Here is a 562,994-nt window from a genome sequence, read left to right on the forward strand (position 1 = left end):
GGCCAAATTTCTTCAGCTTTCTCAGGAAGTAAAGGTGCTGGTGGGCCTTCTTGGCAGTGGACTCTGCTTGGTTAGACCAAGTCAGGTCATTTGTGATATTCACCCCAAGGAACTTAAAGCTTTTGACCTGTTCCACCTGCGCACCACTGATGTATATGGGGTCCTGCGATCTGCTACTCCTTCTGAAGTCAACAACCAATTCCTTCGTCTTGCTGACTTTGAGGGATAGGTTATTGTCTTCACACCATACCACCAGGTTCTTAATTTCCTCTCTGTACTCAAACTCATCATTACCCAAGATGCGGCCTACAAATGTGGTGTCATCAGCAAACTTATACATTGAGTTCGATGGAAACTTGGCTACATAATCATGGGTGTACAGTGAGTACAGCAGGGGGCTGAGTACACAGCCTTGTGGGGCACCGGTGCTCAGAGTGATTGTAGAGGAGAGCTTGTCCCCTATTTTTACAGCCTGGGTCCTGTCTGTGAGGAAGTTGAAGATCCAGCTGCAGATCTGAGTGCTAAGGCCCAGGTTCAGGAGCTTAGGAATCAGTTTATTTGGAATGATGGTATTAAAGGCAGAGCTGTAGTGGATGAAAAGGAGCTTTACATATGCACCTTTATTCTCCAGGTGTTCTAAGGAGGAATGTAGTGCCAGAGAGATGTCATCTGCCGTTGACCTGTTGCTCCGGTAGGCGAATTGCAAAGCGTCAAGGTTATGATTGATGTGTGCCATAACCAATTGCTCAAAGCACTTCATAGCAATTGATGTTAGAGCCACGGGTCGGTAGTCATTCAGGCATGCCACCTTGCTTTTCTTCGGCACTGGGATTATCATTGCCTTCTTAAAACATGAGGGGATCTTAGACTGAAGCAGGGAGCAGTTGAAGATGTCAGCAAACACTCCAGCTAGCTCCCTTGCACAGGCCCGGAGAACCCGTCCCGGGCCACCATCTGGGCCCGTCGCCTTCCTTGGATTTATCTTCAGGAAGGCTCTTCTAACGTCTACCTCGGTGACGATGAATCTCGATGCCACCAGTTCCGGTTCATCCAGAGGGGGCGGGACGCTCCTCTTCTGTTCGAATCTTGCGTAGAATACATTAAGTTCATCAGGAAGAGAAGCGCTACAGTTATTGATATTCCCAGCCTTTTCTTTGCGATCAGTGATCTCATTTAGACCCTGCCATAGTCTACTGGCATCCCTCTGGTTAGCCTGGGCTTCCAACTTGGTTCAATATTGCCTCTTGGCGCCCTTATTGGCTTTCCGGAGTTCACACCTGGATTCCATGTAGCAACTGGTATCTCCGGACGTAAAAGCCGCAGCTCTAGCCTTCAAAAGGGAGTGGACCTCATAATTCATCCAAGTTTTCCGGTTAGTGAATACCCGGATCGTCTTGCAAGACACACAGTCCTCTGTACATTTCCAGATAAAGTCTATGACAGCTGAGGCATACCCATTGAGGTTAGCTGCCAAGTCCTTGAATACTAACCAGTCCACTGATTCAAAGCAGTCACGGAGAACCTCATCCGTTTCCCCTGTCCAGCGCGACACCACTTTTGATACCGTGACCTCCCGCTTCAGTTTCTGTTTGTAAGCCGGGAGGAGAAGTACGGCTTGATGATCCGATTTTCCGGAGTAAGGTCGTTGGACGGAACAGTAGGCATCCTTGACTGCTGTGTAGTAGTGGTAAGGTATATTTGGGCCTCTAGTGGAGCAGGAGACATGTTGGTATAACTTTGGGAGTGCTTTTCTGAGGTTGGCCTGGTTAAAGTCCCCGGCTGTAATGAGCAAAGCCTCCGGATACCTGTCTCAAGTTCACTGAGGTTGGCACACAGTGTATTCACAGCACACTCCACATCTGCCTGGGGGGGAATGTAGACCGCTGTCAGTATGACCGAGGTGAATTCCCGTGGCAGATAGTAGGGACGACACTTCACCAACAGATGTTCCAGGTCCGGGCTGCAGGAGCTTGTCAGTGCCACTGTGTCCGAGCACCACGTGGTATTGATCAGTAAGCAGACACCACCTCCCTTTGTCTTGCCCGAAGACGCTGTGCGGTCCATCCAATGGATCGAAAATCCCTCTGGTCGGATGGCACAGTCGGGGGTAGCAGGGGAGAGCCAGGTCTCTGTGAAACAGAATACCCAGCAGTTCTGCATCTCCCGGCAGTAGGTGAGTCTCCCTTTAAGATCATCCACCTTGTTCTCTATGGCTTGCACATTGGCTAGTAGGATGGTGGGCAGAGCCCCTCCGCTTCAATCTGACCAGCAGCCCAGCTCTTTTCCCACGCTTCCTTGGTAATTTGTGCATCTTTCCAGATTTCCATCGATGCAATGTGTTGTTGGCAGCTCTTTGAGGTTGGTGGACGCATCCCGCGGGGATCGATCAGCAGGTTGCGTCGTCAGGCGCTCCAGGTCGGGCTGAGTGATGGGGGAGGCTCTGCTGCCATTTCCAACTGTCGAGGACCCAGGCTGTTGATCGGGTCAGGCCCCAAAGCCCACACTTAATCCCGGAGGGTCGGGCTGCCAGCTGAAACAAGTCCGTGAACTGTGTCATGGTTGTGGAGGCCTCTGCTCCAGCCAAGCCCCAGGCTCAATTTCCAAGGTTGGCGGCAGAGGCCTCACTTCCGGCAGCTGTGGATGGCCACCAACGAGGCTCTACAGTGGTCGCTCTGGGGAAGCATCTGGGGTATCTTGAGGTCTCCGACATCACTTCTGTGTGCTCGTTTGCTTCGGAGAGGTGCTGGTCAAAATGGGCCACGTCTCCAGGCGCTCCGACACGGTAGCAGGCCGCGGGTCTCCAGGAACGTGGTGGACCTTGGACCAGGCCTTGATGATCGGTTCCAGGTACGGTCTGGAGTTGAAGCAATTCTGGCACGTCGATGATCTCCAGCTGAGTCAGTAACTTCGCCAGGGTGTTGTTGATCTTGCTAGATGTAGCAAATTGGAGGTTTAGAAGGGTTTCTCGGGTATAGGATAGTGTAGAGAGCAGTTTGCTCAGCAGAGCACGCGCAGAGTCGCCAGTTACTGGCACCATCTTAAACTACATACAGCACCTTGTCAAAGGCCTTTTGAAAATCCAAGTAAACATCCACTGACTCTCGTTGTTTATCCTGCCTGTTACTTTCTCTAAGAATTCCAACAGATATGTCAGGCAATATTTCCCTTTAAGGAAACAAAGCTGACCAAGCTATTTTATTGCGTGCTTCCAAGTACCCTGGAACTTCATGCTTAATAATAGGCTCAAAAATGTTACCAACTAATTGTCCTATACTTTCCTATCATTTGTAAATCTCCCTTCTTGAAGAGTAGAGAGACATTTGCAAATTTCCAGTCCTTTATCCAATCCATTATCCTACTAGAAAAAAGTACTAGGGTTTCCATTCAGAATCAGAATCAACTGCATATGTCATGAAATTTGTTGTCTTTGCAGCAGCAGTACAATGCAATACACAATAATAAAGGGAAAAAACTGTGAATTACAATAAATATATAATGAAATAGTTAAATTAAACAAGCAGTGCAAAAAAAATTTTTAAATGTAGTGAGGTGGTATTCATGGGTTCAATGTCCATTCAGAAATAGGATAGTAGAGGAAAGAACTGTTCCTGAATTGCTGAGTGTGTGCCTTCAGGCTTCTGTACCTCCTTCCTGTTGGTAACAGTGAGAAGGTGGATACGTGATGGATGCCGTGTTTTTGAGGCATCGCTCCTGGAAGTCAGCTTGGATACTATGGAGGCTGGTGCTCATGATGGAACTGACTGAGTTTACAGCTCTCTGCAGCTTACTTTGATCCTGTGCAGTGTTCCCCCCAGCCCCCGCCACCCATACCAGGTGGTGATGCAGCCAGTCAGAATGCTCTCCATGGTACATCTGTAGAAATCTGCAAGTGTCTTTGGTGACATACCAAATTTCCTGAAAAAGATAATGAAATATAGCTGCTGTCATACCTTCTTTATAGCTTCATCAATATGTTGGGCCCAGGATAGACCTTCAGAGATGTTGATACCCATGAACCTGAAAATGCTCAATCATGATCCCTCTATGAGGACTGGAGTGTGTTCCCTCATCTTACTCTTTCTGAAGTCCACAATCAGTTCTGTGGCATTATTGACTTTGAGTGCAAGGTTGTTTTTGCGACACCACTCCACTAACTGATATATCTCACTCCTGTACGCCATCTCGTCACCATCTAAAATTCTGCCAACAATGGTGGTGTCATCAGAAAATTTGTAGATGGCATTTGAGTTGTGCCTAGCCACACAGTCGTGGGTGTAGAGAGAGTAGAGCAGTGGGCTAAGCACACACCCCTGAGGTGCGCCAGTGTTGATTGTCAGTGAGGTGGAGATGTTGTTTTCAATCCACACAGATTGTGGTCTTCCGGTTAGGAAGTCGAGGATCCAGTTGCAGAGAGAGGTACAGAGGCCAAGGTTCTGTAGATTTTCAATCAGAACTGTAGGGATGATGGTGTTAAGTGCTGAACTATAGTCAATAAACAGCATCCTGGCATAGATATTAGTATTGTCCCAGTGATCCAAGGCCATGTCAAGAGCCAATGAGATCCCCTCTGCCATAGACTTATTGTTGTGATAGGCATATTGCAGTGGGTCCAGGTACTTGCTGAGACAGGAGTTAATTCTAGCCATAACTAACCTCTCAAAGCACTTCATCACCCTAGGTGTGAGTGCTACTGGACAATAGTTGTCAAGGCAGCTCTACCTGCTTGTCTTGGGCACTGATATAACTGTTGTCCTTTTGAAGCAGGTGGAAACTTCAGAATGTAGCGTGAGAGATTGAAAATGTCTTTGAGCTCACTCGGCAGTGGGATGGCACAGGTTTTCAGAGCCCTACCAGGTACACCATTGGGGCCTGTTACCTTGCAAAGGTTCACCCTCTGGATAAACAGTCTGACATCGGCCTCCACGACAAGATCACAGGGTCACCAGATGCTGCAGGGATTTGCACAGGTGTAGCTTTATTCTCCCTTTCAAAGTGTAGATAAAAGGCATCGAGCTCATCTGCGAGTGAAGCATTACTGCCACCCATGATGTTAGGTTTTGCTGTGTATGATATAATGGCCTGCAAAACAAGCCAGAGTTGATGTGTATTAAATTCCGCCTCCAAACGTATTCAGAATTGTTCCTTTCATCTTGAGATAGCTCTCCATAAGTCGTACCCAGTTTTCTTGTATAGTCCTGGGTTGCCAGATTTGAATGCCACAGATTTATCCCTGAGCAGGCTATGAACCCTTTGGTTCATCCACGGCTTTTGATCTGGGTACGTACAGTATGTTCTTGTATGCACACATTCATCCACACAGGTTTTAACTAAGTCAGTAACAACTAATTCAGACTGCTTTTCTATGTTTATCAGCCATCCAAGGATCTCATAGCTTTGGGTCAGGAGCACAATCTGAGGAGAAATCTCTGATATCACAATTCTGTTCTCACACATTATATCCAGAAGTAAGTTCTGCCCTGTTACACTAAAAGGTCCTCAACTACCTCTGGTAAAAAGGAGGCAAAAGGAATATCAAATGAAAGTGTTACATGTCCTTCTATTAATACACTGTAAAATCCAGGCAAACAACTGTGCACTGCATTGGTATGTCAAACTTAAGTCCCAGCTTCATTGCAGTAACAGAGGCTCTGAGAGCTATGATAATCAAAGGAAAGGACTTCAGGGGATGTACGTAAACCAGCCGCAGAACAGGACCTACCTTGCAACTCCCCAGAATAGATATGTGAGAGGTCTCCATAGTTCTGGCCACTTCTGGTTTCAATTCTAAAGTCTTCTGTGAACATACTTGGGTCTCTTTTCAATTGGAGATGAAATTGCCTGCAACAAAGATGTAACTTATTTGTTCCATTTCATGTTCACAATTAGCCCTGGGTGTGTATAACAATGGAGACCAGTGAAGTGGCCTTCAGTATACAGGGGAAGCCCCCTCATCTCCCCTATGGTCTTGAGCTTTAGACTCCCTTTCAGCAGGAAAACTCTGTGACTATTCACCACATAATTTTAAAATCCTTCATAAGATCATCCCTTGGTCTTCTAACCCTAACCCATCTCCAGGGAAAACAGTTCCAGCTCCTCATCTTTAGCCCTCCAGTCCCAGTAAAATCCCTGTGAATCATTTCTGCACCCACTCAAATGGGTGTCCTTCGCTGAAGAAAAGATCCAGCACCCGCCTTTTGCATTAATATTTCAGTGGGTTGCATAGTCAGCTGAGGGGAGGGGCTGGTCTAACCCCAGACCCTAGAATAATCAAATAATCAGCGATGATGACACAGTCTCCTTGGACAGTGGAGTCCAGCTGAGTTCCCACAACTCTGCCTGCAGGACATCTCCGAGTCCACTGCTGCCTGACGCATTCCCCAGAGAGGAGGGGCTCAGAGGGGAGGAGGTGGGAGCTGGGACTCTGAAAGATAGTGTGCTCCTGGGCTGAAACCTCAGCCACCTTAACCTCCTGGCCAAGTCCAGGCAGCGTTGACTGTTGCATGTCTCTCGGCTCTAGCCAGGGCATATGCAGCATTGCCCCCGGAAGGGGAAGGGAATTATGACCAAGTAAAGGAGGCCATTCTCCGAGGTTACGAGTTAGTACCTGAGGCGTATAGACAAAGGTTCCGAAATTTAAGGAAAGGGTGGAATCAAACGTATACCGAGCTAGCCCATGAGAAGGGTGTGCTCTTGGACCGTTGGTGCACCGCGGAAAAGGTGGCCGAGAATTATGGGCGTATCAGGGAGTTATTTTTGATTGAGGAATTTAAAGGTTGTGTTCCGGAAGAGATCCGGATGTATTTGAATGAGAGGACGAATCAGTCCATCTCAGAAATTGCTAGGTTCGCAGATGAATATGCCCTAACCCACAAGACAAAGTTTTCCTCCCCAAAAAGTTACCAGAGAGACCGTGGGAACGGTAGAGAAAGCCCGCCGGCTGAGGCAGAGATCCCGCTGGGAGCTAGTGGTAAAATTGAGGAGGAGAGGCAAGACGGCAGGAGAGGTCCTGGCTTGACCTGTTTTAATTGTGGAAAGGTGGGTCATATTGCATCTAAATTCTTTGCTCCGAGAAAGGAGCCAGAGAGAGGGAAAGCAGCGATCCCTATCGGGTGTGCAGTGATAATCGGAAAATCGGCAAGAGGGTCCCAGGGGAGCAGAGAGCGCGAGGGGTCGGAGATTTATCTGTCAAACGGAACCGTGTCTGTGAGGAAGGGGGACCCACCAATTCCCGTACGGATTTGGAGAGACACGGGGGCGGAGCTATCATTAATTAGCCGTAACGTATTACAATTTGGACCTCCAACGGGCGAGGTAACCCTGAGAGGAATAGGAAAATGGACAGAAAGGGTGTCTTTGCGTAGGGTCATTTTGGATTGTGAGCTGGTGTATGGATCAGTTGAAATGGGGGTGCCATCAGAATTCCCGAGAACTGGCGTGGACGTCCTTCTGGGTAATGATTTAGCCGGTGGTAAGGTTTGGTCAGCAATGAAGCTGACGAGCCAGCCTGTGAGTGTTGAGGTCCCGCCCCTAGATTCCAAGATCTTATCCCGCATGCGCGATCACTGGCAGCCTGTCGAGAGCGGCAGCTGAGAACGGGAGCAGTTTAAAATTGGCCAGTTTTGATTTGGCCCAGACGTCTTTACCGACCCTGTGCCACAAGGGTTTCGAGGGTGGTAAATCGAGGAATAGTAACGTAAAAGGGGGTAAGGGAGAGAAGGTAGATCTGCCCTTAGCGAAGGAAAAGGTCCTAGAGGTAGGAAATAAAGATGAGAAACAGATAAAGCTGTTAAAAGGTCCAGGGTTGGACATGGATGATTCTAAAGGTGTTCCCGATAATGAAATGAGGGCAGTCCTAGATGAAAAGGATGCCATTACCTTGAAGAAGTCTGCTGGGTTGGCAGATGAGGTTGTTTCAGCCCGCGGGGTTGAGTTTACTCCGGAAGTGAGTTGCCCAGAGAGTAACTGGGAGGATCAGGGGAATTTAGAATTTGAAAAGGGTACGGGTATTGAAAGCCTGGAAGAGGCCAATGCCCCGTTTGAGTGTGTCCAAGATGGGGATGCACGTGGTCCTGAACCTAGTCACGGAGCTCAGAAAAAATCTGAGGTATTTGACTCAGCTGGAAGAGACGGCCGTCCTTTTGGATCAGATAGACTTGGTTCGGGAAAAAAGGGGTTAACCTTGGGAAGTGTGAGTTCCCAGATGGTTGTGCTGAAGGGGGTGTTCAGAGTTAATGTGGAGTTTACGAATGGGGAGATAACTGTTGTTGTGGAAGAGAACGGTAAATCTGTAGTTCCCAACTCGAATGAAAAAAAGTTAAAGTCTAGATTGATGCCTGCGCCTCGATTACAGGTTGATTTGGAATGTAAGGGTGCCTCACACGCTATTGTTATTCAAGAAAGCGCTGTGAGGAAGCCGAAATTTAAATGCGGCCGGAGAAAAAGGTTCGAACTGAAACACATCAGCCTGCATGGTCTTGACAAAAGGGTTAACTACCTGTGTAGCATTAAAGAATTGGGTGGAAATTCCCATGATGGACGAGGTTGGGGACACGGAGTTAAGAGAATAACCCTCGTGGAAAGGAAAGGCGGGAGAGTACCTCGCCAAATTACTCAAGTTCCCCACGGGGGAACTCCCCGGAAAAGAGGCGATGGTTAATAGAAATTGTCATTTTTAAACAGCAACGCCGGTTGTACGGGTTTGCGACAAAGCCTGTGAATAATAAAGACAACCCCTTTGGAGACCTGCCGGTGAAATAACACGACTGAAACGATTAGTATTTGTATAAACTTTTGTAGATGCACCTAAGCTAAGATCACACCTCCTTAGTTGTGTTGCTGAAGAAAATAAATAAATAGGTGGTTATTGAGCAGAAGTTTGATGCTACCAGACTTTAGTACGGTACGTGATGTTAAGATATTAAAGAAAGGGGCACTGTAATTGTTACCTGTTTAGATACTGACTGGAATGTATAACGGTAGTACTCTGTGAAGAGAAAAGCTTGTGTAGTATGTTAGATTCCAAAAATCCTGTACCAACTTGTTTTTAACCGCTGGTAAAAAACTTTTAAGAGGGGAGGTGTTATGACCCCAGCCCCCTCCTTTGTGAGAATCGCAAGAGAGAGAGAGAAGCCTTACGGTTTGGAATGTGGGCTGGCCTCTCAGCCAGACAAAAGCCATGGACATAGCCATTGTCTTGGGAGACACCTTTGTGGAATAAGGGACTGGACTACGTGCAAACCCTCAGGGCAACGTGGGCTGGGTGATGGGGGAAAGATTGCCTCACCCCCACCCTGATTGACATCTACAACCCTGCCAGTCCAGATAAAAGGTGGGCTGCCGAGGCGGGGCCTCAGACGCACCAAGGAGACACACAAAGAAGACACGATAGCGCTTCCCGTCGGAGTGGGAAGCCATTTTGAAGGAAGCCACGTGCGTTAGATTCTGGATCGGGAGTCTGTGGCTGAAACCAAAGGAAAACCGTTTTAACTAACAACAGGGATTTGCTTCGCAAAGACAACGGGCAAGTGTTCCTTCTTTCTCACCACTCTCTCTCTCTCCAACACATGAAATGCCAGCGGTTCCCAAACGGAAAAGCCTGCAGATTTATGAGTGACTTTTATATTCCATTGGACTCAGTATTCCCCTAGACAACGATAGAGCTTATTTCTGATTGATTATTACTATACCTGTGCTTTAGATTGAGTTTTGACGATGTATATGATCTGAATGTTTTGTATTAACCATACGTTTGTGCCCCTTTATAAATAAAAACGTTTGAAAATAGTACCATCAGACTTCAGCGGACCTCTCTATCTTTGCTGGTAAGTCACCCAGTTACTGGGAACGTAACAGGAGTAAGGGGGTAGGAGCAGTGTAGGGGGTGGGGAGATTTGGTTGGGGGCTGTGGGAGGGGTGGGGAAGGTCAGTCTGGGGACAACGATTGCAATGCACTCTGACTGAGCAGCTCCCTAGGCGCACCCCACCCCTCCAGCCCGCGAGGAAGACTACCTTTGATGGGCCATGAAGTGCAGCCGGACCCTGGGCTCAGCCTCCGGCGCTGACCGCCTCGCCCGCTCCTGCTGCCTCCGCAGTGACTCTCGGTTGTACCACAAGGCCTCGTATCTCCTGAGGAACGGAATGGCACTGGCTCCGGTCATCCCTAGGAATGGACAGGAAGATCCTTCAGCCTTCGCTGGATTTGTGATCAAAATAAGCTTTGTCGCCACACCCACAACCAACTCCCACGGTGCGATGTGCCCCCCGCCGTTGTACCTGGTCTCCTTGTCACAGCTGTGTAGTCCTAAACGTTACACCTGCGTTTCACCTCCTCCCTCACCAGTGTTCAGGGCCATGAACAGCACTTCCCACGTGAATCCATCTGTTCACTTATTGCCAGTGGGGTCTCTGCTTCGGTGAGCTCCATGCCGACTGGGGAGCATTTCATCAAGCACCTTCATTCCATCCATACAGCCAGAATCTCCCAGTGGCATAATTCTACTTCCCACTCCCATACCGACGTGTGTTCCCACAGCCTCCTCCACTGTCCTTGAGGCCAGAGGCAGGTTGGAGGAGCAACGCCTCGTATACTGTCTGGAAAGCATTAAACCTGATGTCATGAACATCGATTCCTCTAACGTCTGGTAACCACTCCCTCTGTCTCTTGCCCCCCTCCCCCACCCCCTCCCTCATTTGATTTCCCTCATTCCTCTGGGTCCATTACTCCTCCACCCCCTCCCCCTCCTTAGGACCTGCCCATCAAGTAGAGTGGGAGGTGGAGGCGTAAGGGGAAGTGTGGAGGAGGAGGGAAATTGAGGAGGAGATGGATAAGGTGAAGGGGAAAGGTGGAGGAAGGAAGTGGTGAGGGATGAGCAGACAGGGGAGGTGGAGTAAGGGGAGAAGGAAATAGAGGGCAAATGGAGGGAGGGGATATGGAGAGGTAAGTGGAAGGAGGCGGAGAGATGGGTGTAGCTGGGAGGGGAGGCAAGAGGAAATCACTCAGCCCTTCTTCCCCACTTCCTAGTTCAATGAGATAGATTGATATTGCACAATAACAGGCTCTCTGTTCCATGCTGACCACCTACACTAATCCTAGTTACGCCATGTTGCCTGGGTTTCAGCACCTAAGTTACAGGGAAAGGTTGAACGAGTTAGGACTTTATTCTTTGGAGCGTAGAAGGTTGAGGGGGGACTTGACAGAGGTATTTAAAATTATGAGGGAGATAGATAGAGTTGACGTGGATAGGCTTTTTCCATTGAGAGTAGGGGAGATTCAAACAAGAGGACATGAGTTAGGGGGCAAAAGTTTAAGGGTAACACAAGGGGGCATTTCTTTACTCAGAGAGTGGTAACTGTGTGGAACGAGCTTCCAGTAGAAGTGTTAGAGGCAGGTTCGATATTGTCATTTAAAGTAAAATTGGATAGGTATATGGACAGGAAAGGAATAGAGGGTTATGGGGTGAGTGCAGGTCGGTGGAACTAGGTGAGAGTAAGCGTTTGGCACGGACTAGAAGGGCTGAGATGGCCTGTTTCCGTGCTGTAATTGTTATATGGTTATATTTGTTGGCGAGCTCTATCTGCAACCTTCTACCTTTGTTTGATTTTTCTGCTCTATCCCTGTGTGTCTCAATACCTTCCACAGCGGAATCTACTCAGTGACTGAGCACCCGGATCCCTGCAGCACAGGGAATTCCCAAAATTCACCACCTTCCGTCTTGGTGTCTCGTTTGCCCTAGAAACTGACCCCTTTTCTTGAGCCTGTTATGGAAATCCAGCAGGGACATCCTCCATCTGTCTCACCGGGCAACTCATCAGAATCTGTGAATCACTCCTCGTCTTCTGAACTATAGGGTACAGGCCCTGTTTAATATTTCCACCCGCAAACCCACCATGCCAGGATTCAGTGGCAGAGTCACTGTCCTGATTCTGTCATTCTCTGTGGCTGTGGAGACCAGACTGGTACACCACACTCCTGAAGCTGTCTCACGTCTCCCTGCACAATTTCTGAAAAACACTTCTCTTTTTCTAAATTATGTCATCAAAGCAGGAGTTCATGATTTTTGGCCTCCGCATCTGGAGCTAAACTTCAGGGCCCTGATCTCCAGTTGCCACTTTGTAAGTATATTGAAGAGAAGAAAGTCAGATTCCTCTTTCTAATAAAACTATCAATCGACTGTGCTAGTCCAATCACATAGATGTCACGGCCCAGAAGTGCTTCTACTTCCTCAGGAGGCTTAAAAATTGGGCACATCCCCTTTGACCCTCACCAATTTTTATTGAAGCACCATAGAGAGTATCCTATCTGGATGTATAAGGCCTTGGTACGGCAACTGTTCCCCCAGGATTACAGAGCTGGGACATGGCCCTGCATATCACAGAAACCATCCTCTCATCCCTGGATTCTGTTTATACTTCCTGCTGCCTCAGTAAAGCAGCCAATATAATCAAACACCCCACTCACTCCAGTCGTTGTCTCTTCTTCCCCATCCGGAGCATACAAAAGTCTGAAAGCACATACCACCGGGTTCAAGGACAGCCACCATGTATGATAAAACAGACTCAATGCACTTTCGTTGTAGGTTTTACACTTTATATAGTGAAAAGCTTGTCTTGCACATTTTTATACAGATCAAATCGTTACTCGGTGCATTGAAGGAAAACAATAGCAATGCTGACAGTGTAAAAGTAAACGGTAAAGTGCAAGATCATTACAAGGTAGACCGTGAGGCCAAGAGTCCATCCTATTGTACGAGTAGTCCATTCAAGAGGCTGATAGTGAGATTAAAGCTGTCCTTAAGCCTGGATGTATGTTCTTTCAGATATTTATACTGTCTGCCCAGTGGGAGAGGGGAGAAGAGAAAATATCCAGGGTGGGTGGTGTCTTGAAATATTGTAATGTCTGTATGAATAACATACCAAACAAAGTTTTCAGAGTTCCATGGTATACGTGATGATAATAATAAACCAATTTATCAATTTTAACGTAGCCACAGTGAAGTCCAGAGTGGTGAGGTGACTCGGAGCCAGTACAGTGCAATATACGGTACATGAATGACCCTGCACTTTACTGTTCACCTGCACTGTCCTTCAGTAGCGTTTACCCTTTCTACATTGTTGTTGTTTTACCTTACTCTAGCTCAGTACACTGAGTAGTGATTTGATTTGTATAAACAGTATCCAAGACAAGCCTTCCACTATACTCAAGAGGTTCAGTTCTTCACCATAATGGGGAAAAGATGATCTAATTGACTTTGATTGTAGAATGATAGTGCTAGATGAGGTGATTTGAGTATCTCAGAAACTGTTGATCTCCTGGGATCTTCATGCACAACGCTCCCTGGAATTTACAAAGAATGGTGTAAAAACAAATATAAAACATCCAGTGAGCGGCAGTTCTGAGGATGAGAATGGTTTGTTAATGAGAGAGGTCAGAGAAGAATGGCCAGGCTGGTTGAAGCTGACAGGTTACTACAGTGGTGTGTAGAAGTGCACCTCTGAATGCACAACACATCGAACCGTGCAGTGGATAGGCTACAGCAGTAGACGATCCCAAATATACACTCAGTGGCCACTTTATTGGGTACCTAGCCCCCTCCACAACACTTTGGATACTGCAGGGGGTGGGGAGATGACCTAACGGTTGGGTCTCTGGCACTGAGTCTGACTCTGTGACTCAGAAGGCAAGTGGGGGAGAAGAGGCACGCTGTGGTGATAGGGGATTTGTTGGTTAGGGAAATGGACAGGAGGTTCTACAAACGAGCACAAGATTCCTGGATGGTATGTTGCCTCCTGGGTGCTAGCGAGGGTGAACAGTCTCTATGTAGGTACCAATGATATGGGTAGGACAAGTGACGAGGATCTCCATAGGGAGTTTAGGAAATTAGGTGTTAAGGTGTTAGGTGCTGGGTGGCAGTGTGACATGTGATGAGGATGTTAGGAGAATTCAGGGTGACTTGGTTAGGCTGGGTGAGTGGGCAGATACTTGGCAGATGGCATTTAATGTGAATAAGTGTGAGGTTATCCACTTTGGGAGTAAGAACAGGAAGGCAGATTATTAGCTGAACGGTATAGAGTTGGGTAAGGGAGTAATACAAAGAGATCTCGGAGTCCTTGTTCATCAGTCACTGAAGGTGAATGAGCAAATGCAGCAGGCAGTGAAGAAGGCTAATGGAATGTTGGCCTTCATTACAAAGGGAATTGAGTACAAGAGCAAGGAAATCCTCTTGCATTTGTACAGAGCCCTGGTGAGACCACACCTGGAGTATTGTGTACAGTTTTGGTCTCCAGGGTTAAGGAAGGACATCCTGGCTGTAGAAGAAGTGCAGCGTAGATTCACGAGGTTAATTCCTGGGATGTCTGGACTGTCTTACGCAGAGAGGTTAGAGAGACTGGGCTTGTACACGCTGGAATTAAGGAGATTGAGAGGGGATCTGATTGAAACATATAAGATTATTAAGGGATTGGACAAGATAGAGGCAGGAAATATGTTCCAGATGCTGGGAGAGTCCAGTATCAGAGGGCATGGTTTGAGAATAAGGGGTAGGTCATTTAGGACAGAGTTAAGGAAAAACTTCTTCTCCCAGAGAGTTGTGGGGGTCTGGAATGCACTGCCTCGGAAGGTAGTGGAGGCCAATTCTCTGGATGCTTTCAAGAAGGAGCTAGATAGGTATCTTATGGATAGGGGAATCAAGGGATATGGGGACAAGGCAGGAACCGGGTATTGATAAGGAATTGATCAGCCATGATCTCAAAATGGCGGAGCAGGCTCAAAGGGCCCAATGGTCTACTTCTGCACCTATTGTCTATTGTCTATTGACCTCCAGGGTTGTGATCTCAGGATTGCTACCCGTGCCATGTGCTAGTGAGACCAGAACTAGGAAGACTATATACACGTGGCTAAGGGGTCAGTGTAGGAGGGAGGGCATAAAATCTTTGGATCATTGGGCTCTCTTCCAGGGAAGGTGGGACCTGTACAGAAGGGACAGTTCGCACCTGGACTGGAGGGGGACTAATATCCTAGCAGGCAAGTTTGAGTAGGTGGGGTTTAAACTAGAGTTACACCGAGATGGGAACCAGAGTGCCAGAACAGTAAGTGGAGAGGTTGTGGAGGCAAATTCATGACTAAGTCATGATCAAAAGGTTGAGCATGATGTGACTAGTGTCCTGAGCTGTGTAATGCAAGTAGTACTGTAGGAAAGGCAGATGAGCTCAGGGCATGGATCAACACTGGAATTATGACTTTGTAGCCATTAGTGAGACAGTTGCAGGAGGGGCAGGACAGACAGCTCAGTATTCCGGGGCTCCATTGTTTTAGACATGATAGAGCAGGAGGAATTAAAGGAGGATGAGTGGTGTTACTAGTCAGGGAAAATGTCACGGCAGTGCTCCATCAGGAAGAACTGGAGAACTCATCTGGTGAGGTGTTACGGGTGGAACTGAGAAATAAGAAAGATATAACCACATTAGACAACATTAACTACGAAGATCCATATAGTCAAGTCTATGGTATTTCTAGTCGTGATGTATGGCTGTGAGAACTGGACAGTTAGTAAGGCTGAATACAAAAGAATTAACGCCTTTGAACTTGGATACTGGACAAAAGTGTTAAGAGTTCGTTGGACAGCAAGAAGATCCAACAAGTCAATACTTGAAGAAATACAGACAGACTGCTCTCTAGGAGGCTTGATCATGAGACAAAAGCTCAGATATTTTGGCCACATCATGAGAAGACAGGATTCCTTGGAGGAGACTCCCATATTAGGTAAAACAGAAAGTAAAAGAAGGTGAGGACAGAGACTATGATAGATCTATATACTATCTATACTATAGATAGATAATATTACTCAGATAATGTCTATGACCTTGGGGGATCTTAGAGAGGCAGTTTCCAACAAGAAGGCTTGGTGTACAGGAGTCCGTGAGGTCACGAAGAGTCAGACTCGACTTAACGACTGAACAACAAATGACCACATTAACGGGGGCTATATTACAGACCACCCAACAGTCCGAGAGATTTAGAGGAAATTTGTAAAGAGAGATATAAGGTTGTTATGGTAGGTGATTTTAATTTCCACATATTGACTAGGCATCCCATTCTGTAAAAGGACTAGATGGGATAGAGTTTGTCCAGTGTGTTCAAGGAAGTTTCCTTCATCAGTACGGAGAACTCCAATGAGAATGTGTACAGTACCGGATCTGCTATTACGGAATGAGACAGGGCAGGTGACAGAAGTTTGTGTAGGGGAACATTCTGCATCCAGTAATGACAATGCCATTAGTTTCAAATGCAAAAAGGTAGTTCTGGTCTGTGGGATGATATTCTGGATTGAAGAACGGCCAATTTTGATGGTATCGGAAATGATCTGGCAAGTGTGGATTGGGACAGGCTGTTTTCTAGCAAAAGTGTACTTGGTAAGTGGGAGGCCTTCAAAAATGAAATTTTGAGAGAACAAAGCTTGTATGAGCCTGTCAGAATAAAAGGTAGAGATAACAAATGTAATGATCCTTGGTTATCAAGAGATATTGAGACCCTGGCTAAGAGAAAAAATGGAGGTGCTTAGCAGGTATAGGCAAGTAGGGACAAATGAGGTGCTTATGGAGAATAAGGAATGCAAGCAAACACAAGACTGAAATCAGGAAGGCTAAAAGAAGGTATGAAGTTGCTCTAGCAGACAAGGTGAGGGAGAATTCTAAGGGATTCTACAGATATGTTAAGAGCAGAACGATTGCAAGAGACAAAATTGTTCCTCTGGAAGACCAGAATGTTAATCCATGTGTGGAGCCGAAACAGACAGGGGAGATCTTAAATGAATTGACTGCATCTATATTTACTCAGGAGATGGATTGAGTCTATAGAAGTGAGCCAAAGTGGCATCAACTTCATGGATCCTGTACAGATTACAGGATTTGCTACCCTGAGGCAAATCAAGTTGGATAAATTCCCAGGGCTTGACAAGGTGTTCCCTTGGATCCTATGGGAGGCAAGTGCAGAAATTGCCAGGGTCCTAGCAGAGATATTTAAATCATTCTTTGTGAAAGGAGAGGTACCAGAGGATTAGAGGATAGCCAATGTTGTTCCACTGTTTATAAAACTGACTAAACATAAACCTGGAAATTATAGGCCAATAAGTCTGACACCAGTTGTGGGTAAGTTATTGGATGGTATTGTACAGGACCAGATATGAGTATTTGAATAGACATGGACTGGTTAAGGACAATCAACATGGCTTTGTGGGTGGTAGGTCATGTCGAATCAATCTTATAGTTGTTCAAGGAAATTACCAGGAAAGTGGATGTTGTCTACATGGACTTTAGTAAGGTATTTGACAAGGTCCCACATGGGAGGCTGGTCAAAAAGGCTCAGTCACTTAGTATTCAGGATGAGGTAGTGGCATTATGTGAGAAGCCAGAGAGAGGTAGTAATGGAGAACTTGGAGACACAGGACAACACAACATAGTTTCCTTAAGGGAAAATCTTGCCTGACGAACCTGTTGGAATTCTTTGAGTAGATTACATGTAGGATAGATAAAGGGGATGTTGTATATTTGGATTTTCAGAAGGTATTTGACAAGGTGCCACACGTGAGGCTGCTTTCTATGGTGTTACTGGCATGGGTGGAGCAACGGTTGATTGGTATGAGGCAGTGACTGGCAATCAAAGGATCCTTTTCTGGTTGGCTGCAGGGGTCAGTGTTGGGACTGCTACTTTTTATGCTGTATGTAAATGATTTACATGATGCCAAATTTGCAGATGACATAAAGATTGGTGAAGTGGCAGGTAATGTTAAGAAAACAGGTAGGCTGCAGAAGAACTTAGACAGATTAGGAGAACGGGCAAGAGAGTGGCAAATGAAATACAATGTTGGAAAATGCATGGTCATGCACTTTGGTAGTAGAAATAAATGTGCAGACTATTTTCTTAATGGGGAAAATAATCCAAATATCTGAGATTCAAAGGGACTTGGGAGTCCTTGTATAGAACAACCTAAAGATTAACTTGCAAGTAGAATTGGTGGTGAGGAAGGCAAATGCAATTTTAGCATTCGTTTCAAAAGGTCTAGGATACAAGAGCAGGGGTGTGATGTTGAGGCTTTATAAGGCACTGTTGAGGACTCACCTTGAGTATTGTGAACAGTTTTGGGCTCCTCATTAAGAAAAGATGAACTGGCATTGGAGAGAGTTCAGAAGAGGTTCACAAAGCTGATTCTTGGAATGAAAGGGTTATCATACAAGGAATGTTTGATAGTTCTGGGTCTGTACTTGCTGGAATTTAGAAGGATGGGGGGCGAATCTCATTGAAACCTTTCGAGTGTTGAAAGGCTTAGACAGAGTAGATGTGGAAAGGATGTTTCCCATGGTGGGGGAGTCTAAGACAAGAGGGCATAACCTCAGGATAGAGATGTGGAAAACTTTCTTTAGCCAGTGGGTAGTGAATTTGTGGAATTTATTACCACAGGCAGCTGTGAAGGCCAGGTCATTGGGTGTATTTGAAAGGTTCTTGATTGGACATGGCATTAAAGGTTATGGGGAATAGGGCTGAGGAAGGGAAAAAAGGATCAGCCATGATCGAATGGCGGAGCAGACTCGATGGGCCAAATGGCCTAATCTGCTCCTATGTCTTATGGCCTTATGGTCCTTTGGTAGTAGAGGGTTGCCTCTCTAACTGGAGGTCTATGACTACTGGTGTGCACAGGGATCATTGTTGGGTCCTTTGTTGTTTGTCATCTATATCAATGGTCTGAATGATAATGTGTTTAGCTGGATCAGCAAATTTGCAGATGACACCAAGATTGGGGGTGTAGTGGACAGAGAGAAAGGCTATCAGGTCTTAGAGAGATCTGCATCAACTGGAAAAATAGGCTGAAAGATGGCTGATGGAATTTAATGCAGACAAGTGCGAGGTTTTGCAGTTTTGTAGAACCAGCCAGAATAGATCTTACACAGAGAACGGTAGCACACCGAGGATTGTGGTAGACAAAGAGATCTGGGTCCATAATTCGTTGAAAGTGGTGTCAGAGGTAGATAAGATCATAAAGAAAGCTTTTGGCACATTGGCCTTCATAAATCAATGTATTGAGTACAAGAGAAGGGATGTTATGTTGAAGTTGAAAAAGATGTCAGTAATTTGGAGGATTCTGTGCAGTTTTGGTCACCTATCTACAGGAAATATGTAAATAAGGTTGAAAGAGTACAGAGAAAATTTACAAGGTTGAACTGAGCTATAAGGAAAGATTGAATAGGTTAGGACTGTATTCCTCAGAATGTAAAACATTGAGACGAGACTTGAGAGAGGAATACAAAATTATGATGAGTATAGAAAGGGTAAATGCAAGTAGCTTATTTTCCACTGAGGTTGGGTGGGACTGTAACCAGAGATCATGGGTTAAGGGTGAAATGTTTAAGGGGAGCATGAGGAAAACTTCTTCAGTCAGCAGATCGTAAGAGCGTGGAACAAGCTGCCAGCACAAACGATACATACAAGCTTGATTTCAACATGTAAGAGAAGTTTGGATAGGTAACAAAGAAACATAGAAACACGGAAATCTACAGTACATTACAGGCCCTTCAGCCCACAATGATGTGCCGACAATGTAACCTCATCTAGAAACTGCCTAAAATTTCCCTACTGCATAGCTGTCTATTTTTCTAAGCTCCAAGTACCTACCTAAGAGACTCTTAAAAGACCCAATTGTATCCGCCTCTACCACCACCGCTGGCAGTGCATTTCACGCACCCACCACTCTTGGTGTGAAAAACTTACCCCTGACATCCCCCTTGTACCTACTTCCAAGCACTATAAAACTATGGCATCTTGTGTTATGCATTTCAGCCCTGGGAAAAAGCCTCTGGATATCCACATTATCAATGCCTCTCATCATCTTGTACACCTCTATCAGGTCACCTCTCATCCTCCATCACTCCAAGGAGTAAAGGCCAAGTTCACTCAACTGTTCTGATAAGGCACACTCTCCAATCCAGGCAGCATCCTTGTAAATCTCCTCTGTACTCTCTATATACCAGGGGTTCCCATCCTGGGGAGCCTGCACCCCCAAGGGGTACGAGATGGAATTTCAAGGGGTGCGACAAAGAGTGGCTTGTGTCCTTGAGTGACAAGTCACAAGTCATCACTCAGCCAGCTGTCAGTGTGCCTTGAGAAGTGGTAGTAACGTTTGTCCCAAGCACACTCCAGTCTCCCGCTGGCCGAGTTGAGAGAGACGTAAACTCATTCCAGTCTCCCACTGCCCGAGTCAGCGTTGAGGAGTCTCATCAGTGTTACTTGGGAGTTACACCTCAGAGTTGAGGAGTCTCATCAATGTTAGCTAGAAGATTACATCTCGGAGTTAAAAATTATCTCATAATGCCAAAATCTTTATACATCCCAAATCAACCACCAAGTAACGACTTCACGTTAAAACCAAACCGGTAGACAGTAGGTAAATTATTCAATTATAAAATTTTAAAAAGCCACATTTTGATAAAAAGCAGTTGAAGTCATTCATTCATATTTGGCTCAATGCATTAAAGAAGTTTTTGAATTTCAAAGTTTTTTTTCTCTTAAAAGGTTTTTTTTTAAATCATTGATAATTTTGAATTGTGTTAGTTGAGGAGGTATCATGGTTAACACTGAGGACTTTGAATCGTGTGATGGTAGTTCATATCTCCGGTAATCATCGAAGATAGGTGTGTAAATTCAGTAGAGAGTAGCCTAATAAGTTGCGTCACATCCTCGTAGCATTTCCACCTGACAATTTATCTTGGCGTAACCACAGATAATATCGTAATATAATATTCGAAAGCGTATTTCTTGCGATACTTTGCTATAGGCATGTCTGGTTGAGTAAAGCGGTCATCCTTGACTTAGTCAGATAGTTTTTCTCATATTAGCTCATATTTTTCTCTTTACCCTTAACCCTTCATCATGTCAAAAAGAAGGAAATGGAATGATGACTATGTGTGCTTTGGTTTCACTCGCACATCAGGAAATGATGGCTTGCAAAAACCCCAGTGCATTCTTTGTAGCGTTGCATTTTCCAACTCAAATCTGAAGCCATCCAAGCTTCAAGAGCACTTCAAGAACAAGCATGGTGGAGCTGATGTTGAAAGACGTGATGTTGTGTCTTTGAAAATCAAAAGTGTTCGTTTTGATTCACAAGGAACTCTTTCAAAGTTAGGTTTTGTTTCTGTTGAAAAACCACTACTTCTTGCTTCAAGTGGCATATAAAGTGGCCAAATCCAAGAAGCCCCAAGCAATTGCGGAAGATCTCATCAAGCCATGTGCACTGGAAATGGCAACAATTATCCTGGGCAAAGAAGCAAGAAAAAAATGTGAACAGGTGCCCCTATCAAATAATGTCATTCACAACCGAATCAGTGATTTGAGTGAAAATATTTTGGACCAAGTCATCTCAGATGTCAGAGCTAGTCCTCTTAAAATCTCTATTCAGTTGGATGAGTCAACTGATGTCTCCAGTTGTAGTCAACTCATCACGTTAGTGAGGTATGTCAATGATGGTGCTGTAAAGGAAGATTTCCTGTTTTGTAAAGATCTGAAAACAAACACAACTGCAAAGGATGTGATACAGCTGGTGAAAGACTTCTTTGCCAAACATGATTTAGATATCAAAGTCATTGGTTCTGTTTGTACTGACGGGGCACCTGCAATGCTTGGAAAAAAAACTGGCTTTTCTGCATTGACGATAAAGGAGATTCCAGACTTGCAAGTTACCCATTGTTTTCTTCATCGGCATGCTTTGGCAATAAAATCATTGCCTCCAAATTTGAAGAAAGTCTTTGATACTTGTGTTAAGATCATCAACTGGATCAGGGGGCGTGCTTTGAACCATCGCATCTTCAAATCATTTTGACGATCTGGGAAGTGAGCATTCAGTTTTGCTTTTCCACACTTTGTCCGTTGGTTGTCATGAGGACAAGCTTTAACCCGTTTCTTTGAACTGCGGGAAGAAATCAAAGTTTTTCTGGAGGAGCGTGAATGTGATCTGGTTGGGGCAATGGAATCACAGGAATTCGCCCAAATGCTGGCTTACTTAACTGACATTTTCATTCGTATGAATGACCTGAGTGCTTCTCTTCAAGGAAAAGGGATAAACATATTGAAGGCTTGTGAAAAGTTGAATGCCTTCAAAGAAAAGTTACGTCCTTGGCGTCGAAGGATGGAAAGAGGCAGTCTCTCAAGTTTTCCTTCACTAAAAAAGATGGTTGATGATGCTGGATCCATAACTCTACTGTGCATGAAGAAATTGTGGATCATTTGGAAATGCTGTCAGAATCGTTTGATGGATATTTTGCTGAGGAGACCTGAAGATTTCAGAAGAATGGTTCATGAATCCATATTCCTACAATTTGGAGAAAATGTCAGATGATGAAGAGCTGAAGGAAGATCTTATTGATTTGCAGACAAATCGAGCTCTTGAAATGCAATTTGAAAGCAAGACTTTGGAGGAGTTTTGGTGTGCAGTACTGGATATGTTCCCAGGACTTGGTGGAAAAGCACTCCGTGTCCTCATTCCATTTGCAACAACATACTTGTGTGAATCTGGATTCGGATCTCTTTTGTCAATCAACACAAAATCTAGGAATCGCCTGAATCCAAAGGCAGACCTACAGATCGCAGTCAGCAAGAAAGTTCCACGTTTTCACAAAATCATGAATGAGAAGCAAGAGCAAAGAAGTCATTGAATTTTATGTTCACAATTGGGATTGATTTTATTGTTTACAATTTTTTCTGAATAAATTAGAATCTAATTGCTCAATTTATATTTGCATTTTATGCACTGAGTTAAAAGCTTATTTTTTTAAGTTCAATTTGTTCACCCGTAGTATTGTATGTGGTTCAAAAATTAGAAATTAGACTCCTTCATCTTCCAATGTGATATTACTTTTGTAGGGAGTGCGAACACTAATCAAACATTTCCTGGGGGTGTGGGGCATAGAAAAGGTTGGGAACCACTGCTATATAGTATCCACATCCTTCCTGTAGTGAGGTGACTAGAACTCAACACAATACTCCAAGTGGTGTCTGACTTAGGTCTTGTATAGCTGTAATGTTACCTCACAGCTTTTGAACTCAATCCCATGACTAAAGAAGGCCAACACACCATATGCCTTCTTAACAACTCTGTCAACCTGCACAGCAGCTTTGAGTGTCCTATGGACACAGACCCCAAGATCTTACTGTTCCTTCACATTGCCAAAAGTCTTACCATTAATTTCATATTCTGTCTTCAAATTTGATCTACCAAAATGAACCACCTCACACTTATCTGGGTTGAACTTATCAGCCCAGTTCTGCATCCTATCAATGTTCTGCTGTAACTTCTGACAACCCTCCACACTATCCACACCACCCCCAAGCTTTGTGTCATCAGCAAACTTACTAACCCACCCTTCTACTTCCTCATCCAGGTCATTTATAAAGATATATCATCTATATCAATGATCAAGATGATAATGTGGTAAATTGGATTAGCAAATTTGCTGATGATACAAAGATTGGAGGTGTAGTGGACAGTGAGGAAGGTTATCAAAGCTTGCAGAGGGATTTGGACCAGCTGGAAAAATGGGCTGAAAAATGGCAGATGGAGTTTAATACAGACAAGTGTGAGGTATAGCACTTTGGAAGGAGAAACCAAGGCAGAACATACAAGGCAAATGGTAGAGCACTGAGGAGTGCAGTAGAACAGAGGGATCTGGGAATACAGATACAAAATTCCCCAAAAGTGGCGTCACAGGTAGATAGCGTAGTAAAGAGAGCTTTTAGTACATTGGCCTTTATAAATCAAAGTATTGAGTATAAGAGTTAGAATGTTATGGTGAGGTTGTATAAGGCATTGGTGAGGCTGAATTTGGAGTATTGTGTGCAGTTTTGGTCACCAAATTACAGGAAGAATATTAATAAGGTTGAAAGAATGCAGAGAAGGTTTGCAAGGATGTTGCCGGGACTTGAGAAACTGAGTTACAGAGAAAAGTTGAATAGGTTAGGACTTTATTCCCTGGAGTGTAGAAGAATGAGGGGTGATTAGATAGAGGTGTATAAAATTATGATGGGTATAGATAGAGTGAATGCAAGCAGGCGTTTTCCACTGAGGCTAGGGGAGAAAAAACCCAAAGGTCATGGGTTAAGGGTGAAGGGGGAAAAATTTAAAGGGAACATTAGGGGGGGCGTCTTCACACAGAGAATGGTGGGAGTGTGGAATGATCTGCCAGATGAAGAGGTAAATGCAGGCTCACTTTTAACATTTAAGAAAAACTTGGACAGGTACATGGATGAGAGGGGTATGGAGGGAAATGATCCAGGTGCAGGTCAGTGGGACTAGGCAGAAAAATGGTTCGGCACAGCCAAGAAGGGCCAAAAGGCCTGTTTCTGTGCTGTAATGTTCTATGGCTCTATGGTTCTATGATTTTTTTTGCATTAAAATAGACACATCAGGCTGAGTGCTTCTTTGCTCTATCATCTGCCTATCCTTCCTCATAAACTCCCTACAAGCTGTCACTACTTGTGCGTCAACTACCTCATTCTCTGCCTATTCACTTTGGTTCCCCCCTCACCCACACAAATCTAGTTTAAACCCTCCCCAATAGCATTAGCAAACCTCCCTCCCAGGATATTGGTTCCCCTCCAGTTCAGGTGCAACCCATCCCACTTGCACAGGTCACCCCTTCCCCAGCAAAGGTTCCAATGATCCAAGAACTTGAAACCCTGCCCCCTGCACCATCTCCTCAGCTACTCATTCATCTGAGCTATCTTCCCGTCCTGACCCTTCCTAGCTCATGGCACCGGGCGTAATCTGGAGATTACCACCTTGGATGTCCTGATCTTCAGCCTCCTTCCTAACTCCCTAAAGTTACTGCACAGGACCTCTACCCCTCTCCTGCCTATGTCATTGGTACCAACATGTACCATGACCTCTGGCTGCTCACTCTCCCCTTCAAGAATATTCTGCAAATGCTCAGAGACATCCTCGACCCTAGCACCACGGGGCAACACACTATCCTGGTGTCTCTTTTGCTGCTTCAGAATCTCCTATCTGTCCCCCTAACTATCCAGTCCCCTCTGACTATTGCTCCACCTGACTTCACCTTACTCAGAGCCAACCACAGTGCTATTGGTCTGGCTGTTGCTGCCTCACCCAGATAGGTCATCCCCCTCAGCAGTATCCAGAGGGGTATACATGTTGCTGAGGGGAATGGCCACAGGGAAACCCTGAACTGACTTCTTTCTTCCTTTACCTCTCTCCGTGTTCATCCCTCTGCTCCCTGAACTCTGCACTCTGGGTGTAACCACCTGCTGAGAAGTCGTATCTTTCAATTGTTCTGTCTCCCAGATGATCCCAAGTTCATCCAGCTCCAGCTCCAGCTCCTTAATGTGGTCTTTCATGAGTTGGAGTTGGTTGAACTTCCTGGAGGTGTAGTCATCAGGGAGACTATCAGATTCCATGAATTTCAACATCCTTCAGGAGGAGCATTCCATTGCCATTTCTGCCATCCTGCTTGCACGGTACAATGGGCAACCAAGACCAAATCCTCTAACCTGTGTCTTTGGCCTCAACCTCTTCTTGTTGAAGCCTCTTGAATTAAAGCCTGCTCTCACTGCTGGCCTACTTCCAACAATGGTCGCCCTGCTTGCCCCTTCTGAACTTTTATTTAATTCACAGTGCTCTACTCCTGACACTGATTGGACTGCTGGAAAATTTGTACATGAATAGAAGGGGTATGGAGGGCTAAGGTCCCAGTGTAGGTCGATGGGAGTAGGCAGTTTAAATGGTTTCAGCATCGACTAGATGTGCCAAAGGGTCTGTTTCTGTGCTGTACTTCTCTATCACTCTATACAATATATATTATTTTGTGTGGGTACTGCAAAAAAGAGAGCAAAAATAGTAATGTAGTGTTCATGAACTGTCAGAAATCCGATGGCAGAGGGGAAAAAGTTACTAAAAATTTTGAGTGTGGATCTCTAGATGTCTGTACCTACTCCCTGATGGTAGTAATGAGAAGCAAGCCTGCCCTGTGTGGTGAAGGTCCTTAGTGATGGATGCCCCCTTCTTGAGGGGAGGCTAGTGCCCGTGATGAAACTGGTTGAGTCTACAGTCTTCTGCAGCTTTTTCTGGTCTTGTTCACTGGCCCTTCTCTACCAGACAGTGATGCAACCAGTTAAAATGCTCTCTATGGCTCATCTGTAAAACTTTGCTGGAGTCTTTGGTGATATATCAAATCTCTTCAAACTGCTAATAAAATGTAGCTGTTGTGCCTTCTTTGTAATTGCATCAATATGTTGGGCCCTGAATAGATCTTCAGAGATGTTGACACCTAGAAGCTTGAAGTTGTTCACCCACGATGAGGACGGGCATGTGTTTCCCTTCCTGAAGTCCACAATCAATTCCTGAGTCTTGAAGACGTCGAGAGCAAGTGTTGGTATCTGTCATGATATCGGGAAGTCCCCACTCCTGCACACAGAGCGGGCCCCAAACGAAAGATGTGTTTGGCTATTAAAAATTCAGCAATTACGGATGCATTTCCTTCCTTTCCTAAACTTCTACAAAGAGTTACAAGGCGCAGGCACAGAACATCTTACAACAAAATACCACCCCAGGATGAAATCACAGTTTGCCCATACAAATGAAGAAAGAATTTAGCTGCGCATTTCTATCTTGATGAAACTTGTTCACTCGCTGAGTCCTTTCCCTGTGTCTCTCTGTAAAGCTATACCTGAAGCTTTGCAAATATATGTCTCCTAGAACCATGCAAAAAAGCGCTAAACACCATGAAACGTTCTTACCCGGCCGTTCTTCAGGAAACCCGCCAATAGCCGAGACGATTAAAGGGAGGAAAGAGAATATTCTGATGGCTTTTAATGATAATTCTGCCATTGGAATGTAAGCGCCTTCCAACTGATATCTCGGCGTCGAGGCGGAGGGTTGAGATGTTCTCGACTCGCCCACAGGTGGACAGCGTGTAGTCCACCAGCTACAGTCAAGACTGTTAACGTTTCCAAAAGTGAAGGGAGGCATCTGTCTTACTAACACAGCCCTTGTGCAAGCATGAACATGCTGAGGCGCACACCTTCGGAGGGCCCACCTCTGCGTTGTCACATTACTCCGCCTTTAAGATCATATATGCACTGACCCAGCATTGACTGCTGACGGGGTGCAGCAGAAAGGTGCCACAGGTCTGGCGACAGGGTGTCAGCGGACTGCGACTGTGGCGGCTGCACGTCTGCACTTCGAAAAGAGAACGGAACAACACAGGAGTAGACAACTTCCATCCCGCCCTTCAATTCACTTGATCCATTTCTGACACCCCTCTCGCCTTCCTCGATCTGTCTCCACCTCTGGAGACAAACTGTCTAGCGACATCTTTAAAAACCTACCGATTCCCAGGGTCACCTTGACTTCCCACCCTCTCTCCTGTAAAATGCAGTTCCCTTTTCTCAGTTCCTTTGCCTCCGCCACATCTGTTCCCAGGTTGAGGCTATCCTTTCCAGGATATCTGAGGTGTTCTCTTCTTCAAAGAATGGCGTTTTCCCTTCCTCCCACATTGACGTTGCCCTCATCCGCATCTCCTCCATTTTCCCGGACATTGCGCTCATCCACCTTCCTGTTGCCTTAACAGTGGAAAAGCACATCATTTTACACAAACCTCCACATCCCACACATCATTTTACACAAACCTCCACATCCCACACATCATTCTACATAAGCCTCCACACCCCACACATCATTTTACACAAACCTCCACACCCCTCACATCATTTTACACAAACCTCCACATCCCACACATCATTTTACACAAACCTCCACACCCCACACATCATTTTACACAAACCTCAACATCCCACACATCATTTTACACAAACCTCCACATCCCACACATCATTCTACATAAGCCTCCACACCCCACACATCATTTTACACAAACCTCCACACCCCTCACATCATTTTACACAAACCTCCACATCCCACACATCATTTTACACAAACCTCCACACCCCACACATCATTTTACACAAACCTCAACATCCCACACATCATTCTACACAAGCCTCCACACCCCACACATCATTTTACACAAACCTCCACACCCCTCACATCATTTTACACAAACCTCAACATCCCACACATCATTCTACACAAGCCTCCACACCCCTCACATCATTTTACACAAACCTCAACATCCCACACATCATTCTACACAAGCCTCCACACCCCTCACATCATTTTACACAAACCTCAACATCCCACACATCATTCTACACAAGCCTCCACACCCCACGCACATTTTACACAAACCTCCACATCCCACACATCATTCTACACAAGCCTCCACACCCCACACATCATTTTACACAAACCTCCACATCCCACACATCATTCTACACAAACCTTCACACCCCACACATCATTTTACACAAACCTCAACATCCCACACATCATTCTACACAAGCCTCCACACCCCTCACATCATTTTACACAAACCTCAACATCCCACACATCATTCTACACAAGCCTCCACACCCCACACATCATTCTACACAAGCCTCCACACCCCACACATCATTTTACACAAATCTCCACATCCCACACATCATTTTACACAAACCTCCACATCCCACACATCGTTCTACACAAACCTCCACATCCCGCACATCGTTCTACGCAAGCCTCCACATCCCACACATCATCCTATACAAACCTCCACATCCAGCACATCATTCTACGCAAACCACCACATCCAACGTATCATTCTACGCAAGCCTCCATATCTGATGTATCATTCTATGCAACTTCCGCCTTCTTCAACGGGATCCTAACACATCTTTAGCCGCTCTCTGCCACCCCCCCCCCCCCCCCCACACTCTCTGCTTTCTGCAGGAATTGATCCCTATGTGATTCCACCCACTAAATCTCCCTTCTGGCACATATCCCTACAAGTGACAGAAATGCTATACCTGCCCAATCACCTCATCACTTACCACCATTCAGGGCTCCAAAGTCCCTCCAGGAGAGGCAACATTTCACTTACGATTCTATTGTGGTCACCTATTGTATCCGGTGCTCTCAGTGCAACCTCCTTCACTTGTTGAGACCCGACATAAATTGGGAGACCACTTTGTTGAGCACTTCCGCTCCATCTGCCAGAAGTGGAATATTCCAGTCGCCAACCATTTTAATTCCTATCCCCATTCCAGTTCCTGTTCCATGGCCTCCTCTTTTGCCATGACGAGGCCACCCACAGGGTGGAGAAGATAGATAGATAGATAGATAGATACTTTATTCATCCCCATGGGGAAATTCAACTTTTTTCCAATGTCCCATACACTTGTTGTAGCAAAACTAATTACATACAATACTTAACTCAGTAAAAAAATATGATATGCATCTAAATCACTATCTCAAAAAGCATTAATAATAGCTTTTAAAAAGTTCTTAAGTCCTGGCGGTTGAATTGTAAAGCCTAATGGCATTGGGGAGTATTGACCTCTTCATCCTGTCTGAGGAGCATTGCATCGATAGTAACCTGTCGCTGAAACTGCTTCTCTGTCTCTGGATGGTGCTATGTAGAGGATGTTCAGAGTTTTCCATAATTGACCGTAACCTACTCAGCGCCCTTCGCTCAGCTACCGATGTTAAACTCTCCAGCACTTTGCCCACGACAGAGCCCGCCTTCCTTACCAGCTTATTAAGACGTGAGGCGTCCCTCTTCTTAATGCTTCCTCCCCAACACGCCACCACAAAGAAGAGGGCGCTCTCTACAACTGACCTATAGAACATCTTCAGCATCTCACTACAGACATTGAATGACGCCAACCTTCTAAGGAAGTACAGTCGACTCTGTGCCTTCCTGCACAAGGCATCTGTGTTGGCAGTCCAGTCTAGCTTCTCGTCTAACTGTACTCCCAGATACTTGTAGGTCTTAACCTGCTCCACACATTCTCCATTAATGATCACTGGCTCCATATGAGGCCTAGATCTCCTAAAGTCCACCACCATCTCCTTGGTCTTGGTGATATTGAGACGCAGGTAGTTTGAGTTGCACCATATCACAAAGTCCTGTATCAGTTTCCTATACTCCTCCTCCTGTCCATTCCTGACACACCCCACTATGGCCGTGTCATCAGCGAACTTCTGCACATGGCAGGACTCCGAGTTATATTGGAAGTCTGATGTGTACAGGGTGAACAGGACCGGAGAGAGTACGGTTCCCTGCGGCGCTCCTGTGCTGCTGACCACCGTGTCAGACCTACAGTCTCCCAACCGCACATACTGAGGTCTATCTGTCAAGTAGTCCACTATCCAATCCACCATGTGAGAGTCTACTCCCATCTCCGTTAGTTTGTGCCTTAAGATCTTGGGCTGGATGGTGTTAAAGGCACTAGAGAAGTCAAGGAATGTAATCCTCACAGCACAACTGGCCCCATCTAGGTGAGAGAGTGATTTGTGCAGCAAATACATGAAATACATGATATACATCCTCCACTCCCACCTTCTCCTTATACGCAAACTGAAGAGGATCCTGGGCGTGCCTGGTTTGTGGCCTCAGATTCTGTATTATCAGCCGCTCCATGGTCTTCATCACGTGCGACGTCAAGGCAACAGGTCTGAAGTCATTCAACTCCTTTGGTTGTGGTTTCTTCGGTACCGGGACAATACAGGATGTTTTCCACTGTCTGGGTACTCTTCTCTGCTCCAGGCTCATGTTGAAGATGCGCTGTAGTGGTTCTCCCAGCTCAGTCGCACAGGCCCTCAGTAATCGTGGGGAAACTCCATCCGGTCCAGCCGCCTTGCTGGTACAGATCTTCCTCAGTTGACCTTCCACCTGTGCAGCCGTAATCCTGGGCATGGGCAAGGTCTCCTGTGAGTGGCTATTTTCCTGTGAGGGAAGTAAGCCTGGTGTGGATTTCTGCGGTGAGGATGAGATTGAGCTGTCGAACCTGTTGAAGAAGTTGTTCAGCTGGTTCGCTTTCCCCACATCTCCACTTATGTTCGCCCCCCGCTTTGCACCGCATCCGGTGATGATCTTCATCCCATCCCACACCTCCTTCATGCTTTTTTTCTGCAGCTTTTGTTCTAGCTTCCTCCTATACTGCCCCCTTTATCTGTACTCTGCCCCCCTTATCTGTACTCTGAGTTCCTTCTGAACTCTTTTAAGCTCCAACCGATCACCATAAAGCAACACCTTATATTCCAGCTGGAAAGCATCCAACCTGATGGCATGAATATCGATTTCCTCTTCCAGAAAATTTCTGTTCCTCTCTCTTCCCTCTTCTTTTATTTCCCACTCTGGCCTCTTACCTCTTCTCCTCACCTGCCTATCACCTACCCTGGTGCCTCTCCTTCTTCCTTTTCTCCCATGGTCCACTCTCCTCACCTGTCCAATTCCTTCTTCTCTAGTCCTTTACCTTTCCCACCCACTTGGCTTCATCAATCACCTTCTAGCTAACCCTCCTTCCCCTCGCTTTCCTTTACATTCTGGCATCTTCTCCCTCCTTTTCCAGTCATGAAGAAGGACAAAATGTTGGTTGTTTATTCATTTTCATAGATGCTGCCTGATCTGCTGAGGTCCTCCAGCAGCTTGTGTGTGTTGCAAAGGAGTAGTCTTTTCACCCACAGAAAAAGTGTAAATTAGCAAAGTTGCTCACATGATCTCAGTGGCACCTATAATCATATTCAGATAGTGAGGTCTGAGATTTCTTTACATCTCTGCATCTTTCAACCAACCCAGTGACTCAAGATTCTGTTCAGGAGCACAGTCCTTCCTAAATCAGCTCGGAAAGGGAACCCAGAGACCAAGAGTTTGGATGACAGATCTCTAGGGGAACTTCCAAATACAGGATCCTGCTTTTGAGATCAGGTTCTGCTGGTGTTGGGCAGTTCATCTGTTTGCCAGGACACCGAGCCCAGTTGAATGGATCACATCTCGCAGCTTCCTTCATCCCAAGTCTCTACACAAGGGCCCAGAAGTTCTGCAGTTAGATCACTCTTGCCCACCAGCACCTGTCTCTCAGTGGGTGCCTGCAGTGGGAGGGGCACCAATAACTCCTGGTACATGACATGCTCTGGTGTATGCTGTGCAGGGTCACACAGCCAAACACTTCACTCTGCAGGCATCTTATGGAAAATCTCTGAGAGATTTGACCATCCAACAGTGTCACCTGTCTTCAACTTCAAGGGAAGTATTTGGATCCCACAAATTTAATTGGCTGTTGGTGGTAATCACCCAGTTCAATCACTTCATGAGGCCAACCTTTCCTGTCCATGTCACCTTCTATAAGATCTCTGCTGATGGTTGACCTCGGTGCCATCTTCCTGCACTAGCCTTTAACTTCTTAAAATCTATCACTGTCTCTGTTGAATGTACTCAGCAGCCTCCGAAGGGTCCAACATTCCAAGAAGAATTTCCTCTTACCTCCATTCTAAATTATCATCCCTTTATACATAGCCTTGTGTCTAGACACCCCACAACTCTCTCTTTAAGCTCCATAAGCAAGTGGTGAGAGGTAGTGAGGTGAGGTAGCAACAGGAGGTACATACAGTGATGGAGTTGGACTTTGATCCTGTTTCAAACAAGGCCTCCAGCTTCATCAACAGTTCAGTTCAATCACATTAGGCTGATTAAACAGGATAAAGTGTGGGGGCACCTTCCTCCACACTTCTTCCCTCACCACCATCCCAGGCCCCAGACAGTCCTTTCAGGTGAGGCACCACTTCACCTGCAAGTCAACTGGGGTGATATACTGTATTCGGTGCTCCCGATGTGGCCATTTATACATTGGGGAGACCCACCGCAGACTGGGAGACCGTTTCGCCGAACACCGGTGTTCAGTCCTCCAGCAGTGGCGGGATCTCCCTGTGGCCACACACTTCAATTCCACAGACCACTCGCACTCCGACATGTCTGGCCATGTCCTCCTCTACCGTCAAGATGAGGCCACACGCAGGTCGATGGAGCAATACCTTATCTCCCGCCTAGGTAGCCTCCTACCTGCCGGCATGAACATTCAACTCACAGACCTCCATTGATACCCCTGCCCCCCTTACCCCCATTCCTATCTATTATTTTGGTCTGGTTCTCTTTCTCTCTCTTTTTTCCCCCTCACTATTATCTTCCCCCTAGCCCTACCTTTCTTTCTCTTTTATTTCCTATAATTCTCCACCTTCCCCCAGCCCATTTCCCTCCAGCCTATCACTTCCTAGCTCTCTACTTTATCCCTCCCCCCACTTCTTATCCCCCTCTTGACCATCCCATGTTACTTCATTCCTGATGAAGGGTTTCGGCCCGAAACGTCGTCACTACCTCCTCCCATAGATGCTGCCTGGCCTGCTGAGTTTCTCCAGCATTTTGTGTGTGTTGCTTAGATTTCCAGCATCTGCAGATTTTCTCTTGTTTGTGAGCTGATTGCCCACAATGAGGTTCCTCCTATCACGGAACACCCTTGCTGATGGCGGTTCAGGCAAGGAGGGGTTTTTCAATTAACCAAACCAGGTGATGGTCCAGGGCTTCCTGACTATTGCTGAGGCTGCACTCATCCAGGTGATTGGGAAGTATTCCATTATACTCCTGTCTGTTGCTGCTATACAGACAAAAGCCTTCTGGCAGCCATGCCACAATCACTACAGTGGTGATAAGTCAGATCCAGATGACAGCTGGTCAACCACAGCCATCATGAAAGCAGTATTCGCTCAATACTGTTGGAACAGACTGAGCGACTGTCTTACCTTCACAATGAACTTGGAGCCCCTGTCCTGCTGATCCATCACTCATACAATGGGCTGGTGATTTGTTGCCCTTACACTTACCATGTCTTTCCATGAGCTTTTACATTGGAAATTTAGATTAATTAAATATCCATCTATGGTTGTCTGAGGGAATCTGTTTCTTTGTTTAGTGTAGGTCTCAGGTGGTCAAAGATTTAAGGTATTCAGGGTAAAGTCCAGACAGCAGGCCTTTCAATGGGAGAATGTCAGATATCAGTGAAACATGGTTGCAGGAGGGGTGTGATTGGCAATTAAATATTCCTGGACTTCATTGCTTCAGGTGTGATAGAATCAGAGGGACAAGAGAGGGAGGTGTTGCATTGCTTGTCAGAGAAAATATTACAGCAGTGCTCTGGCAGGATAGATTAGAGGGCTCATCTAGGGAGGCTATTTGGGTGGAATTGAGGAATGGGAAAGGTGAAGGGGTGTATTATAGACTACCTAATGGGAAGCGAGAATTGGAGGAGCAAATTTGTAATAGCAGATAGCAGATATTTGTAGTAAGCACAAGGTTGTGATTGTGGGAGATTTTAATTTTCCACACATAGACTGGGAAGCCCATTCTGTAAAAGAGCTGTGAATTTGCACGTGTTGGCTAATTATTATTTCATTGTGATATTATCTAATTCCATACTTGTCGTCGTAGTGCTTGTCGAGACTTGGAAAGAGCACAGCAATACTTTGCTTTTGTTTGCATTGGCCTTGTCTGAGAAATTGGACTGTCGAGTCAACTGACTCTGAAGACTAGTGGTATTCGTTTAATAATTAGATGTTCTTTTCAGCTGCAGTGTAGGCTTCGTTTCCCATCTGAGAGTTTTAGTTAACCTGTTTGGCCTAGTAATTATTGTTTTATTTTCCCTGGAACACTGTTCGCATTAAAGTTTTGTGAACTATCGACCTGCTTCAGTGTCTCTCACTCTACACTTGGGCCATATCCAAATCTGGTGACAGTAATCAGGTTAAATTGTGATCTTCACTGGGACTAGGGCAATGGAAACCATGAGAAATAGTTGTGGGAATGCCATAAATAAAAAGTACTTTCAAGTTTGCTGTGACTCCTTTAGTACAACAAATTCTGGAGGGCAAACTCTGAATTTTGGTGTGTGGTAGACTGTGGTGGGAGAAAGAGCTGTGGGGGTGTACTACAAGAGTTGTAGTACTGCAACTCCTACCATTAGTTCGACTGATATCTTTCTCCCATCCCACATTCCCTCTCCACTCCATATCTCCCTCCATTCCCTAACACTTTGTTCATCTCACTCTGCTGACCCATCATTCTGTTTACTCCTCTGAGCCATCTCCTGAATACCCAATAAATTCAGAAGTGGTATTTAGAACTCATTATGTTGTAACTGAGGTGAAAAGCATCAATGCAATCTGAACCCAATGGAGAAAAGGAGACTACAGTAAAGGCAAGGCTCTTTAGCCTGTCAAGTTTATGCTGGTCCTTTTGAAGGACCTCCAGTTATTCCTTGCTCTATCCCCAAGGTGTTTATTAAGCTGCTTCTCCATGAGGCAGCTAGTTTTATTCACATGGCACTTCCTGTTATTTGACCTCTCAACTCTTCAAACTAATAAAGTTGGGATGGCATGGGGTTAGTACAACGATTTACAGTACAAGTGACCTGGGTTCAATTCCTGCCACTGCCTGTAAGGAGTTTATACATTTTCCCCATGACCATGTGCATTTCCTCTGGGTTCTCCAGTTTCCTCCCACAGGCTGGTAGGTTAATTGGTCCTGTGATTAGGCTCAGGTTAAATCAGGGGATTGCTGGGCAGCCCAGCTCAAAGGGCTGGAAGGGCCTATTTAATGCTGTATCCCAATAAATAAATTATATAGCACAGACACAAACCCTTTGAATCAACTCATCCATACTGACTAGGTTGTCTGCTGCCTGAGATAGTCCCACTTGCCTGCATTTGGCCCATACCTTTACAGCTTCCTCTGGTAACTCGTTCCACATACCCATCATCCTCCATATAGAAAACTTGCACTCGGGTCCACTTTAAACCTTTCCCCTCTCATCTTAAACCTATGTCCTCTAGTTTTAAACTCCCTACTTAGGTAAAGGACTTCGTCCACCCACCTTACCTACACCTTCATGATTCTATTCAACCATTTGAAACAATTTCTTATGAATACTTCCTTCTGCGCTCTCTGTGATTTCATAATTTCCTTATCTCCAAGGAGTGAAACCACAGTTTCTTCAGTCTACCCACCAACCTATAACCTTCATCACTAGAATGTTCTTCCCTTACTCTTTTTATAAAGTACAGTGCTGAGAATCGAGCAAGATCTTAAAACTTAAGTTTCAATTGTGCTTTTGGGGAACAAAAATATACAGTGATAGGGCTAGATGGGCAAATGGATTGAAGCCAGGTATTTGAAATAAGGGTAATTATAAGAACAGAAAACAGACCAAGTGAATGGCAAGTTAAATTAATGGATGTTCAATTGTGAAACAGTAGCAGAAATTTTTAGGAAACAAAGAATAAAAGTCACCAAGTGGAGGTCTTGTCATTGTGGTGAACTAAACAAATTACAGCTAACAGCATATTTAGTATGGCAATGCAGGTAGAGCTTAATTCGCAGCTCCAGCAACTTAGGTTTAATCCTGACATCAGGTGCTATCTGTGTGGAGTTTGCATGTTCTCCCTGTGATCTCGTGAGTTTCTTCTGGTCGTTTTGGTTTCTTCCGAAGTCCCAAAAAATGCATGATTGGCTGCTGTAAATTTAATTCGGTGAGATGGGTGACAAAACTCAGGGAGATGATGCACATGGGTGAGAGAATAGGCTACAGGGAAATAAGGTGAAGAAATGGTCTGAGAGCTGAAAGATGTCAGAAGAAAATGAGAGTCATATGAACACATGGAGTGCCAGGCTTTGAGAGATTTTGAAGAATTTATATTGTCCCTTAAGCAAATAGTCAAAGGAAAATTCAAGTATTACCGGACATAAATTTGGTATAAAAGGAGAGAACTTGATTTATCTTTTTTTGTGAATGCACATACATTTACGCAAGTAAATTGTTAATTACAAGAATACTTGTCACATTAAAACAATTGATCTGAATACTCAAGACATTAAACTATCACTACAGAACATTGGCAACTGCTTAAGCTTCTTATTAAGGTAACGAATCATTTTTTAATGAGGTGTTGGTGTGCTCCTGAGGCATGTCTTCATTATATGTTTAAGTCTGATATCATCTGGTTCTAGCAGTTATCAAAAGCTGTAGAGACTGGTTGGAAGCCCCTTTGTACATAGCTTCCTTGGCTGTTAAAAAACAAGATGAAAACAGGTTATTTATAAAGATAATAGGTCACAACATAAATTTAGCTTCAGTCTATAGGGTCTAGAAAATAAAGAACATTACTCAAATGCATTGAACACCCAAGAAATTGAAACAACTGAACACAGAAATGCAGCACAAGTTACTTGGCCCATGATGCACATATGAGCACCAGCAGTGCACTGAACACACCCGACCTTAAAATAATACCAAAAATTTTCAATGTCATAAAAGTTATAAACAGTCTCCTCACCACATGCCATGGAAGTGCTAATATAGGGAACTGTTTCAAAAGTCAAGGTGGGAAGCAGCACAGGTAACAGGTATAGAAGAGGATAACATGAAACCATGAGTAGGAGATGCAAGAAGATATCAGGAGTGTCACAATACCAGGCTAGTAAACTCCCTTCCTTGGGAGTTGGAGTGGAGTTACAGATGCACAGTAGCTACTAGGTACAGTGTGGTCACTCACATGAGCTGTACAGACATCACCCCCCCAGTGGAAAGAGAACACCATCAACACAGGATCCTTTCCATCACACAGCCTGATTGATTGTCATTCAATATTATGGTTGCTCTGACCTTTGCTCTCAACTCAGTATTCTTGCCAGGGACCTGGTGGTGTGGGACCTAATGACTTAATGACAGGAACCTTAAGTGAATTGTAAATCAGAATCAAATTCAGGTTTAATGTCACTGGCATATGTTGTGATATTTGTTATTATGTGGCAGCAGTACATTGCAATACATAAAACTAAGTTACAGTAAGTATATGTGAGTGTATATACACACACATTTAAAAAGCTGAATTAAATATGTAGTGCAAAAAGAGAAAGGAAAAAAAGATAATGAGGAAGTGTTCATGATTTCAACGTCCATTCAGAAATCTGATGGCAGAGGGGAAGAACCTATTCCTGAATTATTGAGTGTGTGCCCTCAGGCTCCTGTACGTCCTCCCCGATGGTAACAATGAGAAGAGGGCATGTCCTGGGTGACGGGAGTCCTTAATGATAGATGTAACCTTTAACTTTTTTGAGATATCACTCCTTGAAGGTGTACTAGATGCTGGGAAGCCCAGTGCCCATGATGGAGCTGACTGAGTTTACAATTTTCTGCAGCTTATTTTGATCCTGGGTAGTGCCTCTTCCCCAATAGCAGACAGTTAGAATGCTCTCCTCAGAGATGTCAACATCCAGGAACTTGAAATTGCTCTCCCTTTCCACTTTCTGGCCCCTCATTGGGTGTTCCCTCACCTTTCTGGTCCACAATCAATTCTTTGATCTTACTGACACTGAGTCCAAGGTTGTTGCTCAAATACCCAAGGAACCGGCACTGACACCTGAGATAGGCCTCTATTTACATCTTGTCAACTTGAAAATGATCCATTCACCCCTAGACTTGATTTTCTGTCTGTCAATCTACTTGTGCTCTTAGCTTGATCAAGTGGCCTTTTCTGTGGCAACCTATTGAAAATACTAGTGGCCTTCCTTTATCCATAGTGGGAAGCTGTATGACAAAATAATCCACATGTGCTCCTGCACAAATCAACTAGTTGCTTTACTGATGACCTGACAGAAGGTGTATGCAAACACTGAGCACTGTAGCAGAAATTAGGATGAGCAAATCTCCCCCCAGGTGGACACTGTCACCTACTGGTCACATTACTCAAAGTACGTACAACATTTGACACAAGATTAATACTTCAGTACCAAGCTCTCAATCCAAGTCATTCAAAGTTCACAGTAAAATTTATTATCAAAGTACAGACATGTCACCACATACAACCCTGAGATTCTTTTTCCTGCGGGCATACTTAGCAAATCTATAGAACAGTCATTGTAAACAAGATCAATAGACAACAAATTGTGCAAATGTAAATATAATGGACAGGAGGAGGAGTATAGGAAACTGATACAGGACTTTGTGATATGGTGCAACTCAAACTACCTGCGTCTCAATATCACCAAGACCAAGGAGATGGTGGTGGACTTTAGGAGATCTAGGCCTCATATGGAGCCAGTGATCATTAATGGAGAATGTGTGGAGCAGGTTAAGACCTACAAGTATCTGGGAGTACAGTTAGACGAGAAGCTAGACTGGACTGCCAACACAGATGCCTTGTGCAGGAAGGCACAGAGTCGACTGTACTTCCTTAGAAGGTTGGCGTCATTCAATGTCTGTAGTGAGATGCTGAAGATGTTCTATAGGTCAGTTGTAGAGAGCGCCCTCTTCTTTGTGGTGGCGTGTTGGGGAGGAAGCATTAAGAAGAGGGACGCCTCACGTCTTAATAAGCTGGTAAGGAAGGCGGGCTCTGTCGTGGGCAAAGTGCTGGAGAGTTTAACATCGGTAGCTGAGCGAAGGGCGCTGAGTAGGTTACGGTCAATTATGGAAAACTCTGAACATCCTCTACATAGCACCATCCAGAGACAGAGAAGCAGTTTCAGCGACAGGTTACTATCGATGCAATGCTCCTCAGACAGGATGAAGAGGTCAATACTCCCCAATGCCATTAGGCTTTACAATTCAACCGCCAGGACTTAAGAACTTTTTAAAAGCTATTATTAATGCTTTTTGAGATAGTAATTTAGATGCATATCATATTTTTTGCTGAGTTAAGTATTGTATGTAATTAGTTTTGCTACAACAAGTGTATGGGACATTGGAAAAAAGTTGAATTTCCCCATGGGGATGAATAAAGTATCTATCTATCTATCTATCTATCTAAATAAGTAGCAATAAATAACGAGCGTGAAATAACAAGATAAAGAGACCATCGGTTGTGGAAACACCAGAAATAGAATGAGTGTAGTTATCCCCACTTGTTCAAGAGCTTGATGGTTGAGGGGTAGTAACTGATCTTGAACCTGGTGGTGCAAGTCCTGAGGCTCCTGCCTCACCTGGATTGCCTGCAGCAAGAAAAGAACATGGCCTGGGTGGTGAAGATCTTTGATGATGGATGCTGCTTTTCTATAGCAACATTTCATGTAGATGTGCTCAATGATTGGGAGAGTTTTACCTGTGACATACTGGGCTAAATCCATTACTTTTTGTAGGATTTTCTGTTCAAAGCCATTGGTGTTCCCATACCAGGTTGTAATGCAGCCAGTCAGCACACTTTACACCACACATCTGTAGAAGTTTTTGATGATGGAAAAAAAGGTGCTGTTGTGCTTTCTTTGCAATTACATTTGTATGATGGATCAAGGACAATTAATCTGAGATAGTAACACAGGAATTTTAGTTTACTAACTCTCTCCACCTCTGGCTCATGGACCTCTGATTTCCCTCTGCTGAAGTCCACAATCAGTTCCTTGGTCTTATTGACATTGAGTGAGAGGTTGCTGTTATTACACCACTCAGCCAAATTTTTAATTTCCTTCCTGTATGCTGATTCATCACCACCCCTTTGATACGGCCCACAACAGTGGCGTCATCAGCAAACTTGGATATGGTGTTGGAGTTATACTTAGCCACACAGTCACAGACTAAAAAGAGTAGAGCAGAGAGCTAAGCACACATCCTTCCTGTGCTGATGGAAATTGTGGAGGAGATGTTTTAGCCAATCCGAACTGACTGGGATCTACACAACTGGAGAAATCCAGGATCCAATTGTGCAAGGAATATTGAGGCCCAGGTCTTGAAGTTTACTGATTAGTTTTAATGGGATGATGGTATTGAATGCTGAGTTGTAATTGATAAAGAGCATCCTGTTGTATGCATCTTTGCTGTCCAGATGTTTCAGGGTTGTGTGAAGAGGCAATGAGATGGCACCTACTGTAGACCTGGTGCTTCAGTCGGTGAATTGGAGTGTATCCAAGTCACCACTCAGAAAGGAGTTGATATGCTTCAACACCAGCACTTCATTTCTGTGGATGTAAGTGCCACTGGCGATAGTCATTAAACCAGATTACCACACTCTTCTTGGGCACCGGGATGATTGAAGCTTGCTTGAAGCAGGTGGGTACCACACACTGCCGGAGTGAGAGGTTGAAGATATCCATGAATGCACCAGCCAGATGGTCAGCGCTGGCCTTCAGTACTTGGCCAGGTACTCCATCAAACCAAATGCTTTCCTTGGATTCTCTCTCTTGAAGGCAGCCAGCACATCATCTTCAGATACTGAGATCAAAGGATCATCTGGAGACATTGGGGTGTGTGATGATTCTTCCCTGTTCCGGTGGTCAAAGTGAGCATAGAAGGCATTGAGCTCATCTGGAAACGAAGCTCTGCTGTCCCGTATGTCGTAAGGTTGTGGCATTTAAACCCTGTCACAGTCGTCAAGCATCCCTCATTGATTCCAGTCTAGTCCACAAGCTCCACTTCACCCATGAGATCATACCTGCACCTCCTGTAGCAGATCTGGCTCTCAGCAAATTCTCGATTTCATTGCTCATCTCCAGGTTCTGATTGGGGTAAACCCTGAATGATTTTGGAGGATGGTGCCATCTTTGCAAAAACCTGATGCCCCTGAACTCAAAATCCATCTGTTTCAGCTAGGGACAAAGTTAACATCTTGGCAGCTTGTCTCAAAGTGGATTACAAGTGCCAATTCTTGGTCATGTCAGCTTTTAGTTCTTTGGAAATGCAGCCCAGCAGTTTGTATATTTGCCTATGGTGATAGCAGGACTTGCCTGTTTGAACACTGTATGTTTTTTTGTGTGCACCTGGATTCTGTGTGCATCTAGTACCATGTCATTGCATTTGTCCTTGTGGCAATGGGCCTTCAGAGGGACCAAACCCATTTTCTGACATTGGCACAAGTGCTGGCCTTATGTGCCAGCAAAGGAATAAAGTAATATTCCATGGAAAGTGCTTCAGGCTAGGAAGTGGCAAGCTCAATAGAAGTGAGATCAGACCCTGCTGAAGGGTCTCGGCCCGAAACATTGACTGTACTCTTTTCCATAGATGCGGCCTGGTCTGCTGAGTTCCTCCAGCGTTTTGGGTGTGTTGCTTAGGGCTATGGTATTTGTTTCTCTTTTCTGTTGGTAATATGCCACTGAATCTTTGCTTCCAGCATAAGAATCAGAATCAGAATTACTGGCAAATGTCATGAAATTTGCTGTTTTGTGGCAGCACTATACTGCAATACATAATAATAAAAACTATAAATTACAATAAGTATATGTAAAAAATTTAATTCCTGTATTTCAGATGGGTTCCAAGATTTCATTATTTGATCCTCATAGGCCTTCTTGGCAGCACAGAAATGGTAGTATTGACTTCCTTTGATTTTGCATTCAACTGTTGACTTCCTTCCTGCATTTCATAATAGATCTAACCTAGCTCTCAGCTGGCATTTCTTGATATTCATGTGGCCATTTAATATTTGTAGTAATGCTTTTTGCATCTTTATGATAATTGATCCAACACAACTAATTGACTGATTAATAGCGTCTGCTTCTTTCACTTACTCAGACAACCCTCAAATCACTCTCTGACAAAAGGATCTGTAACTCCTCAAATTTGTCCCTCTTTGATCTTGCTCATATTCATACCTAGATCATCTCAAGTTTCTCCTGGCCTACCTGGCAAAGTCATGGACAGGCTAACTACTCTAATCATGTTTCTTTTCCATGCTTCTATTCCATGCTCTGAAGCCTGAAGAGAAATATTTGCAGCCTTGTGATCTCTAATGTTCTACTTGAAGATTTACTCTAGTGCAGGGCTTCTCAACTGGGGTTCTACAAGAGATCGTGATTTAAAAAAAATGTCTTTTGCTCTCACACTTGCAGGCAGTGACCCAGCAACCCAATTAGCAATCTCGTTAGAGGTCTCTCAGCCGAGTATGACAGTGCGCAGTAGGACTGTGTTTATTTGGCTGAGTCCATTCTCAGTCTTTACTGCGAGATAGGGGAGGCCGTTGATAAATTGATGAGTGTTGTATTACACAGAGGAAAGGATGGTAGGCTGATGAGGAGCATGAAGTGCGTTTTACAAGCATTGAATGGACTTGCCTAACTTGGGCTGTGGTGTCAGTCCCTCCCTACCAAATTACCTTCTCCAATTTCCCCTTGCGTGCTACCGGACTGACTTATGGGAGCAAACAAGCTCTACCAGTGCAGGAGAAAATTGGAGGGAAATATTCATTCTAAAGAAGGAATTATTACATGCTGCAACTCAGCAGAACATACTACCCAGGAAAAGTAAAGTCACACAGTTGGTCAAAACCTAATAATGCCAGCATGTAAAAATATAGCTGGTGAAATGCTAGGATAAGATGGATGTGGTGAACTACATATACCTGTCTGGACACGCCCCCTCCCCCCCCCCCCCCACCGCTGACTGCTCCTGTGGCTCCTCCCACAGACCCCTGTATAAAGGCGTTTGGAGGCACTGCTCCTTCCTCAGTCTCCAGAATGTTGTGTGATGGTCTCTTGCTGCTGACAGTGCTCTCTCTTCCGGCTAATAAAAGCCTATCTCTCGCCTCACGTCTCCGAGAGTTATTGATGGTGCATCAATGGACTACAAGAAATTGAAAAGGTTGCACTCTCAAATAGTACAATAATTTTAATTTTGAATTTATTTAAATCTTACATCCATCCCATAACATGAGGGAGTAAAAATCTTTGTGTTATGACTCCATCGCAATGCACAGACATGCAAATTCGTAAGTCTAATGGCTGGTAGAAAGAAGCTGTCCCATAGCCTGTTGGTCCTGGCTTTAATGCTGTGGTATCATTTGACTGATGGAAGCAGCTGAAACAGTTTATAGTTGGGGTGACTAATGTCCCCAGTGATTTTCCAGGCCTTCTTTATGCATCTGCTGCTGCTGGAAATTCGTGTCCACAGATGCACTGGCCCGTCCACACCACTCTCTGTAGTGCCCAGCAATCAAGGTTGATGCAGTTTCCATACCAGGCAGTGATACAGCCAGTCAGGATGCTCTCAGTGGTGCTGTTGACGTATTGATGACATGTCACATGATGCTGAAGAGGTTTTGTGTGATTAACTGAAAAACAACAGCTTCTCTATCCGGGTTGATGAGTCAAAAGATTTGTAATTGATGGTGAAATTCAAGAAAACTTTTTCTGTTGCAAAGAGCTGCCTGAAACAAGCAAAGGCCAAGATAGATTTAATGTTTTGTCTTCACATCTGGAAACACAAGGTCTATCTGGAGGAACTATGTTGGCTTCTGTACTGATAGTGCCCCATCAATGGTTGGCTCCATGAGAGGTTTCGTTTCTCTTGTAAAAGAAAAGAAAATCCTGACTTTGTCATAACACACTGCTTTCTTTACACAGAGATACTGCTGTCAAAAACTCTTGGAGATGAAATGAAAAAACAGTTCTGGATGATGCTCCAAAAATAGTTTTTACTGAACAAAGGCACACGAGTGAATCTGCAGATGCTGGAAATAAATAAAAACACAAAATGCTGGCAGAACTCAGCAGGCCAGACAGCAACTATGGGGGAGGTAGTTGATGACGTTTCGGGCCGAAACATTCACTCCTGATGAAGGTCCGAAACGTCGTCACTACCTCCTCCCATAGATGCTGTCTGGCCTGCTGAGTTCTGCCAGCATTTTGTGTTTTACTAAACAAAGACCAGTTCACATGAGAATGTTTGAAAAACAGTGTGAAAACCTGGACAAAGAATACAGTTGAACAAGTCTCTTCAAGGCCCTGGAGAAAATGTTTTGACTTCAAGTGACAAGATTCATGGATTTAAAAGGAAACTGAACCTTTGGAAAAATCATGTTGCAAAAGGAAATCTTGAAATACTTCCACTGCTGCATGGACTTGAAAGTGAGCAAGGATATCAGAAAGTCTAGAGTCCTATTGAAAACCACCTGGCAGAACTGCAGAACCAAATTGAACAGTATTTTTCCTCCCTTGTATCACATATGTATGACTGGGTGAGGAACCCTTTCTCTAAATCTTCTGCTCAGCCTGAGAACTTGACTTAGAAAGAAGAGGAAGAACTTTGTGAGCCGCACTCTGATCATGCACTCACAATGAGATTTACTGACCCACCCCTGGACAAGTTCTGGATTTCTGTGAAAAATGAGTATCCTGCCATTCATAGGAAAGCAATGAACATTTTGCTGCAGTTTTCAACTTCTTACATGTGTGAGCAAGCTTTTTCTTGTTTAACAAGCATCAAGTGCAAGAGTAGAAATCGACTTATTTCTGTTGAAGGTGAAATCTGTGTGTGCTTATTTTGTTTGCCTTATTAGTTTTTAAAATTAATGAAAGAGAAGGAAGATTAATTTCAAGAAAGTTAAGCTAAGCTTAACTACCTTTTTTTCAAGAAAGCTTAGCTAAAAATTCATTCTCTACTCAAAAGAGCATCGACAATTATTTTTGGATGATTATATCTACAATTTACTGATCGTGCTTCGGGCAGGTGGGGCTCATCAGACTTAGAAGGCAGCCCACCTAGGAGAAGGAAAACTCTGATTTTAAATTTCCACTGCCTTGCAGCCATACCCATCCACGGGAAAGGCTTTAAGAGTAAACCCTGAAGAAGAAATCTGGAGCTGGAGTCCCTAAGGCAGTTTGATGTTATTTACAACTTCACTCTGGCAACCTCTGCGACAACACTGGTGCCAAGCTGTATTGGCATTTTCCCTTGCCTTGGACTACATCAGTGATGTGGAGAGGGGGAACCCGCTGCACGGGCAACAGCCAATTCTTCAATCTTCCCACCCAGTCCTGCGCCCTGGAAAGGACACAGTCCACTACAGGCGCAAACTCATGATCCTCCAGGATTGATGGCTGACTACTACTACTGACCATGCTAACATACTGTGAGCTATAGAACATAGAACATAGAATAGTACAACACATTACAGGCCCTTCGGCCCACAATGTTGTGCAGACCCTCAAACCGTGCCTCCCATATAACCCCCCACCTTAAATTCCTCCATATACCTGTCTAGTAGTCTCTTAAACTTCACTAGTGTATCTGCCTCCACCATTGACTCAGGCAGTGCATTCCACGCACCAACCACTCTCTGAGTGAAAAACCTTCCTCTAATATCCCCCTTGAACTTCCCTCCCCTTAACTTAAAGCCATGTCCTCTTGTATTGAGCAGTGGTGCCCTGGGGAAGAGGCGCTGGCTGTCCATTCTGTCTATTCCTCTTAATATCTTGTACACCTCTATCATGTCTCCTCTCATCCTCCTTCTCTCCAAAGAGTAAAGCCCTAGCTCCCTTAATCTCTGATCATAATCCATACTCTCTAAACCAGGCAGCATCCTCGTAAATCTCCTCTGTACCCTTTCCAATGCTTCCACATCCTTCCTATAGTGAGGTGACCAGAACTGGACACAGTACTCTTAAGTGTGGCCTAACTAGAGTTTTATAAAGCTGCATCATTACATCGCATCTCTTAAACTCTATCCCTCGACTTATGAAAGCCAACACCCCATAAGCTTTCTTAACTACCCTATCTACCTTTGAGGCAACTTTCAGGGATCTGTGGACATGTACCCCCAGATCCCTCTGCTCCTCCACACTACCAAGTATCCTGCCATTTACTTTGTACTCTGCCTTGGAGTTTGTCCTTCCAAAGTGTACCACCTCTCACTTCTCCGGTTGAGCTCCATCTGCAACTTCTCAGCCCACTTCTGCATCCTATCAATGTCTCTCTGCAATCTTCGACAATCCTCTACACTATCTACAACACCACCAACCTTTGTGTCGTCTGCAAACTTGCCAACCCACCCTTCTAACCCCACATCCAGGTCATTAATAAAAATCACAAAAAGTAGAGGTCCCAGAACAGATCCTTGTGGGACACCACTAGACACAACCCTCCAATCTGAATGTACTCCCTCCACCATGACCTTCTGCCTTTTGCAGGCAAGCCAATTCTGAATCCACCTGGCCAAACTTCACTGGATCCCATGCCTTCTGACTTTCTGAATAAGCCTACAGTGTCGAACCTGTCAAATGCCTTACTAAAATCCATGTAGATCACATCCACTGCACTACCCTCATCTATATGCCTGGTCACCTCCTCAAAGAACTCTATCAGGCTTGTTAGGCACAATCTACCCTTCACAAAGACATGCTGACTGTCCCTGATCAGACCATGATTCTCTAAACGCCCATAGATCCTATCTCTAAGAATATTTTCCAACAGCTTTCCCACCATAGACATAAGGCTCACTGGTCTATAATTACCTGGACTATCCCTACTACCTTTTTTTAACAAGAGAACAACATTCGCCTCCCTCCAATTCTCCGGTACCATTCCCATGAACAACGAGGACATAAAGATCCTAGCCAGAGGTTCAGCAATCTCTTCCCTTGCCGCGTCGAGCAGCCTGGGGAATATTCCATCAGGCCCCGGGGAATTATCCATCCTAATGTATTTTAACAACTCCAACACCTCTTCTCCCTTAATATCAACATGCTCCAGGACATCAACCTCACTCATATTGTCCTCTCCATCATCAAGTTCCCTCTCAGTGGTGAATACCGAAGAGAAGTATTCATTGAGGACCTTGCTTACTTCTACAGCCTCCAGGCACATCTTCCCACTTTTATCTCTAATTGGTCCTACCTTTACTCCTGTCATCCTTTTGTTCTTCACATAATTGAAGAATGCCTTGGGGTTTTCCTTTACCCTAATCACCAAGGCCTTCTCATGCCCCCTTCTTGCTCTTCTCAGCCCCTTCTTAAGCTCCTTTCTTGCTACCCTATATTCCTCAATAGACCCATCTGATCCTTGCTTCCTAAACCTCATGTATGCTGGCTTCTTCCACCTGACTAAATTTTCCACTTCACTTGTCACCCATGGTTCCTTCACCCTAACATTCTTTATCTTCCTCACCGGGACAAATTTATTCCTAACATCCTGCAAGAGATCCTTAAACATCGACCACATGTCCATAGTACATTTCCCTGCAAAAGCATCATCCCAATTCACACCCGCAAGTTCTAGCCTTATAGCCTCATAATTTGCCCTTCCCCAATTAAAAATTTTCCTGTCCTCTCGGATTCTATCCTTTTCCATGATAATGCTAAAGGTCAGGGAACGGTGATCACTGTCCCCCAGATGCTCACCCACTGACAGATCTATAACATGACCTGGTTCGTTACCTAATACTAGATCTAGTATGGCATTCCCCCTAGTCGGCCTGTCAACATACTGTGACAGAAATCCATCCTGGACACACTTAACAAACTCTGCCCCATCTAAACCCTTGGAACTAATCAGGTGCTAATCAATATTAGGGAAGTTAAAAGTCACCCATGATAACAACCCTGTTATTTTTGCGCCTTTCCAAAATCTGCCTCCCAATCTGCTCCTCAGTATCTCTGCTGCTACCAGGGGGCCTATAGAATACCCCCAGTAGAGTAACTGCTCCCTTCCTGTTCCTGACTTCCACCCATACTGACTCAAAAGAGGATCCTGCTACATTACCCACCATTTCTGCAGCTGTAATAGTATCCCTGACCAGTAATGCCACACCTCCTCCCCTTTTCCCCCCTCTCTATCCCTTTTAAAGCACTGAAATCCAGGAATAACCCTTGAAATAAATCCAGGAATAGGAGTATCCAGGAATGTTAGTAGAGAGCTAGTAACCTGTAAAATGGCAACCTTTGTAACCTATAGATATAATTTTTATGCAGAGGTTCCCTAAGACCTGAAAATTATTTCAAGGGTTCTTCCAAGGCAAAAAAGGTTGAGGAAGGCTGATTTAGTGAACTCTCTCTACAATGAATTTTCTATCCCATGGGTGCAATTGCTAATAGCACTCTAAATTGGGGCATATTGTTTCCACTGATGGAAATGCCACGGTTTCAAATGTGATTCACATGCCAGGCTGTACTAGGACAGCCCTATGTTAGTAGAGAGCTAGTAACCTGTAAAATGGCAACCTTTGTAAAATTGCATACCACCACATGAAATGCTGGAGAATGAGATTGGTGGGGACGTTCTGATGGGAGCAGATTTTGTTGGGAATAGACATAAACCCATTGGCAAACAGCCACCTGTGATGCAAAGGTTTGTTTAAACTCATCTCATGGGACTGTAAACACCAGCGCTCTTCTTTCAAATTTACTGCATGATTTGCTGCAAGAGGTCAAAACTCATCCTAAAAAGCTCCTCAAAATTTCTGTACAACTGCAAGTTTTCTTGGGCTTGGCTTAACACTTCCAATGTATAAACCAATTAAAGAACAGACACCCTGATTGGGATGATTCATTTGTCCGCATTCACCTTCCTAAGTTTCATCTGTTTCTTTCTGAAGCTGTTTCAGATTGGTTTTTGTATCAGCAAAATGAGTCACACAGTAGAGATCCCCCTTACGTTTCACATTCTGGCATCAAGTTTTATTGTAAACTTTGATCTCCACCAATATTGACTTGATTTTGTGATAAACTCAAGTCTTTCTGGGTCTGGGCATTTCTTCAGAGGCACTGTGATATCTGAGTCATGGTTACAAAGCACAGAAAGGGACCCCATAACTCACCATCCATACCAACCATTGCCACTTCAAATCATTACATCCCCATCAACTGCTTGGATTCTCCTCCCATTCATCCACACATGGGGCAAATTACATAGCCACAAACCTTCAGATTAGCATATCTTGGCACATGGGAAGAGATCAGAGTGCCTGGGCATATCAACAGAGATTACAATGGACTACACACCTTCAATAATTTGAGTGATTATATGTTCACACCCCCACTTCCCTTAAGATCAATTGTTATACCACAGGGGGTGCAGACTTGCTAACAGGGTGGGAGGGAGAGCGGTGAGAAGGAGTGACTTAGCGGCGGGGTAGATGATTAGTTTCAGAAGGGGATCAACAAATATCAACAAAATCAACAAAAAAAAACACAAAACTTTCAAAGCATCCAGCTGTTTCAGCAGAATTCTGCTGTTTATTGGAGGTAGTTCTCTGCCTGGATAATGCAGGGGCTAGATCACCGAGGGTTTAAGAAGTAGATGAGTAGTAGAAAAATTACCAAATTAGGTATGGAGAACTGGCACAAGAGTTGAAGCCTGAGGCACATGAGCCATTGGCAGGGAGAACTGGTGTGAAGGGCCTGGTCCATTTCTGTAACTATTTTCTTCTTGCTTAACATGTTGCTTTCATTGCATAAGATTTTTGTTTTTTCTCACTCATGTGACGTGGATGTCTCCTTACCTCATATCTTCTGAACCTCAGAGGCAGTTAAGAGTCGGATTCAAGGGCAGATTTCCTTCTATTAATTACATTAGTTAAATAGATTGAATTTCTACCCCACCAGTTGAATAGTTTCTCATTCACCATTGCTAAATTTTTCAAAAATCCATAATTAATAACTTGAATTTAAATTCCAGTTCAAGTTTCCAGATTAATTTTTATGTGCCTTGACAGGGTAGATATAGATTTTATACTTTTCTAGCTGGGGTACCTGGAACAGTCCTTCATGATAGAGATGAGGAAAAACTTCTTCACCCAGTACACCTTCGGAATTATTTTGCCATTGAGGCTGTGGACATGCAGTGAATGTTCAGTCACCAAGTATATTCAAGATAAGAATGGATAGATTTTTACTACTCTTTTTACCTTATAAATTTGGCAGCTCGGCCCACATCTTAATCATAGTGCTATTATTCCATCTGACTGAAACAACCACAGCTCTTCACAATTTCTTAGAAATAACTCCTGCATGTCATTGAACACATAGTTCTATTCTTTCCCACAATAGCACATACAAAATATTGGAGGAACTTAGCAGGTCAGGCAACATATATGGAAAGGAATAAAAGTTGCATTTTGGGCAGAGACCTTTCATCAGGACTGGAAAGGAAAGGAGGGGGGAGGTAAGAAAATGGAGGGAGGGGTAGGAGTACAAGCTAGAAAGTGATAAGTAAAACTTGATGGGTAGAGGGATGAAATGAGAAGCTGGGAGGTGATACATGGTATAGGTAAATGGCTGAAGAAAGAATTTGATAGGAGAGGACAGTAGACCATGTCAATGTCAGAAAGGGATGAGGGAGGAGCACCAGAAGGAAGTGATAGGCAAGCGAGGAGTAAAGAAGAGGTAAGAGAGAATTAAAATAGGGAATGTAAGAAAAGGGAAAGAGGAGGATGACAAATTACTGTGTTAAAGAAATTGAGGCTATCCAGATGGACAGTAGAGGAGACTGTGGACCAACATGTGCGAATGGAAATGGAGATTGGAATTAAAATGGTTGGCATTTAACCAAGAAATCCTGCTTGTTGCAGATGGAGCGAAGGTGTTCATCAAAGTGGGCCCCAATCCAAGTCTGGTCTCATCAATGGAGAAGAGGCTGCATCAAGAGTACTGGATACAGCAGACAACCCCAACAGATTTGCAGGTGAAATATTTCCACACCCAGAAGGATGGTTTGAGGCCCTGAGTAGACTTGAGGGAGGAGATGAATAGGCAGGTATAGCACTTCTGCTTGCAGGGATAAGTGCCAGAAGGAAGATTAGTGGCGAGGGATGAATGGACAAGAGAATCATGGAGAGACTGTTCCAACTCTTTCGCAATTTAAACCACGCTTTGTTTCAAGCCATTTTCCTTTGGAAGCCTACCATCTATCAGATATTTTGGGAAGGTTTCTTTATATAACTCAAATAGTAAATAAATTGCATTCCGTGTCCTGTTTCAGCTGCAGGTTGACTGCTGTCAATTTGCTAATCTGGATGAAGGTGTAGATTTAGACTCAAATAACTGAATTTAGATTCCTGTTCTCTACATCCAGTCAGTGCATGCAGGTAGAATCCCAACCTCTATAAGTGATTATGGATGTTATTTTTTTCTGTTCTCCCCTTTGCTTTTCTTTAGGCCATTTTTGACTTCCATTAGCAGAGCTCTCCCACTCATAGAGCTTGCCTCAATCTACAGCATGGTGCAGTGCAGTTTTTCCCATTCTGTGAACTCATGATTGCCTACGGCTCTACCTTTCATTCTAGTCTTTAATTCTTGTATCATTTTTTGTTAAACTGCATCATCCAACTTACTCCAGGGGATAAATTTTCATCTGTTTATTTGTGGTTTTGTGTTCTGGCTCTTATTACAGACTGTTATCATTACAGACTTTCTCATCAACACTTGCTGGATGTTTGGGTTACCTGAGTCCAACAGAATTAGCCAAAATGCATTTCATCAGTTTTCTTGTACACATTTGATGTCATTCTAAGCCTTGTAAAGGAAATATCAACGTTTTTACTTGGTACCTGTCTTAGACTTTAGAACTTACATCTGTGAATCTGGCAATTTGATTTGTTATAGCTCGGTGCTGACATTTTCAAAGATCTTGTTAGGATTTTTCCTTCTGAATTCCCTGCTGTTCAAAATATCCTTTTCTCTGTCACCCATAAAGGATGGAGCTGACCTTCTCTCCGTTTGTACCTTCCACAAACCCTTGAATTTTCTGAATGCCTCCATGACACCAGCCTGCCTGAAAGCATGAATTGTATAGTCATTGTAGACACCTTGCTTTCACTCTGTATTCATTACTTGTTTCTGAAATTTTCAAATTCAACATTCACGGTATTCAAGTGGCAAGGAATTTTACCAGATAGACAACTGTCACCATATCTGGTTCCTGGAGCCATTTCTAAATTAAACCAGAACTCAGAACTGTAGCTAACATCTGATTTATTTCCAGTTTACAGACCATGCATAGCTGAACAATACAATGTATGATTTCTATGCAGTGAGTAATGTGATCCCAGTAGTACAATAATTATATACTTTCACCCATAACAATATGGATTCTTATTCATTCCTGCAGTTACACAAAACTCTAGCCTCATGCTGGTGAATTGTCTCCACTAGTTTAGTCTAACATATGTACTTTAGCCCAGCATTTTTCTATCTCAATGGATTACTGGGAGGATATGGAGTTTAAACGTAGTTGGAGAATGTATGGGGGAGCTTGGTGTGAACAGATTCTGGATCACCATCTTACACAACCCCTCAATGTTGAGTCATGATTACATGCTCTGTGGGTTCTGAGAAGGGCTGATGAGGTTACAGGCACCACAATAGTTGAGGCAGGAAGTATTTAATGAGGTATTGAGGAGGACTGGGTTTCATACACAACTTCTGCTATTTTTCTTGATTTCCTGCATAAACAATATGATCTGTCATTGGAATGAGCTGAGTGTAATTAGAGGGTCTGCAGAGAACAGTGAACAGGTGGCCTAGGAGAGGAATGTTGGTTCACTTCATCTACAAGATCTTGCAGACATGGTGTTGGTGGTACCTCTTATATCTTGAGGTGCTTGCTATGGTAGTCCAAGTCTCTCAACCATTAAATCATCGCTACCTGGTGAATCATGAGTTTTTGTGCCAAGTTTGTCTTTTTCTGCCAATACCTTTTCTCCAAGAACTGAAGGCTGCAGTTGTGCACTGGAAGCAGTGATGAACTTTATCACTGATGTCTGCTTCACTAAGATCTGGTAATCAAGATTTGAAAGTAATCATACTTTGTAGTGCCTTTGTTGTTAGCCTTTATTGACAGAGGCTGGTTCTGAGTGTAACGGGGGGTTTCTTCTTTTTCTTTGTTACTGTGTATGTAATCAAAATGGCATCTTTGTTTTGTTAAAAGTAGGAATGCTGGCGCCTGTGTTAATAGTAGGAATGCTAGCGTCTTTGTTATGATAAGTGCTGGAAGCTTGTTTGGGACTGTAAACTGATTGTTGGCGGGGATTTTGGGGAGTCGGCGCGATGGAGTGAGAGAGAGAGGACGGGATGCTGGAAGCTGGGCGACAGAACGGACCCCGAGCGGGGGGTCCCCGGCCCAAGGTTTTCGGTGATGAGAGGGGACGGAGACAGAGGAGTGTGGAGCGTCTGGTCGACCACCGTGGGGGTCCCAGGAGGCGGGTCGAGGAAGTCGGAGGGGATCGAATGCCAGAAGACTTCAGTAATTGAGCTCCAACGGTTGTGCACGAAGTGGTTTGGACTTTGATAAGTTTGGCGCCTTTTCTTTTTTTTCTCTTATTCATATATACTGTATCGTTAGTAATTGCTTAGTTATAGTAATCTTTATAAATTGTACTCATTTAATCGCATAAGGTGTACTGTCTGTTTTTTGGGCGAGGCGGGGACATCACACAGCATCCACACCAGCTGATTACCCAGTTTGGCGGGGCCGAAGGCTGCTCCCCCTAGACTAGAACGAGTTTGAGCGATGCCTGAGGCGACCCAGGGGTTACATGAGGAAGCTTCATATGAGTAAATACCTTGAGTGAGCTGTAACTGGTCTAATGACCTGGAGTTCAGCCTCCAAAAGTCAACTGCATTTTACAACTTAAAAACCTTGGCACTGCTGTCAAAGTCAAGGAAATTTAACAATTTCACATTCATTCTACAGATCAGCTCCAGTTCAGAAGGAAGTTTGCTGGTGGTGAGATGGAACACTGCAGCAAGGAAGTTTAATAAATGTTGAGGGTGATGACACACCTTGGCCAACACCAGTCAGATCTGAGATTTGACCTGTTGATTGCTTGGTAGAATTGTGGCTTACCTCAAAGGTAACAGTAATATGCATAATTGAACCAGATTTCTGACGACAGCCAAACTTAGGAAGCATTCTTCACAGCTCCTTTCAGTTGTCAGATGAAGACTTTAGTGGGGTCAGAGTTGGCTGGTAAGGTGACTGCTATCATTCCTTGCATATGTTCCTGGTGTTGTCACACGGTGATCATTCCTATTGGGCCTTTATCACCCAGTTGTACTTGCATACACAGACATGAAGTGCCTTGAGAGGCTGGTGAAACATTACCAGCTCCTGCCTGAGAGGCGACTTGGATCCGCTCCAATTTACCTATCAAAGCAACTGGTCTACAGCAGATGTCATCTTATTGGCTCTTCACTCAACCCTGGAACATCTAGACAGCAAAGATGCATACATTTAGGATGCTCTTTATCGATTACAGCTCAGCATTTAATATCATCATCCCCACAAAACTAATCAATAAGCTCCAAGACCTTGGCCTAAATACCTCCTGTGTAATTGGATCAAGAGACCCCAGTCAGTTTGAGACTGATAACAACATCTCCTCCATGATCTCCATCAGCACAGGTACACCACAGGACTTAGCCCCCCTGCTCTACTCACTTTACACCTATGACTGTGGGGCTAAGAACAGCTCCAAACTACCACAGTTTTGGGTCAAGTCAAAGGTGGTGATGATCAGCATACAGGAGGGAGATTCAAAATTTGGCTGAGTGGTGTCATAACAATAACCTCTCTCTCAATGTTAGCAAGACCAAGGGATTGAATGTAGACTTCCAGAGGGAAACCAGAGGTCCACAACCCAGTCCTTATTGGAGGATTAGAGGTGGAGAGGGTTAGCAACTTTAAATTCCTGCGAGTTACTATTTCTCCTGGACCCAGTATGTAAGTGCAATTGCAAAGAAAGCACAGAAGCGCCTCTACTTCCTTAAGAGTCTGCGGTTATCCAACACGACATCTAAAACCTTGACAAACTTCTATAGCTGTGTAGTGGAGAGTGTATTGCCTGGCTGCATCACGGCTTGGTATGGAAACACCAATGACTTTGAATGGAAAATCCTACAAAAGGTAGTGGATTTGTTCCAGTACATCATGGGTAAAGCCCTCCCAACCATTGAGCACATCTACATGAAATGTTGCTGTAGGAAAGCAGCATCCATCATCAGAGATCCCCACCACCCATCCTCTTTTCTCGCTGCTGCCATCAAGTAGAAGGTACAGGTGCCTCAAGACTCACACCACCGGGTTCAAGAACAGTTAATACCCTCAACCATTAGGCTCTTGAACAAAGGGGATAACTACACTCACTCACATTGAGATGTTCCCACAACCAGTGATCTCACTTTAAGGACTCTTTTATCCTGTTATCTCATGTTCTCATTATTATTGCTACTTATTTATATTTGCAGCTGCCGTTTGTTGTCTTCTGCACTCTAGAGATTTTTCATTGATCCTGTTATAGTCACTATTCTATAGATTTGCTGAGTATGCCCACAGGAAAATGAATCTCTGGGTTGTATTTGCACTTGAATAATAAAATTTACTTTGAACTTTGGATGGAACCCACAGTACAATTTGGGAGGCTCTTCCAGCAGCTTGGTAATGACTTCCCTGTAGCATACAGCTGGGAGACACTTCTATAAGGTCCACAATCAAGTGTCTCTTTTCCTGAAGAAGGTCGCAATTACAGCATCTGGTGTCTCTTCACAAATATGGGAGATGTTGCTGTAAATCAGTGTTAAGTGCTTCTACCATTTTTGTAGAAAACTTCAGCAGGGCATATCATCTTGAGGCTATGCCTGTGGTATTTTCAAGATGACATATAGTATGGCTTTTTCACCCTTTTATTGGTCTGAAGGTGGTGAGTCTGAATTTAATATTGCACTGCGAAATGGAGCCAAGACAGAGTCTCAGTTGAGGAGCTCTTTGAAGTAATCCTTCCAATGGGTGCTAACTGCCTTCCTGTCCTCTATAATTTTTCTGTTGTTAGCTCTCAGAGTGGTAGGCCAGAGGATGTTTGAGCTATAAGTGGTCTTGATATGCTAAAGAATCCATTTGCATCATGACATACAGCCAGTTGCTGGATCTCCCGCGATTTCTCCACCAACCATTTGTTCTTTAGGTCACGTGTTTTTTGTTGGACCTCAGCCTTCAAGTGCCTGTAAAGCTGCTTTTTTCCAATAGAAGTGTGATCAAGTTTCCATTCCAAGAAGGCCTTACGTTTCCAACTAATTAGCTCCTGGATCTCATGGTCGTTCTCATCAAACCACTCCTGGTGTTTTCTGGTAGAGAAGTCAAGAGCAGTAGCAGAGTATTAGGGAGCTTGGTGTAACAGGGTCTGTATATGTAGAGAGTAATGAATAATTGACCTATCTAAAAACAAATGCAAAGAAGAGTTTGACTACTTCAAACTGGACTAGTACGATCAGGATTGACCTGAAAGCTTAAGAGAGAACTCTGAGATACAGAACATGAAGAGAAAAGCTAGAATGGGTCATATCTAGGACAATTAGGACAAGGACAGAAAGGATAAGCAAAGTGACTGAAATCTCCTGGGAAGTGAAACTGAAAAGTGTGCTGTCTTTCTCCAATGTTCTGCTTGACCTATGATGACATGTATAACAATCAGAAATATTTCAGGAATGCCGATATTAGCAGCAGCAGAAGATGTTATTACATCTCTGCAAGCAAACCTAGTCCTTATTGGGGATCAGGAGAACATAGGAAGTCAAATTATCTTGTTTACCATTTATATTGAGATTTATATTTATTTTTCTCTGAAAGTTGATATAGACATAGCATGATAGTGATAAGAGCTCTATTAATTCACTATAAAACTACGGAAAAGATCAGTCAAATAAAACACAAGGTAAAATACAACCTCCATTACCACTCTGGCACAAAACCTACTAATAGAATATTAACATCAAATGACAGATGGAAAGGTTAAATCGGCTAACAATTGTGCTCATGTTTATGAATGAAGTATATGGATAGATATTTTATCAAGTAAAATTCCACAAATACAATAGACAATTTTTTTTTTATGTTGGTAGTCCACATTCTCTGAAGTAATGCCAAGAGACTTTTTCTGCTACTTACTTCCGCTGTCCTCCTCTATGCAAAGTGTAACTTGTTCCAGACTGGCCAGACGTGTCCCGGTTATCACCTACAACAGCAGTACATTAGTGAGTAATCTTCATACTCAGGTAGCTATTCAATCAACATGGAAACACTTTATGAACATTAAAAAAATGAATCACAAATTAAATTTGAATTAAATGAGGTGGGGGCAAGAGGTTACAGAAATAAATCAACATTATGAGAAAGAACTGCATGTTAGAAGCTTTCCAGTCCATGATAAGAACATGGAGTACCACAGCAGTAGTGAATGTACCAGAGAAAATTGAGACAGAGGATCTGAGTGGAGCTAAAACAAACGAGGTTCCACATATCCCAAAGAGACAAGTATACTTAGGACCTAAACAGGTGTCTGTAAATAGACACTCTATTTGAGGAAAATGAATGGAATCAAAAGGAATTGAACAATATGTGAACATGTTCGGACAGGGTTTAGACAGGGGCTTTAGATGTTCGGACATCTAAACCACCAATAAAAAAGGAAAAGAACCCAAGATTTCCTTGTAGTGGATTAAGATATAAAGGGACAGGATATAATGAAAATAAGACACATAGGGTCAAGAAATGGAAACTGTTAGTGACAAAGGACTTCCAAAATATTGTTTATAGAGATATAAATGAGGACAGCTGAAAGAAGTTCATGCAATGTAAATTTGCTGCATTTTACTTTTGTATATACTGGCATATACATCGAGATACCTGAATATACATCCAAATGAATAAAAAAAACTCCAAGTGGGATCAGTTCCAAAAAACCTTTCAATTTTGTGATGCATTCTAAATTGATTAACACCAGCTGCATTTATTTACAATTACAAGTAACTGCTATTCTACATTTTACATATATGAAGGTAGTAAGTAGTGAGGACTTGGAACGTATACATATTATGAAGAAGAAGGTATCTGCAGCCTTGAAACTTATTAAGGTGGGCAAAACCCAAAGACTTGACCAAGTGCGCCCTTGGACTTTATGGGAGGCCGAGGAAGAAATCACAGAGCCCCTTGTAGAGTTATTTGCTTTGTCGTTAGTCACTGAAGTTCCAGAAGACTGGAGGGTGACTAATGTTGTTAATAAGGATAGACCAGGGTACTACAGGCTGGTAACTTTAGTTGTCAAGAGTTACTGGAAGGAATTCTGAGGGACAACATTGACAATCACTTGGCTAGCCAAGGCCTAATCAGGAAGAATCAGTGTGTGCATGGGAGATCATGTCCAATGCATCTTTTGGAGGTTTTCAAAAAGGTAACTAGGGAGACAGATGAAGGTTTGTCCATATGGATTTTAATAAGGTTTTAGATAAGGTTCCATATTGGCAAGCTGATTTTGAAGATCAGGTTGCATGGGATTCAGGAGGAGCTAGCAAAGTGGATTCAGAATTGGCTCAATGATAGGAAACAGAGGGTGAAGGTTAAAGTTGATTCTTCAAGAAGAGTCCTGTGGCTCGTGGTGTGCCCCAGGGATCCATGTTGGGACCTCTGATGCTATTTGTTTTTTATGTAAATGATTTGGATGTGAATGTACTTGGCACAATTAGCAAGTTTGTTGATGATACTAAATTAGACGGCCTTATTGATAATGAAGCAGTTATAGCGAATTATATATAAAGAGATCATCTGTTTGGGAGATGGGCTGAGGAATACCAAATGGATTTCAACTTAAGTGTGAGGTGCTGCATTTTGGACATTCAAACCAGGGTAGGATTTATATAGTGAATGCAGGGCACTGACGAGGGACTTGGGAGTATAAAAGCACAGTTTGCTCTTAGGGACCACGCAGGTAAACAGGATGGTGAAGAAGGTTTTAATGGGCTGGTCTTCAGAAGTCAGGGCATCATCAGTCAAGTTTCTGAATAGGGACATCTTGGGTGACGCAGTAGCATAGTAGTTAGCATAACACTATTACAGCACCAGCAACACTGGTTCAATTCCAGCTCATGGAACATAGAAATCTACAGCATATTACAGGCCCTTTGGCCCACAAGGTTGAGCCAACCATGTAACCTACTCTAGAAACTGCCTAGAATTACCCTACCACATAGCCCTCTGTTCTTCTAAGCTCTATGTATCTAAGAGTCTCTTAATCACCAGTAACTTTCCTTTCTTTTCACATTTATGTTACATTCAATAGTAACCAGAAGCAGTAAATGTACCATCATATCTTTAACATGTACAAAGAAACAGAAGCACCAGAAGAAACCCTCAGAGATAGTTTGAAAATGCCATATAGACAGGATTAACCTTAGAGTTGTGGAGTGACAGACCTAAATGCCAAGCCACTATGTTAACCTGTACCCAATTAACTTACCTGCAGGTCCTTAGTGTGTGGAAGGAAATCAAGAGTACCAGGGGAAACCCACAAGGTCACAGGAAGATGTGCAAATTGCACACAAACTACACTGGAAGATAATGACTACTGATAAACTCCATACAGACAATATTCAAGTCAGTACTACTGCTAAGTATGAGCAATAAATCTCCAGTGTTGCCTTTGAGGAATGAAATGGCCAGAAACAATTTCTTTCTTCACATTGTTCAGAAATACAAGACTGTTGTAGAGTTTCACCTTGCCAATGATTCCATGACAGCATTCCATCATCCATGCTTTCCTGCCAGGAATGATCAGGAAATCTGTCCATTTTCCGACTACGATCACTGTTCCAACCTTGACTGAAGCTGAAAAGAAAAATTCTTCAGTAAGCATTAAAAATTAGAGAGCAGAGGTTTAACGTATATCAGAAAAGCAAGACAGTTAATCATCAAATACAGTGCCCCTTTTGATGGAGTTTCATATACTCAAACCTGCTCATTCTGAGAATGAAAATTAAGCAGCAATATTTTAATTTGACAGAGGCAAATCAGAATCAGGTTTAATATCACCAGCATATGTCATTTGTTAAGTGGCAGCAGTATAGATAATAACTGTATATTGCTATATATATAATGTTAAATAAGTCATGCAAAAAGAGAAAAAAGTAGTGAGATAGTGTTTATGGGTTCAATATCCATTCAGAAATCTGACGGCAGAGGGCAAGAAGCTATTCCTCGAACCTGGTAACCAAGAAAAACATGAAGGTGAAATACAGGCATGTACATGAAAAAGATAATGTTAGGGAATTGAAACATCTTGCTACTGGGGCAGCACCAAGGACACCCAGCCAGAGGGCATTATGAGCTAGAGTAAATTTATTGTGGTACAATACACTAATACTATAAAGAACAAGCGTTCTCACTATAATCCAATGCCCCATCCATGGAAAAAATGATCATCCTACCCAATACACCCTTTATTGTGAACTGATTACAGAATTGGTCAGGAAAAATTTCAGAAATAGCGACCATTACTCAACTTACTTTTGAAGGAAAAATAGAATTTCAAAAGGGTAAAAACTAGTTGATGTACAAAGAGTATTAGTGCAACGGCACATAGACACAAATATGGATAAATTCACCAATGAGAGGGACATTGAAATTTGTGAGGACAGCGTAAAATAGGCTGATATGCCAGTTGAGGTTAAGAAAGAGAATGTGCTGGAACCTTTGATAAACATTGGGATAGATAAGTGCATAAGACCATAAGACTTAAGAGCAGAATTAGGCCAGCGAGTCTGCTCTGCCATTCCATCATGGCGGATCTCGGATCCCACTCACCCCATACACCTGCCTTCTTACCATTTTCTTTGATGTCTCTGGGGTCAGATGAGATATTCCCCAGGTTACTACAGAAAGCAAGGGAAAAGATTGATGAGCCTTTAAAGACGATCTTTGCATCCTCAGAGTCCACAAGAGTAGTACCAGATGACTGGAAAATAGCAAATGTTGTTCCTTTGTTCAAAAAAGGGAGTAGGGAGTAAAGAATTATAGACCAGCGTGTCTTCCTTTGCCTGTGGTGGGCAAATTGTTGAAGAAAAGACTTAGATACAAGATTTCTGAGCATTTGGAGAAACAGTTTGATAAGGGATAGTCGGCATGGCTTTGTGAGAGGCAAATCATGCCTCATGAGCCAGATTGAATTATTTGAAGATATGACAAAGCACATTGATGAAGGTAGAGCAGTAGATGTGTTGTACATGGATTTTAGTAAGGCGTTTGATAAGGTTCCCCATGGTAGGCTCATTCAGTAAGTCAGGAGGCATGAGATCCAAGGAAATTTGGTTGTGAGGATTCAGAATTGGTTTGCCCACAGAAGGCAGAGGGTAGATTCAGATGGACCATATTCTGCCTGGAGGTTGCTGACCAATGTGTTCCACAGCAATCTTTTCTGGGATCCCTGTTCTTTGCGATTTTTACAAATGACTTGGATGAGGAAGTGGAAGGGCGTGTTAGTAAGTTTGCAGGTGATATGAAGGTTAGTGGTAGTGTGGATAGTATGGAAGGTACTGAAAGTTACAGTGGGATTTTGACATGCAGAGCTGGGCTGAGGAGCAGCAGATGGAGTTCAACCCACAAAAGTATAAAGTATGAAATGATTCATTTTAAAGGACGAATTTGAACAGTGAATACAGGGTTAATGGCAGGATTCTTAGCAGTGTGTAGCAACAGAGGGATTTTGGGGTCCACATCTATAGATCCCCGAAAGTTAATGTACAAGTTGATAGAGTTGTTAAGAAATTGTATAATGCGTTGGCCTTCACTAGTCAGGGGACTGCATTCAAGAGTCGTGAGGTGACGTTGCAACTCTATAAAACCACACTTTGAATATTGTGTCTGCCTCCTTTATAAAAAGGATGTGGAAGCTAGCAAGAGGATTCAGAGAAGATTCAGAAAGCTGCCTTGATTAGAGGACATATTTTATGAGGATAGGTTGGGGAACCTAGAGCTTTTCCCTGGAGCAAAGGAGGATGAGAGGTGACTTTATAGAGGTGTGCAAGATGATGAGGCATAGTTGTCAACCAGAGACTTTTTCCAGTGGGAGAAATGTCTAGTATGGGGTGGCGGGGCATAATTTTAAGAGATTAAAGGATGGTATGAGGAGGAGAGAAGTCAGAAGTAATTTATTTTTCCCCCACTGGTGGGTGCATAGAATGCCCTGCCTGTGGTGGTGATAAAGATGCATTAGAGACATTTAATAAACTTTTAGATAGGCATATGGATGATAGAAAAATTGATGGCTATTTAGGAGGAAAGTGCAGGTTAAAAGGTTCGCACAACATTGTGTGCTGAAGGGCCTGTACTGTGCTTTAATGTTCTGCATTTTATAGGGGTGCAAGTAATTAAGAAAGTGTGTGTACCTTAATACCAAGGTTGTTGGAGTAAAACTAGAAAGCCTTGCTGAGTTTGTATTAAGGTTAGGGAAAACCTTATTTGGGACATAGTTAAAGGATACATTGGACTTGGAATCAGAGCAACTAGATACTTTGACCATTTCCTAGGATGAGATGTTGCCCAACAACTAAATATGATTAGGTCATACTGGACTTCAGAAAATTGCAGCAGCTCTTCTTCTTCTTCTACAGCAGTTGGCACCCAGCTTAATAGTGCATTACTGCCACAAACGCAGCAGCTCAAGAAATAAACAAGATTCTGCGACAGGGTGATAGGATACATGCTGTTTCTCCAGATGTTGAGAATAAAGCCACTGTTGGCTGGCTGACAAGTCTCCAGGTCCATGTGCACTTAACTTTAGGATATTAAAAGAGTTTTTGTTTTCTAAAGCTTCTTAGGGAATAGTTCCATTATTTTGGAAAACAGCAAATACTTTTTATTCAAGAAAGGCAGAAAGCAGGAAATTACAGGACATTAGTTTAACATCTGCTATAGGAAAACTGTTGTAAGTTATTAAAAGTATTTAAAAATATTCAAGGCAATCAAGCAAAGTCAACTATAAAAGGGAAGTTAAACTTATTAATAACAGAATGGAAATAAAAACAAGAGGATGTAATAGGATTCCCAGAAAGCATTTGATAGACTCAGATAATTGAGTTGTGCAGCACTTCTGCGCTCTTCAGCCCTCTTGTGACAATGCTAACCATTATGTCCATCTAAACTAATCCCACTTGATACAAGAAATCCATGTCCCTTTTATGCCTTGCTCAAATACTTTTCAAGATACTTCTTAAATACTGTTCCTTTCCCTGACTCCTCCACATCCTCTGACATCTCCTTTCAGATATGAACTACTCTATATGAAAAATTACCCCTCAGATTCCCTTTAAACCTCCTCCTCTCACCATAAACTGAAAACCTCTATTTCCCTCTCATAGGAAATAGATACTGACCATTTAAGGTAAAATTGGATAGGTATATGGACAGGAAAGGAGTGGAGGGTTATGGGCTGAGTGCGGGTAGGTGGGACTAGGTGAGATTAAGAGTTCGGCATGCACTAGGAGGGCCGGAATGGCCTGTTTCCGTGCTGTGATTGTTATATGGTTATATGGTTATCTACCCAGCCAATGTCTTTGATAATGTTTACATACCTTTATTATGTAAATTTTCAGATCCCTTTGTTCCAGGCACAACAGGCCAAGCCTGTCCTATCTCTCCTAAATAACTCAAGACCTTAATCCAGGCATTGTTCTTGTGAATTTTTCTGTATCCTCTCTAGCTTAATCACATACTTCCTGCAGTGTGGTGACCAGAACTGCACATAACACACCAAGTGCAGCCGAACCAGTGTTTTGTACAATTGTACCAACTCTTGTATTCCATGCCTCAGCCAATGGAACAGGCATGCCATAAACATGAACCCCGAAGGTCTCTCTACTCAATAATACTTCTCAGGGGACTGTCATTCACAGTACATGTTCTACTCAGGTTTAACTCCTGAATTGCAACACTTCACACTTAAATTCCATCTACCATAACTTTTGCCAACTTCTGTAGTTATTGCCATGGAATCATGGAGTGCCACTATAGCACAGAAACAGCCCTTTGGCCACCCAGTCCATGCCAGCCTGATCTTTTATCTAATCCCATCTGCATGCATTGGACTAGAGCCATCCATACTCCTCTTATCCTTGTACTTATCCAAACTTCTCTTTAATGGAACTTGAATCTACTACTACTGCTAGCAGCTCGTTCCACACTCAAACCACCCTCTGAGTGAGAAGTTCCCCCTCATATTTCCCTTAAACCTATGACCTCAAATTCACATTTCACCCAACCTCAGGGGATAAAGCCTGCATACATTCACCTGATCTATACCCCTCACAATTTTGTATACCACTCTAAGCTCTACCCCCCTACTTTACTGGACTCCAGCGAATAAGATCCTAAACTATTCCCCCATTCCCTATAACTCAGAGCCTCAAGTCCGAGCAACATTCTTGCTTGGTGAGTAGCCAGAAGTCTTGGTACATATTGGCACCAATGATATAGGTCAGAAATTGGAGGAGGTCCTGAAGAGAGAACTGAGGGAGCTAAATAGAAAGCTGAAAAACACAACCTCCAGCGTAGTAATCTTTGGATTGCTGCTTGTACCATGCACCAGTGAGGATAAGATTAGGATGATTTGGCAGATGAATGTGTGGCTGAGGAATTAGTGCAGGAGCAGGTTTCAGATTTCTGGATCATTGGGATGTCTTCTGGGGAAGGTATAACCTGTACAAAAGGGACAGGTTACATTTGAACCCGACAGGGACCAATACCCTAGCAGACAGGTGCTAGAGCTGTTGGAGAGGATTTAAACTAATTTGGCAGGGAGATGGGTAACTGAATAATAGAGCTAAGGATGAGGCAGTTGGTATGTAAGTAGAGGCAGGGTGTAGTGAGACTGTCAGGAAGGACAGACAGATGTTAGGGCAAAATTGCAGTTGATGGGATAACAGGGGCACAAAATTGAAAAGGGTGACAAATACAGGACTGAAGATGTTATATTTGAATGCTTGCAGTATATGGAATAATAGAGATTGGCAGGCATGACATTGTGAGCATCACTGAGTCATGGCTGAAAGAAAATTATAGTTGGGAGCTTAACGTTCAAGGATACACATTGTATTTAAAGGACAGGCAGGTAGGCAGGGGGTTGCTGTGGCTCTGTTGGCAAAAAATGCAATCAAATCCTTAGAAAGAGGTGACGTAGGATTAGCTGTAAAATCATTGTGGGTAGAGTTAAGGAACTGCAATGGTAAAAAAAAACCCTGATGGGAGTAATATAAAGGCCTCCGAACAGTGGGCTACAACTTACAAAGTGAAATAGAAAATGCACGTCAAAAGGGCAATATTATGATAGTCATAGTGGATTTCAATATGCAGGTAGATTAGGACTATCAGGTTGGTGCTGATTTTGGATTCCAAGAGAGACAATTGTAGGATGCCTATGAGATGGCTTTTTAGAACATCTTGTGGTTGAGCCCACTAGGGGATCAGCTATTCTGTATTGAGTGTTGTGTAATAAATCAGATTTGATTAGGGTTAAGGTAGGAGGCAGTGATCATAATGTGATAGAATTTACCTGGAGGCACATGATAAAGTAAGTCATATTCGGCGTGGATATTTTGAGGGAAAATCGTGCCTGACAAATCTATTGGAATTCTTTGAGGAAATAACAAGCAGGATAAACAGAAGGGAATTAGTTGATATTGTCCACTTGGATTTTCAGAAGGCCTTTGACAAAGTATGAGGTTGTTTTGCAAGGTAAGAGCCCATGGTATCACAAGACAGACACTAGCAAGGTTAGAAAACTGGCTGACCGGCAGGAGGCAAAGAGTGGAAATAAAAGGAGCCTTTTCTGATTGGCTGCCTGTGACTAGAGATGTTCCGCAGGGGTCGGTGTTGAGACTACTTCTTTTTACATTGTGTCAATGATTTGGATGACGGAATTAATGGCTTTGCGGCCACGTTTGTGGATAATACAAAGGTGAGTGGAAGGGCAGACAGTGTTGAGGAAGCAGGGAGGCTGCACAGGGTTTAGGCAGATTAGGACAATGGGCAAAGAAGTGGCAATTGGAAAACCTTGTCGGAATGGTCATGCACTTTGGAGGAAGAAATAAAAGCACAGGCTATTTTTTAAAAGGGGAGAAAATTCAAGGTGCAAAGGGACTTGGCAGTCCTTGTGCTGGACTCCCTAAAGGCTAACTTGCCAGTTGAGTTGGTGATAAGGAAGCATTCATTTTTTGTGAAGATTAGAATATAAAAATAAGGATGTAATACTGAGCCTTTATAAGGTACTGGTGAGATCTCACATGGAGTGTTATGAGAAGTTTTGGGCCCTTTATTGAAGAATGAATGTGCTGACATTGGAGAGAGTTCACAAAAGTGGCTCCGGGAATGATAGCCTTATAATATGAGGAATGTTTGATATCTCTAGGCCTTTACTCACTGGAATTGAAAAGAATGAGGAGGGATCTCATAACCTATTGAATGTTGAAAGGCCTAGATAGAGTGGATGTGGAAAAGATGTGTCCTATCGTGGGAGAGTTTAGGACCAGAGGGCACAACCACGGAACAGAGGAATGTCCATTTAGAATGGAGATGAGGAGGAATTTATTTAGCCGGAGGGTGGTGAATCTGCCACAGGTGGCAGTGGAGACCAGGTCATTGGGTGTATTTAAGGCAAAGGTTGATAGATTTTTGATAAGTCAGGGCATGAAAGGTTACATGGAGAAGGCAGGAGAATGAGTTAAGAGGGAAATGGATCTGCCATGATCAAATAATGTAGAATTGATGGGTCAAATGGACTAATTCTGCTTCTATGTCTTATAGTCTTAAATTTTCTCTGCACTCTTTCAAGCATTGTTATCTTTCCTGTAGATAGGTGACTAGAAATGCACACAATGCTCCAAATTCAGCCTCACTAACATCTTACACAACTTCAACATAACGTCTCAACTCCTGTACTCAACGCCCTGACTTATGCAAGGTAAGCGCCCATGGTATCACAAGAAAAACACTAGCAAGGTTAGAAAACTGGCTGACCGGCAGGAGGCAAAGAGTGGAAATAAAATGAGCCTTTTCTGATTGGCTGCCTGTGACTAGAGATGTTCCGCAGATGGCCAACATGTTAAAAGCTCTCTTTACAACCCTTATCTACCTGTGATACCACGTTCAAGGAATTATGGATCTGTACTTCCAGGTCCCTTAGCTCTAATACACACCTCAGAGTCTTACCATTCTTTGTCCTTCCACAATGCAGCACCTCATACTTGTCCACATTAAATTTCATCTGTCATTTTTCAGCCCATTTTCCCAGCTGGCTGATCTTGTAACATTACACCATGAAATTTGGTATTTTCTGTACCAATCAGGCCAATTACATTCTCATCCAAATCACTAATATATATGACAAGAGAACCCAGCTCCAATCCCTGCGGCAGGCTTCCATGTGATCAATCTACCATGAGGGATCTCATCAAAGACCCCGCTAAAGTACATTTATACAACTATTGATGCTCTCATCAATCCTCTTGGTCACCTCTTCAAAGAATTCAATCAAATTCCTGAGGCATGATTTCCCATGCACAAAGCCCCATTGACTATCCCTAGTCAGTCCATTTCTTCACAAATGTAGGTTGCTCCTATCTCGCGCTTACTCACCACAAGCAAGCAACTGCTTAATCCACAGCAATGAAGCCCATTCTGTGGACACAGCAATGAAACCCAGAGGCTGGCAAATCCTTTGGTTGGAAGCCCATGATCAGCGAGTCCAAAGGTCAAAGTCCTGAGGTCCACAGGTCCTGAAATCAAGAGCTGTGATCGGCGAGATCCGGTGTCAAAACCCACAGATCAGATATTCTGGAGGTTGAGGTCCCGAGACTGTGGAGACCAGAAGTCAAAATCTGAAGGTGGAGCCATGAGTTGGCCAGTCCAGGGAACCCCCTAGCTTAGCAAGTTCAGAGGACAGAGGCCTGATATTTACTAGTTTGCAAGTCCAGGGTCTAGGCCAAGGACTGGAAGTCAGAGACCTGGAAGCAGCCTGTCCTGGGGTTGGAGGCCTGGCTTTGTGTGTCGGTAGTAGGGACTGGCTTGTTTTGCTTTGTTATTATTTTGATTTGCTGTTGCTTCTGCTTATTGTATGTTGGCAGCATGTTGTTCTGATGAACATTGTGGGCAAGATATGTTAGCACCAGAATGTGTGGCGACACTTGTGGGCTGCTAATGCAAACAATGCAATTCACTGTATATTCTGATGTACAGTACATGTTAATAAACAGATCTAATCTCACAAAATCCCTTCCAGTAACTTTCCCATCATTGATGCAAGGATCACTGGCCTGTAGTTTCTTGACTTGTCCCCATGGTGTTTCTTAAATGAATGCACATTAGCTATCCTCACTTTCATTATCTCATTTATGGCTGATGAAAATACAAAATTCTCTACCATGGCCACAGCTTCCAATAACGACCTATGATGTATCTGGTCAAATCCCAGAGATTTATTCACCTTCACGTATTTCAAGACCTCCAATACCTCACTCCTTGCTATGATGATCTGCTCCAGAATATCACAGTTCCTTCCTCTGAACTCACTAGGTTGCAGATCTTTCGTGGAAGTAAATTCAGACTTGAAGTATTCATTTAAAACTTCAGCAATTTCCTATGGTTTCACGTATAAATCACCACACTTGGAGGGTGGCAAATGTTATTCTTTTGTTCAAGAAGAGGAATAAAGATAACACTGGGAATGACAGACCTGTAGGTCTTACTTCAGTAGTAGGATAATTATTAGAGAAGATTCTTAGAGAACTTAAAGAAGCATAGTCTGATAGGGATAGTCTACATGACCTCACAAGCCTGATTGAATTGAGGATTTGACAAAGCTTAATGATGAAGGCAGAATATGGATTTCATTAAGACGTTTGATAAGGTTCTCCTTGGTAGGCTCATTCAGAAAGCCAAGAGGCATGGGACCTGGGTTGTGCAGATATAGAATTGGCTTGCACAGAGAAGACAAGGTGATTATAGATGGAGTGTATGCGACCTGTAGGCTAGTGACTAGCTGTATTCAGCAGGGATCTGTTCTTTGTGATTTTTATAATTGAATTGCAAGAGGAAGTGAAAGGATGAGTTGTAAGTTTTCAGATGACACGAAAGTCGGTGGAGTTGTGAATAATATAGGTTGTTCTAGGTTATAACGGGACATTGACATGATGCAGAGCTGGGCTGGGAAGTATCAGATGCAGTTCAACTCTGTGAAGTGAATCACTTTACAAGGTCGAATTTGAAGGCAGAATACAAGGTTAATGCAGAATTCTTAGAGTGTTAGACCAGAAGGATCTTGGGAGCCATGAAGTTGCCACAGAAGTTGATGGGGTAATTAAGGAGGTGTATAGTCTGTTGGCCTTCACTGTTGGAAAAATGAATTCAAAAGTTGTAAGGTAATACTGCAACTCTATAAAACCCTGGTTGGACCACACTTAGTTTTCGTTGCCTTGAAAAAGTAAGTGGGGCTAGTCAGGTCATTTGGGCCTCTTGAGATCAGCAGAGCCGTTGGCCTGTGGATTTTGAGGATGAGTTTTGATAAAGTGAGCAGAGCAGTCAGGCTATTTAGTGGGCTTGAAATTATTGGGTAATTATACACTTGTCAGGGCCAATAAAAATTTTAGGTTTAGGTAGAGCGCCATTGTTGGAGTGGGACATTGCTAAAGTAGATGAGCTTTCACCCAAGAGGCTTCAGTGAGGAGAGGCAGAGGCTAATGTAGGTTTCTAGTAAGTTTCCACTTTATTAGTGCCCAACTAATGTAGTGATTAATGCCGTGTTCTTCATGTCAGACGTGGGAGTTTGGGACGACCTCTAGTCTTGCATGAAGTCCATCCAGTTGCAGTTTCTTATAAACTGTGTTAGGGAACTGGAGCTAAAGCTAGATATCCTTCGTCTCATACAGGAGACTGAGGTGGTGATAGATAAGAGTTACTAGATAAGAGGTAGTCACCCCAAAGTTGCAGAAGGCAGGTAATGGGGTGTCTTTCAGGAGAGGAAAAGAGAATAGACAGTGCAGAGTAACCTGTGGCCATTTCCCCAGTAACGGCTGTACCACTTTGGATATTGATGTGGAGGGTGACCTAACAGGAGAAAGCTGCAGATACCAGGTCTCTGGCACTGAGTCTGTGGCTCAGAAGGGAGGGGGAGGGGAAGGGGAAAGGGGAGAGAAGAGTGCAATGGTGGTAGGGGATTCAATACTTAGGGGAGCAGAAGGGAGATTCAGTGAATGTAAAAGAGCCATCCGGATGGTATGCTGCCAGAGTCAGGGATCTCTCATATCGGGACCACAGCATTCTAAATAGGGAGAGTACTCAGCCAGCAGTTGTGCTATGTATTCATACCAATAACATACGCAGGAAATAGGATCAGATCCTAAAGAATATAGGAAGCTAGGTAGGAAGTTCAAAAGCAGGACCTCAAGAGTACTAACCTCTGGATTGCTGCATATGTCATGTGCCAGTGAGGGCAAGAATATGATGATTTAGCAGAGGAATATATAGTGGCTGAGAAATAAGTGCAGAGGGCAGGGTTTCTGATTTGTGGATCATTGGGATCTCTTCTCGATAAGACATGACCTGTACAAAAACAATGGGTTACACCTGAACTTCAGAGTGGGCTTTAACTAGTTTGGCAGGGGGATGGGAACTGGAGTGATAGGTCAGAGGATGAGCAGTTGGTGTACAGGCATAGAGAGACTGTGAGAAAGGATAAACAGTTGATAGGGCAAAATTGCTGTCAGTGGGATGGGTTGAAATTTATCCATTTTAATGCAAAAAGTATGAAGAACAAGGGTGATGAACTTAAGAGCATTCATTGGCACATGGAACTATGATGTTGTGGCAATTACCAAGACTTGGCTGTTATAAGGGCAGGAATGGCTGCTGGATGTTCCAGAGATAATGCCTCAAAAGGGATCAGGGAGGTAGATAAAAGAGCTGAGGAGGTGGCATTGCTAATCAGGGGTAGTATCATAGCCACTGAAAGGGAGGACACCGTGGAGGGATTGTCTACTAAGTGTGTGTGAAGTTAGAAATAAAAAGAGATTCATCACTCTATTGGGAGTATTTTATAGACACCCCCACCCCTTGCAAGACACTGAAGAACAGATCAGAAGCCAGATTTTGGAAAGGTGCAAAAATAACAGGGTTATTGCCATGTATGACTTGTGCCTAATATTAAAAGGTTTAGAAGAGGCAAAATTTATTAGGTATCTAGGAAAGATTCCTGACTCAATATGTAGGCAGGGTGACAAGAGGAGAGGATCTGGCGTTAGGCAATGAACCAGGCCAGATGTCAGATTTCTTGGTGGATGAGCATTTGAGACAGTATCCACAATTCCCGAACCTTTCCATAGCCTTGACAGGGATAGGTGGTGGTATGGGCAAGCACTTAATTCAGGGAAAGGGAATTATGATGCTTTAATGTAGGGATTTGGGAGCATAAATTAGGAACGGATGTACTCAGGAAAATGCACAATGAAATGTGGATGTTGTTTAGGATACACTTGCATAGGTTCTGGATAGGTTTGTCCTAGTGAGGATAGCTAATGTGCATTCATTTAAGGTGGATCATCTTGTCAAGGAGGAGGAAGCTTATTAAGGAATTGAAAGCAAGGCTGAAGAAAGGGGTCTAGAAAATTACAAGATAGTCAAAGAACATTTTGAAATACATTATGATAGACAAGCCTCTGGGACCAGACAGAGTTACAGAGTTACCCCAAATTACTACAGAAAGCAAGGGATGATATTGCTGAGCCCTTTGGAGATTATCTTTGCACCTTCGGAGATTATCTTTGCACCTTCATTGGTCACAGTAGTCTCAGATAATTAACCCTCCATATAATTGGAGGGTGGGAGGTAGAGAGTTAAAAGGAAGTCGGGATAACTCCTGAGAATTACAGACCTCAGTGGTGAGCAAATTATTGAAGAAGATTCTTAGAAGCAGGACTTCCAAACATTTCAGTAAGTAGTCTGATGAGGGATAGTCAGCATGGCTTTGTGAGGAGCAAGTCATACTTCATGAACCTGACTGAAATCTTTGAGAATGTGATGAAGGTAGTGCAGTGGATGTGGTGGATATGCATTTTAGTACAGTATCTAACGAGGTTCCCTGTGGTAGGTTCATTCAGAAAGTCCAGAGGCATGGGATCCAGGGAAACTTAGATGTGTGGATTCAGAATTGGCTTGCCCAAAGAAGGGAGAGTGTGGCTGCAGATGAACCATATTTTGCCTGGAGATCACTGGCCAATGTGTTTCTACAGGGATCTGTTCTTTTATAAATGACTTGGATGAGGAAGTAGAAGGTGGGTTGGCAAGTCTGCAGGTGACATGAAGGACAGTAAGCTTGTGGATAGTGTAGAAGATTGTCGTAGGTTGCGACTGGACGTTAACAAGATGCAGAACTAGGCTGAGATGTGGCAGATGGAATTCAATCTGAAAAAGTGTGAAGTAATTCATTTTGGAAGATTGAATTTGAAGGCAGAATACAGGGTTATTGGCAGGATTCTTGGCAGTGTGGAGGAACAAAGGGATCTTGAGGTCCACGCCCATAGTTGCCACGCATGACAGGGTAGTTAAGAAGGCATATGGTATATTAGCATTCATTGGTCAGGGAATTGTGCTCAAGAGCTGCAAGGTAATGTTACAGCTCTATAAAACCCTGGTTAGATCCTCCAGTGACTTTTTTTCCAAGACAGAAATGACTAGGATTAGGGGGCACAATTTTAAAATGATTTTTGGGAAGTCAGAGGCAAGATTTTATTTTAGAGATGGTGCTGAGTGTGTGGAATGCCCTGTCACAGGAGGTGATAGAGGCAGATACATTAAGGATATTTAAATAAACGTTTAGAAAAGCACATGGATAACTGAAAAATAGAGGACTATGTAGGAGGAAAGGGTAGGATTGATCTTAAGAGTAGGTTAAAAGGTCAGCACAATATTGTGGATTGAAGGGCCTGAAATGTAGTATGTTCTGATGTTCAAAAGAATCTCCTCTCTTCCTAATTATTCTTTTGCCCTTTATAAAATATTTTAGGATCCTCCATTGCTTGCCAAAGATATGAAATGGCCCTTTTTGGCTTTCCAATTTCAAGTGTACTATTACATGCTTTATACTTCAAGTGATTTGATTAGTCCTAGCTACACACAATTCCATTCTTGTTACTAAATTCTTAACAACCTTCTTCAAATAAAGTTCCCTAATCTTGACCACCTTTTTCTTCGCTTTTACATGTACATGATCTAGCGGAACTCAACTTGGCAGAGTTCCTTTAAGGCACCATCAAAATTATCCTTGTCCCAATTTAGGACTTCGAAGTCAGGATCAGTCCCATCTTATCTCATAACTGTCTTGCTAGTAATAAAATTTCAGCTACTGACCCTAAAGTGTTCTCCCAATGAAATATAAACCACTTGCTCAGTCTCATTTCCTAAGAGAAGGCCCATTCTCTAGTTGGACCATCCACTTTTCATTTCAGAAAACTTTCTTGCACATACTTAAATTCTGCCCCATCTAATTCCTCAGCACTTTAGAGGCCCTAGTCAATAATAAGGAAGCTGAAATGTCAATATTCAGGAAGCTGAAATTACCAACTATTACAATCCTATCATTCCATTATCCACGATTACCCACATTTGCTCCTCAAATTCCTGCTGACTATGGGATGATCACCCCTTTTTATTGTCAGGTTCTACCCATAGGGCCTCACTGGATGCTCTCCTAGATATCTTTCTAAATACTGCTGTGATGTTCTTTCTCTCTGGTTAATACAACAGGTTTTTCTTTCTTGCCTTCACCCCTGTATCACCAGAGGCAATGGTACCTTGGAACATAGGAGAGGTTTTTGCTAAGCTAGATGTGTTGGTGAAACCTATAACTTAAAAAGAAGCCATTCCCTTTTCTCAGTTCGTCTCCACCGCATCTGTTCTTAGGATGAGGATTTCCATTTTAGAATATATGAGATGTCCTACTTCTTCAAATAATGGGTTTCCCTTCCTCTCCCATTGATGCTACCCTCACCCACCTCTTCCATTTCCCAGACATCCACTCGCACCAGATCTTCCCATCGCCATAAAGGGATAAAGCTCCCCTTCTCCTTACCTTGAAGGTAAATTGAAGGGATTAAAGGCAGATAAATCCCCAGGGCCAGATGGTCTGCATCCCAGAGTGCTTAAGGAAGTAGCCCAAGAAATAGTGGATGCATTAATGATAATTTTTCAAAACTCTTTAGATTCTGGATTAGTTCCTGAGGATTGGAGGGTGGCTAATGTAACCCCACTTTTTAAAAAAGAGAAAAACCAGGGAATTATAGACTGGTGAGTCTGACATCAGTGGTGGGGAAAATGCTAGAGTCGGTTATCAAAGATGTGATAACAGCACATTTGGAAAGAGGTGAAATCATCAAAGTCAGCATGGATTTGTGAAAGGAAAATCATGTCTGACGAATCTTATAGAATTTTTTGAAGATGTAACTAGTAGAGTGGATAGGGGAGAGCCAGTGGATGTGGTATATTTAGATTTTCAAAAGGTTTTTGACAAGGTCCCACACAGGAGATTAGTGTGCAAACTTAAAGCACACGGTATTGGGGGTATGGTATTGATGTGGATAGAGAATTGGTTGACAGACAAGAAGCAAAGAGTGGGAGTAAACGGGACCTTTTGAGAATGGCAGGCAGTGACTAGTGGGGTACCGCAAGGCTCAGTGCTGGGACCCCAGTTGTTTACAATATATATTAATGATTTAGACGAGGGAATTAAATGCAGCATCTCCAAGTTTGCGGATGACACGAAGCTGGGCGACAGTGTTAGCTGTGAGGAGGATGCTAAGAGGATGCAGGGTGACTTGGATAGGTTAGGTGAGTGGGCAAATTCATGGCAGATGCAATTTAATGTGGATAAATGTGAGGTTATCCACTTTGGTTGCAAGAACAGGAAAACAGATTATCTGAATGGTGGCCGATTAGGAAAAGGGGAGGAGCAACGAGACCTGGGTGTCATTGTACACCAGTCATTGAAGGTGGGCATGCAGGTACAGCAGGCGGTAAAAAAAGGCAAATGGTATGTTGGCATTCATAGCAAAAGGATTTGAGTACAGGAGCAGGGAGGTTCTACTGCAGTTGTACAAGGCCTTGTTGAGACCGCACCTAGAGTATTGTGTGCAGTTTTGGTCCCCTAATCTGAGGAAAGACATTCTTGCCATAGAGGGAGTACAAAGAAGGTTCACCAGATTGATTCCTGGGATGGCAGGACTTTCATATGAAGAAAGACTGGATCGACTAGGCTTGTACTCACTAGAATTTAGAAGATTGAGGGGGGATCTTATTGAAACGTATAAAATTCTAAAGGGATTGGACAGGCTAGATGCAGGAAGATTGTTTCTGATGTTGGGGAAGTCCAGAAGGTACACAGTTTAAGGATAAAGGGGAAGCCTTTTAGGACTGAGATGAGGAAAAACTTTTTCACACAGAGAGTGGTGAATCTGTGGAATTCTCTGCCACAGGAAACAGTTGAGGCTGGTTCATTGGCTATATTTAAGAGGAAGTTAGATATGGCCCTTGTGGCTAAAGGGATCAGGGAGTATGGAGAGAAAGCAGGTACAGGGTTCTGAGTTGGATGATCAGCCATGATCATATTGAATGGCGGTGCAAGCTCGAAGGGCCGAATGGCCTACTCCTGCACCTATTTTCTATGTTTCTACCTAGCACCCCACAAGCCTCTGTATCCATTACATCATCCTGCATAACTTCTGCCATCTTCAATGGATTCTACCACTAAGCACATTGTTCCTCTTCCCCTCCCCCATCACCAGCTTTCTCCCTGCTTTCAGCAGGGAGTGCTCTCTACATGACTCCCTTGTCTTACCACTGGGTAAGTGCCAGGAGGGAGATCAGTGGAAAGGGGTGAGTGCTACACCTCCTCTCTCACAACCATTCAGGGCCCCAAACAGTCCTTCCAGGCAAAATGACACTTCAGCTACGAGTCTATCAGTATTATCTACTGTGGTCCTGGTGGGACCTGACACAGATTGGGAATCACTTCGTCAAGCACCCTCACTCCACCCATCACAAAAGGCAAGTTTTCCCAGTAGCCATGCATTTTAATTACTCATTCCACTTCCATACTGACATGTCAGTCCATGACCTCCTCTACTGCCACGATGAGGACTCTCTCAGGTAGGTGGAGAAATACCATCTGGGTAGCCTCGAGCCCGAGGCATTAACATTGACTTCTCTAACTTTCAATAATTTCTCCAACTGCACCTTCTTTCTTTCTTTTACCATTCCCTGTTCCGGCTCCCCTCTTACACCTTCTCTTCTGCTCACCTGCCCATCACCACCCTCTAATAGCACTCTTCCTTCCCTTTCTTCTCTGGTCCACTACTCTATCAGATTCCTTCCTTTTCAGCCCTTTACCTCTTCCACCTATCCCTTCCCAGCTTCCCACTTCATTATCCCTCCCTCAGGCAGCTTCCTCCTCACGTGCTTTCACCCATCACCTGGTAGCCTGTGCACCAACACCCCCCCCCCCCACCACCACCTTCTTATTCTGACTTCTTGTCCCTTCCCTTCCTTTCCAGTCCCGATGAAGGGTCTCCACCCAAAATGTCATCTGTTTATTCCTCTTCATAGATGCTGCCTAACCTGTTGAGCTCCTTTGGCGTTTTGTGTGTGTTGTACTGATTTCCAGCATCTGTAGAATCTCATGTTTACTCAATGTACATCTTTATTTTTGGTTTGTAAAAAAAAGTTGAATAAGTTTGATTTTTGGAATGAGGAAACAAACTCCGGCATCATTTCTGTTTTGTAACTAGATTTAGGAAGAACATTTCAGGTTTATCCTTTTGAAATTGCACCATTTACAACACTCAGGTTGCATGATTTACTTCCCGTGTCCCTTAGCTCATAGATGGAGTCAAGACATTTATTGCTGGCAGTTCAGGCAATTCTGCTGTGATCCAAACAAGTTTGATCTTGAAGAGTACGACTCCAAATCAAAGGCCATCTTCAAGCTAACCCAGTACATTGAACTAATTTTAGTACCTTCACTATTCTTTTTTTAAACTATTTTATTTTCGTAATTTATAGCAATTTTATCTTTACACTGTACTGCTGCTGCAAAACAACGAATTTCACATCACACAAGTCATGAATAATAAATCTGATTCTAATATTCCAGACAAAATCAGCTGACATTATCAAGGATAATTGGTTTGTACAGTATAACATCACAACATTTAATGGAGGACAAAGGCATTATATAGTGATTAGACCATCATGCAAAACTCTGGAAGAAAAATGACATTTTACCTATCATAAGGCTTATCATATGGTCTTTCATAAGGCCTATCATAAAACCTTTCATACGGCCTTTCGTATGGTCTATCGTAAGGCCTCCTCATAGATTGTTCATAGTGCATCTCACGGAACAATTGTTCCTTCTCTCGATGTATTCGCTCCTGTTCTCGTCTCCTCTCCTGTATGGAATAACATACATCATTGTGAAAAAACAAATACTTAACTTGCAAGTAGCTTATTAAGCCAACCAGCATGTCAATCTCATTGTTGGCAGCTGACTTTTGTTTCTCACTCAATTGTTGTACGTGATCAAATCACGTCTTGTATGGAGTCTCCGAAGTTTTAGAAATATGAGTAGATGAGTACTTTTCAAAAGCTTATTCACATTATTGAAACCCCTTTACCAATAGCTTTTCCTTGAAAGTGCTCATATTTAAGAGTTCCCAAGGGCAACTGATACCACCAGATTCTTCACACAAGCAATTACATTCAACTGAGGCAGGAGTATGACAAGCAAACTGTTATACTGCCTACACCAGTTATTCACATTAATGGAATTATAGTGAGTAACAATGGCCATAAAAACAGGGAACGTGCAAGAATCAAACCCATTGATTCTGTCCATTTATATTAGGCAAGAAACGGTGCTGGATAGACTGTTGAGTCTGAAGGCTGTTAAGTCCCCGGGACCTGATGGCCTGCATCCCAGGGTACTTAAAGAGGTGGCTCTAGAAATCGTGGATGCATTGGTAATAATTTTCCAATGTTCTATAGATTCAGGAACAGTTCCTGCTGATTGGAGGGTGGCTAATGTTGTCCCACTTTTCAAGAAAGGAGGGAGAGAGAAAACAGGGAATTATAGACCGGTTAGCCTGACGTCAGTGGTGGGAAAGATGCTGGAGTCAATTATAAAAGAGGTAATTGCGACACATTTGGATAGCAGTAGAAGGATCAGCCCGAGTCAGCATGGATTTATGAAGGGAAAATCATGCTTGACTAATCTTCTGGAGTTTTTTGAGGATGTAACTATGAAAATGGACAAGGGAGAGCCAGTGGATGTAGTGTATCTGGACTTCCAGAAAGCTTTTGATAAAGTCCCACATAGGAGATCAGTGGGCAAAATTAGGGCACACATGGTATTGGGGGCAGAGTACTGACATGGATTGAAAATTGGCTGGCTGACAGGAAACAAAGAGTAGTGATTAACGGGTCCCTTTTGGAATGGCAGGCTGTGACCAGTGGGGTACCGCAAGGTTCGGTGCTGGGACTGCAGCTGTTTACAATATACATTAATGATTTAGATGAAGGGATTAAAAGTAACATTAGCAAATTTGCCGATGACACAAAGCTGGGTGGCAGTGTGAAATGTCAGGAGGATGTTATGAGAATGCAGGGGGACTTGGACAGGTTGGGTGAGTGGGCAAATGTATGGCAGATGCAGTTTAATGTGGATAAATGTGAGGTTATCCACTTTGGTGGCAAGAACAGGAAGGCAGATTACTATCTAAATGGAGTCAAGTTAGGAAAAGGGGAAGTACAATGAGATCTAGGTGTTCTTGTACATCAGTCAATGAAAGCAAGCATGCAGGTACAGCAGGCAGTGAAGAAAGCTAATGGCATGCTGGCTTTTATAACAAGAGGAATTGAGTATAGGAGTAAAGAGGTCCTTCTACAGCTGTACAGGGCCCTGGTGAGAACCCACCTGCAAGTTTTGGTCTCCAAATTTGAGGAAGGACATTCTTGCTATTGAGGGAGTGCAGCATAGGTTCACAAGGTTAATTCACGGAATGGCAGGACTGTCATATGTTGAAAGATTGGAGCGACTGGGCTTGTATACACTGGAATTCAGAAGGATGAGAGGGGATCTGATTGAAACATGTAAGATTATTAAGGGATTGGACACACTGGAGGCAGGAAGCATGTTCCCGCTGATGGGCGAGTCCAGAACTAGAGGCCACAGTTTAAGAACAAGGGATAGGCCATTTAGAACAGAGATGCGGAAAAACTTTTTCACCCAGAGAGTGGTGGATATGTGGAATGCTCTGCCCCAGAAGGCAGTGCAGGCCAAGTCTCTGGATGCATTCAAGAGAGAGTTAGATAGAGCTCTTATAGATAGTGGGGTCAAGGGACATGGGGAGAGGGCAGGAATGGGGTACTGATTGTGGATGATCAGCCATGATCACAGTGAATGGCGGTGCTGGCTAGAAGGGCCGAATGGCCTACTCCTGCATCTACTGTCTATTGTCCTAAAGAGCTGACATCAGTTAGCTCAGCAGATCTGCATGATTCAACTACAGTGCAGTTCTTAAAATGAATATTTTACCAAATACTTTAACATTTTTATTAAAAGGATACTGAAGGGTCTCATATCTTTAATACTGAAGTAAACCATGATTTTTTTTTAAGTCATGACTATAGCTGAAGTACATGCTGGGGGCATCCATAATAATTCTGAAGTTTCCTCAAATTGACCATGCAAAGAGTGTGAGAAACCTCTCAACTGAAGTCACCTTGGATGGTTATTATTATTTATTTTGGAAACCAATCACAATTACCTATTTTTCCCCCGACTCAGCAAATAGTCTAAGCTAGAATCAAACTAGGATCTTATTGGTTACATGGATTCCTTAATAACTCAATATAAACAATGAGCTCATTAAGTCCAACTCTTTCTTCCACAAGGTTTATTTGTCCAATATAATACAAGGGAAAAAGAGTAGGAAAGCCTCCTCTGACCCTTTCCCAACCAATTAATGTGACCATGGCTGATCTACTCATTCAACTCTTCCTATGTGCCACATCCTCATGGACCTCCATTCCCTGATCTCACAAAAAAAAACCTCCTCTAAATAAATTTAATGATCTAGTCTCCAGCACTCTCTGGGGTAGGGAATTCTTGACTTTCATTATAAATGTCTATACATCTTAGTTATAAAAGATCAACCCTTTATCTTGAAAATGTGCTCCTTTGTCTTCATTAGCACTTAAGTCTCTAACACCTCAGCACTCATTCTTCTGAGCTCAAAGAATACAAGCACAAACTGATCAGTTTCTCCTGACAAGATGATCTTCTCATTTCAGGAATTAGTCTAGTTAACTATTCAGGACTGCCTAAGATGTTACTAAATCCTTTCTTAATAAGGGAATCGAAACTGCGTCACTACTCTCAGTGTAGCATCACTAACACTTTGTACAACTTTAATAAAACTTTTCCATTTCTAAACTCTTAAGTCATTTGCAATAAAGACCAATGTTCTATTTGCTTTAACTTGTTGCACTTGAACATTGTGATTCATAGAACACCTAGATCCCCCGTACTTCACTCATTTCCAGTCTCTATTTGATAATAATCTGATTTCTCACCAAGTTAATGACCTAACACTTTCCCAAATTAAACTTAATTTGCTAAATTTTCACATACCCACTAAATCAATTATCAATTGAATTACAACATCTTCATTACAATGTGCATTTCAGTTAATTTTTTTAGTATTGCCAATAAATATGAATACTGCCCACTTTTCCAGGTCATTAATATAAATAGTAAATTTTGAGAGCTAAGAACTGAACCTTGTGAGTAGCCCGCAAGTTACCATACAACTGTCATTACGTTTAACATAAATGTGTAATTTCTAGATAGCCTTCCAATGTAGGCACTACTCTAGTCTCTTGGGTGCAATTTTGTATCTTATATATTTCTCAATTTATTTCTGTCAACCAGAGATCTGCAGGTATGATGCTCTGCAAATCAAAAATGCGGCATCTTCCTTCCTTGGCTATTTCAGTCCTTGTGTAATTGAGTAATTGTGTAATTCTTCAAAATATTGAAGAACAGTAATATACTATAATGAAGGTAGCATTTGGGGCATAGAACCTAAGAACAGAGAAGGTATGGGACAACTTTGTAAAAAATTGTTCAGATCTGCATATGATACTCTAGCCTTAACCTAAAATGCAGAAGAAGTTCACCAGGATTTGATTAGGGTAGATTATTTCAGTTTGTTTTCCTTAGAGCAGGGGGACCTGACCAAAGTGTACAGAATCATGAGGAACAGAGGCAGGTTACACAGTAATGGGTTTTTCATCCAGGGGATTGGCTGGAATCAAGATTGTTAGCAGCTATAGCCTCTTTCCGTGCTGTAAGACTTTGACCAACTGCCTAGATTTTTAACTTACTTCTTCTATAAGCAACCTCTCTCTTTCCAGTGCTTCTCGCTCCAGTCTCTCTCGTTCGAGTCGCATCCTCTCAATTTGCAAGCGGCTTCGTTCCCTCTCCAGCATTTCTCTACCTTCACGTTCCCGTCGGCTTTCTCGCTCCCATATATCTCGCTCTCTGCAGGAGAGAAAAGCACTGGATTTTCATGGAATCTCACAAAACAAGGTCACTTGTTCCATCAATTCTGTGTCAGATATAGTATTTTGACCCACTTTACTGCATTCCCCTTTAGGTATCCAAATTTCTTCTTTAACAGCAGATATCCAGTTCGTAAAAGTTGGGCAATACATTCTTGATCATATAATTCTCATCACTATGCAATATGTTTTTGAACCTTCTCTTCAGCAGAACCAATTCACATTCTTTGACCTGCTCTAGCCTTCAGTTCCATTTCATTATTATTCAACACTCCTAAACATTTACTGTATTTCATGCTTTCAAATAAAGGATCAACTTGTATTCAAACATTCTTCCAGATCCTCTTTCCATTTTCCTTTAATTCACTCCTCAACCAATCTCACCATTTGCTTCTGATCTTCCCATCTTGACCACAATTAATTCTCAGAAGCCTTTACCTCCCCACGTTGAAGAGTTGAGCTGTTGAAGCTGCACTCCTATTCTGCCCTCTTTATATCCATGTCCATTTCTTTTGCCATGAGTCTTCATCACTCAAAATGCACTCCATAATCAAAATAACTCCAGGAGACCAATTGTTTTAGCCTATTCTTTCCGTACATACAGTAATGTTTAATGTTCTTCCCCCTCCCCCCCCCCCCCCCCCCCCGCCAAAGTTTCATCCCTTACATTCAGATCATTCTAATACTATCTAACTTTTTTGTTTCCTGGCCTTTTCTCCATCTCATTCTCAGCATGGATATCCAATCTACACTCCAGAGCAATCTAGTCCACTTCCACTTCTCTTTAGTGGAAAAAAAGCTGCAATGAACATCAGTGTGTTGGTGGGTGCGGGTGAGGAAAGAGAGAATGGGGAAGGGAGAAATTGATCTTACTGAAATATCTTCCTCCTCCCACCACAGATGTTGCTTGCCCCATGACTTCCTCTAGTTGTCTTTTATTGCTCCAGATCACAGCATCCACTGGTCTCTTACATCACCACTATTCTCCTTTTGGCTGAAACGGCTCTCACATTGACTGATTTCTCCTTTGATTCTATTCACCTTCTCAAAATGAAAGCTGTAACTGCAGCAACTCATATGGGTTTAACTCTGTAGGAGACATGGAACACTGTATTTCAGTTCTACTTAGGCTCCATAATGTACCTTTTTATTCTAGTATCTGTGCCATCTTTGGCTTTTACAGTGAGTTAGAAAATTATCACCATCTTCAAATTTCCTTTTACAGTTTAGGGAAGGGTCCAGTGTTCTCTGCACAGCTGGTGACTCACAAAGACAGCTTGACTAAGCCTCCCCTCTTCCCCAAGTCACTTCTTATTATTCTATTTTCAGTAATATTAATTCTAGTAATACCAAATTCCTACAGTGCTTCCAATACACCTTTGCTTTTTCTTTGTCATTGCAGGACCTATGACTACTTAATTTTTTTAAAGTTGTGGTGAACTACATATACCTGTCTGGACATGCCCCTCTGCTGACTGCTCCTGTGGCTCCTCCCACAGACCCCTGTATAAAAGCGGTTGGAGGCACTGCTCCTCCCTCAGTCTCCAGGATGTTGTGTGGTGGTCTCTTGCTGCTAATCGTGGTCTCTTGCAGCTAATAAAAGCCTATTGTTCGACTCCCATCTCCGAGAGTTATTGATGGTGCATCAACAGTTGATTTGTACTTTAAAACCAGGAACAAATTACCTTTGTCCTTAGTTTCCAGACACAAGCTTTGAACATTAACCACATTTTTAATGCCTCCAAAGTGATGAATTCAACTTCCTTACAAACAAGAGAAAATCTGCAGATGCTGGAAATCCAAGTAACACACACAAAATGCTGGGGGAGCTCAGCAGGCCAGGCAGCATCTATAGAAAAAAGTACAGTTGACATTTCAAGCCTAAATGTCAACTGTACTTTTCCATTAGATGCTGCCTAGCCTGCTGAGTTCCTCCAGCATTTTGCTCAAATCCAACTTCCTTTCTTCTTTCTGTATCTACCCTTCCAGTTCCACCGTCAACTTCATATTAGAACATTAGACTTTCTGCCCATGATGTTGTACCAACCTTTTAACCTACTCTAAGATCAATCTAATCCACCCTTCCTAAATAGTAATCCAGTTTTCTATCATCCATGTGCCACCACTGAGTTTCTTAGATGCCGCTAATGTATATGCCTCTACAACAACCCTTAGCAGAGAATTCCATGCACCCTCTGGACTCTAAAGAACTTGGCTCTGACATCTCCCATACTTTCTTCCAAACACCTTAAAATTAGCAATTTCTGTCCTGGGGAGAAGGTCACTCATCTTTGTCTCTTATCATCTTGTAGCCAAATGAATAAAATGTATTTGTATCCCAATGCATAAAACAAACTTCATTTATGTCCTAGTCTATTGGATTTGCTAGTGTGCTGCATTTTCAAGTATCACTCCAAGTGGGAGGCATTATGTTGAATGGGTAGTGTAATCTTTTACACTGCAGATCGAAGTTTCATACTCCAGGGCTCTTAAAGGCTTGTTCTCATGATTTGATTTCTTCTTTTAGCAACAGAGCCACACCACTCCTCTGTCTATCTGCTTGATGTTTTCATACAATGCATATCCTTGGATTTTAAGCTCCCAGCTATTATTACTTCCTTTTAGCCACAACTCAGTGATGCCCACAATGGCATACCTGCCAATTTCTAACAGCATTACAAGATCATTTACCGTAATCCATATATTGAGTGAATTCAATATAACATTTACAGTCCTGTATTCATCAGCCTTTTTGATTTTGCCCCCATACTACACCAACTTATCCCACTGTCTGTGATTTTGCCCTAGTATCTGCCTGTCCTTGTGCACAATCTGCTTCTACTTATATACATCAATACTCCATCCTCTGCCCTGTCACTCTGGTTCCCATACCCTTGCCTAATTAGTTTAAACCTCCCCAACAAATCTAGCAAACCTCCCAGCAAAATATTGGTGTCCGAGCTGAGGTGTAACCCATCCTTTTTGTACAGGGTATACCTTTCCCAGTAGAGATAAAGTCTCTAAGAATCCTCTCCAATAATTTCACCACCACTGAAGTAAGATTCACTGATCTATAATTTGCAGGATTATCCCTCTTCCCTTTTTGAACAGAAGAATAATCTACGATACCCTCTAATCATCTGGTACACTCCTGTGGACAGAGAGGATGCAAAGATCATTACCAAGGGGGCAGCAATCTCCTCCCTCGCTTTCCACTGTAACCTCGGGTATATCCCACCTGGCCCCAGGGACTTATCCATCCTAATCTTTTCCAAAGGTTCCAGCATATCCTCTTTCTTAACATCAATACACTGTCCTCATAATCACCAAGGCCCCTCTTGCTGCTGAACACTTAAGCAAAAGTATTCATTAAGGACGTCCCCTACCTCCAGGCATGTTTCCTCTTCTCTCCCTAAATTGTGGTCACAATTTCCCAAATGCCCTCCCACAGAGATGACACCAGCTCAGCACACCTACTGCCTTGCACCAAATCCAAAATAGCCTCTACTCTAGTGTACATACTGAGCCTGGAATCCTTTCTGGACCTACCAAAAAATTCCGCCCCATCTAAACATTTTGCACTAAGGAGGTGACAATCAATATCAGGAAAGAAGACCCGCGTGAACAACCCTGTTATTTTTCAATTTCTTGCAATACCTTTCCATGTGTGCAGAAATACAATTAGCCAAATAAATTGAGAAACATGAAAGAACAATGTCTCAAACTCTTTTCAGGTAAAGCCACCAGTTCCTCCAACCTAATCAACAGTATTCATTGCTCACTGTGGTCTTCTCTATACTGTGTAAAACAGTCTGAGTGATGTACTTGTGGACCAGCTTTCATCCTGCCACTAATTCTCCATCTTATCCCTGCATGGACCTCTTTTCTCTTCTTCCCACATGATTGCAAAGTTCTTAAACTTTGAAGGAAAAGCTTCTCTTTGCAGTTTGAAACACTGCTCAACAATTCTTGACAATTAGCATTTCCAGTGCTCACTCCACCTTTCTCTAGCAGTTGCTGCAAGTCCTCCTTTTGCTCATCCATCTTTTTTTTAAACTTGCATTATCTCTTTTGCTTTCAATCTTATTACAGAGTTGTCCCTTCCATCACCTACTTTCTGCATGACAATACTTGACTACCTCTAGCTCCTCCCAATTTTAGTTAAGGGCCATCAACACATCTCCAGGAACCTACTGACAGTGTCGTCATATCTTTTGCTTTCTAGTCAATTAATTGAAACCTATATTCTCCAATGATTTATTAGTTACAAGAAACAAGTTTGCTTGCCCTACCAAAATCTTTAATGAACATTTCTCCCCTATCTTTCACTCACAGGAAACCAATCCCATAGTTCCAGCATCTACAGAAACGCATCAACAGACAATGTTTTGGGCCGAGTCCATTCATCAAATGTCTTGATGAACAGTTTCAACTCAAAATGCTGACTGCTGATTAATTTCCATAGATGCTGCCTGATCTACTCAGTTTCTCCAGCATTTTGTATGTGTTGCTCTGGATTTCCAGCATCTGCAGGATCTCATGTCCATATTTCCCAGGCTGGCCTCACAAGGACACTTCAGAATCTGAAAAATTACCCAGCAATCTTATTGCAGATGCACATAAAGTTTGATCTTCTGTGGCTGAACTAACATTTTTAAAGGGAAATTATAACAATAGCTTTCAGCTATGGGTGATGATATTTGGCATCATTCAGGAGAATGAAGGAGTTTCTCTCTCGATTTCCTAGAGCAAAATCTGAGTCTCCTCAATGACCAGTTATAATATGTAGGAGTCCCAATTGAAAGTCAACTCTTTGGATTTTATTTAGAAGATATTGAAATCCTAGTTTAGAACAAGCTTTTAAGAGCACCGGAGTACTAAACTTGGATCTGCAGTGTAAAAGTTGCCACTACCCATTCAACATAATGCCTCTCACTTGGAGTGATACTTGAAAATAGAGCGTGCTGACTAATTCAATAGAGTAGGGCACAAATGAAGTTTGTTTTATGCATTGCTATACAAATAAATTTTATTCATTTGGCTACATCCATCTTGCACTATTCACAGTTCCCTCATTCTTTCTGTTTACATTAGGCTCAATTGTGCCAAGTATCCTAGAGTATAACAAAGACAATGCTCTTGCGCAGACAGTAAAACAAACAAGCTCCTTTGCAATCCAAACAGGTTTATATTGCAGAAGCAGTAAACTTACATTATGTATAGATTAGAAGGGTTTAAGTATACAAAGATAGTTTTATGTTAAAGCAAGGTTACTTACACACATATTTATCACATTTATTGCAACTTGAGATGGAAATATGCCTCCTATTTGAAATTGTGAAGGTGGCCATTTGGCTCCTTGTACTGCTGCGTTCTTCAACACATGGCTGCCATCTTACCTCAGAACTAACCCCATGACCCTCAATGCTGAAATAAAGCATTTCAAATAGCAGTGATTGCCTAATTTTGGTTGACATATACAAGTCTTGCACTTTAAGCTAGCTGACGTTGCCACTTGCCTTCCCCTGAAGCCCGTTCTTTGCTAGAGTGGGCCCAAGCTTAAACACCACTCAAGAAACCAGCTGCCTTTCAATCAAATTCCATCCTAAGAATTGTTTGAGCCATGCAAGCACAAATACAGTCAGCCCTCCTTATCCGCGGTGGATTGGTTCCGAGACACCCGCAGATACCAAAAATTGCGGATGCTCAAGTCCCTTATTTAACCTGAATCAGTGTGGTTGTCTTTAGGACCCAGTGGGACCACGGACTTTATTTAACATGTTCAGAGCGGCGGACATTAGGACCCGGCACAGCTCTGAATCCGCAGTGTTTCTGTTCACGAAAATAATCACAATCCTGAATGAAAATAAAGTGGAAGTAATAAAGCAATCGGAAAGAGGTGAAACGCCATTAGTCATTGGAAAAGTGTTAGGCTACAGTCGGTCAATGATCGGAATAATTTTAATGGAGCATGTGAAAGGTCCTGCCCCGATGAAAGCTACAATTATTACTAAGCAACGCAGTGGTTGAATTATTGAAATACATATGTTTCTTAAGTGTTTTATATGCATAGAAAGGTAAAATATGTACTATATACTAAGAAAAACGTTTGACTAACTGACGCTAAATAATACCGGATGTACCCGTTCTGACTTCAAATCCGACTTAAAAGATGGACTCAGGAATGCAACTCATTCATAACCCGGGGACTGCCTGTACTTTTAAGTCATTTCTAGATTACTTATAATACCTAATACAATGTAAATGCTATGTAAATAGTTGTTATACTGTATTGTTTAGGGAATAATGACAAGAAAAATTAGTCTGTACATGCTCAAACAATGAGTGCTGAAGAAAGAACTTCCGGGTTTTCCTGATCCACGGTTGGTTGAATCCACGCATGCGGAATCCGTGGATAAGGAAGGCCGACTGTATGCCATGTAGATTGAATGTCTGTGGCATTCACAACCATACTAAAAGATTTCAAAGACAGTTTACAACCCAAAAGGATTAAAACAATTCAAAAGCCTAAAACACAATATGAAACTTTAACCATAGTTAACTTTCCTGCAGCATCCCTCCCCCCCCACCTTGAAATGAATGGTAGCAATGGACTTCCAGTAAGTTACTTTTCAGAAGTAGTGCTGGAAAATCTCTGGAAGTCTGCACTGCCCAAAGTTCAGCTGCCATAAAAAGAGCAATCAACTGAGCCTAAGTTCACAACTTTCATCTTTACTCACGAATCCCCAACTTGCATACAGATCTATGGGTGACAGCCAACAACTCCTAGTAAAAGCATCAATGTTTTAATTAGTTATGGCTAAATCCCCATGAGAATTTGAGATCCAGTCATTTCTCGTGGAAAGGTCCACACATTGTCTTCTGAATTTCTATATGTCCTTTGTAATGGTAGACCAGAATTAAATTATTTTGCCTGGACCCCTACAATTCCATTTTTTTTAAAATTTACTGTAACTTTAATAGATTAAAACTATCCTTTTGTTATAATATTTTAGTAACTTTACTACAACCCCTTAATAGCCTACTTCACTTGGCTTCCATTTGAAAACCAGGGATAGCTGACCAGAAGACTATCAAGAAATTTTAGTTCAAATTCTATATTCTTGCAATCCTTGCAAATAGTAATGTTTCATGATCTTAACATTAACATCACGATTGTCTGCACATTCTACGTCAACTTCAGTATGCAACAGAGGGTGCTTTGTTCCAGTACAATGCATTATGTTTTTGCAGAATTCAGACTGCTGAGAATGAATGGTTAAGAGACAGGATATAAAACAAAGGTTGAGAGAACACAAGAAACAGAAGAGCAGACCAATAGGAATACAAGTAGTAATAATAGGGAATAGGAGAAATTCTGGAAAATTGTAGGCACAAGGAGAGAGGTACTGAGGAAATTGCTGGAGCTGTGAGCTGATGTCTCCAGGTCCATCCCAGATTCCCCAAAACAGCTCGTGAAATATTGATGCAATGGCTACAGTGTGTTTTAATTTTCAAAATCTGGGAAGGTTACAATCGACTTAAAAAGAACAAATTTAAACATTTATCCAAAAAAAGGAGACAGGAAACCACAAGCCAGTTTGCTCCACATCTTCATCACCAAAATGCTGAAGGATATATAAGGCAGAAAGAAACACTCAAGATCACACAAAACCAAAATATTTTTATAAAAAGGAAATGTTTGAATGATGACAGCCTTTTGCAGCTGTGACTTGCTGTGGATTGAAGGTGAATCGGGATTATGAAACTTTTCGGGGGGCAATTGATAAGGTACTGCAACAAACATTATTGTAACATTTTGCATTTACAAACAAGGCACACTAGTGGCTATATTTCATTAGGAGTTTCAGGAGATTTGGTATGTTACTAAAGTCCCCCATCAAGGTCTTCTTCAAAAGGCAATGCCTCCAGAAGGCACCATCCATTATGAAACACCCTTATCAAGATATGACCTCTTCTCATTACTACAATCAACAAGGGGGTAGAGGAGCCTGAGGATGTAGTCAATATTTCAGAAACACCTTCTTCCCCTCCACCACATTTTTATATATACTTACTGTAATTCAGTCTTTTTTTGTTATGCACGATACTGTTGCCACAAACCAACAAACTTCACAGCATATGTCAATAATAATAAAACCTGATTCTAATACCTAGAAAAAGCATGTGGATTTACTGCACAAGCTAGGCTTGTTGAAGAGCAAGAGATAACATGAGTGAAACCAATCCCCTAGTGAACGTGCTGAGAACGTCTTCCCACTGCACTCGACTCATGTGGAGAGGGTGTCCTCTTGCACCCACCCACACCTCTCAAGTGGAAAAAGTGTCTCTGCACTCTTGTACTCATGTAGAAGGAGGTACACTACCCATCAGCTGGAGAGGGTGCCTCCTGCCATCCCACTCCCATCTGGTGATGAAAGTGCTTCCTACAGTGGATACATGTTCGACAGATTAAGGAATAAAGTATGGAGAAATGGTACATGATCATGTTAAATGTTAGGTCAAGCTCAAAGTCCTGTTCAATCTTATTTTGATGTGCTCATGTACTGTGAGAAAATCCAGAGTAAGGAACTTAGTTTAAAAATACAGAGCTATCCATTTAAGACAAGATGAAATAATAATTTTCTCTGAGGGTCAGAAGTCTTTGAAACATTTGCTTTCACTACCCATGGAGAAAGATCAGCTTTGAATAGGAAGGGGTAGATGGGTAGCTGAGATGCAAGGGAGGTAAAAAGAAGGGGATCATGAGTTGGATTACAACTATATTAGCAAAGAAAACTTATGGGGCTGAATGGGTTACATGTATGACAAATAGCAGCACTTCTTTCAGCTGCACAGACAAGATGCTGGGAATTCAGTAGGTCAGGCACATATCTATGGAGGTAAATGAATAGCTAATGCTTTGGGTCGAGGCCCTTCATCAGGATACATGAAGAACTAATTAAAGGTTTTGGCTTGAAGTGTCACCTGATCAGTTCACTTCAGAGATGCTCCCTGTCCGACTATGTAAAGATGACCTATATCATATATAGATAGATATAAAAATCATAAACAGCTTATTTCACAGCTATTACCAAAAGAATGCACTTATACAAGCATGAAGAGTCAGTTCCATATTTTATGGAAGGCTTTTAAAAATTTATCTGAATACAGCAATTGTACTGACCTGAATCTCTCCATTTCCCAAAAGTCTCTCCTGTGGTCCCAATGTCGTTCTCGTTCACGTCCTCGCTCACGTTCTCTCATTGCTATAAGTTTATCAAAGGACATAAAATCTCTTCCTCTATCTCTGTTCTGAAGTCTCCTCTGACGACTTCTGGACCTAGACTGTTTATACACCCACCCCAAGAAAAAAGACATTAGAACACTGATCTAGGGCATCAAGATGCACAAAACTAGTATTATCACACAATTGGCTTTGATTAATGTGGTTAGGAAAATGCATTTCTCTAACTTGGAGCCTATGATCCAGTTCATGGTAAGCGAACAACATGTCATATATAACAAGACACCACGTTTGCAATTCAATGAAATTTTGGACTGTGTACTTCAAGCTATTCACAGTACTATAATACTTATGAGGGGAATAATGAAATCGCACATGAAAACCAAAGAAACAATAATCTAATCACCTGAAATATAGTGATGAAGAAAGCTCATGCCAAACTCATGCACAAATCAATAAAGCCAAGGAGAAGCATTTTAGAAGATCCAAAGGAAACAATCACTTTCCAGTCACTTCTCCTCACCACCAATTAAAGGAATATGGGAAAAATAAAATCAGCTTGGGTAAGATTAGTGTAAAAATGGACGCCTGATGGTCGCACTGACTCAATAGGCCGAAAGGTCATACAGTTCCTCTCCATAACTGTATGACCATTGGTAGACATGATGCCAGCTATCCCTGTTCTAATTAATTCCTTTCTGTTACCCTCCCTAAACCACTATATTTCACAAAACAAAAATTCAATCTCTGAAAACTAAGACAAAATTAGCAATAGTGATAACCTGTGTCCTCTGCTTCCAATGACATACCAAGGTCTGCTCAATTGCAATGATTACTGAGTGCAGACAAAGCTATATGCATTGTTTTTCAGGGGTCAACATGTGTGTTCAGTACTATCAGCACCTCTTAAAAGGCAGGTACAATGACTGACAGTTTTCTCTAAAGTCACCTTTAGCTGAGATAGCAAGAACACTACAAAGATAAGGCAGTGGCCTCAGACTTTGACACTGTACTAGTGGACTTGGTGGAGGCAATGGAGACAAGTGACGAGAAAGGCCCTCTAGAAAAATTGACTGAATAACCTGCTCAAGGTGGGTTCAGTAAAAACAACCTGGCTCCAAGTGTCATTATAGCCTTGGTATAAGCATAGACAAAGATGAATTAAAATGGTGAGACATGAGTTTCCAGTTTCGCCCTCCATAAAATAAGCATGAACTGCTGCCTATGAGGTGTAAATTCCAAATTCTAGCACATAATTTTCAATGGTAAATTAATTTTCTAATCTGCATGTCCTAGGATATGCAAACTTCCCATAAATAGCACCAGAGGTCAAGACCATATTTGGATCACTGGAGCTGTATTGGTGGCACAACTAGTAGAGCCACTGTCTCGCATCATATTGCATATGAAGTAATGTTTGGTCAGAGGTACTGTCTTTGAGGAAATTTTAAACCAAGCATTCCACATTTCTTCTGAGGTGAATTTGAAAGAACCCATATTACTATCCCAATCTTTCCCAGCTCATATTTGAATGCTATTTGTGGTTATGAAGCTTGCAGATTTGCTGCCACATTTCCTACCTTCCAACACCAACTGTCCAGGGGCCCCAGAGGAAACCCAGTCACAGAGATAATGTGCAGGCATGTGGCTGGTTAAATTAGGCAGAGGCAAATACCACAGGAAAAGGCAGAGTTCACTCAACCTGGCCATTTGAAATTAAAAGTGCTGTGTTTGTTGGTTACAAAGTATGTTGATTTCTTAATGAGAAAGTCAATTAGAAGCATCCCACCCTACACTTCACATTTCAATTCCAAAGAATTGCTCAATGTAATGCTCATTTTCCAATGAGAAGGAACTGCAATGACTGGAAAGCTAATGTACTTTTCACTCCCCTCAAACTGCAATTATTTGAGTTTAGCGCAATTGCAGACATGGAATTCTTATGTTCATCAAGAACCTACCCTCCTCCTCTCGCGACTTCTTTCTAAATCTCGATATCCTAGAAAGAAACAAAAATGTTATATATCTAACAAAACCTCAGCTATTGTTGTTCCTATTTCTCATGAAACAGGACGGTTATTGTTATGCACGTTATATAAAATTCATTTTACCTTCAGGGAATACAACCAAGAGTGAGGAATGGCAAATTAATAACAATATTTCACAAGAAAACAATTATTATTAATGCTGAGCTTTGGAGGATGTATCAAAGAATATACTTTAGGATGGATGCACTTTTACCAAAAGTTGGTACAGACCAAATGTTACAAATTTCTGTAAGTTATCCAAGGAAATAAAGGAGCATTCACAACACATACAAGGTGGAAGGCATGAAATAAATACAGGAGGATGCAGAATAAGGGAGGACCTTGGAGCGTTTGAAAGGTATGAAATAGCTGTTAAAATGACAAAAGAACCCTGTTTACACAGAAATGCAGATTAAATGTAAATTACATTGAATTTACATTATTCAACCTCAGCCAGAATATTGTCTTTAACTCTGGGAACTATTATAAATATAGAAACACAAAAAAAAACCTACAGCACAATACAGAGCCTTCAGCCCACGATGCTGTGCCGAACATATACTTATTTTAGAAGTTACCTAGGCTTTATCCATAGTCCTCTATTTTTCTAAGTTCCATGTACCTATCCAGGAGTCTCTTAAAAGTCCCTATCGTATCCGCCTCCACCACTGTCGCCAGCAGCTCATTCCACGCACTTAATACCCTCTGTGTAAAAAACTTGCCCCAACATCTTTTCTGTACCTACTTCCAAGCACCTTAAAATTGTGCCCTCTCATGTTAGCCATTTCAGCTCTGGGAAAAATCCTCTGACTATCCACACGATCAATGCCTCTCATCATCTTACACATCTCCATCAGGTCACCTCTCATCCTCCATCGCTCCAAGGAGAAAAAACAGAGTTCACTCAACCTGTTCTCATAGGGCATGCTCCCCAATCCAGGCAACATCCTTGTAAATCTCCTCTGTACTTTCTATAACTTCCACATCCTTCCTGTAGTGAGGTGACCAGAACTGAGCACAGTACTCTAAGTGGGATCTGACCAGGGTCCTATAAAGCTGTAACATTACTCCTTGGCTCTTAAACTTAATCCCACGGTTGATGAAGGCCAATGCACCGTACGCCTTTTTAACCAGTCAACCTGCGCAGCAGCTTTGAGTGTCCTATGTACTTGGACCCCAAGATCTTCTGATCCTCCACACTGCCAAGAGTCTTACCATTAATACTATATTCTGCCATCATAATTGACCTACCAAAATGAACCACCATTACTTTCTATCAGTGTTCCTTCACTGGGAATGGAATTCTCTATCAAGCAGCCCTTCTTCTCAGTGACTGCCATCATTCAGTAAGCAGCTCAGCAATATATTTTCAAGAGCGATATGGATAAATTGTGGGCTTTCCACAGAATCTGGAATATAACAATCATAACTTGAGGTGGAACTGTATTCCATAAAGTGGATTGGAGCTTGAATTTTGATGCTGGAGGCATGATCCAATCAAAGAATTTAAAACTATTGGATAGATTTAATACATAAACAATTTCCCCTTATGATGAACTGTTGAATACAAATGCAAACATTTAAGCAGAAGCAAGCAATTTCACTGAGTAATGAAAGAGGTTTTTCACCAATTTTTACTGCATTAAAAGGTATTGGGTAGGTGAAGTCAATGCAGGGAAATCACATTGAAATGCACTTAATTTACGATGTAACTGTGTCAAAACCAGTTTGAGGATAGGAATGCCAAGTTATGTCTTTTACAGGAAGCAAACAAATCAATAATGAGAATCCCAGGATAATGTACCAACCCAACAGATTGCCCAGCCGTCACTTCGCATGCACACCTCTTTCATGTTTCTTACTTGAGTATGATCTGGATCCGTCATCTCTTTCCCTCCGTCTGTTTCTTCTCATATCTTCCAGTTTTCCATCGTCTCCGCTGTCCTTCTGATCATCCCTTTTTCCATTGACAGATGACCTAAAGTATTTTCAATTTATTTGAGCAAGTCTCACTAATTTCACATACATCTTCTCTTCATCATTATATTATGAAGAGCTGACTAAGGGGAACGATTTCATGCACAATACTTGCTACTTAACAATGCCGTTCTGAGATAGGAGTGACTTTCATTTAACTACCAAGTCCAGGAGCAGCAAGTTTTTTCTCAATGTAAAAAGAAGCACCTGAGAAGATAGTAGTCAAACCTTGCAGTTGGCTGTAGCAACCTTTTAAGCATCCTGTCAGTGTTCAAAGTAAATTTATTATCAAAGTATGCATTTTCCATATACTACCTTGACATTCATTTTCTTGCAGGCAATTTCAGAAAAAAATACAATAGAATTCTACAGAAAAAAAATGAAGATTGACAAAGACAAATAGCAATAGAAATCAAATTACAAATAAAGGCTGAAAAGAGTCCTTGAGAGTGATTCTACAGGCTGTAGAATCAGTTCAGAGTAGGCATGAGAAGACACAGCCTGGGTGGTGATGATGAATGATGCTTTCTTGTGCAGCACTCCATGTAAATATATTCAATGGTGGGAAGACTTCACCTATGATGGACTGGGCTATCTATATACAGCACTTCTGTATCCTTTTCCATTCTGGGGCTTTGGTGGTTCCATACTAGGCTGTAATGAATTCAGTTAGGATACTCTCCATCTATAAAAATTTGTCAATATCTTTGGTGACACGCCAAATCTATGCAAACTTTTAACCAAGTAGATGCACTGTCATACCTCTGTGATGACATTTGTGTCCCAGGACAGATCCTATGATATGTTGACACCAAAGGATTTAAAGGTACTGACCCTTTCCACCTCCGTTCCCCTAATGAGAACTACTAACTCTTGGATTCAGCTCTAGTTTTGATGACATTAAGTGAGAGGTTGTTGCTGTGGCACCACTCAAGATTTTCAGCTCCCTCCTATATACTAATTCACCACCAATTTTGATTCGGCCAACAACAAAGGTGTTGACAGCAAACTTGAATATAACATTGGAATTGTACACACAATCCTAAGCATAAAGTAAGGGGCTAAAATACAACCACTGATTTAGTCCTTCAGAAACATCAGTTCTGGTAATACAAACACTCACTAAAGCTATGAAAAAAGTTTCTTATTATCTACTCTACTCATATCATTCATAATTTTAAATACCCTTATCAAAATCTCCTCACCAGTCTCCACAGCTGCAAGGAAAGCAAACTAAGCTTCTCTAGTCTCTCTTCAGAACTAAACACATTACCTCAGGCAAAATCCTGGCTAATCCTCTCTGCACCCTCTCCAGTGTAATCATGTCCCTCCTACAGTGTAGCAAGCAGAACTGTACACAGTACCCTAGCTGTGGGCTAACCAACATTTATCAAGACATTCCTGGTCTTGTACCCTAAGATTTGGCTACTTAAAGCACGCATTCCATATTCCTTCTTTATCACCCTATCTATATGCTCCCATATTTAGGGGCCTTTGGACGCAAACATCCTTAATATCCCTGAAACCCTAACGTTCATGTCTTACCTTCATTTAACCTCTCAAGATTCAACACCACACATTTACCAGGATTCAATTCCATTGCCATTTTTCCATTCAACTTATCAGCTGATCATTATCATGCTGCCTGCTTCACCATCAATACCAACACAACCAATTTTTGAGTCACTTACAAGCTTACAAGTCACTCTGACATTCACTAGAGCATGGGACCAATCCCTGAGGAACGCTGCAGGTCACAGGCTCCCAATCAAAAACAACCCTCCACCATCACTATGCCTCCTATTGCCAAGCCAATTTTGGATTCAATTTTCCTCAGTCCCTTGGGCTCTAATGTTCTAAAAAGCCTTGCACATGGGACTTTATTAAATTTTTACTGAACTCCATGTCAAGCAGATTAACAGCCCTATTCAATATATTTAGGTTACCCATCAAAATTATTCACTAAATTAGTCAGAGCTTGACACTTTTTCTTGACATCTCTGAAGTAAGTCTACTTCCTCACATGTGCTGACAACTCAAATCATGACAATCAAGTCATGATTTGAGAGCTCCTTTCAATTGCCTACACGATAGCCAGCTTCAGAGTTAAGAAGTGCCTACTTTCAAATTACTTCAAATCAGGTCATTGACAACACCACAAACAAGCTTGCCTTTATAGTTCAATTAAGGGTACAGTGGCTAACAGTGCACCCCACATTACTAACACTGCATAATTTGGTCAGCGTACATACAATTACTCTAAGCTGCAAGTTAATGCACAAACTCCTTCAACTGAAGAAATGCAACTCAGGCCTCTAATGAAACAAAGTAATAAAACATATATGCGGCTACATTAGTCTTTAGTAAGGTATCTGATGACTGGAGGATTGTTAATGTACTTTTATTTAACAAGAGTAGCAAGGATAAGCTGGGGAACTGCAAGGCATTAAGTCATGAGCAATGGTTGGAAAGTTACTTAGGAGATTCTGAAGGGCAGGATCTACCAATGGTTGGAAAGGCAAGGACAAGAGAGAATGGCATTGTGCATGGAAAATCATATCTTACAAATTTGATTTGAGTTTTTTGAAAAATTGACCAAGAGGATTGAGAAGGGCAGGGTGGTAGACACAATAGACATGAACTTTAACAAGATTTCTGGCAAGGCCTCACACACAGGCTGTTAGGGAAGATAGAGCAGATGAGTGACCCAACTGCACACAAAATAGGCTCAAGTGATAGAAGTTAGAAAGAGGTAGTGAAGTGTATCTTTTCCCCTAGATCTGTGATCAGTGCAGCAGTAATTGGTGCTGGCTCATGGATTGTTTGACATATGCATTAATAATCTAGATGAGAATGAAAGTGCCACTAAAATTCACGGTATAGTGCACAATGAAAAGATTGTCGAAGGTCAGAACAGTATATTGAACAACTGGAAAAGTAAGCAAAAGAATGACAATGTCATTTAACTCAGGCAAGTTGCGTGATGCATGCACATGAATGGCAGGGCCTTGAGGAATGGAAAGCATACTGTAAGGCATACTGGCCTTCACTGGCCAAAGCATTGCGTACAAGAGTTGGAAAGTCACATTGCAGTTGTACAAAAAAAAAAGTTAGTTCACATTCAAAGAACTGTACAACCCTGTTCACAATATGACAGGAAGGATGTGATTAAGCTAAAAAAGTGCAGAAAAGATTCACAAGGATGTTGCCTGGATTGGAGGCTTCAGTTACAAGGAGAGATCAGATAGCATGGGTTTGTTTTCCATAGAGCAAAGGCAGCTAACAGGTTTCACGATAAGGTATGTAAAAGTGACATACAAAGGATAGATAGCTAGTGTGTTTTCCATGATAAGGGTGTCTAGAACATGAGGGCATAAGTTTCAGGTAAGGAGGTGGTTTAAAGGGGATCTGAGGGATAACATTTTCCACAGAGGAGTTGATATCTGAAATGAGGTGGTGGTGGAGGCAGGAACAGTAACAACACTTAAGAGGTATCTGGACAGGTACTCAAATTATTAGGGCATTGCAGGAAATATAATGCAGACAAGTGGGATCAGCTGAGGCGGGCATGCTGGTTGGCATAGACACAGTGGCCGAAGGAATTTCAGAACAGGTACTACAGGAATTAATAATCAAAATGAAGACTTTAATAATAGTTTGCAGAAACAACCAGATTTGGACAATGGATGAAAAGATAAAGATACAAGAACATGCAGGGTTGCATCTTCAACAAAATGGGCAGAGGAAGACATGTGACCCTCTTCTATGATCAGGCGGAGCAAAGATTTTTAAAGAAAAATAGTCTCTATTCAACCTTGGGTTGACAACAGTATGATTAAATATGGTCAAATAACAACAATGAAATATCTGCCACACAAGGTGCTCAGCTAAAATTAAAGCTACTTACCCATCTCTGGAATGATCCCTATCATGTCCACTTCTTCGGCTGGAACTTGGTTTGGAGGCCTTGTTCGTATTCTCTGCTTTCTGCTCTGCAAGTTTCTTACAGCTAGGATCACTTTTAGCCTGAGGACACACACAGATTTCTATACATTAACTATATCTGCATGTTCAACATCATAATTCCAAACAAACTCATCACAAAACTCTTAGGCCTAGTACTCAGCATCTCCCTTTGCAACTGGATTCTAAATTCCTGGCAATCATGAAAGCAAAGCAATACATTTGGCATCAGCTTGGCTGCAGGAGGTGCCAGAAGCATGTCAGTGATGTCCAGCTGCCTTAGGGGCTCCACTCTGGATTTTCTGACTGGGTTTACTCCCATAGCCTTCATCTCTCCCGAGGCTGCCCACAAGGCAGTGGAGCTATTTACCCATAGCTGGCAATCATTCATGACAATCAGACTGCAATAAAAGCAGCAGCAACACCTTTGCCCAATTGCCTCCCAAGTCTATGCCCTCAGCCACTAACTTTACTCCCAATACACTGAACCATATGCCAGAATCTGCTCTATCTCTATTTACAAATTTGCAGATAATTTTACTTCAATGAAGCAATATTGCAGTGGATAGTTCATGTTCATTTCATTCATTACCTAATTCTGGAACTATCCAATTATCCCATAACAACTCAAAATTCCATACATTACTCTCACTTGCTTTCTCCAGCTTCCTTCTACTACTATCTGTCGATACTCCTGAAATGCTCTGACGTTCACTCCACTCCTGTCACAAAGCCTAAATGAAATGGCTCCCACAATGACCCTTTCTTAAGACTTCTAAAATGGCCAATTTTAGAATCTGTTTTCAACAAAGAAATTAATATCTTATTGAACCTCATTGCCCCCTTATGCATTTCATGAGGGTCTTAAAATATTTATCACTATTGATGAATTCCAAGTTTATTTTAAAAAACCCTTAAAATCATATAAATTGAAATGAAAATAAGTGATAAAAATGCCATAATGCACTCATAAGTACTGACAGGGAAAGGGAATTAATCAAGGGGAATACGAGGTCAGGTACCCAATTTCTTTGGGACCAAAGTAAACTGATGCAGGTAGGTTGATAAAGGAAAAAAAGTTATACAATTACATTTACAAAGCATGCATTTCCACAACTCTCTCATGCAACATGCATGCTCAATAATTCCCACTGGCAAATTCTAAGTACTTACCAGTTCTACAGTGATGGTTTGCCCATTTAGTTCAGATTGATTCAAGGAGGAGATGCACTCTGTTGCCTCCTCAGGTGTCAACATGGTAATGAATCCATAGCAGCGGGCACCAGGATTACGAGCATCTGTTACAACTTTGGCACAAATCACCTGTGTAAAAATAATCAGTACAGGAAACAAGTGGGGTTAGTATAGGAAATGTTAATTATTAGCTTGTTAAATGGTACTTGTTTTCATATAATATTGAAAACGTTAATAGACAGTCACTGCAGACATGCACAATTTTATCTTCAATTAGGGTTTGAAAACTGACAAAAAAATCAAAATTAATGAAGTACTTATCAATGACATTTTCAAATTTGGGAGACTAAATGGACAACTTCCACAGCAATCCACAAGAAGATAAGCATAAGCAACATTTTGTTTCTCCAAGCAAAAATTCAAAGATCTTCATTAAATACAATGTTATATAAAGCTTGATACAAGTTCCCTTATCTGGAGTATATAGCACTTCCCTCTTTCCCAGACAGTAGATATGTGTGAACTCAACTGCTGTTGTTGAGTTTACATTATGTTTATTTCTATTTTGTCTATGTTAGATTAAGCACAGCTTCTAAGAACTGCTTGCTTTTGTTCTTTCCAATATTAAGATTTTCTTTGCTGCACTTTACATCTTCAATGTAATAAAATAAAGACCATTTCATTTCCACTGAACATCTCAGATCATCTCCCAACAATCTGCAACCATAAAGGTGGAGCATGATCCACCTTCTGCTCTTCTTTAATTTCATTAAGGAGCAAAGATGTAGAAATCACTGTCTTTCAACCTCTGGTATCTAAATGTCATGGAAACCACAAGAAATTTTCCAGATCACTGGAATTGAGAGTCAGTGACTCTATTACCTGTTACTGTGCTGTACCTAGGTTTCTAGAAACCAGACTTATGTAGAAATTAGGGCAGCATGGTGGTGTAATGGTTAGCACAATATTTTACAGACCAGTTCAATTCCTGCCACTTTAAGTAGTCTGTGTGATCTTCCCGCGACTGCATAGGTTTCAGCTTCAGTTACCTCTAACAATCCAAATCCATACCCGTTCACAAGTTAATTGGTCTTTGTAAATTATCCCATAATTAGACTAGGGTTAAATGCTGGATGGCACGTCTCAAAGGACTGGAAGAGCCTAATCTGTACTGTATCTCCATAAATACAGCGGCTCCTCTGGCTAGGATCTTTATGTCCTTGTTGTCCACAGGTATGGTACCAGAGGACTGGAGGGAGGCGAATGTTGTCCCCTTGTTCAAAGAAGGTAGTAGGGATAGTCCAGGTAATTATAGACCAGTGAGCCTTACGTCTGTGGTGGGAAAGCTGTTGGAAAAGATTCTTAGAGATAGGATCTATGGGCATTTAGAGAATCATGGTCTGATCAGGGACAGTCAGCATGGCTTTGTGAAGGGCAGATCGTGCCTAACAAGCCTGATAGAGTTCTTTGAGGAGGTGACCAGGCATATAGATGAGGGTAGTGTAGTGGATGTGATCTACATGGATTTAGGTAAAACATTTGACAAGGTTCCACATGGTAGGCTTATTCAGAAAATCAGAAGGCATGGGATCCAGGGAAGTTTGGCCAGGTGGATTCAGAATTGGCTTGCCTGCAGAAGGTAGAGGATCGTGGTGGAGGGAGTACATTCAGATTGGAAGGTTGTGACTAGTGGTGTCCCACAAGGATCTGTTCTGGGACCTCTACTTTTTGTGATTTTTATCAATGACCTGGATGTGGGGGTAGAAGGGTGGGTTGGCAAGCTTGCAGGTGACACAAAGGTTGGTGGTGTTGTAGATAGTGTAGAGGATTGTCAAAGATTGCAGAGAGACATTGATAGGATGCAGAAGTGGGCTGAGAAGTGGCAGATGGAGTTCAACCCGGAGAAGTGTGAGGTGGTACACTTTGGAAGGGCAAACTCCAAGGCAGAGTACAAAGTAAATGGCAGGATACTTGGTAGTGTGGAGGAGCAGAGGGATCTGGGGGTACATGTCCACAGATCCCTGAAAGTTGCCTCACAGGTAGATAGGGTAGTTAAGAAAGCTTATGGGGTGTTAGCTTTCATAAGTCGAGGGACAGAGTTTAAGAGTCACAATGTAATGATGCAGCTGTATAAAACTCTAGTTAGGCCACGCTTAAGAGTACTGTGTCCAGTTCTGGTCGCCTCACTATAGGAAGGATGTGGAAGCATTGGAAAGGGTACAGAGGAGATTTACCAGGATGCTGCCTGGTTTAGAGAGTATGGATTATGATCAGAGATTAAGGGAGCTAAGGCTTTACTCTTTGGAGAGAAGGAGGATGAGAGGAGACATGATAGAGGTGTACAAGATATTAAGAGGAATAGACAGAGTGGACAGCCAGCGCCTCTTCCCCAGGGCACCACTGCTCAGTACAAGAGGACATGGCTTTAAGGTAAGGGGAGGGAAGTTCAAGGGGGATATTAGAGGAAGGTTTTTCACTCAGAGAGTGGTTGGTGCGTGGAATGTACTGCCTGAGTCAGTGGTGGAGGCAGATACACTAGTGAAGTTTAAGAGACTACTAGACAGGTACATGGAGGAATTTAAGGTGGGGGGTTATATATGGGAGGCAGGGTTTGAAGGTCGGTACAACACTGTGGGCCGAAGGGCCTGTAATGTGCTGTACTATTCTATGTTCTAAATTTTAAAAAAATTGCACACAACAACATTAATCCATTACTGTAAGTCACTTTGGGACATCCCAAGAAAGCTTCTTTCACCATTCATTTTGTCAATATAACAGAATACAACTAAGTAACCCTCATCTCTTACCTTGCCATGTTTACTGAAGAGATTCTTCAAGTCAGTTGCCCTGGTAGTGGAGGACAGTCCGCTCACCCAAAGGTTCTTGCCTGTAGCATCTGAAGTTCTGCAGGAACCTGGTTCCTCTGCATTGCAAAACAGTCTGATTAATTATGAAAGAACCTATCCTTGCATTGAGACAGACTCCTACCTTTAGTCTCCCTAGCTTGTCAAACATCTATTAGAGCTGAATCTCTATGAATTTATATTATTTCTATCTGTTAAACTGACACTTGATTTGCATTAGTAACTGATTAAAGGGATGCATAGTTGTAATGTCTAAAAGATGCAAAATGTTCATCTTTTCCTTCAATTTCATGCAAAATCTACATACTAGTAAAATATCATGCAGAATAAAGGATTATATTTGTAGTCTGACTTACCTTTTTCACTTGCCTCATTCTTAATATCTTTTCCATCCTCAGAGCTAAAGACACAAAGGTATATTTCATGAGACATTCAGGAACTCAGATGTTCTCAACCGAAAGCATCACTTCCAGCTAGATAAATTCTCCAATACCTACCCAAGTATTACAGCTATCAGCTGCAAGTCATTGTGAACAAAACACTTAGAAATATGTTTGCAGAGGTGAACACCAAAGATGTTTTGAACCCAGCTACAAATAGAACTGTACAAGAACTGCCGCAATTATACTTTGATACCATCAGCGAGTAGCGCACAGAGAGCAAATTCCTACTTGCAAACTCTGCAGAATGGAGGAAAGTGTAAAAGATAAACAAATACAGCCTCCAATGATAGAGGGATGAGATTATCAAGAGATTTTAAAATTAAAATAAAATCTGTTCAAAAATTACCAACACTGGGCTGGCCAATTCACAAGATAAGTTTACTGGAATCATCTTAGCACGATTGAAAATCTGATCTTGAACTAAGAAACAACAAACCTCTTCTGATCACTGCCCTCAACAATCGAAGGTTCTTTCTTTTCTGCTTTGTTAGAACCTTCATCTTCTGGATTCCTTGCACTTGTTTTACATTCCTCAAATCGTGGCAGCGTTTCTGTTTCTGCTCCCTTAGTCTCTCCCTCGTCTACTTCATGCTTCTGCTGGTGACTTTCCATCTTATCATTACTTTCAATCGTGTCCATCTTCTCAGCATCAACCTTTTCTTGCATATAGTCAGTCTCCATCTTGGGTCCTTCCGGTTGCATTTCACCAGCTTCGTCCAACGTAATTTTGTCCTCCATTTGAACCACGTTTCTATTTTCCTCTTCAATATAGGTGGCATCCATATCAATCATATATTGCATCAATACCCGAGGATCTTCAGGGGGCTTCGCCTCTGTAGGAACTGAACTATAAGCCTCCCCCGAATTCTCAGCTACATTCTCCTTTTCTATGGGATTAATGGAATAAATAGCACAAGGTTTAATTATAGCATATAGAGCAAGAATACATGAGGAGCTAGTATACTCCCCTACCCACTGGGAGATTGGAAAACTGAGGGAGCATAAAAAGTACTGTCAGTATAATGATTTTCTTATTAGGTTATCATAATCAAAGTAGCAGGAATGTAGCTCTGAATGTCAAAAGGAGAAATTTCCTGGAACTCAAATAGAAAGCCTGAAATGGGAATCATTTTTTTTGGTTTTGTTTTTACTAGCTCTTGCAATGATTAAAAAAAAGAAAATCAGACCCTGGAAAACTTGAGAGCTGCAATGATGAAAGATTTCTCAGTACAAGAACTCTTCCTTAGACCAAATTCCTGAACAAAAGAAGTTAAATTGTGATTAAAATGACCATTACAAATTTGAGAGCATACTAATATAGTTGAGAGGCACTGTATTGTTAGAGGGGTATTCTTTCAAATGGGACACTAATCCGAGATTCCATTTGCTCTCTTAGATAGGTACAATCTGAAGACGATTCATTCTCTCAACTTCTTGCTGATCATCATCCCTTAATCAACTTAATTAAAATAACTAAATGTGGCAATTTACCACACTTCAGTTTGTGAGACAGTATTATTCACAAATTGGCTACTGTGTATCCTCCAACAGAGCTTGCCCTTCAAAAATACAATATTGACTACTTAAGTATTGACTAGTGAAGTATTTTGGCATACCAAAAAAAAAGTAAATAACAAATTGTTTCTATGTCTATATAACTGAATTAATGGCGAAAGCAAATAACTCTAATCTTTCAACACCTACACTGGCATCTAAGAGAACCTTTCCTAGAACAGAAGATGCTTGCGATTAGCTTACTATACAGCAAAGCAGAAACAGAAGATGCAAGAAGTCAACTCAGCACCAAAAACTGCAATGTTTCTCCTTTAGTTTCCTCTTAGCCACTTAGACAAAATACTTTTTAAAACATCCTCTTCAACCATATTACTAAAAGGCAATTGTTTGATCTGTCCTCCCCTTCACAACAGCAAGCTATATGATAGGGTGAATGAAAAAGTAATCCATAACAAATTCAATACAATGTAGAATCATGCAAGTACATAAAAAAACAAATGGAAAAGCATCAAAAAAGACTGAAAAACACTGCTCAGAAGTACCATGGTAGACAGAAATCCTTTGTTAGAGCAAATGGTTAGAAAGGCAAAGAGCTTATGGACTTACACTGCAAGAGTATGTGAGTTCAAGAATACAGTTGGCTTACTGAAATTATGTTGGCCCTGAAAAGATTACACCCGGATTATTATGTACAGATCTGGTCTCACTCGCGCTGGCTCATCCTGTGATTTAAGTAAAAGGGTTGGTGGTAGTGTTTTCAATGTGGTTTTACATAATTCAGGATGAAGGAATTCTTCAAATCAAATCTCACTGCACTCATTATACTGCAATTATATTCTTAAATTGGGAAACATGATATTGGGAGTGCAATCTCAACAGGTGATTGTATAATTGCATTAAGACAGCTTTATTCTTGCACACAATCCTTTTACTCCATAGGCTAATTACTTGCAGGAACTATGAACAATGACATCCAGATCCTTCCAAGCCCCACTTTTCAACTTCCCAGCATTTATAAACTACTTGCTTTTCTGCTTTATTCAACCAAAGGAGCTGATGTCACATTTTTTGACATTATATCAACTGTTAAGACCTCAACTATTCATTTAGTTATCATTTAAAAACTCTGCATCTGGTCACAACTCATTGCAAACCAAGTTTTGTATCATCATCAAACTTGGAAACATTGCATCTGGTTCCCAATGGGGACCAGTAAATCCCAATGGGGTCGGTTACATATCCTAAGGGGAAGGAGAAGTCGTTTGGGGGGTGGGTGGAAGAGGGGAAGCAACATGCTAACTTGAGTAACAAGACTTGACCATTAGTTGAGCAGGCACTTCCAAAAAAAAAGGATGAGGCCCTGGAACACAGGAAGAACTATAGCTCTGGAGACAATAAGCACCCGTCGTCACAAAGCGTCTGAAAGTTAGCAATCTCATCCGACCTTACCAACAGACGTTATAAAGGATGCATAAATTAGCCCAACAGTTCCCTTTGACTCAGGGCACAGAATGAGTTCATGCAATTTTACAGTCGGCAAGACGAGTACACCTTCTCAACTATTCTCTACAAATCGTGCAACGATACAGTGCTGGCTGGAACCAAATGGTGAAATAGAGCCAGTGAGCCCGAGGATTCCTCTTGAGGTGTTCAAAGCGATCTTGGCTTCATATGTGTGGTCAAGAAACATCTTTGGGGATTATGAGACCTTACGTGATTGATCAATCGCACTAACTGGAATAGTATAACGGTAGCTTGCCGAACACCAGCTCTATCCCAACTAGCATTCAGATTCCAATCTGAATCCTTGTCAACATAAGTTTCACTGTTGTGATCATCTTCATCTTCACCTCACTGCTCCTTTGCGCTACCATCGTTCCATTCGTGTCAACATCCTGCCATCGTCAACATCTGGCAAGCATTCCCAGTTTTTATTTTAACTTAGCCCCATTAATGATGGATAAATACGTATTGCACAATCTCTGAGTCTGAAGGCAGTGAAGCTTTGAATCCTAATTCTGCTAAGAAATAGAAAGTGCGTCAATTCAATATTACATACCTGGAGTATGGATTTATTCTGTTCCCATCAGATCAGCAACACCCCAACATGTACTGTCTAATGAAGCCATGAAACCATTAAGATTGCAGGGACACTTCGTAAAAGACACACTGTAAAGTCTACTCATGGTATTACAGTATTCAATTCCAGAAGATGAAAGAAGCCTTTGAAAAGAATTGCACAGTCATTTGCCAAGAAAACTAAAAATGACCATGGTAGTGATCTTCCAAAATTTCCAAAATGATAGCAAAGTGTGGAAAATCTCATGCAATTGGTGAAAGATTAAGAATGCCTGCTGTATCAGAAGTGCCCACCACTGTTCTCAAAAAATTTTAATTATTTAAAAGTATTTTAAATTCCTCTGAGCAATAACTCTATAGCTCATCATATTGACAGATTGAGTGAAGACACTGAGCATCAACTATGCAGAACTACAAATAACAATTTGGGATACAATTGCATGTATCAACAGTGTGAGACAACAAAACATTGCTAATGGCAATGTACAGTTTTAGAGTTTATCAAAAATGGAAGTTTACGAAGAGATGTTCTTTTGTAAAAAGTTAAAAAAACAAACATCAACGGAGAATCAATCAATGACAAGCTCAAAATATATATTGAGGATAAAAGTATTCTGATTAGGAACATGATTTATTGTGCAACAGATGAAGCACCATATGACAGGTCACCATGCTGGTTTAGTGGCATTTATGAAAAAAAGAAATTCTAAGCCTGTTTGCAACTTATTGTGTATTCATTGTCAACATCTCGCAACCAAACAACTCAGCCAGTAACGTTTTTCAAGTATAACTCTTACAATATCTGTTATCAACAAAATAAAAGCTCATCCATTAAATAGCGGAATATTTTGCCTACTTTTGCCAAGATAACAATGAAGAGTTTGAACACCTGTTTCTTCACACTGAAGTGCATTGGCTGTCAAAAGATGTTTAAAACATTTCTTTGATCTTTTTGATGCTATGGTTGAATTTTTGCTCAAAGTTGACAAAAGCTTGGGAAACAAGACAGAACTTCTACATGGAAATGTGGCATATTATAGAACAAACATTCTAAATATGAAAATGCAGGGTGAGAATTTCAATTTGATCCAGGCAATAAGTGCAGTGTCCACTTTATCATAAAATTGGAAATACTGGAAAACATTGGATGGTCTCACAGCTTTCCTGTATGGAAAGTATGGCATTCTCTTTTACAGACGGTGATTTGCAAGAGTACTGCTTACGCCTGCAGTCACTGAAGAAGGATTTTCAGATTGATTCAAGGGTTTGAACAATCTGGAAATTCCAGACTAGGTAATTAACCCCCTTTTTTTGCACGATGGAAGAACAGGAAGACAGCTTGCAAGAAGAAATTATTGAAATTCAGAATGATGAAGAAGCAAAACTACTTTTCAAAAATGTCAGCTTTTGTGGTATGTGACTATACAGTCTTAAGAAGTATTGTGGTCTTTGGAGAAGAGCCAAACTGCTCTTCATTGCATTTCCATCCTCCTACCTTGTTGAAAGAGGCTACAGTGTAGTGAACCACATACTCACAAAAAACAGAAACCGCTTGGACACTGTTATGTGTGGGGACTTAAGGCTTTCGCTGTCGCAACTTGGATCAGATATTTCAACGCTTGCTAAAAAACCACCAAGCTCAAGGTGTTTTACAGACCGCGGGTACCATGTAAGCTAGGTTTAAAAACAAATAAAAAATTTAAAGCAGAATTATTTTTCTCATCTTAGCATATGGTAGACATGTTTTTACACTATGGGAGCACTGGAAAGTTAATTGTGCCCAAGTGTGGCATTGGCAAGTATGAAAGTGATTTACGGGGGTGTTGGGCTAAAAAGAATGGGAAACATTGATCTAAACCATTGACAGATTGTGAACAGCTGGTCACTGGTACCAACCTGGGACTCCCCACTGTCTTCTAACTCTAAAATTAACCAATGTCTGAATTATAGGACTTAGCCCTACAAGGCTGATATAATTGTAACCTCAGTTCTGCATTGCTGTGGTGATCTTTCACTCTTTTACACATCAATGACCTATAGAGAGCCTTAGAAATACTTATCAACTCTCTTTGGGGAAATAGTTGTAGTAAAATATCCAAAAAAAAATCTTACCACCTTCTTAATTCAAAGTCTAGTTTATTGTCATATGCACAAGCGCAATGAAAAACTTGCTTTCAGCAGCATCACATGGCATCATTTAAGCTTTTCCAGGCAAATACTGCCTACTTCTAGATTCTCTTACAAGAGAGAAAGACCGTTTCTATATCCACATCATCAAACTCTTCAGGATCTAGCAGGGCAGCCACTTCACACCAAACAACAAGCAAGAGTTCAATCCTGATCCTGGGTACTGTACGGATTTCACACTTCCTCCCCATGAATGTCCTCTGGATATACATATGTTTCCTCTCACATTCCAAAAAAATGCAGAATAGTAGGTTAATTGGTTATTGCAAATTGTTCTTAGTTTATAAATGAGAAATAAGACTTGGGACGAGTTGGCTGATCCAAAAGCAGGAAGAACAAAATGTGTTATGCTAGGACTGCAAAGAAAGGAGTGCTTGATAGCACAGCCTTAGTTGGCTGAAGAGTCTGCTTTCACGCTACATCTTTCTGACTATAATTGCCCACCAATTTCCAGTATTACCTTCTTTAAATTATATACAATAATTTAATTACCTTTATCCTACTTCTGTATCCAATTATTCTATTAATAGCAGCTTTTTAATTATTTGTTACCTCTACATATTAGCCTTCTATAGATTATGCACGATAACAACCACTCCCTAAAGTTTGTCCAGTTGCAGCTGCACTAAGTGTGTTCACCATTGGATCTCACCGGTTTACAGACGCAACATTGTCATACTGTATTGTCATGCTAGTCTAACTAATGAAATAGATGCTGTTCATATACTTGTTAACTACAACTTTGGCAGTTCTCTAACATAATTTCATGACACTAGTTTCAGTTAAAAATAAGCAACAGCTTATAATTATAACAAACACAAGAAAATATGAAGATTAACCCACCAGACAGCCAGATTATATCAGATTTACCATCAGGATAAAAATAAATGAATACAAAAAAAAGGTATTTACACCCATTTACTTTAAATATGATAGGTTAAATAATATTTATCTGTACTACAAAATTACTATAATTCTATGTAATCTACCAACTGGCGACATAACCAATCGATAACCAGTCAATCATAGAATTTAGACATCAACTGGACTGGGTAAAGAATGGAACAGTCAACTAAATTCTGCCCTGACAGAATAGATACAAAAAGTACTTTGCATGGCAGGACTGAAGTGTCCATTCCTTCTCATGACAACTTGGCTCAAGAGCTAAGGGTAGATTACATTTCAGATTCAAAATTAAAACTTCAAGAGGTGAATATTTAATTAAATAAAGGCAAAACAATCCTTTTGCATTTGTTGCCTAAGGTGGTGTTATGTTTCAGTATTAAATTGCCTGAAGGCATTGCAAGTCAGAAAAAAAGCCTACTAGCATTAAGAATATACATTGATAGCTTTCACCTCAGTTTTCCACTCTTCCAGTAGCTGTACTGTTCTCCGATGTTCACTACCACAAAATGCTTCTATATTTATGCATTTTGTAAGAAAAATGGGGGAGGGTTGGTGAAAGGGAGGGAGAAATAGGAGAGTTGGAGCGTTCAGACTAGGCAATGATCTTCAACAATACCTGGTTCTTCTAGAGTTGTTTCAATTTCCTAAAAGGAAGAAAAAAAATGCAAGCACATTAAAAATTGCAGCACTTTCCATTTATATAGCGACACTCAAAACTATTTGTCCCAATTTAAATTAGCTATCACAAATAGAACAATGCAATAACAGAGCTGCTGGCTCAAAGTATAACCGTGTTAAAGGTAGATTTCCAAATCTTTAGCAAGAACATAGTTGTAGATATGAATCCATTTTCCTTTAAAATTCAGTTTTATAAACAAGGTCATGAAAAAAATCAGAAGGCAGATATTCAAACTATACATCTCTGTGAGTATTCACAAGTTCATTGTTCCTAATTTCAAGACCCTTAGAATCTATGATCTTACTTTCATTCCAACAATCTTCTGCAGTTTCAGGAAGAGCCACAAAGGTAAACCTACTACATCTCCCAGTTTCTCAATAGCATGGGTTTTACATGTTGACCAAACATACAAATCACACCAGTATGGAAGACATGCTTAACTCCAAGTCAATATCTCAACAATAATTAGCTGTTGGATTACAAAAGGTAAAAAATTTGTCAGTTATTTACAGTTTTGGTTGGATTCTATCAGCCGTGGCCATTGAAGAGGCAAGGCATCAGACCCTGGTAGGACTCTGAAAGTCTGCACCAACTTATTGGCGGGAGTGTTCAAGGAGATCTTCAATTTCTCACTACTGCAGTCAGAGGTTCCAACCTGCTTCAAAAGTCTGACGATCAAGCCAGTGCCCCAGAAGAGCAGGGTGAGCTGCTCACATCCAGTGGCACTCACACCTACTGTGATTAAGTGCTTTAAGTTGATCATGGCAAGTATCAACTCCTGCCTAAACAAGGACTTGGACCCATTGCAAGCTGCCTATCGCCACAATTGGTCTACAACAGATGCCATTTCACTGCCTCTCCACTCTGCCTTGGTTCACCGGGAAATAGTAATACCCATGTCAGGCTGCTGTTTATTGATTATAGCTTGTCATTCAATATAATCATACCCTCAGTTCTAATCAACAAGCTCCAAAAAACCTGGGCCTCTGTACCTCCCTCTGCAACTGGATTTAGATGGATCAGAAACGACATCTCCTCACGGACAACAACAAAAGCACAACGCAAGGATGAGTGCTTAGCACACTGCTCAACTCTGTCTACACCCTAGACTACATGGCTAAGCATAGGCCATCTAAAAATCTGCAATGACAACCAATGTTGGCAGAATTTAGGATGGTTTCTATGAGGCGAATAGGAGCAAGATTGATTAGCTGGTTGGGTGGAGTTACAACAATAACCTAACATTTAACATCAGTGAGACCAAGGTTTGATTGTAGCCTTCTGGAAGGGGAACACACCCCAGTCCTCATTGAGGGATCATAAGTGAAAAGGATAAGCAGCTTCAAGTACCTGGGTGTCAACATCTCTGAGGATCTATCCTGGGTTCAACGTAATGGTGAGGCATGACAGAGGCTATATTTCATTAGAATTTAAAGGAGAAATGGTATGTCACCAAAGACGCTGTCAACTTTCTACACTGCACAGGATTGAAAAAGGCTGCAGAAAGTTGTAAACTCAGCCAGCTTGATCATGGGCACTAGCTTTCTCAGCATCCAGGTCACCTTCAATAACCCAATGCCTCAAGAGCAGTATCCATCATTAAGGACCCTAATCACCCAGGACATACCCTCTTCTAATTATTATCAAAGTGGTGGTTCAAGAGCTTGAAGACACACACTCTGTGTTTCAGAAACAGTTTCCTCCTCTGCACCATCAGGTTTCTGAATGGACAAGAACCAATGAACACCTCCTCAGTACTTTCTTCCACTCTCTTTTTGCACTACTTAGTTAATTTTCTTTGTTTTATAAACTTTTATAACTTAGAATTTTTATTATATGTTGCAATATACTGCTGCTGAAAAACAACAAATTTCACAATTTATGCCAGTAATATTAAAGCTGATTCTGAATCTTGGGAAGAATATACTGGCCTTTGGAGATAGACAGAGCAATCAATGGCACTGAGCCTATGTCTCAAGGGTCGAGAGCATAGATTGCACAAGCTTGGCTTGTATTCAGAATACCGAAATGGAGATGAACTGACACAAGTAATTGAATTGATAGAGAAACTACTTCCTCCAATGTGAGAGAGAAAACATGATGACTACATAGAAAAACTTTGATAATTTGCTGACTAATCAGAAAGTCCAATGTTCAGCGTCTGGTTCATTGGATAAAGTTTTCTGGTCTTCCCTCTAAACTCAACTCCCTGTTTCCTTTAATATGAATATTTTAAATTACCAGACTCAATATAAAAAATATTCTGCAACACCTGATAAAGTAAAAATGCATATAGTACAGAAAATCAGCCATTATAACACCAACATTCCAAGCATACAAGATTACTGGAGTTTTAACATATTTTAAATTTAGAACTTAACCATTAAAAAAATGTAAATAAGAGTAGTTCATGGAATTTGATAAAGAATTCAGAATTTCTACTGTATATGTCACCATTTTTATTTTATTATTTAGAAATACAGCATGGAACAAGCCCTTTCAGCCCTTCAAGCTGTGCTGCCCAGCAAGCCACTGATTTAACCTTAGCCCAATCATGGAGCAATTTACAATGACTGATTAACTTACTAACCAGCATGTCTCTGGATGTGGGAGAAAACCGGAGCACCCAGAGGAATCCCACTTGCACATGGGAAGGACCGTACAAACCTGCTTACACAATTGAACTCCAAACACCCGAGCTGTAATGGTGTTGTGCTACACTTGGGATTGCTTGCAATTTTCGAAGTTCAAAGTATACTTATTGTCCCAAGTACAAATATGTCACCATATACTACCTTGAGATTCATTTACTTGCAGGCATTCATAGTAGAATGGAGAAAATGAAAATGTGTTTTGCTGCACCTAAATTTAAAACTTAATCATTTAATAAAATGAGGGAACAATTTTCACAAAACCAGCAGTGACCTGAATTCTTTGTCAAATTCTGTATATGCTAGGGAAAATCAGAGCTTACAACGCAAATTAATATACTCCTCAGATTAGGACAAACTATGCAAAGATAGGTAAATGAAGCTGAGATGTTTGATCCACCAACTGAAGGGCCATGCCAGTTTTTGGAGCTGAATGGCCAGCTTCCGATAATTACATTTTAAACAACATGCAGGTGATGGTGAATCAAATAAATATTGGGGAATCAATACACAAGAAAACATAACAGTAAAACAAGGACAATAGAGCATCTAGTTACTTGGAAAATATGCTGGCCCAGTATGTGTTATTCATTAGTCCAGAATATGAGCAAGGGGACTTGGACTGTGGGTCTAAGGAGAAGCTGAAGCCAGGTTGGGGTCTGAAACAGCAAAGATCTGGAACATTAGTAGGTCAGCAGCCAGATAAGAGGTCCAAAACTTTAAAGCTAAAGTACAGAAGTAGGCCTTCACCCCATACTTTTCATGCTGACCATCAGGCACATATACATACTACTCCACTTAACAGCACTTAGTATGCTTCTCCTATGCCCTGACGATTCAAGCTCTTGACCTGGCCTCCCACTCAGACAGTGTGTTCCAAGCAACCCTCAGCAAGAAAGAAACTCTTCCTTATATCCTCTCTAACTACTTAAATCTTTGTCCTCTGGTTATAGGCATCACTGCTATTTTATTTTCAGGAGAGGATTACCACACCTCCAGGATTTTTTCCTCACTACTTTCAAATTCACCAGGTTTACGGGAAAATTTATTTTACTATTTAACACATACAAATGTGTTTGGGTATTAACTGGAGCAGGACCTGATGGCCCAAACAATCTAAGAGTGTCAGCTTACTGGACAATCAATTCAGAAGATATCAAGGAAATTGTCTAATTTCTCCAGCATCAACAAAATTATGGAATGAAATTTGATCTTACTTCATTAACTTGCATTTGTTCCCCCTCTGCTGGGTCTCCAGTTGCCTCTTTTCGTTCCTCAATCAGAAAATATTAAAATTAATAGAAGAACAATGAATATGTAAACAACTTACAAGTTCAAATCCTAGCTTTATTTCTTTCCTTAATCAAAAAGTAGAATCAGTGCTTTATGTCATGTCTAGATAGACTGCAGAGAATTGAAACCTCCTAAAGGCAGTTCTAACAAGATTGGTCAAAAATGACACAGTTAACTAGATCTCATTCTACACAGTTCTGCTTTTAAGGGCACCAGGCAGCTTAAATTATAAGGAACAAAGGAGCTTAAATTAATTTTCAAATGCCTCAGGAACTTAGCAGCTGATGAGATGTGAAGAGCCAGTACTATTATTAAATGCTATTGAAGCCCTTGTATTGATAGCACTTGTGGTTCAGAAGAAGCTTCAGCTGTTGTTCAGCAGAAGTAAATTCTCTCCCACTCCTTTCTCTTCACCTCCCCATTATCACTTCTCTTTACCCAGCAGAGATCTTTGGAGCCACTTATAATCTCCTTACTTTCTCAACTGAAGTGGAGTCCAAAATACACTCCATGGCTTTGTCCACAACAGCATCTGCCTCGGCACACTTAGTGTACCCAATTTCTGACACGTTCATTACTTCGGTGTCCTGATCCTGGTCAACAAAAGCTTCAATATCCTCCTGTGATAAAGAAAAAGAGACAAGCTATGACCTACTACACTGTTGACTAATGGTGGTAGGATATAAAATTACCAACCTTTCAATCTATTTGCCCAAATGACACTGTGTGAAGCGAAAGTAGAAACAAAGCTACAGGCACTACATCTGCCACTGTGCTCAGCACAATAAGCCAATTCCTCAAAGCACATCATGTACTCCTTCCTCAACATTAAACAAGAAAATTTCCAGACATAATTGAAATTTTGTAACTGCATGTGACCGATGTTCTTCTCAATCTTTGCCTAGTGTCCTGACTGACCAAACTTTAGTTTTATAAAATGTCTCTAACATACCACACCAAACATATTTTGGCTCTCCCCACATCCATAAAATTCACCTCAATTTCACTGTTACAAAGCTGTTTGCAATCTATATTCTCACCTTTTTTAAGACTGAGCATAACTAACAGATAACTGTAGCAGAATAAGGAATAAATTGACTGAGATGCCATCAGATATGACAACAGCTAAATAATGGAATAATTTGCTTTTATTGATTCCCTTGGTAAATAAGAAATAAAGCCAGTAAAGCTGACTGAAGTAGGTAAAGATGATTATGTAATAAAGCTGGTAAGGTGGCATGGTCACAGGTAACTGAAGTAGTTAAGGATGATTATGTAATTAAATGAAGCTTACAATGCTGCTGAAAAACTGCAATCTGATGAATCAAGAGATTCAAGTGGCTGGAAAAGCTTTCTATAAAAAATTATACTACAAATTACATGAAACTAAATTGACAGAAGGAATTGTAAATTAAGAATAAAGGCCAACAAATCTCTGGACTTGATGCCTGCTTAGTAAGAACTAAAGATGCTGTAGAATAGTGGTCACCAACCTTTTTAAGCCCATGATCCCCTACCTCAGCCTTAGTGAAAGGCAAGATCGACTCCAAATCTATTACTTACACGCATGTGCACCGGGGCAGAAAAGACCAGAAGTAAAACCCCGCAACACGGAAGTAGAAATAATATATAAACACCAGGGGTCACCACCCTTTTTTTTGCACCGCGGACCAGTTTAATATTGACAATATTCTTGCGGACCAGCCAACCTGGCGGGGGGGGGGTTAACCGTGACGGGAATACAGCAATACTCGAAGCAGGTTCCTTATGTCCAGTCTATTCTGCAATTTAGTTTACGTGGCTCTCAGCTGCTGTCCCGCTTGCTCACGTTTTTTCCGCTGGAAAAAAACTCAACGGGTTTGTCTTTAAGCGCAGGGTGCTTGGACTCAAGGTACCGAAGCAGTTTTGAGGGCTTCATTACCTCATTAGACAGCCTCCGGGCCCGAACTCCAGTCTCCCGCCCACCCGCCTTGGCCAGATGCGGCTGCTCCCGTACTGGGGTCGCGGCCGCAGTCCGGAGAGAGCAACCGACCGACTGAGGAGTGCGTTAGGACGCACGCCCACCCCCCTTGTAGGATCTATCGGCCGACAAAAGTTTATTTCAGTAGATCTCAGCGAGATAGCTGCTCTGCTGCTTATGAAACCCTGAGCCCGAATGAGGTCTGTGAATATTTTAGCACCGGGTTCCCATGAACATTCGGTGTGCTGAACAGGTTTAGAGGAAGCGTCTGTCTGTCCGCACTCCAGGCCGGTAGCATCGGTACTTCCCGCCAGCCGGCTACCTGAGGCCAACCAGTGATCTCTGATGTGCGTGGGTAATGACCTCATGTGTATTGTTTCCTGCAGCCCGGTGGTTGGGGACCACTGAAGTACACTGTGTAGTGGGGGGGAGCTACACGCATGCAGAAAGAACGGAACTAAAACCCCGCAACCCAGAAACAATCTCTGAACAGTATTTGTGTATTTATTTTTCTTTTTTTTCCCGGATCTACTGGGAAAGTCTCCAAGATCAACTAGTCGATTGCGATTGACAGGTTGGCGACCACTACTGTAGAACTTTACAATTCATGAACATTGAACTTCTAGCATTTCCTCAATTCTGGTGTAATCTACGTAGACCAGAAGGCTACTCACATAATAACTGTCCCAAAAAGGGAGCACAGAGATAACAGGAACACAAGACTGGTCAGATGTATATTAGAAGTAAAACGCTAGAATCCATAATAGGGGTCTTGGAAAATAAAAGTGTGATTAGAAAAAAATTTAAATGCTTTATCAATTAAAAACTGTTCTTCAAAGTAGCAAAGGAGAAAGCAGATCTAATATGTTTGGATTTGTATTTCAAACATGTGCCACAAAAAAGTTAAAGAGAATAGATTGGTTAAACAGAAAGAAAATTATTGGAACTTATGGGTTGGTAGGCCTATTGAGAGAATACAAGAACAATCAGTGCTTTGACTCAGCTCTTTACAATCTCCAAAGGCAAAAATGAAGGGACTGAGCGTAATGCTTTCAAGTTTTCTGACAATGGAAAGCCAGATGCGAAAATGAATGAAATCAGATTCAAAGAGAATGTGAAGGGTCTTGTTTGTGAATCAAAGTAAGGATGCAAGTAATTCTGATAGTAACATCTTTATTGCAAGATGCTTTGAATAAATGAGAAAAGAAATCTTGCTGCAGGCTGAAAAGACTCTACAGGCTGCAAACCACAACTAATCAGAGTGTGTACACTTTATAGACGTCTAGGAAAGATGCATGCATAAAGGTTCATTATGACCAGCCTACTGTGAGGCTGGTCTTGTTTGGATTAAAAAATGCACATCTTTGTAGAAATTAGAATGAAGTGGTATCTTTAAAAGTATGAACCTTTTTAAAAGGGATTGAATTTAATATTCCTGTAACTGGAGAACAAAGATAGTCACTATTTCAAAATTGTTACTTACAGTTGCAAGAAAAACTTTGTGAACCGTTTGAATTACCAGACTTTCTGCATTAATTACTCATGAAAAGTGGTCTGATCTTCATCCAAGTCACAATAATATACAAACACAATCTACCTAAACTAATAATACACAATTCTATTTTTCATGTCTTCACTGAAAACATTGTTAAATCTTTATTGACAGTCCAGGCTGGAAAAAGTATGTAAACCCTTATATCTAATAACTGGTAGAACTTCTTTTAGCAGCAATAATCTCTAAACATTTCTTGTAGCTGCTGATCAGACTTGCACAATGGTGAGGAGGAATTTTAAACCATTCCTCCATACAAAACTTTTTCAGTTCATCAATATTGCTAGGAAACCTTGCATGAACAGCCCTCTTCTGGTCACACCACAGCATCTCAATTGGGTTAAGATCTGGACTCTGATTTGGACATTTGAAAACACAATTTTTTTTTTCCCCAACCATTGTGTTTTGGATCATTGTCTTGTTGTAATCATCCAACTTCTATTAAGCATCAGGTAACAGTTTGTTAGCCTGACATTCTCCTGTAAAACATATTGATTCAATTTTGAATTCATTGTTCCCTCAACAATTGCAAGCTATGCAGGACCTGAGGCAGCAAAGCAGCTCCTTCCACCATGCTTCACAGTTGGGATGAGGTTTTGGTGTTGGTGTGAAGTGCCCTTTTTTCCTCCAAACATCACAGTGTGCATTTTTGCCAAAAAGTTCAACTTTCATCTCATCTATCCAGAGAACATTGTCCCAGAAGTGTTGTGGAACATCCAGGTGGTCTTTTGCAAGCTTGAGGCATACAGCAATGTTTTATTTTTGAGAGCAGTGGTTTCCTCCGAGGTCTCCATCCATGAACACCATTCTTGTTCCAAGGAAAACAGTCCATGTTCCAAGCCTATACGGGTATCCGTCCCCCTCTTTTCCCTCGCTACATCGACGACTGCATTGGCGCTGCCTCCTGCATGCATGCTGAGCTTGTTGACTTAACTTTGCCTCCAGCTTTCACCCTGCCCTCAAATTTACCTGCTCCATTTCCAACAACTCCCTCCCCTTTCTTGATCTTTCTGTCTACATCTCGGGAGATGGCTTATCTACTGATTATCTACTATAAGCCTACTGACTCTCACAGCTACCTGGACTATTCCTCTTCCCACCCTGTCTCTTGCAAAAATGCCATCCCCTTCTCGCAATTCCTCCGTCTCCTTCGCATCTGCTCTCAGGATAAGGCTTTTCATTCCAGGACGAAGGTGATGTCTTCCTTTTTTAAACAAAGGGGCTTCCCTTCCTCCACCATCAACTCTGCTCTCAAACGCATCTCTCCCATTTCACACACATCTGCGCTCACCCCATCCACCTGCCACCCCACTAGTGATAGGGTTCCCCTTGTCCTCACCTACCACCCCACCAGCCTCCAGGTCCAATGTATAATTCTTCGTAACTTCCGCCACCTCCAACGGGATCCCACTACCAAGCACATCTTTCCCTCCCCCCCTTCTGCTTTCCGCAGGGATTGCTCCTTACACGACTCCCTTGTCCATTCATCTCCCCCATCCCTTCCCACCAATCTCCCTCCTGGCACTTATTCTTGTAAGCGGAACAAGTGCTACACCTGCCCTTACACTTCCTCCCTCACCACCATTCAGGGCCCCAGACAGTCCTTCCAGGTGAGGCAACACTTCACCTGTGAGTTGGCTAGTGTGGTATACTGCGTCTGGTGCTCCTGGTGTGGCCCTTTATATATTGGTGAGACCCGACGCAGACTGGGAGACCGTTTCGCTGAACACCTACGCTCGGTCTGCCAGAGAAAGCAGGATGTCACAGTGGCCACACATTTTAATTCCACGTCCCATTCCTATTCTGATATGTCTATCTATGGCCTCCTCTACTGTCACATTCAGGTTGGAGGAACACCACCTTATATTCCATCTGGATAGCCTCCAACCTGATGGCATGAACACTGATTTCTCTAACTTCCGTTAATGCCCCTCCTCCCCTTCTTACCCCATCCCTTATTTATTATACCCTTTTTTTTCCCTCTGCCCCTCTCACAATCACTCTTTGCCTGTTCTCCATCTCCCTCAGGTGCTCCCCTCCCCCTTTCTTTCTCCCTAGGCCTCCCACCCCATAATCCTTTGCCTTCTCCAGCTGTGTAACCCTTTTGCCAATCACCTTTCCAGCTCTTAGCTTCATCCCTCCCTCCCCCCCCCCCCCCCGTCTTCTCCTATCATTTCGGATTTCCCCCTCCCCCTCCTACTTTCAAATCTCTTATATCTTTTCTTTCAGTTAGCCCTGATGAAGGGTCTCGGACCGAAACATCGACTGTACTTCTTCCTATAGATGCTGCCTGGCCTGCTGCGTTCCACCATAATTGTGTGTATGTGTTACCATTCTTTTTTTGATGTTTTTCTTATAGTGGACACATGAACAGAGACATTAGTAAGTTCTAGAGATTTCTGCAGGGCTTTGCAGATACCACTAGGTTCTTTCTCATCTCCTTCAGTATTGCACATTGTGCTCTTTGCAGGATACTCACTACTCGGGAGAGTAGCAACAGTACTGAATTTTCTCTATTTCTCTTGCTGTGAACTAATGAACACTCAGGTCTTCAATACTTTTGTGGCCTTTTCCAGTTTCATGAATCTCTACAATTCTTCTAAGGTCCTCTGAAAGTTATTTTGATCAAGGCTTGGTGCACACTAACAGATCTTTCTTGAGCAGAGCAGGCACTGTCAGTACCGAATTCGTGTGCCATTTTTACATGTGAGGGCATCTCTACAACTCCAATCTCATCTCATAGAATGGATCACCTGACTCCAAATAGCTTTTATAGAAGGTATTACACTAGAGGTTTACATCATTTTTTTGGAACCTAGACTATGATTGCTTAAATGGTGTAGTCAGTATTAACTAGAAATCTAGGCAGATTGTGTGTGTCTATTATTGTGACTTAGATGAAGATCAGACCAAATTTTATGAGTATTTAATGCACAAAACCAGGTAATTGCAAAGGGTTTACAAACTTTGCAACTGTAGGTCCATGATGGGAATAATTGTACATCTTTCAAATTTAGCTTCTGAGAATGCTGAAGAAGCTCAGTTGATGTTTGTTTCTGGCACTGTTATAAGGGCTAGAAAGAACAGATTTAGAGTTGACAAATAGAGGCATCACTGAGGTGGGGGGAAACGAGAAATTTAAAATCTGAAGGCAAAGGAAAGACGAGGTTGAGTGAATTTGTGATCAGAGTCAAAGTGTAGGAATGAGGAAAAGAAACATATCTACCACAGTCAGAGGAGAGATGGGGGATTGTCTGGCCATATATTGTACATTGTGTTGTACCTTGTTCCCTAAAGAATCAATAAGTACGATAAAACATTTCAATTTATTTGTAATAAATGCCCAGTATAAAAGTACCTAATAACCACTGTCAATCTACAGTTGGGAAGAAATATATCTGAGGTCTACTCATCTCAAAAGTCACTGACAATTTGAGGCATTGCTTGCTGCAAAAACAACTCACTTTGTACCAATATTTCAAGATGACATATTTTACTCAATTCTGCTAGGAAGTACATCAGGGAATGTATCAAAAAATATTTATAAAAATGTAATTAAAAACATCTGTGAAAAAGTATAATTAAATGTTACTATGCAACAATTACTTGAGCAATCAAGAGTTGTACAGCACAGAAATTGGTCCTTCGGCTCTCCCTGTCCACACTGACTCATTTGCCTCCTATGCCTTTGCCTATATAAAATAGCTCACCTGCTTTCCAGCAAAGTCCTCTTCTGCAGAGTCTTCAGTCTCACCATCCTCAGCTCTGTGTCCTAATAGACAAAGTCAAACAGAAATTTTTACTTTCCAACAGAAATTACCGTAGATTCCGGACTACAGAGCGCACCTGATTAAAAGCCGCTGGCTCTAATTTTAGAAAGAAAATCAATTTTGTACTTGTACAGGCCGCACCGGATTTTAGGCCGCACCGGATTTTCGGCCGCAGGTGTCCCACATTGTAATATGAGATATTTACACAGAAAGATATTACACGTGAGGATTTTTTAACTTTTAATTAAATCCATATGGTAACATAAACAAATACATATTGCAAATGCTTTTTTTCGAACCGTGCCTGTAACGCGGCTACTTTTAAATATACGTTGCGTATACTTTTTTACTGAACAACATTCCAATATCTCCTAACGACTGGTAAAAAATATATATACTGCAGCCTACCAGGAAAAGTTATTGATCGCCTTTAACTTAAAAGCAGCGTTTTCGCTCCGCCGCTCGCCCCCCTCCTTCCCGTTTATCGCAAACCGGCATTTTCCCACAAGACGCGGCGAAACCGGGTGTGACGTCATAGCATCCCGCGATGTAGTACAGAAAACAAATATAGTTAAAACAGTTCTAACTTTAACTAACAAATGAATTACTAAGCGAAAATATTATAAACTAAATAACTGCCATAAAGGCAGCACAATGCTTTTCTTCAAGTGTTTTCCATGTTGATGAGGGTGAGTACAAATGACTGATTTACAATAATTTAATTGTGAAAGTGCGCTTGATTTATCGTACAATTTCATTGGACCTCTGTGAACTACTCATCAATTTTATTGGTCTACTGTTACGAGGCAAAATGTTTTTGGCGGCATGAAAAAAAATCATGCATTAGCCGCTCCGTTTAAAGGCCGCAGAGTTCAAAGCTGTTCAAAATGTGGGAAAAAAGTAGCGGCTTAAAATCCGGAATCTACGGTAGTATTTTTTGCAAATTGGGTAGTATGCTACTTGGCAACTGCTTCCAGATGGGTTGGCTCAAATACCCATGTCCACAATATCAAACAAGGAGTTCAAATTTACCACTTGTACCTTGTAAATAACTATTGATACCTTTCCCAGTCCTCTTTGATGTTCTGCTGTTTAGGGTGTCTGGTGTGACTGAAAGTTCATCAGGGTTTCCTCCTTCCTCTTGTATTACCTAAAGAAAGAAATCATTAACCCGGGGTGAAGTCAAAATTGTTGCGCAAGTTAGCTGCAATTAATAATGACTCACCTCTTTTCACCTGTCTATCTTCTCCCCCTGATGCCCCACCTCCTATGGTCCACTCTCCTTTCCTATCATACTTCTTCATCTCCAGTCATTTACCTTTCCCACCCACCTGGTTTCACCTATTACATTCCAGCTATCCTTCCCTGCCCCCACCTTTTTATTCTGGCATCTTTCCTCTTCCTTTCCCATCCTGAGAAAAGGTCTTGGCCCAAAACATCAACCATTCATTTCCATGGATGCGGCCTGACCTGCTGAATTCCTCGAGCATTTTGTGTATGTTGCTTTGGATCTCCAGCAGCTGCAGAATTTCTTGTGTTAATAATGACTTATAGCCCAGTTAAAGATCGACAATTATGACATTATGGGTATTAGTTAGTCATGACTGAAAGAAGATCATATTTGGGAGCTCCAAGCATAAACATTGTATTGAAAGGACAGGCAGGTAGGCAGAGTGAGTGGGGTGGTTCTGTTGGTAAAAAGTGAAATCAATTCTTTAGAAAGAGGTGACATAGGATGTAAGACATTAAATCCTTGTGGGTAAAGTTAAGAAACTGCAAGGGTAAAAAGAATCCGATGGAAATTACACACAGGCCTCCAGGATGTGGGCTACAAATTACAATGAGATTGAAAACACATGTAAAAAAGGCAATGTTATAATAGTGATGGGGGATTTCAAAATGCAGGCAGATTTGTAAAATTAGGTTAGTACTGGTTCCCAAGAGAGAAAATTCATAGAATGCCTACAAGATGGCTTTTTAGAGCAGCTTGTGGTTGAGCCCACTAGGGGAAAGTCAATACTGGATTGGGTGTTTTGTAAAGGAACCATGAGTAAACATTAATCATAATACAAAATTCATCTTGCAGTTTGAGAGGGAGAGCTAAAATCAGATGTATCAGCATTACAATGGAGTAAAGGTAATTAGTATCATGAGAGAAGTCCACAACACAGAGGAGCAGAACTCTGAATTGGCCCATTGACTCTACTTCGCCATTCCATCCTGGCTGATATATTATCACTCTCAACCCCATTCTATTGCCTTCTCCCATAATCTTCAACTCCCTGACTAACCAAGAACCTATCAAGCTCTGCTTAAAATATTCAATGACTTGACCTTCATGTCTTCCTTGGCATTCAATTCCAAAGACTGACCACCCTCTGGCTAAAGAAATTCCTTCCCATCTGTTCCAAATCCGTCTATTGTGAGGCTGACCCACCATAAGAAACTTCCTCTCCACATCAACTCTCTCAAAGCCTTTCAATATTCAATTTGGAGCTAGTCTCAGTTGATTGGAAGGGAACACGAGCAGGGATGATGGCAAAACAGCAATGGCTGGAGTTTCTGAGAACAATTGAAAAGACACAGCAGATACATCCCAAAACTATAGAATAAATGTAAAAGAATGAGTATATAGTAAATACAGTGGGAAGCTTTTAAAAAGCAAAAAAAAAGATGAGATATGGAGGTAAGCTAGCCAATAATATAAGATGACTTTTCAGATATGTAAAGAGTAAAAGAGAGACAAGAGTGGATGTTTGATCACTGGAAAATGATGCTAGAGGTAATAATGGGATCAAAGAAATGGTGGATGAACCTAATAAGAGTTTTGCATCATTCTTCACAGAGGAAGACACTAGCAGTATGCCAGCAATTCAAGCGTCTGGAGGTAGAAAGGAGTACAGTAGCTATTACTAAAGAGGTGGTGCTTGGGAAGCTGATAAATAAAGTGCATGGTCATACTGGTAGTTGGAATAGACATGAAGACCATGTTCTAAACGGGGAGAAAATTCAGAAATCAGAGGTGCATACCAACTTGGGAATCCTTGCGCAGCATTCCCTAAAGGTTAACTTGCAGGCTGTGTTGGTGTATAGACAGCAACTGCAACATTAGCATTCATTTTGAGAAGACTAGAATATAAAAGGATACAATGCTGAGGCTTTATAAAGCATTGGCTAGACCACACTTGAAGCAGCTTTGGACCCTTTAAGAAAGGTTGTGCTGGCACTGGTGAGAATACAGAGGGAATACAGAACAATTCCAGGAATGAAAGAGTAATGTATGAGGCCTGTACTCATAAGAGTGGGGGGAAGCACACAGGGAGAAATCTTATTAAAACTTACCGAACATTGAAAGGTCTCTATAGAGTGGATGTGGGACAGGCATGGCTAAGTTTCTTCCCCAAGGCTGTGAAACTAATACTCTGCCACCAGGACTGTTGTTTTCTGTGCATCACATGCATTTTCTATTATAGTTTATTAACTTATTTATGAATATATTTTGCTTTATGTGATGTGATGTACGTTTTGTGGGTGTACTGTAGTCAGATGACAATAAACTTGAACTTCAGAGGATGTTTCCTGTAGTGGGGGAGACTGGGACCTGAAGGAACAGCCTCAGAATAGGACATCCCTTTAAAACAGAAATGAGGAGGGATTTATTTCACCAGAGGGTGGTGAATGTGTGAATTCAATGCTACAGATGGCTGTGGAGGCCAAGTTATTTGGTATACTTAAAGAGGTTGATAGGTTCTTGATTAGTTAGAGCATCAATGGTTACAGGGAGAAGGCAGGAGAATGGAGCTGAGATGGGTTAATAGATCAGCGATGCAATGGCTGAGCAGACTCAATCAGCCAAATGGCCTAATTCTGCTCCAACTCTATGCAACAAATTTTAGTTTGCCATGGGAAGGAAGATAAAACAACACTTAAACAGAAAAAGAGGACAAGACAATTGAAGAAAACATTGAGTTAATATGGACATTTAAAAAAAAACAAAATGAGTAATGTGTGGTGAAAAATGTTTGGAGACAATCCAGGATAAAACAAATTGAGCTTTGGAGAATTGTAGACTTGGTCTTTTATTTAAGGCAATATGCTTCACTCTGAAATGTATAATATCAAAAATATAACACAGTAGGCACTCAGTCTATTATAGCGATACTTATCAAGATGAGTGATCTCAAGTTTAACCTACTTTTGGTTTCCATATAATGGTCAATTGTGAGGCCCTTTGTTGGTCAGCATCAACTATGGATACTGCGTTGTTGCTGTCTATGTAGCACATACGTCAAGTCAGTATGATAAGGAGATTAAGCTATTGCATTCCCCTCTCCACATAGCTGATGAATCCAAAGGAACAGATACCACTACAGTTTGATACCAGCGACATCACAGGAGTTGCTAGTCAGCACTGAACTCAACCCAAGACTGGATTACAGACTGCTTATCCAGATTTTTCCCTGAGGGTTTACTCCCAAAGCCTTCCCATGAGTGGGTTTAGCTGCAAGGCAACGGAGGTTTGAGATCAGAGTTTTCCTTCTCCTAGTGGAAATATGAAGATGTTCCAGGGTTGAGCAAAGAACCAAAGAGATGGCATCTACTGTGGACCTAATGCTCCGGTAGGCAAACTGGAGTGGAACTAAGGCACTTCTCAGGTACCTAGGACTAGAGCTCTGTCCAGTGAAATGTGCGCCAAGAAATCACCTTGTGAGTGATGTCGACAGCATTGGCGAAGAAATGGGAAGAGTCGACAGTACATTAGAAGAGAAATAATAAAAAATAATAGTAGGGGAATTAAGGGTTATGGGGAAAAGGTGGAGATCATGGCCGGATCAGCCATGATCTTATTGAATGGCAGAGCAGGCTTAACGGGCCAGATGGCCTACTCCTGCTCCTATTTCTTATGTTCTAGTGAGCTGCCAACCACAGCTAACAAGCCCCATCTGCCCAAAGCAACTGGTTTTAAGGTGCCGGTAACTGGCCTTTGCCCCTTCTCCTGTCAGTAGAAATGCTTAGAGCTAAGCCATACGAGAAGGTCAGGAATTAGACTTGGTTGACAAGAGGCCATTTAAGATGCACACCATTGAGAACATTTGACAGGTAGTGGGAGCTTATCCCCACTACCTCCCTCAACTATGACAATCCTGTGGAATCAATCACGAGGAAATCTGCAGATGCTGCAAATTCAAGCAACACACACAAAATGCTGGTGGAATGCAGCAGGCCAGGCAGCATCTATAGGAAGTACAGTTGTCATTTTGGGCCAAGACCCTTCGTCAGGACTAACTGAAAGAAGAGATAGTAAGATTTGAAAGTGGAGGGGGCGGGGAGATCCAAAATGATAGGAGGGGGTGGGATGAAGCTAAGAGCTAGAAAGTTGATTGGCAAAAGTGATAGAGAGCTGGAGAAGGGAAAGGATCGTGGGGCAGGAGGCCTAGGGAGAAAAAAAGGGGGAGGGGAGCACCAGAGGAAGATGGAGAGCAGGCAAGGAGTGATTGTGAGGAGAGAGAGAAAAAAAAATGATGGCATGAACATTGATTTCTCTAATTTCCTTTAATGTCCCTCCTCCGCTTCTTACCCCATCCCATATGTATTTATTTATTTATTATTTTCTCCCTTTCTCCCCTTCTCTCTCTCTGTTCCTCTCACAATCACTCCTTGCCTACTCTCCAATTTCCTCTGGTGCTCCCCTCCCCCTTCCTTTCTCCCTAGGCCTCCCGTCTCATGATCCTCTCCCTTCTCCAGTTCTGTATCCCTTTTGCCAATCAACTTTCTAGCTCTTAGCTTCATCCCTCCCCCTCCTGTCTTCTATCATTTTGGATCTTCCCCCTTTCAAATCTCTTACTACCTCTTCTTTCAGTTAGTTCTCACAAAGGGTCTCGGCCAAAAACATGGACTGTACTTCTTCCTATAGATGCTGCCTGGTCTGCTGCATTCCACCAGTATTTTGTGTGTGTTGCTGTGGAACCAATGTTCAATTAACCTTTCTGCTGTCCAATTCAAATAATAGTGCAAATTGATAACAGCTGCTACACAGAAGAGACTAGACACTCCTTTAAGGAATGAGTCAACTAGTAATTCATTACCAGTGTCAAAATAAAACAACATAGGATTACATTATTTCAAGAGACAAAAGGGTACAATAATATTTAAAAGATATGTAGACAGATAAATAGTTAGGAAAGGGTTAGAGAGGAAATGGGCAAAATACAGGCAAATGGAAATAGTTTAGGATGACACCTTGGTCTCCACTGATAAGTCAGGCTGAAAGATCTGTTTCCATGTCTTATGATTCTGTGACAGCTAGTAGTGAATTTGCCAGTTTCCAAAGAGTTAACAAAGTTGCTCTCCATGATTTTCCCAACCAATTCAAATTCCCAAATGCCAAACAACCAGAAATCCACCCCCTTCTTCATTCACCATCCTTGGCCTGTCCCCCACCTTCAAACACCAGACTTCAGAAGCAATCTCCTTCCCACAGGTTGCAAAACCCTTCCCCTTTACTCTCCCAATGTTTTCCTCATTTTCCTTCACTCCCTCCTTGTACACCCCCATCTCAGTTCTCTCCTACCGTTACCAACCACAGCCCCCACAACCGCAGGCCCAATGACTACAACCCCCACTAGTGCCCTGTGGTAGTGCCCTATCGTACTGACCCCACACCCCTTCCAATACCACATATTTCACCCTTCCCTCCAAAGCGAACCCACTGACCCCCAAATCACTCAACACCAACAACACCCCGGCTCTAAACCCCTACTTCCATAACAATCTTTCCAATTCACGCCCCCTCCCTGTACATCCGAGTTCCCTTCCAGCCCTACTGACTACATCCCCCACCGACTACGGACCCCTTCCAACACAACAGAACCACCCCTCCCCCACTCTCACAACAGCCCTCGCTCTTTTCACCTGTCGGAGCCTTTCAATCAGAACACTTTTGTTTCCACTGGTGTCCAGGCTCCTCCTCCTGAGCTCAGCTTTCAGATCTACCACCCTGAGCTCGTTGATCCCACGCACGCCACCCTCACCAGCTACCCCGCTCTCCTCCGCCATTGCCGGTCACTCAGATATTGCGCGATTGCAACAAGATGGCGCTCCCCGTCGCCGCGCATGCGCTGTAAAGTGATAGCCAGTGCGCTTGCGCCGGTGTGAAGATGTCGTGGGCGGAGGGCGGCTGAGATGTGGTTGAGTCAGTTAGTAATCCTTTGAAAAACTAGCTGTCAGGTGCGTCCCCAACCTTACGCATGTGATTTTTTTTGTATTTGAAAGATCTACCCTAATTCTGTTAAGGGTAAAACTCTCTGCTGATCAGTGTCTGAACGGTTATTTCTCGCGACCTGTGCCTGAGAGTCAATCCGGCCTGTTGATTGCAACATTTTATTTTTGAGAAATTTGAAAGAAAAATCAGATTCAGGTTTAACATCACTGATATAAGTCTTGAAATTTATAAGACAGGTAGCATCCATGGATGAGAATAAATAGTCGACGTTTTTGGCCGACTTAAACTGAGTTCCTTCCTCCAGATTTTCAGCATCTGCAGAGTCTTTTGTGTATTGTGACATTTCTTGTTTTGTCGCAGCAGTACTGTGCAAGACATAAAAATTTACTCTGAGTTATAAATATATGATTCCCCATCATGATTCCCCAACATAGAGACTACCAAAAGTTAGTTGGTCCTTTGAACCAGTTGCACCCATTCCAATATGATCCAAGTTCAGTATCCTGCGCCTATTTTCTGTATCTTGATCACTTAGCCTTTAATACTGCACCAAGTTCATTGAATACTTTTATTATTTGGCGCAACTGCTTCACAGTGAAAAAAGAATCTCCTTGTTTCAGTCTTAAATGGCATCATTATGTAGTATTTGGCCCCTGGTTCTGGGAAAATCTTCCCTATAACTAAATCTATCCACTCCTGTCAAGATTTCTGACTTTCATTGAGTACTCCTCTCATTATTCTGAACTCTTGATGAATATAATCCCAATCGCACCTCAATATCAAACCTGCTGTCCCAGGAATCAGTCTGATGAACTTTTGCTGCACTCTCTATGTTGAGAAAATCTCCTTCGATATGAAAACTATAATTGTTATGTTCTGTAATTCCAAAACATTAAACAAATTCAAAGGAAAACGAGAGCTGAGAGATGTGAGTCGTACTTTGTGTCTGAACTAGTTTAATAACAGTGGCGGCAAGCCATTTTAAAGCAACCCGAGATGGCTACTGACCTGCTGAATTGCAGCAAGACAATCAAGATTTTTTTAAAGTGCAGCAAGAACCATCAAGTTAAAAAAACATTGCAGCACATCCAAAATAGTTAATTTTTAAAAAGGCAATAACAGAAGAATTCACAGGTTCATAAAAAGTGACATCATTACAAAAAGGAGAGCAAAAATGGCTGGACGCATTAGAAAGATTGATGTGTTCCATTGCAACAGATGACTGGGAATTGTTTACAGAGCAAATTGAGCAGAATTTTACAGCAAATGGAATAGCCGATGAGAAGCGAGTACACCCTATCCTCATTATATGCATTCCTTGCAGTCGAAGTGTTCTGACTTCTACAATTCCCTCACCATTGGTAAATTCCTGGGATTTTCAAAATTGTCTGTTGCTTGCAGCATCTGAGAGATAGTTCGCCATAAAAAAAGAACACCTTGAATGTGGATCACACCTTGGCCGAGTGGTTGAATCAGCGATGTTAAGATGAATGCTGTCCAAATGTTTAGGATGGGCTGGCGCATTGTCAAGCAACAAAAGAACTTTAAAGGCAAGATTCCATTCCTGGCAGTAGCGTCCCAGAGCTGTGTTACCTTCACCTGATGCCGCACTGTTTATAATTTCCAACTTTGTTTTTCAAGTGTTAAAGCGGTTCTCTGCTGTTTGGCTGATGGCCCAGGACATGACATCAGACGCTTAGGAGGCATAGTTAAATATTTCAAGCACAAAATCACTGCACCATAGGTAAAATCAACAAAAGTTTAAGAGTGCAAGATGGCACATCCACACCTTGCCAAAACCAATACGAGACTGACGGGAGTGAGATTGTGAGGCGCACGCACCTGACTTGTATTGGCGGGAAAGCAGTGCTCCTCGCATAACTGTGAATCCACATTGTCTGAAGACACATATAATGAGGATAGGGTATACCAGTTTTGCTGAGTAAATTGGATCTAAAGGCATACAGGTTGCTTAGGAGTTTGACTACTCCAACCAAACCAGCCAGCAGAAATTGACTTTGCTAATATTGTGAAAGTAATGCAGGAACATTTAAAAACATAACCACCTTTGATTGCAGAGCACTTTAGGTTTAATAAGCAGAATCAAAAAGAACGGGTATCCATTTCAGTGTATATGGCTGAATTGAAGAGTTTGAGCATCATCAGTTTGGTAATGGGCTTAATGATGCACTCAGAGATTGTTTAATTTGTGGAAACTTACCACAAAGCATTCAAAAATGGCTCTTAACTGAAGTACAACTGACATTTAAAGGAGCAGTTGAAATTGCTGTATCAATGGAAACAGCAGACAGAGAAGCAATTGAGTTGCAGTCAGGAATGAAAATGAGCATGAACAAAACTGCAATGTTTAAACATAAACCTGCCTGGCCAAACAGATGGTGTTACTATTGTGGCAGGAGCTATTAGACCAATCCACGGTTAAAGGTGAAACTTGCAGAAAATGCAACGAAGTAGGACACTTACAAAGAGCATGTCAGGGTGACAAAAATAAGTGGACTGCACAGGGAAGAGAAAAGGCTAAAAAGTCAAGTTGCAGTTCTGAAAAGTTCACAAATCTGCATGCTGTTGATGAAAAAATCTGATAATGACGTGAGTGACGCAGGACTGAGTAGCCTTAAGACCTGCAGTGTGGAAGTAATAATAGACCAGCAATACGGCTTACCCCAGAAATGAATGTAAAATTAATTAAAATGGATTTGGACACCAGCTCTGTTGTTTCAGTCATTCCACAAAATAAGTTTGAATGGTATTTCAAAAATGCTGACTGAAGCCTGCTGACATGCAAATAAGAACTGAGACTGGAGAAAAGACAACTGTGGGAATGACATTTGTAACAATGAAATACAACACCAACTAGCCACATTAGGGCCAGCATTGTGGGTGAATGATTCGTGCAAAAACTCCACCATTTGTATGCCGCATCCCCTGCAGTGAAGCCAAATGAAAGCAAATTATGAAAGTTACTGGATGTGTTCAAGAATGGCATTGGAAAACTCAAACATATCAAGGGTAAGATAGTGTTAAATGAAAATGCCATAATCAAGTTTTTCAAATCACATCTGATTCCTTAGACTATCTGTGATAAAGCAGACAGTGAGCTAGATCGCATGGAGGCTGAAAGAATACTTTCCAAGGTAGAGTGGAGTCCACGGGCAATGCCAGTGGCCCCTGTAGCCAAGAAGAATGGATCTGTGATGATCTTAAGGTCACCATCAACATGGTACTGAAAGTACATCAATACCCTCTGCCCAGGATAAAATATATCTCCACAGACCTATTCTGGAGGGAAACACCAGCAAAGTGGACTTAGCCGAGGCCTACCTACAGATGGAGATGGAAGAAGAGTCCAAAGTACTTCTCACCATAAACACTCACAAAGGGCTTTATCACTATAATAAGCTTATTTTTAGAGTAGCATCTGCGCCTGCAATCTGGCAGAAAGCTATGGACTAGTTTCTGCAAGGCTGCCCAGGCACTCAGTGTTACCTGGATGACATAATTGATACAGGTAAGGATCAAGGTGGTACCAGCAAACAACAATTCCTCAGCAGCATCTTCCAGATAGTCAATCATTTCAGTTTTCAGAATCAATAAGTTCGGGCCATGTTGATACCTGGTAACTTGAAATAGCTCACCCTCTCTACTTCTAATCCTTTGATGATGATTGGTGTGTATGCTCTCATCTTACCCTTTCTGAAGTCCACAATCAATTCTTTGGTATTACTGATGTTGAGTGCAGGGTTGTTGATGTCTTGTATGCCCTCTCATCACCATCTGAAATTGTCAACAATAACTGTCATGATCAAATTTATAGATGGTATTTGAGCTGACCCTAGTCACACAGTCATGGGTGTAGAGCAGTGGGTGAAGCACACACATCCTTGAGTTGTGCCAGTGTTGAATATCAGTAAGATGAAGATGTTATTTCTTAACTGTATAGACTATGGTCTTCCAGTGAGGAAGTCAAAGATTCAATTGCAAAGGGATATACAGCTTTTTAATGATTTTAATCAGATCTGCAGGAATGATTGCTTTAAACCCTGAGCTGCAGTCAATAAACAGCAGCTTGACATTAGTATTAATATTGTCCGAGAGATCCAAGGCCACATAAAGACCTATTGGGTCGATAGGCAAACTGCAGTGGTCCAGGTCCTTGATTAGACAGGAGTTAATTCTGACCATAACCAACCTCTCAAAGCACATCATCACCATAGATGTGAACAACAGTCGTTAAGGCAGCTCACACTGCTCTTCTTGGGCACTGGCATGTTTGTTGCCCTTTTGAAACAGATGCAAACTTCCAACTGTAGCAATGAGAGATTGAAAATGTCACACACCCATCAGTTGGTTGGCACAGGTTTTGAAAGCCCTACCCGGTACACCATTGGGGTCTGTTCCCTTGCAGGAGTTCATCCTTCTGAAAGACGTTCAGAGATGCTCAAAACTGCAGATTGGGAAGAAATGCCAATGAACAAAGCAGTGTGAGAAAGCTTTCAAAAAGTTAAAGGAAATGGCGACGTCAAATACTGTATGCACACATTATAATCCACATCATCCATGAAGCTTTCCTGTGACGCCTTGCCTTACATCATCATTGCAGTCATGTCACATATTAAGAGTGATGGAAGTGAATGCCCAACAGCCTTTGCCACTGCAAAGAAATTACGCACAGATTGGTAGAAAGACCTTTAGTCTAGTTTGGGGTGTAAACTCTTCTAGCCAGTACTTGCATGGCTGAGAGTTTACCCTTGTTTACCAATCATCAGCCATTAATATCCATTTTCTATCCACAGAAGGGTGTTCCACTGACAGCAGCAGCATGAATGCAGAGATAGGCTCTGTTTCTAGGAGGACACGAAGACTGAATTTAAGAGGACAACTAATCATGGAAATGCTGATGTCCCATTTATCCTTGACAAAGGAAGTACCAGAAGAATTTACAAAAAAAGGACACTTCTGCTGACATATTCTCCATAATACAAATCGAAAGTCTCCCTATTATGGCAGAGATGATCTAAAGGGAAACTGGAAAAGACCTCACATTGTCTCAGGTCTACATGGCAATCCAAAATGGCTGGAATATGTAGCAGAAACTCCAATTCCTCCATTGCCCTTGACGGAGGTTGCCTTATGTGGGGATTGAGAATTATTGTACCATTCAAGCTGAGCACTAATGTGTTAGAGGAGCCATGTGCCAGTCATCTAGGCATCATGAAGACAAAAGCATTGGCTCAAAATTTTATCTGATGGCCTGGGATAGATTAGCAGATGGAGCAGTCTGTTTGGGATGCCAACACATGCAGAAGATGCCAAGAACAGCAACCCTCCATCCCTGGGAATGGCCTGCACAATCCTGGCAGAGAATACATGTAGATTTTACCAGACCATTCATGGGCACAGATTTCTTGGTAGTTGTGGATGCAGCTGCAATGTGGCCAGAAGTGTTCACAATAGCCTTCACCACAGCCTCACACACTGTCGATATGTTGACAAGCCTATTCTCAAGGACTGGTGTTCCAGAACACTTAGTCAGTGACAATGGACTACTGTTGCAGAACCATTTCAGTCATTCCTAAAAAAGAATGTAATAAGACATTTTACATATGCACCATAACATTCAGCTACAAACAGCTTGATGGAAAGGTTTGTCCAGAGTCTAAAGAAAGCACTGCAAGCAATGTCAGCACATCACACTGCACAGACATTGCAGTTTCCGTATCACAATGCAGCACACTTCACAACCAACAACTCACCAGCTATGCCGTTCTTGGATCCTGTCAATCCCAATCTCAGAAGGTGTGTGCAGGACAAACAGCTGAGACCAGTTGAAGGTTCCACAAATAAAAAGGTTTGATGTTTCACTCCTGGACAAGCAGTCCTGGCGAGGGACTATAGAGATGATCAAAATATGGTATTCAGAAATATTAAGGACAGAACTGGACCACTCTCCTATACAGTGGAAATTGTGTCTGGTGTCATCTAGAGACAACACATCGATCAGTTGAGAAGAGCAGAGAAAATTGCTAGAGAAGAAAGGTGACCAGAGCTCCCAGAACTACTTCCTGCATTCCCAGCGTCAACTCCTGCAACTACCACAGAGGAGGCCCGAGAACCCGAGATTCTGCCTCCAATCTCAGCTGCCACACAGAGTGACCTCCCTTGTCAGGAAAGATGTTATCCAGAAGAGTAAGAAATCCTGCACTGTGATTAAATCTTTAGGCCTGAATGAGACAATTTAAAATTTACGGTGCTGTGGATGTCTGTAGAGTAATTGTATACTGTGTATATAGTTGAGATGCATTTGCTATTGAATTGGAGTTTATTGCTGACCGTTCATCAATGGAACTAGGTTAGGAAATTCACTATGCAACTCAGAATTAATCGAAGCTCATACTTTATTGTCTGTGTACAAACAACAATGTGACTATGTTGACCCTGGGCCAACACCTTTGAACATGAATTCTACTGTCCGCACTGTACCAATATTCACTCAGACCAATTTTCCAATTTAAACACCAAAGGAGGGGATCTCCTTTGGCCAGATGATCGATCCTTTCTTCACCCAGTCCCTGGCATAGGGGTTCTTCTTGCAATGGTGGGTCTCTTGAGAAAGTTATCGCTGATAGTACACTTGAAGTGTCTGCTTTTATATTTGTTCCTTACCAATTAAAATATTGTATTCCAGCATCATTGGCTATAGGTCATCCGATTGACCTTTAACACCTTTTTAGTTGGCTCTGCTCCAGGCCAGCATCCATTTATTGCCCCCTTCCCAGCAGGTGACAGTTGGTAATTTATGGCTCTTTGTTCTCTTCAGTAACCAGCACAAATCACTCCAGGCAGGCACCAACCCCAACATTCACAAACCTGCATGTTATGTTATATCACAAATAACATCTCATTTGGAAATTATCTCCAGTCCAGCAGATTACCTGGAGCATCACTGTATCTACTTTAAAAGACAGAAAGCAAAGCGACTCTATCTCACAAAATGGAGTATGTAAAACGGTTCCACAAAATGGTAGCCTCCATTTCCAAGCACATGGCAGAAACAAAGACAATTGATCTGTGCTTCCACTGTCCTTGACCCATTCCAGTTCAATGCTTTCTTCCGTACTTTAAATCCATCATGCTCAATATTATAGCTAAACAAGGAGTGTTGTGTATTTAATATTTTAGTAATATTTGAGTGATCTAGTAAATATATTGTTTGATGAAACATTCTCTGTCGTTTATATAATTTGTTATGGTTATACAGTATGTAAAAACTCGTGAATTGCATACGTCATGACGCTATCACGTGATATGTGCATACCTCGCTTAAAGTAAAACACGAAGTTAGACTCCCGTTCCCCGCTCAGTATTCTTCTTGCAATTAGTTAAATGTTTTGAAGTTACAAACAACAAAAACCGGAGCTAATGTTCAAGGTGTGATATCACTGAGAGCTGTCCAGTTGCAGTAAGACATCATTCCTGTTCCTGCACGAATCCTTACGCCATTTGCCTTCTTAACCACGAGCTTTAGCAGCATGTTTACTTTCATCGACTGATATGCACGAACATGCAAGACCCATTCCACTTTCCCTTTTCCCAATTTTACCACTAAGATAATCTCTGACATCCGCCATCAATTTGCCTAATCATTCCACCAATCTAAATAATTCTGAGGCCCGTCTGCATCTTCAAAGTTTGTTTACCACCAATCTTGAATCAGTTATAACCTTAGAGATACGGTACTATAGAATAAAACAAGTGAGGTGTTTATGTTTAATGAAACCTGGAACGTATTTCACTGCTGAACTTCAAAACCAAAACACAAAAGCGCGCTAAAACTCCTTCAGGTCAGACCAGCCTCTTAAAGCGAAACATCAGCATAATGTCGGTGGTTGTACACCCGATTACGTTACCCTACACAGCCCCTCCCCAGAATTCACTAAAACCGGCATTGTGAGCCTGTCTGGATCTCGGACGAGCCGCCCAGCTCGGGTCCTGTGTTCCAGGGGTGGAGGAACAGCAGGTGCTGCGATCACGGTCATGTTGTGACGCCAGGGGCATGGTCACAGGATACTCCAAATCTTGATGGGCTGTTTTAAGGTGACCTATAGAATTATGTTCTGATTTACCCCTCTCATCTATGTTGAAAGTATTTTCTCCCTGGTCCAAAACACAGAACGGACCATCGAAAGGAGCCTCAGGGGATGTTAATGTGCATCATGGCAGACGAAAACAAACGAGGCGGAATGTAGGTCAATAGGAACCCAAGGGTGCTGGACGCCATGCTGGGAGGTAGGAAAAGTTGAAAAGCAATTGAATGTACAGTACTGAGGAGGGTAGAACACAGTTGGGAGGCTGGCCAGGTAGTCGTGGCATCAGCCGCGGACCACTGCGAGTCCTTTTTTGGAGCTGTTCTGATCCCCAGCAGGACCCATGGGAAATGATGATGTCAATACTCATCGGTCAGGGAAACCCTCAGAGCTGCCTTGAAGGAGCGCTGAAACCGTTTTTTTTTATAGGTTATGGAACTGCGTGGTGTGGTGTAACCTAACGCCGAGATTCTGGGCCATCGCAGCCCAGAGGTCTGATATGAATTGGGGACCACGGTAAGAGGAAATATAAGATGGGGTGCCAAACAGAGTAAGACAGGTGTGGTGAACGCCCGAGCCACATCTGACGGTCTCTGGCTACCTGGTGGTATGGTCCACCATGGTAAGGAGATGAGTGAAACCGCGGGAGGAGGGAAGAGGACCAACGAAGTTCACTGTTACGTTCCCCTGTTGGCATATTGTAGGGGTGTCGGGGAAGCAACATAAGAACACGTCCACTCTCAACGTTGTGTTTGTGACGGGAAAGGACAAGGCAGACACAGCGGTCCTATTTGCAGTATAGTTACAGTATTTACCAAAGTGATCCAGGGCAACCAAATCCTAGGGAGGAATCCAAAAGCCAGATTCTTCAAAACGAAAACACAGGTCACAGCACGAAGGCACAAATTTGTTAAAAAGGAAACTAGCGCCATTCTTTAACTATTGATTCTCCCCAGCGGTGTGTGTGTCTCTCCCCCCCCCCCCCCCCGCTTCCCGGAGGCCAGCTTCTTTAAATTGCGCTCTCCAATCCTAAATGGAGCTGTCTTGACAAGCAGGCACGACCAAGCCGCGCTCTAAATTGAGACTGACAGCGGCCCGGCACACCTAAATCAGGGAGGGACAGGGAGAGGCAGAGGAAAAAACATGGGCACGCAGAATGCACGCTCGTAACACCCCCACTCACAAGAACAAACTTGTCTCGACTTTACAACAAAAATAACACTAACTCATAGACTGAGAAAGAAAGGCTTTCTTTCTTATAACGAATATCAATATTATAATTTTAGGCAATCAAAGAGTAGCGCATAAGGTGTTGGTTCTTGTTCTGCATACGAGAGAGAAAGAGAAAGAAACTGGTCTGTGTATACTACAACTGGAAGAGAGCTGGAAAATACGTAAACTTCGAAGTTTTGTAGTGCAAGCAGAGAGACATTCCTTTTCTATGCTGGAGTAGTTTGGTTCTTGTCAAACTTCTTGGTAAAGAAGTCAATGAAATCATACACAGCAGTCGTAACAGATTTACTTTCATAATAAACTGTGCAGAAGCGGATAGTTCAATCGCTGTTGGGCACCACGATGCAGGGGAAATCCACGGACTAGAGCTAGGACGGGCTGGCCCATAATTGAGCAGGTAGGTTGCCTCCTGCTGCATCAGTGCTCTTTTGGTGGGGTTCACAGGCTTAGCACCATTCACAACAATGTCACGCTCCAACACATTCATTCCAGTAGGCACATCGTTAAACAATGCTGGATAATCCTGAATTAATAGTAACAGAGCTGATTTGCAGTGCAGGGGATCAAGGTGTGACAACTGACCAAGGAGCTCCTGTAACACTGAAGAACTCTGCAATCTGGCACGCTGCTCCAGGGCGTTTCGGGGGCCATCTTAATCCGTGCTGTCAACTAGCATGGAGATAGCGACAGCAATGGAGCCAGCGGTCCCCACTTCCGAAGGCGGAACTCCTATTCTCTGCTCGAGATCGTAATACGGCTTTAGCATGCTGATGTGACACACACGGGTCTGTCGCCTAAGGCCAGGGGTACGAATTATGTAGTCAGTTTCAGAAAGTTTGCGAGCAATCACGTAAAGCGATCTTGGAGAGCTGCCGCAAATATGGGCATAAGCCCATGGCCAAAGCAGCGAAGCACAACCTTATGACAGCTTTATCGGCGTGCGCACAAGCCAGTAGAAGAGACGTTCTCTGAATTCTCTGAAATCCAATACATTGGATGAGGGCTGCTCTTTGAGTAGTTTAAGTAGCCCTCTAACAGTATGCCAAATGCCCTAGGATTCGCAGGGTTGAATCCTCGGGACTCATGTACGGTTTTGCAAATAGTACAAAAATAATGCCCGTGTCTCAGTCTCTGCCATGTTCCAAACAACAGACACCCAACGTAGGCTTTAGCTTTTGATTGAATCGCTATGATTCGCGGTGATACGCACTGGAGGCCTTCAGATGGACTGAAAGTGTGCATAATCTGTGCAAACACTCTGGACATAAAATTGGTACCCCGATCAGTCTGGAAAACGGTTGGCAGACCAAATGTGCAGAAGAACTGCAGCAAGGCTTTAATTATACCAGGGCATACATGGTAAATGGTAGGGCATTGAAGAATGCAGTAGAACAGAGTTATCTAGGAATAATGGTGCATAGTTCCCTGAAGGTGGAATCTCATGTGGATAGGGTGGTGAAGAGAAAGCTTTTGGTATGTAGGCCTTTATAAATCAGAGCATTGAGTGTAGGAATTGGGATGTAATGTTAAAATTGTGCAAGGCATTGGTGAGGCCAAATTTGGAGTATTGTGTACAGTTCTGGTCACCGAATTATAGGAAAGATATCAACAAAATAGAGAGAGTACAGAGATGATTTACTAGAATGTTACCTGGGTTTCAGCACCGAAGTTACAGGGAAAGGTTGAACAAGTTAGGTCTTTATTCTTTGGAGCCCTGAGGGGGGACTTGATAGAGGCATTTAAAATTATGAGGGGGATAAATAGAGTTGACGTGGATAGGCTTTTTCCATTGAGAGTAGGGGAGATTCAAACAAGAGGACATGAGTTGAGAGTTAGGGGGCAAAAGTTTAAGGGTAACAGGAGGGGGCATTTCTTTACTCAGAGAGTGGTAGCTGTGTGGAACGAGCTTCCAGCAGAAGTGGTAGAGGCAGGTTCGGTATTGTCATTAAAGCAAAATTGGATAGACAGGAAAGGAATGGAGGGTTATGGGCTGAGTGCGGATCAGTGGGACTAGGTGAGAGTAAGCGTTCGGCACGGACTAGAAGGGCTGAGATGGCCTGTTTCTGTGCTGTAATTGTAATGTGGCGGTAATTTTGCGCTGGGAAAACCGGTGGCCAGGCACATTACGGTCAGCAAAAACTGCTTCCCCGACTTAGTTTTAGGCAAGAGACCTGTGCAATCCACCCGCACTCGCTCGGACGGCTCTCGCATCTCGGGAATCGAGTGAAGAGGCACAGGTTCGGCAATGGTCAGGCTCGGCAGACTTCATTCCGGGCCAAAAGAAATTGCATAAAATGTGGTTACACGTTTTAGTAACACCCATGGGTCCTGCGAATGTTTTGGTCGTGCGCTAACTGTAGCTCATACTGTGTATCACAATCTGAAAGACAGCACTCCAGCCCAAGTCCTTCGACACATCTTACATTAGCGTGCCATTTTCCTCACGGTAAGCATCCTGACTGTATCGCTCTTCCTCGCAGCAGACCAACATAAAGCGGGGGAAGGATCAGCTGCTTGCGAGCGGCCGGCAACTCAAGCATTGCACACTACCCGCCGGAATTTCCTTCGGACCCTTCACTGCAGAGTTCGGCGCTACCGGAGCCCCTGCGACTGAGCCAGGTTGAGGTGGCGCAAAGAAGGAGGCGGAGGGATTCATTGCATCTTCAAGTCTGCGGGACTGAGCACGAGTCGTCAGGCAGGCAGGAAACATGGAGGGGAAATCACGAGCAAGCTCCTCATTCTTCGTTTGATCCAAGGGTGTAGCTGCCATCTCTGGCCATGGCGGCATCTTCCCACCAGGTAGGTTATTGCCCAGGATGAGGGTGACCCCTCCGGCTGGTAGCGAAAGCATTACCCTGACCATGACGAACCCACTCACTAGTCTGACTGTAAATGGATCGAGTGTAGGGAAATTTTAAACACTCCGTCTGAGTTCCCTACACTGAGACATGTGACCCACAAAATGTGTCCTCAGGCAAAAGCAGTGCATCAGAGAGGTTAAAAGACTTGCAGCAGTATCGCGCAGCAGGTCACCGGGTCTACCAGAAACTAGACCATGAAATCAGAATGGCGTATAGTAGGATCAGGCCTGCATCCTGCAACAGCTGATGCCCTAGGAACACCACAGACAGTTTTAATCAGACCCACACATTCAGACTGGCCCGACTGCAGCCGCTGCTGTTTACGCCTCTGATGCACCATCAATAACTCTGAGACGTGGGTTAAGGTAGGCTTTTATTGGCTGGAAGATCACACAACATCCTGGAGACTGAGGAAGGGTCTGTGGCTCCAATCGCCTTCATACCGGGGTCTGTGGGAGGAGCCACAGGAGCAGTCAGCAGTGGGGGCGTGTCCAAACAGGTATATGTAGTTCACCACAGCCTCAGCAGGATCATGCAGTCCGCCATTAAATGATCCCACCTGTGACAATAAAAACACTTTCGCTCTTCCTTAGAACGAGGTGGTTCCTGAAGGTCATTATAGCCGAAGGGGGTAATGAGGATAAGCTCCCACTACCTATTAAATGCTCCCAATGGCGTGCACCTCAAATAGCCTCTGACAGCCAAGTCCAGTTCCCGGCCTTCATGTGTGGCTGAGTTTCTACTGGCAGAAGAAGGGGCAAAGGCGGGTTACTGGCACCTTCAAAACCAATTGCTTTGGGCAGGTGGGGCTCGCCTGTCATGGTTGGCAGTTCACCTAGGAGAAGAGAAACTCTGATCTCAAACCTCCACTGCCTTATGGTTATACCCACTCATGGGGATGGCTTCTGGAGTAATCTCAGAGGAAAAAATCTGGAGCTGGAGTCCCTAAGGCCCTATGTTGATTTCAACGCTGACTGGCAACTCCTGCGTCGCTGCGGATACCAAACTGTATCGGCCTTTGCCGTTCCTTTGTCTTCATCAGATGCGTAGAGAGGCGGAGCTTGCTGCATGGGCAACAGCTTGCTCTCCATATCGTACTGCCCAAGATTGAGTATATAGTCAGCTAGGATGCAACGTTCATGGTCGACGCTGACCAACAGAGGCTTCACTCACTCATCAGACCAAGGTGAAGTAAGAGGAGGCTATTTCTCATTGTGAGCCTTAGTGACATTGACGTCCTTCTCACTGCCCTAAGCTACTGCACGGCGAGATGCAAATACATTCTTGTTTGTAAGGCATGTTGAACCTTGAGTGTGACAGTCCCACAAGCTGATGGGAGCTCAGGGAGGGTAATGAAGTGGGCAGCCTTGGAAAATCAATCCACAACGATCAAAATGCTACTGTTCCCATTTTGCCACCCCAAAAGAGGATAAAGCTAAGACATGTTACCAGAGCCTCCATTGTCAATCATCTAGGAGGGAAATTAGGACCATCCTTTATCATGTTTTAAGGATAGGTGGACAGGTTTGAGGGCATAAAAATGGATCATCCCCAGAAAGAAATGAGATATACCCAGGCTACTCTACTAAGCAAGGGATTTTTAAATGTTTACTGGTCACAGTTGAGGTCCAGATGACTGCTGGACAGCAAATACTGTACTATCTATTATTCAACATGGGCAGTAAGAATATGCCTGATAAGCTTATCCTTACTGCCTGTGTTGAATAACAAATAATATTTAAATATTTAAAAAAGTAAATATTTAAAAATGTCTACAAGTTTCGTTCATTGGTTTTGAAATTATTAGAAAAAGTGCTGAGAGACAATATTAATCTGCACTTGGTAATATGTGAATTGATCAGGGGTAGTTATAAGAGTTTTCTTTGTGAGTTGTCTTGTCTTGTCTTGGTCCTTGACCTTGTCCTTGGTCTTGGTCTTGGTCTTGGTCTTGGTCTTGGTCTTGTCTTGGTCTTGTCCTGTCCTTCTCTTGGTCCTGTCCTTGTCTTGGTCTTGTCTTGGTATTGTCCTGTCCTTGTCTTGGTCTTGTCCTTGTCTTTGTCTTGTCCTTGTCTTGGTCTTGTCCTTGTCTTTGTCTTGTCCTTGTCTTGGTCTTGTCCTGTCCTTGTCTTGGTCTTGGTCCTGTCCTTGTCTTGGTATTGTCCTGTCCTTGTCTTGGTCTTGTCCTTGTCTTTGTCTTGTCCTTGTCTTGGTCTTGTCCTGTCCTTGTCTTGGTCTTGGTCCTGTCCTTGTCTTGGTCTTGTCCTGTCCTTGTCTTGGTCTTGGTCTTGTCCTTATCTTGGTCTTGGTCTTGTCCTTGTCTTGTCATTGTCTTGGTCTTCTCCTGGTCTTGGTCTCGGTCTTGTCTTGTCCTTGTCTTGTCCTTGTCTTGTCTTGCCCTTGTCCGGTCCTTGTCTGGTCCTTGTCCGGTCCTTGTCTTGTCTCGTCCTTGTCCGGTCCTTGTCTTGTCCTTGTCCAGACCTTGTCCGGTCCTTGTCTTGTCCTTGTCCGGTCCTTGTCTTATCTTGTCCTTGTCTGGTCCTTGTCCAGTCCTTGTCCGGTCCTTGTCTTGTCCATGTCCGGTCCTTGTCTTGTCTTGTCCTTGTCCGATCCTTGTCTTGTCTTGTCCATGTCCGGTCCTTGTCTTGTCCTTGTCCGGTCCTTGTCTTATCTTGTCCTTGTCCGGTCCTTGTCCAGTCCTTGTCCGGTCCTTGTCTTGTCCATGTCCGGTCCTTGTCTTGTCTTGTCCTTGTCCGATCCTTGTCTTGTCTTGTCTTTGTCTTTGTCTTTGTCTTTGTCTTGTCTTATCTTGTCTTGTCTTGTCTGGTCCATGTCTTTGTCTTGTCTGGTCCTTGTCTTTGTCTTGTCTGGTCCTTGTCTTGTCTTTGTCTTGTCTGGTCTTTTTCTTGTCTTGTCTTGTCTGGTCCATGTCTTTGTCTTGTCTGGTCCTTGTCTTTGTCTTGTCTTGGTCTTGTCTGGTCCTTGTCTTGTCTTTGTCTTGTCTGGTCCTTGTCTTTGTCTTGTCTGGTCCTTGTCTTTGTCTTTGTCTTGTCTGGTCCTTGTCTTTGTCTTTGTCTTGTCTGGTCCTTGTCTTGTCTTGTCTTGTCTGGTCCTTGTCTTGTCTTTGTCTTTGTCTTGTCTGGTCCTTGTCTTTGTCTGGTCTTTGTCTTTGTCTTATCTTTGTCTTTGTCTTGTCTGGTCCATGTCTTTGTCTTGTCTCTTCCTTGTCTTTGTCTTGTCTGGTCCTTGTCTTTGTCTTGTCTGGTCCTTGTCTTTGTCTTTGTCTTGTCTGGTCCTTGTCTTGTCTTTGTCTTTGTCTTTGTCTTGTCTGGTCCTTGTCTTTGTCTTGTCTTTGTCTTTGTCTTGTCTGGTCCTTGTCTTGTCTTGTCTGGTCCTTGTCTTGTCTTTGTCTTGTCTGGTCCTTGTCTTGTCTTTGTCTTGTCTGGTCTTTGTCTTGTCTTGCCTTTGTCTTTGTCTTGTCTGGTCCATGTCTTTGTCTTTGTCTTGTCTGGTCCTTGCCTTGTCTTGTCTTGTCTGGTCCTTGTCTTGTCTTTGTCTTTGTCTTGTCTGGTCCTTGTCTTGTCTTTGTCTGGTCTTTGTCTTGTCTTGTCTTTGTCTTGTCTTTGTCTTGTCTGGTCCTTGTCTTTGTCTGGTCTTTGTCTTTGTCTTGTCTTGTCTTGTCTGGTCCTCGTCTTGTCTTTGTCATGTCTGGTCTTTGTCTTGTCTTGTCTTGTCTGGTCCATGTCTTTGTCTTGTCTCTTCCTTGTCTTTGTCTTGTCTGGTCCTTGTCTTTGTCTTTGTCTTGACTGGTCCTTGTCTTGTCTTTGTCTTTGTCTTGTCTGGTCCTTGTCTTGTCTTTGTCTTGTCTGGTCTTTGTCTTGTCTGGTCCTTGTCTCTGTCTTTGTCTTGTCTGGTCCTTGTCTGGTCCTTGTCTTGTCTTTGTCTTTGTCTTGTCTGGTTCTTGTCTTGTCTTTGTCTTGTCTGGTCTTTGTCTTGTCTTGTCTTGTCTGGTCCTAGTCTTTGTCTTGTCTTTGTCTTGTCTGGTCTTTGTCTTGTCTTGTCTTTGTCTTGTCTGGTCTTTGTCTTGTCATGGCTGGTGGAAGGCTAGAATGGGCTATTGCCATCCTTGGGGCTGCGTTGGAGAACCATGGCTTCTGGAAGTCTTGCCAGTGGTAGTTGGAGCGGTCATTGTGGTATGGATTCAGCTGTTTCCTAGGCCAGCTGGGTGGCTGTCAGCCACTCCGAGCTAGGTAGGAATCTGGTTGCTTCTGTAGCCAGCCAAGGCTGCTGGCTGTAACGTCTACTTGGAGCTACCCTGATGCAGAGGTGAAACTGTCTGTTGTTCCTTAGTGTTTGTCTTTTCCTGTCCTCGCCCCTGTGGGGTAAGTCTGGCTGTTCTGCTGTTGCCCTGTGGGGGGATCTGTCTTGCTTTGTCCTCACCTCTGTGGGGTAAGTCAGGCCTTTCTGCTGTTGCCCTGCGGGGGGAATCTGTCTTGTCTTTGCCTCTGTTGGGTAGGTCAGGCTGTTCTGCCGTTACCTGACAGATGGTCCTGCCCCACCTTGGTGTGGAGTTATAGATGAGTCCCGGCTTGTTGGTGGATAAGTCCTGGCTCTATGTCTGTGTACTATCTTGTCTCATGTCAGTGCCTTTGTTAAAGATGAGTCCTGGCTTGTCAGAGGATAAGACCTGGCTCCATGCTGATGTACAGTTCCTAGTCTGCCCCTAGCTCCAGCTGCTGAGTTTCCCAAGCTCCAAGCCTCAACCCAAGCCTGCAGCCTCTAGCCTCAATCCAAGCCTCAAGACCCCAAGTCCCTAGCCAAACCTCGTCACGTCCTCGCCTGGGTTTGGGGGTCTGAGCCCGAGGCAAGACTCAGGTTCTGAGTCCATCCCAGGCCTCTTGTTCCCAGTCCCTTGTCCTGGTCCTGCTTCCCCTGCCTAGACTGCATCCCGTCCCATCCTCGGGTTCTGTCTCATCCTGTTTCCGGGATTCCAGTGTCTGTCCTGCAGTTGGGTCCTGATTCATCACCTGACTTATGACAGATGTATGTATTCTATAAGGACCAGGTCTGACAAGGCCCCACATGGAAAGCTGGTTCAACAAGTTAGCACCCATGGAATCCAGAATTTTCTCAGTAATAAGTGGCCGAGGGTGACAGTGAAGGTTGCTTTTTTGATTGGTAGTAGGTAGTAGTGGAAGATAAAATTGAATCCCAGTAAATGTGAGGTGATGCACTTTGGAGTAATGTGGTTTGATTCTACAGTATACCATGAATTGCAAGCCTATATTTTTCAGTAGCAGGAGATTTGCCACCCTCACCTAGTGCGGTCAAAATGTTACTCCAGACACATCCCACACAGTTGACTTTTTAATAGTCTCTGAAATAACTTCAGAAGTCTATGTTGTATCAGAAGAAGAATAAGCCAGGACAGACAACCTGGCATCAACTCAGAGAGGGATATAGTGTATTTAACATTACAGTAATATGAGTAATTTTGTAAATATGTTGTTTGATTAAGCATTCTTTGTGGTTTCCTTAATTCATTAAGAGTTACTGTATATGTACAAAGTACATGAACGGCATACATTATTATGCCACCTTGACATATGTGAAGCCTCACTGAAATAAAACTAAACCTACATGAGTTACTCTGGCTTCTGTGTTCTTCTTTCAATAAACTTTGTGTTCTGGAGCTACAAAATGCAACAATGGCAATGAGGTAGTTTTAAAATGAACCAAAGATTGTCAACCTGTAGAAATGCAGCATGTTTTTTTCTTCAAGAGAGGACAGAGTTGACTGAGTTTTTAAAAAAAGGCAAAAAATGATCAAAATTTATGGGTTCATAAACAGTGCATAGTGTACTGGATGATCATGACAATTTTTAAAAGCAGAAATGGCTGACTACATTGGAAAGTTAGACTTGTTTGATGACTGTGTAAGTGCTACACCTGTCCCTACACCTCCTCTCTTACCACCATTCAGGACCCCAAACTGTCCTTCCAGGTGAGGCAACACTTCACTTGTGAGTCTGTTGGGGTCATCTGTTGCATCCAGTGCTCCCGGTGCGGTCTCCTTTACATTGGTGAGACCCGACGCGGATTGGGGGACCGCTTCATCGAGTACCTCTGCTCCGTCCGCCACAACAGACAGGATCTCTTGGTTGCCACCCACTTTAACTCTGCTTCACGTTCCCATTTGGATATGTCCATACATGGCCTCCTCTACTGCCATGATGAGGCCAAACTCAGGTTGGAGGAGCAACACCTTATATACTGTCTGGGTAGTCTCCAGCCCCTTGGTATGAACATCGAATTCTTCAACTTCCTGTAATTCCCTCCCCCTCCCTTCCCCCATCCCACTTTCACTCTGCCTCCTCTTCCAGCTGCCTATCACCTCTCTCATGATTCTGTCTCCTTCTACTACCCATAGTGCTTTCCCCTTATGTTCCTTCTTCACCTTTCCTGCCTATCCCCTCCCTGCTTCCCCTCCACCACCCCTTGATCTTTCCTCTGATTGGTTTTTCACCTGTCACCTACCAGCCTTCTCCTTCCCACCCTCCCCCACCTTCTTTATAGGGCCCCTGCCCCCTCCTTCTTCAGTCCTGACAAAGGGTCTCGGCCTGAAACGTTGACTGCTCATTTCCATGGGTGCTGCCCGACCTGCTGAGTTCCTCCAGCTTGTTTGTACGTGTTGAAACTGAGTAGTGTTTTGAAGCAAATGAAATATCCAGTTTTGCTGAGGACAATAGGTGGAAAAACTTAGAAGTTTGCTTGGAAGTTCAACTGTTGCAACCAAACCAGCCAAAATGAGCCTTGTTGATGTAATGAACATACTGCAAGAACATTTACAACCAAAACCATTGTTGATTGCAGAACAGTTTAGTTTCATAAGTGGAATGAAAAGAAAGGGGAATCCATTTCAGTTTATGTGGCTGAATTGAAGAGATTGACCAAGCATATAATGGGCCTAATGACTCACCGAGGGTTCATTTAGTTTGTGGAACCTTACAAGTGTTATGAGTGTACCACAGCTCTGAGGGGCCGAAGGGTGCGGGACCAGCCCCCTCCTTCTGGAGAATCGCAAGATCGCTATTAATTCGGGTCTTGGACCCAGGAAATGAGAGACAATGCAACGGATTTGACCATTGTTCTTCGAGGCACCTGTGTGAATTGCAACTCTATAGTACGTGCCAGCTATCAGGGACATGGACACCCTCAGGCAATGTGGGGTGGGGATTGTTTCACCCTACCTTGATTGACATTTACAAATCTGCCAGCCATGATAAAATGGAGACTGCAGGAGGCGGTACTCCAGCGATGCACCAGACGGAGACACCATCGCTCATCGCTCCCGTAAGGACGGGAAGCTGTTCGGGAGCCACGTGTGATTTGGTTCCCCTAGCTAGGGAATCGAGTAGCTGATAACCCCGAAAAGGATTCCGAACTGACAACGGGGAACTCACGTTCCCGATTCCACGATTTGAGTCCAACAGGCTGGCAAGTTTATTTTCTCTCTCCAACCCGTGAACACCCAGCGGTCCCTCAAACGGCTAAAAGCCTTCATGAACTGGCGAGACTTTTTATATTTCCATCGGACAATAGTTTTACCCCTAGAAAATGATAAAGCTACTTCGAATTGTTGATTATTACTATACCCGTGCTTTAGATTGAGTATTGACGACGTATATTATCTGAATGTTTGTATTAACCTTACTTTTGTGCCCCTTTATAAATAAAAACGTTTAAAAATGGTACCATCAGACTTCAGCGGACCTCTCTATCTTTGCTGGTAAGTGACCCAGTTATGGGGTTCATAACACAAGAAAGCATTCAAAAATAGCTCGTAACTGAAGCACAACTCACACTTAAAAGAGCAGTTGAAAGCAGTGTATCGACTGAGTTGCAGTCAAGAATGAAAGTGAGTGTGAACAAAATTGTAAACTAGACAGAAACCTGCTTGGCCAAACAAATTGTGTTACCATTGTGGCAGGTCCTCACATAGACCAGACCAATGCAGGTTTAAGGGCAAAACTTGCAGAAAATGCAACAAAGTAGGACACATACAAAGTGCATGTCGGGCAGACAAAAATAAAGGGACTGTATAGGGAAGAGATGAAGATAAAAAGAGAAGTTGCAGTTCAAAAGAGCTCTATGCATGCTGTTGAAGAAAAATATGATAATGATTAGAGTGACACAGAACAGAGTAGCCTTGAGATTTACAGTGTGAAAAACCAACAGGAAATAACCAGAGGTAAATGACAAATTAATTAAAATGGAATTGGACACTGGTTTGGCTGTTTCAGTCAAAGTTCAAAGTAAATGTTGTTATCAAAGTAGATATATGTTTCCATATACAACCCTGAGATTCATTTTCTTATGGGAATACTTAATAAATAAATAGAATAATTACCACAACAAAATCAATGAACCCAACTAAGGCGTTCAAACAGAGTGCAATAAACTGTGAAAATACAAAAAAGAAGAAATAATAATAATAAATAAATATTGAGAACACAAGATGAAGAATTCTTGAAAATGAGTCCATTGGTTGTGGGAAAATTTCAATTATGAGGCACGTGAAGGTATCCACTTTGGTTCAAGAACCTGATGATTGACATGTAGTAGCTTTTCCTGAACGTGGTGGTTTGGGTCCTGAGGTTCCTGTACCTTCTTCCTGATGGCAGCAGTGAAAAGAGAGCATGTCCTGGAGGGTGTGGGTTGCTGATGATGGACACTGTTTTCCTGCAACAGTGTTTCATTCAGATATGTTCAATAGTGGGGAAGGCTTTACCCATGGTGCACTAGGCCATATCCACTACCTTTTATAGGATTTTCTGTTCAAGGCCTTTGGTGTTTTCATACCTGGCTGTGATGCAGTCAGTCAATATCCTCTCCACTACATATCTAAGGAAGTTTGTCAATGTTTTAGATGTCATGTTGAATCTTTACAAACTCCTAATGAAGTAGAGGCACTGCTGTGCTTTCTTCATAATTGCATTTACATACTGGGCCCAGGACAGGTCTTCCAAAATAATAACACCTTGGAATTTAAAGTGATCCTCTGACGAGCACTGGCTCATGGACCTCTGGTTTCCTTCTCCTGGTCTGTAATCAGCTCTTTGATCTTGCTGACATTGAGTAAGAGGTTGTGATTTTGGCATTACTCAGTCAGATTTTCAATTTCCCTCCTGTATGCTGATTCATCGCCACCTCTGATTCAGCCAACGCCAGTGGCGTCTTCAGCAAACTTAAATATGGCATTGGAGCAGTGCTTAGCCACAGAGTCATAAGTGTAAAGCGAGTAGAGCTGGGGACTAAGCACACAGCCTTGTGGTGCACCTGTGCTGATGGAGAATGTGGAGGAGATGTTGCCAATGCAAACAGACTGGGATCAGCAAATGAGGAACAGCATTTCAAAGATACTACGGATATCCAACTAAGAACAGGAGAAAGGATAACGCCTGTGGAAACTCTATGTGTAATAGTGAAATACAACAACCAACGAGCTACTTTGGGCTTGTATGTGATAGAAACAAAAGGGCCAGTATTGTGGGGGAGTGATTGGCTAAGACAACTACATCTTCATTGGAGATCCATCCACCATTTGCATGCCATATTCCCTACAATAGAGCCAACTGAAAGCAAATTAAGACAGGTACTGGATAAAGCCACAGCATTGTTCAAGGATGGCATTGGAAAACTCAAACGTATCAAGGATAAAACAGTGTTAATTGAAAATGCTGCACTGAGTGTTACAATATCATCCAGATCCTTATACCATCAGTCATAAAATAGCCAGTGAGCTAGATCATGTGATGAATGAAGGGATTCTTTCCAAGTTGAGTGGAGCCCATGGGCAATGCCATTGGTTCCAGTAGCAAAGAAGAACGGGCCTATTGGGATCTGTGGTGATTTAAAGGTCACCATCAACCTGAAAGTAGATCTGCCCAGAATAGAGGATATCTTTGCAAACCTTTCTGGAGGGAAACGCTTCAACAAAGTGGACTTAGCTGAGGCCTACCTAGAGATCGAGAAGGAAGAAGAGTCCATAGTTTTTCTTACCATAAACTCTCACAAAAGGCTTTATGTTATAATAGGCTTATTTTTGGAGTAGCACCTGCACCTGCGCTCTGGCAGAGAGCAATGGACCAGGTGCAACAAGGAAGCCCAGGTACTTAGAGTTACCTGGATAACATCATTGTTACTGGTGAGGATGACAAGGATTATCTCCAAAATCTCAGGACAATATTAAAAAAATTAGAAGATTATGGGCTGAGAGCACAATGCAACAATTATGAATTCTTTAAATCAAGCATCACTTAATGTGCTCATATTATTGATACACACGGATTACAGAAGTGTGCTGATAAAATTCAAGCAGTGATGGATCCCCCAAGGCTAAAGGACATGTCACAGTTGTGGTCCTTTTATAAGATTTGTCAATTAGTTTCACATGTTTTTGCCAAACCTGGCTACTGTGCTCCATACTGTGAACTCATTATGGTATCAGTAAGAAATGGCAACAGACGAAGCATTGTGAGGTGGCTTTCCGAAAGGCAAATAAAATGGAGACATCAGACACTGTCCTCACACATTATAATCCACATCATCCAGTGAATCATTATGTGTTAATCATATCATGACACCTCTCTGTCCCTTTATTGTGGAGAGAAAGAGCCTAAGGTATGTGGAATTGTTGGATGAATGATGAGTTTTTTGTTGTACTGCAGATCATGGTACAGTATCTCTATTGCTTGCTTGATGGGTGGAGGATGCTGATGCTTAATTTTGCTGAAGTAAGTGGGGGAGTGGGATTGGGGGAGCCTGGGGGTTCTAACGTTTTTACTGTTGCTCATTCTTGGGGCACTCTTCTATTTTGTGGTGTCTGCAAAGAATAAAAATTTCAGGATATATATTGTATACATTTCTCTGATATTAAATGGAATTATTGAAGCTATTGAAACTTGCCTGTGATGGTATAGTGCAGTCCTGTCACATATTATGAGTGATGGAAGTGAACATCATAGCCTTTGCAGAGAAAAATTATACACAGATTGACCGAACGTCCTTGAGTATGGTTTGGTGTATAAAATATTTCAACTGTGGGAGAGAATTTCCCATATTACTGATCATCAACCACAAGTGTCCATTTTCAATTCACAGAATGTTCCACTAGTAGCAGCAGCACAAATGCCGAGATAGGCTCTACTTCTTGGAGGTCGCAATTACAAGATTGAATTCAAGAGGTCAACTTAACATGGAAGTGCTGACGGATTGTGTACCTTTAGAAAAGGAAATATCTGAAAAATTCAGGTAGTGTTGAGGAAGCAGGTTGGATGCAGAAGAACTTAGACAGATTAGGAGAATGGGCAAGAAAGTGATAAATAAAATACAATGATGGAAAATGCATGGTCATGCACTTTGGCGGTAGAAATAAATGTGCAGACTATTTTCTAAACAGGGAGAAAATCCAAAAATCTGAGATGCAGAGGGACTTCGGAGTCCTTGTGCAGAACACCCTGAAGGTTAACTTGCAGGTTCAATCGGTGGTGAGGAAGGCAAATGCCAAGTTAGCATTCATTTCAAGAGGTCTAGAATACAAGAGCAAGGATGTGATGCTGAAGCTTTATAAAGCACTGGTGAAGCCTCATCTTGAGTATTGTGAAGAGTTTTGGGCTCCTCATCTTAGAAAAGATGTGCTGGCATTGAAGAGGGTCCAGAGGAGGTTCACAAGGATGATTCCAGGAATGAAAGGGTTATTGTACGAGGAACGTTTGATGGTTCTGGGTTTGTACTCTCTGGAATTCAGAAGGATGAGGGGGGATCTCATTGAAACCTTTCAGATGTTGAAAGGCCTAGACAGAGTAGATGCGGAAAGGATGTTTCCATGGTGGAAGAGTCTAGGACAACAGGGCACAGCCTCAGGATAGAGGGGCATTCATTAAAAAAAAAAGATGTGGAGAAATTTCTTTAACCAAAGGGTGGTGAATTTGTGGAATTTGTTGCCACATGCAGCTGTGGAGGCTAGGCTGTTGGGTGTATTTAAGGCAAAAATTGATTGGGCGTGATTCTTGATTGGACATGGCATCAACGGTTACAGGGAGAAGGCTGGGAACTGGGGTTGAGGAGGAGAACGAAAAGGATCAGCCATGATTGAATGGCGGAGCAGACTTGATGGGCCACATGGTGTTTCTGCTTCTCTGTCTTATGGTCTTGATGAGCTCTATGTCGGTCATCTAGGCATGGTCAAAATGAAAACATTGGCTGTAAGCTTTGTCTGGTGCCCTGGAATAGATCAGCAGATCGAGTAGCTTGCTAGGGACTTTTCAGGATGCCAACACATCCAGAAGATGCCAAGAGCATCATCTCTCCGTCTCTGGGAATGGCCTGCATTACCCTGGCAGAGGATTCATGTAGATTTTGCTGGAACATTCATGGGCACAAATTTCTTGGTGGATGCAGCTGCAAAGTGTTCTCAATAGCCTCACACACTGTCGATGTGTTGAGAAGCCTCTTCTCAATGACTGGTGTTCCAGAACAATTAGTCAGTGACAATGAACCACAGGCTGTTGTGGAACAGTTTCAGTCATTCCTGAAAATTAATGAATAAGGCATATTACATCTGCACTGAACCACCCAGCTACAAATGGCTTGGTTAAAGGTTTGTACACACTGTGAGCAATGTCAGCAGAACTCACTACACTGACACTGACTCAGAAGCTCACCAATTTCTTCTTTGCATATCGAAATGCAGTGCACTCCACAACCAACAACTTATCAGCTATGCGGTTTCCGGATCATCCTTCGCAATCACAACAGGATCTCCTCAAACCCAGATTCAGAGGGAGTATGCAGGGCAAACAGCTGAGATGAAGGGAGGGTTCCTCAAACAAGGAGGTTTGAGGTTTCACTCCAGGGAGATGATCAATAGTGGGTACTTGGAAAGATTAAGAACAGAACTGGACCACCCTCCTACACAGTGAAGACTGCATCTGATGTTATCTGAAGACAACACATCAATCAGTTAAGGAGAGCAGTCAATTGTTAGAGAAGAAAGGTGGTCTGAATTGTCAGAACCACTTGCTGCAGTCCCAGAGTCAACTCCTACAACCACTACAGAGAAGGTTCCAGAACCTGGGATTGGTTCAGAGCCACAAGGCTCACCTGCCGAGCAGAGTGACCCCCAATTATCTCACAAAAGTAAGAAATCCTCCACAGCGATGAAATCTTTGGTCCTTAATGGAACAATTTAAAATTTATTGTGCTGTGGATGTCTGTATAGTAATTGTATGATATAGTATACTGTGTATAAAGTCGAAAGGCATTCTCTGTTGAATTGGAGTTTATAGTTAAGCAGGGAGGAGTGTTGTGTATTTAATATTTCTGTAATATTTGAGTAATCTTCTAACATATTGTTTGATTGAGCATTCTTTGTTGCTGGCATAATTCATTACAGATCAGATGTAAGAAGAATGTGAATGGCTTACATCATTACACCTCACGTCAAGGGTGCGTGCCTTACTGAAGTAAAACTAAACGTCCCTGGCTCCTGGGATTTTCTTTCAATTAGTTTTATATTTTACAAAACATAACAATTGTCTCACCAATGGCCTCAATAACTGAAGCCTCAACTCCTACTTCCATGCCTAATTCCTCTCGCAGTTAGCTCTCTGCAGTGCATACTAACCTTTTATGTTCACAGATGCCAAATTGTGCTTTTACCAGAACCACACATCATGGTTTGTCCAAACATAGACAACACTTGATCTCACTGTCGCACTTAAGCAAAAGTGGCATCAGGCAGTCTTGTTCAAACAGAAGTCGATGGGCATTAAAGGTAAAAGCCCTGCCATGGATAGAGTTATACTTCTCAGAAAGGAATATGGCTGTGGTTGTAGGTGGCAGGAGGAGCAGTGGAAGTATATCAGCACCAGGACTTCACTGTAGGAACTCCTCAGCCCATAATCTTTCAGCTGCTTCATGAATAACCTCCTTCCATTACACGTTCAGAAATAGGGATGTCTACTACTGGTTACTCGTTATCCAATTATATTTGCAATTACGAGCCAGCATCTGCTCTCTGCAAGGCTTAACCAACATTCAGGTGAATGGCAATTAACAAGCATTCAACAGAAATGCCAGGAAAAGTGTAGCATCCTCAAAATGCACTGCACTAACTTGCCTAATCTTCTTCGACAAGAGACAGTACGAAGAAGATTCACTGGAATAAACCTGGGCTAGAGATTATTTTATGAGGAAGGAAGGTTAGGTTTGTACTCACTGAGAAACAAAAGATTGAGAGGAGATTTGATAGAGGTATGCAAAATTATGAGGGGTATAGATAGGTTGGGTGGGATTGGGTGGGTGGTTGGGTGGGATTTCAATCAGAGGTCATGGGTTAAGAGTGAAAGGTGAGAAGTTTAAGGGGAACATGAGGGGAAACTTCTTCACTCAGGGGACCGTGAAATTGTGGAATGAGCTGACAGCTGAAGTTCTCCACCATGCGAGCTCGATTTCAACGGTAATAAATTAATAAGAAGTTTGGACGGGGTCCTAGTGCAGGTCGATGGGAGTAGGCAGCCTAAATGAGTTCAACATGGACTAGATGGGCAGAAGGGCCTATTTCTGTGCTGTACTTCTCTATAAGTCTACTGAAACAAACATCACAACAGCATAAGTTCTGGGAAGATGTTTTCCATCAGCGAGTCTGGAAACAGAGGACATAGTCTCAAAATAAGATGGTGGCCATTTAAAACTCGAGTTGAGAAACAATTGCTTTGTTTTCTTCGAGAAATCTGTCGAGGTTGAATTTTTAAATAAGCTGAGGTTGGGCAGTACAGTAGCATTGCAGACAGTGCAGCATCAGTTCTGGGCTTAGGTGTAGAGTTTACAGGTCTTCGCATTGGTTACCCTCACACTTACTGAGAATGCAGAAAAGAATGTTACAAGAAAATAGTTTTATAACATAGAAGCATGCCCTTCAGCCTCCCACATCCATGTTGACCCTTCAGCCTATCTACTCTCTTTAAGACTGTATTCCTCTAGTCTTGCCTATTTAAGTGTTTCTCTGAGCATCTCTTAAACATAGTAATTGTGTTTGATGCTCTGATGGCAAGATCCATATGTCACCACTGGAAAATAAACCTACCCCTCAGATTCCCATTACAACTCTTTCCTTTCATTTTGTACAAATCACTTCTCCTATTATGGGATAAAGTTTTTGACCATCTACTCAATCTATGTTTCTCATAATGACCATCTCTAGAAGAAAGAGGCTATCCATGTACCCTTGACACTGAATAGCATATTGCCTAGTCCCCCACTAAGCTCACCATTGACCAAAAGCCCACTAAAATGCCACGGCAACAAGACTGAGCATCCAGTAGCAGCCGGCACTCATCTGCAAGGCACAAAAACAGTCTCTACTTGCCCAAAGGTGAACAGCACCATCCAAGTCCAAGCAACCTATCAGCCACCCAACATTCACTTCATCCTTTTATCATAGCATGCTGCACCTGCAGTGCATACAATCCATAAAACGCACTGCTGTTGTTCACCAAAGCTACTTCCAATAGTACCTCCTAAATCCACAATCTCCAACAATAAAAAGGGCAAGGACAATGCCATACATCTGCATATTCCCTGCCAAGTCACGTGTCATGACTTATAAACAATGTGAGCAAAGATTCGTCATGATCCCAGGTAACCTTCCCAAACAACACCATGATAAGAATGTGACTCACCGTCAGCTTCTCAAGGGCAGTTATGGATGGCTGTGACAGCCATGGGACAAATCCCAGAAGACAAAACAATGACTCCACCTCCACAGATTTTCTCCCTTCCTCCCTCAGCCGAATCTCCATCGCACCAGGTGCCAGAAACACTTGGTGCAACTGGGCCATCAGCTCAGCCTCCACCCCCGCCCACTTGCTCCTCTCCCTGTTGGAACACAGCAGCTCCTACCCCAGCAGGCCCAATGCCGTCCCTGTCAGCTGCGTCCTCTGCTCTGCCAGCAGCTGACATCACCAAAGGACAGTCACAGGTGGAGCAGCTGAGCTAGGGATAGTTCCCGGAGCAACTTTCTCCACGTCCCATACTCATGGCTCAAGTGGCTTCTTCTCGTAATGTTTAATGGTGGGTGACAAACCAATGCAAGGTGTATTATGTCTCCTACTCAACATAATCAAAGCACACCAAATGCTTTTCTTCCAGAAAGCCATTCTTCAGCACCCCTTCGCAGTTGTGTCCTTAGTACTGTGAACGTTAAAATACCCTGAGAAAGGGAAACCAGACGCCCATCAGCCAGTACTCGTCAGAGGATCAGAGGTTTGAGAGCGCCAGTAGCTTTAAATTCCTGGGTATCACTATCTCAGAAGACCTGTCCTGGACCCATCATATAAATATAATTGCGAAGGAAGCACGACAGCACCTCTGTTTCTGGATTCTGTGGAAATTCGACATGTCATCGAAAAACTTTCGCAAACTTCTATAGATGTGTGGTGGAAAGTGTGCTGACTGGCTGCATTATGGCCTGGTATGGGAACACCAATGCATTTGAGTGGAAAAGCCTACGAAAGTTAGTGGATTCGGCCCAGTACATCACAGGTAAAATCCTCCCAACCATTGAGCACATCTACATGAAACTCTACTGTAGAAAAGCAGCATCAATCATCAAAGATCCTCAACACCCAGGCCATGCTCGTTTCTACCTGCTGGCACCAGGTAGAAGGTACAGGCGCCTCAGGACTCACACAAAAAGGTTCAAGAACAACTACTACCCCTCAACCATCAGGCTCTTGAACAAAAGGGGATAGCTACACTCATTTAAGGACATTTTTATCTGGTTATTTTGTGCTCATTATTTATTGCTATTTATTTATATTTGTACAGTTTGTTGTCTATTGATCCTCTTTACAGTTACTGTTCTACATGTGCCTGCAGAAAAGGAATTTCAGTGTTGTATGTGGTGAAATATATATATTCTGATAATAAACTTTGTATAACAGGCATCCTGCATAAGTGGTTATGTTGCTCTCCATATTTGCTACAGTTTGGCCGAATACCTCATCTACAATTACCTTAATTATGTTCTCCACCACATCTACCACTCCGTTTTTTATACACAGCTACTGTGTGATTAAAGTTCTGGAGGGGGTGGCACATAGACTTGAACCATGTTGTATAGCCTAAATTAACCCTATCAAGCAACTTTTTCCATCGAAGTTTACCATCACCAATAAATTGTTCGAACTCCACCAAGAAACCCTTTTAAACATTTAGTGCCTACAACTTTCCCCCGACTAAATTATTTTAAACTTGGTCCATGGATACTTCTAGAGCAGGACTTCTCAACCTTGTTTATGCCATGGTGCAATACCATTAAGCAAGGGGTCCATGGGCCCCAGGTTGGGAATCCCAGCTCCAAAGGCATTCCTGTAATTACTCCTCAAAGCCACTGATGTTTAATATAATTCCTTGGTGTAACATTTCTTCCTTCCACAGCTTTTAACCCTAAAGCTTTCTCACGTTGTTTACTATCTTTACAAACACCATCTCTTGAAGGTCTTGCATCCACAATATCTGTTTTTTTTTCAAATCCTCAGTTAATCTAATCGCATTGATATAAGAAAATCTCAGCAACATCTTAAACTATTTCTTTCTTTTTAAAAATTTAATTCCTGTCTACTATCTTCATCATTGGATGATAAGGTGCTGCAATCCTCAATTGGCCTTTCTCCATCCAATACCACGCCCCTCCCGTTCGCTACTTCCGTCTACACTACTAACCTCTCTACCCCACAATCCTCCGCGCCAGCACCAGCGGCCGGGGCCGCGCACCTGAACCATGTCCTCATTGGCCAATGGGTATCCGTTGCTAGGACAATGACGAATTACCGCAGGAAATCAATGTTTGGGCGGGGGACCGGAAGGTGTTTGACTTGAAAGTTTGACTGATGGCCTGACTAGCCAAATAAACACAGACACCGGCACGGAGCGCTGGACGGGAGACCAATAGAAGTACAGATTTTGAGGTGCATGGGCGGTACTACTGCGCAGCGGATGACGTGGGCGGAGATCGGTAGCAACTGTTGCCTTGAGAATAAACGCCATAGTCACGGTAGCCGTGGAGACTGTTACCCACCAACAGCTCGGGCCCGCAGCAAGGTGAGCACCACTTCCCAGTCAGAGTCAGGCCTTAGCCGTTTCTCAGGTTCTGCGCCGCCCCGGTGGCCGTTGTTGGCTGGGCTGGGGGGTGTCTCTGTGTCCCTTAAAAGCCATGTGCCGTCCCGCTCACTGTTTATCGCGTTCGCTGCAAAATGGCGGGTTGTTCTGGTCAGGGGTGAGTGGACGGAGGTCTGACTGAGGGCCCGGCTCTTGATCCTCATTGACCGTTTTGTGTGTATGGGTCACAGTGAGCAGCCGCCGATCGGGATACGGGAGTGGTGTGTAACGGTGGGTGGGTGGCTCAGGGGAGTGGGCTATTACCAGCCAGACCGTTCGTTGACTTCACAGGGTTGTGCCTTCTATCTACTTCCAGCGCAAAGACCTACTGGCCAGTAAGAAGTTGTCGACGTTTCGTGTCGAAACTCTATCAGGACTTTCCGATTCCTTAACCTCCATGGGAACTGCTCGACCCTCCGAATTCCCTCAGCAGTTTGTTTCTTTAAAAAAATCCTACATCCCAGTATTTGCAATCTCCTTTGTATCTGCTTGTGTTTCCAACTATTTTCAGAATTTAGCCCGACACTGTTGTGTGAGTAGGCACGAAGCATCTTACCATGTACAGTCTTGTGTGGCTCAAATTGCAAGAAGCAAAGGATAATGTGCCTTCGGTATTATCTATGGGATTGCGAAGAACGGAATAAGGCTCTTTGTGTTATATAGATAAATTAAGTAATAGATCCGAGGGCATGGTTTAAGAAATGACAAATACTGGCCACATGGTAAACAGAAAAGCTTTAGATTGCAAAGTGTTGCAAATAGTTTCTTAAGTAGAGCAATGAAATAGCTCTAAAATAAATTAAATAATGGAACTTAATTTATAGATGTGAGAGAGTGAAGGAGATGTAAAGGGTTGCTGGGAGATGTGGAGCAGGAGAGGGACTTGTGGAGCAGGAGTGCATGTCCCCTGATTCTTGAAGTTAGCAGGACTAATCAGTAAGGTAACGTGTTTTACTGTAAGCTGAGGCATAAATTAATAAGACAGTTATTCAAATACTGTACTGTGTTAGTAGACTGCAATGCAAGTACATCAGTTCTAGTCACAACATGACAAGAAAGGTGTGATTCCAGAGTGTGTAGGTGTATTAAGCTATTGTCAGAATTGAAAAATTGGAGCTATGAGAAATGACTTGATAAGTTGGTGTTACAGTTGGACGAGGAAGGTCTTAACTGATGTGTGCAAAAGTGTTGTCAGAACTCCTGGACAAAAATTTAAAACTAGAACCAATGTTCCTTCTAATTTGTAATAACCAGTGTGCAATGTATGCGCACTGAATAATTTCTTCAACCAGTGTAAGTTGGTTCTAAAATCCACAGACAAATCATCACAACACTGCATCAGAAACTGGAAAAGGAAATGCAATTGTGTATGATCGTGAAATATACTTAACATGCCAACGAGGTAGAGGTTGACAACATTTTACGCACAGTTTAAATTCCTTTGTGCTAGTAGCAAACGATGTGTGTACGTGTGCATGGGTACACCTTAGAGAGAATATTGGTTACAACAGGTTGTGGGGCAATAAGGAAAAATGTTGAATTTATCTGGAACTTGCTGTGTTAGAAATAGATCACATTTCTGTGACCTTGTACTGGATGTTTGGATTAGGCTTGGTAGTTCTTTTCTGACCAATATGGGTACAATAGGTTGAATGCCCTCAGTGGCTCTAATTTTGCCCAGCACTAGCTAAGATAGTTGTATAAAAAATGTTGTGTGAGTAGCCATGTGTTTGTTTCTGTTATCTGTATTAGTGATAATTTGTAGTCTTGAAAATTCTTTTACGTTTGATGAAAGACTATATGTTACACCTCAATCCCTTAATTTCTACCATGGTTAATTCAAAACTAAGATTCTCAGTTGGGAAGAGACCTAAATAAATTCTGAGCTAATTTCAAGACTGCAGCTTGGTATCTGGCTTTCTCTCTCCATGCCTTGGCCATGCTTGCTCAAATATTGTTTAACTTGCTTTGTTTTGCTCCATAGGTCTACATAGAGTATTCTAAAGGTGGAAATTTTAGTGTAAAGTTAATGGAGATGCCTGGAGCTTCTCAAGTGAAAGCCAAGGACGCAGAGTTTTGTGAGAAGGCAGGCTGAAAGAGAGAGCCAGGTCATAATTTGTGAGACGACTGAAATAAATGTAGAATTAATGTGAATCTTTAAAAATAAGTTAATTGAAAGTTATTCAAGAGCATTGAAAAGGAAGTAAAAACTGCCCAAGTTGTAAATACTCAACTTGGGCAGCATAGATTGAGCAAAAAGCAGAATATATTTTGTTCAAATTATCTCTTTATTAGAGTTTGTTGGAGTGGGAGAGCAGTACAGAATTGAAATGAAAAGCAGGTGGAAATTTGGGTCACACTTTCAGATTTAACAGAACAGCATTGCTAAACAGTCACTAATCTGTATATGACTTCTTCAATATAGAGTAAACCAATTTGTGAGCACTGAGTTTTGTACACTGCAAGTTAACTGCTGTTCTAATTTAAATGACCATTTGGGTAGTAGGAAGGGAAGAGATACAAGCAAGTGTTGCATCATGCATGGTTGTATGAAAGTTGCTGTGAGAAAGATCAAAAAGAGTTGGTAAAATAGTGTTCTGTGGAACTGGTCTCTTTGGGGTATTGAAAGGGGAAGAATATACACATAATGATGGATCATTTGGATAGTGGCAGAAATAAACAATCAACAAAACTACAGAGTCTGTGAAGCAGGCAAAATAGAATGAAGTCATTTTAGGAAGGATTGGAAGAGATGGGATAGAAAAAGTTCAAAAAGGATTCTTGTAGGTAGATTTGTGAAAGTGAGGCAAGGGTGGAAGTTGACGACAAGTTGGCATACTCTTTGACACCATTGCTGTCAAAATGTCCTCTTTTTGCTCCACAAAATTTCCTCTCCAGCTTAGTTAACGGAAGTTCCAACTGCATCCATTTAGTTTCCCATACATCTCACTGTACTCTCCAATACATCCAACCAATGATATATTTCCTCTTGCTGTCACCTTTGACCCTTCAACTTCCATATTTATGAATTGTCATATAGCATAGAAATGTGATCTTTAGCCCACTATCCCCATGATGACCACTTTGTCCATTTCTCCTAATTCTATTTGTCCACATTATGGTTGTATTCTTCTCTCCCTTGCTTATTTAAGTATCTGTCTTGTGCCCCTTAAATACCGTGATTGTATCTGATTTCATCACTTCCTCAGACAGGACTTGTTTATATAAATATATACTGGATATCAACCGCACTATGTATGTATTGGGAAAAAAATGTAGATCATCCATCTTTAAATCCCTTTCCTCTCACCTTAAACCTAAGCTCTCTTGATTTTGATAACTGAACTGTGGTTTAAAAATTTGATCTGGTTATCTCTCGGCCTCCTTCACTTTAGGGGACCAGTCTTTCCAATCTCCCCCCATAACTAATTTCCTCCAATTTATGCAGAATCCTTGTGAATATCCTCTAATGTCCAGCACAGCTGCATCCTTCCTATAGTGTGGTGACCAGAACAGTACATAGTACTCCCAAGTGCAACCATTTGCAAATTACAACATTATGTCCCAAATTTAATATTTATTTTGTGCCCCAGGCATTCCAAAAGTCTCCTTCACCACTCTAAGGGAGCTATAAACTTGTCTTGTTCATCAGAATTCATCAGTGCTCTATCATTTACTGCACCATTTCATGTCCTACTCCTGTCTGACTTTACAAAATGTCACCTTGCACTTGTTGGGATTTAATTTCCAATATTCTGCATAACCTTTCATTTCTGTCCTGCTCTCTTGTTCTTCTGTCTCGTTTCCACAACACAGCCCGTATTTGTGGATCTGCAAACGTAGTAATCATGCCTCCAGTGTTCATATCCATCAATAACTGCAATTTCCCTGCCTTCAAAATGACATCACCACATTTTTTATTCTCCCTTTTGCTTTCAGCACCTCAAAAAGATTTTTACTTCGACTGTGCTTTGGTTCACTTCCTTATTTCTACCTATACCCACTGCCCTTTTCATAGGACCTCCCCATGTGACCACCCAGAATGAGCAGAGATTTGTCTTCCAGTTTGGTGTGCTTAATCCTGTTCTTGCAATGCAATCTCCACTAGACTGGGGAAAACAAAGGAAGATTGGGCAATGACTTTGCAAAGTACCTCAGTTTGGTTTGCAGGGGTGATGCTCAGCTTCCGGCTACTTGTCTTAATTTTCCATCCTTATTCCACTGTCTTTGGTATCTTGCATCATTGTTGTAAAGCTCAGTGTCGGCCAAAAGAAAGGCATCTCATCTTTCAACTTGGCACTACCCTCAGGATAGTACATCAATTTCACATAACCAGCTCTTCAGGTTTATTTTTAGAATCTTCTAACTCTAATACTTTGCTCCCCATAACTGCACACAGACTTCACATTTCCTGCTGACATTGTGCTTATTGAACAGTAGCCCTCTAAGCAATCCCATTCCCCTGCTTCTCTGTAATATGTTCTCTCATGTGCCCAAAAAATCCCCTTAATTTTCCTGCTATCTACCTACAGCAGGGGAAAACTCCAGAAGAAATTAACCAGCCAGTACATTGTTCTAGGAAACTGCAGCATTCAGAGGAGGCTCACATGGATTTAAGGGAAAATGTACAAAGTCCACCTGGGCAGCCTGAAGGTCTGAAATAAATCTGAGTTGTGTAGCTGTACAGCTGTTGTATGTGTTATGGTACTAGAAATACCTGTTAAAAATTAATATTTTTCTGTAATTGCATATTTTGAGTACCTAGTATATTCCTTCAACAATGGCATCTTGTAACCTCAAAAAGATTCTATCATATTAGTTGGATGTGATCATTCACTAAATCTTCCTGTACTAACCTCAGTGAGGCTTTATACTATCCTTCACAGTTGATTCCAAAATTTACCCCATTACTGAAGTAAATGCTGCAGTTTTGCCTTTTCAAACAGAAGTACAATATTAGTAGTCTTCCATTTCTCTGGTATCACTCCTGTTGACAGGGAATTGGAAAATGATGACCAGAGATTCCACAGTTTGTCTATTTTTAATAACAGCATGGAAAATGTTTACGCTGGTCTGGTGATCAACGCATTGTTGAAGGCACTAAATCTTTTTATTACTTTGTTATTTGACTGTGTCTAATCAATGTATCATGCACAGATGAGATAGAAGTTGAACTTTTTGGCAGAAATGCACACCACTATATTTGGAGGGAAAAGAGCACTGCACACCAGATTGCTTCCTTCAGTCTGGCTATCTTGCAATCATTGAGGGAATAATGAATTCCAAGTTGTATCAAGACATTTTACAAGACAATGTCATGGTAGCTTAATAGAAGTTGGAAAATGCAACAAGACAGTGATCTGAAAGACAAGAGTAAATCAACAGCAGAATGGCTAAAAAAAAAGTTTGTGGTTTAAGACCATAAGACATGGGAGCAGAATTATGCCGTTCAGCCCATTGAGCCTGCTCCACCATTCTATATGGCTGATCCCGAATCCCCAGTCACCAGCCTTCTTGCCATATCCTTTGATGCCCTGACCAATCAGGTAATTATCAACTTCTACTTTAAATCCACCCACAGACTTGGCTTCCACCAAAGTCTGTGACAGGGCATTCCACAGATTCACTGTTCTCTGGCTATATAAAAAAAAATCCTCCTTACCTCTGCTCTAAAAGGTCGCCCCTCAATTATGAGTCTGTGCCCTCTACTTTTAGATACCCTCACCAGAGGAAAAAGAAACATCCTTTCCACATCCACCTTATTTAGTCCTTTTAAAATTCGGTAGGTGTCAATAAGATCACCTCACATTCTTCTAAATTCCAGCGAGTACAGGCCCAAAGCTGCCAAATGCACATGTTAATCCCTTCATTCCAGGAATCATCCTTGTGAACCTCCTCTGGACTATCTCCAATGACAACACATCCTTTCTTAAGATATGGGACCCAAAACTGTTGACAATACTCCAAGTGTGGCCTGACTAGTGTCTTTATAAAGCCTCAGCATTATCTCCATGCTTTTATATTCTATTCCCCTTGAAATAAGTGCCAACATTCCATTTGCATTCTTTACCACATACACCATGCCTTGATCCACAACCATGATTGTGCTTGGCAAACTTTTTTTTTCTACGGAAGTGGTTTGCAATTTTTCTTCTGGAATGTGTATTTACAAGTCAGGTGATCAATACACTTCAGAGACTGCTTGGCATCAGAGAACACATAACCAGGACTTGAGATATGTATGAACTGCTCTTATGACCATCCACTACCTGCTCCCATGGCTGAATGTGACCCTCATTAGGGGCTAAGCAGCTGTTACGACTTGCCCAAGGGTGACCTACAGGCTAGTGGAGGGAAGGAGCTTCTTGTACCTCCTTTGGTAGAGGCATGTCTCCACCCTGCCACCTGCCACAGTCTTGAATGCCACATACCTAACCCTTGGCAGACAACAAATTTCTTGGTTCATCCACAGCTTTTGGTTTTAGATATGTCTGGTATGTTCTCAAAGGCACACACTCATCCACATAGGTTTTGATGAAGTTGGTGTCAACTCTGGTGTATTCATTCAGACTGAAAGATGAATCCCTGAATATAGTTCAGTTCACCTACTTAAAGCAGTCCTGTAAGCATTCCTCCACCTCCCTTGATCATGCCTTCTCGGAGTACACTGGGAGTAGAAGTACAGCCAGGTGATCGGACATGAAATGGCATGGTAAGCCTTCTTGATGGTGGTATTGGCTCCTCTGTTCCACAGGTGATATGTTGGTAACTATTCAGAGACTTCTTCGGGCTGGCCTGGTTTAAATGATAGGGAAGGCATCAGGACGCATTTTGCCATTCAAGAGGAACTAGTTCAAGCTGCCATTGTTGATAGTGTACTGGATATATATCAGTTACAGATATGGGTAGAGAAATGACAGATGGAGTTTAATCTGCACAAGAATGAGGTGTTGAGGTCCAAGTCCATAGCTCCTGAAAGAGGTGACAAGTATATATGTAGGATGGTAAGGAAGGCATGTGCATGCTTGACTTTCTTGGTTGAGGCATTAACTATATGATTAAGGAAGTCATGTTGCATCTATATAAAACTTCTGGTTAGGCTGCACTTGTATTGTGTGTAGTTCTGTTCGTCACCTTACAGGAAGAATATGGAAGGTTTGAAGAGGGTGCTGAGAGGCTCACTGGAATGCTGCCTCAACTAGAGGGTATGAGTTATAATTAGAGGTTAGACAACTTGTGTTTTCTCTGGAGCATTAGGCTGGGGAATGGAGGTGGTGCGGGGGGTGGATGAAGTGAGAAGCTGGGAGCGTATCGGTGGAAGAGGTGAAGGGCTGAAGAAGAATGAAACCAAATAAAACAAATTTTCTTCCTGTATATGATCCGTATTCATATGACTAGTAGTGTCATAAAAGGCACTATCATATCTGCTTCCTCACTATGCTCTTGTAGCCTGTTTAAGGCACCCACCACTTTTTTTAAAAAGAAGTTATCCTACACAAAATTACGAGGCATAGATAGGGTACACAGTCAGAATTTCTACCTTGAGTAGAAATGTCAAGCACTAGAGGATATGATAGATAGATACTTTATTCATCCCCATGGGAAATTCAACATTTTTTCCAATGTCCCATACACTTATTGTAGCAAAACTGGGTGAGGTGAAAAGTTTAAAGGGACAATGTTATTGGAGTGGTGGGTGCCTTGAACAGGCTGCTAGGGATAGTGTGGAAAATGCCAAAGAGGTTGTCAGAATGTGGAGGAATACAGATCAGTAGAGAGTTCATTTTATTTGGTTTAATTGTTCTCTCTTCTTCCCCCCCCCCCTTCACTTCCACCTATCCCTTCCCAATTTCTTCATCCCTTCTCCCTGCTCTCTCACCTACTTTCTCCCTTCGCTGGTGTTACCCATCACTTGCTCGCTTGTACTCATGCTCTTCCCACTTCATTATTCTGGCATCTTCACTCTTCCTTTCTAAACCTAATGAAGGGTCTTGGCCTGAAACAGTTGTTTTCCTCTCCATGGATGCTGCCTGACTTGCTGAGTTCCTTCAGAATTTTGTTGCTCTAGTTTAATTTGGCATCATGTTTATGGGCTGAAGTACCGTTCCTGTACTATTCTATGTTCTAAGCCTCCTAGATGTGTTCACTAATCTTTTTGTTTTTATTTCCAGTTTTTCAGTTTTACTTTTTTGAATCTATGCTTGGCCTCCAATTGCCTTGATGGGCTGACTTAGAGGAACTCTTCTTATCGAAGCATAATCTGTCTGGTTTGACCTTCCTCAGATCTGGTTCCAACATCCTGAGAATTTAAACAGTCTCACCATGTGCTTCTCTACACTGCATCACTATTTCTGACACCTGTTACTGAGAATAATCTGGTGCTTCATGAGGGTGGAAAGTTGCATTTTTTTAATATGGGGAAATGGGTTTGGTCTCGGGAGAATGGGGCAGCGGGGGGAGGTGTGATTACCCTGAAATAATTTGTGTAATTGTATAATTGGGTGTTCATAGTGATGTTCTGGAAAATGCTTGGAGGAATCAACATTTTTAAGATAATGTTGGTTGAGGGAATGAATGGTTGCAGATTTGTGACTGACTTTTCTGACATTTTGATTTGCAATGCCTGAATGCTGAGGAAAATTTTATTATCCCATCTAATACAAATGGAGTTGACTTAGACAGGCTAACCACATCTTATTTTTGGTTGAAATGAAAATGGGCTCTGTTCTCCAACCTAATTCCTAGAGATGGTTGATGGCATGACACCGAAATGAATATAAGGTTTCTACTTTAAATACGAAGAACAAAAGTTTAATGCCAGATTGAAAAATAGCATGATTGCTAATAGATTTTAGCTGTGGTATTGTATTGACAGGTTTTCTTCAAAAAATATAATGCTGTTCATTAATAAACTAATTTTATTTCATCTCTGTATTAACTGAGTATTTTCTGAAATTTTTTGTATGATTGTTTCATAGATTGTGGTAAAAATTGAGCAGTTTCATCAGAGATGCTAACAAACTTGGTCCCCAATAACTCAAGTTTGGGTTTGCACAGGTGCTGTGTATTTCATTTTCTTTACCTGAAGAGTTCCTTCTGAGTTAAATGTCAGCAAAGGCTGTCAAAGTTTACCTGAGTGCCTTGGAATCCTCATGGCCTGCATTCACCAAGGGCTGCAGCTGTGACCACGAGACTGGTGCAGTGTTAACATGTGTCAGGTTGTGAATAAAAGTTTGTATCTGTGTATATTTCTGGCAAAGTGGAAGCCTTGATACCTGACAATTACAAGAAAGAATGGAAGCAGAATGTTATTATCCCTACTGCTAAACAGCTAAAATGTGAAACAAGAGTTTTGGAACCATTCAGTGCCTTGTGATGTGGAAGCAAGTTGCTGTGCAAAACATATTCACAAGCACAAACAGTTATTTGAATTTCTGAGTTATAGTTGTACAGCTCAGAAGCAGGTCCTTCAGCCCATCTTGTCAATGATTCCCATGCTATTTCCATTTGCCCATATTTGGTCCATGTCCCTCCAAAACATGTATCTATCCAAATGTTGTTTAACTGTTAATGTATTTGACTCAACCACTTCCCCTGACAGCTTGTACTGACCACCTTCTGCATGAAGAGGTTGGTCTTCAGGTCCTTTTTAAATTTTTTTCTTCTTTTGACCTAAATCAATACCCTTTAGTTTTTCATGATCTGGGGGCAGAAAAGTCTGAGTGCATTCCCCTATTTATGCCTGTCTTTATTTTATATACCTGTAATGTCATCTCACCACCTCCTATGGTCTAAGGAATAAAACAGTAGCCTGTCCAATGCCTCCTTTTAACTCATGCCTTCGAGTCCTAGCAGCATTCCTGTAAACATTTGTGTTGTTTCGAATTCAATGACATTTGCTACAGCAGGGTAACTAAAACTGTACCCATTACTCCAAATATGGCTTCAAGTCTTGTACAGCATCAGAGTGCAACACTCATTATCTGATTGTACGTCATCTGCCAGTCCTTGGCCCATGTGTTTAGCTGATCAGGGTTCCCCCTCCCCCTTCACTGTCTACAGCACCACCTGTTTTAATATTTACAAACTTAGTAACTCTGCCTTTTACATTTTTCATCCACATTTATATAAACAATAGGCCTTGCAACAAACCCTGTGGCATGCCACTAGCCATAGACCTCCATTCTGGAAAAATAACCTTTTAACATCATCCACTGCTTCCTACCATTGAGCCAATTAGCTAGATATTCCTGATCCATGTAATTTAGGCTTCCATGTAGGACCTTATCAATGTCCTTGATAAATTCCATAAGATAATGTGCACTTGCGCTGCTCTCATCTATCCTCTTTGTTACCTCTTCAAAATAACTCTATAACAGATTTGTGAGACATGGCGCAAACCAATGCTGCCTATCGCTAATCATAATCTTTGTCCACCCAATTAGTGGTAGGTTGTTTTCCTGCAGTAGCTTGCTGTCCACTAATATCAGGCTCACCAGCCAATATTAGCTGTTTTGTCTTTGTTGCCTTGAATGGCTTTTGAAGTCCTCTACCTTTGATCATCCTCACCTGCATCTCCTCTATTTCCTGCATATCTGCACTCACTACGTCTTCCTGTTGCCTTAACAGGGATAGAGTGCCTGTTCTCACCTACAATCCCATGAGCCTCTGCATCCAACACCTCATTTCTAGGCAACTGCCACCATCTTCACCAGGCTCCTACACCAAACACATTACCACCTCTGGTGCACCGCTTCTCTCCCCATCGTCTACTCCTCTCCTATCAGATTACTTCTTTACCTTCCCCACTCACCTGGTTTCACCTATCACCTTCCAGCTCGTCTTCCTTCCCCTCCCCACCTGACCTTTATATTCTGGCGCCTTCCCCGAAGGGTCTGTTTATATATGTTCATAGATGTTGCCTGATCTGCTGTGTTCTGTGTGTGTGTTGAGAGACAAACCCCATGCAGGCTGATGTGTACTTTAAATTGACATCAGTGTCAGCACGGACATCACGTCTAATACCATGAAACTTAAAGTTATAAGTTCAAATTCAAGTTTATTGTATTGTCATTCAGCTGTATACATGTGTACTGCCAAACAAAACAACACAGTATATATAACTCACACAGCACAAAGTAATATTACCACAAAGAAATTAATAAGGTACCTTTTAAAAAGTAAACCTTGTATTGCTACTGGTGCTTCGTAAGTGATGAGACCTGGGCAGTGGCAGGGAGTTCAGTCGTCTTGTGGTCTGAGGGAAGAAGCTGTTTCCCATTCTCACAATTCTTGTCCTAATGTTAATGTACCTCCTACCTGATGGTAAAGTGGGGGGGGGGGGGGGGTTCATGGAGGTTGGATGGATGGAAAGGATCATTGGCAGTGCTAAGGGCCCTGCATACGTAGTGCTCCGGATAAATATCTCTGATGGGTGGAAGAGAGATCCCAGTGATCCCCTCAGCAGTTCTTGCAATCCTTTGTGGGAATTTGTGGTCAGATGTCTTGCAATTCCTGTAACAGATGGTGGTGCAGCTAATCCGGACACACTCGATTGTGCTCATGTAAAAATTAGTTGGAATGTGGGGGGAGAGGATCACTCAGCTCAGTCTCCTCAGGAAGTGCAGATGCTGCTGTACTTTCTTAACTGAAGAACTGGTGTTGAGGGTCCAGGTGTTATGTGCATTTCCAGAAACTTTGCTCCTAACTCTCTCCATGGAAGAGCTGTTTATGTGCAGTGAGGAGTGGTCAGCCTGCACCATCTTAAAGTCCACAATCATCTCTTTGGTCTTGTCCACATTGAGACTCAAGTTGTTGTGCTTGCACCATTCTACCAGCCACTCTACTTCCTCTCTGCATGCTGTCTCATCATTGTTGATGAGACCAGCTACTGCTGTGTCACCAGCAAACTTGATTTGGTTTGAACTGGATCTAGCAATGCAGTCATGCATTAGCAACGTGAACAGCAGTGGGCTGAGCATGCAACTCTGGGAAGTGCTGGTGCTTGCTCAGCGTGATGAAGCTAGAGCTGTTCATGCCAGTGTGGACTGACAGTAGCCTTTCTGTCATGAAGACCAAGATCCAGTTACCAAAAGTGTTGAGACCCAATGAGGGCAGTTTACCTATGAGCTTTTGAGGGGTGATTGTATTTAATGCAGAACTGAAGTTGATTAACAGCATCCTGAGGCACCATTTTCCAGGTGGGCAGGATGGAGTGGTGTGCAGAGGCTATGGCATCATCAGTGGACTGATTTGAGCAATAAGCAAACTGGAAAGTGTCCAATGTAGCTGGAAAATGGGACAATGCTGTCCATAACCAGCCGCTTAAAGCACTTCATTGTTGAGATCAGTACCACTAAATGGTAGTTGTTGAGGTGGATTACTGTTACCGTTTGGGGTATTGGGTTGATAGTGGCCATCTTCAAGCCTGTGGGGACAGTGAACTATTCCAGAGAGATGTGAAGGTGTCTGCTAGAACCTTAGTTAACTGGGCTAAACTGCTTTCAGTTCCTGCAGCTTTACATAGGCTGACCCTGGCTAGTATCTTCCTCACATCAGCTGCAAACACAGTGTGCCTACTCCTCAGGAGTCGGGGTGGGGAACGGGAGCCTTCCTTGCTAGCATTTCATTCTGTCCATCAAATAGGGCGTGATAGATAGATAGATAGATAGATAGATAGATAGATAGATAGGGCGAATTAATTAATTAATTAATCTATCTATCAGGAAGAAAGGTGTCACTGTTGTTAAGACAGAATGGACTTGTAGTCCTTTATGATCCAAATGCCCTGCCACATAAGCTTGGTTTCATAGATATGTCTGTATATCCTGTGATTAATCCTGTTTTGCCTTCGTGATGGTGACGAGAAGCATGGCACCTGTTGACCTGGGAGCCATCTTATCCCCCGATTTGAAGGCAGCATCCTGTTCTCTAAGCTGTGCCCGTACCTCAATTTAGCATCAGGTTCATATCACTGGCAAATGTAGTGAAATTTATTGTTTTGCAGCAGACATAATCATGAAAAAAAATTCCATAAAATGTATATAGTAACAGAGAACCCAGGTTTAAAAACACCCCATTCACATCTACAATCAGAGCAATGTACGTCAGAACAGTAAGAGTCAAGGTAAATGACCCAGGTATTGCAAGAAAGATATGAGCATGGATTAAGCAGTGGCTAATTGGCAAAAGGCAAAGAGTGGGAATGAAGGGGGCCTTTTATGTTAGTTTCTGGTCCACAGAGGACTGTTGGGACCGCTTTTTATGTTGTATGTCAGAATTAAGTTTTGTTACAAAGTTTGTGGACAATATGAAGGGACAGGTAGTTTTGGGGAAGTCGAGAGGCCAGAGAAGGACTTGGACAGATTAGGAGAATGGGCAAAAGAAGTGGCATAAGGAATGCAGTGTTGGGAAGTGTATGGCCATGCAGAAATGAAAGGCAGACTCGATGGGCCAAATGGCTTAATTGTGCTCCTATATCTTACGGTCTTGTCCAAAACAGTATTTGCAACAGAAAAGTACACTGCAAGGTTCTTTGTGTGAAATATAAACTGACATGCCTCTAACATTATGTCACTTATCTTTTTTGCCTTTATCAAAAGTATACATGGTACTGCCCTGGGCTGCTTCACTTAAATTCATCTTATTTCCAAGCAAACATTTTTTTCACAATAATTTTGTGTTGGCCTCATCTCTTGCAGATTTGGCTGACTTTAGCAAGCCTCTAGTGAAACAGCTTTTTAAACATTTTCTGAATGCCCAATTAGCTTAGAAAGTTTCTTAATGTGATATTTTTTCCACAGGCTGTGCTGTGTATTGATTGACAGTAATGCTTGCTGGGGCCAGTTTCTAGCAACTTTTGTATTGTTATATCTGGGAAATGTTTTACTTTTAACATAATTTGTACAGCACATATCTTTATCAGGGAACTTGGCACTAGTCAAATGGTGTTTTCTGTCTCCACTCCAAGGCACTAAGTACCTTCCATTGTACTTTTCTGTTGCAAATTCTTTTTTGACTCTTGCTGTTCTGCTTTACATTGCTCTGATTGTAGATGTTAATGTGGTTTCAAACCTGGGTTCTCTGTACTCATGTGGTTATTGTTTGTGAAGAGGCTATTTTAAATTATATTGGTTGTTAGAATTGGACTTGTATTTTCTCTGGCATGGGCTTTTAATATGGCACAAAATAAATTTGGATGCAAGTCAAATGATGAGTTAAATTTTTTCCTTTCCACACAGATGCTGCCTAAGATGGTGAATATTTCTAGCAATACTGTTTACTTAAAATTGGAAAATTATATATAGGTACGTCTGGCATACAAGCCAAATGTTTGAGAATACAGCTGGTCTCTTAATGTGAACGACAGTTAAATATTTGTCAGTGTAACCTGTGCTTCTGTAAATGGATTTGTGTTTATTTTAGCTCACACTTCTAACGAAGGAGCCAGTATCAAAATATGCCTTATTGCTTATGTTTAAAATCTATTTCTTAAGTTTGTTATAGCTGGGGTGTTACTGGGAGTAATCTTCCACTACCTATAAAATGCTTCCAATTGCGTCCATTTCAAATAACCCCTGGTTTTCACATGTGGCTTAGCTGCTAAGCCTGGCGGAATCGTTTCTGCTGACGAGAAGGGGTAAAGAGGTGTTGCTGGCACCTTAAAACTAATTGCTTCGGGCAGATAGATAGATAGATAGATACTTTATTCATCCCCATGGGGAAATTCAACATTTTTTCCAATGTCCCATACACTTGTTGTAGCAAAACTAATTACATACAATACTTAACTCAGTAAAAATATGATATGCATCTAAATCACTCTCTCAAAAAGCATTAATAATAGCTTTTAAAAAGGTTCTTAAGTAGTTTACTTAAATACATTAAATACAATCAACCCCGGCACTTTAACATATCTTACTCCTGGCGGTTGAATTGTAAAGCCTAATGGCATTGGGGAGTATTGACCTCTTCATCCTGTCTGAGGAGCATTGCATCGATAGCAACCTGTCGCTGAAACTGCTTCTCTGTCTCTGGATGGTGCTATGTAGAGGATGTTCAGGGTTTTCCATAATTGACCGTAGCCTACTCAGCGCCCTTCGCTCAGCTACCGATGTTATACTCTCCAGTACTTTGCCCACGACAGAGCCCGCCTTCCTTACCAGCTTATTAAGACGTGAGGTCAACTGTGGCAGCTCACATAGAAGAAAAACTGATCTCAAACCTCTACTGTCTTGAGGCTATACCCACTCATAGAGAAGTCTTTGGGAATAAATTCTGAGGAAAAATCCAGAGCTGGAAACCCTGCATTTGAGTTCAACGCTGACTGGCAATTCCTGTGATGCCACTGGTGCCAAATTGCATTGGTCTCTGCCATTCTGTTAGATTCATCAGCTGCATGGAGAGGAGAAGTATGTAACATGGCAACAGCTTACTCTACACATCGTACAGCCCTGGTTTGTGTATCACATAAACAGCTGGGATGCAACATCCATGGCTGACCCAGATCAACAGAGGGCCTCGGCAGATAAATACAACAGCTGAGAAGGTAAAAGAAGTGATGGACATCAGCTGCTTAATATTTTAATTTGTTTAGGGAGGTACAGTTGGCTCTCCTTATCCACAGGGGATTGGTTGCGGGACCCCCGCAGATACCAAAATTCGCGGATGCTCAAGACCCTTATTTAACATGTCTCTGTGCAGTGGACATTAGGACCTGGCGGTACAGCTCTGTATCCACAGTGTTTCTGTTCACGAAAATAATCATGAACACGATTGAAAATAAGGTGGAAGTAATAACGCAATTGGAAAGAGGTGAAATGCCATCGGTCGTTGGAAAAGCGTTAGGCTACATTCGGTCAATGATCGGAACAATTTTAATGGAGAATGTGAAAGACCCTGCCCCAATGAAAGCTACAATTATTACTAAGCAAAGCAGAGGTTAAATTATTGAAATACGTATGTTAAGTGTTTTATATGCATAGAAAGGTAAAATATGTACTATATACTAAGAAAAATGTTTGACTAACTGATGCTAAATAATACCGGATGTACCTGTTCCGATTTCAAATCCGACTTAGACGGACTCAGGAATGGAACTCATTCAGAACCCGGGGACTGCCTGTACTTTTAATTCATTTCTAGATTACTTATAATACCTAATACAATGTAAATGATAATGTAAATAGTTGTTATACTGTATTGGTTGAACAAGTTAGGTCTCTATTCATTGGAGCGTAGAAGGTTGAGGGGGGATTTGATCGAGGTATTTAAAATGTTGAGAGGGATAGATAGAGTTGACGTGAATAGGCTGTTTCCATTGAGAGTAGGGGAGATTCAAACGAGAGGACATGATTTGAGAGTTAGGGGGCAAAAGTTTAAGGGAAACACGAGGGGGTATTTCTTTACTCAGAGAGTGATAGCTGTGTGGAATGAGCTTCCTGTAGAAGTAGTAGAGGCCAGTTCAGTTGTGTCATTTAAGGTAAAATTGGATAGGTATATGGACAGGAAAGGAGTGGAGGGTTATGGGCTGAGTGCGGGTAGGTGGGACTAGGTGAGATTAAGAGTTCGGCACGGACTAGGAGGGCCGGAATGGCCTGTTTCCGTGCTGTGATTGTTATATGGTTATTGTTTAGGGAATAATGACAAGAAAAAATAGTCTGTACATGCTCAAACGACGAGTGCTGTAGAGAGAACTTTCGGGTTTTCCCGATCCGCGGTTGGTTGAATCCACGCATACAGAATCCACAGATAAGGAGGGCTGACTGTACATTCTAAGACAACTGAAAGCCCATGCCCATTTGTTGGGAAAGTAGTATACAGCTTTGTTCTCAAATATGTTAGTAATGTAATGCCATTGCTGCTTATTGAAGTGTTCAGCATCGTGAAAAGGCAAGTCAGTAGCTTTCCTGCTTAAATCAGGATTATTACTGGGTGGCTGCCATTTTTCTCCATGCTATACAGCAGTTTTTTGGTGTTGGACTGCAATGAATCACTGAATGGGAGTATGTGAAGAGAGATACCTTTTCAATTGGGTACACACTCAAGATGAAAAAGGCAGAATTTCATGGCAGTTTTGTGGAGTTAGACTGTGACCAGTCACTGAGCAGGTTCATTAGAAAGGATGAAAAAAAAACAAGCACAAGCGGAGTGGCCATTTTTGTGAGTGAGTCACTGTTTGGATTGGCTTTGTCTTATCAGGCTTCAGTGAGATCAGGCTTGGGTAGGTTTCTCTTTTTGTTCTTAAATTCCTTGTCTGTTAGTGAGTTGAGAATCTCTCCAAGGGTAGAGTTTTGTACTGTGTGTGAGATATGGGAATTCTGGATGACCTCCAATCTCCTGGATTAAAAACATCTACACCAGGTCACTGAGCTGCTGCTCAATGACCTTCGGATCGTACGGGACAGTGAGGAGCTGATAGATGGGAGCTGCAGGGAGGTAGTCACCTCCAGGTTGCAGGTGACTGGTAACTAGGTGAGGTGTCAGAAGGAAGGGAAATGCACAGCCTGTGCAGAGTACCCCTGTGGTCCTTCTCTTCAGTAATAAATATACCACTTTAGATATCATTGAGGGGGATGACTTACTGGGGGCAGGGAGTCACTGTGACTGCGTCTCTGGCAGTGAGTCTGGTGCTGTGGCTCAGGTGAGAAGAAGTGAAGAGGACTGCAGTGGTAATAGGTGATTCCATAGTCAGAGGAGCAGGGACAAGATTTTGTGGGTATGATAGAGACACCTGGATGATGTGGTTCCTCCCAGGTGCCAGGGTCATGGACGTCTTGGATCGGGTCCTGGCATTCTAGAGGGGGAGGGTGAGCAGACTGGAGGCTTGGTACATATTGGTACAATGAAAAAGCGGGGAGGTCCAGAAGAGAGATTTTAAGGAGCTAGGTAGAAAGTTGGAAACCAGGGCCTCCAGGGTAGTAATCTCAGGATTGTTGCCTGTGCCATATGCCAATGAGAGTAAGAAAAAGATGATTTGGCAGATGAATGTGGTGCTGAGGAACTGGTGCTAAGACAGGGATTCAGATTTGGGATCTCTTCTGGGATAAGGTACAACCTGTACAAAAGAGTTACAGCTGAACTCGGGCAGGGATGTGCACAATATCCTTGTGGGCAGGTTTGCTAGAGCTGTTCGGGAAGATTTAAACTAATTTGACGGGGTTTGGGAAACGTGCTGAGGTCATTGGTTTAAAAACAGGCAGTTTGTAGTGAGATGCTGAGTAAGGAGAGGCTCATAGGGCAAAATTGCAGTGAATAGAATGGGTTGCAATGTTAAAGGCAGACAAGATCGAAAAGGGTGAAAACAGGGCTAAAGGTGATGTATTTTAATGTGCGCAGTATGTGGAATAAGGTAGATGAACTTGAAAACACGTTTACAGATTGGCATGTATGACGTGGGGCAGCACTGAATCGTGGCTGAAAGAAGATTATAGCTGTGAGCTTAATGTCCAAGGATACACATTGTATCAAAACGACAGGCAGGAAAGCAGAGGGAATGTGGTGGCTCTTGGTTAAAAAATGAAATCAAATCATTAGAAAAAAGTGACATAGGGTTGAAAGTTGTTGAATTGTAGATAGAGCTAAGAAGCTGCAAGGGTTTAAAAACTCCTTGATGGGTGTTATATGTAGACTCTCTCTCCCCCCTCCCCTGCACAACAGCAGTAAGGATGTGGTCAGTAAATTACAGTGGGAGATAGGAAATGCATGCTAAAAGGAGGGTGTTACCATATTCATGGGGATTTCATTGGGGAAAGCTGGGTTTGTGCTGGATCCCAAGAGGAGGAATCTCTAGAATGCTTTTTATAGCAGCTCTTAGTTGAGCCCACTAGGGGATCAGATATTCTGGATTAGGTGTTGTGCAATGAACCAGAATTGATTGGAGAGTTTAAGGTAAAGGAACCCTTGGGGGGTGGGGAAGTGATTATAACATGATAGAATTCAGCCGACAATTTGAGAAGGAGAAGCTAAACTCAGATGTATCAGTGTTACAGTGGAGTAACGGGAATTGCAGAGGACTGAGAGAGGAGTTGGTCAGAATTGATTGGAAAAGAACACTGGCAGGGATGATGGCAGCCCATCTATCAGTGGGAAGTTAGAGGATTGGGTAGCTTTTAAGAACTAACAGAAGGTAACTAAAGTCATTAAGAAGGAGAAGGTTGTAAGGGTCGGCCCAAAGTTTCGAAGCGTAGAAACATAGAAAACCCACAACACAATACAGGACCTTCAGTCCACAAATTTGTGCCAAACATGTCCTTACCTTAGAAATTACCTAGGGTTACCCATAGCCCTCTATTTTTCTAAGCTCCATGTACCTATCCGGTGGTCTCCTAAAAGACCCTATCGTATCCGCCTCCGCCACTGTTGCCGACGGCCCATTCCACACACTCACCACTCTCTGCGTTTTATAAAAAACATACCCCTGACATTTCCTCTGTACCTTCTCCCCAGCACCTTAACCCTGTGCCCTCTTGTAGCAACCATTTCAGCCCTGGGAAAAAGCTTCTGACTACCCACACGATCAATGCCTCTCATCATCTTATGCACCTCTATCAGGTCACCTCTCATCCTCCGTCGCTCCAAGGAGAAAAGGCCGAGTTCACTCAACCTATTCTCATAAGGCATGCTCCCCAATCCTTGTAAATCTTCTCTGCACTCTTTCTATGGCTTCCACATCCTCCCTATAGCAAGGCAACCAGAACTGAGCACAGTACTCCAAGTGGGGTCTGACCAGGGTCCTATATAGCTGCAACATTACCTCTCGGCTCCCAAGTTCAATTCCATGATTGATGAAGGCCAATACACTGTAATGTCTTCTTAACCACAGAGTCAACCTATAGGATCTTTGAGCATCCTATGGACTCGGGCCTCAAGATCCCTCTGATCCATCACACTGTCAAGAGTCTTACCATTAGTAGGCCTCTGTTAGTCTCGATAGACCTTGGATTTGTGCCTTGGAAAGGTTCCAGGGCGCAAGCTTGGGTAAGGTTTTTTTTATGGAAGACCGGCAGTTGCCCAAGCTGCAAGTCTCCCCTCTCCACACCACCAATGTTGTCCAAGGGAAGGGCATTAGGACCCATACAGTTTGGCACCGGTGTCGTCACAGAGCAATGTGTGGTTAAGTGCCTTGCTCAAGGACACGCACGCAGCCTCAGCCAAGGCTCGAACTAGCGACCTTCAGATCACTAGAAGAACACCTTAACCACTTGGCCACGCGCCATTAATACTATATTCTGCCATCATATTTGACCTACCAAAATGAACCACTTCACACTTATCTGGGTTGAACTCCATCTGCCACTTCGCAGCCCAGTTTTGCATCCTATCAATGTCCCGCTGTAACCTCTGACAGCCCTCCACACTATCCACAACATCCCCAACCTTCAGATACACAGTATAAAAGAGGCAAGTGTGGATATCAGATTGCTGGGAAGTGATGCTGGAGAGGTACTATCAGGAAATAAGAAAATGAATAAGTTATTTGCATCAGTTTTCACTGTGGAAGACACTAGCAGTATGCTGGGAGTTTGAGAGTGTGAAGGATAGAAGTGAGTGAAGTTGCCATTCCTGGGAAGGTGAAAGATATGAAGGTAGATAGATCACCTGTACCAGATGGTATTCACTCTGGGGTTCTGAAGAATGTAGCTGAAGAGATTGTGGAGGCATTAGTCATGAGCTTTCAAGAATAAATTGATTCTAGAGGATTGGAAAACTGCAAATGTCACTGTACTCTTCAATAAGGGAGAGGGGTAGAAGAAAGGAAATTATAAGCCGGTTGGTCTGACCTCAGTGGTTGGGGAAGATGCTGGGGTCAATTTTTAAGGATGTGATTTCAGGTTACTAGGAGGCACATAAGCTGTAGTCAGTATGGTTTCCTCAAGGCAAAATCGTGCCTGACAAATCTGTTGGAATTCTTTGAAGAAATAACAAGCAGGAAACCCAAAGGAGAATTGGTGGATGTTGTGTACTTAGATTTTCAGAAGGCCTTTGACAAGATGCCACTGATGAGGCTGCTTAACAAGCTTTGAGCCCATGGTACAGGTGTCCCGTTTTTCGAACGTTTGCTTTACGACAACTCGCTGTTACGAAAGACCTACATTAGTACCTGTTTTTGCTAACCAAAGAGGACTTTGGCTTTTACAAAAAAAGACACCCGCTTCATACATGTGTTTACCCCGAGAAAGACTACAATGACCGTGAAACCTTGTGTGGGCAGTTGTTTGCACACGTGTGCGTAGGCGTGTACGTGCACATGCGTGTACATGATGATTCCCCCCCCAATCGATTTTGGCTCGCTGTTTTCCTGATTTTGATAAGTGAAACTACACCGTACATACAATATTTCAACTTTATATAGCTGTATATTTATCATATCATTCCTGCTTTTACTATAAGTTAGTGTTATTTTAGGTTTTATGTGTTATTTGGTTTGATTTGGTAGGTTTTTTTTGGGTCTGGGAACGCTTAAAAATTTTTTCCATATAAATTAATGGTAATTGCTTCTTCGCTTTACAACATTTCGGTTTACAAATGATTTTATAGGAATGCTGTACCTTCGGATTGCAGGGGTAACCTGTATTACAGGAAATATGGATAAAGCAGTGGCTGATAGGCAGGAGGCAAAAATGGTGAATAAAGGGAGCCTTTTCTGGTTCTACAGGGGTCTGTGTTGGGACTTCAATGGCAGAATTGATGGTTTTGTGGCAAAGTTTGCGGATGATACGAAGATGGGTGGAAGGGCAGGTAATTTTGAGAAAGCAGAGAGGCTACAGAAGGATTTGGAGAGATTAGGAGAATGGGCAAAGAAATGGCAGATGGAATACAGTGTCAGGAACTGTATGGTCATGCACTTTGGTAGAAGAATTGAAAAGGTGGTAGACTATTTTCTAAATGGAGAGAATTCAGAATTCTAAGGAACAAATTTTTTGGGAGTCCTTGTACAGTATCCCCTAAACGTTAATTTGCAGGTTGAGTCAATAGTGAGGAAGCCGATGTTAGCATTCATTTCAAGAGAACTAAAATATAAAAGCAATGATGTAATGTTGAGGCTTTATAAAGCACAGGTGATGCCTCACTCGAAGTATGTGAGCAGTTTTGGGCCTTTAAGAAAGGATGTGCTGGAACTGGAGAGGGTTCAAAGGAGTTTCACAGAAGTAATTCTGTGATTGAAAGGCTTATCATATGAAGTGTTTGCCTCTGGGCCTGTACTCACTATAATTCAGAATGAGGGGGTGACCTCATTGAAACCTATCAAATGTTTAAAGACCTTGATAGAGTGGATGTGAAGAGGATGTTTCCTATGGTGGGGGTGTGTATGACCAGAGGACACACCCTCAGAATAGGGGAACGTACATTTAGAATGGTGATGAAGAGGAATTTCTTTAGGCAGGGGGTGGTGAATTTGTGGAATTCTTTGCCACAGGTGGCTGTGGAGGCCAAGTCATTGGCAATATTTAAGGTAAAAGTTGATAGAATCTTGATTAGTCAGGGCAGGAATTGAGATGGAAAGACAGCAAGAGATGGGGCTGGGAGGAAAAATGGATCAGCCATGATGAAATGGCAGAGAGCTTGATGGGCCATGTGGCCTAATTATGCTCCTACATCTTATGGTCTTGTCTGTTCTGGATGTGTAAATTGCCCAAATTAAAATTTAAATTGTGCTAATTTCATCTAAGCACCAGTTTAAAAGCATATTATATTGCTTAATTTTAATCCCATATATCTTTGACTGAAACAATCTTGTTAAATTTTTACACCAGCAAAGTCTTAATGAGGCTTTGCACATTGCACAGCTCTTTAAAATTTGATGAGGAATAATTAACAGAATCTCATTTGTGTAATTTTTTGTACATTGCAATACATAATACAAACTAAATCAGGGGTGTCAAACTCATTTTAGGTCACAGGCCGGATTGAGCAAAATGCAGCTTCATGCGGGCCGGATCAGTCGGACGTGTGCGAACGCAGCTTTCGTTGCCTCCGTTTTTTCAGCCTGCTCTCATGTGTCTCAGTCTCTGCTATAACTACAAAGTGTTTCACTTTACAAATTCCGTTTCTTATGAAGAAGACTGCCGAATAAACACACAAAACCCTGAAAACCTGGTACCTGAATAAACTCAGCATTAGCCATATCATATGCCATAGGTGCTTCGATTACTGGGGCCAGCTTTAATAGTAATTAGATATTATCTCGCGGGCCAAAGATAATTCCACCGCGGGCCGGATTTGGCCCGCGGGCCTTGAGTTTGACATATATGAACTAAATTATAATAACAGGTATTTATAAAAAACAAAGAAAATTAAAGTAGTACAAAAAGAGAGGGGAAAAATACTGAGGTAGCATTCATGGGTTCATTATCCATTCAGAAATCTGATGGAGTGGAAGAAGCTGTTCTCGAAATGTGGAGTGTGTGTCTTCAGGCTCCTTCCTGTATTTCCTTCTTGATGGTATCAATGAGAAGAGGGCATGTCCTAGGTGATGGGGATCCTTAATAATGTCGCCTTTCAACCTTTTTGAGGTATTGTCTGTTTAAAGTGTCTTGAATGCTAGAGAGTTTAGTGCTCATGGTGGAGCTGGCTGAGTTCACAACTTTCTGCAGCTTTTTCCTGATCTTGTGCAGTGGCCGCTCCATACCAGATGGTGATGCTGTCTACGGTACATCTAGAAATTTGCTAGAGTCTTTGGTGACATACAAGTCTCTTCAAACTCCTAATGAAATATAGCTGCTGTTGTGCCTTCTTTGTAATTGCATCAATATGGCCCATAGTAGATCCTCAGATGTTAACATTTGAAACTACACGGCTTTTCCACCATTGCAAGTACTGTCATCCTTGAAGTTGTCCCTTACTCCAGTCAATGTCATCAGTATTATGCTCGAGGATAGAGGAATATTTCGCATAATACAGGCATGTGGCTATTTGTAGAAAACCTGTCCATCAACATTGCGTGCCAGACTGTGTATGTATTTTTTTTGATGAAGAAGGAAAAAGTATACAAGTAATCAGAATTTGGTAATGAAAATAACATGCTGGAAAATCAAAAGACAGTGCTGGATATGTCAATTAATTTGTATGAATTATGAGGCATATTAGATTGGGGAATGATTAGAGAAGAAAATTTACTACCTGAGGAAAGCAAGAAGACTATTGGTGAAGAACTAATTCAAGGCACATAGCAGTTAAAAGGGGTGAGGTGATCAGCATACTGAGTGGGAAAATAATTTTTTGAGGTTTGGAAGGGAGGGATGAAAGAAAGCACCATTTCCTGTCGGGCTAGTAGAATGAGAAAAGCATAAATAAGTAATTCCAGAAACCCTATCATTTATAAGGTATTCTGAGACAGTATTCATGTGTATTTGGAAAGTCAGGGACTGATTGGGGATAATCAACATGCTTTTGTGCATGGTATATTCTGTCTCGTGAATTTGAGATTTTTTTTAAGAGGTGGCAGAGGATTGAGGGCAGGGCAATAGATGAGCATTGGCTAGGCTGTTGACAAGGTACCTCATGGTAGTCCAGTCTGGAAGGTTAGATCACATGGGATCCTGAATGAACTGGACAAATAAATTTTGCTTGATATGAGAAGGTGAAAAGTGGTTGTAGAAGAGTTGTTTTTCAGATTGGAGGCCAGTGACATGCCATAAGAATCAATATTGAATCCACTGTTTGCCATGTACTTTTCATTAAAGAGTTGGATGAGAATGTAACTGGCAAGGTTAGGAACCTTGTGGAGACACCAAAATTGGTGATATAGTGACAGTGAAGTAGGTTGTCTAAGGTTATGATGGGATCTAGTTCAATATGAAAATTGGCTATAAGGTATGATAGATGGAATTTAATTCTGATAAGTATAAAGTGTTGCACTTTGGTATGTTAAACCAGGATAGAATTTGTACAGTAAATGATGGGACTCCAGGTAGCAAAACCAAAGGATATAACTATACAGTTTCCTGGAAGTGGTGACATAGGCAGACAGGGTGATGAACAAAGCAATTGGCACATGTTCCTTCATCTGTCAGAACACCGAGTACAAGAGTTGGGACTTCAGGTTAGGACTGTACAAGATGTTGAAGAGCTGTATATAGATTTGATTCCCTAGCTGTAAGAAGCAATGTCATTGAGATGGAAAAGATTCACAAGGATGTCAATGGTACTGAAAAGCTTGAGTTACAAGGAGAGACTGGATAGGATGGGCTATTTTTTTCCCCTGGAGCTTAGAAAGCTGAGGGTGACATAATGAGGGACATCGGTAAGGTGAATGTGCAGTCTTTTTCCTGGCATAGGGGAGTCTTTTTATATATAAAAAATAAATAAATTCTGATAAGTAATCCTTTTTGTTGGCTACATGGAACAGTATGCTCCAAGTCTTCACTGGTGCCTGTCCCCCACTTTTCCTATACTACATCAAGGACTGCATTGGTGCTGCTTCCTGCACCCATGGAAAACTCGTTGACTTCATAAACTTTGCCTCCCAACTTCTAAGCTACTCTTAAATTTACCTGGTCCATTTCCAACACCTCCCTCCTCATTCTCAATCTCTCTGTCTCTATCTCTGGAGACAGCTTATTTACTGATGTCTATTATAAACCCACTGATTCTCACAGCTACCTGGAATATACCTCTTAGACAATAGACAATAGGTGCAGAAGTAGACCATTCGGCCCTTCGAGCCTGCACCGCCATTTTGAGATCATGGTTGATCAATTCCTATCAATACCCGGTTCCTGCCTTGTCACATATCCCTTGATTCCCCTATCCATAAGATACCTATCTAGCTCCTTCTTGAAAGCATCCAGAGAATTGGCCTCCACTACCTTCTGAGGCAGTGCATTCCACACCCCCACAACTCTCTGGGAGAAGAAGTTTTTTCTTAACTCTGGCCTAAATGACCTACCCCTTATTCTCAAACCATGCCCTCTGGTACTGGACTCTCCCAGCATCTGGAACATATTTCCTGCCTCTATCTTGTCCAATCCCTTAATAATCTTATATGTTGCAATCAGATCCCCTCTCAATCTCCTTAATTCCAGCGTGTACAAGCCCAGTCTCTCTAACCTCTCTGTGTAAGACAGTCCAGACATCCCAGGAATTAACCTCGTGAATCTACGCTGCACTTCCTCTACAGCCAGGATGTCCTTCCTTAACCCTGGAGACCAAAACTGTACACAGTACTCCAGGTGTGGTCTCACCAGGGCTCTGTACAAATGCAAGAGGATTTCCTTGCTCTTGTACTCAATTCCCTTTGTAATAAAGGCCAACATTCCATTAGCCTTCTTCACTGCCTGCTGCACTTGCTCATTCACCTTCAGTGACTGATGAACAAGGACTCCGAGATCTCTTTGTATTTCTCCCTTACCCAACTCTACACCGTTCAGATAATAATCTGCCTTCCTGTTCTTACTCCCAAAGTGGATAACCTCACACTTATTCACATTAAACGCCATCTGCCAAGTATCTGCCCACTCACCCAGCCTATCCAAGTCACCCTGAATTCTCCTAACATCCTCATCACATGTCACACTGCCACCCAGCTTAGTATCATCAGCAAATTTGCTGATGTTATTTTCTATGCCTTCATCCAAATCGTTAACGTAAATGGTAAACAGCTGTGGTCCCAATACCGAGCCCTGTGGCACCCCACTAGTCACCACCTGCCATTCCGAAAAACACCCATTCACCGCTACCCTTTGCTTTCTATCTGCCAACCAGTTTTCTATCCATGTCAATGCCTTCCCCCCGATGCCCTGAGCTTTGATTTTACCCACCAATCTTCTATGTGGGACCTTATCAAATGCCTTCTGAAAATCGAGGTACACTACATCCACTGGATCTCCCCCGTCTAACTTCCTGGTTACATCCTCGAAAAACTCCAACAGATTAGTCAAGCATGATTTACCCTTGGTAAATCCATGCTGGCTCGGCCCAATCCTATCACTGCTATCTAGATATGCCACTATTTCATCCTTAATAATGGACTCTAGCATCTTTCCCACCACCGATGTCAGGCTGACAGGTCGATAGTTCTCTGTTTTCTCCCTCCCTCCTTTCTTAAAAAATGGGATAACATTAGCCATTCTCCAATCCTCAGGGACTGATCCTGAATCTAAGGAACATTGGAAAATGATTACCAATGCATCCGCAATTTCCAGGGCCACCTCCTTTAGTACCCTAGGGTGCAGACCATCTGGACCTAGGGATTTGTCAGCCTTCAGTCCCATCAGTCTTCTCATCACCGTTTCCTTCCGAATGTCAATCTGTTTAATTTCCTCTGTTACCCTATGTCCTTGGCCCATCCATACATCTGGGAGATTGCTTGTGTCTTCCTTAGTGAAAACAGATCTAAAGTACTCATTAAATTCTTCTGCCATTTCTCTGTTTCCCTTAACAATTTCACCCAATTCATTCTTCAAGGGCCCAACATTGTTCTTAACTATCTTCTTTCTCTTCACATACCAAAAAAAAAGCTTTTGCAATCTTCCTTTATATTCCTGGCTAGCTTGCGTTCATACCTCATTTTTTCTCCCCGTATTGTCTTTTTAGTTAAGTTCTGTTGTTCCTTAAAAACTTCCCAATCATCTGTCCTCCCACTCACCTTAGCTCTGTCATATTTCCTTTTTTTTTAATGCTATGCAGTCTCTGACTTCCTTTGTCAACCACTGAGGCCCCTTTCCCCCCTTTGAATCCTTCCTTCTCTGGGGGATGAACTGATTTTGCACCTTGTGCATTATTCCCAAGAATACCTGCCATTGCTGTTCCACTGTCTTTTCTGCTAGGCTATCCGTCCAGTCAACTTTGGCCAGCTCCTCCCTCATGGCTCCATAGTTTCCCCTGTTCATCTGCAACACTGACACCTCCGAGCTGCCCTCATCCTTCTCAAATTGCAGATAAAAGCTTATCATATTGTGATCACTACCTCCTAATGGCTCCTTTACTGCGAGATCGCTTATCAAATCCTGTTCATTACATAACACTAAATCCAGAATAGTCTTGTCCCTGGTCGGCTCTCGTACAAGTTGTTCCAAGAATGCATCCCGTAGGTACTCTACAAACTCCCTATCCTGTGGTCCAGCACCAACCTGATTCTCCCAGTTCACCTGCATGTTGAAATCCCCCATAACTACTGCGACATTACCTTTGCCAATGCCAATGTTAACTCCCTATTCAACTTGCACCCAATATCCATGCTACTGTTTGGTGGCCTGTAGACAACACCCATTTGGGTCCTTTTGCTCTTACTGTTCCTCAGTTCTATCCACACAGACTCTACTTCTCCTGAACCTATGCCCCCCCTTGCAAAGGACTGAATCTCATTCCTCACCAACAGGGCCACCCCACCCCTTCTGCCCAGATTTCTGACCCTACGATAGCACGTATACCCTTGTACATTCATTTCCCAGGTCTGATCTCCCTGCAGCCATGTCTCCGTTATCCCAACAACATCATAGTTACCCATTCGCACCTGGGCTTCAAGCTCATCCGCCTTATTCCTGACACTTATTGCATTCAGATATAGAACTTTTAACCCATTTCTCCTCTCTCTGTTTGAATCGCTGCCTATTGTGCTTAACCCAGCTATACGCCCCTGGAATTTTGTTGTCCTTCCTACATTTACTTCTTTCAACACATTTAACTCCATGTTCTGTCAGACCATCCCTCTGTACACGAGTCCTCCTTATCACTTGTTCCGCCCCACCTTCCTCTACTACACACTTAATATTCCGCAACCGTGTAGTCCCCACCTGTCCTTTATTCTTCCTCTCGCTATCCTCTCTCACATTCTGGATCCCTGCCCCCTGCAAATTTAGTTTAAACCCCCCCAAGAAGCTCTAGCAAACTTCCCTGCAAGAATGTTAGTACCGCTCCAGTTCAGGTGTAAACCGTCCCTTCGGAACAGATCCCACCTTCCCTCTTCCCACCCTGTTACCTGTAAAACATCGTCCCTTTCTCTCAATTCCTTCTCCTCTGCCTCATCTGCTCTCAGGATGAGGCTTTTCATTCCAGAACAAAGATGTCCTCCTTTTTCAAAGAAAGATGCTTCCCTTCCTCCACCATCATTGCTACCTTCAACCGCACCTCTTTTATTTCATGCATTTCTGCTCTCACCCCATCTTCCTGCCACTCTACCAAGGGTAGGGTTCCTCTTGTCCTTGCCTATCACCCAACCAGCCTCCACATCCAGCACATACCGGTAATTCACCGTAACTTTTGCCATCTCCAATGGGATCCCATCACCAAGCACATCTTTCCCTCACTTCCACTTTCTGCTTTCCACAGGGACTGTTCCCTATATGACTCTTGTCCATTCTTCCCTCCCCACTGATCTCCCTTTTGGCACTTACCTTTGCAAGCAAAACAAGTGGCTATACCTGCCCCTATACCACCTCCCTCACTACCATTGAGGGCCTCAACCAGTCCTTCCAGGTGAGGTGTCACTTCACCTGTGAGTCTGTTGGGGTCGTGCTCTGTGTCCAGTGCTCCCGTTGTGGCCTCATGTATATCAGCGAGACCTGACGTAAATTTGGAGACTGCTTCTCTGAGCACCTACACTCTGCCAGAAGAAGTGAGATCTCCCAGTAGCCACCCATTTTAATTCTACTTCCCATTCCCATTCTGATTCCATGACCACCTCTACTATGACGATGAGGCTACACTTGGGTTGGAAGAACAACACCTTGTAGTCTGTGTGGGTAGCCAATCTGATGGCATGAACATTGATTTCTGGAATATCCAGTACTACCACTCTCTTCTCCCCCCCCCCCCCCCCCCCGCCACCCCTAGGGCAACTAAAGAAGCTGTAAGAGAAAAGATGAAGTGTGAGGGCAACCTAACCAGTAATATAAAGCAGGATATTAGAAGTTTTTTTTAGTTATATAAAGAGTGAATGGGAGGGGAGAGTTGATAATGGATCACTAGAAAATGATGCTGGTGAGGCAGCAATGGGGAACAAAGAATGGCAGATGAACTTAATGAGTACTTTGCATCAGTCTTCACTGTGAAAGACGTTAACACTGTGCTAGAGGTCCATGAGTGTCCGGGAACAGGAGTGAGTGCCATTGCTATTACAAAGGAAAAAGTGCTAGGTAAACAGAAATGTCTTAAGGTGGATAAGTCACCTGGACCAGATGGACTACAATTCAGAGTCCTGACAGAGGTTGCTGAAGAGATAACAAGTGCATTGGTTATGATCTTTCAAGAATCACTTGACTCTGGCATGATGCTGGAGGACTGGAAAATTACAAATGTCACTCCACTCTTTAAGAAGGGAGAAAGGCAAAAGAAAGAAAATTATAGGCTAGTTAGCCTAACCTCAGTGGTTGGGAAAGTGTTGGAGTCTATATTAAGGACAAGGTTTGAGTATTTGGAAACTAATGATAAAGTAAGTCAAAGTCATCATGGTTTCTGTATAAGGAAAATCTTGCCTGACAAATCTGTTGGAGTCCAGGGTGGAGAAAGGAGAGTTGTGGATGTCACTTACTTGGGTTTTCTGAAGTCATTTAATAAGGTGCCACACATGAGGCTGCTTAGCAAAATTAAATCCTATGGTATTACAGGAAAGGTTCTGGCATTGATAAAGGAATGGCTGACAGGCAGGAGGCAGCAAGTGGGAATGGAAAGGACTTTTTCTGGTTGCTGCCAGTGACTAGTGGTGCTCCTCAGGGGTCAGTATTGGGACTGCTGTTTTTCATGTTGATTGTCAGTGATTTTAGATAATCAAATTGTTGGCTTTGTGGCAAAGTTTGATACGAAGATAGGTTGAGAGGTAGGTAGTGATGAGGAAGCAATGTGGTTGGAGCAGGACTTGGACAAATTGGAAGAATGGGGGGAAAAGTGGCATATAGAATACAGTGTTGGGAAATGTATGATAATGCATTTTGGTAAGAGGAACAATAGTGAGGACTATTAACTAAATGGGCCAAAGGTTCAAACATCAGAGGCGCAGAGGGACTTGGGAGTCCTCGTGCAAGACTCCCAGAAGGTTAATTTACAGGTTGAGTCTGTGGTAAAGAATGCAAAAGTCGGCACTTATTTCAAGGGGAATAGAATATAAAAGCAAGGAGGTGATGCTGAGGCTTTATAAAGACACTAGTCAGGCCACACTTGGAGTATTGTCAACAGTTTTGGGTCCCATGTCTCAAGAAAGGATGTGTTGTCATTGGAGATAGTCCAGAGAAGGTTGGGCCTGTACTCGCTGGAATTTAGAAGAATGTGAGGTGATCTTATTGACACCTACCGAATTTTAAAAGGACTAAATAAGGTGGATGTGGAAAGGATGTTTCTTATTCCTCTGGTGAGGGTATCTAAAAGTAGAGGACATAGACTCATAATTGAGGGGCGACCTTTTAGTGCAGAGGTAAGGAGGATTTTTTAAAAATATAGCCAGAGAACAGTGAATCTGTGGAATGCTCTGCCACAGACTATGGTGGAAGCCAAGTCTGTGGGTGGATTTAAAGTAGAAGTTGATAATTACCTGATCGGTCAGGGCATCAAAGGATATGGCGAGAAGGCTGGTGACTGGGGATTCGGGATCAGCCATATAGAATGGTGGAGCAAGCTCGATGGGCTGAACGGCATAATTCTGCTCCCATGTCTTATGGTCTTGCGGTCTTAAACCACAAACGTTTTTTAGCCGTTCTGCTGTTGATTTACTCTTGTCTTTCAGATCACTGTCTTGTTGCATTTTCCAACTTCTATTAAGCTACCGTGACATTGTCTTGTAAAATGTCTTGATACAATTTGGAATTCATTATTCCCTCAATGATTGCAAGATAGCCAGATTGAAGGAAGCAAAGCAGCCTGAATCCATGATGTTCCTTCTACCATGCTGCACAGCTGGGTTGAGATTTTAGTGTTGGTGTGCAGTGCTCTTTTTCCTCCAAATATAGTGGTGTGCATTTCTGCCCAAAAGTTCAGCTTTTATCTCATCTGTCCGCAGAATGTTGTAGAACATCCAGGTGGTCTTTTGCAAACTTTGGACGTGTAGCAATTTTTTTTTTTGGAGAGCAGTGATTTCCACTGTGGTGTCCTTCCAATAGGCACCATTCCTGTTCAGTGTTTTTCTTGTAGTGGACATATGAACAGAGACATAAGCAAATTTCAGAGATTTCTGCAGGTCTTTTGCTGTTACCCTTGGATTCTTTTTCACCTCCTTTAGCATTGCATGTTGTGCTCTTGGTGTGATCTTTGCAGGATGCTCACTCAGAGGGAAAGTAGCAACAGTACTAAGTTTCCTCCATTTGTAGACAATTTCGCTTGCTGTGGACTGATGAACACTCAGGTCTTTAGAAATGTTTTTGTAGCCTTTTCCAGTTTCATGCATCTCTGTAATTCTACTGAGCTCCCTTGAAAGTTGTTTTGATCGAGGCATGGTGTACATACACAGATCTTTCTTGAGAAGAGCAGGCTCTTGTCAGTAACCTGACTTTGTATCTTTTTTTAAAATAGTGCTGGGTACCTCTACAACCAACACCTCCAATCTCATCTCATTGATTGGAAATCCTGACCCCAAATTGCTTTTGTTAGAAGGCTTTACCCCAGAGGTTTACATACTTTTCCCAACAAATACATGTAATATTGCATAATTTTTCTCAATATATAAATGAACATGTATAATTTGATTGTTATTTATTTAATTGGGTTCTCTTTATCTAGTTTTAGGACTTGTGCGAAGATCTGATCATATACAGTCGGCCCTCCTTATTTGCGAATTCTACATGCGCGAATTCAACCAACTGCGAATCGCGAAAACCCGGAAGTACTCTTACAGCATTTGTTGTTCGAGCCTGTACAGACTTTTTTTTCCTTGTCATTATTCCCTAAACAATGCAGTATAACAATTATTTTACATAGCATTTACATTGTATTAGATAAAATAAGTAATCTAGAAATGATTTAAAGTATACGGGAGGATGTGCGTGGGTTATTGTGCATCGGGATTAAAAAAATCAGAAGTTCTCTTACTAAGTACGTCGGAACAGGTACATCTGGTATTATTTAGCGTCAGTTAGTCAAACGTTTATCTTAGTATGTAGTATATAATTTACCTTTCTATGCATATAAAACACTTAAGAACATATGTTTCGTGCCGGGCTCCAATTTGATCGAGCGACAGACTGCTCTCGTGCGCTCTCTACCATGCCAGGTTGATGTGGAGGATCAAAAACCCAAAACCCAATAATTAAACCACTGCATTGCTTAGTAATAATTGTAGCTTTCATCGGGGCAGTTCCCATCATTTAAAATTGTTCCCATCATTGACCGACGTAGACTAACGCTTTTCCAGTGACCGATGGCGTTTCACCTCTTTCCGATCGTTTTATTATTTCCACTTTATTTTCAATCGTGATCGTGATTATTTTCGTGAACAGAAACACTGTAGATTCAGAGCTATTGTCCAGCGCACTGAGTCAGGTTAAATAAGGTCTGGGGTTCCACTGGGTCCTAAGGTTCACCTCACTGAGACAGGTTGAATAAGGGACTTGAGCATCTGCGAATTTTGGTATCCGCGAGGGGTCCCGGAACCAATCCCTCGTGGATAAGGAGGGCCGACTGTATATGCAGAAACAGAAAATTCTAGAGGATTCAAAAACTTTTCAGCACCACTATCACCTGGCAGCTTGTACTCTATCCCCTCTTCCTACAATATAATTCTGGTTTCTGCTCCCTTCCTTTCGAATCCTGATAGAGGGTCTCAGTCTTTATTCAGGTGTCTGATGTGGAGTTTCTCCAGCATTTTGTGTGTATTATTCATGAGATGTCATATGCAGTAGATGTATACATCTATATATTCTATAGGCCTTTTCCTCATTCTGAATCATTTTCTGGATATTTCAGTTGCTATAAGATGTGGTTGCTATTGTCCGTCGTGTCCGACAATGATAAAGTGGAAAAGTTGTTGCAATGGCAAGTTCCACTCTCTCAACCTCAGAGGTCCACTGATACTTCCTCGGTTTCAGTGGATGACCACGACTACTTCTGTGCCTCTCATGCCCTTTGCTCTCCATGAAGTGTGGCAAACCGCCTTCCTGGCTGTTGGATTTCACTGCAGATATCAATTGCCCGGTACACTGGAGCTGGCTTTGCATGCTAGGACAGGCACATCCCTATCTCAATGGGGTATGAGGCCGGCTATCCTCACCTGGTTTAGCCTGCCTGTTGAAGTACAGGACGCTGTTGCATGCAAACACCTACTTGATGCCACAGGTGATAATGCACATTTAATTGGGTGATATCACTCATTTCCTTGTGCCTAATTAATTCATCCAAGATACAAAACAGAATTTTGTTACTTCCCTTTCATTGCAAGCTTATTCTGTTCTGGTGTCATGGATTGTTCTATGAAATGGAAAAACAAAGACCAGTGTTTGCCCTTTGAGAAATGTCTTGTGAGTCCCAAAAGCATTAAACACTACACTACTGTATTTTAATAATTTGCTAATCAACAATGCTGTATGTAATCCTGCAGTCCTGCTGAAGGGTTTCTGCTGAAAGCATCGATTGTATCTTTTTTTCTGTAGATGCTGCTTGGCCTGCTGAGTTCCTCCAGCAGTTTGTGTGATTGCTCGGATTTCCAGCATCTGCAGTTTTTCTCATTTGTAATGCAGTATGTAATTATGGTTTTCCTTTTAATTGTATGGGAGCATTTATCCTACCCTTCCTCATCTGATTGTCCGATGAAGTGCTAGAAGTTGCCATCTTGTAGGATAAGTGTTTACATGTTCTAGCTTGTTTATGAACAGTCTCTGGGTTGCTGCCTATTTCCATCCTCATAATTAAACATGCAGAGAACCATAATAAGTTCTTGTGATTTCCAGCAGAACTGAAATCTTTCTTCCTTCAGAAGTCTTTGTTCTATAATGTGCCGAATTAACTTCCACTTTTGCAGAATTTTTTTAACAGGTCTGGGTGATTACCACTTTCTCTCTATTAGCAGTATTTTTGCTTAATTTGATTTGAACCTTGCTGTCAGCTGACCATGTTAACAGTTTAATCTTTGTTATTGGCAGTATAATAATAACATAGTTTAAACCTTAATCACTAATTCAAACAGTTCATTTTCCCCACCCCAGAGCTCAGTGACTCAATTGCACACAGATATTTTGTGGACCTAATCCTCTTGTCTGGTAATTAACACTTTAACAATAAACTGATCACCTGCTGACTAGAGTGAGATACAAGCAGTTTAAGGCTACGTCCACGCTACACTGGATAAATCCGTAACGGAAGATTTTTCTCTTCGTTTTTACCCTCCGTCCACACTAAAATGGCGTTTTCGTCCCCTGAAACCGGAGCTTTTCAGAAACGCTTTCCAGGGTGGGTATTTTTGAAAACGCTGCTCGGGCAGATCAGTGTGGACGGGGTAACCGGAGACTTCAGGAAGAGCCGTGGTAGTAGGGGCTCCATAGTAAGAGGTACGGAAAGGGGTTTCTGTGGCAACAGGCAAGATTTAAGGATGGTGTGTTGCCTCCCTGGTGCTAGGATCCAGGACATTACGGACCGATTGCAGGGAATCCTCAAGGGTGAAGGTGAACAGCCGGAAGTGGTAGTGCATGTCGGCACAAATGACGTCGGGAAGAAGAGGAAGGACATTCTATAGCGGGACTTCAGAGAACTCGGAAGAAGGCGAAAAGCAGGACTTCCAGGGTGGTTATCTCCGGTTTGCTTCCAGTTCCTCGTGCTGGAGAGGGCAGGAACAGGGAGATAATGGATCTGCAAACAACACACACACAAAATGCTGGTGGAACACAGCAGGCCAGGCAGCATCTATAAGGAGAAGCACTGTCGACGTTTTGGGCCAAGACCCCTCGTCAGGACTAACTGAAAGGAGAGATACTAAGAGATTTGAAAGTAGTGGGGGGAGGGGGAAATGTGATATGATAGGAAAAGACCGGAGGGGGTGGGATGAAGCTAAGAGCTGGAAAGGTGATCGACGAAAGTGATATAGAGCTGGACGGGAGGCCTCGGGAGAAAGAAGGGGGAGGGGGAACACCAGAAGGAGATGGAGAACAGGCAGGGTGATGGGCAGAGAGAGAGAAAAAACCAAACAACTAAATATGTCAGGGATGGGGTAAGAGGGGAGGAGGGGCATTAACAGAAGTTAGAGAAGTTGATGTTCATGCCATCAGGTTGGAGGCTAATAATGGATCTGAATGTGTGGCTGAGGAACTGGTGCAGGAAACAAGAATTTACATTCTTGGACCACTGGGGTATGTTTTGGGGTAAGGATGAATTGTACAACAGGGACGGGTTGCACCTTAATAGGCGGGCGACCAGCATTCTGGCATGCAGGTTTGCCACTGCAACACAGATGTGTTGGGGATGAACTGGAAATATAAAGATGGAGTTAAAGGGAAAGTGAAAATAAGAAAAGTTTAAAAAGGACAACAGAATCAATGGAGCAGAAAGCTCAAGAAGAGATTATACAGTATGGCCAAGTGAAATAGGAATTGATATGAAAGATGAGGGGAGTAACGAATTAAAGTATTATATATAAATGCACGAAGTATAAGGAATAAAGTAGATGAGCTTGAGGCCCAGTTGGAAATTGGCAAGTACGATGTTGTGGGAATAACAGAAACATGGCTTCAAGTGGACAGGGCCTGGGAAATGAATATTCAAGGATATATGTCTTATCGAAAGGGCAGACTGACGGGCAGAGGGGGTGGGGTGGCTCTGTTGGTGAGGAATGATATTCAGTCCCTTGTGAGGGGGGACATAGAATCAGGGGATGTAGAGTCAGTATGGCTAGAACTGAGAAATTCTAAGGGTAGAAAGACCCGAATGGGAGTTATCTACAGGCCCCCAAACAGTAGTCTGGATGTAGGGTGTAAGTTGAATGAAGAGTTAAAATTGGCATGTTGCAAAGGTAATGATACAGTTGTCATGGGGGGATTTCAACATGCAGGTAGACTGGGAGAATCAGAATGGTACTGGACCCCAAGAAAGGGAGTTTGTGGAGTGCCTCCGAGATGGATTCTTAGAACAGCTTGTACTGGAGCCTATCAGGGAGAAGGCAATTCTAGATTTAGTGTTGTGCAATGAACTGGATTTGATCAGGGATCTCGAGGTAAAGGAGCCATTAAGAGGTAGTGACCATAATATGATATGTTTTAACCTACGATTTGAGAAGGAGAAGGGAAAATCAGATGTGTCAATATTACAGTTGAACAAAGGGAACTATGGAGCTATGAGGGAGGAGCTGGGCAAAGTTCAATGGAACAATACCTTAGCAGGGAAGACAGTGGAACAATATTGGCAGGTATTTCTGGGAATAATGCAGAAGGTGCAGGATCGGTTCATTCCAAAGAGGAAGAAAGATCCTAAGGGGAATAAGGGGCGGCCGTGGCTGACGAGGGAAGTAAAGAGCAGTATAAAAATAAAAGAGAAGTATAACATAGCAAAGATGAGCGGGAAACTGGAGGACTGGGAAGCTTATAAAGAGCAACAGAAGATAACAAAAAAGGCAATACGCGGAGAAAAAATGAGGTACGAAGGTAAACTAGCCAAGAATATAAAGGAGGATAGTAAAAGCTTCTTTAGGTATGTGAAAAGCAAAGAAATAGTTAAGACCAAAATTGGGCCATTGAAGACAGAAACGGGTGAATTTATAATGGGGAACAAGGAAATAGCAGATGAATTGAACAGGTACTTTGGATCTGTCTTCACTAGCGAAGACACAAACAATCTCCCAGATGTAATGGTGGCCAAAGGAACTAGGGTAAAGGATGAACGGAATGAAATTTATATTAGGCAAGAAACGGTGTTGGATAGACTGTTGGGTCTGAAGGCTGGTAAGTGCCCGGAACCTGATGGTCTGCATCCCAGGGTACTTAAGGAGGTGGCTCTAGAAATTGTGGACGCATTGGTAATCATTTTCCAATGTTCTATAGATTCAGGAACAGTTCCTGCTGATTGGAGGGTGGCTAATGTTGTCCCGCTTTTCAAGAAAGGAGGGAGAGAGAAAACGGAATTATAGACCGGTTAGCCTGACGTCAATGGTGGGAAAGATGCTGGAGTCAATTATAAAAGAGGAAATTACAACACTTTTGGATAGCAGTAGAAGGATCAGTCCGAGTCAGCATGGATTTACGAAGGGAAAATCATGCTTGACTTTGAGTTCTTTGAGGATGTAACTATGAAAATGGACAAGGGAGAGCCAGTAGATGTAGTGTACCTGGACTTCCAGAAAGCTTAATGTAACATTGTATGGAAATACAAGGTAACACTGATGCAGACATGTTTTACACATTTAACAAGGTGCTTTATTAATGCAACAGAGTTGGTCAGTTTTTCAATGTTCGTCGTCAGCTGGGTCAATCTGTCCGTGAACTCCCTGTTGGTTGCCTCCGTACGCTCCAGTATTTGTTTTTTTTACTTTTAAGTTCTCTTGCGCGAGAGCCAACAGCTATCCATTGGTTTAAGTTTTTCTAGTCTGTAACTACACAAACGCGCACTTTTACGGTGAGATTCGACACGAAACATGTCACTTGTCTTCGGTAGATGTGTCTTGCGCATGCCCAGTAGGAGGAGAATCACCGAAATCTCCGTTTCAATGTGGATAGAGATATTTTCAAAAACGGATAGTGTGGATGCCTATGGTTTTTACACAAAACCAGCGTTTTCAAAATTATCCGGTCTAGTGTGGATGTGGCCTGATTTTGCAGAATGCCATTTCCTTTTTTGCAGCCTGAATTCCAAATAACACCCACAGTACACTGGATGAACTCAGCAAGTCAGGCAACATCTTTGAGGAATAAGCAGTCCACCCTTTTGAGACCTTTCCTGTCTTGATGTTGTCCTGGCTCAAAACATTGACTGTTTATTCCTTTCCATAGATGCTGCCTGACCTGTTCCTTCAGCATGTGCTTCTCCGGATTTCCAGCATTTGTTGAGTCTGTTGTGCTTATGGATATCAAGTGACCTTTTCATTTAATTAAGCTATCTACCACAGATTTTTTGATACTGTTTCATTTAGCCTATTCTTAAACGGCTATTCAGTCTTATTATAGTTAAACTGTTCCCTTCTGTATTCTTGCTTTTTTACTGGAAATCTACAAAGGACTTTCTCTGGAATTTGCTTTGATAATTATTTTTGTGTGTAGATTTCATGATATTTAATTGATGACATATTGCTCTTCATACATAAACCAACTTATTATAAGTTGAACTGTGCTGATTTGAAGCTTTTCCGGATGTTAATATTTGGCACCCTCTTTCAAAAATGGCAATGGAACTTTTTAGTATGACATGGTAAACTATGATATAGAAAAACCTACAGCACAATACAGGGCCTTCAGCCCACAAAGATATGGACAACTGAATGGCATACCCCCACTTACCATCATCCCCTCCCTACCAAACCACATCAAAGGAGGTGCCTTTTGGAAGAAAAGAACTGTAAAACTATTTGTTTTTTCTAGTTTCTATCCCTTTCACCCAGACATCAGGCAAAGAAAGGGGCATTAGAGTTCAACAGACAGACACTTTTCAACAAGGAGAATCAAACAATAAAAGTAAAGCAAAATAACACTCAGATCTGTAGTTCATGAAAGTGAGCCCCAGCCACAAAGCCATTCATCACTGTAGCCAATACAGGAACCAGTTAGTTGTAGACCACAGTCTTGGTTCAGCAGAGAGGAGTAAACTTTGCAGATTAGTGAACTGAACACTGGCCCATCACTCACTTCTGGCCCCTACACCCAACCTTTTCAATCTAGCTTGGCACTTAAATCAGCCAAACCACGGTTGTACCTCACTTCCGGACCAAGGCCCTGCTGCTTAGATATGCTGACGGGCCTGGGATCCCGCCACCTCAGTTAGGACTGTACCTGACCTTTTCAATTAAGCCTGGTGCTAAAATCAGTCAGATCTCGTCTTGGTCCTTGCTCTTGGGCCCAGGTATGGGCACCACTGCCTCAGCTCTGCTTCACCTTGATTCTGACGCTTTGAATTGCCCCTAAGTCTGCTCCAGCAGCCAAATATTGGCTTGTTTCCCACTCTCAGGCCTGGACCCTGCTACCTCGATTCAGCCCATACACACCATGCTGCAATCGTCCTGCACCTTTGAGACTTCAGTTCACACTACAGGTGGCTCTTTTGCTGCAAGCTCGACTGAAAGGGAAGTTGCAGGTTACAGTTTACCCCATCTTAAACCAGAAAAAAGATGGCATATCAATGAGAAATAGATGCATCCTTGAGGGACAGTAGAGGTAGCAGCACAAATGGGAAGATATGCCATTGCAGACAGTTTTCTGGCTTGTCTAGACAGATCAGAATGAAGAAATGTATTCTCATCCACCAATGCAAATTAATTCCTCTGAAATAGTAAATCAAATTTTGTTATGTAATCCTGAATAATTGTCTATTACCAGATTTGTAAAATTTGATAAAATGGAGTTCATTGCTGTTCTCTCCATATGATTGTAAACTGTTTTTTGAAATGATTTGGGAACAGTTGCTGCTATTTTTAAACGGCTTCCGAGCCTGATGTTGAGGGTGTTTGATAGAATCAAATTGGAATTTTGCTCAAAGTATTACAGATTTAAATACAATTGAACTTCCTCTTCTCCTTCCACCCAAAACCGTAAGAAACACTTGAAATGCTGATTGCAGGATATGCAATACTTTTTTACTTCAAATAAATCTATTAGAAAAGTTCAAAAGCATCATCAAATGGAATGTTCTGAATGTTGTTTTTCTGGCCATTGAGTTTTTCTCTGGTACTTTTTTAAAACTGCAAATAAATGCACACAAGATGGGCACAAGTTGATAGGTGCCAGCATTCTTCTGTTAACTAGTATGTCATCCAAGAATTGCATAACTGAGTTATAGAGAAGAATTGAGGTGCAGCATTTGACTTCAGTAAGCAGCTTTTTGCAGTTCTGCTAAAGTAAACCTATAAAGAATGTATCCTGCATAATAAGTGAAGTATTAATGGGGTTTATGTTGATGAAGAGCAGAAATGGGAATTGTGGAATAGACTTGTTTGGTTTTTAGTGTTTGGTGAGTTGCCTGGCAACTAGTTCCTAGAAGCAGGAGTGGGTTGTGTCTCCCAAAGCAACTGCTGTGAATTAGCAAACAATAAAAGCAAACAAAGCAAGCTGCTTTGCCTCGTTTTTGATTGAACATCTGTTTTTCTGTGTCACACATCAGGAAAGATGTGTGAAGGTAACTTCATTAGAATATTAAATAACACAGATTTTAAAAATTTTTCCAACCAAATCAAGATGGTCCAATGGATTTTTGTTTTCTCTTCTGAAAGGTCAGTATTAGTTCCTTGCAGTTTAACAGATTGCCTGTAGTGGAAGGCAGCAGTGCTGAGACTGGTCACTCTGACAGCAAGAGCTGTGAAAGAATTTCTCCTGCCTAAACTCCAGTCGAAGACTCTGTACAGAAATGCTATTGGCAGAAACTAATTATCCAATTGACACTTGGAGGGGTATAACCACCAAAGGTTTTCTACCTGATGACCCAACACTTTCAAAGGGACAGGTAATTGACAGGCAAAGTTATTTTAATCAATGCTGGGACATGAAACTAGTGGGAATTCTAAAGATGGTATGTTAAAAATAATCATTTGTGTTAGGTATTTTCACGAAGGAAGATTTTTGAATTTAATACTAATAACTAACCAATAGTTGTAGCTATAATGTGGGCTGCTGAGCATGTAATTCATGTACACACATCAGGATGACATGGCTACTACTTGAAAAATTCAGCAGACTTCGAAACTAACATGCTAATGACCACAACTTTGGATGAGAAAGTGTTGTAAATTGTGCTGAATCAAACCTTTGGCGAAGAAGTGTTATCAGTGATTTTGGAATCTGTTCTTCGAAGTTGCTTCAGGTCAGTCATAAGCTACCTAATGAATGTGTTTGGCAGAACCAAACTCCCTACATGCAACAATTCACAATGTACAGTGGCTTTAAGAAACAGCTGTTTTTAAAACTGTTTACAGGACACTAGTTTTGTTGCACAAGGCCAGTGTTTGTTGTCCTTCCTAATTGCTCTGTATAGATAATTGCTGTAATCCTCCTCCTTCCACAGAGCTAAATACAATCTGGTGAAGGAACCCAGCAGATTGAGCAACATTTGTGGGAGGAAAGCAATTATCAGAGTTTTGGGTCAAAACCCTGCTGAGTCCAGGATTTCAGATTCAAGATTACTTAATGTCATTTCTAGTACACGAGTGTAAAGGTGAATGAAATAATTGTTAACTCTGGATCTGATGCAGCACAAAAACACTAGGATAAAGAACACAATAATCAAAAACTACAATAAATGTAAATACAATTAATGTACAAATTATATTATGTATATCATAGGGTGACTGTACGCACAGGAGTGTCTTTACACAAGGTACTGACCAGGAAATGATGAACTAGTGGTGGTGGGGGATTTGTAGTTGGAGGTGCTCATCAGCTTTTCTTGGGGGAAGTAACTGTTTTTGAGTTTTGTAGTCCTAGCGTAGATGCTATGTAGCCTCTTCCCCGATGGGAATGAGACAAATAGTCCAATGCATCACTGCCACCTTTCTGTATGTATGTCCTTGATTGTGGGTGGGCTGGTGCTGGTGATGCATTGGGCAATTTTGACTACCTGCTGTAGAGAATGTGCTGCATCAGTGCAAGGTAGAATGCTCTCTACTGCACATGGGTAGAAGGATGTGTGTGTAGATGTGCACTGTCCAGTTCCCTTCAGCTTCCTCAGAAAGTTGAGGGATTGGTAAGCTTTCCTGATTGTGTGGAATGTGTTCTAGGACCTTGAGAGGTTGTGTGAGATGTGCACTCATATAGTTTCAAACTGCTTGCAGTTTCCACTGCTCTGCCACCAATTCAAAAAAGGGAGTGAGTGGTATGACTTCTCCTGAAGTCAATAATAACCATTGTTTTGCAGACACTGAGGAAGAGGTTATTTGCCTGGTATCTGGCCTCGAGCTCTTCCACCTCCTCTCTGTAGAACGCTTCATCTGTGTTGGTGATGAATCCCACCACAGTTGTGTCGTCAGCAAACTTGACAACGTGATTACTTGGGTGTTTGGCCAGGCAGTCACGAGTGAGCAAAGGGTACAGCAATGGGCTCAGCACACAGCCCTGGGGGGCACCCGTTCAAGGATGATGGGGAAGGAGGAGTGGTTGTGCATCCATACTGAGTTCTGTTGGTTAGGATGTCCAACACCCAGTTGCATAGCGGTGTATTTAAGCTGAGGGGTAGGAGTTTGTTCGCCAAGGTCTGTGAAAGTCTTGAATGCCGAACTAAAATCCAAAAACAGTATTTTGACAGAAGGGTCCTTGTTTTCAAGGAGTGTCAGGGCCAGGTGCATGGCAAATACTATCGCATCTGTTGTAGAGTGGTTCTGTTGGTAAGCATATTGGGGTTGCCATTACTAGCTGTTCTTAAAAAAAAACTTCATGATGGTTGGCATTAGTGCCTCTGGGTGGTAGTTGTTCTGAAGGTGTAGAGCTCTTTGGTATAGAGATGATGGTGGCTGATTTGAAGCATATGGGGACAGTAGCCTTGATGAGTGAACTGTTGAAGATGTTTGTGAAGATATCAGTGAGCTACTGTGCACACTCCGAATTCTCTGCCTGGGATGTTGTCTGGCCCGGCTGACTTATTGTGTACAGTATTCCAAAAATGAAGAAATACACAAATGGTAAAATAGTACAACCATGGCTGACAAGGAAAGTGAAAGTGATTGTAAAAGCAAAAGAAAGGGCACACCAAAGCAAAACTTCGTGGGAAGATGGAGGATTGGGAAGTTTTTAAAAGCTTACAGAGAGCAACTAAAAAAATCATTAGAAGGGAAAAGATGAAATATGAAGGCAAGACAGCAAATAATATCAAATGGATAGTAAAAGTTTTTTCAAAAATGTTTAAAAAATTAAAGAGAAATGAGAATGGATATAGGACCGCAAGAAAATGAAGCAGGAGAAATAATAACGGGGGACAAGGAGATGGCTGATGAACTAAATGAGTATTTTGCATCATTCTTCACTGGGCAGTATGCCTGATGTAGTGGGTGCAGTTACTATTACAAGAGAGAAGGTACTCAAAAAGCTGAAAGACCTAAAGGTACATAAGTCACCCGGACCAGATGAACTGGGTTCTAGACTTCTGAAAGAGGTGGCATTAGAAATGATCTTTCAAAAATCATTGGACGCTGGCATGATGCCTGAGGGGAGGCCCCCATGTGCCACCTAGACACCAAGGGTTCAGACGAGACAATGATGATGCCAGAAGACAGGAAGATTGCAAATGTTACTCCACTCTTTAAGAAAGGAGGAAGGCAGCAGAAAGGAAACAGTGAACCAGTTAGTTTGACCTCAGTGGTTGGGAAGATGTTAGAGTCAGTTGTTAAGGATGAGGTGATGGAGGACTTGCTGACACAGGACAAGGTAGTACAAATCAGCATGGTTTCCTTCAGGAAAAATCCTACCTGGTGGACCTGTTTGAATTCTTTGAGGAGATTACAAGTAGGATAGATAAAGGGAATGCAGTGAATGTTGTAAATTTGGACTTTCAGAAGGCTTTGGACAAGGTGCCACATGTGAGGCTGCTTACCAAGTTAAGAGCCCATGGTTTTGCAGGAAAGTTACTGGTATGGTTAGAGCATTGGCTGATTAGGAGGAGGCAGTGAGTGGGAATAAAAGGATCCTTTTCTGGTTAGCTGCCAGTGACTCATTGTGTTCTGCAGGGGTCAGTTTTGGGACCACTTCTTTTAATGCTGTATATAAATGATTTAGATGATGGAATAGTTGGCGTTGTTGCCAGGTTTGCAGATGATACGAAGATTTGTGGAGGGGCAGGTAGTGTTGAGGAAGCAAGTAGGATGTCGAAGGACTTGGACAGATCAGGAGAATGTGCAGATGAAATACAGTGTTGGGAAATGCATGGTCATGCACTTTGGTAGTAGAAATAAATGTGTGGACTATTTTCTAAACGGGGAGAAAATACAGGAATCTGACATGCAGAGGGATTTAGGAGTCCTTGTGCAGAACACCCTAAAGGTTAACTTTCAGGTTGAGTTGGTGGTGAGGAAGACAAATGGAATGTTAGCATTCATTTCAAAAGGTCTAGAACAGAAGAGCAGGGGTGTGATACTAAGGCTTTACAAGGTACTGTTGAGGCCTCACCTTGAGTATTGTGAACAGTTTTGGGGCCCCTCATCTTAGAAAAGATGTGCTCGCATTGGAGAGGGTCCAGAGGAGCTTCACAAGAATGATTCCAGGAATGAAAGAGTTATCATACAAGGAACATTTGATGGTTCTGGGTTTGTACTTGCTGCAATTCAGAAAGACGAGGGGATGGTCTCATTGAAACCTTTCAAATGTTGAAAGGCCTAGACAAAGTAGATGCAGAAAGCATGTTTTCCATGGGCAAGAGGGCACGGCCTCTAGATAGAGGGGCGCCCTTTCAAAACAGATGTGGAGAAATTTCTTAAGCCAGAGGGTGGTGAATTTGTGGCATTTGTTGCTACATGCAGTTGTGGAGGCCAGGTCATTGGGTGTATTTAAGACAGAGATTGATAGGTTCTTGATTAAACATGGCATCAATGGTTACGGGGAGAAGGCCAGGAACTGGGGTTGAAGGGGAGATAGGAAAAAAGGGTCAGCCATGATTGAATGGCAGAGCAGACTCGATGGGCCAGATGGCCTAATTCTGCTCCTATGCCTTCTGGTCTTGTGGTTTTATGGTCTTATGGCGGTTGACTTTCTGCAGAAAATTTTTCATGTCTGATGCTGTTACGTACAGTGGCTACTCGCCTGGGAGTGCATAGTTTGTGGTTGGCATGTTGCATGCCTGGAAACGTGCGTAAAAGTTGTTTAGAACATCAGGAAGTGAGATGTCACTGGAACTGTACATAGAACAGTACAGCACAGGAACTGGTCCTTTGCCCACAATGTTGTGCCAACTATTTAAATGGCTAAGTAAGCTAATCCTTTCTGTCTACACATTGGCCATATCCTTCCATTTTCCTCAATTCATGTGCCTATCTAAACATAGACATTTTTAAAATCCCTGTTTCTGCCACTACATCACCCCAGAAGGTGCATTAAAGGCACACACCACTGTTTATGAATTTTAAAAACTTGCCCCTCACATGTCCTTTAAAATTACTGTGTCTCACCTTTTGCTTTTGCTATGAGGCATTTCAACTCTTGCAAAAGATAGTGGGAAATATTGGTAGCTCAGGTTGAGGTGTTTGATATTGCAGTATTCGCCGAGCTTGGCAATTTGCTTGCATTAAATTATATAAACGCGAGTGCTCCCAGAGCAAAACACCAACAACTGTGCACTGAGGATGTCATGTCGACTGGTGAAGAAGTGTCTGCAAGCTAATAGCAAAGCTCAGCGAACACCGCAATATCAAAGATATTGTCTGTCTGCTCTATACCTCTCATAATCTTACAAAACTCTATTCGATCTCCCCTCAGTCTCCGGCACTCCAGTGTTTGTCAAACTCAACCCAAGTTTGTCCAAGCTCTTTTTTTTTAACATGCCCTCTAATCTAGGCAACATCCCGATTAAACTTCTTCTGCACCTTCTTCAATGCTTCAACGTCCTTCTGGTAATGGGGCAACCAGAGATGTATGCAATACTCAAGATGCAGCCTAACTAAAATTTTATGAAACTACAGCACAACTTCCTGACTTTTGAACTTAATATTTTGACTAATAAAGGCAAGCATGCTATATGCCTTCTGAAACACTCTATCAATTTGTGTGGCCACTTTAGGGGAGCTATGAACTTGTACCCCAAGATTCCTCTGCTCATTGACACTGTTAAGCCTCTTGCTTTTAACAGTGTACTGTCTCTTAGCATTTGATCTACCAAGGTGCAACACTTCACATTTGGTTGGGTTAAACTCCATCTGGCATTTCTCCACGCAAATCTGCAACTGATCTATATGCTATAGTATTCTTTGTTAGTCTTCTACTCTATCCACAACACCACAAATCATCAAACTCACTCACCTGCCCATCTACTTTTTAATCCAGGTTATTTGTATACACAAACAGCAGAGGTCCCAGTACATATCCCTGCGAATACTTCTAGTCGCAGATGTCCAGCTAGAATAAGGTACAGTTGACACTGGCACTCTTCCCTTGTATAGTCGGCTTCATATGCTGGGGATCATTATCGGACAGATGTTCTGGTCTTTCCCTCTTGATGGCTAAGGTGAGGTTTGTCCTGGCTGCTCTGAGAGCTGTTCTGTCTCTAGACCTAAAAGCAGCATCTTAGCCTTTTAGTAAGAAGCACACCTCTGCGTTCAGCCTGGGTTTCTGGTTGCGCTGTGAGATGACCACTCTTGAGGTACCTACTTCGTCTACACACTTGGTGATGTAGCTGGTGACAGGTGAGGCATATTCCTTAGGTTCTGTGTCTTCACAGTTTGTGGTGGCCTCCTTGAGCATCTGACAGTCCATTCAAAACACTCCTGAGCATAGAGATTGAATCAAGTGAGGGGGTAATTTTAAATAAGATGGGCAAGTTTTTTTTAATAATAAACTGTGATGGGTGCTTAGTATTTGCTACCTGGGATGGCGGTGGTGGGAGAAAGATTAGATTTTTAAACAGGCACATGAATGTAAAGAAACTGGAGGGATATGGACAGTGATGTCCTTGATTAGTTTCTCCATTTTCCCTACACTGGGATTTCTGTACGCTTGGGACCACAGTGTAGAGATGTGGTCAGAGAGGCCAAGATGAGGGTATGGGATGCTTTGTAATTACTGTAGCAATACAGAGCTGGAGGAAAAGAGTAAACAGTCAACATTTTGGGTTGAGACCCTTCTATCAGAACTGGAGAAGAAAGGTGAGAAGTCAGAGTAAGAAGGTGGGGAGAGGGGAGGAAGAAATGCAAGGTAGTAGGTGATAGGTGAAACTGGCAGGGGTGAAGTAGAGAGCTGGGAAGTTGATTGGTGGAGAAGAAGATAAAGGGCTGGAAAAGGGGAAATCTGAGTACAGAAGACCATGGAAGAAAGGGAAGGGGGAGGAGCCCCAGAGAGGTGATGGGCAGGTAAGGATGTGAGGTGACAGGGAGATTGGAATGGAGAATGGCGGAAGAGAAGGGGGTGGGGGAGAATTTATCATAAATTCAAGAAATTGATGCTCATGATATCCGGTTAGAGACTACCCATACGGAATATAAGGCGTTACTCCTTGACTCTGAGTGTGATCTTATCGTAGCAGTAGAAGAGGCCATAGACTGACATGTCAGAATGGAAATGGGAAGTAGAATTAAAATGGGTTCCAGTTTTTCTGGTGGATGGAGTGTTGGGGCTCGGAGAAGTGGTTTCCCAATCTACATCGGGTCTCACAGATATTCAGGCGGCCACACCAGGAGCATAGGATACAGTAGATGACCCCAACAGACTCGCAGGTAAAGTGTTGCCTCACCTGGAAGAACTACAAACCCCATTTCCAGAAAAGTTGGGATATTTTCCAAAATGCGATAAAACAAAAATCTGTGATATGTTAATTCACGTGAACCTTTATTTAACTGACAAAAGTACAAAGAAAAGATTTTCAATAGTTTTACTGACCAACTTAATTGTATTTTGTAAGTTGAAGTTGACATTTGTTAGGATTAATTTGTACTCTGAAAAAGTTTTAGATTGAAAGTTGCTTAAAGTTAAGAATTGAATTAAGTTTTCTACAAAGGAACTTTCTAGGATATTCTGATCCTCCCATGCATTAGTTGCAATTATTTTTGAGTTGATACTCTTCCTGTGGGAAAGCATTGATATAGATTTCTTTGTGCTTATTTTCACTGCAAATGACAGTTTAAAATAATTGTAATTTATAAAAATATAGCTATCACTTCTGTTCCCAAAATAGTGTTTTTATTACTGTAATGGTGTGCAGACTGTGGGTTATAGTTTCTGGTTTTCATTTGCACCTTGCCTATTACAGGATTGTTTTCTAATTAAAAATAATTCCACCCATGTTTGCACATGCATGCTTGAGGCTCTTTTGTTGCCACAGAGTGAGTGATGAACAAATTGGGGAAATTTTAAGAGTGATATCGTTAATAAGAATCTAATTGTTTGCAGATTGCAAGTGAGCATAGATTTTGGCCTCTTGCTCGAACTGCTGGAAACTGAATATTTTGGTGTACACTGTCTTGTTTTATAGTTTATTTTTAAAATATTTATATCTTGTTGAAAGGGTCAAATTGCAATAGACTAGTAAACTTTGGTCAGCATGCAATTATTTGACTCTTAAATCTAGAGATGTGGAGGGCTGGTGGTCACAGGAACCAGCAAAAGGGTTTTATTTTGTGTGTGATTACTTAGTATAACTACAACTGATCTGTGGAAGCAAATCATAATCGGGTTTATTATCATTGATACACTGTAGGTAGTGAAATTTGTTTTGCAGCTGTACAGTGCAAAACATAATAAATTACTACAAATTACAAAATAGTGCAAGAAAGAAATAACTAGCTGATGTTCATGGACTGTTCAGGAATTTGATTGTGGAGGGGAAGAAGCTAAAATGTTGAGTGTGCGCCTTCAGAACTCCCGTACCTCTTCCCGATGGTAGCAATGAGGAAAATGGCACATCTCGGATGGTGAGGATCCTTAACAATCGATGAGTGACCTGTAGTGAGCCTCATCCTATGAATGTAGAGAAGATACAAAACAAAGATCTCTGGGCTTTCCTCAGCTGCTTTAGTAAAAATAGCATTCTGGAAACATTCGCACAGTCTCTTCCCGCAGATGAGGCCTGACCTGTTCATTATATCTACAGTTTATTTGATTTTTAAAAAAATATATGCTCAGCTGTTTGCCTGCCCAAACACCAAATCCTTTGGATTTCCCCTGCTGCACAAAAGTCTCCATCTTAAATCTTCTGATCATCCATCATGTTTCTGGGTATTGAATCCCAAAGATTGATATCCTTATAAAATAATTTCTAATCTCTTCATTCTTGCATCATAAAATCCAGTGATTATTTAAAAATGTGCTTGATCTTTTTCCTAAAGGATAACAATATTATTCTGGGACTGAACTGGGAATCTTTACTGCTTCCAAGGCAAGTTCATGTGTCACTCCAAAATGGCCTTGCCAAAACCCTAAATTAACAGTAAGCCTGCCTTTTGTACTCCAAGCCTCTTGCAATACAGTTCAAATTACATTTAACCTTGATAGTACTTGGTTCAAGTGTTAATGTACAGAAAAGTCCTACTAGCTTGTGGGTTCACACAGCAACAGTTTTATTAAAGTTTACCCTCCCCCTTAGTAGCTTCACGTGGCCCACCCCTTATGAACATTGTTTATGCATTTGTAGGGTAAGGATTTTTAATCAAGATTATCATCTGCTGCACAACCAAGTTGTTTTCAGGTATTTTAATGTGAGCCTTGGCCTACTACATCTAGATAATGAAGAGTTGTTGGGTTATTTGATCCTGTAATGATGAAGTAATTCCAAGACAGGATGGTGCTAAAACTTAGTGAAGAACTTGTAAATGATGGTGTTCCTATCTGTCAGCTGTTTTTTGTCCTTTCATATTAGGTAAGTAATGTGTCTATCATTTCATCTAAGTTATCATTACAGCAGAGAGACTAGCACGAATACTGAATATTGCTCTGCTTCAAAAAGACCCATTTATTTGAACTCTGCCCTTTAACTTCCTATCCTCACTAAATATATTACACTCATCTTATTTGGAATACTGCATTTAAGCCTAGTCACCCTATAAAAGGAAGGATGTGGATGATTCGAAGAGGATACAAAAGAAGTTTACTTAAATGCTGCCTGGATTTGAGAACGTAGTGAGGAGAGGTTAGAATAATTTGTGTTGTTTTCTCTCTGGAGATTTGATAGAAGTTTATGAGGTTATAAGACCATAAGACACAGGAGTAAAATTTGGCCCATCAAGTCTGTGCTACCATTTCATCATGGCTGATCCATTCTTCCCCTCAGCCCCAATCTCCTCTCTTCCCACACGCCCACCCATAACCCTTCATACCCTGACCAAGCAAGAATCTATCAACCTTTGCTTTAAATATACATAAAGATGGCCCATGGCAAGGAATTCCACAGAGTCACCACTCTGGCTAAAGAAATTCCTCCTAATCTCTGTTCTATACACTGGAATTTAGAAGGATGAGAGGGGATCTGATTGAGACATATAAGATTATTAAGGGATTGGACACGCTGGAGGCAGGAAGCATGTTCCCGCTGATGGGTGAGTCCAGAACTAGAGGCCACAGTTTAAGAATAAGGGGTAGGCCATTTAGAACTGAGATGCGGAAAAATTTTTTCACCCAGAGAGTGGTGGATATGTGGAATGCTCTGCCTCAGAAGGCAGTGGAGGCCAAGTCTCTGGATGCATTCAAGAGAGAGTTAGATAGAGCTCTTATAGATAGCGGGGTCAAGGGATATGGGGAGAGGGCAGGAACGGGGTACTGATTGTGTATGATCAGCCATGATCACAGTGAATGGCGGTGCTGGCTAGAAGGGCCGAATGGCCTACTCCTGCACCTATTGTCTATTGTCTAAAAGGAGGCTGTGTCCTCTAGTCTTAGACTCTCCCACCATCCTCTACACATTCACTCTATCAAGGCCTCACACCATTCAATAGGTTTCAATGAAGTCACCCATCATTCTTCTGAATTCCAGTGAATACAGGCCCAGAACTATCAAATGCTCTTCAATATGACAAGTCATTCAATCCTGGAAACATTTTTGTTATCCTCTTTTGAAACCTCTCCAGTTTCAGCACATCCTTTCTAAGGTAAGGGGCCTAAAACTGCTCACAATACTCTAAGTGAAGCCTCACCAGTGCCTTATAAAGTCTGAACATTATATCCTTGTTTGTATATCCTAGTCGTCTTGTAAAATGAATGCTAACACTGCATTTGCCTTCCTCACCACGGACTCGACCTGCAAATTAACCTTTGTGGAATCCTGTACAATATCCCTTTGCGCTTCAGGTTTTTGTATTTTCTCTGCATTTAGAAAATGGTCAACCCTTTCGTTTCTTCTATGAATGTGCATGACCATACACTTCCCAACACTACTCTGTCTGCCACCACTTCACCTATTCTCCTAATCCAAGTCCTTCTGTAGCATCTCTATTCCTCAAAACTACCTGCCCCTCCACCTATCTTCACAATGTCTGCAAACTTTGCAACAAAGCCATCAATTTCGTCATCCAAATCATTGACATATAATGTAAAAATAATTATTACAGGCATCAATAGTGTAGAGTTAACAGCCAGTATCTTTTTTTTCTCCCCCAGGACTGAGGTATCTAATACTAGAAGGCATGTATTTAAGGTGAGAGGGGCAAGATCAAAGGAAATGTGTGAGGCAAGTTTTTACTCTGGTGGTTCAGTGCATGGAATGTGCTGCATTGGATGGTAGTGGAGATAAATATGATAAAGGTATTTAAGAGATTCTTAGATAGGAACTTAAATGTGTGGAGACTGGTGAGATATGGACCTCTTAGTCAGAAGGGACTAATTCAGAGACCTGTTTAATTACTAGTTCAATGTGGTTAACATCAGTGAACTGAAGGGTCTGTTCCTGTGCTGTAATTTCTATGTTCTAAGTAACCCACGAGCCTTTCCTTGGTAACTCTTTTTGTGAGTGCATTATTAATTGATAATTTAAATAGAATTTATCTGCTGTTTGTAAGCTCGGCCCGAAATGTCGACATCGCTTCTCCCTATAGATGCTGCCTAGCCTGCTGTGTTCTACCAGCATTTTGTGTGTGTTGTTGTTTGAATTTCCAGCATCTGCAGATTTCCTTGTGTTTGACCTTCACAGTGAACTCTTTTTAGATTGGGTGAACATGATTTCCTTTTCATAAATGCTAAGGGATCAACACCATCTTATGATTTTTTTTTTTAGGTGCTCTGTTACCCCATCCTTAATAAATTCAATCATGTTCCAGACTATGTTAAGCAAACAGATCAGTAATGTCTTTTTGTCTCTTTCATCTGTAGTGTTAATATATTTCTACCTTCCTATTTGCTGGTAACGTTCCAGAAACTAGATAAATTTTGGAAAGCCTGAGCTACCTTTCAAACACCAAAAGATGCATGTGGGGCTTGAGGATGAGAAGTATCAGGTTTTGCAATATTTAGTTTAAAAAGTTGATCCAAGTGTATACCCAATAACTTCAAGTCTGTCCCTTGTCTGAACAATGGAGAGAAAGATGGTGTCAAGGGTGACAGTGAAGGGTCTCGGCCCGAAACGCCGACAGCGCTTCTCCCTATAGATGCTGCCTAGCCTGCTGTGTTCTACCAGCATTTTGTGTGTTGTTGACTGGATAAATGTGATGGAATAGAGAATATTAGCATGCATTATGCAAATTGTCAAACAAATGGTGATGTTTGTTTTTGAAGTTGTAGACAGAGGAAGGAAATGCATCTGAAGTTTATATGAACTTTTGAAAGGGGATTTTATAATGGTACTGATAATCAAATTGGAAGCCATGCAATAAGAGACTAGTAGCATAGATAGAAAATGAGTTTAGTAGGAAGAAAGAACAGTGGTAAGTATAGAAGTGTATAGTGTTGTTCCAAAAAGCTCAGTGCATAGACCAAATCTGTACTTAATTTTACTATATTAGCTTTCAGTAATATAGAACCAGTTCAATTGTTCAACCAGCATTTATAACATATTTCTTTTAGTCAATTATCTTTTCACTTTTTCTTGGAGTTTTTCTTAGTACGTTGTCCGGCTCATTTCCCTGCAGGTTGTATTTAAACTCTGAGAACATTTCAAAAGAACTTAATTTGCTCTATGATAAAATAATTGCAGAAATTACAACTTCTGATGTTAAATTTTGCTTTAATTTGGTGAATTATTTATGCTTGATCAGAAATGGCCACAAATCTTATCAATTCCATATATCACTTCATTTTTGGGTTATTATATTTACATCTCTCACTCTAACATCTTTATTGTTTTGATAGAAACGAGCATGCAGAGTACAGAGGGTGCATCAGACTCATCTACAACTGTGACCCTGCGGACATCTGCTGCTGGTCCACCATCTGTGCAGTCTGCAGTGGTACAGCAAGTGCCAGCACCACAACAGGTATATATCATATCCACTGTCATTGGAACCCTGAAGGTTACCAGGGTACAGTTGGCCCTCCTTATCCGCGAATTCCGCATGCGCAAATTCAACCAACCGAGAATTGTGAAAATCTGGAAGTGCTCTTCCAGCAGTCGTTGTTCGAGCATGTACAGACTTCATTTTCTTGTCATTATACCCTAAACAATGCAGTATAACAACCATTTTACATAGCATTTACATTGTATTAGGTATTATAAGTAATCTAGAGATGATTTAAAGTATATGGGAGGATGTGCGTGGGTCGTCGTGAATCAGGATTGAAAAAAATCGGAAGTTCTCTTACTAAGTAAGTTGGAACAGGTACATCCGGTATTATTTAGCATCAGTTAGTCAAATGTTTGTCTTAGTATATGGTATATATTTTACCTTTCTATGCATATAAAACACTTAAGAACATATGTTTCAACATATGCAGGGCTCGGGAACTTCTTCCCAAGTTTGATGGAATGATAGACCGCTATCGCGTGCACTCTCCACCGTGCCGGGTTGATGTGAGGATCAAAAACTCAAAACCCCAAAACCCAATAATTAAACCACTGCATTGCTTAGTAATAATTGTAGCTTTCATCGGGGCACAGCCTTTCTCACTTTATCCATTAAAATTGTTCCGATCGTTGACCGACTTTCACCTCTTTCCGATCACTTTATTATTTCCGCTTTATTTTCAATTGTGATCGTGATTATTTTCGTGAACAGAAACACTGTGGATTCAGATCTCCGCTGCTGGGTCCTAATGTTCACTGCACTGAGACAGGTTAAATAAGGTCTGGGATTCTGCTGGGTCCTAAGATCCACTGCATTGAGACAGGTTGAATAAGGGACTTGAGCATCCGCAAAATTTGGTATCCATGAGGGGTCCCGGAACCAATTCCTCGTGGATAAGGAAGGCCGACTGTATATGTTTTTGACTGAGCAATATTCCACAGGATAAGACCTAAATGCCAACAATATTCTTCCATCTGTATTGCGATTAAATCTAAACTGTCTATAATTAGAGACTATGAGCCTCTCTCTCCCTGGTTTTTATGTGTGTGTGTATATATAAAAGGGGTTATTGCTTTTAATAGAATTAAGTTTATACCAAGTTACATTTCTGGCTTCTGTTGCTCCAATGAAAATGAACTCTGCCTATTAAGTCTCTCTTCAGAGCTGAACTATTCTATTCCTAACAAAATTCTCCTTAATGTCTTATGCATCTTCTCCAATACAGTAGTTTCCTTTCCATAGTGCATTGACCAGAACTACATACAATATTCTAAGCGATATTCTATAATGTTGTACCCAGGGCCTCCTTGCTCTTGTATTCTGTACCTTGTCTAATGAAAGCAAGCACCCTTTATGCTGCCGTTGAAGTGTTGGAGGCTGAGTGGTAACATCAGAGAGGTTTACAAATCATGAGGGGCATGGATGGAATGAAAATCTTTTCTCTAAGTTAGGGGGGTCCAAAATTAGAGGGCATAAGTTTCAGTGAATGTGGAAAAATTTAATAGTGACCTGAGAGGCAACTTTTGACACTAAGGGTATATGAAACATGCTGTCAGGAAGTGGTAGAGGCAGGTAGGTACAGTTATGACATTTTCCAAGACATTTGGACACATGGATAGGAAATATTTGGAGGGATCTAGATCAAACATACTGTAAGTAAATGGGACTAGCTTATTTAGGTAATGGGTGGAATGGATGAGTTGAGCTGAAGAGCCTGACTCTTTGCTTTTTGCTTTATGACTGGTGTGCAGTGCAGTGTGCAGAGTGTAGGAAGCAGCAATTGCACTAGAGGGTGTTTAAAGGAGATTTCCAAGAAAATTACAAAGAAACCTAAAGAAGTACGTTATCTCATCAAGCTTCAACCAAGGTACAGTTGTTTAAAAAGCGCATTTTTTATTTTGCTCTTTTCTGATAGCAGATTGTTGTGCTCTTTTTCTAATAACTGCTAAACTACCAGGGATAGGGGAGCAAGTAGTTTGAGAATTGTAAATTGTATTTACCACAATATGGAATCTAGTTAAGACTTTTTCATTTGGCATTTAACATTGGTATTGTCACTGGTAAATGAACTTTTGCTTGACAGTTGAAGAGTTAATCAGATAGTTAATTATAGTTAACTTTAATTATTAATTAAAGTTAATAATTAGTAGTTTCCCCATTATTATCTAATGACTGCCAAAATGAGCACACTCAAACTTCAGAATATTGGGAAGAATATGGGAGTTTAATTAAAGCATGGAGTGAGTTGTATGGAGTACTGCTGAGTGCAAAACTTAAGGACTTTGGTGAAGAGATGCTGTTTATGGTACTTCTATGTAAGTTAATTAAATGCGCTGAAGGATAGCCATTGCATCCTACCTGTGGATAGTACATCATGTACTGTGTAGAAATACTAAGAAAATTTCAGACAACCACGGGAAGGAACCTGAGCTTGAACAACATCCAACACTCAGCCATCCTTATCAAAACTACGTGTATTATTGATCCACATTTCAGCAGTGATCACCACTCTGTGTTGACAGGGCGGATAGCTGCCAGGGAGGGTATCAAGCTCTCTCATTAGAAGCCATTTCTGAATACTGATGGGAGAAAGAAAATCAGAGATAATGTCAAAGAATAACAGTACAGAAATAGACCCTTTGGCCCATCTGATCCTTGCCAAATCATTTAAATTGATGTATGTATTTCTAAATTTCAAACGTTGAAATCGAGCTTGCATGCACTACTTCTGCTGGCAAATCATTCCACACTTTCACAACCCTCTGAAGAAATTTCCTCTTATGTTCCTCTTAAACTTTTCACTTTTCACCTTTAACCCATGACCTTTGGTAGTCCCACCCAACCTCAGTGGAAAAAGCCTGAATTCATTGGACATTGGGGGGGCTCAGCTGCATGGAGAAGGGTCGTTAAATTATAGAGGATTCTTCATGTGCTCATCAATGTAATTCTAGGATGGGTCCTGTGCAAGATAAATGGGTCTCACCTAACCAGGTCTGTGGCCACTATCCTTTGGAACCAATTTTCTTGCACTTCTTGAGTTGGCTTAAACTGGCTTGGCATGGAAATGGTAAGATGAACAAAGATTCAGAAGGAAAAAAATGTAAGTGGAAGGGAGAACATTTCTGGGAGTTGAGAAAAATCAATAACTGGAAAATCATCAGAAAAAATAATTTCTGTGTAATGCTATATAACTCTTAGGAAGGAATTCAAAGAATAAAATAACTGAGCTGGAGAATTTAGACATGAATCTTGTATTCTACCTGTTGAAACACCTCTAATGATCTAGGCACCGTAAATTCCGGTGTATAATTGAGAATTTGGCCCTAAATTTTGGTCCTAAAATTAGGGGATCGGCTTATACAGAGGGTGCCAACTTTGGAAAAACGAATACACGGAAGACAGGTCGAATTGAGTCAAATTCGTCCACTGTCGATGCATAAATTCTTTGAATGGTTTGTTTAAACTCACATATAGTGGCTGGAGTACAGACTTCAAACCACTGGGGATGACTACAATGTCCGTATTCTCAGCTTTCAATGCTGCTTTTGTCTCACCTGATAAGTGCGCTTTGAACATGTCCCAGACAAGTAGCGACTTTTCCTTCCTGAAACCTTCAGGACATTGACGCCACACCTCTTTAACCTACTTCAAACAACTCGCTTCGTCCATCCAGCAGCATCCTTGAACGTAAACAACAACACCCTGTGGAAATTTTCTGAGCAATCTTTTTGTCTCAACACAAGATCACGTCTATTCATAAATCGGGTGCACCAACTTAGTGTAGCTTTGACATTTTCGCTGACCTCAGTGTTTTTCGTCCCATTTCAAAGCTTGAACTTGAATCATTTTTCAATGTATCCAGACGATCACTGGTGATCCACTTTTTCTTCCAGTTCTGGCCACTGGCATGTTTTCCTGCGGTTTGCACATTTCACTTTTGGCATTTCCCTCAGTGTGTCTTCTGCCTTTCTCCACTCTCACTTGTTTCTCATTTACACTAAACTTAGCAGCTGCAGAATTATTCGTTCCTTTAGCAAAATCAACAACCTTCAGATTGAAACCAACATCATATCACATTCATTTTAATCTTTTGTACACGGTGGTCACAAACTCAGTACTGAGTACACGTATTGATCCCGCCACCCTGTGTTAAGTTTTAACAAGATTACGATGGGCGCTAAATGGTTTCACGGGGGTTACATTTCAGAGGATTCTTTTCCATTGGAAACCTAATCCAAAATTTCCCTCCCTGATTTATTTATTAAGAATTTGCTTATAATGCTCTACAATGTGTAGGCCTGTTTTCTTAGCAGGTACTGGTTCACAAAATTTCCACGTTCCGGATCCGGCAAAGCTGAGTACTGGCATGTGAGATCTTGTGATCGTTTCTGGTTAAATCAAAAACCTCTGCAAAAGGGGTTGGCTTATACAAAGGTAACATGAAAAAGTCACTTTTTTAACCTTGAAAATGGGGGGTCGTCTTCTACTTCAGGTCAGCTTATACCTCTGAATTTATGGTAACAGTTTTTAGGAAAAAATTGGCATTGATTAAAGGATCACTCTCACTCTCAGCTGTGAGGAGGGACGTGTAAGAATTAACATCAGATGCAGGTTGAAGCACAAAAGTCGGCACATAATTGGGAATACAGTTCAAAGTAAATTTATTATCAAAGTACTTATATGTCATCATTTACAACCCTGAGATTCACTTTCCTGTGGACAGACTAAATATATAAGATAATAACCATGACAGAATCAATGAAAGACCACACCAATTTGGGTATTCAACCAGTGTGCAAAAGGCAACTAACTGCAAATACAAAAAAAAAGCAATAAATATGATAACATGAGATGAAGTCTTTGAAAGTGAGTTGTGGGAACATTTCAATGATGGGAAAAGTGAGGTTTCCCTGTTGGTTCAAAAGTCTGATGTTTAAGGGGTTATAACTCTTCCTGAACCTGGTGGTGCGAGTCCTGAGGCTCCTGTACCACCTTGATGGCAGCAGTACGTGTCCTATGTGGTGGGGATCCCTGATAATGGATACGGCTTTCCTGCAACAGCATTTAGTGTAGACGTGTTCAATGGTGGGGAGGGACTGTGCCATATCCACTCATGGGCATTGGTGTTCCCATACCAGGCTGTGATGTAGCCAGTCTCTGCACATTTACAGAAGTTTGTCAAAGTCTTAGATGTCACTCAAAGCTGCTGCGCAGGTTAACTCTGTGGTTAAGAAGGCATATGGTGAATTGGCCTTCATCATTCGTGAGATTGAGTTTAAAAGCCGAGAGATAATGTTATAGGACCCTGGTTAGACCCCACTTGGAGTACTGTGCTCAATTCTGGTCACCTCACTATAGGAAGGACGTGGAAACCATAGAAAGGGTGCAGAGGAGATTGGGGAGCATGTCTTATGAGAACAGGTTGAATGAGCTTGGCCCTTTCTCCTTGGAGCGACGGAGGATGAGAGGTGACCTGATAGAGGTGTACAAGATAATGAGAGGCATTGATTGTGTGGATAGTCAGAGGCTTTTTCCCAGGGCTGAAATGGCTAGCCTGAGAGGGCATAGTTTCAAGGTGCTTGGAAGTAGGTACAGAGGAGATGTCAGGGGTAAGTTTTTTACGTGGTGAGTGCGTGGAATGGGCTTCCTGCGGCAGCGATGGAGGTGGAAATGATAGGGTCTTTTAAGAGACTCCTGGATGGTTACATGGAGCTTATAAAAATAGAGGGCTATGGGTAAAGCCTAGGTAGTTCTAATGTAAGGACATGTTCGGCACAGCTTTGTGAGTCGAAGGGCCTGTATTGTGCTGTATGTTTTTTATGTTTCTTCTATGCCATGTTGAATGTTTGTAAACTCCTAAGGAAGTAGAGGCACTGCTGTGCTTTCTTCATAATTGCAGTTGTGTTCTGGGCCCAGTATAGGTCCTCTGAAATGATAACAGCTATGAATTTCAATTTGCTAACCCTCTCCACTTCTGATCCTCCAATGAGGACTAACTTGTGGACCTCTGGTTTCCTTCTCCTGAAGTCAATAATCAGCACCTTGGTCTTGCTGACATTGAGTGGTGCCGTACAAGCAACCTCGTAATTCAGACAGATTCTCAACCTCACTCCTATATGCTGATTCATCACCGGGGGGGGGGGGGGGGGGCGAAACATACAGCCTTGTGGTGCACCTGTGCTGATGGAGATCATGGAGGCAATGTTATTGCCAATTGGAGCTGACTGGGGTCTGCAAGTCAGGAAATCAAGGATCCAATTGCACATTGAGGCCAATGTGTAGGAGTTTATTGATTAGCTTTGAGGGCATGGTAGTATGAATGCTGAGCTGTCGATCGATAAAGAGCATCCTGAAGTATGCATCTTCAGTGTAGCAGATGGCAGCCAAATAATTTGTAAAACAAAAACAGAAAAGCAGGGAAATGTTCAGCAAGTTAGGTGTTTATTAGAGAGAACTGGAGTAAATGATTTGGGTCGATAAATTTCCATGTCCAGAATGGTAAAGGGTGGATATGTTTCAACTCAGTGGAATAGGAAGGATAGACTTCAGGAAGTTAAATGACGGATTGGTGTCAACTAGGAAGGGATAGTGAAGACAACTAATCTGACTCGGGCCGAGGATGGAAAGGGGAAATCTTCCCAGAGCAGAGCCACGTACATCTAAAATAAAGGAGGTTGCTGGTTAAAATCCAGCAAGAATCTGTGGAGCAAAAAGATTGTGCTCCTGTTCAATGATTTCCCGATTGTGAAAAGTAACTGTCTTAAAAATTACAAGCTTGCACCCCACCCCATGCAAATACTGTGGAATCTATCAGTCCCTATAACCATCTTGTTCTGACAAACTGGAAAGACTAGTTTTTTTTTTATTCGATTTTTTTAAAGATAATTGCATGAAATAGAATAGTAGAATAATGATATATATCAGCCCCCCTCCTTCCCCTTAACCCTTCCCTCCTTAACATCCCTATCTAAAACAAAGAAAGAAAGAGGAAAGAAAGACTGCCTGGATATCGGAAAATCCCCACATGCTCCATGGAATTCAAAGTAGCTTTAATATGTATTTGTTTCTTTCCCCAGATGACTAATAACTTTATCTTCAGAGCACCTATATATTTAATCCTATCTTTTGCAAGTAAGGGCGCCAAATTTTCAGAAATATGTCATATTTATTTCTTAAATTATTTAAGAATTTTTTTTAAGAATTTAAGAAAGTTAAGAAAATTTAAATTTAAGAAAAAGACCAGTTATTTGAAATGGTTTAATTAATGTTGAGTCCTGAGGATTGAAGAATGCCTGGAGGTTCTGTTGGCTTCAGTGGAACAGAGAAATAGAGTATTGTAACTTGGTTGGAGAATTAATCTTACACTCTTGTGGACTGAAGAGGTGATTTGCAAAGTGACCATCCTCTGCTTTTAGTTTCTTTAATGTACAGGAGACTGCCTAGTTAACACCAGGTTTGATGCTCTACATTGCAGAGAGGGCAAGTGGATGGCTGTGTCACTTGGGAGGAGTGTTTTGGTTCTTTGGTGGACCATTCAGCTATGATACATCAGCATCCTCTCCTAATCAATAACTTTGTTGTCCACCTTTTTGTCTCTATTCCATCTCGATGCTCCTTTTTGAGGCAGTGTAGCTCAGGCCTGAGAGCGTATCGAAGCAGCAGGGTTGTGGTTTATGTGCAAGGAATGACCTGAGGTTTGGCCAATTTAGGTGCTGGTCCAGAATGAAATGTCAGGATATCAAGGCCAGAGGGAAGGGATGGGCTGATGTTCTGCTCACTGCTCCACAAGGTTCACTTGTCTCCAGCTGAACTGAAGCTGTGGCGTGCAACTAATGGGCTCCTGGACCATCTGTGATTGACTTTGTCCCCATGAACTTACTTTTGTGAACTTCAGTTCTGAATGTTATTAGAATTCAGTCATAGATCAGTACCGCATGGATACATGTCATTTGGCCTAAGGAGTCCATATCAACTACATTATCCATTATCTAGTCCAAATATCCTGTATTTTGCCATATATCTCCAGGCCCTTAATCTTTATGTCCCTATTCAAGTGCTTCTTAAACAATACTATAGTACCTGCTTCAACCACTTTCTCTGGCAGCCATTCCATATACTCGCCACAGAGTGTAGAAAAAATTGCTCCTTGTGTCATGTTGGTTCATTTTCTTGAGATTCTTACACACTTGATACAAATGCAATACGCCAACTTCTGTGGATAGCCATGACTCTTTATTTAAGCAAGTACAAGCTTTTTGGAGGATCGCTTAACAAACTTTGCAGTGCTTGCAAAGCCCTGTCAAGCGATGCTCCCTGAACAAGCAACAGTGATAGTACGAGACAAAGACCACTTAATCACCTAAAAGCATCTATTTTCCTGCAAGTCAACAGGACTAATTAATTTTAACATCTCAATATTACTTGACAAAGATCACATAATCACCTAAAAGTGATTATCACCAATAGGCTGGTCCTGGACTTATTTCCACTTGTCATAATTTACTTATTATTATCATTATCATTATTTAATTATTTATGAATTTATATTGCTATATCTCTACACTGTTCTTGGTGCGACTGTAACGAAACCCAGTTTCCCTCGGGATCAATAAAGTATGTCTGTCTGTCTAAAGGCAGAAGTAAAGGCCAGCCACTCGAGAACAATGTGGGCGATTAGCTAGTTCCTTTAACCCTTAGTTCAGCATTTCCAGAGTATACAGTCGGCCCTCCTTATCCGCGGATTCCGCATGCGCGGATTCAACCAACCATGGATCGGGAAAACACGGAAGTTCTCTCCAGCACTCGTTGTTTGAGCATGTACAGACATTTTTCTTGTCATTATTCCCTAAACAAAACAGTATAACAACGATTTACATAGTATTTACATTGTATTAGCTATTATAAGTAGTCTAGAAATGACTTAAAAGTACAAGCAGTCCCCGGGTTATGAATGAATTCCATTCCTGAGTCTGTCTTTAAGTCAGATTTGAAGTCGGAACAGGTACATCCGGCATTATTTAGCGTCAGTTTGTCAAACGTTTTTCTTAGTATATAGTACATATTTTACTTTTCTATGCATATAAAACACTTAAGAAACATACGTATTTCAATAATTAAACCACGGCGTTGCTTAGTAACAATTGTAGCTTTCATCAGGGCAGGGCCTTTCACATGCTCCATTAAAATTGTTCCGATTGTTGACCGACTAGCCTAACGCTTTTCCAATGACCGATAGCGTTTCACCTCTTTCTGATTGCTTTATTACCTCCACCTTATTTTCAATTGTGATCATGATTATTTTCGTGAACATAAACACTGTGGATTCAGAGCTGCGCCGGGTCCTAAAGACCATCACACTGATTCAGGTTAAATAAGGGACTTGAACATCCAAGTTTTTTGGTATCCGCCGGGGGGGGGGGGGGGGGGGGGGTTGGTCTCGGAACCAATCCCCCGCGGATAAGGAGGGCTGACTGTAATTAGATTGCCACACCCTGCATGCAAGACAAGGAAGCCCGCAGCATAGCTTCACATCTAATTTCCTGTAGACAGCAGGACAAATTCATCTTTTAACAGCTTATTCCCTCCTTTATCATTCCATGATAACCAACTAAATGGGGGCTGAGAAGAGCGCTGCCAGCTTACTCATGAGAATCTTACAGCCAGTATTTACGGCTCCCAAGTTCGAATCCAGCGGGCTCTAAACAAAACTGGAGAAGGATACACACGCACAATAGTTTCCTACTATTTGGCCCATCCCAAATGGGCCAACTGATAATCTACTGCATATCTGGTCTGTTGTGTGTAGAGCCTTCACTCTGCCAATTCCCCATTAATTGCTTCTAGTCCCCTCATTGTACTGTTTCCCAGGATAGTTGCCCACAAATGAAGTAATTCCAGTTCATCACTGCTCAGAGCCCCCAGGAACCCGTAGCCAAGGGAAGATCCCAGCCCCGATCCCTTGAATTGGTAGTCGGTAAAGGGGTATGACCAGGAGTCAGAGCTGACATGAGTTCAGTTGCAGTGCCCACAGATGAGCTGTCTTCCTGCAGTAACATTTACACACCTTTCCTCATCACAGGTGCAAATGAACAGTCCATTGCTCACCCAGCAATGTCTGCTGGCACATTGTCTTTGGGCACAAGAGGCATTCATGGGGACCAAAGCATAAGCACATCCCCATCCCCGTCCTGAGAAACAAAAGTTTCTCAGGACAAGAGGCTCATGGGATCAGAGCAAATCCTGCCATTTCTTCCCTGGGTTCCAGTGCAGTTAGGGGACTGAGACCTATCTTTTATCAGCTCTACTCACCGTCCTGACGTTCCCCTTCTGAGCTTCCCACTCTGACCCACGCAAGGGGCGTCTGAAGTATCTGTGGTGTATAGGTCGAAGGGGGGTCCACCCAGGGATGGCTATGAATAACGCCTCTGCTGACTGGACAAGCGGGTAACACACAGTTCGATTACCATGCAAATGTATATGGGTTTTATAAAACAAATTGTCCTCTCCTCAAGGCCTGATACTATAATAACAGAAAGTCCAATGATAGTCTTTAAGTTATCGTTTGCAGTCTGTTACGGATTCAGCAACAATAAATATATAAGTAAGGCAGGGTTTTTTTTAATAACAAATAGAACATTTATTAAACACTGAAAAACAAACCACTAACGTAACCAGAAATCAGCTGCTGTGTGGCAGCTTAAACAGTTCTTAAAGTGATGTTGCAAAAACAGTTATTCAAAATAGTACTGCAAAAGTTCAAAATGCTTACAGTCCATTAAAGGAGAGACTTTTTAGACGATTTAAATTCTCTTTCACGCCGTGTTGCTGCGGTTCCCAGTCAAACTATACTTTTCCCCGGAGAATTTACGAAGATGAAAATGAAATGGCTTAAAGGCACTGACCTTTCCTTGACAAAGTTGTACCCAAACCCTTTCTGCTATGTTTCGCAGGGATTAACATAGGGACAGCCAACGAATACCTTCCGAATGAGGATCAAACAAGGTCGAACCTGTTTCACCGTCGAAATCGACTTTCCTCGATCTTTTAGCTCCCGAACTCCGATCTTCATTCTCCACTGATTTTTAACTGGCAGTATTATAAAGAAACTGCTGGCAATGACCTTTTAATCTTTAGGCATTAAATAAAACTTCATCTTTCAACCAAACTGCGTCATAATATTGGACCACGCAGTGGCATGGAGTCAAACTGGCAAATCCAGCCACGAACTGCCCCTCCTCACAGGGAGGGGTCTTCCTTTTATACCCTGTTTTAAAAAAAAAACCCACAAAACCTGTCACATGACTTCTACTGGTGGGAAAATGACGTCACTCCAGCATCGCAAGACCACTACCTTAAGTCCAGTATAGCTTCAACACCACTGTCACGTGACAAGTACAAAATACCCACGTAACACCTCCCTCCAAAAAAAAAAATATTTGGTCTGTCAAGAACAAAATTTTAACAATTATTTACAAGAAAAACAAATGTATAAATTTTATAACATACACAGTATACATAGTATCATATAACATCTTACAACTTACAATACAGTAGGAGTGTTACAATTGTAAAAAAAAATCACTTCATAAAAAAATTACATTGTACATTCAACATCGAGATGGACTATCAGCAACCACATTACCTTTACCTTTAATATGAGTTATCACAATATTATACTCTTGTAACATCAAATTCCAATTTAATAACCTTCGGTTTTTGTTTTTCATCTTACTCAGAAACACTAACGGATTATGATCAGTGTAAACAATAAGTGGTTTTTGAGTTGTACCAACATATACGTCAAAATGTTCTAAAGCTAAAACAAGAGATAACAATTCCTTCTCTATTGTCGAATAGTTTCTTTGATGCTTAATAAATTTCTTAGAAAAGTAAGCTACTGGATGATCAACCTCATCACCCTCATTCCTTTGCATTAATACTGCTCCTGCAGCCTCATCACTAGCATCTACAGCTAATGAAAAAGGTTTTTCAAAGTCAGGTGCCTTAAGCTCAGGTTGTTGACATATCATAGTTTTCAATTTTTCAAATGCTTCTTGACAAGGCACTGTCCACACAAACTTCACATTCTTCTGCAAAAGGTTAGTTAATGGAAGGGCAACATTAGCAAAATTCTTACAAAATTTTCGATAATATCCTACCATTCCCAAAAATCTTCTGAGAGTTTTTTTCCCCATTGGAGTGGGAATCTCTAAAATTGCCCGAACTTTTGCCTGAACAGGAGCTACCTTACCTTGACCCACAACATAACCAAGGTAAGTCACAGTGGCATGTCCAAATTCACTCTTGGCTAAATTAATAGTTAAGTTAGCTTTTGAAAGCCTTTCAAACAATTTCTCCACTGCAATAATGTGTGCTTCCCAAGTATCATTTCCTGTCACTAAATCATCAATATAAGCATCTGTATCTTTCAATCCCTGAATCACAGAGTTAATCATCCTCTGGAAAGTACCTGGGGCATTCTTCATCCCAAATGGAAGAACATTATATTCATATAGCCCAGATGGTGTTACAAATGCAGAAATCTCTCTACCTCTGTCTGTTAATGGAACACACCAGTACCCTTTCAATAAATCAATCTTTGTAAGGAACTTTGCTTTTCCAACTTTATCTACACAATCATCTACTCTAGGAATTGGATATGCATCTGTTTTAGTTACAGCATTCACCTTCCTATAGTCCGTACAAAACCTAATACTACCATCTGGTTTTGGCACCATAACACAGGGTGAACTCCAATTCAAGTTAGAAGGTGTAATAATATTATTCTCTAACATATATTTAATTTCTTTCTCAGCAAGTTCATATTTTTCTATGTTCATCCTATATGGGTGTTGTTTAATAGGTTTGGCATCTCCAACATCTACATCATGTGAAGCTATAGTAGTCCTTCTCGGAACATCTGGAAACAAATCCTTATATTTAAAAATTAATTTCTTCATCTGCTGTTTCTGCTCTGGCTGTAAATGTGCTAGTTTCTCATCAATATTTTCCAGAATGGTTGAATTTGGTAACCTGACAGAAACAATGTTGGATTTAGAATGAAATTCAGATGAATCATCTATCATGTTCCTAGTTAAATCAAATTCATTATCATTAACCACAACAGTCACAGTAGCAGATTGTTTCTCATAATATGGTTTTATCATGTTTATATGACAAAGTTGTGTTGGCCTTCTACGATCTGGAGTTTTTATCACGTAATCCACATCATTGATTTTAGACACAATTTCATTAGGACCATGAAATCTAGCTTGTAAAGGATTCATTTGCACTGGGAAAAGAACCAGCACCTTATCTTCAGGCTTAAACATCCTCATCCTAGCTTCTTTATCGTACCAAGTTTTCATTTTCTCTTGAGCCAATTTTAAATTTTCCTTGGCTAAGCTACAAGCTTTATGTAACCTGTCCTTAAATTTCAAAACATAGTCCAACAAATTAGTGTGTACTTCCTTACTAATCCACTGTTCTTTTAATAAAGCTAAAGGTCCTCTAACTCTATGTCCAAATACAAGTTCAAATGGACTGAAACCTAAAGATTCTTGTACCGATTCCCTTACTGCAAATAAAGGAAAGTTTATACCCTCATCCCAATCACTTTCATTTTCCACACAATATGTCCTAATCATATTCTTGAAGGTAGAATGAGACCTCTCCAAGGCACCTTGCGATTCTGGATGGTATGCAGACGAAGTGATTTGCTTAGCTCCCAATTTATAAACTATCTGTTGAAACAATCCAGACATAAAATTACTGCCTTCATCAGTTTGTATTTCCTTAGGTAATCCAAAATAAGTAAAGAACTTTCTAAGAACCTTTGTCACAGTTTTAGCTGTTATATTCCTAAGTGGTACTGCCTCTGGAAACCTCGACGAAGTACACATGATAGTCAACAAGTACTGATAACCAGTTTTTGTCTTTGGTAATGGACCGACACAATCTATAATAACTTTAGAAAACGGTTCACCAAATGCTGGAATAGGTTGTAATGGAGCCACTGGTGTAACTTGATTTGGTTTACCCACAATTTGACAAGTATGGCACGTTTTACAAAACATCGCCACATCTTTTCTTAGACCAGGCCAGTAAAAATGTTTTAAAATCTTGTCCACAGTTTTCCTTACCCCTTGATGTCCACCTATGAGCTAAAGTCAAAATCTCATTTCGATAAATTTTAGGGACAACTACCTGGTAAACAATATTCCATTCCTCACTTGCAGGAATTGTAGGTGATCTCCACTTCCTCATCAACACTCCTTTTTCCAAGTAATATCCTACTGGCACCTTCTCAATTTCACTATCTGGTAGAGCTTGTTCTCTTAATTTTATAATCTCAGGGTCTCTATTCTGCTCTGCTATCATCTCTTTCCGAGACAGAGATAAATCTTCATAGTCAGACTTACTCCAAGAATCTTGTTCAAACAATGAAGGTAAGAAAGTCTCTGACACATCCTCAAAACTCAAATCCTGAGTTGAACAGTCATGAGTAACAACCTCATTCTGGGCATCAATCTTTTTAGCCATAGCTCTAGTCACAACACAGGAAGAATCTGTGTTAGAATTCATCTCTGGTTCCTCTGACTCCATTGTCAAATGCACTTCAGGAAAAACTTGTCCACCTGCCAAGTCATTACCTAACAATAAAGAAATATCCTTCACAGGTAAACTAGACTGTAATCCTACTTTAACAAATCCTGTAACTAAACCTGACTTTAAATTTACTTTATGCAAATATACAGGCATAAAAGCACTCCCAACACCTCGTATATAATTTACCTCACCAGTATCAGACTCTTCATTAAACTTCAATACACTGTCTAACATCAGTGATTGAGAAGCTCCAGTATCCCTAAGGATTTTTATTGGCACCAGAGTAGATCCTTCTTTCAAGGATACAAACCCTTTAGTTATAAAATGATCATATCCCTTTTTAACTTGGTCAGACTCTAACAAAACCTCATTTGTGTTTATCGAACCCTGTAATTTTACAGGTGCTTCAGTATGTTGCACACAAGCATCTGGGACTGCTTCCTTTTTCTTTTTCAATCGGAAACAGTTAGCTATTACATGGCCAGGTTTCTTACAATAGTTACAAATAGGACCAAACTGTCTTTCCTTCACAGGTTTTCCTTCCTCCTTACCTTTCTCATTAACTTCTGATTTAATTTCGGATCTACCTTGAGTCTCTGTGTTAATTTTCCTCTTAAAAATTCTGCCCTGAGGAAATTTATTCTTATGGATTAAAACATACTCATCAGCTAATCTAGTAGAGTTCTGCAATGTATCAGTATCCCTCTCATTTAAGTAGGTCCTTACTTCAACAGGGATGCTTCTTTTAAATTCCTCCATTAAAATCAGCTCTTTCAATGTATTATAGTCCCCATTTACATTTTTAGAGGAAACCCATCTCTCAAAACACACAGCTTTATCATCGGCAAATTCCACATAAGTTTTTTCCACAGACTTCTTCAAACTTCTGAATCTTTCTCTATACGCTTCTGGGACCAATTCGTATGCTTTCAAAATCTGCTGTTTCACAATATCATAATCAAGTGCTTGCGCAGCAGTTAAAGCTGTATAAACTTGTTGTGCTTTGCCTTTAATTACACTTTGTAACAACACTGACCATTTATCTTTCGGCCACTCTGAAATCTGAGCTATTGTTTCAAAATGTTGGAAATATCTTTCCACTTCTGGTTCACTAAATGGAGGGACCAATTTAATTCCCTCTGTTTACTTTCAGCTTCTAACCTACAACGCTCCAACTTCATTTGTTCGATTTGCAACTGCATCTCCAGGTTACTTATTGGAAACGACTCTAAAATCGATCATCAAAATCACCCGAATCCACATAGTGTGACGCGATTTTTCTCTGTATTAGAGCCTTCGATGTAGACTTCAAAATACCTTTAAGTTGCAATCTACTAGCTATCTCAGACACCTCAGTTTTTTCGCCTTCGCTAACAACTCTGCGTCTGGCGAAGCCAGAAACTCATCAATATTCATTGTTGCCGAATAGCACTCACAAGCCAATCATACAAAAGAATCGAGTATTCCCCTTTTCCAAAACACCGATTTCAAAATTTAACAAGCATTTAAACTCAAGAATGGTTCATCCTGGATGAGCCCCCGATTCAGCAACAACAAATATATAAGTGAGGCAGGGGTTTTTTAATAACAAATAGAACATTTATTAAACACTGAAAAACAAACCCCCAAAAGTAAACAAACCACTAACGTAACCGGAAATCAGCTGCTGTGCGGCAGCTTAAACAGTTCTTAAAGCGATGTTGCAAAAACAGTTATTCAAAGTAGTACTGCAAAAGTTCAAAATGCTTACAGTCCATTAAAGGAGAGACTTTTTAGACGATTTAAATTCTCTTTCACGTCGTGTTGCTGAGGTTCCCGGTTGAACTATACTTTTCCCCGGAGAATTTACGAAGATGAAAATTAAATGGCTTAAAGGCACTGACCTTTCCTTGACAAAACTGTACCCAAACCCTTTCTGCTATATTTCGCAGGGATTAACATGGGGAAAGCCAACGAATTCTTTCCGAATGAGGTTCAAACAAAGTCGTACCTGTTTCACCATCGAAATCGACTTTCCTCGATCTTTTAGCTCCCGAACTCCGATCTTCACTCTCCACTGATTTTTAACTGGCAGTATTATAAAGAAACTGCTGGCAATGACCTTTTATACTTTAGGCATTAAATAAAACTCCATCTTTCAACCAAACTGCGTCATAATATTGGACCATGCAGTGGCATGGAGTCAAACTGGCAAATCCAGCCACGAACTGCCCCTCCTCACAGGGAGGGGTCCTCCTTTTATACCCTGTTTTTAAAAAAAACCCCACAAAACCTGTCACATGACTTCTACTGGTGGGAAAATGACGTCACTCCACCATCACAAGACCACTACCTTAAGTCCAGTATAGCTTCAACACCACTGTCACATGACAAGTACAAAATACCCACAGGTACGTAACAAGTCACTTAGATGGATCCAACGACTCTGTCCTTGGACTTTGACTGCAATTGGCGTCTGAAGAAGTATATGGAGTGGCCCCTTCCACCTGGGTCTGAGCTTGGGGTGATCCCAGTCCTTGATTAGCATGAGGTTTGCAGTCTGGGGGGCTCATTCTGGTCGTCTGACTCTTGATCCGTTGCTTGTCGTGGTGGTCCAAAGGCGTTCTTTACCTGTGAATGGAGAAACTTTAAAGATGAGGTTAGCTGTTGCAAGTATCTTTGCATTTCCTCTCCAATAATATTTAGGTCTATTTGGGCAGGTGGGTCTGTGTCGGTGTCCCAAGGGGTCCTACTGGATCGGCCATAAATTATTTTTGCAGCCGATAGTCCTGTGGTTGAATGGGGGGTGACTCTTATGTGATGTAGAGCTAAGGACAGAACCTTTAGCCAATTGAGACTTGTCTCGGACATTAATTTGTTTAGTTTGGTCTTAAGAGTTCCATTGGCTCTTTCTACTATTCCTGCTGCCTGCGGGTGGTAGGCACAATGGAATTGTTGCTGAATATGCAATGATTCACATAATTCCTTGTTAATTTTCCCTACAAAGTGGGGGCCATTGTCTGAACTAATCTGTCGAAGCACTCCAAACCTCAGTATGATCTGTGTCAGTAGTAATCTTACCACCATTGAGGCTTTATTATTGGTGGTTGGAAAGGCTTCAACCCATCTGCTAAATACATTAATAGTAACAAGACACTACTTATAGCAATGTACATGCGGCAATTCAATAAAATCAAGCTGAATTCATTCAAATGGACCACTTGACAAGGGCATTTTCCCTGTTGCACACCACACTCCTTGGCTAGTGTTATTTTGCTGACATATTAAACATGATCTGACACGTGCCTGTGCTGCCTCTTCCAGTCATAGGTGCCACCAGGTACGCAACATAATATTGCTCATTCCCTCCTTGCCAAGGTGGGTATCAGTATGCAAACAATCAATAAGCATTGGTAGCACAGCATCAGGTATACACACATGGCCAACTGGAGTGACCCAGAGGCCTTTTGACGCAGAGTGCGAACACCCATGCGTCTTTCATATTTGTTTTTCTGAGTCAGGGGCGTCCCCCTGTAAGCACTGCACAGTGACAATGTCTTGTAGATAGATAGATACTTTATTCATCCCCATGGGGAAATTCAACATTTTTCCAATGTCCCATACATTTATTGTAGCAAAACTAATTACATACAATACTTAAAATACATACATAAAATAAAATACTTAAAATAAAATACATTGAATGGTACTTAAGCTCAGTCCTAACCCTGGCACTTTAACATATCTTACCCCCGGCGGTTGAATTGTAAAGCCGAATGGCATTGGGGAGTAATGATCTCTTCATCCTGTCTGAGGAGCATTGCATCGATAGCAACCTGCCGCTGAAGCTGCTTCTCTGTCTCTGGATGGTGCTATGCAGAGGATGTTCAGGGTTTTCCATGATTGACCGTAGCCTACTCAGCGCCCTTCGCTCTGCTACCGATGTCATACTCTCCAGTTCTGTGCCCACGACAGAGCCCGCCTTCCTTACCAGCTTATTAAGACGTGAGGCGTCCCTCTTCTTAATGCTTCCTCCCCAACACGCCACCACAAAGAAGAGGGCGCTCTCCACAACTGACCTATAGAACATCTTCAGTATCTCACTACAAACATTGAATGACGCCAACCTTCTAAGGAAGTACAGTCGACTCTGTGCCTTCCTGCACAAGGCATCTGTGTTGGCAATCCAGTCTAGCTTCTCGTCTAACTGCACTCCCAGATACTTGTAGGTCTTAACCTGCTCCACACATTCTCCATTAATGATCACTGGCTCCATATGAGGCCTATGTTTGTTGCTTTCGATGCAGGTGAACAATTTAGTGCCTGCCGGTTCATAGAGGACACAATAGAATTGCGAGCTGTTGCAGCGTCTTTGGCAGCTTGGTCAGCTCTGGCATTGCCATTACTGACGTCTGTATTGTCCATTACATGGGCAGCACATGTGATTATGGCCAATTGCTTGGGGAGGAGGATGGCTTTGAGGAGGTTTTGGACATATAGTGAGTTCTGAATAGGTGTCCCTGAGGATGTCAGAAATCCGTGTTGTGACCATAACTGGCCGAAGTCATGGGCCACGCCAAAGGCGTCTCGTGAGTCCGTGTATATGCTTACTGATTTTTTCCTGTAGCCAGGATGCAGGCTCATGTTAGAGCAAAGAGGTCTGCTTTTTGAGCAGATGTTGGAGGACCGAAGGAGGCTGATTCTAGGGTGGTTGTGTGGTTCACAATTGCGCATCCTGAAAGGTAAACTCCTAAAGGTGATATCAAAGAGCTACCGTCCACAAAGAGGGTAAGATCGGGTGTGGGTAATGGGGCGTCTGAAAGGTCAGGTCGAGGGGAGGTTAAGAAGTCATTGTGTAAAAGGCAATCGTGGGGGGGGTACCGGGAGCTCTTTTGATGGGCTACTCAGGAAGGTCGTGGGGTTCACAGTTGAACAGTAGGAGAAGGTCAGAAGGGAGTTATTGAGGAGAGCTACCTCATAACAACTCAGGTGTGCCTGTGTAAGATGTTGGGTCTGATGGGAAGTCAAGAGGGCTACATTAGCATGTGAGGAATAGACAGTCAGGGGTTGTAGGAGAGTAATATTGGAAGCGGCAGTTACGAGGGAGTAGATAGCGGGGAGAATTTGTGAGCAGAGTGGGAGGCCCATGGCTACAGGGTCAAGGCGAGTCGAGTAGTAGGCTACTGGTCTCTTGCGATCCCCATGGGCTTGTGTCAAACCAGCAGTCCTCTAGGATACTGGCATACAACTGGAAAGGCCTGTCATACAAAGGTCTTTTGAGTGCCGGGGCACTGGCAAGGGCCATTTTTAATTCAGTGAAGGCTGACTGTTGCTCATCTGATAGGGTGAAGGTCTTTGGGGCCTTGCTTGAGGAAAGGGGTTAACTGTTTGCTGAGTAGTGTTTCGTTAGGGAGCCACTGTTGGTAGTAGTTAACTGAACCTAAGAAGGCATGCATTTGCTTGGGGCTTGTGGGCAAAGGGGTTGCCAGAATGATAGATAGATAGATAGATAGATACTTTATTCATCCCCATGGGGAAATTCAACTTTTTTCCAATGTCCCATACACTTGTTGTAGCAAAACTAATTACATACAATACTTAACTCAGTAAAAAAAAATATGGCATGCATCTAAATCACTATCTCAAAAAGCATTAATAAGTCCTGGCGGTAGAATTGTAAAGCCTAATGGCATTGGGGAGTATTGACCTCTTCATCCTGTCTGAGGAGCATTGCATCGATAGTAACCTGTCGCTGAAACTGCTTCTCTGTCTCTGGATGGTGCTATGTAGAGGATGTTCAGAGTTATCCATAATTGACCGTAGCCTACTCAGCGCCCTTCGCTCAGCTACCGATGTTAAACTCTCCAGTACTTTGCCCACGACAGAGCCCGCCTTCCTTACCAGCTTATTAAGACGTGAGGCGTCCCTCTTCTTAATGCTTCCTCCCCAACACGCCACCACAAAGAAGAGGGCGCTCTCCACAACGGACCTATAGAACATCTTCAGCATCTCACTACAGACATTGAATGACGCCAACCTTCTTAGGAAGTACATTCGACTCTGTGCCTTCCTGCACAAGGCATCTGTGTTGGCAGTCCAGTCTAGCTTCTCGTCTAACTGTACTCCCAGATACTTGTAGGTCTTAACCTGCTCCACACATTCTCCATTAATGATCACTGGCTCCATATGAGGCCTAGATCTCCTAAAGTCCACCACCATCTCCTTGGTCCATGGGTGCGATACATTCCAGGGTCAATTGTCTGTCAGAAGCACTGAACAAAGTTCCCAGGAATTCGACTTGGTGCTGGGTGTGCTTAACGTTGGCGGCCAGTATGACATACGCCGAAGAGTGGAGAGCGTTCAGGAGACGGTTGGTATCTGCAATGTTAGCAGGTTCCGAAAGGCTGGCTAGGAGCAAGTCATCAACATATTGGACGATGGTAGAGCCATCCAGGAGCCAAAGCTCCCTAAGCTGCCGGGTCAGTACCTGGGAGAATAAAGTGGGCGAATGGACAAGTCCTTGAGGGAGGCATGTTCAAGTGTACTGCTAGCTCTTGGAGGTAAAGGCGAACAAATATTAGGATTCTCCTATCAGAGGGATAGCAAAGAAGGCATGCTGTAAGTCATTCAGGGTGAAAACACAGGCGTCGGCAGGAAATAGTCGCAGGGTTCGATGCAGCCGGGTGTAAAGGCTGGACTATTTTGTTGATCTGCCTGAGATCCTGAACTAATTTCTAGGTGGATTTTACCAATCCTCTTCCTGATCATCAGTGTCATTATTTTGGAACAGCATTGGCAGACCAGACATATCAGGAGGTACCTCCATTTTATTTCTGTACGGTAGTTCGGCTTGGCATTTCAATTCTGATTCCTTATTTTGTCTCTCTTTTCTCAATCTTTCCTATTTTTCTCTATTCATATCGTAATCCTCACACTGCTGCTTCAACACCTCTCAAGGCTCTGGGTTTCCCTCATGATCATGTGAACTAACCCCTCTCTGACGTGCGTTATTTTCCCAGCTGGCCTGCTTAGATTTATTAATTATTTCCTCAGCAGTCTTTCTCCACGTGGATATTAAAGTTTTCCATTTAGTCCCTGTATTACGTTTCCAAATTGCCTCTCCTGCTTTTATACATTTATCTACGTCCCAAGTTCCCCCTATTGGCCAAATTTCATTTCTCAATTTTTTATTTAGGCATTCGGACAAGCGTCTGAACCGTCCCTCATCTTTGGGGTTATCCCGACATAACCAATACAAAGGGGTTCTGACACCCTGCTTATCAAGCATCTGTCCCATTCTTAAAGTATCAACTTCTTAACTTATCTCTATATACTAGCCCAGTGTCTTTGCTCTCCAGACCCATTTCAGGGTCCTGACCTTCGCGTGGGGGATTTCCCCTCTTAACAACCGGTCTAAGGCAGGGTGGTTGAGACGGACACTGTAATTAACCTTATTTTCAGGGACTTGAACCCCACTATCGGAGGACTCTAACTTTTCCGAAATCTTACAGATCTGAAAACTCTAACCTCCCTGAGAAGAATCCGGCGGCGTACAAATGCGTAAGGTATCCCAGGGATTCCGTCACTACAGAGTTCTAGGGACGAGGGGTCGACTGAGTGATAGGTTAATGAGAGAGATCAAGGTAAATCTTACCTTGTGGGCCTATCTGTCTCACGTCACCTTCACACAGGCGATCACTTATTCAGTCTGCCTAGGAGCTCCGTATATGTTGGAATCCCATTCTTGTCACCATATGTCACGTCGGTTTGTTTTCTTGAGATTCTTACACACTTGATACAAATGCAATACGCCAACTTCTGTGGATAGCCACGATTCTTTATTTAAGCAAGTACAAGCTTTTTGGAGGATTGCTTAACAGACTTCACAATGCTGGCAGAACCCTGTCAAGCGATGCTCCCTGAGCAAGGGACTTGTCATCCCTTTTTTAGGGTTTTACACCACAGTCAGTCACGTATGCAAGATACAATTTTTAGCTACCCCCACAGTCACATGCCTGGCAACAGTGATAGTACGAGACGAAATCTACTTAATCACCTAAAAGCATCTAATTTCCTGTATGTCAGCAGGACAAATTAATCTTTTAACATCTCACTTGGGTCCCTTTTAAATCTTTTCCCTCTCACCTTGTACAACTGAGTCATAATATCCCAGCTTCTATTCTTGTTGCGCAGTGTGATGAAGACCAGCATACTCAGCACCTTTACCAACCTTGTCTACCTGTGGCGCTGCTTTCAATGAAGATGCACTTGTGGTCCTAGGTCCCTCTATGCCATTATAATCCCCAGTGCCCACCAGTTGTAGTGCAAGGGCTACATTGGTGTGACTTGTCAAAATGCATCATCCCACATTGAAATCCACTTATTATTGAAATCCACTTCCCTAACTGATCAGGATTCCTCCTTTAATCTATGATACATTCTATGTAAGCTAATTATAGAAGGAATGGAATCGTGCTTGTTTGGGAGTCTTTGTGCAGAATTCCCTATAGGTTAATTTGCAGACTGAGTCTGTGGTGAGGAAGGCAAATGCAATGTTAGCATTAATTTCAAGAGGACTAGAATATAAAAGCTAGAATATATAATTTTATAGAATATAAAATATATAATGTAATGTTGAAACTTTAGAAAACATTGGTGAGGCCTCGCTTGGAATATTGCAGGTTTGGGGCCCGTTATCTTAGAAAGGATGTGCTGAAACAGGAGAGGGTGTAAAAGAGGTTCACAGAAATGATTCTGGGATTGAATGGCTTGTCATATGAAGAGCATTTGATGGGTCTGGGCCTGTATTCACTGGAATTCAGAAGACTGAGGGGTGACCTCATTGAAGCCTATTTAATAGTGAACGGCCTTGATAGTGGATGTGGAGAGGATGTTTCCTATGATGGGTATGTCTGAGACCAGAGGTCAACAGCCTCAAAGGGGCATCCTTTTAGAACGGAGATGAGGAATTTCTTTAGCCAGAGAGTGGTGAATCTTTGCCACAAGCAGCTATGGAGGCCATCATTATGTATGTTTAAGGCAGAGGTTGATAGATTATTGATTGGTCAAGGTGTGAAGGGATGTGAGGGGGGAGATAGGAAGGAAGGAGATTAAGGTTGAGGGGAAGAATGGATCAGCCACGATGAAATGCAAGAGCAGACTCAATGGGCCAAATGCCTAATTCTGCTTCTATATCTTATGGTCTTATGGTGCTGCCTGTTTCAGCCCAACTCATCCATGTGGCCAGTTTTGCCTGTCTGCATTAACCCCATTCGTCTGTAATATACCCGTTTCCATTTTCAGCATTGAAAATGCTTCCATCTTCATCTCCTGTAATCTTAGAACATAAAACGGAACATAGGACAGCACAGGACCTTGACCCTTTAACCTAATCTAAGATCAATATAACTCTTCCATCCCACATAGCCCTCCATTGCCTATTATCTATGTGCCTATCTAAGACACTAATATGTCTCTAATATATCTAGCTCTATCTATATCTACCTTTAACCCTGGCAATATGATCCATGTACCTATTGCTCTGTGCATAGTTTTAAAAAAAAAACCTCTGACATGCAAGCTGTCCTTTGCTCCAAACACTTTAAAATTATGCCCCGTTATTTTAAACCATTTCCAACCTGGGTAAAGGTCTCTGGCTGTCCACTCTATCCATACCTCTTATTGTACAGATCTATCAAGTCGCCTCTCATCCTGCTCTCCAAAGAGAAAAGCCCTAGCTCACTCAGCCTATCCTGATAGGACATGCTCTCTAATCCAGGCAGCATCCTGGTAAATCTCTTATGTGACCTCTCTAAAGGTTCCACATTATTCCTATAATGAGATGACCAGAACGGAACGTGATGCTCCAAGTGTGGTCTAATAAGGATTTTTTTTTAGAGCTGCAACATTAGCTCACAGTAATGGGATTGAACTCAATCCCACAACTAATGAAGGTCAATACACCATATGCTGCTTTAACCACCCTATCAACTTTGAGGAATCTATGCCTTTGTTATTGGGGATGTGGGTAAACAATACTCTAATAGTGATTGCATCCTTCCTGTTTCTAATTTACACCCACACTGAATCAGTAGCTGATCCCTTTATGATGTCCTCCCTAGAAATGTATACAGCTGTAGTTGAAACAGCTTGATTTGTTTAAGATAATTATCCAAGGATAAATATTTTCAATAACTCATTTTTATTTAAAAAGAAACAATTATCCAAGGCATTAAATCCCTCAAAGGTGCTGCATCAAATTGACAGGATGGTTAAGAAGGTGTATGATGTGTGAAGGCGTGTTAGTCGGGGGATTGAGTTCAAGAGCTATGAGGTAATGTTGCAGCTCTATAAAACCCTGATTACACCACATTTGGAATATTATGCTCAATTCTAGTCACCTCATCATAGAAATGATGTAGAAAACTTTAGAAAGGATGCAGAGAAGATTTACCAGTATGCTGCTTGGATTAGAGAACATGTCTTGAAGATAGGTTGAGTGAGCTGGGGCATTTTTCTTTAGAATGTAAGAAGATGAAAGGTGACTTGATAGAGGTGTACAAAATAACAATAGGCATAGATTGAGCAGATTGACTTTATCCAGGATTGAAATAGCTAATGCCAGGGACCATCATTTTGAGGTGATTGTAGGAAAGTTTGGGGGGGGGGGGGGGTGTTGTCAGAGGCAAGTTCTTTATACAGTGCATGGAATGCCTTGTCAGGGGTGGTGGTGGATGCAGATGCATTAAGGACATTTAATAAACTCTTGGATAGGCACATGGATGATAGAAAAATGTAAGAGGGAAGGGTTGGAACATAGAACATAGAATAGTACAGCACATTACAGGCCCTTCGGCCCACAGTATTGTGCCGACCCTCAAACCCTGTCTCCCATATAACCCCCCACCTTAAATTCCTCCATATACCTGTCCAGTAGGCTCTTAAACTTCACTAGTGTATCTGCCTCCACCACTGACTCAGGCAGTGCATTCCACGCACCAACCACTCTCTGAGTGAAAAACCTTCCTCTAATATCCCCCTTGAACTTCCTTCCCTTTACCTTAAAGCCATGTCCTCTTGTACTGAGCAGTGGTGCCCTGGGGAAGAGCACTGGCTGTCCACTCTGTCTATTCCTCTTAATATCTTGTACACCTCTATCATGTCTCCTCTCATCCTACTCTCCAAAAAGTAAAGCTCTAGCTCCCTTAATCTCTGATCATAATCCGTACTCTCTAAATCAGGCAGCATCCTGGTAAATCTCCTCTGTACCCTTTCCAATGCTTCCACATCCTTCCTATAGTGAGGCGACCAGAACTGGACACAGTACTCCAAGTGTGGCCTAACTAGAGTTTTATAGAGCTGCATCATTACATCACGTCTCTTAAACTCTATCCCTCGACTTATGAAAGCTTTCTTAACTACCCTATCTACCTGTGAGGCAACTTTCAGGGATCTGTGGACATGTACCCCCAGATCCCTCTGCTCCTCCACACTACCAAGTATCCTGCCATTTACTTTGTACTCTGCCTTGGAGTTTGTCCTTCCAAAGTGTACCACCTCACACTTCTCCGGGTGAACTCCATCTGCCACTTCTCAGCCCACTTCTGCATCCTATCAATGTCTCTCTGCAATCTTCGACAATCCTCTACACTATCTACAACACCACCAACCTTTGTGTCGTCTGTAAACTTGCCAACCCACCCTTCTACCCCCACATCCAGGCGTTAATAAAAATCACAAAAAGTAGAGGTCCCAGAACAGATCCTTGTTGGACACCACTAGTCACAACCCTCCAATCTGAGTGTACTCCCTCCACCATGACCCTCTGCCTTTTGCAGGCAAGCCAATTCTGAATCCACCTGGCCAAACTTCCCTGGATCCCATGCTTCTGACTTTCTGAATAAGCCTACCGTGAAGGGTGAAAAGGTCAATACATGTGCGCTGAGGGGCTTGTACTCTGCTTTAGTGTTCTATGTTTTATGAAATGCGGGCTTCACAGCCGAGTCAGCATATAATTGCCTGTTTCGAATTGCCTCTGAGAAGGTGATGCTGAGTGGCTGCCTTGAAGTGCTGCAGTCCTTGAGGTGTGTGTACAATTGCATACAGTTTTGTTTACTATGTTAAAACGGTGCGAATACTCAGGTGGTCAGTCAGCATATTTGGAGGAAAGAAGCAACTCTGAAGTTTCAGGTTGATGACTGTTTACCAGAACTAGAGAAATTAGAAGTCAATCTTGCTTTAATTTCTGCACAGGAAGAGGGGTGAAGAGAGCATAGTTAATGTCTGTTAATGGGATCAATTCCAAGGGAGACTAAATGACACAAAAGGTGACGGTTTCCGTCATGAAATGGTGGAGAAAACTTGCTGATTAACTTTCCCTCATCTAGACGAGATATTAATAGGAGATGAGTGTGAAGAGGAGAAATAGAAGAAATGTTGCTATGTCTATGACCTCTGGGGAGAGAGAGAGTTACGAAGTTACCTCCTAGTCCTATGACCTCTGGGGTACATTTGCTCTCTTTATTGGCTGGGGTTGACAAGGAACTGGCCCTTCAGGTATTTTTTTTAGACTGCAGCTCCACGGGTAATTTTTTAGATCTGGGTGTAGCCTGACAGAGGGAAGTCCCAATCTCTAAGTTAGATCATTCCTTACCAGCCACCACTCATGAGGGTAGACCATTTAAGCCAGAAAATGTGTGTCATGCTCAGGCTCCCTTTGCTTTTGGATAGGGAATCATTCTGAACTGCTTAGATTTCACCTTGTCTTTTCCCCTGGGATCAGGGATGTGTGCTTTGCCCGCTGCTCTACTTTCTCTGCGCCCATGAATGTGCAGCTAGACAGAGCTCAAATGCCATCCATACTGACGATATCACCATTGTAGGCTGAATTTTAGATGGTGTCAAGAGGGTGTACAAGAGCAAGATGTACCAGCTGGAGTGGTGTCGTAGCAACAACCTTGCACTCATTGTCAGTAAGACCAAAAAACTGAATGTAGGCTTTAGAAAGGGTAAGATGAGGAAACACACACCAACAGAGGGATCTGAAGAGGAGAGAGTGAGCAATTTCAAGTTTCTGGGTTAGAGCTATATAGGACCCTGGTCAGACCCCACTTGGAGTACTGTGCTCAATTCTGGTCGCCTCACTACAGGAAGGATGTGGAAGCCATAGAAAGGGTGCAGAGGAGATTTACAAGGATGTTGCCTAGATTGGGGAGCATGCCTTATAAGAATAGCTTGAATGAACTCGGCCTTTTCTCCTTGGAGTGGTGGAATACGAGAGATGACCTGATAGAGATGTATAATATGATGAGAGGCATTGATCATGTGGATAGCCAAAGGCTTTTGCCCAGTGCTGAAATGGCTAATAAGAGAGGGCACAGTTTTAAGGTGCTTGGAAGTAGGCACAGAGGAGATGTCAGGGGTAAGTTTTTTACGCAGAGAGTGGCGAGTGTGTGAAATTGGGTTGCTGGTGACGGTGGTGGAGGCAGTTACAATAGGGTCTTTTAAGAGATTCCTGGATGGGTACATGGAGCTTAGAAAAATAGAGGGCTATGTTCGTCACAGCATTGTGGACTGAAGGGCCTGTATTGTGCTGTAGATTTTCCATGTGTCTATGTCCAACATTTACAGAATAATATTGGTTGCTTGAGATAGGAAATAATAGAGAACTCCGGAATTGCCTAGCAGATCAGGCCGCATATGTGGAGGGAGAAGAGCTGCATTAATGCTATAGAGAATTGACTTCTTATCAGACCAGTCAGTTCTGACATAAAATGAATACAGTTGGCCATCCTTATCCACGGGTTCTGTATGTGTGGATTCAACCAACCGCGGATCGGGAAAACCCGGAAGTTCTCTCTCCAGCACTCGCTGTTTGAGCATGTACAGATTTTTTTTTGTCGCTATTCCCTAACAATACAGTATAAAAACTATTTACAAAGCATTTACATTGTATTAGGTATTATAAGTAATCTAGAGATGATTTAAAGTACAGGCAGTTTTTAAGTCTGATTTGTACTTAAGTCAGAACAGGTACATCTGGTATTATTTAGCGTCAAACGTTTGTCTTAGTATATAGTATGTATTTTACCTTTCTATGCATACAAAACACTTAAAAAACATATATATTTCAATAATTCATCCACTGCGTTGCTTAGTAATAATTGTAGCTTTCATTGGGGCAGGGCCTTTCACATGCTCCATTACTCTCACTTTATCCTTTAAAATTGTTCCGATCATTGACCGACTAGCCTAACGCCTTTCCAATGACTGATGGCGTTTCACCTCTTTCCGATCACTTTATTATTTCCACATTATTTTCAGTCGTGATCGTCTTCTGTCAACAGAACAGAAACACTGCAGATTCAGCAGCAGCCGCGGGCGGCGGGTCCAGAGCTCCCCCAGGTCCTAGAGTCCACCCGCACTGAGACAGGTTAAATAAGGGACTTGAGCATACACGTTTTTTGGTATTCACAAGGGGTCCCTGGAACCAGTCCCCCGCGGGTAAGGAGAGCCAACTGTAGGTTACTTCTCTGAAGTTGTTGAATTCAGAATTGATTCCTGAAGACTAATAAGTCTGCTTGAAGAAAGGGTTCTTTTTCACAGACTCGTGCTGGACATTGTTAGACCAGTAAGCTGTGGATATCCATAATGGTAAAGGGATGGAAAATTACTCAGGGCAGCTAGAACTTCTATCACCATTGCAGATCAAGAGAAATTCTACGATTGATCATTTGTGCTCTCCATCCTTTTCCCTTCTCTGTAATGTCAAACTTCTTTGATTTCTAACTTTTTCAGTTCTGATGGAAGCTTATTGACATGACTAACTTTTTTCTGCAGTTGCTGCTGTGTATTTTCAGTATATTTTGTTGCTATCTCAGATTTCCAAGCGTGTGCAGTTTTTTTGGCTTTTAGAGACCTGTGCTGTTCGGCATTGTGTTATTCTTCACTATGTACAACCAGATTTCTTCATTTGCAAGTACCGCAAGTTCCAGGCAACCCTTGACATGATGCTAACTACCACTTCCTTATGGTTGTGTACAGTACACTCTTTCATATGTTTAATTCAAGATAAATTACAGCTTGTGACATTTTAAGATATGAATCCTTTTCTTTTGGAGGAAAGTGTTATTGTATATCACAAACTAAGCATAAAGATTTGTAGGTTTGAACATGTAGTCATTTCAGAGAATTGGGCTTTTACATAATTTTTCCCTCTGCATTTGGAAATCAATTATGGATGTACGCAACTTCATTTCTAATGGTCATAATCATACAGTCAAAACTTTAACTCTTGAGTTGGGTTAAGTGTATTTGTGGCTTAGGGTAAATGTTGAGATGTTTAACATTCTAACCTTGCAAAACTCGCATTAAATTGGATTTGAAATGTTACTTAAAGTTTCAGAGCACTTTCTCACTTGTGAATTGATTCAGTAAAGAATGGTCTTGGGATTCTGTGTTACATAGCCAGAATTGCTAAATGAGATTTGAAAGCAGATTTGAAAGCAGATTTGAAAGCAGATTTGAATCTGTACTATTGACAGGCTGGTATAATAGAAGTGCAAAGAGGCTTTCTGACTTCAGAACAAGTGCAGAATCAAAGTACCTCCTTAATGTGGATTTTAAAAAAAACATTTGGTATACTGTACTGAGATATTTGTCTAAACTTGATCCTCTGAATACACGAAAGCAACTGAACTTAATTTTACTAAGTATTGATTTGAAGCTAGAAATCTGAATGTTTCTTGTGAAATAGTGGGTATATAGCATACCAGAGGAAGTTGTAAAATGCTGGATATGAAAATTGATAGAATACTCCATGGTATGTTCTGTGTTTTTGTCTTGAAAAAGGTGCGGCTAGTATGGAGACGGAGGAAGTTGATTGAAGTTCCATTTAGGAAGCAGGAAATCCATTTCAGCTGTGTTGCATGTGAATTCAATAGAGCAGATGTGCTGGACCAATTGTAATGCAAATCAGTCACACCACAGAATCCCAGTGTTTGATTGGGATGAGTCGTTGCCAAAGACAAAAAATAAACCCCCTTTAATCTTGCAACTAAATGACGTTTTACTTGTATCATCTACAAATAATTTTAAGAAGATTATAGCTTACTTTTGATCTTTGTTGCCCACAGCAGATGGTGGTCCAGGCAACAGGCTCTGCTCAGAAAGGAGGCCAGGTAGAGCAGCTTCAGGTTCAGAGCTTACAGCAGGTAAGAAAGGGCTATCGACCTACAGGTGACTATTGGCGTGACCAAATCTAATTAGCTTAGTCTTCATACTAACTTGTGGTTCTTTTCCAGGACCTTTAGTGCAGAAATAAGATATGATTTTAAGTTGCTTAGTGGTATAAGGTTTTGTCTGACTGGTTTAATAATAACTCTCTGGTTATCTAAATCTAAATGAATTTTGAGGGGACGAGATTATTATATGTCCTATGACTCTTTATTCTTCAGGTGTGATCTGGATCTCTTGTGGGAATTGCATGAAAAGGATAGGAAGAAAAAGATGCCTAAAATCAGCTTCACCTGAAAATTACTTTAGCTTGAGAAGACTGTGAAACTCAATTCTAAGCTTAGTTAATATTTCTATTTGTTTTCAGGTCCAGCAGGTGCAGTCTGTTCAACATGTTTATCCATCACAAGTTCAATATGTGGAAGGAGGGGATGCAGTCTATGCGAATGGGACCATGTGAGTGATTTAAAATATGATTGACCCTGCATTGCTCATCATGACAGCTCTATCCTTAAAATCTCAAATCTAATTTCCTTCCCTGTGCCTGCTCTATTTAAAATACCTTGCAGTTGGGGTAATGCCCATAGCACTTGTTAAATTTAGAATTTGACAATAAAATGGCCATTCAAATGCAGGAATAATAATCATTTTGTCCACTTGTACCATACTTCTCTACTACATGATATTTGTTGCCTGCCATTTATCCTTTTTTAAATGTTTCCACCCAATTATTCCTTAGCCTTTTCACCTCCAGGAATGGAGCACTGGCTTACCTAGTTCATTCATAACCAGGTTATCACAGGTCAGTTCATATTTTTCTTCGTTTCCAAATGAGGGCTCATCACAGGTTGATATAATTAGCCCTGGACTTTGAAGTGTCATTGGGAGAGAATTTGGTAGATGATCATAATTCTGCAAATTTTAAAGTAGTCATAGAAAGAGGGCTGTGGATCGTTTGGAAATTAAAGACCAAGATTAGGATGAGGCTGATTTTATAAAAGAGAATCAGACATGTGCTTACATGTAAGCCTACAACAACAGGTGGAAGTCATTCAAATGCAAAATTGTGAGAGTTCCGAACCAAGGGTGAAAGGTAAGGATAGCAAATACATGAAAACCTCGATTTTAAGAATTAGCAAGAAATGGATGAAGAAACAAAAGGAAGCATGTGGCAGGTATGTAAAACTGAAGACTGGGGAAGATAATAAGCAGTAAAGAAAGTGTACGGGCTAATTATAAAAAAAAATATGGAGGGCAAAGAGGACCCAGTGCAAGTCAATGGATAGCAGGAAGGAAAATCACAAAGTATTTTATAAATGTATTGTGTGCAAGTAGGTAATCAGGATAATTCTAAGGTCCACAACGGTAGCTTTTTAAAAAAAAAGCTATTTGATTCTCGATAATTTTTTCAATTGTATTTACTGAGTGGAAATAAACAGAAGGACCAGTTACTTTCTAACAAAAATAATGTACTTCTTCTCATCCACTGTAGTGTCCTAAAGGTGTAAATACTAGTATAATCCCCTCATTTGCCTGAGTGAGATTTGCATCTTCCAGTCTTGGTTTTATTATACAGGTTACATTATTTTGTCCAAGAGTGAATGTGGGAACTCCACATAGACAGCACCAATTTTCCCTCACCAAGGTGTGAGTTTATGGGTTAAGTGGCCACAATAAATTGGAGATGTTAAATGTTGTGCAGGAAGAAAAGACCATAAGATATAGGAGCAGAGTTGGGTCATTCAGCCTATTGAATCTGCTCCACCATTCCATCATGGCTGATATATCATCTCTTTCAATTCCATTCTCCTACCTTCTCCCCATTACCTTTGACACCCTGGCTAATCAAGAGCCCATCAGCCTCCACTTAAATAGACCCAATAACTTGGCCTCCACAGCTGTCTGTGACAGTGAATTCCACAGATTCACAACCCTCTGGCTAAAGAAATTCCTCCTTACCTGTTTTAAATAGATGTCCCTCTATCTTGAGGCTGTACCCTCTGGCCCCAGATTCCCCCATTATAGGAAACAGCCTCTCCACATTTCCTCTATCTAGGTTTTTCAGTGGGTTTCAGTGAGAATCTCTCCCACCCCCCCCCCCCCCCCATTCTTCTGAACTTCAGTGAGTACAAGACCAGAGCAGTCTTGTGAGTACAAGAGCTCCCTTGCTCTTGCAGTTTAGTTTTCTCAATGAATGGTGACCTTGTATTTGCTTTCCTTACCACCGACTCAACTTGCAAGTTAACCTTTAGGGAATCCTGCATCAGGACTCCCAAGACCCTTTGCACCTCATATGTTTGAATTTTCTCTCTATTTAGAAAATGGTTCATGCTTTTATTCCTTCTGCCATAGTGCATGACTATATGCTTCCCTAAAGTATATTCAGTCTGCCACTTCTTTGTCCATTCTCTCAATCTGTCCCAGTACTTATGCAGACTTGCCACTTTCTCAAAACTTGTCCCTCTCCCTATCTTCGTATTGTCCGTAAACTTGGCCACAAAGCCATCAATTTTGTCATCTAAATCATTGACATACAACGTGAAAAGAAGCAGTCCCAACACTGATCCCTGTGAAACACTAGTGGTCACTGGCAGCCAGCCACAAAAGGCCCACTTTATTCCTATATTGTTAATCAGGTTTGCAGGTCTGGCAAGTGAGATGGAAAACAGTGACTGTGGATAAGTATATTACTCATTTATTTACAAACAGTAAAAATTCAATCAAACATTCATGTTCCCTGAGTTACAGATGCTACAAAGCTGAATATGCAACAAACATACATTCAGCAAACATACTTGGCTAAAGTCGCTCGCAGAGCACACTTTCCCAATGGTTATAAGCACTGCTCGTCTTAAAGGAAAAGAAAGAACCTCCTACATGTAATCTCTGTATGCCCAGGGTATTTGAAACTGGACACCAGGCAGCAAACCAATAGGGAAAACAGCTGCAATTTCTGAACTAACTAATCACAACTGAAGCTGTATCTGACAATAAGAATAAGCTACCCCCCGCCCCCCCCCAAAACAGGATAATTCCCACTCTTTGCCTGAGCCAGTCAGTCAATCTTCTACCCATGCTAGTAGCTTTCCTGTCATGCAAGATGTCCCCTTAAGAAAACCAGAAGACAAAGGAGCACCATTTAGTCCATTGAGTCTGCTCTGCCATTTCATCATGGTTGATCCTGGATCCCATTGAGCCCCATTCACCTGCCTTCTCGCCATATCCTTTGATGCTCTGACCACTTCCACTTTAAATATACCCACAGACTTGACCTTCGCAGTCTGTGGCAGAGCATTCCACAGATTCACTACTGTTCAATAGGTTTCAATGAGATCACCCTACATTCTTCTAAACTCCAGTGAGTACAGGCCCAAAGCTGTCAAACACTCATGTTAACCCCTTCATTCCCAGAATCATCCTTGTGAACCTTCTCTGGGCTCTCTCCAATGACAAACCATCCTTTCTAAGATTTGGGACCCAAAGCTGTTGACAATACTCCAAGTGCGGCCTGACTAGTGTCTTAATAAAGCCTCAGCATTGTATCCTTGCTTTTATATTCTATTCCCCTTGAAATAAATGCCAATATTGCATTTGCTACCTTTACCACAGACTTGACCTGTAATTTAACCTTTTGGGAGTCTTGCAGGAGGATTCCTAAGTCCCTCTGTACCTCTGATGATTGAACCTTCTCCCATATAGATAATAGTGAACACTATTGTTTCTTTTACTAAAATACATTATCATATGGTTCCCAACACTGCATTCCACTTGCCACATTTTTTCCCATTCTTCCAATTTGTCCAAGTCCTGCTGCAATCACATTACTTCCTCACACTACCTACCCTCCACCTATCTGTGTATCACTCACAAACTTTGACACAAAGCTATCAATACCTTTATCTAAATCATTAACAAACAATGTGAAAAGTAGCAGTCCCAATACTAGTCACTGGCAGCCAGCCAGAAAAGGCCCTTTTTTAAAAATTCCCACTTGCAGCCTCCTGCCTGTCAGCCATTCCTGGCTCCTTATCAAATGTCTTCTGAAAATCCAAGTAAATGACATCCACTGCTCTCTTTTCTCCACCCTGCTTGTTACTTCCTCAAAGAACTCTAACAGATTTGTCAGGCAGGATTTCTCCTTATAGAAACTATGCTGACTGTAACTTATTTTGTCATTAGTCTCCAAGTACTCGGAAACCTCGTCCTTAATATAGACTCCCAACACTTTCCCAACCACTGAGGTTGGGCTAACTGGCCTATAATTTCTTGTTTTTTTTTGCCTTCCGTGGAGTGACATTTGCAATCTTCTAGTCCTCTGGGACCATGCCAGAATCAAGTGATTCTTGAAAGATCATGACCAATGCACATGTTTTCTCTTCAGGAACCCCACTGAGGATGTAGTCCATCTGGTCCAGGTGACTTGTCCACCTTAAGCCCTTTGAATTTGTCTAGCACTTTTTCCTTTGTAATAGCAATGGCACTTAACGCCTGCTCCCTGACACTCACGAACCTCTAGCACGCGGTCTTTCAGTGAACACTGATGCAAAGTATCCATTAAGTTCATCTGCCATTTCTTTGTCTCTTTCCCCACCCCTCCCCATTACTACCTCAACAGCATCATTTTCCAGGGCTCCAATATCAACTCTCACCTCCCTTTTACTCTTCATATAATTGAAAAAACTTTTAGTATCGTAATTTATATTATTGGCTAGTTTGCGCTCATATTTCGTCTTTTCCCTTACAGGTTTTTTTGTTGCTGTTTGGATTTTAAAAGCTTCCCAATCATCCAACTTCCCACTCACCTTTGCTACCTTATTTGCCCTTTCCTTGGCTGTTATGTAGTACTTAACTTCCCTTGTCAGCCATGGTTGCCTACCTCTGTCATTTGAGAACAACGACTTCTGTGGAACATACCTAATCTGCACCTTGTGAACTATTCCCGGAAACTTCAGCCATCTCTTTTCTGCCATCACCCCCGCCAGTATCATCCTCCAATCTAGCTGGGCAAACTCCTCTGTCATACCTCTGTAACTCCCTTTATTCCATTGTGATACTGATACATCTCACTTCTGCTTCTCCCTCTCCAATTGCAGTATGAATTCATATTATGATCACTGCCTCCTAAGGGTTCCTTTACATTAAGCTTACTAAGAAGATCTGGGTTATTACACAACACTCAATCTAAGATGGCCTTTCCTCTAGACAGCTCAAGGTCAAGCTACTCTAAAAATTCACCTCATAGGCATTCAACAAACTCCCTTTTGTGATCCGACACAAACCTGATTTTCCCAATCACCTTGCATATTGAAGTCCCCCATTACAATTGTGATATTACCCTTATTACATGTATTTCTTGCTCCCTTTGCAATCTCAACCCCACATCTTAGCTACTATTTGGAGGCCTATATATGATCCCAGTGATAGTTTTTTTTTTGCCCTTGCAGTTTCTTAACTCCACACACAAAGATTCAACATTCTCTGACCCTTTGTTGCCTCTTTCTAAAGATGTAATTCCATCTCTTACCAACAGAGCCCCACCACTGCCTATGTCTTCCTGCCTGTCCTTTTGATACAGAGTATATCATTTGATGTTAAGTTCCCAACTGTGGCCTTCTCTCAGTCACGTCTCAATGAGACCCACATTGTCATACCGACCAATCTCTAATTGCGCCGCGAGTTTGTCCACCTTGTTCTAAATGCCATGTGCATTTAAATACAGCACCTTCAGTCCTTCATTCTTTGCAGTTTTGAATTTTGCCTCTGTCGTACAATGTAGCTCTTTACTCTGTCTGCATTTATACCCAGTCATTGGCTTGTATTTCCTTGCATTCATGTTACATCTGTCATCTACTTGTAAACCTGCTGACTCATCCTCCGCTCCATCATACACTTCCCATTCTCCTGCCATATCAGTTTAAATCACTCCCAACAGCTCTAGTAAACCTGCCCACAAGAATATTGCTCCCCCTCTGATTCCAGTGCAACTTGTCCCTTTTTGTACAGGTCACACCTTCCCCAGAAGAGTTCCCAATGATCTATGCATTACCATGCTGACCTTGGCCTATTTTATCATGTGCTTCCAAATTCCCTGAACCCTCATGCTTAATAGTGGACCCCAACATCTTCCCAACTACTGAGATCAGGCTATAATTTCCTTTCTCCTACCCCCCGCCCTTTTTGAAGAGTGGAGTGACATTTAAAATTTTCCAGTCCTCCAGAACCATTGCAAAATCTAATGGTTCTTGAAAGGTCATTATCAATGCCTTCACAGTCTCTTCAACTAACTCTTTCAGATCCCTGAGATGTCACCCATTTAGTCCAAGTGACATCTATCTTCAGACCTTTTCAGCTTTCCAAGCATCTTATTAATAGCAACTACACTCACTGGTACACTTGAATGTCTAGCATACTGCTAATGTCTTCCATAGTGAAGACTGGTGTAAAATACTTATTAAGTTCATCTCCCACTGTTTTTGGTTTTCCCCATCACCACCTCTCTAGCATCATTTATCAGTGGTCCACTATCCACTCTCAACTCTTCTGCTTATATCTAAAAAATCTTTTGGTATCCACTTTTACATGAAGACTAGGTTACCTTCATATTTCATATTTTATCTTTTCTTACCTTATGGCATTTTCAGTTGCCCTCTGGTTTTTGAAAGCTTCCCAATCCCCTCTAACTGCCCACTAGTTTTTGCCCCCCTTCACAATAGTTGGTTATCTTTGTGATGTATCTATCCCTCATTTTCTTGGGTTATGATATAATTTAGCGTTGATGGATGGCGTGTACTTGATAGGCTGGGTGGTTTGTTTATTTACTGCTACGTGCTTGTCCTTCAAGCCTATCTATATATTGTCTTGATATGGCCCCACTATTGAAGTCTTAAAAGGTATCTGTGCTTTCCCACCCCCTTTGTTTAAACTTTAGTTACAATGTTTCAATAAACTTAATTTCCTGCAGGATATTACTTTTCTTTGTTTCACTTTTTGTTTGTTATCCATTTAGCCTTGTACAGACTGATGGAAGGTTTGTATTTGTATGATGAACTTTGTATACTTGTTGTCTTCCAACAGTGTTTTATAAGCTCCTCTTGAGCCACCATGGTTAATACCAAGTTGTATGCAAGATTCAATCTCGGATCTGACATTCATTTCTTGTAACACAAGAATAAATTCCATTATTTATCTCTCTCGTACACAGGGCTCAGTATGGGAAATTTCAACCAATATTAACATCACATTCTCAGTGACTGTACTTTAACTATAATAAGCCTTTGCTAAACTTCATATAAGAGCAGCAAGTACACTGCGTGAAATAAATATCCAGTGGCCTGCTTTCTGTTTAATTATAACTGATAAATGTCATCTTTGGAACAGTAAAATCAAAACCGTTATCAAGAATTTGTTTAGAATTATTTTTGACTGGCTCTAAAGAATTTTTTGATTATTTTTCCATGTACAATACAAATTAAATTAAAATTGTATTACAAGCATCATCAACTTTTAAATGTAATTCCCTTCTTTTCAGTTCCATTTTAGAGCTCTATTTTGCATTTATTGATTCACTGAAATGTTGGTTTATCCAGTAGAATATCTCCAAAGTTAAACCAAAGCAAGCACGTGCCCAACTGCTGAACTTTAATTATGATAGGTCCTTTCTAGGTAATATATGAGTAGTAGGCACAGAGTGACATAAATATCCAGTGGCCTGCTTTCTTTTTAACTATAACTGATAACTGTCATCTTATGATCACTAGAGGTTGTTGGCTAAGGGTGAAAGGTAAAAAGTTTCAGAGGAACATGAGGGGAAACGTCTTCACTTAGAGCAGGGGTGTCAAACTCATTTTAGGTCACGGGCCGGATTGAGCAAAATGCAGCTTCATGCGGGCCGGATCAGTCGGACGCGTGCGAACGCAGCTTTCGTTGCCTCCGTTTTTTTCAGCCTGCTCTCATGTGTCTCAGTCTCTGCTATAACTACAAAGTGTTTCACTTTACAAATTCTGTTTCTTCTGAAGAAGACTGCCGAGCAAGACTGCCGAATAAACACTAAAAACCCTGAAAACCTGGTACCTGAATAAACTCAGCATTAGCCATATCATACGCCATAGGCGTTTCGATTACTGGGGCCAGCTTTAATAGTAATTAGATATTATCTTGCGGGCCAAAGATAATTCCACCGCGGGCCGGATTTGGCCCGTGGGCCTTGAGTTTGACATATATGACTTAGAGGGTCAGGAGAGTGTAGGACAAGCTGTCAGCGCACGTGGTGCATGCAAGCTTGATTTCAATGTTTAAAAATTTTGGAAAGGTACATGGACTGTAGAGGTATGGAAGACTGGTCCAGGCGCAGTTGAAATGGTTTGGTATGGACTAGATAGGCTAAAGGGCCTGTTTCTGTGCTGTACTTTTCTTTGACTATAACTAAGTATCTAAGAAACGTACCTCACTGATAGTGCTCTTAATTGTTTCCTCCTAAAATGATCCTACAGTATTTAATCCTTAATTATTAAATTGAGGATATAATCATATGGTACACTTCATAAAGTAAAAATGTTCCTTATATACTCTGGATTTTCATTCTATTATGAAAAATTCAGTTAGGCTTTCACTTAGCACTACTAGCGCTTAGAACTGGGCATATGGAAAAGTTTAATTCCTTTCTAACTACAATAACATTCATCATCCAGGAACAGCATCAGTAATTCCTAATTTGCCATAATATAGCCCATTATTCAGTAGCACTGGCATTTAATAGAAGACTGCCAGTTTTAAGAGCTTTTTGTGGTTTTCTCGATATGGAAATGCCAGTGCCCTTAAACAGAAAACCCTACAATATGTAGTGGGTACAGCCAGTCCATCACTGGTAAATTCCTCCCCACCTTTGAGCACATTTACAAGCTGTTGCAGGAAAGCAGAATCCTTCATCAAGGACCCCCACCATCCAGGCCATGCTCTCTTCTCACTGCTGCCATCATGAAGAAGGTACTGGAGTCTCTTGAACCAGAGGATAACTTCACTCAACTTCATCACTGAACTGTTCCCACAACCTATGCACACACTCAAGGATTCTTCATCTCAAGTTTTTATATACTTATTGCCTATTTATTATTATTCTATATTCTATGTTTTATAGTCTTTTGAACATTGATTGCCCTGTTGAGTTTGGTCTTTCATGGATTTTCATGGATCTATTGGGTTTCTTGGATTTGCTGTGCATGTCTGCAAGAGAATGAATCTTGGGGTTATATATGGTGACATTTCTGTACTGTGATAATAAATTTATTTGACCTTGTTTTGTGTGTTAATTCTGGCTTTCCAAGCATTTGGGTGTTAACTCATTCAGCATTGTTTCTTGGTGGCTGCCCCAACAGGTGCTGCATAAGGGGTAACAGTCTTTGAAGTGGAAAGAATGCATTGCCAATCTATTCTATAGATTGGCAATCCTTCAGATGGCTGCCTGATAGTTGGAAGCAAATTTATTATCAAAGTAAATACAGTATTTATCCATGAGACATTGGAGCAGAAATAGGCCATTTTGGCCTATCAAGTCTATTCTGCCATTTGATCATGGCTGACCCATTTCACTTTCAACTCTGTTCTTTTGCCTTCTCCCCATAACTTTTCACACCTTGACTTATCAAGAATCTATCAACCTCCCCTTTAAATACAGTCAATGACCTGGCCTCCATAGCCACCTGTGGCAATGAATTCAACAAATTCACCATTCTAGCTAAAGAAATTCCTCTTCATCTCTGTTCTAAATAGATATCCCTATATTTTGAGGTTGAGCCCTTTGGTCAGCACATCCTTTCCTAGATAAATGGCCTAAAGTGAGACCTCACCAGTTCCTTGTAAAGCCTCAGAATTACATCCTTGTTTTTATATTCTAGTCTGCTAGCATTGCATTTGCCTTTGTCTCTTTGCTTTTCAGATTTTAAGTTTTCTCCCTGTTTAGAAAATAGTTTGCCTTTATTCCTTCTACCTAAGTGTATGACCATACATTTTCCTGACACTATTCCATATGCCATTTCTTAACCTATCTTCTTAAAGTCCTTGTGCAGTTTCTCTGCTTCCTCAGCACTATCCACCCCTCTGCCTGTCTTCTTATCGTCTGCAGACTAGGCCACGAAATCATCAATTCCACTGTCCAAATCATTAATGTTTAACATAAAAAGAAGCAGTCCCAATTCTAACTCGTGTGGAACACCATTAGATACCGGCAGCCAATCAGAAAAGGCTCCTTTTATTCCCACTTTTTGCCTCCTGCCAATTAGCCAATGCTCTATCTAGGCTAGTATCTTTCCTATGACACCATGGGCTCTTAACTTGCTAAGAAGCTTTGTGTGGCACCTATTCAAAGGCGTTTTGAAAATAGAATACAGAACATCCACTGATTATCCTTTATCTATCCTGCTTAGTATTTCTTCAAAAAATTCCAACAAATTTGTCAGGCAAGATTTTCCCTTAAGGAAATCATGCTGACTTTGGCCTATTTTATCATGCGCCACCAAGTACCTAGAAACTAAAATCTTAACTATCAACTCCCAACATCTTCCCAAACACCGAGATCAGACTAACTGGCCTACAATTTCCTTTCTTCTGCCTCTCTTCCTTCTTGAAGAGTGGAATGCAATCTGCAATTTTCCATTCCAGAATTTAGTGATTCCTGAAAGATTATGCCTAATGCCTCCACAAGCTCTTCATCCACCGTTTTCAGAACTCGTGGGCGTAGTCCATCTGGTCCAGGTGACTTATCTAACTTCAGACCCTTCAGTTTCCCAAACACCACCTACCTAGTAACAGCAACTGCACTCACTTCTTCTCTCTTCCATTCTCAAACATACAGCATACTTATGGATAGGCTGGTGAAGAAAGCTTTTGGTATGTTATCCTTTATAAATCAGAGCATTGAGTATAGGAGTTGGGATGTAATGTTAAAATTGTACAAGGCATTGGTAAGGCCAAATTTGGAGTATTGTGTACAGTTCTGGTCACCGAATTATAGGAAAGATGTCAACAAAATAGAGGGAGTACAGAGAAGATTTACTAGAATGTTACCTGGGTTTCAGCACCGAAGTTACAGGGAAAGGTTGAACAAGTTAGGTCTTTATTCTTTGGAGTGTTGAGGGGGGACTTGATAGAGGTATTTAGAATTATGAGGGGGATAAATAGAGTTGACGTGAATAGGCTTTTTCCATTGAGAGAAGGGGAGATTCAAACAAGAGGGCATGAGTTGAGAGTTAGGGGGCAAAAGTTTAAGGGTAACACGAGGGGGCATTTCTTTACTCAGAGAGTGGTAGCTGTGTGGAACGAGCTTCCAGTAGAAGTGGTAGAGGCAGGTTTGGTATTGTCATTTAAAATAAAGTTGGATAGGTATATGGACAGGAAAGGAATGGAGGGTTATGGGCTGAGTGCGGGTCAGTGGGACTAGGTGAGAGTAAGTGTTTGGCACGGACTAGAAGGGCTGAGATGGCCTGTTTCCATGCTGTAATTGTTATATGGTTATACTTCCACAGTAAAGACATGCAAAATCCTTATTCAGTTCAGCTGCCATTTCCTTGACCCCCATTACTATCTCTCCAATGTCAATTTCCAGCAGTCCAATATCTACTCTCACCTCTCTTTTACTCTTTATATTTCTTTAAAAAAAAATTTTGGTGTCCTCTTTGATATTGTTGGTTAGTTTACCGTTATATATAATCTTTTCACTCCTTATGGCTTTTTTCAGTTGTCTTCTGCTTTTTAAAAGCTTCCCAATCCTCAAACTTCTCTTATTTTTGCTCAATTATATGCCCACCCTTTTGCTTTTGTGTTGGATTTGACTTCCCTTTTCAGCCACAGTTGCATCTTCCTCCCTTCAGTATGCTACTTTGGGATGCATCTATCCTGCTCCTTCCATATTGCTCCCGGAATCTCCAGCCATTGCTGTCATCCCTGCTTGTGTTCCTTTCCAATCAATTTTGGCCAGCTCCTCTCTCCCTTGACTCCACTGTAATAATGATTCATTTGACTTTAGCTTCTCCCTTTGAAATTGCAGGGTGAATTCTATGATCACTTTCTCCTTGGGGTTCCTTTGCCTTAAGCTCCCTAATCAAATCTGGTTCATTACACAACATCCAATCCAGAACAGCTGATCCCCTCATGGGTTCAGCCACAAGCTGCTTTAAACAGCCATCTCAAGCATTCTGCAAATGCTCCAGATTGAAAATCAGCACCAACCTGATTTTCCAAATTACCTGCATATTGAAACCCAACATGACTTTTGTAACATTGCCCTTTTGACATGCCTTTTCTCTTTCCTGTTGTAATTTGTAGTCTACATTTTGGCTACTGTTCAGAGGCCAGTATACAACTCCCATTAGGGTCTTTTTACCCTTGGAATTCCTTACCGCTACCCAAAACGATTCTATATTTTTCAATCCTATGTCACTTCTTTTCAAGAATCTGATTTTTTTTAACCCAACAGAATCATGCCTACCTGCCCTTTTGATATAATATAGCTCCTGACTATAGTCTTTCAGCCGTGACCCAGTGATGCTCACGTCATACCTGCCAATCTCTAACTGCACTTCAAGATCTTATTTCATATACTGAGTACAATACATTTTGATCAGTTACATTGCAACTCATTCCACTGACTGCAATTTTGCCCTATCATCTACCTGTTTTCCCTGTCAGTCTCACTGCACACTGTTTTTGCTTGTATACCAGCAGCCCCACTCTCAGCCCTATCACTCAGTTTCCCATCCCTTGCCAAATTAGTTTAACTCTCCCCAACAGTTCTAGCAATCCTGCTCAGTTATTGGTCTCCTTCAGGTTCAGGTGTAACATGTCCCTTTTGTGTAGGTTATTCCTTTCCCAGAAGAGATTCCAGTGATCTAGAAATCTGCAGCCCTGCCCCAGTTCCTCAGCCACACAGTTATCTGACAAATTATCTTATTCTTACCCTCACTCGCGAGTGGCACGGACAGCAATCTAGAGATGACTTTCAGCTTTCTACCTAGTTCCCTAAATTCTCTCTTCAGGACCTCCTCCCTTTTCCTGCCTATGTCATTGGTGCCAATATGTACCAAAACTTCTGGTTGCTCACCCTCCTTCCTTAGAATACAGTGGACTTGATCTGAGATTTCCCTGACCCTGGCACCCTGGGAGGCAACATACCATCTGGGTGTCGATCACCATTCCCAGAATATCAGGTCTATTCCTCTAATTGTGGAATTCCCTTTCACTACTGCAGTCCTCTTCTGCCTCTTTCACATCTGAGCCACAGATCCAAGCTCAATGCCAGAGACCCAATCACTCTGGCTTTACCCTGGTAGGTCATTCTCCCCCCCCCCCCCATCCCTCAAAACAGTATCCAGAGTGGTGTACAGTACTTATTATTGAGGGATATGGCCACAGGGGTACTCTAGACTAGCTGCCCATTTCCTTTCCCTCTCCTGATAGTCACCCAGGTGCCTGCCTCCTGCAACTTAGTAGCTACAAAGAGGTGGTCACTCCTATCTGTCACCACCTTAGTTTCCCATATATGCTGTAGGTTATCAAAATGTCACTATATACTTCCTTGAGATTAATTTTCTTGCAGGCAATCACAGTAGAACATAGAAATACAATAGAATCATTGAAAAACCACACACTGAATGACAAACAGCCAATGTGCAAAAGACAAAATATTTAATTAAAAACAATGAATAAGTAAATAATACTGAGAACATGAGTTGAAAGTGAGTGTATAGGTTGTGGAATCAGTTCAGAGTTGAGGTGAGTGAAGTTATCTACATTGGTTCAGGAGTGAAGTTTGTTCAGTTTCTGAACAGCGTAAAGGAAGCACTGCCTAGATGGTGAGGGTCCTTGATGTTGGATGCTGCTTTCTTGTGGCAGCAGTCCTTGTAGATGTGTTCAGTGGTGGGTAGGGCTTTGCCTGTGATAGAATGTGCTGTGTCCATCACTTTTTAGGATTTTCTGTTTATGGGCATTGGTGTTTCTATACCAGGCCGTGATGCAACCTGTCAGGATACTCTCCACTCCACTGTGCACCTATAGAAATTTTTCAAGGTTTTAGATGACATGCCAAATCTGCACTCACTTCTAGGGCATTAGAGGTGTTCTTATACCTTTACCGTGATGGAGCTTCGTGCTAGTTCCGGGATAGAGTCTGATATGATATTGCCAAGGAATTTAATGTTATTGACCTTCTCCATCTCCAATCCCCTAATAAGGACTAGCTCATAGACTTCTGGTTTCTTCCTCCTGTGGTCAATAATCATCTTGATGGTTTTGCTGACATTGAGTGAGAGGTTGTGGCACTATTCAACCAGGTTTTAAATTTCCCTCTGATATGCTGATTGATTGCCATTTTTGATTTGGTCAAAAACAATGGTGTTAACAGCAAACTGAAATATGGCATTGGAGCTGTACTTAGCTGCATAGGCATAAGTACAAAGTGAGTAGAGCAGTGGGTTAAGCATACCCTCTTGTGGTGCACCTCATAGTGACTGGAGGAGATAGTGAAGCCGATCCTTACTGACTAGGATCTGCAAGCAAGAGAATCAAGGATCCAGATGCACACAGATATTAGTTCTAGGTCTGAAGTTTAGTGATTAGCAAGGGGATGGTAGTTGTTGAACATCATGCATTGCTGAATTCACCAGAGCTGCCTAACCTCGACATGAGATGTGCTCAGACAAACAGGTAGAAAAATCTACTTGAGTTCATCCTTACCAACATGACTTTTGCTTATGCAACTGTACTTGATGGCATTGGTAAGCCTGAATCTGGTGCAGTCCACATGGGAATGAAATCTCATCTACAGACTAAGGCTCCTCACTGTTCTGTTGTAACATAGCAAAGTATTAAGTGAGGGATTTGGAACACATCTAGTTCTATAAAGTTGAACAACAAAGACAGCTGCAGCAGAATTTGTACCATATCTGTCATTTCACAGCCTTTAATGCCTCTCACTATATCTACAGATCAGCCTTGATTAAGTGAAGAATCTGGGAAAGCATATTAACATAAAATAAAATGCCTGGTGAAGCTGCATCACAGAACTTTATACATGCTTAAGAGCAGAAGTAATATTGTGTTGATAAATCAAAGAGATTCCACAACCAACTGCTCTGATCATTCAGTTGTCTGAGTCATGTAGCACCAAAGTGGGTGCTTTCACAAAACCAAGTACAAATCTGCACGAATCCCATTTACGAGCACTTGGTCTTTACCTTGGAGATTCAGGTACATGATATCGGACAAGTAAGCAACTAAATGGAGGAAAGGTTCATGATGGTCTGCAGTGATAAAAGACTTTTAGATGTAGCAATGATGTTGTACAGAAGGTTCTTCAGAAGTCAAAAGTAGGCACAAAACTTGTTATATATATTAGCTGTTCATCCTAGTAGAGATGAGACAGGGTCAGTATGTACCAGCAAGCAAGCAAGTAAAGAACTTGAAATCATGCTTTCCTTTTATACTGCAAACTAGTCTGACTGCTTTAGATAAGAAACCTGTCAACAGGTACTGACTGGTTACATTTAAGCTCTGAAGATAAAGAAGCAATAGAAGTGTAGACCCATATATACTACAAGTTGCTGAAAGTTTACAAACAAACGGGTGATTATACAAACATATAAGCAAGTGTAAAAGAAGTTGAAACTAACACGAAAAACAATAAAAACAACAGTCTCCCTTTGATTCTAAATCCCACAGTTTGAATCAGCACATCTGAAAATTCAGGGTTAAAAATTATGGTGCCAGCATAGAGCGTAAAATTGATCATGTCCAGTGATTGGTGACTTTGCTAGACACCTAGCTATAGCCCAGTGGTGTAGGCTGTGAGTCAGAGGTTACTAAAACAGCAGCCTCAGTGTTGGAGCCATCTTGGCTCAATTACAGTGGCTGGTGTGTATCCTCTTGCTTCTCCTTCAATCATTACTGTTGAATTAGTAATTGGAGGGGTGGGGGGAGCGGGTGGAAGTCCTTTCCATTCAATGTCCAATAGCTCCTTATATGATTTCTTGATTAGAACCCACTCACTGTGAAACAAGGTGTGTCCTCCTGCTGGATCACCCCAGGTGGCAGAAAACTTCTGAGGAGCAGACTGAACAGCCAATCTGTCTGTCATAACATGTATATAGCCTTGCTGAGATTAATAGTTCCAGATATTGGTTTAGGACATCCTGTCACCACCTCTAATGGACTTAGTCTAGTCTCTTTCTTAATTCTGATGCTGCATAAGATGATGGTGATTTTTAGTTAATCTTCGTTTGATGGTCCTTGTCATTATAACCATATAACAATTACAGCAAGGAAACAGGCCATCTCGGCCCTTCTAGTTCGTGCCGATGCTTACATTCACCTGGTCTCACCGGCCTGCACTCAGCCCATAACCCTCCATTCCTTTCCTGTCCATATACCTGTCCAATTTTACTTTAAATGACAATACCAAACCTGCCTCTACCACTTCTACTGGAAGCTCATTCCACACAGCTACCACTCTCTGAGTAAAGAAATTCCCCCTCGTGTTACCCTTAAACTTTTGCCCCCTAACTCTCAAATCATGGAAAAGCCTATCCACGTCAACTCTATCTATCCCCCTCATTATTTTAAATACCCCTATCAAGTCCTCCCTCAATCTTCTACGCTCCAAAGAATAAAGACCTAACTTGTTCAGCCTTTCCCTGTAACTTATGTGCTGAAACCCAGGTAACATTCTAGTAAAATCTTCTCTGTACTCTCTATTTTGTTGATATCTTTCCTATAATTCGGTGACCAGAACTGTACACAGTACTCCAAATTTGGCCTTACCAATGCCTTGTACAATTTTAACCTTACATCCTAACTCCTATACTCAATGCTCTGATTTATAAAGGCCAGCATACCAAAAGCTTACTTCGCCACCCTATCCACATGAGTTTCCACCTTCAGGGAGCTATTCACCATTATTCCTCGATCACTCTGTTCTACTGCATTCTTCAATGCCCTACCATTTACCATGTATGTCCTATTTGGATTATTCCTACCAAAATGTAGCACCTTACACTTATCAGCATTAAACTCCATCTGCCATCGTTCAGCCCACTCTTCTAACTGGCCGAAGTCTCTCTGCAAGCTTTGCAAACCTACTTCATTATCCACAACGCCACCTACCTTAGTATCATCTGCATACTTACTAATCCTTACTAATTTACCACCCCAATTGTTCTCATTTGTTCTACCGGTCCCGATGACTGGATGACATGGATAGTGAAACGACCATTCAATATCCATCTGTCAGCATGACTTCTGAAACGCACTTTCAGTGAGGAGTATCCCTTGGTCAGAGTCAAAGTGACACTGTAATCCACTTTGAGGGCATTCCTGCATAATTTCACTTGCTTGATCTTTAATGTAGCCAGTTGAGGCATGTTCTCTCATTATTGTCATCATCACTTATATCACTAGAGGTCACTGTAGCATTCATGTCCATTCTGCAATCCATCTACCGGTATGTTGGACTAGAGGCACTGCTCTGGATTATTGTCTGGTAAAGGGGGAGTATCAGCGACTGCCATTTTGAGGACCTCGCTGTCTTTTCCACACAATCTCATTTTGTCTCTAAGCTTTGTATACAGTCCGCTTATCCTACAGTCCTTATCCTTATCCTTTGTATACAGTCCGCGTATCCTTATCCGCTGGGATTGGTTCCAGGACCTCCCGCGGATACCAAAAAACGCGGATGCTCAAGTCCCTTATTTAACCTGTCTCAAGACCTTAGGACCCAGCAGAACCCCAGACCTTATTTAACCTGTGTCAGTGCGGTGGTCTTTAGGACCTGGCGCAGCTCTGAATCCACAGTGTTTCTGTTCACGAAAATAATCACGATTGAAAATAAAGTGGAAGTAATAAAGCGATTGGAAAGAGGTGAAACGCCATCGGTCATTGGAAAAGCGTTAGGCTACAGTCGGTCAACGATTGGAACAATTTTAATGGATAATGTGAAAGGCCCTGCCCTGATGAAAGTTAGGATTATTACTAAGCAACACAGTGGTTTGATTATTGAAATACATACATTTCTTAAGTGTTTTATATGTATAGAAAGGTAAAATATATACCATATACTAAGACAAACGTTTGACTAACTGATGCTAAATAATACCGGATGTACCTGTTCTGGCTTCAAATCCGTTTTAAAGACAGACTCAGGAACGGAACTCCTTCATAACCCGGGGACTGCCTGTGCTTTTAAATCATCTCTAGATTACCTATAATACCTAATACAATGTAAATGCTATGTAAATAGTTGGTATACTGTATTGTTTAGGGAATAATTACAAGAAAAAATAGTCTGTACGTGCTCAAACAACGAGTGCTGGAGGGAGAACTTCCGGGTTTTCCCGATCCGCGGTTGGTTGAATCCACACATGCGGAACCCGCAGATAAGGAGGGCTGACTGTACTTCACTTCAGTTTGATCTTACTCTTGCTTTTGTTTTCTTACTTGATCTTTTAAAGTGCAGATTTGTTCTGTAGATATTTCACTGATGTTTTGCTGCTTTTGTAACTGAACACATTCTCTTTTAGTTGTGATAAGACTGTTAATGTTCATCTAGTTTTCTTTTTTCCATACTAACTACATAATTTTCAGATGCTGAAAATTTTGAGTAGCACACATGATGCTGGAGGAACTCAGCATTATTTGGACTCTGGTGAAGGACCTCAGCCGAGAACACTGACTGCTTATTTCTCTCCATAGATGCTTCCAGATCTGCTGGGTTCCTCCAACAATTTTTCTGTGTTCTTTCCGTCAGGTATTTTTTTCTGGATCTTACCCCAAGCCCTTTTTGTATCCATCTATCAGGCAATTTTCATTATACTCAGCACAATTTTTGCAATAGTCTTATAAACCTATGTTGGGTGGCAGGATGTAGATACATCTCTACCAAAGGAGATATAAGGTTCTCCTTCCCTCAGGTCACCCTCAGGCAAGTTGTAGCACCTGTTTAGCCCCCTGATCAGTGTCACGTGAAACCATGGGAGCAGGTGGTGGATGGTCTTATGAGCAACTGGTGCATATCACAAGCCTTGGTTATGTGACCACTAATGCCAGGCAGTCTCTGAAGAGCATTGATAATGGCTGGGGTCACCTGTCTTGTAAAAAGACACTGCCCAGAAGAAGGCATTGGAAAACCACTTCTGTAGAAAATTTGCCAAAAACAGTCATAGTCATGGAAAGATAGTGATTACCTACATATTAAGACATGGCACATAACGAACAAACTTAGACACTTATAGTACCTTTTTAAAGGTAAGAACTCAAGTCTCATTCATCTGTTCACATGTCACAACTAAAGGTTCATTTCTCCCATTTTCTGTAGTAGGTTTCTTCTCTAATATGACCATGAGTTTGATTTTTCTCCGGTGTGAAGATATAGTGACGGCCTGTAGCCTGAATCAAGAGACTGTAAAATCAAATTCAAATGGACCATAAATAGCTGAATAGATCATGCCAGCTTGTCATAATTATAGACAATACATAGCTGAACAGTTCTGCTTAACTTCTCTTAAAATAGAGCAAAATTAGAGAGGAATCCTGGCTTTCTTTAAATAGTGTATTGATCATGGCAATAACTAGGTACTTCTCTAACGATTTAGAAAGTCAGGTCTTGCCTCCTGTTGAATGAAACTTTCCATCTTGTTTAGAATTCTTTCTGACCTTAATCCTCTGAACTGTACTGTTTGTAACACCGAATTGTTGGATCTAAAAATGATATTGTCGAGAAGTTCCTTTGGAAGTCAAGAATGAAGTGCAAAACCTCCGGCTATAGCTGTTTTATTAGGAAAATGACTGGTACTTTTTTTAGACAGTGTTAGGTAATTAGGGCTTGTGTTTTGTTTTCTATCTCTGGGAATTATTTAATGTTAAACCAGTATAATATAAACTGTGATGGCTGTTTGAAGCCTAGGGTTTTGATAAACTCCAAGAACAAACCTTGTGTTTTCCTGCTGGCCAGACCCCCTGAACTTCTGGTTCTCTTTTGAACGGATACCCATCCAATCCCTGCTGATTGTTAACTGCTTTGTCATGTTTACTGTAGATCATCTCGATTTGATTTAATACTGAAGTGCTCTATTTAAAAAAAAGCATTGACCCACTTAAAGCAATAATGAACAAAGTATGTGTTTTTACTAAATATGATACAAATAGAGCAAGTTACAAATCTCTACCCCTCCACATACTGTGTTGGCTTTGTCACCATATCTTCAATTTCTCCCCTGTGGTTATGTGGTGCCAACTCACTGATTCTCTGCTCTGCATTTTCTGTATTTATTCCTCCAGTCTTGTTTCTGACCGATCACTCCTGATTCACTGTTCCAGACTCATGAAGGCAAGTGGTTTTGTCAATTTTGAGAGATGTAGGATGATGCATTTTCCAAGGGAGGGAGGGGTTTGGAATGTGTGGTAACCAGTTTTATTGACCAGCCATCTTTAGTTGGTTTAGTTTGGTACAAAGAAGTAATGCTCTCACTCTAAACTTTGAATTGCCAAAAACCTTGGCTAATCAGGGGGGAAGAAAACACCCAGATTGTTGTGAGATATTGTGGTATGTTACTTGTGAAAATGAAGTGAAACAAGTAAGAGTATACTTTGTTGCTCTGTCTGCCTACTTGTCTGTAAGTAATAAACCAGCTGAATGTTTAGTATTTGACTTGTTGAACAGAAGTGTTTTCAGCACATATCGAAATATGGCAAATAAGGGCACTATTGAATGGTACCTTTACCAGGGTATAATAGGGTGGCACAGTAGCATAGTGGTTAGCGCAACAGTACAAGCAACCTGGGTTCAATTCCTACTGCTACTACATTCTCCCTGTATCTGTGCTTCCTCAGGCTGTACCGGTTTCCTCAAGGTGAGCTTGCTCCACCATTCCATCAAGACTGATCCTGGATCCCACTCAACATCATACACCTGCTTTCTCGCATATCCTTTGATGCCCTGAACGATTGGAAACAATCAACTTCCACACTAAATATACCTGCGGATTTCACCGCTGTCTGTGGCAGAGCATTCCACAGATTTACTACTCTTTGGCCAAAAAAGATCCTTCTTAACTCTGTTTTAAAAGGTTGCCCCTCAAGTTTAAGATCTCCATCATAGGAAACTTCCTCTTTACATCCACCTCCTTTCAACATTCAGTAGGTTTCAATGAGATTCACCACCCCCCCCCACATTCTTTTACATTCCAGTGTGTATAGGCTCAAAGCTGCCAAACGCTTCTCATATGTTCACTCCAAAACTGTTGACGAAACTCCATAAAGCCTCAACATTATCTCCTTGCTTTTATATTCTGTTCCCCTTAAAATAAATGCCAACATTTTACCACATACTCAATCTGTAAATTAACCTTCTGGGAGTCTTGCACAAGGACTTATAAGTCCCTCTGAACCTCTGATGTTTGAACCTTCTCCCCATTTACATAATAGTCCACACTATTGTTCCTTTTACCAAAATACATTATCATACAGTTCCCAACATGATATACCATTTGCCACTTTTTTGCCCATTCTTCCAATTTGTCTCAGTCCTGCTGCAATCACATTGCTTCCTCAGCACTAACTATCCCTCCACCTATCTTCATATCATACGTAAACTTTGCCACAAAGCCATCAATTCCAATATCTAAATCATTGACAAAGAATGTGAAATGTAGCAGTCCCAATACTGACACTTGAGCAACACCACTAGTCACCGGCAGAAAACCAGAAAAGGCCCCATTTATTCCTGCTCGCTGCCTCCTGCCTGTCAGCCATTCCTCTATCCATGTATCTTTCCTGTAATGCCATGGGAGTTTATCTTGTTAAGCAGCCTTCAGCTCATGCATTACTCCAGTGGTATTCAACATAAGCTCAAGGACTGGACCTCATCTGCATGGTACATTACAGCTTCAGACAATATTGAATTTTTCTCTTAATGGATATGGATGTATTTTTCTCTGTTTTAATTTGTTTCATTTTTTTAACCAACTGCCAGATTTTAAATTGTGTCATTAACAAGTTAAGCTTCCAGCTCTTCACAGACATTGTCTCTGTTCTTTCATCAATGCTCTTCAACTTAAAAAGTTTGGCAATTCACTTGTCCATTTCTGCAGGAACATTGCTTCCGTATCTTTACAGGAAGCGATGGGGGTGGGTGAAGAGAACGGAAGGTGTGTCTGTGAAGGTTTGGAAGCTCAAGTTGTCAATGATAAAATTTTAAAAGCTGGCAGTTGATTCAAAGGAAAAATGAAAAAAATGTTGAAATGCAAGACAAAAACAAAGTTATAAGTCCTCAGCAGGACAAGAAGCATTTATAAGGGATGCTGAGAACTTTTAACTTAGTTTTTATTTTACATTTCAACATTTTTTTCAACAAAGACTATCAATTTAATGGGGAGGGACAAATGGAGAAGGGTGTCGTATAGTGAGCAATCCCTTCAGAAAGCGGTAAGTGGGGGGGGGGGTGGAGAGGGAAGGTGGTGAGATCCCGTTGGAGATGGCGAAAGTTACAGAGAATTATGTGCTGGATGGAGAGGCTAGTAGGGTGGTAGGTGAGGACATGAGGAACACTATTCCTGGTGAGGTGAAGATAGACGTGAGCGAAATGGAAGAGATATGAGTGAAGACAGCATTGATGGTGGAGGAAGGAAGGCCCCTTTCTTTGAAAAAGGAGGACATTTTATTAAATGTAATTTCATATGTCATGAAATTTATTAACTTAGCAGCAGCAGTACAATGTAATACATGATAATATAGTAAAAAATATAAATAAGTAAACCAATTACAGTAAGTTAAATTTAAAAATAGTGCAGAAAACAGAAATAATTTTTAAAAATTGAGGTAGTGTTCATGGGTTCAATGTCCATTAAGGAATTGGATGGCAGAGGAGATGAAACTGTTCCTGAATCGCTGAGTGTGTGCCTTCAGGCACCTGTACCTCCTTCCTGACTGTAACAATGAGAAAAGAGCACGTTCTGGATGATGGGGGTCCTTAATAATGGACATGCCTTTCTGAGGCACTGCTCCTTGAAGATGTCCTGGATACTCCAGAGGCTAGTATCCAAGATGGAGCTGACTAATTTTACAACTTTCTGCAGCTTACTTCGATCCTGTGCAGCAGCCCTTACCATACCAAATGGTGATGCAGCAGTCAGAATGCTCTCCACAGCATATCTGCAGAAATTTTCGAGTACCTTAGGTGACATACCAGATCTCCTCAAACTCTGAGTGAAATATAACTGCTTTGTTCCCTTCATTATAGCTGCATTGATATGTTGGGACCAGGTTAGATCCTCAGAGATCTTGACATCCAGGAACTTGAAATTGCTCACTCACTCCACTTCTGGTTCCTCTATGAGGATTGGTTTGTGTTCCTCATCCTTCCCTTTCTGAAGGCCGTAATCAGCTCTTTGGTCTTACTGATGTTTAGTGCGAGGTTGTTGCTGCAACACCACTCAACTAGCTGGTATTTCTCGCTTCTGTGCACCTGCTCGCTTTTGTATGCCTTCTGAGATTCAGCCAACAATGGCTGTATTATCAGCAACTTTATAGATAGTACTTGAGCTATACCTAACTGCACAGTTATGGGTATAGAAAGAGTAGAGCAGTGGGCTAAGCACACATCCCTGAGGTGCGCCAGTGTTGATTGTCAACAAGAAAGAGATATTACCAATCAGCACAGATTGTGATCTTCCGGTTAGGAAGTCAAGGATTCAATTGCAGAGGGAAGTTGGAGGTAAAGTTGATGAAGTCAACGAGCTCAGCATAGCTGTAGGTAGCAGCACCAATGCAGTCGTCAGTGTAGCATAGGAAAAATTGGGGAGTAATACCAGTGTGGGCTTAGAACATAGACTGCTCCATGTAGCTGATAAAAAGGCAGGCATGGCTGGGACCCATGCGAGTGCCCATGGCTACACTTTTGGTTTGAAGGAAGTTGGAAATGCTGAAGGAATTGAGTGTGAGGACCAATTCAGAGGAGAATGGTGGTGGAGAGGAACAGGGTTGAGTCTGCCGTCTAGAAAAATGGGGAGAGCTTTAAGTCCTCTTGATAGGGGGTAGAGATGTATAGGGACTGGGCATCCATGGTGAAAATGAGGTGATCAGAGTCAGGGAACTTGAAGTCATTGGAAAGATCCAGAGTGTGTGAAGTATTATGGATGTAAGTAGGAAGGAAGGGAATAAACTGGGGGGTGGGGGTGTAGGATAAAACAGAGTCGAGGTATGCAGTTATAAGTTCGGTGGGGTAGGAAGAAGCAGAAACAATGGGTCTACCTGGACAGGCAGGTTTGCGGTTCTTGGGTAGGAGGTAGAAAGAGAAAGTACTTGTTCCGGCCCCACAGAACTTATATCTGCATACCTTGACTCTTATTGCAATCATTCTGCAGACTGCACCAATTGTTAGATTCTGATGGTTCTTTCAGAAATCAGCAAAGAGGCACATGATTGTTTCAATAAGTGCTAACAGAACGAAGAAAATCTAAAAAGGAGAGTAATAATAGCAGAAGGCAGAACAAAGACTAAAAGACAAAAGATGGCACCCAATGTGGAGCAGCTCTTCTTATTTTGATTTATAATAAGTATCCTTATGAATTCTGTATTTGTGTATATGAAATTTAATAAAAATATTGGAAAAAGAAAGCTAAGAGGTACAGAAGCCTGAAGGCACACACTCAGCGATTCAGGAACAGCTTCTTCCCGTTTGCCATCCAATTCCTAAATGGACATTGAATCTTTGGACACTACCTCACTTTTTAAACTATACAGTATTCCTGTTTTTACACTTTTTTTAACCTATTCAATAAACAAAATTGATTCACTTTATTATTATTATTTTTATTTTATTTATTACTGTTTTCTCTCTACTAGATTATGTATTGCATTGAACTGCTGCTGCTAAGATAACAAATTTCACATCACAAGCTGGTGATAATAGACATGATTCCGATTCTGACCAAAACAGTCTTTGTGAAAATGGATGCAAAAGTACCAGAGCTATCTCCAGATCTGTTTCTAGATAGTGTGAATAACTCGAGTAGTTATGAGGTTGCCTCCATGATAACTAGAGGCTTAAGTCAGACATGGAATTGACATAAATAAGATACTGGTTGGCAATAATGCATACCAGTTGTATACTGGAGACTGTGGGTCATCACCATGATAATGAAGGCCTTAACTGTAAAAAAGGTAGCTTTTGGCATGCAAGTCTGTCGAGAGACAGAGAAGGCACGTGATGAACATATAGGAAAGTTGATATCAAAAGGGAATGATTACTTAGTTGGTCAACAACTGATAATGGAATATCCATGCATTGATAATAATGTTTGCACTTTATCTTGTTAGTAGTAAATTTGCAACATGTGTGGACCATATATGTTGGGTGGTCAGGCCCTTTCCCCTAGTTCAGAAGAGAAGTAACTTGAATGGATATGGCACATTTGGAAGGTTCTTTTACTGTACAGTGCAGTGGGTGTTAATTCACTCTTACCTTTCTAATACCCTAGTTATTCTCTTATGCTTTAATTTTAAAGTATTATTTCAGAGGTTTGCCTCTCTAATTGGTACATAACAGTCTTGGATAATTTTACTGGAAGTTCAGTCTGAGCATTTGCTCTTAACTCCATCAGCTGTGACAAATCGGTATCATTTCGTTAGTGGTCTTACCTTCTTCGGCTCCTTGGAGGTTCCATTTACTCCTTTTATTTAAATTATTTGAATTAAACTAAATTTTAAACTTGGTGTTATTCTCGCTCTTAGGAGAAAAAAAGAAAATGTTACCAAACACACTCTTCCCTCCCCCCCCTTTCTGTTTTTCACAGGGATCACTCCCTACGCGACTCCCTTGTCCACTCGTCCCCCCCATCCCTTCCCACCGATCTCCCTCCTGGCACTTACCCTTGTAAACAGAACAAGTGCTACATCTGCCCTTACACTTCCTCCCTCACTACCATTCAGGGCCCCAGACAGTCCTTCTGGGTGAGGCGACACTTCATCTGTGAGTCGGCTGGTGTGGTATACTGCGTCCGGTGCTCCCGGTGTGGCCTTTTATATATTGGTGAGACCCAATGTAGACTGGGAGACCGTTTCGCTGAACACCTATGCTCGGTCCGCCAGAAAAAGCAGGATCTCCCAGTGGCCACACATTTTAATTCCACGTCCCATTCCCATTCTGCTATGTCTATCCATGGCCTCCTCTATTGTCAAAATGAATCCAAACTCAGGTTGGAGGAACAACACCTTATATACCGGCTGGGTAGCCTCCAACCTGATGGCATGAACATTGACTTCTCTAACTTTCGTTAATACCCCTCCTCCCCTTCTTACCCCATCCCTGACATATTTAGTTGTTTGCCTGTTCTCCATCTCCCTCTGGTGCTCCCCCCCTTTCTTTCTCCTGAGGCCTCCCGTCCCATGATCCTTTCCCTTCTCCAGCTCTGTATCACTTTCGCCAATCACCTTTCCAGCTCTTAGCTTCATCCCACCCCCTCCGGTCTTCTCCTATCATTTCGCATTTCCCCCTCCCCCCACTACTTTCAAATCTCTTACTATCTTTCCTTTCGGTTAGTCCTGATGAAGGGTCTCGCCCCGAAATGTCGACAGTGCTTCTCCCTATAGATGCTGCCTGGCCTGTTGTGTTCCACCAGCAGTTTGTGTGAAATGCTATCTATTTATAGCTTTAATTGGATCAGTGGGCATCAAAGGACATTGCTGAATGTAGCTGTAGATCTTTCTACTACCAGACAGAATTGCAGGTTGGGGCAAAACTAACTATATTTCTACCACTATACACATGTGAATGTCTAAATGAAAATTTCATAACTTGAACACAATCAGATAGTGTTATATTTAAAGAATTATTTGTACTATTGTGGAGTGTTGTGTATTTTTCCTACAGAAGTGCATTTAAAAATATATTACAGAGAATTTAAACCAATAATGTAATCGACCACATCCCAGTCAATGATCTACCATACGAGTTCCTAAATGAGTTTTTTCATTGGTATTCACAAGTGAAACTAACTGTAGTTGGAGTAATCAATGAATGAGAAGTTGTAATTTCTCATGCAGGTTCCCGTAAATGCAGGTTGTGTAGCAGGCTTTTTCCACTGAGGTTAGGGGAGAAAAAAACCAGAGGACATGGGTTAAGGGTGAAGGGGAAAAGTTTAAAGGGAACATTGGGGGGGAGTTTCTTCACACAGAGAGTGGTGGGAGTGTGGAATGAGCTGCCAGATGAAGTGGTAAATGCGGGCTCACTTTTAACATTTAAGAAAAACTTGGACAGGTACATGGATGAGAGGGGTATGGAGGGATATGGTCCAGGTGCAGGTCAGTGGGACTAGGCAGAAAAATGGTTTGGCACAGCCAAGAAGGACCAAAAGGCCTGTTTCTGTGCTGTGATGTTCTGTGGTTCCAAATAAAGATGTGCTACCCATGGCTTAAAGGTGCTAAATGCTCAGGGATAGATGAAACTTAACCCAGGCTGCTGAGGGGTTGGGGGATGGCAACAGAAGGCATTGCTGTGTCTCTGCCTGAAATGTTTGTATCTTTGCTGTTCACAAGTGAGATATCAGCTGACTGCAGAAGGGAAAATGTAGTTCCTCATTTAAAGAAGGGCAGCAAGTAGTCTGATAGGTGAAGTGGCAATTCTGACGAAGCTTGAATCCGGTTAAGATGACACTGCCGACCAAATCTGTGTGACAGGTTCTGATAGTCAAAAAGATAAAAAATCTGACTTAAAGCATCACTAAAAATACATTTTCTCCGGTAAATGATGTTAAATTATTGCCCAAAACAGTGAAGGGGCAAGTGATAGTAGGTTGAGTTTGGAGAATGAACCAAGATGGTTTGTTGTAGAATTATTGCAGTTGAAGTTCCGATGCCCTTATAGCTGGCCTGGGTGTGAGATTCGTTTGCTCTGGGCAGTGAAAGAAGAAGTTGAGGCTCGGGCAGAGAAGTTTCGGCACTCATTTAACTGGCCTGGGCACTGAGCTGATTTGAAGGATTTGAGAGTGGCTTCGGGTTGGGTGATGGAATCTGGGCCCAGAGTGAGTTGCTGGGCAATGTGGTCTAGATCTGGTGCAAGATACGTTTCATTGTTTAGACAATTTAAATGCTGCCTCAGATCGGAGACGAGAGCCGATTTCACTTGCTGTCCGTGATGTTCAGTTTTCTCTCCAGGGAGTGGTGTCTTTCACTGTTCTGTTGTTGGGTCAATTTAAACACTGGCTCAGGTAGACTTAAAAGTCAGGGTGTTGGTGAGAGAGAGAGCGGATTACGCTCTTTCTCTGCGATGATCATCCCCATGGTGCTGTGCTCTGTACCCGCCGTTATGATGAACTGATAAGAGAGGCTTTGGGCTGCACCGTGGTTCAGATCTGAGGACTTGATTTTGGTTCAGAATACTATTGCTGCTTCAATTGTTTGCATACTTTGTATTTTTTTCCTTTCTCTTGTGCATCAGTGTTGGTCTTTTTTTTATTCTGCTATTTCTTTAATTGGGTTCTTTCGGATTTCTTGTTTAGTGGCTATCTGTGAGCAAGCAAATTTTAAGGTTGTATAATTTATACATCCTTTGATAATAAATGAATCTTGAGTTTTGAATCAATGAAAGATGTTCAACAGTTGTGGCAGGGCTTAACAACTGTCACCTCTTACAAAGTTAAATTAAGTGACGTAGGGGATAGCAGGGCTTCGTTTTCAGATGAACTCAATGTCTTCTAAACTCGCTTTGACCATCAAAACAGGAGGAACTGTCAAGAAGTCTACATCCCCCAATGATCCTATAATATAATTCTCTGAAGGCTGCATGCAAGCAGCCTCCAGGAGGGTGAACCCACAAAAAACATCTGGTCCAGATGAAGTACCTCGCCAAGTACAAAAGACCTGTGTTGGTCAGCTAGCTGGTGTGTTCACTGAGATCTTTAACCTCTTGCTTTGGCAATGTGTAATACCCTACTGCTTCAAGCAGGCTTCGATTATATCAGTGCCCAAGAAGAGTGAGGTGACCTGTCTCAATGACTATTGCCCATAGCATTTACATCCACAGTGATGAAGTGTTTTGAGAGGCTGATGATGAAACGCATCAACACCTGCCTGAGAAGCGACTTAGATCTGCTTCAATTTGCCTACCAGAGCAATAGGTCCACAGCAGATGCCATCTCATAGGTTCTTCACTCAACCTTGGAACATCTGAACAGCAAATATGCATATATCAAGATGCTCTTTATCGATTACAGCTCAGCATTCAACACCTTCATCCCATATAACCATATAACAATTACAGCACGGAAACAGGCCATCTCGGCCCTTCTAGTCCGCACCAAACGCTTACTCTCACTTAGTCCCACTGGTCCGCACCAAACACTTACTCTCACTTAGTCCCACTGGCCTGCACTCAGCCCATAACCCTCCATTCCTTTCCTGTTCATATACCTATCCAATTTTACTTTAAATGACAATATCAAACCTGCCTCTATCACTTCTACTGGAAGGTCGTTCCACACAGCTACCACTCTGAGTGCCCCTCGTGTTACCCTTAAACTTTTGCCCCCTAACTCATGTCCTCTTGTTTGTATCTCCCCTACTATCAATGGAAAAAGCCTATCCACGTCAATTCTATCTATCCCCCTCATAATTTTAAATAACTCCATCAAGTCCCCCCTCAACCTTCTATGCTCCAAAGAATAAAGACCTAACTTGTTCAACCTTTCCCTGTAACTTCGGTGCTGAAACCCAGGTAACATTCTAGTAAATCTTCTCTGTACTCTATCTTTCCTTTCAGTTAGTCGGAAGGGTCTTGGCCTGAAACGTCGACAGTGCTTCTCCTAATAGATGCTTATAGATGCTGCCTGGCCTGCTGTGTTCCACCAGCATTTTGTGTGTGTTGTTTGAATTTCCAGCATCTGCAGATTTCCTCGTGTCTACTCGCTCTATTTTGTTGACATCTTTCCTATAATTCGGTGACCAGAACTGTACACAATACTCCAAATTCGGCCTTACCAATGCCTTGTACAATTTTAACATTACCTCCCAACTCCTATACTCAATGCTCTGATTTATAAAGGCCAACATACCAAAAGCTTTCTTCACCACCCTATCCACATGAGATTCCACCTTCAGGGAACTATGCACCATTATTCCTAGATCACTCTGTTCTACTGCATTCTTCAATGCCCTACCATTTACCATGTATGTCCTATTTGGATTATTCCTACCAAAATGTAGCACCTCACACTTATCAGCATTAAACTCCATCTGCCATCGTTCAGCCCACTCTTCTAACTGGCCTAAATCTCTCTGCAAGCTTTGAAAACCTACTTCATTATCCACAACACCACCTATCTTAGTATCATTTGCATACTTACTAATCCAATTTACCACCCCATAATCTAGATCATTAATGTATATGACAAACGACGTTGGACCCAGTACAGATCCCTGAGGTACACCACTAGTCACCGGCCTCCAACCTGACAAACAGTTATCCACCACTACTCTCTGGCATCTCCCATCCGGCCACTGTTGAATCCATTTTACTACTTCAATATTGACACCTAACAATTGAACCTTCCTTCCAAGCAGAACCTTGTCAAAGGCCTTACTGAAGTCCATATAGACAACATCCACTGCTTTACCCTCGTCAACTTTCCTCGTAACCTCTTCAAAAAATTCAGTAAGATTTGTCAAACATGACCTTCCACGCACAAATCCATGCTGACTGTTCCTAATCAGACCCTGTCTATCCAGATAAATATATATACCATCTCTAAGAATACTTTCCATTAATTTACCTACCACTGACGTCAAACAAACTGCCAAACTGACATCCCCTCAAAATCAGTAAGCTCCCAAGTCCTAGGCCTCAATACCTCCTTGTGCAATTGGATCCTCGATTTCCTCACTTGCAGACCCCAGTCAGTTTGGATTGGCAACATCTCCATCAACACAGATGCGCCACAAGGCTGTGTGCTTAGTTCCTGCTCTACTCGTTTTACATATGATATTGTAGCTAAGCACAACTCCAAAGCCATATTCAAGTTTGCTGATGAAACCACTGTCGTAGAGCGAATCAAAGGCAGTGATGAACCAGCATATAGAAGCCAGATTAAAAATCTGGCTGAGTGGTGTCATAACAACAACCTCTTACTCAATGTCAGCAAGACCAAGGAGCTGATTATAGACTTCAGGAGAAGGAAACCAGAGGTACATGAGCTGGTCCTCATTGGAGGATCAGAGGTGGAGAGGGTTAGCAACTTTAAATTCCTAGGCATTACGATGTCAGAGGATCTGTCCTGGGCCCAGCACGTAAGTACAATTATGAAGAAAGCACAGCAGTGACTCTATTTCCTTAAAAGTTTGTGGAAGTTCAGCATGACATCTAAAACTTTGACAAACTTCTATAGATGCGTAGAGAAGAGTGTATATATGTGAATATGTATATTTAATTTATTGACATACAGTGCAGAGTAGGCCTTTCCGGCCCTTTGAGTCAACCTGCCCAGTAATCCCCTGCCCCAATTTAATTCTAGCCTAATCATGGGACAATTTACTATGACCAATTAACCTGCCAACCAGTATGCCTTTTGAAAGAGGGAGGAAACTGGAGCACCACACAGTCACAAGGAGAACAAACTCCTTACAGGCAGTGGTGGGAATTGAACCTGTGTCGCTAGTACTGTAAAGTGTTGAGTTAACTACTATGCTACTGTGCTGCACCAATACGCTACCACTTGCACAGTTTGTTGTCTTCTGCTCTCTGGTTGAATACTGTAGTTGGGTGGTCTTTTCACTGATTCTATAATGGTTATATTGACAAGCTGCATCACAGTCTGGTATGCCCTTGAATGGAAAATCCTACAAAAAGTAATGGATACTGACCAGTTTATCATGGTTAAAGCCCTCCCAACCACTGAACACATCTGTATGAAATGCTGTCACAGGAAAGCAGCATTCATCACCAGCGAGTCCCATCATCCAAGACATGCTCTCTTCTTGCAGCTGCCATCAGGAAGAAGGTACAAGAACCTCAAGCCTCACACCATCAGGTTCAGGAAAAGTTACTACCCCTCAACCATCAGGCTCTTGAACCAAATGGGAAAACTTCACTTAGCTTCTTTTGCCCCATCATTGAAATGTTTCGACAACCAATGGGCTCACTCTCAAGGACTCTTCATCTCATGTTCTCAATTTTTATTGCTTATTTAATTATTATTTGCACAGTTTATTGTCTTTTGCACTCTGGTTGAACATTCTAGTTGGATGGTCTTTCATTGATTCTGTTATTGCTGTTTTTCTGTTGATGTTTTGAGTATGCCCACAGGAAAACTAATCTCAGTATTGTATATGGTGACATTTATGTACTTTGATAATAAAATTTACTTTGAACTTTGATAATTGCAGACCTGTGGGCCTAACATGGTCCATGTTAGGAAGTTATTGGAAAAAAATCTGGGCAAAAGATTGATAATTTTAAACAGAAAATCATTTTATTTCCTCTTCAAAAAATTCAGAGATATTTAGCATATTATTTAGAATCAGATCCTGTCTGACAAATGTGACTGAATTTTTTGAAGTGCAGTACAATTGGTTTCCCATGTGAGAGACTAGTGCAAAAAGTTAGGGCCCATGGGATCCTAGGTAAATTGGTAAATTAAATTCAAAATTGTCTTCACATTGTGAGTCAGATGTGACAGAAGAGGGTTTTTCTGTGATTGGATACCTGTGACTAGTGGTGTTCCACAGGGATCAGTGCCAGGACTGTAGCTGTTTGTTAAATATGTGATTGATTTGGTGTGGATATTAAGGGATTTGCAGAGTTGTTGATAGTATAGAGGGTAGTCTTTATGTTCCAGGATGATTTTGGTTTGTTGGTGAAATAAGTTTAATCCTAATAAATGTGGTGATTTATTTTAGAGGTACTAATGAAGCTAGGACACACACTGAGAATGGAAAGACTTATTGCAGAACAGAGGGACCTTGATGCATTAGTCCAGCAATCATTGAAGGAGGCAGCATAGGTAGATAATGTGGTTTAGAAGATATTTTGGATACAGGCCTTTATTACTTGGGCCACTGAATCTACAGGAGGTTTATATGGCGGATGGAGTTCAATCCGGACAAGTGTGAGGTGATGCATTTTGGAAGGACAAACCAGAAGACTGAGTACAGGATTAATGGTCAGTTACTTAAGAATGTGGATGAACAAAGGGACCTTGGGGTTCAAATCCAAACATCCCTCAAGGTCACTGCACAGGTTGATAGGGTAGTTAAGAAGGCCTATGGGATGCTAGGCTTCATTAACAGGGGGATTGAGTTCAAGAGTAGAGAGGGTCATGTTGCAACTCTACAAATCTTTGGTGAGACTGCATTTAGAGTATTGTGTTTAATTCTGGTCACCTCATTATAGGAAGGATGTGGAAGCTATGGAGACGGTGCAGAGGAGATTTACCAGGATGTTGCCTGGTTTGGAGAACAAGTCATATGAAGCAAGGTTAGCAGAGCTGGGACTTTTCTCTTTGGAGGGTAGAAGAATGAGAGGGGACTTGATAGAGGTCTACAAGATTATGAGAGGCATAGATAGGGTGGATAGTCAGTACCTGTTTCCCAGGGCACCAATGGCAAACACTGGAGGGCATATGTACAAAATTAAGGGAGGGAAGTTTAGGGGAGACATCAGGGGTAAGTTTTTTACACAGAGGGTTGTGAGTGCCTGGAATGACTTGCCAGGGATGGTGGTGGAAGCTAAAACATTAGGGGTATTTAAGAGCCTCTTGGACAGGCACATGGATGAAAGAAAAATGGAGGGTTATGGGTTAGTGTGGGTTTAGTACTTTTTTTTAAGGATTATATGGGTCGGCACAACATGGAGGGCTGAAGGGCCTGTACTGTGCTGTAGTGTTCTATGGTTTTATAGTGTTTCGGCTCCAAAATATTGGTCAGACCTCAACTGGGGTACATTTCTAGCACTGCACCATAGAAGAAGTGTGATGAGTGCTAGAAAGATGCAGAAATTTACTGGGGTGATGCCAGAGAAGGATAGTTCATTCAGACCATTTCACTGAACACCTACGCTCTGTCTGCCAGAGAAAGCAGGATCTCCCATTGGCCACACATTTTAATTCCACATTCCATTTCCATTCTGATATGTCAATCCATGGTCTCCTCTACTGTCAAAATGAAGCCACACTCAGGTTGGAGGAACAATACCTTTTATTCCGTCTGGGTAGTCTCCAACCTGATGGCATGAACATTGATTTCTCTAACTTCTGTTAATGCCCCTCCTCCCCATCTTACCCTTATTTATTTGTTTATTTCCCCCCTTTCCTTTTTTTCTCTCTTCCCCTCTTTTTTTTCCTCTCTCTGCCCCTCTCACAATCACTCCTTGCCTGCTCTCCATTTCCCTCTGGTGCTCCCCTCCCCCTTTCTTTCCCCCTAGGCCTCTCGTCCCATGATCCTTTCCCTTCTCCAGCTCTGTATCCCTTTTGCCAATCACCTTTCTAGCTCTTAGCTTCACCCCTCCCCCTCCTGTCTTCTCCTATCATTTTGGATTTCCCCCTCCCCTCCTACTTTCAAATCTCTTTCTATATTTCCTTTCAGTTAGTCCTGACGAAGGGTCTCAGCCCGAAACGTTGACAGTGCTTCTTCCTATAGATGCTGCCTGGCCTGTTGCATTACACCAGCATTTTGTGTGTGTTGCAGGAGAGGAAATAATTGTCTGTTTTCCCTGGAATGAAGGAGGTTAAGAAAGGAGATAATTAAGGTTCACAAAATTTTGAGGGGTTTAGATAGGGGAGACTGCAGGAAACTACTCTCCATATTAGAGGTATATAAAACACAGAGGGGATCTGAGAGGGACCTTTTCATACTGCTTCATCACCATGTGGTGGGCTGAATGGTGAATCACCATACAGCGTGACTAACTCAATGTCTTAGACTACTTCACTTCTGCCTTAATCAACATCCCCCACCCCACATTCAGTCATCTTTCCTGTAGCTAGTTGTATAATTACCCATATATTTTTTGTTGTTTTCTAGACGTGCAGCATATTCGTATCCAGAAACCCAACTCTATGCACAGAATCCGGGAGCCTCGTACTTTGAGTCACCGGGGAGTGCTGTTCAAGTGACTACAGTCGTATCCTCACCCACTGTGGTGCCATCTCATAATATGGTGGGAACTGTCGGCATTGCAATGGAGGTGGGAGGAAGTCAGATCATCTCAAGCAGTGCCGGAACATATCTTATCCACGGAGGTTCAATGGACAGTTCCAGGCATCCACTGTCTCATGCTACTCGTCCATCATCTGGAACTGTGAGCAAACTTGGTTTTATTGAACTGATTGTAAATTCTTGTTTTCCTCATTCCCCTCAGCTGAAGTGGAATGAGGAGGTATTTCAGTCTCCCATTAATAGTATTATGGGCAGTCAGGAGATGTGTCTGATTTTGCTCCCATGCTAACTCAGTTAATGTGGATTTACACAAAAGGGTGGCTTCATTGGAAGCCTCGGTAATCACATTAAGGAATTTTCCAAGTGTTAGGTGGAATGAGTTTGAAATCTGGTCAGCATGTAGGTGGGTAATGAAGGAACCCCATGTAATGCTCACATAAATAACTTTAGGACTTTGATTTATGCTATTTGAGAATAAATAATGATTGGACAGCCTTCAAAACAACTACATCTGTGAATATCTTCATGGAAATTTTTTTCTCAAAGTCTTCTCCTTTATAATCCCATTCTCCTGCCCTTTCCCTGTTCCAAAATGCAGAATTGTAGAGCAATACAACATGGGTTCAGGCCCTTCAAACCAATGAGTCTACACTGACCACATGCCCAACCAGCTAGTCCCAAATTCCTACATATTACCCTTATCCTCTAGGTCTTGCCCATCCAAGTATCTATCCAAGGCCTTCTTAAGTGATACTATTATGCCATCCCCAACCATTTCCTCTGGCAGCTCATTCACCACCCTCTGCATGGAAAAAATTGCCCCTTGTGCCTTTTAAATCTTTCCCTTCTCATTCAAAATCTATCCAAAAGCTTTATCTATCAAAAGCTTTAGACTCCCTGGGGAGAAAATCTGTTACTGCCCACTTTATCTATGCCCTCATAATTGCAAGCATTTCTATAAGGTTGCCTCTCATTCTCCCATGTTCCAAGGAATAAAGACATAGCCTAGCCTACCTTTCCCTATCACTTTAGTCCTGGCAACATCCTCATAAATCTTTTCTGCACTTTTTTCTCGTTTAACCATATGCCTGTATGCAATCTATCCCCTATTGACTAGTCCCTGTGCTATTGCCTTTACCTTCTTAATTTTTATGCCTCAAAGACAGGCCTCTGGGAATTCTTTTCCAAAAGTGACCACTTTAACAACTGTGAAAGGCTTTTTCTCTCAAAATATTCTAATTTAAAATCCCACTCCCTTTCCCCGTTTGTTCCAAAATGCAGAGTCAGAGAGCAATACAATACAAATACAGGCCCTTCAGCCCAACAAGCTTATGCACCCTATGTCTAAAGTTCCAAGACTGAAGATAATTTATTTGAAGAAGAACCTTGATTTGTTTTTGTTAAAAAAATGAACATTTTCATTAATTAATTTGCAATAATCAAATACATAAATAATATATATGTTTTGGCTGTAATGAACAAATTACCATCAGTGGAAACTAAATGAAGACACAATGAAGATTGGGGAACTGCTTTACCCTGTCCACTGCAAAAAGCAGCATCAACATCAAATTCTCTAACTTTCTGTAATTGCTCACTCTTCTCTCTTTTTCATTCCCCATTCTGGTTTGCCTTAATTGAGGATATGGCATTCATCACCAAATACTTTCACCATCCAGGACATGTCCTCTTCTATTACTAGCACCAGGGAGGGGAACCTGAAGATGCACACTTAATATTTTAGGAATAGCTTCTACCTGTCTGCCATCTGATTTCTGAACACTGCCTCACTACTTCGCAGTATTTATTGGTTTTCATATTTCTTATTGTAACTTGTATTTTTTTGCGTATTGCACTGCCTGAGGAGTGACCTGCATCTGCTTCAATTAGCCTGCCATCACAACAGGTCAACAGCAGATACCATCTCACTGGCTCTTCACTTAGTTCTGGAAATAAAGATGCATATATGATGGCAGAGTATAGTATTAATGGTAAGACTCCTGGAAGTGTGGAGGATCAGAGGGATCTTGGTGTCCAAGTCCATAGGACACTCAAAGCAGCTGCGCAGGTTGACTGTGTGGTTAAGAAGGCACATCAACCGTGGAACTCAGTTTAAGAGACAAGCGGTAATGTTACAGCGATACAGGACCCTGGTCAGACCCCACTTGGAGTACTGTGCTCAGTTCTGGTCGCCTCACTACAGGAAGGATGTGGAAGCCATAGAAAGAGGCAGAGGAGGTTTACAAGGATGTTGCCTGGTTTGGAGAACATGCTTTATGAGGATAGGTTGAGTGAACTCTGCCTTTTCTCCTTGGAGCAACAGAGGATGAGAGGTGACCTGATAGAGGTGTATAAGATGATGAGAGGCATTGATCATGTGGACAGTCAAAGGCTTTTTCTCAGGGCTGAAATGGCTAACACAAGAGGGTAGTTTTAAGGTGTTCAGAAGTAAGCACAGAGGAGATGTCAGGGTTAAGTTTTTTATGCAGAGAGTGGTGAGTGTGTGGAATGGGCTGCTGGCGACAGTGGTTTGCCATAGCATTGTGGACCGAAGGGCCTGTTTTATGCTGTAGGTTTTCTATGTTTCATACATCACAGCATTCTTCATTGACTACAGCTCAACATACAGGATGGAGTTTGAAAGTCTGGTTGAATAGCAGAACAACAACCTCTATGAGCCAGTCCTCATTAGGGGATCGGTGGTGAAGAGGGTCAGTAGCTTTAAATTCTTTATTGTTATCATTCAGAGGAACTGTCCTGGAACCAGCAAGTAAGTGTGATCACAAAGAAGACACGACAGCGCCTCTACTTTCTTAGATGTTTGCATGTTATCTAAAACTCTGACAAACTTCTGCGGATGTACAGTGGAAAGTATCCTGCCTGGTTGCCACATGCTTGGTATGGAAATGCCCAAGAGTGGAAAAGCCTTCAAATGTGGTGAATACATACTGCCCAGTGCATCAGAGACAAAGCCCTCCCCATAATTGAGCACATGCACAAGGAGCACTGCCAAAAGAAAGCAGTATCCATTATCAAAGACCCTCACCACCCAGGCCAAGCTTTCTTCTTGCTGCTGCCATCACATAAGAGGTACAAGATCCTTAGATCCCACACTACCAGGTTCAGGAGGTTATTACCCTAACTCCACACTGGCTTCTGAACCAGCATGGATAGCTTCACTCACCTCAACTCTGAACTTATTCCACGATGGATGGACTAACGTTCAAGGACTCTCCAAATCATGTTTTCTTGATTGGTCAGGGAATGAAGCAAAACAGGAGAAGGCAGGAGATGGAGACTAAGAGGAAAGTTGGATCAGCCATGATCAAATGGTGGAGCAAACTCGATGGGCCAAATGGCCTAATTCTGCTATCATATCTTATGGTCGTTATGTTCTCAATATTTATTTATTTATGATTATGTTTTTTAGATTAATAGTTTATCTTCTAATGTACATTGTCAGATTTTGTTTTTGTGTAGTTTTCCATTGACTTGATTATCTTTCTTTCTTCTACTGTGAATGAAAGATAATGAATCTCAAGCAACATATATGTATTGATAATAAATTTACCTTGAACTTTGAGCTGCACTGCTTCACTCACCTCAACTCTGAACTTATTCTGCACCCTATGGGCTCTTCAACTTTTGTTCTCAGTATTATTCATTCATTTATTATTATTGAAGCACCTCTACATTTTTAGGAGTTTACTCAGTTTTGGCTCAACATCTAAAACTTTGACAAATTCCTGATGGGTTGCATCACCACCTGGTATGAAACCCCAATATCCATGAATGAACCAGCCTATAAAATGTAGTGGATACAGGCCAGTCCATCATAGGAAAAGTCCTCCCCTCCATTGAGCACATTTACAAGGAGTGCTGTCACAAAGACAACAGCATCTGTCATCAAAGACCTCCACCATCCAGGCCGTGCTCACTTCTCATTGCTGCTATCAGAACGTAGGCCTTATGTTCAACACCACCAAGTTCAGGAACAGTTATTACTCTGACTACTCTACAACTCATGTTCTCAATATTATTTATTACTTATTATTGTGATTTGTTTTTACTGTATTTGCACAGTACATTGGTTCTTTATCTGTCTTTGTAGTTCTTCATTGATTGTATTGCGTTTCTTTGTATCTACTGTGAATGCCCACAAGAAAATGAATCTATATGGTGACATATATGTACTTTGATAATAGATTTATTTTGAACTTTGATCATTTTATTTGACATCTGTTTGCCTGGTCCTGGAAGTTGCCGTGCTTCGTAGCAATTAACTTGGCTTTTAGCATTTTTACCTGATTCTCATCTTTTGGCAAATGGATATGCCAAGAGAGTTAATTATAAAACAGGCAGACAGACAGACAGACAGACATACTTTATTGATCTCGAGGGAAATTGGGTAATCATTATTTAAAATTTAATCATTAGGCACATCATTATTTAAAATCTCTCTTGTCTAAAGACCATTTTTGACCACCTCATTTTCTATTCATTCTGTCATGTTATTTCAATACATGGTGTCCTTCCTTAAAGATGGTCACTTCATGGTTTCTGAGGTTACAACTTGGCTGTATGTGAATTTCTCTTTATATTACCTCTCTGCCAAGTTTAGAACTTGTGAGATTTTTGTCTGCTTCAGAGGCTTCAGATTCATAGAAAACTACAGCACAGAAACAGACCTTTTGGCCCATCTAGTCTGTGCCAAAATGTGCCTAGTCCCATCAACCTGCACCTGGACCATAGCCTTTGGTATCCCTCCCGTCCATGTACCTATCCAAACTTTACTCAAATATTGCAATCAAAATCGCATCCATCACTTCTGCTGGCAGCTCATTCCACAGTCATGCCATACTATGAATGAAGAAGTTACCCTCCATGTTCCCTTTAAACATTTCACCTTTCACCCTTAACCCAAGATCTTTAGTTGTAGTCTTACCCAACTTCAGTGGAAAAAATCTATGTGCATTTACCCTATCTTCATAATTTTGTATACCTCTATCATATCTTCCCTCAGTCTTTTACATTAACGTTCCAACCTATTGAGTCTTCCCTTATAACTCAGGTCCTCAGTCCTTGCAACAGCCTTGTAAATTTTCTTTGTACTCTTTCAATCTTATTTATATCTTTCCTGTAGATAGGTGACCAAAACTGCACACAGTACTCAAAATTAGGCCTCACCAATGCCTTATACAACTTCAACATAACATCCCAACTCCTGTACTCAGTACCTTGATTAATGAAGGCCAATGTGCTAAAAGCTTTCTTTACAACCCTAGCAACCCGTGATGCCACTTTTAATAAATTATGGATCTGTATTCCCAGATCCCTTTGTTCTTCCACACTTCTCACTACCCTACCATTCACTGTGTAAGACCTACCCTGGTTGGTCCTCTCAAAGTGAATGACCTCACTGACTTCCATGTGCCTTTTTTCAGCCCATTTTTCCTGCTGGTCCATATCCCATTACAAGTCCATTGCTACACCCCCAATCTTGGTGTAATGAATTGAATGAATGAGTGAATTGACCTTATTTCTTACATCCTTGATATACATGAGGAGTAAAAAGCTTTATGTTACGTCTCCATCTGAATGTGCAAATTATAATAATTTGTGATAAATAGTATGCACAGTAAGATATACAACAGAACAGTCAATAAAGCTTAGAAATACATTGTGTCAATGTGAATTAATCAGTCTGATGGCCTGGTGAAAGAAGCTGTCCTGGAGCCTGTTGGTCCTGGCTTTAATGCTGTACCATTTCCCAGATGGTAGCAGCTGGAACAGTTTGTGGTTGGGGTGACTTGGGTCCCCAGTGATTCTTTGGGCCCTTTTTATGCATCTGTCGCTGTAAATGTCCTGAATATTGGGAGGTACGCTGGACTGCCCGCAGCCCTTTTTGCAAAGCCCTGAGATTGAAGGAAGTACAGTTTGCATATCAGGCAGTGATACAGCCAGTCAGGATGCTCTCAATTGTGCCCCTGTAGAAAATCCTTAGGATTTAGGGACTCATGTTGAGCTTCTTCAACCATCTGAGGTGAAAGAGGCGGTGTTGTGCTTTTTTCACCAAGTGAGATCCTTGGTGATGTGTATACTGAGGAACTTGAAGCTGTTCATCCTCTCAATCCCAAATCCATCAATGTCAATAGGGGTGAGCCTGTCTCTGTTCCTCTTGTGGTCCACAACCAGCTCCTTTGTATTTGCGACATTGAGGGAGAGGTTGCTTTCTTGACATCATTGTGTCCGGGTGATGACTTCTTCTCTGTAAGCTACCTTGTTAGTATTTGAGATAAGGCCAATCAATGTAGTATCATCTACAAATTTAATTAGCAGATTAGAACTGTGGGTGGCAATACAGTCATGGGTATCCAGGGAGTAAGGGGGGGGGGGCGCTGCTTGGGACACAGCCCTGGGGGACTCCTGTGTTGAGGGTCAGAAGGACAGAGGTGAGCTTACAACCTACCGGCGATCTGACATTTACAAATTTGCTGATCCAGTTAACCACATTATCATCCAGATCGTTGATATAGATGACAAACAACAATGTACCCAGCACTGATACTTGCTCCATTCCACTAGTCACAGGTCTCCAGTCAGAGATAATCATAAACAAGAAGAGGTCCAGCACCTTCAGACTTTCTAATGTTTATGATTATCTACCTCCACTCTCTGGCTTATCCTGAAAAGCCAAAGTCTAATCAAATTTACTACCTCATCTTGAAAGCCAAGCAACTGAACCTTCTTGACCAACCTCCATGTGGGACTTTGTCAAATACCTTGCTGAAGTCCATGTGGACAATATCCACTGCCTTGCCTTCATCAACCTTTCCTAATAACTTCCTCAGCAAACTATAACATTGTTTAGATATGACCTACTATGCACTAAGCCATGCTGATTGTCCCTAATCAGTCTCTATCTATCTAAATACTCATACATCTGGTCGCTTAGAATACCTTTCAGTAACTTTCCCACTACTAATGTCAGGCTCACCGGCCTATAATTTCCTGGTTTATTCTTAAGAGTCTGTCTTAAATAGCGAAACAACATTGACTTTCCTCTAATCCTCCAGTACCTCCCTGTTGCTAAGTATGATTTAAGTATCTCTGCTAGGTCCTCTGCATTTTCTGCATTTGCCTCAAGACAGCAAGCACTTCCTCCTCTGCAAACTGATTAGGGTCCAAGAGCTCATTGCTGCTTTGCCTCACTTATACAGACTCTGTGTCCACTCCCTGAGTAAATACAGGTCCAAAAATTCCATTGAAGATCTTCCCTATCTCTTTTGGCTCCACGAATAGACTACCATTCTGACCTTCCAGAGGACCAATTTTGTCCCTTGCTATCTTTTTGCTCTTAATATATCTATAGAATCCTTGGGATTCTCCCTCACCATGTCTGTTAGAGCAACCTTGTGCCGCCTTCTAGCCCTCCTGAATTCTAAGTGTTCTATTGCATTTCTTTTACTCCTCAAATACTGTATTTGTTTCTACCCTGCCTATACCTGCTATGGACCTACTTTTCTTCTTAACCAAGACTCCCTAAACTGATAATTTTTTTTAATTGGTCAAGGCATCAAAGTTGAATGGGATCTGGGATCAGCCATGATGGAACATAGAAACATAGAAAATAGGTGCAGGAGTAGGCCATTTGGCCCTTCGAGCCTGCACCGCCATTCAGTATGATCATGGCTGATCATCCAACTCAGAACCCTGTACCTGCTTTCTCTCCATACCCCCTGATCCCTTTAGCCACAAGGGCCATATCTAACTTCCTCATGGAATGGCAGAGCAGACTCGATGCACTGAATGGCCTAATTCTGCTCCTATGTCTTAGGGAGCCACACCACCACCTATGCCTTCCTGCCTGTCCTTTGATATTAAGCTCCCAACTATGACCTTCTTTCAGCCACGATTCAGTGATGCCCACAATGTCATACCAACCAATCTCTAATTGTGCTACAAGTTCATCCACCTTTTTCTGAGTACTATGGGTATTTAAATACATCACCTTCAGATCCCAGGAAGTTGCACAAAAGAGGAGTTGAGACCAGATTAGAGCAACCATGATCATACGGAATAGTGGTGCATGTTTAAAAGGTCCAGTCTCCTACTCTTGCCTAAAATACCTAATTTCTTGTATTTTAAAGGGGTTTTGAGGATGACATTTTTTTTACCCAGAGGATCGAATCTGGCATGTACCATCTGAATGGGTGATGGAGACAGAGACTCTCAGAACATTTAAGAAACTTGAGTTGCCAATGGCTACGCACCAAGTTCTTGTAAATAGAATTAGTGTTGATAGGTACTTGGTGATCAGCATAAACATGGTGGGACAAAGAATTAAAGAATTGGATATGAGCTAATACATCACTTAACTATGTCATAACTGAATGTAAATTGATGAAAAAAAGAGCCAGAATGCCAGTTGTGTCTCTATAATTTAATTGCAACAGCAGCCTTCTGATTAAACATTGTATGTATAACAGCAGCCTTGTGATTAAACATTGCATGTATTTGGTCTAACACTCTTTACTGGATTATCTTTGTAGACCATGTGCTACTTAAAGTCTTTGAGAATCAAGAGATTGCTCCCATTCTACATAAGGTTATCTATCAATACACAAGGAGGCCGATGTTGAGGGAAATGCTATTCTTTAACAAACACCCATCATTTATTTAATTATTTAGTGATACAGTGTGGAACAGGCCCCTTCGGTACATCGATCTGTACCACCCTGCAACACACTGATTTTGTCCTAGCCTAATCATGGGACAATTTCCAATGACCAATTAACCTACTAACCAGTACGACTTTAGACTGTGGGAGCACCCAGAGGAAACCACCACTCTTCACGGGAAGGACATACAAACTTCCTCACAGAGGACACCAGAAATGAACTTTGAACTCCATCACCCCAAGCTGTAATATCATTATGCTAACCATTGTGCTACTGGGTACCCCAGGTCTTTTTAAAGACCCTGGCATTACATGTGATAAAAATACTTGCTTTTAATGAGCAACATGGAAGACCAATAAATGAGTCTCTTTCTGCTGTTGCACCTCAGTTTGAAACAAGTGTATCTAACCTTAATTTTAATACAGCTTTATATCATGCCTATATTTTCACTCAAAAGAAGGAATTTTGTTCATTGTCAATCCTGGATAGTTATAAAAAAAGTAATTTATGCACTTTACTTCTGTCAACACATTTTGTTAGTCAGATAAAAGTCACAGTGTATGCTTAATTATATTGATCTTGTTTACATTTCATCTGAAATGTTACATTGATTTCACTACCATTGGTTTCAATGTAAATATGCAAAAAGATAGGTCAGGTGTGCAGGTTGAGATTCTAAACTGGAGAAAGGCCAATTTTGATGGTATCGGAAAGGATCTGGCAACTGTGGATTGGGATAGGGTGTTTTCTAGCAAAGGTGTACTTGGTAAGTGGGAGACCTTCAAAAGTGAAATATTGAGAATATAAAGCTTGTATGTGTCTTTCAAAATAAAAGGTAAAGGTAACAGGTGTAGGGAGCATTGGTTTTCAAGAGATATTGAAGCCCTGGTTAAGAAAAGAAAATAGATGCAGTGCAGATATAGGCAGGTGGGAACAAATGAGGTGCTTATGGCGTTTAAGTGCAAGAGAACACAAGAAGGAAATCAGGAAGGCTTAAAGAAGACATGAAGCTGCCTTAGCAGACAAGGTGAAGGAGAATCCAAAGGGATTCTACAGATATGTTGAGAGCAAAAAGATTGTAAAGGACAAAAATGGTCCTCAGAGATCAGAATGGTAATTCATCCATGGAGCTGAACGAGATGGGGGAAATCGTAAGTGCATTTTTTGCATCTGCATTTACTCAGGAGATGGACACAGTGTTTCCTGAGCCTGACATCAGTAGTGGGAAAGTGATTGGAAGGTATTCTAAGGGACCGTATATATGAATATTTGGATAGATATGGACTGATTAAGGATAGTCAGCATGACTTTGTGTGTAGTAGGTCATATCTAACCAGGAGAAGTTGCCAGGAAAGTTGATGAAGAAAAGGCAGTGGATGTTAACTTCAGCAAGGCCTTTGACAAGGTCCCGCATGGGAGGTTGGTGAAGAGATTCAGTTGCTCAGCATTCAAGACGAGTTAGTAAATTGGCTCAGACTCTGGCTTTGTGGGAGAAGCAGAGAGTGGTAGTAGATGTAACACATACAAAATGCTGGAGGAACTCAGCAGACCAGGCAGAATCTATGAAAAAGAGTATGGTTGGTGTTTCAGGTCGAGACCCTTCAATAGGTCCTGCTGAAGGGTCTTGGTCCGAAACACCAACTGTACTCTTTTCCATCAATACTGCCTAGCCTACTGAGTTCTTCCAGCATTTTGTGTGTGTTACTTGTATATCCAGCATCTGCAGATTTTCTCTTGTTTATGGTAGTAGATGGTTGTCTCTCTGACTTGAGGCCTGTGACTGGAGATGTGCCACAGGAATCGGTGCTGGGTCCTTTTGTTTGTTATCTATATTAGCAATAAGGATGATAATGTGGTTAACTTGATCAACAAATTTGCAGATGACAGCAAGATTGGTGGTGAAGTGGACAGTGAGGAAGACTATCAAGGCTTACAGCAGGGTCTGACCAGCTAGAAAATTGGGCTGAAAAATGGCAGATCGAATTTAATGCAGACAAGTGCGAGGTGTTTTACTTCAGTAGGACCAACCAGGCTAGGTCTTATACAGTGAAAAGTAGGACATTGAAGAGTGCAGTAGGACAAAGGGATCTGGGAGTACAGGCCCAGAATTCATTGAAAGTGACATCACAGGTAGGTAAGGTCAGAAAGAAAGCTTTTGGCACATTGACCTTCGTAAATCAAAGTATTGAGTACAGGAGATGGGATGTTATGTTGAAATTGTACAAGATATTGGTGAGGTCGAATTTGGAGTATTATGTGCACTTTTGATCACCTACCTACAGGAAAGATGTAAATAAGGTTGAAAGAATGCAGAAGAGATTTACAATAATATTGCAAGGACTGGAGGACCTAAGTTATAAGGAAAGATTTAATAGGTTAGAACTTGGAATGTAGAAGATTGAAGATAAATTTGATAATTGGTATACAAAATTATGAGGGGTATAGATAGGGTAAAGGCTATCTAGGGTAATAGATAGGGTAAAGGCTATCTAGGGGTATAGATAGGGTAAGGGTTAAGGGCGAAAGGTGAAACATTCAAGGGAAACATAAGGGAAACTTCTTCAGTCAGAAATTTGTGAGTGTGGAATGAGCTGCCGGTGCAAGTGGTGCACACAAGCTTGATTTCAATGTTTAAGAGAAGTTTGGATAGGTATATGGATGGTAGGGCTATGGTCTGGGTCAGGTCAGTTTAAATGGCTTGGCACAGACTAGATGGCCTAAATGACCTGTTTCTGTGCTGTTCTTTTCTGTGACTCTATGACTCTATTTGCATCAATAGATTGAAATGGCAATTGAGAACCTCCAGAAATCAGAAGGAATCACAGCTCATAAAAGCACTCTGCTGAATAGCCATGTAAGTATCTCTATCAACAGGTGTTTTCCTATAAACCCTCCAGGAAATTATTATTCTGGTCCTCTTCATTCTGCTTATCACCTATGTTTCATTTTCTATATCAGTGATGATAAGAACAAATGCAAAGTTTGCTAATGATACAAATTTACATGGCAGATCACTGTCACAAGGTTTCAGGAAAAAGTCGATAGGTTAAGTAAATAGGCAAGGGCACAGCTGATGGAGAATATAATGATGAAAAATGTATGGTCATTCACTTTGGCAGAAAAAGAAAGTAGAGTATTTTATAACTAGATGGAACTGAGAGGTATTTGGATGGTCCATTCATTGAAAATTATCATGGAGCTTTAGCAATCAGTTATGAAGGTAAGTAGAATTTTAGCTTTTATTCCAGGAAGATTTGAGTTTAATAATAAAGGCCATTGACTGCATAAATACATATGTTCTGATCTTGATAATACAGGTCAGCAATCCCTTATCCGACATCCTTGGAGCCAGTTGCATTTCGGAATTCAGAATTTTTCGGATTTCAGAATCCCTCCTTATTGGTTCCGAGAGCCCTGCGGATACCAAAAAACACGTATGCTCAAGTCCTTTATTTAACCTGTCTCAGTGCGGGTGGACTTTAGGACACGGTAGAGCTCTAGACCTATGCACATCCTCCCGTATACTTTAAATCATCTCTAGATTACTTATAATAACTAATATAATGTAAATGCTATGTAAGTACCGTAGATTCCGGACTACAGAGCGCACCTGATTAAAAGCCGCTGGCTCTAATTTTAGAAAGAAAATCAATTTTTTACTTGTACAGGCCGCACCGGATTTTCGGCCGCAGGTGTCCCACGTTGTAATATGAGATATTTACACAGAAAGATATTACACGTGAGGATTTTTTAACTTTTAATTAAATCCATATGGTAACATAAACAAATACATATTGCAAATGCTTTTTTTCGAACCGTGCCTGTAACGCGGCTACTTTTAAATATACGTTGCGTATACTTTTTTACTGAACAACATTCCAATATCTCCTAACGACTGGTAAAAAATATATATACTGCAGCCTACCAGGAAAAGTTATTGATCGCCTTTAACTTAAAAGCAGCGTTTTCGCTCCGCCGCTCGCCCCCCGCCGTCCCGTTTATCGCAAACGGCATTTTTCCCACAAGACGCGGCGAAACCGGGTGTGACGTCATAGCATCCCGCGATGTAGTACAGAAAACAAATATAGTTAAAACACTTCTAACTTTAACTAACAAATGAATTACTAAGCGAAAATATTATAAACTAAATAACTGCCATAAAGGCAGCACAATGCTTTTCTTCGAGTGTTTTCCATGTTGATGAGGGTGAGTACAAATGACTGATTTACAATAATTTAATTGTGAAAGTGCGCTTGATTTATCGTACAATTTCATTGGACCTCTGTGAACTACTCATCAATTTTATTGGTCTACTGTTACGAGGCAAAATGTTTTTGGCGGCATGAAAAAAATCATGTATTAGCCGCTCTGGATTAAAGGCCGCAGAGTTCAAAGCTGTTCAAAATGTGGGAAAAAAGTAGCGGCTTAAAATCCGGAATCTACGGTAGTTGTTATACTATATTGTTTAGGGAATTATGACAAGAAATTTTTTTATTTCTAACAAAAACATTCAATAAAACATAAAAATATACAGCTTCAAATGAACTGAATCAAACACATGGTAAATGACTTATTGGAATAAATGTAGAACGTCACTGCCACTATAAATCTTCAGTAACTTGTCTTTCTGTTTCTTTAAATCATATACAGTGGTAGTTCTGACACCATATTCTTCAGTAAGACGTCACACAGAAACACCACGATCAAGCTTCTGCAATAACTCCACTTTCTGTGTTATTGATAATGATAGATGTTTCCTTCTTTTTTTCTCATTGTTACCCATAGGGGTATCTGCAGCTCTTTTTGACATTTTCACAGTGAAATTAAACACAAAGTCAACAGTGAACACAAAATATCAGTGAACAGCAAATGCACTTGTAACCAGTACGAGCGCTGAGCCACAACTGATGTCTGGCAGCCTCTGCTAGTGCTGCCACGTTACACCTGAGTGACGTCAGCTGTTGGCAAAAGAAACTTTGGTTTTCGGAGCTTTTTGGATTTCAGAATTCTGGATAAGGGATTGTGGACCTGTATTACAATGGAAAGTATAAAATGAAGGTTCAATAGATTGATCTACAAACAAGAGCATCTTGTTTCCTGCAGATGCTGGAAATCTGAGCACCAGACACAAAATGCTGGAGGAACTCAGCAGGCCAGGCAGCACCTATGGGAAAAAAGTACAGTCAACATTTTGGGCTGATTGATTGTTGAGATGGTGCATTTTCATCTGAAGAGTGATCAAGTGGCTTGTGCCTAGAAGAATGGGTAGTGATTTTGCTGATCACATACAAAATTCTTCTCTGGCCTGACAAAATGAAGGCAGGAATAATGCTTTCCACAGCCAGCATATCAGAAATAGGGGTTAAGGTCTGAAGATAAGAAGTCATCAATTCCGAATTAAGACAAGAAATTTCTTCACAAGAAAGTAGAGAATCTTTGAAGCTTTTTATTTGAGTGGAGTCTCAGGTAGATAAATCCTAAAAGACAAATGTTACTATACTGGGTTTTTGCTGTGACTCTCATCATAGGTCAGCCCTCGTTTAAACATCATGGAGTCCCTTGGGGGGTCTTGACAGTTCGGAGTGCTTGCAGTCAAGCATCTTAATTTTCCCATGCAATATGAAAACATCTGAGTGTGTACTTCATTTCACAATTCTAATGTAATTTAAAGCTTGCTAAGAGTGGGCTTTACAGAATATGCATGCTAATGCAGGTCCAGTCAATACCGTCAGTGTTATCATGTAATTCTTCCCTTTGCGTTCACAAATGTTACTTTAGTTAGCTGAAACTTGGTTAAGGCTAATTTTACAACACGGATGAGTGACATATCCTTTTTGTTCAACACAGCTTCAGTGGCTTCTCGATAATTATGAGACTGCTGAAGGAGTTAGCCTCCCCCGGAGCTCCCTCTACAACCATTACCTGCGGCATTGTCAAGAACAGAAGCTCGATCCTGTCAATGCAGCTTCCTTTGGCAAACTGATTCGTTCTGTCTTCATGGGGCTAAGGACCAGAAGATTGGGAACAAGGTCAGAACAAATTGCACATTGATAAATCCAAGTCAGCATTTTGCTCTTCTTGTACCTCAGCCTACAGTGAAACTTTCTTAAGGCAGTGTTGCTAAGATAAGATTTGTTTTAAGTATTTTCCTTGTTAATAAATGGCTGTTAGTTACATTTATTGCAAGACATACTACTTTTAGTTCCTACTACTATTCAAACTCTTGGACACTGAATCTCAGACTTCAAAGCTGAAATAATTCATTGTTTTATTTAAAGACTTAAAATATAATTATAGCACTGCAGAGAAGGCTTGTAAAGTGTCTGGTTAAAATTTGTGAATGTGTCAATAATTGGGAGTGTTCGAGTAGATTTGATGAAACTTAATGCTTTGATTTCTGTCTTGATCTAAACCAATTAATTTTTTTGCAATGACAATAGAAATCCATATCAAAGACAAAAACTGAACCTTCCTTGCTGTTTTTCTATTAATTAGGAGTAGTCAGTATAATAATAACTTCTGTTTTTGTTGGCAGTAGTTACTTTTTATTCAGCTATCTTCAGAGATCACTTTTCTCTGTTGCAGGGGAAATTCCAAGTATCACTACTATGGGATACGTCTAAAGCCAGATTCACCTTTAAACCGTTTACAGGAGGACATGCAGTACATGGCGATGCGACAGCAACCAGTACATCAGAAGCAAAGGTATGGCGCCAGACTCTCATTTCTCACTCAGAAGCCCCTGAGATGTAGGGATCATAGTGCTCAACCCTGGCAGATATAAGACCACAAGATGTAGGAGCAGAATTAGGCCATTTGGCCCATTGAGAGTGCTCTGCTATTCAATCGTGGCTGATCCTTTGTACTCCTCCTAAACCCCAATCCCTGGCCTTATTCCCATAACCTTTGATGCCATGTCTAATCAAGAACCTATCAAGTTCTGCCTTAAATACACCCAACAACCTAGCCTCCACAGCTGCCTGTGGTAACAAGTTCCACAAATTCACCACTCTTTGTCTAAAGAAATTTCTCTACATCCCTGTTTTCAATGGACGCCCTTTTATCCTGATGCTGTGCCCTCTTGTCCTAAACTCTCCCACCATGGCAAACATCCTTTCCACATCTACTCTGTCTAAGCCTTTCAACATTCAAAAGGTTTCAATGAGATCCCCCCTCATCCTTCTAAATTCCAGCGAGTACATTCTTAGAGCTTTCAAACGTTCCTTGTATGATAACCCTTTCATTCCTGGAATCATCGTTGGGAACCTCCTCTGAACGCTCTCCAATGCCAGCACATCTTTTCTTAGTTAAGGAGCTCAAAACTGTTCACAATGCTCAAGGTGAGGCCTCACCAGTGCCTTATAAAGGCTCAGCATCACATCCCTGCTCTTGTATTCTAGACCTCTTGAAATGAATGCTAATATTGCATTTGCCTTCCTCACCATTGACACAGCCTGCAAGTTAACCTTTAGGGTGTTCTGCACAAGGACTCCCTTTGCATCTCAGAGTTTTGGATTTTCTCCCCGTTTAGAAAATAGTCTGCACATTTATTTCTACCACCAAAGTGCATGACCATATATTTTTGAACTTAGTATTTCATTTTCCACTTTTTTACCCATTCTCCTAATCTGTCTTAGTCCTTCTGCAGCCTAACTGCGGAATAGAATTCCTCTATTGTTCACTAAGAGTTAAAACTGAACATTCCTGAAGCATGAAATACTCAGCCAAACCCAGGATCCACTTTAGCTAGGGATTCAATCTCCAAGTCAAGATGCAATCCAGGAACCCCCTCACCACATGTCACCTTTCTCAAATGCAGGAGCTCCGTGTATGGCAGCACCTTCATTAATGTCTCATCCAAATTTCCAGATAAAAGATAAGTTGGGAGGTTTCAGGGTTGAAAGTTATTGATGATTAACTGTTGAATCAATCACAATGCTTAATAAAGTTGGTCCTTTTGATAATAGTTTTCAATTATACTAATCTGAACTGACTGAATAAATCCTTGCATTTTGGATTTGAAATTATATTGACATTTTATAGCAGTTCAATCATACAAGAAGTAAACAGACTAAACTTTCTGTCAGAAGCCATTTATGAAAACATAATGTATGGAAATCAAAGGTATTACCATAGGGATCGTACCGGTGATTTTGAACAGTGTGCTTCCTAAATAGAGAAATAAGGAGAATTCTGGTCAGAAGAGTTTGGTGTAAAAGCAAAGGAGATGCCAGCAAATACCACTGCTGTGGCTGAAGCAGTATTGTATAAAATTAGCTCCCTGCTCTTACAAGGAAATCTGCAGATGCTGGAAATTCAAACAACACACACAAAATGCTGGTGGAACACAGCAGGCCAGGCAGCATCTATAGGGAGAAGCGCTGACGACGTTTCGGGCCAAGACCCTTCGTCAGGAGGGTCCTGACGAAGGGTCTCAGCCCGAAACGTCGACAGCGCTTCTCCCTATAGATGCTGCCTGGCTTGCTGTGTTCCACCAGTATTTTGTGTGTGTTGTTCCCTGCTCTTACGTTCTTATCCACCTGCAGTGGTGTTTACATCAAGGTCCCGTTGTTGTTCACTTCTCCCTGAGGTAACCATCACTGTGTATATTCTAGCCTTATTAATCCTCCCAAAATGCATCACCTCTCATTCCTTTGGATTAAATTCCATTTGCCGTTACTATATCCATCTCACCATTTGAACAATATTATCCAACAGCTTGATAGCCTTCCTTACTGTCAACAACAATAGCAATTTTTTGTCAATCATATCTCCAACTTCACATCCAAGTTATTAATATGCTTAACAAATAGTAAGGTGTCCAAGGAGGGCTAACACCCTCCCTGGTGAAGGGGCTTGTTGTGTCTATTCCAGGGCAGCTAAATACCTTTGGTCCCCACCAAATATTCAACTCTCATCTGTAGCTCCAAGTAGCTGTTTGCATGCGACAGCGGCCAAATCCTGGTACAGCATTTCAACAGGTAGGCTAATCCAGGTGAGGGTAGCCAGCATCCTCAAACCCTGGTGAAGTAGGGACATGCCTATCCTATCATGCAAAATTAATTGGCGAACTTGGTGGATGGGATCTATAGTGAGATCCAACGACCAGGAAGGTGGCACTGCAGCACTCTATGGAGAGCAAGGCACAGGCACATTGCAAGTCATCATGATCATCCACTGCAAACAAGGAAGACCCCAGTTTGTGATTCTTGTTCATACCACTGAACTCGGACTTTTGATGTCGAGAGAGTGGAACTGCCACAGTGCAATATCTTTTTCGTTTAACAAACTCTTCCACACAGGTTTCCTGTTGTTGTTGGATATGACGGACAATCATCATCACCAAGGATCCCAGCATCAATCTGTATGGTACACCATGGTTACAGACTTCTAGTCATTAGAAACAAATCACCATATTCACCTTTTAGAGCAAATTTGCCAACTTGCTCTAGATCTGATGGGTTCTTACTTTCTGAGCCAATTTTCCACGTGGCACCTTGTCAAAGGTATTTCTGAAGGCTATGTAGATTACTTCAGCAGTGTTACCTTCATAATATGCTTTGTTACCTCTCTGAAAAAATTAGTAAAATTGATCTAGCAGGGTCTTGGCTCTAACCTCAGTCTAGATCAATCCTGTCCCTTAGAGTTTTCCAACAACTTATTTACCACTAATGCTAAACTCACTGACCTGCAATTACTTGGGTTATCGCTGCTGCCTTTCTTGAATGAATGACTAGCTCCCACAAAACGTTTACCTTTGTGAATAGGCCACTCTGACGTCAATAATTTCTCAGACTCCAAAACTCACAGCTTGAGCTTCTCCTGCTGAATACTCTTCCTTCACCTATTGTATTCTGCAACATCCTGTGTCATGATATTTTACAGATTTTGACATCCTGCAGGGTCTCTATCTATTTGAAATAATGTGCTACACCAGAACCTTTCTTCCTCACTGTACCGAGTTCTTCAGGCCATCAATATCTTGAGTTACATAGAGATGTAGCTCAAGATTTTGTAACTTATTTTCAACCTCTCACTGCTACGGGTGGAAGTTCCCATTTGCTTCAAAAAGGTAACAATTATACCAGTGCCTAAGAAGAATAATGTGAACTGCCTTAATAACTATTGCCCAGAAACACTCACATTGACAGTGATGAAATGTTTTGAGAGGTTGGTCATGACTAGACTGAATTCCTGCCTCAACAAGGACCTGGACCCATTGCAATTTGACTATCGTCACAATAGGTCAAAGACAAATGCAATCTCAATGGCTCTTCACACGGCCTTAGACCACCTGGACAATACAAATACTTATGTCAGGATGCTGTTCATCGACTATAGCTCAGCGTTTAATACCATCATTCCCACAATCCTGATTGAGAAGTTACAGAACCTTGGCCTCTGTACTTCCCTCTGCAGTTGGATCCTCAGCTTCCTAACCAGAAGACAACAATCTGTGTGGATTGATGATAACATCTCCTCCTCACTGACGATCAACACTGGTGCGCGTCAGGAGTGTGTGCTCACTGCTATACTCTCTCTATACCCATGACTGTGTGGCTAGGCATAACTCAAATACCATCTATAAATTTGCTGCTGATATAACCATTGTTGGTATAATCTCAGATGGAGATGAGAGGGCATACAGGAGCGAGATATACCAACTAGTGAAGTGGTGTTGCAGCAACAACCTTGCACTCAATGTCTGTAAGACAAAAGAGCTGACTGTGGATTTCAGGAAGGGTGAGACAAAGGAACACAAACCAATCCTCATAGAGACATCAGAAGTAGAGAGAGTGAGCAGTTTCAAGTTCCTGGGTGTCAAGATCTCTGAGGACCTAACCTGGTCCCAGTATATCGATGCAGTTATAAAGAAGGCAAGACAGCGACTATACTTCATTAGGAGTTTGAAGGGATTTGGTATGTCAACAAATACACTAAAAAACTTCTATAGATGTACCATGGAGAGCATTCTGACAGGCTGCATCACTGTCTGGTATGGGGGGGGGGGAGGGGCGCTACTGCTCAGGACCAAAAGAAGCTGCAGAGGGTTGTAAATTTAGTCAGCTCCATCTTGGGTGCTAGCCTACGAAGCACCCTGGACGTCTTCAAGGAGTGATGTTTCAGAAAGGCAGCGTCCATTATTAAGGACCTCTAGCACCCAGGGCGTGCTGTTTTCTCACTGTTACCATCAGGTAGGAGGTACAGAAGCTTGAAGGCACACAGTCAGCGATTCAGGAACAGCTTCTTCCCCGCTGCCATCTGATTCTTAAATGGACATCAAATCCATGAACACTATCTCACTTTTTAAATTTACAAACCCCATTTCCAGAAAAGTTGGGATATTTTCCAAAATGCAATAAAAACAAAAATCTGTGATATGTTAATTCACGTGAACCTTTATTTAACTGACAAAAGTACAAAGAAAAGATTTTCAATACTTTTACTGACCAACTTAAATGTATTTTGTAAATATACACAAATTTAGAATTTGATGGCTGCAATACACTCAACAAAAGTTGGGACAGAGGCATGTTTACCATTGTGTTAACATAAGAGATAGGAGCAGGAGTAGGCCAATCGGCCCCTCAAGCCTTTTTCATCTTTCCTTTTAATAACACTTTCCTTTTAATAACACTTCTTAATTGTTTTGGAACTGAGGATACTAATTGTAGTAGATTTGCAATTGGAAATTTTGTCCATTCTTGCTTGATATAAGACTTCAGCTGCTCAACAGTCCGTGGTCTCCGTTGTCTGATTCTCCTCTTCATGATGTGCCACACATTTGGACTGGCAGCAGGCCAGTCAAGCACACGCACTCTGTGTCTACAAAGCCACGTTGTTGTAGCCCATGCAGAATGTGGCCTGGCATTGTCCTGCTGAAATAAGCATGGACGTCCCGGGAAGAGACGTCGCCTTGATGGCAACATATGTCTCTCTAAAATCCTAATATACACCTCAGAGTCAATGGTACCTTCACATACATGCAACTCACCCATGCCGTGGGCACTGATGCACCCCATACCATCACAGATGCTGGTTTTTGCACCTTTCGCTGATAACAATCAGGATGGTCGTTTTCATCTTTTGCACGGAGAACTCGACGCCCATTTTTTCTGAAAACTAGCTGAAATGTGGACTCATCTGACCACAGCATACGGTTCCACAGTCTTTTGGTCCATCTGAGATGAGCTCGGGGCCCAGAGAACTCGCCGGCGTTTCTGTATAGAGTTGACGTATGGCTTCCTCCTTGCATAATACAGTTTCAAGTTGCATTTCTGGATGCAGCGACGGACTGTGTTAAGTGACAATGGTTTTCCGAAGTACTTCCGAGTCCAGGTGGCTATAATTGTCACAGTAGCATGACGGTTTCTTAGGCAGTGCCGCCTGAGGGCTCAAAGATCACGCGCATTCAACAGTAGTTTCCAACCTTGCCCTTCATTGTTACGTACCCTGTAACTGGGTCACTTACCAGCAAAGATAGAGAGGTCTGTTGAAGTCTGATGGTACTATTTTTAACAGTATTTATTGATAAAAATACACAAAAATAATATCAATGCAACCATACAGATAATATACATCGTCAATACTAAATCTCAAAGCGCGGGTATAATAATAATCAATAAGAAATAACTCTGTTGTTGTCTAGGGGATAATGTATTGTCCGATGGAAATATAAAAGTCACTCAAGTTCAATCAAGCTGCAGCTTTTGGTTGGAGAGAGAGACAGAGTTTAAACTTGCCAATTCCTTTTATGATGTCAATCCTTCGGGAGTCGCTGGGGCTGAATTCTCCTTTTGTGTTAGCTAAAGCCGTTCTTCCGTGGCAAGGCCCACCAATTCCGAGGCAAATGGAAAAGGACGCACGTGGACTTCCACCAGCTTTCGCTATTTCGCTGTTACAGGATTTCTAGCGTTTCTTCTGGTGCGTCTGAGGGGCTGTTCCCACAGACCCTCTTTTATCCCCACTCACGAGGTCTCAGATGTCAATCAGGGTGGAATGATGCCATCCCCCAACCAGCCCACATTGTCCAAGGGCTTCCACGAAGCACAGTATTCAATACACAATTCCGTCTCCAAGAGACAATGGCCGTTTCCTGTAGCTTTGTATCGCCGAGGGGCCAAACATTCCAAACGTCTCTCTCTCATTTCCTGGGTCTCCTGACCTGAATTAATAGCGATCTTGCGATTCTCAAAAAGGAGGGGGCACAGGCGTAACATTATGCACTGAGATATCTCTGAATTCTCTGAATCTTTTCACAATATTATGTACTGTAGATGTTGAAAGACCTAAATTCTCTGCAATCTTGTGTTGGGAAATGTTCCTTTTGAACTGACTAACAATTCTCTCACGAATTTTGGCACAAAGGGGTGAGCCACGACCCATTCTTGCTTGCAAAGACTGAGCCTTTGATGGACGCTACTTTTATACCCAGTCATGACACCTCACCTGCTACCAATTAGCCTGCTTAATGTGGAGTCTTCCAAACCGGTGTTACTTGAATATTCTTTGCACTTTTCAATCTTATTTTAACTCTGTCCCAACTTTTGTTGAGTGTTTTGCAGCCATCAAATTCTAAATTTGTGTATATTTACAAAATACCATTAAGTTGGTCAGTAAAACTATTGAAAATCTTTTCTTTGTACTCTTATCAGTTAAATAAAGGTTCACATGAATTAATGTATCACAGATTTTTGTTTTTATTGCATTTTGGAAAATATCCCAACTTTTCTGGAAATGGGGTTTGTATATTATTTTTGTTTTTTCACAATACTTACCGTAGATAATAAACCCGATTCTGATTCTGATGCAGCTCTTTGACCTACTGAGTCCATGCTGACCAATAACCACTCATTTATACTAATCCTGCATTAAGCTCTTTTTATTATTAGTCATAGCGTCATAGAGAATGAAAGCAGGTCCTTTGGCCAATCTAGTCCATGCTGACAAAAATGCCCGATTAGTGCTAGTTCCATTATCCAATGTTTGACCCATAATCTTCTAAATCTTTACTATTTATGTACTATATCTTTCCATCTGTCTTCCCAAATTCTCATCAGCTCTCCACAGGTGACTCCATGAATTCCCCAGTCATCAAAATATCCAAGTTTTGGAATCAGTAGAAATACTGCTGCTTGAAACTAAACTCTAAACTACTCTGGTTAAATTGTAAGGAGAGATTACACACAGCCAGTTTCCCTTGGTACTTAGAAGACTATAAGTTGATTTGAATTAAGTTTTATTTAAGATATTAAGTACAATCGATAATGTGGATGGTGTGAGTCAATTTCTCCTGGTCTTAAAGTTTCAGGAGTGAAGTTAAGAAAAATTCTGCAATCATGGGAGTTGATGCCAGGGTATTGTTACTTTCAGATCCCTGATCTTTATCAGTGGACTTGAGGGAAATAAGACTGGTACATAGAATCTGCTCACAGATCAGCTGTAATTTCATTGAACAGAAGAACAGGAGTAGGACCTCAATCCATGGGCCCTATTCTGCTATCAACATTTCCAATTCTTCTAAATTGCTTTCCTTTTAAAGTTTTGTGTTTTGTCTGTAGGTTTAAACCTATGCAAAAATTGGATGGTGTGGGAGACAATATGCCTGGAAATGGACAGCATGCAACTCCAGCAACCCCAGAGCAATCAGTGGCTGCACAGAGCCAACATCACCAGCAATTTCTGGGTCAGTTCATTACTCTTCTTCAGGATTTTCCAAGGGTTCCCAACCTGGTGTCCACAGACCTCTCAGTTAATGTAGGGGTCTATGGCATAAAAAAGGTTGGCAATCCCTGCTCTACAAGTTATTTCTGGTTTGAATTTAAGTTTCTCTAAGGAATTGACTGCAGTGTCCTAATATCTGAGAAAACATTTCTAGTTGATAAAGTGTTCTACCATCACCAGAGGCTGCTTCTCATACCCTTGGTAGCTAGTTTCTTATTATCATGTGTTCAAGATGCAGTAAAAATCTTTATTTTGCATACCATCCATACAAATAATTTCAAAAACATACATGCATCAGATAGTTCAAGGGGAAAGCAGTAACAGAATACAATGTTACAGTTACAAAACAAGTGCAGTGCAGATAGAAGATGAGGTAGAAGGGCCATGGTGAGGTAGACTGTGAGGTCAAGAGTCCATTTTTATTGTACAAGGGTCTTACAACAAAGGGTAGAAACTGTTCTTGAACCTGGTGGTGTTTTTTTAATCAAGCTTTTAGATCTTCTGCCCGATAGAAGGAAGGAGAGTAGAGAATTATGGGGTGGGAGAGGGCTTTAATTATGTTTGCTTTTTTCCCAAGTCAATGAGAAATGTAGACACAGTCTGTGGAGGGGAGACTAGTTCCCATGATGTGCTGAGCTACGTCCACAACTCTGTCAATTGTTGGGCAGAGCAGTTGCCATTACCAAGCTCTGATGCATCTGGATATAACATTTCCTTCACTTAACCCTGGAACAGCTGGATAGCAAAGATGCATATATCAGATGCTCTTTGTCAACTCCATCTTAGCATTCAATACTATCATCCTCAAAACTAATCAAGACCTTGGCCTCAGTTCCTCCTTGTGGAATTAGATCCTCGATTTCCTTACTTGCAGACCTTAGTCAGTTCAGATTGGCATTAACATCTCCTCCACAATCTCCATCAGCATAGGTGCACCACAAGACTGTGTGCTTAGCCCCACTGCTCTACTTCCATTACATTTATGTTTGTGTCGCTAAGTACAACTTCAATGCCATATTCAAGTTTGCTGGCAATACAACTGTCATAAGCAGGATGAAAGGTGGTGACAAATCAGTATATAGGAGGGAGATTGAAAATCTGTCTGAGTGATGCATAACAACAACCTTTTACTCAATGTCAGCAAGACCAAGGAGCTGATTTTTGAATTCAGGAGGAGGAAATCAGAGGCCCATGAGCCTGTCCTCATTGGGGGATCAGAGATGGAGAGGGTCAGCAACTTTAAATTCCTCGGTGTTGTGATTTCAGGGGAACTGGCCTGGGCTCAGCTAATAAGTGCAATTACAAAGAAAGCACAACAGTGCCTGTATTTCCTTAACAGCTGGTAAAGATTTGGCATGCCATCTAAAACTTTGCCAGACTTCTATAGATGTGTTGTGGAGACTATATTAACTGGCTGCATCATAGCCTGGTATGGAAACACCAATGCCCTTGAAGGAAAATCCTACAAAAAGTAATGGATATAGCTCAGTCCATCATGGCTTGAGCAAACCTACACATGGCATTGTCGCAGGAGAGCAGTATCCATCATAAGGGACCCCACCACCCAGTTCATGCTCTGTTCTCGCTGCTGCTATCTGGAAGCAGGTACGGGAGCCTCAGGACTCACATTCAGGAAGTTATTACAGCTCAACCATCAGGCTCTTGAACCAAAGGGGATAACTTCACTCAGCTTCATTTGCTCCATCACTGAAATGTTTCCACAACCTATGGACTCACTTTCAAGTACGCTTCATCTCATGTTCTCAATATTTCTTGCTTGCTTGCTTATTTATTTATTTATCTAATACCTATCTATCTTCCTTTTTGTATTTGCACAATTTGTCTTGTGCACACAGGTTGTACACCCAGATGGTGCGGTCTTTCATTGATTCTATTAAGGATATTGGATTTATTGATTATGCCCCCAAGAAAATGAATCTCAGGGTTATATAGGGTAACATACATGTACTTGGACAATAATATTACTTTGAGCATTTTTCTGATGAAGTAGAGGCACTGGTGTGCTCTCTTGGACATAGCCTCTACATGGTTGGACAAGCTCTTAGTTATGATTATGCCTAGGAACTTGAAGCTATCTACCATTTCCTCAGCATCCTTAGTGCTTAACAACTACTTAATTTATATGACATCTTAAATCAGGGTTTCCCAACCTGGGGTCCACAGACCCCTCAGTTAATGGTAAGGGTCATGGCATAAAACGGGTTTGGAACTCCACCCTTAGATGGAATAAAACACTAAATAAGAACATGAAGAAACAAAATTTGATACGGGGGGGGGGGGAAATAAATAAATAAGGGATGGGGTAAGAAGGGGAGGAGGGGCAATACTTCTTACCCCTCCCTTTATTCCCCCTTCCTTTTTTTCTCTCTCTGCCCCTCTCACAATCACTCTTTGCCTCTTCTCCATCTCCCTTTGGTGTTCCCCTCCCCCTTTCTTTCTCCCTAGGCCTCCTGTCCCATGATCCTTTCCCTTCTCCAGTTCTGTATCCCCTTTTGCCAATCACCTTTCCAGCTCTTAGCTTCACCCTACCCCCTCCTGTCTTTTCCCATCCTTTCGGATCTCCCCCTCCCCCTCCTACTTTCAAATCTCTTACTATCTTTTCTTTCAGTTAGTCCTGATGAAGGGTATCAGCCCGAAACATCGACCGTGCTTCTTCCTGTAGATGTTGCCTGGCCTGCTGCATTCCACCAGCATTTTGATCAAGTTTATGGAGCTGTGAATGGGTGATGACAACCAGAAATATGTTGAAATAGTTAAAGCCTACAGTTTGTGGATGGCAGCTAGTCAGAGTTGCTGCTTCATAGCCTAAGCAACTTGGGTTCAACTCTGACTTTGGTTGCTTTCTATATGGAGTTTGCATGTTCTCTTTGTAGCCACCTGGGTTCCTTCAGGTGTTCTGTTTTCTTCCCATGCCGCAAAGACACCAGTTAGTAGGTTAACTAGTTGCTATAAATTTCTCCTGTAGGTGAGTGGTAGAATCTGGGGGAGTGTTGTCAGGAATATAGGGAGAGTAAAATGGGGTCAGTGTAGATGGCTGTTTAATGTTTGTTGCAACTTGGTCTAAAGCTCATTTTGTGGGGATATTAGTCAGAAACTGCCTGCTTGAGTTTCAGAAAGCTGCCAAGGTGTGGAATGGAGTCAGTAATTATGGAATATAAGTTTTTAAAGGGAACCAACAGAATGATTTCTGTCCTTTCAATATTTTATGGAGTAAATTTCTATTTGCTTTGTACTAATTGGTCAACCAGCTGACTATAAGTGAGAAAACAAGAAGTGTTTTTTGATAATGTTGCTGAGATGCTGAGTCTGGCTGACAGGAGAGGACATTCTATGTTTTATTTCATATTTCCAGCATCTGCAGTTTTTTTACTTTTTCAAAAGGAAGCTAAGTGTTATCAATGGATCCAGGGCTGGAGAACAGTTTTGGTAAATGAGAGCAGAACTGTAAATCCCCATGGATCACACATGCAGGGAGCTGAATGGCTAAACCAATTTTCCACCATTTCCAAGACTGCATCCCTCAGACCAGAGGAGCAGAGCTAGTAATGACTATGGTGAGATAGTTTTATCAGAAACAAGGGAATCAAAGGTAGGGAGTGGGTGGGCAAGTAAGTGGCTTTGAATTTCAGTAGCATTAGAAATGCGTGCCTATGGCTAGCCAGTGGAGATTCCAGACATAGGAAGTGGAGTTGGGAACCTGAATGGGCAAGTGGATGGAGCATAAAACAAACCCTCTCTACACAAGTCCCATTTTACGGCATTGGGCTCTTATTGCTCTGCACCATTCCAATCTAAGTACCTGTCTAAATACCTTTTAAATGTTGATGTTGCATCTGCCTTTACAGCCACTTCTAGCAGCTCATTCCAGATAACCTCCACTCTCAGTGTTTAACACACCCCCAGATCTCCTTTACTCCAATCTCACCTTAAACCTGTGTCCTCTAGTTCTAGCCTGTGGGAAAAGATTCTATATCTTATCTATGATCCCTCATAATCTTATAAACCTCTAAGATAAACATCACACTCAGACTCGTACTTTCCAGTGACAGTAAACCCAGCCCTCCATTCTAGGTAACATCCTGGTGAATCTCTTCTGCACTTTATTGCTACCACATCCTTCCTATACTGTGGCAATCAGAACTATACAGAATATTCCAAGTGCAGTCTAACCAATATTTTGTTCATGATGTCTCTTACACATTTACTCTTACACACTTTTCACTCCCCTATCCACCTGTGTCATCACTTCTAGGCAGCTGTGGACTTGCACCCTAAGGTCTCTCCGTACATTAACACTGAAGGTTGCTGCCATTTTCTCTGTATGTCCTACTGAAGTCAACCTTCCACACACCATTAACCTCACTCTTGTTAGGATTAAATTCCATGTGCTACCACTCCACCCAGTTTCTAGATAATCTATCTCCCTCTGTATCTTTAAATAGTCCCTTTAATTCTATAACTCCAGCAATATACATGTCTATAAACTTATTTATCAGACACCTACATTTTCATCCAGTTCATGTACATATATATTATAAACAACAAAGGTCTCAGCACTGATTCAAGATTGTTTAATGTAATTTCCAGTACACAAGTGTGAAGGAGAACAAAATAATTATTAATCTGGATCCGATGCAGCACAAACAATACCATAAGATAAAGAGCACAATTATAAAAAATGCAATAAATATAAATACATAAGATAGCATATATACATTGATTGTATTTCTATAAAGTGATGCTAGGCACAGGAGTGATTGTATATAAGGTGACCCTGACAGAAAATGATAAAATAGCGATGGAGGGATGGATTAATAGGTGGAGGTGTTGAATAGCTTTACTGCTTTGGGAAAGTAACTTTTTTTGAGTCTGTTGTTGACGTGGATGTTATGTAGCCTCCTCCCTGATGGGGGTCCCTGTTGTACACCACTTGTTACGATCTTCCAGTATGAAAACACCCATATACAGCTAAGCCAATTTGAGGTCCAGTCTACCACCATACCGTGGATTCCTCCTTCTTTAACGCCTTCTGCTTCAGCCTTATCACTATAAGCCTGGAAACTACAAGGGGATATTAATTTCCGGTTTTCTGCTATCTCACTTCTGGCCAGTAAAGATGTAAAATTCGCCATCAAAGCCCCCGGCAAGCAGCTCTCTTACTTTCCATAGCATCATGGGACAGATCCCGAGCATCCCTGTGGATTTATCCATCTTAATGTGCTTCAATATTTCTAACATCTCCTCATTCCTGATACAAACAGGCTCCAGATTATGAATGTACCTCTCACTAAGCATTCCAACCTCCACATTCTTTGGCATAGTGAATACCAATGAGAAGCATTAGTTTAGGGCCTTATTCATATTTGCTGTTTCACACAGAGATTATTCCTTTGGTCTGTGAGAAGACCTACTCTTTCCTTAGCTGCACTCTTGATTCTAATATACATAGCAGGTTTTAGGATTCTCCTTTATCCTATTTGCCAAGTTCATTTCATGTTCTATGTTACCTATTTAATATTTGAGTAATCTTTGTGTGTGTGTGTGTGTGTGTATATATATATATATATATATATACACACACACACACACACACACACACACACACACACACACACACACACACACACACACATATCTTGATTAAGCATTCTTGTTCATTTAAATAATTCATTACAGGTTTTATATATATATATAGATATATATATATGAATTGCACACATCATCACACTACCATGTGCCTCACCTAAAGTAAGCATGGTTAGACCCGCATTCTTGGCTCACGTGTTTTCCTTTGAATTAGTTTAATATTTTGAAGTTACAAAACATAACATTGCTGACAAGACATTCTTAAAGTGAGCTTTAGGCAGCTATCAACCTGTTGAAGCACAGTGAGATGTTTGAACTCAAAAAAAAAGTAAAAAAAAAACACAACCCAGCACATGCAGAAATGGTCTTCGGAAGGGAAGACACGGTTGAGTTTGTTTTAAAAAAGGCAGTAGATGGAAGAACGCACAGGTTCATAAAGAGTGAGTGTCAGGTGAAAATAATCATTCATAAAAGCAGAAATGGCTGGTTACATTGGAAAGATTGCTGAGTTTGATAACGCAACAGGTAACTCATGTATACTAAGCTAATTCAACAATATTTTAAAGCAAATGAAATAGCCAATGAGAAACAAATACCTATTTTGCTGAGTTGTTTGGGTTAAAGGCATACAGTTTGCTTCAAAGTTTGACTGTTCCAACCAAACCATCAGAAATGAGCTTTGCTACTATTGTAAAAATGATGCAGCAACATTTAGAACCAAAGCCATTGTTGATTGCAGAATGCTTTAGGTTTAATAAGCAGAATCAAAAAGAAAGGGAGGCCATTTCAGCACAAGTGGTTGAATTCAAGAAGTTGTCTCAGCGTTGTCAGTTCGATAATGGTCTTAATGATACACTAAGAGATCATTTGTTTTGTGGAATCTTACAAGAAAACATTCAAAAACTGTTCCTAACTGAAGCATAACTTACATTTAAAAAGAGCAGTTGAAATAGCTGTATCAATGGAAACATCAGGCAAGAGTTGCAATTGAGTCATAGTCAGAAGTGAAAGTGAGTGTGAACAAAAGTACAACATTTAAACAGAAACCAGTCTGGCCAAACAGAATGAGTTACCATTGTGGCAAGGGCACAAATACAGGTTTAAGGGTGAAACTTGCAGAAAATGCAACAAAATAGGACACATATAGGAGCATGTCAGGCAATCAAAAATAAAAAAAAGAGAAAAAGCTAAAAAGTCAAGTTGCAGTTTCAAAAACAGCACTAGTCTGCATGCTGTTGGTGAAAATTCTGATAATGAAAGTGGCACAGGACAGTGTAGCATTAAGATTTACAGTGTGAAAATTAACAGTAGACAAGCAATATGACAAAAGTTAAAAGCAAATTAAAATGGAATTAGACATTGGTTCAGCTGTTTCAGTCATTCTACAAAATGTGTTTGAACGGCATTAAAAAGATCTGAACTGAAGCTTCAACTAAGAATTTATACTGGAGAAAAAAATAACATGACATTTGTAATAGTGAAATACAACAACTACCAGCCACATTGGGTAAAACGTCACTGGCTGAAACAACTACAACTTGATTGGAGGTCCATCCACCACTTGCATGCTGCATCCCCTGCAATGAAGCCAAGTGAAAACAAATTAAGAAAGGTATTGGATGATGCCATAACCATTCCCCACCAAAGGGCAAACAGGTGTTGGTGACAAGCTCTGTGCCTCTGGTTGGAAAGCATACTGGACCAAGGAAGGAGCATGCTGCTCAGAAGAATCGTGAAAGTGTCAAGAGCAGTGATCCAACTGTAACAATTTTTGTAGGCAACACTGAATGCTCCTGAGATGTTAATCAGGCAGTTATTTGCGAAATGTAGCTTGGCTTGAAGCTGGAAGGGCGCTCAAAGAGTTACAGGAAAGTTGTAAGCATTCATCTTTTGTGAGTATAAAGAACCAGAATCTACTCTGTGTGCATTAAGGTTATTGCATGAACTACAAGTGGGAGGCAAAAAGCTGCTTGTAAAAGTAGGTGCAAAGACCAAAGTCCAGCTGGATGAATGGAAGGCCAAAAAGAATCAGTAGAAATACAAAAAGAGAGGATTCATCAGATGATGTTATGGATGAGGCAACCAAGAAGGAATATCAGATCATAATGGACGCAATAGAATAATTAATAAAAGAATACTCCAGTGAATTAAATGCACCTTCCGAAGATCAAAATGCACAAGCTAGAAGAAGAAAGGTGGTACCACTGTCAGAACCATTTCCTGCGGTTTCAGAGTCAACTCCTACACAGGGGAGGCCCCAGAACATGAGATTGTTTTCACAGTCACAAGTCTCACCTGACAATGATTCCCCTTGTTAGGAAAGACATTATCCACCAAGAATAAGAAATCCTCCACAGCAATTAAGTCTTTAGGCCTGAGTGAGGCAATTTGAAATTTGCTACACTGTATGTCTATATATAGTAGTAGTATTATATAATATACTGTGTATATAGTTGAGATGCATTCTCTATTGAGTTGGAATTTATAGTTAAGTAAGGAAGTGTGTTGTGTATTTAATATTTAAGTAATATTTGAATAATTTTGTATATATATATTGTTTGATTAAGCATTCTTATTCATTGAAATAATTCATTTCAGGAGCATTCCCAGACTCCCTTGGCTTCATTTAAGTTAGTTTAATGTTTTGAAGTTACAAACTACAACAGTCCCTTTTTGCCATCCTAACTTGTTGTCTCCTATATCCCCTGTAAGCCCCATCGACTTATCGAATATCAATTTCCTATATCCACATGCCCTTTTCTCCCCCTTTTCAAACCTTCAATATCCTTTGTTAACCAGAGTTCCCTAAACTGACTATCTTTGCTACCCCACCATTGAGCAAATTTACACAGAACGTTGTTGCAGAAAAGCAGCATCCAGCATCTAGGTCATGCGCTCCTCTCGCTGCTGCCATTAAGAAGAAAGTTCAGAAGCTTCAGGACCATCAGGCTCTTAAAACAGAGGGGTAACTTCACTTGCCCCGTCACTGAACTGTTCCTACATCCTATGGACTCACTTTCAAGGACTCTTCATCTCATGTTGTGGATATTTATTGCTTATTTTTTTATTATTATTATTATTATTATTATTTCTTTTCATTCTGTTTGTATTTGTAGTTTGTTGTTTTTTGCATGTTGGTTTTTTTGTTCATCCATCCTATTGGAAATGTCTTTCATTGATTCTATTATGTTTCTTGTATTTACTGTGATTACCCACAAGAAAATGAACCCAAGTATTGGGCTAATAAATTTACTTACAATTTTACTCTCAAATGGATATATTGACTGTATTGAGAAACTTACCTCTTGAAACCATGTAAGAGGTTTTGGGGTGTCTGTGAATGGTTTGGGCTTTTAATGTAGCGAGTGACATTGGAATAGGTGGACAGTGAGTTCCATAAACAGAGCAGCATATAATGGAAGGGAGCATGAAGTCACTAAGGATGACTGAGTGAAGGCTAGACAGGAAAGCAATGGAGATTTCTCCTTGAGAAAGTACTTGTAGTACATGTAGATGGTAGAGTGCAAGAATTTTAACTAAGAGAGCGATGTTGAAACAGGCTGCTGTACACACTTGGTAACATAGGAATAGGCAGACAGACCAAGGTCTGACTTGGTGGTAAGAAAAGCACTGGTGCAAGTGTGGCAGCTGAAACGAGGCAGAAAGGTGTGATTAGGCAGGTTTTTTTTTGAAATAGCATAATCCCAATGAACTCATCCACAGTAGAGGCACAGTGAAGTCTGATTCACCGGCTGAGTCCATAGAATGTGCTGTGGAGGAAAGGAAGTTGCACAGTGATTAATCAGTATGGGCATTTGGGTCACAAAGAGCAGCCCTGGTGAAGGAGGACATATTTCTAAGTGAGACAGGCCCTGGGATAGCAGCAGAATGGGAAGGCACAAGACTGCTGAACAGTTGAGATAAGGATTAAATTGGAGTTGTAGAATTCAAGACAATAGCTTCTGATGAAAGGTTATTGACTGAGAAAAGCTTCAAAGGACAAAACAGGAAAATGATAAAGAAAAAAAATCTAAAACAAGTGTTGGGCTTGTAAATACAAAAATAAATGGGCATACAAAATTCAAGTAACATAGAACAAAGCATGCAAAATTTACTTATAGATTTGTTTAACCGTTGCTCCCATTAGACGTGACTCGTGTACTGCCAGAGTTCGTTGATGCAGAGATTGGTGATTCTCCATTGCCAGAGAATATCACAATGAATGAAGTGAAGACATTGCAGGTTTTGTACAGGGAACATTGTGAGGTAAGTTTTTCTGGAAGTTACTAGGGTATAGGAGAGATGGATGGTTGAATTAACCAATCAAATTATGAGGTCATTTCATAGTTAGTGCAGGCTCTGACAGTTGTGTTCCATGCTGTAATATGCCTGCCTTCTTTAAATGTATTGGGGTTCTGGTGAATCTTGTGTTAATTAATTCTTGAGTATTCTTGCATTCCTAGGTCATGTCATGTGGCGAATTGTCTTGATGATATGATACTGTAATAAAAAATGTTGCCAGGCCCAAATCTAAACTTTACTTTACTTTCAGTTTTATTTCATATTCCAATATTTGGATAGTCCAGTTTATTTCTTAGCATCACAAATCATTTGAGCTTATTTGATCTTCATGTACAAGGTACTTTATGTTGATATCTGCTTTCTTATATATGTAAATATGGATGGAGATTTTTGACAGTTTGATGGAGGAAGTCATCCTATGACTGTGAAAGAGTAGTTTCTCACTTTGTGTTATGAACATGCACATCAGCATGACAGGTCAACAATGATGAATGTTGATTGCGCCTCATTCTAAAAAATTGAAAAAAATATTTCCATCAGTGAAGACTGGAATTCAAAAATATATATGACTATATGATTATCAGACTGACCTTTCAAAAATGAGTTGGTGAGGCTGTACTTGTGTTTTTCTTTTTATATATGTGAATTTAAATACAATGACTTAAAACTAGTTAGGTTTATACTACTAATTTGTGCGTAAATACTCATAATAGGCGATTATATAAAGCTTTTAAGAGTGCCTATCATTGGTAGATTCCTTGCCGCCACATCCCTAATTCTGTGCACTATGGAATGCTAAAATCAATAGATACTAAAATAATACTGAAAATTAAACCTCAATTTCCCTCAACCCTGGAACATCTGGATAGTGTAGATACATGCTGTTCATCGATTACAGCTCAGCATTCAATACTATCAGCCCCTTGGAACTAATCAATAAGCTTCAAGACCTTGGCTTCAGTACTTTTTATGCAATTGGAGCCTCGATTCCCTCACTTGCAGACCCCAGTCAGTTAGGATTGACAAAAACATTTCCTCCACAATCTCCATCAACATAGGTACATCACAAGGCTGTGTTCTTAGCCTCTGCACTACTCTTTATACTTATGATTGTGAGGTGAAGCACAGCTCCAATACAATATGTAAGCTTGCTCTTGACACCACTATCACTGGCTAAATCAAAAGTGGTGACGAATCTACATACACACTAGGAGGGAGAGTGAAAATCTGGCTGAGTGGTGCCATAACAACAACCTCTTATTCAGTGTCAGCAAGACCAGGGAGCTGATTATAGACTTCAGGAGCTTGAAACTGGAGGTTCATGAGTCAGTCCTCATTAGGAGATCAGAGATGTAGTAGGTCAGCAACTTTAAATTCCTCAGTGTTATCATTTCGGAGGATCTGCCTTGGGTCCAACACACGTGCCATAACGAAGAAAGCACGGCAGTGCCTCTACTTCCTTAGGAGTTTGCAAAAATATGTCATGCTGTCTAAAACTTTGACAGATTTCTGTAGATAGCAGGAGATTGGGGCTGACAAAGAAAGTTTGATTAGCCATGATGAAATGCAAGAGCAGACTCGATGGGCCAAATGGCCTAATTCTGCTCCTATATCTTGTGGTCTTATGTGTGATGGAGAGTATGAACTGATTGCATCACGGCTGGTATGGAAACACGAATGCCCTTGGGCAGAAAATCCTACAAAAGGTGGTGGATACAGGCCAGTCCATCACGGGTAAAGGCCTTCGCACAATTGAACAAATCTACACAGAGTGCTGTCAGGACCAGTGTTTACCCCTCAACCATCAGGTATCAACCACAGGGGATAACTTCACTCAACTTTATTTGCCCCATCACTGAAATGTTCACACAGCCTATGGACTCACTTTTAAGGACTCTTGATATTTATTGCTTATTTATAGTTATTTTTGTACTTACATAGTTTTTTTCACATTGGTTGTTTGACCTACTAGTTGGGGGCGGTCTTTCATTGATTCTATTGTGTTTCTTGGACTTACAGTGTATGCCTGCAAGAAAATGAATCTCAGAGTTGTATATGGTGATATATAGGTTCTTTAATATTTACTTGAAACTTTAAGCTTTGATTTATATTGAAGTAATTACAAAGATGAATACTGCCAGGCTGTATATCAGGGAGAGAGAAAACCAGAGTCAACACCAGTGCCCTTTTATGAGAACCCTTGTTTCTTTATTTCTGAGCACATAAACTTAAAACCTTAACTGGGTATCTCTCTGTACAGTGCTGCCTGATCAGCTCACTTACTACATTTTAATTTCAGATTTGTAGTATCCTTAGTATTTTGTTCTTCTGTGATACTGTTCGCATTTAGTTTTAGCTCGTGGTCTACATCATAACATCCAGGAAAAGAGATTGGGAGGAATTATAAACCACTCAAAGAGAAGTAAGTTCTCTCTATTAACATATTCACTTTCTTTGAAAAGTATTCAAATAACACAGCATTACTACTCGATCAGTGGATGACTGTCATCTGTGTCTATGTAAGAGAGTTAATGCCAGATTCTTACAAGCTGATGAACCGTACAGCTAACAAAATTGGCCATATAAGACAAACTAATCAGTGGGTTGATGGGGGTCTGGGACAGGTCAGTGGGTTGGTGAGGATCTTGGAAGGATCAGTATGTTGATGGGAATCTGGATCAGTGGGAGGATTGGGTTCTGGGACTTGGTTCTGTAGAGGTAAATGTAGGTTGTGTGAACCAGAGGTTGAGACGTCAGTAGTTCAGAAGAGAGATGGGAAGGTCATAGTGATAACTAGCTGGGATGATCAGAGTGTCAAGAGTCAGGGCCTTAGAGTTCTAGTGTTACATCAAGGAGATGGTAGTTGCCTTGTGGAGTCTCAATAGACGGCAGATGATTCATGTGCAGAATAAGGATTCCAGAAGGATTAAAAGTAGAATCCGAATTATTTTTATTATGACTGACTTATATCGTGAAATTTGTTGTTTTGCAACAGCACTGTCATAAACCACAAAAATAAACAAATAGTGCAAAAAACAGGTGATAGCGAGGTAGTGTTCATAGACCATTCCATAAATGGATGACAGAGGGGATGAATCTGTTTCTAAAACATTGGATGTGGATTTACAGGCTCCTTTACCTCCTCCCTGATATAGTAATGAGAAGAAAGTGTGTCCTGGATGATGAGGGTCCTTCATGATGGATGCCACCATTACATCTTAAGAAAATCCTTAATGGTGGGTAGGGTTGTGTTCGTGATAAGGCTAACTGACTCTGCAACCCTCTGCAGCCTCATATCCTGTGCATTGGAGCCTTCATACCAGGCTGTGATTCAGTCAATCAGAATACTCTTCATCTACAGAAATTTGCAAAGTCTTTGGTGACATACCAAATCTCAAGTGCTCAACAAAGCAAAGCTGCTCATGTGCCTTCTTTGTAATTGCATCAATGTGTTAGGCCCAGGACAGATCCCTTCAAATGTTGACACCAGGAACTTGAAGTTGCTCATTCTTTCCACTGGTGACCTCTTAGTGCGGGCTGGTGTGTGTCCTCCCAACTTGACCTTCCTGAAGTTCACCATCAGTTCCTTGGTTCTGCTGATGTTAGAAACATAGAAAACCTACAGCACAATACAGGCCTTTTGGCCCACAAGTTGTGCCAAACATGCCCCTACCTTAGAAATTACTAGGCTTACCTATAGCCCTCTACTTTACTAAGCTCCATGTACCAATCTAAAAGCCTCTTAAAGGACCCTATCGTATCCGCCTCCACCACTCTCTGAGTAAAAAACGTACCCCTGACATCTCCTCTGTACCTACTCCCCAGAACCTTAAACCTGTGTCCTCTTGTGGCAACCATTTCAGCCCTGGGAAAAAGCCTCTGACTATCCACACGATCAATGCCTCTCATCATCACCTCTATCAGGACACCTCTCATTCTCCTTTGCTCCAAGGAGAAAAGGCCGTGTTCACTCAACCTATTCCCATAAGGCATGCTCCCCAATCCAGGCAACATCCTTGTAAATCTCCTCTGCACCCTTTCTATGGCTTCCACATTCTTCCTGTAGTGAAGCGACCAGAACAGAGCACAGTACTCCAAGTGGGGTCTGACCAGGGTCCTATATAGCTGCAACATTACCTCTCGGCTCCTAAATTCAATTCCACGATTGATGAAGGCCAATACACCGTACGCCGCCTTAACCACAGAGTCAACTTGCGCAGCTGCTTTGAGCGTCCTATGGACTCGGACCCCAAGATCCCTCTGATCCTCCACACTGCCAAGAGTCTTACCATTAATACTACATTCTGCCATCATATTTGACCTACCAAAACGTACCACTTCACACTTATCTGGGTTGAACTCCATTTTCCACTTCTCAGCCCAGTTTTGCATCCTATCAATGTCCTGCTGTAACCTCTGACAGCCCTCTGCACTATCCACAACACCTCCAACCTTTGTGTCGTCAGCAAACTTATTATCTCATCCCTCCACTTCCTCATCCAGGTCATTCATAAAAATCACGAAGAGTAAGGGTTCCAGAACAGATCCCTGAGGCACACCACTGGTGACCGACCTCCATGCAGAATATGACCCATCTACAACCACTCTTTGCCTTTTGTGGGCAAGCCAGTTCTGGATCCACAAAGCAATGTCACCTTGGATCCCATGCCTCCTTACCTTCTCAGTAAGCCTTACATGGGGTACCTTATCAAATGCCTTGCTGAAATCCATATACACTACATCTACTGCTCTTCCTTCATGTGTTTAGTCACATCCTCAAAAAATTCTATCAGGCTTGTAAGGCACGGCCTGCCCGTTACAAAGCCATGCTGACTATTCCTAATCATATTATACCTCTCCAAATGTTCATAAATCCTGCCTCTCAGGATTTTCTCCATCAACTTACCAACCACTGAGGTAAGACTCACTGGTCTATAATTTCCTGGACTATCTCTACTCCCTTTCTTGAATAAAGGAACAACATCCACAACCCTCCAATCCTCCGGAACCTCTCCCGTCCCCATTGATGATGCACAGATCATCGCCAGAGGCTCAGCAATCTCCTCCCTCGCCTCCCACAGTAGCCTGGGGTACATTTCGTCTGGTCCCGGCGACTTATCAACTTGATGCTTTCCAAAAGCTCCAGCACATCCTCTTTCTTAATATCTACATGCTCAAGCTTTTCAGTCTGCTGCAAGTCATCACTACAATCACCAAGATCCTTTTCCATAGTGAATACTGAAGTAAAGTATTCATTAAGTACCTCTGCTATTTCCTCCAGTTCCATACACACTTTTCCACTGTCACACTTGATAGGTCCTATTCTTTCATGTCTTATGGTCTTGCTCTTCACATACTTGTAGAATGCTTTGGGGTTTTCCTTAATTCTGCCCGCCAAGGCCTTCTCATGGCCCCTTCTGGCTCTCCTAATTTCCTTCTTAAGCTCCTTCCTGGTAGTCTTATAATCTTCTAGATCTCTAACATTACCTAGCTCTCTGAACCTTCTATAAGCTTTTCTTTTCTTCTTGACTAGATTTATTACAGCCTTTGTACACCACAGTTCCTGTACCCTACCATAACTTCCCTGTCTCATTGGAATGTACCTGTACAGAACTCTACACAAATATCCCCTAAACATTTATCACATTTCTTCCGTACTTTTCTCTGAGAACATCTGTTTCCAATTTAAGCCTCCAATTTCCTGCCTGATAGCCTGATAATTCCCCTTACTCCAATTAAACACTTTTGTAACTTGTCTGTTCCTATCTCTCTCCAATGCAATTGTAAAGGAGATAGAATTATGATAACTATCTGTCTATTGTCTAATTATGATAACTATCTCCAAAATGCTCTCCCACTAAGAGATCTGACACCTGACCAGGTTCATTTCCCAATACCAAATTAAGTACAGCCTCGCCTCTTGTAGGCTTATCTACATACTGTGTCAAGAAACCTTCCTGAATACACCTAACAAATTCCACCCCATCTAAACCCCTTGCTGTAGGGAGATGACAATGGATATTTGGGAAATTAAAATTTCCTATCACAACAACACCTTACCAGGATCTGTTTCCCTATCTGCTTCTCAATATCCCTGTTACTATTAGGCGGCCTATAAAAAACACCCAGTAAAGTTATTGACCCCTTCCTGTTCCTAACCTCCACCCACAGAGACTCTGTAGACAATCCCTCCATGGCATCCACCTTTTCTGCAGCTGTGACACTATCTCTGATCAACAGTGCCACGCCCCCACCTCTTTTGCTCCCTCCCTGTCCTTTCTGAAACATCTAAAACGTGACACTTGAAGTAACCAATCTTGTCCCTGAGCCATCCAAGTCTCTGTAATGGCCACCACATCATATCTGCAAGTACTGATCCATGCTCTAAGCTCAGCCGCTTTGTTCACAACACTCCTTGCATTAAAATAGACATATCTTAAGCCTTCGGTTTGAGCATGTCCCTTCTTTATCACCTGCCTATCCTCCCTCTTACATTGTCTACAAGCTTTCTCTATTTGTGAGCTAGCCTCCTCTTCCCCAGTCTCTTCAGTTCAGTGCCCACCCCCAACAATTCTAGTTGAAACTCTCCCCAGTAGTCTTAGCAAACTTCCCCACCAGGATATTGGTTCCCCCAGGATTCAAGTGCAACCCGTCCTTTTTGTACAGGTACAGTCATCTTGCAACACCACTCAACCAGCCAATCCATTTCATTCCTGTACACCCTTTCACCTCTCCTAGCAATTAAGAAAAGTTATTTTAGGAAAATCTATTTAGTTTTTCCATATGGTAAAGCATAGAAACATGCCATTCAGCTCATCTAATCCATGCTGAACTATTATTCTGCCTAGTCCCATCAACCTGCACTTGGACCATAGCCTTCCATACCCCTCCCATTCATGTATTTATCAAAGACCATGCAAAGAAAACCCATTGGAAATGTTAAGCTTAGGTAGATCCTACAGTTAAAAGCTGATGGATAGATCTGTAGAGAATTCTCAGTTTTGATTCAATGATTGGTGTGACCTTCTGTTACTGCTAGCCATAGGCCCTGGTCACCCTTCGTTGTACTGTAGGGTCAATTGACAGTGTAAGCTTCCAGAATTTTTCCCTGCAATAAGATGGCAGCACACATGTTTGCTATGGGCTCTCTGGGTCAGAACAAAGGTGTAATTGCTCGTTTACATCTCTTTAATGATCGCAAGCCACTGCTGCATATTAGGAACATCGAGTTTTGCAGTCTACCCCATTAGTGAGTTGCTCAATAATGGAGGGTCGGGACTTGGTATGGATCGTGTGCTACCTGCTATAGGAAGGTGTTGGAGTCAGTGTGCAGAGGCAGTGGGCAGTCTAACAAAAGGTGCAAGTGATTGTCTTGGATGTTTTCCTTGTGATCACAAGACCCTGTTTGGACATTGGTAAAGCAGAATGCTGCAAATCCGGTACACCAGTTCATTGGTGAGAACGATGGTAAGGGAGCTGTGTGACCTTGATTGTAGTGTAGACCAGGCCCTCATGCCATGCGGTTGCCTGCTGCGGCCATCCAGGGAAGGAAGCACCGGAGGTGGTGTGGTGTGGCAGGCATCCATGCTGGGTTGGGAGTTGCCCCCTGCAGTCGGTGTAGCCCTCCAGGGTTCACTCGGTAGAAGACAAGCTGGATTGCGTTCACCTGTGGCACTAGGACATGACGATTGGACTGATACGAGCTTGTTCTTGCTGATAACATCCATGCATCATTAATCTACAGGACGTGACTTGGGCTGTATTATTTTGTTTATTGTGTGACTTTCTTTTGTTATTGTAATTACATGTGCTATTTGTGCCTTGTGCTGTGTATGACTGTTGGTACTGTGTTTTTCACTTTGGTCCTGGAGGAACACTGTTTCATCTGGCTGTATTCATGTATGGTTGAATAACAATTAAACCTGAACTTGAACTTCAGCCTCAGATTTCCCAGCCCTCATCTGCACCAGCTTCAACTGGCACATTTTTAAATACTTTTTGAGTGTTAAAATATAACTGGTTATAAAATATCTGAGTGCAGGGCTTTAATGGCTATCATGGCAGAAGACACTCTGAGCCTTTGCACAGTGTCTTGCTAATCAGATATAAAAAGTGTGGTCTAAGGGCAGACCACCAGCAATCTCCACAAACTAGGCAATGAGCAGAAGGTTGTGTAAATATGCAGATCTTAAATAGACTCCTTGATATTACAGCTGGAAGCAGATATTAAAAATGTGGTATTGCCACCATTTTAATTAGCCTAATTGCTATCAGAATCAGATTTAATATCATCGGCATATGACGTGAAATTTGTTAATTTTACGGTAGCAGTACAATTAAAGACATGATAAATATAGAGAAAAATAATCTTGAGTTACATTAAATATATATATGTTGTTACGTATCCCGTAACTGGATCACTTACCAGCAAAGATAGAGAGGTCCGCTGAAGTCTGATGGTACCATTTTTAAACATTTTTATTTATAAAGGGGTACAAAAGTAAGGTTAATACAAACATTCAGATAACATACGTCGTCAATACTCAATCTAAAGCACAGTTATAGTAATAATCAATAAGAAATAAGCTCTATCGTTGTCTAGGGGTAAGGTATATATTGTCCGCTGTATATCTAAAAGTCTCTTGCGTTCACTGCAGTTCTACCAGCTGCCGTCTTCTGGGGTGTCGCGGTGGTGCACTTTGTTAGAGAGAGAGAGAGAGAGAGAGAGAGATAGAGATTGAATGAAACAGTTACCCGGCGGGTTTTTTCCAACCTTTAGGAGTTCGATCCGTCGGAGTCTCGTTGGGGGGTGGCCGTTCACTTGTGGCCTCTCCGGTAGCCAAAGCCGTTCTTTCGTGGTGAGGTCGCCAATCCCAGGCAAGGAAAAGACGCACATGAACCCCCCCCACCGGCTGTCGCTATTAAACACTGTCACAGGATTTCTAGCGTGTCTTCTGGTGCGTCTGGACAACCCCTCTTTTATCTGAACTCACAGGGTCTCAGATGTCAATCAGGTTGGGATGATGCAATCTCTCTCCGTCTCTCCACCCACATTGCCCTGAGGGTATACACGTAGTACAGTTCCCAATTCACAAAGATGTCTCCACGAGACAATGACCACAGTCGCCAGCTTTTGTCTCGCCGTGAAACGAGGGACACCGCACGTATCTCTCTCTTCCCTTGGGTCATTGACCCCCCCCCCCCATCACTAGGGCTCTTGCGATTCTCATAAAGGAGGGGGCTGGGATCATAAAGATGTCTCATTACATAGTTATGTTAAAATAGGTAGTGCAAAGTAACAGAAATAAAAAAGTAGTGAGCTAGTGTTCATGGGTTCAATGTCTGTTTAGAATTTGGATGGCAGAGGGGAAGAAGCTATTCCTGGCACACTGAGTGTGTGCCTTCAGGCTTCTGTACCTCCTTCCCAATAGTAGCACCATGAAGATGGTATGTCTTGGATGGTGGAGTCCTTAATGATGGACACTACCTTTCTAAGGTACCACTCCTTGAAGATGTCTTGGATACTATGGAGGCTGGTGCCCAAGATAGAGCTGACTAATTTTACAATCTTGGGCCTCATCATCTTCAAAATACATGTGATGTCTTTTATACTGAAAGGTAGAAATTTTCTGTGTACAAACATGAAGTCAGCTTAATCCGAGTACAGTCACACATTGTGTTTCATGCACTCCTGTAGATGTGCTTTTCCCCCAGCAGGGTTCGAGTATAGAATTTGGCTGCTTGTAGAGTTCTGCATGGAGTGGCACAGGCCTCCAATGAAGCAGTGTGTGAACTCAAATGTTGTTGTGAGTGAAGTCACTGGAGAAAAAGTACTGGTAGATATGAAGCAGCTTCTTTATTCAACAAAATCAGATACAGCAGGCATCATATGGAGACGCTTTTGGTCAAAAGGTCTCACTGGCCTAATGTGGGTCGCAATATTTTATGTGCTAAACATTAAAAGACTATTTGATATTTACCATGATTTCTTTGAAACTACACACAAGCTGCACCTCCTGATTCGCACCCACACCACAGACATTGAAATGAATTTTAATCAGCATTGTGTGGTTTGTGATTCACAGCTTTTAGGAACCTGTTGTTCTGCAACTTACATTCAGATTTGAAGATTGTTGGCTGGAGTTGTTTGCTAAATATAAATGTGCCAAACCCAAAAAATCAATTTTCATGGCCCTCCTGGACAAAATTGGTTCCAGGAAAGGCCACCCTTAAGGAAGATCTACTCAAATAAACCATAGAAATACCCCCCCATTAATTCATCTGTTTCTACATCAACCCTATCATCCCTAAATCACTATCTATAAAATGCTAAATAGTGAGATTGGTCCAGAAATTTGAACAGTAGTCTTTGGAAATGCAGCTTCGTTCATATGCCTGTTGACTCTTCCCCTGCTGGCCGATTGCATCTCACCCCTTCATACTCTGGTCACTGAAACTCTCTTTTTCCAGGGGCACCAGCAAGCTAAATACATGAGGCTCACAGATGTACAAGAAAGGGTTGGGGTGTTCTCTATTTGAATGACTGCAAGGACCTCTTCTTGGTGGCACCCCCTTCTGAACAATCCAGTTAGTCGCTGGCCAGATTGCTGAAAGGGCTCAGCTCATTTGTATTCACTCCCCATTCAGGCTGGGGATGACCATCTTCAGAGGCCATGTGCAATTGTCTGGAATGCTATCAAAGTTGTGGAATCTACTGTCTCTGCTTTAACTTAAGTCCCTCCCTATCTATTTTCCCCAATATATTTTTTATTCTTTGCTTTTTTGCTACCATCTACCTTTGCAACCAACCTTCATTACAGAGTACCATTACCATTACACTTCAACATGCTGTTCAGGAGGTTCTGTCAGTGCTGTCATTGTCTTCTGCCTTTGATTTGCTGTGGGTGTATTTCAATCAACTTGTGGTCAGGTCTGGTGTGGCTGACTAGTTCTTTTAAGCTCTCTGTAATAACATGTTTACTTGGTTGATTCCCTGCTCTCTCTATGGGAGCAACAAGAAGGTGAGTTGTACAGTTTAACCTGCATCCAGTGTTTCCATTGGCTGCCTGGACAAATCTGTACACAGACACAAGTGTCATTTGTTAAAAGTACCATCTGCGATCCTATCCATCTGAGAGCAAACCCTGCCCTTTCAGGCAGCACCCTCACCATGACATCGTCACTTGGCTGTGGAAGGACCTTTCCCTTTGGCTCTCTCTGATCAGCAACATGATGCTGTTGTTTTGTTCAGTCATTCAACACTAAGTTGGTTACAAAGGTCTTTCACATACTGTGTCATTCTATCCCTGTAAGCCTCAGGCTCCCCACAACACGTAATTACCTCATAAGGGAGTTGCATTGTTCGACCCATCAATAATTCGTAAGAGCTGAGACCTAGCATGCAGTTTAGGTTTGGTCATAATCTCATCAGGATTCCTGGTAATACATCAACCCATGTCTTACCAGTTTCAGCTATGGCTTTGGCTAAAGCTTTCTTGATTGCTTGGTTCATCCTTTCTACCATTCCTGAACTCTGAGGGTGGTAGGGTATGTGGAACTGTTGTTGAATCCCTCACAGTCAATACATTTCCTTCATCACTTTTGCTGTGAAATGTGCTCTCTGATCCGAGTCTACCTAGACTGGGGTTCCCCACCTTGGGAGGACCTCAACTACAATCCATGCAGTAGTGTTGGGGAAAGCCTTTACTCACTGGGTGAAGTGGTCCATAATTATTAGAATCTTTTCTCCCTGCTTTTTGGCAGGGGCCCCATGGAGTCCATCTTGATGTTTTCCCAGGGTCCCTTCAGCCATGCTGGTTTGCCATCTGTAGCTTTACTAGGGTTATGCTGAGCATAAATGATACAACACGGCAGAATTTCTCATCATCCCCACCTATCCCTGGCCACCACCAGTCCTGCCAGAGGGCTGTGATCATGCTCTGCCTTCCCTGATGCATCACCCCATGATATAGCTTCAATAGCATCTGCCTAATACATGGTGGTACCACGACTCCTTCCTCTCCATGTGTCCAGCTCCCATCTGCTCCCACCTTTGCTTCCTTGCTCCTTCTGCCTCCACCTCTTCGTGTAATTTTACTAAACTGCCTTCCATCATTTCTTTATGCACATTTGCAATTTCAATTCCTCTTGTTCCTCTGCTACCTTCTTTGTAGTAATGTCTGCCCACTCATTTCCTTTCTGCTTCATACTATCCCCTTTCTGGTGAGCTTTTATTTTAATCACTGCCACCTCTGCTGGCAGACTCACTGCTTTCAGCAGTTGTTGTATTAGGTCATCATGCTGAATACCTGCCCTTCTGCTATCAGTGTCTGCTCTCAGCCTCCTGTATTCAGGGGCTCTACAATGGTATGGGGTGTGTGTAGTATGAGTTGGCCCATCAGTACAACAGGTCCACTTACTCGCACTGCTCACGCAATGCAGTCTAAAGCTGCTATACAGCATAGAAGTCCTACTAAAATGGGTGTCTTTTTCCTTGAATAATAGGCCTCTGGCATTCTTGTGTCCTCATGGTCCTGCACCACTACTGCGTTGTGGCACCCTTCCTCATTGCTGCAGTATAGGTGAAAAGGGCAAGCCGCATCTGATCATTTTAGTGCGGGTGCAGAGACCAGGGCTTTCTTGATATTTGTAAAAGCCTTTTCCTCATCTCGCCCCCATCTTACTTCATTCAGAGGGGCTTCCCTCTTTTAATCAAGGCCTGCGTCAGAGCCACTAGTGCTGAGAACCCTGATATGAAATGATGGCAGCAATTAAGTAAACCAATTACCTTCCTCACTTGCCTTAACGTTTACTAGGTTGGGTATGAAGCTGATTGCCAAACATCCTTGGACTAGTAGATAAGTGGAGGGATAGGTAGTGCTGAGGAAGCAATGTGATTGCAACGGGACTTAAACAAATCGGAAGAATGGGCAAAAAAGTGGCAGATGGAATAGTGTTTGGAAATGTATGCTAATGCATTTTGGTAAAAGGAACAATAGTGCATTTATTTCAAGGGGAATAGACTAAAAGCAACGAGATAACGCTGAGCCTTTATAAGACACTAGTCAGGCTGCGCTTGGAGTATTGTCAACAGTTTTGGGCCCCGCATCTCAGAAAGGATGTGTTGTCGTTGGAGAGAGCCCAAAGGAGGTTCTTGAGGATGATTCCAGGAATGAAGGAGTTAACATATGAGGAGCGTTTGGCAGCTTTGAGCCTGTACACACTGGCATTTAGAAGAATGTGTGGGGGATCTCATTGGAACCTACTGAATGTTGAAAGGACTAGATAGGGTGGATGCGGAGAGGATGTTTCCTACGGTGGGGTGGGGGGGGGGGGGTCCAGAACTGGATGGCACAACCTCAATATTGAAAGGTGACCTTTTAGAACAGAGGTAAGGAGGAATTTTTTCAGCCAGAGAGTAGTGAATTTGTGGAATGCTCTGCCACAGACTGCAGTGGAGGCCAAGTCCGTGCATATATTTAGGGCGAAAGTTGGTAGTTTCCAATCGATCAGGGCATCAAAGAATATGGTGAGAAAAATGGGGTGGAGTGAGATATGGGATCAGCCATGTTGGAATGGCAGAGCCGTCTCGATGGGCTGAATGGCCTAATTCTGCTCCTATGCTTTATCATCTGCCCTCCTTCCTCTCCTGGAAAACGTGTAGCCTATGTACTGTATGGTTTGCTTTCCTATCTGAGCCTTGTGTGGACTGTCCTCATCTCTCAGTATCTCTAAAACACTGGCTATTGCCCCTAAATGAACTGCTTCATTTTCCAAAGCAATTAGTAAACCATCTATATATTGTAAGCTGGTTGACTGGTAGGGCTTTAGTTTGAGTTGTTCCAAAGTCTGTGCCATGACCTTATGAAAATGGCTGGGCTATTGTGGAATCCCTGGGGGAGTCTGGTCCACCCAGGGTGAAGGGAAATCGGTCGTGGGACTCAGGTGCTAAGGTGAGTCCCCAAAATCCATTAGCGATATTCAGGACTAAAAAAGCTTTATGTTCTGTAGACAGGCCATTCAAGATTGTTGCAGGGCTCACCACTGTGTGTGCGATCTTGGCATGGTCTTATTAAGGGCTGTATAGTCTATTGTTAATTGATATGATCCATCTGGCTTCTTTACTGGCCATATAGGTGACTTTCACCTGTTTTTCTTCTTTTTTAGACACTTCCTCCAACCATGTCCTGATAGGCCACAGCTGAAGCATATCAACTCCTTTACCCTCCCATGTTTATCCAGCAGTTCCTTGCCTCGTGCCCTAGCTACCAGCATGCAGAACAAACCCTCTGTGACATTAGAGCAGCTGCATCCACTATAGCCACTTTACGATTTCTTTTGTGCTTTCTTCGGTCTAACTCACTGGCCCATGAAACTATTGCAGAGTAAGTCGACCCCACCGTTATGCCTAAATCTAAAACTTCCTGGTGGGCTGAGCTCAGGCCTTCCTTCATCATTTACAGGAAATGGGATTGATCCCCCCTGGATTATCCAACCCAGAATACTCTAAATACGCTTGATATTTACATTTTGCATAATCCATGGCTGTCTCATCAGCTCTTTGAATCACTGCCATTGTTGTTCCCCAGTTATTCTCAGCTGGGGAATTCTTTCCTGGTAGTTGCCCATATACCATCCACACCCCCTGGGCCATACTATTCCACATAATCCTTGGGCACTTCGCTTTTACCAACACGTGTATATCTTTCGGGTGCATCTGGTGAATTTCAACTACTTACTCGAGCTTGTGCTGGAATCCAAATTCTCACATTATGGATGTACATAATCAGAAGCAAGGGCTGGCTCGATCCATCCATCGGTGTTCTTCATCTGATGTTGCCTGACATTCAGTAGGTGGTATCCTGACATGTACATCTGAGTAAATTCTCTCCCTGAAATACCTCACTACTATGCAATGATGGGTACCAGTTAAACAGTGTATACTTAAAACTGTAGAGTATGTACTCTGCAATCTGCCACTTTTGAGTGCCTGAACTCATGATGCCTGCAGCATACTCTCAAAATGCATATACTAAAATGTAGGCCCCTCCAGATCGAGTGTACACGCTTCCACTGGCATCCCAAACCTTCAATAACCACCTTTCACAACTGGTGGCTCCATCTCACCAAATCAACACACAAAGTTTTGTCTCTTACATAAGCACACATATACACACGCACTGCTTTTATGTCTACTAGTTCAGCTCTCCATGTTCATGATATCTCAGGTTCCTGTGTACAGATTCATGTATGAGTGCTAATTTTAAAAATGCTCATCCACTTAGACTGCTAAGATTGCTGGCCACACGATGGCTCACACAAAGTTATTCCACTCCTGACACCAAATGTTGTGTGAGTGAAATCACCGGAGAAAAGTACTGGTAGCTATGAAGCATTTACCATGCTTTCTTTGAAACTACTCACAAACTTCAGACCTCCTGCTTCGCACCCACACCACAGACATCAAAATGAATTTTAACTAGCATTGTCTGCTCTGTGTTTTTGGTTTTTGGGAATTTAAATCTACAATTTACATTCAGATTTGAAGTTTGATGGCTGGAGTCGTTTGCTTAATGTAAATGTGCTAAATCCAAAAATCGCTAATACTTGTGAGAAACGATGGCATGCCTGGAACAGAATGCCTGTGGTTCATCCTGTAGAGTTAATTCAGTCCTAATTTCATATCTTCTTCAAAGCCAAAACAAAGATTCTACTGTTATTACAACTTGCATTGTCTGATGTCATTTTTATATGTAACATTTTCATCAAAATCAATATGTTCCTATTTAAAGTTTTGTTTATTTCAGTTGCGGTAACCCCTTCATCAAACCCCTAGTATTCAGTAATGTGGATGTTCTTACAAAGGTGCTTCTGCTCCCTGATTGGTTTACTGTGGATTTTCCTAAAAGTGGATTTGAATTTCCTCCTCCTTACTTAACAGATACATGGGTTCTCTTCTAGGCAATGCTGGATGTTGTGATAAACCTTCAGTTTCACTATATTGAAAAACTTTGGCAAACATTCTGGCATTCATCTCCCTCGGCTTGTGATGGTGCTTCTGTCACTTCAATCAGGTAAGAAAATTTCAAAGCTTCCCAACAATGCATTCTTTATTGCACCACTGTGAAAACCGATCTGTGAACTGAGAAGTCCTTATATAGCGCTCATCCATTGGGAACACAGACAGACAGACGTACTTTATTGATCCCCAGGGAAATCGGGTTTCGTTACAGTTGCACCAACCAAGAATAGCAAAATAAAACCAAAAATAATTAAATGATAATAAGTAAATTATGCCAAGTGGAAATAAGTCCAGGACCAGCCTATTGGCTCAGAGGGGAGGAGTTGTAAAGTTTGATGGCCACAGGCAGGAATGACTTCCTATGACGCTCAGTGTTGCATCTCGGTGGAATGAGTCTGTGGCTGAATGTACTCCTGTGCCTAACCAGTACATAATGGAGTGGATGGGAGACATTGTCCAAGATGGCATGCAACTTGGACAGCATCCTCAAGTATGTAATTCTTAGTGTGCCCCTTATTTTTAATTTGAATGATTGTGTAATATATTTAATCGTTTTAATAATATTTGTATAATAAATCCATTATATTTAATGACTGGATGGCCATGGATTGCAATTACAGCACAGTGTACTCAGCCACTGTTGAATTAATTGTAACTAGTTTGCATATGCTTCTCACCCCACAACCTCTTGCACCAAACACTCATTGCAATCTGATACTATGGTGTGACTAGTGATACTGTTCTGGCTGAGACAGATCAAGTCTTTTAAGAGGGACATTTTGTAATATTTCGAGGTCTTGCTATGAAATTGACCTTTTGTTGGTGTACTATTTATTCCATATCCCTAACTGCCACTGATCTGAGCTGGCAAGTAAGAATTAACTGAAATGCTAGTTTGGAGTAACATGTACAGTAATTTGGACTGGGTTTGGATAGCAATTTACAGTAGACCTTTGAAGAATATGGTGAAACAGATGGATTTTCATAACACCGATAGTTTTATGGTTACAATTACTTTTTATTTTATCAAAGTGATATAACTGTTGAAAAAGTTAACACCCGCTTCATTGGTGAAACTAACTACCTAGTTTCTACCTTCTGAGACATGATAATACCTGTGATGTACATAAAAGCATAATTGATCAAGGTGGCACTGTACTTGCTCAGCTCCTACTGTGGCATTTAAACTCGTGTCCCTGGATTAATGGTTGGGAATTTTGATTACTAGTCCAGTAACCAAACCATTTTCCTCGCACTGCCAAATTTTATCATTTGTTCCTCTGTGTGATGTTCACAGGGCTTAGGTGCATAAAGGAATTTTGACATTTTTGAATCAAAATTCATGTTCCATGCTTTTACATCATTGCAATGGTTAGCAACCTGTTATATTATTCGTGTAATTGAACAGAGGACCAGCAACAAATTTTGGAAATGACATGTCCCTGTAGTTGTGTTTTCCTTCAAACTTCAACTTATGGCACACAAATCACTGAGCTATTTGTAAGCATTTCCCGGTGGAATATTGACAATGCATGGTTCACATTCTACCTGTTGCATTTATTTATGAAGTATTTTGTGCTTCTTATTATATAGTGAAGAGGAAAGTGAGTCTGTTTTCCCCAAAGCTAAGCTCATCAGTCTCTGTAAGTTTGAGCCCATCATTAAGTGGATGCGAAACTGCGATCATGTGCTGTACCAGGCGCTAGTGGAAATTCTGATTCCTGATGTTCTGCGGCCCGTCCCTAGTAAGTTGCTTATAATTATCAATTTCCTTTAGCACTTTTGCATTCAAATCATTACCAAAGGAGTTGACACACATAGTTCATTCTCTTTGGATAGGTATTACTGATATTTAGAATCATGGAGCAGTCTCTTATGTCTTCATTTAGAATCATAGAATTGTTATGCAAAGAAGGATACCATTTAGCCCATTGAGTACTTGATAGCTTTCTGTGCAACAATCCAATTAATACCATTTCCCTGCCATTTTTGTCAAAGCACTAAAAATTATTTTCCCTCAAGTGCTTATACAATTCCTCTTAATGCATGTATTGTTGCAGAAATCTCGACGTACTGAAATAATTCACTATGTTTTGGATGTAAGTTAGTCTATTTATCCAAATATAGGTAGAAGCTAAAATGCCCACCAAGATGATGCTGCCTTTGGTCCATGCTGTTGATCTTTGCTTTTTGATTTTTACTTCACACAAAGGGCTTATGTGCTATTCACACTGGAGTCAAAAATCTTTCTCTTTATCAGTAAGTAATGCCAATATGTCTTATTATCTCTGTAGGTGCTTTGACCCAAGCTATTCGGAATTTTGCCAAAAGTTTGGAGGGATGGCTAATGAGTGCAATGAGTGGCTTCCCTCAGCAGATGGTTCGGACAAAGGTAAAACTTCGTGATAATCCAATACTGCTGCTCCTTGCGCCATTCTCAAAATTTCACCGGTCAGATTTTAGTGTGAGTAAACTGAATCCAAATTTTCAATTCTGACAGGAGTTTTATTTTGTAACTACTTAAATAAAAATAGATCCGTATATTTTTCCAAATTCAAGTTTTCTGTAAGCTAGCTGGATACAGACAAAAAACAAGAGCAGAGTTTGAGAAAAATGTAGGAAGATTTCTTATGTCCGCAAGTCGTATAAACAAAGGATGAAATTTAAGTCAATAAGGGAAATCTATTTTATCCATTTTTAGCATTACTGACAAGGTCAGCGTTTTTGCCCATCTATAATTACCCTCAAGAAGGTGTTTGGTGAGTAACCTTCTTGAACAGCTACAGCCTTTCTGGTGAAGGTAATCCTTATAGCTTTTAATCCAGGCAGCATCCTGGTAAACCTCTTCTCCACCCTCTCCAAAGCCACAGTATACTTAATGTAACCAAAATAGTACACAATTCTCTAAGTGCAGCTGAACTGAAGTTTTATATAGATGCAACATAAGACCATAAGACATAGGAGCAGAATTATGCTATTCAACCCATAGAGTCTGCTCTGCTACTCCATCATGGCTGATCCCAGATCCCACTCAACCCATACTGCTTCCTCGCCATATCTTTTGATGCCCTGAGGGATCTGAAAACTATCATCTTTTGCCGTAAATGTACCCACTGACTTGACAGTCTGTGGTAGAGCATTCCACAGATTCACTACTCTGGCTAAAAAAAATTCCTCCTTACCTCTGTTCTATAAGGTCGCCCCTCAATTTTGAGACTGGACCTTGGAGTTCTAGATACCACCACCATAGAAAATCCTCCTCACATCCATCCTATATAGTCCTTTCAACATTAGGTAGGTCCCCCATGCATTCTTCTAAATTCCATTAAGTACAGGCCCAAAGCTACCAAATGCTCCTGACTTGCTGACTCTTGTTCTCAATGCCCAGACCAAACAGAAAGCCCTTAAGCCTCTCCACTTCCTTCTGGACAACTGCCTAACCAGTATCACCATCTCCTTTTGTCTGGCAGAACTGGTTCTCACTCTCAACAATTTATCTTTCCGTCTTTTTCCAAACCAAAGACTGCATTAATGCACCCATGTTGAGATAGTCAATTTTGTCAACTTTGCTTCAAACTTCCACCCTGCCTCAAATTTACTTGGTCCATCTCTGACACCTCTCTCCCCTTTCTCAATCTCTGTCTCCATTTCTGGCTATTTGCTGACATCTTTTACAAATCTACTGATTCTCACAATTATCTTAACTATTCTTCTTCCCAATTTATCACTTGTAAAATGCTATTCCCATCTCCTATTTTCTCCACGTCTGTTCACAGGATGAGACTTTCCATTCTAGAAGAAGGGGGTTTCTCTACCACCACCATTGATACTGTCCCAATCCACATCTCCATTTCCCACACATCTGCCGTCACCCTATCCTCTTACTGTTGTAACAGGGATAGGATTCCCCTTGTCCTTACTGACCACCACACAAACTACCTTATCCAGTATATAATTTTCTGCAATGTCCACCATCTCCACTGGGATCCTATCTCTAAGCACATCTTTCCTTTCACACCCACAGCTCCCCCTTTCTATAGGAATCTCTCTCTAAAGGACTCCCTTGCCCACTCATCCCAGTCCACTGAGATCCTACCTGACACATCACTGCAACAATACAAGAGCTACACTTGTCCTACACCTTCTCCCCCACCACCATTTAGGACCCAGATTAGACCTTCCAGGTAAGGCAGTGTTTCATCCTCTGTCCAGGTTAACTGCTATATCTGATGCTCCTGGTAGCTTCCTCTACAACACTGAGTTCCACTGTAGATTGGGGGACTGCTTCATCAAGCACCTACCGTAGATTCCGGACTACAGAGCGCACCTGATTAAAAGCCGCTGGCTCTAATTTTAGAAATAAAATCAATTTTTTAATTGTAAAGGCCGCACCGGATTTTAGGCCGCACCGCTACTTTTAAATATACATACGTATCGGTAACACAAATTACGTTGCATATACTTTTTTACTGAACAGCACGAACAACATTCCAATATCTCCTAGCGACTGGTAAAAATATATATACTGCAGCCTACCAGGAAAAGTTATTGATCGCCTTTAACTTAAAAGCAGCGTTTTCGCTCGGGTCTGATGCGCTCGCGTAACGCGATCGGGTCTAATCGGGTCTGATGCGCTCGGGTCTGACGTGCTCGGGTCTGACGCGCTCGGGTCTGATGCGCTCGCGTAACGCGATCGGGTCTAATCGGGTCTGATGCGCTCGGGTCTGACGCGCTCGGGTCTGACGTGCTCGGGTCTGATGCGCTCGCGTAATGCCCCCACCTTCCCGTATATATCCCACAAGACGCGGCGAAACCGGGTGTGACGTCATAGCATCCCGGGATGTAGTACAGAAAACAAATATAGTTAAAACACTTCTAACTTTAACTAACAAATGAATTACTAAGCGAAAATATTATAAACTAAGTAACTGCCATAAAGGCAGCACAATGCTTTTCTTCGAGTGTTTTCCATGTTGATGAGGGTGAGTACAAATGACTGATTTACAATAATTTAATTGTGAAAGTGCGCTTGATTTATCGTACAATTTCATTGGACCTCTGTGAACTACTCATCAATTTTATTGGTCTACTGTTACGAGGCAAAATGTTTACGAGGTGGCATGAAAAAAAAACATGTATTAGCCGCTCTGGATTAAAGGCCGCAGAGTTCAAAGCTGTTCAAAATGTGGGAAAAAAGTAGCGGCTTATAATCCGGAATCTACGGTACTCTGTCTGCCACAAAAAGCAAGATTTCCTGGTGGCTACCCATTTCATTTGGGCTTACTATTCCCATACTGACATGTCTGTCCGTAGCTGCTTCTACTGCCATGATGATGCCAAACTCAGGTTGGAGGAGCATTACCTCATATTCCATCTGTATAGGCTTCAACCTGATGGCATGGATGTCAATTTTTCTAGCCTGTTAATTTCCACTCCTCCCCCCTTCTCTCTTTTTCAATTCCCCATTCCAGTTACAGTCTCACCCTTCTCACCTGACTCTCACCTCCTCTTTCCCTTTATTCTGTGGTCCACTGTCTTCTCCTATTTGTGTCTTCCTTCTTCATCCATAAGACTATAAGATATAGGAGCAGAATTAGATCAAATGTCCCATTGAGTTTGCTCCACCATCATGGCTGATCCATTTTTCCTCTCAGCCCCAATCTTCTGCTTTCCTGACTGTATTCCTCCTGAACAATCAGGAGTCTATTTAACCTCTGCCTTAAATATACATAGACTTGGCTTCCATATCTTCCTGTGGCAACGTATTCCACAGATTCACCATACTCTGGCTAAAGAAATTCCTCCTTATCTCCATTTTAAAAGGACACTACTCTATTCTGAGGCTGTGTCCTTTGGTCTTAGACTCTCCCACCATAGGAAACATCCTCTCCACATCCACTCTATCAAGGCATTTCACCATTTGATACCCCTCATTCTTCTGAATTCCAGTGAATACAGGCCCAAAGCCATCAAGTGCTCTACATATGACAAGCCATTCAATCCTGGATTTATTTTCATGAACCTCCTTTGAACACTCTCCAGTGTTAGCACATCCTTTCATAGTTAAGGGGCCCAAAACTGCTCACACTATTCCAAGTGAAGCCTTGCCAATGCTTTATAAAGTTTCAACATTACATCCTTGCTTTTATATTTTAGTCCTCTAGAAATTAATGCTAACATTGCGTTTGCCTTCCTCACCACAGACTCAAACTGCAAAGTAACCTTTACATAATACTGCACAAGGACTTCCAAGTCCTTTGCTCCTCAGATTTTTGTATTTTCTCTCCATTTAGAAAATAGTCTACCCTTTTATTTCTGCTACCAATGTGCATGACCATAGATTTCCTGTATTCTATCTGCCCCTTCTTTGCCCATTCTTCTAATCTGTCTAAGTACTTCTGTAGCGCCTCTACTTCCTCAATACTACCTGTTCATCCACCTATTTTCGTATCATCTGCAAACTTTGCAACAAAGCCATCAATTCCATCATCCAAATCATTCACATACAACCTAAAAAGCATTGTTCTCAACATAGACCCCTGTGGAACACCACTAGCCAACCTTTATTCCCGCTCTTCGCCTCCTGCCAATCAGCCTCTGCTTTATCCATGTTAGAATCTTTCCTATAATACCATATAGCTTGTTAAGCAGCCTTATGTGTGGCATCTGGTCAAAGGCCTTCTGAAAATCCAAGTACACAACATCAACCAATTCTCCTTTGTCTATCCTGCGAATTTTCAAAGAATTCTAACAGATTCGTCAGGCAAGATTTTCTATTTTATCATGTGCCACCAATTACCTCAAAACCACATCCTTAAGAATCAACTCCAGCATCTTCCTAACAACTGAGGTCAGAATAACTGACCTGTAATTTCCTTTCTTCTGGCTTTTATGGTAGCTTTGATATCTCTTGTTAGCCATAGTTGTGTGTTCTTGCCTTTATAATGCTAATTCCTCTTTGGATGTATATATCCTGTCTCTTCCAAATTACTTCCAAAACTCCAGCCATTTCTGCTCTGTTGTAATCTTCACCAATTTTCTTCTCCAATAAATTCTGGCCAACTCCTCTGTCATGCCTCTAATTCCCTTTACTCCACTGTAATATAATTACATCTGACTTTAGCTTCTCCTTATAAAATTTCAGGGTGAATTCAATCTTCTTATGATCACTTGCCCCGAGGGTTTTTTCTTACCTTAAACTAATCAATTCTGGTTCATTGCTCAACACGCAATCCAGAATGGCTGATCCCCTCATGGGCTTAACCACGAGCTTCTCTAAAAAGCCATCTCATAGGCTTTCTAGAAATTCCACCTCTTTGAATCCAGCACCAACCTGATTTTCCCAATCTACCTGCATATTAAAATTCCCCATGACTATTGTAACATTGCCCTTTTGGCATGCATCTCCCATTGTAATTTGTAGACCACATCCTTATTATTCTTTGGTGGTCTGTTTACAACTCCCATCAAGGTCTTTTTACCCTTGCAGTTCCTTAGCTGTATCCACAATGACTCACCACCTTCTGACCCTATGTCATCTGTTTTTAATGATTTGGTTTCATTTTTTTTACCAACAGAGCAACGGCACCCCTTCCGCTCACCTGATACAATACGTATCCTTGGGCATTAAGTTCCCAGCTATAATCTTCATTCAGGCATGATTCAGTGAGGCCTACATCAACATACATACATATCAACATCAACAATCTGTAACTGTACTACAAGTTTATCACCTTATTCCATATACTGCGTGCATTCAAATATAACGCTTTCAGTCCTATATTCGTCCTTTTTGGTTTTTTCCTCCTTTTATGTTGCAGCTCATCCTGTTGACTGTAATTTTGCCCTGTCATCAGCCTCTCCTTGCTAGGAATCTCACTGCACATTGACTCTGTTTGTAAACCTCATCTTCAGCACTCACCCTGCCACATTAGTTTTACCCGAACAATAGATCCTTTGATCTTTCCCACCTATCACCACCCAGCTTCTTACTTCATTTCTGCCTTCCCCCTCACCTGGTCTTATCTATCATCTGCCAGCATGTACTCCATCTCCTCTCCCTACCTTCATATTCTGACTTCTTGATTTCCAGTCATGATGAAGGTTCTCAGCCTGAAATGTCACCTGCTATTATCCACCATAGGTGCTGCATGACTTGTCGAGTTCCTTCAGCCTTTCATGTGTGTTGCTCTAGATTCCCAGTATCTGCAAATTTTCTTGCTTAAACATGCTGTATGCCTTCTTTACCATCTCATTGACTTGCTTGGCCACTTCCATTGAGCTGTGGACTTGGAACCCAAAATCCCTCTTTACATCAGTGCCTTTAACTCTATGCTTTCTTCATACATTTGACCATCCACAGGGCAACAGTTTATGCTGGCTTAGATTAAACTGCATCTGCCTTTTCTCTGTCCATATCTGTAACTGATCTATATTTTGTTCTATTGCTTGACAACCCTCTGCACTGTACACAGCTCCAGTAATCTTAATCTACTAACCTACCCATCTGCATGTTCATCCAAGTTATTTATATATGTCACAAACAACGGAGGTCAGGCACCAATCCCTGCAGAGTACCACAGGTCATGGGCTGCCAGCCAGTTATACTCCGTTTTCTATGGGCAAAACAGTTCTGAATCCAAACTGTCAACTCATTGTGGATCTCATGTATCTTAGTCTTCTGTGTGAGGATATACCTTCATTATTCATTGAAGTATAAAGTCATATTGTCTCCAAAGTGAGCCCAGTTTTTCCATGTGTTTATATTTTGCAGTCTTTGTTTCCTTGGAACATTTTTTTAATCCAGTTGAGATGTTGGTGCTGTGAAATGCAATTGATCCACTTTGAGCATGGTTTGTTGACTAGTTTGTTTCCTTTGAAGGTGGGAGTAGTAAGTGCCTTTGCACAAACATTGCGCAGGTACACATCCCTGAACCACCTTGCACAAGCTGCCAGAGCAGTACTACAGAATACATCGCAGATTAACCAGATGCTCAGTGACCTCAACCGTGTTGACTTTGCCAACGTACAGGTGAGTTCATCCCTCTGGATTATTACTGTGCACTGTAATATCGTGTGCTCTTTCCCCACCTCTCATCTCCAATCACAAATACCAGTAGCTGTAAATTAAAATTAAGGCAAGTTGAACAAGTTAGGTCTTTATTCTTTGGAGTGTAGAAGGTTGAGGGGGACTTGATAGAGATATTTAAAATTATGAGGGGGATAGATAGAGTTGATGTGGAGTGGCTTTTTCCATTGAGAGTAGGGGAGATTCAAACAAGAGGACATGAATCGAGAGTTAAAGGGCAAAAGTTTAGGGGTAACACGAGGGGGAACTTCTTTACTCAGAGAGTGGTAGCTGTGTGGTAGAGGCCGGTTCAATTTTGTCATTTAGAAAAAAAATTGGATGGGTATATGGACAGGAAAGAATGGAGGGTTATGGCAGGTAGGTGGGACTAGGTGAGAGTTAAACGTTCGGCATGGACTAGAAGGGCCAAGATGGCCTGTTTCTGTGCTGTAATTGTTATATGGTTATATGTTCAGCTGCTAAATCAGCCTGCTTCTTCCTCTGCTGCCATCATCACCTTTTCTTCACACAGATTTGTACTTCCCCATTAACCCATGAAATCCACCACTTGCTGTTTGTAATCCTATCCCAGCATGCTCTTGATTGTTTTATTTCATACTTCACAATGATGATTGAAAAAGTGTTCCTTTCAAAGCTGTTCACTTTACACTTACCTTTAAGTGCTAAGGCTACGTCGACACTAGACCAGATAATTTTGAGAACGCCGGTTTCGCGTAAAAACGATAGGCGTCCACACCAAGCGTTTTTGAAAAGACCTCCGTCCACATTAAAACGGGTACTTGGATGAATCTCCTCCTAATGGGCATGCGCAGGACACATTTACAGAAAATAAGCGACATGTTTGGTGTCGAATCTTGCTGTGAAAGTCTGCATTTGTGCACTTATAGACTAGAAAAACTTAAAAGGAAATTGCCAAACGATGGGCAGCTGTTGGCTCTCGCGCAGGAGGACTTAAAATTTAAAAAACAAATACTGGAGTGTATGGAGACAACCGACAGGAGTTCACGGACAGTATGACCCAGCTGACGACGAACATTGAAAAACTGACTAACTCTGTTGCGTTAATTAAGCACCTTGTTAAATGTATAAAACATGTCTGCATCAGTGTTATATTGTATTTCCATACAATGTTACATTAGGCTGTTACACATCTATTGTCAGAGAAGTATTTGCATAAATAGGTAAACCACCTTCATACAAGCAAGGACAGAAAACAGGGCAAAGTGAGTATACTTATTTATTCAGTAAGTTATGGGTCAAAGTATTTGGTAGTACATTTCTAACTCTTCTGGCTTTAGTTTCTTTGCCGTCTGTTCTGAAATTGTTAGATTGTGTGGGGGTTGCGTTCAAGAGAACAATGAAATGCTGCCATCTGTTCCTGCACGACATGACAGTTAAAAAAAAAAAATCCAGTTACCCCATCCACATTACTCTGCCCAATCCAGTGTTTTCAAATTTACACTCTCTGGAGGGCGTTTTAGAAAAGCTCCGTTTTGGGGGGAGGAAAACGCCGTTTCAGTGTGGATGGAGGGTCAAAACGAAGAGAAAAAGCTTTGGTTACGGATTTATCTGGTCTAGTGCGGACATAGCCTAAGTCTTGGCCCTTCCACACTACCATCCTGATAACTTTTTGACCCAAACTTTCCCCTTCTTCAAGATCATTGACCATGTTTTTCTAGCTATGCATTAATTACTTCAGAGATTCCTTATTTGAATACTTTCATTTTAATATTTTAAAAATACTTAAATTCATAAATAATGTCCTCTAGTGTCCTCGCAAACTCCATAGTTTATTGACTGTTACTGACATAATTTATTATGCTGTTTATTGTCAAGTTTATGTCTTAGAATTGGACTTTGGCTGCTCTGAGACCATTCCATGTGAAGATACCAGTATTCTTCCAAAGACCACAGTCCCTTTCCTCTGTCTCAATACCAGCTATCCAATCAGCACAACCCAAGGAAAACTTCCCTTTGTATGCAAATGATGTTCAAGCTACCTTTCATCCAATCACTCAGTCTAGCTTTATCCTGCTACACAATGACATCATCATATGCCCTCCATGTATTTTCATATCATCAGCCAACTTGGAAACCTTACATTTTGTTTCCTCCTCTAGGTATTTGGTATAAATAGTAAATAATTGATCCACTAACTACCTACCTCCAGCCTGAAAGTGGCCCATTTATTTTCCAAAACTTAGCTAACCTGACGCTGATGCTGCTCGACTTGTTGAGTGTTACTAGAATTTTCTGTTTTTATCTCTTGACTAAATGCAGTTTTTTGTGTGGTATTAATTTGTTAATCTTGTGAAGTCTCCTCCAACTCTATATAGGAAGACAATGATCTTCCATTATAGTTCCAGCCATTTGCTCTGGTTCCCTTCTAATGATTCTACTTCAGGGTCACTCGGTTGAGTTGACTCATCTGTGCCTCAACTTATCAGCTAGTCAATTTACGATATAACCATATAACAATTACAGCATGGAAACAGGCCATCTCGGCCCTTCTAGTCTGTGCTGACGCTTGCACTCACCTAGTCCCAGTGGCCCACACTCAGCCCATAACCTCACCATTCCTTTACTGTCCATATACCTATCCAATTTTACTTTAAATAACAATACCGAACCTGCCTCTACCACTTCTACTGGAAGCTCATTCCACACAGCTACCACTTTCTGAGTAAAAAAATTCCCCCTCGTGCTACCCTTAAACTTTTGCCCCCTAACTCTCAACTCATGTCCTCTTGTTTGAATCTCCCCTACTCTCAATGGAAAAAGCCTATCCACGTCAACTCGATCTATCCCCCTCATTATTTTAAATACCTCTATCAAGTCCCCCTTCTACCCTCCAAAGATGGCCTTATACTGACTGTTAGTTCCAACCTATTCAAAACTCAGCTGGCTATGGTTTGGTCTAAAAGCATATTAGGAAATCGATGTGAAATTCAGTTTGGTTTTTTAACAGGAGCAAGCATCATGGGTATGCCAGTGTGAAGAGGGAATGGTGCAACGTCTGGAGCAGGATTTTAAAATGACTCTACAGCAGCAGAGCTCCCTGGATGAATGGGCGTCCTGGCTTGACAATGTTGTGAATCAGGTCCTGAAGCCTCACGAGGGCAGCCCTGGATTTCCAAAAGCTGCTCGCCAGTTTCTTCTGAAGTGGTCCTTCTACAGGTCTGTAACTGCTGCAGGATGACAACTATTCCCCTTCTAGCTCTTTTTGCCAAGATGTGGGAAGTAGGGGTCCTCTGAGATAGGTGAAGAACAGCAGAATGGGCTTGCTTTCAGACAGAAATATGTCATGGTGATTAGGGACAGAGATTAATGGTTGATTATTGCTTCTGAAGTTGGAACTACAAGGATTCTTATTGTTTATTATTTACATTAGGATGTCAATGTATGATGTGAATGGCAGGCAGTACAAGTACCCTAAGAGTGAAAAACGTGTTTGTCATTTCTTTCCTTCATTGGTCAGTGCTCTGATGACACCATAGTTGGTGCACAGTTCCGGTCGCACAGCTTTTAAGAAAGATGCTAATAAGCTAGAGATGGTACAGAGAAGATTCACAAAGAGGTTGCAGGGACTGGAGGGGTTGAATTATTAGAAGAGGCTGAGTACTCAGAGAATGTGCACACCAGCTCACTAACATCTTCATGGGCACCTTCCACACATCACTCGTCCAGGCTGCTGTTCCCATATGCTTCAAATCAGCCACCATCATCTCTGTACCAAAGAACTCTACACCCTCAGAACCAAACAACACCAATCATCATAAATTGCTTTGAATGGCTGGTAATGGCACATATCAAAAACTCATTCCTACCATACTGGACACTCACTAATATGCTTACCGACCGAACCACTCTGTGACAGATGCCGTAGCATCTGCAGTGGACCTGGCCCTGACACATCTAGAAAACAAGGATTTGTTTCTGGATTTCAATTTGGCATTCAACAGTATTGTCCCACAGTCCCTGGTGAGCAAACTCCTACTCCTCGGTCTAAATACACCACTGTGCAACCTGGTGTTGGACTTCCTAACCAACAGATCTCAAATAGTCAGGTTTCCCACCATTCTCAGCACGGGTGCCCCCAGGGCTGTGTGCTGAGCCCATTACTGTACACTCTGCTCACACATGATTGCACAGCCAAACACTCGAGTGATCACATTGTCAAGTTCGCCGATGACACAATGGTGGGGCTCATCACCAACGCTGATGAGGCGGCCTACAAAGAGGTGGCGGAAGAACTAGCAGCCTGGGTGCCAAGCAAGTAACCTCTTCTTCTATGTCAACAAGCCAAGGAGATGGTTATCAACTTCAGAAGAGCTCATACCACTCACAACCCTCTTTACATCAGCAGAACAGCAGTGGAAACTGCGAGCAGCTATCTTAGGTATTATATTTGTCGTGCTTTGATTATTATTATGTTTTTTATCTTAGTGTGTTTTTTGTGCTGCACTGCGCTGGATCCAGAGTAACAATTATTTCATTCTTCTTTATAATTGTGTACTTGAAGTGACATTAAATAATCTTGAATTTTGAATCTTGGATAGTCTTTCCCTGCAGTGAAGAAGGCTGAGGAATGACATTGCAGATGATTGTAGATGAGAGGGCACAGTTTTAAGGTGCTTGGAAGTAGGTACAGAAAAGATGTCGGGTAAGTTTTTTCACGGAGGGTGGTGAGTGCATGTAGTGACTGTAGTGGAGGTGGATACAATACGGTCTTTTAAGAGACTTCTGGATAGGTACGTGGAGCTTAGAAAAATAGAGGCCTAGTAATTCCTAAAGTGAGTACATGTTCGGCACAGCTTTGTGAGCCAAAGGGCCTGTATTGTGCTGTAGGTTTTCTATGTTTCTATGAAAAGTAGATAAGATGTGGATGGTCACAGTCTTTTTCCCAGAATAGAGAAGTCTAAAATTAGAGGGCTAAGTTTACAGTGAGAATGGAAAGACTTACAGGAGACCCGAGAGGAAGATTTTTCACACATTTGGAAATAGCCACCAGAGTAAGTGGTTGGTGTGGGTGCAATTTATTAGAATTGGAATTGGTTTACTATTGTCACATGTACTAAGATACAGTGAGAAATTTGTCTTGCATACATATCACTTCATTACACAGTGCCTTAAGGTGGAATAAGGTATTAATGTGGACTAAAGTGTAACAGCTATAGAGAAAGTATAATGCCGGTGAACAATAAGGTGCAAGATCATAACAAAGTTGGTTGTAAATTCCAGTGTATAAGCTGACTCCCCATTTTCAAGGTTAAAAAAGTGACTTTTTCACGTTACCTTTGTATAAGCCGACCCCTTTTGTAGAGGTTTTTGATTTAACCAGAAAAGATTACAAGATCTCACATGCCAGTACTTAGCTTTGCCAGATCTGGAACCTGGAAATTTTGTGAACCAGTACCTGCTAAGGAAACAGGCCTACACATTGTAGAGTGTTATAAGCGAATTCTTAATAAATAAATCAGGGAGGGAAATTTTGGATTAGGTTTCCAATGGAAAAGAATCCTCTGAAATGTAACCCCTGTGAAACCATTTAGCACTCATCGTAATCTCGTTAAAGCATAACACGGGGTAGTGGGATCAGTACGTGTACTCAGTATTGAGTTTGCGACCACCATGTACAAAAGATTAAAACGAATGCAATATGATGTTGGCTTCAAGCTGAAGGTTGTTGATTTAGCTAAAGAAACGAATAATTCTGCAGCTGCTAAGAAGTTTAGTGTAAATGAGAAACAAGTGAGAGAGTGGAGAAAGGCAGAGGACACGCTGAGGGAAATGCCAAAGGTGAAATGTGCAAACCGCAGGAAAACATGCCAGTGGCCAGAACTGGCAGAAAAAGTGAATCACCAGCGATCATCTGGATACATTGCTACCAGAGAAATGATTTGAGTTCAAGCGTCGAAATGGAACGAAAAACACCGTGAGGTCAGCGAAAATTTCAAAGCTACACGAAGTTGGTGTACCCGATTTATGAATAGATGTGATCTTGTGTTGAGACAAAAAACAAAGATTGCTCAGAAAATTCCCGCAGGGTGTTGTTTACGTTCAAGAACGCTGCTGGATGGATGAAGCGGTTTGCTTGAAGTAGGTTAAAGAGGCGTTAAAGTTGATGTCCCGAAGGTTTCACTACTTGTCTGGAACGTGTTCAAAGCGCACTTGTCAGGTGAGACAAAAGCAGCATTGAAAGCTGAAAATACGGACATTGCAGTCATCCCCGGTGGTCTGATGTCCGTGCTCCAGCCACTAGATGTGAGTTTAAACAAACCATTCAAAGAATTCATGTGTCGACAGTGGAACGAATTTGACTCAAAAACAGCCAATAAATATGACCTGTCTTCTGTGTATTTGTTTTTCCAAAGTTGGCACCCTCTGTATAAGCCGACCCCCTAATTTTAGGACCAAAATTTAGGGCCAAATTCTCAGCTTATACACCAGAATTTACAGTACTAGGGAACTATTTTGTAATTTTATAACAGTGTGGCTAAAGCTGAGAAGCCTGCTTTCAGGCTTCTGTACCTTCTGTTTGTTGGAGGAGGGAAGAAGAGAAAAGGTCCAGAGACAATGGGGTCTTCAATTAAGCTAGCTGCTTTGTTGATGCAGCAAGAAGTATAGATAGTGTGCATAGAGGAAAGGATTGTTCTGATGATGTGCTATCAGAATGTGCATCACGGGCAGAGCAGTTTTCATACCAAGTCATGATGCATCCAGATAGGATGCTTTCTGTGGTGTATTGATAAAAATTGGTAAGGGTCATTGGGAATGCGCCAAATTTTTTTAGCCTCCTGAGGAAGTAGAGACACTGGTTAGTTTTCTTGGCATGAAGTCTGTATAGTTAGACCAGGACAAGTTACTGGTGATGTGATGTTCTCTCCTGGGAACTTGGAGCTCTCAGCTCTCTCAACCTCAGCTCCTCAGACAGGAGTGTATTTAACTGTGCCTTTCCTGAAGTCAATGATCAGCTTTTTTGTTTTGCTGACATTGAGAAAAATGTTGCGTCATGACACCGTGTTATTAAGCCTTCTATCTCCTTCCTGTCTCTGAATCATTTACTTACGATACAGCATTACATTGTTCTACAAACTTGTATATGGATTTGGGGCAGAACGTTACGATTATAGGACAGATTTAGTTTACAGATGACACAATGATTGGTAGCGTTACTGATAGTGAGAATATTTTTTGACTAAGAATGATAATGATCAGTTTGTAAGAGGGACAGAGTGGTATCAGATGGACTTTAGTCCTCAAAAATGTAAGATGATGCATTTTGGGGTCTTAAATCCTGCAATCATCATGAGCAGCTGCTTGTTTGGCAGAGGCAGTACAAGTTTTAAAAAGAGCTCAGGACATTTTGGAACTTTTCAGTGGGCTGTAATCATAATGATCAATTAGGCACTTGGCAAAAGCCAATAAAACAAAATGAGGTGTTAAGTTGAGCAGCCATTTTTAGGAGCGGCCATTGTTGGAGTGGACAGGGTTAGGCAATAACAGATGGAGGCTCTAAGTAAGATTCTATTAAGTTTTCTTTCCTTCTTCATCTACTACAACATAGTTAGTGGGGTCCAAATGGGTCTAGGGTATAGATGAATGAGCTTCTGCTCATATGGGAGAATGAGGAAGTAATAGGTAGGCGTACAGGGAGATAGTCACCCCTAAGTTGAGGAATCAGGTATGTGGGTGACTGTCAGGAGAGGGAAAGAGAATAGGCAGCTGGTGCAGAGTACCCCTGTGGACGCTCTCCACAATAATGAGTGTTCTTCTTTGGATACTGTTGGCGGTGGGGTAGGGGAAGATAACTTACTGGGGGGGGTCACATGGGGTCTTGGTAGGGAGTAGATGTGTGTCCTGGGAGCTGCGCCTACCTTCACCTTTTAGCTCACCCAAATAGCAGTTAATTCTATTTTTTAAGCGACTGAAGTGAGCTGTAACGGGCTGAACAAAATGATGAAGCCAGGTAAAGGGAAGAAACAAGAAAAGGGCGCAGGAGAAGAAGATTCTGGCGAGGGCTCCGCGAAGCTAGCAGGCCCAGAAGAAGCTAAAGCCAATGCTGCTAAGGCCCCGGTCCCAGCTACCATCGAAGAAGTCCTTGAGGCGGTAAACAAGCTATACAGTTTGGTAGACGGGAGACATGCAGAGCACAATAAGTCTATCATGAACTTAACAGCGGCTCTAACCGAGGTCAGTAAGCATGTTTCTTTAATGGAGGATGCCGCCGAATCGTATGAGAGACGAATCGAAGAGTTGGAGAGGCGGCTTGAAAGTCTAATATCCCAAAACACACAGCTACAGGCTAAGGTGGATGGCCTTGAAGCTCGATCTCGCCGTCAAAACATTCGCATTATCGGGATTCAGGAGAAAGCTGAAAACAATAAGCCGACAGATTTTGTAGCCACATTGCTTCCGAAGTTGCTGGGGGAGGAACATTTCCATCAGGTGATTAAAGTGGACCGTGCCCACCTGCTAAAAATAGTAGGCCGAGAGCTATTATTGCAAAGCTACACCATTACTAGGTTAAAGAGCTGGTGCTATGGTTGTCCAGGGAGAGAGCTCTGCTGCTATATGACGGGCGTCCAGTGTTAATTTACCCGGATTTAACCTCGGCTACCATGAGGAAACGTCAAGATTTTCAGCACATTAAGGAGAAATGCAAAGCCAGGAAAATTAGGTGTGGATTCCTGTATCCGACGACGTTCGTGGTTACAGTTAACAATAGCACCAGTACATTCAGCACTGCAGCCATAGCAGAGGAGTTCCTGAGCCGAGAAGTTAAAGATTGGCATTCTGACACTGTATAAACCTAAAAATGGATTAACGCTGGGTAACTGGATTCATCGTTGATCGATAGCGGCTTCACCAGGAGACTGTTTGTTATGTTCAGCGCATGAGGAACTGGAAAATAAGCTCACACTAAGATGTGGGTGACGCCTGATTGTTATTGTTTCTTTTTATATTTCATGGTGTATTTGTGAAGAGGTGTTTCTCCCATGTTTAGTGAGTAATGGGTAGTTATCTTGCTATTCCGGGCCATGTGTTGGCCCATGGATATAGCTTTGACTCTAGGTTAGGGGTATGGAAGTACTACTCCTGGTGTTTTTTTATTTTTCGGAGGGTTTTTTGTGTTTCTCAGGGGTTGTTACAGCCCATCTATTTGTTCGAGTTACAGTTTGTGTTATGCCGCGACCATACAGCATTTTTTTTTGATAAGCAGCAGATATGACATCTAATTCGCATATGCACAGCTTTGGCCCAAAATGGTATAACACTTAATAATCTCATGCAATCGTATAGCATAGTGGATAGTTGGAGGCTTCTTAATCCCACGAAGAAGGATTTTTCATATTTCTCCGCAGTACATAATTCCTATTCTAGGATTGATTATTTTCTGTTAGATTCGAAATTGGTCTCGTCGGTAGTTGGTTGCACTTACCATAAATTACTTGTATTGGGTCATACTCCTGTCTCCCTTATACTCAAATTGAACCACAAAAGAGGTGAATATAGTTGGCGGTTAAATAATGCTTTGCTAAAGGATAAGGATTTTTGCTCCTATCTTTCAGATAAGATAGATCTATACTTAAGCACCAGTAATGTGGGCAATGTTGATGATTCCACTCTTTGGGAGGCCATGAAGGCGGTTATTAGAGGTTGCATAATAGCATATGAGACAGCAGAAAAAAGAAGATTCAAGAAAAGGTTAACTGAAATAGATGATCAGTTGGCAAATCTGGAAGCCTCTTATAAAATATACCAGGAAGCAAAATTACTTAATAAGATTACTATCTTACGGTATGAGTATAATTCTATAATGTCCAAGAGTGTTGCAAAATTACTGACACGAGTCAGACAGAGGTATTTTGAGTTTGGTGAAAAGCCCCATAAGTTATTAGCCCGACAGTTAAGACAGATGCAGGTCTCCAGGGCCATACATCATATAAAGGCGAAAGATGGCTTTTTATTGACGGACCCGGAAAAAATTAGTTCAGTTTCAGTTTATTGTTATTTAGAAACCGAATGATATCACAAAAGCACATGACAAAACAGACTACACCAGAAAATCCACATAACGTTTGGCAATCCCCAAACCAGAGTCCGGAGAGGCTGCTGCATATTAATATCACGCTACCATCTTAGCACGTTCCCCGGAAAGGACCAAAAACTAAAGCTACAAGACCTGCACAAAACCACATACCGTAGTTACAACATATAGCTACAACAGTGTAAACATTAGCATAATTGATACAAAACAGACCATGGGCACAGTGAAAATAGTCCAAAGATGTTAAAAGACTATAAGTTCGAAAGAAACCACCACAGTTTCCACAAGTCCTCAGGGTCCCGATAGATTCATCATCCCACGCAGGCGGCAGAAGGGAATACCCCCGCTATGGACTTCCACGGCGCCGCCGGACTCAGCCTCGCAGACACAGCACACACTGAAAGTGACCTGACTGCAGCGGACTCCAAGTCCGTCGAACCTCTGAGCCGACGACCATCCCCTCCAGCCCAGCTTCTCCAAGCACCATCCTCTGCCGAGCGTATTAAGACGTCCCCGCCAACGCGACCCCGAAGACTGGGGGCCTGTTCTTCTCAGCAGAGACCCGGACCTCACAGCAGCAGCAGCAGCAGCAACAAAGAGGGCCTTCCTGGAGATTTCCTGATGTTCCTCCGTGATCCCACATCAGTTTTTCATCAGATTAGGATTGCGCACGGCACTGCACTTAACAAGTAACAGATATCAGCTCCGGAGTGGCCGCTGCAAGCTGCATCGCACCGCCATCTTGACAATAAGTGTTTTGCAGAGTTCAGTGATAATGTTTACCAATCACAAGGAGGTCCAGATGTTGAAGCTATGGAAGCATTTTTTGATAATCTGAATCTGCCCACACTGTCAACAGATTCAGTAAATACACTTGATGCTGATATAAGCCTAGATGAGATCAAGAAGGTCATCTCTTCCCTCCCCAATAATAAGGCAGTAGGTCCGGATGGTTTTAGCATGGAATTCTTCAAAGTATTTGGTCCAAAGTTGTCACCTCTGCTCTTACGTGTGTTGAATCACTCCAGGACAGCTTCCAGATTGCCACCTACATTATGTAAAGCCAATGTTTCTCTGATTCCAAAACTAGGCCGTGATCCCGAGGTGGTTTCATCATATCGCCCCATTTCACTGCTGCCCATGAAACCAAAATTCTCGGGAAAGTCCTGGCCAATAGGTTAAAAGAATGCATTTGTTCTATTATACATCCAGATCAAACTGGCTTTATGCCAGGTAGACATTTGCATTTTAATTTGCGATGTCTTTTCAGTATCTTATATCCAAAACATGCAGAAGAGGCTGTAGTCATTTCATTAGATGCGCAACATGCGTTTGACCAAGTGGAATGGCCATATAAAAAACTTGTCAAAGCCCAAGGAAGCAGGAGGTTTTGCCCTACCGGACGTTAAAGTGGGCTGCCCACTTATCCATTCTTGCATGGTGGAAAAAAGGCCCACCCTCTCTACCTCAGACTCGTGCCCAGCATGGTTACTCATAGAGCGAGTGCTTTGTAAGAAGACTTCCTTACCAGCTCTCTTTAATAGCCCCACTGCAGTTAATAAGTCACATTTTGGTGACAGCTTTGTGGTCAGCAGCACTATAAGAATCTGGAAGCAGATTCAACTACACATTATGGCCCCAAAAACTTATATCGACACTCCAATTTATGACAATTATTCCTTTTTGCCTGGCCTGAATGATTCTGTTTTTTCATCCTGGAAACAGAGTGGCATCTGTAGTGTAGGTGACCTATATATTAATGGAAACTTTGCCTCATTTCCGCAGTTACAAGCAGTTTACAATATCCCTGCATCTAGTATTTTTAGATACTTACAAATTCGAGATAATGTTCGGAAATATATACCTAATTTCAAAGTTTTAGACAAACATGAGTCCCTGGAGGCAATAAATAAATTTGATCCGGTTACTCGTAGTGCCGTATCCTATTTTTATCAGATCCTACATAATGGAGCTCGGGTGAATACTGCAGGTCTTAAACAGGCATGGGTGGATGAAGTGGGATTAGAACTGACAGAGGAGGTCTGGGATGAGTGTTTAAAGAGTATACATGATTGTTCGGTCAACGTCAGATACAGACTAATACAGTTTAAAACAATACATAGACTCCATTATTCCAAAGAAAAGTTGCACAGCTTCTATCCTGATGTTTCACCAGTTTGTAATAGATGTAAATCTGAGAACAGTAACTTGTCACATTCATTCTGGTCATGTTGTAAGCTTTATGCATACTGGAAAAGTATCTTTCACTGTTTCTCTGAGGGTTATGGGAAGCAGACCCGCTCATGGCCATCCTTGGAGCAACAAGCTCCTTATCTTCAGCCAATAAGTATGAAAAAGTGGCTGTATTGTTTGGAATGGTGGTTGCTAAGATGTTAATCCTGTAAATGTGGAAAATGGACTCCGTGCCTACGTGCGATCTGTGGCTGAGAGAACTGGCAAAATCTACATTTTTAGAGACTGAGAATGAGGACAGAGGAGATATCTTTGAAAGGATATGGGGCCCTGTATTGGCCTTTCTTATGGGGTGAGGACTGAGGTTTTTTGGTGCGGTGCACCTCTGCTGTGTATGTTTACTTTTGCCTTTATATTATTCTCCCTTTTGCTGCTCAATATTTAATTTGATTTTGTTATGGTCATGGTTTTTGTGGATGGGCTGTATTTTTTTTGTTGTTTGTAGAGAAAAAAGAATAAAAAATATTAAAAAAGAGATAACATACTGGGGGAAGCCTCATCTAGGTCTCTGGCACTGAGTGTTGCTCTGAGGCTCAGAAGGGAAGGGGGAGAAAAGGAGTGCAGTAGTGATAGGGGATTCCACAGTTAGAGCAGCAGACGGGAGATTCTGTGGACGTGGAAGAGACACCCAGATGGTACAGTTACTCCCAGGTGCTTAGTTCAGGGATGTCTTGGATCGTGTCCACAGATTTTAAAGGAGGAGAGTGAGTAGGCAGAAGTTGTGGTATATATTGGTACCCATAACATAGTAGGACAAGGGAAGAGGTCCTGAAGAAAGAATATAGGGAGTTAGGTAGAAAGCTGAAAAGCAGGACCTCCAAGGTAGTGGTCACTGGATTGCTGCCTGTGCTACACACCTGTGAGGGTAAGATAGGATGATTCGGCAGGTAGATATGTGCTTGAGGAATTGGCGTAGGGGGCAGGTTTCAGATTTCTGGATCCTTGGGATCTCTTCTGGGGAAGTTGTGACCTGAGAGGGAGCAATAACTTTGCTGGGTGTTTTTTATAGACCACCCAATAGAAAACAATGACATCAAGCAGCAGATAGGGAGATAGATTCTGGAAAGATGCAATAACAACAGGATTGTCATGGTGGGAGATTTTAATTTCCCCAGCGTTGATTGACATAAACCAAGGGGTTTAGATGGGGTGGAGTTTGTTAGCTCTGTTCAGGAAGGTTTCCTAACACAATATATAGATAATGCTACAGGAGAGGCTGTAGTTGATCTGGTATTGGGAACTGAACCTGGTCAGGTATCAGGTCTCTTCATGGGAGAGCATTTTGGAGATAGTGATCACTATTCTATCTTCTTTACCATAGCATTGGAGAGGGATAGAAACAGACAAGTTCGGAAAGTGTTTAATTAGAGTAAGGGGAAATACGAAGCTATCAGGCAGGAACTTGGAAGCATAAATTGGGAACAGATGTTCTCAGGGAAATGTATGGCAGAAATGTGGCAAATGTTCAGGGGATATATGTGTGGTGTTCTGCATAGGTATGTTCCCATGAGACAAGGAAGTTATGGTAGGGTACAGGAACCATGGTGTACAAAGGCTATTGAAAATCTAGTCAAGAAGAAAAGAAAAGCTTACAAAGGTTTCCGGTGACGTCATCGTTGAGAATGACAGCTTAAGTCACTAGCTCCTCCGGAAAAACGTGTATTAAGCCCCGTTAACCCATCAAATATAGTATTTTTCGAAAAATATTTGAACTGAAAAGAGGGGCAAGAATGGAAATAAAAAAGTGACACTGCAGAACCTGCGGCTGAGAGGAATGCAGCGAGCGGCTCTCCTACCCGACCGCGTGCTAGCAAGGCGGACACTGGGCCTCGTTCAGGCGAAGCAGTGAATATGATTGAAATTCTGAAAGAGATAAGGGAGTTCCAGAAAGATATAAAGCAGCAGCTACATGATATTAAGTCAGAGCTCGCCAACATCAATCAAAAAATAGTGGTGGCAGAGACTCGAATTGAGAAGGTGGAAGATCGCGTTCAAAACGTGGAACGGATACTGAGTATGACGATAAAAATATTAAATCACCAAGAAGGTAAATTGCTTGACCTGAAGGGAAGATCACGGCGGAAAAATATCAGAATATACAACGTTCCCGAAGGAGTGGAGGGCTTGTCTATGACGGAGTTTGTCGGAAAGTTGCTGCAGGACGCGCTGGAGCTTCCCTCGACTATGGAGCTGGAAATCCAGAGAGTGCATCACGCTAGTCCCGAAACCTACCCGAGATAGAGCAGATAAGCCATGCTCAATAATAATTGAATTCCTTTGGTACAGTACCAAGGCGGAGATTCTACGAAGGGCTTGGGGTAAGAAGAGGGTGTTTTTAGACGATAAATTAATATATTTCGACCAAGATTCCCCCCCCCCGCGGTCCTGCAGAAACGTAAAGAGTACTCTGAAGTAAAGCGAATATTAAAACAAGGAAAGATTAGATTTCAAACTCTGTACCCTGCTAAACTTCGAATGTTTTATGAAGACGGAACGCAGTTGTACCAGACAGTGGAAGACGCGTCTACAGACATGAAGGCCAGAGGGTTGCCCGTCAGCGTGATCAAACTGAGGGAAAGCCTGACAGAGGAATTATCCCGCTCCGCTTGGGAAATAGTGCGAGAATCGAGAAGGCAGGAGACAGGAGGAGGCCGAGAGAAGTATATCAGAAAGAGATTGGGAGTTTTACAAAGACAGTCCTCACTCCCTTCAGAAGAGCCATAAGGTTTGGCTAACTTTAAAAATGTTGAGAAGCTAAACGGAAGCAAAAGTAGACGGTGATATACCTATCTTGAGAAATACTTATTATAATGTGGATTTTATATTACTTAGTTGTTATTCTTCATTTGCTCACTTACTCCTTTTCCCCCACCAAAATGAGAATGTATATGTGTGCATATATATATGAATATATGTAATATATGTGTGTGTGTGTGTGTGTGTGTGTGTATGTATATATATATATATATATATATATATATATATATATATATATATACACACACGTAGGAGGAGTACACAGGGAAATCTTTTCTGTGTAATGGATTTGTTCACTGACTTATGAATACTGCAATGGGGGCCCTCAACTCACAAGTAGGAGGGGTTATCCCCCACAGCTAGACATTTCCTCTAGCTCAACGCAGGGTCATCTACTAGAGACCTCAGCCTTGGAATCACACGTTCATTGTTATTATTTGCGTTTCTTGGTTCTTATTTGTTTAGGGAGTAGATTGATTAAGTTTCATTCTGCTAATTTCAATGATACATTGACAGATAAATACAGATGGCTAAGGACAAAGTAAAATTCATTTGTTTTAATGTCAATGGGCTATTAAATCCAATCAAACGTAATAGAATTTTATCCAAAATGAAAAAAAGAACAAGCCCATGTAGTATATTTACAGGAAACTCATTTAAGTGATAATGAGCATAGAAAACTAAAGAGAATGGGCTTCACTAATTTGTTTTTCTCCTCATATAAATTAGGACATAGGAGAGGAGTTGCTATTCTTATCTAAAGTAAGCTAAATTTTGAAAAAGTATTCGAAATGGGAGATAAAGAGGGCTGAAATATTCTGGTAAGGGGGAATATAGACGGAAATTCAGTTACTCTATTGAATATATACGCACCCCTGGGAAGTGATACTGGTTTCTTTTAGAAAATTATTGATATTATGGTAGCGGAAACAAAGTCTCCTGATATGTGGGGGAGACTTAAATTTACAATTACAACCAAACTTAGACTCTTCCAATAGAAAAACCTATGAAACAAAATCTTTACATAAGAAAGTTAATACACTTTTTAAAATTTTTTATTAAATTTTAGAAATTACAAAGAATAAATGTGATATAAAATAGTAAGAAAGATAACATTAACCCTCCCCCCTCCCCTTAACCCCCCCCCTTAACTCTTATCTAAAGAAAGAGAAAAAAAGAAAGAAGAGAAAGATTGCCTGGATATCGGAGGATCCCCACATGCTCCATGGAGTTCAAAATAATTTTATTATTTATTTTCCCCCATTCCTTTATAATTTTATCTTCAAAGGACCTATGTATTTAATCCTATCTTTTGTAAGTATGGGAACCAAATTTTCAAAAATATATCATATTCATTTCTTAGATTGTACGTAATTTTTTCAAGTGGAATACAACTATGTATTTCATTATTCCAACGATCCATAGCTAAATATAAATCAGATTTCCAAGTAACTGTGATAACTTTTTTGGCTACTGCCAATGCAATTTTTATAAATTTTTTCTGATACTTATTCAATTTAAGTTTCGGTACTGTCCCTTCAATGTCTCCTAATAAAAATAATAGTGGACTATGTGGGAGTTGTACTCCAGTAATTTGTTCCAATAAAAGTCTTAAATTTATCCAAAATGGTTGAATTTTAAAACAAGACCAAGTAGAATGTAAAAAAGTACCAATTTCTTGATTACATCGAAAACATTGGTCGGGCATATTTGAATTTAATCTATTTATTTTCTGTTGTGTTATATATAATTGATGTAGAAAATTATATTGTATTAATCTAAGTCGAACATTTATTGTATTTCTCATACTATCAGAACATAATCTTGACCAGTTTTTTCCATCAATTTTAACATTCAAATCAGATTCCCATTTTTGTCTTGATTTATGAATTCCTGATTTAATTGTCTGTTTTTGAATCAAATTATACATACAAGATGTAAATTTTTAATTTTTCCCTTCTGAATTAATATTTCTATTTCACTAGGTTTTGGTATCAACATTGTTTGACCCAGCTTTTCTCGTAAATAAGCTTTTAATTGAAAATAACAGAAAAGAGTGTTATTTGATATTTTATATTTATTTTTTAATTGATCAAACGACATCAATATACCTCCTTCAAAACAATCACCTATATATTTAATCCCCTTTTGGAACCAATTATGTAGAAGTTTATTATCCATTGTAAAAGGAATAAGCCTATTTTGAATTAAAGTTCCTTTTGCTAATAAAGATTTCTTTATCTCATTGTCCATATTTACCTTATTCCATAAATCAATCAAGTGTCTTAATATAGGAGATCCTTTTTTTTCCTGTATCCATTTGGATTCCCATTTATATATAAAATCTTCTGGTATGTTTTCTCCTATCTTATCTAATTCTATTCTAATCCATGCCAGTATCTCTTCATCAAAAAAAGACGCAATAAATCTAAGTTGATTTGCTTTATAATAATTCTTAAAATTTGGAAGTTGTAACGCTCCTAAATCAAATTTACATGTCAATTTTTCCAATGATATTCTTGACATCTTTCCTTTCCAAAGAAATTTCCTTACATATTTATTCAGTTCTTGAAAAAACTTCTGAGGTAATTGTATTGATAAAGTTTGAAATAAATATTGCAATCTAGGAAATACATTCATTTTTACAGCATTAACTCTACCTATTAATGTTATTGGTAACATCATCCATTTATCAAGATCCACTTATTTTTTTAAATAATGGCAAATAATTTTGTTTATATAAATTTTTTACATCATTATCAACTCTAATACCTAAATATTTTATCCCATTTATTGACCATCGAAATTGAGTTACTAATTGACATTGATTATAATTTCCTTTGGTAAGGGGTAAAATTTCACTTTTATCCCAATTTACTTTATACCCTGATATTTTCCCATATTCTTCCAATCTAAAAGATAATCTTTGCAAAGATTGCAATGGGTTTGTTAAATAAATCAAAACATCATCAGCAAATAAATTAATCTTATATTCTTCTTGATTGACTCTAAAACCCCCAATGTCTGAATCTGTTCTGATTAATTCAGCTAATGGTTCTATTGCCAATACAAATAAAGCAGGTGATAATGGGCAGCCTTGTCTAGTCGACCTCGTTAAGCAAAATAGTGTTGAAATCTGACCATTTGTAACTACTTTAGCTCGAGGATTAGTATTTACAGTTTTAATCCATTGTATAAAAGATTTTCCTAACTCATATTTTTCCAATACCTTAAATAAAAAATCCCATTCCAATCTATCAAATGCTTTTTCTGCATCCAAAGCAACTGCCACACTCATTTCCTCTCTTTTTTGTGCCAAATGAATTATACTAAGTAACCGGGTTATATTATCCATTGATTGTCTGTTTTTAATAAAACCTGTTTGATCCATATGTTTTAATTTTGGTAAATATTTAGATATTCTATTAGATAAAATTTTTGCTAGTATTTTATAATCTGTATTCAACAAAGAAATAGGCCTATATGATGTTGGTTTTAAAGGATCTCTATCTTTTTTTGGCAATACAGTTATGATCGCTGTTAAAAAAGATTGTGGGAGTTTATGCATTCTTTCCACTTGGTATATTAATTCCATAAAAGGGAGGAATTAATAAATCTGTAAATTTTTTATAAAATTCAGGAGGAAAACCATCTTCTCTTGGGGATTTATTACTCTGAAATGATCCTAAAGCTTCTTCAACCTCTTTTAATGTAAAGGGAATACCTAATCCTTTCTGTTCTTCCAAATTTAATTTTGGAAGGGTTATTTGCGATAAAAATTTATCTATCTTAGCAGTCTTATTTTGGGATTCTGATTGATATAGTTCAGTATAAAATTTTTTAAAAGTTTCATTAATTTCTAAAGGCTTATAAGTAACCTTTTTTACACTTGTTCTAATTGCATTTATTGTTTTAGAAGCCTGTTCTGTTTTCAACTGCCAAGCAAGAATTTTATGTGATCTTTCACCTAATTCGTAATATTTCTGTTTAGTTCTCATAATTACTTTTTCTGTACGATATGTCTGGAGTGTATTATATTGTAGTTTTTTATTAACAAGTTGTCTTCGTTTTTCTTCTGTCATATATCTTTGAGATTCTTTTTCTAACTTTATAATAACTTTTTCCAATTGATCTATTTCTGCTGCATATTCCTTCTTAATTTTAGATGTATAACTTATAATCTGACCCCTTAAATATGCTTTCATCGCTTCCCATAATACAATTTTATCCTCAGCTGAATGTAGATTTGTATCCAAAAAAAATTGAATTCGTTTTTTCATAAAATCACAAAAATCTTGATGTTTTAATAAAATTGAATTAAATCTCCATCTATAGATCGATTCCTCCTTATCCATCATTATCATTGTCATTATCAAAGGGGAATGATCTGACAGTATTCTTGCTTTATATTCCACACTTTTCACTCTATCTTGAATATTTTTTGATAATAAAAAAAATCGATCCTTGAGTAAGTTTTATGTCTATTTGAATAAAATGAATAATCTCTTTCTCTTGGATTAATTTTTCTCCATATATCAATCAGGTTTAAATCTTTCATTAATGATAAAGTTAGTTTTGTTACTTTTGATTTTGTAACAACTTTAGTTGACCTATCCAAAACTAGATCTAAACAAAAATTAAAATCTCCACCTATTAATATTTTATCATGTGCATCAGCCAAGTTCAAAAAAACTTCTTGTATGAATTTTGCATCATTTTCATTTGGTGCATAAATGTTCATAAAAGTCCATAATTCTGAAAAAATTTGACAATGTATAATCACATATCTCCCCACAGAATCAATTATTACATTTTGTATTTTAATTGGTAAAGATTTATTAACCAAAATTGCAACTCCTCTCGATTTTGAATTAAATGAAGCTGCAATGACATTTCCAACCCAATCTCTCTTTAATTTCTTATGTTCTGTTTCTGTTAAATGTGTTTCTTGTAAAAAAGCTATATCTTTCATTTTCATTTTCTTTTCACAGGTCCATTAATTCCATTAACATTAAAACTTAAAAAATTAATTAAATTAATCATTCATAATACCATGGGAACTCTTTAAAATTCTCCATATTGCTATGAGTCTCTCCCCAACCATCCAGGCAAAAAAGAAGAAAAATAGAAGAAAGATAGCTAATATATATATAAAAAAAACAAAGTACGCCCCCCCACTAATGTTGCGATTAAAAAGAACACAACATTACCCCCCCCCCCCCCATTTTACGGGTCATGGCAATCGCCATGATTGTACACATGAAAACCGCAGCCATCGATCAGGAGCTCCTCCAGCTCCCCCGCAAAAAAAAAGAAACTATATTAATGAAGAAAAAAAAAGAAAATAATTAATGTCTCTACTCCCAATTAAAACTCCTCGACTATCTTTTTCCCTTATAAATGTCCATCAAGTCCAACCTTGTTTCAATCTTCATCATTAGTCCATTTCAATTCTATAATTCTTTACTCCTCTTCATGAACATCAGGTAATTCTTGTACAAATTTCTCCACTTTCTGATAGTCAACGAAAAAACTTCTTTCTTCGTTATCCAGGAAAATGATCAATTTTGCTGGGTAGCTCAATAAAAATTTATAGCCCTTTTCCCATAAAGAATTTTTCACTGGATTAAATTCCTTCTGCCTCTTCAAAAGATCGTAACTTATGTCTGGATAAAAAAAAACTCTTTTCCCTTCTATTATCAATGGCCCATTTCTCTTTTTAGCACCTTGAGTAGCCGCCTTCAAGATCATTTCTTTATCTTGGTACCTTAAGCATTTTATCAAAATTGATCTTGGATTTTGATCTTGTTGAGGTCTTGGTCTTAAAGCTCTGTGTGCTCTTTCAATTTCAATTACTTGACTTCCTTCTTTCATTTCCAAAATTTTCGGAATCCAATCTTGAAAGAATTTCATTGAATTTTCTCCCTCTGTACCTTCCATAAGACCAACAATTTTAATACTATTTCGTCTACTAGAGTTCTCAAACGCATCCATTTTTTCCAACATCTGTTTTTTTTCTATTGTCCAGGCAAGATTATCGTTTTCTATCTTATCTATTCTTTCATTGTTTTCTTCCACTTTTACTTCCATCTCTTTAACTTTATTATCCATCTTCTTTTGTTTTTCCACCACATTATCGAGTGTATTCTGTATCCTTCTTATATCTGTTCTTATAGCTTTTAATTCATTCATCATATATATCAGGATATCTTTTATGTCTCCTTTAATCTCTTCCTTCTTTTCTTTTTCTTCTTCCTCTGAACTTCCCAAAGAGTCTGATTCTACTTCCGATTCACTTCCAATTTCCCTTCCAGCCGTAGTTGGGATTTGTAGATTTGTTAATATCTGTTCATGCATACTTTCGCGCATGCATTGTTCTTGCCATTTCTTCTTAGAGACCGCCAACATTACTGCAACTTCCTGTCCCGCATCATCAGAAGTGCCATGCACTTCGCCGGGAGGAGATCCAACTTGAGTCCGAAGCTTCGCCGATACGGTTAGGCCTTTTTCTCCGCCGATTTGCGCAGTCTTCAAAGTAGTAGCTTTCTTCTGTTTCAATTTAGGAGCCATATCAAAAGATAATCCTGAGTTGCTTATAAATAGTTTCTAGTAGGTATTTGTTAACTCTTCTTCATTTAAACCCTATTTCATTACCTTTTACGAGAGAGCTGGATTCCCAACGTCTCGATCCTACGTCATCACGTGACGTCCCTCATTGTTAATACACTTTTTGAGGATGTTGGTTTAATTGGTATATGGAGGGACCTTTTCCCCGACAGAAGGGATTACACTCACTATTCTGCTCCCCATTCTGTATTTACAAGAATAGACTATTTCATAACATTTGGAAAAGACAAAGACAAAATAAACACCTGTGGAATTGGGACAATAGATGTAAGCGACCATGCACCTGCATATTTATCTGTTGATTCTGACCTACAACTAAAGAATACTATTTGGAAACTAAATTCAAGTCTACTCAATGATCCGTACTTTAAGGAACAAATTAAAAAAGAAATTGATCTCTACTTAGAATTTAATGATTAAGGAGAGGTTTCACCTCCCATTTTATGGGATACTCTGAAGGCTGTCTTAAGAGGGAAAATTATAGCGATATCTGCATATAAGAAAAAAATAAGGAATATAAGTGAAATTATAAAGTAAAAAATAAGTGAAATTCAAGAAGCTTTTGAAGTGTTTTACAAATCTCTATATTCCAAAGTTCCGGGGGAAGCATAACCCAAATTGACACCTTGTATTCTCTAGAATTACCCAGTTTAAGCGAAGAACAAAATAGAATGACCACAGCATCTGCAGTGAACTTTGTGTTTAAAATAGAACGATGACTGCTGACATAACTGAAGATGAATTAAAAGCTGCAATTAGTAAGCTTAAATTAAACAAGTCACCAGGATCAGATGGGTATACGGCAGAGTAGTACAAAGAATTTAAAAATGAGTTAATTCCTGTTTTACTCCCCACACTGAACTGGGCTCTAAAAAAGGCACAAATGCCACCCAGTTGGAAGGAAGCGATAATCTCAGCTATACCAAAAGAAGGGAAGGATAAAATGGAATGCGGGTCATTTAGACCAATATCCGCTCTTAATGTAGATTATAGATTATTTACCTCCATCATGGCCAAATGATTACAGGAGTTTTTACCCATACTGATACGTAACAATCAGACAGGTTTTATACGACAACGCCTAACACAAGACAATATACGAAGGACACTTCACATTATGGATCATATACAAAAAAATAAAATCAAAGCAATAGTGATAAGCGTGGACGCTGAAAAGGCATTTGATTCGGTTAATTGAAATTTTCTTTACAGAGTTTTATATAGATTTGGTTTCCAAGACACAATTATTAAAACTATACAGACACTATATAATAACCCTACTGCTAGGATTAAAATCAATGGATATTTATCAAATAGTGTTACTCTAAAAAGGGGCACGAGACAGGGTTGTGCATGGTCATCGCTACTCTTCGCATTATATCTGGAGCCATTAGCTCAATACATCAGACAAAATGACGATATCAGGGGAATTACTATTAAAGGGACAAAGCGTAGATTGGCTTGTAATGCGGATGACATTTTGATCTATCTAGGGGAACCAACATACACTTTACCTAAATTGATGCAATCCTTTGAACAATATGGTCAATTATCAGGATACAGGATCAACATAGATAAAACCCAATTACTTTCAGATTACTATAGCCCACCAAGAGAAATTGAAAGTAGATATCCCTGGGCATGGCACACAGTGTCTTTCAAATATTTGGGCATCATTATGCCAAAAGATTTGGCAAAATTATCAGAATGTAATTATCAGCCTTTATATAAAAAATTAAGGAAGATATGGCAAGATGGAGCCTGATTCCTTTTTTCAGTCTCGTTTCAAGGATTGAGTCTATTCAAATGAATATACTGCCCAGACTGTTATATCTCTTTCAGACCCTACCAACAGAGATTAATCAAAATCAATTCAATGAATGGAACAAGATGTTATCAAGGTATATTTGGCAGGGTAAAAGGCCTAGATTTCATCTCAAAACTTTGCAATTAGCAAATGAAAAGGGGGGATGGGGCCTGCCTTCTCTTAGAGATGATTATTTTGTAGCACAGTTGAGAGCTGTGATATGTTGGTGCAACCCATCATATGACGCTCAATGGAAGAACATTGAGGAGCAGGTACTTCCCATCCCCATACAAGCAATTTTGGCTGATGACAACTTGCAAAGGTACATAAATACTATTGATAACCCATGGGTGAAATTGACTCTTAAAATATGGAAAACTACTATAAAAGAATATAATCTAGAGGGAGATATTACAATTCTTCAATGGTGTGCATATGACTTGGATTTTACACCAAACAAATTGGATGCTAGATTTAAGGACTGGACAGCTAAAGGAATAACTGTTCTTTGCAACATAATGAAAGAAGGAACACTGTTCAGTTTTGAAATGCTTAAAGAGAAACACTTATTAGAAAAACAAGATTTTTATTGGTATTTACAGATGTGACAATATGTTAATAAGACGCTTAAAAATGTAACCAAGGCAAGTACATGCTTGATAGAGCTATTTAGAAAAGCATATAATTCAGATAATGGTAGTAGAATCATTTCAAGCATGTATAAGGGGTTGTCAAATCTTAAAACACATTCGACTTCATACATTAAAACAAAATGGGAGAAGGAAGGAGGGATAATTATATCTGAGGAAGAATGGACAATAATATGGAGGTATCAATGGAAGTGTACCAGTTCACAGAAATGGAGGGAGTTTGGATGGAAAAACTTGATAAGATATTTTATTACACCCTCTCAGAAATCCCATTATGATAGTAACCTCCCTATTTGCTGGAGAAATTGTGGAAATCAAAATGCAAATCATTATCATACTTTTGGGACTGCCCTGTTATCAAAAACTATTGGAGGGTGATACACAATTCCCTACAGGACATCTTTGAATGTGAAATACCCTTAGAAAGTAAGACCATATATTTTGGATATATACCTCAAGAATGGTTGAAAAGAAATAAATATTTAATGAATATACTGTTGGTGGCTGGTAAAAAGACTTTTACTAGGAAATGGTTATCAAAGGAGAGCCCAACTTTAAATGCATGGATGGAAATTACAATGGATATTTACAAAATGGAGAAGATAACAGCATCTATTAATCATAAGCTGGAACAATTTGATTCATACTGGGAAAAATGGTCTAACTACATAATGCCTCATGGGCCTGATTTTATTCTCACAAATCAATGAATATGTTGTAAAAAAAAGATCACTCCCTACTTGTACGTAGTTTTTTCCTTTTGCTTGTTTTCTCTTTCCGCTCTTTTCTATAGGTGTATACCTCAGATAAATACTTAGTGGAGATTTGTGATATATATGATATATATGTACAGTGTCTGAAATACATCTTGTAGAAATGTCTGTTTGATGATGAACTTCAATAAAAAAATAAATTACAAAAAAAAGAAAAGCTTACGAAGGGTTCAAAAAACTAGGTAATGATAGAGATCTAGAAGATTATAAGGCTAGCAGGAATGTGTTTAAGAATGAAATTAGGAGAGCCAGAAGGGGCCATGAAAAGGCCTTGGCGGACAGGATTAAGGAAAACCCCAAGGCATGCTACAAGTATGTGAAGAGCAAGAGGATAAGACGTGAGAGAATAGGACCAATCAAGTATGACAGTAGAAAAGTGTGTATGGAACCGGAAGAGATAGCGGAGGTACTTAATGACTACTTTGCTTCAGCATTCACTATGGAAAAGGACCTTGGCGATTGTAGGGATGACTTACAGCAGACTGAAAAGCTTGAGTATATAGACATTAAGAAAGAGTATGTGCTGGAGGTTTTGGAAAGCATCAAGTTGGATAAGTCACCGGGACTGGGCGAGATATACCCCAGGCTACTGTGGGAGACGAGGGAGGAGATTGTTGAGCCTCTGACAATGATCTTTAAATTGTCCGTGGGGATGGGTAAAGTTCTGGAGGATTGGAGGGTTGCAGATGTTGTTCCCTTATTCAAGAAGGGGAGTAGAAATTGCCCAGAAAATTATAGACCATTGAGTCTTATTTCAATGGTTGGTTGGTAAGTTGATGAAGAAGATCATGAGAGGCAGGATTTATGAACATTTGGAGAAGCATAATATGATTAGGAATGATCAGCATGGCTTTGTCAAAGGCAGGTCGTGCCTTACAAGCAACACACACAAAATGCTGGTGGAACGTTCCACCAGCATTTTGTGTGTGTTGCTTGAATTTCCAGCATCTGCAGATTTTCTCGTGCCTTACAAGCCTGATTAAATTTTTTGAGGATGTGACTAAAGATACTGATGAAGGTAAGAGCAGTAGATGTAGTGTATATGGATTTCAGCAAGGCATTTGATAAGGTACCCCATGCAAGGCTTACTGAGAAAGTAAGGAGGCATGGGATCCAAGGGGACCTTACTTTGTGGATCCAGAACTGGCTTGCCCACAGAAGTCAAAGAGTGGTTGTAGACGGGTCATATTCTGCATAGAGGTCGGTGACCAGTGGTGTGCCTCAGGGATCTGTTCTGGGACCCCCACTCTTCATGATTTTTATAAATGACCTGGATGAGGAAGTGGAGGGATGGGTTAGTAAATTTGCTGATGACACAAAGGTTGGGGGTGTTGTGGATAGTGTGGAGGGCTGTCAGTTTACAGCAAGACATCAACAGGATGCAAAACTGGGCTGAGAAGTAACAGATGGAGTTCAAACCAGACAAGTGTGAGGTGGTTCATTTTGGTAGATCAAATATGATGGCAGAATATAATATTAATGGTAAGGACTCTTGGTAGTGTGGAGGATCAGGGGGATCTTGGGGCCCATGTCCATAGGACACTCAAAGCTGCTACGTGGGTTGACTCTGTGGTTAAGAAGGGATATGGTACATTGGCTTTCATCAACCGTGGGATTGAGTTTGAGTTGAGAGGTAATGCTACAGCTATATAGGACATGGTCAGACCCTGCTTGGAGTATTGTGCTCAGTTCTGGCCAACTCACTATAGTAAAGATGTGGAAACTATAGAAAGTGTGCAAAGGAGATTTACAAGGGTGTTACCTGGATTGAGGAGCATACCTTACGAGAATAGGTTGAGTGAACTTGGCCTTTTCTCCTTTGTACGACGGAGGATGAGAGATGATCTGATAGAGGTGTATAAGATGATGAGAGGCATTGATCATGTGGATAGTCAGAGGCTTTTCCTAAGGTTGAAGTAGCTAACATGAGAAGGCATAGTTTGAAGGTGGTTGGAAGTAAGTACAGAGGAGATGTCAGGGGCAAGTTCTTTTACACAGAGGGTGGTGAGTGTGTGGAATGGGCTGCCAATGACTGTGATGAAGGCGGATACGATAGGGTCTTTTAAGAGACTCCTGGACAGGTAGATGGAGCTTAGGAAAATAGAGGGCTATGGGTAAACTTTGGTAGTTTGTAAAGTAAGTACATGTTCAGCACAGCATTGTGGGCCGAAGGGCCTGTATTGTGCTGTAGGTTTTCTATGTTTCTCTGTTTCTTATATCATTGGGGCAGGTTTGCTAGAGGCTGCAGGGTGGGTTTAAATTAATTTGGCAGGGAGATGGGAACCGAAGTGATAAAGGGTAAGTATGGGGCAATTGGTATACAAGTAGCAGCAATGTAGCAAAAGACAGGCAGATGATAGGACAAAATTGAAAAGGGTGACGAATACAGGACTGAAGGTGTTATATTAGAATGCACACAGTTTACTGAATAAGGTAGATGATCATGTAGCACGGGGGTCAGAAATGAGTGAAGTTGCTATTACTAAGGAGAATATGCTTGGGAAGTTGAAAGGTCTGAAGGTAGATAAATCACTGGGACCAGATAGACTGCACTCTAGGGTACTGAAGGAGGCAGCTGAGGATATTGTGGTGGGATTAATAATGCTCTTTCAAGATTCACTAGATTCTGGAATGGTTCCTGAGGACTGGAAAATTACAAATGCCACTCCACTCCTTAGAAAGGGAGGGAGTTTGAAGAAAGGAAATTATAGACCAGTTAGCCTGACTCAGTGGTTGCGAAGGTGTTGGAGTACATTATTAAGGATGATGTTTTGAAGTATTTGAGGTGTATGATAAGCTAGGATATAATGCAATAGCTGGTAAGGTGCTAGGGAATACTGGGGAACAGAGGAATCTTGGTATACAATACCAATGATCCTTGAAGATGCACGACAGACAGATCAGGTGGTTAAGAAAGCACACAAGGTGCCTGTCTTCAGTACCTAGGGCATAGTGTAATGGGACTACCAAACATAAGGCCACAGCTGGAGTACCATATGCTGTTCTGGTCACCAGAACAGATTTCCCAGGATGTTGTTGGGGATGGAGTGGTTCAGTTAGGAGGAGAGAATATAGGAGGGGTTATGTTCCTTGCACTGGAGAAAGTTGTTGGAAGATGTACACAGTTATAATATTTGGAAATTTTTCCCCATCGTGTCCATAAGCAGAGGACATAGTGAAGGGGTCTAAGGTTTAGAAGAAATCTGAGGAAGATTTTATTTTCAGACAGAATGTGGCTGAAATCTGGAACACACTGCCTGAGAGATTGGTGTAGGCATTGGCCATAATAATATTTGTGATATTCAGACAAGCCTTTGACTTGGTTTGGTACAGAAGTACTGGAAAATGGAATTAGTTTTGCATGAGGACAGGGTGAGCTGTCCTGTTTGTATTATGACAGGTAAAGCCACAAACACTACATTGAAAAGAATGTGGATCTTCAGATTTGAATTCTGCAGGCGGCCTGGAGCTCCAAAGGACATGTTCAGACACTTCAGTGCAGCATTTTAAGAAACTGCAGAATCCAGTAATGTGGCTGTCGCTCTGAAAACACATGGTGCTCTAGGCAGTTACAGCTGGATCATTGTTTCTATATACAGTGAGATTCCATGGAGACAGCGAAAGCTGGCTGGAGCTGAGACAGAAAGCTAGATTAATTTTTCAGCATCGAATGAAGTTTGGTGAAGGTGAACATTGGTGTTAGTCACTCAAAATAGGAACAGTTAATTTTTAACATTATCTCCATAATTCAGGGCAGGGTTGGAAGACTGAAGAGGAGGCAGGATGTGAGTGACATGTGAGGAGGAACAGTGGGAAGACTGAGGTTGTGGAGAGGGATTGTGGCAAGGCAATGCAAAGGGAGAGTGGGGCATGCTAGGGGAGGGCAAGACATAGCAGCAAAGTGATTGTGCTATTGGTGTTTGCATAAAATTGCAATGACAGCCATATGCATTTTCTATTCAGCTTAATGTCCCAGATGAACTGTTTGGTAAATATATCCGTATAGGTAAAATCTGCCCTAAGTTGTCCTGTAACACTTATATTTCAGTTCCATGGTTATACGTGACCTGACCTTACGTAGTGCCGCCAGCTTTGGCTCCTTCCATCTGATCCGGCTGCTGTATGATGAGTACATGTTTTACCTGGTGGAGCATCGTGTGGCACTGGCAACAGGCGAGACTCCGATAGCTGTGATGGGCGAGGTATGTCACGAACCATAGGATCACAGAATCACACAGTGGCAATCACAATTGCACAGTGGCAAAGCATTAGTGGTGCTGCCTTATTTCTAAGGAGCTGGACTCAATCCTCACCTCAAGACTTGTCTGTGTGGAGTTCTTCCTGATATTAGGGTTTTTTCAGGTTCTCCATTATCCTCCCACATCCTAAAAATATGCTGCTAGATTCATTTTTTCACTGTAACTTAGTAAATATAAAGGACAATCAGTTGCTGGGTATATGAGACAGATAATAAAGTGCAGATTTACTGGGAATAAGGAAGAGGTGAGACTGATGGGATTTCTCCAATAGGAGTCAACAAAAAAATCAATGGGCGGAAGGGTGTGTTGTATGTGAGCCATGTGGATCAATAGCAGGATGGGTCACTCAGTCTCTCGATCCAGTCCAGCCAATCAGTAAGTATGTATTAATCTAATTGTAACCTCAATCCTGGAGGACCTGAGTTACAGGGTTGAGGTTGGGCAGATTATGTCTTTAATCCTTGGGGCATAGGAGAATGAGGGGCGACCTTGTAGAAGATTTTAAAATTATGACAGGTATAGGTGGATGGTAACAGACTCCCCAGTGTAGGGGAGTCCAAAACTAGAAGCATAGATATAGGGCAAGAGGGGAAAGATTAGAAAAAGACTTAAGGGACAGTGTTTTCATGCAGAGCTAGTGAGTGTATAGAACAAGCTGCCAGAGGAAGTAGTTGAGGCAGGTGCGATAGTATTGTTTCAGAAGCTCTTAGATAGGTACAAGGAGAGGTGGGACTAAAGGATATAGATCGAAAGTGGGAAATTGGGACTAGCTGGGTGGGTACCATCATCAGCATAAGCCATTTGACCATAATAGCAGAATTAGGCCATTTGGCCCATCAAGTCTGCTCCATTTTCAATCATGGCTGATCCTTTTTCCCTCCTCCTCAGCCCCACTCACGACCTTCTCTCTATAACCTTTGACGCTGTGTCCAATCAAGAACCTATCAAGCTCTGCTTTAAATACACCCAACAACCTGACCTCCACAGCTGCCTGTGGTAACAAATTCCACAAGTTCAGCCCCCTCTGGCTAAAGAATTTTTCTCTGTTTTAAATGGACGGCCCTTTATCCAAAGGCTGTGCCCTCTTGTCCTAGACTCTCCCACCATGGGAAACATCCTTTCCACATCTACTCTGATAATGCTTTTCAATATTCAAAAGGTTTCAATGAGATCGCCCCCCCCCCCCCATCCTTCTAAAGTCCAGCAAGTACAGATCCAGAGCCATCAAACATTCCTTGTATGATAACCCTTTCATTCCTGGAATCATCCTTGTGAGCCTCCTCTGAACCCTCTCCAATGCCAGCACATCTTTTCTTAAGTAAAGAGGCTAAAACACTTCACAATACTCAAGGTGAGGCCTCACCAGTGCCTTTTAAAGCCTCAGCATCACATCCGTGCTCTTGTATTCTAGACCTCTTGAAAATGAATACTAACATTGCAATTGCCTTTCTCGCCACCAACTCAACCTGCAAGTTAACCTTTAGTGTGTTCTGCACAAGTACTCCCAAGTCCCCTTGTATCTCAGATTTTTGAATTTTCTCCTTGTTTAGAAAATAGTCTGCACATTTGTTTCTTCTGCCAAAGTGTATGACCATACATTTTCCAACATTGTATTTCATTAACCACTTTCTTGCCCATTCTCCTCATCTAAGTCCTTCTGCATCCTACCTGCTTCCTCAACACTAACTGCCCTTCCACAAATCTTTGTGTCATCTGCAAACTTGGCAACAAAGCCATCTATTCCATCATTGATACACATCATAAAAAGAAGTGGCCCCAACACCGACCCCTGCGGAACACCACTAGTCACTGGCAGCCAACCAGAAAGGGGTCCTTTTATTCCCACTCACTGCCTCTTACCCATCAGCCAATGCTCTAACCATGTCAGTAACTTTCCTGTAATACCATGAACTTCCAACTTGGTAAGCAGCCTTATGTGTGGCATCTTGCCAAATGCCTTCTGAAAGTCCAAATACACAACATCCACTGTATCACCTTTATCTATCCTACTTGTAATCTCTTCAAAGAATTCCATTAGGTTCATCAGGGCAAGATTTTCCCTTATGAAAACCATGCTTCCCAATCCTCTATCTTCCCACTAACTTTTGCTTTGTTGTTTTTCTTTTGCTTTTACATTAGCTTTGACTTCCCTTGTCAGCCATGGTTGTACTATTTTGCTACTTTAGTATTTGTTTTTGGAATACATCTATCTTGTACCTTCCTCATTTTTCCCAGAAACTCAAGCCATTGCTGCTCTGCTGTCATCCCTGCTAACATTTCCTTCTATCTCATTCCAACATTGCTGTACATTTCTATGTTCTATATTCTTATTTTCTTTGGCTAACTGCTCTCTCATACCACTGTAATTTCCTTTACTCTACTGAAATACTGCGACAACAGACTTTAATTTCTCCCTATCAAATTTCAAGTTGAACTCAATCATATCGTGATCTCTGACTCCTAAGGGTTCCTTTACCTTGAGCTCCCTAATCACCTCTGGTTCATTATGTAACACCCAATCCACTATAGCTGATCCACTAGTAGGTTCAATGACAAACTGCTCTAAAAAGCCATCTCAAGGCATTCAACAAATTCACTTTCTTGAGATCCATTACCACCTGATTTTCCCAATCTACCTGCATGTTAACATCTATGACCTTTGACATGCCTTTTCAGTTCCCCATTGTAATCTGTGGTCCACATCCTGGCTAATGTTTGGAAGCCTGTGCATAACTGCCATCAGGAGCCTTTTACCCTTGCAGTTTCTTAACTCAACCCACAAGGATTCAACATCTTTTGATCCAATGTCACATCTTTCTATTGTTTTGATGCCAACTTATACAACAGAGCCACGCCACTCCATCTGCCTACCTTCCCATCCTTGGACATTTAGCTCCCAACTACAACTATCAGTAATGGCCAGATCATAACTGACAATCTGTAAAACAAGATCATCCATCTTATTTCTTATACTCTGTGCATTGAGATTTAACACTGTATTTGGTACAATTTTTGATTCTGCATCCATAATGTACTGATACTGCTGGCTGCAATTTTGTCTTGTCATTTGCCTGCCCTTCCTGACAGTCTGTGCGCATGCTATCTTTGCTTTTTTTTTTACCATCCATTCTATACTGAGTCCCTTTACTCTAGTTCTCACCCCTCTGCCAAATTAGTATAAACCCAACCCAAGAGTTCCAACAGACCTGCTCACAAGACCTGGCCCACCTCAGGTTTAGGTGCAACCTGTCCCTTTTGAACAGGTCCTACCTCCTCCAGAAGAGATTACAATGATCCAAGAACCTGAAGCCTCCAAAATCATGCATTTCTCTGCTAAATCATCATGTTTTTACACTCACTGGCATGTGGCACAGGTAGCAATCCAGAAATTACTACCCCTGGAGGCCCTGCTTCTCAGTTTTCTACCTAGCTCTGTAAATTCTCTCTTTAGGACCTCTTTACTATTCATTACTGTGTCATTGGTACCAACATGTACCAAGACATCTGGCTTCTCACCAACCCCCCCCCCCCCCCCCCCACCAAAAAATGCTGTGATGCGATCCAAGACCTCCCTGACCTTGACATCTGGGAGGCAACATACCATCCAGGTGTCCCGTTCAGGTCTGAAGAATGTTCTGCCTGTTCCTCTATCACTACTGCTCCCTTATTCTCCCTCTTTGCCTTCTGTACCATGGACCCATGATCAGTGCCAGTAACTTGGTTTCCATGGCATTTCCCCTGGGAGGTCACCCGCACAACAATATCCAAAATGGTATACTTATTATTGAGGAGAAAGGCCACAGGGGTTCTCTGAGCTAACTACCTAGTCACCTTCCCATTCTTTCTCCTGACAGTCACCCAGCTACTTGCCTCCTTCAACTTCAGGGTGATTACTTCCCTGTAATTCCAATCGATGATCTTCTTACTCTCTCATGCAAGCTGAAGGTCACACAGCTACTGCTCTAGATCCCTAACATGGTCTGCAAGGAGCTGCAGCTGGATACACTTTACACAGATGTAGTTCCAGAGTCTCCCAGGACTCCAACATCCAGCATGAAGAACACACGTGGAAAATCCTGGCAATTCTGGAAAATGTTTCTCACCCTCTCTGCATGCTATCTTGACTGAACAGAGAAGCACTTTAGTAATAGACTAAGACAACTGCACTGCTCCAAAGTGTGCTATATAAGGTCATTCTTACTCTTGGCCATTAGGCTCTATAATGAGTCAACCTATACCCGGGGAAGTGATGACACCCTCCTGTTAGACTGTTTGTGGTAACTTATTTTTCTACTTGTCTTCTAATGTTTATATCTGTGCACTTGTAATGCTACTGTGACACAGCAATTGCCTTTGGGAATAATAAAGTATCTATCTTAAACTATACTAAATACCTCTGACACAATAAGAAAAATGGTAAACTTAGCTTACCTGGAGGGACAAATTACCCAGAACTAATGCTTCTTCTGAGCCTGACACTCCTACTCTCACCACTAGCTCACCCCCAACAATGGCTGCTCCACTGGGTAAGTTCTCTCTTCTGCACTTTTATTTACTCCTCTCTGCACTGTTGATTGGGTGCGAAATGACACTGAACACCCGTGAAGCTCTCTGTTTAAACAAGCACTTTCAACCTGCGAGTAACCTCCTCACTGTGTGCTGCTCCTGTCGGTGATAGGGCTGCCGGAATGAGTGTGTATCTGTGCTGTATTGCTATGACTCTGCATTCCCACCTGTCCAATGACCTTTCACACCCTCTGCTTATCAACAATCTGGCTATAAATTAGAAAAGCTCTAGATGCTGAAAATCTGAAACAAAAACAGAATGCTGGAAAATCTCTGCATGCAAGATAGCAGCTGTAGGAAGAGAAGCAGCTAATGTTCTAGATTGTGATCCTTTATCAGAACTAGGGAACTGAGAGAATAAGATAGTTTTCAGTTACAGTAAATGAAGGGATAGGCAGAACTTTGTATTGCTAATAGTAGGCGAGAGGGACATACCCAGTGGTCCAGTCTACTGGTAGGAAAGAGGAAAACGGAGGCCAAATGAAGACCAACTCTGGTACCAGAATGATGTCCCATTCTGATACTGATAGAATTGCCTGATTTTGTAGATTTCATTATAAACTCCTACAGCTGCAGCATGCCCAGAGAGAGAGAGAGAGTGAGATGTTTTTCCTCAGGCTTGCTTTTGGCCTCACTGTAACAGTGCAGGAGACCACAGACTGGTAAGTCAGAGTGGAGTAAGGTGGAGAGTTAAAGTGTCAGCAACGGGAAGGATACGTCTTACACAGTGAGAAGTGTGGTAGGACAAAGGAATCTGGGAATACAGATCCATAATTCTTTGAAAGTGTCATCACAGTTAGTTAAGATCATAAAGAAAGCTTTATGAAGCACATTGGGCTTGACTACAGGCTTGTTACATTGAAATTGTATATGATGTTGGTGAGGTCAAATTTGAATACTGTGTGCAGTTCAGTTCACCTACCTGATTGAAAGAGAGCAGAGAAAATTTATAAGGCCATTGTGGAAATTGAGTTACAGGGAAAGGTTGAATAGGTTAGGACTTGATTCCTTAAGACATACAAAACTGAGGGGAGATTTGATAGTGAGGGATATAGATAGGGTAAATACAAGCAGGCTTTTTCCACTGAGGCCATGGGTTTAAGGTGGAAGGTGAAATGTTTAAGAGAAACATGAGGGGGAACTTCTTCACTCAGAGGGTAGTGCACGTGTGGATCGAGCTGCTAGCACAGGTGGTGAATGTGGGTTCATTATCAACATTTGAGGGAAATTTGGATAGGTACATGAATGAGAGGGATATGGAGGGCTATGACAGGTACAGATCAATGGGACTAGGCAGATTAATGTTTCGGCATGGACTAGGTGGGCCAAAGGGCCTGTTTCTGGTGCTATAGTGTTGAGGGGATATTCCTTCTGGTGAGAGTATCCAGAACTAGAGGGCATAGCCTCAAAATTGTGAGCCAACCTTTTAGAACAGAAGGAAGGAGGAATTTTTAGTCAAAGAGTGGTGAATCTGCGAATGCTCTGCTACAGACTGCAGTGGAGGCCAAGTCTGTCAGTATACTTAAAGGAGAAGTTGATAGATTCCTGATTGGTCAGGGCATCAAGCAATATGCTGAGAGGGCAGGTGTATGGGATTCGGGATCAGCCATGATGAAATGGCGGAATGGACTCGATGGGTTGAATGGACTAATTCTAGTCTTATGTCTTGTGGTCTTATGACTCTCTAGCTCCTTTGTTTTCTCCGGTGTTGATGAGACCACACTGTGAATGCCAAATACGGTACAGAAGATTGGAGAAATACAAGTGAAAAGGCTGCTTCACCTAGAGGCACCGTTCAAGAGTATAGATGGTAGAAAGGGCAGACATGACAAGGGAGTTTTGAAAATGGAGTTGAGGTGAATGTGTCTGATGGTGGAATTTTGTTGGAGATGTGGCAGAGAATGATCTTTTAAAAGTATTATGGAGGGAGAGGCCCAGGAAACCCACTCCCTTTTCAGTATTTTGGAGGGATCCCTCTGCACCCTTTATGACTCCCTGGTGACCTCTGTCCTTCCCACTATCTGAATAGCTGAACACTACTTGCAGGTGAAGCAGTCATTCATGTGCACTGTCCAGGAAGAGAGAAGGTAAGAGCAGGGTTGTGGAAATAGTTAAAATGCAGGCTAATGCTCTGTCCTCCATCTCTGAGCCCACTTTTTTGGCAAGGACATGCCACCACGCACTGATGACTCCTTCTGCTGTCTTCAACCCTCCTCCTCTTCCTGGACACACTGCCCTGGTCTTCTGCCTACTCTAGACCTTTTCATTGCCTACTGCCAATGGGACATCAACAGTCAAGCATCTTCAACGCTCCTCTCTCCAATTCCATCCTCACCCCTTCCGAACGCTCTGCTCTCCACACTGATCCTAACCTCACCTTTAAACCCACAGATAAAGGGGATGCTGTAGAACTCTCAGACTGTGCAGACTGATACTCTCAGATATCTCCTCTTACTTACTCCCAAATGGGATCCCATCAAGGAGCTCCTGGCCATTGTCTCCCACACCATCACTGACCATAATAGCTCTGGGGATTTCCCATCCACTGCTACCAACCTTATACTTCCCACACCCTGCACCTACTATTTCTAGCTCCTACTCAAGATCCACAAACCCGTTTGTCCAGGTAGACCCTCTTGAGATTTAGGAAAAAATTGGAGCCACTAAAGGAAACCTCCAGTCACAAGGAGTTGGGAGTTCAGGGTTTAATTCCAACATCACCAGTAGAGTCTGGACTGAAAATGCATAGGTTTTCAAGGGTGCTTCAGCTTCCTCCCACAGTCTAAAGACATATCAGTTAGTAGGCTAATTTGTTATTGTGAATTATTCTGTGATTAGACTAGGCTAGGGTTGGAAGGGTCTATTTTGCACTGTATCTCTAAATAAATAGTGAATAAATAAATCACAGTAAATTCTAGGGAAGTACTTTGAAGTCACAGAGGCATCACATAGTTAGGAGATGTGAAAATGAGGGTTGGGGTAACAGAACAGGTCCTTCAGCCCAGCACGTGTGTGCCTACTAGTTTGCTTGCATGTGGTCCGTATCTCATCATTCCCTGCCTGTACATGTGTCTGTCTAAAAGTCTCTTAAACATTGCTATCTTACCTGCTTCCAATGCCTTTTTTGGCATTCCAGGCACCTTCCACAACCCGCATAAAAGAATTTGTGTCATAAACCTTTAAACTTTACATCACTCACCTTAAAGCTATGCCCTCTAGTATTTGACGGTTCTATCCTTGGGGCACCATGGTAGTGTAGCAGTTATTGCGACGCTATTACATCTAAGGTTATCGGAGTTCAGAGTTCAATTCCAGCATCTTCTCTAAGAAAGTTCATACATTCTTCCTATGAGTGTGTGGGCTTCCTCCCACTGTCCAAAGACGTACCAGTTAGCAGGTTAATTTGCATCTGTAAGTTGTCCCATGTTTAGGCTAGAGTTAAATGGGTGGGTTGCTTGGACTGGAAGGGGCTGTTCCACTGTATTACTAAATAAATAAAAATAAAATTGATACTTTATACATTACAGGTTTCTATCATCACCCCTCTGCCTCCGACACTCCAGAGAAAACAGTCCAAGACTGTCCAACTTCTCTGTATTGTTAACCCAAGAGGTGAACCACCGTTAAGTGTCCATAACCTTTCTGTTTCAAATGCTTCAAATGTGGCCGCTTTAAACTTTACACAGCTGCAGCATGACTTCCTAACTCCCTTGGATAGAGCTGATTTTTTTTAAAACTAAGCTTCAATCGAAAATCTGACGGGAATTTTCATTATTTTTTGGTCAGTCTAATTTGAAGAAGAGAAATATTAAGTGGTCTCTAGAGTAAATATGACTGGACAGGAGAGCTAAGCATTCTAATTCCATATGTTCTGCCTCTTGTAGTTTGGTGATCTGAGCTCCATGTCTCCTCTACAGATGGAGAAAGGTAAGAACTTTCTTAATGTAGACTGCCTTGGGCATCTCCAAGTTCCAGGTCTGGAGATCCCTGGCATTATATATCCAGTTATAACAAGGACCTATGTTGCATGTTGTGACCATCTTCAATGAATTTTTGAACAGATGACGGGAGTGGGCTGGAGAGCGAGGTGGATGCAGATCTGAGAGGTGTGAGTGAACCTCCTGTCAAGCGAGAGCGTGTGGACCTCAACCATTCCCTTCAAGAGATGGAAGTCTCCACTCACCAGGAACTAATGAATTCAATATAATCAGACTGAAAAGGTCAAAACCTCCAATGAAACACCCACTTTGGCACTATGGGGCAGAAGAATACCCCATTCTCCAAGTTCTGGCTGAGCTCGACATAAGATCACAGAAACTAATTGCAAAAGGTGCACATGTTATTCCAGTGCTTAAACACTCCAACCCTCAATGGGTGGCTGCAATGGCATTGTCATGTGACCTAGAGGAAAAACGTGAGCCAGAGGAGGCCATGTCCAATGCAATTGAATAACTGTAGCTGCTTAGTGCACAGAGTTCAAGCTATTTTGCAATGACTTTTTAAATGGTTTAGGGTACTGGTTTATAGTGCTGCTTTAGTCATTATATATAAATTTGTTATTGCAGATCCACTGGGATTTTAACTGGCTACTAATTTGAGTATGGCAGGAAACTAATTCAACATTCTATTTTTGCAAATAGAAGAGAACCTTTTAATTTTGTAATTGCTTTTGTCACTCTCCCATCTACCCTCACACTTAGGAGGCTGGCTGAACCATTCCATTCTCTCTGGGGATAGGTTCTGTTGTTTTCAATGTTGTGGTTAAAATATTTCATTTAACTCTTCCTGAGCTAGGAGGTGTATGGGCCGAGTCGGGGCTATGGTGGTTGGCTAGGTAGAATGAAGCTTCTACATGGGGTCCACCACTCTCTCCCGAGAGTCTCGAGACCGGCCAGAGGCGTGTGGGTGGTGAATTAGTGAAATGACCGTAAGATCTTACTTTTCCAGCACTTCACTTCCTATGCCTGGGAGACCAACTGAATGGAGACATGAATTTGTTCATGACAACCGTCACAACTCAGGAAGGAGTGTTGAGGTTCATTTGGATGAACCCAGTAACTAACCAATCCTGTCCGCTTTGGACCGATTCTATGGCGCTCACTGTGGAAGCCTGTTTGGCCAAACATGCTGTTACTTACTGAGTGAGTGATAATTGCCTTATTAGATCATTATTTTACCCATTTAAAAATTAACCTAGCTGCCCAACAGCTAGTGATAATTGCGTCCCTTTAGTAGGGTATGTTATACATCAGGGAACCCAGTACATGCATTTCACTGTGCCTTAGGGAAATTACTGGGATAATAAGGGAAATGTGCCTGCACTGGTCAGAGACCCAGACACTGTGAACTGACTTTTAAAATCTGTCATTTATAACTATTTTTGCTACTGATGGTTAAGTGACATCAAACTACTTGCAATTACTAAATAGACAAATTAACCTCAGTAAAGTACCTTGTCTACTTGCTGTAGGTGTCACACAGTTTTTTAAAAACATTACACTACTTTCTAATTACACATGCATGTTTCTGGTTCTGCAGCCTTATTTGTTCTTGAGCAGGGAACATTTGTATTTTTGGAAACTAGCAAGTCTGATGGTAGAAAACAGAGTTGTGTGGGCTTTCTTGGAGTTTTGTGCCACATTCTTCCCTCCTCATTTGGTCTTTTGAACGATGATTGAAACAGTTCTACAAAACTGAAGTGTTTACAAACAGCACAACCCTAGAACATGTGAACAAAGAGATTTTGCAGTCAAGTGATAAGTTTTAAAGGTTCCTGTCTTTGTCTTGTCTACATTTCCCGAGCAATTTTGTTTTTGATTTGGGGTAAGTTCAGTGGTTCTTCTGGCTCCAGCTGGGGAGTTGTCACATGCTTGAAATGTGACAAGTAGTCTCCAGAAAACGGGAGCTGTGTATCTTATACATACGTCCCCTTGGAGTGAAGGCTGCTGGCTTTATCTTGATGGCACATGTGCACTTTCCATTCACTATAATTGTAAATGTTAAACATGTTCAGTCATTTCCCTCTTAGTCTTCTAAACACTTGAGTTTTAGGGAAGCAACTCCCCTGAGCTATTCTCTGCTGACAGTAAGAGAGCTTCAACACAGATCAGTGGTCCTCATACTAAAATCATGGCATTTTCTGACATTTTATTGCTTTGAAATGATTACGTTTTTGCAAAGAGCATACCTTCACACTAAGTTTTGAAGCTTGTTGGTCTGTTGATTGTACGTTAGTGCCATTAACACAGTTGGTCACTCTCACTTAAACCAGAATCATAAATCCCTGTCCTCATAAAGTATCTGTAATCAACCATCAGCTGTTCACCTATCTGTTCTCAACTTTGTCACAATGTTTAAAGTGAGCTGGGAAGCTTAAATATTCCATTTTTGAAGCTCCTTTATGTAACTTATTTATTGGGTTCAATGCAATTAATAAGCCTTTCACTTCTATGTAATTAAAATCAGACACAACAGCAAGCAAACCTTAAAGGTTTTGCGTTAACTCTGGTAGAGTATACAGTATTTAGCAAAGTAGTTAACAGAATGATTGGGACTCTGGAGGGTTCAGGTTTGAACGTGTGCACTGTGTAAGCTGAGCTTTCTTCAACTGATTTCATGTGAACTTTTAGCCCACCAGTTTTATTGGATAAAAAGTTAACTTCAAAGTGTTCTTTATTTTTCATTGACCACTGAAGACTCATGTCATTTTCTAAGTAAGTTATTTCTTCAGTTTTCTTTTAAAAAGACTGGAAAATATCTGTTGTAAATGTTTTCAGATGTATTATCTTATTTTTTTAAAGTCCAAATCCTCCCACAATAGGAACAATTTGTCAGTGTTTTTAAACTTGCCTTTGCTGTGATTTTTACTTTGTGTAGTACAGATTTGCAATGGAACAAAAATTATCCAACCAGCAGGCAAAGAAAGGGGTTAACATTAAACATTACAGAACCATTGAAAAATTTAAAATTCATTTTCTGTAACACCATTTATATCTTTATCTCTTTTTACCCAATTTGAATCCGTATTTCCTAATTTCTCACCCACAAACTTCTGTTGATCTGATGCTGCAGTAAATACCTAGCCAAACTACTAACAGCCACCCCTGCATGTTGGTGTCTGTATGTAATTGTATTCTACTATCCACGTGGGCCACGTCTACCTACATTGTTCAGAAGGTGCTAGTTTCACTATGATGTAGTGATGCACTTGGGCTCTGAATTACTGATCAAGAATTATGTGGACCTTCCTATAGCAGGCCCCTGCACAGGAACTGAAGCTTAAATAAAGTATGCTCCTGGTGATCAGCTGTGATCCAAAGTTTCATTCACTGTGTTCAATCATCTGCTCAGGCCCACCACGTGTCATCTGCAGCTTGACTGCTAATGCTGGAGAAACAGAATCTGTAAATAGCACCTTGGGGTATCCAGACTGTCGGAAGTAAAAAAAAAATAGCTTCAATGATGCAAATAAATCCAATGTAAACTCCAGTAACTGCGAGGCAGATGCCTTGGGTAGTGACTACCACATGGCTACTGGCAGTCCCCACTGGGGCCAGTGTAACTTGACTGCTTCTTCAGGGTCAGTAACAGGACCCAGCCATGCCATATATTGTGTTTCAATACCCTCATCATTGGTGGCATGGCTGGATGTCATTTTTCTTTAAAGGAACTTGTTTCTCGGTATCCAAGTCAAGAAAAGTTATTGAAATTCAGGTTATTATGAATAACTGTGTGCACAATGTAACTCACCTCTACATCTATGTGTACATGGTAACTCACTGCTGCATTATAAAGGCCACTTTTGCTAGCACTAGAAACTTTTCCCAATGAATTTGTCCATCTACAAAATACAAGCATATTACTTCTTAAGCAGCAACAAAATTCTAAATATGATGAAGGGTTTTCTGTTTCTCTACTCTGCCTTCAAACCTTCAGAATCAGGTTTATTATCACTGATGTATGTGATGAAATTTGTTGTTTTGCAGCAGCAGTACAGTGCAATACATTAAAAAGACTAAGTTACGATAAGAAATATATTTGAAAGATAACTAGTGCAAAGAGAAGAAAATAGTGAGGTATTGTTCATGGACCATTCAGAAATCTGTTGTCTCTGAGGATTTCAATTGTATTTTGGCTTTACTCCAAAAGTTATTTATTTTACTTAAAACAATTTGATTTTATTATTCAGGACTGAAACATCAATTACACACAAGGATAATGTCCTTAGATAATCTTTGATCAATTTCCAAACTGTGTCACTTTGTTCTGAACCAAAAGCCTTAAACAGTGTAATTTTGGTTACCCATGGTTTTTCAGCCTCAGAAACATTCATAATTACTGAATTATCAAGGCATGAAAGTCTACACATGGTCAGCTGATCATTAAGGTCTATGAATTTGTCTCCATTCCGCATTGCATCAGTGGGATTGGGATAATTTTAAGGTGTATAGGTTTTCTGCTTTTACATTATCTGTATTACTGTTTTATTTGTAAAATGAAAGTGACTCAAATTGCCTGGTTTTACTTACTTCATAAGCTGTAGTTTAGCATCAATGAGCTTGGTTAGTCTAACTTACAGTCTGGAATTTTTTTTGTTACCTGTAATATGTGTATAAATTGATGTAAAAACTGAAATTTGTTAACATTTTGTGCATTGTGATTTAAATCTTTCCTCAAATTCCATACAAACAATCTGTATCACCATTCGGAAAATAGGTCCTCAAAAGATGTTAATTTGATTGTTCCCACAGGGCATTCTTGATCTTAAAAATTAACCTCCTTAAAACTCTGAATTTATTAATAAAAACTTGCTGAATCAGCCGCACCAGAGAACTGTGCCATGATCTGCTTTGAAATAGCCTGTCAACTAGCCTCCCTTCTTCCTTCCTGAATTGGGGATTCATCCCATCCTTCGTCCAAGTGCACCCTGCCCTGTAACTACTTCCATTATTCCAATCCGTCAGAGCATCTCTCCCTCCGTTAGCCTTCTGCTTTCACACCATCCCATCTTGGTGGATCCTCTTTGTTGTTTCACCTATAGCCATCTTACACACTCCTGTCCATCTGTTGGTCTGAACTAAGCAACAAACATCCATCACAGCCTCCTCCCTCTCTGTCCAGTGATGAGACTTTCCATACACGTGCTTCTGAAGTGTCTTCCTTCTTCCAGAATTCTGTTGCCCTCTTCACACCTGTGCTTTCAGCCCCTTTTCTTTCTGGACAAAGAAGCACATTACCCTCCTTCTGTAGCATTGACTCTCACCTTTAACAGATCATCCCTCATAAATTCTGCAACTCCAATGAAATTTCACCATCGGGTACACCACCCCAGGCAGTAGATTGATTGTGATTCCTTGGTTCACTCTTCCTTCAACAACCTTTCTCACCAGCCCTTTGCCATTTAACTACAGCAGATGCAACACTCATCTTTTCATCTCTGCCCTTGCCATTGTCAAAAACAGTCTTCCTAGGTGAAGCAGCGACTCACTTGTTTTTCTGCACTGTGGTCTCATCTATACCAGAGAAACCAAATACAGCTGGCATGAGACTAGGAATTGACCAAGAACTCTCCTTTGCTGCCACTAACTTGCTGTCCCCTTCCCATTTGAACCTTTCTGATGTGATCTCCTGTTACAAACAGGCTTAAAACAATATTGAGGAACAACATTTCACACATCTGGCACATAGCAGCCTTCTGGGCTGAGTATTGAGTTCTCCAAGTTGTGGTAATTCGCCCTGTCTCTTATAGCCTGATATCACTCCCTTGTACATTTACCACTCTTTAACTGCTACCATTAATCCAAGGACCTCCAGCCCTCCCCATAGTGACCTTGGGGCATACCCCACACCTTCTCTGAAACTTATCACAAGTTTTTCCCCCTCTTTTCTGATAAAGGGTCTTCAATATGAAATGTTAGTCCTCTTTCCACATATGCTGCCTGATCTGCTTGTTTCCAGCATTTTAGATTAGTTTTGCCCTTAGAACATCCAGTGCATTAAAGGGATTGTTATTGTTCCCATCAACATTCTTCCCACATTATGTGATAAAGTCTCTAACCATAAGATCTTACTCCAAATTCTGAGAGGGTCACCTCCTATGCTTTTTTCTGGAGACAGTGGGCATCAGGCTAACAGATCCACTGATCTCAGGTGTCCATAGCTCAGCAACAGAAGGATCTTCCTGTATGCCACATCACATCATAGTTGCAGCAACTGTCTTCGAGCTTCCTGTGATTATCCACTGTAGGGAAGACTCATTAAATGCTCCAGCATAACCAGGACCTGTGAATCAGACTCCTGTGGAATATTTTCAACATGTCATTCCATTAGCTCCTTAGATCTACATTCTATCCCAGGGTAATTCCTTTTAATTCCATCAGTCGGAGATATTCACTTACAAAGTCATTGGCTGAGGTATCTGTTACTCGCTCTCTAAAGTTTCCTAGTGGATTTGCATCAATCAGCCGGGCTCTTACATCCACCGTGTTTAGTTATTTTGGCTATAGCTCACAGATGTCTGGGTCCTGGTTGAAGAGGAACTTGTCGCACAGGTTTAGGCCCTCACCCAAGCCACGGCATGCCACCAACTGCCCGAACGTGCTGGGGGATATCTCCGGTGCCTCTGCTGCACTGAGATATCAGTGCCAACCTCTAGCCTCGAGCTGTTGCTGCCTTCCCAAGGATTAAATGGGACTGTAACAGGACCCCCCCCCCCCCCCCCCCCCAAAGATACTCCTTCCATTACAACCTGAGAAGGTCTGGAATAGAAAGTCTTTACCCAGTTCTAACAGGACGCCTGGAACAGAAGCTGCTTCTTCATAGTTGCTTGAATGTGTGGTATTGTCTGTAGCTTTATTTCAGATTGCCAGTTATTTTTTTCATTTTCTTTCCTTGCTTAGTCTTGTTCGTGACCACAAGCAGATAAAAGGCGAGAACAATTGTAAGGCAGTGACTACACTTCGGCAAGGTCAGGCAGGGGACTTGTTCAGGCAGAAATTTTTGTAAACTGGTTGATTGAACCACAACAGAACCCTTCAACAAAAAGAAATGTTCTGAACGGTAAAGAGTAGCTACAGTTAAAGGTATGATTTAAAACTGATAAACCAATAATAAACGATAATCAGCAGTAGAGGTTGCAGAGAGATTAAGGCAGATAAAGTGTTACAAACAAGACAGTAAGGGTGTATAGAAAAATTTACAGTCCTTTATAAGAGTTGAGGAAATAAGTATCAAGATTTTAGATTCAGGTCTTTTTCCAGATAGACTAATTTTTCTTTACATTCTGATTCATACTTCTGCACATTATTGAGGCTAGTTTAAGCTACTTGGGTTAGAGTACCAGAGCTTATAATTTATCTTTGCTCATTCTATCAAATACATAAAGCCTATTTTTTTAACCACTTTCCACATAATGTCTTTTAGCTGTCTGTTTCTTCAACTAAATGACAAATACTTTGGGGATAAAATATGGAAATAGTAAGATCAGCAATTTAGCTAAATGAAATAGCATACATATTCCATCTAAAGCCATCACTATCCAATTGCAAGAATAATAAAACCTGGCTCCCTCTAAAAACCCATTCTGTCATTTGCATTTAAAGTTTTGTGGCACTATCAAAGGCTTCTGAAAGTCCAAATACTCTACAATAAGATTCACCTTCATCTTGCTGGTTACTTAAGACATTGACCCTATTTTCTATCCATTAATTCTATTATTTTCCAACTGCCCGTGTATTCTTAATCAGTAAGAGGTTGTAGCATTTCCTTTCTCCTAAAGCCTACCCCAAAACTGTTACAAAATGTTACAGTAGGCTAGGCAAGAAGCAATGCATCTAACAAAGATTCAAAAACCAGTAAAAAAAACCACAGCAGAAATAAGTCATTGTTGAGCAAACATCAAGCACATACAACAAAAGAATGATTCGTGAGATTTTATTGAACCCAGTGGCATATTTTGATTTTAACATAAGTCTGTTATTTAATGTTGCCAACATTTTAAAATCAATTAACAGTGTAACAGGACACAGCTGAAAATAATTAAAATAGATAAGATTTTTTAAATTGATAAATTTAACCAACTTTTGCTGAAATTTGATTCGCAATTATTCTAAATTATTCTTTCACATGATTCAGTGAAAATGTTAGTTTTAACATTCAGTTCTTTTTAACTCCAGTGTAATTTCTTGTAAATTGAATATTTATGAATTTAATGGGAATAATAGTGATACAGCAATAGCAATTCTAACTGCTCAGAGACAAAGTTAATGTGCTGTAGGAGGTGATCATGGGAATGTTAGCATGGATTTTGGCTACAATGTCCGAGTCAAGCTGGCAGCTTGGGCCAGTCACCTATTTCCATCAGAAATCAACTGCTTTTCTAATCAGGGGTCAGTTTAAAATCTAACCTGTGTAGTGCAATGAGCAGGGAGCAAACATAGTGACTAAGCTATTGGTAAACTAGGCTCCAGTTCAGGAGCTTGCATCTTCGGCAAGAGCCTGCATCCCAGCAACCATTGGCACTACGGGCCAACAGCATGTTGGTCAATGGCTTAAACACACAAACACTTTACTAATAACTTAGCATTGTACAAAATTATTACAGCTTGAGAATAAAAACTCAATCTAGCAAACTGACTCCCAGCAAATGAGTCAATGCCCACCTTTAGCATTTGCCCAGGATTACTGAATGAGAACCTTGTGCAGTCAAACTGAGGAAGACAGCAAGGTATCACTTGACCCTACCATAATAGTTCTCTTGTGTACCTCATATGGCATAATTTGAAATCTAGATTGTAAATAAAATGCATATTCACTAATCATCTGTGGCAGAAATGATTCTTGATATAACTGCTCCTTTGCCAAGGACAGCTATTTGTGCTGTGGAGTGAATTTGGCCACTGTGAGTGATTATATTGCAGCCTTTATTCCAGTCAAAAGATATAAAGGCTGTCCTGGACTAGTATCAGTATTAATACAAGTACCACTATTCAACACAGGGAGCCGAGAATTAGTCTTTCAACCACATCTAACAATTCCATAAACTGCAGTCACTATTGGATATTTGATTTCCCTTCAGTAATGTGGAAATAAATAGCACAAGGATGTGCTTGGGGTGACTGTATACAAGCAGAAGTTTAGCACAAAATGTTATTAATCACTTGTCAGGCTTTTGTAAAAGTATTAATCCAAAGGCAGTATTAATTTTACAGAACAAAATTACAACAAAGTATCTAAACATAGGTGATAGGTTCTCATAGCAGATTGATGATTGAAGGTCATTTCAATTGAAAATGCCTTATGTTCAAGGTGAATTTTGGATCACAGAACATACCCGCCACTTTTAAGCAAGGTGAAAGTCAGTATTTCTTGCATCATTTGTTCTTTCACAGTTGATTCTGCTCCAATTAACAGCTTGTTTAGTTTTCAGTTGAGGATTAGATCTGGAAATGTTTACCTGTTTACCTTGCAGAAGTTACGTCAATGTGTGTTTCCACACTATTTCAGACAGTCTTCCAAATATGAGCAGCAAAACTTGGCACAAAATTTTAACTATTTGCAATATTCTGACAGTACTAGGCAGCCACTGCTTTGTTTCTTTTCCAAGTTCCAGATATTTCAAACTGTGTAAAGTCTGAATAACTGAGGATGCTGTGATGTGCATTTTAAATCTATGATCTAATTCGTATTTCAGCTTTTATCTTGAACCTTCCAGGAAATATGGGTAAGGGACCATACGCACAAACAAACAATTGTAGTGGATCTTCACCAAGACTGTGTGAACCAGGCCGGTGAGGAGACCTCACTCAGAAATAAAGACAGGAGTGACCACAAGTATACAAGGGGAACATAAATGAAAGGAATACAAAAACAAAAAAAAAGAAAATCATGGGAACTCTGTTCTTGGCTAACAGATTCAACAGCAAATTTAATTTTATTTTCACATGACATTTGCACAGAAATTGATGGGATTAACATTGAGGGAATGTGTCCAAGAAGCTTCTTATAGTTACGTTAATATTATTCAGTGCAGTTGGAAGGCTCATTGAGTGTTTAATTACAGCATCTGATTTTGGCCTTATTTGTGGATCAGATAAATGGGTATCATGGTTCCTAATGGAACATTGATGAAAAGCTTTTTTGACACATTCCCTTGCTGTGCACCAAATTAAATCCCACAATAAATAATATCAGAACATTATAAATAAATACTTTATCAATACCCTGAGCAATAACATTAACAGTTCAATGATCTCCAGCGTATCCAGTCACATGAACAATACCACCTACCACAGGATTGCTGACAAAAATGCAAGTCCTGCCCTTAACAATGTGTCCCTCTTCATCCTCACAATAAAGAGCTGTGGATTCAAGTGAATCAGAAATTAGCAAATTCCATGAGAACATGCAAAGAATCAAAGCAATTTTCATAGATTTCTAGCTACAGCCTGTATTAACTATGGAGAACTGAACTGAATAAAGTGTTTGTGGAACCTGTGCTCATGCCTGTAAATGCAACACTACCATTTCCCCTTTTAGCTGCTGGGCACTTAAACCGTCCTTCCATGTCAGACAATTCAGTTTCACTCTAGTACATTATATCTGGTGCTTGTAGTGTGGCCACCTCTACCACAGAGAAAACAAAAGAAATGGACAAGCTCTTTGCAGAACACAATTGTCCATTGCACTGGTTTCCAGATGCCTGTTAATTCCCTGGTCCACTCTGATCATCCTCTAGCCATATTTGCACTGTTCCAACACAAGCTCAGCTCTGATGAATCTTTACTTTTCAGCTGACAAACATCTAGACACACCTTTCAGCCACGTTTCCACCCTCGTACAAACTATCCTTTGTTCTCTTTACCCCCTTCAACTTAAAACGTGTTTGATTTCTAACTTTTCTCAGTTGACTGATTGACCTGAATCATCAACCGTTTCACTGCAATGTAAAACTCCAATGAACAGGAATTTTGTGTTTTCTGGACTGGCTGATTTAATAGATTATTGGATATTATTCTATTAATACCCCAACACACTTCCAAATCAAGTTTGATGCATAATAAATCTACCAACAAAATGGTTGAATTTAAAGGGAAAGTGGGAGTTAGGGTCCTAGTAGGTTGCTGATGGATGTACTTCCGAACAGTCAAAAAGATTTTTATAGTTCCACGTCATTTGTCACAATTGGCTCTCTGTACATTGATTTGGACAGGTCTTTAGATCCATTTTACTGATAACATTTTTGACAACGAAATTGCGCTTTTAATTTATCATGTTCCTGGATCTTGTTAATTCTTTCTTAAATGCCAGTTCTTCCCCCCACATCTATCTTCTCCAACCCACCATTTTCCATTAGCATTAGGAATGTACTCCTTGTACAGATGGAAGGGAACAGAAAGGAGACAATAACATCCTATCACCTGCTACAGATAAATTAATGAAAAGTCTGTGAGATCCCCTGATGGGCATCATCACCAATTAGTTTCAAACTCGAGCAGAAAACTGATGAAGGAATTTAAGTTCAATGTCACAGGCTGCATTATTTAGATCAGACATTGAATAATCTGCTTTCTGTGAACCTGAAACTCACATTACAGAAATTTGCCCTTAGTTAATACATAAATCACAATCCAAAATGTGAGATTATGGAATAAAATTTGTTTTTAGAGAATTCATGTGGGGAAAAAAGTTCATAGCGCAAGTATGGATAATGTGTTTTTAATTTGGATCAAACTCTTTAGCAATTAAAAAAGTTTTCCATATTATTTACCCTTAATATGCCTGAATTATATTTGATAAATGTTTAAAACTCTGTCTCAATTCAAACTGAAGGCACTGTACCCTCCCAAGCAACTATCTGCCCCTCCCTGTCGCCATCCCAGGCTTTAGTTCCGTTTTTTTGCTCCACATTATAGCATCTGTAGTCACTAATGTCTCCAGACACAGCTGCTGGCCAATTAACAGATTAGCTTTGTAAATATGAAGTGGCCCCTTATTACTGCTGATAGAAAAACATCCTGTAAGACACATCTCAACTTATAATATGGGACTCAATGGCAACTAGGGGTTTCCACTACAGAAAACTGTGACATGGATAGTTTTCTAGGAATACAGCCCTTTCCTAACATGGGGGTTTGCTTATATATAATGAATTCTTATGCTTGTGGAAGATTCCGTAGAAATAGGTGTACCTAGCCAATATTGCCTGTCGCTCTGCAGAATAGCTGGAGTGACTCCCTAGGAAGATGGCCAGGTTAAAGCAGTCACTGTGGAGTTGATGTTGGAGGCTCATCCTACTACTGAATAGTAATGCAATGAGATGGATAGCCCCAGATTCTTTCCTTAGCATAGTCCCACCTGCATCAGCCACTTCCTTTACCTTGCAATGGCTTGCAGGTTCATAGAATGGTTACAGCAAGGAAAGAAGTTATTTAGCATGTAAATTCCTAAGCCAGCTCAATATCAGATTAATCCAGTTAACCCTATATTTTAACCTACTCTAAGATCAATCTAACCCTTCTCTCCAACATATCCCTTCCATTTTTCTATCATCCATGTATCTACTTAAATGCCCCTAATGTAACACCCTCTTGACATTCCTCCAAACATCTTAAAGTACCCCTTGTAATAGCCATATTTTACTATGAGAATGTTTACCTTGAACTCCAAGGCAGAGTACAAAGTAAATGGCAGGATACTTGGTAGTGTGGAGGAGCAGAGGGATCTGGGGGTACATGTCCACAGATCCCCAAAAGTTGCCTCACAGGTAGATAGGGTAGCTAAGAAAGCTTTCATAAGTCGAGGGATAGAGTTTAAGAGACGCGATGTAATGATGCAACTCTATAAAACTCTTAAGTTAGGCCACACTTGGAGTACTGTGTCCAGTTCTGGTCACCTCACTATAGGAAGGATGTGAAGCATTGGAAAGGGTACAGAGGAGATTTACGAGGATGCTGCCTGGTTTAGAGAGTATGGATTATGATCAGAGATTAAGGGAGCTAGGGCTTTACTCTTTGGAGAGAAGGAGGATGAGAGGAGACATGATAGAGGTGTACAAGATATTAAGAGGAATAGACAGAGTGGACAGCCAGCGCATCTTCCCCAGGGCACCACTGCTCAGTACAAGAGGACATGGCTTTAAGGTAAGGGGAGGGAAGTTCAAGGGGATATTAGAGGAAGGTTTTTCACTCAGAGAGTGGTTGGTGCGTAGAATGCACTGCCTGAGTCAGTGGTGGAGGCAGACACACTAGTGAAGTTTAAGAGACTACTAGACAAGTATATGGAGGAATTTAAGGTGGGGGGTTATGTGGGAGGCAGGGTTTGAGGGTCGGCACAACATTGTGGGTTGAAGGGCCTGTAATGTGCTGTACTATTCTATGTTCTAACTCCTGAATCCTCTTCAAAGCCTCCCATTACTGAGACTGATATGTTCAAGAAGCAGTTTTGCAGTTAAATTTCTCCTCCAATCTGAACCTTTACTGCTTTCTTTGAGCTTTTCCAAAACACTTCAATATTTAACTAAATTATGACCTCTGAAATAACCTTTCAATTTTAACTGCACTTCCAAACTCCTGACCATCTACTCGTTCATTCTAGACCCTCAGAATATTTGCAATATAGGTGGTGGTCATGTGGTTGGTAGGATAATAGCACCTTGTACTTCCCTACACCTCTTCCTGCCCTCACTCCATAATCCTGACAATCCTTCAAAGATTTTTCAGTTTTGCTTTTATGACACTGCAACAAGCATATCAAAGTACTGCAGACCCAAATCACATTCTGCATAAAAGATTTTCCACATCACATTTATGTGCCCCTAGTTCTGGACTCTGTCACCAATGGGACTGTTTCTCTATCTCTCCAGCCGAAACCTTCGTAATTTTAAAATCTACTGTAACTTTGATCCCGCCCCAGCTTCTCTGATCTAGTTACATCAGCAAAGTCATAACTTTTGGCTAATTTCTTCTACTCTCTAAAGCGTACCCACTTTTCCAGAAATGGACACGATTCTCCAATTTAAGCACTTCTGCACGGCATCCACAATAAATCTCTGCGCGAAATGAAAATCCATATAACCATCTAACAACTACAGCACGGAAATAGGCCATCTCGGCCCTTCTAGTCCGTGCCGAACGCTTACTCTCACCTAGTCCCACCTACCTGCACTCAGCCCATAACCCTCCATTCCTTTCCTGACCATATACCTATCCAATTTTACTTTAAATGACAATATCGAACCTGCCTCTACCACTTCTACTGGAAGCTCATTCCACACAGCTACCACTCTGAGTAAAGAAATTCCCCCTTGTGTTACCCCTAAACTTTTGCCCCCTAACTCTCAACTCATGTCCTCTTCTTTGAATCTCCCCTACTCTCAATGGAAAAAGCCCATCCATGTCAACTCTATCTATCCCCCTCATAATTTTAAATACCTCTATCAAATCCCCCCTCAACCTTCTACGCTCCAAAGAATAAAGACCAAACTTGTTCAACCTTTCTCTGTAACTTAGGTGCTGAAACCCAGGTAACATTCCAGTAAATCTTCTCTGTACTCTCTCTATTTTGTTGATATCTTTCTGATAATTCGGTGACAATACTCCAAATTTGGCCTGACCAATGCCTCGTACAATTTTAACATTACATCCCAACTCCTATACTCAATGCTCTGATTTATAAAGGCCAGCGTACCAAAAGCTTTCTTTACCACCCTATCCACATGAGATTCCACCTTCAGGGAACTATGCATCATTATTCCTAGATCACTCTGTTCTACTGCATTCTAAAATGCCCTACCATTAACCACGTATGTCCTATTTTGATTATTCCTACCAAAATGTAGCACCTCACACTTATCAGCATTAAACTCCATCTGCCATCTTTCAGCCCACTCTTCTAACTGGCCTAAATCTCTCTGCAAGCTTTGAAAACCTACTTCATTATCCACAATGCCACCTATCTTAGTATCATCTGCATACTTACTAATCCAATTTACCACCCCGTCATCCAGATCATTAATGTATATGACAAACAACATTGGACCCAGTACAGCTCCCTGAGTCACATCACTAGTCACCGGCCTCCAACCTGACAAATAGTTATCCACCACTATTCTCTGGCATCCCCCATCCAGCCACTGTTGAATCCAATTTATTACTTCAAATTTAATACCTAACAATTGAACCTTCCACGTGGAACCTTGTCAAAGGCATTACTGAAGTCCATATAGACAACATCCACTGCTTTATCCTTGTCAACTTTCCTGGTAACCTCTTCAAAAAAAATTCAATAAGATTTGTCAAACATGACCTTCGACACACAAATCCATGTCGACTGTTCTAATCAGACCCTGTCTATCCATATAATTATATATAACATCTCTAAGAATACTTTCCATTAATTTACCCACCACTGATGTCAAACTTACAGGCCTACAATTGCTAGGTTTACTCTTAAAACCCTTTTTAAACAATGGAACAACATGAGCAATATGCCAATCCTCTGGCACCATCCCCATTTCTAAAGACATTTGAAATATTTCTGTCAGAGCCCCTGCTATTTCTACACTAACTTCCCTCAAGATCCTAGGGAATATCCTGTCAGGACCCAGAGACTTATACACTTTTATATTCCTTAAAAGCGCCAGGACTTCCTCTTCTTTAATCATCATAGTTTCCATAACTTCTCTACTTGTTTCCCTTACCTTACCTCAATTCAATATCCTTCTCCTGAGTGAATACTGAAGAAAAGAAATTGTTCAAAATCTCCCCCATCTCTTTTGGCTCCACACATAGCTATCCACTCTGATTCTCTAAGGGACCAATTTTATCCCTCACTATTCTTTTGCTATTAATATAACTGTAGAAACCCTTTGGATTTATTTTCACCTTACTTGCCAAAGCAACCTCATATCTTCTTTTAGCTTTTCTAATTTCTTTTTTAAGATTCTTTTTACATTCTTTATATTCCTCGAGCACCTCATTTACTCCATGCTGCCTATAGTTATTGTAGATCTCTTTCTTTTTCCAAACCAAGTTTCCAATATCCCTTGAAAACCATGGCTCTCTCAAACTTTTAACCTTTCCTTTCAACCTAACAGGAACATAAAGGTTCTGTATCCTCAAAATTTCACCTTAAAATGATCTTCATTTCTCTATTACATCCTTCCCATAAAACAAATTGTCCCAATGCACTCCTTCTAAATCCTCTCACATCTCCTCAAAGTTAGCCTTTCTCCAACCAAAAATCTCAACCCTGGATCCAGTCCTATCCTTCTCCATAATTATATTGAAACTAATGGCATTATGATCACTGGACCCAAAGTGCTCCCCAACACATAACTCCATCACCTAACCTATCTCATTCCCTAACAGGAGATCAAACACTGCCCCTTCTCTAGTTTGTACCTCTATGTACTGTTGCAAAAAACTATCCTGCACACATTTTACAAACTCCAAACCATCCAGCCCTTTTACAGTATGGGTTTCCCAGTCTATGTGTGGAAAATTAAAATCTCCCACAACCACAACCCTGTGCTTACTACAAATATCTGCTATCTCCTTATAAATTTGCTCCTCCCAATTCTCACTCCCCATTAGGTGGTCTATAATACACCCCTATAAGTGTTACTACACCTTTCCCATTTCTCAATTCCACCCAAATAGCCTCCCTAAATGAGCTCTCTAATCTATCCTCCCGGAGCACTGCTGTAATATTTTCTCTGACAAGCAACGTAACACCTCCCCCCTGTTGTCCCTCCGATTCTATCACACCGGAAGCAACGAAATCCAGGAATATTTAGTTGCCAATCACACCCCTCCTGCAACCATGTTTCACTAATAGCTACAACATCATATTTCCAGGTATCAATCCATGCTCTAAGCTCATCCACCTTTCTTACAATGCTCCTAGCATTAAAATAAATGCATTTAAGAAATTCTCCACCTCTTACTCTCTGTTTATCCCTAACGGTGCAAACAACTTAACTATCTTCTTTTTCTTCCTTCTCCTGTACATCTGTTCCTACACTCAAGAGAATATGTGTGGAGAAAGAGACAGTAAATTTCCTTTGATCTCTGGCTGTCCCTGCCTCGCCGTGTGCTGTTTATCCTGTTCACAAACCAAGCCTTTTCTCTTTTGATACCAGTTTTTTTCTCCCATACTCACTTCCCCCTTTCCTTCCCTTTGAGCTTCCTGCAAGCAACCTGGTTCTCATTAGTTGCAAAATATCAATTGTCATGTGCTCTTTTTGTTTGTTATTTTGCTCCCCATCATTTTAATCATATGGAGTTTTAGCTGTAGTTTCCTCACTGTTGTCCAACATGAGAATATACCCAGAGTGTAGCTGAAATAGTTCAAGCTTAATTGCCTCCATTTGTTCAAATACAGTTTTGCCTGTCAAATGATTCCAAACTATTCAGATCTGATCTGTTCTTGTACTGCTGAAACTGGCCAATTCCCAATTGACAGAGTTTGCTTTGGAGTATCCATATTCTTTTCCTTATTTCTTAGATGCGTCTCCCACTCTTTTCCCAGAACCAGACTATAGCTGTCACCTCTGACATTAGGCCAGAAATATACCGAATCAGGAAACTCTCCTGTACCCATTTCAAAGGCTTCCTTCCCTTGACTCCTAGTTAATTTGGATAGCTAAGGTTTCCCATTATCATCATATGGCTTTTGCATACTGTACAATTTCCCTACAAATTTGCCCATGAATATCTTTCAAACTAGTGGGGGCCCAATAGACCAATCCCAGCAGCGCCTCTACTATTAATTCAAATACAAGTTCTGTCTTTGATCATCTTTAGGCATTCCCTCTTCCAGAACTGCAACACTGTCAATCAAAACTGCCAGTCAGCCTCCGTTCTTCCCTTACCTACTTCAGAACAAGGTTTATCACTGACGTATTGTGAAATTAGTCTCTATAGATGCTGTCTGACTTGCTGAGTTCCGCCAGCATTGTGTCACAATAAATAGTGCAATTATTAATACATATTCATGAACAGTTAAATTCCTCTTTGAAAGCAATATCTCAGTTACTGTCACACCATTTCAATCCCACTTGGTTGACAGACCCTGTAGATAAATATTCCCTCTCTTAGTCTGATCCTGGTCACTTTTTACTCTGTTAAGTTACGGCGATCTGCAATATGAACAAACTGACTTTCATACTGCTGTGACAAAACTTACTGCTGGGAAATAGTCTCAGTGTATTGTTCATTGTAGATCAGTGAACTGTCAGCAGAGAGGCGGACTGGGGAATAACAGCGTGATTTCTTGATGCGACTAAAAATCATTCTCCAATGGACAGTAACACAACTCACAACAGTTCCAGTCAGGAGCACTGCAGATAGAAAAGCAAGGTTATAAAGGACAATTTTACAACAAAAATAGAGCAGACATTCTTCCCACTGAGCTCAAGCTTTTATAGTGAGCACTCTGACAGAAAGCTCTGAGGCACATTTGATTTACAGTTGCAAGAAAATTTTATGAACCCTTTGCAACCTGGCTTTCTGCATTAATTACTCATAAAACGTGATCTGATCTTCATCTGAGTCACAATAATAGACAAATACGATCTACCTAGACTAATAACACAAGCAACTGTACTTCTCGTCAGTACCGAATACACCATTTAAACCATCACAGTCTAGGTTCAAAAACATGTGTGAACCTCTAGGGTAATGCCCTCTACAAAAGCTGTTTGGTGTTGGGTGTTCCAATCAATGAGATGAGATACAAAGTCAGGTTACTGACAGGGCCTGCTCATCTCAAGAAAGATCTGTTTATGTGCACCATGCCTTCATCAAAACAACTTTCAGAGGACCTAGGAAGAATTGTAGAGATGTATGCAGCTGGGAAAAGGCTACAAAAACATTACTAAACAACCAAGTGTTCATCAGTTCTAAGAGAAATTGTCTACAAATGGAGGAAATTCAGTACAGTTGCTACTCTTCCTAGGAGTGGGCATCCTGCAAAGATCACAGCAAGAGCACAAGTGGAATGCTGAAAGAGGTGGAAAAGAATCCAAGGGTAACATCAAAAGACCAGCAGAAATCTCTAGAACTTGCTAAAGTCTCTTTTCATGTGACCACTATAAAAAAAAACTGAAAAAGAATGGTGTTCATGGAAGGACACCATTGAGAAAACCACTGCTCTCAAAAAAAGTACTGCACATCTCAATGTTTGCAAAAGACCACCAGGATGTTCCACAATGTTCTGTGGACAGACGAGACAAAAGTTGAACATTTGGTAGAAATACACACTGCTATGGTTGGAGGAAAAAGGGCACTTCACATCAACACTAAAACTCATCACAACTGAAAAGCACAATGGAAGGGGCATCGTGGTTTGGGCTGCTTTGCTGCCTCAAGACCTGGACAACTTGCAATCGTTGAGGGAACAATGAATTCAAAACTGTATGAAGACATTTTACAGGAGAATGTCAGGGTAGCAACTCACTACCTGAAACTTAAAACACACTGGATGATGCAACAAGACAATGATCCGAGATACAAGAGTTAATCAACAATAGGATGGTTTAAAAAGAAGAAAATTTGTGTTTTGGAATGGCCAAGTCAGAGTCCAGACCTTAACCCAATCGAGATTCTGTGGCATGACTTGAAGAGGGCTGTTCATGCAAGGTATCTCTATATTATGGATGAACATGAATAGTTTTGTATGGAGGAATGGTCTAAAATTCCTCCTTGCCGATATGTAGCTGTTGATCAGAGTTCCAGGAAACGCCTGGTGGAAGTTATTGCTGCTAAAGGAGGTTCCACCAGTTATTAAATACAAGGGTTCACATACTTTTTCCAGCCTGAACTGTGAATTATTAAACAATGTGTTCAATAAAGCAATGAAAAGTATAATTGTTTGTGCATTATTCATCTAGGCAGATTGTGTTTGTCTATTATTGTGACTTGGATGAAGATCAAACCACATTTTATGAATAACTAATGCAGAAAACCTGCATTCACAAACTTTTTCTTACAGCTGGATGTCAATGAAAAGAAACTGTAAGACTTTCTCCCTGCACAGATGCTATGCATTACAGTTTCCGAAAATAAAAGTGACAATTCATATTTGTAACTTTATTCATTGGTATATTTAATATTTTTTAAGACTAAACTTAAATTAAAAATTATCTTGTATTAAGAGCTACCATTGCTCCAAGATAATCATCCATTTTCCTGAATCAACCAGTCCATTTAACATTTTGGCACCTTATCTGACGTCAGTCCAAGCTTCCAACTTTCACCCAGAAAAATGCCTATTCTCCAGTGAAACACTCATTCGTTCGTTAGACCCATCCAGACAGACAGACCAATGCTTTTTGACTGGCTTTTCTGCACTCAGTCTGCATCTTGTCCACTAATCGTATCCTGTCACATAGCAAGTACAACATACAGTGCAGCTTCAGTTACAAATTTGGAAATGGCCCCACTCTCATGCGATTGAGTACTACAGTGATCATTAGAATAGAAGCTACACAGCATTACACAGAACTCTCTCTACACATCTCTGACTGAATCAGATTCCAGATGAACTGGGAAAGTGGGCCAAGAAATAGCAGACGGCATTTCTGACAAGTGCAAGGTGCTACATTTTGGTCAGTTAATCCAGGGTACGACTTGCATTGTAAATGGCAGGGACCTGGAGAAGATTATAGGACACAGTCCCCAGGATAGAGGTACACAATTCCCTGAAGGTGGAAATGCAGGCAGACAGGGTAGTAAAGGCAGCATTTGGCATGCTGGCTTTCATTAGTCAGGGCATGAGTACAGGAGCTGGGACGTCATGTTGCAACAGTAAACATTGTTAGTGAATCTGCACTAAGTAATGTGTACAGTTCCTGACTCCCAGTTGTAGGAGGATGTCATTAGCTGGAAGATTCATATGGATGCTACCAGGACTGCAGGACTTAAATTACAAGAGACTGAATAGGCTGGGGCGTAGAAGGCTGAAAGGTATATAAAATTGTGAAGGGCAGAGATAAGGTGGATGGTCACACTTTTTATCGCAGGATAGAGGAGTCTAAAGCTAGAGGACATAGATTTAAGGTGAGAGTGGAAGATGTATAAAGGACCTAAGGGGCAACTTCATCACACACAACGTGGTGAGTATATGAAATAAACTGCCAGAGGAGGGTACAATTACAATGTTTAAAACACAGCTTGACAGGTAGATGGATAGGAAAGGTTTGAAAGGATATGGTCCAATTAGACAAAGAGATTGATATCTCGGTCAGCATGATGAGCTGTTCCCATGTTGTATTACTCTGACACAGTTCAATCTGTACGTGGCACTACATGATTCCTCATAACTTCACCTTTCTTCCTTTAACATGTTATTTCAAGACAAGCAATAAAAAGAAAAACTTGCCTATCGCTGCAATAATCCCAACAGATACTCCGTCAAAATTGCTCAGATCAACTCCTTTGTATTTCTCCTCCTGGGACATGTCTGAATTCTCTCCCTCCTCCTGGGACACACTGGAATCCATTCCCTCCTCCTGGGATGGACTCCAATTCACCTCTAGAAATGGATGCAGAAAATCCCTTTGTTAATCCTTGGAAAGGCAGTAACGGGCAGAACAGCAATCCAGCTCACAGGCTCATTGAAACTACCATTAGTAGTGTAAATATGAAAAGGCAAACTGGAATCCAGTATGTACCAACTCCTGAAGACAGGAACAGTCACAAGCTCTGACAGTGAAGTAATGGACCCATACTTAGTGTCTGGAAAGCAATGGGAGGATTTTGAAGTTATGTAAATATATTTATTCAAATAAAAATCAGTCTTCAGTGCTATTGTAAATATAAATAAGTTCAGGAAGTTTGCAATTAGTTTTCAGTTTCTATTGTAAATTGTAGTCACAACATTTTGGGGCTTGTCTGGGATATGTTCATAGTGTAGCCAGAACATAGAACATAGAATAGTACAGCATAGTACAACAGGCCCTTCGGCCCACAATGTCGTGCTGACCCTCAAACCCTGCCTCCCATATAACCCCACACCTTAAATTCCTCCATATACCTGTCTAGTAGTCTCTTAAATTTCACTAGTGTATCTGCCTCCACCACTGACTCAGCCATGCATTCCACACACCAACCACTCTCTGAGTGAAAAACCTTCCCAGTGACTTCAGCAGCCTCAGGGGGTGAGTTTTTTTTAAGATTAGCACCCACACTTAGATCTGTTTAGGTCAACAACCAAAGCAGAGAATTGAAGTGCATCTGTCTGTCTGTTTCTACTTTCCTCTTTTCTGGGACCAGCTACCAGAGACAGCGCTTGGTAGCTTGTCAAGACAGGGCCACCAGTTGTGAAAGGTGAGCGTCCGGGATGCCAGAGAGTGAGTATTACTTGTTTGGTGGGCAATGGATTTAGGGTAGTGTGCCTACTGAGAACACCTGGGTGGTGCGGGAGATACTACTAGAAGGTGGGTAAATACTCGTTTGTGTGTGTATGACTGTGTGTAACAGGCAATAATGCAGAGATATTTAATTATCTACATAAAAGGGATACAGTAACATCATGGGCTCAATTAGGAAGAGGGGATAACTGTATACTCCATACACTTGAGAAGGTTGAACAGAGAATGGACAATTGGAACATCCAATCAAAGAGGAAGGGAGATAAAGCAGCAGTCATTCTATGTCATGTATATTTGTAAGAGAGAACAAAGTGCCCAGAATCATATGTGTGCAAACATTAGAGCTACATAAAGAAAGGATAAATACAGAAAATAACGACACAGTGTACATGTTGAGCAGGACAGATTGAAGGAACAGTTAGAATACTATAAGGAATATTCAGGGATGGGCAATCCAGGGAGGCACGATTCAGTCTTCCTGAAAATGCTCAAGAGATCAGGAGGTTTTGGACTTAGGGCAACTGTGGGATCCACCTACTCCACAACAGTTTCAGGGGCTGGGGAAATAGACCGAAAGAGATTGAAGAGGGGCCGTAATGTGGCTGCAGTAGATAGAGCTGCTGCAAGGACACTGAGGACTTGCTTTGTGTGCCAGCAACTGCAACACCTAGCACAGGACTGCCAGAACAGACATAGAAGGGAAAAGGAGATGGTTTGCTACAGTTTGACCTCTCAGGCCATAGTCAAAAGCAATATTGTTAGATGGTGTGACAGACAGAAAGCACAGCAGAATCTTCTCTACCCACACTGACCACTGAGCAGATTATAGAACTAGTAGAAACAGCATCCAAGTCAGGAAAGCTATTGGCTGCCCCCATTGCCAGTAGTGGTCATCCACGGATGTACACAAGAGCTTTAAAAAAGGGGGGCAGCAATGTGACTTGGACACAGGACCTTCAGTATCCATAAAAAGATTGTGAACTAGTCAACACAGACCTGATTAAAGTAGAGCCATATTAACCCACACATTCATCCCAGACATAAATGGAAGCAAGGGTTTAGACCAGTGGTTCCCAACCTTTTCTATGCCCCACACCCCAAGGAAATGTTTGATTAGTGTTTGCACCCCCTACAAAAGTAATATCACATTTGAAGATGAAGAAGTCTAATTTCTAATTTTTGAACCACATACAATACTACGGGTGAACAAATTGAACTTAAAAAAATAAGCTTTTAACTCAGTGCATAAAATGCAAATATAAATTGAGCAATTAGATTCTAATTTATTCAGAAAAAATTGTAAACAGTAAAATCAATCCCAATTGTGAACATAAAATTCAATGACTTCTTTGCTCCTGCTTCTCATTCATGATTTTGTCAAAACGTGGAACCTTCTTGCTGACTGTGATCCGCAGGTCTGCCTGTGGATTCAAGCAATTCCTAGATTTTGTCTTGATTGACAAAAGAGAACTGAATCCAGATTCACACAAGTATGTTGTTGCAAATGGAATGAGGACACGGAGTGCTTTTCCACCAAGTTTTGGGAACATATCCAGTACTGCACACCAAAACTCCTCTAAAGTCTTGCTTTCAAATTGCATTTCAAGAGCTCAATTTGTCTGCAAATCAATAAGATCTTCCTTCAGCTCTTCATCATCTGACATTTTCTCCAAATTGTAGGAATATGGATTCATGAACCATTCTTCTGAAATCTTCAGGACTCCTCAGCAAAATATCCATCAAACGATTCTGACAGCATTTCCAAATGATCCACAATTTCTTCATGCACAGTAGAGTTATGGATCCAGCATCATCAACCATCTTTTCTAGTGAAGGAAAATTTGAGAGACTGCCTCTTTCCATCCTTCGACGCCAAAGACGTAACTTTTCTTTGAAGGCATTCAACTTTTCACAAGCCTTCAATATGTTTATCCCTTTTCCTTGAAGAGAAACACTCGGGTCATTCATACGAGTGAAAATGTCAGCTAAGTAAGCCAGCATTTGGGCAAATTCCTGTGATTCCATTGCCCCAACCAGATCACATTCACGCTCCTCCAGAAAAACTTTGATTTCTTCCCGCAGTTCAAAGAAACGGGTTAAAGCTTGTCCTCGTGACAACCAACGGACAAAGTGTGGAAAAGCAAAACTGAATGCTCACTTCCCAGATCCTCAAAATGATTTGAAGATGCAATGGTTCAAAGCACGCCCCCGATCCAGTTGATGATCTTCACACAAGTATCAAAGACTTTCTTCAAATTTGGAGGCAATGATTTTATTGCCAAAGCATGCCAATGAAGAAAACAATGGGTAACTTGCAAGTCTGGAATCTCCTTTATCATCAATGCAGAAAAGCCAGTTTTATTTCCAAGCATTGTAGGTGCCCCGCCAGTGCAAACAGAACCAATGACTTTGATATCTAAATCATGTTTGGCAAAGAAGTCTTTCACCAGCTGTATCACATCCTTTGCAGTTGTGTTTGTTTTCAGATCTTTACAAAACAGGAAATCTTCCTTTACAGCACCATCATTGACATACCTCACTAATGTGATGAGTTGACTACAACTGGAGACATCAGTTGACTCATCCAACTGAACAGAGATTTTAAGAGGACTAGCTCTGACATCTGAGATAACTTGGTCCAAAATATCTGCACTCAAATCACTGATTCGGTTGTGAATGACATTATTTGATAGGGGCACCTGTTCAAATTTTTTTCTTGCTTCTTTGCCCAGGATAATTGTTGCCATTTCCAGTGCACGTGGCTTGATGAGATCTTCCGCAATTGTTTGGGGCTTCTTGGATTTGGCCACTTTATATGCCACTTGAAGCAAGAAGTAGTGGTTTTTCAACAGAAACAAAACCTAACTTTGAAAGAGTTCCTTGTGAATCAAAACGAACTCTTTTGATTTTCAAAGACACAACATCACGTCTTTCAACATCAGCTCCGCCATGCTTGTTCTTGAAGTGCTCTTGAAGCTTGGATGGCTTCAGATTTGAATTGGAAAATGCAACGCTACAAAGAATGCACTGGGGTTTTTGCAAGCCATCATTTCCTGATGTGCGAGTGAAACCAAAGCACACATAGTCATCATTCCATTTCCTTCTTTTTGACATGATGAAGGGTTAAGGGTAAAGAGAAAAATATGAGCTAATATGAGAAAAACTATCTGACTAAGTCAGGGATGACTGCTTTACTCAACCAGACATGCCTATAGCAAAGTATCGCGAGAAATACGCTTTTGAGTATTATATTACGATATTATCTGTGGTTACGCCAAGATAAATCGCCAGGTGGAAATGCTACGAGGACATGGCACAACTTATTAGGCTACTCGTTGCTGAATTTACACACCTATTTTCGATGATTACCGGAGATATGAACTACCATCACACGATTCAAAGTCCTCAGTGCTAACCATGATACCTCCTCAACTAACACAATTCAAAATTATCAATGATTCAAGAAAAAAACCTTTTAAGAGGAAAAAAACCTTTGAAATTCAAAAACTTCTTTAATGCATTGAACCAAATACAAATGAATGACTTCAACTGCTTTTTATCAAAATGCGGCTTTTTAAAATTTTATAATTGAATAATTTACCTACCGTCTACAGGTTTGGTTTTAACGTGAAGTTGTTACTTGGTGGTTGATTCGGGATGTATAAAGATTTTGGCATTATGAGATGATTTTTAAATCTGAGATGTAACCTTCTAGCTAACATTGATGAGACTCCTCAACTCTGAGGTGTAACTCCCAGGTAACACTGATGAGACTCCTCAACACTGACTCGGGCAGTGGGAGACTGGAATGAGTTTACGTCTCTCTCGACTCGGCCAGCGGGAGACTGGAGTGTGCTTGGGACAAGCGTTACTACCATTTCTCAAGGTACACTGGCAGCTGGCTGAGTGATGACTTGTGACTCATCACTCAAGGACACAAGCCACTCTTTGTTGCACCCCCTGAAATTCCATCTCGCACCCCCTGGGTTCTAAAATAGGAGACATCACCCAAAACAGTAAGATAAACAGGTCATATAATCAGTATTCTATAGATCAGAGATTTGAATTTGAGGAAGTTCAAAAGACATTGGAATTTTGGTTGATGTGGAGATAGTTATGTTTGCTTGTCCATGAACTATAATTTCAAGCATTCTTTCATTTCAAATGCTAAAGGTCTAAGATTCTGGAAGGTGAAAGGAATATTTAAGCTTTGAGAGAAAGTAACTAAAATATGAATGGCTTGAGTTGAAAATATGTGGGAGGTGGGATGAAAGGGGGAGAGAATGTCTGAATGATTGTAAAGTTTACCATGAGTTTATTAAATCTGTATTGAAGGGTGTTTGAATTAATCCAAGAGGATTTATTTTAAGAGGCAGTCTCTAAGAAATGTGAGTGTGTCAGCAAGAGTGTTGTTTGTGGGGGAGGGGGGCACATCCATCCATCTTTTCTTTAGTTCTTTGGAATGTGTTATTGTGTACTACATGTTTCCTCCAAGTATTTTTCTGTATATCGGTTAAGCTTCAGAAGGATGAGAAGTAAAAGTTTTGTCTTATCTGTATTTTAAGTTTTTGTCTATTTACTTATTTGCTTTGGAATTGACATTGGAGAGAGAGACCTGAATTCCACATTGGCCATGGAGAATCCAGGTTAAGATGATAGAATGAATAGAAATAGAAATGTGAGAGTCTCTATTCTGCATATGAGATGCCCACAGTTCAGAAGGAATTTGGCATTTTGGAAAAGCCTTGTGTTTATGTACAGGTCTGGCAAGGCAACCAGTTGAAACACGGGACTCAAGTTAAACTGTATGACTCACCTTTTGGTCAACCTCAAAGACAGAACAAAAGATCAAGTCCATAAGACATAGGAGCAGAATTAGGCCATTCAGCCCAATGTGTCTGCTCCATTTTAGCTGATCCCAGATCCCACTCAACCCCATACACCTGTCTTCTCATCATATCCTTTGATGCCCTGACTGTTCAGGAAACAATCAACTTCCACCTTAAACATACGCAAGGACCTGGCCTCCACCACAGTCTGTGGCAGAGCATTCCACAGATTCACTACTCTCTGGCTAAAAAAAATTGCTACTTACTTCTGTTCTAAAAGATCACCCCTCAATTTTGAGGCTGTGCCCTCTAGTTTTGGATACCCCCAACATATGAAACATCCTCTCCACATCCACCTTATCTAGTCCATTCAACATTAGGTAGGTTTCAATGAGATCCCCCCCCACATTCTTCTAAATTTCAGTCAGTACAGGCACAAAGCTGCCAAATGCTCCTCATATGTTAACCCCTTCATTCCCAGAATCATCCTTGTGAACCTCCTCTGGATTCTCTCCAATGACAACACATCCCTTCTGAGATATGGGCCAAAAACTATTGATAATACTCCAAGTGCAGCCTGACTAGTGTCTTTATAAAGGCTCAGCATTATCTCCTTGCTTTTATATTCTATTCCCCTTGAAATAAATGCCAACATTGGATTTGACTTCTTTACCACAGACTCAACCCATAAATTAACCTTCTGGGAGCCTTGTACGAGGACTCCCAGGTCCCTCTGCACCTCTGATGTTAGACCCTTCTTCCTATTTAGATGACAGTCTGCACTATTGTTTCTTTTACCAAAATACTTTATCATACAGTTCCCAACACTGTATTATGGCTGCCACTTACCCCCCCCCACCCTATTCTTCCAATTTGTCCAAGTCCTGCTGCAATTGTATTGCTTCCTCAGTACTATCCACCCCTCCACCTATCTTTGTATCACCAGCAAACTTGGCGACAAAGTCATCAATTCCATTATCTAAATCATTGACAAGTAGCAGTCTCAATACTGACCCCTGAGGAACACCACTAGTCCACCGGCAGCCAACCAGAAAAATGCCCCTTTTATTCCTGCTCGCTGCCTCCTGCCTGTCAGCCATTCCTCTATCCATGACAGCATCTTTCCTGTAATGCCATGGGATTTTCTCTTGTTAAGCAGTCTCATGTGTGGCACCACATCAAATGCCTTCTGAACATCCAAGTAAATGACATCCACTGCCTCTCCTTTGTCCACCCTGCTTGTTACTTCCTCGAAGAACTCTAACAGATTCGTCAGGCAAGATTTCCCTTTAAAGAAATCTTGCTGACTTTGACTTATTTTATCATTAGTCTCCAATTACCCCGAAACCTTGCCTTAACAGAGACTCCAACACTTTCCCAACCACTGAGGTTAAGTTAACTTGCCTATAATTTCCTTTAGCCTTCCTCCCTTCTTAAAGAGTGTAGTGACATTTGCAATTTTTCAGTTCTCCAGGACCAAGCTAGAATCAAGTGATTCTTGAAAAATCATGACCAATGTATGCAGTATCTTTCAGCAACCTCTCTCAGGACTCTGGGATGTAGTCCATCTGGTCAAGGTGACTTAACCACCTTAAGACCTTTGAGTATGCCTAGCACTTTTTGCCTTTGGAAATCTACAGCACATTACAGACCCTTTGGCCCACAATGCTGTGCAGGCAACATCCTTGTAAATTTCCTTGCACTCTTTCTATAGTACCTACATCCTTCCTGTAGTGGGGTGACCAGAACTGAATGAAGTACTCCATGTGGGGTCTGACCAAGGCCCAAAATAGCTGTAACATTACCTTACAGCTCTTCCCATGGTTAATGAATGCCAACACACCATATATTTTCTTAACAACACTGTCAACCTGCAAGGCAGCTTTGAATATCCTGCGGACACAGACCCCAAGATCTCTCTGACCCTCCACACTGCCAAGAGTCTTATCATTAATACTATATTCTGTCTTCAAATTTGACCCACCAAAATGAATCACTTCACATTTATCTGGGTTGAAGTCCATCTGCCACTTCTCAGCCCAGTTCTGCATCCTATCGATGTCCTGCTGTAACCTCTGACAACCCTCCAGACTATCCACAACACCTCCAACTTTTGTGTCATCAGTAAACCTACTAATCCACCCTTCTATTTCATCATCCAGGTCATTTATAAAAATCACTAAGAGGAGGCATCCCAGAACAGATCCCTGCGGAATCTGGAGCCGATGACACACCTGTGGTGGGTCTCAGCAAGAACGACGAGTCAGCTTACAGAGAGGAGGTGCAGCGGCTAACGGACTGGTGCAGAGCCAACAACCTGTCTCTGAATGTGAACAAAAGAGATGGTTGTTGACTTCAGGAGGGCACGGAGCGACCACTCCCCACTGAACATCAAAGGCTCCTCAGTAGAGATCGTTAAGAGCACCAAATTTCTTGGTGTTCATCTGGCAGAGAATCTCACCTGGTCCCTCAACACCAGCTCCGTAACAAAGAAAGCCCAGCAGCGTCTCCCCTTTCTGCGAAGGCTGAGGAAAGTCCATCTCCCACCCCCCATCCTCATCACATTCTATAGGGGTTGTATTGAGAGCATCCTGAACAGCTGCATCACTGCCTGGATCGGAAATTGCACCATCTCGGATTGCAAGACCCTGCAGCGGATAGTGAGGTCAGCTGAGAAGATCATCGGGGTCTCTCTTCCCACCATCACGGACATTTACATTACACGCTGCATCTGCAAAGCAAACAGCATTATGAAGGACCCCACGCACCCCTCATACAAACTCTTCTCCCTCCTGCTGTCCAGGAAAAAGGCACCGAAGCATTCGGGCTCTCACAACCAGACTATGTAAGTTTTTTCCCTCAAGCTATCAGACTCCTCAATACCCAGAGCCTGGACTGACACCTTACCGCCCTATTGTCCTGTTTATTATTTATTGTAATGCTTACACTGTTTTGTGCACTTTATGCAGTCCTGGGTAGGTCTGTAGTCTAGTGTAGTTGTTTTTTTTTCTCTTTTTTTTTACATAGTTCAGTCTAGTTTTTGTACTGTGTCATGTAACACCATGGTCCTGAAAAATGTTGTCTCATTTTTACTACGTACTGTACCAGCAGTTATGGTCAAAATGACAATAAAAGTGACTTGACGACTTGAATACCACTGGTTACCGACATTCTTCTTTTTCGGTTGTCCATCGGAATCCAATGACGACGTCCACTGCTTTAACTGTGAGATCTTTGATGACTATACAGTCCTATCCTGGACCCACAAACTCTATTGCAGGTGAGACATGTATATGTGGTAGTGGTGGTAACCATGGCTGCATTTCTCCTGGCTCTCTTCTGCTGTCTTCTGGTTGTTCTTTCCATCTCCAGAATACGAACCTCGTCCCTACACAGCTGTCGCCAAGTGATACGGTCAGCAGCAACATCCTCCAGGTCCTCAGGTCTGATCTTGCACTTCCTTAAAGCATTCTTCATTTGATCCTTACCGCGCTTCTTTGGCCCTCCAGCTGAGCATCGACCATGATGTAGCTGGCCGTATAACACTCTGCGGGGTAGCCGACATGGGGGCATCCTTATCACTTGCCCCAGCCACTGCAGCTGACGCTGGGTGATCATGGCCCCAATACTTCTGCAGTTCCAAGTAATTCCCAGGTTGCACCGAAGGCAGCTTATGTGGAAGCGCTCCAAGGACTTGATGTGACATCTGTAGGTTATGTAATTATATTCACAGCTATAAACGAGGGTGGTGACACAGACCGCTTGGTATACAGCGACCTTTGTGGAGGGACGAAGGCTCCTGTTCTGAAAGACTCTACGCCGAAGTCTCCCAAAGGCAGCTGATGCCTGTTTAATGCGTCTCTGGATGACGTTGTCAATGCCGCTATCATCAGAGAGAATGCTCCCCAGATATTTGAAAGATGGCACTACTGACAGCTTTTCATCACCAACAGTGAAGGCAGGAATGGCTGGGTGGGACACTGGTAATCCAGTGGCAAACCACTTCCGTCTTGGTGGTATTGACAATCAGCCCGATCCTGCTGTACACTCTCACCGCCACAGCAAGGAGAGTCTGAAGATCCTCCGGAGTATGGGCCATAAGAGCACAGTCGTCTGCATACTGCAGCTCCAGGACCCATTCTCTACAGAGTTTGGTGGTTGCGTGGAGCAGTTAAAGAGGTTGTCATCTAATCTGACGTCCACTGCCACACCGCTGCTGTACTCAATCTCGTTGTGGAGAAGCTTGGTAACACACAAGAGGAAGATGTTAAAGAGCACTGGCACTAGCACACACCCCTGCCTCACCCCTGTGTGTACAAGGAAGGGCTCGGACTCTTGTCCTCCTATGGTCACCCGAGCAGTCATCCCATTGTGGAACCGGTGGAGGATGTTAACAAATTTATTGGGACAGCCAAACCTGAGGAGGCCATCCCATAAGAGCTCTCTTTGCACATTGTCGAATGTTTTGGAGAGGTTGACAAAGGCCATAAAATGGCCTTGATGTTGTTCCCGGCACTTTTCCTGAGGCTGCCGAGCTGTGAAGATCATGTCAATCATGCTCCTGTTCTTCCTAAATCCACACTACAATTCAGGCAGCATTGACTCGGTGATGTTGCTGATGTGCCTCTGAAGCATTACCTTAGCCAGGACCTTTCCAGCAACAGAAAGGAGTGATATGCCCCTATTATTGCCGCTGATGGCCTTGACACCCTTGTTCTTATAAATGACAATGATGTTTGCATTTCTCCATTGCTGTGGGATGTTCTTGTCAGTCCAGGTGTTGGTGATGTACTGGTAGAGGGTGTGCTTACACATGTACCCTCCATTCATCAGTAACTCAGCAGGGATATTGTCAGTGCCAGGGGACTTATTGTTCTTAACGGAATGGACAGCTGATAGAACCTCCTGGAAGGTTGGTGGTAGACTGAGGTCGTGGATAGGAGGTGGTTCAGGCAGTTCGTCCAGGATGGTGGGGTCTGCGTCAGAATCCTGATTAAGCTGAGTGTTAAAATGCTCAGCCCACCTCAGCAGAAAGGTATTCTGATTCTTCATAAGTGTCAGACCATCTGCTCTTTTCAGGGGAGTGACGCGTCGACTTATTGGGCTTTAGATGGTTTTGACAGCGTTGTAAAAATTATGCATGTCATTATTATCAGCAAAGGACTGGATTTCATGTGCCTTTTCAGTCCACCACTCATTTTGTTTGGCCTGTATTGCCTTTTGCACTTTCCTCCGAGCTGCCTGCCAGTGCTGCCTGATGCTGATGGATGAAGGGTTATCTAAAGTTGCCCAGTGTGCTTTGTGCATGTCCTTAAGCAAGTTGTGGATGGTATCTGAGTTATCGTCAAACCAGTCTTGGTGGTTTCTGCTCTTATGGTCGATGGATTGGACTGCTGCCTCATAGAGCACAGAGCTGATATAGGTCCACTGTTGTTCCATGGTAATTTCTGAAATCAGACAAGGTTCCAGCTCCCAGTACAGTAGTGTAGTAGTGCTTGTAGTTAGTGCAGTTGCATGCTCTATGCCGCACAGTGCTCTCTGGTTGCTACTCTCTGCTTACAGCTATTGCCGCTAGCTAGCCTTCTCAACAGAGGGTGAAAAGAGGAGCCGAGTATGTAAGCCTCCTCCTGCCAGTATAGAGCCTCTCCACCACCAAGACTCCTGCAGTGCCTCCTTGGGGTCACACGTGGAAACTGGGTATCTTACAGTCCCAGGCTAAACTACAGGGGATCTCGGAGCAGCAGTGGCCCCAGAGACGTGCTGTGCAGGCCCACCACTGTGTGGATATGCCCTGGTGCCCGTCAACCACTGTCCCAGCTATGGATAAATAGCCCCACTGCCTTGTGGGGCTGTTGAGACAAGGCTAATGGAGCACACCCTGACAGAAAAGCAATGTGCTGGCGGTGCGCAATAGACGGGACTTAACAGACCAAAGACCCGGCAGCCTCCTGCAGCCAAGATGAGGGACCGGTTGTTCTGAGTTCACCCTTGCCACCAGGGCTTACTTCATCATGGTGAAGATAGTGCTACCGACCTACATGCAGAATACAAACCATCTACAACCATCCTTTTCCTTCCATGGGCGAGCTAATTCTGGATCAACAAAGCAAGGTCTCCTCGGATCCCATGCCTCCTTACACTTTGAATGCATCTTGCATGGAACCTTATCAAATGCCTTACTAAAATCCATATACACTACATCCACTGTTCTACCTTCGTCAATGTGTTTTGTTACATTCTCAAAGATTTCAATCAGGCTCGTAAGGCACAACCTGCCCTTGACAATGCCATGCTGACTAACCCTAATCAGATATCTCTCCAAATGCTCATAAATCCGGTCTCTCAGGATCTTCTCCAACAACTTACCCACCACTGAAGTAAGACTCACTGGTCTATAATTTCCTGGATTATCACTACTCCCTTTCTTGAACAAGGGAACAACATTTGCAACCCTCCAATTCTCCGGTACTTCTCCCGTCCGTATTGATGATGCAAAGATCACCAGAGGCTCAGCAATCTCCACCCTCACCTCCCACAGTAGCCTGGGATACATCTCATCTGGTCCCGACAACTCAACTAACTTAATGCTTTTCAAAAGCTCCAGCGCATCCTGTTTCTTAATTTCTATATGCTCAAGCGTTTCAGTCCACTGTAAGTCATCCCCACAATTGCCAAGGTCACTTTCCTTGGTGAATACTGAAGCAAAGTACTCATTAAGTACCTTCGCTACCTCCTTTGACTCCATGCACGTTTCCACCATCACTCCTGATTGGTCCTATTCTCATAGGGCTCATCCTCTTGTTCTTCACATACTTGTAGAAAGCCTTGGGGTTTTCCTTTATCCTGTTTAAGACCTTCTCATGGCTCCTTCTAGCTCTCCTAATTTCATTCTTAAGCTCCTTCCTGGCAACCTTGTAATTTTCTACAACTCGTTTCAGTACCTAGTTTCTTGAACCTTTCATAAGCTTTCCTTTTCTTAACTAGATTTTCCACATCCTTTGTACACCATGGTTCTTTCACCCTACCATCCTTTTCCTGCCTCAATGGAACATACCTATGCAGAACTCCATGCATATGTTCCCTGAACATTTGCTACATTTGTGCCATGCATTTCCCTGAGAACATCTGCTCCCAAATTCCTACCTAATAGCATCACATTTCCCCCTACCCCAATTAAATGTTTTCCCAAACTGATTGCTCCTATCCCTCTCTACGCTACGGAAAAGGAGATAGAGTTGTGAGCTTGAGAAGTCAGAGTCAAAGGTATAACAAGTATAGGCAGAATGGTAGTTAAGGCAGTGGAATGCTCCTCCTGTAAGATGTGGGATTGCAGGGTACTTAACAGTCTTCCTGAGGACTACATCTTCAGGAAGTGCACCCAATTTCAGCTTCTGATTAATAAGGTCAAGGAACTGGAGCTGGATGTACTCAGGAACATCTGGGAGGCTGAAAGCCTCATAGATGAAATGTTGAAGTGGTCACACCCAAAGTGCAGAGGGCAAGTCATGTATGCTTCTTGACAAGGTAAAGAGGGCGATTGATGAAGGTAGAGCTGTGGATGTTGACTACATGGATTTTAGAAAGGCATTTGACATGGTCCTCATGGGAGTCTTATCCAGAAGATTAAGATGCATGGGGTCCATGGTGAATTAGTCATAAAAGTTAGTGGGTAGTGATCAAAGGGACTTATTCTAGCTGGAAGTCTGAGATTAGTAGTGTTCCAAGTGATCTGTACTGGGATCTCTGCTGTTTGTGATGCATATAAAGGACCTTTATGATAAAAGTAGATGGGTGGGTTAATAAGTCTGCATATAATACAAAGATTGGTGGTGTTGTGCAGAAGACTGGCAAAGAATACAATGGGATATAGACCAGTTACAGATACGGGCGGAGAAATGGCAGATGAAATTTAACCTGACCAAATATAAAGTGCTGCACCTCAGTAAGTTAAATGTAAAGAGACAGTGTACTGTTAAGGGCAAGACCCTTAATAGTGTTGATGAGCAGAGGGATCTTGGGGTCCAAAAGCTTATAGGTCCCAGAAAGTGGCTACACAGGGTGTACAGGGTGGGTCAAAAGGCACATGGTACAGTTGCTTTTATTAGTCAAGACACTGAGTTCAAAAGTCAGGAAGTAATGCTGCAGCCTTTATAAAACACTAGTTAGGCTGCATCTAGAGTACTGTGTATAGATCTGGTCACCTATTATCAGAAGGATGTCGAGGTCTTGAAGAAGGTGCAGAAGAGGTTTGCCAGAATGTTGCTTGGATTAGAGATAATGAAGTCAGACAAACTTGGGTTGTTTTCTCTGGAGCGACAGAGGCTGAGAAGAAATCTGTTAGAGGTTTATAAGATTATGAAAGGCATAGAGTAGACAACTAGTACCTTTTTTCACAATATTGAAATATCTAATACCAGAGGGCATGCATTTAAAGTGAGAAGGGCTAATTTTTAAGGAACTCGAGGGGCAAGTTTTTTTTAAAAACAGTGGTGGGTGCCTGGAATGCGCAATACATTAAGGACTTTCAAAGATAGGCACACAAATGAGAGAAAAATGGATGGAAATGGACATTGTGTAAGCAGAAGAGATTAGTTTAGTGAGCTATTTGGTAACTAAACTGTTTTGGCACAACATTATGTGCTGTACTGTCCTATGTTCTATGATAGAACAGGAAATAGGAGTTCTAACTTCAATTCTGATGCTATCTGTAAGAAGTTTTTACATCCTTCCTGTGACTGTGTGGGTTTCCTCTTGGTGTTCTGGTTTCCTCCCACATTCCAGATGGCAGGTTAATTGGTTGTTGTAAATTGTCCTGTGACTAGACTAAGGTTAAAGAGGTGGGTTGCTGGGCAGTATAGCTTGTTGGGCCAGTAGGGCCTGTTCTGTGCTGTATCTCTAGATAATAAATAAACAAACATACACCTAACTCGTGGGTGCCCAGTGCAGCAATGCCATGTTCCTTCTCTGGTCCCTATTGTTCTGGATGGTGTCCTATCACACTTACCTTGTCTCATCATCCACCTTATCCAAACTACCAATGGGTCCTCACCTAGTGTGATCTGTGCCCCTTAATGGGTCATTGTTTCAGCACCAACTTTGGACCTTCTGTGGTCCCCTGTCCCCACAAAGACTTTAAACAATATTAAAGTGGGCCTATTGCATAAATTGATTACTCTTAGTTCAAGTACTGATTTAGCTTACCCACTCTACATCCATGTCCAGTCTCATCAGGTTTCAGATTGTCTGGGCAAAGACATGCATAGTGCTGAGGAATGTGAAGTGCCGGCACACAAAGGAACTCACAGTCTGCACGACCTTCAACACACCAGTTCTTCCCTGTTTCAAAAGACCAGAAAGAAATGAAGATAAGCATACCCATTAGAATCGGTAGCAGATTTTTGTTATAATTGCTGTACAGATACTCACACCAGGGACTGCTTGACCAGTTCGGTGTTGCTGGCATTTCCTGCTTTTGTTGTGGATTTTTAAATGTATAGATAACTTTTCAGAGCACCTGACAATAGGAATTTATTTTGCTCTATGTTATTGTGCTCTACAGAACAATGTGTTGTGCCTTCTACTAATCAATTATTCAATAAATAAAAACAATCAATAACTATCATTTATTCAAAGTTCAAATTAAATTTATTATCAAAGTACATATACAGTGGCATGCAAAAGTTTGGGCACCCCGGTCAAAATTTCTGTGAATAAGCTAAGCAAGTAAAAGAAGACCTGATTTCCAAAAGGCATAAAGTTAAAGATGACACATTTCTTTAATATTTTAAACAAGATTACTTTTTTAATTTCCATCTTTTACAGTTTCAAAATAACAGAAAAGAAAAAGGGCCTGAGGCAAAAGTTTGGGCACCCTGCATGGTCAGTACTTAGTAACACCTCTTTTGGCAAGGATCACAGCTTTCTGCAGCCAGCTAAGAGTCTTTCAATTCCTGTTTGGGGGATTTTCACCCATTATTCCTTGCAAAAGGCTTCTAATTCTGTGAGATTCTTGGGCTGTCTTGCATGCACTGCTCTTTTGAGGTCTATCCACAGATTTTCGGTGATGTTTAGGTCAGGGGACTGTGAGGCCATGGCAAAACCTTCAGTTTGCGCTTCTTGAGGTAGTCCATTGTGGATTTTGAGGTGTGTTTAAGATCATCATCCTGTTGTAGAAGCTATCCTCTTTTAATCTTCAGCTTTTTTTTTACAGATGGTGTGATGTTTGCTTCCAGAATTTGCTGGTATTTAATTAATTCATTTTTCCCTCTACCAGTGAAATGTTCCCTGTGCCACTGGCTGCAACACAAACCCAAAGCATGATTGATCCACCCCCTACATAACAGTTGGAGAGGTGTTCTTTTCATAAAATTCTGAACCCTTTCTTCTCCAAACATACCTTTGCTCATTGCGGCCAAAAAGTTCTATTTTAACTTCATCAGTCCACAGGACTTGTTTCCAAAATGCATCAGGCTTGTTTACACATTCCTTTGCAAACTCCTGATGCTGAATTTTGTAGTGAGGATGCAAGAAATGTTTTCTTCTGATGACTCTTCCATGAAGGTCATATTTGTGCAGGTGTCGCTGCACAGTAGAACAGTGCACCACCACTCCAGAGTCTGCTAAATCTTCCTGAAGGTCTTTTGCAGTCAAATGGAGACTTTGATTTGCCTTTCTAACAATCCTACGAGCAGTTCTCTTGTAAAGTTTTCTTGGTCTTCCAGATCTCAACTTGACCTCCACCGTTCCTATTAACTGCCATTTCTTAATTACATTACAAACTGAGGAAATGACAACCTGAAAATGCTTTGCTATCTTCTTATAGCCTTCTCCTGCTTTGTGGGCATCATTTATTTTAACTTTCAGAGTGCTTAGGCAGCTGCTTAGAGGAGCCCATGGCTGCTGATTGTTGAGACAAGGTTTGAGGAGTCAAGGTATTTATAAAGCTTTGAAACTTGCATCATCTGGCTTTTTCTAATGATGACTGTGAACAAGCCATTGCCCTAACAAGCTAATTAAGGTCTGAGACCTTGGTAAAAGTTATCTGAGAGCTCAAATCTCTTGGGGTGCCCAAACTTTTGCATGGTGCTCCTTTCCTTTTTTCCCACTCTAAAATTGTACAAAACAAAAATAATACACTCATCTTGCTTAAACTTTATGACTTTTGCAGATCAGTTCATTTTCTACTCAGCTATTCACAGTAACAGAAATTCTGACAAGGGGTGCCCAAACTTTTGCTTGCCACTGTACATCACCATATACAAATCTGAAATTACCTTGCTGGCATACACAATAAATCCAAAAAACACAATAAACGAAAGATTGCAGCCAACAGGATAGGCAACCAATTAGTGTGCAAAAGACAACTATGCAAATACAAAAGAAAAAAAGCAATTAATATTCAGAACACGAGAGGAAGAGTCCTTGAAAACGAGTCCGTAGGTTGTGGGAACAGTTCAGTGATGGGGCAAGTGAAGCTGAGTGAAGTTATCCCCTCTGGTTCAAGAGCCTGATGGTTGAGGGATAATAACTGCTCCTGAACATGGTGGTGTGTGTCCTGAGGCTCCTGTACCTTCTTGATAGTAGAAGTGAAAAGAGCATGGCTTGGGTGGTGAGGGTCCCTGATGATAGATGCTGCTTTCCTGTAACAGTGCTCCATGTAGAGGTACCCAGTGGTGGTGAGGGATTTACCAGTGATGGATTGGGCCATATCCACTACTTTTTGTAATATTTTTCATTCAAGGACATTGGTGTTTCCATTCCAAGTGATGCAGCCACATACTCTCCACCACAGACCTACAGAAGTTTGTCAAAGTTTTAGATGACATGCCGAATCTTCGTAAACTTCTAAAGGAAGTAGAGGTACTGTGTTGCTTTCTTTGTAATGGCATTGAAGCACTTGGCCCAGGACAGATCCTCTGAAATAGTAACACCAAAGAATTAAAAGTTGCTGACCCTCTCCACCTCTGATCCTCTGGCTCATTGACCTCTGGTTTCCTCCTGAAGTCAATAATCAGCTCCTTACTGACATTAAGTGAGAGACTGTTGTGGCACTACTCAGCCAGATACTCCACTTCCCTCTTATACAAAGGATTTGTCAGCTCCTCTGATTCAGTTAACAACAGTGCTGTTGCCATTAAACTCAAGTATGCCATTGGAGCTGTGCCTAGCCTCACAGTCATAAGTATATAGTGAGGGGAGCATTTTTAAGTGGGCTGGAAAATTTCCTCACCCCTCTGCTGCCAGAAGTGCTATGGAAGTCCCGGAGGGAATCCAAAAATTCCCAAGCCTCTAGGATAATGACCTAGTGACAATTACTATCAGCAGTGATGGTGCTCAGACAGGCTGTGCCGGAGGGGATGGTCGGAAGCTCGGAGGTTCGACGGACTCAGAGTCCACTGCAGTTGGGACGCTTTCACTGTATGCTGCGTCTGCAAGGCTGGGTTCGACGAGCTTTCATTGTGTGCTGCGTCTGCAAGGCTGAGTCCGGCACCGTGGAAGTCCATAGCAGGGGTACTCCCTTCTGCCACCAGCGTGGGATGACAAGTCTATCGGGACCCTGAAGACTTGTGGAAACTGTGTGGTGGTTTCTTTCAAACTTACAGTCTTTTAACATATTTGGATTATTTTTACTGTGCCCATGGTCTGTTTTTTTTATCAGTTATGGTATTGTCTGCACTGTTGTAACTATATGTTAACTATAACTATATGTAACTATGGGGTTTTGTGTAGGTCTTGTAGCTTTAGTTTTTGGTTTGTTGGGTGGTAGAGTTGGTCTCCCAACTTGGTGTGTCTGGGTAGTCGTTTTGTCTGGTGGATTTGGAGCTCCTTTCTGGGGAACGTGCTAAGATGGTAGCGCGATATTAATACACAGCAGCCTCTCCGGACTCTGGATTTGGGAATTACCAAATGTTATGTGGATTTTCTGGTGTAGTCTGTTTTGTCATGTGCTTTTGTGCTATCATTCTGGAGGAACGTTGTCTCATTTTTTAACTGCATTGCATTTGTGGTTTCTAAATGACAATACACTGAAACTGAACTGAACTGAAATGAAAGGGAACAGGATTTCAAGTGATACTGGCAAATTATGATGGTTAGATATTTTCTGTTGTTTGGAATAGAACACAACCAGAACATTCCAGGAAAATCAATCATGAGATACCTTGAGAAAATTAGAGAAATGGAGTTGGAAGCTCTTGGAACTCCAGATGTGGTGTTCTGGACATCAGATTGTAATCAATAACCAACAGAAGATACACCAATATCTGGACAATAATTGCAAAGACCAGGGCATACTCCATGTCATGTGAAGAGTTTGAGGGAAAAAAAATCAGTTATTTTCCAGACTCCTCATCCTATTTTTGCTTTTGAATTTGCTTCCATGAGCAGTCCCTTTAAAAAAAAGATACTTGTTGCTAAGTTGAGAATTAACAAATACATGAAACTATTTTGAGAATATCCAATAAAGAATATTTTGATATGAAAATTTGCCAAGAGGTAGAAATTCTGTAGCTCTGAGCAATGGAGAAATGTGATTACTTTTTACACATTTTACCAGTACTGACCTCACACCTTTGAGCCTACTTTGTAAACTCAAAATTACATTAAGACTGTACAGTACATGGTGATTAAGTGTCAAATACAAATTATCTGTGAAAAAAAATTAGAATTTGACAGCTTACAGAGTTGTCTGATAGAAATTATCACTATCTTGTCAGATCATCTTGTTAGAGCAGCTTGTACTGGAACCTACCAGGGAGAAGGCAATTCTGGATCTAGTGTTGTGTAATGAACCGGAATTTGATAAGGGAACACGAGGTAAAGGAGCCATTAGGTGGTAGTAACCATAATATGGTAAGTTTTAATCTACAATTTGAGAGGGAGAAGGGAAAATCGGAAGTGTCAGTATTACAGTTGAACAAAGGGGACTATGGAGCCATGAGGGAGGAACTAGCCAAAGTTGACTGGAAGGATACCCTAGCAGGGATGATAGTGGAACAACAATGGCAGGCATTTCTGGGAATAATACAGAAGGTGCAGGATCAGTTCATTCCAAAGAGGAAGAAAGATTCTAAGGGGAGTAAGGGGCGACCGTGGCTAACAAGGGAAGTCAAGGACAGTTTAAAAATAAAAGAGAAGTATAATATAGCAAAGATGAGCGGGAAGCCAGAGGATTGGGAAACTTTTAAAGAGCAACAGAAGATAACTAAAAAGGCAATACGGGGAGAAAAGATGAGGTACAAAGGTAAGCTAGCCAAGAATATAGAGGAGGATAGTAAAAGCTTCTTTAGGTATGTGAAGAGGAAAAAATTAGTTAAGACCAAAGTTGGGCCCTTGAAGGCAGAAATGGGTGAATTTATTATGGGGAACAAGGAAATGGCAGACAAGTTGAACAGGTGCTTTGGATCTGTCTTCACCAGGGAAGACACAGACAATCTCCCAGATGTAATAGTGGCCAGAGGACCTAGGGTAACGGAGGAACTGAAGGAAATTCACATTAGGCAGAAAATGGTGCTGGGTAGACTGATGGGACTGAAGGCTGATAAATCCCCAGGGCCTGATGGTCTGCATCCCAGGTTACTTAAGGAGGTGGCTCTAGAAATCGTGGACGCATTGGTAATCATTTTCCAATGTTCTATAGATTCAGGATCAGTTCCTGAAGATTGGAGGGTAGCTAATGTTATCCCACTTTTTAAGAAAGGAGGGAGAGAGAAAACAGGGAGTTATAGACCAGTTAGCCTGACATCAGTGATGGGGAAGATGCTGGAGTCAATTATAAAAGATGAAATAGCAGCACATTTGGATAGCAGTAACAGGATCGGTCCCAGTCAGCAAGGATTTACAAAGGGGAAATCATGCTTGACTAATCTTCTGGAATTTTTTGAGGATGTAACTATGAAAATGGACAAGGGAGAGCCAGTGGATGTAGTGTACCTGGACTTTCAGAAAGCCTTTGATAAGGTCCCACATAGGAGATTAGTGGGCAAAATTAGAGCACATGGTATTGGGGGTAGGGTACTAACATGGATAGAAAATTGGTTGGCAGACAGGAAACAAAGAGTAGGGATTAACGGGTCCTTTTCAGAATGGCAGGCAGTGATGAGTGGGGTACCGCAAGGCTTGGTACTGGGACCACAGCTATTTACAATGTACATTAATGATTTAGATGAAGGGATTAAAAGTAACATTAGCAAATTTGCAGATGACACAAAGCTGGGTGGCAGTGTGAAATATGAGGAGGATGTTAAGAGAATGCAGGGTGACTTGGACAGGTTGGGTGAGTGGGCAGATGCAGTTTAATGTGGATAAATGTGAGGTTATCCACTTTGGTGGCAAGAACAGGAAGGCAGATTACTATCTGAATGGTGTCAAGTTAGGAAAAGGGGAAGTACTACGAAACATTGGTGTTCTTGTACAACAGTCACTGAAAGTAAGCATGCAGTGAAGCTAATGGCATGTTGGCCTTCATAACAAGGGGAGTTGAGTATAGGAGCAAAGAGGTCTTTCTGCAGTTGTACAGGGCCCTGGTGAGACCACACCTAGAGTATTGTGTTCAGTTTTGGTCTCCAAATTTGAGGAAGGACATTCTTGCTATTGAGGGAGTGCAGCATAGGTTCACGAGGTTAATTCCCGGGATGGCGGGACTGTCATATGGTGAAAGATTGGAGTGACTGGGCTTGTATACACTGGAATTTAGAAGGATGAGAGGGGATCTGATTGAAACATATAAGATTATTAAGGGATTGGGCATGCTAGAGGCAGGAAACATGTTCCCGATGTTGGGGGAGTCCAGAACCAGAAGCCACAGTTTAAGAATAAGGGGTAGGCCATTTAGAACGGAGTTGAGGAAAAGCTTTTTCACCCAGAGAGTTGTGGATCTACGGAATGCTCTGCCTCAGAAGGCCAATTCAATGGATGCTTTCAAGAAAGAGTTAGATAGAGCTCTTAAAGATAACGGAGTCAAGGGATATGGGGAGAAGGTAGGAACGGGGTACTGATTGTGGGTGATTAGCCATGATCACATTGAATGGCGGTGCTGGCTCGAAGGGCCTAATGGCCTACTCCTGCACCTATTGTCTATTATCATTGGAGAAAGAGATCCAATATGCCTGCTTTAATACTAACGAGCAAACATACAACCCTGGTCTATATTGATAAGTCCAAATAAAGTGGGCAATGTCAACTTTGGAAATTAATCACACAATTCATCAAAGACCCAGTTAGTTTTCTGTAAAGATTCTGGATTTTGTTTCACAACAGTTTGCATCTTGCATCTTACTTTTAGATCAGTTGTCAGGGTATTTCATGCTGACTAAAATTACATCCTAAGTGGGAAAAGAAAAGTGTTGTAGTAAACTATGATGCCATGTTCAAATAAGTTTTTAAAAAAAGTTTACAGATGGATCTGCGTAGTAGAAAAAAATCTAGATACAATTTAGGCTAGGATATATCTGAAAGGGTAGATTAACACAAAACAGTTTAGGCTAGGATATATCTGAAAGGGCAGATTAATGCATGATACAATTTAAACTAGGACAGATCTAAAGGATAGATTAACACAATACAATTTAAGCTAGGTTATATCTGAAAGAGTAGATTAATGCATGATACAATTTAGGCTAGGATATACAGGTCCACAATCCCTTATCCAAAATTCTTAAATCCGAGAAGTTCCGAAAACCAAAGTTTTTTTGTGGAGTGTGGAGTGCGTCATAATAAGGCTTGTTTGGCGCACCAACAGCTGTCGTTACTCAGGTGTGACTTGGCAGCACTAGCAGAGGCCGCCAGACGTCAGTTCTGATTCAGCGCTTGTACTGGTTACACGTGCATCTGCTGTTCGCTAATATTTTGTGTTCACTGTTGACTTAGTGTTTAATTTCACTGTGAAAATTTCAAAAAGTGCTGCAGATACCCCTATGGGTAGCAATGAAAAAAAAAGGAAGCATCTATCATTATCAATAACGCAGAAAGTGGAGTTATTGCAGAAGCTTGATTGTGGTGTGACTGTACGGTATCTTACTGAAGAATATGCTGTCGGAACTACCACTATATATAATTTAAAGAAACAGAAAGACAAGTTACTGAAGTTTTACAGTGACAGTGATGACTAATGAAAAATAAGAAAACACTGCATAGGGCAAAAATTGAAGATCTTGATCGTGTGTTGATTGAGTGGATTAGACAACGAAGAAGTGAATGTATGACACTGAATGGCATGTTGATCATGAAACAAGCTAGAATATTACCATGAAGAACTAAACATTGAAGATGAGTGTCAATATTCAGAGTGTTGGCTGCCAAAATTTAAGAAGCGTCATGGTGTAAAATATCTGAAAATCTGTGGTGAAAAAGCTTCTGCTGATCATGAAGCAGCTGAAAATTACATTGACAAATTTGTCAAGATAATATCTGATGAAAACCTTAGCCCTGAACAATTTTACAATGCTGATGGAACAGCTTTGTACTGGCACTACATTCCTAGAAAAACATTAACAACGGCTGATGAGAGAGCACCAACAGGTTTTAAAGATGCTAAGGACAGGTTAACTATTCTTGGGTGCACTAATGCAGCAGGCACACACACACACAAAGTGCAGTTAGCAGTGACTGGAAAAAGCCAACATCCGAGATGTCTGAAAGGTGTACGCAATTTGCCTGTGCATTATTACGCAAACAAAGCATGGGTAACCCGAGAAATGTTTTCTGACTGTTTCAATAACCACTTTGTACCAGCAGCATGAGCTCATTGCAGGCAAGCTGGACTGGAAGAAAACAAATTTTAAAGTATAAAGACTATTTTTTGAATTGTATGCTTTCTGCAGTCAACAGAGGAGTAGGAATCCAAGTCTTCCTGAAAGAGTTCAATGTTAAGGATGCCATTTACGCAATTGCTAATGCTTGGAATTATGTTGATAAATTAACAATAACAAATGTTTGGCACAGACTCTGGCCTACAACAATGTTTGGTGTAAATGAACCTACAGATCAAGACTTAAGGATTTTGTTTCACTAATGAGAAGATGATGATATTAAACCTCGTAACTTATGCTACAAAGTTATCGAACAAAAGTGTAAATAAGTTAGAGGAAGCTGACATCGAAGAAATGCTGAACACTGACAATGATGCACCTGTTGTGTATTCCTTGAGTGATGGGAAAATTGCTGAAATGGTGTTAAATACAGATGAAGATAGTAGTGATGATGATGACATAGTGAACACAGATGAAAAATTCCCCACAGATGATATACGTATTTAGCTTAGTTTGACCCTGTATATATCCTAGAGTATTTACGTTCTACATTTACTCCAATAAGTCATTTACCATGTGTTTGATTCGGTTCGTTTGAATCTGTATATTTTTATGTTTTATTGAATGTTTTTGTTGGAAATAAAATGTACTAGTGTATTTATGGTCTATAATTATCTCACTATTTCATTTATCAGTATATTACTGTATAAATAAACTGTAATAGTATTTGTAAAAGAGCGTGGATCGGGAAAACCCGGAAGTTCTCTCTACAGCACTCGTTATTTGAGCATGTACAGACTATTTTCTTGTAATTATTCCCTAAACAATACAGTATAACAACTATTTACATAGCACTTACATTGTATTAGGTATTATAAGTAATCTAGAGATGATTAAAAGTATACGGGAGGATGTGCGTAGGTCCGGAGCTCCCCTGGGTCCTAAAGTCCACCCGCACTGAGACAGGTTAATTATCAATATAATTATCAATTTTCTGAAATCTGAAAAATTCTGAATTCCGAAATGCAACTGGTCCCAAGGATTTTGGATAAGGGATTGTGGATCCGTACCTGAAAGTAGACTAACACATGAAACAATTTAGGCTAGGATATATCTGAAAGGGTAGATAAATACACACTCCAGTATTTTCAGTTAATCGGCTCTGGGATTCAATATTTGCCATAAAGGTGAGAGAAGTCGGCGCTGGGCAGTAAACATACTTGCATCCCACAGAAAAAACAGCGAGGAAAACTCCAAAATCAGGAAATAACACATTCATATTGGGGTGCAACAGCCACGGAGATACATATATATTTATCTATATATAATATATATATATATATATATATATATATATATATACACTGTGTACTGTTACACCTGTGCCCCCTCCTTTTTGAGAATCGCAAGATCGCTATTAAGTCAGGTCAGGAGACCCAGGAAATGAGAGAGAGACGTTTGGAATGTCCTGGCCCTCAGCGATACAAAGCCACGGAAAACGGCCATTGTTTCTTGGAGACGGAATTGTATATTGAGTACTGTACTTCATGGAAGCCCTCAGGGAATGATCAGAGGGGGTTGGTTGAGGGATTGCATCATCCCGACCTGATTGACATCCGAGACCCTGTGAGTCAGGATAAAAGAGGGTCTGGGGAACAGCCCCTTTAGACGCACCAGAAGAAACGCTAGAAATCCTGTAACAGCGTAATAGCGAAAGCTGGTAGAAAGCCCACGTGCGTCCTTTTCCATTTGCCTCGGAATTGGTGGGCCTTACCACGGAAGAACGGCTTTAGCTAAAACAAAGGAGAAATCAGCCCCAACGACTCTCGAAGGATTGACATCATAAAAAGAATGGGCAAGTTTTAAACTCTCTCTCTTGACTCCAACCAAAGGCTGCAGCCTGCAGCTTGAATGAACTTGAGTGACTTTTATATTTCCATCGGACAATACATTATCCCCTAGACAACAATAGTTATTTCTTATTGATTACTATTATACCCGCGCTTTTAGATTTATTATTGACGACGTATATTATCTGTATGGTTGCATTGATATTATTTTTGTGTATTTTTATCAATAAATACTGTTAAAAATAGTACCATCAGACTTCAACGGACCTCCCTATCTTTGCTGGTAAGTGACCCAGTTACGGGGTACATAACAGTACACACACATTTTTATATATATACACACACACACACACACACACACACACACACACACACACACACACACACACACACACACACACACACACACACACACACACATATATATACATATTACAGTATATTTTACAAAAGCAGACCATTTTACTTTGTATGCCACAGCAGGAGAAAAACTGGAGCAGTAAGTGGTGATCTCATACCAGTCGGCTGCATCAGTTTGTGAAACATGACTAAGCCCCGTGGCTCTGTGAGATTTTGTGCCAGCATTGTCACATTAGCTCCCGTAAACTTCTCAGCACTGTACAGAGTCCTGCTTTCCTCATCAGACCAGTAGATACAGTTCTGAAAAAGAAGCTCCCGTCATGTTAGAAGTAATTCATTTTATTTACAGTATTTAAAATTAGTTAGGAACATCAATTGTAATTTTTAGCTCTACTCATCTACCACATAAATAATTCATAAAAAATAAACCCTGTGGCGGGCTGCTACGCGCAGCGCTGAAATTACGACACGGAGTCGATAAACTGCAGCCACAGAATCTCTTTATTTCAAAAACACTGTCTTGCTTTAAAGCCTGTCTCCCCCACTCGATACTTCGAGAGGCAAGTAACTGAAACTCCTTGAGGCTATCTACCTTTGTCTCTGGCTCTGGCTAATTGTCCGCCGGTTCGAGTGTGCTAGTAATTGGGTCGCCACATAACCCCCCCCCCAGAACCGGCGGTACACCCCCCAATGTCCACAGTCTGGGCCGGGCCCTGTTTGGGAGGTCGGCCTCTGCACCGCGGTGCCGGAAACTCGACCGGTTGCGCCAAGTCCACATGGGCCGGTTTGAGTCGGTCCACCGTGAAAACCTCCTCTCTCCCCCCAACGTCCAGCACGAACGTGGACCCGTTGTTCCTGAGCACCGTAAATGGCCCCTCGTAGGGCCGTTGCAGCGGTGGCCGATGCCCGCCCGCCCCGGCGTACAAACACAAACTTACAGTTCTGCAGGTCTTTGGGTACGCAGGTCGGGTGCTCCCCATGCTGCGAAGTGGGTATGGGGGCCAGGGCACCGAGTCTCTCGCGTAGTCTGCCCAGGACCGCCGCGGGTTCTTCCTCTCGCCCCCTTGGGGCTGGTATGAACTCCCCGGGAACAACCAGGGGCGCGCCGTACACCAACTCGGCCGACGAAGCATGCAGATCGTCTTTGGGCGCCGTGCGGACGCCGAGTAGGACCCAGGGAAGCTCGTCCGCCCAGTTAGCTCCTCGCAGGCGCGTCATGAGAGCCGACTTCAGGTGGCGGTGGAAACGCTCCACCAGTCCGTTCGACTGCGGGTGGTAGGCAGTGGTGTGGTGCAGCTGAGTCCCTAACAGGTTGGCCATCGCTGACCAGAGGCTGGAGGTGAACTGGGCGCCTCTGTCGGAGGTAATGTGGGCCGGAACACCAAAGCGGGAAACCCAGGTGGTGATCAGCGCCCGGGCGCAAGATTCGGAAGTGGTGTCGGTGAGTGGGACCGCCTCTGGCCATCTGGTGAACCGGTCCACGATAGTGAGGAGGTGCCGCGCCCCGCGCGACACTGGCAGGGGGCCCACGATATCCACATGAATGTGGTCGAAACGCCGGTGGGTGGGGTGGAACTGCTGCGGCAGGGCCTTGGTGTGTCGCTGCACCTTGGCCATCTGGTAGTGCAGGCACGTTCTGGCCCAGTCACGGACCTGCTTGCGGAGTCTGTGCCAAACAAACCTGCTGGAGACCATCCGGACGGTAGTGCGGATGGAGGGGTGGGCCAAGTTATGAATGGAGTCGAACACACATCGTCGCCAAGGTGCCGGGACGACGGGACGGGGCTGGCCGGTGGCGACGTCACAGAGTAGGGTACTCTCACCTGGGCCTACGGGGAGGTCCTGGAGCTGCAAACCGGAGACTGCGGTCCTGTAACTCGGGATCTCCTCATCTGCCAACTGTGCCTCAGCCAGCGCCTCAAAGTCTACCCCTTGGGAAAGGGCATGAATGTTAGGGCGAGACAGCGCATCCGCCACGACATTGTCCTTACCCGAGGACATACCCATTGTCATGTATTCAGAGATGTAGGACAGATGGCGCTGCTGGCGGGACGACCAGGGATCGGACACCTTTGTGAATGTAAAGGTAAGCGGTTTGTGGTCCATGAACGCGGTGAATGGCCTACCTTCTAAGAAGTACCTGAAATGCCGGATTGCCAGGTATAGCGCCAACAGCTCCCGGTCGAAAGCACTGTATTTGAGCTCGGGTGGCCGCAGGTGTTTGCTGAAAAACGCCAGGGGTTGCCAGCGGCCCGCGATGAGCTGCTCCAGTACCCCACCGACTGCCGTGTTAGATGCGTCCACCGTGAGGGCGGTAGGGACGTCCATTCTGGGGTGCACTAGCATCCTGGCGTTCGCCAAGGCATCCTTCGTTTGAATGAAAGCGGCGGCGGACACCTCGTCCCAGGTAATGTCCTTGCCCGGACCGGACAGCAAAGCGAACAGCATGATCCGGGCAGCTGAAGGGAGGAAGCGGTGGTAGAAATTGACCATACCTACGAATTCCTGGAGGCCTTTGACCGTGGTGGGTCGGGGGAAATGGCGGACCGCATCTACCTTAGCGGGCAGAGGGGTTGCCCCGTCTGTGGTAATCCTGTGGCCCAGGAAGTCGATGGTGTCGAGCCCGAACTGGCATTTGGCCAGGTTGACCGTTAGACCGTAGTCACTCAGCCGGGCAAAGAGCTGTCGGAGGTGGGACAGATGCTCCTGACGACTGCTGCTGGCTATGAGGATGTCGTCCAAATAGATGAATGCGAAGTCCAGGTCGCGTCCCACCGCGTCCATCAACCGCTGGAACGTCTGTGCGGCATTCTTCAGGCCGAACGGCATGCGGAGGAACTCGAAAAGTCCGAACGGGGTGATGAGAGCCGTTTTGGGGACGTCGTCAGGATGCATCGGGATTTGATGGTATCCGCGGATTAGGTCTACCTTGGAGAAGATCCGCGCGCCGTGTAGGTTTGCTGCAAAGTCCTGAATGTGCGGCACCGGGTAGCGGTCCGGTGTTGTAGCCTCGTTCAGGCTGCGGTAGTCGCCGCACGGTCTCCAGCCCCCTGTCGCCTTGGGCACCATGTGCAGGGGAGAGGCCCATGGGCTGTCGGACCGCCGAATGATCCCCAATTCCTCCATTCGCTTGAACTCCTCCTTCGCCAGTCGGAGCTCGTCCGGGGGAAGCCGCCGAGCGCGGGCATGGAGGGGTGGTCCCTGGGTCAGGATGTGGTGCTGTACACCGTGTCGGGGCATGGCTGCCGTGAACTGCGGTGCCAGAACCGATGGGAAATCCGCCAGGACCCTGGTGAAGTCGTTGTCGGACAGCGTGATGGAGCCGAGGTGAGGGGCTGGCAACTGGGCTGCACCCAGGGGGAATGTCTGAAAGGTCTCGGCGTGAACCAGTCTCTTCCTGGGCAGGTCGACCAGTAGGCTGTGAGCCCGCAAGAAATCCGCACCCAGAAGCGGTTGGGCTACGGCGGCCAGTGTGAAGTCCCACGTGAACTGGCTGGAGTCGAACCGTAGCTGCACCGGACGGGTGCCATAAGTCCTTATTGTGCTGCCGTTCGCAGTAGTGGGGGGACTGTAGGGGGGTAGGGTGATGACACTATGACAGTAGGGGGACCCGGCGCCCTGCTGCGGGTGTCGTAACTCGTCGGAGGTAAGACGCTGATCTCGGCACCAGTGTCGACCAAAAACCGGCGTCCCGACTGTTTGTCCCAGACATACAGGAGGCTATCCCGATGGCCAGCCGCCGTAGCCATCAGCGGCGGCTGGCCCTGGCGTTTCCCGGGAACTGGCAGGGCGGGCGGCAACGGCGGGCTTCTGCGCCCCACCGCTGGTGGTAGAAACACCAGTGCTCGTTGGGCTCCACACCCCGGCCTCTGGGTTTAGCGGGCTCTGCAGCCGGGCCTGGACTGGTTTGCTGCTGAGAGCGTGGCCGGGTGATCTGTGCGACGGACGCCCCACTCGCCTTCTTGGCGTTCCACAGCAAGTCCGCCCGGGCCGCCACCTTCCGGGGGTCGCTGAAATCTGCGTCGGACAGCAGCAGGCGTATGTCCTCGGGCAGCTGCTCCAGGAAAGCCTGCTCAAACATGAGGCAGGGTGTGTGTCCGTCGGCCAGAGACAACATGTCATTCATTAAAGCTGATGGAGGCCTGTCTCCCAAGCCATCTAGGTGCAGTAAACGGGCAGCTCGCTCGCGGCGGGAGAGCCCGAAAGTCCATATGATAAGGGCTTTGAATGACGTGTACTTGCTGTCCGCCGGGGGAGACTGTACGAACTCCGCGACCTGGGCCGCTGTGTCCTGGTCGAGGGAGCTCACCACGTAGTAGTAACGGGTGTCCTCTGAGGTTATTTGCCGAACATGGAATTGGGCTTCTGCTTGCTGAAACCATAGGCGAGGTTGTAGCGTCCAGAAGCTTGGCAGCTTCAAGGAAACCGCGTTAACAAATGCAGCGTCTGCCATCTCCGGTCCAAAAAAACGTTTGGACCGTCGGGGTCACCAATGTGGCGGGCTGCTACGCGCAGCGCTGAAATTACGACACGGAGTCGATAAACTGCAGCCACAGAATCTCTTTATTTCAAAAACACTGTCTTGCTTTAAAGCCTGTCTCCCCCACTCGATACTTCGAGAGGCAAGTAACTGAAACTCCTTGAGGCTATCTACCTTTGTCTCTGGCTCTGGCTAATTGTCCGCCGGTTCGAGTGTGCTAGTAATTGGGTCGCCACAACCCCATTGAAAATTCTGGTGTCCCATTTGACCCTAGCCCAAGCTAAATCTTCTGGTTCTACAAATGACAAAAAAGTCAAACTACATTGTTGGGCTGAAGAAATACAACCACCTGTATCAGTTACATCTCTATTCCTGAATTTAAAGCAAGTGCACGTTCTAAGGAATTCCAAGAACCTTACAAGGTTACATTGCTAAAACAAATCTGTCCATCAAGTGTTTTTATTTTCTTTATTGCCAATAACCTTCAAAATGTGAGACTTCTTAACCAGAGGGCATAGGCTTACAATAAAGAGTAAGAGGTTTAAAGGGGGCACTGGAAAAACTATTTCTTTTATATACGCAGAGATAAGACCATAAGACATAGATGCAGAACTAGGCCAGTGATCAAATTAGATCAAACTCAGTCTGCTTTACAGTTTCATCATGGCTGATTTCCCTCTCAGCCCCAATTTCCCACCTTCTCCCTGCAAAATTTCATGCTTTGACTAGTCAAGGACCTATCAACCTCCACCTTAAATACACACAATGGCCTGGCCTCCACAGCCATCTGCAGCAATGAATTCCAGATTCACCTCCCACTGGCTAAAGAAATTCCTCCTCACCTCTGTTCTAAATGGATGTTCCTCTATTCTGCAGCTATGCCCTCAGATCCTAGACGGCCTCACTATAGAAAACATCCTCTCCACATCCACTCTATCTAAGCCTTTCAACATTCACGAAATTTCAATGAGATGCCCCTCATTATTCTAAATTCCAGTGAGTATAGGTCCAGAGTCATCACTCTTCATATGATAACCCTTTCATTCCCAGCATCATTCTCATTTACCTCCTCTAAACCCTCTGCAATGACAGCACATCCTTTCTTAGATAAGGGGCACAAAACTGCTCACAATATACCAAGCGAGACCTCACAAGTGCCTTATAAAGCCTCAGCATTACATCCTTGCTTTTTCAGTCTCATCTCCCGAAATGAATGCTAACCTTGCATTTGCCTTCCTCACCACCAACTGAACCTGCAAGTTAGCCTTTAGGAAATCCTTCCTACACAAGGACTCTCAAGACTCTATACACCTCAGATTTTTGAATTTTCTCCGTTTAGAAATTAGTCTAGGCTTTTATTCCTTCTACCAAAGTGTATGCCAGTGCACTTCTCTAGAATGTATTCCATCTGCCACTTTTGCCCATTCTCCTACTCTAAGTCCTTCTGCAGCCTCCCTACTTCCTCAACACTAACTGCCCATCCACCTATCTTTATATTGTCCGCAAACTTGGCAACAAAGTTTACTATCAATTTCATCATCCAAATCATTACCATATAATGTAAAAAGAAGTGTTTCCAATACAGACCCCTGCAGAATACCACTAGTCACTGGCAACCAACCAGAAAAGGCTCCCTTATTCCCCAATCCTCTACTTATACTAGTATCTTTCATATAATACCACAGGCTCTTGTGGGCAACCTCATGCAGGGCATCTTGTCAAAGGCCAACTGAAAATCCAAGTACACAACATCCACTGATTCTTTGTCTATCCTGCTTGTTATTTCCTCAAAGAATTTCAACAGGTTTGTCAGACAAGATTTTCCCTCAAGGAAACCATGCTGCCTTTGGCCCATTTTATCATGTACCTTCAAGAACCGTGAAACCTCATCCTTAACAATCGATTCCCACATCTTCTTAACTACTGAGGTCAAGCTAACGAGCCTACAATTTGCTTTCTTTTGCCTCCCTCTGTTCCTGAAGAGTGGAGTGACATTTGCAATTTTCTAATCCCCAAGAACCAAGCCAGAATCTTGTGATTCTTGAAAGATCATTACTAATGCCTCCACAATCTCTTCAACTACCTCTTTCAGAACTCTGGGGTGTAGTCCATCTGGTCCAGGTGACTTATCTACCTTCAGTTCTTTTTGCTCCCCAAACACCTTCTTCCTAATAATAGCATCTGCACTCACATCTGCCACTGACACACTGAAACTTCTGGCATACTGCCAGTGTGTTCCACAGTGATAACTGATGCAAAATACTTATTCAGTACATCCGCTATTTCTTTGTGCCCCATTACTACCTCTCCAGCGTCATTTTCTAGTGGTCCAATATCTACTCTCGCTTTTCTTTTACTTTAACTGAAAAACCTTCTGGTATCCTCTGATATTATTGACTAGCTTAACTTCATATTTCGTCTTTTCCTTCCTTTATGGCTTTTTTTAGTTGTCTTCTGTTGTTTTTAAAAGCTTCCAAATCCTGTAATGTTCCACTAATTTTTGCTCTATTATACACTCTCCTCTTTGTTTTCATGGAGTCTTTGACTTCCCTTGTCACCCACAATTGCATCATCCCGCCTTTAGACTGCTATTTCTACTTTGGGATGTTTCCATCCTGCATCTTCCAAATTACTCCCAGAAACTACAGCCACTGCTGTTCTGCTGTCATCACTGCTAGTGACCCCCTCCAGTCAACTTTGGCCGGCTCCTCTTTCATGTTTCTATAACTCCCTTTATTCCACTGTAATACTGTAACATCTGATTTTATAAGACCATAAGATATAGAAGTAGGCCATTCAGCCCATCTAGTCTGCTCTGTGATTCAATCATGGGCTGATCCAATTCTTCCAGTCATCCCCACTCCCCCTTTGATGCCCTGGCTAATCAAGAACCTATTTATCTCTGCCTTAAATGCACCCAATGACTTGGCCTCCACAGCCTCTCGTGGTAACAAATTCCACAGACTTACCACCCTCTGTTCTAAATGGACGTCCTTCAATCCTGAAGTCATGCCCACTTGCCCTGGAATCTCCTACCATGGGAAATAACTTTGCCATATCTAATCTGTTCAGGCCTTTTAACCTTCAGAATGTTTCTACAAGATCCCCCCTCATTCTCCTGAACTCCAAGGAATATAGCCCAAGAGCTGCCAGATGGTCCTCATACAGTAATCCTTTCAGTCCTGGAATTATTTTTGTGAATTTTCTCTGAACCCTCTCCAACATCAGCATATCCTTTCTAAAATAAGGAGCCTAAAACACCACACAATACTCCAAGTGTGGTCTCACAAGTGCCTGATAGAGCCTCAACATCACATCCCTACTCTTATACTCTATAACCATATAACCATATAACAATCACAGCACGGAAACAGGCCATTCCGGCCCTCCTAGTCCATGCCGAACTCTTAATCTCACCTAGTCCCACCTACCCGCACTCAGCCCATAACCCTCCACTCCTTTCCTGTCCATATACCTATCCAATTTTACCTTAAATGACACAACTGAACTGGCCTCTACTACTTCTACAGGAAGCTCATTCCACACAGCTATCACTCTCTGAGTAAAGAAATACCCCCTCGTGTTTCCCTTAAACTTTTGCCCCCTAACTCTCAAATCATGTCCTCTCGTTTGAATCTCCCCTACTCTCAATGGAAACAGCCTATTCACATCAACTCTATCTATCCCTCTCAAAATTTTAAATACCTTGATCAAATCCCCCCTCAACCTTCTACGCTCCAATGAATAGAGACCTAACTTGTTCAACCTTTCTCTGTAACTTAAGTGCTGAAACCCAGGTAACATCCTAGTAAATCGTCTCTGCACTCTCTCTAATTTATTGATATCTTTCCTATAATTCGGTGACCAGAACTGTACACAATATTCCAAATTTGGCCTTACCAATGCCTTGTACAATTTTAACATTACATCCCAACTTCTGTACTCAATGCTCTGATTTATAAAGGCCAGCGTTCCAAAAGCCTTCTTCACCACCCTAACTACATGAGACTCCACCTTCAGGGAACTATGCACTGTTATTCCTAGATCTCTCTGTTCCACTGCATTCCTCAATGCCCTACCATTTACCCTGTATGTTCTATTTGGATTATTCCTGCCAAAATGTAGAACCTCACACTTCTCAGCATTAAACTCCATCTGCCAACGTTCAGCCCATTCTTCTAACCGGCATAAATCTCCCTGCAAGCTTTGAAAACCCACCTCATTATCCACAACACCTCCTACCTTAGTATCATCGGCATACTTACTAATCCAATTTACCACCCCATCATCCAGATCATTTATGTATATTACAAACAACATTGGGCCCAAAACAGATCCCTGAGGCAACCCCCTAGTCACCGGCCTCCATCCCGATAAACAATTATCCACCACTACTCTCTGGCATCTCCCATCTAGCCACTGTTGAATCCATTTTATTACTCCAGCATTAATACCTAACGACTGAACCTTCTTAACTAACCTTCCATGTGGAACTTTGTCAAAGGCCTTGCTGAAGTCCATATAGACTACATCCACTGCCTTACCCTCATCAACATTCCTCGTAACTTCTTCAAAAAATTCAATAAGGTTTGTCAAACATGACCTTCCACGCACAAATCCATGCTGGCTACTCCTAATCAGATCCTGTCTATCCAGATAATTATAAATACTATCTCTAAGAATACTTTCCATTAATTTACCTACCACTGATGTCAAACTGACAGGTTTATAATTGCCAGGCTTACTTCTAGAACCCTTTTTAAACAATGGAACCACATGAGCAATACACCAATCCTCTGGCACAATCCCCATTTCTAATGACATCTGAAAGATCTCCGTCAGAGCTCCTGCTATCTCTACACAAACTTCCCTCAAGGTCCTGGGGAATATCCTGTCAGGACCCGGAGATTTATCCACTTTTAAATTTCTTAAAAGCGCCAGTACTTCCACCTCTTTAATTGTCATAGGTTCCATAACTTCCTTACTTGTTTCACACACCTTACACAATTCAATATCCTTCTCCTTAGTGAATACCGAAGAGAAGAAATCGTTCAAAATCTCTCCCATCTCCCTCGGCTCCACACATAGCTGACCACCCTGATTCTCTAAGGGACCAATTTTATCCCTCGCTATCCTCTTGCTTTTAATATAACTGTAGAAACCTTTCGGATTTACTTCCACCTTATTTGCCAAACCAAACTTGTATCTTCTTTTAGCTTTTCTAATCTCTTTCTTAAGATTCCTTTTACATTCTTTATATTCCTCGAGCAATTCCTTTACTCCATGCTGCCTATATCTATTGTAGACATCCCTCTTTTTCTGAACCAAGTTTCTAATATCCCTTGAAAACCATGGCGCTTTCAAACCTTTAACCTTTCCTCTATACCTCTAGAATTAATGCCAACTTCACCACCGACTTCGGGCTTCTTCACCACCAACCCAAACTGGAGGTAAACCTTTAGGGTATCTTGCACAAGAACTCCCAAGTCCCTTTGCATCTCTACATTTTGCATTCTCTCCCCATCTAGATAACAGTCTGCCCGTTTATTTCTTCCACCAAAGTGCATGACCATACACTTTCCAACATTGTATTTCATTTGCCACTTCTTTGCCCATTCCCCTAAACTAGTGGTCACCAACCTTTTTAAGCCCAAGATCCCCTACCTCGGCCTTAGTGAAAGGCGAGATCGACCCCAGATCAATTAGTTACACGTATGTGCACTGGGGTAGAAAAGACCGGAAGTAAAACCCCACAACCTGGAAGTAGAAATAATGCATAAACACCAGGGGTACCCACCGTTTTTTGCACCGCAGACCAGTTTAATATTGACAATATTCTTGCGGACTGGCCGGGGTGGGGAGGGGGGGTGTTAAACACGTCGGGAATACAGTGATACTCAAAGGAGGTTCCTTATGTCCAGTCTATTGTGCAATTTAGTTTTCGCGGCTCTCGGCATTAGCTGCTGTCCCGCTTGCTCACGTTTTTTCCACTGAGAAAACTCAATGGGTTTGTCTTTAGTGCAAGGTGCTTGGACTCAGGGTACCAATGCAGTTTTGAGGGCTTCATTGCCTCATTAGACAGCCTCCCGCCCACCCGCCCTGGCCAGATGCGGCTGGTCGTGGGTGGGGGTGAGAGGACAAGGTCAGGGCCAGAGGTCACCGTGCCGAGGACGCAGCGGTTGCAGTCTGGACAGAGTGACTGACTCCTGTCGCAATGAGTGCCACAGGACCGCACCCGCCCCCCTTGTAGGATCAATTGGACGACAAAAGTTTGTTTCAGCAGATTGCAGCGAGGTAGCTGCTCTGCTACTTACGAAACCCTGAGCCCGAATTAGGATGTCTGCAAATATTTTAGCACCAGGCTCCCCACGAACATTCAGTGTGCTAAACAGATTCAGAGGTGGCACCCATCTGTCTGCACTCCAGGCCAGTACCAGCAGCACTTCCCACCAGCCGCGCTCCGGGTCAGTAGCATTGGCACTTTCCGCCAGCCATGCTCTGGGCCAGTAGCATCGGCACTTCCCGCCGACCGTGCTCCAGGCCAGTAGCATTGGCGGCTCTCACCGGCCGTGCTCCGGGCCAGTAGCATTGGCGGTTCTCGCCAGCCGCACGAGGCGAACACTGGCACGAGGGTATCACTGCATTTAGGCGACTGATGACCTTGCGTGGGTTCAAGTTCAACAGTGGGCATGACAGGAAAGGTGCAGCTGACTCATATTGTTTCAGTGGTTGGGGACCACTGTATAGTGCGGGGGAGCTATGCACATGCGCACTGGGCAGAAAGAACGGAACCAAAACTCCGCAACACAGAAACAATCTCTCAACAGTATTTGTGTATTTATTTTTCATTCTTTTTCAGGATCTACTGGGAAAGTCTCAAAGATCGACCAGTCGATCACTATCGACAGGTTGGCAACCACTACCCTAAACTATCTAAGTCTCTCTGCAGGCTCTCTTTCCTCAACACTACTCGCTCCTCCACCTATCTTTGTATCATTGGCAAATTTAGCCACAAATCCATTAATACCGTAGTCCAAATCATTGACATACATAGTAAAAAGCAGCAGTCCTAACACTGACCCCTGTGGAACTCCACTGGTAACTGGCAACCAGCCAGAACTTATTCCCACTCTCTGTATTTTGCCGACGAGCCAATGTTCCACCCATGCTTATCTTACTAAGCAGCCTCACATGCGGCACCTTGTCAAAGGCCTTCTGAAAATCCAAGTACACCATGTCTACTGCATCTCCTTTGTTTACTTTGTTTGTAATTTCGTCAAAGAGTTGCAGTAGGTTTGTCAGGCAGGATTTTCCTTTCAGGAAACCATGCTGGCTTTGGCCTATCTTATCATGTGCCTCCAAGTACTCTGTAATCTCATCCCTAACAATCGATTCCAACTTCCCAGCCACTGATGTCAGGCTAACAGGTCTAATAGCTTCCTTTCTGCTGCCCCTCACCCTTCTTAAATAATGGAGTAACATCTGCAATTTTCCAGTCATCAAGTACAATGCCAGAATCTATCGATTCTTGAAAGATCATTGTTAATGCCTCCGCAATCTTTCCAGTTACTTCCTTCAGAACCTGAGGGTGCATTCCATCAGGTCCAGGAGATTTATCCACCCTCTTCCTGAGCACCTTCTCAATCATAATTTTCACCGCACAAACTTCACTTCCCTGTCACTCTTGAATGTCCAATATACTGCAGACATCTTCCACTGTGAAAACTGATGCAAAATATACATTAAGTTCCTCTGCCACCTCTGCATCTCTCATTACAATATCTCCAGCATCATTTTATATTGGTCCTACTCCTTCTCAAACTGCAGGGTGAATTCTATCCTTTACCTTGGGCTCCCTAATCAAATCCTGTTCATTATACCACACCCAATCCAGAATAGCCTTTGGTAAAACCAAAAACTACTCTAAAAAACCACCTTGTAGGGATTTTAAAAACTCTCTCTTGGGATGCAGCATTCTGAAATCCCCCATCATTCTATTAACATTGTCCTTTTTAAATGTCTTTTTAATCTCCCATTGTAATTTGTAGCTCGTGTTCTGGCTACTGTTCAGAGGCCTGTACATAACTCCCATCAGGGTCTTTTTACCCTAGCAATTTCTTAACTGTATCCACAAGGATTCTACACCTTCCAGTCCTATGCCAACTCTTTCTATGAATTTGATTGCATTTTTTTACCAACAGAGCCACACCATCCTCTCTGCCTGCCCTTTTGATACAATGTGTATCCTTGGACATTAAGTTCCCAACTATAATCTTCTTTCAGCCACAACTCAGTGACGCCCACAATACCTGCCAATCTCTAACCACACTACAAGACAATCTACCTTATTCCTTACACTGTGCATTCAAAAGTAACACCTTCAGTCCTGCATTTGCCACCCTTTTCAATTTTGTCCCCATATTACGTTGCAACTCTTCCCACTGACTGCAATTTTGGTCTATCATCTGCCTGTACTTCCTGACAGTCTCACTACATACTGCATCTGCTTGTACTGTAAACCAGCAAAAGGACTAGATAAAGTGGATGTGGAGAAGATGTTTCTTATGGTGAGGGTTTCCAGAACCAGAGGGCACAGCCTCAAAATTGAGGGGCGGCCTTTTAGAACAAACGTAAGGAGGAATTATTTTTTTTGCCAGCGTGGTGAATCTGTGGAATGCTCTGCCACAGACCCATGGGTACATTTAAGGCATAAGTTGATAGTTTCCTGATTGGTTGGGTATCAAAGGATATGGTGAGAAAGCAGGTGTATGGGGTTGACTGGGACATGGGATCAGCCATCAGGCAGAGCTGTCTCAAAGGGCTGAATGGCCTAATTCTGCTGCCATGTCTTATGAACTTCTTCCTTAGCCCCATTACCAGTTCCCATTCCCTTGCCAAATTAGTTTAAAACCTCCCCAACAGCTCTAGTAAACCTGTCTGCAATGATATTGGACCCCCTTGGGTCCAGTTTCTTTTGCAGAGGTTATACCTTCCCCAGAAGTGATCCCAATTATCCAGATATCTGAAGCCCTACCCTCTGCACCAGTTCCTCAGCCACACAGTTATCTGCCAAATCATTTTGTTCTTACCCTCACTGGCATGTGGTTCAGGCAGCAATCCAAAGCAGTTTCTACCCAACTCCCTATATTCTATTTCTAGGACCTCCCCCCTTTTGCTACCTTAGTCATTGGTGCCAATTTGTACCAAGATTTCTGGCTGCTCATCTTCTTCTGTTAGAATGCTGTGGACCCAATCTGAGAAATCACTGATCCTGCCAGCTGGGAGGTGACATAGCATCCAGGTGTCTCTATTATGTCCAGAGAATCTCATGTCTACTCCTCTAGTTCTGAAAATCTCTTTACTACACTCCTCTTCTCCCCGTTTACCTTTTGAGCCACAAACCAGACTCAGAGCGAGAGACCCAGTTGCTGTAGCACCCCAGGTAGGTCGTGCCCCTAAACAGTCTCCAAAGTGATAGACTTTTTATTGAGGGAATGGCCACAGGGGTACTCTACAGTGGCTGCCCATTTCTTTTCCCTCTCCTGACAGTTACCTGGGTACCTGCCTCCTGCAACTTAGGAGTGATACCTCCCTGTAGCTCCTATCTAGCACCTCATTCTCCCATGAGTCAAAGGTCATTGAACTGCAGCTCCAGTTCCTTAACACGTTCTCTGAGGAGATGTAGCTCAGTGCAGCTGGTGGAGATGTGGTTATCCGGGAGGCTGCAGGTCTCCCAGAATTCTCACATTAAGATCACAACACAGCCCTTGGAGCCACTCTCACTAACAGATGAGGAATAAAAAAGAACCTTACTAGAAACTTTCCTCACCCAAGCCTGTTGAGCCAAAGCCTCCCCACTCTAACACTGGTCCACTGCAACAATAGCCACCCCTCTTGTCCCTACCTTATTTTTATTTGCACTTGCTAATGCACCGTGATTCAATTGGGCTGCCGGGAAAAGCCAAAAGTCCGTGATCTCTGCTTTGTAATATCATTCACTCCTACCTGCGTGAAGCCTCCTCCATTGGTTCGATTGGAGTTTGAAATGCACCACTACTTGAGAGGGTGATGGAGGCAGAGGCTTTTTCAGTACTTTAAATGGCAAAGAAAATGAGTACTTGAATCATGAAAGGCAGTGAATCAAGTAGGTAAGTGAGATGGGTGTAAATTGGTCACTGATGATTATAGACATGGTGAGCTAAAAGGCCTGTTTTGCACTGTACAACTGTATTACCACTTCTTTCTTCAGAATAGGGGGTAACCCTGGGAATTACAGTCAGAGAACTTCAGTGATCGGAAAATTAATGGAGAAGATTCTTAGAGAGAGGATTTTTAAAAAATTAGAGAAACAGTCTGATTACAGATAGCAGCATGGGTTTGTGAGGGGCAGGTCATACCTCATGAACTTGACTGAATTCTTTGACGATGTGATAATCTTGGAGGTCATATCCACTAATCCCTCAAAGTAGAAGTGCAACTTGATAAGGTTGTTAAGACAGCAAATAGTTTTAGCATTCATTAGCTTGTGGATTGAGTTCAAGAGCTGTGAGGTAATGTTTCAGCTATATATTGTGTTCAGTTCTGGTTACCTCGTTGAAGGAAGGATGTTGAAGTTTTAGAGAAGGTGCAGAGGAGTTTTACCAGGATACTCACTGGACTAGAGAATATGTTTTATGAGGATAGATGCAGAGCTAGGACTTCTCTCTTTAGACATAAGGAGGATGAAAGCCAACTTGATAGAGCTGTACAAGATAATAGATCAAATGGGTAGCCAAAGGCTTGGAAATGAGTAACATAAGAGGCCATAATTTTAAGGTGATTGGAGGAGAGCATACAAGGGATGTCAGAGGTAAGAATATTTTAAACACAGAGAGTGGTGGATGCATGAAATGGTCTGCCAGGAGGGATGGTATAAGCAAATACATTAGGAGCATTTGAAAAATTCTTAGATAGACACGTGAATGATAGATAAATGGAGGGGAAAGCAGGGTTAAATTGACCTTAGAGTAGGTTAAAAAGTCAGTACAACATCATGGGCTGAAGGGCCTGTCTTATGTAACAAGTTCCTTCAAAAAGCTGCCTTGTAAGCTAAAGGGGTTAGTGGGTGTAATTTTCAAAACACAGAATATGTCTGGGGGCTGACTGGCTGTCAAGCTCTTGTTTTATCAGTTAAGAGATAAACACAGGCTAATGATGATAACCAAAGGAATCTGATTTTTTTTACTTGGTTTTTACACTTTAATGGAAAGACTTTTTCCAATGAGCTGTTTAATAGTGGTAAGCATTTTAAATCTTATCCCAGTTATTAACGGTGGTGCCTGTGCAAACCTGCTGCTGCCCTTCCTCAACTGTCAGCCATCACTCTCCAGCAAGGAATGGAGAGTATGTGGGAAGGTGGTTACCTACCACCAATGGCCCTGGGGCCTGTGTGGGAGTTAAGTGGTTGTGCTTAATGTTTCTTTTCCCAGGGCAGGAATGGGTCCAATGATCCAGCCTCATGGATGTACCAGCCAGCCTTTAAGTGTCCAACTTTGAGTTCTCTCCAGTTAACCCATTGCTCTCCTCGATCTTGGATGGTTACTGACTGGGCTCTGGCACACAGATCCCTCCTTCAGCAGACTTGCTACTCCATCACCACCATTCCATTCCAGAGCAGGCTAGCAGGAGGAGGGATCAGTGTACAGAGGGTCAGGTGCTATCTGCTATGTTCCCTATATACAGATGCTCTCTCCTACACAAAAACATGGGGAAGTGAGCAGTTGGCACTCAACACTGACTGCCTGGGTCAAATGTCTGCAATCCTGGCTCAACAGTGCACAATTTGCAACTTCAGCAAAGTCACAAGCTAGATCGGGAGATTCAGCGAGCTTGAGATTGTGCAAATCTTTGCTTGGGACAAGCGAGTGGATGATTTTATAAGTGAGCGGGGCCAGTCGGTACATTCGCCAGGCTTGAAATCGTTTTGTAATTAGGCACTTGGCAAGGGCCAATAAAAAAAAGAAGTCGGGCATAGGTGGAGTGGCCACTGTGGGAGTGACCATTATGTGAGTGGGTAGCATTAAGAGTGAGAAGCTTAAGGCTTTGGCTCAAGAGCCTTCAGCAAGAAAAGATGGGCGCTAAGATAAATTCCCTTCATTCTTATTATTACACATTTAGAGCAGTGGGAATGCCAGGCAGGGCAGTGAAGTGCTCCTCTTGTGGGACATGAGAAGACAGAGTGAATTTCAATAACCCTGACAACCACACTTGCAAGAAGTGCATACAGTTGCAGTTCCTTAGAAACCATATTAGGGAGCTGGAACTGGACTGGGATGAATTCCAGATCATCTTGGAGGCTGATTGACAAGAATGGCAGATAACCTATGTTATGTTCAAGAAGGGTTCTAAGAATAAACCAGGACATTATATGTCGGGAAATCGTGGGTAAATTACACTGGACAACAAAGATTTTGTTTCTTGAATACCTTTAGGTGTATCTTATGTATTTTGGGCTACTGATCATGAAAATCACCAGGAAATTTCCCTATCACGCACCATTTTTTAATAAACTTATGTTTATTATTTCAGTTCATAATTCAAGTCAATTAAAATGTTGCCCACAATGTAAGCTAAAAGGTTTCCTATCTTGTCTAGGCATGCTTGGGTGACGTGGCTGCTGCATGGCAGACAGGTTTTAGTAATAATTATTGGGATCAGGACTGTAAGGATGGAATTTGCCAACACCAGGCACAAAAATTTCTACGAAGGATTTTGATACTTGAGACAGATGCTTCCCAGAATAACTGATGCCAAGATTAAGGAACGTATTTTTGTTGGTCCACAAATCAAACAGGTCATCAATGACAGGCAATTTGAAGAATTTCTAGTGGGACCGGAGAAAATCACATGTAAGGCATTCAAGGAAGTTGAAATTTTTCTCGGCATCTACAGAGCACCAAACTACATGCAGCTGGTTGAAAGCATACTTCAAGCATATAAAACCATGAAATGCAACATGTCACTATAGATTCATTTTCTGCATTCCCATTTAGACTTCTTCCCTGCAAACCTTGGTGCTGTTAGTGACAAGCATGGTGAAAGGTTTCACCAGGACATTGCGATCATGGAGAAAAGATACCAGGGCAACTGGAATCCATCAATGCTGGTGAACTTAAGCAAGAAGCCTCAGTCACTGAGTACAAATGAAAATCATTAACAAAATATTTTTAACTTAGTTGAACTATTGCAAAGCACCAGCACCATTATGCAATTAAACACACTATATTCAATAAAAGTTAGTTAGTTGTTTCTCTAAATTCCTACGTGATACAAGTAGTCTGAAATTATATTTGTGTTCATATTTAAGCAGTCTATCATAAACAAAAAAAAATTCTGAGGAAGCAACACTTTTGAAAAAATTTGTTGTCCAATGTTATTGGAAGGTATTTTAAGGGGCAGGATATACAAGTACCTGGATAGACGAGGCCTGATTAGGAATAGTCTCATGCCTTTGTGTGTGATACATCGTGTCTATCCAATCTCATAGTTCTTCAAGAAAGCTACCAAGGGTGATAAAGGAAAGGCACTGAACATTGTTTAAGTGGACTTTAACAAGGCCTTTGTCAAAGTCCCACACGGTAGGCTGGTCAAGAAGATTCAGTACCTTTGCGGGAAAAGCCAGAGAGTAGTAGTAGTAGATGGTTGCCTCTCTGACTGGAGGTTGGTGGTTAGCGGTATGTTTCAGGAATCAGTGCAGGGTGTGTTGTTGTTTGTCATCTATATCAATGATCTGGATGATAATGTCATAAACTGGATCAGTAAATTTGTGGATGACATCAAAATTGAGGGCATAGTGGACAGCAAGGAAGGCTATCAAAGCTTGCAGCGGGATCTGGACCAGCCAGAAAAAAAAAGGATTGAAAATGGCTGATTGAATTTAATGAAGCGTTGCACTTTGGGAAGACAAACCCATGATGTGACAAAACACAGTAAACAATAGGGCACTAAGGAGTGTGGTAGGAGAGTGGGTTCTGGGAATACAGATCCATAACTCAGAAACAGAATCAGGTCAAAAGTGCTGTAATGGATGATAGGGTCGTAATGAGAACTTCTGGCACATTGGTGTTTACAAATGTAAGTATTGAGTACTGGATTTGGGATGCTATTTTGAAGTTGCAGAAGACATTGGTGAAGCCAAATTCAGAATATTGTCTGCAGTTCTGGTCTCCTACCTCATTGAAAGAGAACAGAGAAAAATTTGTCAGAACTTGAGGACCTGAGTTATAGGAAAACATTGAATGGGTTAGGATTTTATTCTTTAGAGTATAGAAGAATGAGGGGAGAACTATGCGGGGATAGAGGTTAATGCAAGCAGGATTTTTCCACTGAGGTTGGATGGGATTAGAACTAGAAGTCATACATTAAGGATAAAAGTGAAATATTTAAAGGGAACCTGAAGGGAATTTCTTCACTCAAGAGTGTGATGACAGTGTGGAACAGGCTACCAGCACAAGCGATGGATGATGAGTTTGACTGCAACATTGGAGAAGCCTGGGGAAGTACGTGTATGGGAGGGGTATCAAGTTCAAGCTTAATTATCAATCATTCATGAATAGTCAAACAAAACAGCATATCTAACCCAAGTCACTGAGTGACATCCTGTTAAGTGATAGGACATAGGCGTTATGGGCAAGACCAAGCAGTTCTCAAGAGTCCGCAGATGAACGTATGCACACACGCGATCCAGCTAGTCTTCCACCAAGTGAACACTGGAGGGGCCAGCCTCCAATCCAACACGGATACCACACTACACCACCTCTGGTGTCTCCTCTCCTGGACTACTGCAACAGGCAGGCTCATGGCTTGAGGCCTAGTCCTCGCTACAACTGAGGCCATGCATCTCCCCCACCATCTGTTTCGTCAAAAAAAAGGGTAACAGACGCAGGAATTTACATTACCAATGTCCAACAGGGTCTTGTGATTGCCAGAGAAACTTTCAAAAAACCACTTGCTATTAAGACTGCACAATGCCTTCACACACAACTCCGAAGCCTCTCTGCAGCAGGCAGTAACAAGGTCCGCACCAAGTCCAGCTCTTTCAGCTCCTCTGCCAACGAGCAGCTCACTGATGGGGTAGACCTGCAGTACTTGAAGTTCTTAATGTCCAGCATTGTTTTGCTATCGTAAAAAAGGTGTTTCAAAAAGACAAATCCACCTTTGATTAGCCCAAGAGAGGCCGCTGTGTCTGAACGTGTCACCACCTTAATGGAATACCTTACTGTGCATAGAGGGATATGGTCCATGTCCAGGTCAATGGGACCAGACAAAATACCAATTTGGCATGAACTAGATGGGCCATAGGACCTGTTTCTGTGCTGTAAAGCTCCATGACTAAGTGCTGCATTGGTAGACACAAGAAGATTCAAATTCACTCAAAAAAATTCAACCTAATGCCTTCTTGCAGCAAAGGAAACTAAACTAGCTCCAGGTGTTGATGGTCACTGACATAATCAAGAAACTGCTGCTAAAATATTAGTGTGAAACTCACAGGGTACAGGAGTGACCTGATAGTAAATAATTAGCACAACTCAGAGCTGACCATTCCGCACACGTGAATTAACCTGGCAGCATAAATGATGTTTTTACCTCAAACACTGCCAGCCCAAATGGATTTGTCAGGTACTTTTTGGAATGAAGAACACTTCTTTGATGGTACCCATTCAGTTCTAAGTAAAATACTTCATGAAGTCCAGCATCCACCCAATACAGACGATTCTTTATAAAGTCTGAAAATGAAGCATACAATAAACTGAATTAAATCAAGCCTTTTCACTTCTTTCACTTCATGCTAACTCCAGGCAGCTAAAGTTCTCCAAAGGCCTGGACACGATAATGGCACAGATGGTGAGTGTGGAGCTGAACACCCAAATCTTAGACTGTTTAAGATGAGGCCACTAACGATAATTTGGAATGGCTGACTTTAGCACTCTTCATCCAGAGGAATTAACCTATAGTTCTCCAGCTCAGCTCATCCACTACAGTGAACAAGCACATTCAGTCTAAGTGTCTCTGTTCAAATGACCATTTCTTATAAATCACTGGTTTAGGACAGTTATCCAAGCAGCATCTGCAGCCTCCCCAAGGCCTTTCATTATACAGATTCACTTGCATAGATTTTACTTTTGTTTTACTTTAAGCTACAGCAGGGCAACAGGCCCTTCTGGTCCAACTATACCCATGTGACCAATTAACCTACTAATTTGTACGTCTTTGGAACATGGGAGAAAGTGGAGCACCCAGAGTTCATGGGGAGAATGTACAAACTCCTTGCAGACAGTGGTGGAAGTGAACCCAGGTCACTGGCACTGTAATAGCATTACGGTAACTGCTATACTACTGTAGCTTTGTCCAATTTAAACCACTTGATCTTGGATTTAAGGCTTCACTTGAACCAGAGTCCCAAGAGAACAATGAACATTTCCATTGAAGAATTAAGGGCGTTTGGAATAAGCAAGCAGCAGTAAACTAGGTGATTTCATCAACAATGGAAGACCGGGTCAAGGAACTGAATCTGTAGTTGGATATACTTAGGACCATTCAGGAGGCAGAGAGCATCACAGATGAGACTTTTACTGATGTGTTTTGCATTCAAGTTACAGGCAGATAGATACTATTACAGATAGATACAGATAGATACTATTGAGGGGATTGTTCTTTCAGGGGTGAGCATCAGTAGTCAGTTGTCTTGCACTGTGACCAACTCTAACATTCAGAGGGAATGGGTGCAGTCAGACAGAGCAACAGTTATAGGAGATTTGATAATGAGGGTGCTAGAGGGAGATTCTGTGTCAGAGGAAGAAACTGCTGGATGGCATGTTGCCTCCTAGGTGCCAGAGTCAAGGAGGTAAATTTAGAAAATTTTTGACAGGGAAGCCAGTCAACAGCCAACCCATGCTGAATTCACGTGCCTTACTTGCTAAAACTCAAACACAGAAATAAATGCAGGTTAACAGGGCAATCCTTCCTTGCCTTTACCATGGCCCTGGCTATCCTGATTACTAGACTTGCACTCACTGGCAACTGCTTTATCCAGTGACTTGAGTGGAGGCTACAATTGTCCATCCAGGTTTTGTGGTAGGCTAGAGATAAAGTTGTGGAGTCGCCTCTGAAGATAATTGCTTTATCATTAGCTACTGGTGAAGTTCCTGAATACCTTAAATTGGCTAATCTGTTGGAATCTTCAGAAAAAGCAATCAAAAGGTAGGGCAGGAGATTACCTATTTGGATTTTAGCAAGGCCTTCAATGAGATTCCACATGGTAAACTGGTCTAGAATGTTAGATCCCATGAAATCCAAGGAGAACTAATTAGGTAGATTCAAAATTGGCTCAGAGATAGAAAGCAGAGGGTGGTAGTTGAAAACACTTTCTCAGAATGGAAGCTGGGACTAGTGGCGAGCTCAAAGAATCAGTGTTGAAACCCCTGTTATTTAGAAACATAGAAAACCACAATGCTGTGTCGAACATGTACTTACATTAGAAATTACCTAGGGTTACCCATAGCCTCTATTTTTCTAAGCTCCATGTACCTATCCAAGAGTCTCTTAAAAGACTCCTTTGTATCCGCCTCCACTACCCTATTGTCGCTGGCAGCCCATACCACGCACTCACCACTCTCTGCGTAAACAACTTACCCGACATCTCCTTTGTACCTACTTCATCCCTCCCCCTCATTTATATAAATAATTGGATGCGAATGTACGATGCTTCATCAGTAAGTTTGCAGATGACATGAAATTAAGTGTTGTTGATAGTTAAGCAGGTTATAGATGACAGCAGAATCAGTTTCAGTTAAGCTACTTGTCTGGGGAATAGCAATGGTTTTCAATACAGGTGATATATTTTGGAAAGTCTAATCAGCATAGAACGTCACAAACAATGAGAAAATCTGCAGATGCTAGAAATCCAAGCAATACACATAAAATGCTGGAGGAACACAGCAGACCAGGCAGCATCTATGGGAAGAAGTACAGTCGATGTTTTAGGTCAAAACCCTTCAATAGGTAAGTCACAAATAGAAGGTTTGTGTGTGGTGGTAATAATCTTCTGAGGTGTGTCTATTTCAATGCGAGGAGTATTGTGGGGAAGGCAGATGAGCTGAGGGCATGGATTGACACATGGATTTATGACATTATAGCCATTAGTGAAACTTGGCTACAGGAAGGGCAGGACTGGCAGCTTAATGTTCCAGGGTTTAGATGTTTCAGACGTGATAGAGGCAGAGGGATGAAGGGTGGGGGGGTGGCATTGCTAGTCAGGGAAAATGGTACAGCAGTGCTCAGGCAGGAGAAATTAGAGGGCTTGTCTACTGAGGCCATATGGTGGAGCTGAGAAACAGGAAAGGTATGACCACATTAATGGGGTTGTATTATAGACCACCCAATAGTCAGCGAGAATTGGAGGAGCAAATCTGCAGAGAGATAGCAGACAACTGCAGGAAACAGAAAGTTGTGATAGGAGGGGATTTTGATTTTCCACATATTGCTTGGGACTCCCATACTGTTAAAGGTCTAGATGGGTAAGAATTTGCAAAATGTGTCCAGGAAAGTTTTCTAAATCAATATATAGAGGTACCAACTAAAGAGGATGCAATATTAGATCTCCTATTAGGAAATGAGTTAGGGCAGGTGACGGAAGTGTGTGTAGGGGAACACTTTGGTTCCAGTGATCATAACACCATTAGTTTCAACTTGATCATGCATAAAGATAGATCTGGTCCTCGGGTTGAGGTTCTAAACTGGAAAAAGGCCAAATTTGAAGAAATGAGAAAGGATCTAAAAAGCATGGATTGGGATAGGTTGTTCTCTGGCAAAGATGTCGTTGGTAAGTGGGAGGCCTTCAGAGGAGAAATTTTGAGAGTGCAGAGTTTGTACGTTCCTGTCAGGATTAAAGGCAAAGTGAATAAGAATAAGGAACCTTGGTTCTTGAGGGATATTGGAACTCTGATAAAGAAGAAGAGAGATGTACGACATGTATAGGAAACAGGGAGCAAATAAGGTGCTTGAGGAGTATAAAAAGTGCAAAAAAAATACTTAAGGAAGAAATCAGGAGGGCTAAAAGAAGACATGAGGTTGCTTTAGCAGTCAAGATGAAGGATAATCCTAAGAGCTTCTACAGGTATATTAAGAGCAAAAGGATAGCAAAGGATAAAATTGATCCTCTTGAAGATCAGAGTGGTCGGCTATGTATGGAACCAAAAGAAATGGGGGAGATCTTAAATGGGTTTTTTGCATCTGTATTTACTAAGGAAACTGGCATGGAGTCAATGGAAATAAGGCAAACAAGTAGTGAGGTCATGGAACCTATACAGATTGAAGAGGAGGAGGTGCCTGCTATCTTGAGGCAAATCAGAGTAGATAAATCCCCAGACCTGACAGGGTATTCCCTCGGATCTTGAAGGAGGCTTGTGTTGAAATTGCAGGGGCCCTGGAGGACACATTTAAAATCTACGGGTGAGGTGTCGGAGGATTGGAAGATAGCTCATGTTGTCCGTTGTTTAAAAGAGGCTCTAAAAGTAATCTGGGAAATTATAGGCTGGTAGGATTGACGTCAGTAGTAGGCAAATTATTTGAAGGAGTACTAAGAGATAGGATCTACAAGTATTTGGATAGACAGGGACTTATTAGGGAGAGTCAACATGGCTTTGTGCATGGTAGGTCATGTTTAACCAATCTATTAAGAGTTTTTCGAGGAGGTTACCAGGAAAGTGGATGAAAGGAAGGCAGTGGATGTTGTCTACATGGACTTTAGTAAGGCCTTTGACAAGGTGCCACATGGGAAGATAGTTCGGAAGATTCAGTCGCAGGTATACATGGAGAGGTAGTAAACTGGATTAGGCATTGGCTCAATGGGAGAAGCCAGAGAGTGCTAGTGGAGGAATGTTTCTCTGAGAGGAGGCCTGTGACTTGTGGTGTGCCACAGGGATCAGTGCTGGGTCTATTGTTATTGGTCATCTATATCAATGATCTGGATGATAACGTGGTAAATTGGATCAGAAAATTTGCTGATGATACAAAGATTGGAGGTGTAGTGGACAGTGAGGAAGATTTTCAAAGCTTGCAGAGGGATTTGGACCAGCTGGAAAAATGGGCTGAAAAATGGCAGATGGAGTTTAATACAGACAAGTGTGAGGTATTGCACTTTGGAAGGGAAAACCAAGGTAGAACATACAAGGTAAATGGTAGGACACTGAGTGCAGTAGAAGAGGGACCTGGGAATACAGATACATAATTCCCTAAAAGTGGCGTCACAGTTAGATAGGGTCGTAAAGAGAGCTTTTGGTACATTGGCCTTTATAAATCAAAGTATTGAGTATAAAAGTTGGAATGTTATGGTGAAGTTGTAAAAGACATTGGTGAGGCTGAATTTCGAGTATTGTGAGCAGTTTTGGTCACCGAATTACAGGAAGGATATTAATAAGGTTGAAAGAGTACAGAGAAGGTTTACAAGGATGTTGCTGGGACTTGAGAAATTGAGTTACAGAGAAAGATTGAAACGGTTAGGACTTTATTCCCTGGAGCGTAGGAGAATGAGGGGAGATTTGACAGAGGTATATAAAATTATGATGGGTATAGATAGAGCGAATGCAAGCAGGCTTTTTCCACTGAGACTATGGGAGAAAAAAACCCAGAGGACATGGGTTAAGGGTGAAGGGGGAAAAGTTTATAAAGAATTTTGGGGGGGGGCTTTTTCACACAGAGAGTGGTGGGAGTGTGGAATGAGCTGCCAGATGAAGTGGTAAATGCGGACTCACTTTTAACATTTAAGAAAAACTTGGACAGGTATATGGATGAGAGGGGTATGGAGGGATATGGTCCAGGTGCAGGTCAGTAGGACTAGGCAGAAAAATGGTTCGGCACAGCCAAGAAGGGCCGAAGGGCCTGTTTTTGTGCTGTAATGTTCTATGGTTCTAGGACTAGAGAAAAATAGCTGAGTAGATTTGAAAGGTGGGGGGGAGGGGAGAGACAAGAGGTGAAACTTGGAGGGGGAGGGATGAAGCAGAGCTCGGAAGTTGATTGGTGAAAGAGACAGAAGGCCATGGAAGAAAGAAAAAAGGGGGGGGAGGTGCACCAGAGGGAGGCAATGGGCGGGCAAGGAGACAACATGAGAAAGGGACAAGGGGATGGGAAATAGTGGTGGGGGGAGATGAGCATTACCGGAAATTTGAGAAATCAATGTTCATGCCATCAAGTTGGAGGCTACCCAAATGGAATATAAGGTGCTGTACCTCCAACCTAAGTGTGGCCTTACCCAGACAGTGGTGGAGGCCATCGCTGGACATTTCAGAATGGGAATGGGAAGTGGAATTAAAGTGGGTGGTCACTGAAAGATCCCACTTGTTCTGGTGGACAGAGGGTAAAACTTGTGTTATGAATGAAGGACTCTGGGGAGTATAATGAAACAGAAGGACTTAGAGTTCAAGTGTTCCTTGAAAGCTGTGTCACAGGTAGACAGAATGGTGAAAGGCATTTAGAATTTTCCCCTTTAGTCAGGACATTAAATATAAGAGCTGGGAAATTACCTTGCAGTTGTATAAGTCATTAGTGAGCTGCCACTTAGAGAGCTGTGTAAACTTTCAATTACCCTGTTATAGGAAAAATGAGATTAAATAGGAAAGAGTGTGGAAAATGTTACAGCAGACCTCAGGCAGGACAGATTAGAGGGCTTGTCTACTGAGGCCATATTGGTGGAGCTGAGAAGCAGGAAAGGTATGACCATATTAAAGGGGTTGTATTACAGACCACCCAATAGTCAGCAAGAATTGGAGGAACAAATCTGCAGAGAGATAGCAGACAACTGCAGGAAACATAAAGTTGTGATAGTAGGGGATTTCAATTTTCCGCATATTGATTAAGACTCCCATACTGTTAAAGGTCTAGACAGGTTAGAGTTTATAAAATGTGTTCAAGGAAGTTTTCTCAATTAATATATAGAGGTACCGACTAGAGAGGATGCAATATTAGATCTTCTATTAGAAAATGAGTTAGGACAGGTGACGGAAGTGTGTGTAGGAGAACACTTCAGTCAGTGGGACTAGGCAGTAAAATGGTTCGGCACAGCCAAGGGCCAAAAGGCCTGTTTCCATATTGTAATGTTCTATGGTTCTAAACCACTGAAACCAAACCTATACCATGTCCAATCAAGTGCAGCATTTCAAGGCCACTTGTTTTGCATTCTGCAGAAGACAAAATTGAGGATGTCATAGTAGACAAAAAAGTAAATAAATGCCCACAATTTTGCGAATTACATATTCACATGGACACTTTGAAGTTGACAACAGGTATCAAAACTTCCACGCAAAATCTGAGATAATGTTTCTAGAAATATTCAATTTAATTACCAGAGTCCAACTGAAAAGGTGAAAGGAAGTTGTTTTCTAACAGGGCTAATTCTGTACATGTTCATTAAGTGTTAAAATAAAACTAGCATCAACACCCCTAGGAGGGAGGCAATGGTGAGCAGACAAGTAGTTAAGGTGAGTGAGGGAAAAGGGGGTGGGAATAGTGAAGTGGGGGGGGGGGGGGGAGAGAGGAAAGGGTGCACTACCATAAGTTTGACAAATTGATGTTCGTGCCATCAGGTTACCCAGTCGGAATATAAGGCGTTGTTCCTCCAACTTGAGTGGCCTCATCGCGACAGTAGAGGAGGCTGCCAGTGAGTGATATCGGAATGGAAATGGGAAGTGGAATTAAAATGGGTGGCCGCTGGGAGATCCCACTTCTTTGGCAGATGGAGAGTAGGTGCTCGGTGAAATGGTCTCCCAATCTATGTCAAGTCTCACTGATATACAGGAGGCCACACCAGGAGCACCGGACACAGTACATGACAACCTATTTATAGAGTAGGTCACATGGTTGGCACAACATTGTGGGCCGAAGGGCTGGATAATATGCTGTAGATTTCTATGTTTTATGATATACAGAAGCCCACACTGGGAGCACTGGACACAGTACGACCCCAACAGACTCACAGGTGAAGTGTTCCCTCACCTGGAAGGACTGTTTGGTGTCCTGAATGGTAGTGAGGGAGGTGGTGTAGGGGCAGGTATAACACTTGTTCCGCTTTCAAGGTGGGAGATCAGTGGGGAGGGATGAATGGGCAAGGGAGTAGTGTAGGAAGCAATCCTTGTGAAAAGCAGAAAGTGGGGGGGGGGGAGGGAAAGTTGTGCTTGGTGGCAAAGTTGATGAAGTTGAAGAGCTCCGCATGGGTGCAGGAAGCAGCACCAACACAGTTCTTTCCAATGGAACAGAGGAATAGTTCAGAAGAAACTAGATGAAGAAACGGGCTAGGACCTTTAGCAGAGGGATCAAAAAAATGGACACACATACGACATGAAGGACCCAAAATTGGCTTGTTATTAATAGAGACTGATGCTAAAGGATTGTTTTTTGTGACTGGAAATCTATGGTCTCAAATATCAGTGTTGGACACTTGCTACATGTTGTATACTTCAACAATTTGAATACGAAAATAGGAGGCAATAATTAGCAATAATTAGTTCGCATGAGTCACAAATTAGTGTTGCTGTTAGTTGTGAGGAGGGGAAGCAGAGATTATGGAACAACAGTTGTCAAGATGGACACAGTAATGGCCCATGAAATTTAATCCTAACAAGTCTGAGATGATGTACTACAGGATGACTAATGCTAGGACATATACAATGAGTGGCAGGGCCCTAGGAAATATTGACCTTGATGAACAAGTCCAAGGATCGCCAGTGGCATCAGGGCTGGCAGATAGATTGAAGGTGACATCTGGGATACTTGCCTTCATTAGCTCGGGCATGAATGTCAGAGTAGGGAAGTCTTTGTACGCTGCAGATGGTGAAATGTGTGTAGTTCTTGTCAACACCCTATAGGACTGAAGTCATTGCCCTGTAAAGGAGATTCCCCAGGATTTACCTGGGATGAAGAGGTGAGATTGGATTTGCTTTCTTGCAACAGAGAATGCGGAGATGAGATCTGATTGCTGTACAATTATGAGGGCAAAGACTTAAAGGCGATGTGAGAAAGGATATTTTTCCCCAGCTAAAGGGTAGTTAGAATTAGAAATACTAACTGAGAAGGTGGTGGAGGCAGATACTCTCAATACAATTAAGTAGCAAGATGAGCACTTGATTGTGACATACAATTCTATGGGACAAGTGCTGGAAGATAGGATCAGTGCAGAAAGATATCTGATGGTTGGCCTAGGCAAGATGGGCAATGATTTTGTGAACCCATGAGGGTAGAAATGAGGACAAGTTTTTCTATTGAAAGGTCCACCCTTACTCTGCAACAACAGACCCTAACTGAGGCATAGGTAGGTATTTACTCTCACCCAGTGAAAGCCCTGTAGGTTTCTCAATCCCAATGCTGACCAGAGTGCTTCGGCCAACTCCATCCATTCCAGCCCTTTCAATTTTTGCTGGCTTTCCCACATCGGCCCAGTACACGACACTGTAATTCAGAGAAGCACAAAATTTTAAAAAATAATAGCAGTCAATCAAATCAGTTTGAGATTCAAATTTAAAAAAATTAAGAGGCTTAAGTACAATCTACATTATGTAAAGCTATCACATCGCTAACTTGCAATTCTTCAAAACAAAAACATAATGAACTAACCAAAAGAGCTTACTTCCTCATTCTACAGAAAGGAGGAGATAATTTGGAAATTGGAAATATCAAAGGTGGCCTTCTAACATCTAGATGCTGCATCGTGTAGCTGAAGTAAAACTTTGTTAGAGGTCCGAGTATAGATTTTTCAGTCAGGACCAGTCAGTGGATGGAGACATTGCTTTATACCCGATCTCCAGCAACATTAACAAAAGGCAAAGTAAAATATAAATGGACTTTAACAGGAACCATCTACTTATTCTATGATCCTTATTCTCAGTTCATGTTGACCATCGAGTCTTAACTATACCAATCTCATTTACCACTATTAGGTCCATAATCTATTATGCCTTAGCGATTCAAATGCTGTCCAGGTGCTTGTTCATTTACAGATACAGCACAGAATAGGCTTCTCCAGTTCTTCAAGCCACATAGCCCCAAAACCCCCAACAAACACGATTAACCCCTATCTAATCATAGGACAATTTACAACAACCAATTAACCTACTCAACACATCTTTCGACTGTGGGAGGAGACTGGAGCACCTGGGGAAAGGCCACACATCCCACAGGGAGGAAGCACATTCCTAACAGAATGGGAATGGAATTGTACTCCAAACTTTGGAACACTCCGAGCTGTATTAACATTGCGCTAACTGTGACCATGACACCATTTTACATACTTTGAGTACCAGCCTCTACCACTTCCTGAGGCAATGTGTTCCAGACTCAAAGCAAAAGAAAAAATTCTTCAGATCTCCCTTAAGTATCTTACACATCACCTTAAACATATATTCTCTCCCATGGGTTTACTATCTACCCTATGGCCCTCATAATTTTGTATATCTTTATCAGATTGTGCACCCACCACCCTGCCATCTCTGCTCCATGGGAAGTACAACATTGAACCTCCTTTGCACCTTCTCTGGTGCAATCACATCCTTCCTGTGATGTGGCAACCAGAAATGCAGACAATATTCCAGACAAATTGAATTAGTGTAAATGGGCAAACAGCAGGGAAGTGGTGGGCCAAAGGGCTGGTTTCTGTACTATACAACTGTGTGAAACACATGCTCTAACCTGTCTGCCTGTGGCATCCTGTTATATCAGTAACAGTAAAACAGTACTCAATACTCAATAAAGCAATACTCAAAACAGTACCTTGTCTGTGCAACATTCAGCCTCCAGACACAGCATGGAGTCCTCCAAATTCCGATAACTGGCTTTCTCTGTATACCAGAACAGACCATTTTGCTGTAGCATCTGTGACACTGACTCAGTGTTTTCTCATTCTGACTTGCTAGCTTGAGCACATTACACTTTTCTTACCCTCTAACTACCCTGTTAACACCTTACCCCCACAGCAACCCTGGTCTACCCGACAGACATATTGCCTTAATTGAATACAACCAACCCTCACCTTCACTCCAACATAAAACTACTAACCTTTTCTTCTCTTCCCACTTCTATGGAAGTGTCTTCAATCCAAACTATTTTCTCTTTATAGAGGGAGGGAGAACAGAAACACGATCTTCAGCCTAACTGGTCCATGCCAATCTAGATTCCCATTCTAAGCTCGCCCCATTTGACCACGTTTGACCCATATCCCTCTAAATCTTGCCTATTCCTGCCCAAGGACCTTCCTCAACCATTTCTTCTGGCAGCTCATCCCTTAAATGAAAAAGATGGACCTTAATACCTGGTAGCATGGTAGTGTAGCAGCAAGCGCAAAGGTTACAGTGCAAGGGTTTAATTCCTGGCATTGTCTGTAAGCAGTCTGCACATTCTCCGCTGTTACTGTGTGGATTTCCTCCAGTTGTTCCAGTTTCCTTTCACATTCCAAAGATACACAATGCACGGAGGAGATATTGAATTGAGTGAGAGAGGCCTTAAAAAAAGTGAGCAGGTGTACTCAGCACATTTTGCCGCCACAGTTCTCCAGGAGACATTGGATTGCATAGAGCGAAAGCGAGTTAAAAAAAAATCCAAGCTGAGGCAGTCGACACACTTTGCATGTTACAGTTCCTGAGCAGACATTGGTTTATGTATTTTAAAGAAGTGAGCGGGGGCATTTGACAAGGACCATAAAAAGGAGTGAGGTTTAAATGGTGCAGCCACTGTGAGAGTGGGTCAGTGTCAGAGTGGGGAATTGAAGCTTTGGCTCCTTAAGGCTTCAGCAAGGAGAGGCGTAGGCAGATTTCTTTTCATTATTTATTCTTTCTTTCTTATTGCATATTTAGAGCAGTAAGGATGCCAGGTAGGATAGTGGAATGCTCCTCTTGCATAACATGGAAAAATAGGGAGACGTCCAGTGTCCCTGACAATGACATCTGCAGCTTCAAACATACCGTGTTAAGACACTGGAGCTGGAACTGGAAGATATTGGAGGTTGAAGGGTTGATAGATAGGACACACAGAGTATCCCTGTGGCCATTCTCTTCAACAACAGTATACCACCTTGGGAGAGAAAAGCCACAGCAGTCAGGTTTCTGGCATTGAGTCTGGAGAGATGAGGTGAGCTGTAGTGATTGGGGGTTCATTGGTCAGGGGAACAGAGAAGTGGTTCTGTGGATGAGAACAGAAATCCCAGATGCTATGTTGCCTCTGAGGTGCCATGGTTAGGGATCACTCTGATTAAATCGTCAGCATTCTTAAATGGGAGGGTGAGCAACCAGAAGTCATGGTCCACATCGACACCAATGACATGGGTCCTGCAAAGTGAATTCAGGGAGTTGGTGCTAAGATCAAGAACAGGACCTCCAGGATTCTGTTCTCAGCAATGCCAACTATGCTACATGCTAGTGAGGCCAGAAACAGGAAGATCATAGAGTTTAAAACGTGGCTAAGGATTTCTGGCATCAATTTAGATCATTGGGCTCTTTTCCAAGGAAGGTGGGACATCTACAGAAAGGACAGCTTGCATTTGAACTGGAGGCGAGTAATATCCTAGCAGGAAAGTTAGCTCATGCTGCATTGGTGGGGTGGTTTAAACTAGTCGGAGCAGATGGGAACCAGAGCGCGAGCATAGCTAATGCTGTAGTTGCGGAGAAAGATGTTGTTAGGTCCACATACGATGTCAGGAATCAACAGCAGAGCATGGTGGGACTAATGTTTTGAGCTGCGTATATTTCAATGCAAGGAGTCCGGGCTAAGTTCTTTTTTAAATGCAGAGAGTGGTGAGTGCATGGAATGGCCTACCCGTGCCTTTATAAATCAGAGCATTGAGTATAGGAGTTGGGATGTAATGTTAAAATTGTACAAGGCATTGGTAAGGCCAAATCTGGAGTATTGTGTACAGTTCTAGTCACCAAATTATAGGAAAGATGTCAACAAAATAGAGAGAGTACAGAGAAGATTTACTAGAATATTACCTGGGTTTCAGCACTTAAGTTACAGAGAAAGGTTGAACAAGTAGGTCTTTATTCTTTGGAGTGTAGAAGGTTGACAGGGGACTTGATAGAGGTATTTAAAATTATGAGGGGGATAGATAAGAGTTGACATGGATAGACTTTTTCCATTGAGAGTAGGGGAGATTCAAACAAGAGGACATGAGTTGAGTTAGGGGGCAAAAGTTTAGGGGTAACACGAGGGGGAATTTCTTTACAGTTCTACCCAGAAAGCCTAACTAGGCAAGCTCTCCAGGATGTCCTGACTCAGCACAGCCAGACATTTTTCCTGACTATCAATGCTACCCTACCCCCTTTAATCTGTGCCCTTTATAGAACCATAGAACATTACAGCACAGAAATAGGCCTTTTGGCCCTTCTTGACTGTGCCAAACCATTTTTCTGCCTAGTCCCACTGACCTGCACCTGGACAGTGGTAGCTGTGTGGAACGAGCTTCCAGTAGAAGTGGTAGAGGCAGGTTCAATATTGTCATTTAAAGTAAAATTGGATAGGTATAAGGACAGGAAAGGAACAGAGGGTTATGGGCTAAGTGCAGGTCGGTGGGACTAGGTGGACCAAGATGGCCTGTTTCCGTGCTGTAATTGTTACATGGTTATATATGATAGTGGAGGAGGCGGACACAATAGGGTCTTTTAAAAGACTCCTGGATAGGTACATGGAGCTTAGAAAAATAGAGGGCAATGGGTAACTCTAGGTAATTTCTAAGGTAAGGACATGTTCGGCACAGCTTTATGGGCTGAAGGGCCTGTATTGTACTGTAGGTTTTCTATGTCTATGTTTCTATGAGTATTGAGGGAAAGGTGGATAAGGTTAGGGCATGGATCAGCATGTGGAATTACAACATGGTAGCCATTAGTAAGACTTGGTTGCAGTAGAGATAGGACTGACAGCTCAATGTTCGAGTTCCGCTGTTTTAGTTAGTTTTAGATGGTGTGCCACAGGGATCAGTGTTGGGTCCATTGTTATTTGTCATCTATATCAATGATCTGAATGATAATGTGGTAAATTGGATCAGCAAATTTGCAGATGATACAAAGATTGGAGGTGCAGTGGACAGTGAGGAAGGTTTTCAAAGCTTGCAGAGGGATCTGGACCAGCTGGAAAAATGGGCTGAAAAATGGCAGGTGGAGTTTAATACAGACAAGTGTGAGGTATTGCACTTTGGAAGGAAAAATCAAGGTAGACATACAAGGTAAATGGTAAGGCACTGAGGAGTGCAGTAGAACAGAGGGATCTGGGAATACAGATACAAATGTCCCTAAAAGTGGCATCACAGGTAGACAGGGTAGTAAAGAGAGCTTTTGGTACATTGGCCATTATAAATCAAAGTATTGAGTGTAAGAGTTGGAATGTTATGGTGAGGTTGTATAAGCCATTGGTGAGGCTGAATTTGGAGTATTGTGTGCAGTTTTGGTCACCGAATTACAGGAAGGATATTAATAAGGTTGAATGAGTGCAAAGAAGATTTACAAGGATGTTGCCGGGACTTGAGAAACTGAGTTACAGAGAAAGGTTGAATAGGTTAGGACTTCATTCCCTGGAGCGTAGAAGAATGAGGGGAAACTTGATAGAAGTATATAAAATTATGACGGGTATAGATAGAGTGAATGCAAGCAGACTTTTTCCACTGAGGCTATGGGAGAAAAAAACCAGAGGACATAGGTTAAGAGTGAAGGGGGGAAAGTTTATAGGGAATATTAGGGAGGGCTTCTTCACACAGAGAGTGGTGGGAGTGTGGAATGAGCTGCCAGATGAAGTGGTAAATACAGGCTCACTTTTAACATTTAAGAAAAACTTGGACAGGTACATGGATGAGAGGGGTATGGAGGGATATGGGCCAGGTGCAGGTCAGTGGGACAAGGCAGAAAAATGGTTTGGCACAGTCAAGAAGGGCCAAAAGGCCTATTTCTTTGCTGTAATGTTCTATGGTTCTATAAAGGGCACAGATTAAAGGGAGTAGGGTAGCATTGATAGTCAGGAAAAATGTCTGGCTGTGCTGAGCCAGGACATCCTGGAGAGCTTGCCTGGTTAGGCTTTCTGGATAGAACTGTAAATAAGAAAGGTATGACCACATTAATGGGATTATATCATATTATAGACCACCCAACAGTCTGCAGGATTTAGAGGAGCAAACTTGTAGAGAAATAACAGTGAAACAAACTTGTGATGGTAGGTAATTTTAAACTTTCAACATATTGACTGGGACACCCATACTGTAAAAGGGCTGGATGGGAAAGAGTTTGTAAAGTGTGTTCGTGGAAGTTTCATTAATCAGTCCATACAAGTCCCAACTGGAGAGAGTGTGATACTAGAACTCATAGTAGAGAATGAGACAGGACAGGTGACAGAAGATTGTGTAGGGAAACACTTTGCATCTTGTGATCACAATGCCATTAGTTTCAAGATACTGGAAAAGGATAGGCCTGGTTCTTGCGTTGAGATTCTAAATTGGAGAAAGACCAATTTTGATGGTATCAGAACGGATCTGGCAAGTGTGGATAGGGACAGATAGTTTTTTGGCAAAGATGTACTCGGTACATGGGAGGCCTTGAAAAGTTAAATTTTGGGAGTACAGAGTTTGTATGTTCCTGTCAGAATAAAAGCTGAGGGAACCTTGGTTTCAAGAGATATTGAGGCTCTCATTAAGATAAAAGGAGCTGCATAGCAGATAGAACGAGTATAAGGTATGTGACGAATATACGAAATGCAAAAGAACACTTCAGGAAATCAGGTGGGCTAAAAGGCAGCATGAGGTTGCTGAAGCAGACAAGATGATGGAGAATCTCAAGGCTTTCCACAGATATATTAAGAGCAAAAGGACAGCAAGGAACAAAATTGGTCCTCTGGAAGATCAAGGCAGTATTCTCTGTGTGGAACCAATGAGATGAGGGAAGATCTTAAATGGAATTTTTTGTATCTGTATTTACTCGTGAGATGGACAGTGTCTATAGAAGAGAGGCAGAGCAGCAGCACGGTCATGAACCATATGCAGATTAGAGGAGGTGGTGTTTGCAGTCTTGAGGAAAATTGGGGTGGATAAATCCCCGGGCCTCACAAGGTGTTCCCTCAGAACCTCTGGGAGGCTAGTGCAGGGGCCCGAGCAGAGATATTTACTTAGCTACAGCTGAGGTGCTGGAGCTCCGAAAGATAGCTAATGTTGTTTTGTTGTTTAAGAAAAGCTCTTAGAATAAGTCAGAGAGATACAGACTTGCATCCCTAGTGGGAAAGTTAATGGAAGGTATTCTAAAGGACCAGATAGATGTACAAGTATTTGAATAAACATGGACTGATTAGGGATGGTCTATATGGCTTTGTATGTGGTAGGTCTTTGTCTATCCAATCTTAAGAGTTTTTTGAGGAAGTTACCAGGAAAGTTGATGAAGCTAAAAAGGTAGATGTTGTCTACATGAACTTCAAGAAGGCCTATGAGAAGGTCCTGCATGGAAGGTTGGTCAGGAAGGTTGTCACTTGGCATTCAAGGTGAGATAGTAAATTAGATTAAACATTGTCTTTCTGGGAAAAGCCCCCAGAGAGAGGTAGTAGATGATTGCCTCTCTGACTGGAAGTCTGTGTCCATTATTTTTTGCCATCTATATTAACAATCTGGATCAGCAAATTTGCAGATGACATCAAGATTAGGGATGTAGCGAACAACAAAGCTTGCAGCTAGATGTGGATCAGCTGGAAAAATGGAATGGAATTTAATGCAGGCAAGTGTGAAGTTCTGCACTTTGGGAGGACTAATCAGGGTAGGTCTTACATGGTGAGTGGTAGGGCACTGAGGAGTGTGAGATCCATAATTCCTTGAAAGTGGTGTCACAGGTAGATAGGGTCAAAAAGAAAGCATTTGGCATACTGGCCTTCATAAATCAATGTATTGAGGACAGGAGTTGGGATGTTATGTCAAAATGTATAAGACTTTGGTGAGGCCAAATTAGGAATATTATGTGCAGTTTTGGTCACCTACCTTCAAGAAGGTTGTTAATAAGATCGAAAGAATACATAGAAAATTTACAAGGTTGTTGCCGGGACTTGAGGACCTGAGTTATAGGGTTGAATAGGTTAAGATTTTATTCCCTAGAATGTAGAAGATTGAAAGGGGGAAGATTTGATAGAGGTATACAAAATTATGAGGGGTATAGATAGGGTAACTGCAAACAGGTTTTTTTCTAGAGGCTTCGTAATACATAGGAGCAGAATTAGGCCATCTGGCCCATCGAGTCTGCTGCGCCATTCAATCATGGCTGATCCTTTTTTTCCCTCCTCAACCCCAGTTCTCAGCTTTTTTTCCTTCTCAATCCCAGTTCCCAGCCTTCTCCCCTTAACCTTTGATACCATGTCCAATCAAGAACCTCAATGAAACGACAACTGGAGCTCATGGGTTTAGCGTGGAAGTTAAAATGTTTAAGGGGAACATGAAGTAAAACTTCTTCGCTCAGAGAGTGAAACAAGCTGGTGGTGGTGGATTTAACATTTAAGAGAAATTTGGATCGGTACATGGATGAGTGGGTGGGTTATGATCTGGGTGCAGGTTGATGGGAGTAGGAAAATTAATGGTTTGGCTGAACTGCCTGTTTCTGTGCCATAGTTAGGATTAGTGAATTATGTTTGTGCCAGAAGCGCAAGGACAATCCTGACGGATTTGATGCAAAGGACACATTTCACTATACATTTCCACGTACGTGACAAATAAAGCTAATCTTCATCTTTATATTCTCTCGCTTTTAAAACTGTTTCCGATATTTTGTTATAATATTGGCTTCTAGTTGCATTCTTCCCAGTACAATAAAAGCAAGCTTTCTCCAGGTATCACTTTATCCAAACTATTGTATAAAGATAAAGAACACTACTAGAAAACACATCAACTTTTCAAGTCTACTCATCATTTTCTGACAACGTAAATTTTCTCATTTCTGCTGTCATCCTGTGAGTCTCTTCTGCACCCTCTTCGATGTTGCTACATTCTTTATGGTGATTAGAACTGTGCACCATTCTAATCATTTATGTCCTAATCATAATTCACAATAAGTTTAGTTTAACTTCCTTGCTTTTGACTTTATCCCTCTTGAAATGAACTCTAGAACTTGGTCAGTCTTTGAGATCTTGCTGAATTGAAGTACAACCTTCAGCAATTGGTGTATTTGTTCTTGAGATCCCTTTGTTTATCTACCCCATCTAGAATCTCCCCTCATGAATACCAAGTGGCCTCGTTATTCTTACCTCTGTAATATGTTGAAAAATGTACTGCACAAAATTCATCTGCCATTTCTAGATTTACTTATGTCTTCCTGAGATTTGTTGGTACTCTCCAATGATACTGATCACCCTCCCCCACACCCCCAACACAAATTTGGTATCATGCACAAATTAAGTTGTACTCTTGATTCGAAGGTGTAAATAATAAATGTAAATTGTGAAGCAGTGTCCATATCCAGATTTCTGCTTCTCATTCCCTGCCATTTAACAGTGCATTTGGGGGTAACTCAAATATTTCTGAATTTTTAGATAAATGACATTATATACTATTATATCATATTTCTACTATGGAAGAAAGTAGACAAACAAATTCAAAGTAGTGCCCAGAATTTCTGCCTGGAGAAACAAATTCCATGATTAATTGAATTGGCTTATGCCAATCTGCTCAAAATTCTTATCAAGTGTATAAGAGATAATTATTGTTTGATGTGCCACCAGACATACCCCGAGTATGGGTCAACCACCACAGCTGCAGGCTTTACTAGATTCTCACTGAATAATGTTTTCCTTGTCAATCCATCCAGAGTAGCAAAAGATAGCATCCTGACTTCAGATTCAGTCCAGTAAATGTGGCCATATATCCAATCCACAGCAATCCCACCAATTCTTTGCACATCTCTGATGATCAGTTTGCTTTCTCGGTCCATAGACTTGCTAGACCAAAAGATAAAATTTACTCAATCATTTTTGTTACAGTTGAAGTTAAGGTGCAGCTCAATATAATAATGAAAGATACAAATTAACCTATAAGAGATTTACTGCATCCTTGGCCAAATATTTTTCTTAAACCAGGCATTGGTGAAATTGCTCAGCATAAAAAAATGCTCAATGAGACACTGGAACAAGAGAAATCTTTTCAGTTCTTGAACATTCAAATAAATGCATCCAACTAATTGCCTTGATTCTAAAACTCACAATACCCTTGAATGATGCAATAGCTCCCTTTTCCCTAACTGTGAAATAATGGGAGTGTTATAACAACTGTGGTTGTTATATGGAGCCATTCAAGGAATGGGCATATTCAAAAGGCACAAAGGGAGAAAGGGAAACACAGAACAAAATAAAACCAAGTGAAAACTTTAAGGAATTTGAAAACCCAGGGGCATACAAGAAGATGCATTAAAACACAACATTGAGAACAATGCAAATGATTTGAAGAAAGGGTTTTAAGAATGATTTTGAAAATAGCAACATTAACTTCAGAGATATCACACTAACTATCTTAATCAGGACTTCAACAATATGGTATTGAAACAAAATATTTTACTTATTTATTTGAGACAGCGTGGAATAGGCCCTTCCTTCGCTTTGAGCCACACCACTCTGCAATTACACCCCCCCCCCCATTTAATCCTAGCCTAATCACAGGACAATTTACAATGACCAATTAACCTGCCAACCAGTATGTTTTTGGACTGTGGCAGAAAACCAGAGCACCCAGAGGAAACCTACATGGTCACAGGCAGAACATACAAACTCCTTCCAGGCAGCGGCAGGAATTGAATCCTGGGTCACTGGTACTGTACAGCATTGTGCTAACCACTACACTACTGTAGTGCTAACTCACAATTGTGCTAAATCACAATTGTTTGCATTTACTCAGAAGTTGGACACAGAATCTACAGAAGTGAGGTAAAGTGGCATCCACTTCACAGACCCTGTACAGATTACAGTGGAGATGTTTGCTATCCTGAGGCAAATCAGGGTAGCTAAATCCACAGAGCCTGACAAGGTGTTCCCTCTGACTCTACGGGAGGCAAATGCAGTAACTGCTGAGACCCTAGCAGAGATATTTAAATCATCCTTAGTGTCAGGAGAGGTACCACAGGATTGGAGGACAGCCAATGTTGTTCCGCTGTTTTAAGAAAGTTCTTAGAATAAGTCAGGAAATTAAAGGCTGGTGAGCCTGACATCACTAGTGGGAAAACTATTGGAAGGTATTGTATATCCGGTCCTTCACAAGTATTTGGATAGACAGGGACTGATTAGGAATGGACCACATAGCTTTGTAGGTCCATGGTGTACCATGGTATACATGGTAGGTCATTGTCTATCCAATCTTATAGTTTTTTTTCCCAAGGAAGTTACCAGGAAAGTGGATGAGGCAAGAGAGTAGATGTTGTCTACATGGACATCTGACAGGGTCCCACATGGGAGGCTGGTCAAGGACTTGGCATTCAGGATGAGGTAGTAAATTGAATTGGACATTGGCTTTGTGGGAGAAGCCAGAGAGTGATAGTAGAGGTTGCCTCTCTGACAGGAGGCTGTGACTAGTGGTGTGCCATAGGAATCAGTGCTGGGTCCTTTGTTGTTTGTCATCTATAATCAATGGTCTGGATGATAATGTGTTTAACTGGATCAGCAAATTTGCAGATGACACATTGGGGGTGTAGTGGACAGCAAGGAAAGTTATCAGGGCTTAGAGAGATCTGCATCAACTGAAAAATGGCCGATGAAATTTAATGCAGACAAGTGTGTGGTTTGTGCTTCGGCAGGACCAACCAGGGTAGGTCATACACAGTGAATGGTAGGGCACTGAGAAGTGTGGTAGAACAAAGGGATCAGGGAATATAAGAACATAATTTGTTGAAAGTGGCATCACAGGTAAATAGGGTCATCAAGAAAGTTTATGGCACACTGGCCTTCATAAATCAATGTACTGAGTACAGGAGATGGGAAGTTATGTTGAAATTGTACAAGACATTGGTGAGGCATAATGTGAAGTATTGTATGCAGTTTTAGTCACCTACCTACAGGAAAGATGTAAACAAGGTTGAAAGAATACAGAGGAAACTTACAAGGAAATTTTGGAGGACCTGCGTTATAAGGAAAGATGAGTAGGTTAGGGCTATATTCTTTAGAATGTAGAAGATTGAGAGGAGATTTGATAGAGGTATATAAAATTATGAGGATAGAGATAGGGTAAATGAAAGCAGGCTTTTTCCACTGAGATTGAATGGGAATACAATGGGAGATGGGTTAAGGATGAAAGGTGAGATGTTTAAGGGGAACATGAGGAGAAACTTTTTCATTCAGAAGGTCGTGAAAGTGTGGAATGAGTTGCCAGCACAAGGGGTGCATGCAACTTCAATTTCAACATTTACAAGAAGTTTGGATAAGTACATGGATAGTAGGGGTACGGAGGGCTTTTCTTAGGCAGGTCAATACGAGTAGGCACTCTAAATAGTCTCAGCATTGACTAGATGGGCTGTAGGACCTACTTCTGCGTTGTACAACTCTAAAATTAAGAACAGCACTCAATTTAGCACCAGTTAATGGTAGGGTAATAAAGGCAAAATTTCAGAAAGAAAAAAGGTGATGAAAACAAAGTGAGAGTGCAGAGGGGGCAGAAAGATTGTTGCAAGGCGGGAACCATTTGAAAAGGACAAGTCTCGTCAGGAGTGAATTTTATAAAGAAATAAAGAAAGAAAAAAAAGAAAAACAAAGGTGTAAACAATGAAGCCAGTTTTGGAATGGGAGGCTCTGGCTCAACTGGCACAGGTTCCAAGTTTCTTATTCCTTGTCTATCAGATATAGCAAGTGCACTGAGAACGGGTCCTGAGTTAGTGGCATGTTTTTTGTGTGAGATGTGGGAACTCAAGTCTCCAATAACTACATCTGCACTAACTGCATCGAGCTGCAGCTCCTTAGAGACCATGTTAAGTAAATGAAACTACAGCTCGATGACTTTCGACTAATACAGGAAAATGAGGAGGCAATAGATAAGAGCTACAGATAGTAACCCCCAAGTGGCAGGAAGCAGATACCTGGGTGACTGCCAGGAAAGGAAAGGGGTACAGGCAGCAAGTACCTGTGGCGTTCCCCTCAATTATAAGTATACCACTTTGGATACTGTTGGGAAGGGTGGAGTTGACCCACAGTGACCAGGGCCCTGGCACAGAGCCTGGCTCTGTAGCTCAGTAGGGAAGTGGGAAGATGATGAATGCAGTAGTGATAGGGGATTCAGTAGTTAGATGAGCAGACAGGAGATTCTATGGACTTGAAAAAGAAACCCAGATGGTATTTTGCCTCCTAGGCGCCAGGGTCAGACAAGTCTCGGATCGGGTCCACAGCATTCTGGGGGGGGGGGGGGGGGGGGGGAAGGGTCAGCAGAGAGAACTCAGAGTACAGATTAGTATCAATGACATAGGTAGGAAAAGGGAGGAAATCCTGAAGAGAGAAGAGAGGGAGTTGGGTAGAAAGCTGAAAAGCAGAACCTTCAGGGCAGTAATCTGCCAGTGCCACACTTCAGTGACAATAACAACAGAATGGTTTGGGTGAGGAAATGTTGCAGTGGGAGGGTTTCAGATTACTGGATCATTGGGATCTCTTCTGGGGAATGCATGACCTGTACAAGGAGGACAGTTACATCTGAACAACGCACATAAAATGCTGGAGGAAATCAGCAAGCCAGGCAGCATCGATAGAAAAGACAATATTTCAGGCTGAAACCCTTTGGCAGGTTTGTTAGAGCTGTTGGGGAGGGCTTAAACTAACTTAGCAAGAGGTTGGGAACAGGAGGAGTGATAGAGCTGAGGACCATCCTGAAGGGGAGCAATATCCTGATAAGAAATTTTGCTAGAGTTTCTGGGGATGGTTTAAACTTATTTGGCAGGGGAATGGGAACCAGTGACAGGGCTGAGGATGGGGTACATGTTGATGCATTGTGCAATGAGATTGTAAGCAAGTTCAGGCGGATGATAGACAAAAATTGCAGCCAGTGGGATGAGTTGAAATGTAACATTGGGACAAGATCAAGAAGGGTGATGAATACAAGAGGCATTATATTTGAATGTACAGAACATACGGAATAAGGTAAGTGATCTTGTAGTGCAATTAGAGATTGACAGGTACAATGTTGTGGGCATCAGAGTTGCAGCTGAAAAAAATTCATAGTTGGGTGCTTATCAGCCAATGATGTACATTGTATCAAAAGGACAGGCAAGTAGGTAGGCAGAGGGGATGGGTGGCTCGGTTGGTAAAAAATGAAATTAAATCCTTAAAAAGAGGTGACATAGGATATGAAGATTTAGAAACCTTGTGGGTAGAGTTAAGAAACTGCCAGGGTAAAAAGACCTTGATGGGAGTTAGATACAGGCCTCTGAATCGTAGCCAGGACATGGGATAAAAATTACAACAGAAAATAGAAACGGCATGTAAAACGAGGGCTGTGACAATAGTGATGGGGCATTTCAATATGCAGGTAGATTGAGAAAATCAGGTTGGTGCTGTATCCTAAGAGCGACAATTTTTAAAATGACTACGAGATAACTTTTTAGAGCAGCTTGTGGTTGAGCCCTCTAGGAAAAAGGCAATTCTGGATTGGGTGTTATGTATTGAACTAGATTTGATTAGGGAGTTAAGGAACCCTTAGAGGGAGTGATGACGATATGATAGAATTCACCCTGCAGTTTGAGAGGGAAGAGGTAAAGTTAGATGTATCAGTATTCTAGTGGAGTAAAGGGAATTTCAAAAGCATGACAAAAAAGCTGGCCAAAGTGAAATTGAAGGGGACACTAGCAGAGATGATAGCAGAACAGCAATGGCTGGAGTTTCTGGGGGCAATTCATAAGGAACTGGAAAGATGCATCTCAAAGATGAAGTAGCATTCTAAAGGAAGGATGAGGCAGCCATGGCTACAAGGGAAGTCAAAGACAGCATAAAAGCAAAAAAAAGGTATATATCGCAAAATTAGTAGAAAGTTAGAGGATTGGGAAGTCTTAAAAACCAACACACAGCAAAAAAAAAACAATAAGGAGAGAAAAGATGAATAATATAAAACAGGATACCAAAGTTTTTTTCAGATATATAAATAAAAGAGAGGCAAGACTGGATATTGGACTGCTGGAAAATGACACTGGAGGGGAAGTAATGGAGGACAATGTAATGGCAGACAATCAGTCTTCACTGTGGAAGACATTAGCAATATGCTAGAAATTCAAGAGAGTGTCTGGGAGAAGGTGGTGCTTCATAAGCTGAAAGGTCTGAAGGCAGATAAGTCACCTGGACCAGATGGGCTACACCACAGGATTCTGAAAGGGGAAGTTGAAGAAATTGTGGAGGCATTAGTAATAATCTTTCAAGAATCAATAGATTCTGGAATGGTTCTGGAGGACTGGAAAATTGCAAGTATCACTCCACTCTTAAAGAAGGGATAGAAGCAGAAGTAAGGAAATTATAGGTCAATTAGCCCAACTTCAGTGGTTGGGAAGATGCTGAAGTCCAATTTTAAAGATAGGGTTTCGGGGTTCTTGGATGCTCATGATAAAATAGCCCAAAGTAGGCCATGGTTTCCTTGAGGGGACATCTTTCCTGACAAACCTGTTGGAATTCTTTAAGAAAATTACAGGCAGGATAGACAAAGGAGAGTTAGTAGATGTTGCTTAATTGGATTTTCAGAAGGCCTTTGATAAGGTGCCACACATGAGGCAGCTTAGCAAGATAAGAGCTCATGGTATCACAGGAAAGATTCTAGCATGGATACAAGATTGGCTGATTGGCAGGAGGCAAAGAGTGAGAATAAAGGAGACCTATCCTAATTGGCAACCGGTGAGAAGTAGAGGTAGTGTTCTGTAGGGGGGGGTATTGGAACTGCTTCTTTTCATGTGAAATGTCAATGATTCAGATGATGGAACTGACGGCTTTGTAGCCAAGTTTGGGGACAATATGAAGATAGGTGGAAGGATAGGTAGTGTTGAAGAAGCAGGGAGATTGCAGAAGGCCTTAGACAGATTGGAAGAATGAGCACAAAAAAGTGGCAAAAGAAATATAGTGTAGGGAAGTGTATAGTGTAAGACAAAGCCATAAACAATTTTCTAAACAAGGAGAAAACTCAGAAGTCAGAGGTGCAAAGAGACTTGGGAGTCCATGTGCCGGATTCCCTAAAAGTTAACTTGCTGTTGAGTTGGTGCTAAGGAAAGCAAATGCAATGTCAGCATTCATTTTGAGAGGATTAGAATAAAAGAGCAAGGATGTGTCGCTGAGGCTTTATAAGGCATTGATCGGACCACACTTGGGAGTATTGTGAGCAGTTCTGGGCCTCATATTTAAGAAAAGGTCTGGCATTGGAGAGGGTCCAGAGGCGGATCACGAAAATTATTCTGGGAATGAAAAGGTTAACATATGAGGAGTGTTTGATGGCATGGGGCTTGGACTCACTGTAGTTTAGAAGAATGAGGGGGATCTCACTGAAACCTATCAAATACTGAACTGCCTAGATAGAGTAGACATAGGGTGGATATTTCCTTTAGTGGGCAAGTCTAGGCCCCGAGCACACAGCCTCAGAGTAGAGGGACATCCCTTTAGAACAGAAATGAGAAGGAAACTCTTTAGCCAGAAGCTAGTGAATCTGTGGAATACAATGCCACAGATGGCTGTGGAGGCCAAGTCATTACAGGGAGAAGGCAGAAGAATAGTATCAAGAGGGATAATAAATCAGTCATGATGGAATGGTGGAGCAGACTTGATGGGCTAAAATGGCATAATTCTGCTCCTATGTCTTATGGTCTTACAGTCTTGTAGAACAGTTGCCCTAACAGTCATCGGCAAATTTCTGTTGTTATGCAGGATTTCAGAAAATCAATGCAATGAAAGCAAGGACAACATACTTTAAAGAAAGAGAAACCGTTCAGCAAATGAATTACTTTTCTGAGTAGACAGAGGGGACCAAACCAATGTAGTATAGAACACAAGGAAATCTGCAGATGCTGGAAATTCAAGCAACACACACAAAATGCTGGTGGAACACAGCAGGCCAGGCAGCATCTATGGGAAGAAGTACAGTCGCCGTTTCGGGCCAAGACCCTTCGTCAGGACTAACTGAAAGAAGAGATAGTAAGAGATTTGAAAGTGGGGGGGGAGGGGAGATCCGAAATGATAGGAGAAGACAGGAGGGAGAGGGATGAAGCTAAGAGCTGGAAAGTTGATTGGCAAAAAATGTATAACTTCTGTTAATGCACCCCTCCCCTTCTTACCGCATCCCTTATTTATTTATTATCCTCCCTTTTTCTTTTATCTCTCTTTTTTCTCTCTCTGTCCCTCTCACAATCACTCCTTGCCTGCTCTCCATCTCCCTCTGGTGCTCCCCTCCCCCTTTGCCTGGCTTGCTGCGTTTCACCAGCATTTTGTGTGTATTGCTAGTATAGTGAGAGTTTCAAATACACATTCAATGAGGTTTACTGCAAAAGAAATGTTAGGGGCAAGATAAACACAGATAGAGAATTGGCTACCAGAACAGAATTTGAACAAGTTATTTTCAAGTTTACATGTATAACTTAAAAAGGTATCTCAAATATTCAGACCTAAAGCCTCTATCTACAGTAGTGACTTAGACTGAAGGGACTAAGTACAATGTAGTCAAATTCACAGAGGCAATGCATAAAGGCTTACTAGGTTAACTCTTGGGATGAAGGAGATGACCTACCAAGAAACATTGAACAATCCTCAATGGAATTCAGAAAGAAAAAGAACTGAGAGCTTCAGAAGTGCCTTAACTAAGTGGGAGACATTTCCCTCACCAGGGATGATCTAACACAGAGGAAGGGACTTAAGGAGTCATCCATTTCAATAAAGATGAGGACTTTCTTCTCCCAATGTGTGTGAACCTTCGGAATTCCCTGCCCCAGGGAGCTGTGGAGGCTGTATCATTGAACATATTCCAGAACTGTGACAGATAGATGTTTGGAATATATGGCAGTCAACTGTTATGAGAAACAGACTCATAAAAACAGGGGGTGAAGATTATCAGGCTCATCATGACTTCCCCGAAAGGCAAAGTCTGTTTCTGCTCCTATTTCTTTGCTCCTATACACCTGCTGTCAAAGATCTTAATGCTGTAGGAGTCAGCATAATAATGGGATTCAAGTAGGATTTGTACAATGATTGGTTGATGGTTGGCATTTCCATGCTGCGTCTCTCTGATTCTATAAGCAAGAAGGTGGCACAGGCAGTTCTGATTATAATCAGATTACAAATTAAACCTTATACTGGCAGTTGAAACCCACTCATAAAACAACGCTTTGAATGTGTTCTTTGAAATGGGGGAAACTTGGGACAGTTAATAATGAAAGTTGCTAGCACCTACTTGAACTACCCAAATGAGCGCAATGAAGGAAATTTAAGCTGTTCCGCTGCTACTGACAACCATGATAACAAATGGCAATGGCAGATACACACAGCTTGAGGAAAAAGCAGCAAGCCCTGGGGACTCAGATATTGCCACATCTTGCATACCATAAAAATGATGAGGTTCAGAAGGAAGAAAATTATGAGGTTCTTCTTTCTTCAATATAGGATAAGTACTCTGCAATGACTTGCAAATTGCCAATCTTTCTGCCAATCAATGAAAATAGATCATTTTCCAATTGGATGTATAAAACCAAGATTTTTCTCATGTATAGCATTTCACTATGAAGATCAGATTAGATTCCAAAACAGCTGCCAGCACCAGTTGCCACATTGCTGCTACCACCCCTCACCCAGTTCATTAGTTTGAAGTTGTGTGCTGCATGATCTGGAAATATTCTCCTACCATTTTTGCTTTTGCTTGTTCCGAGTGGTTATATAACAACTATCCTCCAGACCACCTTGCTCAAAGCCAGAATAAATCAAATTATTTACCTGAAAATTCCCTGATTGGTTGCATCTGACCAATAGATTGTTGATGAGGCTATATCAGTGGCTAATGTTTCTGCATTTTTCAAATTGTCAGCTAAGTCTTCGTATTCCATTCTATTAATACTCAGCTTCCTGATGTCACCTTGATTGGTGAAAATCACAAATGGCTCCTCTCCTAGTGAAAACAAAATTAGGATTATCAAACAATGATGTAGGCTGCCTCAAAAATATCAGCATTCTAACTCCAAGTTGGGTAAATCTGCTACATCTGAAATGGGCTAACCACTATCATTCTTTGGGACATCCTCCGGATGTGGGTGGGGGGGGGGGGGGGGAGGTGTGGATACGATAACAGAAGAGGTCGCCTATATTTCCTAATGTTAAGCATTCAATCCTGGAACATTCCAATGTATATCATAGTCAAATAGCTGCCCCCATATTTTAGGCTTACTGATAACAATGGATAGTGATATGCTTTTGGAGCTATCCACAAGTAAAATCAAGAAAGAAAATATGCTGCTGCTCCCCTTATTCAAATGTAAATGTAAAAGGAAGATCATCACAGAGAAATGGAGTAGAGAAGTTTTGTTGGTCCACTGACCCAACTCTACACATTTGCAATGATTCACAATACTCTTCTCCATCAGCGAATATAACATACTGGAAGCATTAAAAGAAAATGAATGAATCCTAAATGACTAAAAAATAAATAAAATTAGAACTTAAAGATTCTATCATTTGGAACTCTTGCAGGAGTAGCCAGTATGCTAATTCTCTTAAAATTAGAAATTAAGAGTCAAATTGATTTAGATTACAGATAACTGGATAATGCATATTTCATGAACCACCTAGTAATGGACTTAACAAATATTAGAACAATACACAGAAGGAATAAAGGCAAGTCAATATTTGTTTTATTGACATAATGGCACCACACCAAACGAGAGCAGTAGGTCTCAAGTCAATGGTAGGGAAGTTGCCAGAGAGGATTGATAAGCATTTGGAAAAATATAGCTAATTATTTTAGGTCATGGTTTGTGCAGGACAAGTCTTGTCTTCTGACACCTTGACTGCGATTTTCAAGGAGATGCTCTACCTTGATGAAGTTAGAGAACCACTCCCAGACGTTTCTGTATTATTATGGTTGTATAATAAAGAACTGGCGATTCACCCGGATCTGGAAGTGCCAATGGTGAGCTGGTAGCACACGCTTAGTGTTGAACAGCAGTTCAGTAATAAAATGCTCTCCTGTAAATCCACTGTTACGTACCCTTGTCACGTGACTGGGGTTGAAGCTATACTGGACTTGAGGTAATGGTCTTGTGATGGTGGAGTGACGTCATTTTCCCACCAGTAGAGATCATGTGACAGGTTTTTTTTTACAGGGTATAAGAGGAGGACCCCTCCCTGTGGGGTGGGGCAGTTCGTGGCTGGATTTGCCAAGTTGACTTCATGCCACTGCGTGATTTAATGTGATGACGCAGTTTAGTTGAAAGATGAAGTTTTATCTAATGCCTAAAGTTTAAAAGTTTAATGTTTAATGCCAGCAGTTTCTTTACAATACTGTTAGTTAAGAATCAGTGGAAAGTGAAGATCGGAGTTCGGGAGTTAAAGATCGAGGAGAATCGATTTTCAACGGTGAAACGGGTTCGACCTCGTGTGATCCTCATTTGGAAGGATTTCGTTGACTGTTCTCATGTTAATCTCTGCGGGATAGCAGAAGATTGAGGACAGTGTGATAAGGGAAAGGTCTGTGCCTTTAAGCCGTTACGTTTCATAAAATTCTTCGTGGGAAGAGTTTGACTTTGGAAACTGAAGCAAAACGACGTGGAAGAGAATTTAAATCGCCTTAAAAAGTCTCTCCTTTTAAATGGACTGAGCATTTTGAACTTTTGGCAATACCACTTTAAAGAACTGTTTTTGCAACATCGCTTTAAGAACTGTTTGAGCTGCCGCACAGCAGCTGATTTCCGGTTACGTTAGTGTTTGTTTACTTTTGGGGGGGTTTGTTTTCAGTGTTTAATAAAAGTGTTGTTTGTTATAAAAACCCTTGCCTAACTCATCTGTTCATTGTTGCCTGAATACATAACATAAATATGGGGGCTGCGTCCGGATTGGATCGTTTGAGTTTAAATGCTTGTTGAATTTTGAGTCAGTGTTTTGGAAACGGGGATTACTCGATTCTTTTGTTTGATTGGCTTGTGAGTGGTATTCGGCAACAATGAATATTGTTGAGTTTCTGGATTCGCCAGGCGCGGTGTTGTTAGCGAAGGCGAAAAAGACTGAGGTGTCTGAGATAGCTAGTAGATTGCAACTTAAAGGTATTTTGACGACTACATCAAAAGCTGTTATACAGAGAAAAATCGCGTCACACTATGTGGATTCGGGTGTTTTTGATGATTCGGTTTTAGAGTCGTTTCCCATAAGTAATTTGGAGATGCAGTTGCAAATCGAACAAATGATGTTAGAGCGTTGTAAATTAGAGGCTGAGCAAAAACAGAGGGAGTTTGAATATGCAATGGAGGAATTAAGGTCTGGGAAACAGTCTTCTGGTTCTAAAAAACCGTTTGTTGCTAGTCAAGAAATTAAATTGGTCCCTCCATTTAGTGAAACAGAAGTGGAAAGATATTTTCAACATTTTGAAACTATTGCTCGGATGAAACTATTTATCTTTTAATGTCAGAAAGATAAATGGTCAGTGTTGTTACAGAGTGTAATTAAAGACAAAGCACAACAAGTTTACACAGCTTTAACTGCTGCGCAAGCACTTGATTATGATATTGTGAAAATGCATATTCTCAAAGCGTACAAATTAGTCCCAGAAGCTTATAGGGAAAGATTCAGAAGTTTGAAAAAGTCTGTGGAAAAGACTTATGTGGAATTTGCCTATGATAAAGCTATGTGTTTTGAGAGATGGGTTTCTTCTAAAAATGTAAATTTTTAGATACATTTAGATACATTGAGAGAGCTGATTTTAATGGAGGAATTTAAAGGAAGCATTCCTGTTGAAGTAAGGACCTACTTAAATGAGAGGGATACTGATAAATTGCAGGACTGTGCTAGATTAGCTGATGAGTATGTTTTAATCCATAAGAATAAATTTCCTCAGGGCAGAATTTTTAAGAGGAAAAATAATATGGAGACTCAAGGTAAATCAGAAATTAAATCAGAGGTTAATGAGAAAGGTAAGGAGGAAGGAAAACCTGTGAAGGAAAGACAGTTTGGTCTTATTTGTAACTATTGTAAGAAGCTTGGCCATGTAATAGCTAACTGTTTCAAATTGAAAAAGAAAGAGAAGGAAGCAGTTCCAGATGCTTGTGTTGACTGGACTGCCAACACAGATGCCTTGTGCAGGAAGGCACAGAGTCGACTGTACTTCCTTAGAAGGTTGGCGTCATTCAATGTCTGTAGTGAGATGCTGAAGATGTTCTATAGGTCAGTTGTGGAGAGCGCCCTCTTCTTTGTGGTGGCATGTTGGGGAGGAAGCATTAAGAAGAGGGACGCCTCACGTCTTAATAAGCTGGTAAGGAAGGCGGGCTCTGTCGTGGGCAAAGTACTGGAGAGTTTAACATCGGTAGCTGAGCGAAGGGCGCTGAGTAGGCTACGGTCAATTATGGATAACTCTGAACATCCTCTACATAGCACCATCCAGAGACAGAGAAGTAGTTTCAGCGACAGGTTACTATCGATGCAATGCTCCTCAGACAGGATGAAGAGGTCAATACTCCCCAATGCCATTAGGCTTTACAATTCTACCGCCAGGACTTAAGAACTTTTTAAAAGCTATTATTAATGCTTTTTGAGATAGTGATTTAGATGCATATAATATTTTTTTACTGAGTTAAGTATTGTATGTAATTAGTTATGCTACAACAAGTGTATGGGACATTGGAAAAAAGTTGAATTTCCCCATGGGGATGAATAAAGTATCTATCTATCTATCTATCTATCTACTGATGCACCTGTAAAATTACAGGGTTTGGTAAACACAAATGAGGCTTTGTTAGAGTCTGACCAAGTTAGAAAGGGATATGATCATTTTATAACTGAAGGGTTTGTATCCTTGAAAGAAGGATCTACTCTGGTGCCAATAAAAATCCTTAGGGATACTGGAGCTTCTCAATCACTGATGTTAGATAGTGTATTGAAGTTTAATGAGGAGTCTGATACTGGTGAGGTAAATTACATAAGAGGTGTTGGAAGTGATTTTATGCCTGTACATTTACATAAAGTAAATTTAAAGTCAGGGTTAGTTACAGGATTTGTTAAAGTAGGATTACAGCATAGTTTACCTGTGAAGGGTATTTCTTTATTGTTAGGTAATGACTTGGCAGGTGGACAAGTTTTTCCTGAAGTGCATTTGACAATGGAGTCAGAGGAACCAGAGATGAATTCTAACACAGATTCTTCCTGTGTTGTGACTAGAGCTATGGCTAAAAAGATTGATGTGCAGAATGAGGTTGTTACTCAGGACTGTTCAACTCAGGATTCGAGTTTTGAGGATGTGTCAGAGACTTTCTTACCTTCGTTGTTTGAACAAGATTCTGGGAGTAAGTCTGACTATGAAGATTTATCTCTGTCTCGGAAGGAGATGATAGCAGAGCAGAATAGAGACCCTGAGATTATAAAATTAAGGGAACAAGCTTTACTAGATAGTGAAATTGAGAAGGTGCCAGTAGGATATTACTTGGAAAAAGGAGTGTTGATGAGGAAGTGGAGGTCACCTACAATTCCTGCAAGTGAGGAATGGAATGTTGTTTATCAGGTAGTTGTTCCAAAAGTTTATCGGAATGAGATTTTGACTTTAGCTCATAGTGTGCCTTTAGGTGGACATCAAGGGGTAAGGAAAACTGTGGACAAGATTTTAAAACATTTTTACTGGCCTGGTCTAAGAAAAGATGTGGCGATGTTTTGTAAAACGTGCCATACTTGTCAAATTGTGGGTAAACCAAATCAGGTTACACCAGTAGCTCCATTACAACCTATTCCAGCATTTGGTGAACCGTTTTCTAAAGTTATTGTAGATTGTGTTGGTCCATTACCAAAGACAAAAACTGGTTATCAGTATTTGTTGACTATCATGTGTACTTCGTCTAGGTTTCCAGAGGCAGTACCACTTAGGAATATAAAAGCTAAAACTGTGACGAAGGCTCTTATAAAATTATTTACTTATTTTGGATTACCTAAGGAAATACAAACTGATGAAGACAGTAATTTTATGTCTGGATTGTTTCAACAGATAGTTTATAAATTGGGAGCTAAGCAAATCACTTCGTCTGCATATCATCCAGAGTCGCAAGGTGCCTTGGAGAGGTTTCATTCTACCTTCAAGAATATGATTAGGACATATTGTGTGGAAAATGAAAGTGACTGGGATGAGGAGATAAACTTACTTTTATTTGCAGTAAGGGAATCGGTACAGGAATCTTTAGGTTTTAGTCCATTTGAACTTGTGTTTGGGCATAGAGTTAGAGGACCTTTAGCTTTATTGAAAGAACAGTGGATTAGTAAGGAAGTACACACTAATTTGTTGGACTATGTTTTGAAATTTAAGGACAGGTTACATAAAGCTTGTAGCTTAGCCAAGGAAAATTTAAAGTTGGCTCAGGAGAAAATGAAAACTTGGTATGATAAAGAAGCTAGGATGAGGATGTTTAAACCTGGAGATAAGGTGTTGGTTCTTTTTCCAGTGCAGACAAATCCTTTATAAGCTAGATTTCATGGTCCTTATGAAATTGTGTCTAGAATCAATTATGTGGATTACGTGATAAAAACTCCAGATCGTAGAAGGTCAACACAACTTTGCCATATAAATATGATTAAACCGTATTATGAGAAACAATCTGATACTGTGACTGTTGTGGTTAGTGAGAATGAGTTTGATTTAACTAGGAACATGATAGATGATTCATCTGACTTTCATTCTAAATCCAACATTGTTTCTGTTAGGTTACCTAATTCAACCATTCTGGAAAATATGGATGAGAAATTAGCACATTTACAGCTAGAGCAGAAACAACAGATGAAGGAATTGATTTTTAAGTATAAGGATTTGTTTCCAGATGTTCCGAGAAGGACTACTATAGCTTCACATGATGTAGATGTTGGAGATGCCAAACCTATTAAACAACATCCATATAGGATGGACATAGAAAAATGTGAACTTGCTGAGAAAAAAATTGAATACATGTTAGAGAATGATATTATTAGACATTCTAACTCGAATTGGAGTTCGCCATGTGTTATGGTGCCAAAACCAGATGGTAGTATTAGGTTTTGTACGGACTATAGGAAGGTGAATGCTGTAACGAAAACAGATGCATATCCAATTCCTAGAGTAGATGATTGTGTAGATAAAGTTGGAAAAGCAAAGTTCCTTACAAAGATTGATTTATTGAAAGGGTATTGGTGTGTTCCATTAATGGACAGAGGTAGAGAGATTTCTGCATTTGTAACTCCATCTGGGTTATATGAGTATAATGTTCTTCCATTTGGGATGAAGAATGCCCCAGGTACTTTCCAGAGGATGATTAACTCTGTGATTCAGGGATTGAAAGATACTGATGCTTATATTGATGATTTAGTGACAGGAAATGATACTTGGGAAGCACACATAATTGCGGTGGAGAAATTGTTTGAAAGGCTTTCAAAAGCTAATTTAACTATTAATTTAGCTAAGAGTGAATTTGGACATGCCACTGTGACTTACCTTGGTTATGTTGTGGGTCAAGGTAAGGTAGCTCCTGTTCAGGCAAAAGTTCGGGCAATTTTAGAGATTCCCACTCCAATGGGGAAAAAAACTCTCAGAAGATTTTTGGGAATGGTAGGATATTATCGAAAATTTTGTAAGAATTTTGCTAATGTTGCCCTTCCATTAACTAACCTTTTGCAGAAGAATGTGAAGTTTGTGTGGACAGTGCCTTGTCAAGAAGCATTTGAAAAATTGAAAACAATGATATGTCAACAACCTGTGCTTAAGGCACCTGACTTTGAAAAACCTTTTTCATTAGCTGTAGATGCCAGTGATGAGGCTGCGGGAGCAGTATTAATGCAAAGGAATGAGGGTGATGAGGTTGATCATCCAGTAGCTTACTTTTCTAAGAAATTTAATAAGCATCAAAGAAACTATTCAACAATAGAAAAAGAATTGTTATCTCTTGTTTTAGCTTTAGAATATTTTGAGGTATATGTTGGTACAACTCAAAAACCACTTATTGTTTACACTGATCATAATCCGTTAGTTTTTCTGAGTAAGATGAAAAACAAAAACAGAAGATTATTAAATTGTAGTTTGATGTTACAAGAGTACAATATTGTGGTAACTCATGTTAAAGGTAAAGATAATGTGGTTGCTGATTGTCTATCTCGATGTTGAATGTACAACGTAATTTTTTTTATGGAGTGGTTTTTTAAAATTGTAACACTCCTACTGTATTGTGAGTTGTACGAAGTTATATGATGGTATTGTATATTGTGTGTTATAATATTTACACTTTTGTTTTTCTTGTAAATAATTTTTGAAATTTTTGTTGTCAGACCAAAAATGTTTTTTTTGGAGGGAGGTATTACGTACCCTTGTCACGTGACTGGGGTTGAAGCTATACTGGACTTGAGGTAATGGTCTTGTGATGGTGGAGTGACGTCATTTTCCCACCAGTAGAGATCATGTGACAGGTTTTTTTTTTACAGGGTATAAGAGGAGGACCCCTCCCTGTGGGGTGGGGCAGTTCGTGGCTGGATTTGCCAAGTTGACCATGCCACTGCGTGATTTAATGTGATGACGCAGTTTAGTTGAAAGATGAAGTTTTATCTAATGCCTAAAGTTTAAAAGTTTAATGTTTAATACCAGCAGTTTCTTTACAATACTGTTAGTTAAGAATCAGTGGAGAGTGAAGATCGGAGTTTGGGAGTTAAAGATCGAGGAGAATCGATTTTCGACGGTGAAACGGGTTCGACCTCATGTGATCCTCATTCGGAAGGATTTCGTTGACTGTTCTCGTGTTAATCTCTGCGGGATAGCAGAAGATTGAGGACAGTGTGATAAAGGAAAGGTCAGTGCCTTTAAGCCGTTACGTTTCATAAAATTCTTCGTGGGAAGAGTTCGACTTTGGAAACTGAAGCAAAACGACGTGGAAGAGAATTTAAAATTGCCTTAAAAAGTCTCTCCTTTTAAATGGACTGAGCATTTTGAACTTTTGGCAATACCACTTTAAAGAACTGTTTTTGCAACATAGCTTTAAGAACTGTTTGAGCTGCATCGCTTTAAGAACTGTTAAGCTGCCGCACAGCAGCTGATCTCTGGTTACGTTAGTGTTTGTTTACTTTTGGGGGGTTTGTTTTCAGTGTTTAATAAAAGTGTTGTTTGTTATAAAAACCCTTGCCTAACTCATCTGTTCATTGTTGCCTGAATACGTAACACCACGCCAAGTTGTCTTTATTAAGAACAAATATAACATGGTGTCAGAATTCAGCATGAGGTCTAAAGAATACCATGCATGACTGAGAAAGAGACTGCACACATATGAAATGTGCTAGCAGCAAGTGACAAAGAGAAGCTGTCCAGCGAGGCGAGAGAGCATGTTGTGTCCCAAAGTTCACCAGATTCACCCAGAAATTTAGGTGAGAGGCCGAGAGATCCTGTTATGAATAAGCTCAGTCCTCTTGCACCTACACAGTTTACTGGCAATCTAACGGATAACTAAAAACATTAGTGTGGAGCTTAGGAGACCATGGTACCTAAGCGACTCCTTTGCTTGCATCTTCAGAAACAGCTTTATTTCTATTTTTAATATCTCTATTTTTCCCTTTCAGGGTTCTTTTGAAGACGCTGACCTGGAATTACAGGCTAACTTCAGTTCTTCATAGGAATGGGATCCACTCTCGGGGTCTCACGACTGGCCACTATTCAATATACCAAGGACACTGTCTTGAAGACTAGCACTCCTTCTGGGTTCTAGGATTTCGTGGCTCTGGAGGCGGGCGGGGTTGGTGCCTCTGCAAGAAATTGGTGTATCATGGGACATGAAAAATTGAAAGCAACAACTGGCTGCTGGCTGTGTGCCCAGAGACCTGAATTGTATACATTTCTCTTGACGTTAAATGTACCTTCGAAACCCCTGAAACTTCAAACAGCGATTCAATATATATGTAGCTGCTAGTGGGGCAGAAGGGTCCAATTAAAAAAAATTGAAAGCATCTATTTTTCTGCATGTAATTGAAAAGATGCTTTGGACTTCCATAAAAGTTTACAAATCAACAAGACAGCTTTTACATTGGACACTCTGATGACAAAATTTGAGGAGTATTTTATTCCAAGTAAAAACATCACATTTGAGAGATACAAGTTTCTTTTTCCCGTGACCAGAAACATGGGACCAATACTTAGCTGAGCTATGCACTGAATAAGTTCTGTAAATTTGGAGATTTGAGAAACTCACTAGTTAGACGCAGAATAGTTTGCGGAATTTCAGATGATGGACTTGGAGAAAGACTGCCGAGTGAAGAAGATTTGACACTGCAAAATGCAGTTAATGCAGCAGAGACCACATGAGCAGAAACTAGGGAGCTGCACAAGGAAGACACAACAGTGCATGCTGTGAAAGAGAATGCACAAGGCATTCACCAAAACAATAGCAAAGCAAAAAAGGCTCAAACAGGAAATGCACAAAATGTGGCGGTAGGAAGAAATGGGAAATGCTACAATAACTGTGGGAAGAAGAATCATTTTGCAAAGTCCTGCAAAGCTGGGACTACCAAGAGAAAGATGCACAGTTGATAAGGAAATGGAGGAAATCTTTGTGAATTCTCTAGACTGATGGTGCTGGTAAAACAAAAAAGGTTGTTCCAGTAACTGCAAATGAGGAACTCAGCAGATCAGGCAGCATCTATGGAAATAAATATCAGTCAACATTTCGGGCTGACACCCTTCAGCTCATGAATGTGTTTAACACAGATATACAGGGCTATGTTGACATGACTGTCAACTCCAATCCAGTATCTCCTGATAGAACAGAGAAGATTAGGAAAGCAAGAGACAGATGAAACAATGAAAGTACACAAAGATACAATAAAGGATGGCCAGCAACTAAGAACGACTGTCCAACGTGCATTTGGGATTAGTTCAGTTCTGCATGTGCAATATCAGTAGCAGAAAATACAGTCTTCAAAGGCAACAGGCTTGTGATGGCAAAGAAATGCTTGTGAAGATAAATGAATGGCACCTTGGTGAGGAAAAATGTAAACATAGAACTCATGAAATGATGTACTAGCCAAGGATAAACTAAGACATCAGCCAGACCACTGCTTCATGTGAAATATGTCTTACCTACAGATCAGAGCAGTAAGCAGAACCACCCTGCACCATACAGGCCGTACTTCAAAGTTGGAGTGAATTTCTTTGATTGTAATGAGAAGAGTCATATTGTTATAATAGACAACTTCTCCAATTATCCACTGCAATCAACATCCATTACCTCGTGAAAGCTGTGAGGCATAGGGCTTCATGGGAAGTGGTATCAGACAATGGTCCACAATTTCTGAGCTGTGAATTTGAGTCCTTTGCAAATGATTGGAGGGTTTCAACATACAACTTCAAGCTCACATCACCCAAAATCTAATGGCCTCAGAGAGGTAATGAAGGGCCTCATGAAGAAAGAACAAGATAAGCGAGAATTTCCACAAAAGTCTGATGGTTTATACAAGAACTCCACTGCAGAATAGCTTTTCACCAGCCCAAAAGCTAATGGATCGATGTGTATGCACCAACTTTCCAGTGCATGAAAACCTATAGGCACCTAAAGTCAAATGGGCTGAAGTGAAAGGGAAAGAAAAACAGAAGTACTGTCACGACAAGATTGCAAAAAGTCTATCAGTCCTGAAGCCTGGAGATCAAGTTTGAATCCGTCATTACGATCCAACATGGCCCATGCCAGGATATGTGCAACAGGAGGTAGTTCCATATTCCTAGCAGATCCACATGGAGTGAGGGACATCTCTGAAAAGGAACCTTGTGGACCTATGACCACAAACCCCAACTATGACATGTCACCTGTCAGTACACGAAAGGGGCCAGCAGATGTAAAAAAAATTAACATATTGATCAGAAAGATACAAATATTAACATAGCAAATACAAACAATACACTTGTAGAAACAAATAGCTGATCAAAAAGGATCATCAAACCACCTCAGATTGAAAGTTGCTGAATGGATAAGGGACTGCAGTTGCTCATTACAATAGAAGTTGACATGTTGAACATTTGAAAATTTGAAAAACAGACAGGCTACAGAATGTAGATATCTTTGTTGAAAAGGATTATTATTCCTTACAGGTTTGGAGGACATAGTATTGTGTTTGTTTTTTTTTAAAAAAGGGAAAGATGTGTTATTATGTGAGCATAATAAAGAACTTCAGTTCCCAGTGGGCAATGCAGGCGGTTCACCCGGAACCAAGAGTGATGACCGTAAGCAGTAGTATGCGCTCAGTGTTGAACAGCAGTTCAGTATTAAAATGTTCTAGTGTACACCCACACCAAGTGTGTCTTTATTAAGAACAAACTGAACAGTGTCTGGCACCTCCAAGCCTGAAAGCTTAAAGTCATAGTGAGCAAAACCGTTCTGAATTGTCTTAATGCTTATTCCTTGCCAACTATTAGCGACAAAAATCCACTGCTTTTTGAACACATACACACAGAACTGATTCTATTTAAACTGTTCAATCTAAGCACTGTGTAGTGTCTAATGGCCACACAGGTGCACCTGGCTGACCCTAGTTAGAGACTATATGGCAACAGTCTTCTGTCCCAATTAAGCGGCATAGTGCCCCAATTAAACAAAGGGAATCCCAGCTGTTTTCTCAATTAGTTTGTTTTTCCAGACTTGTTCCAAATAAGTGGATGCCCCCATTAATTGACGGCTGAATTTAACTAGAATCCACTGTATTACTTTTAAATCTGCTTGTGTAAACTCACCTATACAGGTGAAGTGATTTATCAGCTCCAATCCAGATGGACAAGCACATTCATAACCCAAAGGAAGGTCCCAGCAATAATCAGAACACTTGCCATTTTCTTCCAAACACTCATTCCGATCTGCCAAAAAGAGAAAAAAATGCATCAAGAGTTATATTAAAATGCACTCCGAGGATTGCAATACTAATACAAAACTAAACTGGTTTTGCTCTTGAGGCCCAACTACAATTTCAACAAGCTGAAGCCAGGTGACACTAGCTGGGGGTCCAGGGGAGTTTCAAAACCACACAAAGATCATCTTTTGCAAACTATAGGTCTGAACTTTTAAGCCTCCCTGCACTTGAATCTTTCATTATATCCAAACCACTAACCAGCCAGAATGTTACTCTTTACAAGGTAAAGCAGGGCTTGCGCAGATGAGGGTAAAGTTAAAATGTAGAACATAAAACAGAACAACCCAGGACCAAGCAACACATAAAATGCTGGAGGAACTCAGCAGGCCAGGCAGCATCTATGGAAAAAAGTAAACATTCGATGTTTCACACAGAGACCCTTCAACAGGACTGCCAAAGGGTCTCGGACCGAAACATTGACTGTACCCTTGTCATAGATGCTGCCTGGCCTGCTGAGTTCCTCCAGCAATTTGGGTGTTGCTTGGATTTCCAGCATCTGCAGATTTTCTTTTATTTGTGATTGGATCAGCACAGGGGCAAACCTTTCAGCTCACAATGTTGTGTCAAACTAATTAAACTAATGATATCTAATCCCTTCTGCCTGGACACGGTCCATTAACCTCCATTCTCTGCATATTCAAGTATTGTACTTGTTTAAGATACTGTTAAAAACCTTCCCTGGAAGTGCCTTCAAAGACAAACAATAATGCCCTGCAAATTGCGGTGCAGTTCTCGAACATTTGTTAATGTCTCATTAGCGTTTTGATTAGCTGTAGCAAGCCTCACTCCTTTAAATTCTGGTCTTCTATTGTAGACCTCAATAGCAAGTTTAAAAAAAAATTATACAGTCGGCCTTCCTTATCTGCGGGTTCCGCATGCGCGGATTCAACCAACCGCAGATCGGGAAAACCCAGAAGTTCTCTCTCCAGCACTTGTTTGAGCATGTACACCTTTTTTTCTTGTCATTATTCCCTAAACTAGTGGTCGCCAACTCATCCATCGCGATCGACTGGTCGATCTTTAAGACATTCACACTCCCACTGTCGCACTCCCCGCTCGGTCAGTCGCTCTATCCGGACTGTGACCGCCGCAGCCCCGGTACAGGGAGCTCCGGCCCTGACCTTGTCCTCTCACCCCACTCGCCACCAGCCACACCTGGCCTAGGCGGCTGGCGGGCAGGAGGCTGGAGTTTGGGCCCGGAGGCTGTCTAATGAGGCAATGAAGCCCTCAAAACTGCTTTGGTACCTTGAGTCCAAGCACCCTGCACTTAAAGACAAACCCATTGAGTTTTTTCAGCGGAAAAAACGCGAGCAAGCGGGACAGCAGCTGAGAGCCACGAAAGCCAAATTGCAGAATAGACTGGACATAAGGAACCTGCTTCGAGTATTGCTGTATTCTTGTCGTGTTTAACACCCTCCCGGTCAGCAGTTCCACAAGAATATTGTCAATATTAAACTGGTCCGCGCGGTGTTTTACATCATTTCTACTTCCAGGTTGCGGGATTTTACTTCCGGTCTTTTCTGCCTCGGTGCGCATGCGTGTAACGAATCGATCTGGGATCGAACTTGCCTTTCACTAAAGCCGAGGTAGAGGATCTTGGGCTTAAAAAGGTTGGTGACCACTACTCTAAACAATACAGTATAACAACCATTTACATTGTATTAGGTATTATAAGTAATCTAGAGATGATTTAAAGTATATAGGAGGATGTGCGTAGGTTACCACGGATCAGGATCAAAAACAAAGCTGGAAGTTCTCTCTCCAGCACTCATTGTTTGAGCATGTACAGATTTTTTTTCTTGTCATTATTCCCTAAACAATTACTATTTACCTAGCATTTACATTGTATCAGGTACATCAGGTATTATTTAGCATCAGTTAGTCAAACGTTTGTGTTAGTATATATTTTACCTTTCTATAATGTATGTATTTCAATAATTAAACCGCTGCATTGCTTAGTAATAATTGTAGCTTTCATCGGGGCAGGGCCTTTCACATTCTCCATTACTCTCACATTATCCTTTAAAATTGTTCCAATCGTTGACCGACTGTAGCCTAACACTTTTCCAGTGACTGATGGCGTTTCACCTCTTTCCGATCACTTTATTATTAATCGTGATCGTTTTCCATCAACGAAACAGAAACACTGCGGATTCAGCAGCAGCCGTCGGTCCTCTGCTCCCCCGGGTCCTAAAGTCCACCTGCACTGAGACAGGTTAAATAAGGGACTTGAGCATCTGCGTTTTTTGGTATCTGCAGGGCGTCCCAGAACCAATCCCCCACAGATAAGGAGGACCGACTGTACTTACTAATAACTGCTACATTTGATCTGAATACATGGCATCCTAAATCTCTTTGGGCCCGTGTTCTAACATTTCTAATATGGAATACTTCAGTGAGCCACACTGAAATTCAGTTTAACCTTTTTAAAATTTTATGCAGTAAGGAAATTATAGCACTGTTGAACTAACATCTGTTGTGAGGAATGTTTTAAAATGTATAATTTTGTAGCTGAGCAGACTGAGGAACATGATTAGAGAGCAAGAGTGGATTTGTAAAAACTTGGAATATAATGAATCACAGGACACTGTCCAAGACCAGCACTTCATTTGTCCAGCTTTCTCATTCCATCACACAGATCTAAGGAAATTTCTTTCAGAGATTCTCCCAAAGATCTTAGACTTTAGATCTCCTTAGGCAGGGAAAGGACATGAATAGATGGAATGACTTTTTTGTGTTAAAAGTTCAATACGAACAACAAATACATTAAAGTTTCTATACACTTACCGCAATTTGCCTCATCAGTACCATCGGTGCAATCAGGAAAGTTGTCACAAGCTGACTGAAGCCCTATACACTGTCCAGTATTACAATGGAACTCATACTCCCCACAGTTTCCAAGCTGCATTGCTGTGTCCTTGCAAAGGTCATCAGATTCATCATCCCCTGAAGGACAATCCTGGTGACTGTCACACAGCAAGTACTTGGAGATACAGATTGAGGAATTATTGCACTGGAACTCATGATGTCCACATTCTGATTTAGTACAATTCTGCTCATCACTCCAGTCATTACAGTCGTCTTTTCCATTACACAACATCAGCACAGAAACACAGCGCCCATTCAAACACAGGAGCTCATCCTCACTGCATCCTACAGCACCTACAAGTAAAATGAGAAATAAAATTCACAGCAGCATAATAGTAACTTGTGAATCAAGTAATTAAAAAAGCAGAAGGCACAGCCTCAGTCAGAATAGAAAGGTTGTACAGTATTCCTTTAGAAGAGAGATGTGGTGTTATTTCTTTAGCCAGAAGGTGGCGTATAAAATAGAATTCCTTGCCACGGATGGTTGTGGCGGCCAAGTCGTTAGGTATATCCAAAGTGGAAGTTGATAGGTTCTTGACTGGGAAGTGTGGCAAAGGTTACAGGGTGAAGTCAGGAGAATGGGGTTGAGAGAAAACTAAATCAAACACGATCAAATGGCAGCAGAGACTCGATGGGCCGAATGGCCTACTTCTGTTTTATGGTCATTCCCCCCGCGTCTAGCATAGCACCACCCCCATCATTCTTTCATCAATAACTATTTCAACTTCATTTTACGTGTCTTTCCTTCACCGTGTAGTTTGTGAATGCTGATCCTTTGCGAAGCCCGCAAGGTGCAACAATCCCCAGCGATACTCCACCCACTCCTGGGCGCCGGAGGAAACACCAGACTAACTTTCCTTTGCTTGAGTTGTTTTAATGCTGAAGTTAGGAAACTGAGAATAACTCTGACCCGCGCCTAAAGCAGCTCCCCACTAGGAAGCTCACTTTTGCAGTTACCGGGTGGCGAAGGCAAATTATACAGTTTCACAAATTCACGAGTTTTTTTCCCTTTAAATGCAGAGCTTTATTGAAAACAGGGTTGATAAAATAGCAAATAAATAAGATTTTTTGCTGCTAACCCTGGTCCCCTGTCCTTGCCGCAACATCCTCTAATACACAGAGCAGCAACCAAGGTCATAGTCTCCAGGCAACCAATAGGATGAGGCGGCGGAGGGGAGGGTCTCGGATTTATCAACCGTGAGTGAGCTCGGCTCCACGCCGCTGTCGTCACTCACCTTCTGTCCGGTTCCGGTCCCGGCCCGCAGACCCGCGGGACGCCGCCACGGAGACGGCTGCGGTCGCCAGCAACAGTAAGGACATACTCCACATGTTCCGCGCGCTCGCCGCCTGCTGACGCAACGACGTACGCTCCCACGCGGATAAGGTCAGCTGACCGCCATGCGGTGCGCGCCGCAAAAACAGATGTCCTGAAGTTCAGAGTAACTTTATTATCAAAGTAGGACTATGTCACCAGAATCACATGATTTTATTGCCGGTATTCACAAATAAATCAACAGAATCAAACAAAGAAAGCTTGACAATCAAAGACAACACAAAAAACTGACGAAATGCAACAGAAGCCAAACTGTGCAAATACAATAAATCAATAATATTGAGAACATGAGTTGTAGAGTCATTGAAAGTGAGTCCATTGATTGTGGAATAACTTCACGATGAGGTAAGTGAAATTATCCACACCGGCCCAGGTTGATTCTGAACCTGGTGGTGTGGGACCTACATCCTTCCCAATGGCAGCAGCAAGAAGCGACTCATGGTCTGGATGGTGGGGGGCCCTTTTGATGGATGCTGCTTTCTTGTGGCAGCACTCCTTGTAGATGTGTTCATTGGTGGGGAGGGCTTTTCCTGTGATGGACTAGACAGTATTCACCACTTTTTATACACATTCCTGTTCTTGGACTATGGTGTTTACATACCAGGCTGTGATACAAATAGTCAAGATACTGTCCACTGTGCATCTATAGAAGTTTGTAAAGCTTTTAGATGACGTGCCAAATCTCGCAAACTTCTAAGAGACTGGAGGTACTGCCTTACTTTCTTTGGCATAGACATAGGAAAAAGAAAAATACAGCACAGAAACAGCCCCACCTATTCCATGCCGAGCCATTTAAGTTGCCTACTCCCATCAACCTGCACCAGGACCATTGCCCTCCATACCTGTACAATCCATGTATGTACCTATCCAAACTTGACATAAACAGAATCAGGATCAGGTTTGTTATCACCGGCATGTGTGATGAAATTTGTTAGCAGCAGCAGTTCAATGCAATACACGATATAGAAGAAATAATAATAATAATAAATAAATTACAGTATGCAGATATTGAATAGTTTAAAAATCATGCAAAAACAAATAATATAACCATATAACAATTACAGCACGGGAACAGGCCATCTCAGCCGTTTAGTCCATGCCAAACGCTTACTCTCACCTAGTCCCACTGACCCGCACTCAGCCCATAACCCTCCATTCCTTTCCAGTCCAGATACCTATCCAATTCTTTTTTAAATGACAATATCGAACCTGCCTCTACCACTTCTACTGAAAGCTCGCTTCACACAGCTACCACTCTCTGAGAAAAGAAGTTCCCCCTCATGTTACCCCTAAACTTTTGCCCCTTAGCTCTCAACTCATGTCCTCTTGTTTGAATCTCCCCTACTCTCAATGGAAAAAACCTATCCACGTCAACTCTATCTACCCCCACATTATTTTAAATACCTCTATCAAGTCCCCCCTCAACCTTCTACGCTCCAAAGAATAAAGACCTAACTTGTTCAACCTTTCTCTGTAACTTAGGTGCTGAAACCCAGGTAACATTCTAGTAGCTCTCCTCTGTACTCTCTCTACTTAGTTGACACCTTTCCTATAACTCGGTGACCAGTACTGTACAGAATACTCCAATTTTGGCCTCACCAATGCCTTGTACAATTTGAACATTACATCCCAACTCCTATACTCATTGCTCTGATTTATAAAGGCCAGCATACCAAAAGCTTTCTTCACCACCCTATCCACATGAGATTCCACTTACAGGAAACTATGCATCATTATTCCTAGATCACTCTGTTCGACTGCATTCTTCAATGCCCTACCATTTACCATATATGTCCTATTTTGATTATTCCTACCAAAATGTAGCACCTCACACTTATCAGCATTAAACTCCATCTGCCATCTTTCAGCCCACTCTTCTAACTGGCCTAAATCTCTCTGCAAGCTTTGAAAACCTACTTCATTAAACACACACCACCACCTATCTTAGTATCATCTGCATGCTTACTAATCCAATTTACTACCCCATCATCCAGATCATTAATGTATATGACAAGCAACATTGGACCCAGTACTGATCCCTGAGGCACACCACTAGTCACCAGCCTCCAACCTGACAAACAGTTATCCACCACTATTCATTTTATTACTTCAATATTAATACCTAATGATTGAACCTTCCTAACTAACCTTCCGTGTGGAACCTTGTCAAAGGCCTTACTGAAGTCCACATAGACAACATCCACTGCTTTACCCTCGTCAACTTTCCTGGTAACCTCTTCAAAAAATTCAATGAGATTTGTCAAACATGACCTTCCACACACAAATCCATGTTGACTGTTCCTAAACAGACCCTATCTATCCAGATAATTATATTTACCATCTCTAAGAATACTTTTCCAAACCAAGTTTCCAATATCCCTTGAAAATCATGGCTCTCTCAATCTTTTAACCTTTCCTTTCAACCTAACAGGAACATAAAGATTCTGTACCCATAATACTTCACCTCTAATCCTTTCCATAAAACAAATTGTCCCAATCCACTCCTTCTAAATCCTTTTGCATCTCCTCAAAGTTAGCCTTTCTCCAATCAAAAATCTCAACCCTGGATCCAATCCTATCCTTCTCCATAATTATATTGAAACTAATGGCATTGTGATCACTGGACCCGAAGTGCTCCCCAACACATACATCCATCACCTGACCTATCTCATTCCCTAACAGGAAATCCAACACTGCCCCTTCTCTAGTTTGTACCTCTATGTATTGCTGCAAAAAACTATCCTGCACACATTTTACAAACTCCAAACCATCCAGCCCTTTGACAGAATGGGCTTCCCAGTCTATGTGTGGAAAATTAAAATCTCCCACAATCACAACCTTATCCTTACTACAAATATCTGCCATCTCCTTACAAATTTGCTCCTGCAATTTTCGCTCCCCATTAGGTGGTCTATAATACACCCCTATAAGTGTTACTACACCTTTCCCATTCCTCAGTTCCACCCAAATAGTCTCCCTAGATGAGCTCTCTAATTTATCCTGCCAAAGCACCACTGTAATAATTTCTCTGACAAGCAATGGAACACCTCCCCCTCTTGCCCCTCCGATTCTATCACACCTGAGGCAACGAAATTCAGGAATATTTAGTTGCCAATCACACCCTTCCTTCAACCATGTTTCACTAATAGCTACAACATCATATTTCCAGGAATCAATCCATGCTCTAAGCTCATCCGCCTTTCTTACAATGCTCCTAGCATTGAAATAAATGCATTTAAGAAATTCTCCACCTCTTACTCTCTGTTTACCCTAACGGTGCAAACAACTTTACTATCTTCTTTTTCTTCCTTCTCCCCTACATCTTCGGTCTGAGCTCCCTGCTTCTCTATCACCTGCCTATCCTCCCTCACACACTGTCTACAAGCTTTCTCTATTTGTGAACTAACCTCCTGTTACGTACCCGTGACACGTGACAGTGGTACCCTTGTCACGTGACTGGGGTTGAAGTTATACTGGACATGAGGTAATGGTGGAGTGATGTCATTTTCCCGCCAGTAGAGGTCATGTGACAGGTTTTTTCTACAGGGTATAAAAGGGAGACCCACCCTGTCAGGTGGGGCAGTTCGTGGCTGGATTTGCCAAGATGACTTCATATCACTGTGTGATTTAATGTGATGACGCAGTTTAGTTAAAAATGAAGTTTTATATAATGCCTAAAGTTTAAAAGGTCAGAGCCAACGGTTTCTTTGCTAATGGAGAGTGAAGTTTGGAAGACAAATCGAGAAGAATCGATTTTCGATGGATTGACTTCGACCTTGTGTGATCCTCGTTCGGAAGGATTTCGTTTACTATTCTCACGATAGTCTCCGCTGGAAAAAGCGGAAGATTGAGAATATTGTGGAAGGAAGGTCAGTCACTTTAAGTTGTTATATTTAATAAAATTCGACGTGGGAGTTCGACGCTGGGAATCGAAGGACATCGACGTGGAAGAGAATTTACATCGCTTTAAAAAGTCTCTCCTTTTTAAAAGTACCGTGAGCTTTTGAACTTTCGGTATATCGCTTTAAAAAAACTGAGTTCTTTTCAATACTGCTTTGAAGACTGTTTGGGACTGCAACGCTATTAAGGACTGTTGGAGCAGCTGAGCTCGGATCATTGTTTGGGTTTGTTTACATTTGAAGGGGGTTTGTTATCAGTGTTTAATAAACGTGTTATTCGTTATTAAACCCCTTGCCTAACTCATCTATATTATTGTTGCCCGAATACGTAACATAATTATGGGGGCTCGTCCGGGATTGGATTATTTGAGTTTAAAAAGTTTTTTGAATTTTGAATCGGTGTTTTGGTAACGGGGATTGCTCGATTTTTTTTGTTTGATTGGCTTGTGAGTGGTATTCGGCAACGATGAATATTGATGAGTTTCTGGATTCGCCAGACGCGGATTTGTTAGCGAAGGCGAAAAAAACTGAAGTCTCTGAACTTGCTATTCGGTTGCATCTTAAAGGGATTTTGCCAACTACATCAAAAGCTGTAATACAGAGAAAGATCGCATCACATTTTGTGGCTTCGGGTCATTTTGAAGAATCGATTTTAGAATCGTTTCCAATAAGTAATCTGGAGATGCAGTTGCAAATTGAACAAATGATGTTAGAAAGGTGTAAATTGGAAGCTGAACAAAAGCAGAGAGATTTTGAATATGCAATGGAGAAATTAAGGTCTGTAGAACAGTCTGCTGATTCTAAAAAACCGTTTGTTGCTAGCCAAGAAATTAAATTGGTCCCTCCATTTAGTGAAACAGAAGTGGAGAGATATTTTCAACATTTTGAAACTATTGCTCGGATGTCAGAGTGGCCGAAAGATAAATGGTCAGTGTTGTTACAGAGTGTAATCAAAGGCAAGGCACGACACGTTTACACAGCTTTAACTGCTGCGCAAGCATTAGATTATGATATTGTGAAAGAAAATATTCTCAAATCGTATGAATTGGTCCCAGAAGCGTACAGGGAAAGATTCAGGAGTTTGAAAAAGTCTGTGGAAAAGACTTATGTGGAATTTGCCTATGATAAAGCTATGTGTTTTGAGAGATGGGTTTCTTCTAAAAATGTAAATGAGGACTATGATACATTGAGAGAGCTGATTTTAATGGAGGAATTTAAAAGAAGCATTCCTGTTGAAGTAAGGACCTACTTAAATGAGAGGGATACTGATAAATTGCAGGACTGTGCTAGATTAGCTGATGAGTATGTTTTAATCCATAAGAATAAATTTCCTCAGGGTAGAATTTTCAAGAGGAAAAATAATATGGAGACTCCAGGTAAATTAGAGATTAAATTAGAGGTTAATGAGAGAGGTAAGGAGGAAGGAAAACCTGTGAAGGAAAGACAGTTTGGTCTTATTTGTAACTATTGTAAGAAGCCTGGCCATGTAATAGCTAACTGTTTCAAATTGAAAAAGAAAGAGAAGGAAGCAGTTCCGGATGCTTGTGTGCAACATACTAAAGCACCTGTAAAGTTACAGGGTTTGGTAAACACAAATGAGGATTTGTTAGAGTCTGACAAAGTTAGAAAGGGATATGATCATTTTATAACTGAAGGGTTTGTATCCTTGAAAGAAGGATCTACTCTGGTGCCAATAAAGATTCTTAGGGATACTGGAGCTTCTCAATCACTGATGTTAGATAGTGTGTTGAAGTTTAATGAAGAGAGTGATACTGGTGAGGTAAATTACATAAGAGGTGTTGGAAGTGATTTTATGCCTGTACATTTACATGAAGTAAATTTAAAGTCAGGGTTAGTTACAGGATTTGTTAAGGTAGGATTACAGCATAGCTTACCTGTGAAGGGTATTTCTTTATTGTTAGGTAATGACTTGGCAGGTGGACAAGTTTTTCCTGAAGTGCATTTGACAATGGAATCAGAGGAACCAGAGGTGAATTCTAACACAGATTTTTCTTGTGTTGTGACTAGAGCTATGGCTAAAAAAATTGATGTGCAGAATGAGGTTGTTACTCATGACTGTTCAACTCAGGATTCGAGTTTTGAGGATGTGTCAGAAACTTTCTTACCTTCGTTGTTTGAACAAGATTCTGGGAGTAAGTCTGACTATGAAGATTTATCTCTGTCTCGGAAGGAGATGATAGCAGAGCAGAATAGAGATCCTGAGATTGTAAAATTAAGGGAACAAGCTTTACTAGGTAGTGAAATTGAGAAGGTGTCAGTAGGATATTACTTGGAAAAAGGAGTGTTGATGAGGAAGTGGAGGTCGCCTACAATTCCTGCAAGTGCGGAATGGAATGTTGTTTACCAGGTAGTTGTTCCTAAAGTTTATCGGAATGAGATTTTGACTTTAGCTCATAGTGTGCCTTTAGGTGGACATCAAGGGGTAAGGAAAACTGTGGACAAGATTTTAAAACATTTTTACTGGCCTGGTTTAAGAAAAGATGTGGCGATGTTTTGTAAGACGTGCCATACTTGTCAAATTGTGGGTAAACCAAATCAGGTTACACCAGTAGCTCCATTACAACCTATTCCAGCATTCGGTGAACCGTTTTCTAAAGTTATTGTAGATTGTGTTGGTCCATTACCAAAGACAAAAACTGGTTATCAGTATTTGTTGACTATCATGTGTACTTCGTCTAGGTTTCCAGAGGCAGTACCACTTAGGAATATAAAAGCTAAAACTGTGACGAAGGCTCTTATAAAATTCTTTACTTATTTTGGATTGCCTAAGGAAGTACAAACTGATCAAGGTAGTAATTTTATGTCTGGATTGTTTCAACAGATAGTTTATAAATTGGGAGCTAAGCAAATTACTTCGTCTGCGTACCATCCAGAATCGCAAGGTGCTTTGGAGAGGTTTCATTCTACTCTCAAGAATATGATTAGGACATATTGTGTGGAGAATGAAAGTGACTGGGATGAGAGTATAAACTTACTTTTATTTGCAGTAAGGGAATCAGTACAGGAATCTTTAGGTTTTAGTCCATTTGAACTTGTGTTTGGGCATAGAGTTAGAGGACCTTTAGCTTTATTGAAGGAACAGTGGATTAGTAAGGAAGTGCATACTAATTTGTTGGACTATGTTTTGAAATTTAAGGACAGGTTACATAGAGCTTGTAGCTTAGCCAAGGAAAATTTAAAGTTGGCTCAGGAGAAAATGAAAACTTGGTATGATAAGGAAGCTAGGATGAGGATGTTTAAGCCTGGAGATAAGGTGTTGGTTTTTTTCCCAGTGCAGACAAATCCTTTACAAGCTAGATTTCATGGACCCTATGAAATTGTGTCTAGAGTTAATGATGTGGATTATGTAATAAAAACTCCAGATCGTAGAAGGTCAACACAACTTTGCCACATAAATATGATTAAACCATATTTTGAGAAACAATCTGATACTGTGACTGTTGTGGTTAGTGAGAATGAGTTGGATTTAACTGGGAACATGATAGATGATTCATCTGACTTTCATTCTAAATCTAACATTGTTTCTGTTAGGTTACCTAATTCGACTATTTTGGAAAATATGGATGAGAAATTAGCACATTTACAGCTAGAGCAGAAACAACAGATGAAGGAATTGATTTTTAAGTATAAGGATTTGTTTCCAGATGTTCCGAGAAGGACTACTATAGCTTCACATGATGTAGATGTTGGAGATGCCAAACCTATTAAACAACATCCACATAGGATGAACATGGAAAAATGTGAACTTGCTGAGAAAGAAATTGAATACATGTTAGAGAATGATATTATTAGACATTCTAACTCGAATTGGAGTTCGCCATGTGTTATGGTGCCAAAACCTGATGGTAGTATTAGGTTTTGTACGGACTATAGAAAGGTGAATGCTGTAACGAAAACAGATGCATATCCAATTCCTAGAGTAGATGATTGTGTAGATAAAGTTGGGAAAGCAAAGTTCCTTACAAAGATTGATTTATTGAAAGGGTATTGGTGTGTTCCACTAACGGACAGAGGTAGAGAGATTTCTGCATTTGTAACTCCATCTGGGTTATATGAGTATAATGTTCTTCCATTTGGGATGAAGAATGCCCCAGGTACTTTTCAGAGGATGATTAATTCTGTGATTCAGGGATTGAAAGATACTGATGCTTATATTGATGATTTAGTGACAGGAAATGATACTTGGGAAGCACACATTATTGCGGTGGAGAAATTGTTTGAAAAGCTTTCAAAAGCTAACTTGACTATTAATTTAGCCAAGAGTGAATTTGGACATGCTACTGTGACTTACCTTGGTTATGTTGTGGGTCAAGGTAAGGTAGCTCCTGTTCAGGCAAAAGTTCAGGCAATTTTGGAAATTCCCACTCCGACGGGGAAAAAAACTCTCAGAAGGTTTTTGGGAATGGTAGGATATTATCGAAAATTTTGTAAGAATTTTGCTAATGTTGCCCTTCCATTAACTAATCTTCTGCAGAAGAATGTAAAGTTTGTATGGACAGTGTTTTGTCAGGAAGCATTTGAAAAATTGAAAACAATGATATGTCAACAACCTGTGCTTAAGGCACCTGACTTTGAAAAACCTTTTTCATTAGCTGTGGATGCTAGTGATGAAGCTGCGGGAGCAGTATTGATGCAAAGGAATGAGGGTGATGAGGTTGATCATCCAGTAGCTTACTTTTCTAAGAAATTTAATAAGCATCGAAGAAACTATTCAACAATAGAGAAAGAATTGTTATCTCTTGTTTTAGCTTTGGAATATTTTGAGGTATATGTTGGTACAACTCAAAAACCACTTATTGTTTACACTGATCATAATCCGTTGGTTTTTCTGAGTAAGATGAAAAACAAAAACAGAAGATTGTTAAATTGGAGTTTGATGTTACAAGAGTACAATATTGTGATAACTCATATTAAAGGTAAAGATAATGTGGTTGCTGATTGTCTATCTCGATGTTGAATGTACAATGTTTTTTTTTTGGAGTGGTTTTTTTATTGTAACACTCCTACTGTATTATATATTGTGTATGTTATATGATTTATACATTTGTTTTTTTTTCTTGTAAGTAATTGTTAAAAATTTTTGTTCTTGATAGACCAAAAATGTTTTTTTTGGAGGGAGGTGTTACGTACCCGTGACACGTGACAGTGGTACCCTTGTCACGTGACTGGGGTTGAAGTTATACTGGACATGAGGTAATGGTGGAGTGATGTCATTTTCCCGCCAGTAGAGGTCATGTGACAGGTTTTTTCTACAGGGTATAAAAGGGAGACCCACCCTGTCAGGTGGGGCAGTTCGTGGCTGGATTTGCCAAGATGACTTCATATCACTGTGTGATTTAATGTGATGACGCAGTTTAGTTAAAAATGAAGTTTTATATAATGCCTAAAGTTTAAAAGTTCAGAGCCAACGGTTTCTTTGCTAATGGAGAGTGAAGTTTGGAAGACAAATCGAGAAGAATCGATTTTCGATGGATTGACTTCGACCTTGTGTGATCCTCGTTCGGAAGGATTTCGTTTACTATTCTCACGATAGTCTCCGCTGGAAAAAGCGGAAGATTGAGAATATTGTGGAAGGAAGGTCAGTCACTTTAAGTTGTTATATTTAATAAAATTCGATGTGGGAGTTCGACGCTGGGAATCGAAGGACATCGACGTGGAAGAGAATTTACATCACTTTAAAAAGTCTCTCCTTTTTAAAAGTACCGTGAGCTTTTGAACTTTCGGTATATCGCTTTAAAAAAACTGAGTTCTTTTCAATACTGCTTTGAAGACTGTTTGGGACTGCAACGCTATTAAGGACTGTTGGAGCAGCTGAGCTCGGATCATTGTTTGGGTTTGTTTACATTTGAAGGGGGTTTGTTATCAGTGTTTAATAAACGTGTTATTCGTTATTAAACCCCTTGCCTAACTCATCTATATTATTGTTGCCCGAATACGTAACACTCCTCTCTCCTAGTCTCTTCAATTTGATTCCCACCCCCCAACCATTCTAGTTTAAAGTCTCCCCAGTAGCCTTAGCAAATCTCCCCCTTAGCAAATATTGGTCCCCCTAGGATTCAAGTGCAACCCATTCTTTTTGTACAGGTCACACCTGCCCCAAAAGAGGTCCCAATGATCCAGAAACTTGAATCCCTGCCCCTTGCTCCAATCCCTCAGCCAGGTATTTATCCTCCATCTCATTCCATTCCTACTCTCACTGTCGCGTGGCACAGGCAGTAATCCTGAGATTACTACCTTTGCAGTCCTTCTTCTCAACTCCCTTCCTAACTCCCTATATTGTCCTTTCAGGACCTCTTCCCTTTTCCTACCTATGTCATTGGTACCTATATGTACCACGACCTCTGGCTCCTCACCCTCCCACTTAGGATATCTTAGACGCGATCAGAAACATCCAGGACCCTGGCACCAGGGAGGCAAACTACCATCCGGGTCTCCTGACTGCATCCACAGAATCGCCTATCTGACCCCCTAACTATCGAGTCCGCTATTACTACTGTCTTCCTCTTCCTTTCCCTACCCTTCTGAGCTACAGGGCTGGACTCTGTGCCGGAGGCACAGCCGCTGTTGCTTCCACCAGATAGGCTGCCCCCCCCCCAACAGTACTCAAACAGAAATACTTATTGTCAAGGGGTACAGCCACTGGGGTACTCTCTAGTACCTGACTCTTCCCTTCCCTCTCCTAACCGTGACCCACCTGTCTGTCTCCCATGGTCCCGGTGTGACCACCTACTTGTAATTCCTCTCTATCAACTCCTCACTCTCCCTGACCAGGTGAAGGTCATCGAGCTGCAGCTCCAGTTCCCTAACATGGTCCCTTAGGAGCTGCAGCTCGATAATATGAGCTGCATAATATATATTTTAAAAAGTGAGGTAGTGTTCAAGGGTTCAATATACATTAAGGAATCAGATGGCAGAGGGGAAGAAGCTGTGTGGGTGCCTTCAAGCTTCTGTACCTCCTACCTGATGTTAACAGTGAGAAAAGGGCAAGCCCTGGGTGCTGGAGGTCCTTAATAATGGACGCTGCCTTTCTGATTTAGAAGATGGAATACATGGTTTTGTTGCCAAATTTGCAGATGATCCAAAGATTGGTGGAGGGGCAGGTAGTGTTGAGGAAACAGGTAGGATGTAGGAGGACTTGGACAGATTAGGTAAATGGGCAAGAAAGTGGCAAATGAAATACAATGTTGGAAAATGCATGGTCATGCACTTTGGTAGTAGAAGTAAATGTGTGGACTATTTTCTAAACAGGGAGAAAATACAGGAATCTAACATGCAGAGGGACTTGGGAGTCCTTGTGCAGAACACCCCAAAGGTTAACTTTCAGGTTGAGTTGGTGGTGAGGAAGGCAAATCTCAGGTCATTTCAAGAGGTCTAGAATACAAGAGCAAGGATCTGATGCTGAGGCTCTATAAGGCACTGATGAAGCCTCACCTTGAGTATAGTGAACAGTTTTGGGGCCCCTCATCTTAGAAAGGATGTGTTTGCATTGGAGAGGGTCCAGAGAAGATTTATGAGAATGATTCCAAGAATGAAAGGGTTATCATACGAGGAACGTTTGATGGCTCTGGGTCTGTATTCACTGGAATTCAGAAGGATGGGGGGGGGGGGGATCTCATTGAAACCCTTTGAATGTTGAAAGGCCTAGACAGAGTAGATGTGGAAAGGATGTCTCCCATGGTGGGGGAGTCTAGGATAAAAGACTCAGCATCAGGATAGAAGGACACCCTTTCAAAACAGAGATGCAGAGAAATTTCTTTAGCCAGAAGATGGTGAATTTGTGGAATTTGTTGCCACATACAGCCGTGGAGGCCAAGTCTTTGGGTATTTAAGGCAGAGATTAATAGGTTCTTGATTGGACATGGCATCAAAGGTTATGGAGAGAAGACCGGGAACTGGAGCTGAGGAGGAGAAAAAAAGGATCAGCCATGATTGAATAGTGGATCAGACTTGATGGGCCAAATGGCCTAATTCTGCTCCTATGTCTTATGGTCTTATGGTTTTTTACTACCTTACCAGCATCACTTTCCGGCGGTCCAATATCCACCCTCGTATCTCTTTTATTCTTTATATATCTGAAAAAACGCTTTGTACTTCTTTTATATTATTGACGAGCTTACCTTCATATTTCATATTTTCTCTCTGTATGGCTTTTTAGTCACCTTCTATTGGTTTTTAAAAGCTTCCCAATCCTCTAACTTCCCATTAATTTTTGCTATATTGTATGATCTTTCTTTTGCATTTATGTCATTGTTGACTTCCCTTGTCAGCCACAGCTGCCTAATCCTCTTTAGAATATTTCCTCATCTTTGGGCTGTATCTATATCATGCCTTTCAAATTTCTTCTAGAAATTCCAGCCATTGCTGTTCTACCATCATCAATGATAGTGTCCCCTTCCAATTAAATTTGGCCAGCTCCTCTCTATGCCTCTAATTATTTTACTTTTGTAATATAGAAAGATCGGACTTTATCTTCTCCCTGTCAAATTACAGGGTGAATTCTATCATATTATGATGACATCTTCCTAAGAGTTCCTTTACCTTAAGCTTGCTAATCAAATCTGGTTCATTACACAACACTTTTCCCCTAGTGGGCTCAACCACAAGCTGCTCTGAAATGCAGCTCATAGGCATTCTATAAATTCCCCCTTGGGGTTCACAACCAACTTGATTTTGACAACCTACAGATTATGATTATTGTAACATTGCACTAATTACATGCATTTTTATATCCCAATGTAATTTATATCCCACAGGTTACTGTTCAAGTGCCTGTATATAATTTCTATCAGTGTCTTTTTAGCCTTGCAGTTTCTTAACTCTACCCACAAGGATTCTACATCCTCTGATCCTATGTCACCTCTTTCTAAAGATTTGATTTTATTTTTTACCAGCAGAGTCTCCCCACACCTTCTGCCTACCTGCCTGCACTTTTGATACAATGTGTATCCTTGGATGTTAAGTTCCCAACTATGATCTTCTTTCAGCCACAACTTAGTGATGCCCACAACATCATACCTGCCAGTCTCTAACTTTGTGACAAGATCATCCACCTTATTCCATATACTACATGCATTCAAATATAACACCTCGAGTCCTATATTCATCACTGTTTTTGATTTTGCCCATGTTCCACTTCAACTCATCCCACTGCCTGCAATTTTTCTCTATTATCTGCCTGTTCTCCCTCACAATCTCACTGCACAATATATCAACTTGTATGCCAATTGCCTCATCCTCAGCTCTATCACTCTGGTTCCCATACCCCTGCCAAATAAGTTGAAATCCTCCCCAGCAGCTCTAGCAAAGTTTTCTCACAAAGATATTGCACCATCTCAGGTGTAACCTGTCCTTTTTGTACAGGTCATAACTTCCCCAGAAGAGATCCCAATGATCCAGAAATCTGAAATCTTGCCTCCTGCACCACCTCCACCGCCACTCGTTCATCTGAGCTGTCATCCAATTCTTGCCCTGACTAGCACATGGTTCTGGGAGTAATCCAGAGATTACTGCCTTGGAGGTCCTGCTCTTTGCCTTTTCCACGGCTCCCTATACTCACTGCACAGGACCTCTTCCCCCTTTCTACCTATATCATTGGTGCCAATGTGCACCAAAACCTTTGGCTGCTCACTCCGTCTTGAGAATCTTCTGCAGCCACTCTGAGACATCCTGGATGCTAGCAATTGGGAAGCAACACACCATCCATAACATTCACATTCATGGCCACAGAATCCTTAGATTTGCTTCTTTTTTCCAATATTTGTATTAGTTTCTACATAGAAGAATATGGAGTTCAAGAAATACAGATTTCCTGGTGGTGGCTGGTAGAATAACAGCAATCTCCCATTGCTCCAACTCTAATTATCTTACTATTTCCAACCTGTCTCGAAACTTCTTTTTTAAGTGTGATATTTTTTTATTATGGCTACATCAAGGGGTGTCAGAGGTACTAAAAAGGATGGTCCCCCTGCTTCTTTGGATTCTATTATGGATTTGCTACAAAGTCATACACGAGAAGCCTCTGAGAAGTTTCAACAATTCAGCTCTGAATTTAAACAAATAGATGGTAAATTGGATTCTATTCAGCAAACTCTTAATGAACACGATAAACGTATAAAAAATAATGAAGCAATTTTGTCATCTCTGGAAACGGAAGTGGATGAACTGCAAAAGCTTTGTGAAAAGCAATCGAAGTCTAACGAAAAGTTAAGACAGAAGATTATCAACATAGAAAATAGAAGTAGAAGGAACAACGTGCAGGCTCTGGGTCTCGAAGAATTAATCAAAGGTAATCATCCTATGGAAATCTTTGCAAACTTTCTGCAAGAATTATTTCTGGAAATTTTGGCGTCTTTGCCTATGATTGATCGAGTTCACAGGTCTCCCATGTTTAGACCTTCTAACAGAGATAGACCAAGATCAGTAATAATTTGTTTTCATGAATTTAAAACAAAGGAACTGTTAATACGCGAATCTTGTCGAAGAAGCATGATTGACTATCATGGTTGCAAGATTAGAATTGTTGAAAATTACTTGCCTGAGGTTATGCAGGAACGTGCTAAGTTCAAAGAAGTTATGTCCGAGTTTTTTAACAAGGGTTTCAAACCCTCCCTTCACTACCCAGCTCATCTGAGAATCACACTTAAAAATGGTTCTTTCGAATGGTTTTGTTCGACTGCTGAAGCACAAATGTTTTTAAAATCCGAAGGCTAGCTGTTTAGTTTGTCCTTACATGAAGACACAAGATTAAATCAGAAACATTTAATTCGCAAATCCCATTGAAGGGGCATGATTCGTTATAGGGTAGAATATTAAGATTCTCGAAGACTATTCGCTTGAGGTTATGCAGAAATGTGCTAAGTTTAAACAAGCTTTGTTGTAATTTTTATAACAAGGGTTTTAACCCATCCATTGGCTACCCAGTTTGACTGAGAAACTCATTAAAGCTGGATCCTATGAATGATTTCGTTTGAATGCTGAAGCATAAAGACTTTTAAAATTTGAAAGCTAACTGCTTAGCCTGTTTTTTCATGAAGATATAAGATTAAATGTTTAATGTCTTTCTGTATGAATAATTGTATCTCTTACTTTTGGTAAACCTTTGTAACTAATTTCCTTTTGTATTTTTTTAATACTGTATTTTTAATATATGAGAATTGAATTTCTTGTTTGGATATTGTTTAGTCTAGGTTGGAATATAAATAACCTTGAAATGAATTAGAGTGATCACCAGGTCTTTTTGGGGGGGGGGGTTGTCCATGGTTGTAGATGTCGGCTTTCTATTGGTCGCTTTTCTTTCTTTGGGAGGGGGGTGGGTGGTATGGTTTTTTTTTCTCAGAAGCTGTTTTTGAATTTTTTTTAGCCAACTTGTTGCTTGGTTACCATTTCTCAAGGTTTATGGATTGGTTTTAACTTACATTTTAATCCTTCCTTTAAATAATATTAAAAATGGACCAAATTTACTAAATTACTAAATTAAATTATAATTTACTCAGTTTTAATGTGAAAGGGTTAAATCACCCTGTTAAATGTAATAAGATCTTTGCTTATAGTAATAAATTTAAGGTTCCTATTATATTTTTTACAAGAAATTCACATATGCAAATGTGATAATCTACGTTTTTTAGCTGTTGGAATGGACTTTGTTTTTGTCCGTCTTTTCAGGCCAATCTAGAGGAGTTTCAATTTTATAGACAATACACTTTCCTTTGCCCAACATAAAGTAGTGTCTGATACTAATGGACGTTTTGTTATAGTTTCAGGAAAACTAGATAATAAATTAATAGTATTTGCCGATGTGTATGCCCCAAATGTAGATGATCCAGGACTCTTTGAGCGTTTTTTTTTGTTTTTACCAGATCTGAGTCTTTATTCTTTGGTGATGGGAGGAGATTTTAACTGCTGGCTAGACCCAATTTTAGACCAACCATCTTCTAAACCAACGTCTCTTAATAAATCAGCTTTGTTTATTCAGTCTTTTTTATTGAAATGTGGTATTGTTGATGTTTGGCATTTCTTACATTCTTTAGATAGGGAGTACTCGTTTTTTTCACCATGTTCATCATACATATTACAGGATTGATTTTTTTTATTGATAGTCAAATGATTTCATCTGTTCGTTCCTGTGAATATAAAGAGATTGCTGTTTCAGATCATGCTCCTGTATTTCTATCTTTGAATCTCCCTGGTCTTCCTCAAACAAACAGATTTTGGCATTTTAATACATCTTTGTTATCTGAGAAGGAATTTTAAAAATTTCTAGAGAGGCATATTATTTTGTTTTTTGAAGAGAATAAAAAGGAAGAGACTTCTAATCTTATTTTATGGGATACTTTAAGGGATACTTACATTAGAGGACAAATTATTTCTTATACTGCAAGTGTTAAGAATAAAGCTAATAAAGAAAGAATTGAATTAGCCAATCAATTGAAATGATTAGATCAAAAATATGCTATAGCCCCAGATCCTGCTTTATATAAAAGACATGTTGAAGTTAAAACTAAATTCGATCTTCTTTTAACATATCCAATTGAGGCTCAACTTCTTAAAGATAAATCTCAATTTTACATTCACGGAGATAAATCAGGCAAAGTATTGGCCAACCAATTCAAAACTTATGTAGTTAAACAACAAATTAAAGAAATTTGCAAAACTAATGGTGATAGGACAACTGATCACTCTGAAATAAAAATCTTTAGAGAATTCTATTCTAAACTTTATAGTTCTGATTCCCTTAAAGATAATACTGTAATGAATAATTTTCTAGATCAATTAAATATCCCTGCACTTTAAGAAAGCACTCTTATATATTACTGAGAAACCTATAATTTTAAATTCTTTTGCAGTCTGGCAAGAAGCTCATGCAGTTATTGGTATAAATACCTCATTATTTCAGAAAACTCCTATGTAGAATAACCCCAATATCCCCCACCTGATTGCAGATGGAATTCTAAAAAATTGGGTTAATAGTGGTATAAAAACAGTTGAAGATTTATATAGCCAAGATAACTTTGCCAATTTTCAACAATTGCCTGGTAAATTTAATCTACCAAATCATAATTTATTTAAATATTTTCAGATTAGACACTGTAACAGTTAATACAGGCTATCCACCAATTCCATTAGAATCCCTGTTTGAAAAGCACTTGTTTAGTGAAGCCTTGTACACTACGAAGGGTCTTACATCATCTATTTATATTATTTTAAATGGTAACTTGCCAATCTATACTAAGAGTGATATTAAAAATAGGTGGGAATCAGATCTTGAATGCAATTACAATGACGCTGATTGGTGTAATATCCTTCAAATGTCTCAAACTGTATTAATTTTAACTAAACATAGACAAATACTATTTAATATCTTTAACAGGACCTACTGCACCCCACATAGACTGCACAAAATATACCTTAACAGCTCTCCTAATTGTCAGAGATGTAAATCTTGTGACAGAGACTTACTTCATATGCTTTGGAATTGCGCTTATCTGGAAGACTTTCGGAAACACATTGTTAGAATAACCTCAGATATTATAAAAACTGAAATTTCATTTGATCATAGGGTCTGGATTTTGGGAGATCTACAAGGTCTTAATGTGAATGACAATCAAAAATACGTTATATTGCTTGCGGCTACAGCCGGGAAAAAGTGTATCCTACAAAACTGGAAATCTGAATTTCCTCCCTCACACAGGCAGTGGTTAAACTAGTTAATATTCTGTTGTCAACCTGAAAAGATCTTGTATAGTGTGAGGAGGAATCCAGCAACATATGAAAAAATATGGGGCTCCTTTTTAGATTTATTACCATCATTACACCTCCTCGGCTACTAAATTAGTATGGATACCTGTCTTCCCATGCTCCTACTATCTGCTTAGTGTAGTAATATATACTTTATTAATACAAATTAGGACCTCATACCTTGATCGAATTTTATTTTTGCTATTTTTCAATTGTGAACAAGGAAGAAATTCTTACCATTCCAGGGTTGTGGGTGGGGGAGGGTGGAAGGGAGTATTTTGTCAGTGTTTTGTTTGCTTGTTTTTCTTATGTGTTTCTGTATATACAAATATGGTTTTTTGCTTCAAAAAATATCTATAAGAAAAAATATCCCTGCACTTTCTGCAGATAATTGCAAACAGATGGATCAACCCATTTCTTATGAGGAAATTGCCAAGGCTATATGTTCATTATGCTCGGGGAAGGATCCAGGTCCAGATGGATTTTCTGGAGAATTTTATAAGGCTTTTTCTTTATTAATTATACCGCAGTTACACTTAGTCTTTCTGGATTCTTTCATATTGAGTAGCTTGCCTCAATCTTTCTATGAAGCCTCTATTTCGCTTATCCTAAAGAAGAACAAGGACCCAACTGAATGCTCTTTATATAGGCCAATTTCATTATTCAATATTGATACTAAAATCCCTTCTAAAGTTCTGGCTCGTAGGATTGAAAATATTCTACCTTTTATTATTTCTGATGATCAGACTGGATTTATGAAAAACTGACATTCCCATTTTAATATATGCCATCTATTAAATGTTATTTACTCTCCTTCCCAGGAGATATCGAAATATATGATATCCTTAGATGCTGAGAAGGCCTTCAATCGGGTTGAATGGAATTATTTATTTAAAACCTCAGAAGAATTTAATTTTAGACCAGATTTTATTCAGTGGATTACTTTATCTATCTCCTTCTGCCCGGGTTCTTACTAATTTTCAAAATTCCAAACCATTTAAACTTCATCGCGGAACTAGACAATGCTGTCCATTGAGCCCTTTGCTCTTTGAGCTAGCTTTAGAACCCCTTGCCATTGCTTTTTGAGAATCTAATGATATCTGTGGTATTTTAAGGAGAGGTATTACTCACAAAATTTCACTTTACACTGATTCACTGAACATTATTTCTAATGTTGAGACCTCGTTACCTTGCGTACTTTCTTTACTCTCCCGTTTTAGCCAGTTTTCAGGATATAAATTGAACCTACATAAGAGTGAATTATTTCCTTTAAATAATTTGGTATCAGTTAATACTAATCTCCCTTTTAAAGTTGTAAGGAATCAATTTACTTATTTGGGTGTACAGTCTCTAAGAATTACAAACACCTGTTTAAAGAAAACTTTCTTACTTTATTGTATCATGTAAAAAGGATATCATTAAATTGGTCACCTCTTTCAATATAGTTGATTGGATGAATTAATTCTATTAAAATGAATATTCTACCTAAATTTATATATCTTTTTCTGGCTTTACCCGTTTTTATTCCTAAATCCTTTTTTGACTCTCTTGATTCTATTTTATTCTCTTATATATGGAAAAATAAACATCCTCATTTAAATAAAGTTCATCGTCAAAAATCTAAAAAGTCTGGAGGTTTAGCCTTACTTAATTTTAGGTTTTATTACTGGGCAGTTAATATACAGTATCTTATGTTTTGGCTATATTATATTAATCGTGTAAACTGTTTATGCGTTTCTTTAGAAGCTAATTCTGTAAATAAATTTTCTATTATTTCTCTTCTTGGATCCTCACTTCCTTTATTTGTAAGTAAACTAACTGATAATTTAATAGTTAAACATACTCTGGGGATCTGGATACAATTTAGAAAACACTTGGGTTTATTGGTGTCCCTTTCAAGTCCCATTTATTTTCATTTTTTAAGCCCTCCATGACTGATTTAGTTTTTAAAGAATGGGACAGGTTGGGTATTAAATGTTTTTGGGATCTGTTTGTTGGAGGAAACACTTTTTCATTTGAGCAATTGTCAGCTAAATATAGCTTACCCAAAACTCACTTTTTTGATATTTACAAATCAGAGACTTTTTAAGATCTCAATTATGCTCATTTCCTATAAGCTCAGAAAAGAACTTACTGGATGTAATTTTTAGCTTGACACCTTTTCATAATGGTTTAATATCTAATATTTATGGTATGTTTCTGGAGACGAGGAATGTTCCTTTAGACAAAATTACGAATATTTGGGAACAAGATTTACAGACATCAATATCTGAGGAAACTTGGAATGAAATTTTTAAACTGGTTAATACTTCATTGCTATGTGCTCGTCATTCCCTCATACAATTTAAGGTGATACATAGAGCTCATATAACTAAGGATAAGCTTTGTCATTTTTATTCGGATATATCTCCCTACTGTGACAGATGTGATAATGGAGAAGCTTCATTAATTCATATGTTTTAGATGTCTGAATCTTGAAAAATATTGGAAGGAAGTTTTTCAAACTTTTCCTTACTTTTTAAAGTCAATTTTAAGCCTAACCCTCTGACGGCCCTATTCGGTATTGTTGCAGGACAAGATATTAAGCTGAAGGCATCTGATTTACATATTTTAGCCTTTAGCTCTCTTATAGCTAGGAGGACACTTTTGTCTAAATGGAAATATGTTCTTCCTCCTACTCATGCTCAATGGTTATGCAACATTATGTCATGTTTAGATTTAGAGAAGATTCGTTGTTCAATTTCTGAATCTTGTCAAGACTTTCAAACGTTGTGGGGACCTTTTCGGAATTATTTTCAAAACCTTCAATTGGTTGTTTAAACTCAGATGTTGGCTATTATTAATTTTTATTATATGAGAAGGTATTTTACCTTCTTTTCTCCTTAATAAACAGCTTCCGTCTTGGTAGGGGTTAGATTCTTTTTTTTTGTGATGAATTATTATATTTCAATATAACTATTGATTAACTTATATGAATACTGGGTAATGAGAGTGTTATTATGAACAGATATAATGTAATTTGTAGTTTAAAAAAAATCTTTTTTGACCTTTTATATAGATTTGCTGAGTATGCCCACTGAAAGAGAATCTCAGGGTTGTATCTGGTGACATGTATGTACTCTGATAATACATTTTACTTTGAACTTTGCTGTTTGTCCCCCTAACAACTGAGTCTCCTATCACTATCACTCTCCCTGACTTTACCCTTCACTGCTAACCACAGTGCCACTGGCCTGACTGCTATTGCTGTGCCCTGATAGGTAATTCCTCCCTACCAGTATCCAGAGGGGTGTACTTGCTGCTGAGAGGAATGGCCACAGGGGAACCCTGCACTGAATGCTTACTGCCCTTACTTCTCCTGGTGGTCACGTGTCTACTTTCTAGGTGTGACCACATCAGTAAAAGCCTCATTTATGAGGTTATCAGCCTCCTGAATGGTCCTGAGTGCACCCAGCTCCATCTCTAGTTCCTGAAGCTGAAGCTGGGTGCACATCCTGCAGATGTAGTCATCAGATATCCAGAAATCCCACATCTTTCAGAAGGAGCATTCCACTGCCTGAACCATCATCCTGCCTACAATTTCCATGGATTCATCCTCAGGAAGGATTCTCTCACATCTGCCTCAGAGTCTGAAATCACAGGGCCGTCGGGGCTGTGGGAATTCATGAAGGTACCTCCATGTTTTGACTCTCAAAGCGAGCATAAAGGCATTGAGTGGAATATGTTGTTCTGTAGTAGCAGGACAGTGCAGAGACATTGAAAATAAATATAAAAATAGTAAAAAGGAAAAATTAGGTTCATGGACCATTCAGAAATCTGATGACTGAGGGGAAACAGAAGAACTAGGAGCAGGAGTAGATCAACTGGCCCATTGAGCCTATCTGCCATTTGATTAGATCATGGCTGAATTGGCTGTGGAGTCAGCTCCACCTACCTGCCTTTTCTCCATAATCCTAATTCCTCTGCCAAGCAAAAATCTATCCATCTGTGTCTGAAATATATTTAATGAGGTATCCTCTGCTGCTTCCCTGGACAGACAATTCCACAGGTTCACCACTCTCTAGGAAAGGTTTTTTCTCCTCATCTCGGACTTGATCTCCTAGTCTAATCTCTAGGTATCTCCTAGTCTATGTCTCCTAGTTCTAATCTCTCTTACCAGTGGAAACAACTTTACTGCCTCTTAACCATCCCTTTCATAATTTTATAGGACATTGCCTGGAATAGAATGTTTCAGTTCTGGGGAGCAACTGAGTAGATTGGGATTATTTTTCTTGAAGAAGAGACTAAGGAGAGAACTGATTGAATATATGAGACTTTTAAGAGGATGGATACAGTAGTTTGCAGGAAACCTTTCCTCATGCAGAGATGCTTTAAAAGCAGAAGGCATTGATTTAAGGAAAGGGATAGAAGGTTAAAAGAGGATTTGAAGATGTTTTTCCCCAAAAGGTGCTTGGAGTTTGAAGCACACTGACTGAGAGAGTGGTGGGGCAGGGACTTTCTGAACATTTAACAAGTGTTTGTCTCACTATAGGATGGATGTGGAAATCATAGAAAGGATGCAGAGGAGATTTACAAGGATGTTGCCTCAATTGGGGAATATGCCTTATGAGAATAGGTTGAGTGAACTCGGCCTTTTTTCCTTGGAACAACGGAGGATGAGAGGTGACCTGATAGAGGTGTATAAGATGATGAGAGGCATTGATTGTGTGGATAGTCAGAGGCTTTCTCCCAGGGCTGAAATGGCTAGCATGAGAGGGCACAGTTTTAAGGTGCTTGGAAGTAGGTACAGAAAATATATCAGGGGTGAGTTTTTTACGTAGAGATTGGTGAGTGCATGGAATGGGCTGCTGGCGACGGTGGTGGAGGTGGATATGATAGGGCCTTTTAAGAGATTCCTAGACAGGTATATGGAGCTCAGAAAAATTGAAGGCTATGGGTAACCCTAGGTAATTTCTAAGGTAGGGACATGTTTAGCACACCTTTGTGGGCCAAAGGGCCTGTATTGTGCTGTAGCCTTTTTATGTTTCTATGAATGTTTGATTTGCCATGAGTGCTGGAAAATTAGATTAGTATTGATGGTTACTTGATAACTAATTCCACGGTGGGCTAAAGGCTTTGTTTCCATGTTTCCTGACTTTATGTGGCACTCAATATGGAGACACAAAAAAGATGTAGATGCTAGAATCTGGAGCAAAAAAGCAAACTACAGGATGGACTCAGCAGGCCAAGCAGCATCTGTGGCAGCAGAGGGATAGTCCAACTTTCAGGTCTCTCTTCTCTCCCCTGCCATCAAGCAGAAAATATAAAAGCCTGAAAGCATGTACCACCACTCTCAACAACAGCTTCTATCCTGCTGTTATAAGACTATTGAACCATTCCCTCATACAATAAGATGCACTCTAGACTTCACAATGTGCTTCAGTATGACCATGCATCTTATTGTCTGTCTGCACTGCACTTTCTCCAGAACAATAACATTCTGCATTCTGTTATTGTTTTATCTTGTACTGTATCAATGTACAGTCATAATGAATTAATCTGTATGAATGGTATGCCAGACCACAGAACCAGTGGCAATAGTAAACCAATTTATCTATTTGTTTACAATGTTCAAGTTTTGATGTAGGATCTCAATCTAAACCGTTGACTATCCCTTTGCTGACACTGATGCCACTTCACTCTTCAGTAGTCTTGTAACAGCGGGATGGAAGCTGTCCTTGAGCCTGGTGGTACATGCTTTCAGGTTTTTGTATCTTCTGCCCAATGGGAAGGGAGAGAAGAGAGAAGACAAGAAACACATGTAACTTTGAACTGTTGAGTTCCTCCAGCCAGCAGTGGGCTTTGTTGAGGGAAAGTAGAGGTTAAAGCGAAGTAGTTCTTGTAGCAGGAAGTGCAATTTGGAAAGGAAACTGGTAAATGTGTTTGACCTTGTCACAGTAGAAAGTTGAATGGCTAAGGAAAGTTAAACCTGATCCAAATCTATGTGGTTGTTTGAAAATGGATGCAGGAACATTCAGAAGTAGAATAAAATGGACTGTAGGAATGCTGTACTGACCCTGTACTTCTCTACTACAATGTTCCGCAGTGTAATATAAAAATGTTGCCAGAAATTACAAAGTAATTATAGACAATAGACAATAGGTGCAGAAGTAGACCATTCGGCCCCTTGAGCCTGCACCGCCATTTTGAGATCATGGCTGATCAACTACTATCAATACCCGGTTCCTGCCTTGTCCCCATATCCCTTGATTCCCCTATCCATAAGATACCTATCTAGCTCCTTCTTGAAAGCATCTAGAGAATTGGCCTCCACTACCTTCTGAGGCAGTGCATTCCAGACCCCCACAACTCTCTGGGAGAAGAAGTTCTTACTTAACTCTGTCCTAAATGACCTACCCCTTATTCTCAAACCATGCCCTCTGGTACTGGACTCTCCCAGCATCTGGAACATATTTCCTGCCTCTATCTTGTCCAATCCCTTAATAATCTTATATGTTTCAATCAGATCCCCTCTCAATCTCCTTAATTCCAGCATGTACAAGCCCAGTCTCTCTAACCTCTCTGTGTAAGACAGTCCAGACATCCCAGGAATTAACCTCGTGAATCTACGCTGCACTTCCTCTACAGCCAGGATGTCCTTCCTTAACCCTGGAGACCAAAACTGTACACAATACTCCAGGTGTGGTCTCACCAGGGCTCTGTACAAATGCAAGAGGATTTCCTTGCTGTTGTACTCAATTCCCTTTGTAATAAAGGCCAACATTCCATTAGCCTTCTTCACTGCCTGCTGCACTTGCTCATTCACCTTCAGTGACTGATGAACAAGGACTCCTAGATCTCTTTGTATTTCTCCCTTACCTAACTCTACACCGTTCAGATAATAATCTGCCTTCCTGTTCTTACTCCCAAAGTGGATAACCTCACACTTATTCACATTAAACGTCATCTGCCAAGTATCTGCCCACTCACCCAGCCTATCCAAGTCACCCTGAATTCTCCTAACATCCTCATCACATGTCACACTGCCACCCAGCTTAGTATCATCAGCAAATTTGCTGATGTTATTTTCAATGCCTTCATCCAAATCATTGACGTAAATTGTAAACAGCTGTGGTCCCAATACTGAGCCCTGTGGCACCCCACTAGTCACCACCTGCCATTCCGAGAAACACCCATTCACCGTTACCCTTTGCTTTCTATCTGCCAACCAGTTTTCTATCCATGTCAATGTCTTCCCCCCGATGCCCTGAGCTTTGATTTTACCCACCAATCTCCTATGTGGGATCTTATCAAATGCCTTCTGAAAATCGAGGTACACTACATCCACTGGATCTCCCCCGTCTAACTTCCTGGTTACATCCTCGAAAAACTCCAACAGATTAGTCAAACATGATTTACCCTTGGTAAATCCATGCTGGCTTGGCCCAATCCTATCACTGCTATCTAGATATGCCACTATTTCATCCTTAATAATGGACTCTAGCATCTTCCCCACCACCGATGTCAGGCTGACAGGTCGATAGTTCTCTGTTTTCTCCCTCCCTCCTTTCTTAAAAATTCTACGATAAATGCCAGAAACTACAGCCAATACCAAACACCCCTGTAGGTTTTGATTTCCAATAATCTTACACAGGTTTTGGAACTAACTGATTGTAACTCCTTCTAGCTGCGGGTCTGGACAACACTGAGTCTTGGTGTTGTCCCCTGTGAGGGACTGAAGAGATCTGTCTGCAGCTACTGTGCAGACTGCATGGATCTTTTCTCCAAACCCCACTTCACCCCCAACCCTGACCAAGCTTTAGTATACTAAAGTGCTACTTGTCTCCAACATTTTCCTTTCTCCACCTCCCTCTGCCAAATTCCTGACAATTCTTTCATCAGGCCAATGGATAGAGATAGAGAGATAGAGGGAGGGGGATAGGAGAATATCTTGCATGCTGTTGTGCTGCTATATGGTCTGTACAGTACTCTCCCTCAGTATCTTATGCAACATGAATTCAGGTTACAGACTGTGAGACCACCAACACTAAAGAATTTTTGTTTATACATATCTATGAAAAATATCCAAAGTCTTTTCTTTTTTTCTTTTTCTTTTTCCATTTTAATTAAATTTCATATACACAAATACAGAATTCATAAGGATACTTATTATAAATCAAAATAAGATAGCACAAAATGCACTATATATTAATCACTCTGATACAATCATGGTATCCCATATTCATGATCAATCAAATAAAATAAATTGAATTATGAAATACAATAATAATATGGTTAATTATATTATATAAAAAAGTCTACATCCACTACCAAGACAAAGCTGGTTGGTAAAAAAAGAGAAAAAAAGGGTACTTTACCATATAGTGTTTTATAATAATAGCCCAGATCTATATTTTAATAACAATAACAATTCAAAGATTTTTAAAATAGTTCAGAAAGGGTCCCCATAGTATTTGAAAATCTTGGTTAGAATCAGAAATTGAACAACGAATCTTCTCTAAATTTAAACATGACATAACATCGCGTAACCATTGAGCATGTGTGGGGGGGGGGGGGCAAGCTCCTTCCATTTAAGCAAGATCCCCTTTCTAGCCATAAGAGAAATAAAAGCCAGTACCCACAAATGAGAAGGCTCCAAAATTATACCTCTTTCCTCAACAATACCAAATAAGGCAGTCAAAGGATTAGACTGAAAATTAACTTTAAAAAGTACAGAAGAAGTTTGGAATACATCTTTCCAATATTTTTCAAGTCTCGAACAAGACCAAAACATATGAATTAACGAAGCCTCTCCATTATTACATCTGTCACAATAAGGAGATATATCTGCAAAAAAACCGAGAGAGCTTGTCTTTAGACATATGAGCCCTATGTACCACTTTAAATTGTAGTAGGGAATGACAAGCACATAATGATGAAGAATTAACCATTCTGAAAATAGCCCTCCAGATCTCATCAGATAATGAAATCTGTAAATCCTTTTCCCAATCTTTTTTAATTTTGTCTAAAGGAGCCATTCTCAATCCCAACAACAGACCAAAAAATAAGATATTGAGGCATTATCAAAAGGTTTCAAATTAAAAATTACATCTGTTATGTTCTTATCCAGGCTGGTTGGAAATACATGTAGTTTAGACCAATTAGAAAGTGTCTTTTTCACATAATTCATTAAGGTTAGAAATTTTTTTTTGTATAGGTCTTTATAATTCTTAGTGATTGTTACACCCAAATATGTAAATTGTTTTCTTACAATTTTAAAAGGAAGGTTAATATCAGTTGGTATCAAATTATTTAAAGGAAACAATTCACTTTTATATAAATTCAATTTATATCCTGAAAACTGACTAAAATTAGTCAGTAAAACTAACATAGAGAATAAAGAAGTTGTAACATTAGATATAAAAAGCAATAGGTTGTCAGCATAAAGTGAGACTTTATGAATAGTACCTTTCCTTAAGGTACCGGTGATATCTTTACTCTAGAAAGGCAATTGCTAAAGGATCTAATACCAAATCAACAAGCAAAGGACTCGGTGGACATCCTTGTCTGGTTCCACATTGGAGTTTAGTTGGTTTGGAAATCTGAAAATTAGTAAGGACAGGAGCAGAGGGAGATAAGTAAAGTAATTTTATCCAATGAATAAAATTGGGCCCAAAATTAAATTTTTCTAAGGTTTTAAATAGGTAATTCCATTCAACTCGATCAAAGGCCTTCTCTGCATCCAAAGAAATCACACATTCCGATATTTCCTTAGATGGAGAATGCATAACATTTAACAGTCGCCATATATTAAAATGGGAATATCAATTTTTAATAAATCCTGTCTGATCATCAGATATTATAGAAGGTATAATATTTTCGAGTCTATGGGCCGGAACTTTAGATAGGATCTCAGCATCAACATTGAGTAAAGAGATTGGTCTATATGAAGAGCATTCAGTGGGACTTTTATTCTTTTTAAGAATAAGCAAAATGGAAGCTTCATAAAAAGACTGTGGCAATCTACCCACCTTGAAGGAATCAGTAAGGGTAGAACATAAATAAGGAATAAGCAATGAAGAAAAAGCCTTATAAAATTCTCCAGAGAATCCATCAGGTCTTGGAAAATTCCCAGAATGCAATGAATGTATAGCCTCAATGATTTCCTCCTGAGAAATAGGTTGATCCAACTGCTTTCGATTATCAACTGAAAGTCCAGGAATATTTAATTGGTCTAAAAAAATTGTTTATTGCAGTATTATCTTTAACAAATCAGAACTATACAATTTAGAATAAAATTCTCTAAAAGTATCATTTATTTCAAAATGGTCAGTTATCATATCACCATTGGTTTTGCAAATTTCTTTAATTTGCCGTTTAGCTGTAGAGGTCTTCAATTGATTAGCCAATAGTTTACCAGTTTTTTTCTCCATGTACATAGAATTGGCTTCTATCTTTTAAAAGTTGACTTTCAATCGGATACGTCATAAGATGATCATAATTAGTTTTAATTTCAGTACATCTTTTGTATAGTTCAGGGTCTGGTGCCAAAGCATATTTCTGGTCTAATTGTTTTGATTGATTAACTAAATCAGTTCTCTCTTTATTAGCTTTTTTCTTAATATGTGCAGTATCAGAGATAATTTGTCCTCTAATATATGCCTTAAAAGCGTCCCAAATAATAAGACTAGAAGTCTCTTCCAATGCATTTTCTTCAAAAAAAAGAATAATTTGATTCTCCAGAAATTTTAATGCCCTTATCAGATAACAAAGTTAAATTAAAATGCCAGTATCTGTTCATATGAGTGAAATCAGGAAGCTTTAAAGATAGAAATACAGGAGAATGATCAGATAGAGCTATTTCTTTATATTCAGTGGATCAAGCTAATGGAATCATTTGACTATCAATAAAAAAAATAATCAATCCTGGTATAGGAATGATGGACATGAGAGAAGAATGAATATTCTACCTTTCTGCTGGGTGAAAAAAAATGCCAGACATCAACAATATCACACTGTGTTAGAAAGGATTGAATAAATAAAACTGATCTATTAGGTGTGGCTGATTTAAGAGAAGAATGATCTAATACTGTGTCTAGATAACAATTAAGATCTCCTCCCATCACTAAAGAATAAAAACTCAAATCTGGCAAGAGTGAAAAGAAATGCTCAAAAAATCCTGGGTCATCCACATTGGGAGTGTACACATTAGCAAATACAAATAATTTATTATCTAGTTTCCCTGACACTATGATAAATCACCCATTAGGGTCAGAGACAACTTTATGTCGAACAAAATAAATTGTATTACCTATAAAAATCAAGACCCCTCAAGATTTTGCTCTGAATGAAGAATGTAATTGTAGATCCCTCCACCGATTAAAAAGGCGTGCATTGTCACAACTACGTACATGCATTTCTTGTAGAAAAATAATGGAGGCCCTTAACTTTTTAATATTATATATTTATATATATATAGAAAAACCTAAAAAAAATAAAGTAGTAAAAAAAATCAAAGAAAATATCACAAAACAAAATATGTAAAAGGTCAAAATGTAGGTTTATTAAAACCTTATTCGATCCAACATTAAAAAGATAATTGCTCTTGTAAGAGATATAACACAATTAATCTTCTGCTTTCAAAAAGTTCTGTGCGTGTTCAACTGATCCCAGCCATTTCTACACACCATTTTTCAGAATGATTCTAAGACATGCAGGGAAGCAAAGGGAAGGCTTAAACCTTTCTTATAAAGCAGCGACATGACTTCTTTGTACTTAGCACGTTCAGCCATAACCTCCGGTGTATAATCTTCCACGAATCTAATCATCTTCCCATTGTAATTGATCATTCCTACTCGACGGGTATGACAGATTAAAAGCTCCTTAGTATGAAATTCGTGAAAACATAAAATGACCGATCTAGGTCACTCTCCTGACTTTGGTTTGCGGGCCAGTGACCGGTGGGCACGGTCCAACTTAGGCACAGGCAGCAATAAATTAGGGAATAGCTGCTTCAGAAAACTTGCAAAGAACTCCGTGGGGTGGGGTCCTGCAATTGATTCTTTAAGACCAAAAATACGTAGATTGTTCCTTCTGCTTCTGCTTTCCAGGTTGGTAATCTTCTTTGTTAATTTTTCATTGGATAATGATAATTTTTTGCAGAGCTTACTCATGTCTTCTAAGTCCACTTCCAGTATTGACAAAGTTTCTTTATTCTCCATAATTCGCTTTTCATGTTTGATTAGAGTTTGTTGAATAGTGTCCAACTTAACATTAAGATGTTGAAATTCCCCAGAGAGTTCTGTTCTTTGCCTTTTAAGGAAATCTCCAATTGATTCCAAAGTGGTTGGAGAATCATCTTCTTTTTCTTTTACAGTGGCTTTAGTCTTTCTCAAAGACATAATAGAGCAATATTAAAATTTATAATAAGGTTTCAAAAAACTAGTAGGAAACAAAAAGATAGATAAGGTAGGAGCAAGTTCAAAAAGATGTTACCCCATCGGCTGCCAGCGGGGCTGTCTCCAAAGTCTTATCAGCCTAAATTGCCTATGCTCGTTTGCTAACTGAGTGGAGAACTGGCCAGGGTTGCCTTCAAGCTGCACCCAAAGTGGATACAATCTGCTGACCACTAGCTTGGGGAAGCACAGAGAGACACGGGCACAGCTGAGAAGTCGGGGAAAGGAAGGAAGACTTTTGTAGTCCAAATAAGTAAAATAATAAATAAAACAAATAGGAAAATGGAGCAAATACCTGCAGTAACTACAGCTACTTACTTAATAAAGCCCACAAGGTATTTGATTTCTCAAAACCAGGGCTTAGAGAGCCCTGATAACTTTGAGAGATGGCTCAGATGCTTTGAGAGATTTAAGGTTGCAAGCAATCTCAGTCAGACTTCAAAAGAGCATCAACTAAGCACACAGATATACTGCATGGTGGGATAAGCAGATGACATCATGGGTGGATTAGGACTGACAGTTGCTCAGAAAAAGGAGTTCAAAATAGTGCAGGACAAATTCAAAGAATCTTTCATAGGAAAGCGAAACAGGAGCCAAATGAAAGTGTAAGCGACTTCATCACAGCATTGTATGCCTGTCAGATAACTGTGCGTATGGAAATCTGAAAGATGAGCTCATTCGAGAACTTAAGAAATAGGAGCAGGAGCAGGCCATCTGGCCCATTGAGCCTGCTCCGTCACTCAATAAGATCATGGCTGATCGAGTCATGGACTCATCTCCACCTACCTGCCTTTCCCCCCTAACTCTTGATTCTCCTACTATGCAAAAAATCCATCCAACACTGTCTTAAATATATTGAGGTAGCCTCCACTGCTTCATTGGGCAGAGAAGTCCAGAGATTCACCATCCTCTGGGAAAAGCAGTTCCTCCACATCTCCATCCTAAATCTACTTCCCTGAATCTTGAGACTATGTCTGCTAGTTCTAGTCTCACCTACTAGTGGAAACAACTTTCCTGCCTCTATCTTATCTATCCCTTTCATAATTTTATATGTTTCTATAAGATTTCCTCTCATTCTTCTGAATTCCAGTGAGTACATTCCCAGGTGACTCAATCTCTCCTCATAGTCTAACCCCCCTCATCTCTGGAATCAACCTGGTGAACCTCCTCTGCACTGCCTCCAAAGCCAGTATATCCTTCTTCAAGTAAGGAGACCAGAACTGCACGCGGTACTCCAGGTGTGGCCTCACCAGTACCCTATACAGTTGCAGCATAACCTGCTCTTAAATTCAATTCCTCTAGCAATGAAGACCAACATCCCATTTGTCTTCTTGATAGCCTGCTGCACCTCAAACCAATCTTTTTGAGATTAATGCTCAAATGACTGTTTTTCCCTCTGCACAGCAGTATGCTGCAATTATTTTACCATTCAAATAATAATCCGCTCTTCCATTTTTCCTCCCAAAGTGGATGATCTCACATTTACCAACATTGTATTCCATCTGCGAGACCCTTGCCCACTCACTTAACCTAACTATATCTCTCTTCAGGCTCTCCATATCTTCTGCACAATTTGCTTTTCCACTCAATTTAGTATCATCAGCCAACTTAGATACACTACACTTGGTCCCCTCTTCCAGATCATTAATGTATATTGTGAACAGTTGCAGGCCCAGCACCAACCCCTGTGGCACACTGCTCACCACCAATTGCCAACCAGAGTAACACCCATGTATTCCAATTCTCCGCTTTCTATTAGTTAACCAATCCTATGCATCTTTATCTTATGGATAAGTCTTTTATGTGGCACCTTATTGAATGCCTTCTGGAAATCCAAGTAAATAATATCCATCTGTTCCCATCTATCCACTGTGCTCATTATATCCTCAAAGAACTCCAGTAAGTTGGTTAAACAGGATCTGCCTTTGCTGTATCCATGCTGCATCTACCTGATGGATCCATTTCTTGCTAGATGCCTCGCTATTTCTTACTTAATGATAGCTTCAAGCATTTTCCCAACTACAGATGTTAAACTAACTGGCCTATAGTTACCTGTATTTTGCCTACATCCTTTTTTGAACAGTGGCATGACACTCGACATCTTCCAATCCACCGGGACCTGCCCAGAGTCCAGAGAATTTTGGTAAATTATTACCAATGCCTCCACTATAACTTCTGCCATTTTTTTCAATACCCTGGGATGCATTGCATTAGGACCAGAGGACTTATCTATCTCAGGCCCACAAGTTTGCTCAGCACTACCTCTTTAGTGATAGCTATTATATTAAGGTACTCACCTCCCATTGTATTCATAACATCCTCCTAGGGACCTACGTTCACTTTAGCCACCCTTTCCGCTTTAAATAATTATAAAAACTTTTGCTATCCATTTTTATACCTTGTGCTAGGTTGTTTTCATAATCTATCTTCCCTTTCTTTATTGCTTGCTTAGTGGTTCTATGTTGCCTTTTAAAACTTTCCCAATCTTTCAGTTTTCCACTACTCTTGGCTACTTTGTTTGCATGAACTTTTAGTTTGATGCCTTCTTTTATTTCTTCAGTTATCCAAGGCTGGCTCTCTCCACCATTACTGTCCTTGCTTTTAACTGTAATATACTTCTGTTGAGCACCATGAAAAATCTCTTTCAAAGTCTTCCACTGTTCCTCAACCTTCCCACTATATAGCCTGTGTTCCCAGTTTACAAATAGCCAAATCCTCCTTCATCCCATTGTAGTCTCCATTGTTCAGGCACAATACACTGGTTTTAGATTGAATTATTGCACCCTCCATTTGTATGAGAAATTCAGTCACACTGTGATCACTCTTTCCAAGAGGATCCCTAACTACAAGATCACTAATTTTACCTGTCTCATTGCACAGGTAAAATAGCACGTTCCCGTGTAGGTTCAGTAACATGCTGTTCAAGAAAGCCATCACGGATGCATTTTGTGAAGTCCTCCTCAAGACTGCTTTGCCCAATCTATTTGCAAGTTAAAAGTCCCCCACCATAACCATTGTTCCATTCTTACATGCCTCAGATTGTTCATTGCCTGTGCCACTGTAATGTGACAACAACTTGATGCTTAATGTCACCAAAACCAAGGAGATGATCGTCGATTTCAGACGGTCTCAGCCTGAGCACACACCCCTCAGCATCAGCGGCTCCACAGTGGAGGGAGAGGAAAACATCAAGTTCCTTGGGGTGCAGATCTCGGACAATCTCACCCGGTCCAGGAACACCACTGGGATTGTGAAATGGGCCCAGCAGAGATTGCACTTTCTGAGGAAGCTTAAACAAGCATCACTCCCCACTAACATCTTAACTACATTCTACAGAGGCGTGGTTGGTTCATCCCAAGTTCTGTCTGGTCCCAGGTACTCCAACAGGGATGTTCATTGAGAATGACTGCTCCCTCAGAGATTGCCAGGACCCTCAAGTTTATCAAGAGGAGGTATTGGTGGCCTGGAATGATGAAAGAAGTTCAGCAGTATGTGCAGACATGCAATGTGTGCGCCTGGAACAAGGAACCCCATACCTGACCTCAAGGGTTACTCCACTCCCTACCTATAAATGGAAAGACCTTGGGCACACATCTTCATGGACCTTGTCAAAGGTATCCCAAGGGAAAGTCAGTCATCATGGTGGTTGTCAATTGTTTTTCGAAAGCTGCAAGTTCATTGCCTTGGAGAAGCTACCTTCCACAGTGGAGGTGGCTGAGATTGTCCTGGACCAAGTCTTCTGGATCCACGGATTCCTGGTGGACATTGTCTCAGATCATGGTCCATACTTCACATCTCGTTTCTAGAGCAGATTCTGTAAACTGATACAGGCAACAGCAAGCCTTTCCTCTAGGTTTCACTTGCAGTCCAACGGTCAGACAAAGCGGACCAACCAGGATTTAGAGTGTATCCTAGGATACCTGACCTCAGAAAGACTGGACGAGTGGAATGACCATTTGATGTGGATGGAGATCGTCCATGACACCTTACAGCACTCAGTGATTGGATGTCACTATTTGAGTGCCAGTTTGGTTTCCTCTGCCTTACTTTCCAGAACAAGAGGCCGAGGATCTCATCCAAAGGTGGATTAGGGCAAGAAATGTTACAGGACTCTACCCAGAAAATGGAGATCAAGGTGACCCGAAAGAGAAGTCAGGAACCTGTTTTACAGCCTGGGCAACAAATCTGGCTGTCTACACATGATTTGCCTCTCCAAGTGGAACCGAGGAAGCTGGAGCCCAAGTTTATTGGACCCTTTGGAATCCTGAGAAAAGTAAACACAGTGGCTTACATCTTAAAGCTCCCCAAGACCCTAAAGATGAATCTCACCTTTGGATACTGCTGAGGGCATGACCTATCTGGGCAAGGCAGCAACAGCCAGACCAATAGTACTGTAGATGTCTCTGAGCCTCAGGAGGGTAGGGTGAAGTCAGGTGGAGCAATAGTCAGAGGGGACTGGATAGTTAGGGGGACAGATAGGAGATCCTGCAGAAGCAAAGGAGACACCAGGATAGTGTATTGCCTCCCAGGTGCTAGGGTCCAGTATGCCTCTGAACAGTTGCAGAATATTCTTGAAGGGGAGGATGAGCAGCCAGAGGTTATGATACATATTGGTACCAATGACATAGGGAGGAGAGGGATAGAGGTCCTGCAAAGTAAGTTTAGGGAGTTAGGAAGTGTAGGACCTCCAAGGTGGTAATCTGTGGAATACTCCTAGTGCCATGAGCTGAGGAAGGTCAGAACAGGAAGATAGCGCAGACAAATGAGTGGCTGAGAAGATAGTGCAGGGGGTAGGGTTTCAAGTTCTTGGATCATTGGAACCTTTGCTGGGGAAGGGGTGACCTGTACGAGTGGGACGGGTTACACCTGAACTGGAGGGGAATAGTCTGGGAGGGAGGTTTGTTAATGCTATTGGGGAGAGTTTAAACTGTGCAGGGGAGTGGGAACCAAAGTGAAGAGGCAGTTGGTGCACAAGTATAGACAGCTTGTAGGGAGTTTGTGAGGAAAGATAGGCAGATGATAGAGCAAAGAAACACTCAGCCAGATGTTTTGAGATAGAACATAGAAATTTATAGCACATTACAGGCCCTTTGGCCAACAATGTTGTGCCGACCATGTAACCTACTCTAGAGACTGTCTGGAATTTCCCTAGCACATAGCCTTCTATTTCTCTAAGCTTCATGTACCTATCTAAATGTCTCTTAAAAGACCCTGTTGTATCTACTTCCACCACCACCACTGGCAGTGCATTCCACTCACCCACCACTCTGGTGAAAAACTTACCCCTGACATCCCCTCGGTACCTACTTCTAAGCACCTTAAAACTATGCCCCCTTGTATTAGTCATCTCATCGTCTTATACATCTCTGTTGCGTCTCATCCTCTGTTGCTCCAAAGAGAAAAGGCCAAGTACACTCAACCTATTTTCATAAGGTACGCCCTCCAATCCAGATGTATCTATTTTAATGCAAGGAGTTTCATAAACAAGATGGACGAACTTAGAGCATGGATCAATAAGCTGTGACGTTGATGTTGTGGCCATTACAGAGACTTGGATGTCTCAGGGTCAAGAATGGCTGCTGAGTGTGCCAGGCTTAAGATATTTCAAAAAGGACAGGGAGGGAAGCAAAAGAGGTGGTGGTGTGGTATTGTTAATTAGGAATAGTATCACGGCAGCAGAAAAGGAGGAAGTCGTGGAGGGATTGTCTACTGAGTCAGTGTGAGTGGAAGACAGAAACAAGATGGGGGCGAAAACTCTACTGGGTGTTTTTTATAGACCCTCTCCCCCAATAGTAACAGAGACATCGAGGAGCAGATTCTGGAACGGTTCTTGTGATGGGTGATTTTAACTTTCCTAATATTGAATTGCATCTCATTAGAGCAAGGAGTTTGGATTGTGTGGAGTTTGTTAGGGGTGTTCTGGAAGGTTTCCTGATACAATATGTAGATAAGCCAACTAGAGAGGCTGTACTTGATCTGGTATTGAGAAACGAACTTGGTCAGTGGGGAGCGCATCTTGGAGGTAGTGATCACAACTCTACCATAATGTTGGAGAAGGATAGGAGCAGACAATTTGGGAAATGTTCAGGGAACATTTGCATGGCATTCTGCATAGGTATGTTCCATTGAGACAGGGAAAGGATGGTAGGGTAAATGAACCATGGTGTACAAAGGATGTAGAAAGTCTAAGAAGAGAAGCTTACAAACAGTTCAAGAAACTAGTTACTGTTAGATCTCTAGAAAATTATAAGGTTGCCAGAAAGGAGTGTAAGATTGAAATTAGGAGAGCTAGAAGGGGCTGTGAGCAGGATTAAGGAAAACCTCAAGGCATTCTACAAGTATGTAAAGAGCAAGAGAATGAGACGTGTGAGAAGAGGACCCATCAGGTACGATAGTGGAAACGTGTGCATGGAGTTGGAAGAGCTAGCAGAGGTACTTAATGAATACTTTGCTTCAGTATTCACCAGGGAAAGGGACCTTGATAATTGTGGGGATGATTTACAGTGGACTGAAATGTTTAAGCATATAACCATATAACAATTACAGCATGGAAACAGGCCATCTTGGCCCTTCTAGTCCATGCCGAACACTTACTCTCACCTAGTCCCACCGACCTGCACTCAGCCCATAATCCGCCATTCCTTTCCTGTCCATATATCTATCCAATTTTTTTTAAATGACAATATCAAACCTGCCTCTACCGCTTCTACTGGAAGCTCGTTCCACACAGCTACTGCTCCCTGAGTAAAGAAGTTCCCCCTCTTGTTACCCCTAAACTTTTGCCCCTTAACTCTCACTCATGTCCTCTTGTTTGAATCTCCCCTACTCTCAATGGAAAAAGCCTATCCATGTCAACTCTATCTATCCCCTCATAATTTTAAATACCTCTATCTTCCCCCTTCAAACTTCTACACTCCAAAGAATAAAGACCTAACTTGTTCAACCTTTCTCTGTAACTTAGGTGCTGAAACCCAGGTAACATTCTAGTAAATCTCCTCTGTACTCTCTCTATTTTGTTGACATCTTTCCCATAATTCGGTGACCAGAGCTGTACACAATACTCCAAATTTGGCCTCACCAATGCCTTGTGCAATTTTAACATTACATCCCAACTCCTATACTCAATGCTCTGATTTATAAAGGCCAGCATACCAAAAGCTTTCTTTGCCACCCTATCCACATGAGATTCCACCTACAGGGAACTATGCACCATTATTCCTAGATCACTCTGTTCTACTGCATTCCTCAATGCCCTACCATTTACCATGTATGTCCTATTTTGATTATTCCTACCGAAATACAGCACCTCATACTTATCAGCATTAAACTCCATCTGCCATCTTTCAGCCCACTCTTCTAACTGGCCTAAATCTCTCTGCAAGCTTTGAAATCCTACTTCATTATCCACAACACCACCTATCTTAGTGTCATCTATCTGCATACTTACTAATCCAATTTATCACCCCATCATCCAGATCATTAATGTATATGACAAGCAACATTGGACCCAGTACAGATCCCTGAGGCACACCACTAGTCACCGGCCTCCAACTGACAAACAGTTATCCTTATAGACATTAAGAAAGAAGATGTGCAGGAGCTTTCGAAAAGCATCAAGGTATAAAGTCACCAGGTCCAGACAAGATATACCCTAGGCTACCGTGGGAAGCAAAGGAGTAGATTGCTGGCAATGATCTTTGCATTATCAATAGGGATGGGAGAAGTACCAGAGGATTAAAGGGTTGCAAATGTTGTTCCCTTGTTCAAGAAAGGGAGTAGAGATAACCCAGGAAATTATAGACCAGAAAGAAGAGAAAATCTGCAGATGCCGGAAATCTGAGCAACACACACAAATGCTGGAGGAACTCAGCAGGTCAGGTAGCATCCATGGAAAAGAGTATAGTTGATGTTTCCGGCAGAAACTCTTCAGCAGGACTGGAGAAAAAATGCTGAGGAGTAGAGAGAACCACCAGGTGATAGATGAAACCTGGAATGGAAGGGATGAAGTAAAGAGCCGGGAAGTTGATAGATGAAAGAGACAGAAGGCCATGGAAGAAAGAAAAGGATGGAGGATCACCAGAGAAAGGCAATAGGCAGGCAAGTAGATAAGGTGAGAGAAGGAAAAGGGGAAAGGGGGGGGAGGGAAGTGGGGAGCATTACCTGAAGTTCAAGAAATCGATGGTCATGCCATCATAGAACATAGAACATAGAATAGTACAGCACATTACAGGCCCTTTGGCCCACAATGTTGTGCCGACCCTCAAACCCTGCCTCCCATATAACCCCCCCCCCACCTTAAATTCCTCCATATACCTGTCTAGTAATCTCTTAAACTTCATTAGTGTATCTGCCTCCACCACTGACTCAGGCAGTGCATTCCACGCACCAACCACTCTCTGAGTGAAAAACCTTCCTCTAACATCCCCCTTGAACTTCCCACCCCTTACCTTAAAGCCATGTACTGTGCAGTGGTGCCCTGGGGAAGAGGCACTGGCTATCCACTCTATCTATTCCTCTTAATATCTTGTACACCTCTATCATGTCTCCTCTCATCCTCCTTCTCTCCAAAGAGTAAAGCCCTAGCTCCCTTAATCTCTGATCATGATCCATACTCTCTAAACCAGGCAGAGTCCTGGTAAATCTCCTCTGTACCCTTTCCAATGCTTCCACATCCTTCCTATAGTGAGGCGACCAGAACTGGACACAGTACTTCAAGTGTGGCCTAACCAGAGTTTTATAGAGCTGCATCATTACATTGCATCTCTTAAACTCTATCCCTTGACTTATGAAAGCTAACACCCCATAACCTTTCTTAACTACCCTATCTACCTGTGAGGCAACTTTCAGGGATCTGTGGACATGTACCCCCAGATCCCTCTGCTCCTCCACACTACCAAGTATCCTACCATTTACTTTGTACTCTGCCTTGGAGTTTGTCCTTCCAAAGTGTACCACCTCACACTTCTCCGGGTTGAACTCCATCTGCCACTTCTCAGCCCACTTCTACATCCTATCAATGTCTCTCTGCAATCTTCAACAATCCTCTACACTGTCTATAACACCACCAACCTTTGTGTTGTCTGCAAACTTGCCAACCCACCCTTCTACCCCCACATCCAGGTTGTTAATAAAAATCACGAAAAGTAGAGGTCACAGAACAGATCCTTGTGGGACACCATTAGTCACAACCCTCCAATCTGAATGTACTCCCTCCACCATGACCCTCTGCCTTCTGCAGGCAAGCCAATTCTGAATCCACCTGGCCAAACTTCACTGGATCCCATGCCTTCTGACTTTCTGAATAAGCCTACCGTGTCGAACCTTGTCAAATGCCTTACTAAAATCCATGTAGATCACATCCACTGCACTACCCTCATCTATATGCCTGATCACCTCCTCAATGAACTCTATCAGGCTTGTTAGACACTATCTTCCCTTCACAAAGCCATGCTGACTGTCCCCGATCAGACCATGATTCTCTAAATGCCCATAGATCCTATCTCTAAGAGTCTTTTCCAACAGCTTTCCCACCACAGACATAAGACTCACTGGTCTATAATTACCTGAACCATCCCTACTACCTTTTTTGAACAAGGGGACAACATTCGCCTCCCTCTAATCCTCCAGTATCATTCCCATGGACAACGAGGACATAAAGATCCTAGCCAGAGGCTCAGCAATCTCTTCCCTCGCCTCATGGAGCAGTCTGGGGAATATTCCATCAGGCCCCGGGGACTTATCCATCCTAATGTATTTTAACAACTCCAAAACCTCCTCTCCCTTAATATCAACATGCTCCAGAACATCAACCTCACTCATATTGTCCTCACCGTCATCAAGTTCCCTCTCATTCATGAATACAGAAGAGAAGTATTAATTGAGGACCTCGCTCACTTCCACAGCCTCCAGGCACATCTTCCCACTTTTATCTCTAATCGGTCCTACCTTCACTCCTGTCATCCTTTTGTTCTTCACATAATTGAAGAATGCCTTGGGGGTTTCCTTTACCCTACTTGCCATGGCCTTCTCATGCCCCCTTCTTGCTCTTCTCAGCCCCTTCTTAAGCTCCTTTCTTGCTACCCTATATTCCTCAATAGAGCCATCTGATCCTTGCTTCCTAAACCTCATGTATGCTGCCTTCTTCCACCTGACTAGATTTTCCACCTCACTTGTCACCCATGGTTCCTTCACCCTACCATTCTTTATCTTCCTCACCGGGACGAATTTATCCCTAACATCCTGCAAGAGAACTTTAAACATCGACCACATGTCCATAGTACATTTCCCTGCAAAAACATCATCCCAAGCCACCCAATGGAATATAAGGTGTTGTTCCTCCAACCTAAGTATGACTCCTCCCCCTTTTTCTTTCTTCCATGGCCTTTCTTGAACAAGGGAACATTTGCAGCCCTTCAGTTCTCTGGTACATCCCTATTGATGATGCAAAGATCATTGCTAGAGGCTCAGCAGCCTCCTCTCTTTTCTCTAGTACTGCTGAAAGGTTTTGGTCCAAAACATCAACTGTACTTTTTTCCATAGATGCTGCCTGGCCTGCTGAATTCCTCCAGCATTTTCTATGTGTTGCTCAATTTATAGACTAGTGAGTCTTATTTCAGTGGTGGGCAAGTTGTTGGTGAAGATCCTGAGAGGCAGGATTTATGAGCATTTGGAGAGACATAATCTGATTAGGTATAGTCAGCACGGCTTTGTCAAGGGCAGTTTGTGCCATACGAGCCTGATAAAATTATTTGAGGATATGAAAAAACATATTTATTAAGGTAGAGCAGTGGATGTAGTGTATATGGATTTCAGTAAGTCATTTGATAAGGTTCCCCATGCAAGACTCATTCAGAAAGTAAGGAGGCAGAGGATCCAAGGAGACCTTGCTTTGTGGATCCAGAATTGGTTTGCCAACATAAGGCAAAGGGTAGTTGTAGATGGTTTATATTCTACATGGAGGCCAGTGACTAGTAGTGTTCCATAGGGATCTGTTTTGGGACTCCTACTCTTTGTGATTTTTATAAATGACCTGGATGAGGAGGTAGAAGGGTGGATTAGTAAGTTTGCTGATAAGTAAGTTGGGGCTGTTGTGGATATTCTGGAGGTTGTCAGAAATCACAGCAGGAAAATGATAGTATGTAGAATTGGACTGAGAAGTGACAGATGGAGTTCAACCCAGATAAGCGTGAAGTGGTTTATTTTGGTAAGTCGAATTTGAAGATAGGATATTATATTAATGGTAAGACTCTTGGCATAGTGAAGGATCAGGGAGGTCTTGGAGTCCATGTCCATAGGACATTCAAAGCTGCTGTGCAGGTTTACAGTGTTATTAAGAGGGCATATGATGTATTGGCCTTCATCAACTATGGGATTGAGTTTAAGAGCCGAGAGGTAATGTTACAGCTATATCATAACTTAGTTAGACCCCACATGGAGTACTGTGTTTAGTTCTGGTCACCTCAGTACATGAAGGATGTGGATACTATAGAGAGACTGTAGAGGAGATTTACAAGGATGTTGCCTGGATTGGGGAGCATGCCTTTTGAAGACAGGTTGAGTGAACTTGGCCTTTTCTCCTTGGAGCGACTGAGGATGAGAGGTGACCTGACAGAGGTGTATAAGATAATGAAAGGCATTGATCATGTGGATAGCCAGAGGCTTTTTCTTGGGGCTGAAATGACTAACATGAGGGGTGTTTGGAAGAAGGTACAGGTGGGATGTCAGAGATAAGTTTTCACACAGACAGTGGTGGGTGTGTGGAATGCACTGGCAGCAATGGTGGTAGAGGCAGATACAATAAGGTTTTAAGAGACTCTTAGAAAGGTACATGGAGCTTAGAAAAATAGAGGGCTATGTAGTAGGTAAATTCTTGGCAGTTTCTAGAGTAGGTTACATGGTTGGGACAACATTGTGGGCTGAAGAGCCTGTATGTGCTGTAGATGTCTATGTTCTATGTTCTAAAAAGATAGGTCTGGTTCACAGGTTAAGGTTCTAGATTTGAGAAAGGCTTTGGCAAGTGTGGATTGAGACAGGCTGTTTTCTGGCAAAGGTGTACTTGGTAAGTGGGACGCCTTCCATAGAACCATAGAACATTACAGCACAGTACAGGTCCTTGAGCCTTCCATGTTGTGCCAACCCATATAATCCTTAAAAAAAAGTACTAAACCCACACTACCCCATAACCCTCTATTTTTCTTTCATCCATGTGCCTGTCCAAGAGGTTCTTAAATACCCCTAATGTCTTAGCCTCCACCACCATCCCTGGCAAGTCATTCCAGGCACTCACAACCCTCTGTGTAAAAACTTACCCCTGCTGTCTCTACTAAACTTCCCTCCATTTATTTTGTACATATGCCCTCTGGTGTTTTGCTATTGGTGCCCTGGGAAACAGGTACTGACTATCCACCCTATCTATGCCTCTCATAATCTTGTAGACCTCTATCAAGTCCCCTCTCATTCTTTTACGCTCCAAAGAGAAAAGTCCAGCTCTGCTAACCTTGCTTCATATGACTTGTTCTCCAAACCAGGCAATATCCTGATAAATCTCCTCTGCACCCTTTCCATAGCTTCCACATCCTTCCTATAATGAGGTGTCCAGAATTGAACACAATACTCTTAAGTGTGGTCTCACCAGAGATTTGTAGAGTTGCAACATGACCTCTCTACTCCTGAACTCAAACCCCTGTTAATGAAGCCTAGCATCCCATAGGCCTTCTTAACTACCCTATCAACCTGTGCAGTGACCTTGAGGGATCTACGGATTTGAACCCCAAGGTCCCTATGTTCATCCACACTCTTAAGTAACTGACCATTAATCCTGTACTTGGTCGTCTGGTTTGTCCTTCCAAAATGCATCACCTCGCATTTATCTGGATTGAACTCCATCTGCCAGTTTTCTGCCCAACTCTGCAGCCTGTCTATATCCTCTTGTAACCTTCGACAACCTGCAGCTCCATCCAAAACTCCTCCAATCTTCATGTCATCCGCAAACTTACTCACCCATCCTTCCGCCTCTACATCCAGGTCATTTATAAATATCACAAATAGCAGGGGTCCCAGGACAGATCCCTGCGGCACTCCACTAGTCACCCACCTCCAGGCCGAATACTTTCCTTCCACAACTACCCTCTGCTTTCTTCCTTTAAGCCAATTTTTTTTATCCAAACAGCCAAGGTTCCACTTATCCCATGCCACATTACTTTCTGGATGGGTGTCTCATGAGGGACCTTGTCAAATGCCTTGCTAAAGTCCATGTAGACCACATCCACTGCCCTACCCTCATCAATTTCTTTTGTTACCTCTTCAAAAAACTCAGTCAGGCTCGTGAGACATGATCTTCCCTTCACAAAGCCATGTTGACTATCCATGAGTAGACTGTACTTCTCCAAATGCTTGTAGATCCTATCCTTAAGAATCCTTTCCAGTAGTTTGCAGACCACCTCTTCACTCAATTCCCACAACAACCTGGGGTGTATCATATCCGGTCCTGGGGATTTATCAATCTTGATGTTTTTAAGAGGATCCAGCACTTCTTCCGTAATCTCCACATTGTCCAGCACACAGGCCTACTGTATTTCGACCTCACCCTGATCAAGATCCTTTTCACTTGTGAATACTGAAGCAAAGTATTCATTTAGGACCTCCCTAACCTCCTCCGCCTCCAGGCACATGTTGCCCTCTTTATCCTTTAGCGGTCCCACCTTCATTCTTGTCATCTTCCGGTTCTTCACATATGCATAGAATGCCTTGGGGTTCTCCTTAATCCTACATGCCAAGGCCTTCTCATGCCCCCTTCGAGCTCTCCTAAGTCCTTTCTTTAGTTCCTTCCTGGCTACCCTATATTTCTCATGAGCCTCTCCTGCTTCTTATATCTAACATATGCTTACTTTTTCCTCTTGATGAGTTGCCTCACGTGTTTCGTCAGCCACGGTTCCCTTTTCCTACTATTTTTTCCTTGCCTCAGTGGGACAAACCTATCCTGAACCTAACTCAAGTGGTTCCTAAACTTCTCCCACATTACTTCTGTGCTTGCCCCTTTGAACATCTGTTTCCAATTTACTCTCGCTAGTTCCTGCCTCATCCCTTCAAAGTTAGCCCTTACCCAGTTAAGCACTTTACCATTTCGTCTGATTTTATCCCTTTCCATAGCTAGGCTGAAGCTAAGGGAGTTGTGGTCACTCTCACCAAAATGCTCCCCCACCAAGAGGTCTGTCACCTGACCAGGTTCATTACCCAGAACTAGATCCAGTATAGCCTCTTCTCTTGTCGGCCAGTCCACTTACTGTGTCAGGAATCCTTCTTGAACACACCTGACAAATTCAGCCCGATCTATCCCCCTTGCACTCAGGAGGTGCCAGTCAATATGAGGGAAGTTGAAATCACCCATAACTACTACCCTGTATTTTGTGCACCATTCTAAAATCTGCCTACTTATCTGCTCCTCTGTGTCCCGAGGGCTATTTGGGGGCCTATAGACTATTCCCAGCACAGTGAATTATCCCTTCCTATTTCTGACTTCCACCCACACCGTCTCAGTGGACACTCCCCCTGCAGCGTCCTCTTTTTCTACAGCCGTGATACTATCCCTGACCAGCAATGCCACTCCCCCCCTTTTCTACCTCCCATCCTATTCCTTTTAAAACACCTGAAACTTACCCCTGATGTCTCCCCTAAACTTCCCTCCCTTAATTTTGTACATATGCCCTCTGGTGTTTGCTATTGGTGCCCTGGGAAACAGTTACTGACTATCCACCCTATCTAAAAATTTCAAAAGTGAAATTTTGAGAGTACAAAGCTAATATATGCATGTCAGAATAAAAGGTTAAAAATAACAGGTGTAGGAAGCATTGTTTTTCAAGAGACATTGATGTCATAGTTAAGAGAAAAAAGGAGGTCCATAGCAGGTATAGGCAGACAGGAACAATCAAGGGCTTATGGAGTACAAGAAATGCAAGAGCAAGAAATCAGGATGGTTAAAGAGAATACAAAGGGATTTTACAGGTATGGTACTCTCCTTCACCTCATTTGCTAAGGCAACCTCATGCTTTCCTTTAGCCTTCCTGATTTCTGACAGGCTGCATCACTGTCTGGTATGGGGCGGGGAGGGGTGGCTGCTGCACAGGACCGAAAGAAGCTGCAGAGGATTGTAAATTTAGTCAGCTCCATCTTGGGTATGTTGGACATTGAACCTTTGGACACTACCTCACTTTTTAAATATACAATTATTTCTTTTTTTGCATTATTTTTAATCTATTCAATATACATATACTGTAATTTATTTCTTTATTATTATTTTATTTTGTTTTCTTTTCTTCTATATTATGTATTGCATTGAACTGCTGCTGCTAAGTTAACAAATTTTGTGACACATGCCGGTGATAATAACCCTGATTCTGATTCTGATTCTGAGGTATGTTAAGAGCAAAAAGATTGCAAGGGACAAAATTGGTTCTCTGACAGATCAGAATGGTACTCCATGTGTGGACAAAAGAGATGGGGGAGATCTTAAATGAAATTTTGGCATCTGTATTTACTCGTGAGATGGATACTGAGTCTACAAGATGAGACAAAGCAGCATCAACTTCATAGACTCTATACAGATTATAGAGGAGGTGTTTTCTGTCCAGAGGCAAATTATGTCGGATAACTCCCCAGGGCCTGAGAAGGTGTTCCCTCACACCCTGGAGGAGGCAAATGCAGAAATTGCCAGGGCCCTGGCGGAGATATTTAAATCATCCTTAGAGAGAATTAAGGTAAGAGAGGATTGGAGGATAGCCAATGTTGTACTGCTGTTTAAGAAAAGCTTTAAAAGTAAACTGGGAAATTATAGGCCGGAGAGCCTGACATCAGTTGTGGGAAACTTATTGAAAGGTATTCTAAAGGACCAGATATATAAGTATTTGCATTGACATGGACCAATTAAGGTTAGGCAGCATATCTTTGTGTGTGGCAGGTCAAGGAAGTTAACAGGAAAGTTGATGAAGAGAAAATGGTGGATGTTGTCTACATGGACTTTAGCAAGGTGCTTGACAAGGTCCTGCATGGGAGGCTGGTCAACAAGGTTCAGTTGCTCAGCATCCAAGATGAGATAGTAAATTGGATTAGACATTGGCTTTGTGGGAGAAGCCAGAGAGTGGCAATAGAGGGATGCCTCTCTGACTGAAGGCACTGACTACTGGTGTGCTGCAAGGAATAGTGCTGGGTCCATTGTTTATCATCTATATCAGTGATTCCCAACGGGGTGGTTACATGTCCTAAGGGGGTGTTAGGGGAAGAAATTATCAGGGGGGAGGGGAATTCAAGATTCTTGGAGGGAAGGGAAGAGGCACCCTAACTTGAGGCACGAGACATGACTGACTGTGTCAACTCACTGCTGTTGTCAACATCCAAAGGGCATTCCCAGTTTGTGTTTTAAGTTTTTATTCTTATTTAGCCCCATTAATTATGGAGCAATCTCTGAGTCTGAAGGTGGTAAAGCCTTGAATTCTAACCCTGCTAAGAAACAGAAACAACTGAACGTTCACCAATACAATGTTACATACCCAGAGTATGGTTTTATTCCACTCCCGTCAGATCAGCAATGCCCATATGTCTTATTTGTAATACTGTACTGTATTATGAAACCATCAAGATTGCAGAAACCTTTCTGTAAAAGACATCCTGAAAAGGCTATTTATGGTGTTACTCAGTACTAGAAGATGAAAGGAGCATTTGAAAAGTATTGCACACTTGAATAATTTTCCAAAAAAGCTAAAAATGCCCTTGATAGTGGTCTCATTGCTTCTTATAACATTTCCAAAATGATACCAAAGTATGGAAAATCTCATACAATTGGTGAAAGATTAATAATGCCTGTTGTATCAGAAGTGCTCACCACTGTTCTCAAAATGGATACCAATATTTTAAAATCAATTCCTCTGAGTAATAACTCTGTAGCTCATGATATTGATGAAATGAGTGAAGACATTGAGTATCAACTATGCACAGAGCTGCAAAAAAAAAACAGAATTTGGGATACAACTAGAAGAGTCAACTATGTGAGACAATGAGACATTGCTAATAGCATATGAACAGTTTTCAAAAATGGAAAAGTTTATGAAGAGATTCTCTTATAAAAAATTTAAAACAAACATCAACAGATAATCAATCAATAACAAGCTCAAAATGTATATTGATAAAAGTATTTTGATTAGGAACATAATTTCTTGTGCAACAGATGGAGCACCATATATGTCGCCTTACTGGTTTAGTGGCATTTATGAAAAAACAAATTCCAAGTCTGTTTGCAATCTATTGTGCAAGTCATTGTCAACATCTCATAACCAAAAACTCAGCCAGTGACTTTTTCGAGCATGACTCCTGTAATATCTACTATCAACAAAATTGCAGCTCATCCATTAAATAGCAAAATATTTCACCAGTTATGCCAAGATAACAATGAAGAATTTGAATGCTTGCTTCTTTACACTGAAGTGCATTGGCTGTCAAAAGGCTGTTGCTTAAAGTGTATCTTTGATCTTTTTGACACTGTGGTTGAACTTTTGCTCAAAGTCAACAAAAGCTTGGGAAATAAGATTGAAGATCTACATGGAGATGTGACATACCTAGTCAATCTGTAAGACAAAATGAACATTCTGAATCTGAAACTGCAGGATGAAAATTTCAATTTAATTGAGGCAAAACGTGCAGTGTCCACTTTTATCAGGAAAATAGAAATGTATAAGCCTAACATTGGGAGAAGGATGTTCTCTTAGTTTCCCTGCATGGAAAATATGGCACTTTCTTTCACAGACAGTGATTTACAAGAGTACTGCTTATACCTGCAGTCACTGAAGAAGGATTTTTAGAATCGATTAAAGGAATTGAACAATCTGGAAATTCCTGACTGGGTAATTAACCCATTTCTTTGCAAGGTGGAAGAACAGGTAGAGAGCTTGCAAGAAGAAATTATGAAAATTAAGAACAATGAAGCAAAAATGAGTTTCAAAAATCTTGGCTTTTCTGCTGTGTGGCTACACTGTCATATGAAGTTTTTGGAGAAGAGCCAAACTGCTCTTCATTGCATTTCTATCCCCCTAACTTGTTGAAAGAGCTTCAGTGCAGTGAACCACATACTCAAAAAAAAACAGAAAACACTTGGACATTGTTACAGGTGGGGACTTAAAGCTTTTGCTGTCACAAATTGAACAGGTATTTGAACTCTTGCTAAACACCATCAAGCTCAAGGATCATATTGAGATCAAGGCTGATGTACAGTGCATGAGTACTGTGTAAGCTAGGTTTAAAGACAAATAAAAATTTAAAGCAGAATTATTTTTCTCATGTTAGCATATGATAGACATGTTTTTGCACTATGGGGGTGCCAGAAAGTACATTGTGTCTAAGAAGGGCATTGGCGAGTGTGAATATGCTTTAGGAGGCTGTTGGCAAGTATGAAAGGGGGTGATAGGCTTAAAAGGTTGGGAAACACTGATCTATATCAATGATTTTAATGATAATGTGTTTAACTGGATCTGTAGATTTCTGGATGACACCAAGTTTGGGGGTGTAGTGTATAGTGAGGAAGACCATCATGGCTTGCTATCATGGCTTGACCATCATGGCTTGGATCTGGACTAGCTAGAGAAATGTGCTGTAAAACAGCAGGTTGTAAAAGGGCAGCAGGCTGTTTGAGGGCAGATGGTGAATGGTTGTGGGGTGTCAGCAGTGAGGGGTCAGGAGCACCCCTTAAACCACCCCCTGACCTTCCCACACAGCCCCACCTCCTGCCTCATACCCTCAGATCACCTCCCTCACCTCTCCACTCAAACCCACCATCAGTGCCCACATTCTGCTCCCTCACCTCCCTCACCTACTCTCCACACCTCTCTCACACCCGACATCCCTACCCTTACTTGTTCCTTACCCCTCCCTCACCTCCCTCACCTACTCTCCACACCTCTCTCACACCCCACATCCCTACCCTTACTTGTTCCTTACCCCTCCCTCACCTCCCTGATACTCCTTCCCCTCCTCCCTCCCTTTCACCTACCTCCCCGTTCCTCCCTCACCTTTCTCCTCCTCCCTCACCTACCTTCCCCCTCACCTCCCCCACTCCCTCATCTCTCCTCCCCACCCTTGCCTCTCCTCCCCTCTCTCCTTCCCCCACAGCTTCACTTCTCCTCCCCCTCTCCTTTCTACCCACCCCTCACCTCCCCTTCCCCTCACCTCTCTCCCAACCCCTCACCTCCCAGACCTCACACTGCCACTACAGCACCACCAGCAGAGGACAGCAGATGTCAGTGTCTAGCTTCGACAGGTACACTATCTACACACCCCCATCATCTAATGCAGAGTGCCTTAAATGTTTTAAAAGGGAGCTTATGGAGACAAGACCGTAAGACACAGGGGCAGAATTAGGCCATACAGCCATTCAATCATGACTAACCTCGGATCCCACTCAACCCCATACACCTGCCTTCTTGCCATATCCTTTGATGTCCTGACTGATCAACTTCCACCGTAAATATACCCACTGACTTGGCCTCCACCACAGTCTGTGGCAGAGCATTCCACAAACTGACTACTCTCTAGCTAAAAATATTCCTCCTTACCTCTGTTCTAAAGGGTTGCCCCTCAATTTTGAGGCTGTACCCTCTGGTTCTGGATTCCCCACCAAAGGAAACAATCTCTCCACATCCGCTCTATCTAATCCTTTCAACATTCGGTAAGTTTCAATGAGATACACATTCTTCTAAATTCCAGTGAGTACAGGCCCAAAGCTGCCAAATGCTCCTCATATGTTAACCCCTTCATTCCCGGAATCATTCTTGTGAACCTCCTCCGGACTCTCTCCATTCACAACACATACTTTCTGAAATATGGGGCCCACAACTGTTGGCAATACTCCATAGGATTTTATCTTGTTAAGCAGCCTCATGTATGGCACCCTTGAGTTTGCCTAGCACTTACTCTTTGTAATAGCAATGGCACTCACTGCTGCTCCCTGACATTCACGGACCTCTGGCGCACTGCTAGTGTCTTCCACAGTGAAGACTGATGCAAAATGCCCATTAAGTACATAGGCCATTTCTTTGTCCCACATTACATGAGAATTAAATGAAAACTGAGCTGGCACGGGTAAGCAACTTGGTTGGCATGGACATGTTGAGCAAATCTCTCTGTTCCTGCGTTCTATAACTCTTAAATTCTATGGCTCTATTAGAATCCCTATAGTCACTTGATGTCATCCACACCATATGATAATGTGGTAAATTGGATCAGCAAATTTGTAGATGGCACCAAGATTTGGAGCATAGTGGATAGTGAGGCAGGCTATCAAAGCTTTGAGTAGAATCTGGACTAGCTGGAATGATGGGATAAAAAATGAAATTTAATGCAAACAGGTTTGAGCTGTTGCACTTTGGGAGGACACACCAGGGCTGGATTTACTCAATGAAATGAGGGCACTGAGGTGTGTGGTAGAACAGAGAAATCTGGGAATACAGGTCCATAATTCCTTGAAAGTAGTGTCACAGGAAGATAGAGTTGTAAAAAGAGCTTTAAGTACATTAGCCTTCATAAATTAAAGTACTGAATACAGGAGTTGGGATGTTATATGATGTTGAAGTTGTATAAGATGTTGCTAAGGCTAAACTTGGAGAATTATGTGCAGATCTAGTCACCTACTTGCAGGAAAAATATTGATAAGATTGAAAGAGTATGGAGAAAGTATACAAGGATATTGCTGGGACTTGAGGGTGTGAGTTAATGAGAAAGGTTGAGTAGTTTAGGGCATTTTCACCCTGAAATGTAGAATGATGGGAGATTTGATAGAGGTGTATGAGGGGTATAGAAAGGGTAAATGCAAGTAGACTTTTTCCACTGAGGTTGGGTGGGTCTAAAACTCGAGGTCATAGTTAAGGGTGAAATTCAAATTCAAAATAAAGTTACACATCGACAAAGACTGACCAACAACCAATGTGTAAAAACAGATAAACAGTGCAAATAAAAAGATAAATAAACAATACCAAGAACATGAGCTGTAGAGCTCTTGAAAGTGAGTCCATAAGTTGTGGAATCAGTTCAGAGTAAAGGTGAGTGAAGTTATCCACACTGATTCTGCGGCCTGATGGTTGAAGGGTAATAACTGTTCCTGAAATTGGTGGTGTATGACCTCAGGCTCATGTACATCCTTCCCAGTGGCAGCAGTGAGAAGAGAACATGGCCTGGATGGTGGGGTCCTTGATGATGGATGCGGTTTTCCTGTGACAGCACTCCTTTTAAATCTGTTCATTGGTGGGAAGGGCTTTTCCTGTGAAGGACTGCGGTGTATCCACTACTTTTCCTAGACTTTTCTCTTGGCCATTGGTATTTCCACACCAGCCTGTGATGAAACTCATCAGGATACTCTCCACTCTGCAGTTATAGAGGTTTCTCAAAGTTTTAGATGATGTACTGAACCTGCGCAAACTTCTAAATAAAGGTAAAATCACTGTTGAGCCTTTTTGTGATGGTACTTTATAGTGTTCCCAGGACAGATCCTCTAATATGGTAACACCAAAGAATTTAATGTTACTGACCCTCCCCACCTCATAAGGACTGGCTAAATGGACCCCCATTCTTTTTCCTCCTGTAGTCAGTAATTAGTTCTTTGGTTACGCTGACATTGAGTGAGAGGTGAAGTATTGAAGAGGGACTTCTTCACTCAGAGGGTGGGGTAAGTGTGGAATGAGCTGCCAGCAGAAGTGGTGGATGTGGATTCATTTGCAACAGGAGAAGTTTGGAGGGGTATGGAGGGTGATGGTCCAGGTGCAGGTTGATGGACTAGGTAGAATAACAGATGGCAGAAGGGCCTGTAGTGCTCTATGAATTTATGACTCTGTAGTTTTTGTCCACAGGTTCAATGCTCCTCTACCATTTTTGGTAGATTTGCAATTTGAGAGGCAGAAGCATAAGTCACACGTATCAGAATCACAATGGAATAAAGGGAATGACGGAGGCATTGGAGAGAAACTTGTCCTGGTGGATTGGAGGGGAATATTGGCAGGGATGACAGCAGAACAGAGGTGGCTGAAGTTTCTTTGAATAGTTCACAAAGCGCAGGATAGATATGAAGAAGTTCTCAAGTGGCAGGGTAGGCAACCATGGCTGACAAGGGAAGTTAAGGACTGCATAAAAGCCAAGGAAAGGACATTTAAGATAGAAAAACATTATAAGAAGGGAAAAGATTAAATATGAGTGCAAGCTAGCCAATACCAAAAGTTTTTTTTGTTATTTAAAGAGTAAAGGGGAGGTGAGAGACCCGTGTGTCGTCGGGGGAGTTGGGATATCTGTTGTGTGCCTGGAGACCCGGGACCTTTGCAATCTTTGAGCACAGAGCTTAAAAAAAAGTGACGTAATGAACTTTTAACATTGTAAACCAACGAGTTGTTTGTTATGCCTCCCTGCTCACTGGAAACATAGAGACACCTCTTTCTCCCTTATTATGGAGAGAGAGAAACTGCGGTATGTTGAATGCTGGGTGATATGCGAAGTCTGTGGGGTAATTGTAAGTCTGTATCTTTGCTGTTGCTTTGCTCACGCTTGAGTGCTCGATGGCAGTGCAATGCTTTTTATTTGCTGGTGGGTGAAGGGGGGGATTGTTGCTTGCTGCTGCTTATGCACGGGAGGGTGTTTAGCTGGGGGGGACTTTGGGGTTCTAACATTCAACTGTCGTTCATTCTTTGGGGCACTCCTCTGTTTTTGTGGATGGTTGTGAAGAAAAAGCGTTTCAGGATGTATATTGTATACATTTTTCTGACATTAAAGTGTGCCTTTGAACCTTTGCCTTTGCCTGTTCTGCCCGACACCAGCCCCCTAGGCCTGACTTGACGTAGTAGTAGTTTGAACCTTCGAGTGCCGTTGCTATTGCGAAGGAAAAATTGCGAGGCAAACTCAAAGGTCTTAAGGTGGATGAGTCACTTAGGCCAGATTGACTACATCCCAGAGTCCTGGGAGAGGTTGCTGAAAAGATAACGGATGCATGGTTCATGATCTTTCAAGAATCATTTGATTTCTGCATGGCCCCAGAGGACTGGAAAATTGCAAACATCACTCCATTCTTTAAGAAGGGAGGAAGACAAAAGAAAGGAAATTATAAACCAGTTAGCCTAACCACAGTGATCGGGAAAGTGCTGGTATCTATTATTAAGGATGAGAGTTTGAGGTTCTTGGAGACTAATCATAAAATAAGTCAAAGTCAGCATATTTTCTGTGAAAGGAAATCTTGCCTGATAAATCTGTTGAAGTTCTCTGAGGAAGTAACAAGCAGAGGCAGTGGATATAATTTACTTGGATTTTAAGAAGGCATTTGATAAGGTGCCATGCATGAAGCTACTTCACAAGATAAAATCCTATGGTGTTACAGGAAAGATACTGGAATGGATAGAGGAATGGCTGACAGACAGGAGGCAGAGATTGAGAATAAAAGGGGCCTTTTCTGGTTGGCTGCCCGTGACTAATGGTGTTCCTCAGGGGTCAGTACTGGGACCGCGACTTTTCATGTTGTTTGTCAGTGGTATAGATAATGGAATTGATGGCTTTGTGACAAACTTTGCTGATGATGCAAAGATAGGTGGAGGGGTAGGCAGTGCTGCGGAAGCCAGGCGATTGCAGCAGGGCTTAGACAAATTGGAAGAAAAGGCAAAAGAGTGGCAGATGCAATACAGTGTTGGGAAATATATAACAATGCATTTTCGTATAAAGAACAATAGTGCAGACTATTATGTAAATGGACAGAAGGTTCAAACATCAGAGGTGCAAAGGGACTGGTACAAGACTCCCAGAAAGATAATTTACAGGTTGAGTCAGTGGTAAAGAAGGCAAGTGCAATGTTGGCATTTATTTCAAGGGAAATGAATACAAAAGCAAGGAAATAATGCTGAGCCTTTATAAAACACAAGTCAGATCACACTTAAGAGTATTGGCAACTGTTTTGGGCCCAATACCTCAGAAAAGATGTGTTGTCATTGGAGAGAGTCCAGAGGAGGTTCACAAGGATGATTCCAGGAATGAAGGGGTTAACATAGGAGGAGCATTTGGCAGCTTTGGGTTTGTACTCACTGGAATTTAGAAGAATGTGGGGGGATCCCATTGAAACCTACCAAATGTTGAAAGGACTGGTTAGGGTAGATGTGGAGAGGATGTTTCTTATGGTGGGGGTATCCAGAACTAGAGGGCACAGCCTCAAAATTAAGGGGTGACCCTTTAGAACAGAGGTAAGGAGGAATATTTTTAGCCAGAAAGTAGTAAATCTGTAGTATGCTATGCCACAGACTGCTATGGAGGCCAAGTCCATGGGTATATTTAAGGCAGAAGTTGATCGTTTCCTGATTGGTCAGGGCATCAAAGGCTATGGCAAGAGCACAGGTTTATGGGATTGAGTGGGATCCAGGAACAGCCATGATGGAATGGCAGTGTAGATTCAATGGACTGAATGATCTAATTCTGCTCCAATGTTTTATGTTCTTATGGACCATATCCCTCGAAACTGTTTCTATCTATGTTCCTTTTAAACATTATAATTATGCCCACGTCTACCACTTCTCCTGGCAATTCATTCCATCTACTGTGCCCATTTAACTTTATGGCAGTAGTACAATGAAGGATGTGATAAATATATAGAAAAAATTGAATTACAGTAAGTATATGTATGTCTATTAAATAGTTAAGTTAAAATAATCTGCCTGCAAGTTGCTGCTAACTGGAGGCCAACTTTAGAGATCCCCCGTGGCATTAAAAGCTATATACATTTCACTGGGATCTTCAGTGTAGGTGCAAATAAGAAAGGCAGTATGGAGGTGGTGCCCAAAACACAGGTGATTTATTGACAGCAGACACGATTTCGGGGCTGCCTTATGCACATGTCATTACACAGAGAACTAAGTTCTAAATGTTACATTTTTCTGATTACATCATTACACAGAAAATTTGATCAAATGAAAATAAACTGATTCTGGCTACGTAATAAAACATCAAAGTTGTCTGTAAGTCTAACTTAGTTAACACTTACTCAAGTTTTGGGCACAACGATAAAGGAATGCTGTAACATTGTCATCAAGCCCCTGTACCGCACCTTGCTGCAGGTACAGCCGCATCCACTCTCTATTGTTGAACATTATCAGTAGTTCCCTGTGACCATCTCAAATTGCTTCCTATTTTACTGGTTATTAATCCTCTCTATTCCTACCCAAAACACTTAGATGATTGGAATGTAGGATGCTGGACACTGGCCCTGGCACCCTCAGCTTCTTGAAAATGAATTTTTGTATTGAGTGTTGTTGCTTTTGAATACCTGGCATCTATCTCTGCAACACACACAAAATGCTGGTGGAACGCAGCAGGCCAGGCAGCATCTATAGGGAGAAGCACTGTTGATGTTTCGGGACAAGACCCTTCGTCAGGACCTATAGTTGCTTGAATTTCCAGCATCTGCAGATTTCCTCGTGTTGGCATCCATCTCTGTCTGTTTGCTGAGTCCTCCATAACTTTTGTTCTGTTCTTTAATGATTCCTAATAGTTGCTGTCACTGCTCTTCATGCAAAGTGTAGGGGATGGGATGACTCTTCATGGTTTTCTCCAGCAAGAGGAGAGCTGATAAACATGGCAGCCAGTACCTGAACCATGACTATTCCTGCTCCCATTCTAGGCAGGTGACCCTTCAGAGGCCTCTGAGGAATCCACCTGCACAGTTACCACAGCTGTAGATACCAAAAAGGATGTCAGACCATGGGCTGAAGGGTTACTGAATAATTGTACATTGGCTGTCTAAAAACCTAACAATGTATTACAAAGTTTTCAGAATAACATCTAGAAACTCTGGAACCATATTTCACTGTATAGAATTTAAAGATCACATTTACATTAAGCAGTTTCATTAACTCTTTTTTTCCTGATGACGTACTTTCTATTGTTATAACCTCGGCCCCCCTCCTTTGTGAGAATCGCAAGAGCCCTAGTCAAGGGGGGGTCAACTGACCCAAGAGAGAGAGAGACGTGCGGAAGACCACGTTCTCCCGAGAAGCAGAATAAAGGCGACATTGACTAGTGTCTCATGGAGACCACGTGAAAAGCCCTCGGGCAAAGTGGGCTGGTTGAGAGAGAGATCGCATCACCTGCAACCTGATTGACACCTGCGATCCCATGAAGAAGTATAAAGGAGGGTCTGAGGGGGGGGACAACCCTCAGACGCACCAAGGAGACACCAAGCAAGCACGATACTGATTCCCGTGGGAGCGGGAAACCATTTTGAAGGAAGCCACGTGCGTTAGATTCCAAATTTTGAATCTGTGGCTGGAACCAATGGAAGACCGCTTTTAACTAACAACGGGGAAGCCTGCTCCCCTGATTCCAAGGATTTGCTCTGTAAAGACAACGGGCAAGTGTTTATCCTTTCTCAACCATCTCTCTCTCTCCACAACGTGAAACCCCAGCGGTTCCCAAAAGGGAAAAGCCTGCAGACTTCTGAGTGACTCTTTATATTTCAATTGGACTCAGTATTACCCCCTAGACAACTATAGAGCTTATTTCTGATTGATTATTATTACACCGGTGTTTTAGATTGAGTTTTGACGATGTATATGATCTGAATGTTTTGTATTAACCATACATTTGTGCCCCTTTTTGAATAAAACGTTTGAAAATAGTAGCATCCGACTCAGCTGATCCCGCTATCTTTGCTGGTAAGTTACCTGGTTACGAGGTTACGTAACACTATCCCATCGGAAGCCTTTGCCTCATGCCAGGAAAACACACAATACATCCATCTCTCTGTGGAGCTGAGTCTCCACTTTCCACAGTGTTTATTGCTTTTGTTCTCCCTGTCCTGGGGCTCAACAGTGTTTTGGCTGTCATGCCCATTGCTTGGAACAGTGACTTAGAGAAATATGCTCAAATCCAACCAAGACTGGGGAATTTAAATCCTGTAAATGAAAAAGATTTGACCTTTAGAATGATGTTCATGAAACCAACAATTACTGCAAAGAGTTTGCTTACGTTTTTTTATGTGATTTCAACCATACATCAAGATCACTGACTGTATCAGCTCCATGAAGTGGCTCAGTGGGACTGCACTGGATTTAGACATCACGGGACATCCAGCCTACCATCCCTGCAAAAAACTTCTCAAAACCTGTGGTATAAAATCTGGGAGAGTAACAAGCAACATTCTGACAGCAACACAACAGAACACATCTGAGACTTCTCCAGCACAATCCACAGGGATATCTTGACCAGATGTGGCTACAGAGTGGATCACCACCAGGAGAGAGTGGCCCTTGGATGTTTAAGATGATCTCTGATCCCCTAATGGCATCAAGAAACATGAGAGAGGAGAACTCCTCCTGATTCCAACCACTATCCTTCCTCAACTGAAGACTCCGTGCTCATCCATGTTCACCTCTGGAAAAGCACTGAGGGAATCAATCCATATATTGTTGTCATGGTTTCCAATGAAGGCAAACACCATAAAAGATCATAAAGCAGGGGAGCCATCCAGCTGCAGTTCTTCACTGACTACAGCCCTGGTACGACGCAGGAACAGCAGGGATACAAGGAGCTCCGCGCTAAGCTTTGACAGAAGGGGATCGACTCGTTCCTCATATACAGTGATTTTGAGAGTGAATATCAAGGGCATGAAGATGTTGTTTAACTCGGCAGAGGAAGCGAAAGAAGCCCTGAAATCATTGGTACTGGGAGATTTGGAATAAGACCCTGGGCAAAGTCCACACGCCCCTCAGGAGGAGATGGAACTGCATTAAGAGGTTGGACCAGCTTTTTTGTGCAATCTAACAGGCACAGGCAATTTAGCGTCCTAAGTGTGAAGTTTTCTGGTTATTCTTTTATTGGAAAGTCATTCGATGCACTTTTGTACTTAGTTAATTAAGGGGCCAGTTTGTTTCTGAGTATTGCAGGTCAGAATTTTAAGGCAATGGCTCAGTTAACTTGTTAGTACGAGGATAACATGGTAATGTGATATAAGTCCACCTACAATATACTTTTTATCTTTTATTTTCTAAGGTGATATTCAACACATCCAAATGTCATACTTCATCAAGAATGAAGCTGAAAAACAGCAGTTTGTTCTGAATTACTTTAGTTGTACATGTTCATTTCGGCTTATGTCTCCAGTAGACTTGTTTATGTTCCTGGGCACGAGATAAGATGTCACTGGCGTCATCGCTAAGCGATGGTCTATTAAAGCAACAGTCTCCCACAAGAGAGCTGTTGGGATCTTGATTATGTGTTATACTATATTTGAGATGGGAATGGTTTTAATTATATAGGTTAATGGGTTTGACCAGGTGTTTTTTCTTGTCTCTTTGATATGATTGTCTATGAGAATCGCTTTGCCTTTCTAATTTGTTGGTGCTAGAGGGGGGCGGTTAATGTTCAGTGTTGACATTGCTAAGTGACACTCACAGATGTTACAAAGTATAGGGTTGAATGGGAGGGGTGATGGGAGGGGGGTGGGAACGGGGTAACTCAGGGCTCCACCACAAACTTACAATAACAGATCTAGGGGAAGATAAGCAACACAGATAAATTAGAAAATCTCACTATTGTATCATTTAACGTTAGAGGATTAAACTCTCCCTACAAGCATTCAAGGGTTTTAGATTTCTTACACAGAAAGAAAATAGATTTTTCTTTCTGTGTTTCCTCTGTTATAGGAAACACATTGATGCACTATCAATAGCTCTAGGAGACTGGAAGTGAACGATAGGCTTTTATTAACAGCAAAAAGGGAACCTGACATGGCGAAGACTGAGGGAGGAGCAGTGCCCCAATCACCTTCATACAGGGGTCTGTGGGAGGAGCCACAGGAGCAGTCAGCAGAGGGGCGTGTCCAGACAGGTATACATAGTTTACCACATTCACCCCTCCTTTGTTTTAAAAGAGAGTCCCCACAGGGTGAAGTTTTTGACAAGTGTATTAACAGGTCAAGTCTATCAGCGGCCGAGTCCATTGCTGCGATCTACGTAGCACCAGTGGTGATTGCACCGGTGACGGTGGTTGTGCTGGCTCCGGCCTGACTTGAGGGGCCAGCCCGTTAGGCATCAGTAACCCCTCATGCGTGTGCATGGCGCCTGGTATGGGAGTGTCGGGAGGATTCTGTGTAGGGCTTGGCGTGCACGGTGGTTCTGAACACACACTTGTCCCTGCTATAGGTGAGGTTAAGAGCTTTGGCCGCTTGGAAAAATCGTTGGAGGTTGGAGTCATGATCCTGCCAGTCGTGACCGCAGATGGTGATGTTATCCAGATATGGGAACGTGGCCTTCAGTTGGCACTGGTCCACCATCCGGTCCATTTCCCTCTGGAAGACAGAGACACCATTCGTGACATCAAAGGGGACGCGCAGGAAGTGATAGAGCCTGCCGCCTGCCTCGAAGGCAGTGTAGGGGCAGTCCTCCAGGCGGATGGGGAGCTGATGGTAAGCGGATTTTAGGTCTATGGTCAAGTACACCTTGTACTGAGCTATCTGATTGACCATATCCGCGGTGCGGGGTAGTGGGTACGCGTCAAGCTGCGTGAACCTATTGATGGTCTGGCTATAGTCCACGACCATCCTATTTTTCTGCCCGTTCCGAACAATGACCACCTGGGCCCTCCAAGGGCTTGTGCTTGGCTCAATGATCCCCTCCCTGAGCAGCCACTGCACCTTCGACTTAATGAAGGCCCTGTCCCCCGCGCTGTACCTCCTGCTTTTAGTTGCCACAGGTTTACAGTCGGGGGTCAGGTTGGCGAACAGCGGTGGGGGAGGGATCTTGAGGGTGGAGAGGCTGCAAGTGGTGTCCGTAGCATGGCTGTTGGCATGGTGTTGGATGGGATGCGTGGGTCGGTGTGTGTGTGTGTGTGGTCAGTAGCGGGGTATGTGACGAATCCCTACAGAACTGGGGATTTCTGACAGTGATTGGTGGGAGGGGCCCGTCATACTCCATTGTCACACTTTTCAGGTGGCTCTGGAAGTCGAGCCCCAATAGCATAGCTGAGGCATGACCAATAATGTAAAGTCCCGATATTCTGTGCCCTCCACCACTAGTGTTGCTACACAACCCTCCAGGATGTCTGTTGTATGCGACCCAAAAGCCATGGTGACCCTCTGGCTTACCGGCCGTGTCACGAGTCCACAGCGTTGCACCATGTCCGGGTCAATAAAACTCTCAGTGCTGCCCGTGTTGAACAGGCAGCTAGTCCTGCACCCCTCCACCAGGATGTCCATCATTGATCTTGTGAGCTGGTGTGGAGCGCTTTGGTCACGGAGGCCAGAGTTGAATCGCTGCCTTGGTCCGGCCCGGTGGGGTGCCCGGTATGCATCTGTGGGTCGTAGGTGGTGCACGCGGCGGGCAGGCAAGATGATGACCCCCATGCCTCGCACGTGGCACTGCTCAACCCTGCTCGCGGTCTGGACTTACAGTCCTTGGCAAAGTGGCCTTTCTTTCCGCAGCTGAAGCAGGTAGCTTCTCTGGCCGGGCAGCGTTTTCGGGGGTGCTTCTCGAGTCTGCAGAAGGAACACTGCGCCGACTCGCGACTGGCAGCAGCCATGGTCGATTTGCTGGCAGGTTGCGGGGTCTGCAGCGTCCATGGGACCGGCGGGAGATCGTGCTCCTGGAGAGCATCAGCGTTGTGCAGAGCAGCCTCCAGCGTGTCGGTTAGATTGATCACAGAATGGAAGGTAAGATCAGCGTGTTCCAGCAGCCACTGGCGCACGTACACTGACCTGATCCCTGTAACGAAGGCGTCTCTTACTAGAAGCTCCGCCTGCTGTTCCGCCGTCAGTCCCCTGCAGTCGCAGGCCCGCACAAGCGTCTGTAGGGCCCGGACAAACTCAGCGCTCGACTCTCCTGCCTGCTGCTGCCGTGTCGGTAAGCGATGTCTTGCGTAGACGGTGTTTACCAGCCGCAGGTTTTGTCTTTTGAGGGCATCCATCGCGCCCTGGTAGTTCGGTTGGTCCCTGATCATGGAGCAGACCCGTGGACTGACCCTGGAGAGGAGAACTCTGTGCATTGTGGCAGGCTCAGTCACTTGAATCTCCTCCAGGTACGATTCGAAGCATGCTAGCCAGAGTTCGAAAGTGTTGCTGGCTTCCTGGGATTGTGGGTCGAGATCCAATCTGTCGGGTCATAAAATGCTCTCCATGTTTTAAAAACACTGTTAATAAAATTGATGCACCATCAATAACTCTAGGAGACTGGAAGTGAACGATAAGCTTGTATTAACAGCGAAAAGGGAGTCCGACATGTCAAAGACTAAGGGAGGAGCAGTGCCCAATCGCCTTTATACAGGGGTCTGTGGGAGGAGCCACAGGAGCAGTCAGCAGAAGGGCGTGTCCAGACAGGTATACATAGTTTACCACACACATCTTAAACGTAATTACATTCTTAGGGTTCGAAACCGCTTTTATAAACCCGTTGTGGCATCAGCTGATGGTATAGTACTCATATGAAAGGAGTTATGATATTAATGAGACGTAGTATTAATGTATCAATTGAAAGGACTGGCTCCGACAATGAAGGACGTCTAGCTTTTTGCTGTACGTCTATTCAGGGTTAGAAAGTTGCACTCATTAGCTTATATGCCCCAATCATATTCGAGGCTGAATTTTTTCCCCTCAATTACCTCACAATTACTGAAGTTAAGTGACTACCAACTATATGTTGGTTCAGACATGAATGTTTTGGTAAACAATAACCTGGATAAATCTTCCTCAACCATATCAAGCTCTCAAGAATCTGCTTCCAAAGCACTTAACCTCTTTCTAATGGATTTAAATTTAACTGATGTGTGGAGGGTGCATAATCCATCTGCTAAAGACTGTACCTTCTTCTCCACAAGACATAAAACTTTCTCTCGGATAGATTACATTCGTATATCCTCTGGTTTCCTGCCTTTGGTACACTCGATAGAATTTTTGCCCAGACACCTGATCACAACCCAGTTATATCTACTTTTAATTATGGCAAAATCAAAAATAAGGCTACTAGGTGGAGGTTTAACTCCATCCTTCTAAAAAATGACGTATTTCTAACACAATTGAGAACAAAACTGACAGAATTTATAAACTTAAATAAAAATAGTGTATCAGATGTGACAGTGGTTTGGGCATCCATCAAGGGTTTCTTACGAAATAATGCCATATGGTTCAGTTCCCACCTACATAAAAGCCGGCTTCAAAAGATTTCCACCCTAGAAGAACAATGTAAGGTTTTGGAGAATGATCTCAAAAGGAGATACACCATAACAAAAGAAAACAAGCTCAAAACAAAACAAGCAGAATTAAATGATTTATTAAGAAGCAGGGGAGAATATATGACCCATATAACCAAACATAAGTATTATGCAGAAGGCAGCAGACTGAGTCACCTTTTGGCACTAACACTCAAACAACAGGAAGCTAAAAGGTCTATACCAGCGATTAGATGCCCTAACCGTGGAGTAGTATCTTCAAAAAAGGAAATAAACGAGACATTCAAGAATTACTTTAAAGAACTGTATACAAGTGGCTTAGTTCCTTCTGAGAATGACTTCACAGATTTTTTTTAGTGAATTAGACCTCCCTACATTGTCATCAGAAGACACCAAAGCTCTAGACTCTCCTATTACACTGGATGTGCTACTTAAAGCAGTCGAAGCTACAAATAAGAGCTGTACACCAGGTATAGATGGCATACCTGTGGAACTTTATCTAGCACTTTGGGATATTCTTGGGCCAGTGTGGTTAGAAACATTAAATTATGCTATTGGAAATGGTGCTTTCCATAGAGATCTAAACGCAGCCCTGATAACAGTTATACCTAAGCCCGGTAAGGACCCCTTGGAGCGTGCCAATCACCATCCAATCTCCTTGATAAATGCTGACCTCAAGATATTTTCCGAAGTCTTAGCCAGTAGACTCGAGACAGTAGTTGGGAAAATAATTAGCCCAGCTCAAACGGGCTTTATCAGGGGACATCTCACAACTGATAATATTCGCCGGCTCTTACACATACTGAGTGCAACACATAAAATCCCGCCTGTCTGTGACCTGCTATTTCTAGATGCTGAAAAAGCACTCAAACGCCTTGAATGACCATATCTTTGGAGAGTTCTAAAACAATTTAAGTTCGGCGATAAATTTATTAATGTGATTCAAACACTGTATGCTAAACCTTCAGCCTGGGTATGTGTGGGAGGAGGTTTCTCAGAGTTATTTGACATAGGACGGGGCACACGATAAGGGAACCCTCTGTCTCCTTTAGTTTTTTTCTACATCTATTGAGCCGCTTGCACATTTAATTAGAAACTCTCCTCAGATCTCCCCTATTACAATAGGTACAACATCACATTCGATATCACTTTACACGGACAACACATTAGTTTATATGGCAAAGGTTCAACAAACTCTCCCCTATGTTTTAAAAACACTAGAGCAATTTGGATTTCTTTCAGGATACAAAGTTAATTTGTCAAAATCAGCACTGATGCTGATTAATACAGATAAAAGTAAGGTGTCTCTCCCTCCCCAGATTAATGTTACAAATCAGGTCCTCTACTTGGGTATTAAAGTTAATACTTCCCTATCATCTATGGCTAAAACAAATTACTCTTTAATTTTGAAAACAAATAGAAGAAGATATTAATAGATGGAGACACCTGCCAGCATCAGACCCAGCCCATATATCAGTCATTAAAATAAACATCTTACCCTGCATTAATTTTATCAGCTCAATGATCCTACCTGTGCCTCCAGCAGGATATTGGCAAAAACTGGACTTCTTACTACGATGCTATGTTTGGAACGGTAAATGACCCAATATGAAGTGGTCAGCTCTACAATTCAAAAAGTCGGATGGGGAATTGGCATGTCCAAATTTTAAAATGCACCACTGGGCATTTGTATTAAAAAGTCTTAGCTGTTGGATGGAAGAGGATAAACTTTCATCTTGGAAAAATACAGAACAAGAGCTAATAGCACCAATAAGGTTAAAGGACTTTCTCTTTATAGATATATCTACCAAAAAATGTGATTTGTATTACGGTCTAGTTTTAGCCCATATGGTACAAGTGTTTAGAGCAGCAGAAAAATTCCTAAAATTTAAAAGCAATTCATCTCCATTATGGAACAATAATCATCTTCTGTCTGGGGGGAAACCATTCACTAACAGAACTTGGGAGGATAAGGGCATTACTACTCTTCAAGATATTAGTGGGGCAAGTACTATCCTTAGCTTTCAAGAACTGCTATCTCCATATAATATTGATAAACACTCTCTTTTCTTCTACTTTAGAGTAAGATCAGCTTGTAAAGCCTACGGTGTTCCCTGGGGGTCAGATTTAAAGGACCATTCCATTTTAAGTTGGATACAGAGTGCTCCAAGACAGATCGTATCATATATCTATGATAAATTAAACTCCCAGAAACATATGCCCACATCAGGAATGAAAGCCTGGGATAGGGACATATCTGAATTGGGACAAGACTTAAACTGGGATGCAATTTGGGATAATGCTGCTGGTGCTTCGAAAAACCCAGATCATTTGTATATACACCTGAAATTTTGTCATAGAGCATATCTAACACCAAGAATTAGACATCAAATGGGACTGGTTCCTGACCCATATTGCTCATTTTGCCCCCACGGAACTGTTGGCTCATTTATACATGTTGTATGGGAATGTCCAGGGGTTTTTGGTTTGTGGAGGAAGGTTATCAGTACTCTTACAGAACTAATGGGGGTACAATTACCAATGGACCCCACTGTACATCTTCCGAATGATGACTCCCACCTTTCCCTTATGGATAAAACATGCAAAGTCTGGCTGGCAGGCCTGAATGCAGCTAAGAAGATTGTAGTCCAGCGTTGGAAACCTCTTCATGATATTTCAAGCACTCTCTAGCTTCGGAGCTTTTTGGACATTTCTTACCTGGAGTTATCATCAGCAAGAGTAAATGATGCACGACCAAACACAATCTTAATGTGGACAAATTTGATATCTAACTTAAAAGATCTTCTGTTAAAATAGGAATGCTCTGTCTGTGTATACACTATTATTCAGTTGGTTGGTGGAGGTGAGAGAGGGGGGATGGGGATGAGGGTTGGAGGGTGGCTGGGTTAAACAGTCAAAATGTAATCCGCAACTGGTGTATTGAAAGTAATTTGCTGGTGTTGCAATAAAAATTAGTGATAAAAAAAGAACCTATCAAGCATGGCTTTAAATATGACTTGTCTTCCACAGCCATCTGTGGAAAAGAATTCCACAGATTCACCACGCAACAAAATTCCTCTTTGTCTCTGTACTAAAGGGACATTATTCTATTCAAAGTTTATGTCTTCTGGTCCTAGACTCTCCCACTATTGAAAGCATCCTCTCCATGTCCACTCTACCCAGATCCTTCAATTTTCAGTAGGTTTCATTGAGATCTCCTGAGCCCCATTCCAAACTCCAATGAACAGAGCAAATAACATCCCAGCTTCAGAACTACTTTTTCTTGCCAAGCATTTCCAATGCAGTTACAACACTAGCATATGCCTGGTTAGTACAGGGCATATCCGAACCAGTCTCTTTGGAATTGTCAGCAAAATGATGGAAGGTGTTGTCAACAATGTGACTAAGTGTTTCTCACTCAGCAGTAGCCAGCTCATGTATGCCTAGCCAGAGCTTTGCCCAGACCTGGAAACTTGGACATTCTAAGTCCAAACATGAACCCAAGATCTGGTTCCAGAGTTGAGGTGAGAATGTCTGGCCTTGAATCTAACAAACCAACCACATGGATACAATACTGCAGGTCAGAAACAAAGTTTTCTGTGACAAGCCATTCACCTCTTTACATATCAAAGCATTTACAAGGCATGACATGCAGGAATTTTATTTTTTTTTTTGAAATTTTTAAAATTAGTTTTTCAAAACATTTTACAAAATTAAAAACCCCAAATCCCAATGAGGAGCATTAATACAGTGCAAGATTAAGCATACAATAACAATATGCTACAAAGGAAGAAAATTTAACAAAAAAAGCACCTAAATTAAAGACAAGTGAGCTTAGTGTCCTCCCCAAGCCCCACAACACAAGAAAAAAACAACAACAACTCCAGACCAACCACCACACAGTATAAAGAGTATAAGTCCGGACAGTCAAACTCCCAGACTGTGAATACACTTAGCAACAGAGGATAATAATGCCTACTACCAGAAAAAAAAGGGAGCTGAAAGCAAGGGACCAAAAAGGAAAAAAAAGGAAAAAAAAAACCCTAGTCAAGAGGAAGGTTATGAAAGTACTCGATAAAAGGTCCCCAGACCTTATGGATCTTTAGATCCGAATTAAGAACTGATTGAATAGCTAAGGCAGATTTAGTAGGTGATCTGGTAACAGAGGATGATCGGTCCAGTTTAGGATCCAACCAACAGTTGAAATCACCACCCAATATAAGAGAGTATGAGTTTAAGTCTGGTAGTGAGGAAAAAAAACCGTTCAAAAAAGTTAACATCATCAAAGTTGGGGGCATACAGGTTTGCTAGTGCAACTTTAGTGTTATATAGTTTACCAGAAACAATAATAAAATGGCCATTTGTATCAGATATTTTATTATGGAGTTCAAAAGGAATATTTGAATTAATAAGAATGGAAACTCCCCTAGCTTTAGCGGCAAAGGATGAAGAAAATGCTGACCCGCCCACTTTGACAGAAGCCGGGAGTTATCAAAACAACGAATATGAGTTTCTTGAAGGAAAGCAATGTCAGCTTTGAGTTGTTTGATATGTGAGAATACCTTCCTCCTTTTAACAGGGTGGTTCAATCCCTTTACATTCCAGCTCACGAATTTAAGTGCACTAGCCATTATCAATTACTAATGCATAAAAGGCAGCAGGCATATAAAAAGTCAAGCAGTACAATAGCAGTCTGGGAGCAGAGATGTAAACATAGATTCGTAAGGTCAAAATATAAAAACATGTCCTAAGCAATAAAGAGATGTTGGAACTGGAAAAATCCACCCCACCCGCACAACCCAAAACTAGACGGCTACCAAAACAAGTAGGTAGCTCTACCAAAAAAATTTAACCTAAATACAACTTCCAGATCTGTGTCATTAACAACATTTCCGTATAAATATTATAGCAAATAATAACTAATTTATGCACTAGAAAACATAACTACAGATTAGAACACCTTCTGCAGAGATATACAACTTAATACAGAGAAAATCGGAAGAAAACCAAAACTAACCTACCCGTGAAACATTATAGAAGAATAAAGTAAGAGAAAGGGGAAAAAAAGGTAAGAAGGAAAAAGAAAAAAAAGAGGAAGGGGAAAGTTATAAATTCAAGACGAGTGTTTATCAACCATTTACAGAGAAGGGAGAAGAAAATTCAGAGATTAGCAAAAAGGGGTGAAGAAAAGAAAAAGGTAAAATAAATAAATATTTAAAACAAAGGAAAAATAAATCAGCAGTTGAACTGTGAACCGACAAACAGGGAGGCCTTCACTAAAGACTTCGAACCTCCAAAACAAGTTAGAATTAGTTGCAGAACTCTGTAGGTAAAGTTATACAAGAATAAAAATAGATTACACACACACCAAATCCCGGGAGAGATTGTCAACGGCCCTTAAAGTTTCAATGAATAATGTCCGAGTGATTCAAGTGAATTCCGAGTCCAGAGAAAGTAATTTTACTACGAGGAGTACTTATCCACCATTTTATGAGGTCCGATCAGATTTCGAAGATGGCTGGATAGCCGGAAGACTTGCCACAAACGCTTCAGCTTCCTTCGCTGATTTGAACCACTTATATTTCCTGGTATTAAGCTTGATTCGTAGATCAGCAGGGTTACGAAGGGAAGGTTTGAAACCACGATCAAAAAGCACTTTCATTGCGCCTTTAAACTCAGCGCGCATCTTTAAGGTCTGGGGTGCAAAATCTTCCACAAAGCGAATGGTTGTATCCTTGAAGGGAAGCGACCCCCTGCGACGCGGCTCTACGATCAGACTGTGTTTTACCTGGTATTGATGGAAACACAAGATTACTGGTCGCGGGCGGGAGCCCAGAATTCCAGGGGGAACGTAAACTCTGTGTGCCCGTTCGAGCTCGGGCGGCTTTGGAAGCAAATCTTTCCCGAATAACTCACAGAGAAACTCGGCGAAAAACTTCACGGTTGATCCCTTTTCAGTCGCCTCTGGTAATCCCAGAATTCTGATGTTACAGCGTCTGCTACGATTTTCGAGATCCACCATTTTGGAAAGAAGTTTGTTAGATTTTTCCTCTAAGCTGGAATAGAGAGTCTCCAAGTATCGAACACGACTTTCTAAATCTTCAGAAGTCGAATCGATGCGAGATAAGTGTTCAGCATGTTTGTCCACTTTATCGTTGATCCGATCCAGTTTGTCTTCTAACTGTTTGACAGCGGTTTTAAATTCCTTTAAGATTTCGTCTCGCCACCATCGTCTCGTCCGACGGGGTCATAGCTTCTTTTCATGCAGGAAATTTTAAGGGAAAATTAATTAAGTTGTGAGGATGGTGGAAGATAAAGTTCAGTGTAGAAGTCTGCAGCCATTACACTAGGGATGAATATCTTGGCCTTGGAGGAAATGTTTACCAGAGGAATACATTCAGGAGCTCTGAAGGTTAATTATGGTGGCAGCTGCCTGGGCAATGCTTGTGCTACTAGGATATGAGAGATGAAGGGTGATCTATATTATACATTTAATATGTATAATTCAAATAACAGCAAATGATTCCCATTGTTGGGCATCCTAGAAACATAGAAGAAAGATTCACTATCATCAAATTGGATGTAATCCAGTGAGCCCAGAAGTCAGGAGCCCCTTCTCAAAGGCAGTCCAGAAGTTAACGAAAACATGAGAAACATTAAAAATTGCTATTTGTATTGGTATTGTTTTATTATTGTCACATGTAGTGAAAAGCTTGTCTTGCATACTGTTCATACAGATCAAATCATTACACAGTGCACCTAAGTAGAGCAAGGTGAAATAATAGCAATGCAAAATAAATTGTAAAAGCTACAGGGGAAGTGCAGTGCAGGTAAACAATAAACTGCAAAATAACAACAAGGTTGAGTCCAACATCATACAAGAGGTCTGTTCAAGAGTCTGAGAATAGCGGGGTAGAAGCTGTCCTTGAGCCTGGTGGTATGTGCTTTCAGCATTTTGTACCTTCTTTCTGAAGGAAGAGGGAAGAAGAGAGAACATTTTTGATTCTCCTAGCTGCTTTACTGCACTCACAGCTCTGCAGGTCCTAGTGGCATGTGCAGTGCAGCTGCTGTAGCAAGCCATGATCCTCACTAACAATAAAGACTGGGGCACCTCAAGAGTGCGTGTTTGCCCACTACTCTATTCTCCCTACACTCATGACTATTGTAGCTAGGCACAGTTGAAACATCATTTATAAATTTGCCAATGCACAGCTTACGTTGGCATAATTTCAGATGGTGATGAGGAGGCGTACAGGAGTGAGATAGGTCAGCTAGTTAAGAGATGCCACAACAACAACCTCACAATCAACATCAGTGAGATCAAGGAATATATTGTGGACTACAGGGCATGGAAGTTGAGGGAACACACACCAGTCCTCATGGAGGGATCAGCAGTGGAAAGGATGAGCAGTTGCAAATTTCTGGGTGTCAAACTCTTTGAAGATCTATCCTGGGTCCAACATATTGATGCAATTACAAAGAAGGCACAACAGCAGCTATATGGGGCACGATAGTAACGTAGCGGTTAGCGCAACGTTATTACAGCTTGGGGCGTTGAGTTCAGAGCTCAACTTGCCTTCTGTAAGCAAGTTTGCATGTTACTTCTTGTGTGCATGGGCTTCCCCCAGGTGCTCTGGTTTTATCTCACAGTCCAAGGACATACCAGTTAGTTGGTTGATTGGACATTATAAATTGTCCCATGATTAGGCTAGGGTTACATCAGTGGGTTGCTGGCCGGTGTGGTTCAAAGGGCCAGAAGGGCCTGTTCCAAGCTGTATCTGTAAATAAATAAAAAATATATATCACTAGGAGTTTGAGGAGACATAGTTCATCACCAAAGTTGCTTGCAAATTTCTACAGATTCACCATGGAGAGCATTCTAACTGGTTGCATCACTGTCTGGAATGGGGGAGGGGGGCACTACACAGGATTGGAAAAAGTTGCAGAAAGTTGTAAACTCAGCTAGCTCCATCATGGGCACTAGTCTCCCAGCATTGAGGACATCTTCAAAAGGCAATGCTCAAAAAGGCAGCATCTGTCATTAAGAACTCCATCATCCAGGACATACCCTCTTCACATTAAGGAGGAGATAGGAGCCTCAACACTTTGAGAACAGTTTCTTCCCTTCCACTGTCAGATTTCTGAATGGACAATGAGTGTGTGTGTGTGTGTGTGTGTGTGTGTGTGTGTGTGTGTGTGTGTGTGTGTGTGTGTGTGTGTGTGTGTGTGTGTGTGTGTGTGTGTGTGTGTGTGTGTGTGTGTGTGTGTGTGTGTGTGTGTGTGTGTGTGTGTGTATATAAAATGGACAAAGTATATATACACATTTCTTATTGTAATTTATAGTTTTATTGTTTTGTATTACAATGTACTGCTGCTGTGTAACAACATATTTCACAATATTTCCCAAAGGTATCAACCCTGATTCTGATTCTGATGTATCTGGATAGTAAACCTGGATTGCTTGTTATCTTTTGGGCAAACACTTTAAAATTTATGAAAAAAACTGAAAAATCAACTAGTTTCCAGCTCAATGACAGAATAAAATGGTAATACACACAAATTGCTAAAGAAACTCAGCAGGTCCTAAGGAAAGGAATAAACAGGTGAGACCCTTCATCAGGACTGAGATAAAACAATACAGTTTGTCAGGACTTGGGGGGCAGAATAGTGACTGCTGAGTTCAGAGGTTGAATGAAACCTTGCCCTGGACAACAAGAAAGACTACTGGCATGGTTCTGAATAGCTTTCCTCTGGTTTCTAGGTGCCAGAGAGGCTCACGATAATAGAGGATCCCAGAACAATTTTACAGAAGAGCATGCTCTCTAGGGCAACATCCTCAATCAGAAAACATCATCCTGACATCAAACTCACATCTAAGGCACAACCAGACAGGGAGGATGTTATGTTATATAACTCCAAAACATAAAACTGATCAAAAGAAAAACACTGAGACCAGGGGGAACATGTCTAGTTTCATTCTTACTTTAGTGAGGTATGCACTTAAGATGTCGTGGTGTCATAACATATGTCATTCATGTATTTTGTACACCATAATGAATTATGTAAATAAGTAATGCTTAATGAAACAATATATTTACAATATTACTCAAATATTACTGAAATATTAAACACACAACACATCTCCTTCCTCAGCTAAAAACTCCAACTCAATATAGAATGCATCTCAATTTAATCGCTCTTACTCTTGTGGGATAATGGCTTTCCTGATGGTGTGTGGGGGGCTTGGCAGGTGAGACTTGTAGCTATGAACCAATCTCAGGTTCTGGGACTTTCTCCATGGCTGGTGCAGGAGTTGATTCTGGGGCTGTAGGAAGTGGTTCTGACAGCCCTGGACACCTTTCCTCTGGACATGTTGGCATGGTAAATGCTCATAACTGCTCATCTATTGTAGGCCACCAAATCTTTGAGCCAACAATTTCATTTTGACTTCATTTAATCATTAACATGTAACTCCTCCAACACTTTAGCTCTTAGCTTAGATGGTCCAACAACTCTCAATTCCTACATAAGGTAACCCTCATCAAGGGAAGTTCATCCTGGTGCTGTAATACCATAGAGTCTTAACTTGGTTAACAGCCTCATGTGTGGCATCTTGTCAAAGGCTTTCTGAAGTCCAAATATACAACATACACTGTATCCTCTTTATCTATCCTACATGTAATTTCCTTAAGGAATTCCACCAGGTTCGTCAGGCAAGATTTTCCCTTAAGGAAACCAGGCTGACTTTGTCCTATTTTGACCCGTGTCACCAAGTACTCTATAACCTCATCCTTAACAATTGACTTCAACATCTTCCCAGCCACTGAGGTCAGACTAACTGGTCTATAATTTCCTTTCTGCTGCCTTCCTCCTTTCTTAAAGAGTTGAGTGACATTTGCAATTTTCCAGTCATTTGGCACCATGACAGAGTCCAATGATTTTTTTTGAAAGATAATTACTAATATCTCCACAGTCTCTACCACTATCTCTTTTAGAACCCTAGGGTGCACTTCATCTGGTCTGGATGACTTTTATACCCTTAGGTCTCTCAGCTTTCTGAACACCTTCTCCATTGTAATAGCAACTGCACTCACTTCTCCTCGCTCGCACACTTCAACAACTTGCATACTGCTAGTATCTTACACAGTGAAGATTGATGCAAAATACTCATGTAGTTCATCTGCCGTCTCCTTGTCCCCCATTATTATTTCTCCAGTCTCATTTTCCAGCGGTCCTATATCCACTCTCATCTCTCTTTTATTTTTTTACATATTTGAAAAAGCTTTTACTATCCACTTTGATATTATTTGCTAGCTTGCTTTCATATTTCATCTGTTCCCTCCTAATGATTTAGTTGCTCCCTGTAGGATTTTTAAAATTTCCCAAGCCTCTATCTTCCCACTAATTTTTGCTTTGTTGTATGTCCTCTCTTTTGCTTTTACGTTAGCTTTGTCTTCCTTTGTCAGCTACGGTTGCACTATTTTGCCATTTAAGTATTCCTCCATTTTTGGAATAAATCTATCCTGCACCTTCCTCATTTTTCCCAGAAACTGACACCATTACTGCTCCGCTGTCATCCCTGCCAGCATCACCTTCCAATTTACTTTGGCCAACTCCTCTCTCATGCTACTGTAATTTCCTTTACTCCACTGAAATACTGCTACATCAGACTTTATTTTCACCCTCTCAAATTTCAAGTTAAACTCAATCATATTGTGATCACTGCCTCACTAATTTGTGCAGATTAGTATTTTTTGAAACTGCAACTTGACTTTTTTTTATCTTTCTTCTCTGTGCAGTCTATTTATTTTAGTTTGCTCTTTGTATGTGTCCTACTTTGCTGTATTTGATTCTCTAGGGAACAAATAAGGTACATGAGGAGTATAAAAAGTGCAAACAAATACTTAAGAAAGAAATCAGGAGGGCTAAAAGAAGACATGAGGTAGCTTTGGCAGTCAAGGTGAAGGATAATCCAAAGAGCTTCTACAGGTATATTAAGAGCAAAAGGATAGTAAGGGATAACATTGGTCCTCTTGAAGATCAGAGTAGTCGGCTATGTATGGAACCCAAAAAAATGGGGGAGATCTTAAATGGTTTTTTTGCATCTGTATTTATTAAGGAAACTGGCATGGAGTTAATGGAAGTAAGGCAAACAAGTAGTGAGGTCATGGAACCTATACAGACTGAAGAGGAGGAGGTGCTTGCTATCTTGAAGCAAATCATAGTAGATAAATCCCCAGGACCTGACAGGGTATTCCCTCGGACCTTGAAGGAGACTAGTGTTGAAATTTCAGGGGCCCCGGCAGATATATTTAAAATGTCGGTATCTATGGGTGAGGTGCCAGAGGACTGGAGGATAGCTCATGTTGTTCCGTTGTTCAAAAAAGGCTCTAAAAGTAATCTGGGAATTTATAGGCCAGTAAGTTTGATGTCAGTAGTAGGTAAATTATTGGAAGGAGTACTAAGAGATAGGATCTACCAGTAATTAGATAGACAGGGACTTATTAGGGAGAGTCAACATGGCTTTGTGCATGGTATGTCACGTTTAATAAATCTATTAGAGTTTTTCGAGGAGGTTACAAGGGAAGTGGATGAAGGGAAGGCAGTGGATGTTGTCTACATGGACTTCAGTAAGGCCTTTGACAAGGTCCCGCATGGGAGGTCAGTTAGGAAGATTCAGTCGCTAGGTATACATGATGAGGTAGTAAATTGGATTAGACATTGACTCAATGGGAGAAGCCAGAGAGTGGTAGTGGAGGATTGCTTCTCTGAGTGTTGGCCTGTGACTAGTGGTGTGCCACAGGGATCAGTGCTGGGTCCATTGTTATTTGTCATCTATATCAATGATCTGGATGATAATGTAGTAAATTGGATCAGCAAATTTGATGATGATACGAAGATTGGAGGTGTAATGGACAGTGAGGAAGGTTTGCAAAGCTTACAGAGGGATTTGGACAAGCTGGAAAAATGGGCTGAAACATGGCAGATGGAGTATAATGCAGACAAGTGTGAGGTATTGCACTTTGGAAGGACAAACCAAGGTAGAACATACAAGGTAAATGGTAGGGCACTGAGGAGTGCAGTAGAGCAGAGGGATCTGGGAATACAGATAACAAAATTCCCTAAGAGTGGTGTCACAGGTAGATAGGGTAGTTAAGAGAGCTTTTGGTACATTGGCCTTCATAAATCAAAGCATTGAGTATAAGAGTTGGAATGTTTTGGTGAGGTTATGTAGGACATTGGTGAGGCCGAATTTGGAGTATTGTGTGCAGTTTTGGTCACTTAATTACAGGAAGGACCTTAATAAGCTTGAAAGAGTGCAGAGAAGGGTTTACAAGGATGTTACCGGGACTTGAGAAACTGAGTTACAGAGAAAGGTTGAATAGGTTAGGACTTTATTCCCTGGAGCATAGAAGAATGAGGGGAGATTTAATAGAGGTTAAAATTATGATGGGTATAGATAGAGTGAATGCAAGCAGGCTTTTTCCACTGAGGTTAGGGGAGAAAAAACCAGAGGACATGGGTTAAGGGTGAAGGGGGAAAAGTTTAAAGGGAACATTGGTGGGGGGGGGGCATCTTCACACAGAGAGTGGTGGGAGTGTGGAATGAGCTGCCAGATGAAGTGGTAAATGTGGGCTCACTTTTAACATTTAAAGAAAACTTGGACAGGTATACGGATGAGAGGGGTTTGGAGGGATATGGCCCAGGTGCAGGTCAGTGGGACTACGCGGAAAAATGGTTCGGCACAGCCAAGAAGGGCCAAAAGGCCTGTTTCTGTGCTGTAATGTTCTATGGTCCTATGGTTCTAAGGGGTCCCAGAACAGATCTCTGAGGCACACCACTGGTCACCAAACTCCATGCAGAATATGACCTCCTACTTCACCTTGGTCTGATGAGTGAGTGAAGCCTCTGTCGGTCAGTGTTGACCATGAACGTTGCATCCTAGCTGACTATATACTCAATCTTGGGCAGTACGATATGGAGAGCAAGCTGTTGCCCATGCAGCAAGCTCGGCCTCTCTACGCATCTGATGAAGACAAAGGAACGGCAAAGGCCGAAACAGTTTGGTATCAGCAGCGAAGCAGGAGTTGCCAGTCAGCATTTCATCAGAGTTTCTCTTCTCCTACAATTACAGCACAGAAACAGGCCATCTCGGCCCTCCTAGTCCGTGCCGAACGCTTACTCTCACCTAGTCCCACCGACCTGCACTCCGCCCATAACCCTCCATTCCTTTCCTGTCCATATACCTATCCAATTTTACTTTAAATGACAATACCAAACCTGCCTCTACCACTTCTACTGGAAGCTCGTTCCACACAGCTACCACTCTCTGAGTAAAGAAGTTCCCCCTCATGTTACCCCTAAATTTTTGCCCCCTAACTCTCAACTCATGTCCTCTTGTTTGAATCTCAATGGAAAAAGCCTATCCACGTCAACTCTATCTATCCCCCTCATAATTTTAAGTACCTCTATTAAG

At 41.7% G+C, this 562,994-nt stretch overlaps 4 protein-coding genes and 2 long non-coding RNA genes across 19 annotated transcripts in view; 2 read left to right on the forward strand and 4 right to left on the reverse strand.

Moving 5' to 3' along the window:
• Positions 1–27,072, reverse strand: part of LOC140740048 (disintegrin and metalloproteinase domain-containing protein 10-like) — a 710,477-nt gene extending 683,405 nt beyond the window's left edge. For all 3 annotated transcript variants that reach the window (XM_073068877.1, XM_073068876.1, XM_073068875.1), the window contains exons 1-3: positions 26,789–27,072; positions 10,009–10,159; positions 5,720–5,838 (exon numbers count right to left, since the gene is read on the reverse strand). In XM_073068877.1, coding sequence (XP_072924978.1) covers positions 5,720–5,838; positions 10,009–10,159; positions 26,789–27,020 — 502 coding nt within the window. In that variant the 5' untranslated portion in view covers positions 27,021–27,072. The remainder of the gene's footprint in view (positions 1–5,719; positions 5,839–10,008; positions 10,160–26,788) is intronic.
• Positions 27,073–36,647: 9,575 nt separating this feature from the next.
• Positions 36,648–129,555, reverse strand: LOC140740050 (scaffold attachment factor B1-like). Of its 8 annotated transcripts, none has more exons than XM_073068881.1 (20): positions 129,367–129,555; positions 123,496–123,604; positions 122,395–122,456; positions 115,649–115,792; positions 115,097–115,153; positions 111,166–111,193; positions 104,299–104,749; positions 103,776–103,819; positions 103,363–103,478; positions 100,535–100,684; positions 99,306–99,424; positions 95,284–95,399; positions 93,356–93,393; positions 91,335–91,495; positions 81,971–82,127; positions 77,807–77,973; positions 60,210–60,319; positions 57,608–57,674; positions 52,241–52,441; positions 36,648–37,041 (listed from the first exon to the last, which is right to left on the reverse strand). In XM_073068881.1, the coding sequence occupies exons 1-19, from the start codon at positions 129,508–129,510 to the stop codon at positions 52,267–52,269; spliced, it is 2,415 nt and encodes an 804-aa protein (XP_072924982.1). In that variant the 5' UTR covers positions 129,511–129,555; the 3' UTR covers positions 36,648–37,041; positions 52,241–52,266. The 8 variants fall into 8 exon arrangements, 7 of the variants coding, with proteins under 7 accessions (XP_072924982.1, XP_072924985.1, XP_072924986.1 ...); XR_012101785.1 differs by lacking the exon at positions 36,648–37,041 and adding an exon at positions 54,515–54,878 and having other exon boundaries at positions 52,358–52,441; XM_073068884.1 differs by lacking the exon at positions 52,241–52,441.
• Positions 129,556–129,600: 45 nt separating this feature from the next.
• LOC140740051 (uncharacterized) lies at positions 129,601–136,916 on the forward strand. The gene is made up of 2 exons (XR_012101786.1): positions 129,601–129,681; positions 134,491–136,916. It is a non-coding gene; the product is annotated as an uncharacterized lncRNA (long non-coding RNA).
• A 22,985-nt stretch (positions 136,917–159,901) lies between these two features.
• Positions 159,902–380,981, forward strand: rfx2 (regulatory factor X, 2 (influences HLA class II expression)). 4 transcript variants are annotated; one of them, XM_073068887.1, is made up of 19 exons: positions 159,907–160,037; positions 160,386–160,429; positions 214,028–214,152; positions 244,899–244,976; positions 245,366–245,454; positions 280,039–280,315; positions 291,634–291,708; positions 294,702–294,883; positions 295,440–295,559; positions 303,416–303,540; positions 313,333–313,451; positions 329,448–329,560; positions 331,102–331,253; positions 331,803–331,900; positions 338,390–338,539; positions 341,565–341,773; positions 367,563–367,716; positions 376,224–376,266; positions 376,401–380,981. In XM_073068887.1, the coding sequence occupies exons 3-19, from the start codon at positions 214,036–214,038 to the stop codon at positions 376,544–376,546; spliced, it is 2,247 nt and encodes a 748-aa protein (XP_072924988.1). In that variant the 5' UTR covers positions 159,907–160,037; positions 160,386–160,429; positions 214,028–214,035; the 3' UTR covers positions 376,547–380,981. The 4 variants fall into 4 exon arrangements, with proteins under 4 accessions (XP_072924987.1, XP_072924991.1, XP_072924988.1 ...); XM_073068886.1 differs by lacking the exon at positions 160,386–160,429 and having other exon boundaries at positions 159,902–160,037; XM_073068890.1 differs by lacking the exon at positions 160,386–160,429 and having other exon boundaries at positions 159,902–160,037; positions 244,902–244,976.
• A 3,273-nt stretch (positions 380,982–384,254) lies between these two features.
• On the reverse strand, positions 384,255–487,252 carry LOC140740053 (very low-density lipoprotein receptor-like). The gene is made up of 12 exons (XM_073068891.1): positions 487,130–487,252; positions 485,814–486,188; positions 482,854–482,973; positions 470,889–471,060; positions 461,715–461,924; positions 452,332–452,450; positions 443,601–443,740; positions 423,655–423,796; positions 412,741–412,875; positions 397,720–397,872; positions 394,525–394,678; positions 384,255–386,696 (listed from the first exon to the last, which is right to left on the reverse strand). Exons 1-12 carry the CDS (start codon positions 487,221–487,223, stop codon positions 386,684–386,686), a joined length of 1,827 nt encoding a protein of 608 aa, XP_072924992.1. The 5' UTR covers positions 487,224–487,252; the 3' UTR covers positions 384,255–386,683.
• Positions 487,253–556,180: 68,928 nt separating this feature from the next.
• The window catches only part of LOC140740055 (uncharacterized), a 60,453-nt gene continuing 53,639 nt past the window's right edge, over positions 556,181–562,994 (reverse strand). For both annotated transcript variants that reach the window (XR_012101787.1, XR_012101788.1), the window contains exon 2: positions 556,181–557,295. This is a non-coding gene — a long non-coding RNA (uncharacterized lncRNA). The remainder of the gene's footprint in view (positions 557,296–562,994) is intronic.

Source organism: Hemitrygon akajei, chromosome 16, assembly GCF_048418815.1.
Source record: "Hemitrygon akajei chromosome 16, sHemAka1.3, whole genome shotgun sequence".
Classification (NCBI taxonomy): domain Eukaryota; kingdom Metazoa; phylum Chordata; class Chondrichthyes; order Myliobatiformes; family Dasyatidae; genus Hemitrygon; species Hemitrygon akajei.

Excerpts from the sequence above, each read along its gene's own strand:
- LOC140740050 (XM_073068878.1), bottom strand. The coding sequence starts at position 129,510 with ATGGCGGAGGAGAGCGGGGTAGCTGGTGAGGGTGGCGTGCGTGGGATC. Across the intron at positions 103,479-103,775 it reads GAATGAGGCAAGTGAAAAAG|AGGAACCAGGTTCCTGCAGA; the intron begins GTAAGTCAGACT and ends TTTGCAATGCAG. Across the intron at positions 82,128-91,334 it reads TGGGAAATGGAGAGATTCAG|AGAGCGAGATATATGGGAGC; the intron begins GTCAGTACAATT and ends TCTCTCCTGCAG.
- rfx2 (XM_073068886.1), top strand. The coding sequence starts at position 214,036 with ATGCAGAGTACAGAGGGTGCATCAGACTCATCTACAACTGTGACCCTG. Across the intron at positions 280,316-291,633 it reads CTCGTCCATCATCTGGAACT|ATTGAAATGGCAATTGAGAA; the intron begins GTGAGCAAACTT and ends TTGCATCAATAG. Across the intron at positions 329,561-331,101 it reads GCTTCTGTCACTTCAATCAG|TGAAGAGGAAAGTGAGTCTG; the intron begins GTAAGAAAATTT and ends CTTATTATATAG.
- LOC140740053 (XM_073068891.1), bottom strand. The coding sequence starts at position 487,223 with ATGTGGAGTATGTCCTTACTGTTGCTGGCGACCGCAGCCGTCTCCGTG. Across the intron at positions 471,061-482,853 it reads AAATCACTTCACCTGTATAG|GAGAGGAGCCATTTGTGATT; the intron begins GTGAGTTTACAC and ends TGTTTTCACTAG. Across the intron at positions 394,679-397,719 it reads TGGGATTATTGCAGCGATAG|TGCTCCTGACTGGAACTGTT; the intron begins GCAAGTTTTTCT and ends TTCTATCTGCAG.